The sequence below is a fragment of the Rhinolophus sinicus genome, chromosome 1 (genome assembly GCF_057876585.1).
Source record: "Rhinolophus sinicus isolate RSI-liver-muscle chromosome 1, RSI-T2T, whole genome shotgun sequence".
NCBI lineage: Eukaryota > Metazoa > Chordata > Mammalia > Chiroptera > Rhinolophidae > Rhinolophus > Rhinolophus sinicus.
The window spans coordinates 87,488,593-88,065,308 of record NC_142501.1 but is presented as its reverse complement, the minus strand read 5'-3'; the positions used below and the strand labels follow the sequence as shown (position 1 = coordinate 88,065,308).

General features: G+C 41.6%; 3 protein-coding genes and 1 pseudogene across 10 annotated transcripts in view; 3 read left to right on the top strand and 1 right to left on the bottom strand.

The window, feature by feature from the left end:
- The window catches only part of TMCC3 (transmembrane and coiled-coil domain family 3), a 250,148-nt gene extending 13,963 nt beyond the window's left edge, over nt 1-236,185 (top strand). The window contains exons 1-4 of one of the 5 annotated variants that reach the window (XM_074325263.2): nt 24,647-24,748; nt 224,064-224,968; nt 227,205-227,340; nt 231,760-236,185. In XM_074325263.2, the coding sequence (XP_074181364.2) occupies nt 224,079-224,968; nt 227,205-227,340; nt 231,760-232,062 (1,329 nt within the window). In that variant the 5' untranslated portion in view covers nt 24,647-24,748; nt 224,064-224,078 and the 3' untranslated portion in view covers nt 232,063-236,185. Of the gene's footprint in view, nt 1-24,646; nt 24,749-170,365; nt 170,623-216,101; nt 216,195-220,970; nt 220,994-224,063; nt 224,969-227,204; nt 227,341-231,759 lie in introns of those variants that run through there. The other 4 variants (XM_019710312.3, XM_019710313.3, XM_019710314.3 and 1 more) reach the window with 4 other exon arrangements.
- LOC141570318 (U2 spliceosomal RNA) lies at nt 75,822-75,960 on the top strand (annotated as a pseudogene).
- Nucleotides 236,186-318,231: 82,046 nt separating the features above from the next.
- On the top strand, nt 318,232-431,801 carry CEP83 (centrosomal protein 83). Of its 2 annotated transcripts, XM_019710315.3 has the most exons (16): nt 318,232-318,666; nt 356,865-357,137; nt 357,591-357,741; nt 366,622-366,714; nt 368,515-368,646; nt 383,565-383,801; nt 392,853-392,984; nt 399,576-399,690; nt 400,943-401,087; nt 401,202-401,351; nt 408,757-408,832; nt 410,109-410,266; nt 411,880-412,009; nt 428,481-428,584; nt 430,052-430,244; nt 431,116-431,801. In XM_019710315.3, the coding sequence occupies exons 2-16, from the start codon at nt 356,965-356,967 to the stop codon at nt 431,218-431,220; spliced, it is 2,094 nt and encodes a 697-aa protein (XP_019565874.3). In that variant the 5' UTR covers nt 318,232-318,666; nt 356,865-356,964; the 3' UTR covers nt 431,221-431,801. The 2 variants fall into 2 exon arrangements, with proteins under 2 accessions (XP_019565874.3, XP_074181366.2); XM_074325265.2 differs by lacking the exon at nt 383,565-383,801.
- A 2,020-nt stretch (nt 431,802-433,821) lies between these two features.
- On the bottom strand, nt 433,822-574,786 carry PLXNC1 (plexin C1). Of its 3 annotated transcripts, XM_074325266.2 has the most exons (32): nt 573,344-574,524; nt 553,570-553,707; nt 541,871-542,005; nt 538,391-538,491; nt 517,994-518,108; nt 510,294-510,441; nt 506,952-507,039; nt 505,025-505,130; nt 504,788-504,889; nt 494,755-494,894; nt 491,953-492,132; nt 489,378-489,465; nt 486,108-486,311; nt 485,808-485,993; nt 483,514-483,616; nt 480,586-480,687; nt 480,169-480,272; nt 476,761-476,799; nt 476,388-476,512; nt 474,739-474,937; nt 469,808-469,954; nt 457,245-457,422; nt 454,942-455,045; nt 445,566-445,620; nt 443,207-443,238; nt 443,008-443,115; nt 441,662-441,825; nt 439,539-439,686; nt 436,231-436,371; nt 436,074-436,148; nt 435,441-435,525; nt 434,764-434,895 (listed from the first exon to the last, which is right to left on the bottom strand). In XM_074325266.2, the coding sequence occupies exons 1-31, from the start codon at nt 574,391-574,393 to the stop codon at nt 435,442-435,444; spliced, it is 4,689 nt and encodes a 1,562-aa protein (XP_074181367.2). In that variant the 5' UTR covers nt 574,394-574,524; the 3' UTR covers nt 434,764-434,895; nt 435,441. The 3 variants fall into 3 exon arrangements, with proteins under 3 accessions (XP_019565861.3, XP_074181368.2, XP_074181367.2); XM_019710302.3 differs by lacking the exon at nt 435,441-435,525 and having other exon boundaries at nt 433,822-434,895; nt 573,344-574,786; XM_074325267.2 differs by lacking the exons at nt 435,441-435,525; nt 553,570-553,707 and having other exon boundaries at nt 433,822-434,895.
- Nucleotides 574,787-576,716: the final 1,930 nt, after the last annotated feature.

Genomic DNA, 576,716 nt, shown 5'->3' with positions numbered 1-576,716 from the left:
TTCACGACTCACAAACCTGGAAGGTTATTAGAATCATCTGTGGGTATAGTGAGGGGAGGAGCATCAGGAAAATACAGACTTCCAGTCTCATCCCAGACTTATGGAATCAGAATCTCTGTGAGCAGACCTAGAAGTCTATATTTCTAGCAGGTTCCCTAGGCAATTATGATGTGTTTGGGAAATTCCGTTTTGCTCATAAGTCTCAGTTGATGGACGTAAGAAAACCAAATACTTCTCTCTTAACCCGAGTTTGGACTTTCCCCCTGAAAGACAATAAGAAACTAGGAAGAGAGAGAGAGGGTCAGGAAGAAGAAGAATTATCTTCCCTTTATTTTCTTGGTTGTGTCTGCTGCAGCAAGTAGAAATAGAGAGAGAACTGGTGTTTTGATGTACAACCCAGTGTCTGAGCCCAAATTGTGTTTCTCCTCTGTCAGCTCCCCCTCCGCAGTCCTGAGATTTACAGTGTTGTGTTCACTTCCTTCTGTGCATTGAAACATGTTTGTGAAAGAGCATGAGATTCAGTGCACTACGAATGTACAACAGACTGACAATATCCTTCCCAGTTTTGCTTCTCAAAACTCATCACTGAAAGTGTTTTTTCGCGTTATTTCTGGAAATAGCACGATTGTAATGTTGGCACATAGAGATCACAAACACAAAAAGAATCTCAGTAATACTAAAAAGGTAAACTGATTCTGAATTTCTCACATTTTCTGCATGGCCACTAATTTACATATGAGTAATTGTAGATTTCAAATGAGTGAAAGCACCACCTCCACACTGACAGCCCAGATTGTTTTCAACAGTAGAACTCATTAGTATATACATACACACAAATGCTCTCTTATAGTAGTTTGAAACTTGCTAGTGTTGGGGAGCCATACGAAGCCTTCCCCTATTTGCAACAGTCCTTCCACAGATACTAAGCATTTGCTGTTTTCCAGGTATTAGAAATTTACGTGAGACATAGCCTCACAGCCTTTATCTGAGAAGTTTACCGGCTTGGTAGGAGCTGGTCATGAATATATCAAATCATATTTCCATATTCACTTCAAAAGAGAATTTTTTCCATGGGAAAATATACGATTGATGTATCTACTCTGTGTGTAGCCAGAACCTTTATTCCATAATTTATTTATTATTTATTATAGTTTATTATTATCCATTATATTATTCAGTCCATTTATTATTTTATCAATTTGATGGAGATACTATCGAAAGTAAGTAAATGTTTAACAAATACGTATTTGAAGGACTCAAAGGGGTTTGCATGTCTTCTATATCTAGTAATGTCAGATATGCCCATACCTGTTGTTCAGCATCCATTTCTAACTTCAACATCTTATTAGAAGATGACTTTGGATGCTGAGTCTCTACTCTATGGCTCCAAGTATCCAGAGATGAATTTCCAGCAACCTCCTGAATACCTTTACCTTTCTCCTCCTAAATAGTCCTCAAACTCAATAGGTCAAAAGTAGAAATTATATTTTACTTTCAAACCTGATCCTCTTCTTGGGGCTCTTACTTCAGGGAGCCCCACTGCCATTTTCCCAGATGCTGACGCTTCAGCCTGTGACGTCCTCTCTGACTCTCAGTCCTAATCAGGAGCTAAATACCCTTGGGTGCATCTGTCTTCTTTCGCTTCTACTGCCACCCGCCTACTTTTAGGTATTTGTTTCTCAAACCGGGGTCCAAGAACTCTCCAGGGGTTCCATACAAATATCCTTGGGTATTTGAGTGTTTTTCATCGTAAGTTTTACAATTTGTACTTTTACGTCCAGGATAACAAAATTAACAGGGACATGTTTGGAGCCATCAAGACTTGTCCCTGAGTTCTGCCACTGATTTGGGTGTGTGTGTGTGTGCACGTGTGTGTGCTGGCTCTGTATTGGACAGGTCCTCTTCTGGGCTCTCATGGTGCTTACGTTTGTCTAGGACTCCACACATTGTTAGAATTGTGTGAGTCTAGCTTTCCCAGTGGACTGTGAGCTGCTGGGGCCAAGAACCGTGTCTGGCTTATTTTTGTGTTTCCAGAACCTAGCTTCGGGCCTGACACCATGCACGCACTAATGCTTGTAGTCAGTGTGGATAGGTTGTTTTGGAGTTGGCTGTCCTCCCATACACATTCCTATGTGTGGCTACTGTTACTTTAATGTTTATGTAGTATTTAGTCGTATCGATAGATAACATTTGGCTTAAACCAAAGTCCTTTATTTTTAGACTTTTGGATTATTTTCATTTGTTGGCCAAGTACCATGTTTCCCCAAAAAATAAGACCTACCTGGACAATCAGCTCTAATCCGGCTTTCGGAACAAAAATTAATATGACCCGGTCTTATAAATAAGACCGGGTCTAATCTAATCTACTCTAATCTAATCTAATATGATACATGGGTAGAATATAATATAATATAATTAATATAATATAATATAATATAATATAATATAATATAATATAATATAATATAATATAATATAATACCGGGTCTTATATAAGACCGGGTCTTATATTAATTTTTGCTCCAAAAGACGCATTAGAGCTGATGGTCTGGCTAGGTTTTATTTTTGTGGAAACACAGTAGTATAGTTAAAAACATCTTTGAACAAAGTTATTTTTCGCTCATCTAAATTGTTTTCTTGGAAATTCCTTAATGGAATTACTAGGTCAAAAGGCACAAGCAGTTTTGTTCCTCTTGTGATATGATTCTAGGCTTTTTTTTTTTTTAATGAAGAAGCTGGACTGAGTTGTAATGTATTACCTTTTATGAGGCATGTTTCTTTCACTTTCATTTAAACTCTCTTTGATTTGGAATCAAACTAGAAAGAACAAATGATGGTTATCTGTCTGCCACTGTGCCATCATTGCTTACCTAGACTATTCTCTCTTCCTCCAATCTTTACACCTTCAGCCACACCTTTAGAAATGTGTGCAGTGTATATTACATCAGTCTGAATAATGTTTCAGCAGGCAAATCTAACCATTTAATCCAATCATGCTCAAATGAAGCAGAGCCTGTAAGATAAAGTTCAACTGCATTGTCAGGGCTTACAGAGCCCTTAAGACGTGGCTTCTGTTCCTTATCTAGGCTTATCAGTTGGCTGCTGCCCAGATGCCGGGGCCACTCACCCTGCAGGCACTGTTCTCAGCTGGGAATGTACATGCTGTTCCCTCCCTCTGAAGGGAGCCCCCACCCCATTGCCTGCCTGGCATGGCCTTATTCATTCTTCAAGACTCAACTGCAAATCCTAAGTGCTGCCCTCCTCCCAACCCTTACTATCTGCCCCACGCCCATTCTTCCAGAATATTTTCCATCCTTAAGGTTTTTGAAGTCAGTGCTTCCTGACTAAGAAAACATTTGAAAATCACTCGATTGTATGTCCCTAATGTTCCTTCCAATCTTATAATTAATTCTCTGACAAAGTGACATCCTATGGTACTGGAGACATGAAATAGATCATGAGATGAATTCTGGCCTTGGAAGTATACATTTGAGAGATGTGTCCAAATCAGCACCCCCAGGGTAGTGATGCTGGCTGGGACCATCCCGTATGTCTCAAAGAAAATAAATCCATACTCAGTAAGCATTTATTGTTGCATAAACCATCACAGTGTGCTCACAAAAGTAGGAAAAGACACAGCCTCCCCTTGTAGGACTTACACTATTGAGGAGAAACACATCGAGCAATTTCAGCTCCATGTTCCTCCCCCAAAAAAGTGCATAATTAAGTGAGACACTGTAAGGTACAAACTCTGAACATGTCTGCATGTGGCAGCAGGGAAAAGCGTAGAAGGAGATGGTTCCAAGCAGTGAGAAAAGGTATCATGGAGGAGGAAAGAGTTCAAGCTAAGCCTTGAAGACAACAACTAAAGGCCAAACACAAAACACTAAAATACCTTTATAGTTTTAAACTGCATAAGTTTAAATTTAAAAATAAGATCATGCTAACCTGGAAAACAAACACTTATTTTGTGGCAGGACAGTTTCCTTCTGTTCCTTAACTCCCTACTTCCTTTAATAAAGCTTTTGTCACCTATTTGGAAGCTCTTTTTTTAATTTTTCCATCTTGTCCCTCAGATTGTGAGCTCATTAAGGATAGGAATTTTGTCAGTCATTTTCGTAACCTAGATTTTAATACAGTGACTAGCACATGGCTGGTCCTCAATAAACATTTTCTGAATGAGTAGAACTGCTATTTTGGTTTCCTTATTTATAAGTAGACTAATTATAGGTAAGTCTACTTATTTGTAAATCGAGAATCCATGTATGGTATATATGGTAATTCTCAATTTTCCAGAATATCAGTGTGTCAAAGCCTCCTTTTTCCTCAACCATTTTTTTTTAAAGGGCAGCAGTTGTAATTTTGCTTATTAACTAAACTGTAAACCCTAGACTGTAAGGTACATGAGGAGATACCTAGTTTACCATCATATTCCCAGAGTTTAGTATTCATACCTGACACCCAGTAAGCACTCAGTAATTATTTGTTGAACCAGTCGATGAATGAATGAAATTTTGAGAAAAGGCACCACCCGTGTGGCATGTTACAAGCCTGGACAGGTGGGAATTTACTGCATTTATAGGTACGTATCTACCCTAATTTATTCACCATTCTGCTGGTGTTTCCGTTTAACTCACTGCTTTTCTTGATAATCTCTGTGCTGTCTTCCACCTCTACCATCCAGACTCTGAGGGAGATGACGTGGAGATGTCAGGTCCAAGCCAGGAAGCTAAGACATTGGTGTAGTTGGCAAGAGAATGCCTTTGCCCCACAACCGGGAAGCGGGCAGTCTCTAGGGCTGGCCTCCTCATTTATCTCCAAACGTCAAATCTCAATCAGCGGACATCCTGTTGTTCTGGGGACACATAAATCCTATCTGCGTGACCGAGCTGATATACAGAGACCTGATGTTATGCAGCGCCTGCTGCCAAAACCTGAGGGGTCATTCTGAGGGAAACATTACGTTCTGGAGGAGACCGGTCACGTCTCCTTTTTCTGTGTTGAATCTCCTTAGGATGTGTTTCTCATTTCTTGGTATCCAGGGGAGAATTTGTGTGTTTTTGACCATAGCCTATTCCATCTGCTACCTAGTTTCTCCCTTGAATTACTAGTCCTATTAAAAAGCTTTATAAAGGAATAAATAACCGAGGTAGAAATTAATGGAGGGGAGGGAGTAACATGGTGTTGGGAAGAAAAAGAATTATCTTCAGGTGTGTATGAGAATGATGCCAGACAGAGGAAGACTTAACAACAACAACAAGCTAACAAACCTGGAATGGCAGCAAAACCTGCTACTTGGTTCATTAAAAAAGGTGTTATACATTTGTCAGGGATGGCAACCCGCCGTCCACTTGTCTCTGCCAACCAACCTCACTTGCTAGCTGCAATCCTCCTCTCTGCAGTCCGCAACCCACTCTCCGCCACACCTTGCTAGCTTAGCCACGGCAGTTATATCAGTGGCTAATGGCTAACCGGTAACAGCCGATGGCCAACTAGTCACAGCTGATGACCATCTACTACCTTAGCCGGCACCTTTCTATGTGAGGCTGAGAGCCTGGAAACTGCTTTCTGGGGCTCTGTCCCCACAACATTCTCAATGACCTACTTCCAGACTTACGACGTCTATTAAAGCCTTGCTGTGTGAAAGCTAACATCTTACTTGAGAATAGAATGCATTGAGCCAGTACTGTATTTATTACAGCTGTTGTCAATGCCGACTGCCCTCACATGCGTTCTTATGACTGTTTTTCTGGAGAACCCTGACTAGTACAGCAGCTTTGTCGCCCTGAGCACTGTTTAGCTTTAGCTGCAGGGCTCACTGGAGCCAACAGTGCCCAGCAGGCAGAGGCCAGGGTCTGAGTGTGTAAGTGGCAGAGGCTGACATATCTGTACCAGAAGGCGTGCTGCACCCACGTGGCAGGTGGTTCAAAATGAGGCTGACTTCTGTGTCAGGACATGGGTGAGAAGTTAGTTACAGGGGCAAGTGAACAGTGCTTGCTTGGCACATAGGAGAAAGCTGAATATTGAATGAAAGAGGACCAGGAAGGGCAGAGGAGGTCGAGGGCTTGGGTCTGACATACATGTAGTGTTTCTCTCACTCTGTATCCAAGGCCATTGAAATTTTTTTGGCTCTGAAATTCAGGAAAAGCTGCTGCACTACTCAGGGTTCTCCAGAGAAACAGCCCAATAGGATATGTTTATAGGAGGAGATTTATTATAGGAATTGGCCTGTGCAGTTACAGAGGCCACGTCCCACGATCTTCTGTCTGCCTGCTGGAGAACAGGGAAGCCAGTGGTGTAGTGATTCAGTCCCAGTCTGAGGGCCTGAGAACTGGCTGATAGCATGAGTCCTGATCTGAGTCTGAAATCCAGAGAACCAGCAGCGCTGACATGAGGTCCAAGGACAAGTGGACGTCTCAGCTTAAGCAGAGGGAGCCAATTTGCCCCTCTGGCTTTTTGTTCTTTTCAGGATGAGGCCAACTGATTGGATGAGGCCCACCTACTTTGGGGAGGGCCGTCTGCTTTACTCAGTTCATTGGTTCAAATACTAATCTCTTCCAGAAACAGCCTCGCAGACACACCCAGAAATAACATTTTACCAGTTACCTGGATATCCTTTAGCCCAGTCAAGTTGACGCATAAAAATAACCATCACAGTTAATTCATTCTTAAGTGCCTATACAAACTCATACGTGTATTGCTAGAGCCCCACTCCCTCTCCACCATGGGCACTGCAGAAAAAGCCAGGCTCGGGCAGCACAAAGGACGAGTGTGAGGTGGAGGCTGTTGATAAGGATTGGGGGGAAAGGACACAGGTAGAGTGGATGGGTGATGGTTGTTTGGGCCTGCATGAATTTAGACTTCTCCAGCTACTTAGAAGAAAGGAGATCTTTTTATTCTGTCCTTGTTTGTCATACTCCCAACCAAGGAAGAGGGCAAAACATATTTTGGATGAGCAATGAACAAATAAGACATAACACTTAAGGGCAGTGAGATGGGGAAGGTAGAGCGTGGGCTGGGGTGTTGCTTGGACCAGGTGTGCTGTTTATGTTTTGTGATTCTGGACACGTGAGGATGTGTGGTTTAAGGGAAAGATACGAGATTAGGAGGCAGAAGCCCAGGGTTCTAGTCCTGAATCTGCCATGAACGAATTCATGGTCACCAGAATTGAATCTGGAGCATATCACTGGGATGTGGGGGTTTTAGATTGTTTGGAAAACAATGAGGTTGGTTCCCAAACATTGGTTACACATGGAATTTTCCTCAGTCCGAAGCAAAATTGACAAGAAGAAAATGATGATTGCTGGCTTGTCATGAAACTAAGCATATTCAACTTAATGGATCCTCCTATTATTCTAAGACTGGGTATGTCCTAATTCTTTTGATGTTCAATTCTTTTATGAAGTGATTATGAAAGTAGACGGGGGTTGGATTTTTATTTTTTAATGACTTGGCAAAATAAAAAGTTGGCAACATTATTTTAATCCCTTAAATTCTTTTAAAATTTTAGTAATACACAAACCATTAAAATGCTCAGACCGGATAACCTTTGAAGTTCCTTTTAGTTCTAACAGTTGGGGGTTCTGACCTTTTCTTGCCACTTGGAACTGTGAGGTGGGAAACTCATGTCAGCTTCTGTTTGCATCCTGAAACAAGCTGTGTTTTTGCCTGGAGAAATCATAGTACCTGTAGTAAGTATTACAGATGCTTCAACATCTTCTTCAACTGAAACAAAACCATGAGCATTACTTTAAATTCTATTTGACCAAAGATTAGAACTGAAATAGTGCAGAAACACTCTGTCATACATTGTTAGTTGGAGGATGAATTGGCCTAGTGGAGGGGTCAGCAAACATTGTTTATAAAGGAACAGATCGTAAATACTTTGTTACGGGTCCCCTGAGGTCTCTGTCATACTATTTTATTCCCTCCCCTCTCTCTCTCTCTTTTTTTTTTTAAAACAACTTATTACAAATGCAAAAACACTTAACTCATGGGCGGGATTTGGCCTGTGGATCCTAATTTGCCAACCCTTGTTCTAGTGTTTCTGGAAGGTGCTTTGGCTTTATCTCTCCAAGTTACTGATGTGTAGTTACCCACAGGCTGAGCAGTCCACTCGCAGGAATTTACCCTGCAGACAGGCTTGCATCTGTGCAAAATGGCCTGGGCACAAAGTTACACGTAGTGGCATTGTTTGAAATACCAAAATACTAGAAGCAACCTAAAAATTCATTAACAAGAACTGGTCAAATAATAGAATATCCATACAGCAGAATATGATAGTCTTTTAAAAGAATACAGCAGCTCTTTATAGAATAATACCTGAGATATACCCTTAAAAGGGAAAAAGGCAAGGTGCAAAACGATGTTTTTATAATACCATTTTTTAGTTTACAAAGAACAGTGTATGTGTGTGTGTGCCTGTATGTGCACACACACATACACAGGTGCTTGAACTTCTTAGATGTATAGGATACTGGTAACTATGGCTGTCACTGAGGAGAGTAGTTGAGTACCTCATAGGGAAACTTTTTATTTATATTATTTTGCACCTTATGATTTAGCACCGTGTACATGTGTCACTATTCAAAAAATACATTTCGTTTTTAAAAAAGAAGTGAAATGGGGTACCTGGTTAGCTCAGTTGGTTAGAGCGTGGTGCTGGTAGTACCAAGGTTGCCGGTTCGATCCCCACATGGGCCACTGTGAGCTGTGCCCTCCTTAAAAAAAAAAAAAATGTTAATTAAGAAAGAAATGAAATGGAGAAAAGAATGGTAATTCTCAATGTGAGCAAAATCAAAGATGTAAATGCTTGAAATAGATCTGAGTCTTTCTTCAATCACAAGTGAACCTACACTGCGTCAAAAATTGTCCACGTTTGGTTCTCTTCACATGGAGGTACTTTGATTGAATAACAATAGCCTTTGTCAGCTTTTGATCGTTGAAGGTGGTAGAATACCCATCTTGAGAAGTTGGCTTTAAGGTTATGTTGTCCGAGTGTTCCTCCTGATTTTTGAAGTTGTGAGCAGTCACACTACAGAGGACTTGAAGAATGAATATTTGTGAAGAGCGGTTATCTTGGTAACAGAATGAAATCCGTAGCTGGGTGTGTTGGTGCTGGAAGGCTCACTGAGGCTCGTCTAACCCCCTGGTTTGACCAGTGTCCTGAGGTACAGACCCCCAGATCGGGCAGCTAACAGTGGCGAAGCCTCTAACTCAGACTTGCTGACGTGTAGAAGCTGCACCTCTGGCCAAGTGTTGCTCTGTAAGTCCCAACCTTTCTTTTTCTCTGTTGCTGACTCACTAGAAGGCAGAGGTTTGGAACACGGTTTCCCAGTGGTCACAGCTGTGTCTCTGTGGTCTGCTGTGGTGTCTCTGTTCTCTCGCTTCCCTTCCATCCCTGCTGGGACAGCTTTAAACAGCTCACTTCTCAGTTATGCTTCTTACCCTGGCAACAAGGCCCAGCTGCTTTCTTGGGCCCTTCCCTGAGAGCTACAGTGTTGGAATAAAAAACAGCACTGTCTCTTGTGAAGGGAAAGGGTGGCTTGTGGCCAGACCCTGTGGTAGGGAGAAGATGTGAGAGGCTAAGCGTGCAGGGTCACTGAGGTTTAGACTTAGTGAGCTGGAGACAGAGAACATAGAGTGTGGTAGACTGCAAACGTGGCCAGTTTTCCACCTCTCCCTATAACCATGGCTTTTTCCGCTCTTCCACCTCTCCCTGTAGCCATGCCTTTTCACAAGAGGCAGAGTATTTCCTCACCCTCGAGTCTGACCTGGCCTTGTGACTGGCTTTGGCCAGTAGATTGCTGCCGTAGTGATGAGTGGTGTGCCAGTTCCAAGCCTAGGCCTCAAGAGGAACGGCATGTTTCTGATGGCTCTCTGACACTCCACCATTGCCATGACGACGTTTTTGGAGCAGAGCCAAATGACTCTAGTTTTCCCAGCCAAGGACTTCCTATATCTGCAAACAGCCAGCTGATCCCAGGGTGATAATTATTCCAGGGTAAGTAATCCCAGCCAAGGTCAGCAGAGCCACCAAAGTGACCACCACACCTAACAGTAAGAGCTATAAGCACTTGTATGCCAGTGACATTTTTGGATTGTTGCTTCTGCAGCATTATTGTGAAAATACATACAGATGGCATGGTAGGGAATGGACCGGTGGCTGGCTCTGTGTTCAGACATGGAGAAATCAAAGTTTTCTTTCCCCTCCTTTATAACACTGTCTGAAACATGGGAAAGTGTTTCTGGTACAATAGAAGAAATCAAAAGAACACAACAAAAGGCCAGGGCAAGTCCCAGCAGCAGGAAAGTGTTGCATAGCTGAAGTACTATAAAGGGAAACCGAGCCTTCAGGCAAGGCCTATATCTAGCAGGTGCTGTGGGAAGGTCAGTATACCATGATACTGGCATTTGAAAGACTGCCCTCCCTTCCTTCTCTATAAACTGTTTAACGTAATCTGTTCGGATTTTCCCTCATTTTACCAAGGGGTAATGGGTTGCTATTACAATATTACTAATGAACTTATTTCAATTTCCAAATATCAGGTCGTTACCATGTTACATAAATGTGATCACACAAGTAGAAGTGCTACCCAAGTTATACGATTTTTGAAAACTTGATAAAGCACATGAAAAAGTTAAAGGAACTCTAATAGAAGAATCATTGAAGATGTTGGCATAACATTTTATCCCAGGAATATGAACGTTGTTTTAGGAAGTATGGAAATAGACCGTATAGTCAGTTGTTCCAGTAAAACAAACCATATGCACACCCATTCTTAATTAAAAAAAATAAAACTCTTAGAAAAAATAGGATATTTCTTTAGCATGATTTAAGTATACTGTAAACCAGACAAGGAAAATGTGTGTGTGTACATGCACACATGCACATATATCTTAAACCAACATCTAACGTCATATTTAGTAGGAAACACTAGAGATTTCCTAAAATTAAAAAAAACAACCAAGATGATATTCATTATTGTTCTGTCATTGCTTGCCAGTGCAATAAAGCATGAAACATGTATTCAAAGTGTAGCTGACAATTGGAAGAATAAAGGTTTTAAAAAATAAACAACATAATTACTGACCAATAAAGACAAGCAAATGTGTGGTAACACTCTGGAGTTAATGAGAGCTCAGTAAACTTGTGGGTATACACATGAGGAGCAATAGCTACATTATATACCAGCAACAATCTGTTAGCTGTGATGGGGAAAATGCTCCTTCACAATAGCCACGAAAAGTGTAAAACCCACAGAAAACTCAAAACACATTGCTGGACTTACGTAAACAAAGAAGATACTAGGAGATATTTTTAAAACTTTGAACACATGAGAACTCCATCAGGCTTCTGGGTGTTAAAACACTGAATATTTTACATGTGTCATTTCCCCCCCAGTTGTTTTATGGATTTCACATAAGCCTGTAGAGTGCTGAAGGATAGGTTCATTGCTACAGGCTTTCTGGGAGCTCAGTTTGGTAATGTGCAAGGAAAGCTTTGAAAGAGTCTCTGTCCTTTTGGCCTCAAGAAATAGAAAACCTGGCTAAAACCGGTTTAAACAATGAAAGGTCTCGTTGTCCAGAGGTGGAGTGTTTCCTGGGAACTCAGTGGCTCCACACCACCACCAAGGACACGGTCTTTGCTTTCCCTGCCCTGCCATGCTCAGTTGAATGGCCGGTCCCCTGAGGCCGGACTCCTGAGAATCACAAGGTGGCTGCATCATTTTCAGCAACACATCCTCGCACACTGATACTTGGAGTTGAGAAAAGGGACAATTCCTTCCTGCATGGGTATCTTTTTATAAGGGGAACTTTCTCCAAAGCTCCCAAAGACTTCTCATATCTCGCAGGCCGGAATGGCATTAAGTTGCCCCTACAAAAATAGGTGGTTGGCTGGGTTAGGCTGTAACTGTGGCTACTCAAGAGTCTCTCATCTTTCCTTTGCGGGGAGAGGCCCCTGCTCTGAGGATATGGTAGAGCATGGGGTGAAAAATGAAGAAATGGGTCTCTGCCAGTAAGGGGTGGGGGTGTGTATGTGTGTCTCAGTGTGTGTATGGTGTGTGTGTGTGTACTGGCTTTGAGTGGACAACCGGCAGTCAATACTCTTTGAATCAGGAATTTCAGTTCTAGAAGCTCATTCTAAAGAAACAATGGAAGTGAATAAAGGTTTCTGTGCTGAAATAGATGGTATTATTTACAATAAGAAAAACATTATTAGGTATATAGTTATAGAACTACAAAATATATGGCACAGGTGTAAATTATTGTACATCCATGGCAAACAACATTATGAAACCATTAAAAAACATGTTTTCATGGCATAAAAAACTATAAAGTGTTTGAGGGGGGAGCAAGTTATAGAATTATAATTAAACTGATCCATTTTCATTCACTTATACCCACTGAAGATTGGGAAGACATACAGCACGGCATTGTCTTTCCTCTAGTGATAAATTATGGGTAATTTTCTCCTGTTCTGTATTTCTGACCTTTCTGCAATAATTATGTAATACTTTTAAGATTAGAAAAACTAATACCATGTTTCCACGAAAATAAGTCCTAGCTGGACCATCAGCTCTAATGCATCTTTTGGAGCAAAAATCAATGTAAGACCCAGTCTTATTTTACTATAGTATAAGACTGGGTCTTATCTAACATGATATAATATAAGACCAGGTCTTATATTAATTTTTGCTCCAAAAGACGCATTAGAGCTGATGGTCTGGCTAGGTCTTATTTTCGGGGAAACATGGTAGCATTAAAATCAGGCATTTCCACTGTATCCATTAGATTTTGCTGTATAGTAAACTGTTCCAAAATTTAGTGACTTTACTTAGCTTGTCATTCTACAGGCCAACGGCTTGGGCTGGGCTCAGGTTGGCAATTCTTATGTTCTTGGCTGGGGTCGCTGACGTATCTGAGTCAGCTACTGGGTTGGCTGGGGGCTGGCTAGAGGACCTCATCTTCAGACAGGCTAGCTCTGGCTTGCTGTCATGGCGGTGGAGCAGGGTTCCAGGAGTGAGCAGAAGTACACAGAGGCCTCTTGGGCCTAAGTTCAGAATGGCGCACTGTCAATTCTGCCACATTCTATTGGCCTAAGCATGTTACAGGGCCAGCCGCGCTTCAAGGCGCAGGGAAATAATACCTTCCCCACTGCCCTGCCCTTGGTGGACGAAGCGGCATAATCAGGTTAAATAAGGGATATGAATGCAAGAGGGGTAGAGAATATGGGAGCATTATGCAAGCAGTGTCACTGCATCTTAAAATATAAAACAAAACAAACAAGCCTTACCCAGAGATTAATGAAATAAACTATGAAGTAAAGGGCATATATTAGGTGATGAGAACTTTTAAATGTTTTCATTCAAGGTCATTGGGAAGATTTTATCTTTTCTTCTCACTCATGGCTGGTTGAGAGTTTAGTGACCGCATATCTTTTGAGATTGCACTAAGCAATTAAACTGTTTTTAGAAAGAGAGGGGCCAGCAAAGTCCTCTCTGTAAATGAATTAATATTGATGCACACTCAGAATTTGTCCTGTGGATGTGTCGGTAACTCATCCTGTGTGGGTCTTGGTGAAGTGCTAGGTGATGGGACCACAGCCAGAAGCAACAGTCTGGAGCCTCACATACTCAGAGCCTGGTCACCGTTTTCATCTTGTTCCCCATTGGAATGGAGTTTAGAAAATTTCCTTGGTGGACGGGCTCAACTGAATAATTACAAGGATGCGTTCCATTCCTTCTTGATGTGTAACCATCAGGCTGTGGCATTAGTAAATCGTTGATAACTGAGAGGTCTTGTGATGCTTCTCAAACTGGGGGTGACAGGGCACACTTAGGGGTTTTGTGGGGACCTGAAGCCTTAGCCATAAGCATGATGCATCTTGCTGGAGCATTGCTTTAGTTTCATTTTTCACCTTTTGTATTTTGAAGTCACCTTAGATTTACTGAAGAGTTGCAAATGCAAATGCAACATAGAGAGTTGTATATCCTCACTGGGCATCCCCTAATGTTAACAGTTTACATAACCATGGTTCATTTGTCAACACTAAGAGATTTACATTGGTACAATACTGTTAACTTTAGTTATTAACTACAGATTTTATTCAGATTTCCCATTTTTCTGCTAATGTTCTTTTCTGTTCCAGGATCCAGTTCATGTTGTGTTCAGTCTTCATGTCTTCTTATTCTCCTGCAGTGTATTGATAGCTTCATCTTCCCTTGTCTCATATGACCTTGACACTTTGGAAGAGTGGTGATCAGGTACTTTGTAGAATGTGCTATGATCTGGGTTTGTCTAGTGTTTTGTTATGATTAAGCTGAGGTCCTGGGTTTTGGGGAAAGGGTACAATAGCGGCAATGTGCCCTTGTCATCGCGTCATGCCAGGGAGCACATGAAGTCAGCGTGACAACACTGGTGACGTGGACCGTAATCACTTGGTTATGAGGTATCTGCCAGGTATCACTACTGTAAAGTTACTATTTCTGCCTTTTCTCAATCTGTTCTTTAGAGGAGAATCACTGAGCCTACCCCACAATCAAAGGGAGGGAGGGGATTTAAGCTCCACCTTCCGGAGGGAGGAGCATCAAAGAATTTGTGGGCATGTTGTAAAACTACCTCAGTAATTAATAATGCTTTTATTCATCTGCATTAATATTTTGGGGAAAATGTTTTAAGACTGCAAATATTCATAGTTTCACCCATTAGTCCCAACAGTCCACCATGGCAGGGTCACCGCCCCTTAGAAGAGGTGAGGAATCCCCCTGTCCACCACACCTGTCTTTGATTCAGCCTTCTGGATTACTTTGTATGTTGCCGTCTGCTAAGGAGGAGCCGGGGAATTGGATTGGCGCTTTCACATTGAGCAGTGGAGAGTGCTGCCCAGTTTGCTGGCAGTGATGAGGGCCAGAAGGGGCAGCCATCCGGGTGACCACCCTCTGGTTCTGGCGCTGTCACTACAAAGGTTTACGACCTTGGGCAGGGCCCTGAACAATGGTCTCGGGATAGTGTGTTCTGTTACCTGACTTGGACAGGCACAGAGAGTCCTGCTTTCTGCCTCTGGTTTTTCATCTGTGAAGTCGGGGAACTGTGGGAATCAGAATGAACCTTAACACGCTGTGATCCTAGGTTGCTGCTCAAGAGGGGCAGCAGGTGGGAAAGATGCAGAGGTGCTGGGCTGGGGGAAAGGGTGCTCCTTCAGCTGATCACAGGGTAGCGGGCCCTGAGCAGACGCTGGGAGGGCCAGGATACTGCCTTCTGCTCTCTGTTCTGTGCATTGTCTTCTTCTGTTTTTTCTGTTCTGCTTTTCTGTCTCTTGTCTGTCTGCCCCTGCATGTGAGCTACAAGGAATCTGTGCCAAAGAGGTAATCTGAGATCTCAAGCTGGAAGAATGTGGGGACTGAAGACAAGCCAGAGATTTACAAAGCAAGATACCTGGGTTAAGGCAGTTTTCTTGGACCCCACGGGGAGTCCTTTCTGGGTTCTGGTTTGTGGCTGTCAGTGGCCCCTGAGGCAGCAGATCTAGTTCTCCCACTGGAATGCTGAAAAGCAGGAAATTCTTGGTCTTCACCGGGATCAGACAGCCTGTCCCAGCCTTGTCCCCAGTAGGCGGCCACAGTGTCTTTTTTCCAACCATTTTGATCTTTTGCTTTTCAGTTTTGGTGACTGATCTAGATCACAGCCAGGTTAAGAAAGTGGGCTGCCGTCTCGTTTTCTCCAGGATCCTCTTTTCCCCTTTTTTTCTAGGCCTTCACAGTCTCTCTCATTTAAACCAGGGACTGCTGCAGTCATCACTCCCCTTTTCTTTTTGAAATTCATTTCTGTTTTATAGAGCTCTGCCCCTCACTGAGCCAGTATTTTCAGGCATCATCTTTCACATCGCTTGGTGGTTTGAGATTCCCCTGCTCTGCATCTCTTGGCCTCCCTTCCCACACACAGGCCCAGCTGCTTAGGGCTCTACCTGCCACCCCCACCCCCCAGACACCCCCCCCCCCCATAGCTGCTCTGTAATAGCCCTTTGGCCATTTGAGACCTGGCCTGGTGTCAAGTTTCTTTTTTAAAAGCAGTCTTTAAAACCTACAATTATTTTGATTTCTAAAGTAATACATGTCTGCTGCATAAGACAATAAAAGTCACCCATAATCCACTGCTCAGGGAATGGCTGTTAATGTTTCTTTTATTTTCTTTCACTCTCTTTTTGAAGTGTCTGTATGTGTGTAGGTATGATTAGTCAACATAATTGGAGTCCTGTTATACCTAACGTTGTATAACCTGTTCTTGTTTTCCCACTTGCCACTGTTAACATGATTTTTGGTGTGTTTAACTTTTTTGAAGTTAACTGATGTCCTGCTTATTAAATGACCACACAGTCACTTTCTGCCTTTTTCATATAATCCCCAAGGTTTTCATTTTCGTTTCCCTGTGTTTCAGGATGATGATGACGATGAGTTATGTAGTGCTTACATCAGGCGCTGTTTTAGAAACTGTATTGGTACATTTCACCCTCGGAATCGTCTTCAGGGTTGGTGCTGTTATTAGCCCCTTGTGGTGGATGAGGAAACCGAGGTTGAGAAACTCCTAAAGTCACACAGTTGGTAAGGGACAGAACCGATTGGAACCTTGTCATTGGCTCTGAAGCCATATTCGTAGCTCCCTCGATGTTCCCCTTGTGAGCTCTTTCTTTCTGGGTCACGTGCATGCCCTTTACGTGCATGCCCTTTAGTGGAGAGGGTAATTTGTAACCTAGAGCAATGGTATTTTCCAGTCTTTGTGGATAAATCTGGGTGTTAGTCTTGGCTCAGCCACTTCCGTGCGCTGTGACCTTTGGTAAATTATTTCACCGCTTGGGCCCCTACGGGCCTTCTCAGCTGTAAAGGTCTGTGACTATAGTGGAGAAAGCAGGACAGAGGCAGCACTGGAGGACAGACCCACAATGACAACATTATTTCCCACTCAGTTTTCAGGGGCCGTTACATTGGACCCCAGTCAACATTCCCATGACGAAGATGCTTTTCTCCCCATTTTATGGAGCAGGAGATAGGAGATGCCCAGAACAAGTCCCCACAGAGGCCGTGAGGTTTTCTTGGATGCTAAGCTAAAGCATTCCTCATGACAGGTAAATCCCATGACATACTTCCTTTGCCTGTGTTAAGGTCTTGGGGCTTCTGTGGCCGACCAGCAGGTATGGACACTGAAGGGCATGTGTCCCTCCTTGGTGCAAGCGTGGCTGCCACCTGCCGCCATTGCTGGTGTCTTGTCCCTGCTGTTTTCCGAGGTGTGTGGATAGAAGGATGTGCAGGAAAACTTGGCTTCTTTAGGGGCAGTGTGTGCTGGTGGGCTAGTGGGATGGGATGACCAGGGCAGAGGTGACCACTGTCCTTTTCCTGACTTAGGTGACGAGGTGTGGGCTGCTGGCACCACAGATATTTTCCCAGGGTCCTGCCCCCCTCTTCCTCCACTCACCCCTGCAGAAAGAAAAGGAGAACTGGGAGAAGACGCTTGTCTTACAGAATAGAAAGTTCACCCCTTTCAGTTTCCCTTCCCTTTTCATGTAGAATTAAAAACAGCAAAAAAAAAAAAAAAAAAAAAAAGAGAAAGAAAGAAAAGAAAGCCAGGGGTTTTTGGACTTGGCTGGGTTCCAGCTGTGACACAGGAAGAGCCAGTAGTGGACCGTGGCCCTTGCTTTACTCTTTACTCTGTGGGTGCTGGTAATGGTGCTTTTGTGCTAGCTCCTCGGGCAGATGGCTATATTTTTCTACTGTTATTTCCCCCTGTTTGCCGGGCATCTCTGAGGAGATGCTGACATTTTCTTCTTTGTCTAGATCTCTTAGGAACAAATAAGAGAAATGTGCATACTTCAATTTTGTTTTCCTGTTGTTGACTTGGAAAATGTCTCTCTTTGCTGAGGGATGGGACAACTTTCCAGGCAAACGATTTGGGGAATTTATTTCAAAGTCTCAGTTCCTAAGATAACAAATGAGGGTTTCAAGGAGCCCTGGTTATGTTCGGGCAGTGGGAGTTGGAATTAAATGGAGCGAAGCACAAAGTGTTTGTTGCGAGCACACATGTGTCAGTCACAGCTTCAGGCTTTCCGAGGGGACTTGGAAGGTATTGATGGTAATGATAATATGTTGATAATAAAAATAACACGGCTTTTGTGGAGTGCTTCCCATGCAATTGGTATGTGCTCCTTTAAACAGCTCTGTGATGTGTATGAATTCTTGAGGCTCAGGTCAAGTGACTTGCTCAAGGTCACCTAGTAAGTCATAGAGCTGGGTTTTAGACACAGGTTGAGCCCACAGCCCCCCACCTTTAACATCTAAGCAAACTACCTCCAAAATCATGTTATTAGAGAATCTGGGCATTTATAGCTTCAGATTTTGAGATACCTGAAGGATTTGCTTTTGATAAGTGAAATAGAAGGAAAAGAAAATTTGTTCTTCCTCTCCATTCTGTTTCTTTGAACTGACTATGACTTATATGATGAAATGACTAAAAGATGTGCCCTCTGGTCCAGGCCCACTATTTCATGTGTCTCAGGGCTCTACCATTTAAATTAGAAAAAAAAAAAATAGAAAAAAAAAAAAAAAAAAAAAAAAATATATATATATATATATATATGGAGGTATAATTTACATATCATAAAATTCATCTATGTTAAATTCACTGATTTTAGTGAATTTATAGAGCTGTGCAACCATCACTATAAGCCATGTTTAGAATATTTCCATTACTGCAACTAGTGGCCTTTTAACCATGTAGTCAGTCTCTGCTCCCTCCCCCAACCCCAAGGAACCACTAAGCTGATTTCTAGCTGCAGATTTTCCTTTTCTGGAAATTTCTTATAAATGGAATCATTCAATATACCGAGGGTGCCAAAAACATGTACACACATTTTAAGAAAGGAAAAAACTATTAAAATTGTAATACTTAATATATACCAATAAAAAAAGGTGAATACGAGTCATTTGTATACATTTTTTTGGCACCCTCGGTGTAGTCCTTTGTGTGGGGCTTTTCTTTTTTCATGTAGCATAATGTTTTTGAGATTTCATGAGTGTCGTAGTGTATATTGGTAATTCATTCTTTTTTATTGCCAAATAATGTTTGATTATGTGATATGCCACTTTTTGTTAATCTGTTCACCAGCTGATAGACATTTGTTGTTGTTTCACTTTTTGGCTATTTGAATAATGCTGCTATGATTATTTGTGTGCACATCTTTATGTGGACAGGTATTTTCATTTCTCTTTGGTAAATACCTGGAAGTGAAATTGCTGGGACCTACGGTATTAGGTTGGAGCAAAAGTAATTGCCATTTAAAAGGTTAAAAATAATTGCAAAAACCACCATTACTTTTGCAGCAACCTAGTAGATGTATATCTAACCTTTTAAGAAACTGTTACACTGTTTTCCAGGTGGCTGTACATTTTTATCTTCCCACCACTGGGGTCGGATGAAGGGCGTATCAGTTGCTCCGTAGACTTGCCAACACTTGATGTATTGTTTATCTTTTTGATTCTAGCCATTCTAGGGTGTGTGTAGTGGTATCTCACTGTAGTTTTAATTTGCAGTTTCCTAATGACCAATGATGTTGAGCATCTTTTCATGTGCTTGTTAGCTATTTCTTTATCTCCTGTGAAATGTTAATTCAATTTTTTGCTTATTTTTTACTTGGGTTCTTTGTCTTATTGAGTTGTAAGAGTTTTTTATGCATTGTGGGTACAAGTCCTTTATCAGATATGATTTCTAACTGTTTTCTCCCATCTGTGACTGGTCTTTTCATTTTCTTAATGGTCGCTTTTAAAGAGCAAGGTTTTTAATTTTGAAGTCCAACTCATCATTTTTTTTCTTTTGTGCATTGTGCTTGAGATGTGCCTTTGAGCCTTTCTTTTTGGTTTATTCTTAGTGTAAGTGCCCCAATTTTCACTGTCACATCCTCCCTGGATCCTGGATGCATTCCGCTCTGAGGACAGAAGGCAAAGCCCAGCCTCCAAGTTCTCTTGCTAGTATTGTATGGCAGGCACCCTGCTGACATCGTGTGTACAGGCCTCTGCTTACCAAGTTTTGAGATGAAGGTAAAATTAGACCTGCCTCAGCAGTTACAGCTGAGAGAAAAGAAAAAAACAACTGCTCCATATGGAAGTGCTTTCTTTTTTCTTCTTTTAAAATTAGTTTGGTGTTTCTTTGCTTATTGATAAACAGCAATAATAATAAATATCTCTTTCATTGCTTTGAGGTTTTTAGAGTTCATTCACCATTATCATCTCATTTAAGTCCTTTTGCAGATGAGGAATAGAGGGTTTAAGTACAGTAGAAGGGTATTTAACAAAAATAAGCTGTTCCTATTTGAGACACATGTATTATTTAATCATTTATTTTCTTCCAGGGTCCATCTTTAAACTTTGGGGTGTATCCTTTCACCTACAGCAGGAATCCTTAGATTGCCCTTGCTGGCACATAACCCTCTGTTTGTTACCCAGGCATGTTCAACAAAACAACCTAAGGCCATTCTTTATTGGCAATTCTTCAACTATTTAAGAGTAGCTACTTGAAGCCTTTACTTCTGCAGGCCCAAATTCCCCCTGTCCCATCAACTATTTTGTATCTAACTCGGATTAGACCTTCAGTCATTCTGGGTGTGTGTAGGGTGTGTGTAGGGGGTGTGTAGTCACTGGTCACTTCTTGCTAGATATGCTTTAGATTGTCCATATCGTTTTGTGCCCACAGCAAACCTACACATCAGACATGGCCTGGCTGGTAGAGTTCACTGAGTCTATCTGCTCCTTTGATGTGGATGGGGGCTGCCTGGTGGTGGCAGTTACTTAGCAGCTGCGTTGCACTGTTGGCACATGTGAAACTATGGTCAACCAAAATCCCAATATTTTTTTTTCCTTCTGTGGATTTTGGCCAACCAGTTTTCCATTAGTCTCTTTTTTATATAATTGCTGTTTTAAACATAAATGCCAGACTTTAAAGTTACTATTATTAAATATTAATGCAGCACTATTATCTAGCATCTATTGAGAATTTGCCATGTTTATGTTGTTGGGTTTTCCCCAGGGTTTGCCTTTTGGAATGTTTTGAATTTTGTGTCTTCCCTTTTCCTGTTTCTTTCCCAAGAAGCTTCTCTCTATTTACTGAGAGAAATGGTTGCACATGTAGTTCCTGCCCCTCTGGGTGTCCTCTCTACCCAGATATGTTTGGGTTTTGACCGGTTCCTAATGACTGACGGTGGATGTGTAGAAGGTAGAGCCAATGGGAGAGGTCAAAGCCTGGATTCCCTGGACTCCTTCCTCCGTGACCTCCCGGCCCGGGGCTCACATGGCTCGTTATCACACATTTCTGCTCTTTGGGAATGAAGTCATGTTCTCCAGATCACTGCCCGGATAGCTTATGGGGGATGATTGTGAAGTACTTAAAGCGATTTAGAAAAAAGGTTACAAAGAGGAATTAAAAGAGAGGAAGAAAAAAGATGAGCTTTTTTTTTTTCCATTTTGAAGTCAGTACTTAACCAACTCAGCCTTGACATTTCTTGTCCAATCTGCTCCTTCCTGCTGTCCCCATGATTGCTTTCAAGTCATTAGTGCCCGTTCCATGCTGTGGACTGAGGGTCTCTTAACTGCTCCTCATCAGACAGGGAAATGCTCTTTTTAAAAATATTATAGTTTGTGTTTTCAGATGATATTTTCCTTCCTGAGCAAGGAATAGGCTGCTGGAGAACCTAATTTGACTAAGAGAAGAGCAGATTCAAAATAGACAATATTTGCCAATCATATATCTGACAAGGAACTTGTATCCAAATTGAACACACACACACACACACACACACACACACACACACACACACACACTAACCCATTTAAAAATGGGCAAAGAATTGAAATAGGCATTTCTCCAAAGAAGATATACAGATGGCCAATAAACATGTGAAAATGTGTTCAGTGTCCCTAGTCCTTAGTGAAATGCAAATTAAACCATATTGAAATACCACTTCACATCAACAAGAATGGCTGAAATAAAAAAGAGACAATAACAAGTGTTGGTGAGGTGGGGAAATTTGAGCCCTCATACACTGCTAGTGGGATTGTAAAATGGTGCAGCCACTTTGGACAACAGTTTGGTACTTCCTCAGAATGCTGAACATAGAGTTACTGTGTGACCCAGCATTCCACTACTAGACCAAAAAGAAATGTAAATATGTCTAGACAAAAACGTGCACCAGTTGTCTTTTTATTATTGAGTTGTAAGAGTTTTTAAAAAATTGGATGCAAGTCCCTTGTTAGTTTGTGATTTGCAAATATTTCCTCCCATTTTGTCTTTTTACTTTGTTGATTGTGTTCTTTGATGCACAAAAGTTTTGAATTTTCATGAAGTCTAATTTATCTGTTTTTTTTCTTGTCACCTGTGATTTTGGTTCTGTGTTTTTGAAATGCTAAAAATATTAGCTTAACTTTTATTACGGGCCTGTTGCTATAATATACAAGAGAAGCTAGCTGTGAGTAATTGAATAATTAATGTGCTTTGTTGGGGAAGAATAACAGGCCCACACACCTCTAATGTTCAGTGTATTAATGGTTTTCCTTATTTATCTTTGCATCCCACCACCCCATCCCCAGCATTTAGCATGGGATTGTGCGTACAATAAATGCTCAAAAAATACTTGGTGACTGCATCTAGAAAGGAAAATTGGTCTTTGCTCAAGACCTAAACAGTATTTTGAAGATAAATCTGAGTTCAAATCATAGCTCCACCTACTGTGTGGCCTTTCCTAAGCCCCTTAACCTCCTTTCGCCTGTTTCCACATCAGCAAGAGAAAGACAGAAATGTTTGTCTTGGGGGGGTTGCTGTAAAGATTGCATACAAAGCCCTTTGTATGTGTAGATATTCCACAAATAGCAGTTACTGTTTCTATCAATTAATTTATCTGTAGCTCAGTTTCTGCATTTGGTAAAAGAGTGATGGTGACGCTCATCTGTAGCTGTGGGAGTGGTGTACGTAAACCTCGATGAGATGGTAGACTCAGGTCTCCCTGCTCCCTTGGATAAGTCAAATAGTCCGTTTCTCAGAACCTCAGGAAAACCTTCCTTGGTTCGACCGTCTCTATTTTTGTAGAATTCTCATTGAAGAAACTTTGAGTATATAAGCTGTTGTACTGTCTAATGCCATAGCTATAGGCCACATGTGGTTATTTCAGTTAAAGTGAATAGAAGTGAAAAATCCAGTTGCTCAGTTGGACTGACCACATTTCGAGTGCTGAGTAGCCACTTGGCTAATGGCTGCCATCTTGAGCAGTGCTTCCAGCATCTCATTTTCATCATCGCAGAAAGTTCTGTTGGGCTGCACAGTGGCCAATATTGGACCATTTTTTGTGATTTTTCTGTTTAACTGCATAGCCTGTGACGTAGACTTTTCTATACTCTGCTAAGCAGCCCCCTCTGGGCGCCTCTCCTGTCCCACTGAGGGGACATTGAGGCTCCCGGACCTTGAATGCTTTCGAATCTTGGGAAACAAAGAGTTACATAACTCAGTATAGTGTTATTGTTTGTTATTGTTGTAATTTCAGAAATTTCAGCTTCCTGTCTGCTAATGTTGTGCCGTTTTATTAAGTTTGGTCATTAGGGAGGCCATTAGGGGGCCCTTTAGACAGTTACGGTCTGGTGAATACCATAGTAACCTGACTGGGAGGCAAGATGCTTCCCCAAATCTCTCATTTTCTGTGAGGCGTCTGGTGCTGGGAAAAAAGGAAAACTATATTAAAAATAGATATTGAGGATTCTGGAAATGTTTTCCAGTGATAGAATGAAGATAGTGTTCTAGAGATTAGAGTCTTTGGGGACAGTTTGACGGGGAAGCCCTGAATAATCCCTCTTGCTTGGATCCATTAGACTCACATCCTGGATTTCTTCCTGATGACTGTGCATAGTTTAACTAGATTGTAATGCACCTGGATTCTTCTCCTCAACTTAAAAAAGCAGGAGTATTAAATTCCTTTTGGGGACAGACTTGCTCTTACATCTTCCTTTCTTATGTCCTCCAAAATGGGTGCCTCCTCTGGGAGTGGGACACACCTTAGATGGATCGTGAGGGTAGTTTATTTTTGACTTGATCCAAGTCCTGCAAACGTGCATGGAATGAAGGGCCGTGGGTTACCATTCTTTCCCATCTGCTTGTAATTAAGTGTGGACTTTGCCAGGCCAGGAGAAGAAGCCTGCCGTCCTTCCTGAATGGGAAGAAGGGATTAATTTTAGACTATTCCAGCATTTCCAAAACCTAGATTCTAGTAGATGTTCCTTGGGAAAGGGTTTTGTGATTTAGTTCTCAAATAGTGGGTGAAGCACAAATCACAGATTTCTTTCCTAGAAGGGGTTCAGGTCCTTTAATATGTTGATGGACAGTGCGGCTTTCTGGGAGGGGCATACAGTACGTATTTCCCAAACTTACTTGACCTTAGAACCCTTGTATGACCCGGCATCTTGGGACAAGTGGCCTGTAGGCTACCCATTTGGGAATTGCTGGAGTGAAGGGTGGTGTTCTGAGAAACAAGAAAACACCCACTCTAGGAGAGAGCAAATGCAGCAATTTTGTAAATACTTCTGCTTTTGGTTTCTCAGTTTTTGTTTCTCAGTGATTATTTTTAACCCAAACAGTAGTCATTTGAAGCTCTGATCAGCTTACGGCCCTTATCAAATAAAAGTGCCCCAAGCCTTGCAGAATCACGGATATCGTCTGGCCTGAAGAGAAGGTAAAAATTGCTCTCTGATTTTTCTTTTTTTTTAAAGGAACGTTTCAGTGAAGTTGCTAATTCAGTTCTTTCAGATATATGTTTAGGGTCTGTTAAATATATATTTCTGCTTCCAGGTACAATCACATCCTAAGAAATAAACAATTTAGGGGCAATTCTTGTATGATGAGGTCCGTTAATGGCATTTAGAAGATGTCTGAAGCTCCGAGGGCAGACTTTGTTGTCAAGGCGATAGATTATCTGTGCACCTTGCTTCTGTTAATACTTTTCTGGGTAGATTAACTAAATGAACTTCTATTTAACTTGGTGTAATAGTGTTAGCCAGGACAGTGCCTGCTAATAACAATAATAATAGCTAACATTTCCTAAGTGGTCACTCTGCCAGGCAATATTCTAAGTACTGTCCCTGTGCCAACTCATTTAATCCTCACAAAAATGCAGTGAGGCAGCTGTTATTCATCTCACTTTCTAAATAGGAAAGTACTATAGGCGTGCTATAATAGTGAAGGTTAGAATGCATTATTGGGTCTGTGTTCATATCAATAAATAACAAAGCCTATTTTTCGGTACATTTTCTTTAATTTTGAGATGGTGCTCATTTTTATAAAATCACAGGTAGTATGTAGTACATAATTGATCTTGCAATTAATATGTTGCTCTGAAGGTATCTGTCGTACGTTTCGTAGCTCCTAATTGGAATTTTTAGATGTCAGCACATGCTATAAAAATGGAATCGTGTGCGTATTTTCTGTACTTATTTCAACAGCTTTTTCTTAGGCCGGTTTCTGTGTTTGATGCTACTGGTAGGACTGCAAAGATGACGGACCCACACGTCCTGTCCTCATAGAGATGTCATCAATGAGAAGATGTGTAATCCTCTGAGCAGTTACCATTTAAGCCATGTCAGGGAAAGCATTTTATTTTAAACTGTCAAAGAGGAAAAGTCTGTAGGCTGCAGTGGGACTGGAAGCTGGAGAGAAGTCACAGGTCTTGGAGGACTTTTTTCCCAGCTTTGTGGAGATAATATTAATGTATAACATATGTAAGTTTAAGGTGTACACAGTGGTGATTTGATACACGTATATATTACGAAATGATGACCACAGTAAAGTTAGTTGACATTTCCATCCCCTTACCTAATTATCTTTTGAGTGTATGTGGTGATAATTATGATTTTTTTTAATTAAATTTATTGGGGTGACAATTGTTAGTAAAATTACATAGATTTCAGGTGTACAATTCTGTATTACATCATCTATAAATCCCATTGTGTGTTCATCACCCAGAGTCAGTTCTCCTTCCATCACCATATATTCGATCCCCCTGATAATTATGATTTTCTCCCTTAACAACTCTCAAGGATTTAATACAGTATTATTAATTATAGTCACTACGCTGTACCTTAGATTTCCTTAGATTTACTTATAGCTGGAAGTTTGCACCCTTTGACCCACATCTACCCCTTTCCCACACCCCACAACCTCTGGCAACCACCATTCTATCTCTACTCCTGAGTTTGTTTTTTAGATTCCACATGTAAGTGAGAACATGCAGTATTTGTCTTTCTCTGTCTGCCTCATTTCACTTCGCATACTGGGTCCATGGGATGACTTTGGAGTTTCCACAGCCCTGGCTGGATTTCACCCGGAGTACTCATCTGCGGGTTGTAGCATAATGCTGCCCTGGGAAGCAGGCATCTTCGTGGGTAATCAAGGAGCTAGAATGTCTGCTTTGAATGGAATACCAAAGAGGTAACTGATGATCTGCTTACACGCCCTCTCCAGGGCAGGGTGGGGTGCACTTCTCGTGATGCAAATGAAGGGAGGAAAGTGAGGCCCCATGGAGAGTTCTCTTGTGAGGAAAGATGACAGAGGCTTGCAGTGTGCTTGGTCGTGGTGGGCCTTCTTTGACACAGCCTTTTGGGGTTATTCTTGGTACATGGTGAGCACTGGGCCAGGACCTGGTCCCCCAGGGTAGGCACGGGCCATGAAGCCCAGGCTTCCGTTTGAATCTACTTTAAAGGAAAATGGTGGAGGGGGTGGGGAGCAGGAAGCAGAGTCTCTATGAGGAATTTTGCAAAGAGATCCAGGTTAAGATGGTAGGCAGGACTCTGAGCTCCTGGAAAAGCTGAATGTAGCAGCGAACCCAGGCCCACACTGTCACCTGGAACGCACCTCCCCGCCCCCCAGATCTGCCTTGCCGCTTGGTGTGCCGTGATTTAATAATTGTATGATTTCAAAGATAAGGACACTCTTTAGATCCCATGATTGACTGAAAGGAATGTTGGGAGCTTTTTGGTTCTCGATGATGTGTATTGAGTGCTTCATATGTGCCAGCTATTGTTCAAAGCACTTTTTGCATCTTTAAAAAAATATTTTGTTTTCAGTGACAGTTGACATTCAATATTATATTAGTTTCAAGTGTACAGTTGACATTTACATAGTCATGCAGTGATCCCCCTATTAGTCTAGTACCCACCTGGCACTATACAGTTATTGCAACATTACTCACTATATTCTCCATGCTGTACTTTACATCCTCGTGATTATTTTTAACTCATTTAAGTCTCACCACAGCCCTACGAGGTGTGCGTTACTATCCCCACTTAATAGACAAAACAGAGGCTCAGCGGTTAAATGACTCCAAACCAAGACTCAAATCAGGAGGCCTGGTTTTGGACGACAGTGGTTTGGCTTCTACCTCAGGCAGGAATCTAATTAAATTGTCCTGGGAAGATAAAGATCTTTTTTTAAAAAACAAAATTGTCTGGGTACATAGTTCTATTTAAATGAAAAAATATATATCAGCTTTATTATTGTAGCTATTATGTGATTGTTTGTCTCTGGACAGGAGCAAGGGACTTGGTCATTTTTGGCTCCCAGGCCTGGGTGACCGGCTGGTGGTGGTGAGAGGTGACCAGGGACCTAAGGATTAGCTTGCATTCTGGGTCAGGAGAGTTGACATGAATAAAATGGCGTATAAGAGCCTGGTACCAAATCAGAGGGGTCTGGAATGACCCATTCCTGCCTCTGCCCTCACCTTGCACAGTGGATCACCATCCCTGCCGACCTATCAGAATGTAAACTCGGATTTTTGTCTGTTTTGGTTATTCCTGTATCTCCAGTGCCTGGCACATAGAAGGTGCCCAGTATTTCAAATGAGTAGATGCATGAATAAATCTCGTATGGCTAACATTCTGGTTTTTTAGGGAGCATTATGGGAGATTACATTCTGCGGCAACAGCAATGACAGAAAGACACAGGCTCTCCAACCAAAATGCACAACCCCCAATTTTTACAGGATAGAGTCTCCACTGCCCACCCTGCCACCATTCTGCTGCTCTAGCAGTGTGAGCGGCTCTCCCCACAGCTGTGATGGCTGAGGAGTGGGGCGTGGTAGCTGGTTCACCCACAGGACTCACTGAGGATAGATCAGCAGCCCGTCTGGGTCTGGCACTGCCCTGGTCCTTTTAAGTGTCCTGTTAAGTTGCAGAGTTCCCAGATAGTTGATGCCAGTCACCCCTTCTACCTCAATGGTTGCTTCGGGGAGGGATGAGTCTGAGAGCTTCCCACTGGGCCATTTTACATAGCATCACTCCTGAAAGCCTTGCTTTTAGAATGAGAAAAGTCTGGTCTTTGTGGCAGAAAAGGCATCCATAGGGAGAGGTGCGGCAGGAGCGCTCTTCCTTCCCTGTCTGTTGGGTACTTTTTGTGGTCATTGCCCTCAGGGAGTTCACTGGAGGGGGCAAAGGGGCATTTAGATGGAAAACTTACAGTTCCATAGAAATGCTGGAAATGCAGCCACAGAAGTAAGAACAAAAAGCCCAGGGGACAGAGGAGGGAGGGGTTCGGGGCTGTGGTAAAACCTTCCCGAATAAGGGAAGACTTCATTTGCGAGGCACATCAAAGTACCGTGTTTCCCCGAAAATAAGACCGGGTCTTATATCAAGTTTTGCTCCAAAAGATGCATTAGGGCTTATGTTGAGGGGATATCATCCTGAAAAATCATGCTGGGGCTTATTTTCCAGTTAGGTCTTATTTTTGGGGAAACACGGCATGTTTTTAACTGAAGTTCTAGAGAAAGGGTAGTAAGTGCAGATGGCCCCACTTTCATGTCTCCTCCTTCTGTCTTCACTTCCTCCCATCCTGTTCACACCTGGATCTCCCTCCAGTCACACTGTCAACCTCACTGTCACTGAAACTGCTCGTGTGGGCTTCAGTGTCAGCTCCGTCCAGACCTTCCCCAATCACGCTATTCGATATGGCCCGTCTTTCACTATCGTCTTACCTTGCTTTATTTTCATTCATAGCTGTGGCACTCTCTGGCATCATGTTTATGAAAGGGCAAGTGATACTCATTTAATACATGTATTTATGCAACTGATACTGACTGAACACCACTGTGTGTCGGGCACTGGTTTAGGCTCTGGAGAAAAGTGGACAGGACAAAATGCCTCATTTCATGGGGCTTACCATCTAGAGTGGAGAGGCAGACCAAAACCAAATAAACGATCATTTCTGGTAGTGGTGAGTGTATGAAGAAAATAAAATAGGGCACTGAGATCGAATGGTGGTTGACTGGGTGGTCAAGGAACGCTTCTCTGTGGAGGTCATGCTTCGACTGAGACTTGAATGGAAGAAAAAGCCAGCTGCTATGGGTTGAATTGTGTCCCCTAAAAAAATCGTATGTTGAAGTATTAGCCTCCAGTACCTCAGAATTGACTTTATTAGGGAATAGGGTCAGTGTGGTGTAACTACTCGTAGTTAAGATGAGGTCATACTGGAGTAGGGTGACCAATATGACAATATGGTCAGGCCAATATGACAGGAGAGATACCAAAGATTTCCAGCAAACCAACAGAAGCTAGGCGAGAAAGATGGGACAGATTCTTTCTCACAGCCCTTAGAAGGACCAGCCTGCTGACATCTTGATCTTGGACTTCTAGCCTTCAGAACTACGAGACAATACATTTCTGTCATTTAAGCCATGGAGAGTGAGCCTTGTGGATACCCAGGGGAGGGGGTTGGGAGGGTTAGGGCAGCGGATGGGGGAGGGTGTTCCAAGTAGAGGGAATAGTAAGTATGTAAGCCAAGGCTGGCTGGAGTGGCCGCAGGTGGGAGGGGTGGGGAAGAGTAACTGGACATGAGGTCAGAGAGAGAATTGGGGGTGAGTGCAGATAAGACCCTAGAAGGATTTGTAAGCTGTTGTAAGGACTTTGGCTTTAACCCTTGAAAGGTGGACGTCAAAGCTCTCCTGGCCTGAGCATTAGAAGAACGGAGTGCCCATTTACTGCAGTGGCCCTTCACTGAGGGACAGCGGGGCGGTATAGGAGCTCATTTGGGCCCTGAGATGCCCACTAGACCTCCTGGCAGAGACGTTGAGTAGGCAGCTGAATGTGAATGCAGTTCCAGGGCGGGGCTACACGTGTGGGAGTCGTCGTCATGTCATCCTCATGTAAATCCATGGAGTTGGATGAGAGCAGCAAGAGAATCAGTGGGCAGAAAGAGGTCCGTGGGCATGAGTTGGGGAGAGGAGGATGAAGGCGGAGCCAGTGCAGTAGGGGGAAATCTAGTGGAGACGACGATCTTGGAAGTCAACTGAAGAAAAGGTTTTGGAGAGGAGAGTGTGTTAATTCTATCAAATGCTGCTGACAGGTCAGTTAAGAGGACCAAAAATTGACCACTGGATTTAGCAATGGCCATTGGAGGTCGAGGTCGCAATTACTTTGGAAGCTGACCGCTGATTAATGCCATCTGTTGGGGATTTTCTCTGCAAAGTAGACATGATGCGCTCAAGTGTATACTCTGTGGCTTAGATTCAACTTTTTTCTACTTTACCGTCCCAGCAAAATTGTTTCTATACACCTGTCCTCGTAGATATACCGTTTAAGAGTTGAGGTATATTCTCATCCAGCCGTCTCATTTTATGACCACGGAGAACAAGGCTTGGGCAGGTTAAGTGATACAAACAGGTTTGCTCATGGTAAAACCAAGACAATCCCAAGTGCCAGAACTGCTGTTTGTCTACCACATCTGGCCTGCTCTGCTTAAAGGTGCCAGAGTCAGAGAAGGTCACTTCTTCTCCCTCCAGTTCTTACTATTCCCTCTCTATAAGATTGTTGAGCATACATAGAATTCTATGCTCCAGAAAGCTCTGCAGTTCATCAGAACTGGGTTTGCATCCTGATTATTCCACTCACTAGCAGTATGACTTGGGCAGACACGTCCATCTCAGTGACCCTCAGTTTCTTCATCTGCAAAATGGGGATAATAATGACACCCCAGAGATTTGTGATAATTAAACTATTGCTTGCCTGTAAAGCGCTTTGAATAGTCCCATTACATAAGGGGTGTTCCATACATGTGGTTCTTATGATCATTAAAATGTTAGGACTTTAGTTTCCAGAGTGTTGCTCTTGTTAAACCATCTTGAAAAAGATTTTTAAATGATGCCATTGCCTGGGGTTTATTTACAAAACAGATTGAGTAGAGTTACACCCACAAATCTGTTAAGGCTCTTCCCTGAAGGAGTTACCAGATGTCTTCCCCCCCGCCCCCCCAGTTGCTGCTACTGGGGGAAAATACTCCCAACAAAAAAACTGAAAGCAATGTACTGTACACTCAGGGTAAATACATAATCTGTTCCCCTTTTATCAGCACTGAGAAAACAGAACTGTCAGTGTCCAGTTCCCCTGATCACTGTCAGTCACACAGGGAGATAGCAGGTAGCCATGTCAGGTGTACCTGAGAGCTTCTGAACCTGGAGTTTAGTGTTGACGAGCCTTCGAGATGCTTAAGGGTTACTGTCACAGTTTAGAACAACTTTGCGGTTATTGTTGGGAATAATGCAGATTTTTTCAAATGAATCTGTACCAACTCTTTTCAAAATGTACATTGGAAATTAATTGGTAGGGTAATGTGTGTCGATAGATTTGCCTTTCTCAAATTAGCAATTGGTTTAAAAAAATTATTGAGCAACACAACCCTTTAGTAACTAAAGGAGCAAAGCGTTTCTTATTTCCCTCTTTCTCTCCTTCCCTTTCTTCCTACCTTCCTTTTCTTATCAGTGAACTGTTTTCCTGATTCTGTGTGTGTGTGTGTGTGTGTGTGTGTGTAGTGGAGAGCTTGGGAAAGAAAAGGGCAGGGAACATAAAGAAAAAGTGTGAGTTACAGAACACTTTTCAAAATTGTCACTATTCTATTTCTTTAAACATAATACAGGGACTTGGACTCACTCCAAAGTGTTTTTCTCTGTATTATTAGAGTGGGACCTGATGTAGTGAATAGAAAAACAAATGTGTTTAAATGGTAATTGATAGCATTATTTATTTACATTTCTGCAGTAAATACTGGAATTCCAATCATGTGCCAGAGGCTGTGCTCAGCATGGGCCAATAAATAATAATTAATGCTAAGTTCTTTTAGTAAGCTTTAATATCATGAAAATGACAAAGAATTCCATGTTGTGAAAGTACAATGAGAGATCGATGACTTTCTTTTCCATCTCAGACCTTCAGATTTTTTTTGACTGTCTTTCCCGAGAATTTCACTACATATTCACTTGTGTATGTATCTTCATCATTATCTTCTTGTTATTTTTAATAGAAATGGGATATTTTAAAGACTGTGCCACCTCTTGCTTTTTTGCTTTCAGAAATAGTCTTTGTTAATATGTTAGCACCAACTGTTCCCACCTACTGGTTTTATTACAGTTACATAGCATTCCATGGTATGGGGAGACCATAATTTAATTTTCTAGACTTCTAGCCTATTTGAAAATGGAGACATTACTTCCTGCACTATAAAATTCTGTTTGAATCAGAATTATACAAAATTATGTCTGTGCTACCCTAGTGCCACCATTTAATAGATTCACAGTAAATATTAGAAGAATGGATGAATTAATCTTGTTTATTCATTTATTATGCATATTGTTTTTCTTTATAGATAATGAAAAATAAAATTCAGAACTAAGAATGATCACATATTCCAAATTAAAGTTGTCTGTCCTCAGGAGGTTGGCGTCCTATTATGTGCATCCCTAGCACCTGATTTTCACAGTGACAGACTCAGGAGGTGTCCCTGATGATGACAGCATGAATAGTTACGTTGTCCATTAGTGCCAAGGAGGAAAAGGTAGCTCTCTATAGACCAGCAAACTTCTGACACATTTTGTTCTTTCTGGTAGGTATTTTCATTTGAATTAATGGCAGAGGCCTTGAACTCAGACAGTTCAGACTCCAGAAGCATGTAAACATTTGTCAGAATTGCTCTCAGAGTTTTTCAAGCCTTTAGGGATGTGACTCTGAAAACCACGAGCTGCCGCTGGTGGAGGGACCGTCCATTCCCTGTGGCAGAGTCGCTCGGTGTTTGATTTCAGGTACATCTTGGTTCTGTAGTCAAAGGGCCTGCCCTAAAGTCATCTGACAATATAGGTGTTTTGGAAATTAATTCAGTTGTGAATTGGCTGCCAGTTAATTATCACAGGTGCTGGGAGGGCTTATGGGGGGTAAGATTCTCTGCTAGCTGCCATGGTGGACAACGAAATGCATACAGTGTAGGCCATGCCCTTTGGAAGCTCTCAGGTTGCTTGTGGGGGCAACACTACCCCCAGACAGCGAGCAATGTGGTGCATTCTGGCCATAAAGAGCAAGGGCTCTGGTGCCGGGGCTCGCCTCTCTAGCTGTGTGACCTTGGCAAGGTCGTGGACATCTTTGCTCAGTTTCCTTATTTGTAAATGGAGATAACAGTAGTATCTACCTGGGTGTGAGAATTAAGTGCCTTAATACCTGAAAGGTGCTTGAACTGTGCCTGACACTTGAGTGCCTAGTAGTTATTACCATAGCTTACAGCACTACAAATGGAAAAGGGGGTGATAGTATCTCCTGTGCTGCAGTGAGCTACTAGCCTCACACATGCCCGCCTCCATGCTAAGTGCCTCACATTCGGTGTCTTGTCCCATCCTTAGAACGCCCAGTGAACTAAGATACTTTCAAGCTGAGTCCCCCCCACCCCCTTCCATTCTGGTTGGTGGAGAGGAGGCCCCGGCAGTGCCTGCCGGAGATGCCGCCTTTCCAGCTGGGCAGTGGTCGTGCCCCTGGGGTAGTGACCCACTCAATCAGCCCCAGGACAGGAGGCAAGTCCAGGGCAGGACTTAGAAGGTTTAGGCTCTAATCCAGGTTTCGCCATTTCCTCTGCTATGTGACGTCCAGCCGGTCACTTTGCTCTCTGACCTCCGATTTCCTCCCGTGTGCAATAGGGGTAATAAAAACAGCAACAGCACAAAATTGCCATGAGGTGCAGAGAAAGGAACTGTGGGTTCCAGGGTCTGTGTCTTCATCTCCCTCACAGTTGAGGGACGGCCTAGGAAATGAGAGTGAATTTTCTTGAAATTCAGTTTTGAGACACCTTAGACAACGAGGGGGCATTCCTGGATTGTTACACCAAAGGCTCACCTCCCGCGCCCCAAAGTGGTTGATTGTTGGAACGAGAAGAGGACCATGTTTGGGGTGTATGATAGCATTGAGGTCCTGGGGAATTTTGAAAAGCACCCTAAAGTCTAATCAAGGGCCCCAGATGACTTCAAGGCTGGAAGTTGGAATGAATTGCAGTGTTGTATCCTCAAGAAGGACATGGTTGGAAATTGGATGTCCATTGATGACCTCTATGACCTTCACACATGCATCAGCTCTCTACAAACACGTTAACCGAGGGAAGTACTGGTGGAAGAGAAAGCTGGGGCCTCTGGAAGAGGCACATCTGTCACTGAGGGCCGGGGAACAGTGCTTTTCCGTAAGAGTAACGCGATGTGTATGCTGTCCGTAATAAAGCGGAGCGTCCTTGGAATCAGTTACCACACACTTCGTTTTCCTCCAGATGCTGCTTTTACTCGTCCGTGTAGACTGGGAATGAAGTCTGACTCGTCCCTAAGTCGTAGGGTCTTAGGTTAGGACTTCACCACTTGCCCTTCGCAGTCTAGCCATACCTGTGACCTTGAACAAAGAAAAATTATTATTGATACTTTTTGACATTTGGGTTCATGTACTGAGCATGGTAATTTTTAATTGCCCCATAATGCTAAATGTTACATGTATTCTTAAAAACCCTTCCATGTTGGAATGAAATGTCACAGGAAAATGGAATTATACTTCTCGTCAAAAAATATTTATTGGGTACCTTTTCTGAGAACTGTAAGAAAACCAAAAAAGTGTAATATATCCTCCCCTCATATGCTTATCTAGTTGAGGATATAAAGTGATAGTCCCACATCACTTTAATATGAGGCATTGGGTGCCATCTGAATGGTTTGCATGGGTGGTTCCTAAACCTAACTGAGCATCAGAATTGTGCTAGTTTAACAATTTCAAAAGCCTGGTCCCTCCCCTCAAAGATCTGTGATCTGTAGAGCTGAGTCTTACACATCTGTGTGTGTGTGTGTGTGTGTGTGTGTGTGTGTGTGATGAATTACATAAAATGTATCCATACATACAATGCAAATTTTAACATTATAAAAGGGTAATCAGATTTTTAAAAAAAGATATTTTCAACATGAGAAAAGAGGCTCACAGAGGTGAGAAGTAGCTGCCCAGCGTGATTAAGTGATTCAAAATCTGTACTTTGAAAGCTGATTCAAAATCTATGCTCTTTCCTCCAAACAACAGATAGAAGGATGGAATCTTCACTGTGTATAAAGAACGAGGCTCAGAGCACTTCACCCACTTGCCCAAGATCACCCAGGAAACCCAGGTTTTCTTAGACCAAATCCCACAGTGTTTCTAGTCACTTGTAGGGCTGACATGTAAAAGGGGGACAAACCGGAATGTCTTGGCCCAGAGGAGAGAGTCAGGACCAGTGTGTTGAAATAGGCTGACCTGGAATAAGCCTAAAGGAAAAGCTGTGTCACAAAGCTGTCCGATACGACATGAGATAGAAGTGAGTTTCTTCTGAAGGTGAAGGAGTTTGCAGGTAGGCAGTCCTGAGTGAGCTGCGATGGCTCCATAAAGCCACCAGGCACGGGGATACAGGGCGTGCGCCCGTGGGCTGCACTTCTGCCCTGAATCCACACCAACTCTCTGACGTCGGGATTCTGAAGGTCTTTCACATGAAGCCATTTTATTAAATTTATAGGAGCTGTTTATGCCTTTGGGGAAGCCGACCATGGAAGATTTAGTTTTTGCTTATTAGTCTTATGTCCTCCAGTGTTGTCCTGATTTACTTTTCTTTTATGTCCTGCCATTTTATGAATTCGATGTTATACATCTTTTTAATCTATTTAGTACCTATCAATCCTTCTGTGGGCAAATGAAGATGGCCCCAGGGCTTTCAAAGGCTGGTGGAGAGTAAGTACTATGCTAGCTGGTGAAATAGAAGTGACAACACACAAACCTCCACTTAGGACAGGGGAATTGAGTGAAGTCTAGATTTGCTTCATTATTCTAGAAAGAAAATATCACTTAAAAATATCAGACTGTTTCCTGTTGGGGTTTGTTATTTTCCGATTTTTTTACCTTAATTATTCATGGGAGAGGAAGTCATATTTTTAAAATGAAGTCATTTACTCAACAGTTCTGAGCAATATACATGCATGCAGCCCCTGCCTCCATATCGTTTACCAAATAGCAGGAAACACAATTGTACAGTTTAATATAAGAAATGTAATGGTGGAATAATTACAGTGCTGTAGGCACACATGGGGGAGGGGCCTAACCTGGTATTGGGAGAGGTAAGGGATGCTTCCTGAGGAAGTAACACTCCGGGTGAGCCCTGAAGCTGATAGGAATTAGCCACGAGAAGATGTTTTCCCGGCAGAGGAAGCAACATGCGTGAAAACCCAGGGACGAGCAGGATGCAGGTGCATTTGAGGGACTCGGCATTCTGCTGAGTTGAGAGATGAGGCAGTGGGTGCAGACTGGTCAGTTGTGGCTCACCAAAATATAAGCCACATAAAGGATCTTGGGGGCATTGAGATGCAATTACAGAGTTAAAACTAGAGAGGGACATCTGAGATTTATGTTGCAGAAAGGTCGAGACTGTGTAGGGTGGAGAGGGTTTCAGCACATGCAAATGCCCTAGGGTGGAAAGAACTGAGCACACATGAGGAACCCAAAAGGTCCACAGCTTGCTCACAGTGCACGGAGCAATGGGGAAGGGCCCTGTTAAGGCTGGAATCTCTGCTTTGAATCTTGCCGTCATGTTAACGAATTTTTACTTTAGCTTAAGAAAACCATTACATGAGCTTCTATGAAGCCAGTGGACTGGGTGCAGGGGCGGCAACAGCAGAAGAGAGAAAGCAGTTAGGAAGCCCCTGTCATGGTCCAGGGAAGAAAGAGCTGATGATGGCTCCGCCTAAGATGGTCAGGTGGAAAGAATGGACAGAAGTGGCCCAACTTGTGTGAAATTGGAAGAACTTGCAACTGGACAAGCGAGGGGGATTAAAAGGAGAGCCCGGAACTTATGCCCAGGCTGGTGTTTGGTTATGAATTTCAGAGCTCCTCACTCGTGGGGTTGTCCACAGAGCGGCTGGCCTGGGAGGCGAGGAGAGGACGGCCACAGGGTGGTGTGCAGTTGCCCGTATGCACACAGAGTAGTCTGCAGCACACCCCCAGGGGAGCTCCATACTGTTGGGTAGGAAGAAACCAGAGGTTTATCGTGTGATCACACAGCATGCTTGCCTCCTGGGCTGGAATCTTCATCCTCCCCTTCTGTCCTTGTGACTTGAATTTGTTGGTCTTGGTTCTGACCTCTGGAGCCAGTAGAGCAAGGGTAATCTGCTTTCCACACCACAGATGTTCTAAGACAGCTGTCATGTTAGGTAGTCCTCAAGCTGTACGTCCCCTTTCCTTCATCCATTCCTCATGGCGCTTGTTGTTGGAACCCTTCTCCAACCTGCCTCACCTTCCTTCAGACACCTTTCATCCTACAATACGATGGATTGCAGCTGGCTGTCGCCTTGACGACAGAAACAAAGGCCTCAGGAGAAGATGGTACAATTCTTTATTTAACATTTCATTTCTAATTATAAAAGGTAATGTATACTCGCAGAAGAATATTGGAAAATACGGGAAAGTATAAGGAAGAAAAATGTAAATTCCTATAATACAATCATCTAGAGATAATTAGCTTCAGTCTTGACTTAATTTCTTCCGATCTTTTCTGTGTGTATTTGTTACTAATTTTTAGTAGGTACAAATAGGCCACTTTTATATGTAACATTTTTATGTCGTTAAAAGTTCTCATTGCCATTATTTTATGTAATTATTTCCTGATATAATAGCTTTCGGTTTTTCACTTTTATAAATAACATCCAATTGCACATAACAGCATAGCAACACGTAAGTCTTTTTTGAACGTCACATCTCCTTAGGATAGATTCCTAGAATGGAACACTGTACAGATATTTTCTGGGCTCTTGTTACATATGGCCAGATTGTCCTCCAGAAAGAATTTACCCATTCCTCTTTCGGGACCCCCAACAAGGCAGATGAACTTGTCCATTCCACTATGCCCTCACCCGGTCCAGAGGATATGATAAATTGAGATATAAATCCAAAATATGAGGAGGGAAAACACAAATGGAATACCACTACGTCAAACAGCTAACATTTTTGAGTGCTTATGTATGTATTTGATACTTGCTAAGCATCCTTCATAGATTTATATCAAGTACTTCTCTTGATTTATATCAACTGCATCAACTCTATGTATCAGGTACTATTACAGATACAGAAATAGACACAGAGAGGTTAAGTGATTTGCCCAAGGTCACACAGATAGTTCCTATAGTGAAGATAATTTTGGTACAAGCAACAGAGTACTTGACTAAAAGAAGTTTTAGTTCTAGATTTTAAAAAAGTACACCTGTTTTCTTCAAGTGTCACATACATACAGAGAAGGGCACACACATCTTCAGTGGTATTATTGGATGGATTATCTCAGGTATCACATCTGTAATCACCATCCAGAACAAGACACAGAATATTAGCAACATCCCAGAAGCAAATCGCACAGCCTCACCAATCAGAATCCTTCACCTCTTCTGCAAAACTGGGTAACCACCATCCTCATTTCTTACATTTTAGGTTACTTTTGCCCATTTTTGAACCTTACATAAATGTGATCATAGTGTATATGTTCTTTTTTTCTTTGCCTCAACATTTTTTTTTATTAAAGTTTATTGGGGTGACAGTTGTTAGTAAAGTTTCATAGATTTCATGTGTACAATTCTGTATTACACCATCTATAAATCCCATTGTGTGTTCACCACCCAGAGTCAGTTCTCCTTCCATCACCATATATTAGACCCCGTTTACCCTCTTCTAGAGCCCCTCCCCCTTACCCTCTGGTAACCACTAAACTGTTGTCTGTGTCAATGAGTGTTTGTTTCTTCATTTGTTTGTCTTGTTCTTTTGTTGTTTTTGGTTTATATACCACATATCAGTGAAATCATATGGTTCTCTGCTTTTTCTGTCTGACTTATTTTGCTTAGCATTATAATCTCAAGATCCATCCATGTTGTCACAAATAGTACTATTTCATCCTTTCATATGGCTGAATAGTATTCCATTGTGTATATATACCCCAACTTCTTTATCCATTCATCTATCAAAGGACATTTTGGTTGTTTCCATGTCTTGGACACCGTAAACAAAGCTGCAGCGAACACACATGTCTTTTTGTATAAATGTTTTCAGATTTTTTGGGTAGATACCCAGGAGAGGGATTAATGGGTCATATGGTAATTCTATTCGTAATTTTTTGAGGAACCTCCACACTGCCTTCCATAACGGCTGCACCAGTCTGCATTCCCACCAACAGTGTATGAGGGTTCCTTTTTCTCCACAGCCTCTCCAACACTTGTTACTATTTGTCTTGTTGATGGCAGTCATTCTGACGGGGGTGAGGTGATATCTCATTGTGGTTTTTATTTGCATTTCTCTGATGATTAGTGATGTTGAGCATTTTTTCATATGTCTATTTGCCATTTGTATGTCCTCTTTGGAGAAATGTCTCTTCAGGTCCTCTGCCCATTTTTCAATTGGGTTGTTTGTTGTTTTATTGTTGAGTTGTGTGAGTTCCTTGTATATTTTGGATATTAACCCCTTATCGGAGGTGCTGTTTGCAAAAATCTTCTCCCATTCAGTTGGTGGCCTCCTTATTTAGTCAATGGTTTCTTTTGCTGTGCAGAAGCTTTTAAGTTTCATATAGTCCCATTTGTTTATTTTAGCTTTTACTTCCATTGCTTTTGGAGTCAAATTCATAAAATGCTCTGAGCCCAAGGTCCATAAGTTTAGCACTTATGTTTTCTTCTATGCAGTTTATTGTGTCAGGTCTTATGTTTAAGTCTTTGATCCATTTTGAATTAATTTTGGTACATGGTGACAGATAGCAGTCCAGTTTCATTCGTTTGCACGTGGCTTTCCAGTTCTGCCAGCACCATTTATTGAAGAGGCTGTCTTTTCTCCATTGTATGATTTTTGATTCTTTGTCAAAAATTATCTGTCCATATTTATGTGGTTTTATTTCTGGGTTCTCAATTCTACTCCATCGGACTGTGTGTCTGTTTTTCTGCCAATACCATGCTGTTTTGATTATTGTAGCCCTGTAGTACAAGCTAAAGTCAGGGAGTGTGATACCTCCAGCATTGTTCTTTTTCCTTAAGATTGCTTTGGCTTTCCAGGTCTTTTGTGGTTCTATACAAATCTGATGATTTTTTGTTCTATTTCTTTTAAAAAATGCCATTGGGATTTTGATGGGGATTGCGTTAAATCTGTATATTGCTTTGGGTAATATGGCCATTTTAACTATGTTGATTCTTCCAATCCGTGAACACGGAATGTCTTTCCATTTCTTTGTGTCTTCTTCAATTTCTTTTAAAAACATCTTATAGTTTTCAGCATATAGGTCTTTCACATCCTTGGTTAAGTTTATTCCTAGGTATTTTATTCTTTTTTGTTGCAATTGCAAAAGGAATTGTTTTTTTATTTCTTTTTCTGAGATTTCATTGGCAGTGTATGGGAATGTAGTGGACTTTTGTACGTTGATTTTGTAGCAGGCAACTTTACTGTATTGGCTTATTGTTTCTAATAGCTTTTTGGTGGATTCTTTAGGGTTTCTACATATAGCATCATATCATCTGCAAAGAGTGACAGTTTAACTTCTTCTTTCCCAATTTGGATGCCTTTTATTTCTTTCTCTTGCCTGATTGCTCTGGCGAGGACTTCCAACACTATGTTGAAAGGCAGCAGAAGTGATAGGGGATAGCCCTGTCGTGTTCCTGAATGTAGAGCAACGGGCTTCAGTTTTTTATCATTAATTATGATATTAGTTGAGGGTTTGTCATATATGGCCTTTAGTATGTTAAGGTATTTTCCTTCTATACCTATTTTATTAAGTGTTTTAATCATAAAAGGATGTTGTATCTTGTCAACATCCTTGTATGCTTTTTCTGCATCAATTGATATAATCATATGATGTTTGTCCTTTATTTTGTTTATGTGATGTATCACATTGATGGATTTGCGGATGTTGAACCATCTTTGTGCCCCTGGGATGAACCCCACTTAGTTGTGATGAATAACCTTTTTAATGCATTGTTGCATTCAATTTGCTAGAATTTTGCTTAGGATTTTTGCATCTGTATTCATCAGAAATATTGGTCTGTAGTTTTCTTTTTTTGTGTTATCCTTACCAGGTTTTGGTATCAGGGTAATTTTGGCCTCATAAAATGAGTTAAGGAGTATTGTCTCTTCAATTTTTTGGAAGAGTTTGTGTAGGACAGGTATTAGATCCTCTTTGAAGGTTTGGTAGAATTCACTAGTGAAGCCATCTGGTCCTGGACTTTTGCTTTTGGGAAGGTTCTGGATGACTGATTCAATTTCCTTACTGGTGATTGGTCTATTTAGATTTTCCAGTTCTTCGTGATTCAGCCTAGGAAGGCTATATGTTTCTGAGAACTTGTCCATTTCTTCTAGGTTATTGAATTTGGTGGCATATAGTCCTTCGTAGTATTCTTGGATGATCCTTTGTATTTCTGTGGCATCTGTGATAACTTCCCCTCTTTCATTTCTGATTTTGTTTAATTGTGTCTTTTCTCTTTTTATCTTCGTGAGTCTAGCCAAGGGTTTGTCAATTTTATTAATCTTTTCAAATAACCAGCTCTTTGTCACATTAATTTTTTCTATTGTTTTTTTGTTCTCTATTTCATTTAGTTCTGTTGTGTTTTTTATTATTTACTTTCTTCTGCTGACCTTGGGTTTCACTTGTTCTTCTTTTTCTAGTTCTTTAAGGTGTAAGGTGAGGTTATTTATCTGGGATTTTTCTTGTTTCTTGAGATAGGCCTGTAATGATATAAATTTCACTCTTAAAACTGTTTTCTCTGCATCCGAAAAATTTTGGTAGGATGTATTTCATTCTCATTTGTTTCTATCTATCTTTTGAGCTCTCCTCTTATTTCTTCTTTGACCCAGTTGTTCTTTAAAAATGTGTTGTTAATCTCCATGTATTTGTAGTTTTTCCACTTTCTTTTTGCAGTTGATATCCAATTTCAAAGCCTTGTGATCAGAGAATATGCTTGGTATGATTTCAATCTTCTTAAATTGCTGAGGCTAGTTTTCTGTCCCAATATATGGTCTGTCCTTGAGAATGTTCCATGTACACTAGAAAAATATGTATAGTCTGGTGTTTTAGGATGAAGTGCTCTATAAATGTCAATTATGTCCATTTCATCTAATGTGTCATTTAGGGCTGCTATTTCTTGATTTATTTTCTGTTTGGATGATCTATCCATAGCTGTCAATGATGTATTTAGGTCCCCTACAATAACTGTGTTTTGGTCAATTTCTCCTTTAGTTCTGTTAGTAGTTGCTTCAATATTTCAGTGCTCCCTGATTGGGGGCATAAATATTGATAACTGTTATGTCTTCTTGTTGTATAGTCCCTTTTATCATTATGAAATGTCCATCTTTGTCTCTTGTTACGTTTTTTATCCTGAAGTCTGTTTCACTTGATATCAGTATGGCTACACCTGATTTTTTCCGGATACCGTTTGCTTAGAGTGTCAATTTCCACCCTTTCACTTTGAGTCTATGCTTGTCCTTGTAGCTAAGATGTGTCTCTTGAAGGCAGCATATGGTTGGGTTTAGTTTTTTGATCCAGTCTGCTACTCTGTGCCTTTTTATTGGTGAGTTCAGTCCATTTACATTTAGGGTGATTCTTGATATGTGAGGATTTCCTTTCTGGTAGGACCGTATCTGCATTGTTTCTTTGCTTTTTTGTTGTTTTCTATTATTTCTGTGTGGTGGTATTCTATGATTTTTCCCTCTGTTTCTTCTTTCATTACATTTATATTTCAGTTCTGGATTTGTTTTGAGTGGTTACCATTAAGAGTATGTAAAAGAAAGTTTCATATTTAGAGTATTCCATTTTCTTCAGCATGCTTACTTTCTCCATTCCCATATTCCGGTTCAAGCCTTTACTCTCCCCACTTTTACGTTTTGTTGTCACAAATTATCCCTATTTATGCTGGTTGAATAGCCTCCGTTAGTATTTCTTCAGTAGTGCAGGTCATGTGTTAGAAAATTCCCTCAGCTTCTGTATGCCTGGAAAGGTCTTTATTCCTTTGTAGATTACCGTCTTCCTTCCCCTGGCTGCCTTAAGGATTGTTTCTTTGTCATCAATATTGGACAGCTTCAGTACAATGTGCCTTGGAGAAGGCCTGTTGGGGTTGAGATATTTACATGTTCTATTTGCTTCTTGGATTTGAGGATCCAGTTCTTTCCACGAGTTTGGGAAGTTCTCGTTGAATATTTCTTTGAATATACTGTCTGTTCCCTTCTCTTTTTCTTCTCCTTCTGGTATGCCCATTATTCTTACATTGCTTTTTCTGATGGCGTCAGAAAGTTCTTGTAGAGGTCTTTCATTTCTTTTAAGTCTCAAGTCTCTTTCTTCTTCCATCCGTGTCATTTCCAGATTTCTATCTTCATGTCACTGATTCTTTCCTCCATTTGCTCAACTCTACTACCTAAGCTGGTTATTTCATTCTTAATTTCTTCTACTGAGTTCTTAATCTCCAGAAATTCTATTTGGTTCTTTTTTAAAATTTCAATCTCTTTGGTAAAATGTTTATTTTTTTCTTTGATTGTGTTTCTGAGTTCATTAAACTGCCTGTCTGTATTTTGTTGCATCTCATTGAGTTTTGTAAGAACTGCAATCTTGAATTTTCTGTCATTTAAGTCACATATTTCCATGTCTTTAAGGTCATTTCCTGGAGACTTTTCATTTTCTTCCTGAGCTGTCTTGTTACCTTGGTTATGCATGGCAATTAATGATTGATTATTTCTCTTCCTAGGACCCACAGGAGAGGGTTCTGCAACAGGTTGATAGAAAGAGGTCTTTCTTTTGTTTTCCAGTAGGTGTTGGTAGAATGTTTTATTTTCTCTCTGACTGCAGCCTTTTACTCTGCCACACTGTAGTGTTATATTTTCTCTGCATTATTCTGGCTTCTCACACAATGGGGGAATTCCCTGGAAGGCGAGTTTCTCCTCTGTGAACAGTTTGCCTGGGTGTCGTGTGGGAGACTCTGCTCGCTGCGCCATTTTTCAGGCGGGGCGGCCTGCGGGGTCTCTGCTCCCGCTCCCCACACAAGAACACAGGATATGGTGAGGCCAAAAAGGAACACCCACGGAGCCATAGGTAGGGGAGCCATACCACCACGGTCTCACTGGAGGCTGGGTTCACCGGACGTGCGACCTGCCTTCTGCCTTTCCGCCAACCGACCGACGACTCTCCTCCACTCTCTTGACTCTGTTCCTCTCCTCTCTTCCGCTCTCGTCGGCTCTCCTCTTCCACTTTCCTCGGCTCTGCTCGGCTCTTCTCGGCTCTGCTCGGCTCTTCGGCAGGCAATCCTCGGCAGTCCTCGGCTCTCCTCTGTAGCCGTGGCAGTTATACCATCGGCCAATCGGCTAACCGGCCAGAGCTGACGGCCAATCAGCCACAGCCGAGCCAGCACCTTTCCACGTGAGACCGCGAGCCTGTAAACTACTCTCTGGGGCTCTGTCCCCACACTCCACCCCTACAGGGTCTCGCCTCACAATCTACGCGACAAGCGTATTCCGCGAGGGTCCCTGTGCCGTATTAGCCTACTGACACCTACGGACGAAAAGAAACGGTAGTTTTAGGAACCAACAATGGCAAATCCCTTCCATCTGGGAGGATATATGCTAGCTTTTTGTCCTGGGAAAGGAGGGTCGCTGCCACTGCCACCTTTCCCGGTTTGTGGTACCAGACCTTTATGGCAGTGCTTGGGGTCCCTTGCATAGTTTCAACATGTAACAGAACAGGGGACCCCATAATAGGCCATAGTGAGAGCACATAGTTTCCTCGCAAAATCATCCTGGTACCTGGTATCGGGACCTCTGTATACTACAGTCACTTGCGGTGGCCACTCAGCTACCCCCCCCCTGGCGTCACCTTATTTAACTCCCTATAGTCCACAGTCGTTCGCCAGGTCCCATCTGGCTTCTTGACTGGCCATACTGGGGAGTTAAAGGGACTGTGCGTTGGCCTCACAATATGTGCCTTCTCCAATTCCAATATTGTACGACCAATCTCTTCCTGTCCTCCTGGCAGGCGGTACTGTCGCACTGTGACCACGCACCAGGGCTGTGGCAACACTTGAGGAGGGTGGTGAGCATGCCCGCGTGTCACCGCTTTCATTACCCGGATCCGGAGACGGAACTCTCCTACCAACGTCTGTAAGCTGAGGCCATGTAGCACGTCCACCCCTAGAATATACTCCGGAACAGGGGAGACATAAACCTTGTAGGTACGAGGAGGAAGCCTTCCTATACCCAGTGGTAAGGAAACGGCTTTCACAGTCACAGTTTTCCCCCTGTAGCCATCAATGCAGACTGCTGGTCGGTCCAGGGAACAGTTCTGGATTCCCATAACGAGACTGCAGTCAGCGCCAGTGTCAACTAGAGCCAAAACCCTCTGTACATTCGAAGGGGACCAATGTATGGACAGTTCCACGTGGGGCCTCCGGTCCCTGCTCATCCCCTCTGACCGGGTACCTTGGCCCCACCCCTAATCAAGCTAAGAGGAGTCGGCCTCAAGCGGCTGCATGGAGTCCTGGAGGGACACGGGTCGCGCTTTCCCAGACTCCTCCTTTATGCTTCTCCGGAATTGTTGTTCTGGTCGCAACTGTTTCCAAAGTTCCAGCAGGAGTGCATTGGGTTGTCGATCTATTTTCTTCCTATCGACCCCTGCTGCCACGAGATCACGCCACATCTGTGCCCGTGTTACTCTCTGAGGCCCGCGACCTCGCCCCTTTACCTTTGGTTTGGGCTTCCAGGTCTCAACTGTGCGGACCTCCTGTCTTAACTTCCTTCGCCTCCGGCTTTCAACATCCCCTAGGGTGGCCATGGCAGTTGTAACTTCATGGATCCGTCGCCCTACACACGGTGTAAGAATAGCAACCAAGGATCCAAAAGTACTCGCAGGTGCAGTATCCAAAACCAGATCTCTCATGCTGGCAGTAAAAAGCTCGTCATCTGGGCCCTGCACGTTGAGGTTAAAAATAGCATGTCTCATACCCATTTCACGGATTATTTGCGTAAGTTCTGTATATGACTGCCATTGACTCACAGTGTCTGGCAGCTCGCCAGCCTGTTCCCATACGGTGCGTACCGCAGCCGTGAGCCACGCCATTAGAGAATGGTTGCCTTGGTTGTTGGCCAACCTATGGCAGTTTTGTAACCTTTGTCGCAGGGACGGATGCACTGTCACGAAGGCTAGCTTTTCCAACTCGCCTGTGGAGCAGAGAATGCTGTCTGCTCCCTCATCCCATAAACGTAACAGCCAAGCCGAGACTGGCTCTCCAGGGCGTTGTCTGTACCGCCTCCCCAGCTCCTGCAACTCAGTGGGAGTGTATGGGGTGTAGGTCGTGAACTCAGTCACAGCTGGGTTGCCAGCAGCAACGCCCCCGGGGCCCAAAGGTTGCTCACGTTTTACCCTTTGCTTCAAGATTGGCCGGGCTTGGGGGTTGGGAGCTACATTGTCTCCACTTGCTTCCTCCGCCTCTGCCTCAGAGTCTCCACCTTGGGGCCCCTGTTCTAACAGGCGGACCCGGGCTTCCAGCGCTTCCAACCGGGACACCTGGTCCAGCACCCGGGCCACTTCATTAAGCGCATTTTCCGAGTTGAGACTCAAGGCCTTGAGGAACATCCAGCCCACACGGCCGGCTGTAGCCTTCTCCTCCTCCAGCAACCGCTCAGCCAGAGCCCGCAGGGCCCTCTCCACACTGGCCGGAGAGCCGTCCATGTCCTCTGACCCTTCCTTGGGGGTCCAACTCCCGAGAACAGTGGCCACCGGACACCACATACTGTGTGGGGTCCACACGTCCTCCTGCCCAGAGTCAGACGCCATTCCTATCTGGTCAGAATCTTGCTCACCGTGCCAGGTGTCTGAGTGGGTGGAGGCCTCAGTGTAAGATGTCCACCACCCTCGGATCCTAAGGCCGCAGCAGATCAACAAAAGGAGGACAACGCCTTCTATGCCCAAGAGGGTGATGTGCCAGCTGGAGGCTCGAGTCTCCCAGGCAGACCGCGCCTCCCGTTCCTGGTGTCGTTCCTCATGGGCCTCCCGAAGCTGGGCTCTCACATGCACAAACCGTCCCACCATGCTTCGGTAGGTGTTGGCCAGCACCGTACTCTGTTTACGAAGCCGAGCTTTTATATGTGTAAACTGCTCCAGTATATTCCGGAGAGTTTCAGCCGGCACCAGACCCTGCTCGCTGCGCCATTTGTCGTGCGGGAGACTCTGCTCGCTGCACCATTTTTCAGGCGGGGCGGCCTGCGGGGTCTCTGCTCCCGCTCCCCACACAAGAACGCAGGATATGGTGAGGCCAAAATGGAACACCCATGGAGCCATAGGTAGGGGAGTCATACCACTATGGTCTCACTGGAGGCTGGGCCCACCGGACGCGCGACCTGCCTTCTGCCTTTCCTCCAACCGACCGACAACCCTCCTCCACTCTCTCGACTATGTTCCTCTCTTCTCTTCCGCTCTCGTCGGCTCTCCTCTTCCACTCTCCTCGGCTCTGCTCAGCTCTGCTCAGCTCTGCTCAGCTCTTCGGCAGGCAATCCTCGGCAGTCCTCGGCTCTCCTCCGTAGCCGTGGCAGTTATACCAGCGGCCAATCAGCTAACCGGCCACAGCCTACGGCCAATCAGCCACAGCCAAGCCAGCACCTTTCCACGTGAGGCCGAGAGCCTGTAAACTACTCTCTGGGGCTCTGTCCCCACACTGGGTCATAGGGTGCTGCCTCTGTGGGGGAATTTGGAGAGCTTCCGAAGTTCCAGATCTCTTCCTGCACCAGATTCAGAGCCCGTGTATTTCAGCAGCTCTGTTTACTCCTTCAGGGATCCACCCAGATGGGTGGGGACATGGGCAGGGTGGGTTGTGAGAGGTGGCCCAGAGCAATGGCAGTGACCACCACCACAGCCAGTCCTGCTTCCATGGCTCCCTCTCCTTTGCCAGAACTAGTTGGGCTGCTAATCTGTGTCTGAGGTCCACAGTTCTCAGAACAGCAAATATTCTGTTCTTTTGATCTGACACTGCTACTGTTTCGCTTCTAGCACCGGCAGGTGGGGGCGGGGCGAGCTCTGGGAGGGGAGGGAGGGGGCGGCTAGTCTCAGTGCCTAAGGCTCCGTTCTCTGCTCGGCAGTGCGGGCTTAAACCACCGTTTTCAGCCTCTTCCCTCAGTCTTTTCTCCGAGGTCTCTGCCGTGAGCGTTGGGTTCAGCCGTGTTATATGCTGTCCCCTCAGCCCTGTGGGCCATAAGCGGAGCCCTAGCAGTCCGAGTTCTTCCCTCTCCCGCAGCTGCGGTGGTTCCGGGAAGCAGCGAGCTCGGAGCACTGAGCTGGGTCTGCGTCCTGCGCCCGCGTGTCTCCGTCTCCGCGCTTCTCCCTTCCCTCCTCTCCCGCTCGCGCGACTCGCCCACCTGTAAGTGATTTCAGTCGGTAGTGGGCCTCTTCGTCTTGCCTGTCTGCTGTGCAGGGAGTCCTTTGTGGAGTTATAGTTGTTCAATTTGTTGTAAATTCCAGGGGAGATTTCAAGAGGCTCACCTCACGCCGCCATTTTATGACGTCATTCCCTCAACATTTTGATTTTTAAGATTAATGTATTGAGTGTAGCAGTAATTTGTGCATTTTGATTACTGGAGAGCATTCTTACCGTATGATCACACTATCATTTATCATTTTACTGCTAGTGGACATTTATGTTGTTTCTGATTCGGGGCTACTATAGATGGTGATTGTGAATACTTTTGTACAGAAGACACACAAGTGCTTCAGGTCCAAGGGAGACTTACATAGTTCTCTATTTTTCCATGTCTAAAACATTTCTTTTAAAAACCTATTATGTATATGTGAAGAAAGAAGTGAGACTGAGGGTCTCAAGGAGACCTGCAGGGAAAGGCTGCATGTTGTCTGTCAGAGAATGTGGTCATGGCCTCTTGGAGCAATGATTGCTCCAATGAACGGGACGTTAACTCTGCTGCTGGCAGCTCCAGACAGAAGGTGTTTTGGGAGGAGGAATATCGCTCTAATTTAATTATGAAGTTCAAGAAGCAAATGATGAGCTGCTCCAACCTGCTGTACCAGATGGAAGAGTGCCACTGGATGTCCCTCAGGTCTCTCAGGTGTCCTGAAGAGGAGGGGGAGGGAGCATATATCATGCGAGGGAGGTGCACCTGCACCCAGAAGCGCAGTGAACACCAGAGATTTGGGTCCAAAATCTGGTCGGTCCTGTAAACCACTTATTTCTGAACTTGGAAGATTACAAGAATATACAGAAAATTAGAACTAGGGTGACCACATGTCCTGGTGTGCCCAGGGCAGTCCCAGCTTACATGTACCTTCCTGGTGCAGTTGTTAATAGCACCCCTTTTTATTCCCATAAGTGTCTGATTCGTATAATAAATTATATGGTCACCTACTTAGACAGTTTGAGGTTCTGCCACTTACTTGCATGGTGACCTTGGACAAGTTACTCTACCTGGCTGAGCTGCATATGCCACACCTGCCACAGAGGTTGTCATAAAGATTAAATGAGGCAGTAGATGGTCTTGGCTCAGAAAAAAGACTTGGATTTAAGGCCTCTAAAATTTTATCCTTGCTATCATCGTCTCTGCAGCTGAAACTTTCCTCAGTGATGATTAACTGTGAATGTCTGAGACCACAGAGGCTGGGAAGCTCTGCGTTTTCTCCATCTTACCTCTTGAAGAATTTGCTTTTCTTCTTCCCAGGGTAGGAGTGATTGATTGTTTGGGCTGTTTTTTTTTCCCCCCAGGGTTATCTTCCCCACGCAGAAGCTAACAGCACCTGAAATGTGAACTGACCATCAGTTAAGCAGGATGGGATTTAAATGCCTCAGTCTTCACGTTAGGGTCATGATTAAGAAATCCTGAGACAATAATCAGTATTTATAGGGTGATCTGAGGTCTGGTTTATGCCTGTGGTCCTGGTGTAATTACTAACAGCATTCCCTTTCACTCCCACACGTGTCTTAGTTTGGACAATAAGTTACATGGTTACCCTAACTGTTTAGGATCTGCCTGAGGTTAGGAGCTCTGGACTAGAAATGAGGCCAATATTCAGACCAGGAGAATGGCTCGGTATGTTGTGCTATGGTCCTACAATGCATTACTATTATGTAGCAGTGACAATGGATGAAGGTTAATTAGGTGTGTAAACATAGGCAAAACTCAAATAAATATTGAATGAAAAAGCAAGTTGCAGAATACCTACTATTTAATTTCCTTTCCTTAAAGTTTAACAAAGCAAAATTAAGTGACGTTTAGGGATACATACATATGTGATAAAACTATAAAGTAAAGCAAAGGAATATTGAACTCAAAATTAAGATTGGTGTTTGCCTGCTGTGGGTGGGGCTGCGGGAGGGCCAGGAATTATAGAAGGGAACAGAGGTCTTCAAAGAGATTGATTTTACTCTATTTCTGAAACTCTGGGATGGTACACGAGTGTCTCGTTATTGTTCTTTTATTTAAAATGCGCATATATGTTAGGTACATTCTTTTGGTTCCTTGGAATATGTCACACACAGTATAACAATTACACAAGAAAAAGCATACACAGAATAAAATAAAAGAAGATGTTGCGTGATGTCAAATTTTATACTTTTTGTCTGTGGTTTTCGGATTAGTGTTCATTGTTGAGTGCATTTAGGGAAAAGGTAGCCAGACTTTCAGGCTTTGAGCTGAGAGGATGACTGGGTAGGTTGATAGTATTTTAACACCCTGGTTGTTACAGGACAAGCATTTGGTCTTGTTTCTGTCCTGCCGTGGTTACTGCTACCCTCCTGCTAATGCGCTGACGTTCACTGAACAAACATTTCGTTAATCCCTTAATGTACGTATATTATGTCTTTTACTTCTCCAGAAAGTGCTGTGAGATGGATTCTGGTGTCACCTCCATTGTCGGGTTAAGGACAAAAGAGCTCAGAGGGGTGGGAGATGCACGGGCTCCAGTTGTCTGCGGGGATTTCACCTGTGTTGTCTGCCGCACTGCCCTGCCAGTCTCACCTGGGACTGAGGCAAGTGCCTGACATTCTCAGTTCTACAAAAGGCTTTCGCCCCTTCCTGTTTTTGAGGATGACATCTTTGTCTGGCTCCGCTTGCCCACATCTCAGTTGCCGAGAGTCCCTGTGGCTCCCTTAACAGAATGGCTGCTCCCTGCTCACGCTGGGGACAGCTCGTTTCCATCCCCTGCTACAGGGGAAGGAGGGAGTGCTGTTTTCTGTGGAGCAGAAACATCTGTGCCTCGGGTGCTCCTGACCTGACCGATTTGGACTTAGTTCTTAGAAATGGGTGGGAAGGGGCTGACCTGACCAATCCTGGGTGAAATTTGAGTGTTTCCTCAGTTGAATGCATACACTTAGTATGGTTATCTTAAGAATAAGTATATGGCATGAAATCAATAAGGGTGGCATGGGATTGTAGCTGGAGGTGATTGAATTCCAGCAGGATGGATGGCTGTGGTCAGAGAGAGGCCAGCAGTGGAATAAAAGACGGCCTGGCCCCAGCTTTGAATCCCTGCTTTGCCACTTACTAGCTTTGACCTTTGGCAGGTTAATGGCCTCACTCAGGTCCAGTCTCCTCATCTGTAGGTTAGAGATGATATTACCATGTCGGACTGTTTGTTGTTTGCCCCAAAGCCATTATTCTTTCCTTCCTTGTTAACCGAGCCAGCGGAACTCACCGAAACTCAGCAAAGATAGGCCTTTGCCCTGGCCTTGGGCAGGCATGAGAGTGCCTTCTGGTCCCTGAGATGTAGCGGGAAGTCAGCTGGGAGAAGACTTTTCTCCGGGGTAGGAGGGAGGTAGAGGAGGGAAACCTCTGCCTGTGCTACTTCTTGCTTCTTCCTTTGAATGCAGCTGACTAGGATGTGATGCTTGGAACTGCAGCAGCCATTTCATGACTATGAGAGGAAGACAAGGAGAATCAGAGACCCCAGCCCCATGTCCTACCATCACTAAGACCCCTAGGCGTCTATGGGACGCTCTCTATCCAGATTTCTTGTTATGCAAGGAAAATAGACTGCAATTTATGTAAGCTACTGTTAGCCATTTTTTCCTGTTACTTGCAGTCGAACCATGATTTTAAAAGTATTTATTCCTTAGTGTGTTCTTGTGAGAATTAGGGAGAATATATTTTGAACCTGTCTGGACAGAGTGGATGCATGTCGGTAGTTGCTGTCGTCATTACCACCATCACCATCACCTGCAGGGTATCTCCTTGGGCTGGTCACACTGGAGGGCTGGCAAAAGAGAAATGTTGAAGGATTTTGTCTCTTCCCTTCCTCTTGTAAGTAGTTGTACAAGGCACGGTGGGGTGCGTGATAATCAGGGAAAGGATGGAAAGGTAAAGAGGAGTACAAAAAAAAAAAAAGGAAGAAATAGAAGGATATCAGGTAAACACAACAGGTTCATGGTTTGAATTTATTGCTCTCACGTCTTATTTACCTGAAATTGGATTCGGTCATCCTGAATCCCTGATCGAAATAAGTTTTTGAAAATAAATGTAAATGTGTTTATTTTTATAGGGTTATTATCATTCATGACTTAAAATGTTAATGATTACACCCTTTAAATCAGAAAGGCAATTCTTTTAAACAGGAATAATGCTTTTTTACACAACAAACAGTTCTGGTAGAGGATTATTACAATGCGGCAGCATCTTTCTTTTCAACCCCCAATTACCTTTCAATCCAGTTGCTGTCATTAACCTGCACTTGTATTTAGTGTTCTGGAAATTGGAGAAATGAGTGCATTATCATCAAAGCAGGAAAGGCCAGTGCTTTGCATAATCATTGCTGGCACCATTCCTCAGCTTTTGCATCTGTCGCTCTCACCCTCCAGTGCCCTAGTTTGGGATTCTGCCCAAGCAAAGTTCTACTTGCTGGTCTTAATCATTTTCAAACCCTGGTGTGGATTGTCTAGTCACCCGCAGTGGCTTTTCTTCATGGCACATTTTTGCTTGAAGCAGAGTCCCTGTGATGATTCCAGATTTGTCCAAATAATAAGAGGAAGCCTGCCTGAGGCCACCGACAAACTCTTTACTTGCTTATTGCCACCCACAAAGCAGACATTTTGAATATCACCTTGGGGGAAGGGGTGAAAGCTCAGCTGGTCTTATTAATAGTACAGTGGAGTTGCTGAGACCCTGATCCTCCTGAGCGGTGAAGAAGGAAAGTCTTTGATCTCCTGCAGAGCCGGCTGTGTCCAGGAGAGGGGAAGAGTTGGCATGAGAAGATGGGAAGAAATGGGTGAGGGGGGTGAATGAGGCTTTGGTGTTGGATCCGTGGACCAAACCTGAAATAAGGAGCAAGACCAGGGATGCTGGTGAAAATAAATATGTGTCAACTACAAAACCAATAGTGCCCCGTAGCTGCCGTGGTTCCCCGTACTGGAGTGGTGTCCTGGGAGTCCTGCGGTACCAGTCGTGAGTTCATGGAGGACCCTGGGTGCTGGACCAGAGACTAGTTGGCACTGAAAGGCTTGAGGTACAGGACAACTTAAAAACTTGAAGAACTGGTACAACTATGCTGCGGCACTCAAGCAAAAATCAACTCTGAACAAAACCCTTTGCGTTCCCCAAAATCACATTGTATAGGAAAAAAGCAGGTAGGGTGTATGCCTCACCTAGAGCCTGGCACATAGTAGGTACTTGAATATTTACTGATAGAATTAATAAATGTGCCACCAAATGATGTGTCAGAAATCCTCCCTGTGTGCTAAAATAAGAATTAATTTTCATGAGCATCTTCCTGTGTTTTGCTAGGTTTGGGATTATATCTTATATGATCTTCAAAACATGAAACAATAGCGCATATAGAAGAGGAAAAGCAATATTGTGGAGGGAAGAGAATAATTAATAATTTTTCCTTTAAAGAAAACCAGAGAGAGCTACTGAATCTCCTAATGTTTTTCCCTTTGTACTCTATCATGTAAAATAACTTATGCAGGATGGGAAGCAATAGTCTTTACAAAGGCAGCTAGTTCAGTGTTTTAAAGGGGCATACATTAGATGGTGATAGAGCATTACGATAGAATGTACTTTTTCTGATGAGAAAACAGGAACAGAAAAATGATAGCAATCACTTTCTAATCACAGGCTCTATATCAGGATGAAGCCTGGTGTTTGTGTTTTAAGGCAAAACGGTTCCTTGAGGAGATCATGAAGGTGTCAGCTGACATGGCAGAGTCAAGAAGTGTCTGTTCTATAATGAATGCAGTTGTTACTGTGGACTTTGAATTCCCAACTAAGTCCAGTAAAAGAAGTACAGGCCGTTGAGCTTTGAGCAGTACATAGTTCTGATGAGCTCACTTACGAGGAGCTAGACGATATGCTATTTTGGGCGGGATATAAAAGATTCCGGGGAATTGTTTGACTCACACTGCTCCTTCCTATAAAAAATTTGAAGTGACTTTCAACAGATGTATAATAATGAAGCTGGCAGAGTGGATCTAGAAATTGAAAATCAAAACCAAGGAAAATAATAGAATATTAAAGTACTATCCTTAAGTGTTAAAATAGGCCTTTTGATTGATTTTACTTGGAGCTTCCTGGCAGTGATGGCAAAAAGGGAAGCACGATAAGGTAGATAACTCACACTTTTGGAAAGGAGAGAGCATACAAGATTCTCAAAGGAAGCAAATCTTCTCTAAAATGTTGTTGTTATTATTATTATTATTATTATTATGGAACTGATGATTAAATTTTGATCATTCAGTTTGCTTACTTGTTTCCCATTATTTCTTTATCTGGTATAGTTACTCCTTTGCTTCATGTTCTCTACATTGTCAGTGATCTACTCATTATTAGTGCAATTAAGGAATACAGGGAAGGGAAAGGAGGTAAATTCAAAATAGTCAGTTTTGTAGTTGGTTATAGTTCTGGTTAAAGTCATACATGATATGTCATTTTAACAAAGTTTGTGCTATCTGTGGATTAAAAAAAAAATTGTTTTATTGTCCAAAACCACAGAATATAGAATTATTTATATTTTAAAAATCCCTGTGACTTGATAAAGCCCATCTGTCTTTGCACTGGGCCCAGGATTGGAGCCCTTAGCCAGTCGGTCAATTTTTAAAAGTTAAATTGATGTCCTCATTTATAAACAGTTCATGTGTATCTAATTATAATTAATAAAAAATTTCTGTTCACTTCATAGGATACAATTTTTGTTTTTACATGGTTTTCACTTTTATGGCTATGTAATATGCTGCAGCGTTTTATATAGTAATTCAGTTCTGTACAGCTAGTATCTGTTTTCTCTTCCTAGTGAATATTCTTCAACAAACATATTTGTGCACAGTTTGTTTCACTGTTAAAATGCAAGAAATGAGTTTACTAGATTAAAGAATATGCCCAGCTTTGCCGTTGTTTTACTTTCTAAAAGCCTCAGTTAACTTTCTTGTATATCTTTGTCCACGAAGGAGATATAAAGAGCTGTTGATAAACTCGTTACCTCCGTGCAATTTATCAATAGCTTTTCATCTCCTTTATGGCTCCCCTGTGTGGACCAGTTCTGATCTTGTCAATCATTGCAGCTAGAGATCTGCAAATTTCTCGTGATTAGCTCTTACTGACGTCAATGGTACCTCCTTTTAAAATACCCTTTATTATATTTTGAGTTTCTAGCATATTGAATGTTGTGGCAGAGACTGCCAGTTATGCCCAACATTTATTCTCTTTCTTTTCAGAACCCACAAGTTTTAGTTGTGTACTCAGCCATCCAGTAAAGACTACGTTTCCCAGCCTCCCTTGTACCTGGAGGCCAGGTGACTAGTTCTGGCTGATAGAAGTGAGCAGAAGAGATTGGTAACTTCCAGGATACTTTGGAAAAAACTGGTGTGTGCACTTTACTGTCACGTTCTTGTTTACTTCTTCTACCCTTCTGCCAGGAACACAGTTATGGCAACCAGAGCTCTAGCCACCATATTGAATCATGAGCGCAAGGGCCGTACTCAAAGGCTGTAGGAACAGTGAGCCAGAAAGCTTCTGGTTCTGTGAGGACGTTATGGACTGGAGCTAATACACACGGCACTGTGCTGCCTGCGTCTGCACTTTCACATACAAGAGAAATGCGTTTTTATTTTGTTTCAATCATTATTTGGGGTTTCTGGTTTTCACAGTTGAGCCTAACACTAACTGATGACATATGTGTTTATATAAAAAGCTGTATCAACAATTGAAGCGTCTCAGAAGTTACCATTTATTGGACATGAATATTTCATGAAAGGTGAGACCAACGTAAAAGCAAATTGCAAGGATCAAATGCTTTCTCAACTCTTTTCTTACTATACTCCTTTCTGTTTGAAAAAAAAATTGTCCTGATGATAATAGCTGTGTTTATTGAGCTCCTCTTGTGTGCTTATTTAATACCCTATGAGGAGGTATAATTGCTATCCCCTTTGTATAGATGAGGAAATTAAGGCTGGAAAAGACTAATTTACTAGCAGGGTCACTTATCTAACAAGTGGTGGGATGGGACTGTATCCTGGATCTTCCTGACTCCAGAGCCCAGTGTCTTATCTGTGTATGTAAGCCATCCCCTTCCATATGCTGTTCTCTCTCTCAGGAACACCGGCCCTCTCTGTGCCTTCTTTGCCTAGTTACTTCTATGCACCCTAAGTCTCCACTCCTCCAGGAAGCTTTCCTTGATTTCTCCATGCCGGTCCATAATCCTGCTGCCTTCACAGCACTATGCATCTCTATCACAGCATTTATTGAACACATTGCTCATTATCTCCCATAGTAGACTGAGATCCTGGGGAAGGTGAGGAAAGTTTGAGTCTTATTCTTTATTTTATTCCTAGAACCTACCATGGTGCCTGGCATAGAGATGCTTGATAAATATTTGTTGAGTTATTAAATGAACTCCTGTGGCTGTCCAAAAGATGTTACTATTTAAAAACTCTCTTTGGCATAGACTTTGAATTAATCCCTCTTCTGGAACTTTTTCTTCTGGTATAGTCTTGTGCCGTAGTAACAACACGCCTGTAATTTTTAAAGAGTCGATTTGGCAGATAATTTAGCCTTTGTCATATGTGGCATTTCCTCTTAGTTCTTAGCCGGCCAGCTCTGCTGTGAACGATTGCACAGCGTGAACAGACTGGCATGCTATCCAACTGCAGTGATTTTTTCACACGCAGGCAAGAAGAGATGAGATCGTCGTAAACAGGCATATGCATGAATTCGTTCAGAAAAATGACTCTCTGGATCCCAAATTGCATACTCACACTCTTTTTATATGTCATGGGTGACTAAGAGGCCTTGGCTTTTCATAGAGTTGGAAGATAGGCTCTTGTGTCACAGGAGGACAGAAACTAGAGCTTTCTCAGGTCTAGCCAGACTCTGAGTGCAGTGTTGCTCGGTCCGACCTTTATAAAATTCTCTTTCAAATGTATGCCAGTTGAATGAGGTTGCATCTCATTCGTGGAACTGAACACACATCCCTAACTTCTTTTTATTTATTTAATTTTTTTATTTTATTTTATTTTATTTTATTTATTTTTTAAAACATTTAATTAGTTTCAGGTGTACAAAACAATGTGATAGTTAGACATTTATCATTTATATCCCTCCCACAGTGACAACCCCCCTCCCCCCATCCACTACCCCTCTGGCATCGCGTACAGACATTACATTTCCACTGTCTCTATTCCTAATGCTGTACTCCACTTCTTGTAAATATATACATATATATATATATATATATAATTGTAGTTGACATTCATTATTGTTCAGCTTCAGCTTCAGGTGTACAGTGCAGTGATCAGGCATCTACATCATCCCTGAGGTGGTCTCCCTAATGAGACAAGTGTCCATCAGATACCCTACAAAATCTTTACAACGTTATCGATTACATTCCCCAAATTGACTTTTGTATCCCCATGGCAATCCGAAAACTTCTGTAGGGCTGAGAGTTCTTGTTTCAGGCATCTTTGGATCCCCAGCTCTCAGCGCAGTACCTCACATAACATAGGCCCTCTTCAAACGCGGGAATCCACAGAAGGAATTTATTTTCACATTTGCTGTCTCATTTAACTCAGAAGCTTGCTTGTTCTTGGACTGTTTGAACCTTTTACTTTTTGTGTTGTTGGCCCATCTTACCTTTTGGCACAGAAGTTGGCAGGAAAGAGCAAGGTGATGAAACTGAAACCCAAGGAGGGTAATAACTAACTGCCGTCCTCATCTTTTTATTTATTATTTAACTATTTTAAGGCAGTATTTTATTGACTTTGTTGTGCAGCTATTACCATTGTCCATCTCCAGAACTGAAACTTTGTCCCCATTAAACACTAATTCCCCACTCCACTCCTTTCCCTCCCTTAGCCCCTGGTGTTCACCATTCTTTCTGCTATGAATTTGGCTGCTCTAAGCATCTCATGTAAGTGGCTTCGGGCAGTATTTATCTTTTTGTGACTGCCTTGTTTTACTTACGATAATGTCCAATGTCAAGGTTCATCCATGTTGTAGCTTGTGTCAGTCTCCTTCCTTTTGAAGGCTGAATACTATTCCAGCATTTATACATACATCATTTTGTTTATCCATTCATCAGACAGTTGGACCCTTTGGTTGCTTCTATCTTTTAGCTGTTGTTAATAATGCTGCATGAACATGGGTGTACAAATACACCCGCATCTTAATTTCACCTCCCCTGTAGGATGTATACTAAGAAGAACTTAAAAATCCTTTAGCATCATCAAAATTAAAAACTGCTTCAAAGGACGCTATCAAGACAGTGAAAAGACAACTCATACAATGGGAGGAAATATTTGCAAACCATATAAGTGTCTTGTATTCATAATGTATAAAGAACTCTTATAACTCGACAATAACAACAACAAAAAAACAAATAACCCGATTAAAAATGGGCAAATTACTTGAATGGACATTGCCCCAAAGAAGATATACAAATGGCCAATAAACACATGAAAAAATGCTCGATATTATTAGTCATCATGGAAATGCAAATCTAAATGACATAACACTGCACATCAACTAGGACGACTATAATAAAAAAGACTATAATAGGTGTTGGCAGGATGTGGAAATATTAGAACTCTCATACACTGCTGGTGGGAACGCAAAATGGTGCAGCCACTTTGGGATACAGTCTGGCAGTTCTTCAAAATGCTAAGCATAAAGTCACCATATGATCCAGCAATTCTACTCCTAGGTATATGTAAGAGAAATATGTCCACACAAGACTTGTACACAAATGGTCATAGCAATATTATTCATAGTAGCTCAGAAAGTGGAAACAACCCAAATGTCCTTCACCTGATAAATGGATAAATAAAATGTAGTTTATTCAGATAATGGAATATTATTTGGCAATAAAAAGAATGAAGTACTGATACATTCTGTAACATGGATGAACCTCAAAAAACATGGTAAGTGAAAGGATCCCGTCACAACAGACCATATATTGTGTGACTCCATTTATGTAAAATGTCCAGAATGGGCAAATCTGTAGAGACAGAATGTTGATTAATAGTTACCTAGGGTGGAGGTAGGGGGCAGATGGCAGGGGAGAGTGGGAAGTGACTACTAATATGTGTAAGATTTCATTTCAGAATGATGAGAATGGTCTAAAATTAGATTATGGCGATGCTTGCAACATACTAAATATACTGAATCCCACTGGATTGTATATTTTAAATGGGTAAACTTTACAGTATGAAAAGTTTATCTCAATACAGCTGTTTAAAGGAAAGAAAGAAAACTTTAGCACACTACCTCAGCATTCCACAAGGTGAGGGTGTTGTATCATCAAAGTGGTCCTTTTTTTTAACCCTCCATAAAATAGAATGCTGTCCTCTTTTTGGAGAGGAAATTAGGGAATTGGCCATTAAAAATGTGAGGGGAAAAGAAAATTAATATATTTTGTTTCCCAAGGTTGTAGGACATAAAACAAATTTCGGCAATATTTATTCATTTCCTAAAAAGGTAGCATTTTTTTCTTTAATAAATGAGGACAGAATTAATGAAATTGAGCTTTGCATCAGAGGACTTTACCAAACCTTAAAGATATTTGGGGTCTGTCTTCCCCTTGGCCTGAAGTCTTCCTTTCTCTGACGTGGGGGCAGGGCCATGTACACCCACAGCCTCACTAATGTCCAGACTTCCCAGTGAAAGTCATCATCCCCTTTCTGCACACGAGTCTCTTCTTTCTCCACCGGCATTTGGTTCCTGCCACTCAGCTGACTTTTGATAACACAATAGGCCCTCTTCCCTCTACCTAATAAGTTAATTTTAGGCTTACTATAATAGTGGAAGTGGTTAATGCTAATCGAAAGAGAGATTGACCTGTTAGTCTTTTGAAAAGATTTTACCTATTAAATTAGTATTGGGGTTGTCTGTACATTTTGTTTGTCCCCAGCATTGCTGGCTTTGGTTAGCACATGGCTAACCATTGGTTGGACTCTCCTTTAACTCTTAGCTCCCATTTCCTTGTGCCTTGGGACAACTGGCTTGTTTTCTTCACCAGATTGTCGAATCCTGGCAGGACCAGCGACAGCTTCAAACTTCTCATAATGCCTTGCTCTACAAAGGCGCTTAATAATTACTTGTTGAATGAGTAACTCTGGGCAGAGAGAAGTTAAGGATGTGAAGAAAGCAGTGTCTACACAGTAGCTGTGTTTTATTATTTAATGTCTGCTAAAAGAAGGTTAACAACCAGCTGAGAGAAATGCAAAATGCTCACTGTTTGATTGATCATGCCATGGGCTTCCAAGTATGCTAACATGGCATTAAAGCACATGAATTAAATCACAAGAATAAAAATGTGTGGCTTTTCTTCTCGACAATCTGAGCATAAAATTTGCCCATCTAGAATCTCCCAAAGGTAGCTCTGGAATGTGAGCTCTGGATTTTGTTTTTGTTGGTGGGGTTGATCAAAGCCATCAGTCCTGTCGGGTGGTTTGACCAAGAGGAACATAAATCTAATCCAGAGCCATGTACAGACTTTTAAAACAAAAGTCTTGTTTCCTAATGTTTTGTACTGTTGCTTAATTTGAATTGGTCTTAAAGAATGTAAGTGATTTTTCTCAAGTCCCTGTGGTTTTTGTTGTTGTTGTTGTTGTTGTTGTCATTATTATACAGCTAAGATGTAGAATATTTACCATAAGAGAGTAGAAGACAAAAATTTAATTTCCATTTCAGCAAGTTGAGTTTTAGAGAATTAAAGAATGAGGATATGAGTGGATGTGATGTAAATGTCACCATCTTCTCAATACTGGTAGCCAACGTTAGAGGGGCAGGAAGCTGCAGCCCTGAGCGCACTGATATCCTACGTAATGCTCCCCTTACGTAGGTCTGATGATCTAGTCCTCTGTTCTGGCTTCATTCCATCTTTTCAAGGAGGAGGAGCCTTGCTCCAAAAGTCCAGTGACCTGAATTTGAGACCTGGCCCTGCCTTTGACTTTGGATGGGTCTTAGCCTGAGGCATCCTGTCCCCTAGGTGGCACTTTACATATTTGTGGGGCAGTTTTAGTTGCCACAGTTATGGGTGTTACATTATTTACGACTTTATTTCATTTCAGGATCATAAAAGTGGCATTATAAATATTAATTCTAGAAAGAAGGTAGTGGATCTTCATTGAAAACCGCTAAAGTAGGTAGGTCGTTGGGCTCTCTGAGCATTAATTTACCTTTACCTTCTTCTGAAATGGAGATAATGCTTGCCCTACCTATCAGAATTATTTTGAAGATCAAATGTGGAAATAATGTGAATCAGTCTTTCAGTGTGTTTCCCCAACTGCAAAATGGAGATAATGCTGGCTTCGGCAGCCCTTGTAAGGATTAAGTGGGATTGTGTATACAAAGCCCTTGGTAAATGGTAAAGCAGACTACAACAGTAATGTGTCCGCCGTCACTTAATTATTTCATCTTGAACTCCTGCCATTAACTCTGCTGCCCAGCCAACTCTCTTAATGTTGACTGAATGTATTTGGTGATGTTCCATTTTTACATCCCATACCTCACTATGCTCTCTCTCAGCCCTTCCTGGCATTTTTTTCCATCTTCTCTGCCGCTCCCAAACTGCTCTTTCCTAAATTTTTCTCTCATCTAAGCTTACACAGGACCCAGAGGAAGAGTCTTCTTCCTCTGTTAGTCTCCTATTCATTTACTTCTTGGAACGGTTGGTTATCTTACCATGCACGTGTGTCTTCCTGCTCCCTAGAATGCAAGTCCCTTGGCCATAGCATGGGGCAGTGCAATTGGTAGATACTCAGTGGTGGTTTGTTGATTTTCCACACCCAAGAGACATGCTTTAAAATGAAACAAGCTAGCAAACTGAAACTTTTTCTTCCTTGAGGATATACAGCCACCCAAGCAATAAAGCTAAGTAGTTACAGGCATACCTCAGAGATACTCTGGGTTTGGTTCCAGACCACCTCAGTAAGGCAAATAAAGCAAGTCACATGAATTTTTTGATTTCCCAGGTAATACAGAAGTTATTTTTACACTCTGCTGTAGTCTAGTAAGTGTGCAATAGAATTATGTATAAAGAAGAGAATGTACAATACCTTAATTAAAAAGTACTTGATTGCTAAAAAATACTAATCATCTGAGCCTTCATCAAGTTGTAATCTTTCTGTTGGTAGAGGGTCTCGCTTCCATGTCGATGGCTGCTGACTCATCAGGTTCGTGGCTGCTGAGGTTGGGCAGCTGTGGCAATTTCTTAAAACAACAACGAATTTTGCCGCATCAATTGACTCTCTCACAAAGGATTTCTCTGTAGTATATGATGCTGTTTGACAGCATTTTACCCACAGTAGAACTTCTTTCAAAATTGGATTCAATCCTCTTAAGCCCTGACGCTGCTTTATCAACTAAGTTTATGCAATATTCTCAATCCTCTGTTGTCATTTCAACAGTCTTCACAATATCTCTGCCAGGAATAAATTCCATTTCAAGAAACCACATTCTTTGCTCATCCTTAAGAATCAACTGCTCGTCCATTAAAGTTTTATCGTGAGATTGCAGCAATTCAGTCACAACTTCAGGTTCCACTTCTAGCTCTCTTGCTGTTTCCACCACATCTGCAGTGACTTCCTCCACTGAAGTCTTGAACCTTCCAAGTCATCCATGAGGTTTGGAATCAACTTCTTTAAACTTCTATTAATGTTGGTATTTTTACCTCTTCCCATGAATCACAAATGTTCTTAACAGCATCTAGAATTCTGAATCCTTTCCAGAAGGTTTTCAATTTACTTTGCCCAGATCTATTAGAGGAATTACTATCTGTGGCAGGTATAGTCTTATGAAATGTATTTCTTAAATAATAAGATGTGAAAGTCAAAATTACTCCTTGAGCCATGGGCTGCAGAATGGATGTTGTGTTAGCAGGCATGAAGACAACACTAACCTCGTACATCTCCATCAGAGCTCTTGGGTGACCAGGTGCATTGTCAATGAGCAGTCATATTTTGAAGGAAATCTTTTTTTCCAAGCAGTAGGTCTCAAAAGTGGGCTTAAAATATTCGGTAAACCATGTTGTAAATACCTGTGCTGTCATCCCGGCTTTGGTATTTATAAAGCATAGGCAGAGAAGGTTTGGCATAATTCTTAAGGGCCCTTGGAATGGTGAAAGAGCATTGCCTTCAACTTGAAGTCACCGACTGCATTAGCTCCTAACAAGAGAGTCAGCCTGTCCTTTGAAGCTTTGAAGCCAGGCATTGACTTCTCCTCTCCAGCCATGAAAGTCCTAGATGGCATGTTGTTCCAGTGCAAGGCTGTTTCATCTACACTGAGAATCTGTGGTTTAGTATAGCCACCTTTATTTATTTTCTTGGTTAGATCTCCTGAATAACTAGCTATAGCTTTTCCCTCAGCACTTGCTGCGTCACCTTGCACTTTTATGTTATGGATTGGCTTCTTTCTTAAACCTCATGAACCAACTTCTGTGACTTTCAAATTTTCCTTCTGCAGTTTCCTCACCTCTCTCAGCCTTCATAGAATTGAAGAGAGTTAGGGCCTTGCTCTGGATTAGTCTTTGGCTTAAGGGAATGTTGTGGCTGGTTTGATCTTCTCTACAGACCACTAAACTTTTGTTTAGGCAGTAGGGCTGTTTTGCTTTCTTAACATTCGTGTATTCACTGGGTAGCACTTTTGATTTTCTTCAAGAACTTTCCCTTTGCATTCACAACTTGGCTAACCGTTAGGTACAAGAGGCCTAGCTTTCTGCCTGTCTTGGTTTTCGATATGTCTTCCTCACTAAGCTTAGTCATGTCTACTTTTTGATTTAAAATGAGAGACTTGTGATTCTTCCTTTCACTTGAACACTTAGAGGCATTGTAGGGTTATTAATTAGCCTAATCTCAATATGGTTGTGTCTTGGGGAGTAGGGAGGCCGAGGAGAAGGAGAAAGATGGGGCCCAGCAGGTCACTGGTGCAGTCACAACACACACATTTATTAAGTTCACTGTCTTATATGGGCATGTTTCATGGCACCCAGAACAATTACAATAGTACATCAAAGATCACTGATCACCATAATAAACATCATAATCATGAAAAAGTTTAAAGTATTGCAAGAATTACTAAAACGTGGCACGGAGACATGAAGTGAGCAAATGTTATTGAAAAAATGGAGCCAATAGACTTGTTCAGTCCGAGGCTGCCACAGACCTTCAATGTGTAAAACAAACAAACAACACCACAGTATTTGCATAACGCAGTAAAGCAAAACACCGGCCTAAGACTTAGAGCCAGAATTATCCCCAAGGTCACTCATCTAGAAATAGTAGAAGAGCAATTGAAACCTGTCTCTGTCTTCAAATCCCATGTTCCACTCTTTCATTCTGCTTCCTAAGGAGAATGAAGTTTTGATCACCACTAGAAATAGCACTTGGAAAATAGAGAAATAGCACTTCCAAAAGAGTCAGTGTTAAGTTAAAAAGAAAAAGGCATGACTGCGGCAGGGTCACTGAGCTACAAGGATTACCATGGTGGCCATCTAATATTTGTTGCTAGGATATCAAACCGATGTTTTGCTAGGATACCAAAGAAGGGGGAGGGGCTTCATCCTCAAACCTCATGAGAAAACCCAGAAAAACCTATAGAATACAGCAAGCAAGTTTGAATAGCATGATGGTAAGTGTCCAGCCTTCTGGGGCCAGATTCGGTTTGGGTCCCAGCTCTACAGCTTTTTCAGTGGTCAGATGTGGGGCAACTTCTTTATGTATCGTCTGTGCCTCACTTTCTGCACTTGTAAAATATGGGGATGATAATGGAAGCTACCCTTCAGGGTAGTTGTGGAAAGAGATCATACAAATAAAGATTTAGAGCAGTGCCTGGCACATAATAAGGACTCGGTAAGTGTGGTTGTTGTTATTAATGTTGTTATTAAGGCTGAGGAAAGTATTGCACAGAGAACTTGAAACATTCCTACCGCTTGCGAGGCCCAGGAGCTGATGGCCTAGAGTCAGTGCCAGAAGCCTCCCGGGTGTGCAGTCATGGCTTTTCTAACTCCCTGGAGGGTCCATCGAAGGTTCCCCACGCACGTGTATTTGACAGTGTGTCCCGTGCAAGCTCACTTTAGACCCAGGCCTTACCCTTGAATAACAGTAATAATATTGTTTAAGGGACAGTCTTATGTTGCTAAGTGGTTTTGTTATTAAAAGTCGATAGCAACACGCTCTGTTCTTCCTCCAAGAATTCAGAATAAATTGGCTTCCGAGGCAGGGTTTGTAAGTAAATGCTGAGCCCCTCACACTGTTCCCTCGAAGTCCCAGCTAGGCTCCAGGGAGGCATGGATCGCTTAGGAAGGTTTTGTATGTGCCGGTTGGACCTTTAGTAAAGTAGACTTGCTTGCTTTTCGGAAAGTGCTTCAGTTATTAACGGGGTAAGGTCACGTGGGCCTAACGGTACCTGTTCGGCTGGCACGGTATTTAGGAACATCAAGGCGTGTTTCCCTAGTGGGCTGTGGAAAGTGTTAAAGGACTAGACCTGGAAGGGAGGTTTCGGCCTGTGTCGTGCGGGAGACCCTGCTCGCTGCGCCATTTGTCGTGCAGGGAGGCCTGCGGGGCCTCTGGTCCCGCTCCCCATACAAGAACGCAGGATATGGTGAGGCCAAAAAGGAACACCCACGGAGCCATAGGTAGGGGAGTCATACCACTATATTCTCTCTGGCGGCACTATACGCTCACTGGAGGCTGGATCCACACTGTCCGCAAACCGCCATCCACACTTGCCAGCCCAGCCACCATCTTCTTGCTAGGCCCCATTCTTCCTCCCTTCCTCCTCTCTCTTCTCTAGCGTAGCCACAGCAGTTATATTGTGGCCAATGGCTCACTGGTTACAGCTGACGGCCAACTAGCCACAGCTGATGGCCATGCAATCACAGTTGAGCCAACACCTTTCTATGTGAGGCCGAGAGCCTGGAAACTACTTTCTGGGGCTCTGCCCCCACAGCCTGTCTCTGACCTCAGTGTTCTGGCCGGCCTTGGGCGGTAGCTCCTCTCCTGCCACCGGAAAATGAGAGACCAACATGGTCATCTAACCTGTTGGCCTCTGGGTATGTCCTGTGGGAAATAGCAATTATCCTTCCATCAGCTTCTTTGTTACGTACCTTCCAGTACCTGTGTGGTTGTTTTCCTCTTCACGGAGGCCTAGAACTGTGCTGCTGGCTGGACGGAGGCACACAGTCCTGCTGGCCATAAAATTGTATTGCACCGTGGCTTGTGACGTGAGGCTTAGGAAGTGATAGCGTTGGGGGGGTGATTTTCCGCCCTTCACTCCAGAGAGGGTCCTCACCAACCTTACACCTGCACCAGGGTTCCTTTCCCTAGAATTCCAGGAAGCACCCCTGTTCCTAATTTCTGGGACTTGGAAAAGCTCCCATTGAATAGGGCTATGGTGCGCAAAAAAATAAATAAATAAATAAAATAAAAAAATTGGGGCCTCAGAAAGATGGGACTGAAAGCACCATAGGTAATCACTGCTGTAGCTCCTTCCCAGCACTTACTTCATCTGGAAATGCTGCTGGTACGCAGGTGATAGAAAGTCGGTGGTGTTTCCTGCCAGTTCAGAGTGCTGGAGACCCTCCCCTTGACCTGGAGAGCAAAGGGAGAGGAGGGCAGGGAGGCGGAGGGAGGGAGAGGAGGGGCAGTGGCTGACCATCTGTTCTCTGAGCAGGGTTGAGAGAATCTCTTGTAAACCGTGCATTGAGATACAGAAAATGAACAAACATCCTCTGTTTTTATTCCTAAAGGTCAACTCCATGGCTTAGCCCCAGTCATGCATTAATAATAGCTGGCATTCATCGAACTGTTATATTTCTCATTAAATCCTCACAGCCCTCTGCAGAAATTACTAGTACCCCCCTTCTTTACAAAGAGGAATCACAATCTGAGAAAGACTTTCCCACAGTGCCACAGCTACTAAGAGATGGCAGTAGAATTTGAACACAGGTCCAACTGCAACGTTATCCATTGAGTCTTGATGCTAGGCTGTCTCTCACCTTTGCATAACATATTTCTCTCTTAACTCCATAGTGCAAATGCTGCCTGCAATATATTAAGACTATTTCATGGTTTGTATTTTGCATTGATAAAATCATGTAAATTGATTAACATTCAGCTTTCTGTGCTAGGAGGTTCATTTTCATCCAGTTTCTTTATGCTCCAAAAAGGAGTCTCCCTGTTTTAACCAGCGCACAGTATGTTCAAAAGTTTGGGAGAATCTCTGGTGGGAGCAGCTTATTAAGGGACGCTGCTCTTCCTTCTCTGTTCTCCTTGGCTCCCTCCCTTTGATCCCTGCTGCGACTCCCCTCCCCACTAGAGAGCCTAATTACCCCCTTTCTCTTCAACCCAAACCCCTTTCTTAAGGCACATCTAAGAAGTACGACATAAGAAGTATATTGACATTTTCAAAAGAACTTTTGCTCAGTGGCAGAGAAAATGAAAAGAAATTAATAACATGCATGTTTCTATTTCTAAGACTATGAATTTTACCAAGCCCCTAATCCCTTCCCCTAGAATAATTACACTTCATTTCTTAATAGATGTGAACAACCACCTAATTCTTTGCCTGGCCTGAAGGTGCCATCTGATTTTCCCAACACCTGGGATCCAGTTTATTTCCCACCCACCTCTTTTGGAAATGCAAACCTTTTTCTCTAGAGAGGGTCCTTGCCACTGGTTCTTATTTCCAGTCTGAGGAATAGTGATGGTTTTAAAATATGTCCCCAAATTCTCCTCCATTTAAAAGGTGGAGACTGATTCCCTTCCCCTTGCGTGTGAGCTGTGCTTGATGACTTGCTTCTAACTCATAGAAAGTGGAGGAAGGGATGGTGTTAAGGCTTTGGAGACTGGGTCATAAAAGGCACTATGGCTTCTGTTTTGCTCCCCTTTGGATGACTTCTTCTGGGGGAAGCCAACTGCCATTGTCCTGAGGATGTTGAATCCTATGGAGAGGCCCACATGGCCAGGAAATGGAAGCTCCTGCCCACAGCCATGTGAGTGTGCCATCTTAGAAGGACACCTTCCAGCCCCGGTCAAGTCTTCAGGTGAACACAGCCCCAGGTGGCATCCTGCCTGCAAACTCTTGAGAGATCCTGAGCCAGAACAACCCAGCTAAGCTGCTCCTGAATCCTTGACCCACAGAAACTGTGAGATAATCAATGTTTGTTGTTTTAGACCACGAAATTTTGGGAGTAACTGTTATGTAGCAGCCTAATACAGGTGGGCGCCTAATTTCCCAGTGGTATTTGGGGCAATGATTATTATACACGAGTAGTCACATCTTTATTTCCAGGTCTCATGTTTAGGAATGTACTAGCTGGGTAAGTTGTTTAAACTCTCTAAACTTCAGTCTCTTCCTCTCTAAGTTGGGGGTGATAATAGGTTCTCACTGAGTTGTTGTGGGTCCCTGGTTCATAGTAGGGCACTCAATAAATAGGTAACTGCTGACGTTATTAATATAGTCTCAACTAATATAATCCTCGGTTCCTCTTCCTTTCTAACAATCCATTCTTTTCTCCTATTGACACAACCTGCCACCTTCTTGAGAAACCTGGTCGTGGACTTCCTGTAGCACTGTGGACGTGGGTCTCTGTGCTTACCATGTTGTGCTATGATAGACTGCTATGGAGCTCCCTGGTCAATGCTAAGCTTCATGAGGATAGGGACGAGCCTACTGTCTTTGTTTCCATCGTGCCTAACACCCAATAAATGAATGGAGAAATTACACATCTTCCTGTGCTGTATTTGCACATAAGTTGTTATGGGCATTTAATGTCATTACAAGGATTAACTCTTGCCTCCAGCCAGAGAGGGTACATATTAAACAATAAAAGCAAATGGGAGAGTCTGTTGTTCATTTTGCTCTTTGCCTTTCCAGTCCAAGAAACCTATGATATTACTGCTGATTTATTGTGGATCGGTAATTGTCCTCGCTTCCATATCTTTTTAGCATTTAGAAGTCAGGGAGAATGTTGCTGTGAGAACCTCTTCACAACAGCTGAAATATAGTTGATTATTCGAGGCATTTTAAATGTGTAACTGTGATTCCGATTATTTATTGCAATACAGATTCTCATATGGGGGCATTAAACGTTTTTTTCTCTAATGTTGGAAGGCAGCTTAGAACAGAGCAAATGAATGGGGCTGTTTCTGACCTAGGTCCAAATCCGGATTCCAAAATTTATGAGCTATCTTGCTGCCCAGCTGTGCCCCCAGCTGTTTGATCCCTGAATGTCTATTTGTTCCACTCGGTGTGGATGACAGTGAAGAACATCAGAAAATACTCCTTACTCAACCTCACCCCTAACCAGGCCTCCATGAATCTTCACATCCCACATTCCCTCTGTTTGGTGTCTTCTTATCCATTAGGCATTTAATGGGTGTTTATCATATGCCAAACAATGCTTAACACGGGCTATACCAACAAGGGATTCCTGAGGACTGACAAGTGGAGGTCTGCGCATGTGACTGGGTACCAGGCAGCTCTCCAGCATTAAGAATATGAAGGATTAAATTTCTCTTAGCACAAGTTGTGGGTCAGATTGGCCCCTGGTGACTGTATGTTTTCCGGTGGTAGGTTTGGACGTTGTGGAATGGTCTGGTTTGGTGTTTACTTTCAGTTTGCTTTGCTAAGGGAAATCTGAGACGTGTTATTCTGTTGTGAAAACATTAATTAGTTATACTTGAGACAGTAAACATCATGTAAGCCAAAATTAGTAATTTTAATATGTCTTCTGCTGAAGCCAAGTGGGAGGGAGAGCCAGATCTGGTGGGATGTGAGCCTCATGCTCCAGACCAAAAGCAAAGGGAAGCTCAGCATAATGAAGCAGGATGGAGGGAAGGTCCTCACAGTAAACGTACAAACCTGTTAGGGGAGGCCTAGAAACTGGAAAAAGACAACTTGTTCATGCCGCTCAGTGTCTTTCCTGGTATTTCTTGACAAAATTCATCTATTCATCCCATCCACCCACCCACCCACCCACAAGTCTCTGCTGCATATCAGAAGTAAACAAAAGTAAAAGACATAGTTCTTATTTTCAAGAAATCTGTGATCTAATAAAGACATATAATTAACAAACAGTTACCAACATAGTATTGCGTATATATGTTTAAAAAATATTAACACATGGTGTTGGGAGAGGAAAAAGGAGGTGAATATTCTTAAACACTCTTGCTGAGAGTATTAATTGATGCAGTTGTTCTGGAGAGTAATTTAGTAATACTTACAGATGCTCTAATTTGTGTTTCCGTTTGTCAAGCAATTTCACTTATAGGCATCTATCTGGAGCATATAATAATGGAAATGTAAATAGATGTGTAAGAATGTTTATTATTATTTTTATGACAACCAATTAAAAGGGGAGGAAACATGAAATGCTGAGCAATAGGGGATCAGTTAGTGACAACATTGTTTGGACATACAAGGGAACACAGTGCCGTCTTGAAACAGCGTGTTTTGGAAGAGAGTTCAGTGACCTATGGAATGTTAATTCCCCATTGTTCAATGAAAAGAATAAGTCACGAAGCAATAAGAGTAGTATTCCAATTTTCTGTACTAAATATATGCATAAAAAGCAATGTTGGCAGTGGCTATCGCTGCATTATTTTAATCTTCAAATTTTAATTCTTTGTGGATTCTCAAATTTTCTACAGCAAACATGAGTGGCCTTCGTCATTATGAAAGGCAATTAACCATAGACCCCAAAAAGTGGAGCATGGCTAATGGCCTGGCCACAAGCTTCGGAGTGCGGCTCAGCTGAAAGGAAGCTTCTATTCCTCATGTGCGTGTACGTACACTAATTCATTGAACAGATACCTGTGTTTGCAGGTAGTAAGTCAGGCAAGAAGGTGAGAGAGGTAGACAGGACCGAGAGTATACAGGGCCATGTTGAGACTGGATTTTATTCTACATGAGATGGAAACTCGGGGGAGTTTCAGCTGAGGAGTGGCAGGATCTCATTCCTTTGGCTGTGCTGAGCCACCATAGTCAGGTAGCTGTGGTCAGACGGCTGCCCATGGAAGTGTTTGGAGAGCTGGGATCCTTGGCATGGCCACAGAGCTGCCCCCTGAATCTGTGGCTCGTATGTCAGGAAGGTGGCGGACAGCTTCCATTGACAATTCCAGATGCCCTTTTCCATTCTGCTCGGAACCCTGGGAGGTTGGCTTATGTGGACCAATTTACAGGCTCCTTCAGTCTCTAGTTTCCCAGTGGTTTCAGCCAGCGGGAAGGCCAGTGAGAGTGGTAGGAGGGGAGCGGGGTGCTACTGAGTTTGCCATCTGTTTTCAGCAGGAACTCTGTCTGATAATCCACCTCTTTCCTGGAGGGTTCTGGGATATTCTGACCACACAGGAGACCAGGGGCCATTCTATAGGGGCCCACGGCCTAGAGTGGCCTTGGGGAGGGCTTCCGTTAGTGGGACTTACCAGAATAGGCCTCGGTAGCCATGGTTCCAGGCAAGTTCTGGGGAATCTGATATATTCAGGGCACATCTAGATAATCGAGGAAATTAGAACACAAACAGAATATTTGGTCATGTTAAAGATTTACTGTCAAACTTTTTAGATGTGATAATAGTTGTGTGGTTATGTTTTTTTCAAAAAGAGTCCTTTTAGAAATACATACTAAAGTATTTATGGATGAAATATGATGTTTGGGGTTGATTTTTAAATTATCAATGGGGAGGTGGATAATGTCTGGAAGTTTAACCATAAATTAATAATTATGAAAGCTAGATGATGGTTACACGGGAATTCAGTTCGTTTTAATGTTCTCTCTCTTTTGTATGTTTTATAATAAAAAGTTGGAAGTTCACACACCCATAAAAGTTAGGTAGAAGATGAGTCCCCAGTAAATATCTCTTAAGTCTTTTTACTTTTTGAGAAACAAACTAGTGCATAAACCTTCCTTTCTTCTGGATACTCAACTCTTCAGCTGCTCACAGAAGTTAAGCTTCCTTTCAGAGGCTGTTTTGGGGTCATCTGTCATCAAGGAGTGGTGAGGTGTTATGCTGCAACAACAGCAGACCATATTTTAAACTATACTTCATGTTATACTTTGTAAAGTAATTTCTTCTGTGGTAATAAGCTCACTGGAGGGCAGTGTTTGCTTTTAGATTGGGTTAGAGGCTTTTCAAAAAACGTGTGATTAGAGTCTCACCAAAACAGTGTCTTTCAGGGAAGGCAAAGGGTATTGTGGGAGAAAAGGTACTTGGTGAGGAAACACGAATGACCTTGCTTTTGTCTCAGCTTTCTCACTAATATGCTTTGTGGCTTTGGACGTGTCGTGTTTCCTCTCTGAGCCCAATTTTCCATATGTAAGGAACAAGTAGATTGCACTAATTTCTCTGGTCCCTTCCAAGTCTAAGAATCTTATTTTTAATGATAACTTTCTGACTAAATATGAATAATTCATATTCATTGGAGAAAATCAGGAGCATGTAGAAAAGCAAAAACAAATAAAAATCACCTTATTTCTACCTCCCAAAAAATAAAACTCAGTGTTTTTCAATGCCTATACATGTTGTTATTCATACGAATCAAATTTATGTACCATTTCGTTGAACAACTAATCTGTAGATAGTGTCAGTCATTGAAGCAATATAAAGATGAATAAACGTAGTCTCTGCCATCTAGTTGATAATTTAATGGCAAACACTGTTCCCTACATCTTTACCTGCCAGGTACTTCCCTTCAGAGAGAGAAGCCCTTCTATCCGTCGCTTCAGTCGGCTGAGTTTGAATGCCATTGGTGGTGTAATTTGGATTCTATTTGAAGATATTTTTTCTGACTGATATTTCTCCTGATTATGTGTAGAAGGAGAGCTCTTACAGGCAGGCTAATGAAGAGAGGACAGACTTTGCTCATTCCATTCAGTTTCTTTGACTGCTTACCCCAGGCATATCAGAACTGCTGGGGAGAAGCAATTTGTCTGCTTTGAATCTCACCTGTTCCTCCTCAGGCCACACTGCCACCTCTGATGAAGGTATAACGAGCAATATGACAGCCACAGAGCGGGAAGGCTGGCAGAAGCAGAGAAAACTTCAGGAGGAACAGATCGTCTGGAAGCCGACCTTTCTTCTCTAGGACAGTTCACTTTGCGACAGGAAGCAGCCAGAAATCTAGAAATCTGGCCCAATATAATAAAAGAAGTAAGAGGGCAGGGAGGAAGGGTAGGAGTATTGAGAGACCTCGGCTTAATTAGATAAAATGTGTAATAAAGGCCACTTCCATCCAGCATGCCATGCCAGGGATGCTATATTAAATATGCACAAAATTTTTTGTATATTTTCCACCCTAGTTTTGAAGTTGGGATTTGTGATCCTGGTCTGGCAAAATGACCTGCTTATACAACACCAGCCTTGTAACCTCGCCCTAGTTTCAGGGAAATCTGGGTCTGCAGCTAAAGCAATTAGTGCAGTTTTCTTGCATTACACTCACCTTCCCTAAACGTAACATTCCCACGCTCCTTGATCAGTTCATATAGTAAAGAGTGTATTTTTTTTCTACAACAGATGTTGGGTGTAATCTTTTTAAATTTAGCTTAGGTAAATGTCCATTACCATTCTATTATTTGAAAAAGAACTTGAGCCCACCCCTGCAAATGGAACTTGCCTTCCAAGGTGCGAGAAAGAGACATGAAAGAAGAAATAAATATTACTAACGGCATGTATTTCAATTTCCTAGTTCTCAAGGACTTGAGGCCTGAACATAACTTATTTGAGTCCTATCCAGAAAGGCAGTTAGAAAAGAATAAAACAACATCCAAGGCTGAAAATCAGTTTTGGGTTGTATATGAAGAAGGAACTTCAAATCCCATCACAGAAATAGACCTTGGAAAACATGCCTCCTCGGGAAGTAAAGCAGACAACATACAGCAGAGGTCCTTGGGTGCTGTTCAGCTTGGAAGAGAAGGTTCAGAAATAACAGACTAACTGTCTACAGATATTTGAAGGGCTGCCCGGTGGAGGAGGGATTACATTTTTTCTGTGTGCGAGGCAAAGGAGTTGTACTGATACATTAGTGTGTAAAAACGATAGAGAGATGTATCTTTTCTTATAAGGAGACATTTCTAGGGAGCTGTACAAAGATGGAAAGAGATCTTTGCACAGAAAGGTAGAAAGTTTCTGGTCCCTAGAAAGAGGCTGGGAGACTGTTTATCCTCTCTTTTTATTTCACTCTTCCTCTTGCTTACTATCCTCCAACCACACTGCTTTTTTTTTCAGTTCCCCACAGGAGCTGAAATGCTCCTTTATTCTCTGCCCTGAATGCCATATCCCCGCCTCCCCGCCTTCAGCCTGCTAAACTGGACCTTGCTCTCCGTTAGGTCTCAGCTTAGTTGTTACATCCTCAGTAGGTCTGTCCTGACCTCCTTACCTAAAGAAGGTCTCACTATTAAAACTATACCAGAAGACCTTGTATTTTTCCTTTATAGCACTTACTGAAGTTGTGTGTATATCTATATGTGTACAGACACATACCTGTATATATCACATGTATGTCATGTGTATCTCACACACACATTTATATAAAACAACAGAAAATAATGTGTGTGACCATTTGTTTAATGTGTTTCACCACTAGAAGGTAAACTGTGCAAGAGGTACTACATCTGTTTTGTTCATTCCTCTATTCTGTTGTGTGTGGCACTTAGAACATAGTACCGTGTTCCCTGAAAATAAGACTTAGCCGGACCATCAGCTCTAATGCGTCTTTTGGAGCAAAAATGAATATAAGACCCCGTCTTATGTTATAATATAACATAGCTCTAACCCTTGCTGGTCTCCCTTTTCAACGCAGAGAGAGATCAGGCCTCAGTAAGCAATATTGTCTAGCTGGAATTTAATAGCATGTTTTGTTTTTATTGCATTTGTTGCTTGGTTGCCTTTTATTTGTGGGTATTGATATTGACTTTTCCTTTATGGAAGTGATCCGAGGTTTTCTTTCAAAATAAAACTATATAAGTAAAGCTGTAATTTTATTTAATGAAAAATATTAAGGAAATAACAGTATAGGTGTCATCGCTTCTTGGCCTTTTGGCTAAGATCAAGTGTAGTGTAATAGTATAGGTGATCCTTGAATGACTGACATTTTGGTTCTTGAAGGGTCTAAAATTTTGGAACCACTTAGGCAGTCACTGGTTCCCAAGAGTCCATCCCAAACCAGTGCAAGTTCATGACAAAGCAAATGCAACAAGGTCAGAGTTTCATACAGCTAAATGTCTTATTCGTTGTCATTCTGGTAGCATGTCCTTTTGATATTTAGGAAAGCATTCTTTTCCAAAATAGATAGTGATTTTCAAAAAGTGTCCTCAACTTGGTGGAATCAAGTGTTGGCAGCCCCATGTGTTCCCTTCCTTTTAATGATGTAGTGATGACAGTGTGGGGAGGCAGTTTCACCTGCCCTGGAATCCCAAAGTCCGTGGCCCACTGTGGTCCCTTCCAGTGTAGAGAGTGCATTTAATGGTTGCAAGTAAAGTCTTGTTTGCCCTTTATGTGAATACCTATAAGGCAGAAAATCCCACTGTGTGTGTGTGTGTGTGTGTGTGTGTGTGTGTGTGCGCATTTGTATACACTGGTCCCCAATATAAATGCAGATGTAGTCTACCACCCTTTCTGTTCAAAGGATTTGCGTGTTTTCCATTTATTTCAAATAGGGATTCCAAATACCACATTTATAATGAAAGAGGATGTATAAATAACTTACAGAAATTATCAGTAATGTCTGAGGGGTACAACAGGAGAGAGATGATTGGGGGAAGGGGGAACGGGGAGGAGGGTGCTGCTCCTGTAGCAGCTTCTTGCACTAGAGAGAAAGGGAGGAGAGGACTGTGAGGGCGGTGGCTCCTGGAAGGTGGGATGGATATTCTGAGGGCAGCAGCCACCCTGTTTCCTGAGGCGGGATGCCGGGGGCTGGGCACGCAGGAGAGTGGGAGTTGGCAGAAGAGACAGAGGCTGGTCCTCTGCGGAAGGATCCAAAAGCCAAGAGCTGCGCGCAGCAACCAGGCGGCCTCCGCCAGCCAGGCAGCAACCTGAAAAGAAGCTAGCCTGTTGCAGCGTTGCTTTTCCTGCTGCTTGTGCTGAATTTGCTTTGCTGATAGAACTCAAGCCCTGGGTCTAAGACTCTAATGCCCCTGTTAGAAATTTAGTGGCGATATTAAGACTGCAGAGATTATGGCCTTACTGATATTCGTGTCAGTTTCGGCAACTTCCTGACTGAAAACAGCTGAAGAACTAGACCCGTAAAGTGACTTAAACTGGATGTAATGCATGGTCAGCGTTTTGACTTTGCATTTGAAGCGGCTGCCCTTGGTGACCTGGGTACTGTGGTCAGTATCATGTGTCACCCTCTGAGCCGGTTGTCATGGTGGACATGTCTGTGTGTGTGCACATGTGTGCTCATGCAATTCCCAGTCTGTGCTCCCTGCCGATGTGTAGCTCTGAGCCATGTGATCAAAGGCCGACACCTTCACCTCGACAAATAGTCGCTAGATATTTATGGAGCACCTGTTACTTGTCAGGCATCACGGGGGTTGCTCCATAAATGACATGTGTCCATGTCTACTCAGGCATGTAACGCACAGTGACAACAGGATTGTGTAAGTTAAAGTGAAACAAGAGAGGGACGGGCAAAATACTGAAGGATCACAGAGGAGGAAGCATTTCATTCTAGGGGGAGAAATTAAGTCCCTATTGAAGAGACATTTAATCGGCCCCACGGCGATGGCATGGGGTGGCGGGGAGAGGGTAAGGTATGCCAGCTGAGGTAACAAAAGCATGCGAAAAAGATGGGAAATACCTTTGGCGGAGAGCGGTGCCCTGAAGTAACCCCGAGACTAGCACACAGTACGTGTGTAATAGTGTTGGTGAGGACCGTCTTTACACTGCTCAGGTGAGGCTGCGCAGTCCTGGCAGGAGACGGTACTGAGGGAAGCCTGTGAAAGCCGCAGGGCCACGGGGAAAAGTCAGGAGACACCGCAGATTGACAGCTGAAGGAAGTTAGACCTCATCTGTGGTCGTCAGTTAATAAATGTCTTTAGAAAGAAGGTTCCAGGAGACATGCACTTTGCTGTATGTATTGACATTTAGGGAGACGTATTTAAGAACATATAGAGTATTTGACGGGTGACCAAATGAATGTTACGTCCAGCAGAGTTTGATTTGCTCTAATACTTAGACCATGGTCAACAGAACTACATTTTGCTTTTAAAAGTCAGAATTCTTTTAATGTTTAAATATTAGGTGGGTGCAAAGGTAATTGTGGTTTTTGCAATTATTTTTAACCTTTTAAACTGCAATTACTTTTGCACCAACCTAATATAGTAATGCTTAAGGATAGCTTCCTTCTTTTTTTTATATTTTTTTCCATCTTTTTTTTAAATTTTGACATTCAATATTACTTTACATTAGTTTCAGGTGTACAGCACAGTGGTTAGACATTTATATAATTTATGCAGTGATCATACCAATTAGTCTAGTACCCACCTGGGATCATACATAGTTATTACAATATTATTGACTATATTCTCTATGCTGTAATTTACATCCCCATGACTATTTTGTAACAACCAATTTCTATTTCTTAATCCCTGCACTTTTTCACCCAGCTCCCCAGCTCCCCTCCCCACTGACAACCATCAGGTTGTTCTCTGTATCTGTGAGTCTGTTTCTGTTTTGTTTGTTCATTTATTTTGTTCTTTAGATTCCACATATAAGTGAGATCAGACGGTGTTTATCCTTCGCAGTCTGACTTATTTAACTTAGCATGATACCCTGTTAGGTCCATCCATATTGTTACAAATGGTAAGATTTCATTCTTTTTTATGGCCAAATAATATTTCATTGTATATACCAGGGGTTCCAAAAAAATGTACACTTTTTGAAGTTGAATTGAATTATGGTAGCAAAGTGTAGTATGACATTCCGCTCAAAAGATGGTGTTAATCAAATGGATGCTAGCATCATTCATTGTATTACAATTTTAACAGATTTTTTTCCTTTCTTAAAATGTGTATACATTATTTTGGCACCCTGTGTGGGTACCACTTCTTCTTAATGGACACTTGTGTTGCTTCCATATCTTGGCTATTGTAAATAGTGCTGCAGTAAACTTAGGGGTGCATATATCTTTTTGAATTAGTGTTTTGGATCTCTTCGGGTAAATACCCAGAAGTGGAATTGCTGGGTCACAAGGTAGCTCTAATTTTTTGAGAAACCTCCAAACTGTTTTCCATAGTGGCTGCACCAATCTGCATTCCCACAAACAGTGCAGGAGGGTTCCCTTTTCTCCACATCCTCGTCAATACTTGTTTGTTGATACATTGATGGTAGCCATTCTGACAGGTGTGAGATGGTATCTCATTGTGGTTTTTATTTACATTTCTTTGATGAGACACCAGAAAAAAATATCACTAAGAACAACGTCAGAGAGTTTACTGCCTATGTTTTTTCCTAGGAGTTTTGTGGTTCGGGTCTTACATTTAAGTCTTGAATCCATTCTGAGTTTATTCTTGTATATGGTGTAAGAAGGTGTCCAGTTTCCTTTTTTGCATGTGTCTGTCCACAGTTCCCACCACCATTTATTGAAGAAACTGTTTTTCATCATTGTATTTACTACGCTTCTTTGTCAAAAATTAATTCACCATACATGCATGTGTTTATTTCTGTGCTTGGAGGTTTGGGACCAGTCTGTTTTGCGTCTCCACCCCTACCAGTCTCGACGTGGCTTTTTCTTTATATCCCCAGGTATAGAACTTCTGTTCAGCTACACTTCAGATGGTTCTCCAGGTTGATTATTCTATAATTTAATTGTAATTGTAATGTGGTCATGGGAAGAGGGAAGCACAGCTTTCATCTACTTTGCTGTCTTGGATCCTCCTTCCCCAGCTTCCTTCTTTAAAGTGTTTTCCATCACAAGAGGTGATCTTTTTCCAAAATCGTCTTTTAAATTAAAAACACTTTTAAATTAAAACCAACTTGAAACCAATGAGGAGAACTACAAATCCTTTGTCTCTACTGGTAACTAATCTGCACAAAACTAAGTGGTTCTTCTAAGTGTTTGCCAGCAGGGGGTGACAGTGCTGTCTGTGCAGTTTCAGTTTCCTTATATGTATTCTGTGTAAAACACAGACTACCTGTTCGTATAAACACAATTAGAAAGCACATTGGGAGGAATGGGTGGGAGTCACATAATCAGCGCTCAAGTTCTGGCATGGTACAGCCTTTGTTGCAAACCGACCTTAGCCAGTTCAGTCGTACACGATTAATAAGGTCATTTTTGGTAGATTATAGATCCTGAGAGCTGAGGACCATGGGCCTCTACCTCTACAACCTCCCTAAGAGGAAGAAGGATAAAGCAAAAGCACGTCTTCATCCAGGAATGAAGCTACAGCAAGCAAGCTCACAGGCCGTGCTGGGCCCTGCTGGTGAGGTCCCAGCTCCTGGCCTTAAGGTACTCAGACAACCACCTTGCGTGAAAGACCGAGGTGCTTGTGGTGGAAGCACTGCGGCTGCAGGGTTCACTGACCTTCATAGACCGGCTCAGACCACGGAAGCTACCGTAACACAGGGCTGGAGGACATGGGCTGCTGGGCTCCCCGAACTCTCTTAACCCTGGGCCTGAGAAGGCAGAATTACCTGTTTGGCATTTCATGCTGATTCATGTAGTTGGAACACCTTTTTATCAGTAAAAATCATTTCTAATATCCATTATGCTTATTAACACCCTGCTGATATTGATACAGATAAAAGTAGTTCCAGCCTTGTAATAACCACTTCTGGAATGCCAACTTTTGAGTGGTAAGCAGTTACAAATGCTAAGTACCTGCTTTTAGGTTATAAATGAAAATTCACACTTCTGTATATCACACTGTTTTTGCTGGAGTATTTTGAAGAGAATTAGAGACACCTTTTCAATTTATGTGTAGAGTGTGGATGTGCTTGTGTGTGTGTGTGGATTGCTTGACAGTTTTCAGTTTATATTCTTTGTGTGTCTGTGTTGTTTAACAAAAGTGGGACTACATGCTGTACATGGTTTTGCAACCTGCCTTTGTCATTTAATAACATGTTAGGAATATATTTCCAAATAATACTTCTGCCTTATCAGATTTAGTGACTGCATAGTATTCCATTTTATAATATAATTTACTCATAGCTCACTATTAATGGACATTTGTGACTTTCACAACTTTTTGCTATTATAAGCATCCCTATAAATAAAGATTATATATGTTTTTTGTGTTCTTGTTTATTTCATTATAATACATGTCTAGAAATAGAATTGCTGAATCATAGGGTATGAACATTAAAAACATGTTTAAAATTTTTTTCATATTACCCTTTGAAAGAATGTAGCAATCTATACTCCCACCAGCATCTGCTTTCTTAAATACTCTCCCACACTGGAAGGAATATTAAAGAAAAACATTTGCCCCTCTGGTCGGTAAAAAAAAAAGTCACTCATGTTTTATTAGTGAGGTTGGACTTTTAAAAATATATTTGCTATTTGCATTTCTCCTTTTATTGTTTCAAGTATTGGTAATGTAAGAAAATTATTCTTCCACACATTTACTCTCCCTATCTAGATAGGAGATGCCTTAAAATTATTTATTTGTTAGATTGGGAAACATACAGGCAACTTAAAGCATTTTAAATCGTCACATTTTCCTAATTGAAGACCCTCTCCAAAAGTGGGGCAGTGTTTCAACTGTGCCATTTCTGGTACTCCCCCAAGGATGGGCATTATTTTAGACCCTTTTTTAGAAAGGCATAAAGATATTGTTTAGCTGCCGGACTATTCAGAGAAGATGGTGAGATGCTTAAGTTATCAGCACTTAAACCTGCCGAAGTAATATTCATGCAGCACAATATGAAACGAGAACTTAGAGTTCTTTAATTAATTTGATGGAGATAGATAGCCAAAGAGACCATTTAAACACCAGAGGGATACTTTTTCAGCAGAATTATCTAGTTTTCTTGTCTACAATTGATTAACCAGAAAATTGCTGTAGCTTCAGTCCATTTGCTGACATGTTTTGAGGAGTTGGTCAAGGAACTATTTCCTTCTCCCTTCACCCCATCATTGTTCTAAGTATTAAACATATAGATCCGGCACCAAAATAGCAATTCTGAGAAAGAAGTTTCTAACTTGTTAAGACATTCGAGAAGAGGACCAGCTTCCAAATGTAGGCAGCCCTCTACCCCCTGGCCACCAAGAACCTTCTCCCTCCCTCACCTCCACCTGTTGCCCGATGCTCAAATCTGCTTTACAAAAAGATGGGCCCTCTAAAGAAAGGATTTTCATTTAGACCGAAGGCCTAAAATTAAAATACATTGAAAGGTAAGAATGACTCTGTAAATTCACATTGAAATATAAATGATTTACTCTAGATCATTCTGATGGAAGAAGGAGGCTATAAAAAGGGGCTGAGGTTAAGTGAGATCCACCAAGAGGAAAGAACCAGAAAGGAGCAGCTGGGGTACAGAGCACCACAGTTGGTCTAAACTCACCTTAGATGAGAGCTTTACTTTTCAGGGGCCTCTTCCAGGTGTTACTGCTATTTGTGATGGAACAGTTTGTGAGTAATTGGCATTTTCCTTGCCTCATCCAGCCTATTCTTGGAAGAATTTTCTCTCTCCCTCTGCCTCTCTCTCTGGCCGCACGAACAAAGTTAATAATAGATATTTAGTAAAATTTTGGTTTTTAATTCTTTTAATTCTTTAAAAGGTGTTCACCTTTAAAAGAATGTATGTCTACTCTGTATATGCTTCCTACTGGGGGAAAAGAAAGGCTACTTTCTACTCTTGAAAATCCTTGTTCCACTCTTGTCTGCAGTGTTGTCTTTCTAAACAATATCCTCCGGTTCTCGTACTTGCGTTGCTTCCTTGCTGTTCCACCACTTCCTGCATTCCCTCCACTACCCTGCTCACATCCTCCAGGCTGAAACCCCACCTTTCTGTTTCTCCTTCCTCAAAGTCTTCCTTAAATTCCATCTCTGAACTCCTATGCCTCCGTAGTCAAGTAATGCTAAACTGTTTCCGAATAACACTTTCTCTAAAATCTCTGTTCTTTTGTATCCATAATTGTCCAATTAGTAAAACTTTAAAAAAAAACAAAACACCTTTTTAAAATGTAAAAGAAATGTCATTGTAAAAGATGTAATATAGGGTAAATGAGAAAATGAAATTCCCTCTCCCCCACTCCTGCTACCCCCCTCCGCTCTAATATGCCTCATATGGTTTGTTGTATATCTTTTCAGACTTCGCCTGTTCATATGCAAACATTTTTATGCATAAAAATATGTTAATTTATTTCTACAAAATAAGATTATACTGTTCTATAACTTGCCTTTTAAAACAATATTGTATGTATAAATTTTATTTCATTCTTTTTCATGACTTTATTGTTCTGGTGTATGGCTGTATTATCATTTATATAAACAATCCCCTGTTGATGGACATTTATTCCCAGTATCATCTTATTATATACAGTGGTGTAATAACACCTTTTTGCATAGCCTTTTGTGTGTTCCCTGGCATTCCTCTCACTAGAAGAACATCTGGGTCAAGGGCTATGTGCATTTTAAACCCTGACAAATATTCCCAGATGGCCCTCTAAAGAGGCCGTGGTTATACTAATTTACACTCCCATTGGCAAACCATCATTCAGTCTCCACATCTCACTCTATGTGTCACCTCCTTAGGGAAACCTGACTCATCGCCTTTACCTCCAGGCAGCATGGGGTAGCCTGCCTTTCTTCCCAAGTATCCATCCCACCAAAGTACTGTTACATTCCCGAATTTGTACACTCATCCCATTATTTGAATATTTGAAATATAAGCGTTCACCACACCACCATCTGTATTCTTCCTTGAAAATTTTTTTCTGATTCCAAAAGTAACCCATGTTCACTATATGGAAAAGACCTTACATTACAGAAATAGAACGAATCTTTGTGTATTTTAGACAGTCTTCCTCTGGCTACTGCCGCCCTCGTTGGCACTTACAGTATGTGCCGTACTAACTGAGGCACACATCTGTCTCACCCACAAGCCCCACATTCCTAGAGGAAAGGGACCATGTCTTTTTGTGTTTGTGCCTTTGCACTGATATGGCATCTGATATACAGTGCGTGCACCGTAAGTGCTTGTCACCTGAAAGAGCAGGGAATAAGACAAGCCATGGAAAACAGGCCGTGTTGCATAAGCACTGTAATAGCGATGGTTTTGCGTGGACTCCCACAATACCAGGCTCTCAACAGAAACTCGAATACTGATGAAATCCACCCTCCCCTAGATGATTTGGTTTCATAGCCGTTAGGGTCTATTTAGTTCCTCTCACAAAGCAAATGCAGGATCCTGAGAAGCAGTTATTAGCTGTGGGTGATGGGTTTGCCAGTGTGATTTGTTGCTATGTGTGTTTCTTATCCACTGGCTCTGTGCTCATGAAGTCAATATCTCCTGCGTTCTGTTAAGCCAGGCAATCTGGCAAAATACGGAGTGAAGCCGAGCATGCTCAAGTTCCAGAATCTAACAGCAGCAGTAAGAAGAGCTGCCATATATTGAGCGGCTCCCATGTACGGATGTTTTACAAGTCGTTTAATCCTCCTGCAAACCCTGTGAGGAAAGTGGTGTTTTCCTTCAGGTTCCAGGTGACACTCAGCCTCAGGGAGATACACTTGCCAAGGTCACACAACTGTTAAGTGGCAGTGTCTGACTTTGAATCCCCGTCATTTTATTTATAAACCGTCTTTATTCCCTTTTTTGATCCTCTTTCCATCTCTCCCAACCTCCTGCTATGGAACAGGAAAAGTACATCATCTGGCAGAAAAGTTTGGAGTCCCTTCTCTTGTCCACTGAAACACTACTTGAATCCTCAAGAAAAGAACCTCATCGTTCACTTTATTTTACTCTTTTTCTAAAATCATTTTAGAAATTTAGAAAAATTTCTAAATTGGAAATTTCTAAATTAAAATTTCTACTTTAGAAAAATCATTTTCTAAAATCTAAAATGATTTTAGAAAAAGAGTAAAACAAAGTGAAGATAAGATCCCTCTTATCTTCAGGGGTCTATTTGCCTATGCAATCTTCAAGATCAAGTTCGCTTTAGGAGCAAGACTGTGTTACCCATTCGCACTTACCACTGCTTTGGGAAGGCTTCCAGATTTCACTGAGTGAGTGAAAAGTCTGATGTTGCTTTGGATTTCTGGATGCAGAGCTATTGTTTCACAGAATTAGACATAATAGGGAAACTACAGACTAGATCCAGAAATGTCAGGGTAGGCTCATCCGTGGTCCTCATGGGAACACAGACTGTCCCAAAGCTTGTTCCTACCAAGAGGCTAAATGCAATCTTGCAGGTTTCTTTCTGATTATATTCACCCCATCCCAAATGCTTCAACATTTCTTTCATTTTTACATTTTAGAAAAGGAGACATGTGTCCGTAATCACTTACTGACTTTTTTCAGGAAATTCTTTGCTTATTACACATCGCATTGCATCAACTCCCGGTGGGACGGGGTGGCACTCTGCAGTCAGACACATTAATATCTCTGCAGTACAACTTACTATTGTTCACATTAGACAGAACAAACGAAGACTGGAATTACATGTCATTTCAGGTCAGGTTTTTGTTAAACAAATGATTTGCAAATACTTGGAAAAAGCTTTCAGTTTTCATAACTTTGGGGGTTTCTGAATTACAGCTAAAGGATTGTGCACGTAATTTTCTCCTTTTTTGAACTGGTTGAAAATTAACTCGTAGACCCCCAGTACTATAGACAGCAGACCCTCATGCCCCTTGTTAAAAGCAAAATAAACATTGTTTTACCAAGCGGTCTGCCTCCCTGACGTTTAGGGCCTGGTCGGCCCCCATCTCTTGTGCATCCCCTTGGTAGCTTATGTCAGTTCCAAGCTTGACAGTTCTCGGGGGGGGGGAGGGGGGAATTCTGTCAGGTTGCTCTCCGTGAACCCCACCCCATCTAGTTCCTTCAACAACATCCCCTCGTTCTCTCCTAAGTGAACCTGGAAAAGAGTCCATTTCCATCATCGTCTTTGTGAGCATTGGTCACACCTCTCTCTGCTCAGCGCACTGCTTTTCTGGATGTCACGCACTCCCTAAGCCTTTTTTCCTTGGTTTTGGGAGCCCTCACCATGGAAACCATTCTGGCTCGTCTCATTCCATTCCCAGGTGGTCTCTGACTCTGCCCACGTGATGCACACTGAAAAATGCAGTCTGGCTCCTAGGTTTGCTTTTCAAGTTTTAATTGCTTATTTTGGCATGCGGCACAATCCCAAGGATTTTTCTACAGAGGGATGGGTTTCACCATGCCTAGTGACCGGGCCGCTGTCTGTCACCCCAGTCGGTTAAGACACATGCACTTCTTACATCCATGATGACACCTTATCGTGTCCAAAGCCATTGTGAGTTCAGGACAGGACAGAACCAGATAGTTTGACCAACTTGTCCCTGCCCCTATTTTGGTTCCTTTAGGCCTCTTATTTGTTATTTAGTTATTGCTTTTCCAGTTTGTGGAGTACATCAAACAAGGAGTGTCTCCAGAAACTATACTGTGAAGTGTCTGGTTGTTGGTGCTGGTGGCTAGAGTTTGACAGCTGGTACCATCAGCTTCTCCCAGCACCTGATTTGTCAGAGTGCAGCATTCAGGCCACATGACTCCTACTTGGGCCAAGAGTCTTCAATCAGCCCAGTGACTTAAATTGCCAAAGAAATTATGTCTGCTGAGACTTCAGGATTTATCACCTGTTCCTAGGCTGCAAGGTTTCCCGTAGAATTCTTGCTGACACAGTTTACTCCTGTAACCTCCCAGATTTGTGGAGTGTGCAGCTCTGTGAACTTTTCTGCACAATTCACATTCATGCATGAAGGGCCTTGGTGTCCAAAGAAGATGGGCTTTCAGGGATCCGTAAGTTTCTGGAAATGGCATGCAGTATTTTGTATGGATGTTTACATGGACGTTTTTTGTCGGGAGAGGCTTACATTGGGTTTTCGACATCATAGCCTACAGTGATACAGCCCCAGGAAAACTATTTAGTCTCCCGAGCCTTTGTAAAATGAGACTAATACTAGATCTTGCCCAGTTGGGTTTAATGAGGCTACAATGATAACATGCATATAAGCTGCCTAGTACAGTATCCATAGCATCATGTTAGCTGTCATTATTTGCCTGAATATGTGATCCTCAAAAGGTTAACATTATTTGACTGCCTTTTGTTTCTTAGACTTAGGTAGGTAGCAGATACATTATCAGCGATGATTACCAATGTTTTACAGCCCTTTGTGCTGTACAGAGAGTCTTCGCAGGACCGCCTCCTGTGAGCTTCACAGCATCCTTGTCGGGAGGTGGGGGAGACGGCCTAACTATTCCCTTTTACAGATGAGGAAACTGAGACTCAAGGGAGACCAAGAGCTGCCAGCTAATAAGGATCAGAAAAATGTCTTCTGCTCGCAGTCTGGTGGACAGACCCTAAGACAAACAGTTACAGCACAGGGTGTGCTGAGTGCCTTAACCCTTGACGTACAGGATGTTAAGGCAGTCAGGAGGGTCGGGGAAGACTTCCTGGAATAATGACACTTATTCTGAGCCCTGAAACTTAGGTAGGAAGAGGCCAGGCAAAGAGTGGGCCGCAAGCGTGTTGTATGTAGTGGCAGCAGCATATGCCAATTCCTGCAGGCAAGGGGACCTCCAGTAGGGAGCCTCTTGGCAAGCGGGATGGAGATGAGCAGAGACCAAAGGGGAATGACAGTTTCCTGGACCCCCTAAAAACGAGAGGAATGTCTGAAGAAAAGAGCAGAGAATTAAGTTTGGCTTCACAGACATGCCTACAAACCATGCAGCCCTTTAAAATAATTCCGAGGAAGACCAACAACATGGGAATGTGTTTGGTATGTCACGTGAGGAAGACTGTGTAAAACTGCCCATATGCCACGATTTCAGCTGCGTAGAAATGAATCTTCAAAGGACAAAGACATAGACGTTCAGTGGAAGAGGGCAAATGACTCTTGTGTTAAGGCAGTACATTTTTAAAACTCAATGTGTGATTTTTGAAATTTTGTGTTAGTTGTTTGTTGCTCCCAATACATCGCCTGGGTGGTCATGGTTCCAGCATTCCACTGGGCCTCCCACCTCTGTAGTTCTGAGTCATCCATCCAGTCATCCATCCATCCATCCAGTCATCCATCCATCCATCCATCCAGTCATCCATCCATCCGTCCATCCATCCATCATCCATCCATCATCCATCCATCATCCACCCAGTCATCCATCCACCCAGTCATCCATCCATCCATCCACCCACCCACCCACCCACCTGTTTCACGTTTGCCATATTCCAGGCACTGTGCTTGGGCGAGCATCAGCTGTGTCTGTGTGTGCATCCCCAACAGGTCAGCTCTCAGAGAGCTCAGCCAAGCTGGCACAAAGGACCCCCCACCCCCACCCCTGTGGCTACGGAACTGCAGACAGAAGGCAACTTTGACTTCGTAAAAAACAATGTGAGCACCCCTGAGGGTGAGGTGTGGGCTCTGCCTCTGCTAACTTTCTTCCCTTCCTTCTCTCCTTGTTCCTTTTAAAATTTATTTCTTCCCATAGATCGACTTCTCTTTCTGGGTTCCGATTTCCATCATTTGCCCTCATGGGTCTTCTCAAACCCCCAGATGTTCTACAGTGCTTTTGGTTGGCGAGCCAACTGCTGGAACAAGACCAGACTTATGATAATGGGAAGATGTGTATGGATTTGAGTTGTAACTCACTACCAGCAGTGTTTTCATGACTTTGCAAATATTCCAAGTCTGAATTCAGCCGTCAGTCTTCTAAACAGAGATTCAAATCTCTTCTTTTTCAAAAGTTGAATCAGACATGTTTAGTTTTAAAAGGAACCTGAGACATTTGTAGTAATGAGGTACTTTTTGGACTGGTTTTTTAATTTTTAAAAATGACAGTTCCCCATATTGAGGAGAAAATGGGGAGATGAACATTCTCATCATGCACTGCTGGTTAGAGTAAAAATTGGTGTTGGCGTGAAAAACGTAGATGCCCTTTGGCCAAGAGATTCCATCTCTAGGAATTTATTCTCAGAAAAGAATCAGGGATGTGTGCAAAGTTTTGTCTATAAAAGTCTTCACCACAGTATGTTGCATGGGAAATGATCTAAATGTGGTACAATAGAAAATTGGTTAAATGAACTGTGGTACATCTCTTTGATAGAACACTATGTAGCCATTTGAAATGAAGTAAAGTACAGCATACGGAATATAGTCAGTGATATTGTAATAATTATGTGCAATGTCAGACAGGTAATAATAGACTTACTGGGGTTATCACTTTGTGAGTATATAAATGTCTAATCCCTGTATTGTTTTGTACACCTGAAACTAATATAATAGTGCATGTCAATGATAACTGAAAAATAAGTTTTTAAAAATTAAGAAAAATTAAATATAAATTGTTGAGCCTTAAAAAATTATATTGTACAAGAGTAAATTCAGTGGCATGGAAAGTTCTTTACATTTTATACCAGGAATGCTTTTGGCTGCAACTAATAAAAATACAGTTATTTGCAGTGGCTGAAGGAAGTAGGGATTTATTTTTCTCGCATATGAGTAAGTTGGGATGGGCACAGCTGCTGGCATTGGTTCAGTGGTTCAGCAGCATCAGGACCAAATCTCTGCAGTATCTGTGAACTTTCTAATGCTCGACTCCTCACAAGAGGTGCTGCAGCGTCAGCAGTGGGTCCACCTCCAGAGCAGAGAGCGCGTGCAGGTGGCAACCACTACTTACCTGCCGTTTTGTTTTTGTTTTTAGTTTCAGGTGTACAAAACAATGTATTAGTTAGATGTTTACACCCCTCACAAAGTGATAACTCCCCTCCCCCAATCCACTACCCCTGTGACATCGTATAGAGCTGTTACAATTCCACTGTCTCTATTCCTTATGCTGTACTCCACATCCTGTGACTATATATATATATATATATATATATATACACACATATATATATATGTTTATGTGTATATATATATATATATATGTATATGTATATATAAAATTACGGGTGACATTCAGTATTATTCAGCTTTAGCTTCAGGTATACAGTGCAGTGGTCAGGCATCTACACCATCCATGAAGTGGTCTCCCTAATAAGACATGTTCCCATTTGACACCCTACAAAATCTTTGCAACGTTGATTATATCCCCCAAACTGCCTTTCATATCACCGTGGCACTATTGTAGCTACCAATTTGTGCTTTCTAATCCCTTCTCCTTCTTCCTCACCCCCACCCCCGACCCTTCTAGCAACGATCAGTTTTTCCTCTATATCTCTGAGACTATTTCTATTTACTTTGCTCATTTATTCAGATCTTTAGATTCCACATGTAAGTGTGTTCATATGGTATTTATCTTTCTCTGTCTGACTTATTTCACTTAGCCTAATGTTCTCTAGGTCCATCTTACCTACCATTTATCGAGAGAGCAAAGCTCTCTTGGAAGCCCCCAGCTGATGTCTCTTTACATCTCATTGGCTAAAACCATGTCACATGAACACCTCTGCTTGCAAGAGATGTTAATCAAGTGAGCATTTAGCATTTCAAAACTGCAGAGCACAGGAAAGCAGGGAGATGAGGGTTAGAAATGAGTATTGGGTCACCCAACCCACAGGGTCTGCCACTCAATATTAAGTGAAAAATACAATTGGAAAAATAACATTTACAACATGGTCCCATTAAGAATACGTAAAATAAAATGGATAATTATACACATTTTTTTAAAAATAGAAATATTCCAAAATTTTATTCCTGAATGATTCATTTTCTTGTTTTATTTTTTCAAAGTTTTCTACAATATAGAGTTAAAATAACTCTCTCTTTACCTTGAAAGCCCTGATGCTCTGGGTGGTGGGATTACGTGTAAAATGAAACTCAGAGGTGTGAGTGATGAGGAGCTTGTCCCAAGTGCCACATCCAGTGGGACAGAGCTTGGCCAGGTCCCTGTCCTGTCCCCACTGCCACACACGGAGTAGCATTTCGTCCCTTAGGCCCTCTTCATTGCGTTTCTCATGGAGTTCTTCACAGCTTAAACTGACTCCCTCCCTTTCTTTCCAGAGTAGCTTTCTGTGGGTGGAAAGGGCAGGGTATGTGGCGTTGGGCAGTGTTTGAACCTGACTTATCACTTAGGAAATTTTACTTAATCTTTCTCAGCCTCAGTTTGATCATCTAGACAATGGGGATGATTAATATCTGTCTCCTAAGATTCTCGAGTTTCGAACATTTTAACATGTGCAAACCAGCCTGTATACCTGGTGCACAGTAGGTGTTCAGTAACTGCTTAAGGCTTCCTTAGCTCCCCTCTGCCTTTGAAATAAAGTCCACGCCCTCGAGATCCAAACTCTAGACCCGGGGACCTAGGTCCTCCACGACCCACCCTCTCCCTTTGTCTCCCATCCCACCGCCATCATTCCCACCCAGTGCTCCAGCCCAGCCACGTTCCAGGCTGCGTCTCACCTCACTGCTTCTGTCTTGTGGGGCCCTTTGCTTGGTTAAAGTTGCATTCATCATTTAAAACAGCTCAGGGAAAGAAGCCAACGTACAGATGATTCTGTTTTTAGGAAGTACAAGAACACACAAAACTAATCTATGTCAGAAACCCAGGGAGGGGGAGGAGTTCTCTGGAAAGGGACATGAGGGAACTTTCTGGGGCAATGGAAATGTTCTAGATCTTGTTTTGGACCGTGGCTACACAAATGTATGCAATTGTCAAAACTTGTAAAACTGAATATTTAACATCTGTGCATTTTGTTGTATGTTAATAATATCTTTATTTTTAAAAGAAAGCCTGGGTACCACTCCCTCCAGGAAGGGTTCCCTGGCTGCCCAGGCTAGATTTAAGCCTCTCTTAAGGGCCTCTAACTCCCCACACACATCTCTGCCATTGCACTCAGCACATAAATATCTCCTCTTTCCGTGTTTTGCGCTGCCTCCGTCTGTGAGCTCCAATAAGGGCCCAGACTCTTGCTATCTGTGTAACCTTGGGAAAGCTGCTTAATCGTAACCTTTCTGTGCCTTGGTTTGCTCATTTATAAATGGGGAAGTAACCATGTCTCCTAACGTGGGGTTGTTGTGATGATGAAATGAGAATATAGACGTCAAGGATCCAGTGCATAGTAGGAACTCAGTAACCGTTGGTGTTACAACGGGGCAGAACATTTACTCACACGACACTCGGATTGGCAAAGAAAGTGTAGATTATTTTTCTACTGCTAACAGTCTTCATTGCAGCTCCTCTTCTCCCCCGAGCTGGATAGCAGAGGAAAACCAAGTTTTAGTCCAATCTGATAACTTCGTCCCATTCAACAACTAAAATTCTAAAACTTTGCCCCAGTCAACTCTTTAGATGACAGAGTTTTTCATCCCGACGTCTGTCTTTCAGAGCCCTGTTCCCACGTCAGTTCCTCTATAAGATGGCACCTGCGTAGAGCAGGGAAGTGTGGTTTGCACGACAGAGAATGGGGCCTCACAGCCAAGACGAGCCTTCTGGGTCCTTGTTTGTGCCTGGCCTGGGCTGCTCCCTGGAGTGTAGTGGCTGAAATGCATGCAGGGCTGCCGGCTTTTCCAGCTATTGTGGAGGCAACGTGCAGTGGTGGCCGTGGGGCTGGGCATTCACCACTAGCCTCCAGGTCCCTGCACACGGCCGATGCACCGGGCGTCAAATACAAAAGGGGAAAAGCATAGTGATATATTTGAACATTATTCCTACTTGTTATCTCTGTACACCCAGCATCTGGCATAGCTTCTGGCCACTGATATTTGGTGCCTCAATTAATATGTATTAGCTCCTCATCCTCCTTCCTTCTCTTCCCTTGAAGGGGGGGGTAGAAAACAGGCACATCCTTATGGCTTTCAAAGCGGCACTTGGGAGGTAAGACACTTGGTACTCAGCAATATGGGATTTTAAACTTTTTAAATAAAATAAGAAGGTGGAAGAAACCTGCCCATATTCTCTAAATCTAGGGAAGCCCTGGGAAGCGCCAGTAAACAACAACAATAGCAAGATTGTTATTACGACGATCATTTGTAAAATGCCTTCCAGTGATGGTTCCACAGGACGGTGCCTGGCTCAGTGTAAGCACTCAGCGTGTTGTCACTGCTGTCACAACTGTTATTTTATTTAATCTCTGCACGACTGTGGTCTTTGCAAGATGAAGTTGTGATTTTGTTTATAACTTTCACAGATGAGGAAACTGAGGCTGAGGTAAAGTGATTTGCCCGAGAGCACTGTGTCGTAAGCACTGGAGCACGTTGCGAATGTGTGTCTTCCTGCTCTGGCTCCCAGTCTCCTTTCCCTTCTTTAGTCTCCTTGGCTCCTCCTCTGTACTTGACCCCCAGTCACTCCAGCTCACTCAGAGCATCTGAAGGTAAAACAGTGTTTCCACCTTTAAACCAGCCCAAAGGGAAATTCTTAAATTCTAAGATACAATTTTCTTAGGGCTTAAGCACAACTGAGCCACATGGGGTCAAATGATTAGCTTTTGATTCTATCCTGCAGGTAGATTTAGACATAAAGAAAAAGTACAAGCATGTTTAAACAATTGTTTAACATCTCAAGGTTCTAACGTTAGATCTCTCTCTCTCTCTCTCTCTCTCTCTCTCTCTCTCTCTCTCTCTCTCACACACACACACACACACACACACACACACACCCCTGATAAATTATTTTAGTATGTATTGATGAGAAGAAAATGCATGAGACTCATTCTCTTCAGGTTCACTAAGAATTTTTTACTTTGAGTTAGAAGATAATGCATGGTTTGAACCATTTCTAATTCTAGCAAACAAACCTAAAGAAACCCTACAGTCTCTTGGCAGTTTGCTGCTTGGTCATTTAGTGTTGGCCATTACTCTTCAGAAAACAGAAGTGAGCAAACCCTTTGACCTGACTGTAGAAAGCAAGACCTTTTCCCATATGTTCAGTAGAAAGAGAGCGGGCCCAGGAGCCGGCTCCTCAGGTAGGAGGGGAATTAATCATTTGGTACCTTCCACTGTGTCTCTACTGTGCTGCCAATTCCAGTGTTCTCTGAACAGTGTGCAGATTAATAGTTCGTGCTGGCAGTGGCTTTGACCTCTCTGAACAGAGAGCACCCAACCTTAGAAAGAAATGCCCTGGCCTCTGGCTCAGCTTGTGTAAGGTTAAATCATCCTTGTTCGGCTCCACCCTACTGCGCTGGTGGCTTCCTGTTCTGATTGCTAATCCACAGTGAAGTGCACAGGAAGACCACGGGGTGTGGGCTGTGGGGTGAGGTAATGGCTCCCCAACAATCCCAGCCCTCATGGAGGGTGGGAGAGGGTCAGCGGAGCCTGGCCCAGTCGCATGAGCACTCGTGATGCCTTGTACTTGGACAAATCACTTAACCTTCCTGAACCTCCTTTTTCTTGGCCCCCAAAACCAGACTCATGGTCCTTGCCCTGCCTGCCTCGCAGGAGGAAGTGATAACACTTGGTAAATGTTTACATTTTAAAGCACATAGAAATGTAAATTGTTTTCCAAAGGTCAAATACTATATGATGCTACTTACTGAAGTACCTACAGTAGTCACATTCACAGAGACAGAAAGTAGCAAGGTGGTTGCCAGGGGCAGGGAAGTAGGAATGGGAATTAGTGTTTAAAGGGTACAGAGTTTCAGTTTGCGAAGATGAAAAAGTTCTCAAGCCAGATAATGGTCGTGGTTGCACAGCAAGATGAATGCACTGAACTGTACACTTAAAAATGGTTAAGGTAAATTTTATGGTATGCATATTTTACCACACTTACAAAGAATTTACGTAGATTTAATGTTCCCAGGCCTGGAAGTCGTCATCACAAGCGAACCTTGACTGTCAGCTGCCCTGCAGCTGCAGGGCCTCAGAGCGGGACCCCAGCCTCCCTTCAGTCTTACATAGCCCCCCTCCTCCAATTGCACTGGCTGAGGAGATGACCAGGTCTGCACTGAGCCCCCTCTGGTGCCAGGCTCTGCGCCAGGCCCAGGACATGCGAAGATAAATGGATGGTGCCTGTGAGGGATGCAGACCCACAGATGAGACATTTGGACACAGTACGGGGAGGGCTGTGGTGGGATGGCCGGGCTGCAGGGGAGGGTGGGGGGTGCTTCCTGGGTCGTCAGGATGTGCGAGTCCCAGAGTCAGCCGGACCAGGGGACTGGCAGAGGTGTGGCCAGCCGCTACTTGTGCCTAATGCTCCGTTTACTTTCATGCTTCTCTGCCATTTGCTGGTCCTGTTCCTTCAGCTAGAGTGCACTCTTTCCCTTCTTTCCCCCCAAAATCCTCCTCATCCTTAAAGTGCCAGCTCAGATGCTTCTCCCCTTCCAGAACCATTCCCTCCACCCAGCCAAAATTAATCTCCCCTCCTCCTGAACTCCCACAGCCACCTCTTATATCTCCATTCAGCACATATTTCATTCTGTCAGGTAATACAGCTGTTTATGTTTCTGCCTCTCTTGTTGGCTTTATAGGGATTTTTATAGTTCCAAGTAAGAGAAACCAGCTGGAACCAGCCTTAGCATCAACGCCATTTATCAGAGTACTGGGTGTCTTCCCAAACCAAGACAATTCCTGACTTTCTCTTTGTTCCTGCTTCCTTCTGCTCTGCCTGCTTCCTAATCGACGTGGCAGAGGCAGATGGCACCCCAAGGCTCCCAGGGGTGATATCCATCCTTCTTGGTCAGTGACCACCTCACGACCAATTCACTGTGGCCTGAGGAGCAGGATCATGGGCACATGCGGGGTGAGCCAAAGCCTGTGTACGGCCTGCGGGGTCAGCACTGGCTGAAGCTGGTAGCAGCTGACCACCCCAGACCACTTCCTCCCTGATCTCCCACCCTGCGCCTGACCCCACCTCCTCGTGGTTTTTGTCCTGCCTTTCTTTTTTGTGGATGCTACTTCTCTCATCTCTCCCTGATATTAGAGTTCTCTGTGGTTTCACGTATGCATCTTCCCATTTTGTACATTTTCTTTAGGTGATCTCGGTAATTCCGCTTACATCAGCGGCTGTCTGTGTGTGTTCAGATTTGTGTCCTGCTCAGATTTGAGTGCCTGAGCCATGGAACATCCTGTTTGCTAGTGACCATCCCATGCGATGCCTCACAGTGCACAAAATTGCACGTACTATCTGCCTGTCACCCCTCTGGGACACGTCCATTCACCTGACTCTCCCCCACCCCTGCCCCACACTCCATATCTCTGCGAATGGTGTCACCAGCCGCCCCCCCCCGCCACCCCCCCCCCACCACCCCCCCTCCGTCAAATCTGGGAGTTACCTGAACACCTCCCTGGCTGTACTGCACAAATCCAGTCTGGCACCAAGCCCTTCCCCTTTAACCTCCGAAATACCTCTCAGATCTGTCCATGGTGTGGTCTTCTCAGGCCTGCATCTTGTCTTACTGTCTTGGAACTGGCCTCCTTGTGCCACCTTCCCCAGTTTGTAGCCCACATACTCTTTCTAAATAAAAAAGTCTGGTTATGTCAGCCCCTTGCTTAAAATCTGTCGGTGGCTCCTCATTGCCATTGGAATAAAAGTCGTACTTCAGAGTGTGGTGCACAGAACTCCCCGTCCCCTGCCTGCCTATCTGTGCAACCTCACCTCTTGCGTTCTCTCCAGCCTTAAAGTTTCTGACAGTGTCCTGCTCTCTAAGACTCCCCTCTGTGCCTTCTTTATAAGAAAATATAAGCAAATAAGGTGTTGCTATTTACAAATGAAGAGTTAACATAAGAGGAAATTAAAAAGTGTACACTAGTTCTCAAATGACGAAAGAGGAACGATGAGGTCCCTACTTTCAGAGGCTGTACATCAGCCCTGTGATATCTATTTTAAAAGGTGCCATCGAGTCCAAGAATAGTAATAATCCTGTATCAGGTATACCAGATACCTAGATACCTACTTCTTCCCCAAAACAAAACAGGCCTGAGGGTTTTGACAGTGTAATTCGACATGCCCTAAAGTAAACCAGGTGAAATCTGTATTCCGGATCAAAAATCTCTTGTGTCTAAGGTGGAGGTTGGAAGAAACGTAACTGCCTACGCAGCTATCAGAGCGCAGCCCCTGAACTGACTGACTCCGTATCTGTTCGGCTTTGCTTAGGTGACGGAGAGGGCGCTTGGTCTGGGGCTGGGGAAGGACATGTGCAGTGAGCAAGATGGGGAATGTACGTTAAATAAACAGCCAGCAGCGTCTGCCACATCCCGATTCAGTGTCCCATGGTGATCAGTATTGTACGCTGTTCCACACCAAACTGGTTATTTCCTGGCACCTGCACTGAGTCACTAATGACAGAGATTTCTCAGTTTTTGTAGCTGCCATTGCCTACAGCTCAAACTTTGAAGTACAGCCGTCTGCCTTGTGCTACTGTTAGTAATACTTGGTCACAAATGACAGAAAAACCAGACAGCAGTTGTGTCGTGCAGGAGACCCTGCTCGCTGCGCCATTTGTCACGCGGGGAAGCCTGCAGGGTCTCTGCTCCCGCTCCCCACACAAGAACGCAGGATATGGTGAGGCCAAAAAGGAACACGCACGGAGCCATAGGTAGGGGAGTCATACCACTATATTCTCTCTGGCGGCACTATACTCTCACTGGAGGCTGGATCCACACTGTCCGCAAACCGCCATCCACGCTTGCCAGCCCAGCCGCCATCTTCTTGCTAGCCCCCATTCTTCTCTCTCTTTCCTCTTTCTCTTTCCTCCGTAGCCGCAGCAGTTATATTAGCGGCTAATTGGCTAACTGGCTACAGCTGACGGCCAATCAGCCACAGCTGACGGCCATCTACTACCCGAGCCAGCACTCCTCCACGTGAGGCCGAGAGCCTGTAAACTACTTTCTGGGGCTCTGTCCCCACAAGTTGTTTAAACAAATAAGGGTGTATGTTCCTCGCATAATATGAAGTCTCGAGGCAGAGGGGGTCAGCGCATTATCAGAGCCACTTGGCATGGTGGCTGTCATCCTCGTGGTGACAACATGGTGGCTGCAGCTCCAGGCATCAGGTCTACATTTAAGGGGAGAAGAAAGGTAGGAAAGGGTTTCTTTTGCCAACTGTTTTTGCTGTATTGGGAACCAGAAACGGAGTTTTACTTAGGCTTTATTCACCAGAACCATGATGTATGGCTTTCCTGTGACTGCAAGAGGAGCTGGGAAAGTATATTTAACGGTGCGTATTAAAGTACTGAACAGAATTGGGGCATGTGAACGAGGAAGAAAGGAGTAAGGGTTAGTGCATCCCCAGCTGACGGTCTGTGATACTCGTACGCTGCATCAGATCTGTTTGTATTGCTCTAGCTACTCGTCTTGTGTACCACTGCTGAAATCCCTACAGTGTCGTTCTTTGATTTCTTGAAATTCAAATGTGTTCTAATGCTTTCGCAAGTGCTTTCTGCAGAATTCAATTTTACGTTGGTTAACCCCGACTTTAAATGGGCAAGAGATATGGGTTGGACTAAGCGTTTTCTGGCAGCCACACTCCCAAATTGTATTAGCTTTCCCACTATTGAGCTATTCAATCAGACATTCATAATATTTATGCAAATCTCATCAGTCTTCTGTTAATAATAACAGTGAGTCTAGATGGTCCAAGCTCGACCTCAGAGGGTTAAGATGACTTAATATGTGCGTGGAGACATCATTCGTGTCTTTACTGCTGTTGCAGTAATTCTTCACAATCGTTTAGTTTTATGATATAAATTTGTTGGAATTAAACTTGAACAGCTCATAAATAGTATAATTAACTTTTGTTCCACTTCAGTTCCAATTACTAATTGATTTAAACCCATTGCTGCGTGTTCTCTCTGTTCCCCATATATTCCTGAATCAGAACACTCACACTGTTGTGGCTTTACTTTCCGCTATAACCGTATGATCTGGGAGGGTGTGAACTGCATCTGTCTTGTTTTTCATCTGCTTAGCTGAGCACCTGGCCCGTAGTAGGTACACAGTAAACCTTGGCTGGATCATTTAATTTCCAAACGACTCTTGATGAGAATCAGTTACAGAGCAGCAGAGGCAATCCCGAGTGGCCTGCCTACTACTCCGTGTGCCATCAATGTTTTATTTAAAAAGAAAAGTATGAAAGTATGGGCTACACACTAGAATATGCCAGGTTGTATCTGGGCTGTATTTTTAGGCTCTATATGGTTGTTCCATGTTTCTGTGAAGCATGTTGATGTTTTGTAGTCCAGGCACCCAGACAGAGAGTGACTTTGTGATTCCCTTTCCTGGGTCCAGGGGGTTGTGCCCATAGCCCTGATTTCAGTCAGAGCCTCCCCCTACACCAGGCATCCGTGTCCAGGAGGGTGAGCCACTTGGAATGAATGTTCTTTCTGTAAACGTTTCAGATGAGGTCGAAACAACACCTAGAACAGAGGTTTGAGGCAGACAGTCCCATGGAAGTGACAAGGCCGCCTCAGCAGTTTTGCTGTTTCGTTGCTTCCAGCCCACGTCTGTGTCTCACACATGCATACTCGCGTCTCACTTACTCATGTATTTACTCAGTGATCCCCTGAACACCAGCTGCGGATCGCATGGCCAGTTCTGTGGTCTGCTACTTACCTCTGTGTTCCTTGTGCTCTCTCTGCATCAGTTTCCTTATCCGAAAAATAAATACAAAGCGAAAATACTTCATAGGATTTTTTTGAGGGCTAAATGATACTTTATGTGTGTGTGTGTGTGTGTGTGTGTGTGTGTGTGTGTATATATATATGGTGTGTATATTTATATCTTATATATATTACACAGACTATATATTAACGTAGTACATACAGAATATTATTACATCATATATAGTTATATATAAACTTAGAACACTGCCTGGCACATATGTATTAATGAAACATCAGTTGTTACAAGTCCACAGTCCCTTTTTCACAATTCTAGAAATCTAAAAGCTCTTGAACACCAAAATTTCTTCATGATTTTGGCAGAAAATTCTGACTGGATCTGAACTCAATGACTTGCAAAGCCTGACCTGAAGGGATGTGAGAATATTTTGAGGCTGCATTTAGCCACTTAGTGTGAATATCCTCACATTTTGCTGCACAGATGTCAGTGTGGCAGATTACAGGCTGCTGCCCAGCTCCACTGGCTATATTACGTAATGTTCTCATTTTCAAATGAAAAATGCTGACTTCCAAAACGCATCTGGCCCACGATTTCCGACAAGGGATTGTGGCTCCGTGTGACCCTTCACCTCCGCCCTCATCACCTCTCTGCCAGGGTGAATGGACCACAGTGTGGGGGCCTAGCCCCAGAAAGTAGTTTCCAGGCTCTCGGCCTCACATAGAAAGGTGTTGGCTCAGGTAGTAAATGGCCAACTGTGATTGCATGGCCATCAGCTGTGGCTAGTTGGCCGTCAGCTGTAACCAGTGAGCCATTGGCCACTAATATAACTGCTGTGGCTACGCTAGCAGAGAGGAAGAGGAGAAGGAGAAGAGAAAATGGGGGCTAGCAAGAAGATGGCGGCTGGGCTGGCGAGTGTGGATGGCGGTTTGCGGACAGTGTGGATCCAGCCTCCAGTGAGAGTATAGTGCCGCCAGAGAGAATATAGTGGTATGACTCCCCTACCTATGGCTCCGTGGGTGTTCCTTTTTGGCCTCACCATATCCTGCGTTCTTGTATGGGGAGCGGGAGCAGAGACCCCGCAGGCCGCCCCGCACGACAAATGGCGCAGCGAGCAGGGTCCCCCGCACGACAAATGGCGCAGCGAGCAGGGTCTCCCGCACGACAACAGTCTCCACCTCGCAGGGACTCTCAGAGCACTGAGCGGATTCCCGTGTCGGGGGCCAGGACAGAGAGCACGCCCGTGGTATGGGGACGCTGGTGGGGTTTAAGGAAGGCATCTCCAAAGGGATGCCTGAGGTGAAACTGGAAGCATCCAACTCCTGGCATCAGGCACAGTGTAAGGGCTGAGGACGAGGCTGTCACTGAAGCCAGCGGTGCCAGGCCGGAAGGCAGAATGCTGTGCAGTGTGGAAGGCAGGCGGCAGCAACCACTGAGAGATCCCACATGTGACAGGGCGTGTTCTGGACGCTGTGGGAGCCCAGACGAGGGCGCCGGCCGTGTCTCGGGAGTCAGAGGAGGACGCCCTGCCTATGTACATCTAGGCCGAGACTGGAAGAAGCAGTGAGCAGGAGAGAGCAGGTGAAGAAGCCGCAAAGGCATGGAACGGGGAGAGGAAAGGATACGTTGAGAGTCAGGAGGGTAGGCCAAGCCTACGCCTTTCAGAAAATGGAGCGAAGTCAGTGTGGCTAGAGGAGAGGTGAGAGACGGATGGTGAGAGACAGGCGGGACCAGAGGACCAGTCAGATGACCTGAGCGCAGGGTGCCCGTGGTCTTGCCTTGGTGTAGGCAGCCCAGGTTTACGGCTGTTGTCCCGGCATTACTGTTAATAGCACTGTCTTCCACTCTCAGAAGTGTCCTTATTTGGACCATTAAAGTATATGGTTCCACCCTACTTAAAGACCGACTTAGGGACCTGAGAATTTATTCTTAGGGAAGTGGGAATCCATTGAAAGATTTTGTAAAATGTGCATTTTAAAATTATTTGGGCCACTAGGCTTTGCACAATAAAAAGGTCGGTTGTCTTCCTCTGCCCATCATTCTGTTGGTCTCGAGTTATGTCTGGAATAGATATCAGGCCTGGGAAAGTGAACTAGAACTCTGGTCAGCAGACGGACCTTTGCGGAAGCGTAGCAGAACGATTTGCAAGTGTCTGTGTATACACGTGTCTAATGATCCTGTGAAATGAAAATGTTCGCCCTTAGTTGAACTGTCAGTTTCCTGTGTTGCCTGGACTACCCTCTGAAACAATTCTCGGTCTGTTTCTGAAGACTCAGGAGGGTGGTGGCCTTGTCTTTCCTTTCGCCCCAAGTGTGTTTGCCCGCCTGCCCTGCTCAGGAGCCTGTGTTACCCTGTGGTTTTCTTTGCTGGTCAGAGCTGGCCGTTGGCAGGCCCCTACTGATAAGTCTCCTGCTTTCAGCCAAGAAAAGACAGGAGAATTCAGGAAAACCCAAGATTCATGTTTTACATTTGTGTAGGATGCTTTCAGTTCCTCAGTGAGACTCAGATTCACACCTTTGGGAATTCCTTTACTCTTAGTTCTTATTTCTGTCACATTTTGAGCTCCCCTGGCTGTTGCTGGGTAGGTGGAAAGATAAAAGGTACATGACAGCTGGTAATCTCCTTTAGGCCTCACAGTGGGATATAGTTTAAGGAGGTTTAGCAATAAAAAGCAGATTAGTCCTCCAGATAAGAAGAAATTAGAATTGTTCACAGCTGCGGGAAAGGCTTCCGTGGGCTAGTGCCCTCAGCCTGGATGCTGACGTGGAGATTGGGCAGTTGTAGGTGGGAAGAGGTTAACAGAACTCCCCTGGGGCCAGCTGCCTGGGAACCCACAGGCTGGCCCTTACCTGGGTGAGTTCATCTCAGTCAGGTAAACCAGGAAATGGCACTTAGAGAGAATGGGTGATTCATTGTCAGGGCAGACTCACACGCAATCTCAACTTGCATATACACAATGCACGCACACACACACACAATATTACAATACCAACATTTATTAATTTACTCTCAAATCAAATGCTTGCATTGTTTCCCCAAAGACAAGCTGAGTTACAGTTTGAAAGCCTAAATAAAGGCTCTTTTCATTTTATCCTAAAAAAAAAACCATGGTCTGCAGTCCAGTGCATAGTCCATCTAGGACAAATTGCACAGGTAATTAGACTGTGAGAATGACATCCCGACTTCACCTTTCCTTGACCTATAGCTTAGCAGTAGCTCATCCCCCTGAGGCTTGAGCTTGGAATGTCCCCTGGCCCAGTTCCTGGTTTTAGAAAATTACCCTGAAACTTATGATTAATACCCTTAGGCGTATTGATCTCAATCTCTATGGCCTAGCATTCTTGCCAGGCTACTCCTATCTTGTTCCTGGGTTGCTGACTCCACCAGAGAACCACGTTGCCAAAGGAAAGGCTCCATACGGACCCCTGGAACCATCATGGAGGAACGCACAGATTTTCCCTTAAATACCCTAAGCTGGTCTGAGAATGCTAAGGCAGTTTTTGGAGGTGTTACCTGCTGCCTTCTCAGACCACCGGTGCTCTGATAATAAACGCTTGTTCTATGACCCAACTCCTGTGTCAGTCTATTGGCTGAGCGGCGCAGGCAGCAGAACTCCGGACTCGTTGGTCTCTGGTTTCAAGAACGTTGTCATTTAGAATGTCTCTTCTACAGCCCCTTGCGGTACACTTACTCACTGAAGTAGGGTTTGTAAACTGTGCATCCCCGGCCATGCACCAGGAGTCCAAGAGCTCCATGAATTGGGGTGTGTGTGTGTGTGTGTGTGTGTGTGTGTGTGTGTGTGTACACACGTGTATTTCTCTGGGGAAAGGATCCATAGCTTCCATGAGATCCTCACAAGAAAAGAAAAGAAAAAAAAAAAGCTGAGACATGTGGACATCCACAGCTAGCTAATAATTTGACGCCCTTTGAAGTGATATTTTTTAATACTTGTGCAGCATATACCTAAAGGGAAGACAGGAGAAAGTGGCGCTCAGCTTCTCCACTGCTGCCTCAAGAAATTCAACTCAGATCCTTACTTGTGTTTGCCGGTTAGCATAACAAAAGCCCTGCAGATATCCCGAGGTCATTACCGGCACCCTCCTTCCCTTTTGTAGTTTTGAAGTGGTTCTTAATTAGAGGCGAAATCATTCAGTGAAAAGGAAAGTCCTGCCATTAATAAAGGCTGAGGGAGTTGGGTAGAACTTGAAGAAAGGGACTCCCAGAGTTGGAGTTATTGTCCAAAGCCGTATTTTTTCAAGGATATCTTCAGATCTTACTATTCCTACAAGCATAATGTAGAAGCTGTCAGAGTTCCCAGAAGAGAAATAGCACTGCAATTTATTGGCCAAGGGGAGGCACGCTTTGCATCTAGGATAAGACCCAAGCTGATTAGAAGGCGCCAAGCACACCTTCACCTGGGAAACTGGAGCCTGTATGTGTGTGTGTGCCTCACGTTGCACCCCTGCCCCCTCCCCACTCTCCCCTCCAGGTACCCCCTCCTTCCTTTTTTGGATGCCTAATTTGCCATGGACTTTTGAGTCTAGGTTGGCTTGGGTTGGCCATTTAATCCAATGTTACTCCGGGGATCTGACTCTGTTCCCTCTCTCCTTGCGTTTCACAGGTACGTTGGCACTCTCCCTACATTTTCTATCTGATTTTGGCCTCTTCCTATTTGTAGCTTCGCCACTCCTGTTTCAACAATAAAAGATCTTAGTGATGCTGACTCATAGGGAGGCAATACAGGACAATAACTATGAAACGATTGTTGGAATGTAGCTTTCGTTTTCCTTGCAATCTTAGGGTAGAGTGTTCTCACAAGAAGCTAGGCCTATGAGAGGCGCTCACTTTCCACATTGTATATTTTGATAATACTTAGTCTTTTCATGAACATGTGTGATTTTCACACGTGGTTTGTATGAATGTAATGCAAGCAACACTCAGAACACCCAGTTCTCAGTAGTGGCTTCAGCACTTGGGTCCCCATGTGTGATGGAGATAGAGACAAGTTTCCTAGTCAGGGATGGGCAGACCTTTTCTGTGGTGGGCCAGGTAGCACGTACTTGAGGCTTTGTGGACATACGGTCTCTACTGAGCGACTCGGCTCTGCAGCTATAGTGCAAAGGCAGCCGTAGATACTATGTAAACAGATGGAAGTGGCTGTGTGCCAGTTAAACTTGATCAGAGGCACTGAAATTGGAATTTCATACATTTCTTTTCATGTTTCATAAAGTATTATTCCTCTTTTGATTTGTCTTTCAACTGTTTAAAAATGTAAAAGCTATTGCTAGCTCATGGATCATCCAGAAACAGGTGGTGGGCTGGATTGGGCTCATCCCTGGTCTTCATCAACTTACCACAAAACTCGGCAACAGTGACAGAAGTTATAAAAGTAAGCTATGATGATAGACGTCTTATCAGTGTTTGCTCTGGGGTGAGGTGGGGATTGACTCAGAAGAGCCAGCAGGTAATGTTCTAGGATTAGAGCTGTGTTCTGTGTCTTGCGATAGGTGTGGGTTACACAAGTGAATATGTTTGTCAGAACTGGTTGAAAGTCCGTTTAAGATCTGAACGTTTCATTGCATATAAATTACACTTCAATAGAAAGAAAAGGAATGCATGTTTTATAATAACCACAAAATCTCAGTGGCACATGATAGACAAGCATTTATTTCTCATCTGCATGTCTGTGGGTCATCGGGGGCAGCTTTGCCCCATCCGTGTGCCTATTTGGGGCTCCAGGGTGGACAAGGGTGGTTCTTTTCTTCGCGATGGCAGAAGCACGAGACAGCAGAGCGCACCGTGCATTCGCATTTCAGTCTTCCGCTTGTGATTTTGCTCCAACGCAGCCTGACTGCAAGTGGCCACATATTCTCATTTAAGGAAACGTGACTACGGTGCCAAAGACTGCATCCCTTATGAACGAAGCCTGACAAATCTCCACCTTTGAAAGGATGGCAAATGTTTCAAGATAGCGGGACTACACACATGAAATAATAGAAGAGCAAAACAGGACTGAGTATAACCAAGTGCCACAGTATGTCTCCAGATAAAAATAGGTGTCTGGCAGGTCAGAAAGGGCATGACCTCTGGTGTGCATGAAGTGGTGACAGCACCTGCGACGGTGTTTCCTCTGCCCACCCCTCGAGGCAGTGGTGCTCTGCATTCTGCTCGTGCAGCAGGGTCTCCCTAAGTGAACTCATCCTGCTCAGGGCCTCTACAGCCGCCTTTTGCTGCAGCTTGACTCTCTCTTGAACTCCAGCCCCTCATTTCCAGCTGTCTGCTGTGCCTCCTAGGTGCCATGAGTGCATCCAGAAGTGAACTTAGGAACTGATTCCTCCTGGTCCTGTCAGTGAAACAGCCCCTTTGTGCCCAGCCCTGGTGCCCGAGCCAGGCATGTCAGACACCCCACACTCTTCACTCTTCTTCATCCCCACATCCAGGCGCTGGCTATCCCCGTCTAACTAACCCGTCCCCCTAAATATTTCACAGATCTTCATGTTGCCATGGTTCTCTTAGGTTGGTGCAAAAGTAATTGTGGTTTGAAAGGTTAAAATAATTGCAAAAACCACGATTACTTGTGCACCACCTAATATTTTATGATGTCATCACAGTTCACCAGAGCCATTGCGTTTCTGCGGGTCCCCTGGCATTTGGCCTCTCCTGCACTGAGCCTGCACTGTATCCAGAGTGCCCTACATCTGATTTTATCATTCCCTTTACTATGTGTGTGTGTATATTTTCACAGCGGTTGTCTCCAGGAAAGGGGGCTTGGGGTCTAGAATGGGAGGGAGACATCCTTTTTAATCATATACTATCTTTTTGTAATGTTAGACTGTAAGACCATGCGCATGTGTTTTTATTTTTGAAATGCGATAATTATAAAAAGAAATACTAGACACATCAGTGGTTGGGCTTTATGACTCACTGGAGACAGAGAATGAAGTCAAAGGAAGAGTCAGATGATTTTGAAACGTGGAGCCTGAATTACTGGGAGATGATAGTGTGTTGGGAGCTAACCAACACATTGATATTCTGCAGTTACAGCTTCAGGCCTTCATCTGCCAGCTCATGGGTCCTAAGCTCCACCGGGCAGCATAGGGCTGCTCGGATTCCTAAATCCCACAGCTTCTCAAGGGCAGGTTAATGTCTTATCAACCTTAGTTGCCTCCAGCATAATCAAGCTGATACAGTAGAGCGTTAAGTTTAAAAACCAGGCTTTGGGATCTTGAATCCTGACTCTAATGCATATTAATTCTGTAAACATGGGCCATTACCCGGCTTCTTTGAACTACATATCTCTCATCTGTGAAATGTGAAGTAGTCACAGTTCTCCCCTCCCCCATAACAGTGTTTTGGGAATTAAATGAGATATTTCATGTAAAGCTTTTACTACAGTGTCTAGTTCATATTATAGTCTTTCTAAATGCTAGCTATTCATGTTAATAAACTACGTCCAAGAATTGGTTTTCCTCTTTTGGCTTGAAAATCTCTAGTGCACAGAATTTCATGTTTTTGGACACTGACAAGTCCTATTGAATAAAGAGTTCACTACAGTTAGTCCCTCTGAGGCTTTTTACATATTATGTTATTTGTATTTCTTTTTAGCCCTCTCCCCTGACTCCACCTTCACCCTTCCTGCACCCCAATATTTTGTAGGCTTTACAGTTATTTGTATTACATTTTGTCTTGTTAATTTTACTGAGAACTGATCTAGGATGAAAATGTTGATGAGTTTAAAAAGCATTTGTATAAACCTATGAATTATAAAACCAGAATGGTTTATAAAATCGTGTTATGGGGACATCACTTAACATTTTGAAGTCATATATTTCATTCTTTCAACAAATGTTAAGTCGCTACGTGTGTTAGTCACTGTTCTAGGTGGTACAGTGAGCAAGTCAGACCAGGCTTCTCCCCTTGGCATTTACTTGTCGACAGGGAGGATATCCGGCAATGTGACATCCTCGCATGGTGATGGTGAGGAAATGACATTTGAGCTGTCAGGAACGCTCCGACTGTGTGACTGCTGGGCGAAGCATGCTCCAGGTGGAGGAAGAGCCAGGGTGAACACCCCAAAGTGAGCACGAGCTTGGCGTTTGAAGGAACAGACAAGGCAAGCGTAGAACGAGGGTATAAGTGAGGGCAGAGGGCGGGAGGAGACAGTGTGAGGGAGATGGGCAGGGCTGGGTCACGTGGGGCTGATGAGCCACCTAAAGGGGTGTTCTTTGTGTTGTGTTTTGATTTTAGTTTAGTGGTGGGCTGGATAAGGATGACCCCCAAACGGCCACGTCCTGTTCCTGGAACCTGTAAATAAGTTCTCTTACGTAGTAAAAGGAGCTTTTCAGATGTGATTCAGTTAAGAATTTTGAGGTGGGGCGATTATCCTGGATTTCCCAGTGAGCCCAGTGATATGACAAAAGTCCTTGTAAGAGGGAGACAGGAGAATCAGAGTCAGAGAATGTGAGGAATGCACCACGCACCAAGGAACACAGGCAACCTCTACAAGCTCAGAAAGCAAGGAAACAGATTCTCTTCTGACGCTTCCAGAAGGAACACAGCCCTACTGATACCTTGATTTTATACTTCAGATCTCCAGGACCGTAAGAGAACACATTTGTGTTGCTGTAAGACACTCAATTGTGGTAATTTGTTACAGCCGCAATAAGAAACTAATGTAGGTTTCTAATTCTAAAATGCAGTAGGAAGCTATTGGAGGGTTTTAAGTAGGGAAGTGATGGGATCTTACTTACTTTTTGAGAGACTGGGTTATTGGGAGGCAGGTGGGGCCACAGGGAGGCCAGTGAGGAGGCAGTAATCTCAGGAGAGATATAACAGAGGTCTAGCTTCAGGTGGCGGCCCCAGGAGGGAGAGGACAGAACAGATTTGGGCTACAGAGTCAGTCGTGAGGCTGTGGAAGAAAAGGAATCAGGGGCGATGCTGAATTTGGGCTCATGCAGTTGGACGCCATTTACTGAATTGGGAAGATAGGACAAGAAGTAAATTTAGGGGGGAAGTTATGCATTCTGTTTTGGATTTCGTAAGACTGGAGGTGCCTGTTAGGCATCCAAGTTCTATGTCAAATAGGCGGAGGGCTATATTGGCGGAGGTCTCCGAAGAGAAATCACCTGCATGTCCGCTCACCCCTGGACAGTGTTGCCCTCCCACAAAATCTCTCTAGTGCCACTGTCACCAGAAGACTCCCTGGCTGACTAAACTTGACCCAGTGTGGCATTTCCATTCCATGTTTTTATTCTTTGTCCTGGGCTCATTTTTCATTCCCTACTCAGTGGAAGCCGAATGAGCCATTAGCGGAGTCTAAAATGAGGCCCAGTATACTTGATAACTGAAGAGTGATTAAAAAAAAACAAAACAAAAAACAATTTAGATTAATTTGTGCCTCAAATGTGTACAGTTAGTACTTTCTCATAGCGGTAAATTAATTTTGTAAATTTTAATTGCTATTCAACTTTTAATTGTGTTATATGCGGTGGCCAGTTGGAACTCTGCCTAATAAGATTGATGAGAGCACCCACATTTGCATATACCATGCCTTGCGGGGGCCAGGCAGGAAGAGAAAGGCTTAAAGAGGAGGAAAAGGATAGCAAGTGAATGATTGAAACACGTGTATTTTCAGAAAAAAGAAATTATCAAAAACTTGTTTTCTAGTCATCCTATTTCCTCTCATTGGTGTTATTTTTATTTTTTGGAGAACAGTGACCTTGTATTATTAAGAGGAGCTAGGTTGTTATTTACAATGGAAAAAAACTCTGATTTTCATGTGTTTATAGTTCAGCTGGTGAGCCAGACCAACGCAATGTTGTTTATTGAACAGCTTGCTCTGCGAAGTATTTTGCTGAGTGCTGAAGGGAGCATAGTAATTAGGATGCTGTTGGCCAACGCACTGGCTTAAGCAATAAGGAAATTTGTTGTCTTACAGAAAGTAGGGCGCCCTCCGGGCAGAGTAGTAAGCTACTGCTCTCCCTGTGATTGTTATGGCTCTGTCCTCCTTTGTTGGATGGCTTCATCTTTGGTTAGGAGCAAAATGGATGCAGTGATGCCGGCCATCGCATCTAGATCTGATAACGTTCAAAGGAAAAAGACGGGTTGCCTCTTCCTTGTATATGTTAAATGTGAAATAATCTTTCCTAGAAGCCTCTCAGCAGACTTTTCTCACATCCCATGAGCTAAGATTGGGTCACATGTCCATTTGTAAACCAGTCATTGGCTGACGAAATGGCATTAATCTGATTGGCTTAGACCAGAGGTTGGCAAACTACTGCTCTTGACCTGCTTTTATAAATAAAGTCTTACTGGCACGAGCAACACCCGTTCATTTACATATTGCCTGTGGCTGGTTTCACACTACAGGCAGCAGAGTTGAGTAGTTGCCACAGAGATAGTTTGACCCACAAAGCCTGAAATATTTACTCTCTGCCCCTTTATAGAAAAAGGTCTGATCCTGGGCTTAGACTTATTACCTGGGGTGTATGGGTGTTGGCGAGTCAAGCACCAAAACAACTGTAAATACCAAAGAGGTGTAGGGCTGGTCCTGTTCCTTGGAGGCTACTGGGGGATATGATATTTTAAAACATTTAAAGGTCTTCATATGCTATTTACAGTTTAGTACTGAAATGAAAAGGTGTCCCATAAAAATTTATCATTGGAAACTATCTTTCCTTTCAGCACAAAGTAAGAAAAAAAGACAAACAGTTTCATGGCAGTTCCCATGCAGAAAGAGAGCCAGAGCAATATTTGACACTGTAATTAGCCAGTCCTGACCACATATCATGCAAACTACTGAGAGTAAACCCAGACTGACTATGTGCAGAGTCTGGGAGAAAGTGATAGATTGGGATGGGTGAGGGAGTGGGTGGCGAGCACAGCAGGGCAGTGACCAGAGGGAGTGGTACCCAGGGAGTGACAGGTGACGATTGTGAGGTGTTCAGAGTTCCTTCAAGGTGCAGAAACTGATATCAGAAGCAGTCCATGAGAAGGGCTGCTAGGAAGTAGGTAGAGGTTCAGGATTTGAGTCCAGTCCCCTCTGAGAAGTGAGGGGGCCCAAGTCTCAGGACTCCAGGAAGAAGCAGTAGGCACTCCAGCAAAGCCAGGGAATGGGGCTACACTGGGGACTGTGCACCAGGGCTCAGGGAGCGGTCTTTGGAGTCTCCCCAAACACTCTGTGTACCCCTGTCTTCCTTTGTGTCCTGGGACAGGTTACTCGACATTTCAAGGCTGGGTTTTTGCATCTGTGCAGTGGGGATAATGTTAATATCTGCTTCCCAGAATTGTTGGAGAATGACATGTGATTGATTGAATGCTTAGTGCAGTTCCTGAATTGTACTGCAGAAGTTCTGTCAGGCACCTGGAGCTCTATTTACAGAGAGGGAGCTGCAGGCAAATTCCAGAACATCTTTACATGTTGGGAAGGATTTCCTATTGCAGTGACTCTGAATCCTGGCTATACATTAGAATCACTTCAGGAGCTTTTAGAAATATATATATATATATATATATATATATATATATATATATATATAAAATATATATTTTATAAATATATATATATAAATATATATATAATAAATATATATATACTGATTTTAAAGAGGATAAACAGATAAATTGAAGCAGAATCTCTGGAGTTACAGCCCTCCAGATGATCCCTGTGCACTGAGAGCCATCATCTTGCTTTGTCATCAGTCCTGGTTCTCATTCGCTCAGGGCCTCACTAAATCTGCAGGTGGCTGCCTCACTGGAGACAGCTGGGTGGGGCTGTGGCTGGTGGACACTGACTGTCAGCTCTGAGCTTGAGATAAGCTGACAGAGAAGGGAAGCTGCCAAAACCAAAGCCCGCAAACACATTTCACGAATGCCATCCATTTGCTTGAAAAGAAGCCCTGCGTGGAGCAGGGAAAGAACAGGCCCCTGAACTCTGAGCTGGTCAGGGCACATCTGGAGTGTTGTGTTGTGTTTTAGGAGGGATACAGATAACAGCAGACACTGTCTTTGCCAGGCTTTTGAACTGAGTCGGAAGAGTCGCAGTGTCCAAACAGGCAGCCAATGCCCAGGCATCACTGTGGGCTGGAGCAGATCACAGGTGCAAGACATTTGTCACAAATCAGCCGTCTGGGAAGAGCACAGTGTATGGAGGGAGAAAGCTGCCACTTCAAGGAGTAGAGCAAGGGGTCAGGATCTGAGTTTTGATGAGCATTCATTGTCGCAGGCTGTGGAGAAATACACCGGAAGGTAGAAACAAGGTTGGCCGATGGAGGCAAAACATGCATGTGTTGTTTTTGGTATGACAGATATGCAAGCCAGTTGAGAAATAAATTGCACAGACACTGAGCAGTTGGCACACTTTCCTGAGTCAAAGGCAGATCTTAAAGCCCCAACAAAACACCCAGTGGAAGGTGAGCCAGATGTAAAAGGAACAGGGACAGTGTCCGGTGAAGAACTGAGGAGCCTTAGTCTAGAGATGGCTGAGGAGCTGAGCAGGATGAGAGCATCTCAAGATACTTGAAATAGCTTGTAGAAGAGTGTTTAGGACCACTGAGTAGACACTGCAGGGAATCAGACTTTTGTTCAACAGTAAGAAATTATTTTAGCATCAGGAATCGAAATTGGAATAAGATGGTGTATTGTGAGATGGTCACCTCCCCATCACTGGACATGATCAAGCTGATCCTGTGAAAGGTTACGAGTATTATGTGGGAAGCAGGACTAGCACAGTGTGAGAACTTCCAGTCCTCACTCATGCCAGCAGGCTCCACTCAACTTTTATTTGATTCAAGTGTGGTGCGTTGCAAGATTTTATTTTTTAAAAGGATACACCCCCCGCAAAAAAAGTATGAGAAATTTAGATTGTTATGATTCTTTGGTTTCTATTACAAGGAAAGAAACCATGACAGGTATTTGAACAACTAAGTGTTACTTGTTTGAGTAACCAACCAAGAGCTTCAAATATTTATGTAAATAAGGACTGTTTGTTAATGCAGGTGGAGTGACAGAGAGAGTCCGTAAGTTTATTTTTCTTGGTCTTGTACTTTGGAAGGCATCTTTGGAAAACCTTTTAAAGCTATTTTACAGTCAACTCAACAATTTTTTTTGGTTTTGGGACAAATATAAACAGTGATGGCAGTGGACATCTCTTGGCTGCTTCTCCAACATGATTTCTCCCTTATGTCTTGCTAATAGCCTGTTTCCATTTAGGGATCCATGAGTTTCTGGAGAAGCTGAATGTACCTTGGTTGGGAGATGGAGCCTCTGTGTTAGGCTAAACTAATTTATATGTTATATCCTCCTTCCCACTGTGAGGTCGAAAGTGGTCACATGACCTAATCTGGACCATTCAGAGTGTATTTCAGGTTTGTCACTGAAAAGGCTGGGGCAAAGACATACAGTTACGAGCTGTGTTACGATGGTCAACGATGGACCACATATGTGACAATGGTACCATGAAATGCATATAATGGAGCTGAAAAATTCTTATCCCCAGTGACATCTGAGCCATCAGTCGTAATGTTGTAGCACAACACATTACTCACATGTTTGTGGTGATGCTGCTGTAAACAAACCTACCATGCTGCCAGCCCCATAAAAACACCGCGCATACAATTATGTGCAGTCCACGATACTTGGTAATAGTAATACATGACTGTGTTACTGGTTTATGTATATACTATACTTTTTATTGTTGGTTTAGAGTGTACTGTTTCTACTTATTATCAGTTTGAGCAGTGTGCTGTGTTACGCCAGCAGCAGCCTCATGCATCCCGTGTTTACCGCAGCTCTTGATGGCATCATTTTCTCTTGTGCCGGATTTAATCTTGTGTTTTGTACAGGAGCAGGCTGGACAGGCGTGTGGCCTAGGAGCGATAGGAGGTACCTACAGCCCAGCTGTGCAGTCGGCTACACCGTCTAGGTGGTGTACCTGCGCTCGGTGATGTCCGCACAACGACAGAATCACCTAATGATGCGTTTTCAGAACGTGTCCCTGTCACTGCCCAGTGTGTGACTCTTTTTCTTGCTTGACTTGAGCAAGAAGCCAGTTTATGGCCCTGCAAGCTGTAGGTAGAGCTATCATGCAACCATGATAAGGCTAATCTCAGAAGGAGCTGACGCTCAGAACGGCAGAGTGGAGACATGGAGAACATCAGGTCTCTGTGCCATAAACTAGCTGCCAGATTAAACTTTGGCTGAAGCCCAAACTCCTACTGGACTTTTCAAATAGATAAGTTCCCTTTATAGTTAAGCCAGTTCGACTTAGGTCTTCTTTGACTTAGAGCCGAAAGATTCCTTAGCGATCGATTAGTATAATGATTATTTTTGAGTAGTGACGTTACAAGTTACATTTTATCTATTATTTAACTGTACTTGCTAAATTGTCTATAGTTAGCATAGGTTAATTTTGTAATGAAAAATAACAACAAAAAACTCTATTAACATGTAATCATAGTATCCACTTTTCCTGAACATTATTTATCTGGGAAAGTAGGCATTCTTAACTAGGCTGTACTAAGACACACCTACAGCTAAACTAATCTGTCTGTTCCTTGAGATGGGTCTCTGGTGACATCTGATGACCTCTTATACTGCCATCTATGTTATCGTACTACGGATAATTCGCTAGTTTTGTAAATTTACTTTTTTATTTATTTTTTCTTTTTTTCTTTTTTTAAAGATTTTTATTGGGGAAGGGGAACAGGACTTTATTGGGGAACAGTGTGCACTTCCAGGACGTTTCTCCAAGTCAAGTTGTTGTCCTTTCAATCTTAGTTGTGGAGGGTTCTGTTCAGCTTCAAGTTGTTGTCGTTTCAATCTTAGTTGTGGAGGGTGCAGCTCAGCTCCAGGTCCAGCTCCCGTCGCTAGTTGCAGGGGGCACAGCCCACCATCCCTTGCGGGAGTCGAACCGGCAACCTTGTGGTTCAGAGGACACACTCCAACCAACTGAGCCATCCGGGAGCTCAGTGGCAGCTCAGCTCAAGGTGCCGTGTTCAATTTTAGTTGCAGGGGGCGCTGCCCACCATCCCTTGCGGGAGTCAAGGAATTGAACTGGCAACCTTGTGGTTGAGAGCCCACTGGCCCATGTGGGAATCGAACCTGAAGCCTTCGGAGTTAGGAACACGGAGCTCTAACTGCCTGAGCCACCGGGCCGGCCCTGTAAATTTACTTTTTAAACAATTTTCTTTATTTTGGTGCACTCCTGTAGTTGCTTTCGGGAGGGACAGAGAAATCCGATGTACTGAAACTATACCTTCTACCACTGCTTACTTTTCTGTTTTTTGAACATTGAAGAAACTCAGTATTGTGGTGTCAGTCATTTAATTTTTTTCCTCCTGACTTATAAAAAATACATATTTGTGGTCAATTTTAAAGTAACATATAAAATTTTAAATGCAGCAAATAAATTGCGAGGAAAAAAAACAGACCTTATTTGAAAACTGATTCAAACAAATAAAAAAACAAATTTAGGATTTATAAGAAATTTAAACACTGGATATTTGAAGCACTAAAGTGTTATTGTTGTTTTTTTTAGATATAACAATGGTATTGTTTTATGCTTTTAAAGAAATAGTCTATGTCTATTAGCAATACATACTGAAATATTTACAGATGAAGTAATATAATATCTGGGATTTGCTCCAAAATCATACAGAAGAGAGGAAGTGAGTGGGAATATAGATGAAACAAAATTGGTCATGAATTGATAATTACTGACGCTGAGTAATGGGTACGTAGGCCTTTGTTAATCTGTTTATTTTTTCTGTGATGAAAAGTGAAATAGAAGCAGAAGTCTCCCCTCCACGTATTTTCCAGTGCTAATCAGTATTAACTATTTGATACATTTTTTCCAGAAATTTTTCTATGTATAAATTACAAAGAGAAAGGGCGTTAGTAGCAAAGGTTTGGTTTTGTCTTTATTTAATTAAATGGACCTGCTAGACATGTTGGTCTACAGTGTTTTTTTTGTGGGGGGGAGTGTGGGAGAGCTCAGATATCATGCATATTTTGCCATTTAGTTTTATATTGATTTTTCCCCCAAAGAGAACAAAATCCTTTGCTTCTGTTATTAACCGTGCTGCCTCTGCACCACAGGGAATAATTTTGGCTTTTTGTGGGAAATACCTGTGTTTGAAGCCTGGAGTTTCTGTGGGCTTTGACCAGAGGTTTAATTATAAACTTGGGCAGTTCCCACACGTCTGACTATGAATCTTCCTGGCACAGGATCCCCATATGAAGAAGCATCAACCCCACTTTCCTCTGCGGGATTTTGCTGTCCGACAGCAATTGTGAAACCTGTGGGAAATTCAGCACTTTCTGTTGCCTGCTGTTTGGGGGGGCCAAACATTTGTGAAAGCTAGAATTCCCGTTGCTTTTTTGTGGTTTTCTATAATGTGAATTCTTAGTAACTCATGTACATTGGTGAGAGAGAGAATTTGAGTGAGAGTATGGTTTGTATTTCTAGAAGAATACGGTGGACAAGGGAGGACCAGGCTTGCCTCATGGTGGAGCTTTCTGTGTTATCACGTTGGGAAATTGCCACAGTTTAATTCCTGTGCACCTTTCAGTACCTGCTATTGTTCATTTCCCTTTCATCCCGATGGGAAAAAGAAAGACAATCTAAGACAACCTTCTCTTTCTCCCTTACCCCTGAGGGTGACAGTGAGCATGGTTTTCCTGACATATTTTCCAAGGTGTTTCAAAATACTGCTATCGTCATTTCATTCTTATCAGATATTTTCAGAGTGACTGCTCTGTGCCAATCACAGTGCCATGCCTTTGGAAGCAGGGAACATGCAGGATAAATCAGTTTGCATATAATTGTTGTCTGGGGGGAAATACTGGGGCTGGGCATTGAGGAAGGATGAATCTGTGATTAGAGTGGGGAATATTTGCCAAATGGGTATATTTTATGTATATACACATTAATGATAGATACCAATTACTATTTCATTACCATGTGCTGAGTGCCTTTCTAAAGGTTTGATATCAGTTAGCTCATGTAACACTCATTGCAAACCTCGTGAAGCACGTGACGTGCTCTTATTATACCTCTTACAGATAGGAAACTGAAGCACAGACATGAAATAATTTGCTCAAAATCACACAGCTTAAACATGGATTTAAACTCTGAAAATCCAACTTTAGAATCTGTGCTCATTATGGGATTATTGCTAAGGGACCTATTGGCTCAATGAATATGGCTTCCAGTTTTCTCAAAGAGGAAAAGATGGTTGGTTAGTGTTAGTCGTAAGTATCCCTAGAGTCTGCTGAGTCCTCAAGCTGTGAGACACGCAGAAGGGCTTTCAGCAGATGTACATCGTATTGCACTCCGGGGTCAGAACTAATTTTGAGACTTCAAGAAAACTGGTCAAATTTTAACTGTGTATTGTTGCTACCCAGGGGTGACATTTCACCTTTCGTGAGTGTAGATTCATGTCAGAATGAATCTTACTCTGTCCCTTGAAGTGTTATGACAAAAATCCATTGGGCTATTTTCTTGCTTAGTCAATTTGACAATGTTTAGTTATTCATCATGAAGTCTGCTTTCACATGTGAAAGTGTGTGTTTCCCCCATGTGCGTAAGTGTGCACCCATGTGTATATGCACACGTACATACTCTGCTTACAAACATGAGAATCTCAGCACATTCTTGTTTTGTACGGCCTGTACCCAGTAATTCTAAACTCTTTCAGTTGGGAATCCAATTGAAAGTAAGAACTGCATGTTACCAAAAGCATGTGGAGCCCTCAGTTAAAACTCCCAGGTTCTCTTTTCTCCCCTTCATTTCATCATGATAATGATGAGAGCTGTCATTCACTGGATGGTGACAATATGCCAAGCTTTGTATTAAGCACTTTGCCTGTATTATTTCATTTAATCCTCAAAAATAACCCTTTGATTTAGGTTTTGTTATTCCCATTTTACGGATGCAGAAGTGAGGGCTTAGAGAGATCACTAAGAGATGTGATCTTCTCCAAAGTCACGTAGATAGAAGTGAGGGCATAAACCCAGGTGTGTCTGCTTCCAAAGCCATTTAATTCCTGTGGAGAAACCCTGAGGCAGTCGCTGATGATGGAAGGAAGGCAAATGTTCACCGTGGTGTGTGCTTGTTTGAGAGTCTGTTTTTAATGTAGTTTAACTTGAAAAGATAAACAACAGTAACTAGAACTTCCTGTGCACTGGGGAGGTAGAAAGACATTAGAGTTGGTGTCCTATCTCTGTTTAATAGTAAAATGTTAAACAAATCATGATTTCTCATCTGTAAAATGAGAACAGTACAAGGTTACCTGAATTACAAAGCTTTTGCTACCTGTATTACAAGGATTAAATGAGATAATAGAAATGAAAGTGCTGACGAAGTGCTGTACACATGTGAGGAATTATTAGCCAGTACTCTCATTCCCCCACACCCCACCTATGAGCTTTTAAAATTAATTTCTTAGGATTAAAATTAGATGCTGCTATGGCTTTGGTTTAACGGGTTCCTTAAAAAGGACCTAGTCTTGTTTTTTGCTTCATTCATTTGTTAATGCATTTATTCATTCAACTAACTTTTATTGAGTACCTACTATGTCCTAAGCACTGGCATGTTGCTGGAGCCATAACAGTGACTCAGACTTGGTCACAGATTATTCAGGACGTTTTATGAGGACTGTTGTCTATAATCCAGTCTAACCCAGCCACACGCTAGCTGACCACATGTAAAGTGAACAGGGTCAAATTCTATTTGCGGTTTCCCGGGCCGATCTGCGCAGAGAGAGCTCTGGACAGCTGGGCATCCGGCACCTGTTGGGACTTTCCATCTTGTCCTGCGGGGTCTGTGAGGAGTGGGGAGGGCTTAGACTGAAAGAAGGTAAAGCTGTGTCTGCAGACACCAAGGCACAATGAGTGGCCCTCTTTGGGCTTGTGTCACAGTCTTCCCAGGCTGCCCACGCTCAAGAGATCCCTGGCAAGTTTGTTTAAACTGGAACTGCCTGTGCAGTTTTGTTGTTTTTGTTTTTTTTTATTAGTTTCAGGTGGACAAAACAATGTACTAGTTAGACATTTATCATTTATATCCCTTTTATTGAGTACCTACTATGTTCCTGCCCCATCCACTACCCCTCTGACATCGCACACAGCCAATACATTTCCACTGTCTCTATTCCTAATGCTGTACTCCACTGTCTCTATTCTTGTAACTATATAGGTATATAAAATTGTAGTTGACATTCATTATTGTTCAGCTTCAGCTTCAGGCCTATGTAGTGTTAAAATCCTCCCAAATGAAAAGAACCGTATTTCCTCTCAGCTCACCAGTAAACAATAATGAATAATAGACTCCTATCCATTTTGAATATATTTAAGTTGGTTCTGCAAAATTTCACACTTGCGCTGTTTTTTTAATGTTGAAACTGAGCACACACACACAGTCCTATAGGTAGATGGAATCGCGACAAAACTTGCTCAGTTCAATAGGTATTTACTAAGCATTTCCTAGAGTAGACATTATGAAAGAGCAAAACACACAAATCCAGCAGTAGTAATCAAAACAACAACAAAACTTCTAGATCTTTTGGATGCCACCCATCCTCTTTGGGTGCTTTTGGTACAAGCGCCAATAGTCCAGTGCAAGGAATTCTGAGACAATCTATGTAATTCCTCAGAGAGGGTGGGCAGATGAGAAGAATTCTGAGGCCTGGAAGGGTATAAAGTGCAAAGTTCCTAAGTGTTCATTCGGGAAAGCATCAAAATCAGTTCTGTGTTCTCAGATAGCAAACATGTGCCACCTTCCCCACTCACCCCGTACACATGAGCTTCATACATGTACACACGTGAGCATACATCGATTTCAGAAGGCTGCCAGCAGTTACTCTTATCACCAGGAAAGTATGTAATTTGGGGCAGTAAGGGGGACAGGCTTTGCTGGGGAAAAGGAGGAAGAGAATGAGTGTCTACTGCCAAAAGTTAGGATTCGAACTGTTCTTAAAACATCATTTAACCAAATCAGTGCCGTGCCGCAGAGGTTAGTTCATCAGTAAATTAGAGCTTAATGGAAACAGCAGCAGCATCACGCTCGGGTTGCACATTTTAAAGCAGTAAAATGGTATCAACCTCCAATGCCAGTCTCGGGGCTGCCCCCAGTAGCAGCTGTGACTGTCAGGTCAGCCTGATACGTTCCTGTGTCTGTATGTCACTGTCAGTGAGCTCACGGTGGCCTCTGCAGAGCATCTCACACTCACGCCAGGGACCGTCTTGCCCTCGGCCATCAGGGGAGTCAGAGCTTCAGGAACAGCACAGAGCCTGCCTGCACTCGACACTGACCCTGTGCCTGAAACTGGAAGTGTTTCCGGCTGTGCCCATATGAGAGGAGGCCTTCAGAAATGAGGGCGGTGTTCTTTGTACACTGCTGCTCCTGGGGAAACAACTCCCGTTCCTGATCCTGCAGCCACGTCCTTGCTGACTACATTCAGTTCTTTCAGTGATTTTTCCAGAATTTTTCGGTGGCTCTGACATGCTCGGCTCCTGTCTGATCAGAGACGAGGAGGTTGCTGCTCACTCGGTCTCCTCTTACCAGAGACAGGCGTGCTCGTCTTCTCCAGGCCCGTAGTTGTAAACAAAGGAGGGGAAGTTCCAGATATGCCGAGGCGTAACTGTGTAATGGATGCATGTAGCAGTTAGAAAACGTAAAGGATATAAAGTAGATCTCTCTCTGACCCTGACCCCTCCCCAGAGACAGCGATTATTAAGTTTCTGTTTATTCCTATAAAGATATTCTATTCCTAAATAAATGCACATTCATATTGTGTATATTATACACATAAATGTATATACATATACACATACCAGTATAATACACAGATATATACACATATACTTATTTAATCATCCTCTTTATTTACACAGGTAGTCGCGTACTCTATATAATATTCCATACCTTACTTTTTTCACTTCCCTTGGATATTATTCCAGGATAGCAAATGTAGAGCTGCCAGGTTGTTTCTTAATAGCTACAGAATGTTTGTTCCTTTGTTTAATTAGATGAATCATCGTTTACTTAACCAGTTTTGTATTGTGGACATTTGGCTATACAACCTCTTGCCATCCCAACAGTACTTAATTGAATATCCTTGAGCATATATCTTCAGGCACATGTGCTAATTCACCTATAGTATCAGTTTGCAGAAGTAGAATTACGAGACTAAATGGTATATCCTTTTAGTAGTAACAGGAATTGCCAACTTGGCCTTCTCTACAAGATTTGTTCGTTTCCAGCAATGCGCAGGAATGCGCACCCCTGACTGCCTCTCCCCATGCCCATCCCCACCTAGGCCAGGTCAGGGTCTGTCTGTCATCCAGTGAGCTCTGCAAGTTCCTTCTAGTCTAATAATTTTGAGATTTCATGGCTTGTAGAGAAGAATATAAAACAAAATCTCCACAAGCCAGACAATTCCAATTTGTCTCCATTTCACAAAGCAAAGAGAAGTTACATTTGTGATCCCATTTATCAAAAACAAAAAAATAGTATTATTAATACTTTTCATTTTTAGAAATACAATTCTATTGCCTGCCTTGGTGAAGTGGGAGTTGGGGGAGGAACAATTCTTTGACGAATTGTTCCTAGAGAATTGTACTTGTGACCAATGCTGGCAAGAAAATAACTTTTCTCCTGGGGACTATGAGCTCTCTGTTCTCTTGGTAGAAAAAACTGCCACTGTTTTCACTATCAAGCCAGTGACTTATTAACGCTTTACTTGAGGAATCCATTTGCCCTTGGCAGACACTAGGCCTTATGTATCTAGTTATCCCATTATAGCTGGATGGCCTGGTAGCAAATTCTAGGGACAATATACTGTTTGGGGGGGGGGGGGAGAATAAAATTAGTTTTTCTCTTGTGACCAACTGCTCTTTAGGTGTTCTTTTAAAATAAATTCTTTCCTCATCACGTCTCAGAACCAATATCTCAGTCCAGGACTAACTTGAATAGCACTAAGTATTTCCTTTGTTCTCCCTAATTCCAATCAGGTATTAAATGGGCCCCAGCGCCCAGCATCACTTATTGAATCAGAAAAATAATTTCTTTTGCAAAACAATTTCATGCCTTGTTATCCCCAATTTGTCTCTAAAATGCAAAGTTAGATGGCACACCAGAAAGTCCCCATTCACTCCAGAGGTTGAAAGGAGAAAAACAAGTTTTGTAAGGGGTTCAGCAAGCCTGTGACACTGTTCACTCAGTACCCTGATACCTTGTGCAGTACTGGGATGATATTTGCTTTTCCACCATGCCTCCTGCCTACTGCAAGGAAAATTGTGGCCTTAAGTACTAGCGTCATTATGCAAATAGGGGTTAATGAATCGGTTGCACAGAATGTACTGTGATTGAGAGTTTGGCTGCTTTTATGAGAAAATAACAAAAAGACAGCTGGATTTTTCTTCTGCTTTTTTTGGTGTATCCTTATACTCTTCTATTTTACAGATATTGCCTTTACTGGGAGGCTAGTCTAGAGAATGCTGCAAATTTCTTTTTTCTTTTTTTGATTAAAATGTATTGGGGTGACAATGGTCAACAAAGCTACATATGTTTCAAAGAATTCTGCAAAATTCTCATCTTATACTTCATTTTCTTATTGATAAACTGTTAAATAAAGCCAGTCCCATCTGTAAGCTTGGAAAGCAGCTTTAACCTTTTCACTGCATTAATTGATTTCAAGTTTGTTCTCCAAAATGTGTCAAAAATCCACAGAAAATAGTTATAGTATTTATATTTTTTAGGTAAATACAGTTAAGGTGATACATTTTATTAAAATAAATAATTACTTTATGTAGTATAAAATGTCCTATTGTTATTCATTCTTGAAAAACACAAAAATATAGAAAAATGTACATCTTTCCTAAACTGCCTTTCTGGAACACTGAGCTCATGGGGTTAGGTTGAATGCCGCTGTCAACGGCGTGGAAATATCATTCAACTACAGATGATCGTCGCAGCGAAACGTTAAGATTTAATTTTTAAAAGGTAACATCTCCTCTTTAAATACTGATCCTCTCCAAATACTGTGATGTTCACATTTGTGTATTGAGATTAATACAATCCTTCCTTTAAATTGGAATGAACTTAAAATGCTCCAGAAATGAGGTGTTGAGCCCCTCTCTTGGTTCTCTATTTCCATAGCTGCCTCATTGAGTGGAATAGCCCAAGCTGGCAAGTTATGAATCAACAAATTGCACTCTGAAGGTGGAATAGAAGGGAGAGGGCCATTTATTGCAGGAAGGGGTCATCTTCATCCATTAGCAATGTAGATAGCAGGAGACAGAAGATTTGGGGATTTTTAAACATGCTGAATGAAATTTGTCCCACAACTCTATTAACTCCTGCTGCTACCCAAGGCGTAAGGGTGGGTTCTGGGTACATACTAGTGATGACTCTGAGACTTGATCTCATGAAGGTGACGTAAATGGACCATTTAATTTCTCTGGGCTTTACTTGAAAAATGAGGCTAATTCCTAACCACGCAGCACTGCTGTAATAATCAGACACATTTAGAAAAGTATAAAGTGTGAAATAAGTAGAGTTCTTTAGGTCAACGTGGTTACACAGCCTCAGCACTCTCCTCAACCTTGAACTTTCCAAGATCAGCTATTTTGCTTATTTTCAACTTTCCTGACTTCAAATGGCCCTCCCTTTGCCCTTTGTCTTTTTGTGACAGTTTCATTTTCCTCTCCAAAGATGATCCCATTTTCCTGACTCTTTATCAATTCCAGCTTCTTATCTGCTCTGCAAAATACTCTTCGAAAGGAGGGGCCTCCTAAGAAATTCCATAGGCATTCAATACAAATTGGAAAAAGAAAAAAAATGAGTATCCAGAAGATAACTGAGAAAAAAATCAGAAGTAATTTCCTATATTTTATACGCAATAAAAATCAGATACTTAAAAATAACACCCAGGATACAGTTAATCATGAGACATCTCTGTCCTTTCCTAGAGTTAAAAATAAACAGAAAACAATTTTGGAGTTGGGCGAGTGGCCAGCCTTGTCGTTTGTGGATAGGAATGATGGGGGGCAGCCCTGAGCGGGGCCTCAGGCTGGGTGGGGCTTTCTCCTGAATATGCTGGAGGAGCATAGGCCTGGAAACATGAGGGAAACTCTCTTAAGAGTGCCTTTGCTGTACGTGTGGGAGGAGAATCTCAGTGCTGTCGTTTAAAGACCCCTGGCCCGGCACCCAGCTGCCCAGGGCGTGGTGTTTTTGGCGCCTTGTATACATTTTTGTGTATCATCTGTTAATTGAGGGAGTCCCTCCTCCCCCTCCAGTTCTAACAGCAGGGCAGTGCCTGTCTCTGTCTCTCTCCGCTCTGTGTTCCCACCTTTGGATCTCTGCCTCATTGCCCCCCCCCCACCCCGCCCAGCAACCCCTCAACCCCACAAACGTGATTTCATCACCGCGAGCGGGAAAGCATGGCAAACCTCAAATCTGGGCCCCTAAAGAAACATTTTTTGAGGGTCTTGTTGTACACTTTGTAAATTGCACGATTAACAGGTTTTCTTAGGGATGAGGGCTCCTTTTACCCATCCCCTGACAAAGACGAGGCTGCTTGGGGGGTAGTTGGTACCATGGTGTAGTGCAGGGCTGGCAAACGTTTTCTGTAAATGGCCAGTTAGTTGATATTCTAAGCGTTGTGGACCATTGGGTCTCTGTCACAAGTACTCAGCTTGGCCAATGTATTATAAAAGTGACTGTAGACCAAATGCATGCGCGGATGCAATGAGCACAGCTCTTTCCCAGCAAACTGCGCTCACGGATGCTGACATTTGAATTTCATGTAGGTTTTACATGTCATGAAATACTCTTCGTTTGATTTTTTTTTTTTAACTGTTTGAAAATATAACAACCATGCTTTGTTTGTGGGCCTTATAAAAACAGGCAGTGGGTAGGGTTTGGGCCACAGACCATCGTAGTTTACTGACCTCTGGGTTGTGGAAGAAATGCAGAACTACCGTGTTTCCCTGAAAATAAGACCTAGTCGGACAATCAGCTCTAATGCGTCTTTTGGAGCAAAAATTAATATAAGACCCGGTCTTATTTTACTATAATGTATGCATTAGAACTGATTGTCTGGCTGTTTTCAGGGAAACACGGTAGGAGTGAGGAACCTTGCATTCCAGTTTCAGTTTTCCTACTTTTGAGCCTTGACTTAGTCACATAACTTCTAACTTCAGTTTCCTCATATGTAAAATGAGTCTGGAGACGGGAGCGGGAAAGTAACTTGGGAGTGGAGAACCCGGGCTAACAGCACCTCAGCCAGGTGGTCAGTGTGAAGATCCTGGTGGTCAGTCATGCTCCTAGCAGGGACCCTTGACATATGCTATGAAAACGGCACCTAACTTCTGTGATCATCCTCCAAAAACCCAATAACCCCCATCTGCACCCGAGGAAAACTTCAGACAAACTCAAATTCTACAAAATACCTGACCAGTACTCCTGTTCAGGTCATCAAAAACAGAAAAGTGTGAGAAACTGTCACACCAGAGACGACTAAGGAGACATGATGACTAAATGTAATGTATCCTGGAGACAGATGGGATCCTGGGACAGAGAAAGGGCATTTGGGGAAAATTAGTGACGTAAGAAGAAAGCGTGGAGTTTAGTAATAGTATTAGGTCAGTGCTGGTTCCTTAGTTGTGACCGATGGACTGTGGCCGTGTCAGATGTGAACTGCTGGGGGATCTAGGTCAGGAGAATACAGGAACTCTGTACTATCTTTGCAATTTTGCTGTAAATCTAAAACTATTCTAAAATAAGTTTATTTATATTGAAGAAAAAAAAACAAAAAACGAAGAGACGAATCTCCAGGATTTGGAAAATGGTAAGGTGTGAAGGACAAGGGAGAAGAAATAAAGATGAAACGTCTTCAGCTGAGTACCTGGGAAGAGAGCCGTGGCCATGGACAGAAAAGATGAATATAGAAGGCAAATCAGGCTTGAAATGGGAAATAATGAACTTGGAATCCCAGGTACTGTTGAACACTTAAAGTGACAAAATCCTCGGAAAGGGCTTTTGGATTTCACGTTTTGTTTAAAATGATCTCCAGCCCTGAAGTATTTGATGTTTAAGTACTAATTTAAGAAAGAAAGAATAACCAGATTAAGTAATAACATAGTTATTGGACATTGTATAAATAGCTGGACTCCTGCTCATATATATCATATGTCTTATATATACAGATGGTCCCTGACTTAAGATGGTTAGATTTAGGATTTTTCGACTTTTTCATGTTGCGAGAACCATATGCATTCAGTGGAAACTGTACTTAGAATTCAGAATTTTGATTTTTTCCTGGGCTAGCGAGATGCGGTACCTCCTCTGTCGTGAGGCTAGTCAGGGAGCCGCAGCTCCCAGCCAGCCACGTGATCACGCGCGTAAACAACTGACATTCTACAGTGTAGCGTTAAATGGATTTTCAGCGTAATATGTATTTTCATTTTACAATGGGATTGTTAGCATGTAACCCCATCATAATCGAGGAGCGTTGTATTTGTGGGTGTATTTATTCTGTTGTCATTAAACTATTGCTTGGAACTTGGAGTAGCTATAAGCCCTTCTTTAATTGCAAAAGGAATCCAAGTAGTGTTGCCAAGTGGAACATGATTTAAATGACTGAGCAGCCGGAGCCAGCCCTTTAACTCTAGCAAGAAATGCAACTTGTGTTGACCCACACTAGAGAGAATGTTTTGTTTACTTCAGACAAGAAATCAGAGCTTTGTTTGAGCCGTTCCTTGTTCTGTCTCACCCTGTTTATCTTTTACAGCCAGGATTGCTTCAAATGTGCACACAGGCCTCTGGGGGCCTGTGATATCTGCTATACATTCATAATATAAGTGAATGTAGTGTACATTACGTTCAGAATGTCATGTATGTATAAGAATCCATACACATACATGCACAGGTTGTGCACAGGTCATGAACAAGCGGGTGTCAACAGAAGAAATTCAGATGTCAATAAATGTGTGTGTGGGGGGAAAAACTCACAAGTAATCAAAGATACGTAACTAAACATATGCCAGTGACATGGTAAAGATAGTTAAGAAACAGGACTCTGTGCTGGCAGGGGTGTGGGAAGCGCACTCTGGTGGGAATGTAAAGCGATACGATCTTTTGGGAAGGAAGTTTGAAATCTATATTCAAAGCTTTAAAATGTATATAGTTTCTGTTCCAGTAATTCCGCTTCGAGGAGACTATCCTCAGGAAATAATGGGACAGACATATAGACATATATTAAGTAATGGTCATCTAAGCATTGTTTGAAACAGGGAGACACTGACAGAATTCCAACAATAGCATTAACTTCAACAGTGGAGATCCAGCTATTCTAATACAAAGACCTGCATTATTAAGTTGTTCAAAACATGTGTCAAAATGAATTCATAGTCCAGTTTATATTAAAATGTATGTGTGCATTTGTGCTTCTAGAATAACATACACTAAGTTTTAAATGACTTTAAAGTGGAGAAGTAAATAAAAGTGTTTTAAAATCTAAACCAAAATGTAGACCCTCCATGCTAAATTCTGAATGGTGTGAACTGTCCTTGTTTCAGAAATTACTGTTATTGTAGAGCCTAAAACATGCTCCTATCATCACTCATACTCTCCTCCTAATGCTAACTTCCTTAAATAAAAGTTAGAGTTCATCCTAAATTTTTGAGAAAGCTATTTTATTCAGAGTGTGAAGAATCTAGTGCCGTCTTAACCAAAGAGAAGCCAATACATAGTTACCATTCCTTAGTTTTACTTCATGCTGCCATACTTAAAGTACTCCAGACGGTGCTTGGTACAAAGCACTAAAGGACATAGGGTGATAAAAAACGAGATTTCTGAGGAAAAAATCTCTTTCATCACTTTGATTTCATTAATTTATACCTTACCTCTTTCCAAATGTATCTAAAATACCTAGATCTCTCCGTGGAGTGTGCTGAGCATAAATAAGTGTTCACACATAGGAAAACCAGCTGTACTATTTTACTGACTCCAAAGTAATGATGATTTGTAAAAGACAGAATGTAGTATTTCCAAAAACACTCAAGATTTCTGAACTAGGGACTTCACCTTTAACACATGACTGACATGATTCAAAATCGTCTTTCTTCCCAGGTCAATAGAAAACCACTGTGGCCATGTAGTGCAGCTCAGTAGTTCAGAGGACGCGGACCTTGAGAAAAAGAGCTGACTATAGCCTGCAGGATTCTTAAATAAATAAAGCTTCATGTAACCATACACAGCCTGATGGAGCTAGAAGAGAGGAAAAGGGAGGACGGAGTGGAAGGTTAATAGATCACCTGCTCTTTGGCAGGCATCTAAGCGCAAATGCTTTTTGTGCACTGTCTCATTTAGTAAAGCTGCAGATATATATATATATATACTGTTCAGATGGTTGTTTGATCTAAATATTTCTGAATAAATCAATCCTCTTCCTGATGTTGCTCTCACCCGCTGCATCCCATGGACAGCCATTCCCTAGATTTGCCAGTTATGCAGTTAGTTGTTAATGATCCCAGATTTAGCCTTCTCCCCCAGTGTTCCATTAGCCGCTGCTTAAACCATGCACCGTAGCCAGGGTGAGGAGGGCTTGGGATTATATGACGAGGTCTACCAGATGCCTCAGATTTCATAGAGTTTTGAATAGGATTTTGTTTTTATTTCACTAATTTGTATCTGCCTCTTTCCAAAAAGGATTTAAAGTGCTGAAATCTTCCATCAGTATGTGTGCTGTGAAACATTTCATAAGAGGGAGAAACTCAGGAAATCTACACAGAAAGGCAATATGCAAAAAAGCAAGACAAGCCAGTGAGGAAAGGAAAGAAAGCAAAAGTCTCCCTCTGTTGAAAGGAGCAAAAGGAGTGAGAGTGAATTAGTAGAGTTGGTGATGGGAGTGGAGCTCTTTAAGATGCTTTAGTGATTAAAATAGGTGAGGCATTTGCAAGGGGAGCACTTGGCTTTGTAGCAGGTTTGTCTCTGAATCTTTCCCAGCATCAGGAAGCCTTCTTCCTGTGCTAGGACAACTTTAAGCCCAGGTTCCTTCCAGAGCCTTGAGCCCAGGTAATTCCATGCCCGTTATCCCTGCCATGCTTAGCTACAGCTGAAATGACCTCTCTTATGCTGACATCCTCTTGTTCTTCTGACCCCTTCTGTCATTCCATCCCTTTGGCACTCCTTCCTGCAGAGTCCCAAACATGGGCCCGGGGACTCAGTCTGGCCTTCTGCCATGTTTTCTTCAGCCTGTACACTCCCTTTGTCTCTACATAGCAACCCCTGGCAAGAGGCAGGAGACTGCTGTCTGTGAGAGGGACACATGCCCTCCTGTTTGCAAAGTCCCTGCCACTCCCCATGGTGTCCCCAGTCCTGGCAGTATTCTGTTTCTTGGTCAGATGAGTGTGTTCAGTTTGTGAAAATTCATAGAGCGCTGATTATTTTGTATTTTTCTGTGCATATGTTATGTATCCGTTTTTTTAAAAAAAGCATTTAAATTAATTATAAAGCAGAATCTTTATTTCCCCAGACAAACCATGTTTACGTTTAGGACATAGAAAGGTCAAGCAGTTTTGTCCATGGTCAGAAAGCCTGGTCCGTGACAGAGCTGAGGGTCACACCCGGGCAGTCTGCTCTTGACATCGAGGGTTTACTTCCGCCGAGGAAAGCTGGTTCAGTCATGAGATACTCTCATTCTAGTCTTGGCTTCTCTTTGCTGCCACTTTAATATCCAAAACATGATCAGAGACACATTTACATTATTTCTTTTATGTGCTTTGGTAAGTTAAAGATGGCCATATATTCTTTGCAACCCCATACCGAGATGCGGGATGCAATTCCCTTGCCTTGAATTTGAGCTATGCAGTAGCCCAAGGGCGCTGGCTGACAGCCCCAGCTGAGCTCCCAGCCTACAGCCAGCACCAACTTACCACCCGTGTGAGTGAGCCATCTTGCCAGTGGGTCCTCCAGCCTCAGTTGAGTGACCCCAGACAATGCTACGTGGGGCAGAGATGAGCTGAGACAGATTTCATGAGCAAAACAAATGACTGTGGTTTTAAGCCACTGAAATTTGGCATGGTATATTGTGGAGCAGTAGGTGACAGAACACCTGCGAACTTTGCTTAACAAATATAAATTAGAACCAAATATAAGATCAAAAAAGTTTTAGTTTTAAAAAATATTAGTGCCTTTATGGAAAGCTTCCTCTAGGGGAAAAAAAACAAAAAACTTTTAAATCATCCCTGAAAACCATCCCAGACATTATTTTTGCGTAGCTAAAATAGTGTTTTCTCTGTCTTCACTAAAGCAAATATCAAAGACAGCCTACATTAGTACAGATTTACTGACTAAATTGGAATCTTCTAAAAAAAAACATATTTGCTAGTAGAATCTCAATAAAGGGCCATCAAAATAATTGCAGAAACGAAATCAGTGGGAAATCAGATTCTATATTTATCTGTGAGTCACTGGAAGTTAGGTATAAGAACCGCAGTCTAAATTTTGTTCCTGCCATTAGCTAAAGGGCAGAATAAAATCTAATAACATTTTTGAGACTGCCCACTCATTCAAGATATGTACTTGGCAAATGTTTCCCCAGCCAGACAGCACAATTACATAGGGTGTGTCCCACCAGATCTGACCAGCCAAGTTGGAGAGTGATTGCTTACCAGGGTGGTGTCTTTACTGCAAAGGGAAATCACAGGATTTATTGCTCCCGTTTCTCCTGAGCCCTTTCCAAATTGTACTCCTTGTGCTCTGTATTCCCTAGAAGATTGGCGAGGAGGGGAAGAAACGCCCTTGAGTGCATGGCTGGTGGTGAAATGCCTATGAGAAACTTGATAGGGCTATGGCTGGTGGTGAAATACCTAATAGAAAGTTGGCGGGTCTATGAAAACTTAACATGGCCACAAATATAGGTGAGCGGAAAAAAGGCCGTCAGACAAACAGGAAGTTTGGTGTCAAATAATTTGGTGAACATGTAGATGGATGGATGGATAAGATAGTGAGTTAGAAAGAGAAGTGTTTTTTCAGAAAGGGTGACAAGAGTCTACTCTGTTTGACCAGAGGTGTTTCTCAACTTTGCAGCTAGAGTGTGGAAGCAGCCATGGATGTAAACAAATGAACATGGTTGTGTGCCAATGATACTTTATTTATAGATATTGAAAACTAAATTTCTTCATGTGCCACAAAATATTATTCTTCTTTTGATTTTTTTCAATCATTTAAAAATGTGCAATCCATTCTTAGCTCACAGGCTGTACAAAAACAAGCTGCAGGCTGGATTTGGCCCAGGGGCCATAGTTTGCTGACCCCGTTGTCATTTGGGTGGGGAGGAGTTGGATGACTGGGGAAAGAGGAAGTGGCTTGCCTTCCACATTTTACTTATTAAACTTAGGTATTTTGGGAACTTTTTAGACTAAGTATATAACTTTTATAACAGAAACATTAAAAATATGTCCATGATAGGGTCCAAAGGAAAAAAAATAAAAAGTCTCTGTACAAGGGCTCTGTTGGGTTTTAGTGGGAAACGGACAAGTGATAGCCCTTGGGGCTCATGTTCAAATAATTCAAGATCTCATTCATTCACACTGACCCACTCAGAGTTTGGGCTGACGGCCCCTTTGCTCACTCTAAAGAGATTTATCAACGTAAACTGTAAACAGTTTAAGGCAAATGGTGTTAGTAATTATAACTTATTTTCATCTGCTTATTAAAGCAGGTGCATTAGAATATCTGCTTAAGAAGACTGTGAGCCTAGATAAGATGCTTAAAAGCAATACCATATTTCTTTTTAAATGCAGTGTTACTCAGACTAATTCAGACAACTCTCTTTTCTCATTTTACCCACAATTTGTCTTGCTTTTATGGTACCTATCCTAAGCTAATTTGCATTAGGGTTGTTATGTTCCTTTTGTGCATCTTCATTCTCTCTAAATTCCCTGAAGACATGGTACTGACTCTTATAGATTACAGCATTCATTCATTCATTCATTCATTCATTCAACAAATAGTTACTGAGTGCTTCTTCTGTACCAGGCATTGTTTTAGGTCCTGGAGATACGGGCGTGAACACAGCAAATTTCCTGACCTATGAACACATTCTTTGTTGAACCAGTTCTGTTCATCTGCATTAATGTTTCCCTTCAGGGATAACAAATGAAATTCATCCCACCAGTCAACCCTGATTGAGTGTCAGTGGCTGCGTGGGATAGTATCTTAGGCGTTTGGAGAGTCAACTACCATAGAAAGAGGCCTGTGTTTTGTCACTCATCTGGGGAGAAGAGTGTGAGGGCACATGGACCTCATAGATGTCATCCTTTCTGTAGACTGAATCGTGGCACATGGGAGGCACTGAGGGAGAGTGTGACATGGCGAGGGTGGAATAGGGACAGCTTTGGCGTCCCGATTCAGGTGAATTTTTCTCCTTTTTAAAAACTGTTCATTTTTATTTAAAGAAGAATAACAGAAGATTCTCAGATGTTTTATTTTGGTCTTGAATAGGTTTAGAAAGAAAGTATCTATACAGAAGGTTTTAAGATCGTAAATGAATATTGTGTATAATTTTTGAAACAGGAAAATAGTAAAACTTCTTTAGGATTAATTAAATGTATTGAACAATAAGCTGTCAATCAACTTTAAAGAATGTTGCTACTTTTTAGATAAGTGTTTTGCCATCTTATGTGGTCGTAAAATTATAGCGCTCCCACCACCCCCTGAGGACGCCTTTATCCTCAGATGAAGATCGGAGCCCTCTGATGCTGTGGCTCTTCACAGATTTTTGAGAAAGCAGCAACCACGTCTTTTTGCACAAATAAATTCAGTGCCTGAATTCAGTAGGCACAGAATATTTCATTAATCAAGGACTCGAAAAAGAAAAATATCAAGTTAAAAGTCATCCTGGTTTTTGTTTTAGTTTTCTCTGTGTGTGTGTGTGTATGTGTGTGTGTGTGTGTGTTGTGTATGAATGTACATGTATTTATATTTTAGTTGACTGACAGGTTAGTTGTCTTTTGAAAATTATGGTTCATAAAATAATTTATACTTACACTGAAAGCATAATCAACAGATCGCTATAGTCTTTTCTATCCCCAAAATCAAGAAACAGTCCCCAAATTAATTTCTCTTCTGCCTCTTTTTTGTGACATGGCTCATGAGGCTTTAGTCTCCTCATCTTTAAAATGGGGGAAATGGTATCTGCTTCAGAAGATTGTTATTTCTTCTTCTTATAACTATCGTCATCAACAACGTCATTATTATTAATAGCTAACATTTATTGAACATGTATTATGTCCTGTCTGAAGCACTTTACATGTATTGTCTCATTATTCTCTCAGTAACACTACAAGGCAGGTCCTATTATTGTTCCTGTTTTACAGATGAAAAACAGGGATGCAGGGAGCTTACAAGTCTGTTCAAGGTTACACAGTACGTGATGACGTGATGTAGTTGGAAGTTCTTGCACCAGGCCGGCACATGATAGGTGCTCACTCCATGTCCCTGTGCCCCGCCCCCCATGTCCTGCATAGCAGCAGATTTGAGGGAACTGCCAGCTCTGTGGGTGGTTTGTTTAAGGGTTGGTAGGGGAAACCTATTTATTCTTTCTTCTTCCCTCTGCAGGCCTCCTAAGATTAGACATGTCCCTTAGGATATTTCTAATGGTATCCTTTTCATTCATTATGAAGGCTTCATCTTAGGCCTTTGACAAGACTACAATAACAACTAAAATGCAAACAGGAAATAGGTGAAACACACAAATCATTTAATTTGATGAGAATTAGTAATGAAACTCCTTACAGAGGTGGAGACAACGCAGGATATAGTGCAGGGCTACTTCCGGTTGGTCAGAGAAGGGCTGATACCCAGACCAGAAGAGGAAGGGAGTGGTTACCAGAACCTGGGACGAGAGGCCGTGTGGAGGGGGCTCCCTGGCCCGAGCTGTGACTTTGGTTAAGGGATGCAGCGGACCCCACTGAGCCATAGAGAAGGAAACTGGAGGAATGCATCCCCACCCTAGCCTCCCTCTCTCTCGCTCCCCCTGCCTGTGTTTCCCAGGGCGAGCCCAGCTGGAAGGCCTTAAAGCAGTCCATGTAGACTGGGCTCCCAGAGAACGCAGAGAAGATTCTGTGGGGCAGGGGGAAGGTAGCGCTGCTGCCACCCCTCAGCAGGGCCAGGAAATGGGAGGCAGATTGCACCATTCTTATAAGTCTTGGTATTTGTGCAGGTTCAAACATTCTGGGCTCCAGCTGTTTAAACAGATGGCTGGAGCCACCAGGTAGACAGTTACGAATGACTTTTTGTTAGTGCACGTGTGGAAAAAGTCTCTGCAAAAGCTCGTTGGAGGACAAAGACTGGGACTCAGTATTTCCACACGTCGCCTTGGAGGCTGATTTACTGTCTCATTAGGCACACCTGTTAAAAACCTGAGTTCACTCTTTTTATCAAGTGAACGTAGTAGCACGTCCTTCTCAGGGCCCTGTGGGGCTTCACCTAGTCAAAGTCTGTACCTCTTTTGAGATTTGTCGTGGAAATAAGAAGTCTCATGATAATGAGTTTCAGTGCCCTGGACTTTACATTGTTGATTCTGTGGCATATTCCGGACTCTCAGGTCTGAGAGTTTCATCTTGGAGATAAATAGCTTGAATCGAAAGGTCATAGGTATTTTCCTCTGACCTTTTTGTATGTTAGATGGTCTCAGACATGCAGACCAGGATGACAAGTGGGACAATCCTACCAGGAACAACCACTTGAGTCAACTGTCTAAACCCTCCTTTGTTGTTGTCCTCTGAGTACTACAGGTGAAACTCAGAATAAATTACTGAAATATAAATTGAACATGGAAAGACTCTGTCATGACATATCTACCAAGTATCTTATGGTTTAGACAGTGTATCAGTAACCATGAGGAGTAACTGGAACTCTCACACATTACTCGTGGGAATGTAAATTGGTTCAACCATTTTGAGAAACTGACAATTTCAACTAAAGCCCTGTGGAAACCTACCCCGTGAACAGCGATTTTACTCCTAGCTGTACACGCAGGAGAAATGGGTGCATATGTCCACCAAAAGACACACACAAGGGTATTTCTACCTGCCTATTCCTAATAGCCCCAAACTAATTACCCAAATGGACATCAACAGGGAAATGGATAAATTGTGGTACTGTCATACAGTGAAATATTTCACAGCAATAAAAATGAACACTTTTTAAAAATAATGAACTAATAAAGCGTGCAAAAACATGGATGAATCTCAAAGATACTGTATTAGGTAAAAGAAGCTAGACACAAAAAGAGTACCTGTATGAAGTTTAGGGACAGGTAAAATTAATTGATGGTAACAGAAATTAAAAAAAAAATGATTACCCCTTATGCCAGGTGAGGAGTAGAGAGGTTCTGATTTGGAAGAGTCATAATGAAACCTTCTGAAGTGTTGGAAATTTTCTGTATTTTAATATGGATGGTGTTCCAGAGGTATAAACATTCTTCAGCTTCAATAATAATGTGTGTGTATGTGTGTGTGTTTAAGTGTATTGAGTGATACAGCCAAACCCTGGCAAAGGTAGCAATGATAATACCAGGCAAACACAATGAAACATTTACTTTACTACAGAGTACACATAGATACAGTCTTTCTGGACTTTGCCAATATGCATACAAATCTTTAGGAATAGGCATACCTTAGACCTGTATCCTGTAGAAATCATGGAGAACATATGTACAGGTCTGTCCACAAGAATGTTCTTTGTAATGTTGAGCATTTGGAGACAATCCAGTGTTCAGTTTTGAGAACTGGTATGTTCTGTAATAATATGCAGCTATTTAAAAAACGTGACAGGGAAAGGTGCTGGGATAGCATTCACATGTGTTTCTACTGAGGAAACAAGATAGACACAGCAAAGACTCCAGAAAACTGTGTTAGTTGACTCAAAAAGCGCTTTGGTGACGATGAAGGCATTTGAAATAATGTATGTGACTCAAATTGATAAATATTAGTAGCTATATGATTACACATTATTCATACCCCTGGAAGGAAAATGCTGTAGGTCTTCCATTGCTTCCTTGAATCCATTTTTTCTCATACTCTTTGGGTTAGCCTTAGATTTAGGATCTGTGTATCTCGTTCAGATTGAGCAAATGAAATCTTATCTGGGGCCTGAAACTGCAGTTTTCCTTTTTTAGCGGTTGCTGATTTAAAAACTCCAGGCCTCTGAGTATGTTGATGTAAGCAGAGACTGGCTGCTAAACTGTAAAGCCATTGGTGAGAAAGGTCTTGGATAAAGTTGAAGACTTGAAAACATTCCCATAATAAAATTTCACTGTTTTTAGTAACCTTATTAAATATCTTTTTAGAGTTGTCTCTGAGAAGCCCACTTTCAGACATACAGACTTTCTAAAATCTAATATTACCTCCTATGGAAATAACATTACATGTTAATTACTTGTCAGGGGTAACATTATTCAAATTGGTAACTAACTTCCCAAGATGATAGAGATAGATAGTTTTAATTGTTTTGTCAAGAAAGGGGTCCTCAAAAATTTATTTCTGTCTCCTTTTCTGGGAGGCAAAGGAAAAATTAAGCCACTGACCTTCATAGTTTCCTTATTTTGAACAGTGCATGTAAGAGATGTTTGTACTGTCATTTCTAAACACTTTTTTATTCAGTTTAACAAAAAATCTTTGGAAAGGAGAATTTTTTTTTCCATTGGGAAAAGGAAGAATCACCTTATTTTCAAGGTTGCCTTATATTCAACCATTGTTTTTTTTTGCATCTGTAAATGGAAATAATGCTATGAAATCTTAGTGGTATTAAAAGAATTAAATAGTGTCTGGTAAGAGGCAAGTGCTCAATAAATTGTAACTGTATACGAAAAAATTTGGACAATTAAGTCCGTGTAAGTGTACAGTAGGAAGTTCATGAACTTAATTGTCGGAGCTTTTGTATATATAGCTGTATGTACACATGCATAATAACTCACATAAGTGTAGCTCTCTACACAGGAGTCATTATCTTAGTTTCTTATTTCCTACCTAGCATCATATTTGGCACACAAGGCACCATAGTTTTTACCGCAAGCCCCCTTTTTTGGTTTGTCATATATGGCAATCAGTCAAGCATTCAATAGCTAGCCAGCTTTGGTGACTTGTATTTTATTCTCCAGGCCACACCGACCTGGTGTTTTGGTAGAATTATAGATATTTTCTAGTAAAATTAAACATGACAACAGCAGGTTTAACTCCTTCCAAAACTGTTTTTATTCACGAGGATTCTTGGGGCACCCTGTCCTCCTACCTCATTCATTCATTCATTCATTCCACACATACTTCCTGAACAGCAGTCATGACCTGTGCACACAGCTAGGTACAGAGGACATAGTGAACAAAACAAGAAGAGGCCCCACCTTCATTCATGGAGATGATATTCTGCCGGGGATGCCCTCACGGTGTCACTCCTTTTGCTGCTCCAGTGTATTCCAAGCAGTTCCCTACCCCCCTTCTCCTATTGCTTATGAGCCGGTAATGGAGGCCTGCCACGCGCTTCAGTGGGCACAGCTGTTCTCTGAGCACTGGGGCTTTCTTGCCTTCCAAGCAAGGAGACCCTTCACCTCGTTCATCTGGCTGGACTTCCAAATAGGTCAGTGGTCACATAGCTCATAGTGGTCTGGAACCCTCTCTCCAGGAACTCCGTTGAAACAAACTGATTGTGGCACAAAGTCTTGGCTGAACACTTGAAAAATACCCCGTCAACAAATACCAGGTTATCTGAGGTTTGTCCTGATGATTTACCAGCATCCTTTTACATCTTTGTGGTGTGAAAGGAAAACTAGGGAAATGTGTCGGCCACGATTGGCATGAACCAGAGACGTTTTCAGGGAAGGGTGAGGGATTCCAGTCCAGAGTCTCTTCAGATTCTTGAAACAGAAAGGGTTATGCAAAGATTAAAAAAGCAAAAGTAAACACTAAACCTGTGAACAAAGAATGAGCACAAAGGGGGGAAATCCTTCTATGGAAACAAGCTTTCCTCCAGAGGAGAAAAACAAGAACCTGCTAAAAAACCTGTCAGCCTGGTGTAATAAATGGAGGCTAGAGTCTGCACAGAGCCTCCTTGGTCTGTTTCTCTGCTAAAACACTATGTTTTTAAATGGAAATTAATGTTTGGCAGCTCAGGGATTGACGTAGCAGGCGCCGGCTCCATTGTGGAGTGGGGACACAAACAACAAGTGGGTAGATGATTTCGGCAGTGGGTTAAGCAGAGGGTGAGAGGATGCAGTTAAATGAGGAAAAAACAAGGCAATTCTGTGAAGTCTGGCATGAAGGTAGAGGCAGCTCGGTTTGAGAAGTTACTCCTCCTAAATTACGTGTTTGATCATTAAAGTGATGTTTCTTGAGCGTCCTCTTTGTGTGTTTGTTGTGCTGGGCTCTGGGGACACAGTGGCAGCTGGGTTGGAGGAGCAGCCAACACCCATCAAGTCCCTCCCCTTGGGGGGACAGGGCTTGGGGCTTCGGCCACCCCGAGAACTGTGTCCCAGGCCTGGGACGTGTGGGGCCGGCCTCAGCCAAGGTCTTTCAACTCCAGAGCTGCTGTCTTCCTGCTGTTTTGGAACCTCTGTCCTGTTGTGGTTTTGCTTTTATTTTTACTTTCTTTCATGACTAAAATCTTGATTTCCATTGTGAAGTGCCACTTTTTCTGATTCTTGGAAGCTGCGTTGGGCCAGCGTCCTTCTGAACAGAGAACCACAGTCTCAGGAGACGTGTGCAATCCCACCTGCTCTCTCCAGCCCGTTTCCTCCCCTGAGCCTCTGAATGGGTTTCAGGTCTAAGCCTGAAAGATGCTTTCTCTGGCCAATTCCTCCTTCTGAAGTCTTCCCAAGATCTTCTCCGCTCCCTCCCCGAGATGGCCTCCCCTCTCCAAACCAAACTTGGTATAAACTAAAATGAAAGCAAGAAGAGCCAGTCAGTGAACCGTTGCTGGCACTCCAGGATTTGGCTTCATTCTGAAGTGAAATTCTATTTCAAAGACAAAGACATGTTTACAGTAGAACCTGATGAAACGAAGGTCCACACGTTTAATTCAGATAATTCTTAATGCAGACGTCATGGAAGAATCATAAAGAAACATGGTTGTGGAAATTTCAAAATTGTAAGACACTGTGTCTGTCTTTAATTTTAATCATTCATTCATTCAACTGATATTTATTGAGCATCTACTATGTGCCAAACACGTCAGTGCTGGGATACACTTGGCAGTAAACAAAGGAGACAAAAAAAAAATCTTGCTCTTAAGGCACATATATTCCAGTTCTTTGAATGACTCGGGGAAACAGTCAATAAATCCAAGAAGTCAGTACATTATATGGAATGTTAGAAGGTGATATGTGCTAAAAAGAAAAATAAAGCTGGGGAGAGAGGTACTGAGTACCGGAGTATGCTTGCAATGCAGCCTTCCTTACATAGGAAGGCTGAGGGATGTCTCGCTGACATTTGATTGACATGTGAAGTGAGGGAATTAGCAGATGTCTTGAGGGAGAGCATTCCCGTCAGAGGGAACAGCACGTACGAACGCCCTAAGAGCATGTCTGGTGTGCTAGGACGAGTGAAGCCACCAGCCTGGCTGAGGCACAGAGGGTAAAGTCAGAGGTTCGGTCCAACGATGGGTCTTTGTAAGGAATTCTGCCTCTGTCTGAGTGAGAGGAGAGCCATGAACGGTTTTGAGCATGAGTGACAACATCTGACTTTGTTTTACAGGGGTTAATAGGGTCAAGAGAGGGATTTTTAAGGACTGGGAAAATAACAGCGTGTTTGTGTGCCTTGGAAACGACCCATGGAGAGAGAAAATATGATGCTGCAGGAGAGGGGAGAACTGCTGGCATGATGCCCTCGAAGAGGGAAGGGGATGGGACGTAGAGCACAGGAGACCGATGGACTGGCCTCAGGATCACAGACGGTTCGTCAAGGGCAAGAGGAGGGCAAGCACCGGTGCAGGTAGTGGGGTCGATGTGGGGTGAGAGCCGGTGGGAGTTCTCGTCTGATGCCTTCCATTTTTTTTTCAGAGAAGTAGAAAGCGCAATTGTGAGCCAAGAGCAAGGATGGAGGAGGAGGTGGTATTGGAGGTTTGAGGAGAGAGAATAGCGATTAGAACCACCTAGGAGGGAGGGAAAGTAAATGGGCCAGGAAAGCAGGGTAGGATTACCAGATCACGATCCTGGTTTCTGATCGTGAATCTAAGGTGAGATCAGCTGCACGGGGGCAGGAACCGAGTAAGGGGAGGATCAGATGTAACCCAGGTGGAGGGTTTGCTGGGTGCGGATTGTGAAGGGCAGGAGAGGGAAGGGAGTGGGCGCTATAAGTAAGTGAACGACGATGAGCTGCTTGAGAAGTGAAGCTAAGGGGGATATTGAAACTAGTGAAAAGATGGTAGGATCAATGCATGTCAAGCTACTTGGATTGGGAGGGTATTAACGGGAGTAAGATGGAAATCAAAGCTGTGGTTGGGATGCTTGCAGTGGATGATGGAGGCAGTGACATGGTCTAGAGCAGGGGTGTTCAAACTTTTTTCAACGTTTTTTACCAAGCGCCATATGCGGTAAAATACACAAACAGCCGGGCCACTCACTCGAGGTGAAGTACGTATTGCCTCACCTGGTTTATTTAAGTAAACTAAATATATTTTTGGAATTTGCTGTGGGCCAATTAAAAATGGATTGCGGGCCTCAGTTGGCCCGCGGGCCGCAGTTTGGACACCCCTGGTCTAGAGTGTGACTGGGGAAAGCTGAAGTAGAGTGGAGAACAAGATACTTGATGGAAAAATGGTCGAGGAACATAAGGGTGGGGGTATTGGGAGCTTCCTCTGTGGGTTTTGAAATCACCAGGTATGTATGAGTGAGTAATGTTGGGAAAGGTAACTGCGTCAGGGGCTAAAATCTTCAAGGAATGAGGAGAGTGACCGTTTGGGGGTTTCTGTTGATAACTGCAGCAAGGAGGGGGTCGCCCGTGTAATGTCTAATGCCAACAACTGTTAAAAGGTGGCAAGTGTAGAGAGAAAGGAAGGTCACTGACACGGAGGAGCAAGGAGAGCACCTGTGGAGGTGAATTCAGGGCCCATGGCACAAAGGGAGTGGGAGAGAAAACAGAGGAAGCAGTGTCTGCAGGAAGACCCAGGTTTCAATTAGAACAAGAAAATGAAGAAAATGTTTGAAGTTTGAGGATAGAGAGGACTTCACTGGTGACAGACTGTGGGTTCTGAGGACAGAGTGGGAGGGCTTGGGACATCGGGCTGTCAGCACTGTGTGGGGGTGGCAGCCCAGTGACGATGTTTGCCTGCCTGCATCCCTGGAGATTCCGGCCTTACAGACCTCGGCGGGGTAAAGGGCATGATGGCAGGGTCTTGCTGGTTTTGAAGACTGCAAACATACGCGTGTTGGGAGGGAGGGTTTGGTGGAAGGGAGTCTTTCCAGGACATCCTGCAACTTGGTCTCCTCCCACTGCAACTGTAAACAATGAAAACTTAGAAAAGTAAATGGAAATGCATCAACGTCCCCATAGTAGTTGTATTAGGATAGTGGCATTATGGACGTTTTTGTTCTCTTTTTCACTATTCTCCCCTTGAATTCCATGCAAGGACCTCCCCTTAAGCTCGGTTTAAGCATTCTACCACCTCTTGCTTGTAATTTAAATAAAACAGCCAACACTCTTTGATAGGATGCAACTTACTTTGTCTAGATTCACAAAGGAAAAAACACTCCTTAAAAACAATGATGACTGCAGATAATCTCCCTGCTGCTGCTGTTTCTCTGGGTGTTCTCACTGTGTTTTCACAGGAAATCCCAGGTAAAGCAAATGCCTTTCCGTCCTTAATGATGACTGGGTACAATGCATCCTGCCCCCCGGCTCTATTACATTTTGTTGGCCAGTTCCAAATCTCTCGTGTTCTTTCAGGAAGTGTGTTTCTAAACATTTCCAAAGCCTGTATAGAGAGTCCTTGTGTGCCCAGATACACAGATTTGTAATTAGTAATAGCTGAAGTGTTGTTTTTTTAATATTTTTGCTAAACCCTCTGAAGCCTCAAGGGCTGTTAGATGTGAAATTAGTCTAAATTTCAAGTTTGGTTATCAAATCTATTTATTTTTATTAGATGAAGAGTTTAATTATTCCCTTAATTGTCATCCGTCCTTATCCCCAGCAGCACTTCTTTGTAATTAATCCTCCCGGTCCTGCCCCCCAAGATTATTGCACACATGTATGTAGAAACTCACCAATCTATTATCACTTAATGCACTAAGCACCATAGAATATTTTTGAAACCCCTTACTATATTCTGATTTAAGGAAAATATATTACTTTACCTCTAGGTTGTAGTCAGAACACTATTTTATCTGAAGAGAAACACACTGGAATTAAACATTAAATATAGGGACTAACCACAATCCCAGTGTATTTCTTGAATGAATGAATGAATGAATGAATGACGATTTTTATAAAAATTCTTTTAACCTCCAAGCATATTAACAGATTGACTTGGATCTTGGGAATGAAATCCTACAGGAAGAGTAAGAACAGCCTAGAGCTAACAACACAGAAAACCGCAGTATTCTTGAATGTATCCAACAGGAAGTACCTCCGTCAGCTTGGGCAGTTGGCTTAGCGTCTCTGGCTCTCACTTTTATATGACAAGTGAGAGATTTGACTAAACTGTAGAATTATGGATACCTCAGGCATCATAGGGATTTCCTGATTTCCCACAACAGAGACCTGGGATCCTGATTCCCAGTTCATTTCTTTTTCCATTACACTGTGTGAAGGTTAAGCCACTTCCAAATAAAAAAATAGATGATTCCAACTTTAACTAGTTTCAAAATGGTGGTGACCTGGAAGCAGATCTGCTCCTACCCCATGCCTACGGAGCCATTTCTGTGGCGTCTGGGAGCAAAACTCCTACATCACAGTGATGGTTTCACAACTCTATGAATGTGCTGAAAACCATTAAATTGTACACTTGAAATTGGTGAATTGTAGGTAAAGGAATTATATCTCAATAAAGCTAGGTGAGAATTATTTTGTTGGTAGGTGATAGAAACAATTCAAATGACTCAAGTGAACGAAGGAGAATTAATGGCCCATGCTATTGAAAAGTCCCTCACCAGACGGCCAGGCATAACTAGATTCCAGTCGCACACAATAGCTTTGGACCCCAGGTGCTCTGACCATCTCTCAGTCCTCTTTCCTGAGTGGGCACTTCATTCTCAGGAAGATATACTGGCAGTTCTCAGCTTTCAGTTTTACCAATTTAGAAATTCTGGCAGATGCATCTCCAGCAAAAGTCCTGGGACTGAGAGTTATTGGCTTGGTTTGGGTCGTATGACCATCCAGTAATAATAACATTGATATAACAGCATGAACCCACTTAATTCTTACAATATCGCATTTTACAGATGAAGAGATTGAGGCACATAGAGGTTAAGTAACTGGCCCAGGCTCTCACAGTGGTGAGTATAGGACCCGGATTCAAAACTCAGGCAGTTCGGCCCTAGAGTTTGTGGTCTTACTGGTTTTAAACGCTATGTTGTCTCCAGGCATTGGAGTCAAGGGAAGGAAATGTTCTGACCAGGCCTGGAGCAGATCCAATATTTGCAATTGTCTTCTCTCCTGACACCCTGTGTTCCAGACGTCTGAGGATTGATTAGACAGGTATGTGTGTGGCTAGGGAAAACGGTTAGGTGGATGTACCGTGTTTCCCCTAAAATAAGACCGGGTCTAAGATAAATTTTTGCTCCAAAAGATGCATTAGGGCTTATGTTCAGGGGATGTCATCCTGAAAAATCATGCTAGGGCTTATTTTCCGGTGAGGTCTTATTTTCAGGGAAACATGGTAGGACCTCAGGGGTCTCAGGTTGAACCAAGAGCAACATCCATAGGAGCAGTTTCAGTTGGGGAGGGAAAGAAGGGAGGCTCCTAATTTCAGGGGCTGCCGTATTTTGAGCAGCTTTCATTGTCATACGAGATCTCTACAGTTTATGTGTCTTCATTTCTTCTCGATGTCCAGAGGTGTGGGTGTGTACATTCACTGCCAGCTCTGTCGAGCAGAAAAGGATAGCACTAACTGATGCATGAAAATGTGGCTCCTGCAAGCAATAAGCCCTGACTGCCAACAGGAGCAATTCATATTAATAATAGTGGTCATTACTACTGAGAGCTAACGCTTGTTGAGTGCACTGTACTAGGCACTTTATACACAGTACCCCATTCTGTCCTCCCGGTCACCTTAGGAATGAATAGGTGTTGATGTGGCTCCATTATCAGGTGACGCGACTAAGGCACAAATGTTAAGTAACTTGTCCCCCATCACAAAGATGGCACCGAGTTGGGACTGGTGGGGTTCAGGACATGCTACCCCACGACATGGCATATGGACTATTTTAAGCTGAAGGGGTTTGAGATAACAGCAGAAACAGGAAGGTCACTCTGACCTCCTCCCACCCTTCTCTCCTGAGACAGGCCGTGAAACCCTCCTATACCCAGAGGAAAGGAGAGTCCTTATCTCGAGAAACGCAGGGACGCTGAGAAGAAGCCGAACCAACAGGCTTTGCTAAGTTTCCTCCGGTTTCCTACCCTTTAGCTTTTGTCTTACCACGTTTTTTCTATGACTGCCCACTCGTCATCAAACCTAGCATCAATCTAACTGCTTCTTGGGCTCTTCATTTCCTTATGAAGGCTCTCGTGTCACATGAAACTTAAATAAATGTGTATGCTTTTCTCCTGTGAATGTATTTGTCAGTTTATTTTTCAGACCCCTAGAGCGCTGAAAAAACTTTTTCCTCCCCTACAGGACTCATTCAGACCAAGTCCATTTCATTTTAAAGTCCATCTGCTTTTAACCTTTGAACCAAATTGCCATGTTCTCCAACAAGGATTTGTTACTCTTCAGGAGACTAAAGACAGAGAATCTGAAGAACCTTTGAAAAGAAAGGGGCCCCCCAGACTTGCTATTCTAAGCTCATGCTCACAGAGGTGGTTTAATGTCTCAGGTACCTCATCACCAAACTTAGGACACAATGGTACCACATCCTGTGGGCCCCGTCCATGCTTCCAAAAAGTTTCGAGGGTCGGATTTCTCCTACTTGCCTGGCTCTTGGATTCTTCACTTTGGAAAGCCAGTTATAATTGCAATCCTTGATGAGTCCTAGAGCCATTTTTCTGGATTAAGGGTAAAGTAGGCAGGGACAGCATGCCTGGAAAAATCAGCCACAATGATCTGTCTAGAAATGTGTAAAACCACACCAGATTACTTTTGCTCAAGTTCAGGCACCCACTTTGAGCCCTGAGTTCAAATAAGGCGATATCCAAAGATGTCCAACCTCAGAAATTCATAGAGCAGATGGGACATGCACACAAATCACTGCAATAGAAGACAAGATGTAGAGTGTGAGCTCTGCTACCAAACTGCCTGGCCCATGACGTCTCATGCCCCCACTTCCCTTCTAAAGTACTTCATCTTGCTCAGCCTCTATTTGCTCATCTGTAAAAGGGAATAATAACGTTTGCATGGAAGTCATTGTGATGATTAAGTTAAATGAAATTTAGAAATTGCTTATAGGAATTCCTATTCCATAGAATCTGCTCAATAAGTAATATTACCAGCTCTTGTTTCTGTTGTAAACAAAATATTCTTTGTGGCAAGAGGAGGGAGATATTGCTTCTAGTCAATGAGGAGGACTTTCTTGAGGGGGAGCATTTGATCAGGGCCCATAAGGGAGGCATTTCTGTGAGAGAGGAGGGGTCATTCCATCCAGTGGGAACATAACCTGCAGGGAGGGTGCGTGTTGGAATGGTGAGTAATGCAGAATGGCGGGGAGAGCTGTGGAAATGGAGGAGGGGAAAGACTGGTCAGAGGTTCTCAAAGGGCAACCATCGTATTAATCTCCTGGTCCATATCTCAGTTTTGGGTGCCAAGTGCCCAGTAAAGAACTGCCCTTTCTGTTTTGTCTTGTGATACTCATGGTCCTAGCCAGGGCTGACTTGGAGGCAAGAATCCCTTGCAGACTTAAGAGGCGACGAGGGTTACTCCTGAAGTCACGGACTCTTAACCCTTCTATAAACCCTGAGTGCATCACCAGAAGCTCTTCTCTGCCCTCAGCCCATCCTGCCCACTCCTAGCTATAGCCGCAGGGGCCTGGGCAGCCCAGAAGACTGTAGTCTGGGTGTTACTGTCATTGAGCAGCCCAGGCCCTCAGGACCTAGAAGTCAGGGTGAGGAAGGAGAGCCCATCTTCTTTTGCAGAGATGCAGGAGGATGCCTGGAAGAACTGTGCTGAGAGGGTGACTTTAGCTGTTATCTGCTTGGATATGGGATTGAGTCACTCCCACTCAGAGGTTCTTGGAGCCCAGAATGTTACATAAGCGAACGCCTGATGCGTTTGGTCTCTTTAACACTTAATTCACCACCTCCACCCCTGTTCAATATTTTCAATATTTGTAATGTACCATGATAGCTAAAGGGCAGGGCTTGCATGACTTCAAATTTAAAAATTAAAAGTAAAGCCCAAAGGATTCTTTTCTTGGCTTTGTTCCTCTAAATGGAGGGGGCCATATCTATGCCTCCATAAGAAATGGGCACAGTTGTGGAATTGGCACAGGGCTGGCGTTCTGTGTGATCTTGCCCTGAGTGATGCCTAATTTCAGAAGTGTTTAAGGGAGCATCTTGAAGCTTGGCTGGTTTATAATTACACTGGCTGTACTGGTTTTTCTTTGGTTAGTAAACGTATGGCATTTACTATGTGGCAGGACTTGGGTACAAATTGTTACATTGTCAGATCCAGAGCAAGTTGAAAGTATGTCACACAGCATTTTCAGACGGCAGACATTGCCTCAAGCTTAGGCCTGGCCTAACCTGATTCATAGTAAATTCAGCAGCACAGGTTGTAGGAATCAAAGGTAAATAGGCCGATGTTTCCAAATATATGACATGTGGAATTGTTAAGCAATCACTGGGTTGTTTTTTTCTCTTGATTCAGTTTGTAAATGATTGTAACATATTCAAACAGATTGTTTGCAGGCTGTGTACATTATAATAAGTATCTTTTTAGGTATACCTTCAATCACAAGAAATATGTGTATTACCTTGCATTTGTATAAAGTACTTTTACTGGGCCCACGTCCTCTCATCCCATTCAGAAGCAAGAGAGACGTAGTAAATATTATCCAAACACTGAAGTTGAACTTGTGCAAGGTGACAGAGTTAATACTGGCTGGCCCAGAGGGGCAGCCAGCTAGGTTCTCTGCTTCCACGTATAGTGTGTGGGCCTCTCCTCCACGTTGCCACAGAATAGTACGGCTTGATTGATTTTTCTAAAGCCCTGATTTGCCAGCTTCCAAAGAAGACCAGGAGTAGGTCATCTTTTTGTTTCGTTATGTTGACCCAATTACACATTTTCTTTTCCATAGATTTCTCTGTTCTGTAGGATGTAGGAAGCAAATGTTACGCATAGCCAAGGATTTTTTAAACCAAATTTATCAGCAAAATCTGAATTTCTTTGGAACAGGAAACAGGGAAAACAAATACCTATCACTGCTGATTGCTCCTCCATACATACTAACCAAAACTCTGAAAAAGGGTTGGCATTTGGAAATTCAAATTATTTCCTTGTCCCCTAAATTAAAACCCTCTTTCCCTTTAGCCACAGGTCCAGCACTTTCTGCATCTCCTTCCCAGGCCAGCTTTGGAGAGAGCCAGCTGCCTCCCTGGCCTCAGTTCCCCCGCCCCCTCCCACTCTCTCCGATCTGGACACTGCCCAGGTTTTTGTTAAGGTCGCCAGTGGTCTCTGTGTGAGTCAGTTAGGTAGACAGGTTTTAGGAGTTAATTTCTCTCTTAGCAGTTAGTACACATCATGGTGACCTAGGGAAAGTTAGTTCTCTGAATTGTTTATGAAGTGAGGATGGCACCTTCTTCCTAGGACTGTAGTGAGTCTGGAGGAGATGGTTTGTGGGAGTGGTGAGCATGTCTGCCACAGGAATGAGCAACAGCAAATGTCAGCCGTCGTCGCTGTGGTCGGCACACTCTTCCCTGGTTCCCGTGACACTGTGTTTTCTTGTTTTCCTCCTACACCTCTGTTTCCCTTCTACTTCTCTACGGTATCATGAAATGTTGGGGTTTTTTATTCAACAAATGATTTAGTAAGTGCATGTTTCATGCCAGGAAGTTTTCTTGGCTGTAGGAATAGAGCAGTGAACAAAATTCAGTTGCTGGCTTCATGGAGTTACATTCGAGGTGGGCAATTATAAACATTAATATCTAATATTCCAGATGCTGATTGAGGTGCAGTAAATATAAATGTGGTGTATAGCATAAGTATAATATATAATACTATGTTGTATATAATGAACTGTATGTCAAGTGGGCGTATATCATACAGATCTTAACAAGTTTTGGAAAGCAGAGAAACGGAGATGGATGAATGTTGCAACTTAGAATAGGACGCTCAGAGACGTCTTCACCGATTGGCCGATACCTAACTAGAAACCTCAGGAAGTGAGGTAGTGGTCTGTGTATGTAGAATGTCTAGGAGACCAATTAGGCAAAGGGAACAGCAAGTGCAGAGACCCTGAGGTGAGGGGCACTTGGTACATTTGGGGAACAGCCAGAAAGCCAGAGCGGCTGGAGCACAGTGTGCCCTGTAGGGGAGAGGTGGACATGAGGACAGAGAGGTGGCCTGGGTTAGGAGAGGTCAGAGGGGTCATGTGGTGTCATCCAGCCACAGTAAGGACCTTGCTTTACTGTGAGTGAAATTAGAGGCCAGTGGAGGGTTTTGAGCAAAAGACTGTTGGGGCCCACGGTAGAAGCAGGGACCTTCTATTGAAATAGCCCAAACGGAACTCCCAAACTGAACTCTCTTGCTCCTGTCTTTTCTTCTGACCTCCAGACTTCCTTATCCACGTCTTTACCTCCATCTACACTTGGTGACCACTCAGTACATCCGAATGTATCCACTCTCCTCCACACCCCGTGACTTCTCTGAAGTCCCACAGCTCAGTAAATGGCACCACTGCCTAAGCAGATGCTCCAGCGTCCCCTGAGAGCCCCTCCCTTCCAAACGTCACGCCCTGGGAATCACCAAGTCCTGTGATTTCTGCCCCACCATGTCTCGCAGATGGACTCTTCACCACTCCACTCCCAGCCTCCATGGCTTCTTTCCCAGACCACAGCAGTAGCCTCCTCCCTGGGAGCGTCACTGAGCATCACTGAGTAGCCCCTCACTGGAGGCGCTGCGTCTACTCTGCCCCTCCAGCTGCAGCTGGGCTGGCAAATGAATTCTCCACAAAAATGTAGAATTCTGTGAGAAACAGAAAAAAAATTTTCCATAAACATGGGCCTTTTTCACAGTGGAACTGCCTTTTAAGTTAGCAAGAGGGACACTTAACATCTAAAGTGTTTGCTTTTAGATTACCTCACTGGAGTGGAGAGCTACCCAGGCACAGCAGGCATCCCGCTGACGTTTGCGTGGCTAGAATGCTCCTTCCTGCACTAAAGAATGCTTTTGCCCCAATAGGACTTGTAACACCTTCCCTTCACCACAGAAAGTTTATTAATGTCTGGTTTTTGAATAACAGTTTGGTACCTACATCCTGCTACTCAGAGCACCCCACTACATAATTAGGGATTGTTTTTAATTCAAAAAGGGGGTAGAGGGGGTGTGGTACAGATGCATGGTCACTTCTTTATTTAGATTTATCAGAAAGAAACCAGAGTCTCCAGTTCTATCCCAACTGCAGCCAGACCTAAAACCAGCACAAATGATAACAATCGGATTATCTGGCTCCTCCACTTAGAACCCTCCATGGTTTCTAGTTGCCCCAGCAATAAATTCTAGATTTCCCTACCAGGCCTTGTGTGATCTGCTACTTACCACCGACCCCTCCCCGCCAATCCCTTACTTTTTCCTGCTACATTAGATTTGTCTCCATTTCTCAAGTATATACCACTCTCCCCTCAGCTGTCTTTCTCTACCCCTTCTGCACCCACTTAAAAACTGTTCTTTCTTTAGATCTCCACTTGAATGTCTCTTTATCAGGAAATCCTCCCCAGTACCCAGATCGGGTTAGGTCTCCCTGTCATATGCCCTGTCACACCTCTACTTCTTGCCAGAGACCAAATCACCCTGCACTTTTTTAGTATCTGTCTTTCCTGATCAATGCTTTGCTCCATTTGGCCAGGTTCTCTTTGTGGTCTGTTTCAGCTGCTGTCTCCCTACAACCTGGCCAAAGCCTGACATACAGTACGCCTTCCATAAATGTCAACTGGCTGGTTTGCTTGCATTTTGCTGTAAACGTCAGGGTGTTTCATGAAACAAAATGTTTTCCAAGTGAAGATTGAAGTTGCCACTCTCGTTAATTTAGTGATCTCTTCATTAAACAGGAGGAAAGTACAATAGGTGTATGACTTGTACCTCTTAAAAACTGGAAATAGATTTTCAAAGCGGGGTAGTGAACTAAGAGAGCAGGAAAGGTGAGATAACCCTGTGGCTGTTATGTCAGCCTTTTTATGGGCCTCACTTCACTTGGTCCCGTTTCACAAACTGTAATGACTTGACTTCATATGTCTCATCCAGTAAAATAGGGTTCCCCTCAACCTACGTCTGAATGAATAATCATAACGTGCCCTCCCTGAGTTGAGGTTCAAGGGATAGTGACGAAAGAAAGTATCGATAGAAAGTATCTCCACAAACCCCCAAGTCTAAAATTCCATCGCTTTTGCCCCGCTCCGCCCCCAACAAGGTCACTCTCTGAAGCTACGTCTACCCTCTGTGGAGCTGGTGGCTGTCGGACCAGTATATTTTATAATCTGTATCGTGATAGCCATGAAGTAAAGGACAGGTCTACAGTTTCCATTGGTGTAGGATGCACTTAGCTCACGCCAAAAGTTCTTTTCTCGTTTTGAAAAGACTTATCTCAAGCTTAAAGGCTTCAACTTCCTTTTTTAAGACATGGCTCCTTTTCTTCAGGAAACGTATTTCTTTTTCTTTTTTTTTTTTTTTGCCAGGATACAAATGGGATTTAAAATACTGAAGGAAGTAGATTTGCTTTACTGAATACACCCTTGGCAACCAAGAAAAGGCTATCTGAGATTAAAAAAGAATAATAACCAGGTTTGTCTGTACATGACTTTGGATGACAGAACTGCACAGGGTCACAAGGTTATTGTACACGGAACCTTGTGGCTCTCTTTTTAAAAACACTGCCTAGTTATGCACGTAATGACATAAAAACAAAAGCAGCCCATTCCCTTCCCAGTTTCCATTCTACTGACGGTGACCCAAGGGCACAATTAGATTTTCAAAGTGATCAGAAAGAAAATTCAGTATTATTAAGGAAAAACAGCTTTAACCTTGGACTCTAACCTTGTGCGTTCCATATAAGCAGAAAGACACAAAAAGCCTGCCAATGAATGTTGCTTGCTGCCTTTTGAAAACTATGTTATGCCACTGGGCTGCTACCGGTAGTAACGGTCTGTGCCCTTTGAGCTGTTCGTATGGCAATGGTAGTTGGTCGCACACTTACCTGGTCACTCATGCAATTCTGGTTTACTGTACGGGGATTTAAGGATGACTTTTGCGTTCACAGCACTTTGAGTCACAGGTGTGAAACATCAGGTCTCATCAGCCTAGACCACAGGTCCAGTGGTGTTTAGTAGCGAGTTTACTTGGAGATGAGTAATTAACCAAATGTATCAAATAAATATAGACTATTTTTTCTTTCTGCCAAATAAAACTATTTCTAATTTAATGCGATCATAGGAATTGAGCACCAATGCTTAGTTTGATGCAACATTTCCAACTAGACTGTAAGTGCTGTGAAATAAATGCAAGGTTCTAAGAAGCTTGAAGTTTGAAGAACATTGAAATAAGCTTAATATGTTTTACACATACATTCCATACTTCCTTGGCTTGGTTTCTGATATCAGATAGTCTTGGGTTTGAATCAGTTACTGGATGATTCTGTACCTTTTCAGGTCTCTCTCACCGTGAGCATTAGGTGATGGGTATGTAGCACATAGTCAGTACATTTCCTGTTCAGGTAAGACTTGCTAAAGCCCACTGCATTGCATTTGCATTCAAATAAGTGCATTCAAAATAAAAACACTCAAAGGATTATGGAATTTTTCATCACCAGTTAATTAAGGTCAGACAGCCAGGATTTCACTTGATTCACACTCAAACATGACTTAATTCATACTTTCGTAACTAAATGTCAGTTCTACTGCCAAAGTAGAAAACAGTAACAATCCAGAGATTGAATAGTAGGAAATTAACCCAAAGTTTTGAGACGCTATCGAATCTAATTTTGTATAATGCCATTATAAATATCAGTTGTGAGCTTAATGATGTAACTTGGTTCTGTTTATTTTCTTTGAAAGTGTAGGGAAGTGGGAAAGGGCTGGTGTGTGGTATCATTCAGAGTTGGGTTTAAATCAGTCACTTAGAGTGACAGTGGGCAAGTTTCCTAACCTCTCAGGCTCAGCCTCACTGTCCTAGGACATGACAAGGACACTGTGAGGTGTGTGTGTGTGTGTGTGTGTGTGTGTGTGTGTGTATGTGTGGTGTGTGTGTGTGTGGTGTGTGTGTGAGGTGTATGTGTGTGTGTGGTGTGTGTGTGGCGTGTATGTGTGTGGTGTGTGTGAGGTCTGTGTGTGTGGTGTGTGTGTGTGAGGTGTGTGTGTGGTGTGTGTGTGTGTGAGGTGTGTGTGTGGTGTGTGTGTGAGGTCTGTGTGTGTGTGTGTGTATGTGGTGTGTGTATGTGTGGTGTGTGGTGTGTGTGTGTGGTGTGTGTGTGTGAGGTGTATGTGTGTGTGGAGTGTATGTGTGGTGTGTGTGTGTGTGAGGTATGTGTGTGGTGTGTGTGGTGTGTGTGTGTGGCGTGTGTGTGTGGTGTGTGTGTGTGTGAGGTGTGTGGTGTGTGTGTGTGAGGTGTGTGTGTGGTGTGTGTGTGTGAGGTGTGTGTGTGGTGTGTGTGTGTGAGGTGTATGTGTGTGTGGTGTGTGTGTGTGTGTGGTGTGTGTGTGTGGTGTGTGTGTGTGAGGTGTGTGTGTGGTGTGTATATGGTGTGTGTGTATGTGTGTGTGAGGAAGTGCACAAGCACAGACTGGAACACTCAGCCGATGTCCACAGTAACTGCAATCTCTCCTCTTCCTCTTCTCCTGCCTTTTTCTTCAGCTCTGCCTCTGATTAACAAGTCATTTTACGTATCTGTGCCTCAGTTTCCTAAAAAAGAAGGCTGGACCATACAGTCTAGACGGTTCTGAAAAGTTCTACAATTCTAGGCTTTAAAAGTATAAATCCTTTTTTTTTTAATGGTTCCTACTTGGAAAAAAAATATTGGTACCATGCTAAGAAATATGACTGATATGTAAATGCAACTATCTATAGACCACGAACTATGTCTGTTCTTCATGCTAAAAATAAATTATTCTGAGAACGAGTTAATTGGAAAATCCAGAAATGATCAACTATTTTTTGCATTCATCTTAAAAGAGCAATGGAATTCCATATCCTGCAGTCTTGAAATGAGTAACTGGAAGGATGTAAATATTGCTTGGAATGAGAGTGGCACACAGGCAGATGTGCTTTGTCTCCTGGTGGGTAGTAACACATCTAGGGATCACTGTTTGCACCGAGCATTTAATAATCTCATCTGTTGCAAATGTATATTCAGACGTACTTTGAAATTGTGTTAAGCTACCTGGACATTGGCAGGGAAGTCATCCTGGACAGATTCCAAACTGCAGCCGACCAAGAAATCCAATACAAATCAATATGTAATTACAAAATCCCATCTTTGGCCACAGCTCTTTAAAATATATTTATTTAGGCATGGAATAGACTTTGAACACCAGACTCTAGGACTGTAGCGTCCTTTGCTAATCTCAGGTTCAGTGCTTTGGATATATTGTCCCTTTGGCCTGAAAAGCCCACTCTCCATGTGACCCAGCAAGGGCACAACTTCCGCTGCCCCCAGTTGGGCGTTGTTGCAGTGCTGTCTCCACTGGTCACTCTGTGCTCTCTTCGTCTCCCGAGTCCTTTTAAGAGAATTACGTCTCATTTCAAAAAGGAATCACTGAGTTTTATAAAATCGTTATACTTCTTTTTCCTTCCTGTTAGCTCTTTTTCACAGCGGAAGTTCATTGGGTTGGCCCTACCTGCGGGTTTCATTCAGAGCAGCAGGCACCTTTGCAGTACTCCTCATAGTGTGTTTATTTTTCTGTACTACGCTTCTCCCTTAAAGTCTCAAGTCACTGCTTTCCCGTTTCCCCTATGTCTCTATTCCTCTCCCTGTACTCTTGCTTTCTGCGCATTTATCACTAGGCCCTGCACGTGTTTTGCACACAGGGACGGCATATTGAGAACTGTAGCTGCTCAGAAGGAGAAGAGACTGGATATTGTGCAGGAGCTGTTAAAGACATTTAATGGATCGTCATTACCTCTCTAGTTATCTCTTTTGATGAAATTCTTTACATAAATCCATCTCTATGTGAAATGAAGAGTTTAAGAAAGTACCTAATCAAAATGAATAGTTTTCAACAAAGGAAATCAGGGTTTTATGTTCCGAGGGCCATGGGAGTTCTTCATAGGTTGAGAGATCCCTTCTCTTTCACTTCCCACCTGCTGTCTCTCCTTGCCTCACAGCACAGCTGCTTACACATATTTGCCAAATTAGTCATCACATACTGGTATTATGGGCTGAATTGTGTCCCCCTAAAATTCATATGTTGAAGCCCTAACCCTCTGAACCTCAGAATATGACTGTATTTGGAGAGAGGGTCTTTAACAAGATGATTAAGTTAAAATGAGGCCAGCCTGACTGGTGTCCTTACAAGAAGGGGCAGTTGGAACACACAGAGATACCAAGGTTGTGTGTGCACAGAGAGGTGACCATGTGAAGAGGCAAAGCAGCGAGGGGGCTGCCATCTGCAAGCCAAGGAGAGAGAGGCCTCAGGAAACCAGTTCTGCTGTCACTTTGATCTTGGACTTCCAGCCTCCAGAACTATAAGAAAATAAAGTTCTGTTACTTAAGTCACCCAGTCTGTGGCATTTTGTTATGGCAGCTCTATACACTAATAAAAATGATCATAGCACGACCACATCCGTGTTATGAGATCACTGCAGGATCAAACAGGCGAATCCAAGATAGGAGAGCTAGAAAACACGGTGAAACAAATCTCAAGCAGGAAATTGACTAGCTTGAGAGATAGTCTGGGACATATGTGATCTGGAACATGTGTGAAAGGTCCTTTCCCTTTCAAAGCCCAGTTTGGGGGTTTTGTCCTCTCTGGAAGTCGGGGGGGGGGGGGTGTAGGAAATGCTACCACAGGCTCCAAACTACAGAAGTGTAAGCAAACCCTGCAACATCCAGAGAGAGCTATCTCCTTGCTGAGGCTCTGACTGGTGCATGGGGCGACCCTGAGGGTATCCAGCTTAGTTCTAGGTGAGTGAGGATGAAACAGCTTTGCCTCAGTTAACGACAGCCCCGACGGAGGAGTCAGAAGTGTTGTGTACAAGTGCACTGCAGCACTCAGTGTGCAGCTGGATTTTGGTTTCTGCTCTGCTCTATGGAGTCGGCTTCAAAGAAGTCTTTAGAAGTACTTGCATTGTAACTGAGTCCCTGCATTTACTTATTGCCCTGCACCTCAGTTCTAAAGGTTTGACTTTCATAAAGCCACAGTGAGTTCTGGCTTGATTCAATACTTTAAAGAAGAAAAATATGTGTTTTATGTACCCTGTTGTATGGGCATCTGTAAAATAAGTCCTTAAAAATCATCATTTCTATTCCATTTGATTTCCATTGGGTAGGAACATTATATTAACAATGTATAATTCATGTAAGCATAGTCCACTTGGAAATCTCAATGAATCTTTAATAATAGCAAATAGGATAATTTTCAGAGATGAATTGCACCTAAATATTTTATTTTGGTGTGAGATAGGGACCTATTGCAGTTTTACTTTTTTCCAGGTGAACTACCAATGTTTCCTTTCCCCGTTGATTTATAATGCTGCCTCCATCATAGCTTATGCTTGCAAATATGCATGGATCTATCGCTGAGTTTTCTCTTCATTGGTATATAAGCTTATTCCTAGTCGTGTTAACTGACTTGATATCGGGTAAGGAAAGCTCATCTTGCCTGCCCCCACTCACTGTATATTTTTCTTCAACATTATATATTTTCCTCTACTGAATTTTAAAATATACTTTCAAGTTTAGGTAAAACCGTTTTTGATTGTGTTCTGTTTCATTTATTAACTGATTTAGAGAGAATTGACAACTGGTTGATACTGCATCTTTCACTCCAGAGGCATGGAATACTTCAGTATTAGTTTTGGGCTTTCTTTTATAGAACATTGAATTTGAAAAAACAAACACAAGTATATACTATATTCAAATCCCCAAACACTTATGGAAGGATTTTCATTGCAAGAACCATGCTAGGCACTGATGTATTTTTTTAATCTGTAATTTTATTTCATTTTTAAATAATGTTTTTATTTTTCAATTACAGTTGACATACCATATTATATTAGTATTGGGTGTACAGCCTAGTGATTAGGCATTTATATAACTATATGACTATATAAATGTTACTCATCTGACACCCTACATAGTCATTACAATATTATTGACTATATTCTCTATGATGTACTTTACACCCCCCATGACTGTTTTTATAACTGGCAATTTGTACAACTGAATCCTTTCCCTTTTTTCACCCATTTTTCCCAATCCCCCTCCCATCTGAAAACCATCAAAATGTTCTCTGTCTATGAGTTTGTTTCTGTTTTGTTTCTTCATTTATTTTGTTTTCTATATGCTACATGTAAGTGAAATCATACAGTATTTGTCTTTCTCTGTCTGACTTACTTCACTTAGTATAATATCCTCTAGGTCCATCCATGTTTTCACAAATGGCAAGATTTCACACTTTTTATGGCTATTATTCCATTGTATATATGCACCACATCTTCTTTATTCATTCATCTATTGATGGACACTTAGACTGCTTCCATATCTTGGTTATTGTAAATAATACTGTAATGAACATAGGGGTGCATATGTCGTTTTGAATTAGTGTTTTGGGTTTCTTCAGATAAATGCCCAGAAGTGGGATTGCTGGGTCCTTCCTTGTTTCTTGTTATAGCCTTTGTTTTAAAGTTTGCTTTGTCTGATATAAGTATTGCTACCCCAGATTTTTTGTTTGTTTGTTTCCATGTACATGAAACATATTTTTCCATTCCTTCACTTTCTGTCAGTGTGGGTCTTATTTTGTTTTCTTATCCATACAGCCCCCCTATGTCTTCTGATTGGAACATTTACTTCATTTACATTTAAAGTAATTGTTGATAGATATGTAGTTATTGCCATTTTATTATTTATATAGTTGATTTGACTTTTTTTTTTTTTTTTGTCTTAAATAAGTCCCTGAAACATCCTTGTAATACTGGTTTGGTGGTGATGAACTCCTTTAGCTTTTTCTTGTCTGGGAAACTCTTTCTCTGTCCTTCAATTCTAAATGATAGCTTTGCTGGGTAGAGTAGTCTTGGTTGTAGTTCCTCACTTTTCATCACTTTGAATATTTCCTGACAATTTCTTCTGGCCTGCAAAGTCTCTGTTGAGAAATCAGCTGATAGGCTTATGGGATCGCCCTTGTAAGTAACAAATCGCTCTTCTCTTGCTGCTTTTAAGATTCTTTCTCTGTCTTTAACCTTTGGCATTTTAATTATGATGTGTCTTGGTGTGGGCCTCTTTGGGTTCACCTTGTTTGGGACTTTCTGCACTTCCTGGGCTTGTATGTCTATTTCCTTTGCCAGGTTAGGGAAGTTTTCAGTCATGATTTCTTCAAATAGGTTTTTCAATCCTTTGCATTCTCTCTTCTTCTGGTACGCCTATGATACAGATGTTGGTACACTTGATGTCCCAGAAGCCCCTTAAACTATCTTCAATTTTTATTTTATTTTATTATTTTATTTATTTACTTATTTATTTATTTTGCTGTTCTGAAGGTGTTTTCTGCTACCTTGTCTTCCAAATCGCTGATTCAGTCCTCTGCATCATTTAATCTACTGTTGAGCCCCTCTAATATATTCTTCTTTTCTGACTGATTCTTTGTTTTGTTTTCTATCTCTATTTTTATGTTTCCTATCTCTTTGTTGAAGTTCTCACTAAGTTCATCTATTCTTCCTCTAAGTTCATGGAGCATCCCTATAACCTGTGTTTTGAGCTCTGAATCTGGGAGATTGCTTTTCTCCATTTTGTTTTACTTTTCTTTTCTGGAATTTTGTTCTTTTCTTTCATTTGGGACATGTTTCTTTGTCTCCTCATATTGGCTGCCTTCTTGTGTTTGTTTCTATGTATTAAGTAGATTTGCTATGTCTCCTGGTCTTGGTAGTGTGTCCTTATGTAGTAGGTGTCCTGTGGGGCTCAGTGGCGCAGTCTCCCTGGTTACCTCATCCGGGTGCTCAAGGGGTTGTGTTTGGCCTCCTGTTGTAGTTGAGCCTTGATTGCTGTTGACATATCACTGGGAGGGATTGACACTTGGGCTGATTGGTTGTGAGTAAGTGGAGGGGCTGTTGTGCAGGTGCTGACCCCATGGAGCACGATTCACTTTAGTGGGACTCTGGTGCCTGCCTAGTCTGCCCTTTGGATGTGTCATTTGTGGAAGTGGCTGGTGGTGCTCAGGTGTGTTCTGAAGCTGGCCACCAGGGGTCTTGGTTCTGGGGCCTCTTAGTAGGGGCTCTGGTGAAGATCTAGGTCTGCTGCTGCCTGTGCCCAGCCCAGGGCCACGTGGTATGAGGTACAAAGTGATCTGTAGATGGTTGCCATTAGTGCCAGGCTTAGGGCCGCTTAGTAAGAGGCACGGGTCATGCTGAGGCCAGATGCTGTTTATTTGGGGTTTGTGAACCTTTGAGAGATTTTTAGGAAAGTCTTCAGCATGAGCCAAGACAAACCATTTTTATGGGAAAGCCACTGTAAGTGGCTTGGGTGTACCTGAAAGTTGGGTTGGGTGGGGTTTCCGGGAATCACCAGGGCAGTGTGTTAGCCAGGCTGATGGAGACTCAGACTTGGTGCTGCTTGTGCCTGTAGCTGGGACAGGGGAGGGCTCAACAAAGGACAATGGTGCCTGCCCACACTTCTGTCTGGGAGAAAGCTGCCCCTCCAGCCCTCAGCCTGAAGCTAGACAATTCAGTTCCTCCCCATATGTCCCTGGCACCTTTTGAGCTGCTGCTGCAATGCTGGAGCTCAGAGTAAGTGAGTCCATCAGCAAGTAAGTCCGTGTGTAGGCCCTTTAAGAGGAGGGCCTGAGTCTCTATCCACCCTCCGTCTCACTCAGCCATAATCCCCTCTGGTTTTCACAGCCAGAAGTTGTGAGGTCTTCTCTTCTCACTGAAACCCCAGGCTGGGGAGCCTGGAGTGGCGCTGGGACCACTTACTCCTCAAGGGGTAACTCTACAGGGGAGATCCCCCTACCGATTTTAACCACCACACGTGGATGTGGAACCAACCTGTTCCACGTCTCCACCCCTCCTACCAGTCTCAAGGTGGCTTCTTTTGTATGTCCTTAGTTGTAGGACCTCGGTTCAGCTAGGCTTCACGTGGTTCTCAATGATGGTTGTTCCATAGTTTAGTTGTAAGTTTGATGTGGTCATGGGAGGAGGTGATCACAGCATTTACCTACTACACCATCTTGATTGGACTCTGATGAATTTTTAAAATGAGCAAGTTAGTCCTCTATTTCAAAAACATCACATCTAACAGAGAAGGGCATGGTAGACATATACACAATTGATTTAATATAAATTAGACTGTCATAAATACTATGATAAAATTATACATAACATGCTGCTAGGGAAGGAAGATTAATTTTGACTTGAGAGATCACTTGGGGGAAAGAGCTATGTGCAATATGAGTATTAGTATGTTTACATAATATTTGTCTCAGATTTTCTAGAATGAAATGTAGAGAATACTTGTCAGCCTCTGTGTTTTCATATTTTGGTAACTAAATAAAAGTGGCCTTTGTTGTTTATGTTGACATGTAGTCATTATAAAATATACTGAGATATTTTGCATTTTTTGTGCTAAGTCTTTCAAATGTAATTTAATTAAAATGAAATAAAATTAAGACTTTAGTTCTTCAGTTTTAGTACGCACATTTCAGGTGCTCCTGGGCCACATGGGGCTGGTGTCTTCTCTATCGGACAATGCAGCTTTAGACAGTCATTTATTACACAGTTTGTATATCTAAAGGAAGGAAAACATTTAAAACAGTAATTTAAATAGGTGTCTCTGGGCTGGATTTTATGAATAATATATATTCTAATTGATAATCTAATCAATTGCATCTCAAACATTCTGATATTTTTGGATTGAAGCAAATGCCTTTGTAAAAGGATCAGTTGGAAATAATCAAGAAAGAGGAAGCCTCATCTCAGTAGAGTGTTGCCTAGGGAATAGGTTTGCACTTATGAGTGTCAGAAAGCCACAGTAAAATATAAAGAATTTCTGCTTCTTTGGGTGGAGCAGAAATTCTAACTTCAACTTTATAAGCTGTTTTGTTTCTTCTCAGATCTTTAATTTATTTATTTTTTCCTCTTATTACCTCCAAGAGTCCCTTTACAAAGTTGAAAAGAATATTGTTGTTCTTAACTCCAAGTGACCAAATTCACTAATATTCTGAAAGCCTACATGTTGCATTCCTGGTAACTTCTGATAATTCCTGTAGATATGTGTGTTAAATGCTTGCTCACGCATGTGAGCGGCAGTGCCTGCCTGCTGGGTACCTGTATACCGCCATGATATTATATCAGATACTTTGTATCTTGTGCCTAGGATAGCAGTTTGCTTCCTTTGTGAAAGGCATTCCTTCAATGGATTGTGAGAAATATTAACTAGGAGTGCATCAGCCACAGCTAATCTGGGAAGAAGCGATGAGAAATAATAGAACTATAGAATACCTTTCAAAACTGTCAGCTGGGAAAGTGAGTACTTCTAAATACTTGCAGGAAATTTGACCTTTACTTCCCAAATGACATGAGATGGATTTCTGGGAATCTTGAAGCACAAAATTGAAAATCTAGAAGTGCTCGGAAATGGTTTAAAAAAAAAAAAAAAGATATTAACAAGGAGCCTTCAGAGGATGAAATCATAATGGTGTACTTTTGAATTTCAAAAGCCCTGTTTGTTTTCTTTCTTCAAGGGAAGCACAGGAAGCAAGAGGTTTGTCTTGGGGTCATTAGGAATGCTGGATGTTCTTTAAACTGTGTGGGAGAAGCAGGGAAAGGTCAGGCAGGGGTGGGAGCAAGTCAAGTTCATATGAGTTAAATATTACGCATGGTGAAGTGCAACAGTGGACTTTCCTACATTGAGGTTCTTTCCCATTAATATTCTCAGTAGTGCCACATAGGCCTTTGGTTAAGAGTCAGTTATTTAATGGTTGTAATTATTCCCATTCTACAGGTGAGGAAACTGAAGTCTATAAAGGTTACATAAATTGTCCAAGAATATACACCTAGTAAATGAGCTTTTGAGTCAGCTAAGCCTGGAATTAGACTCCACTGTTGTCATTTGTTAGCTGGGTACCCTTGGTCAAATTACTGAATCTATTCAGAGACCCTATTGCTACTCAGTAAAATGAGAAAATAATAGCACCTACCATCATGGAGGCAGAGGCAGGTAAGAGGGATGGCATAACTGGGAGTTGATATATTGAAAGGTGTGGTGCAGACACAGTAGGCTAAATAAATAACTGTTGTCATTTTCTGACTCTGTACAGAGTACTATAGAGACGTTGTAGGAACATCTACACAAAGAAATGGAGAAAGACTTTTTTCTTACTCTTCAGTAGCAAAATATTTCAGAGCTTCTGTTGACTATTTTGCCCTGGATGTTTGAGGTGTGGGGTGGGGCAGGAAGTATCAACATTTGTGATAACTTCATACCAGACATTTTGTTAGGGTCTGTCAGTCAGTATTAGGTCTGGCTACATATAACAGAAAAGCCTCACTGTATAAAATGAGTTAAAATAATGGGAAATAGGCTTTGGTTAGCATTTTCATGCAGAGCATTTGGTTTTCAGCAACAGATGACTATGTTCATTGGGAAATAACTGTACTACAGTTTATCCACTCTGTTGTTGATGACAATTGGGTTGTTTCCAGATGGGGACTATTACCACTATGAATATTCTTGTATGTGTGTCCTGATTGGCTCGTGTCTGGCATACACTGAGGAGTGGAGAGGCTGGGTCATAGTGTACGCGTAGCTTCAACTTTATGAGATAATTAGTGCCAAATCGTGCTTCAGAGGTGTTGTACCTGTTTATGTGCCCACCTCCTCATGTCCTCAGCTTATGAATGAGAGAACTGAGGCTTTGTAACTAGTAGTAGCAACACCAAGCTTCGGATCCTGGCAGTCTGTCTCCAGTATCCGATCCTGCCACTCGGTCGGTAACAGTACAAGATTGTTTATGTGAGCGATGTAAGCAACAGATACTGTCAGAATTCAGGGAAGGAAGAGATAACTGACTGGAGAGGACAAGGAAGGCTTCAACAGACAGCATCCTGTCTTTTGATTGGACTGTGACTTGAGTTCTTTTCGCACGTCACATCAAATTCCTCTGGCAGTTTCATCTCCCACCAACCATCCTGATCTTGCAAAGTGAATTGATAAAATGCAAAGTGAATTCATGGACAGTGTGTTCCTCAAGTGTAGCTAGCTCATCCTTCAGATTCAGCATGGTCTTAATAGAGAGAATCCTCCTGGGCTGGCCATGCGTAGAATGGAGACAGCTAGACATCTCCAGAGAATGGCTTCCTCTGTGGTCCAGTGAAGTCGGAACCCTCAGCGTCACTACTCCAGTTAGAGACTTAACCGAGTGGAACACTGCACCTAGTGCAAAGTAAGGCATTTCCGTCTGCATTTGTTTACTGTCATCGTTGTGGACTTCTGGGAAACTGCAATAGCAGACAGCCAAGAGTCATACCCAGTAATCAGACAGTGAAACCCTTTCCTAGCAAATGCAGGGTCAAGAGGTTAGAAATAACAAAGCACTCCGTGTTGTAATCTCTGTGTACCTAACATGAAACAAAGACTCGAGGCAACATGGGAACCCCACAACAAAAGGAAACACGAATTTGTGGAATTCTCCATTCAATGCAGAGAGTGTAAATTGTTAGTTTACTTACAATACAAATTTTTAATGAACAACTCAGCATGTACTGGGTCAATTTGAACCTGAACCAAATCTGTGAACTTGAGCGTACTCCTCCGACCAAATCAGGACTTAATTGTCAGTCATTTAAAAACCGTATAGAATCACTGCTTTTTGTCAGGCGCTATGCTCCACACTGGGGGACCAAAGATAAAGGACTCTGCCCTTGACCCTCAAGTTCTATCTGATTGAGTTCAGCCTCAGACCCATTGCCCCCGGCGGACAGAGTCTCACGGAGCTGGTCACATTAATGAACACAACCTTTGTGCCTCTGTTTCTACAGCTGGTCCCCTTCTTGGGTGGAGTAAGGAGCCAGAATGCTGTTCTTGGGACAGCTTCCCCAGAGAAAAGTCCCTACACCACCCACTCCTACTTACTATTGTGTTACCCTCCCCCCCAGAAAAGACCCCAAAGTTAAATACATTTTTAATTGAAAATTTTAATTTTGAGATTATTATAGTCACGTGCAGTTATAAGGAAAGATACAGAGAGATCTGTGTCCCCTTTATCTGGTTTCCCCAGACGTAACATCTTGCAAAACTATAGTCCAAAGATCATATTAACATTGATATAATCCACAATCTTATTCAGGTTTCCCAGTTTTCTTTGTAGTTGTGTATGTGTGTGTGTACGTGTGTGTGTGTTTCGTTCCCTGCAGTTTCATGACATGAGCAGGAACTACCCACCACTGCAGTTAAGACACAAAAGAGTTCCCCCAGCACAGGGCCCCTGGTGCTGCCCTTTATAACCACACCCACCGCCCTCTTGCAACCCCCTTTTCTCCCTACCCAGTCACCCCTGGCAACCGCCAATCTCCTCTCAATTCCTGTAATTTTGTAATTTCAAGAATGCTACAGAAGTGGATTCATACAGTACATAACCTTGGGAGATTGGCTGTTTTCACACAGCGTGATTCCCTGGACATTCACCCGAGTTCTTGTGTATCAGTAGTTGGCTCCTTTTTCCTGTTGAGTAGTACTGTATCATACCGATGTCCCAGTTTGTTTAACTGTTCACCTGCCGAAAGACATCTGGACTGTTTCCAGTTTGGGGCTTTTATGAATAAAGCTGCTATGAACATTTGTGTAAAGGTTTTTATGTGAACATATGTTTTCTTTTCCCTAGGAGAAATGCCTCAGAGTGCAATTTCTGGGTCACAGGGTATTTGCACATTTCATTTTATAGGAAAATGCCAAACTGTTTTCCAGAGACTGTACCATTTTACACTTCTGCCAGCAGTATATCCACCCATGTATGAATCATCTAGTTTCCCCGTATCCTTACCAGCATTTTGTGCCATCACTGTTTTTTATGTTTACCTTTCCGAGAGGTGTGTAGTAATATCTCATTGTGGTTTTAACTTACATTTCCCTAATGACTAATGATGTTGAACATCTTTTCATATGTTTATTTGCCATCAATATATTTTCTTTTTTTTTTATTTTTTTTTGGGGGGGCAATATTGGGGAACAGTGTGTTTTTAAAGGCCCCATCAGCTCCAAGTCAAGTCGTTGTTTTCAACCTAGTTGTGGAGGGCACAGCTCACTGGCCCATGTGGGAATCGAACCGGCGACCTTGGTGTTATGAGCACTGAGCTCTAACCAACTGAGCCAACCGGCCGCCCTATGTTTTCTTCAGTGAAATGTCTCTTCATGTTTTTTTGCCCATTTTTTGGTTGGATTGTCTATTTTTTAAATTTTGAGTTATGAGAATTCTCTATATATTCTAGATACTAATCCAACCAATTTGTTGGATATGTGGTTTTGCAAATATTTTCTCTCCATGTGTATTTTGTCTTTTCATCCTTTTAACAGATCTTCCACAAAGCAAGCAAAGGTTTTTTATTTTGATGAGGTAAAATACATTTTTGTACTTACTAATGTAACCTCAAGTCTGCAGGTAAGACAAATGTTAGAGACAAGTTTCTGGAACACTTGAAGGGTGCCTAGTAGAATCCTCTTTAAAATTCATTGTTTTTGAGAAATCAATAACATGCAATTGTTCAGTTTGCTGCAAAGGACTATTGGAAGGCAAATTCACCAGCCTGCAGAGTTTAAGTCTTTCTACTTTCCTGCTTTTTTATCAAAGTCTTACCAAGTGGAAGTTTTGGGCTAGAAGATTGCTAAAACTAAATCAGTAGCAGTGATTGTTTTCTTACAGTCATGTAGAACATGCTATGTGAGAAATTAAATATGAATGTTAAGAGTGATCATTTCCAGTTGGCTGGAAACCAGGTGGTTAAAATTAGAGATTCCTATTTGCATCGGGCCTGGAAGCTTCTGATCCTCAATATAAACAAATAAACAAAAAGCAAATAAATAAAAATGTGATCAGCATGCATTCACCACAGGTAGTTGAATACATTTTTTAAATCCGATTTATTCTTTCCTTTACTCTCTCTGCCCTTAAATCCTCAGAAAAAAAAAAAAAAAGCTTACTGTACTTTTTGTCTTACAAATCTTTCCCGCAGAGGGAACAGTTTCCTATACTATTAAAATGGAACATGAAAGGAAATACATTTTCCTTTACTTTGTAAGAGGCTTACATTTTCCTCTTTAAAATTGGACTCTATGTCTATTTCTTTCTCCCTGCTATAATGACATGGTAAGCCTGAAACCCCTATGGAGGTCAAGTTCATAGGGAGACTACTTCCTTCCTTTATCCTACCACTGAACCAAAGACAGAACTGTCTTTGCAAATGTAGCAGCTTTATTTGTGACTGTCTGTCTCCATGTCTATTTGGGATGTTCCCTCTGGACTAGACCACGTCTTATTCAGTTTTATATCCCCAGCACCAAGAATGGAACCCATCACACCAATGGCACTCAATAAATGATTGGGGAATTCAGTAACTGGCCAGTATCTGAGAATCAGTAACATTCATCATTCAGCAAATATTTATCCTTATATATTATTCATTCCAACCCCTTGAGGACAAAAGCTACCTTTTGCTTTTGTCTGACTCATGTTTTAAACCCCAGTGCTTGGAAAATAAGTAGACATTTAATGAATGTTGAATTCTTCCATTCATTCAGCAAATAGGTATGTTAGGAACCATCAAGAATATACAAACTTATATTTGTATAAGGAAAGGCATAGTCCTTTCCTTCAGGTAACCCACAACCTAGTGGGGGTAGGGGAACACATACATTATCACATAAAATATTTAAATACATGGTAAGATATTGTGACTTTTGTGTTCAAATAAGAAGTACAGAGTATAATTAGTCTAACAGTCTACAGGAAGTCATCTGACATGGACTGACTAAGGAAGGCCCTCTAGCTAGTGCCCTGAGAAAACTCTGTGACCCCACTAGAGTCCTCTGCTCTTCTTCTCTGTTCATCCTGTCTGCAGTTCTTGCCTTCGCTTGAAATGCCACCTTTCTCTATGTCTTCTTTCTACCCATAGCCAGCACTGAATGTTGTGTAGGTCAGGGCTCTTGAAACTAGCTTAAACAAAAAGAGGAATACATTTCTTCATATAACTGCCAGCAGTTTTTCCCATCCCTGTGTGCACCGACCACTCCTTTCATCAAGCGGTGGGTGCTTTTTCTCCTCCCCTTGACTCTGGGCTAGACTTCTGACTTGTTTTCACCAATAGAAGGTGTCAAAAGAGACTAGTTGCCTCCTTTAGCCTACCAAAGTGGTTCAGCCCCTGAACCAAAGTGGTATTCCAGGCCAGTTCTAGGCTAGGTCTTAGGAGGTTTGGCAGCTTTTGTGTTTGTTCTCTTGGAAACCAGTCACCATATGAAGAAGTCCAGCTGCCCTGATGGACAGAGGGGAGACATGGAAGATAAAATAAAATACAAAAATATTTCATTTTTAAATATATAAACATCTATAAATAGAAACAGAGACTTAGCCAGCCCCAGGCATTCCAGCCACCCCCGTTCCTATAGGTGCTAACATATGAGTGAAGCCATCTTGGATGCTGCAGCCCCAGCCATGTCACATAGAATAGAGAAAAGCCCCTTCAGAGGAATGCTCAAATTGCACAATCATGAGCAAGTGAATTGTTGTGGTTCCAAGCCAATACATTTTAGGGTAATTTGTCATGCAGCAATAGATAATGGAGAAACCTAGATCTAGTGCTCTAGTAACTCAGTAACGTGTCTTTCTCCTTGCGTGGCTCTGCTTTCCTCAAAGGCTGTCTTTGTATAGTGGCAGGGATGTCTGCCACAGCAGCAGGCTTACATTCTACCAGCTTAGCAGTGCCCACTAAAAGGGCACAGCTTTTTCCCAGTAGTTCCAGCAAGTCTCAGGGGTGACGGATTGGCTGTGACTGGGTCATGTGCCTAACGCTGCACAAGTTACAGTGACTCCAATTGGCTAAGGCTGGATCACATGGAGCCAGAGGCAGGGTGAGCATATCTGCCTCACTTAAACCACATGGCTTGAGTGTGGGGGTAGCATAGGTCCCAAAAGAAAATCCGGGCTCTGTGAAATTTGTTACTGTAAAATTGTGAGTTTGTTTTCATTATTTTTTGTAGAGAGAGGATTTTGGAGGTATCGTCGGAGGCACAGACAGTTCTTACAATGACAGGAGAAATTTTTTTTCCCCGCTGCCCCCGCCCCCCCACACACACACACCCAGAGACTGACAAAACCCTAAGCATTGCCTCCAAAGGAAGGGTAATGGTGTATTGTCTCCTTGGGTCCTACTTCCCAGTAGGAGATTCAAATGGTGATCAGCACTGCTTGTTTTCTGTCTTTTCTGGGGAGCTTGCTCTTGTGCTATTTAATTTGAGTTTTTAAGAACATTATTTTGTACGAGTGCCCAGTAGAGCAGTAGCTTATGAAATAAATCTAAATGATCTAAAAAAGAACATCCTCTGTTAATTGAAATTTCAGTGGGACTAATAAAGTTTGTATTCATCCTTTTCTTTGAGAGCAAGCATTTCCAGCATGGACTTCTTCTAAGGAATGCCAAGACAGTAATAGAAATGGAAAGTAGATGCCTGTTGTCATTCTAACCAAAGTCCAACCGTGGTTTGTCAGGGACCTCATTTAGGTCTGACCTCTCTAAGTTCATGCACACCAGAGTTATACATAGACACACCCCACTAATATACTTCAGATAGCCCTAAGTAGCTGGAAAAAAAATAATTAGTTATCAGGCAAATGAGGGGGGAAACCCAGAGATAGATTCGCATAGATTTCTAGAATGGATCTTTGTAAAATTAAATCGAAATAATGACTTAATAACAACAGCCTGCTTTGCCTTTATATTAAGCTTTATACTTGTAAGAGTACTGTTATGTTTATTTATTTGATTAGGGGGGTACCTACCCCCACTGATGATTTAAATTCCAAGATTAATTATGACATCATCACATCTGTCCCTTGACTCTTTGTTGCCTTTAAGTTGTAAAATTATTATGAAATACTATGTGTGAATAAATACACAGGCAGTGTACCAATAGTCATCATTAAATAGAGCATTATTTATAATCTTATACCCCTCTCCTATTGAATCCTTCTTCATCCCCCCACCAGAGATGAATACTGTCCTGAAATTTGTGTTTATCATACTTTTGCTTTCCTTAATAGTTTTACTATACATCTGTGTTCTCCTAAAAAGAAAATCATTTACTCTTCATATTTTTTAACTTTACATGAATAGAATCTTACTATATGTAATTTTATGTGGCTGGCTTATTTTGTTTCTCAGCACTGTTCGTGAAATTCATCCATATTGATTTTTACAGCTCGAGTTCTGTTTGTGGCTTATCTTTTCAACTTATTACTTCTTTTCATCAGTAGAAGTTTTAAATTTTTCATCTGGTTGTATCTTTATGACTTTTTGTGGCTTGAGATCATAATGACACTCCCCCATTTTCTTCTGACAGTTTTAAAAGTTGTGTTCCCCCCCTCCCCCCCATTTAGGTCTTTATCTGGTATTGATTTTTGTGTATGCTGTGAGGTAGGGATATATATTTTTTTCCCAAGTGAAAAGGCTGAGCATGCCATTCCACTCCTTTGCTTAAAAATTTCCAAACCTTCCAACCTTCCTTAGAATTAAAGTCAAAATTCTTAAAATGGCCTGAATGGCCCTCTATGATCCAGCCCTCTGAAATGTCTCTGACTTCATCTCTTACTTTCCAAGGAATGATGGTCTCCTTGCTCTTCCTCAAACACTCTCAAAATGTACCTACTCCAGGGCCTTTGAACTGGATATTCTGTCTGAAATTTTCAGATATCTACATCACTGGCTCCCTTACTTTTCAGGTTTCTGCTCAAATGTGACCTTATCATGGAGGCCTTCTCTGGCCACCCTAGCTAAAAATCTCTCTCACACACACCCACACACTTCAGTCTCTTTTCTCTGCTTTGGAAGAACTTACCTGAAAAACTCTCTCTGCCTGATATAATTGTGTCATATAAGTTTACCCTCTTTATTTAAAATATATTTTTACATTTTGAATAGTTACATTTTGAATATGCACACAATTCAAACATTCAAGTTTAAAAAGTACAGTGAAAAATTAATCTCCCTCCTATCCCTTCCTTTCAGCTGCCTAGTTCCCCTTTTCTGCCGTTAGTTTCTTGTCTGTTTCCCTAGTTTCTTGTTTATTCTCCTAGAAATACGTCATGCATATATAAGCACATACATATATATGGTTTCTACATAAATGGTGGAATACCATATAAATTATTCTACGTGTTGCTTTTTTCAATCAGTGCTTCACACAGCTATCAGATATATGTATCTTAAATTTCCATCCTGATATTGTCATTTCCCTGTCCAGAAACCTCCAGCAGTTGCCTAGCACCCACAGAGTAAGGTTGAACTTCGGAGTCTTGAAAGTACAGCCCTGCACCACGTGGTCTCCACCTACATTTTCCATCAGGTTTTTCGGTTCCTAAAGATACTCCCTAAACTGACAACTGAAGGTTTTTCCAAATGTCCCTTTGTTTTTATGCTCGGTACTTTTCTTCGGCCTGCACAGCCCCTGCCCCCAGCCCTTTGAAGGGGAGGAGCAGCACTTAGAACAGCGCCTCCTTCCTTCTGGGCTGGTCACTGCACTTAACTCCTCTCTGGAGCCTTTGCCTTTCAGAATTTCAGCTCAATCTCCCATGAGTACAGCCTACACAACCAGACCGAGCGTTCTGGCTGTTGGTTTAGGAGCATATTTAATTATTCACCAATCAGTCCTTTCTCTTCTAGACTCCAAATTTCTTGTGAGCAGGGATTATTCACTGGAAATAGGGACTACAAAAATGAAAAGGTATGTGGACTTGTAAGTACCTTCCAACATCAAGGTGAGCCGGCCCTGCAAAATCAAAACACACAGCAGCATAGATCTTTAAGTGCAATTGTGTTCTATGCTCGGTGGAATCATAAGAAAAACATGGGCTTAAAAAGAAACATCTCTGATCCCTGCCCCAGGGTCAGGCATATGGCAGATGCACACACAGTAGGTGCACGTTGACTAAAAGAATAACATGAAAGGAAGCATGTAAGGCAAGCCTCAACATCTTGCCAAAAACCCATCTTTTATCTTAAGTATACAAATAAGTCAACAAATAGTGTAGGTGTCACTTATCTTTTGAAGAGAAAAGAGGGCGATGTGGGAGGGGGTGGAATCAAGTTTCAGCAAGGGAGGGAGGTGGAGACATCGCACCAGGAGAAGGGTCTTGGGGCCTCCGCGGGGCGCGCAGGGGGAGGCGGGGAGAAGTGGATGGGGAGGAGTCTCTCCGGTCCCCGCCCAGCCTCCCCTCCGCCCCGCGGCGGCGGCGGCGCAGGGCGGCCACGCGGCTGTCGGTACCAGCTGCAGTAGTCCGCGCCTCCCGCTCCGCCGCGGCTGCCGGTGCGACCCCGACACGGCCGGCAGCTCGCGGCGCGGCGGCCGCGGGAGACGGGAAAGTTCCCGGCGCGAGCGCCGAGATGCCGGGCAGCGACACGGCGCTCACCGTGGACCGGACCTACTCCGACCCGGGCCGGCACCAGCGCTGCAAGAGCCGGGTGAGCGGCGCGGGCAGGGTGGCGGTGGGGGCGCCGGTGGGGGCGCCGGGCCGAGGGGCGAGGCCGCGTGGGCTTCGCCTCCCGCGTGAACTCCTGTCCCCCGCGTTTCGCTGCCTGCTGCTCTCCCTCCCCTGCTACCCGGGGTCCGGGACTCTCCGCCCCTGTCCGTGCTGGAGAGGCTGGGAAGGGGGCGTCGGGGCCTGGCCTACGGCTGGGAGACCCCAGGTCCACCGCCGGGCTGGGGCGCCGAGCAAAGGCCGGCCCGCCGACTCCCTCCCGCCCCCCGCCGTCCTGGGTCCCCCGCGCCTTGCGGGGACGCCGGAATCTCCCCGACGGCCGCGCTCTGCCACCCTCTCCGCCAGGGAGCGCCCGCCGCGCGGTGCCCAGACGCGAGGGAATCCCGCCACCCGCGGCCGGGTGTCCCCGGTGGGACGGCCTCCCTCTCCTCATCTCCCAGCTGCCGCCGCGTCTCCCAACCCTCGGGGTTTCGGGCGCCGGGCAGGTGGCGGCCGAGCTTCCCGGCCCCCCGCGGCGGCTGCTCGCGGTTCTGCCCAAGTGAAAACTCAGTCCTTGCTCTGCCTCTCTGGAGTTTCTAGCCGTGCGGAGCAGGCGCCCTCTCCATTGTTTGCAGTGTAATTTGCTGTTGCAGATTTTGGCTGTGGGCGAAAATAGCTCTTCAGAGCAGGCCGCAGAGACGAGCTATGTAGCGCTTCAAAATAAAGACGGATGCCGCAGCTTGAGCGCCGTCCCTACCGGGAGAAGCAACCTCCGCCCCCTCGGGGATACCTTTGCCCTCCAGGGCTGTTGAATCGGATTGAAGTGCCAAGTAGAACCGCACTTCTCCACGCTGCCATTTGTTCTGGCAGGACGTACCTGGAATTGTTCTTTGCTCAGCTAACTGCTCACTTGTTGGGAATCTCAGCATTTGAGTATCAGCTTCCCTGTATAAAGTTCACGAGGTAGTCTTGCTTAGATTCTGGCCTTCCACCTCCAAGATCAAGAGGCCAGCCAGATGGGAAAAGTAGCAACAGTGACAAATGTGGCCTTGTCCCTTGTGTAGGATTTGGGTGTTTAATTATAATTCGGAGAAGTAAGTAATTACCCCAGAAGTGAAGTAAAAAGTCCCTGATATATTTACCTGCTTTCCGTTTTTCCTTTAGCGTCTGTTAATCAGTTTAACAGAATGATTTAAATTTTTACAGATTAAATATATGTAGGGGAATAATACTTAACCTCCTGCATCTACTCCACTCTCCACCTCCCAAAAAAAAATGATTCTTATTTTTTTTACATTTTCTTTAAAAGTTTAATAACAATTTCTTATGAAAGTAATCAGAAACTCCATTTGGAAGAAAGCATGGATAAAAGATCTTTGTTTACCTACACTTAGAAGTTTTTGGAAGGATGCCTGCTGGTTAACAGAGTTAACTGCAGAAAGGTAAAGAAGATCTTTAATTCTAATGCATTCGTAGTTGGGGAGTCTCTATTGATGTTGCAGTTGACAGAAGAAATTTCAGACTTGAAAAAAGTGGAAGCTTGGTTTCACTTGTCACAACTGTGATACTCTTTGTGTAAACAACAAGATTAGTAATCTTTGAGGGTTGGATAGCTCACTGTGAGCTCATTGAAGTGATTTGGCAAAACTCATAGAACTTTCCAAAACTCATTCTTCATAATCTGTAAAACAGTGGTGATACACTTTGTGCGTCAGGTATTTCCAGGTGGAAAGTGGCAAAGCAAACGTGTAACTTCAGACTTAGTGTTTCTGCTGCATCTGCAATTGTTTCATTCCCATACCCATCTTTTCTGTTAAAGTGCCACAACGTTATGTGAAGGGGGGTGTATTTTCTTTAAAATTCTACCCATGGTGTTATGCCTACTACACTGTTTTGATAGCATGGAGATAGGCAACTTTGTCATGCGAACATCATAGAGTGAGTGCACTTACACAAACCTAGGTGGGGTAGCCTACTGCACACTTAGGCTGTATGCTATAGCTCCTAAGTTAAAAGCTTTAACAGCATGTTTCTGTACAAAACACGAGATTAAATCAAGAACAAGAGAACACGATGCAATCAAAAGATGTGGTAAACAGGTGTATGAGGCTGCTGCTGTCATAACACAGTATACTGTTTTACAGCAAACTGTTTTTGGTGGGGTTTTTTTTTAGTAAATGGAAAGAGTACATTCTAAAAGAATGATAAAAAGTATAGTATAGTAAAAACGTAAACCAGTAACATAGTTATTATCATTATCAAGTATTATGTGTACCACACATAACTATGTGCTATACTTTTATACGACTGGCAGCACGGTAGGTTTGCTTACATCAGCATCACCACAAACACGTGAGGAATGTGTTGTGTCACAACATCACTACAAGGGGTAAGATGTCACTAGGTGATAGGAGTTTCTCAGCTCCATCGAAACCTTATGGGACCCCAGTCATATATGTTGTCCATCATTAACCAAAACGTTATGTGGCGTATGACTGGCTGTACCTGATTTTTAAATAGTCCAGGTATTAAAACTGAGTTAGACATGATATGCAGTGATTATTCTAAATTAGCTTATTGGGCTAATGAAATCTAGTGAGGACTAGAAGAAATCAGACCGAGGAGAGCTGGAACGTGCGTGGACAGGAACCACAAGCTCTACAGCAGTGATGCTGAGATAGAGCCCTGTTTAAACTTCTTGACTGTCTGCTTTTAGGGTTTTTATTGTTGAGACAGTGAGGAATAGAGAGAACTAATGGGAATTTTGTAAATGCATAAGACTTTTCTGAAGTGGAGTTGATGTAATTTTGAGTTTGTCCTTACGGCTGCAATGAGCCTGCTGTAATGAAGGGAAAGCAGCAACAATTTTCCTGTGCAGAAAGTCTTTATCCCATTAGATGATATTAGCTCCTGTTTTGTGGGACTGACTTAGATGTAGCTATAAAGCATATTTTCTTTGCACTCAGAAAGTATGCAAAAGGAAAATATCGAGCAGTATTAGAGTTTAATTTCTTAATGTCAGTCTCTCCTTTGCAATAAACCATCTAATATAGGATTTTAAAAGAACCCTTTTTGAATTCATTTGGTTAACTCGCTCCCCTAAAAACATAATGAGGATTGGGGATGCCTGTGAAGAGTTGATTAACCTCTCAGAGATACATAGTTTTCTCCCAGGAAAGACCTAAGACTATAAGATCAAGTTCTTGGTTACTGAATTTTTTGAGTTCAAAACTGATACCCTGTTGAGAGAACGGCAAATACACATTTCTCTTGCTGACCTTGGTTAATTAAGCCTTTGAGACTAAAAGAATAATGAGGCAGTTTACTATTTTAACATTGGAGAAGCCTATTTTTACAGCCAGGTGGACTAACCTAGATTTTTTTTGTCCCCCTCAGTTAAAATGTAATATAACTAATGAATGCCATGATCGTCTGTAAGCTGACAAGTTTGGGTCATTCACGTTTTTAAACTTCATCTGGGTAAAACTCAGAAATGGTGCCTGTTAACTTGATGCACATAATATTCCCCTACTTTAAAAGAAAGAACGTACGTAATTAGAATCCTACTCTTTTTTCATGCCCTAGATAAAGCCTATCTTTTTAAGAACACAGGCAGTCTGCTTTCTATACAGCCACTGGTTTTTATTAATCAATAACGTTCACACTTCAAATGTTATGTTAGTTCTAATCTTTAAATGTTCTGAAATGCCACCGTCAGCCAGTTGGGTACTGGGTACAGTGATGAACAGCTGGGGATGTCTGATCAGACCTGAATCGTAGTCTGGCTCTTCCCCTGGGGGACTAGGGCAAGGTCTAACCTTTCTAACCAGTGCCCCGTCTGTAAAATGTGATAAAAGTCCCTACTTCTGGGAGTGATTATTTCTTTAGCAAGAGAGCATTTGTAAAAAGAGAAGCTGATTCTGTGCGCTCGAGTGTTAGCTGTTTTTATCCTTACTGTAAGGGGAATAATTTTTCTTGTTTTGTTGGTATCACCGCTAATCATTCTGAATGCTTCCCCTCCCCACCCCCATCTCTAATCTATCAGCCGTTCCTCTGGGTCTGTCTTCGACATTTCTCTGGAATTGGTTCCTTCCTCCTGTGTCCCCCAGTCGTCTCCCACCTTAGTTTAGCCACTTAGGAGTTCGGGAAGAGGTAACTGGTACACTAGCTTCCTCTTTGCTCTGTGATTTCTTCACCTTCCATTCCGCCTGCAAGGACCAGAGTATTCTGCCTGCAGAACCACTTCTGGCTGTCCCCAGAAGACAGATCTTGTGCTGGTGCTGCTTACTAGTGGTGTGATTTTGGACCCTGTAATCATTCTAAGTCTTGGTTTCTTCCTCCACATTCTAGGGGTGTTGAAAGGAAAAAAATGCAGTAACGTCTATGAAATGTCAGGTGCCCACTAAGAACTAAGTGGAATGTAGCCATTTTTGCTATTACTACCGTGTTTCCCTGAAAATAAGACCTCGCCGGAAAATAAGCTGTAGCATGATTTTTCAGCATGACATCCCCTGAACATAAGCCCTAATGCATCTTCTGGAACAAAAATTACTATAAGACCCGGTCTTATTTTCGGGGAAACATGGTATATAAGAAGTGATCATAAGCTTGAAAATGGAAAGCGTGCTAATATTGGGAATAGGATAGTCTTTTCTGGTATTTTTAGCATTTTGTTCCTCCCTCATCATATTGATTGTTTACGTGTTTGTCACTTACATGTTTATAAACTACAGACACTGGCACTTTGAGTACAAGAAGCTTCATTCGTTCAATAAATATTTGTTGAGCACCTTCTATGTGCTGGTTGCCATCCTGGGCATCAGTAACGTAATGGCGAATGAAACGGAAAGCCTGGCCTCTCTGGAAGCTTAATATCTGGTGATTGTATCTTATTTATACTTGTGGGCCCAGGAGGTACCCTTCTCTTTTACAGGAGGAAGTGATGATAGTAAGTACAAGTCTTAACATCTGAAGGGGAAACCTGTGTCAGGCATGGTGGCGGCCTGTAGTGCACCTTTAAGTGTTCTATGGTTTGCACGTCAATCCAGAATTGGATGATGAGTAATGACCAAAAGCAGCCAAGGAGCAGAGGGTATCATAGCCATTCTCACAGTGGAAATGCTTGTGCAGTGATGCAGTAGGGTGATGATTGTAAGCTTACTTCCTGGGCAGGAACTAGAGAAATGACACTGACCTAGTGAAGTGGGAAACTGAGTATTTCCTGAGTCCGCTTTTAGTCAGTGATTTGTTTTATTCTAAACAGTTAATTAAAGGAACGATGAGTAATGATGAGTCTCCCAAGTTGGAGTTTTCTGAAATTTAGGATGGATAGATTGATGCGTGTGTTTTTTGAGCTATGCGTGGCTGCAAGCTCCCCAGTTCTCTTTAGAGGAGAACAAATTGCCAGCCACCAGCAGCACGCCCGCTTGTCACATCGCTGTTCTGCTACCAAGTTGGATCTCAGTGTGTTTTGCTTCAGACCCACTGCCTGCGTCTGCAGGGCTGCTGTTAAGGTCAGAAACCAGCCTGGTCCTTCTGGATGGAAATCGCCCAGCTCTTGACTTAGGAGGCTGTAGCTTGCAGCCCTCCTGTTTCTTAATTGTGTTTTTATGTTTTCAGTGGAGGGGATAGTGAGAGAAGAGGAAGAGAACCATGAATCACTGTACTATGAATCAAAATGTGGATCTTACATTCCTCAGAAAAGGAACATCGGGATATATGATCAGTGCATAATCCAACTGCTTCCATTCCCTTGGGGGGAAGGGGATGCTACTTGAAGGAAACAGTGTATATGTTCATTGTTCCTCTGTAAGGAGGCAAAAGAATGTACATGAAAAGAAGAATACAGTAGCAATAATAGCCAACATGTGCTAAGTCCTTGCTATACACCAGGCACAATAGTAAGTACTTCAGATGCACTGTCTCCTTGAATCCTAACGCTATCCTATTTATAGGTCCATTGTACAGATGAGGGAGTTGAGGCCCAGGCAGTTGCTTATCCGAGGTCCTGTGGCTGTTAGGAAATAGAGCTAGGATTTGATGAACCCACAAGTAGTTCCAGAGCGTACATTTTAACCACTTTCCTACCTTCTGCCTTTGAAGTGAGTACTGGAGGGCAGCTCTGTCTTAACAAAGCTTAACAAAGCCAATCCCCCATGGAGTCTCTCTGAGGGAAAGTCCATCCCTTAGAAATGGAGGTGTTCAACCTTTGCAGGACAACTGCCCAGAGTCGTGTTCGAGATTCTTTTTTTTTTTTTTAATTAAAGTTTATTGGGGTGACAATTGTTAGTAAAGTTACATAGATTTCAGGTGTACAATTCTATAATACATGATCTATATCTTGCATTGTGTGTTCACCACCCAGAGTCAGTTCTCCTTCCATCACCATATATTAAACCCCGTTTACCCTCTTCTAGAGCCCCCCTCCCCTCTTACCCTCTGGTAACCACTAAACTATTGTCTGTGTCTATGAGTTTTTGTTTCTTCATTTGTTTGTCTTGTTCTTTTGTTGTTTTCAGTTTTATATACCATATATCAGTGAAATCATGGTTCTCTACTTTTTCTGTCTGACTTATTTCGCTCAGCATTACTCTCTCAAGATCCAGCCATGTTGTCACAAATGTTCCTATATCATCTTTTCTTACCTCCGAATAGTATTCCATCGTGTATATATACCACAACTTCTTTATCCATTCATCTATCAAAGGACATTTTGGTTGTTTCCATGTCTTGGCCACCGTAAACAAAGCTGCAATGAACATTGGAGCACACGTGTCTTTATGTATAAATGTTTTCAGATTTTTGGGGTAGATACCCAGGAGAGGGATTGCTGGGTCATATGGCAATTCTATTCGTAATTTTCTGAGGAACCTCCACACTGCCTTCCATAACGGCTGCACCAGTCTGCATTCCCACCAACAGTGTATGAGGGTTCCTTTTTCTCCACAGCCTCCCCAACACTTGTTACTGTTTGTCTTGTTGATGACAGCGTGTTCGAGATTCTTGGGATAGAGCACTTTGCCAGTTCTTGGCACGTAGTCATATGTCCCCAGTAAACATTTGATGAATGAATGATTTAGAGTGATAATCTAGGAACTTTTATAACGCCTAGGATGTAAGAATTTTGCTGATTGTTTGGGGAAGTCTTAGAGGCTGTTAAATAAGCTCATGATTTAAGAAGAGTTGAAAAACCATCTTTTAGTCTGATACTTGGCCTCTGGAGGGTGAGCAGTTGAAGGACATCAGGGTGATTCCCCCTTGGCACCCTTGTGTGGGCTCTCACATCTCCCTGTAGGGCTCAGCGTCACTGGACTGAAGCTGTGAGCTTCTCAGATGTAAGGTAGAGGGTTGGAAAGTTAGACTCAAAGGTTTTGCTATGTTAGAACTGGAAGGGAATTTAGACATTAACTCCAGACCATTCCAGTTGCAGAAGTAGAAAAGTGACATCCAGCCAGACTGTAACCAGTGAACTTATGTAACTAATACAGACTAACCATTGTACCACCTTTAAATACTTTTATATACCAAGTTAATTGCTACTATATGGGATTAACATTTCCAAATTAAACAAGGGAGAGTGAGGATTTAAAATTATTTTCAGTAGAGAATTGCTGAACTGATTTAAATTTTTGTTGCATCTTCTAGGTGAAAAAAAAAGTGAATTTGAATTATTTAGTGTGAGGCCATCCTCCTTCAGAATTTATTTCCAGATTTTTAGAGGGGTGACGATTCATATATCAAACTACTTAACTGTGCTGGATCTGCTGTCACTTTTTAAAAATTATCTTTTCTGAATAAAGTCCCTTTTATTGTGTTTTTCAAAATAAAGTTTTGAGAAATGGGTTCATCTTTATCTTGACCTTCCACCTGTTGGGATAGGATATTGGGAAAAAACAGGCCAGATCCATAAATCACGGAGTTGTATCATGTACGTATTCAACTTAGAATTCAGTCCGAGTCTTCTCTTGCCTCTGGAGCTCTCTGTTCCTGTGGGCCTCTCATTGAGAGTATCTTCTAACACCAGGTGTCTTTAGTACATGTGATTTTCATACAACACAGCCCTTGCACACAAGAACGTCACCTGGTTCTGTTCCAACCCTGGAGGGAAGACAAAGAGAGGGTCTGTTGACCTGCCGAGAGAAGGTGCATCCAGTGCCAGTCCCCCATGGAGTGTCTGTCTGAGAGAAAGGGTGATTTCTGCCTTCCACACTGATTTGAGAGCCCAGTGCCCGTCAGATGTGGCTTTGCCACATAATGCACGATACTTCTGCTTAGATGTTCCACAGGCACCTCAAAGTCTGTATGTCAAACTTAATTCATTCCCTCATGCCCCCCCATTCCTGGTTAATACTTTTCCCAAATAGCCAATCCCCAAGCCAGATGCCTGGGAAGCTCCCTCAGTCACCCCACTTCCGTGCCACATCCAATGGTTTTCTTCTTAAATTTTCTCAACCACCTTTCTCTCATCCTCAGCCTCACTCCCTTAGTTTGCTTCTGGATTTGAGGACTAGCATTACGGGTGAAGAGGATGGACTCAGGAGTCAAACTTGAACGTCAACTCCACTTACAGTGTGTGTGTGAGCAGCCATGAAACCCATTGTAGCGTCAGTTACGCTGACGTTGGATCATTCGTTGTTTACAGTTTCCCAAACTTCAGTCATTCCCACAGCTGCACAGAGCACCTGTACTATTATTAATATTTCCAAATCAATTCACTCCTTAAAACTTAAACTTGCTTTTAAAGTATCAGTGTTACACGTCCAGCTAAACATTGTCTGATCCTTGAGGCCTGCAGTGCCAGATTTAAAAGATTAGTAAACGCTGGAGCTTAGTGAGAGCTGTTAGCACGAAACAGACTTTTCTCCTGGCCTAAACCAACTGGATTGGGTTGCGGGTTGTTGTCAAGGCAGTTACTTGCCCACTGTGATTCTGTGTCATTTAGTGCTTTCATTTTATACCACCTAAAGGAATTCAGAATCAGTTAGGGCAACACTGGTCTTCCTGTATCATCTCTCCTTAGATGCTTAGAAATATTTTTTTCCTGGATTGTGACTATTTGAGTAATTGAGTCTTGAGATGACCAAAAGAGCCGTCTGGGGAGTCAAAGGAAGTCTTGTCTGCGTAGGAATACTTGGATGGATGAGGTTGGAAAAATGAGAGTTGTGTCTGTTCCAGGCTGTCTCTAGTCTTCTGATGACCTGAGATAAACTGAAGTAATGGAAGGCCTTGGGCTAAGAGTGGACTGTCCAGAAGATATGGATTCCTAATTTCAGGGAAGGACAGAAAATGGGGAGCGCAGAAATTTAAGCTCTGTGGTTTTCTGAAGTAGAGTTGAATCTAATTAAGATGTGTATGTAGGCTTGTTATAATGTGAGGGAACTGAATGGTACTGCAGTCTTTCACAGAAATTCTGGTATGAGCACTTGTCCAAAAATGAAACATGCCCTTGATGAAACTATGCTTCAGCACCTCAGTATATTTACTCCAGTGTGTACAACTGTGGTTGGGGCCCCAAGTCCCCTTTTTCTGCCTTTGTAAAGACACTATGGTAACCAGAAGTCCTGGACCTGGACTTCAGATAGTCGGCGGTGTGCTATTTTAAGCTCACTAATTGGAACAGGTGGCCTCTGCTTGAGACTCAATCACTAGCTGGCATAGATTTTAATTTATCTAAAATATGGGGCCCATTCAGTAAGAGCTGTTCAGGCTGTGTATTGGCATCAGGCAAAGCACTTGAAAACTTCGATCATTAAAAGCACAGAAGACGGAGAGGAAGATGGGACAAATGCAGTTGAACAGTTTGCTGCTTTAATTCAATTCTTAAATGTTGAACGGTGCAGAGCTAGTGAAAGAACGTGGTGGAGTGAAGCATGTCCAGATGCTTGAGAGGGCTTCTTGTAAATATGTCTCCAGAGAGGAAGATGTCTGAGTATCTCCATTGAATCCATCCCATAAGGTACGTGGCTAAGAGGACTGCTTGCCACCCTCGTGTTTTTATAGGCGAGAGGTGAGGGGATGTTTCTGGGTTCCTTCTCTGTGCACTCCATGCCTGTGGGCACCTGCTCCATCCCTTCACACGGGAGTGGTTGGTGGTTGTGTAATTTGTGTCTCGGGGTGGAGCCTGGTGGGTGGGGCTTTGTACTGACTCAGTGAATGAACACAGGTATGTTGTAAAATTGCACTATGAGACTTGAGAAGCTGGAAAACATTCTACTCCTGATTTATATCAATGCAGTTTCATCTACCTTGTTTTAATTGTTGAACAGGATTGCAGGGTATGGGTATTTCATACTTTAACCATTTCCTATTAAAGGACAAGCCTATTACTTCCAGCCAGGCAGTTCAGTGACTGCCCTTGGACGTGCTTCTTTTTTGCACATGTGAAAAATGTTAGTGGGCTGTATTCTTAAAAGTGGAATTGCTCGGCGAGGGACGCAGGCAGGCGTTTTACATTATGATACTGCCAAATTGAACACTGTACCTATTCTGTGTCCAACACTAGGAGCTGGGGTGCAGCAGTAAAGGAAAATGGTACAGTTTATATAACCGTCCATGTCCGAACATGCCTCAACTCACGTCTTTCTGACACCATTATATTGTAAAGTTCTGTCAAGTTTTTTGATCCTTGGCAATCCAATAGGTTTAAACTGGTCACTCATTTTAATTTATATTTTTCCTGATAAGAATGAGGTTGATCATATTTTTTTACATTTTTATTTTGAAATAAATACAGACCCACAGGAAGTTGGAAATAATAGTACAGAGCTGTCCACATATACCCTTCACCCAGATTCTCCCATTGAGAACCTGTAGTAAATAGTTTCACATACTTTAAAAAAACATTTGTGTTGTGAACTGTCTGTTTTTTTGTCCTGGCCATTTATCTGTTGGGTTATTAATCTTTTACATTGATTTGTAGAAGTTTTTTTTTTACTTATTAAGTAAGTTGTTTGGCACCTACATTTTTTCCAGTTTGTCATTCCTGACTGTGTTAATTTTCTACTGTTACGTAACAAATCACCATAAATCTAGCCTCTTAAGACAGTACCCATTTATAATCTCATAGTTTCCATTGGCCAGGAGTTCAGGCACAAGTTCCCTGCATCCTCTGCTCAGAGTTTCGTCAGCCTAAAATCAAGGTGTCAGCCAGGACTACAGTATCTTCTGAGGTCTTGGAATCCTTTTCTAAGCACACTGGTTGTTGATCGAATTAAGTTCCTTGAAATTGTGGGAATGAGACCCTTAGCCCCCAGAGGCCGCTCACTGTTCCCTGCCATGTGTCCCTCTCATATGGTAGTTTGTTTCTTTAAGGCCAACAGAAGAGCATCTCTTGTATTTTGGCTCTTACCTCTACACCTTTGAAAGGACTCACTTGATTAGGTCAGGCCCACCCAAGTAATCCGCCTTTTGATGAACTAAAGTCAACTGATTAGGAACCTGGATTACACCTGCAACATTCTTTCACCTTTGCCATATAATTTAACCTAATCATGAGAGTGAAACCCCAACATAGTCACAGATCTTGCTCACATGAAAGGGGAGGGTATCACATAGGATGTGTACAGCAGCAGGTGGGAGTCTCGGGGGCCATCTTAGAATCCTACCTGCCACGCTGACTTAATGGCATGTTGTGTGTCTGCTGAGCACAGAGCTGCATGTAGCAAACACTGCATAAATAGTAACCAGGTTTTACCATGAAAAAATTTAAAAATTTTAGGTTTGTGTCATAGAATGGCCTTTCATACTTTGAGATTCTTGAAAGAAACGGAAACACCGTGTTCTTCTAACACAGTTTATGATTTTTATTTTTATATATTTTAATCTTTGATCCAGTTAGAATTTGATTCCCTTTAAGATAGCTACACATTAATGACATAGTTATCCCTGCATCATTTTTCATGTGATTATTTTTATAAAAATTTATTTCATAAATATTTTTGTATTTTATGTATTTATTTTACATATATTTAAATATATTTACATATATAAATATAAAGATATACATGTTTGTTTATTTTACATACTTATTGTGGGGGCAGAGCCCCAGAAAGTAGTTTCCAGGCTCTCGGCCTCACATAGAAAGGTGTTGGCTCAGGTAGTAAATGGCCAACTGTGATTGGATGGCCATCAGCTGTGGCTAGTTGGCCGTCAGCTGTAACCAGTGAGCCATTGGCCACTAATATAACTGCTGTGGCTATGCTAGCAGAGAAGAGAGAATGGGGCTAGCAAGAAGATGGCGGCTGGGCTGGCAAGCGCGGATTGCAGTTAGGATGGCTGGTTGCGGACAGTGTGGATCCAGCCTCCAGTGAGAGTATAGTGGTATGACTCCCCTATCTGTGGCTCTGTGGGTGTTCCTTTTTGGCCTCACCATATCCTGCGTTCTTGTATGGGGAGCGGGAGCAGAGACCCCACCGGACACCCCGCACGACACTTATTTTATAAATTTCTACTCTTTGGGTTTTAAAACAAATCAAAGGTTATAATTTTGGTGCATTTATTCTGGATTGATACCCCTCCACAAACCAGGATTTGATATGGGCATTTTGAGAACTCTAACTCATGCATTTAGAAACTTCCAAACAGGCATGATTCAAGTATTGTTTGTTCACAGTAAGGAAAGACCAAAGGTAAAGGGGAAGAGATGGTAAAGTTTTTTTTTTTTTTTAAAGTTTACTTTCAGTTCTGCTTTGACCAAAATAATACCTCTCAACAGGTTCTATTTAATGTAGAATCCTGCCCTTCCACATGTTTGCAAAAGCTGTTACAGGATAAAGAATGTGTGTTGTTGCTTCCTAAACAAACTATCACTGCTGCCTTCATCACTTGAGGTCTGCATCCCAGCTAGGGAGATGGAAGAGCAGGAACCCAGCCTAACTTTGTGTTCTGTGGGGAGCAGACTGCTTTCACTCTCATCTTCCTCTCACTTAGTGAACATGTTTAGTTAGCACTTTTGGGCCGTCCTCAGTACTAGGAAACTCAAGTTGATTTGTCACTCATGTTACAATAATGAATACAACAATATTTCATGTTTGTATGTAATAGGCTGTTTCTTTATTTGTCTTAATTGTCTGTGTTTGTAAGTTACCCCTGCGGCTTGCTAAATACCACTGGGTATTTAGGGGTTCTTATATGCACCTGTGTTAATATTGAGAGGTTCACCTGCCATGTAATGTCTGCATCTGACACAGAGGGACGTTAAAACTAACACTTAACGTTTCACAACCTGACGCAAGAGGTTAATTAATGGTGGAATGAATATGCTTTTATTACATGTGCTTTCATTTGGGAAAGCCATCATGCTTGTAAAACCCTTTCGATTTAAGCAAGTTATCAGGTAATATTTGTTGTAGAAAGCCTGCCAAAGTTCACCTCAGTGCTGAGTCATGTAGAGGTATTCACTGAATTGGCATTTGCTGGGTATGTGGGCACCAGTCTTCTTTCCTTCAAGTGGCTCATTTATGTCCTGTTACCACCTGGGGAGCCACGTCATTTATACCAAATCATTATGTTTCGAGCAGCCAAAAATGCTCTGCTATTTGGGTGGGTGGGAGCATACTAAATATTACTATTGAGAAATTTGGCTAGCACTCTGGCCATTTAAAGTGATCTAACAGCAAGTATGTGTTGTAAGTACTTGGGGCTTAAATTTAGCTCTTACTTTGAAAGGAGGACTTCAAATGAGAGGTCTTCAGCCCTATTGCTGTTTTAAGGACAGTTTTACCAACAGCCCACCATTCCAACGGACATTTTTGGAACTTTTATTTCTTTGGGCAGATAGGAAATGAATGAGATAGTCTTGTATTTATGTGGGTTTCTTTTAAATTAAATGTTGATGCCTTCTCAGCCTTCATTTTGGAAGTAATTTGTTGCATATTTGGAGTGATTTTTTTTTTTTAATGGTAAGAGTCACTACATAAGAATAATACATATACTGTTGAAAGATGGAGACGCTAAACTTGTATACAAAGATTATTTTGTTTTCTGATACTTTGGACATTTCAGAAATCACAATGACTTTGTTAGTAAATAATTCTTTACAATAATTGCTCTTTAGTTTATTTACACAATATCCTGAAATGAGCCTGGATGTTTTTCTAGGGCAGCGAGCTTATTAAACTCTCCGTGGATTTTAATTTCCTTAAGTTTGTGCTTGCTTTGGTTGTTGAATTTAAGGTTGAAGTTCATGTCCTCTGGAAGTAAATGCAGTGACATCAGATTCCAAAATTATAAGGTAATGAAATGGCCCATCAGAAACAGCAACTTACACCATATTTAAAAGTAAACCAGATTCACAGAGGGAAGAATGTTCTGAACATGGGGAAAACCCGAATCAGATCCTTGATCAAATAGTTCTGGTTAAATAATTAGTAGACAGATTTGGTTTTAATTAATGCTTCAAACATGGAAAAAACCTTTTAAAAATATGATAGCCGTACATACCTACCTCCTAGACTTACCAGATGTTAACGTTTTGCCGTGTTTGCATCAGATTTCTGTCACTTGTTTTTAAGAAGTAAATGGTCCAAGATACAACTATCTGGATGGAGGCCTTCTTCTCCCTTGCTACGTCCTCGGAAGTCTCTGTAGCCTGACGTTGTTTCATTCCTTTGCGTGTTTTTATACATTGATGGATCCATAAGCCAATGGGAAACAAGGCGAGGCCCCAACTTGAGGTCTCCGCAAAAAATAGAGAGGCTGCCTTATCCCAGAGTTCCCTTCATTGTCCTGAGTGCTTCACTGTGTCCCCAGCGCTGTGCTTGGCCCTGAGGCCACTCAGGGGTGGGTATTGCCCTCACTGAGCTCAGAGCGGGGAGGGCAGACCTGCATGGAATGGCAGTGCTCCAGGGAGCCCTGGCTTCATGTGGACCGTTCTGGAAAGAACTGACCCTGAGGCTCTGGACAGGAAGGAATGGGTGTCGGCTGTTAAACTGTCCTGGCCCACCTCCCTCCACACTCACACTCTCCTGCAGGGGTAGCTCCTGAGAGTTGTTTGTAGGACATTATTGGCAGAGCAGGAGAGATGATACCAATTTTTGAGGTTCCTCTTCACCTCTGATTAGCCAGCCCTTTGATGTGTATTTTGTATATGTGTGTATACAAGTATACTTTTATATTCTCATGCAAAGGAAATACTAAATCATGGGCGTCACAGGAAGGTTCTTTGATTTGACTCAGATGGAGGAAGGATGCTGCAGAAAGGGAGGAACGGAGATGTTAATTGTCATGGCAACCAGCAGGTTTTCTTTTACAGTGGAACACTGCCTTTTAACCCAAACCAGTCACCTTTTTTTCCTAACTACAGAAAACAGACTGACGCAAACTCAAGAAACTGTAGTACCGTCTCTCAGTGGGGTTTTCCTTGCTTTTTGGACAGTGTTTTAATTCCTTCATAGAATCACCCTTTAAGTGCCTTAGAACCTTACAAAGTCGGGCGCTGTGGCGTTCCCATTATTGTTACGCGTCACCCTCATTTCCACACCCCCTACCCAATCAGTCTAATCCACAAGGTCAGGATTTTCACAAGGGATTAGAATGAAGATGAGTTTGGAGTTTGCAGGCATTACAAATGCCTGCTGTGGCACAGGCCCCTCCTTGGGGAAAAGTATTGCATCTCCCATCCCTCCAATGCTTTTGCTGTTTGTCCTTGTGTGATCTTGTGCTTGCTTCTTCCCTGTCCATCGCTCTCCACATGCACCAGATGCTGAGATGCTTACCTAGAATAGCTCACTGCTTCCGGTCACTGGGTAGGCAAGTTCAAAGTCCCCCCTTTGCTGTCTGAGAACTCCTGTGAGAACTCCTGGAAACTTGAACCCTTGAGGTTTTCTTTTTGGTAGCTCTGGTGAGCTTTCATAGACCTGGGGTACAAGAGGCCAGTGTAAGAAACATGCCCTTGTGGGAACAGGTGGAGCATAACCTGGGAAAATAAAGACCTTCTTGAGTGTCCCAGCTGAGTTTTTTTGTTGAGCGCTTTGAGAGGAGGCAGAAACCTAGGCTGTCCTTTCTTTCCCCTAACGTCTTGGTCTGAGAAGTCCCCTTCGCCCAGGACCACACCTTGAGATGGAGAGCTCCTGGACCACTGGCCCTGATGTGTGGCAGTAGCATCGAGAGTGGTACCTGTGTCTGTGCGACGTGGGGCATGGAAAAGGGGGCACTTGGCACCTTTCCATGGCATTGGACTGAAGAATGAACTCCCTTTGACTCCTTGGGCTGGCTTCTTCCCACCCCATGCTGCCCAGTTGTCTCCTCAAGCCCCCTTGCCCCAGCTCAGGAGCATAGTATGTGGGAGATGGCAGGCCAGAGTCCATTCGTAAGAGCATAGGTGTGGATCAGGCTGGTAGCCATTCTGCTCTCAGCCTAATTCACCGCATGTGTATTGAACACCTGCTTTGTGCTAAGCATCCAAGGGACCAAAACAAAAATCTCCACCCTCACCAAACTTAAATTCTGGTAGGGCAAGGTCGACAAACCGGGCCAGTAGGGGAAATATACAGTATGCTAAACGGTGATGAGTGCCAATCGGAGAAAGAAGGCCGGGAGGCCCAAGCTGTGGGGTACAGGGAAGCAGATTTCAAATGGGAGACTATTGAAAATAGGCAGAGCATTCAGGAGCGGGCATGGCAACTTCAGAGTCCCTGTGACAGGAGTGTGCCTGTTTGAGGCACATTGAAGCGCCCATGTGACACCAGCAGGGTGAGCAAAGTCATGAGGTCTAAGTGGAGAGGCCAGTTCATAAGCCAGTACATTTTACAAGGGTCCTCATGGCTGATGGATTCAAGGTGGGCGTGAGCTCGCCGGGAGACCTGTGGGGGTGGAGAGAGTGGTGTGGATTAGGATGCTGGCAGTGGAGGGGTAAGAAGCAGTCCGAGCTTCCAAATGCAGGCCCTTCTAAAGCCCTCCTTCGCTGTGCTAAGACCTCTGAGTGGGCAGCATACGACCAGGGCTCTGGGGCAGTGGGCCTGGTTTGTAAATCCTTACAAGCCGTGTGAGCTTATTTTAGGCCATTTGCCCTACCCACAGGAGCTATAGTTTCTTCGTGTGAGACAGTGTCATTCTTTCCTTAGAAGGGTGTTCAGGGCTTCTGTAAGATAGTGTGCTGAAGGGGTCCTCCCTGACTCCCTTTCTCATCTCACACCCAACCTGTGCCCCAGTCTGTTGTGAAACAAGAGTTGTCACTTGTGGTTCACTTGTCTCTCCCCAGGGGGAAGTGGCAGGGCTTGTATGTGCAGTGCTGGGCACAAAATGCCAAGTAAGTATTCAGAAGGATAAAAAATGAAAGGGAGCAAGGAAGGAAAGAAAGAATGAATTAAGAATTTCATGCATAGGTATTGGTGTAATGTTTGAGCTCACATATTCCAACAGACAGCAGGAGTTTTTCTTTTCAGAGTTCAGTGTTTAAGGACATGAAATGATTAATTAAGGCTTTGGCTACATTTTTTATTTAAATAAGTCTAATGAGGGAAGACATGTACTCTTATTTCCATGTTTAAAAACGTATCTTCTTCCTGCTTTGGGCTTGTAGAGAAATGTTGGTTCAAAGATGCTAGTTGGTGTTTTTACTTAGGTGTTCTGTACAGGTTTTGTTAGCAGATTTGATCAACAGTCCGAGGACATGTTTCTCCAACATTTTATTAATGAAAAATTTCAAACAAATACATATAAAATACAAAGATAATAACAATTTAATTCAACGTTAACTTAATATACAAATCATCTCAGTGTCAGCACAGTGTTAGTGGTGATTACTACCGGGCAGGTCTTCTTTTGAGTCTGGAATGCGACACTTACCTACTATTTAGCATTTGGTTCAGGCATGAATGAGCCTTGCCTCCTTACGGCAGGGAGACCCCAGAGACAAAGTAACGTCTTCAAGGACAGGCGGTCTTGTCAAGTTGGCTGGCTATTATTTTCTTTTTTTTCAATTTAATAGGAAAAACAAAAACAAAATGGTTGTTGGTTTTTCTTTTTTCTATTTTTAAAATAACAGGTTTATTGAGATATAATTCATATCCCATACAATTTTCCCATTTTAAAGCGTACAAGTTAATGGTTTTTAGTGTTTTCACAGTGTTGTGCAGTCACCACCACAATCAATTTTAGAACAATGTCATCACCCGAAAAAGAAACTCCATTCCCATTAGCAGTCACTCTCCATTTCCTCCCTCCCAAAACCCCAAGGCCAAGGCAACCACTAATTTACTTCCTGTCTCTATGGGATTCACCTGTTCTGGACATTTTCTGTAAATGGAATCAGACATAAAGTATGGTCTTTGTGTCTGGCTTCTTTTAGTCAGCGGGATGTTTTTCAAGATCCACCCATGTTGTAACATATATCAGTACTTCATTCTTTTTATTGCCAACTAATATTCCATGGTATGGGTATACCACATTTTATCCGTTCATCAGTTGATGGATATTTGAGTTGTTTTCCACTTTTTGGCTATTACGATTAATGCCGCTAATGTCCAAGTTTTTGTGTGGACATGTGTTTTCATTTCTTTGGGGTATTTACCTTGGAATGGAATTGCTGGGTCTAGGCTAAATCTATGTTTAACCTTTTGAGGAACTGCCAGTATTTTCCACAGTAGCTGCACCATTTTCTGTTCCCACCAGCAATTTGTGAAGGTTCAGATTTCCCCGTATCTCCAGCAACACTTACCTGTCTTTTGATTATAGCCATTGTAGTGGGTATGAACTGATATCTCCAGGTGGTTTTGTGCTGGTTTTTAAAGTTTCTTTTAATCAAAGTAGTTATGTTCATTATGGAAAGAAATAGGTAAAATATTTTTAGCTGGAAGTCTGGTATAATTAATAATGTAACTTCAAAATTAACTTCCATACTTAACCACATTCCTTCCTACTAGTCATTTGTTGATGCTGGTTATCCAAAAGCGAGATTGGGTAGAACAATTGTGAGTTTGCATGGCTTGGCTTTGACTTTGTTGCTGAAATTGCACAAGAACAGGCACCGTGAGTTTCATGGGCCTCCCCACGACAGAGCCCAGGGTTTGGAAGGCCTTGTCAGCGGTCAGCCTTTTGAGGGACGTGGTAGGAATCTGGCTCCATGTCGTCTTAGGTAAGTGGCCAGGCACTTACTCATCATTCTCCCAAGGGTCAGCTGCTGCTCTGCAGATGCGGTGGTTATTATAGGCAGGTACAGCCAGAACTGGCACCTAGTGCCAGTAAAGGTACACCCCATGCCTTCTTTACAGACAAGCTTTACAGGCTACAAATTCTATCCTAAAGAACAAGAAGCCTAACAAAACGCATAGCATTTGTGAGGCCAGAAATAAGTGTTGGTTGAATGAACAGGTTTGGCTCTGAAAGCCGGACACCACTCTAGCCTTGCAGTGGGAGCTCTCAGCCTGGGACCTGATCCGAGCTATGGAAATGCCTCTGTTGCAGGATTCTTACCATGACTACCTAACAGTGCTCCACTCAGGGTAGGCACTCAACAGATGTTCATTCTCTTCCTTAAGTAGCTCTGCTGTTAGTCTCAGATATTTTCCTCTACAGGTTTAGTCCAGCAACAAATATGATGGAACACAGGGTCAATTGTACTGCTTAACTTTTCTTTGCAGAGAAATAATGAGCTCTTGGCGAAACTTCAGTATTGGTGGAAATGAATCTTGCAATTTGGTAGCTGATGACTGACACATGTTTGCTCAACAGGTACTCAAATTTCAGGAAGCTTGCCTAGAAGGAAAAAAAAAGGAAGAACTCCTAAGAACATTTTTACCCTGTTTGCCAGGTGCTTATTTATAAAATCATCATCTTGGGAATGGCCCAGCTGAAAAATTTTTACCAAACATTGGCTGGTTTTGGCTCAAGAGTTCAAGTGACCCTGCATGAAAGTTTAAACGTCAGTGGATATAAAAGGGTTGGATTCTTTTTGGAGCCTCTGTGCCTTAGAAATTATTATTCATTATTATTTTACGAGAGGGCTCTTCTATGGTCACTAGGTCTTTTTTTAAACCCACAGGGAAGTCATAGTAACAGGCTCTGTGTCTGATTGGGTTCCATGGCAACAAAGGGTTGTGACTTGATTAGAGGAAAGCTGAACATGCCAAGAAAGATAAAAATCAGAGTGTGGAAAATGTCCGACCAAATGAATGTATTTTTGGATCATGTGCTCTGGAACGGAAAGGTTTCCTGAATTGGCATTAGTCTCCATTACAAATTTGAATCCCACTGGGTTATCTCATTAGGTTATAGGTGTCAGTGGTCATTTCCAAAAGATCTGTTTGCAGCTTTGCTTTTATTCATTCATTCATCCTTTTTTATATCTCCGTAATTTAAAAAAAAAAAAAAACCTCAAAATAGTAATGGTGAGAACCTAAGACGATTCTGATTTCAAAGGTGGAAAAGAAATGTTAGCATCTTTGTGGGACTGATTACTGCTGTAAATTGTGAGACTGCGTGGGAGGGCCAATTAGAGGCAATTATAACTCGATTGAACTCTCCCCTGAATTAAAGCTTGCTGTGTGCTTTCCAAGCTGGATGCTTCATTTTCCATCCGTGTTTCTCGTTGATGGGTTTAGAGATGCTGCTTCCAGGGCAAGGTTGTGGAATCTCTGTAGAAGCTGTTCTTTCCCAACAACAAGCTGCAGATTGATGCTACTGTGTTTCCTCGAAAATAAGACCTAGCCGGACAATCAGCTCTAATGCATCTTTTGGAGCAAAAATTAATATAAGAACTGGAAGACCAGGTACAATATAATATAATTAATATAATATAATTAATATAATACCGGGTCTTATTTTACTATAGTATAGGACCGGGTATGATGATATAATACAATATAATATAATACCGGGTCTTATATTAATTTTTATTCCAAAAGACGCAATAGCCCTGATTGTCCAGCTAGCTCTTATCTTCGGGGAAACACGGTATAACCAAAAGTGGGTTATTATTAGAGTTCTTTTGAAGATTCTAATATTTGACCAAGAAATCGCCAGATCTGAGGACTTCGAATCACCCTCACCTGATTATAAATGTTCAGGGCTGTATTTACCTTTCTGTCAGATATGCTGTTTCATATTTCTCCTCAACCTGATACTGAAAGCGGAAGAACTCCAGGACCGGTAGATGTTAGACAGCCTGACAACTCCAGTCACCCCTTAAACCAGGGGCATGTTCTGACATGCCCTCCAGGTTTAGACTTCATTAGTCACTTACTGCCTCTTCATAGTGAATCAGAAACTTCACTGATACTCATGATAAACATAATAATTGGTATTGGTTTAAGAGGAAACAATTAGCTCACCAGGTTTCGGGTGTCCCAGCTATCATTAATCAGCTGTTAAGACCTTGGGAAAATTATTTAACTTCTTGGGCCTTGATTCCTTATCTTCAAAATGAAGAGTTTGACCTATATTGGTGCTTCTCAGACTTCCCTGTTTATAAGAATAACCTGGGACACTGGTTTAACAGATTCTGATTCATAGGTCTGGGTGGGGCTCGGATGACAGTAGCCTCAGGTGATCTTACAATTGGATGTTCAGGAAATGCCAGGCTAGCTCAGCAGTTATCAACCTTTGTTAATGATCCTGCTTCCTAAACACTTACTCTGCGGACCAGTTTCAGTGTTTCTATTTACTTCGGATTTGCAGGCCCTGTGACTTGGGAGAGGTTTTGCATCTGTATGGGATCCACTCCTGGCGCCAACTTAAATCTACATGGCATATGCAAAGGTTGCGATAGCCTGTTTAACTGCAACTTCCTCCACCCCAACGGACAAAGCCGAACTCAATAGAAAATTCCACTACTGGCCGAAGGAATTTACATCCTGGTTAGAAAATATAACACTTAAGACCAAACAAATACTTGACACAGTTGTTTGCAGCAGACTCTGACCCGCCTCTTGCTTTAATAAGTCTTGCTTCTGTATTTCTACCTGACTCGTGAATACTTTCACAACCAGGGAGTGAGCAGCCACAACACTGTATTTGGGCCTAAGAATGGGGTGGGGGTGGGGTGGAAGGGAGGAGGGGGTTGTCTAAGCAGATCCCCGGGTTCTGCCCCTGAACTCTGGGTCCTGGCGGCTCAGGAACCAGGTGATTGCAGCCACAATTTGGGAAACACTGGTCTACACTATTGGAGCTCCCTTCCAGCCCCAAAGATGGCTCTTTCACATGTTGCGCCTGACCACCTCAAGTATGCCAGAGGGTTGTGTTAATGGGACAGCCTGGAGGTTCTGCTTATACCCAGTGCTAGCTCCAAACTCTGCATCAGTGTTTTTAAAGTTATTTGTTTTAAAATAACTTTTAAAGTCACCCCAATTTATAGAGTAAAAACTACATTAAGTGTAAACACACTTGTTCAGTACCAGGGAGATTGTTCAATGATTGAGCCGCCTAGATTATAGAAGTGTCTGTAACACATACAGCGGGGGTCTTAGAGGAAAAAACTGACTTTCTGAGACTCTAAGAGAGGAATTCCTATAGTTTAATGATGAAATCATTAACTGCTAGAGCAAACACATTTTAATGTAAATCTGCCCTCTGCCCTTACAGAGTTTCTATTTGTGCCTCTTCTATTCGATTTCCTGTTTGACAAAGATGAAATAACACTGTTAAATGAAGAGTTTAGTAAATCATCCGCGTAAGCCTAAATGATGAGGGTTCACTTTTTTTTTCTATTAACTAGCTTAATGTAAAAAGTGCAAGTTCATAGAAAAAAAAATCCCATAGCACTAAAGGCCATGAGACGAAAAATGAAGTCTCTCCTTTCAACTTGTCCGTATCCTCAGAGATAAACACTGTTATGTTTCTTATGCAATTTACAGAAATGTTTTCTGCACAAGGCGTGTATATCATAGTTTATTTAACGAATCCCTTATTGATAGACGATTTAAGTTCCTTCCTGGGTGGTTTTCTTTCCATGTTTGTTTTGCTTTGTAATACTGGACTGAATATTTTTGTACATCTTTTTCTGTAGCCATATATGGATAAATTTCTAAAAGCAAAATTGTTGGGTCAAGGGGATGTTTCTTTTAAATGAGGATAGATGGGAACAAAATGTCCTACCAAAGGGTTGCACCAATTTACTGGGGAAATCTTTTGTTCTCAAAAGGTTTTCCTGCCCCCGTTGATTCGAATGCAGCAGGTAAGCAGCTAACTACCCTTGTCTACTTTAACAGAACCTGAGACTCCATTCAGGGCCTCTGGTTGAAGGAATTAAATGAGTATTTCATAAGGAAGAGGAGACTTTAAAAGGTATCTAAGGTGTTCATAGGGGAAAGAGAAGGGAGAAAGGCTTAGTAAAGCAAGCAGCTAGCACTGAGTTTTCAAGTCACACAAAATCACAGACCATGAATGGGGTCCTGGAGAAAAACAGACAGCCCTGGAGCAGAATGTGGTCGTGAGGAAATCATGCTCTAGATTATGGTAAGCTGTTTCCTGGACACGACCTGCTCCTGTAGTCGGTGCCACAGGGCAGCTTTGGGTGGAACATTATGGTGATGAGATGCTCTTCCTTTCAAGCAGCACCTCTGATGTGAGTTAATGGGGGATCTGTGTGAGTGATCCAAAGTAACGGTTAAAATGAGAGATTTGTGTCTCACTAGTCACTCACTCAGACAGTGTGCTGTGTTCAGCTCCTTGGTGTCTGAGGGAACACTGCACACCAGGAGCCAGGTGGCGTGGGGATGTGGCTGGTTTGGTGTGGCAGATACCATCTAATCTGGCCGTCAGTATGCCTCCTACTGGCAACAAGATAGAGGATCTTATGGACACACAGAAAACAGTTGAGTCTATTGACATCTGACAAATTCAAGTCTATTCAAGGCAGGGAGGAATTGAGAGGTATGTTAGGTCTGTCTAAATGTCAGTGGGTGTCAAATCTTAAACACTGGCCTACAGGGATGGCCAGGTGTGTAGTGAGTTTAAAAGGAGCTATCCAGAGTCCAGACAGTCCGAGAGCAGCAAGAACCTCAGTTCAGAGCTAGGCACATTGGGAACAGAGAGTACACGTTCTTCGCCAGCACTTAGGGACAAAAGTGCCCTCTCGAACTAGTCATGCTTGAGCCACAGCACATGTGGCCGGGTTGAGGACAGCCAGGAATAAAACAGATTCCAAAGACTATAGCTGAGAATCGAATCATTCTCTGCGTTTAATCAAAGTAACTAAATGACTAAAGACCTTTGAGGCAATTGTCAAGGAATTTTATATTAGAAATGTTGAGAATTTGTGTGTGTGTGTGTTTGTGTGTGTGTGTGTGTGTGTGTGAGAGAGAGATATTTATTTACACAGAACATGAAGTATGGATGCTGAACTGGGCTGTGGATGAAAGAATGAAAATATATGAAGCTACCAGGAAAGGATCGGGTAGTAGGAAGGAAGATGTGATCGCGAATGTGTTTTAGCAAATAAGTTGGGGATGAAATAAAATATCCAGTGACCAAGATATTTTCAGACTAGGAACGGAGCCATAAAAATAGGTGAGATAATCTGAGCCCAAATTTGAAGGCAGAGACAGAAGGAAAATGCACAAGCCTGGCGATGTGGAATTGAATTCTGTATGCTTTAGCCTTGGTAGTGGTTAGTCTGATTTTTAAATCTGTAGTTTCATTACATTCATTTGAAGTAATAAATAGAATAAGCAAAATGAGCCTAGTAAAGAAAGAATATATTTCTTATATAAAAAGTATGCTATTGATTTAATGTTTGGTTTAAGGCAAGATCTATTTGATGGAATTTGTTATTTGACATTTACTTATTAAGGCCTTTACTTGAACTGAGCCAGAGGGTAGAAGCTATGCGATATTAACTCTGGTAGACATTCTTCCTCCCAAATATTACAGTATAGTTTTACGCAAAGAGTCAAGTTCTGTTATTTTGACTAGACTTTAGTAGACTGACAAAATTCTCTTTTTGTTTCCAAACCCCATTGCCCTATACCCCCATCTCATCCCCAAACACAGAATTATATCAATACCACTTAAATCATCTAGCAATTTTGAGAGCTTTGCAATAGGTATTTAATGTCAACGGCAGGAAACCCCCGGTCCCCAGGACCATTCTGGCCCGAGTTTTTTAATATGATTTATGGCAATTCAAATATTGGAGAATCTGTTCATACAAAGGAGGTTAAAGACAAGTGACTGACAACAAGAAAGCGTGTAATCTTTCAAGGGTTATTACTCAAATTATTATAATACAAAACAGTATATGGTCACGAAAGGGCAAGAGAAAACTATTAAATATCTTCTGTGTCCTTTTCTGATCTCATTAATTCCTAGGAAGCATTTCCTCAGGTGAGACTAGTCTCAAAAAGATTAATTTACTTGCCAAGGTCACACAGCTGTTACGTGGCAGAGCTGGGGGTTGATTGGGTCTGCCCGACCTTGAAACCCGGGCCTGTCCTCTCAGTAAGCTGCTCCAAGGCACTGTTGCTGCCAGTGCCAGTTTGTTTCTTCAGCCCCTTTGTCTCTTTGAGCGTTCCTCGGGACATTGGAGCTTAAATGTCCCCTAGGAACCTCAAATTCATCATGTCCCCAACTCTCCACATCCTCCTGCCTCTCCTCAGTTGCCTATCTGGTAACTGATCATGCTGACCACTGGAAGGAGTGAAAAGACAAGTGGGATTTTCCTGGACTCCCCTCCTGATCCCCACAGCCAGCTGCTGTCAGCCCCCCTACATCCAGCCTTTACCACCGCCTGCCTTGGATTATGATAGAAGGCTCTGGTCTGCTCCACCGAAATGCATCTTCTCTCCTGCTTGCTCAGGAGGACTTGTCTGAAACAGGGATCAGATTGCCCTATTCCCTTTTGCGGCTGCCACATGGCCTGTCAGTGGAAATCCAGGTACCTTACCTGGGACCCTCAGGCTCTCATTCCTGCCTGCCAACTCAGTTCTTCCCCTGCCTTCTTTGCCTTGCATGAATCCTTACCTGCTGTCTGGCTGACTGATTCAGAAGTCACTGTGCCTGAATCACCGTCTGTGACGAGTCTCTTTCTGCTCTATACCAACCTTGTCCCTCCCCCTTCCTCTCTTCCCTCCTTGCTGCCCCTCCCAAGTGCCACCCTATAGCGCCATGTGCACCTCTCAGGGCACTCATCAGTGCTGTCATTGTTTCCCGCCCCACTAGACTGGGGGTGGGGGGCTGTGCCCTTTGCAACTCCACACGCCTCGCTGTGCCTGACACACAAAGGCACCAGTGAGCATCTGTCTCATGAATGAAGCAACAGAGGGAAGCCTCTCCTGACTCTACTCACTGCCTTTGAGCCACTGCCCTGCCCTAGGCGCTCGTACCACTTCTTCTACCTCATTCATGTTGGGGTTTCCTGGGCTCATTTCACTGCTTCGCATTGACTCCACCCAATCAGTTTGTTGAATTGAGCCCGGCTCCTTGTCTCCTCGTTGGTAAACCGGGAGTACCCTACTGAATGTCTTCGAAGATTCTCTTGCAATCCCACAGTTGTGTGATAACAGGACTCCTTTCTAGTCTGCCTCCCTGCAAAGGTACAGAATGTGTATTTCTTATTCTGGCAGCACAAAGAGCCCAATTGTCCAGCAGTGGGTTGAATACAGGGTATGACTGCTGGCAGTTTAATTGAGTACAGTTCAGGGTGGGGAGTTTCTCTGAGGTACGACCCGGAGATAGTGAGCTCCAGAGTCCAGCATGAGTCAGGTGGAGGTGCTGAGAGCGTCTACCTGCCTGCCTGCAGACTCAGATGCCTCTGGGGCGGGAGGGAGAGCAGGCTGCCGTCCTGGTCTGCTCCCTGGTGGGTGTGTGACGTTTGGTAAGTCTCTTCACTGCTCTCCCATTGCAACCAGACTGTGTAAATATGTATTATAGAGCTTTGTGGTCATTAATATTCTGTGAGAGGCTTGAAAGAAATACACATTATTTTTGTGCTCAAAATAATGCGTAAGAGCACAAAAATAATGTGTATTTCTTTGTCTTTGTGTGTGCTCAAATCCCTCCCTAATTTCTCAGCAGGTGTCTAGGTACTTAGGTTGTCTGAACTCCTAACCCACCCAACGCCTTATTGTTTGGTCCTTTAAAAGTGTAAATCCCACGTATGTGATTTAACAGATGAGCAAGTTTCTGGGTTGGAGCGAGGTGCCTGCCTGTTGGCTGGAAAAGAGCCAGTTGTGTTCCCACTTCCCTGTCAATTTGAAAGTAATCGTGGGTCTAACAGGACTCAGTTGGAACCTAACTTTGTGCTTTAACATCCGGTCTTTTGGCAGGTGGCTACCTCTGAGTCCTCCCTTCTCGGGAAACTTCACACTCTGTAAAACTGACTTTGTGTGCCAGTGGCAGCCACCGTCAGCCCACAGCGAGGAAGAGAGGTGTGGTGGCTGCCTCCCAGCTGGGGGTTGGGAGAGGTAGCAGCAGTGGGGAAGCGCAGGTGGGTCTGAAGAACCAGGCTCCTTGGCCATCCTCAGACACCCCATGGTGACAGATGCAAGGCTCCCTGTGGGGCGGGGAAAGTTCCATCACCTGAACTCTGCCCCTGTGAGCTGCTCGATGTCGTGGGAAATCCATATTCAATTTGTGGCTTTGTGTGTGTGTGTCTATGTCATGGCAGACTTTGGTGTATTGCTAAATGTAAATACAGTCTTTCATTTCCCAGACATTGAAATATTTGAACACATATATTCAAGTCATTTTGTTTTCAATTAGTTCTGCATCAGAGGTTTGTCTAGAATGTCACAAAGGTGGGCTTTATTGTTGGTAATGATCCTTAGCTCTTAGAAACTAAAACAGTTGGGGGTGGGAGAGGGCTATGGAAAATTGTGAGTTTGCTGCATACCATTTGATCCTTTGCATCTTGGAGATTAAATTTCTTGTTATTAAAACAAAATATTGGAGGGCCAGTTGTTTTAACAGTAAAGCATCCTAATAGCCTCTTAGCATTTTGAGTGCAACAGTTGACAGAGATTGATGTATAAAGGGTGGTTTCTGTTAGAATGAAAGAGGAAAATTGCCCCGCGAACTGCTAGCGCACTGCTTGTAAAAAAACAGCTGTAACTGCCTTCTGTGCAAGGCTGTTCAGAAGGAGGTGGGAAGGGGTCTCTTCTTGCCAGCCGCTGGTTGACAGGCTCCTCTGAGAAGCCCCCTTCTCAGTGCTGGCCAGCCCCTCCCAGCTCTTCCTCCTCCAGGTTCCTTTCCTCCAACTCACTGAGGAATGGGTTGCCCAAAGTGCAAACTGGGGTGCTTTGCGGCTGCCTGGGGGTTCATCTGTAGCCTGGGGACATTTGGAGGCTCTCTCTCTCCTGACTGCATCCTTCAAATTCCTGGGTGTGAACCAGTAATGAGGATAATGACCCAGGAAGATTTATGTAGGTCAGGACCTATTGCAGGTGATGGCCTGAGGGCCTTTGAGTCCAGGTCACAATTTAAGTAGGGCCTCGAATTTAGATTTTAACGTATTACCCAGAGAGTTAAGTATAGAGCCAGAGATGGAGCAATAGGATTAAAAGATGTTATTTATCTTATAACTTAACACATACATGTACAATATAGTTTGTTACCTTGTAATTTATTCCAACATTCTTAATTTTAAATGTTTGTAACTTGTAAAATACTATACATAGAAGATAGCCATTTAAAAAATAATGTGAAATACCCCTGTATCTAAAAACCAGGGTAAGAAATCGAACTTAACCCTATGACCTTTTCCCTGATTGCTTATCCGTCTGTCACAAGACTTTCTACCCTCATGAGGCGACACTGTCCTAAGGATTGTATTAAGCATTCCCTGGCTTTTCTCTATTATTTTACCACCTTTGTGTTTATACCTCAACAAGAGCCTGCCTGCATTTAACCATGACGAAGTGGAATTCATAATGCACGTCTTCTTTGACTTGCTTCTTTTAAGATTTATCCACTTTAATTCTTGTATCTAGGTTCATTTTATTCCACTGTACAAATGTACTCTATATCTGTATCTGTCTGTCTGTCTGTCTGTCTGTCTGTTCTTTCTATTGCCTGTAGACCTTTGGGTTATTTCTGGGTGGCTGTGGTTGTTGTTTTCTGTTGTGAACACGGCTGCTATGCATATTTTCAGCGCACTCTCCAAACATGGGCCTTTGGTCTTAGGAATGGAATTTCTGGGTCTCTAGGACATGTGCATGTTTAAATGCCAAACAAAGAGTTTTTAATGTTTTAAGAATTCATTAAATGTAAGCATTCCAGATATATCTTCTAATCCGATTTCAGCGTTGCTTCATTTAAAAATAAATCCTAGAACCATCAAAAACAAATTTTTTTAAAATGGAAATAGTCCTGTCCTGTTTTGGCTTCTGAGAAACTTCAACCTTTAGGAGATAGCTTTATTGCTTTTTGTATTTGTTGTTACAGAAACCGTTTTTGAAGGGCAAAATCTGATTTTAAAACCTGAGAATCACAAATAAAACAATCTAGCCCTCAGGAGTCACATGAGCGATAGGAAGCAGTCGCTAGATGGACGCTGTGGCTCCTTGGCCACCATAGGTGGGGACATATATACCTGTCACATGCTGCCTGCCCGTCTGCTCCTGCGAAGCTCTCATGAAGAGCTTGTGTGGGAAACATCACCACCCACACAATATGGATTCCAAGCTGGGAGTGTTTGGAAACTGAGTTCTTAGCAGAAATGATTCGGTAGTGTGGTCCCTTGAGGAAATGGTGTTTTGTGAAAAGGTATATACGAATGGTGTTGAAGCAAGGCCTGGTTGGGACCCCCATAGTAGAGGCCTCACCTTTCCTTGACCTATAATTTCACAATACATCATCCCCCTGCGGCTTGAGCTTGCAACGTCCCCCTGTCCCACCCAGTTCCCTGTTTTACAAAATTACCCTGAAACTTATGATTAATGCCCTTAAGCTTACGGATCACAACCTGTATGGTCTAGCATTTCGTTCTTCCCAGGCCATTCCCATCATGGTTCCTGGGTTGCTTATGCCACCATAGACTCTTGCGCCACAGGGAAGGCTCCATGCAGACCCCTGGAACCATTAGGTAGCCTCTGGAGGAACGTCCAGATTTTCCCTTAAATACGCCAAGCCGGTCTGAGAATGTTAAGGCAGTTTTTGGAGGTGTTAACACGGTGCGGTGCTCTGACAATAAGCACATATTCTATGTATGGTCTGCGTGGTGCAGGCAGCTTGAACCCCAGACTTGGTTGGCCTCCGGTTTCAATATAACATTACTATACATGATTTTTATGGGATTTTATTTGAAAACTATTATTTATGACTCGGCAATTCCAGCTCAGTTCCATGAAAATTTTTTTAGAACTACCTTTTAAAACATGGTTTTACTTTTTTGGGAAATTGGGTTTAAGGGCCCTCTTTCAATAGGAAATGTTTCTAAAAGTAATGGCATATACTAACTCATAAGTTAGTTTGCATTACAAAAATGCTTACTATCCTTAATATTCAGGCCAGTTATTTTGCTATTAGTAGTAAAATCATAGGTCCTAAGAGGAAACAAGGAAGTACCTTGAGTGTGCTAATGACATTTTGCCTGTATTTGCATAATGTTGCCTGTTTTGTTTTGAGAATGTGGGCACTGGGGACTTTCTAAAAAGTAGGAAAACAAGGTGAATAAAAACAAACTATACCAAAAAAGAGAATATAAAATAGAAAGTATCTCTGGTCCCAAATTCCCAGTTCTGTTCGCCAGAGATAACTAACATTCACAAATCCTAAGGTATCCTTGTAGAAATTTCCATACAAAGTACATTTGTATATATATAAAGCCCACCACTGCCGCTTTCTTAAAGAACAAATGATGTGTATTATAGCTACAGACATAGCTCTGCATCTTTTCTCTCTCACTGGTTTAGCTTGACAGCTTCCCATGGTAGCCCATTCAGGTCCACCTCCATTTAAATGTCTGCGCTATTTTCCATTGTTCTAGAATTTTTTAAAGTTGTTCCCCACAGATGGATGCCTATGCTGAGTCCAGAATTGGAAACAGGTGGTGGTGGTGGTGGTGGTGGTGAGGTGATGACACAATATGCTCTGTGCTGTTAGCAGTAGCAAAGAATAGGAGAAATGGTAAAGACTTGTAAGTACTTTGTTCTGCATTTTTTGTTTAAAGCTCTGGAATATTTTTGTCTGTTTTAATGTGTTTGGAGACTAGATGGAAGCTCAGAAAGGCTAGTTTATTCCCTCCTTGCCTTTCCTTCCTTGTGGTCATGATGGTGGAAGAGATTGTGATATTTCACCAAGGATCTGAGGAAAGGGAATGTTTTTACAATTTATTGGTTAAAGAGCTGGGAGATTCCAATTATATTCTCTCCTACTTGTAGCACAACACACCCAATTATAATTGATTATTTGTTATAACCTGATTAGCAAACCGTTCTTATGATAATTCATCTATTTGGACATGGAGGACCTTATCATTGCATTAATATTTCTCTAACGGTGTTTGCAACACCATCGGTTGTCTGTCCAATCACCATTTTCCTTTCTATCTGGCTAGCAGAACCAGCTCTTGCAGTACAGGCTGGAAATGTTACTGCTTCCACAGCCTCCCTTGCAACTAGTGCATGGACATATGACTTAGTCCTGGCCAAAGGGACCGAAAGGGACATCTGCTGAGGAGTTTCTGGAAAACGTTTTCCTCTCTAATAAAATACGAAAGAAGAGCACTAGACTCATCGATGGCCAGAAATTGTCTATATGTGATCCTTAGCACTGTAGTAGCTCTCTTGCCCCCGTGAAGGAATGAGCAAATGTCCTCATGACAGTGGAATGGAAAAATGCAAAGAGCTTTATGATATTTGTCAGCCACCAAATTAGCCCTGTCCTCTGATCTTAGTTTGTCAACTGAAAAAGGCCCCTATTATTGAACTTCTTTTATTCAGTTACTGAAATTGTCCTACCTGACATGAATTTTACCCATAGGAAAGAATACCAAAGTAGAAAATCACTGAGTTAAGAGAACTGAGTGCCTGTTATAATCAAGAAATAATGTGAGGCTCTGGGACTGCAAAAAAGGGGGAAAAAGAACAAGGTCACTAATGATAACGATGCAGCAGAGGAGTGAGTGGAACAGGAAGGACTCAGTAAGAGCCGCAGGAGTTCTGAGTAGGCACTGATCACTAGATTGGAGGTGATAAGAAATGATTTTGTGTGGAAAAGGTTAAATTGAGCCAGACTGTGAAGTAGAGGGTTGGGAATGACATTTTAGGAAGCCTGGGGTTTTAGAAAGAACACAGTTGGGACTCTGGCTCATCACTCGCTAGGTTGTGCCCTTGCCAGAGTCTTCAATTTCTTTGCTACTGATCATGATTGACTAAACGTACCTTGTAGAATTGGGGTGAGGATTCAGGACAAAACACGCCAAACGTGTCATGCCGATGGGCATGTAGCAGGCACCAAGTGGATGGTGGCAGTAGAAGGCGTGGTAGGACGGCATGCGTGGGGGAACACAAGCAAGGCGGCGTGAGCTAGTAGAAATGATCTGGGCGTGTTTCTCACCTGGATCAGGCCGTTTGATCTAGAGAAGAGGCTGTGAGTACACAGTCTGGGGAGAGACACGTTTGCGTCAAGACATAGAGGACCTGGACGTCCAACTCCTGGAATTCAGACCTCATGCTGGAGACAGCCTCCATGGTGACCACTGACAGGCGCAGTCGGAGACGGTGAGGTGAGGGAGGAGACGGTTGCAGTGTTCCAGATGTGCAGTGTAAGAGACCTACACCTGGCAGGCATCAAGTGTTGGAGAGAAAGGAAGGCTTAGGTGTTGGAGAGAGTACCAAGAACGAAGGTGAACTTAGTAGTGATGTGAGAGGGGAGGAAAGACTTAGCCACGAGTCCTAAAGCCTGAAGGCCTGTCGGTTTAGTGTGAAATTCAGAACAGACTTGCAACACTTCCTGATAATCACATCATGGGACAGTGGGACAAGAACACTTGGCAAGATTTATTAAAATTTTTGATGAAAGATGCTCTGTAAGTGAAAAATAAGCGATGGTGCCCAAATCTTCTTGTCATGTAATTCTTGCTTAATTATATTTGTCACTTTCCCACTGTTGATGTATAAAGTTTGGTTCCTTTGAATGATGTGCCCCTTAATAAAATAAACATACGCTTGCCTCTGATTAGATATGATTGAACGCTTCACTGATTGTTGAAAAGCAGTTGTGCAAAGTTTATCTCTGCCACAGGGACTGTGGCACTTACAGATATAAATATATAGAATGGCCTTATTAATAAAATATCAGTCATCACAGCATCTGAAGTAATGAATGACATCAGAGGCGTCAACAAGTATTGAAATCAAAGAAATTTTAAGATTGAACATGGCACCTTGAGCTGAGCTGCCACTGAGCTCCCAGATGGCTCAGTTGGTTGGAGCGCGTCCTCTCAACCATAAGGTTGCCGGTTTCGAGTCCCTCAAGGGATGGTGGGCAGCGCCCCCTGCAACTAGAAACGGCAACTGGACCTGGAGCTGAGCTGCGCCCTCCACAACTAAGACTGAAAAGGACAACAACTTGACTTGGAGAAAAGTCCTGGAAGTACACAGTGATCCCAAATAAAGTCCTGTTCCCCTTCCCCAAACTGAAAAAAAAAAAAAAAAAAGCTACTGGAAAATTTGATCTATTAAAAAATGAGAAAGTAAATAAGACAGAAAAAAAAAATCAAAGAAATTTCAGTTCATCAAATTCAGGGTAATATCTTGGGCCGAATGAGCTTTCATAATGTTCTCAATGGTGAATCCTAAACAGATGGTCCTCTAACATTTTGAAATGCTGAATAATGTAGGTGGACTGAGTCGCACTGGTAAAGTACACCACACTGGAATACTCTTACGCAGAGAGCAGCCCTTGGAGCCTTACTGAGTTCATCAGCTTTCCCAATGTAAGGCAACAAGAAACCCCCATTATGTATGTATCTTAGGGAACTAGGCACGAATAAAGCCCCTTAAGAAGAAAGGCGTTCTTCCAGTTGGGCATGAAATTAACGTGTCTTCCAGTGGTAATTCTCAGCACACACAGTTCTGTAATAAGCTCGGAGCAGGTATCCTAGCTGAGTTCTTAAAGTCTCGTTGGGAAGTTAGGGCTCCCAGCCAGGTACAGACCCAGGATTTGGTTCATTACAGTTCCCAGTAAAAAGAAAAAAGAAAAAAACATCTGGCATTAAAATTTTCCCAGACTGCTCTCTGTCCTTCATACACTCCCCTCTTTTTACTAATCTAATTAGGTTGTTTTATTTTTTTTTTCAGCCAGAATTTGAGTCATGCTAGTTAGACAGTGTAGATAGGTATGCTTTGGCGTTTTCCTACAGTCAGAAGAATCTGGGACATTTTGTGGATATATGGCATAGAGAGAGGAGAATACAATTTGCAGCATACACTGAAGGATTTCTCTTTAATCCATAAATGAGAGACAGAAGGAATTGTACTCTTCAGGGAAGTCCTCTTTAACGCCTGCCATTTCTTTCATTTGAGATAAAAATGTTGTCCTTTGTCATCTATGGAGCCCTCCCTCTGATTCAAAAAAATAAAATAACAGCACCAGAGCTATGATAATTGGAGTTTGTTTAGCATTGCAGGTCCCCAAAAAAGAGATGAGTAGAGACGGAATAAATTACTGATCATGTATTTATGAGGCAAAATGCCTGATTTCCCATCGTATGATGGATAATATTAGTTTAGGTGAGAACTCAGCTGTCCTTAGCTTCAAATGATGTTTAAAAAAAAATGCTCTGGTTATAGACCCCCACACCCCAGGCAGAGGCGCACTTAGTGTTGATACGCTGTGCAGTGTGAGTGTACGGGCACATGTTGACCAGCTCCTACAAATCATTAACGAATCCTTCTTATGAGCCTTTGTGTACAGCACATGGACCAAATCTGAAATCCCTATGTAGAGTGTAGGCACATTTCTGTGTTTTTAAAAATGTTAATAAGAATCTAAACAGTTTCTATATGTAAGGGAAGGTTTTATGGGGGTTTTCCCCCCGTACTCTTTTTGATATTCAACTTCTCTATTTCTCAGTTAGAGAAACTTTTATTTTCTTTTATTGAAAAGAACTCCCATCCACTTTTAAATCCCTGTCTTTCCTTTGCCTACGTGATAAAAGTGTCAAGTCTAGCATGGCTGACAGAGCCTAACTCAGGCTGTCAGTCTTCTTCAGAGTCTCAGACCTCGTCATTGTTCTGCCCCAGCCCTCGTTCATTCTCTGCTTGAGAATGACCCACTTAGACCTTCTAAATTCTAGACGCCCAAGAAACTTCGTTTCCTAAACACTCGTTTTGTCTGTGCGCCCTGCTAGGCTCCTGGCTGATCTTTGAGCCGCCTCTTCTCAGTCCGAGCCAAATATCACCTCCTTAGAAGCCATGTCATTGAAACCTCGTGGTTTCTTCTTTCCGCCTCTTGGTGCCCTTGTAGTACCTAGTATAATACATTGTTCTCTGCAGTTGTGTCTTCTGGGTGCTGGCCTGCCCAGACGGTGAACTCCTGGGGCAGAATCATCACACTCACTGTCCTGACTCAGTGCTTTCAGAGTACTGCTTGCCTCACAAAAGAGGCCCAGGAGAACAGTTTTGAAGTGGAACTTCTGTATTTTGGGGGCCGGTTTGGAACCTAAATCGGTTCCATTAACTATGATAACAATTCAGTCTAAGTTAAGTGAGTAAGCCCTAATGGTACTTTGTGTGCTTCAGGTAAATTCAGCCCCTTTGAGAAACACTGGCTTTCTAAATAACTACTGGGGGTGCCACCAAAAAATGTATCCACATTTTAAGAGATGTTATCTAGGGTTTCCAGGTGGGAATTCCCGCCCATTCTCAGGAATTTTTTTCACCTTCCCATTCCCAAATCCTGAAATATAAACTGTTTTCTGTTCTCCACGATGAATCGTTTCCACAAAGTGACGGCTGATACTACCAACCACCTGGGTTCAAGGAGCCGATTTTCCCCATTTCCCGACCAACTTTTCTCGGAATTCGGGAACAAGAAAGTGAAAAAAATTCCTGAGAATGGGTGGGAATTCCCACCTGGAAACCCTAATGTTATCTATGTGTTATTACTTGTCGAAGTTGAATTGAAGCATGAAGCAATGTATAATATGATATTTGCTCAAAAGATGGTATTAATCAAATGAATGCTAGCGTTATTCATTGTATTACAATTTTAATGCAGTATTTTCCTTTCTTAAAATGTGTATACATTTTTTTGGCCCCCTCTGTAGTAAGGGATGAACCAGGACATTTGCAGTCCTTATCAACGTGGTATTTAGGATTTTGCTGCATTTTGCACAATTTAAAATGAAATATTTTTGTGTCTAAATCTGAGGTGTTTAGCTACACCACAGATTTTAATGCCTCACTAGTATGCCATTGCAGATGTCTACTCTTTTTCTGTGTTTTGTGCATTTTCTCTTTTGTAGTCGGGTACTGAAAACAAATACTGATTCGGTAGTGTTGTGAAAGTTTTGGAAACTTTAAAAATGTTAAAGAACTGACAAAATGCAGTATGAATTGACACACTAATGAAATTAAAGTTCTTTTTCTGCTGGACTTGAACAATACTGTACATTAATCAACATTAAGTATCTGCCATGTTATAGGTTCTGTGAAGATAAAGTAGTAATTGACAGCTCCTGTGTTTTCATTGTCTAAGATTATTTTTGTGTGTTTGATTTTTTAACTTTTTTTAGGACTGACTTGCAGTAGAGTGCGTGTATCTTAAATGTGCAGTTGTACAGTCAGGTGATTTTTGCCTGTGCGTGCACCCAACGTTGTCAGTGCCCCAGCACTCCTTTCTGCCTCTTTCTGGAAAATCATTCTCCCTGCCTGTCATGCAGGGTGTCACTTGAGCTCTCAGCTCCTGCTCCCCACATAAGAACGCAGGACATGGTGAGGCCAAAAAGGAATACCCACGGAGCCATAGATAGGGGAGTCATACCCCTATAGTCTTCCTGGCAGCCGGACGAGACACACGAAATAGGATCCACACTATCCGCAATCCACTTCTCTGCCAAACAGCCTCACTTGCTAACTGCAATCAGCCGTGCTAACTGCAATCCGCCTCTCTGTGGTCCGCAATCCTCAATCCACGATCTGCTGCTAGCATAGCCACAGCAGTTATATTAGTGGCCAGTGACTCACTTGTTACAGCTGACGGCCAACTAGCCACAGCTGATGGCCATCCAGTCACAGTTGATGGGCATTTACTACCCGAGTGAGCACCTTTCCACGTGAGGCCGAGAGCCTGGAAACTGCACTCCTGGCTCTGTCCCCACAAGGGTGACCACTGTTCTGACCTCCATACCCCTGGAATCATAACAGCCAGTACGTTTGTGTGTGGTTTCTTCCATTAAGTATGACATACGTGAGATTCATCTATGTTGTTGTCTTAATAGTTGTTCATTCCTTTTCCTTGCTGCATGTGGTTTTTAACTGCCTTTTGCTTAATTTTCATTTTGGTGAGACAGATTCATTATAAGGAAGGGTAAATAGCCAATTTGTGGTAATTGGTATGTGCTGCGAGCTACCAGCTTTACAGACCGAGTATTAACAGAATTGTTGAATATAAGTGGCAAAGGCCTCTGAAGTTGCAAAGTCCTACCACCTTGTTTTCTCAAATGAGGGACCTAAGTAAGGCTCAAGCATCTCTAGACCTCAGGTTCCCTAGTGATCTAGTCCTGGTTTCTACCTGCGGTCACGATGCTGTGTCACAATTCAAACTTGGTCATATGGATGACCCCAGTCAGCAGGAAAACAGTTTTAGGAATTTAGAGATTTAGAAATACATACCGTGTTTCCCTGAAAATAAGACCTAGCCAGATAATCAGCTCTAATGCTGATTATATATAAGACCCGGTCTTATGTCACTATAAGACCGGGTCTTATATTAATTTTTGCTCTAAGAGACGTATTAGAGCTGATTGTCTGGCTAGGTCTTATTTTCAGGGAAATGGGTAATCATCAAGACTTAAAATGTTGGCCCTTAAGTGGTAAGAATTTCAATTATCTGGAAATTTCTTTCACTCATTTATAACACTTCCTACTTAATGTCAATGAAATGAGGTGTTACTGACTGTTCATGGAACTTTCTTTTATTAGGAACAGTTCTTAAAGGAGAAGGAAGGGGGAAGTTTGACCAGTGCACGTGTTTATTATGACATTTTAAGTTTCAGTGCATTGTCTTAAACTTTTGCCAATCCCAGATGTAGTCCTTTTACCATAAAAATTATTCTTAGGATGAGAAGTCCTAGGGTAAATTCTGATTCTGTGATCTCTGCAGGTAAAAGACTAGTCTGTAATCTTATACTTTCCTGTGAAGGTAGCAATATTTAGTATTCATAGAAAGTTTCATAGAAAGGATTATAAATGCAAGATTAGTGGACTTGCAACAATGGAAAAATTAAATCCTTTTATTGACCCATTGGCCAGGAAGTAAACACAGAGCATTCTTTGGTATGTTAGTGCCTCCTTAAACATAATTAGCAAAAATTGAAACAAGTAGCTCCTCTTTTTCCTAATTATAAAGCACTATCTTGCAAACAGGATTGAAATTCCTTAGTTGGTCGTGAAATAAATTTGAGTTACAACTATCATTTTATATTTTTTATATGGAAAAACAGAAGAAAGTACAGCAAATACCCATCTACCGTATGCAGGTTCAACAATTAAAAATTTTCATATTTTTCTTTGTCTGGGTGTATATGTCAAGTGTTTCAAAATTACATACAGACATCATAGTACTTTATTTCTAATATGTATCTAAAAACAAGGAGTTTTCTCCATAATAAAATTCATATACCTAACAAAATTAATTATAATTTCCTAACATGCAGTTGTCCAAAAAAGAGTTGCATTGCATGTAGTAAAGATGAGTATTATTTCATAAAACTTGTGTTTTGATTATGTGTGTGTATACATACACACATGTATATTTATGTACTGGTAAATAGTTATCTATTGCTATGGGTCTCATTCAGAATTTGGAATATACAGCTTTATAGCATAGAGAAGTCGGTTACATAAACAAGTGTTTGCTACTCAGTGATACTGCTAGTTCTGTGCCGAGTGTTGTATGGCATCTAAAAAAGTGAATACTTTCATTAATCGAAAAATCCATCAAGGAAGATAAACAAGTAGGGTCCCACTCAACAGTATAGACGAGCCAAAGTGGATTAGGAAGGAGAGGAAGTACCGTGGGCAGGAATGCTATGGACAGGCCTCAGCAAAGAGAGCTTGAGGGGATGGTAGGATTTGGATAACACAAGAGGCCGCGGAAATGGTTGTCCAGAAGGACCTAATGTAAGTATTGAGGACAGAAGAGGGGCCACAGGTTAAACCTGAGGAGCTCAAGAGACTGAAAATAACCACATAAGATGGCGTGAACATAAAAAAAAAAACCGCATACCTAAGATGGGCCATGGCGGGAAGTCACATCTTTGTACCTAAGATGACATCCTTGGAATGTCAGTAATCCCTTTTTCCAGACCAGAGTAGGAAGCTATAGAATCCCTCATTATTATTCTTGTCCCAATTACCATCTCTATGTGCTGTAAAAAATGAACTATTAACTATCCTGTACCCACCTATGTGAAAGAAGTACCTGTCTCTCCAATGTACTTTTATCCAGTCCCAGATATTCCCCCGCCCTTTGCTTTCCCCTGCCCTTTGCTTTCTCCCGCCCCCTTAATCTACCACCAGTGGGTTTTATGTAACCCTCCTCCTTTGATTCTAATGTATAAAATAAATTGCAAAATGGCCATTTTCTAGAGCATTTTCATAATCTGTTGAGACTTTGCTTCTGGGCAATTGTCAGTTTGGCTCAAATAAACTCTTATAAGCTTTTTCTTAGGCTGGATGTTTTTCCATCGACATTACCGAGGTTAAAAAAAAAAACAAAAAACTACAGCGATGTGTTCAGCGGACGACAGAACTGAGATCTGTCTGGTGGGTGGTGGAAGAAAAACGACATTGGATAGTTGCAATGGGAAAAATTACTTGGATTGAAAACCAGCAGGAGGAGGAACCCAATTTTATTAAAGGATGAACCATTGTACATTTTGAGCAGTGTTGTAACGTGATGGAAGTGGAAGTTTAGCAGATTAGTGTAATGACTCAATGGACTGGATTGAAGAAATGAAAACGTTAAAAGCCATGAAAACCTGGTTAAATTATTGCCCTTTGTGTAAGGGAGACAGAAAGTGAGGGTAAAGAACCTGGGGGTAGCAAGGAAGGGGCAATCTAGAGAGAAATTACTGGACAAAGAACAGAATTTGATGACAGTTTGAATAAGGATGAAAGAGAGAGAACCTGGGTAAAATTAGAGAACGTTTCCATTGATAATAGTTTATGGAATTAACTATACCCGGCCCAAAACAACCCCACACATCTAGAAAAACAAGCTCCATGCATAATACTCGAAAGAATTAGTTCAGGGGCTTTTTAGAGGACACAGCAAGTTATAATTGTTAGATAATTTTTTCTAATACATTTTCCCTTGTTTTGCTTAAAGATTTGGTAGTGGGAGATGTTAGACATTTGTCTTAGGGTCTTAATTTAGAGGCCGAGTTTCACTGAAAATAGCAACATAGTCTTCTACCTACTGACACTTATTAAAGGGTTTTAAATTTTAGTCATTTGAGGTACTGTACCTTTGTAAATATCAGATTAAATCGCTCCAACAATAAGTGTTCTGCTTTGGGGTGGGTGGGCATCTTTTAAAAATTAGTACCTTTACTGTTCAGGTTCATTGAAACTTGATCCTTAAGGGACCTTCTGGCATATGTGTGAGACCCTGCTTGTGTTTTCTGCCCCCTCTCTGCTGTAAGATGCACATGCGTACACAGGCAGATTCTGTGGTGGGGGAGCGTTCCCAGCTCCGACCAGAGAAGCATAATCATGGCCACAGCCCCATCGTTGTTCTTGGCTCTGGACTTTTCTGAAGTTCCCACCTACTTGGGGAATGTTGTGCTCAATACATGATAGCCTGGACTTAAGCACTTACTTGGTATTTAAGGCCCTGTTCCAAGCACTTCCCAATTACCGACTCATTTACCCCTCACAATCACCCTGTGAAACAGACCCTGCTGTCCTCACTCACTTTACAGATGAGGAAACCGAGGCATAGACAGAATAACTTGCCCAAGGTGATACAGTTAACATGGCAGGGCTGGGATTTGAACCGACACAGTCACTCGGAGTCTCGTTAAGCCGTGTGGTAGGACGCATGGCTCTGGAATCGGGGCTTTCCTGTGAATCTCAGCTAGCTGCTTGTTGCAAGTACTGCGAGGGCCCTGGAAGGCTGTTCCCTCTGTGTGGAAATGTAGTCGGCCCAAATACGGACTTGGTTCTAAGAAAGGTCATGGTATAGTGTTTATCTTAAACCTGACAATCCACAGTTCAAGTTCTTTCTTTGTCGTTCCCATGCTCCCAAGTTACAAAACAGTCTGTTCGTAGAGGACTATATCCAAAGTGTAAATCTTTGGTGCTTTTAAACCACTGTGGCCGTGGTAGAAGGAAGAGGAGGAAGCTGCCTCTTACCTGCATGCTTGTCCCAGGGCGTCTGACGATTATAGTGTCACCAGGACTTTCGCTAGAAGGGGGGGGGGGGGGTTATACACAAGCTCGCGTGGTTCACTGACATGAAAAATCATTATTAGTACTGAAAACAGAAGCAATCTACGTTTTTTATTATGCAAGATATCTTTGGATTTAATCTAGTTTCTTAATGTCAAATTGGGAACATCTTCAGTATTGTCTTGTGGCACCACGAACTGTCCAAATCTGTCTGGTGTTTACTCTTCTGGTTTCTGCACCATACATATTTTTCACTTCGTAATGTTTAATGGTAACATAATGATTGAAGTAAAGTACATTTTAGGGGTGGTAGGGGTTATGGGAAACATGTTCATGTCTGGTAGGTAAAAGATACGGATATTATTAGAGCCACAGCTCTGCCACTTGCTTGCTTTGTGACTTCAGACAAGTCATTTACTTTTCCCATCTGTAAAATGGGACTGATTATTCTAATCTCAGATTCTTGAAAAGAAAAATAAATTTAGGAAATTATGTAATGCTTAATAAGTCCTTAAGGACTGGTAGCTTCTATTTTTAAAATAAATTTTAAATATCTTGCCAAGGTCCTGTCCTCTTCTCGACCTTTCTTCTTGAGACCTGCTCTTGCTCTTTAAACAAGTTATTGACTCCTTAGACTTTGGAGGATAAAAGGACTCCTTTGTTTTTGCGTTCACATTCTATTGAATTGTGATTTCCTAAGGGACAAGGAAGTATGCTTGATTATCTTGCTGGTGCAGTAGAGAAATTATTTTTAAACGTTTTTTATTTAATGCAATACAAGAGTGCTTTCTTACGTCATCACAAATGATGGATTGAGTTAAAACATGGTGTTAGAAGGAGCAGGCACCTGGGTTCTCCGCAGCAGTTCCAATAGTAACTGCAGGGGAGGAAGGGAGTACACCTGCGTATTCTGTGCATGGTGGAGCTTAATAGTTACCATTTGGTAACTGGTCACCTATGTTCTGCTTGGAGCAACAGAGACCCGTGAGACACGTCATGTTTCTGAATGTTTGATCTCTTGTCTGAATCAACACCAGTAACAATCCACAGTCCACAGTCCAGTCTGTCTTGAAAGTAACCTTAGCCCATCCTCAGCTGCAGGTTCTTCTTTATCTCATTGCAAGCAGCTGAGAGAATGTAAACATGAGAGACAGCTGGCTGCCCCAGTTGGCTGTCAATCATTGAATCATGCAACAGATGCTAAGGTCCTATGGGGGAAGGAATGTGGGGCAGGACACAAGTGGTTTATGAGACATTCCCTCCTCGAGGCTTCAAGATAGTGGGGAAACAAATGTTACCCAAGTATACTGTTCCTAGCAGAATAAGCACTGTAAAAGGGGGGAAGGCAGATTTGGGGGCAAGCACAAAGGAAGCAGTCAGTTCCTGCTGAGTGTGGAATGGGGGAGGCTTTGTGAAAGAGACAGTGTTTGAATTGGTACTTGAAAGGTAGATTGGATGGAGGCCCTGCTAGGGGCAGGAACTGGCATGCATTTAACATACAGAAATCCGAAAGCACGTGAAGCATACAGGCTTATTGGACTACAGGAATAAGATGAAGGCTGAGAGCTTAGCCCTTGCTACAAATCCTGTTCTGTCTTATTAGCTAAAACCGCAACATATTTGATGCCTCCCACATCCAAGTCTGTGGAGCATAGCTAATGACCCCTGCTTCATTGAACGGTGAGGATTGAATGAGAGTGTGTATAAAGCTCCAGCCTTACTCTAGTGCCCGTGCATAGATGTGCTCAAAATACCGGTATGGATGGGTCTACTGGAATATAGCGAAGATAGGACCCTGCTCAAGAGAGTTTTAAATTCTTTGCTAAGGATTTCACACTTGAGGGAATTTGAAGTTTTTCAAAAGGAACCGGACATGATCTGATTTTTCTTTTCAAAAGATCATTTTGTTTGTCCCATGGAGGTCAGAGTTTTCATATTGATTGCCCTCATTTGAAGGTCCAACATAACTTCCAAATAAGGTTGTTTTTCCTCGCTGGAAATAAATACTAAAATGTTGATTGAATGCACTTTTCATGGACATTAACAATTGTTTCTTTAAGTGTAATGCTATTGTGGGGACTTGTAGATCGCAGATTGTATTGATCCTACTTCCTGTCTCGCCCAGCCGCCAACCGGACTGGGGTGCCCCCCTTGGGGTACTGGCGGATGTTTGCTTTTGTGTCTCGACCAGCCGCCATCGAGAATATAGTGGTATGACTCCCCTATCAATGGCCCCATGGGTGTTCCTTTTTGGCCTCACCATATCCTGCGTTCTTGTGCGGGGAGCGGGACCAGAAACCCTGCATGACAGCTATTTATTATTTTGGTGGAACTAAAAGCAGCTTTTTATTTCTAATTGCTATCGATGACAATACTGCTGGCTCACATTAGAAAAATATAAAATTGCTCAAAGAAAATAATTCCATTATTGCAAAAGGAAAAGAAAATAATAGAGATCAGTTTTCCTTCTACTGCCTCAAAATTATGTTATTTCTAAGCCCTGACTGATGGCTGGGAGTGTTCTGATCTATTTACAACAAAATTCTATACTATAAATCATCTGGTACATATGTTTCCCCTGCCCCAACCCCAGTATTTGTTGTAGTACCAAAAACAAATTAAATCCTGACCTGCAGAGAATAACTTAATTATGAGGCTTAGGTTTGCTTTGGGATTGTACTGAATACCAAGTGCTGGTTCCTGGCCCAGTCATACAGCAACTTTTCAAAGAACACAAGCCCAGTTGTGACCCCTAGTGTGGCTTTCTGTGGGTGCCCTGGGAATGGGGAAGTTTATGAGCTGGGCATGTTTGGGAGCATTACCCCTGTCAACACGTGTGAGTGAGAGTGTTGTGTTCTTCTCCACGCAGGATGGCGTCTCCACTTAGTTAGCATCTAAAGACTGAGGGTCACTCACCTCTGTGCACTAAGAGTAAGATTATGATAAGGCACATGCAAAGCAGAGTAGCGGTAATATCTAAAAGTCAAAAAAGTGGGGGAGAAGGGGAAGCAAAAAGCCCATCAGCAGGTCTAACAGTTACTCAAAGTTTGGTTCTGAGCATCCTAGCACCCACAGAAGCATAGTTATTGTCTGATGGACACCCTTATCCTCGTCACTGTTACATTCGTTTTGTGTTTATCCAGGAAGCTGTACGTTAGTAGGCAAACTGCTTTCCCTGTAACAAACAGAAGAACATGGGTCAAAATGAAAAAGTACTTGGGTTCATATTCTAGCTGCTGCTTTTAAAAACAGACAGTAGGCCAAATGCAGTCTCTAAGGATTCTTCCAGCTCCAAAAGCCTAAGTCCTGTTGCCGGTCAGTGCCCCTCATGTGAAGTTGGTCATCGTGTGTGCCTGTGGGGGAGCACCCTGAGGACTCCTCAGAAAGGTCCTTCCAGCCAGCTGGGGATGTGCTGGATTTGTCGCTGCCATTCTGAAACTTACATAAGCAATGTCACTGCTAAGAATGCCCACCCTCTGTGTTTTGAGGGTGAGGGAAGCAAGGAAAACATCATCCTGTAGGAAAAGGAGAAGGCCGGGGCCCCGTTCCTGGGATGGAGGCAGACCTTCCGCCTCCCGGCTGGCTCTCAGGCCCCTGGCTGCCAGGGCTGGCTGTTCTCTGCTCACTGGCTGAGGGCCTTAGAGACTCTTTTTTCTTCCTCCTCTAGAGCTACTGCCTCTACTCCCTCAGTTCCTGGGGGTGGTTCTCTTGGAGTGAAATGTGGCATTCCCACGTCCCCCTTAGCCTTCAAGCTAAGTGCTCAGGTCCTTTTCCCAGGAAGGTTTTGCTGACAGACGCTGCCAGGAACCAGTGGGAACTAACAAGTATGGATGGGAAGATTCCAGAACCCCCAGAACTTGTTAGTTTCGTGTCGGGGGGTTCTCACTCACCCCGTCCCTCAGTTTCTTCTGAGTGTAGGAACTAGAATCCTCAATGACGTTGATTCTGTGTTTACCCCTAAAATTGGGGCTTCCTGCTTCCCCTTCTGTAGAACTCTCCATCTCCCCACAAGAAGGAACTGGGAGCCCTTTCTTCAAGAAGGCCAAGTTCTTAGGACCCAAGCCCGCAGAGGCGAGGGGAGATGGTAAGTTCTTGCTTCCCTTTCCCAACCTCGCCTGTTTTCGAGGTATGTGGGGTCCCCAGAGACTCCTTCCTCTTCGTAGAAATAGCCCCCTTTGGGTGTTGCCTGGGTTCCCTGTACAGTTTTCTCCCCAGGGAACCCGTGGTTGTTCTTGACCTGCGATTGCTATTCATTCTAAGTTGCTTGATTTTCATTACCATAGCCTTCCCCTTCCACCCTTCAAGGCACAGTCTTTCAATCTGACTGTCTCTCCCCTTTTGTTTAATTCTTACGTAAATTATACAGTATATAGTAAATCTTTACCAGGTCAGACTGATTTTGTAAGGGAATAGTTTGCATTCATTGAAAGTGAGTTATAAGCTATTTTGAAGAAATATGTATTTTCTAGTGCGTGCAATTCAAAGTAGGTTACCACTGCTGTCTGGGAGAGGCTTCATGAGAAGATAATTATTTTTAATTACAGTATCAAGTGTTTGTAAGTGCTTAAAGATGTTTGAAGAATTTGGTTTTGAGAACCTTGAACACTGTGCCTAATCCTTTTCACACTATTAATTAGCAGTGTCTGTGGATAAAGGATTGGGCTACCAAAGGCACTGTATTCCAGCCCCCTCCCAAATCATCCCTGAGTCCAGAGGATGAGATTTACTTCACCTGCAATCAGTAAATGGAACTTTTGACACTACAGATTTTCTTTTGTCAGTGATACTAAGAGAGGAAGAGGTGGGGGGAAACTAAACCTTTATGGTAAACGTAGTGACTCAATTCTCGTCTGCACACTGTGAATTTATTTCTAGTTCAGAATGTACTGTTGTCAAACTTGAATTACAAACGGAAGTGTTCTTTGTCTAAACAAATTAGAACAAACATTTCACTAAGATGCTTTGCTAATATCCTTTTGGGTACTACGTGAAGACCTTCAAGACTTTTTCATTTCTAGCATGTCGTGGGGGAAGTGGCTTTCTTCTAAAATAGAGGTATTGAATATTCTGTGCAGGTATCCACATGAGCATATGAATTATGTCATGATAAGGACACTTACCAAGCATTCGGTTAGTTTTCCAGTACAAGTTGGCTCAGTTAGCAATAAACCCAAGTTTCTGATGCTAGTGTCCGGTCCATCATTGGGCTGGCTTCCCTGGTCCATGGTCACTGACTGCTGAGACCTTTGGCAGGTGTGTGTCAGGTGACCACAGTGTAGCAAGAGGGAAGGTGTCTAAGAGTATCGTACGTATTACAAGTAGGATAGTGATAAAGTTCAAAGTTTTTCTGGGAGAACATACAAAGGTGTCCCTTCAGGGCCCTGCCTAGTAGCGCCTGGTTCTCTCAGCTCTGTCACCCAGTGTAGGGAAGGGTGTCTTCCCTTCTCTCCAGGCAAACCCTTGGCTTCTCTGCTGAGTGCCGTTTTCCATATGTCCAAATAATCAGTCCCGTACTTGTTAGGCTCTTGTTTCTTCCCCGTAGGTCCTTTATCTTACTTTTCTGATTCTTTTTTTTTTTTTTTATTAAATTTATTGAGGTGACAATTGTTAGTAAAATTACATAGATTTCAGGTGTACAATTCTGTATTTATAGATGATGTAATACTTTTCTGATTCTTATCTTCTGTTTCCTCGTTTTCTTTTTTCTCTTTTTGATTGTAAGTGCTTCGCCATGATTTTGATAAAAGCAATAAGCTTTTTTTATATTCATAAAATTATTTTGCCTAAGTCACTGTTTACGTTTTGGAGCATGGATGTTATAGGCTGTGTCAAACCTGACATTGATGTGGCCCCGGCACGAACACCAGGGCCTCGGGTAGGAAGTCACATGGGTGATGACTTCACGTTCAGCCTGAGGGAGAATTTTCTGACACAGTGGTCTAACCCAAGCCCAAGGCTTCCACACAAGTCTGGATAAGCACGTTAGGGACTGCTGCAGAACGGATCCTCACAGGCTTGGTGGCTGAGCTTGTACAGCTCTTTCAGAGTCTTGCATATGTCATATATCTAAGTTGAGCCCCAGCTAAGCTATTTATTTTCCATGGAGCTCAAGAAACATACATATTCTTTACAAGCCTTGCTTTTCTCATGAAATAGGGTTGATGTAAAAGAATATATGAATATATAAGAAAATCTTTCTTATGTATTGCCTAACTCGTAAGAGAAGTACTCAGTCATTGTTGTTAGGGAGGCAGGCTCTGGAGACAGGGGATTTCAGGCCCAGCTCTGCCACTTACTAGCTGTGTGCCCCTGGGCAGGGTCCTGAGCTCTGTGCTTAGTTTTCTCAGTTGTAAAATAGTAATACTAGTAGGACCTGCCTCAGAGTTGTAAACAGATAAGGTCCTGCACTTCATACTAACACGATTTCTTGCCTCCTGGGTGTGTGGTATGATTGTACTTCCCTGCCCTGTGCTTCCCCTGAAGTCAGGTGGGGCGATGAGCGGAGGAAGTCACCGCGTCTCTTCTGGCAGAAGTCTTTAGGAGCCAGTGGACGGTTCCCTAGGCAACCCCCGCTGTCACCACCGGCAACATTCTGGATGGCAGAGGCTCCATGACAGCCTGGATCCCTCAGCTGACTTGCAACAGATTTGTTAGCCTGAGCAAGAAATAAACCTTTTTTTTTTTTCTTTCTTTTAAACCAGTGCTATTTTGACATTGTGTGTTACCACAGCAAAGCCTAGCACATTCTGACTGGTACACCACGGGAACTGCCTTCACTCGAGACCTGAAGTTAGAGTTGAGCTAAAACGAGTAAGAGTACAGAAGGTCAACCGTGTGGACTCGGACACCTGGGCCACAGACACCTGGGACAGTCTCTGGGTACTGAACATGCAGCAACACGTGGGCTGTCTGTAAACACGCCCGCCCGTGTGCTGTGAAGTCCCTGTTGCCTGGGAAATGACAGCCAGTGTGGAGGACCTGACCCTTCCCTGATGACTGAGCTCAAGCAGGTTTCCTTTAAGCAGAGGTTCATGGTGTCGGCCGCGGGACTAAGTCGGCGGCTCTCTCTCCCCTCGTTCTGATCTCTCTTATGCCTCTGCATACCCTGACTACTCAGTGACGCCCAGAACCTCAGGGGACTCCTGTCTCAGTCCACGCCCTCCAAGGGTTCACAGCAGCCCCCCCACATTCCCCCTTTCAATTCTCTTAAGTGGGGGTTTGGGTGGTATCCTCCTTCCCTTTTTGTTCATTTCCCTCTGGAGCTTTAGGGGGTAAATATGAAATGTCCTAGGGACAGTTCTCTGGAAGTCTCAACAATGTGTTCGCGCAGCACCGGTAATGACTGAGTTGGGCCCGGCATCCCAGTGAGTGAGCTGAACTCACTCAGGTCATGCTAGAGGCTTGGATTATTGCAGACATGACTCAGTGTCAGTTTCTGACGTCTGTCCAAGGCTTCAGCTCTTCCTTAGCCTTTGTTCCAGAACATTCAAGTGACAATGGAAATGATTCTGCTGCCCGAAGGAAAACATTATTAGGAATGACTTTTCACTGGGGTGCTGGTGGTCTGCTTTTCATGTAAGGTAATAATAGCCAAATAATTTTGGGAGAACTGAGAGAGGCTGGCAGTCATTTTTTAAAAACAGCGTCTTTTTTGCCAAAACAGTAATTCATGTTCATTATTTTTAAAAATTGGAAACTATGAAAGTATAATATAAAGAATGACTCCTCAGCCTCACAGTGCAATGATAACCATTGTGTACACTTTGGAGCTTGTTTTCCTTTTGGTTTTTACATGTAGGTACATTTTAAAATGAATTGGAATAATAACGATAGCAAACCTTTATTGAAACCACTCTCTGTGTCAAGTCTTTAAGTACTCGGCATGCGTTATCTTTCTTAGTCCCCACAACAACTCTTTGAAGAATCATCATCTCCGCGTTACAGAGGAGGAAACTGAGACACAGAGGGACATCGTCATTTTTCCAGGGTCACACAGCTCCTAAGTGTAGTGCCAGGATGGAAGCCAAAGCAGTCTGTCTCCAGAGCCCAGGGTCTTCCCAGGGGCTTCACTATTCCATGATACTGTCTCACAGTAAGGCGCATTTCATGGAACTGGGTTACATTTCATGGAATTTTGCAATGTTAGCTCTGAGTTCTCTGGTTCTCTCTCCTTAGTCCATAGATTAGGAAACCTACATCCACAGATGTTACTTGGTTTACCTATGAACAGTGTCGCTGGTGAATGTCAGTGCCAAAACGAACACGCGTCTCCTGATCCACACAGGCCATATGCGTGCTGAGTCTCGGGTCCAGGAACCTTTGTCCTTCTCTCGTGGCCCAGCCCTGGAACAGCTGCACTCACTGTACAGTTGACCTCAGTGCCGAGACCAGATTAAAGGGAGGACAGAGGACTCTCAGGGCTTTGTTCCCAGCATGTACGTGAAATTGCCGTTTGTGTTCAGGGAGTGTGTGAGCATCTAGTGATGATGTGTTAAGTTGGCTGTAATTACCCTGCAGAGCTAGGGCTCTAAAAGGCTGAAAGGTGTGGCCCAGCAGAGACCCAACTTCTCACCCTCATCAAACATTTCTAACAGATTTGTTGACAAGCAGTAAGAGTGATTGAGTTGAGCTATAAATGCTGTAGCTTTCCCCGACCTGGGCTCTCGAGGACATGCCAAGCATTGTTACAACTCTAAGTGAGCCAGAAGTCAGCCAGCCCCTGTGTAAACACATTCCGGTGTGTACAAGGCTGTCTGTCGTGGCCCTGCGGCCTGAGAAAATAGGCCACTGCGTGGAGACTCCAGAGCTGGGTGGCCAGCTGCAGTGCAGTTGAGAATCAAAGGTGGAAGAACAGGTGATGACTTACGGCTGCAGGTGGTTCAGGTAAGTGATAGAAACCTCTGTGTCTTCAAACATAGCAGTGGACTTCTCGGTAGGGAATACCAGGCAGGTTGTTTGGGGGGTTTTGTTTTGTTTATCATTCAGTCAGATCTTTTGTAAGCTCCAGGAGGGCACAAGCCCTTCATAAGCACATTCTTATGAATCTCACAAACGACGTGGAGAGAAAAAAGATGAGAAGAGTACATGATCCATCAGTGAAAACTAACGTATGTTGTCAGCAGTCAGGTGTCTGGTTACCCCTGGAGGTGGGGGTCTATGACTGAAGGGGCACGAGGGGAATTTCTGTTGTTTCTTAACTGGGTCCTGGTTACAGAGTGTGTTCAGTTTGTGAAAATTCATTGAGTTTTATACTTACTAAATGTGCTCTCTTCTGAGTATAAATTATACTTTAATTAAAGTTTAAAAGTCCCTATTTGTGTTTGTGTATGTTGTTGTACATTGATACTTAGAAACTCTCCATTTAGTTGAATCAATTTGAAATGATGTAGAATTTATTATGTAGGTATTGGGAAAACATTGCTACCTAGAATCGTCAGCTCTGTGTGGGCAGAACTTCCAAGGTCATGTTTTGATTCTGTTAAACTGTATCTTAAATGACTTCAGTGTGGCCCTATTTTCTCAGGCCGCAGGGCCACGACAGACAGCCTTGTACACACCGGAATGTGTTTACACAGGGGCTGGCTGACTTCTGGCTCACTTAGAGTTGTAACAATGCTTGGCATGTCCTCGAGAGTCCAGGTCGGGGAAAGCTACAGCATTTATAGCTCAAATCAATCACTCCTTCTGCTCGTTAGCAAATCTCAGAAATGTTTGATGAGGGTGCAAAGTTGGATCTCTGCTGTGCCACACCTTTCAAGCATTTAGAGCCCTAATAACTCAAGTGTAGCCTGTCCTGAATGAAAAAGAATGATGTCATTTTAGTTTCACAGACATTTATTCACAGCCTCCTGTGAACAAGGGACAGGGTTGGAACAAGCTGGGTACGGGTATGACACCAGCTCTCCCCTGAAGGAGCCTGCACTCTGGGGTGACAGTCCATGCGTGAGTGATAAAGGAGCAGTAGAGCAGTGCCACAGAAGCACCATGGAGGGTCACAGAAAGGAAGGGAGTTTTCCAGCCGGACAAGGCAAAACTTCATGGAAGAAGTGGCATTTGAAATGTATCTTAAAGCTTATGTAGCATTTTGATTAGCAGAGGTGAATGGGTGCCAGGCATTATGGATATTAGACATATGAGGAAGTCGCATTTAGACATGTGAGGAATTAGACATATGAGGAATGCACATGCATTCCGGGAATGCTGGGTTGTATGGTTCGTTAAGATGACTCGGGTACAAGTAAGGCCTGAAAGGTAAGGTAGGGTCTTACAAGTGGCCAGGTTGTGTTATTTCACTGGGGGCTTTAGGGAGCCAACAAAGCTTCTGAGAAGTAGAAGCGCATGATTAGATTAGAGCGTAATCATGGTGAGGATTGTCGTAGACCTTCTTTAGTCCCTATGCCCATCCTTCCCTCTTGACCAGATGAGGTCACAATTCCTTTATCCTTTTTTCATATATTCTGTTTTCTAGTATTATAGAAACTTGGCGTTTATTTCCTTCCAGCCTTTCCTACTGTGTGATGTTCTTCTGCCAGACAAGACAGCCACTGTCTCTTATTCATGGCAGAATTGTGTGTGAGAAGAGAGGGGCCAAAAAGTAATGTTCACAAACTTTTGCAAGTTGTGCAGGAGACCAGACCCCCAGTGTTCCGCTGTGCCATCGGGCTCCATTCTATGGGAAAAAGGACAGGGCAGCACTTTGCATATGGCAGAGTGTTAATACTCAGTGTTGGAAACAGTCTACATTCAAGTCTGGGTCACTTAGGCAGTGTGAGGTCTATTAAGTTATTATCTTATTAATTTTTTGCTACATCAGCTACTGTCCCCTGAAAAAAGGGGACCTTGTGCTGAATATTGTCTTGTCTCCCATTTGAATTCTGTTAAGACTCTATATCAAGGCATTGTTCTAATCAAAGGGTTGTTAACCTGACAAATAAGATGCTTCTGTTTAGATCTTACGAATCTTGTTTATAGACTGTATTCAGACTCTACAAACACCTGTTTTGAGTCCTCAGAGGACACTCATAGTAGAATGTCTGGCGTGGATAGCGGACCTCAGTGGGATTTGATTCAAATCCCGACTCCTTTCGGTCTCAGTTTCTACCTGTTGTATTGATTTAACATTCTTTGTCTGGCATGGTAACGTGAGGGTCAAACTAGACAGCCACATGAACGTCCAGGTCGCCTGGCATCCAGGCTGCACTTGCCGTCCCTTTTAGGGCACAAATTGGTACCAGTGTGTCATCGTCATCGTCGCCCCACCCCCACCCCCCGCCAAGATGCTTGATACTTTGCAGCTCTTTTCCCCAGGTGGCCCTTGTGAGAAAGCCATTTCACATGGTCTTAGCATTATTACTGGTTTGTTTGTTTTTTTAATCACTTCAGTTGTGGGTTGCGGTTGTTTCCACATCTAAATACTGTTGTGTTTCTCAATTATTAAAATTAACCTTGTACCATATTACTCCGTCACATCTGTTTGGTGATTCCAATAAGAACATCATTTCTGGTGTTGATGATTGTGCCTTCTGGAACTTTCTTCCTTTTCTTTCTTTCATTCTCCTTCTATTAAATGATTGAGTTCTGAATTGGATGCATCTCCCACAATGGTGAAGTTCACTGAGAATGGGGCTGGCAGGCATCCCAGTGACGGGGCACTTTGGGAAATCAGGACTGACTGGTAACCTCATTCCATTACGCATTTCTACCCTGGCAGCCAACAGTTACCACCTAGTCAGACAGAAAATTTGATTCCCTGGGAGATCCGGATCTCACAGTTAGTGTACATGGGTTCCCAAAGGGTTGGGCTGTGCTGTATTCAATTTCAGAGGACTGAGAGTTGTGGTATTTTTTTTTTTTTTTAATGTGGGACTTAAAGTTGTATGTGCACAGATTCTGTCGTCGGTAACTGTCTCTTTGGCTTCAAATCTTAAATTAGTGCCTCCTCTGTGTCTTTCAGGTAGAACGTCATGACATGAATACCCTAAGCTTGCCCCTAAACATACGCCGCGGGGGGTCGGACACCAACCTCAACTTTGACGTACCAGATGGCATCCTGGACTTCCACAAGGTCAAACTCAGCGCGGACAGCCTGAAACAAAAGATTCTAAAGGTGACAGAGCAGATCAAAATCGAGCAAACCTCCCGCGATGGGAACGTTGCAGAATATCTGAAACTAGTCAACAGTGCGGACAAGCAGCAGGCCGGCCGTATCAAACAAGTCTTTGAGAAGAAGAATCAGAAATCAGCTCACTCCATCGCCCAGCTGCAGAAGAAGTTAGAGCAGTATCACCGAAAGCTCCGGGAGATCGAGCAGAACGGAGCCTCCAGGAGCTCCAAGGACATTTCTAAGGACATCCCGCACTCTCTGAAAGAGGCCCAGGCCAAGTCTCGAACTGCTCCCCACGGCCTGGAGAGCAGCAAGTCGGGCATGCCGGGGGTCTCCCTCACTCCACCTGTGTTTGTCTTCAATAAGTCCAGAGAGTTTGCCAACTTGATCCGGAATAAGTTTGGCAGCGCAGACAACATCGCTCACTTAAAGACTTCCTTAGAGGAGTTTAGGCCTGAGGCGAGTGCCAGGGTCTACGGGGGCAGCGCGACCACTGTGAACAAACCCAAGTACGGCAGCGACGACGAGTGTTCCAGCGGCACGTCGGGCTCCGCCGACAGTAATGGGAACCAGTCGTTCGGGGCCGGGGGCCCTGGCACGCTGGACAGCCAGGGGAAGCTCTCCATGATCCTGGAGGAGCTGCGGGAGATCAAGGATACCCAGGCGCAGCTGGCCGAGGACATCGAGGCCCTGAAAGTGCAGTTTAAGAGAGAATACGGTTTTATTTCTCAGACCTTGCAAGAGGAAAGATACAGGTATTTCAGACTCTTCACGTTTTTTCAGAAGCTTCTCACTGTGGAGAGTGCAAAAGTGATGTGCTGATGGTTGTTTTTTTCATAAAGAGGAATATGGGTCAGAAGGCATTTGGGAGTCCATAGTTCTTTCCATAATTTTTACAATTTGTGACTTAACAGCTTGACAGATTAGAGAAAGACATATATGTGGGTCTGTTAAACTATCACTCTGTCGGCTATGACTCATGTGCATATTAAGCTCCTGATTCAGGGGCTTGGCTTGAGAGGTTTCATTAACCAGTTCATAGATCTGTATTTGATTTTCCTCAATATAAAATGACCATCGAGTGAAAAACTAATTCATTGTCCAACAAGGTAGATTTTATTTCGTATATCAGTCTTAAAGTCTTTCTATAGCATATTTTTTTTTATGTACTGTATTTTGCTTGTTAAACTTTTCACCCTAAATGAAGAGTGTTCAAAAGAAAGTTTAAGATTAAAGCATAAATTCAAATCTTGTGGATTGTATTAGCTAATTTTAAAAGTCAGGGTTTTTTTGTTTGTTTCTTTTGTTTTTAAGTTTTTTTAATTGGGAAATATTGGGAAACAGTGTGTTTCTCCGGGGCATATCAGCTCCAAATCAAGTCGTTGTTTTCAATCTAGTTGTGGAGGGTGCAGCTCACTGGCTCATGTCAGAATCAAGCTGGCAACCCTGTTGTTCAGAGCTCATGCTCTAACAAACAGAGCTATCCGGCTGCCCTTGGTCAGGTATTTTATAGGCTGGCTTTTATGTGATTTGTAGCTTATTAATAAAAAGTGTAGATGCCCAAACAGGTGATTTCCCACCATTTTCCCAATAAAAATATTCTCCAAGAGTTTTGTCAAAATGAATGTTACTTATAAAAATGTAGATTAAAAAGGTGAATAACTATCATATTGAAAGGTTTAAATTTTAAATTAGCTTTCATGTCGTTTTATATCTGATTCATGTTTTTACATATGTATTATTTACGAATGGGGTTTTTTTCAGCTCGTATTTTATGAAACGATTAGTTTTAACTTTCTGCATACATCTTTGACTGTGGTTACTTTGTCACACAAGGAGTCACAACCTTTCCAGAGAATATTAATCTTAATTCCATCCAAATAGTTTGGTGTATGGTACTCTTTGGATCCAAATTTTACCCTAAGTCACAAGTATCCATTTACATAAATTTAGGAAAGTTTTTGTTCTCATTTGTCATACAGTTATATTTGTAATCCTCATGATTTAGCCACTGACTATATTGCTTGCTTTAAGAAATCTTAAAAGGCTTATTTATAACACCAACATTGGGTACCTATGAAATCCTACTTGAGAATAAGCATTAAATCTGTATTGATTTTTAAAAAATGATTCTATCAGGTGACCTAAATAAGCATCTAAAACAGTCATTGATTGAAGTCATGCCAGGCTAGTGTATCTTCCCCAAATAGTGCTTCCTGTTTCCAAAATAAACATCACAAGTTTATATAAATATAAGACCAAATCCCTCTTCTCTGAAGATGAGGGCTGGGACTGGGAATTTTGTGCCTCTATTACTTTAGATTTGGACTTTGGGAAATCTGTCCCCTGATAAGCCATCTATAATTTATAATGAACTTAATTTGTTATTGGCACTTAAGTTCCAAGAGCTGAAACATGTATTTAGAATCCATGTGCGCACTGGAAAAATAGTGGATGGAATTGGTTGTAGCGCAGTAATTGGATCTCCCTCTAGGGGCTCTGGTGCATGACAGCCAGCTGTGCCTGTGAATCGGTAGGCACTGTGAGGGCAGAGCAGGGAGAAGCGCTGGGATGCCAGTGGGTCCTCGCCTTGAGCAGGGTCCCAGACAGCCAGCCGTCGCCTCACCAGCCATGGGGAATGCATCAGTGACGAGGTCTGTCCTGTTGTCACTGCAGCCAGCAAAGGCGCTGGAAAACCCCTTTTCTCTGACATGGACAGGCCAGATTTGCTTTGCACGAAACCTCAGTGGTGAGGAGACAGAGTTAGGACTCCAGAGACCGGTCTTCTCTGGAACTGGAATTCAGTGTTGCTCAGAAGTGTATTCCCTACAGCTAGATTTTTCTTTTGGAAATACAGTATCCCAAAGCGATAAAACCAAGCCAAAGGGCACTGGTGGCAGTGAGCTATAAAGGACATCATTCTATTATAGAATGTGCTGTAGGACAGCTCTGAAATCGCATGCTCAGCATCGGCTCCTCTTGCTCACAAAGGTACGAGCGGCTGGAAGACCAGCTCCATGACCTGACGGACCTGCACCAGCACGAGACGTCCAACCTGAAGCAGGAGCTGGCCAGCATCGAGGAGAAGGTGGCCTACCAGGCCTGCGAGCGCTCCCGGGATATCCAGGTACTTTCCGTTCGTCGTTAGACACGCACACAGGCTCTTCCCAGCCGTTAATTCATTTCGCAAACCAACTGCATTATTCCTAAGCCCTGAATTTCGGGCACATGGAGCAAACATTTCCTCTCCACTTACCCCATTAGCTCCTGGTACAGTCATTATTGAGTGAAGAACCTATATTCTGATTACTTTCTGCCTTAGTTAATAAGTATTTATTATCTACCCCCAAGCCCATCACCTGTACCCTACACTCCCCACCTCAACCAAGCTTTTAAGAAAATTTTAAGTGTAAGATGAACCTTGCCTTTTTAATTGGAAGTTGATACCTTTGGACCACCTTCACCCATTTTGCCCACACCCCCTACCCCCCACCTCTGACAACCACCCGTCTCTTCCCTGTTTCTGTGAGTTCAGATTTTTAGATTCCACGTATAAGTGAGATCACAACAGTATCTCTGTCTGACTTATTTCACTTAACATAATTCTCTCAAAATCCATCCATGTTGTCACAAATGACAACGTGAGAAGGAAAGGTCTCCTTCCTTCTCGTGGCTGCATAATATTCCATTGTGGGGTATGTACTACACTTTCCTTATTTATTCATTCATCAGTACACAGTTAGGTTGTTTCTATGTCTTGACTATTGTAAATAGTGCAGAACATGGGGGTGCAGGTGTCTCTTCTAGATACTGATTTCATTTCCTTCGAGTATATACCTAGCAGTGGAATCGCTGGGTCATACAGCAGTTCTATTTTTAACTTTTGAGGAACCACCATACTGTTTTCCATAGTGGCTGCACCAATTTACATTCCCATTGATCGCCTTTTTTAAAAAAACAGACTGATCGTCTTTTTTAGAAAAACAGAAATGTGTACCCTTCAGGGAACGTTCAGCTTCACTTTTACAAGTTCTCTTTGTAGCCAGTGACTATTTTCTCCAGCCCCACTTCACAAGGGAGAACACTGAAACAAAAAGAGAGATTCCTCCCACAGTGTGTGAGCTGGAGTCTCAACTACTTGTGTTTTGTTTCACTCTGTGTCAAGGGCTGAGCCTGTGCTACTGTGTTTCCCCAAAAATAAGACCAGTACTTATACCATATTTCCCCAAAAATAAGACCGGGTCTTACATTAATTTTTGCTCCAAAAGACGCATTAGGGTGTATTTTCAGGGGATGTCTGAGATTTTTATGTACAACAATCTACATTTATTCAACTACAGTCATGTCATCTTCTTCTGGAACATAGTCATTAATACACTAAATGCGTCCGTCTGGCTGATGATCTTAACTGGGGTTTTTCGGGGTAGGTCTTATTTTCGGGGAAACACAGTAATCCCAGCTGTGAACTTGGACAATTTTCGGAGCCAAACCATCAGGCAGAGCTGGTAATCAGCGCTTGTCTACAGAGGACACTTGAGCGTGTCTGCCCCTGCTCTGGGTTAGGAGACAGCTTCACCACAGGCTGGCTTAAAAAAAGTGAACCCATTTAAATGTTAAGTGTTGCCAGGTGAACCACGTAGTCAGTTTTATTAGATCATTGTTTTAGAACGTATCTGGGATGCCACTGGATTATTCTAAATATCTGTTTTCCTTATTTAGGGCATAGTTTGGGTTAATAATTGTTTTTCCTTTTTTAAAGAAATATACTTGAGGGATGAATGGGTAAGATAAAAGGAGGGACTGCCCATAGGGAGCCTAAAAGTTCAGAAGAGTTCATGTCAACATTTTTTGGTTTCATCCCTAGTTCAGAAGTGCAGCGAGGACACCTGTGAGTGAGTGGAGAGTCCTCCTTGTTAGGATGGTTAGAATCCTGGCTGTACTCCTTACTGTCACCCTGGACAAGTCAGCGCTCTGTGCCTCAGTTTCCGCATCTAAAAAATGGAAAGATTAATGAGCTCCACCTCCAAAGGTTGTTGAGAGGATTAAATGGGATAATAATGTAAAGTACTTAAACCTTTGCCTGATACACAATAAGCAGTCAAAAAATAAATGCTGGCCATTCTTTTTATTATATTGGTGAGTAGCCTTATTTCTCAGGGCTTTTAGCAATTGGGCCTGCTCAACTTGGTCCTTACTTCTTGTTTCTTTTGTTCTCATAGGCAGGGTTATGCAAGGGGGTGGGCTAGTGTAGATGAGAGTTGGCTAGCGCCTACAGGGATTTAGGGCTTGTTGTTGTTTTAAGCAAATGAGTTGGGGGGTGTTTTTACCCTGAACTCCCAATTAAAAGAGTTTAAAGATAATCCTGTCCTCTGTCTTTATCCCCAATAAGTTAAATATTCGACTCAAGGAAGTATCATACTAAAGACTGTGGGGCTGAAGTGTCTCCTGGTGGCTGTTGTGACTAAAATTCCATACAATTCATTGCGTAACCTTCTTGGGCTTTTCTTTCAGTAAAAAATTTGACGTCAGTACTAGGGTCAGTTTATTTATATATGTCATTCATCTACCCAAAGATGAATGAATTTACCTAAAATGTTGGTCTTTTGTCTTATTCTGTCACCTCCATGCCATGTCCAAAATGAAGGAAATCTTGGGCCCAAGTGTTTGAAAAGAATGCATGATTTCTGGGGCGCTTATCTGTTCTTGTAGAAAGCCAGCACTTTTTAGAATGTGAAGACATGAAGACGTTTTACCTTTTGTGTTGGTAGCCCGTGTAATGAAACAACATTACTATAGTAACAGTGAACCCTGTTCTTTGGCCCACAGAGTACATTCAGCAGAAGAAAAGCAAATCATGTTGGAGCCATTTAAACCATGAAAAGACGACTGTATTTTAATTGCGCAAACACCTAATTGGTGAATAAGTTAGATAATAAGCTATGAACTAAAAGGGGCTCATTGTACTGCCTCTTCTTAGGTCTTTGTCTTCCAAGAAACTAAAGGTTTTTCTCTGTCGGGCCTCATGCCCCATAACCCAGTCTCGTGAGCACTCAGCCCGTATGTAGCATCTGCTGCCTGCCCGGCACTGGCTCTGTGCTGATGACAGCAGCCGAATGGGCCTAGTCCTGACCCTCTTGCAGCTGTGGTCTCTTGACTGGGGAGGAGGGTTAGAGGGAGACTTGGTGTGGTCTGTTGGGTCCAGGAAGGCTTCCCTCACGATGTGCTAATCGATGTGAGACCTGAAGGATGAATGGGAGATCCGCAGGTGAAGAGGGGAGTAGTGGGGAGGCAGACATTTTAGACTCAGTACACTGCACGTGCAAAGGCCCCAAACATGCTCCTTTTCAGAACCTTAAAAAGCCAATCTGGCCAGAACACAGTGAGTGAGGTAGGCAAAGGCTGGCATTAAGTGAGGCAAGAGAGAGTGGCTAGGCCTGAGCCATGTTTAAGATTTAAAAGGTCTTACAAAAAGGAGTGACATCAGATATGCATCTTTCAAAGATCACTTGGGCTGCTGTAGGAAAGTGGATTCTTGGGGTTGAAGATCAAGAGGGTGTGTGAAGAAATCAGTGTCAAGTTACTGCGGGCGGACAAGAGACCTGGCGACTTGGATTGGGGTGCAGACTGGGAGGGGAGAGAAGTGGACCGGCTGAGATAGACGCTGGATGTTGCATTGCCAGGGCTGCATGAGGGTATTGCTGAGAGGCGTGGCCCGTAATGCCCCGCAGGCTTTTGCTGTGAGGAACCGGTCAGATGGGTGCTGTTTTCTGAGAAAAGGAACAGGAAGGGGGACGGGGTTCATGGCCGGTGAGGGAGAAGGTACAGTACTTGAGGCCACATTTGGACATGTTGCATTTGCGGTGCTTTTAAGAAGCTGAAATGGAGACCTGTAGATACTGAGTCGATCTCAGAAGGCGCAGCTGGGCTAGAGGTACACTCAGAATATCTCTGTCCTAGTCATTGAAGCCTTGGAAAGAACAAGGTCTGGGGAGAATACGTAGCCTTGTCTGGCGTCCTGAGTGACAGCATTCACAGCACAGGTGGAAGCAGCTGTCCCACGGTCAGTCCTTTCCCCACCTTTGTCCCTCCATGCTCTGCCAGTCTGTAAATGGATGCACAGTCTGTGAGCAGCGAAAGAAGGGCTCGCGATTGGAGATGTCACCTACTCCATGGCTGGGAGTAGACCACTGTCCTAAAATGGAACCCCACCCCTCCTCTGGTTTGCCCTTCGTGGTACCAATAGATGCCAATATTTTATGCACTTTATTTTATATGTAGGTGGAGTCAAAATGCTCACCCATAATTCCTCATTGATTGCATTTTATGGTAGTGCACACGTGTTCTGAATAACAGGATAAAATGAGCCTTGGGATTCTCATTTAACTTCTTTGTCCATCATCATCATGGTTATCACAGTCAGACGGGCTGTGTGGAGCTGCATGGGCATCCAGTGTTCGGAGCTGGGGGTGCCGTGGGCAGGCGGCAGGCGCTCACGTGTAGCGGTGGCCTCACAGCATTTGATCCTCACTCTCCCTCTTGCCCACAGGAAGCGTTGGAATCCTGCCAGACGCGCATTTCTAAGCTGGAGCTCCACCAGCAAGAGCAGCAAGCCCTACAGACGGACACGGTGAATGCCAAGGTCCTCCTGGGCAAGTGCATCAACGTGGTCCTGGCCTTCATGACCGTCATCTTGGTGTGCGTGTCCACCATCGCCAAGTTCGTCTCACCCATGATGAAGAGCCGCTTCCACATCCTTGGCACCTTCTTTGCTGTGACTCTCCTGGCGATATTTTGTAAAAACTGGGACCATATTCTGTGTGCCATAGAAAGAATAATAATACCCAGATGAAGCCACTGGTCCCTGCCTTCAGGTTCTTTCAGGTTTTTATTTTACAGAAAACTGTGCATACTACCAAATTTGAAAATGAACAGTTGTGCCAACTGAAGATGACACGAAGGCCTGGGACTGTGCGTTGTAAATAACTACACTTAACTCGGTAATAGTTGCCCGCTCAGTCCCTAGACCCGGTTAACGTGAATCTGTTTCTAAGCTCTCCCCACGTTGCTCACTGCCTTAATCAGACCAGATTTTCTGCCCACCTGACTCGACCAGTGTGGTAGACCTCTGGTTATTGAGCATTTGGCATAATTAATTAGTGATCCAGAACAAAAGGGAATTTACACCTCTTTCTCTCTCAAGTCTATCAAATGGAGCTCACCGTTGTTAGTGGTTGCATTTTCCCTGAGTCTTGTAAACACCCAGGATGTGGCACGAGTCAGGGAGGGGAAGAAGCGCGGGCACTGGCCGTGTTGAGCACTCGTGGCCTGTGGAAATACAGTAAATCCCATGTAATCCAGCCGCTGTCCCACAGGTCCCTTAGTGCCCAGTGTCCACGGTGGCCTGTGGTGTGTGACTCTCTGTCACATGGAAATCTTACTACACACCTGTTTTTCCATCCAAAGTCTTAGTTGTTCTGTTGCACTTTAAACGGTAAGACACGAGGAAGTGTGAATGGGCGCTTGCCAACCCGGGGAGTTGGACACCTGATTTCGTCTTACCTGGCTATTGAAGGCTCAGCCTTCCAAGCATGTAGAAATGCTTCCAAATCCCTCATCAGACTGTGACTTTTGTATTAATTTGGGGTCCTGTAAGCACGACTCCGGAGGTTTGTGTTCCAGCAAATCTTAATTGTGATAAACCCCCTTTGGGGATGTGATTCGCTTTATTCCCAGGTCTGTGAGGGATTGCGAAGCCTACTCAGTAAATGAAAATACATGATGCTCATGATGCAGGGTTGTTGTTTTTTTCCCTTCAAGAAAGACAACAGAAGCACAGTTTATAAAGCTAAAATACACTAAGGTAAGAACACTGGAAGCAGGAGGGAAATATGACATGTGATTTAATTGGATGGCTGCTGGATCAGTGGGAGCAGTTCACTGGGATGAAGACAGAGAGGGTCCTCTTAGGACCCTGAAAGACCGGCCAGAGTAAAATAAGTTAGATCCGGTGTCTAAGCCACAGTTACCATCTCACTCAGGATCTCACTGAAGATAAGTTCCACGATAACAGAGTGGCCACATTTCCACTGAGGTAAAAGCATTCAAAAGCTAACATCTGGCCTATTTTGAGGATGCCATTCACTGTCTTCAGCCCAGATGATACTTTCCTTTAAACCTGTTCCTCTGTGTACATAAAAGGAAGACACAGAAGAATTTAATGGAAACTGATGTCCAGCCCCTCCTCCCACACCCACTCCATTATCTGAAGGCAGAAATAGGCATGTTACTGTATATTTTCTTCCAAAACTCATCAAGTCTCCTGGATGTATATTAAGTGCAATATTTTGCAAACAGCTGCTCTTAGGGAAATCTCCTGAAACAATGTGACAGTGTGACATGGTTTGCGGGATTGGAGTAGTCAAGCTTTTTTGGTACAAGTGCAGTGCGTGTGTGAGACTCATGCCACTCAAACTTTGTTCAAGTTTATAAATCAGTGATTTTAATCAATTCACAAACTTGTACAACTATCACCATTATCTAATTCCAGACTCGAGCTTTTTAAAAACAATAAATAAGAATTTGTGAAATCATGGGCTAAAAAGTGTTTTGGGTTCCAAGAAGAGGGAGTTCCTCGTCCCACCCACATCTCATGGCTGTGTCCCGGTTCACTGTCGGTCTCTCCCTTGGTCTCCCAAGTTGGCCATAAATACACAGTGATCTGTCAAATCCAGGGGACAGAAGCAGGTTCCAGATCCAGGGAAGGACGGAAGGAAGAACGATGTGTGCTTCCCTTGCTTTTGTATTTTAATGGCCAGTATGCCTCTCTCTGTGGGCTGAGGCTGGGTGTAACTTACACCCTTGCGTCAAGCTGGGTCCTGTGTGGGCCCCTCTTGATTTCTGTGAATCTTTCTGAGGCACTTTGGACATGCCAGGGGTTAGGGTGGGTGTAGAGGCTGCTATTAGTTTAGAATGGATGAGTGCTCCAGCCCTTGAGGAAAGGGCTCTGGGAGGATCTCAGAAGACTTGGCCTTCTCCTCCAGCCACCACAGGCCACCTGGGGGTCAGCCTAGCACGTCAGCTTTGGCACTTCCCAGACCTGCGATCAGTGTGTCTCCTCAGTGTGGGACGTGGGAAGCAGCACGCTCAGGAAGGTTAACAAGCTGCTAGAAACTGGCTCTGTTCTGAAACACTGTAGGGTCTAAATCGTCACAGCTGATCGCGAATTCCTTTTACAGAATTCATACTTTCAGTGATTCTCATTAGACATCAGATAATCTTGTTTTCACTTGGATATGCTCAACCTACACAACATATTAGAGTCTTGTTGAAACGTCACGGAGGTTTTTAATAAGATAATATACTCCAAGGAGACTTTTACTCTCAGTAGTTTATTATTGACTCTTCTTAAAGAATAAACCCTCCCACTGCTTGTTTTCTTCACTGCGTAAGGTTATTAAATAAAATTTTATAAGTATACATTAAAAATAGTGATCCAGCTACGACATATCCTGGAATTGGATATTTAATTTATAATTAAGTCAACAAATCCCTTTGCCCACCTTGCATTGGTAGTAAACATCTTGTGCATACATTCTAAAGATGAAAAGCAGTTGTGAGATGGGTAAGCACCTGCTCAGTCAGTGAACTTAGTGATTTTAAATGCTGGACATTGCATTCTGGCACTGGATTTTTTGGTGACCTGTTATTTTCATGATCACCAGGATGATAGTTTGCTGAGGACAAAACAAAAACCAAAAAATAACTCCCTTGTGAGTTTTGAGTTGTTTATTTGCAGCATATATTTTTGAGTATGATTAAGTCAGAACAAAATATCCTTCCCTCCCCTCACAAAAAGGAATTCAAACCCACAATGAAGCAGTAAATACAGGTGCTCCCTTGCGGATTTTGAGCCATGAAAGGTTTAATCCCAGGTTTTTTGCGTGTACCATCAGTGGTTTTACTTACATAATCGCTGTGATCTCTTGATAAACTGAAATCTTCTACACCCGTCCTCTTTTCATTTCAGCCCATAATGCTGTATCCTTTTCTGTCAATTAGCATTCATCTGATTTTAGCCCTTCTGCTTTGTCATTCTTGTTTTCATTGAAATATCGCTCTACTGTGTGGCGCAATTGCCCCGCCATTCCTTTGGCATATCAGGAACTAGCTTCTCTTGGGCAACTAATTTTGTCCTTTTTGTTTGGATTTTAAATACCAAATTATTTTGCATTGAATGGGAACTGTTTTGTATTGAATCCAAGTATAGTTGTATTGGTTTGGAAAAAAATTGAATAATACTTATTAATGTGAACATATGTGATTAAATAGTTTTACATATTTCTATAATTTTGAGAACCCAGTGGTAGGACAAAGTGGCATTATTTAAAATTCAAGGCTTTATCTGGAGAGAGGTATTTCAAGAAGTTGAGCACATATGCTAAGGAAAGACTTGGTCTAAAAAGATAAGTCACCGAAAACGATGAGATTGGCCTGTTTACATCAGAAGTAGTAACGAAGCCAAAAAAAAGGTACAGTTAATAAGAATTTCATAACCGATGAGATACAAAGCAGAACTAATCTATAACTTTCTAAAGTCAGTACAGTTCTCTGCTTATCAGGAGCTAGGAAGTAATATACCTGGATTGTTTTACCGATGATTTATGTGTTTCAATTTTAATTTATGTATTTAAAGCATGTCTTGCTATGATTGTCCTAAGAGAAATCTCTCAAGAAAACGTGCTCTGTGTTTAGACAGTAGTTAGTGGTTCTGCAAGTAAAAACTGGAAATGTTCACTGTGAGATCTATTGCAGGATTTCCCTGTTGTGGGATACCGCATAGTTTCATGTCAGCCTAAAATTGCAAATTATCTGTACACCTTTGCCCCATTCAAAGCAGGTGCCATTATTTTTTTAAATAAACACTTGATGTTAGCTTTGATGTTAAATAAAAAGCTAGATTTGTTAAATTTTCACATTTGTCAGAGCCGATATCAATGGCAGACTTGTTTGTGTATGTGCGTGTCAGTTCTTTAATAGACTTTGTTTTAGAGCAGTTTTAGCTTCACAGAGGACTTGATGGGAAGCTGCAGAGATTTCCCGTCCACCTATGTCCCCACACATGCCACCTCCCCTACTATCCACAACCCCTGCAGAGGGTATACTTATTATAATTAACGTATGTGCATTAACACTTTATCACCCCAAGTCTGTAGTTTACATTAGGGTTCACTCTTGGACACTGGCTTCGGACAAATGTATGATGACATGTACCCACCATAGGGTATCACAGGTTTCACACCTAAAAATCCTCTGCTCCACCTAGTCATCCCTTCTTCCCCATCAGCTTTTAAACTAATTTCATAAAAAGTTGTCGGGGTGTGTGTGTGTGTGTGTGTGTGTGTGTGTGTGTGTGCAGCCCGTCCCTCAAGCCCTAGTGGGGAGGGAGTTACCTTCTAGCAGGTATGACCATGAGGTAGGAATTGGACACAGAAGGACCATGGTGATACCGAACAGCCCCTTTCTGGGCTTTCGTAGATGGGGATGACAGCTGCCGTTCTTTGAGCATTTGCTGTATCTGATGCTCTGTGCCATATGCTTTGCATGCAACATCCAATGTAAGTGTCCTAACGCTCAGTAAGAAGGCACTATTATCTGGCTTCACACACGAAGCTGGGGCTAAATAACGCAGCAACATGCAGCGCTAATACTCAGCCCCCGCTGGTGTGACTGGAACCTACTGGGAGCCACTGCCCTGGCGCTGCAGTAGGAGGGACTCAGTGATTGGCTTTTAGTCACTCAGTTGTTCTCAGCTCCTGCCAGGTAAATGACTCCTGGAAACCTAGAAGAGGTCACTTACTTATTTTTTCAATTACAGTTGACAGTATTACATTAGTTTCAGGTGCACAGCATAGTGCTTAGACATGTATATAACTTACGAAGTGGTCCTCCCAATAAGTCTAGTATCCCCCTAACACCATACACAGTTATTACAATATTATTGACTGTGTTCCCTATGCTGTACTTCACATCCCCGTGACTGTTTTATAACTACTAATTTGTACTTAATCCCTTCACCTTTTTCACCCTGTCCCCTGACCCCCTAGAAGGGGTCACTTTTCACCCTAGAACCAGAGCAGTCAATACTGTCATTGCAAATTGTGCATTCACACCTTTGCACCACTGGCATACTGTGGTAAGGATAGTTACCTGAAGCTGGCCTCCTAGGTCTTTGAAGAGACATAGGCCGACAGATTTGTGGATGAAGAGGATGGAAAGCTGTTAATTAAAGAAACTTTTACACCCTCCCTGGCTTCCTGAGCTTCTTGGGGTGTCTGATCGGCAGTTGGCTTGGCTGAATATTATCTGCTTTTTTGCTTAGCTCTGAAGACGGCGAAGTCCCTGGTGGCTTCTGCTCTGTGCTCACGACATCTGCTACCATCTGTGGTGGCTACCTCGGAAATTTCTCTGCTTGCTAAGCCAGCCAGAATTTCTCCCCTGCCAGGACTTTTACTTGACTGAAGCCGTTAATAGAACCGAGCGTCAGCCATCTTAACATGTTAACAGCTGTTTTGTTGGTGGTTACTCTACTCTGGCTCAGGCATTGGGAATTGGATTTTTTTTTTTTTTTTCTGTTCTTAAAAATAAGCTGCGGAGTACAGGCATACTCAGAGATACCATGGGTTCAGGTCCAGACCACTGCAATAAAGTATCACAGTAAAGCGAGTTGTAATCTTTTTACTGATGGAGAGTCTTGCCTTTGATTTGTAAAAATGCTACAACTGTGAACATGATAAAGCGAAGGACAAAACGAGGTGTGCCTATAGTAGAAAGAAAGCAAAGTCGTGCCTTGGTCAGTACTAACAGCTAAGGGTCTCCAGTTGCCAGAAAAACTCAGACGCCTGGACTCTTATCTGATTCTTGGACTGCCCACATCACAAGCAGTGATGCTGATCAAGCCTTCCCCCCAAAGGGGGAAAGGTGTTTCCTCCCCAAAGTGGTTTTGATGACTACCCCCTCATCCTACTAAGCCCCGTGGTTTGAAGCCCAGGCTCTGTAGCTGCAGGAAACAGAGGACTATAAGACAGACACCCCTCCCCCTCCAAATTTAGGCCACAGGCAGGACACATACATCCCCCCGCACAGTGGCTGAAGCGAACAGGGACACAAACAAAAGCCTGTTTTCACTGTGGTCTTCCCCAGTGTGGGGACAGAGTCCCAGGGAGCAGCTTCCAGACTCGGCCTCACATGGAAAGGCGCTGACTCGGGTAGTAGATGGCCATCAGCTATGACTAGTTGGCCATCAGGTGTTACTGGTTAGCCATTAGCCACTAATATAACTGCCATGGCTACGTTGGTGGGTTGGTTGGCACGCAGAGAAGCAGACAGCAGACTGCAGATCGTGTGCTACTGCTTCCTGTGTCTCCATCCAACCCAGCCGCCAGCAAGACTATAGTGGCATGACTCCTCTATCTATGGCTCCGTGGGTGTTCCTTTTTGGCCTCACCATATCCTGCATTCTGGTGTGGAGAGCGGGACCAGAGTTCCTGCATGACACATGGCGCAGCGAGCAGGATATGGTGCCGGCCAGAATCCCCAAAGGGGTAATGGAGCAGTTTGTATGTATGAAAGCTCAGTTTCACGAGCAGGATATGGTGCCAGCCAGAACTCTTCTCTTCGAAGGGTGGTGAAGCAGTTTGTGCATATGAACACTCAGTCTCAGGAAGCCCGCGAGGAGTGGTGCCAGGAACAGGAAATGCGATCTGCTTGGGAGAAACGTGACCCCTCGGTGAAGTGGTGGGTCTCTCGAGCCTCCGGATGGCACGCCGCTCTATTGGCCAAAGCAAGCATCATCTTCCTTTGGGTGGTCTGCCACTGTCATGGGCTCCTAGAGTTGTGGACAGTTTACACTGAGGCCTCCACCCAATCAGACACCTGGCACGGTGAGCAGGATTCCGGCCAGGTAAGAATGGTGTCTGACTCTGGGCAGGAGGATGTGTGGCCCCCACACAGTGTGTGGTGCCCAGTAGCCACTGTTCTCCGGAGCTGGACCCCCATGGAGGGGTGGGAGGATGTGGACAGTTCTCCAACCAGCATAGGCCAGAGAAAGCAAAGGTCATTGCAGCCGTGTGGGCTGGGAAGTGCTTGCTGAGTGAGGCAGCCCAGATGCGGGACTTGTGGTCCCAGGAGGAGACGCTTGCTGACTCCTCAGTGAAGGATGCGGGTGAGGTCAAGGTCGTCCCTCACTCCCACGTTGGGGAGGATTTGGAGCCCTCACCTTGCAGAGAGGGCACACATTGTGAGGCCAACATGCAACCCTCGCGAATGACTGTGGACTATGGGGAATTGCCTTCCATCCGTGATTTGATGGACCGCTTGACTGTTTGCTTGGGAATGTACTACCATGTAGTGGAACTAGTGGATGTTTGCTTCTTGTGTCTCGCCCAGCCGCCAGCAAGACTGTGGTGCAGGAAGACCCCTTGTTGTGGTACAGGCGGATGTTTACTTCCTGTGTCTCGCCTGGCCACCGGCGAGAATATGTGAGAACCCTGGCTATGCCTTGGGAGCTCTGGCTGTGCCAGAAAGTAAGTGGACATCAAGGGACACCCCCTGGGACATTACTTGAGCTGGACTGAAACTTTTTCTCGTGAGCTGGTTTCCTGACACAGGGCCCCTCACGGAAGATGCTTGTAGTGTAGATTGTAAGGCAAGACCCTGGGGGATAGAGTGTGGGGACAGAGTCCCAGAGAGCAGTTTCCAGGCTCTCGGTGGCACGTGGAAAGGTGCTGGCTCAGGTCGTAGATGGCCATCAGCTGTGACTAGTTGGCCATCAGCTATAACCAGTTAGCCATTGACCACTAATATAAATGCCATGGTTACACTAGGGGGGTGGTTGGTTGGTTGCCAGAGAAGTGGACTGCGGATTGCGGATCATGTGGATCCTACTTCCTGTGTCTCGCCCGGCCACCAGTGAGACTGGGGTGCAGGAAGACCCCTCGTTGGGATACTGGCAGATGTTTGCTTCCTGTGTCTCCAACCCAGCTCCCATCGAGAATATAATGATATGACTCCCCTATCCATGGCTCCCTGGGTGTTCCTTTTTGGCCTCAGCATATCCTGTGTTCTTGTGCCGGGAGCGGGACGAGACACCCTGCATGACACCCAGACTCTGGTCAGAACTGTTGCCAGATGACTTTCCGCTATGCTTAGGTTTTCCCCTAGTCAGCAAGAAACCTAAGACAATCAGTGAAAACCAGACGTGGAGTTGGAATGGAAGAGGCTCATGCAGTCATTCAAGTATTTTTTCCTTAAAGAAAAAGCTGGAAGGACACAAGGAGGCTGACGGCTGGTGGCTTGCTCTCTTGCTGAGCTGGAGAGTGGGCAGCAGTGCGTTGTTGGTCCTCTTGCAGGCAGGGATCCTGACTGACCAGCCGCAGTGGCTATTCTGGGCATCCAGGTCACAGAGCAGTTCATGGGCTCCCTGAGTGTCCTCAACTCTCCTAGCCAAGCTGGGGGTATTGGTCTGGCTTCCTCAGTAGACCTCTCCTATTGGGGATAGACTAGCTGTCCAGCTGGTCAGAGCATTTCAGCTCATTGGCAGTTATTTATATTTGAATATAAATCAGTACATTTGCTTTTTTTGGTCAAGGATGTTCTTATCAGAGTTCAGTTAGCATGAATCAATTTCACAGGAATGATTGCCTAACAAACTACTAAAGTAGATTCTGAATTATTGCATAACATATGGGAAGCCCAGCTTGAAACTAAGGGGGCTTTCTCTTCACCTCCAGTCGGATTAACCTGGAGGAAATATATAACCTCTCAGAATCTTCCTTTCCTAAACTGTTAAATGCCTATAGTTGTAAGGTTTAGATAAAGAGCTTGAAATGGGGCCTTCAGTTATTTAATGTGTTTAATGAGCACTTACTATATGTTAGGCACTGTTCTAGGCACAGGGATAAAAAACATTGCTTCATCCTCACAGGGATTCCATTCCAGTGGGAGGAGAGAGAAGACAAAAATATAATAGAATACTTGAGGTCTGACAATTAAGTTCGCAAACTTGTTGCAACGATGTTGCTAACCTTTTTGATATAGGAGGGATTATTCGTCATGAATTTGTATCAACTGGACAGTTAACCAAGTTTACTATTTGGAAGTGCTGGAAAAGCTGTGTGAAAAAGTTAGGCGACCTGAACTTTTCGCCAACAATTCATGGCTCTTCATCACGACAATGCACCAGCTCACACAGCACTGTCTGTGAGGGAGTTTTCAGCCAGTAAACAAATCACTGTATTGGAACACCCTCCCTACTCACCTGATCTGGCCCCCAATGACTTCTTTGGTTACCTGAAGATAAAGGAAATATTGAAAGGAAGACATTTTGATGACATTCAGGACATCAAGGGTAATACGACGACAGCGCTGATGGCCATTTCAGAAAAAGAGTTCCAAAATTGCTTTGAAGGGTGGACTAGGCACTGGCGTCGGTGCATAACTTCCCAAGGGGAGTACTTTGAAGATGACCGTAGTGATATTCAGCAATGAGGTATGTAGCACTTTTTCTAGGATGGGTTCGCGAACTTGTCTTACCTCGTGTGTGGCAGCAGTAAGGGCTGTGCTCTGAGCTTTTAAGCCAAAATTAAAACTCACTTCAGGATTCTTAGAGAGGAAAGAAACTTCCTGAGTATTGTTTTCCCAGCGCAGTTTCCCGACAGCCATGTGGGCATAACTGAGTAGAGCGCTCTGAAGTGGAAATATTTCTAGGTCAGAGAGACTCAGCCCCACAGCGGGAGCACTCGGAAGATCTGGGTGGTTCTGTTGGGAGAGGGGATGAGGAGTTCCTGCTCCATTTGGCTTGACATGAATAGCATGCAAATGAGCACCTGGGTCTGAGTCAGCAGTGAGTAACCCTCCGCGGGTGCTGAGTTCTGAGCACACACATGGCCTCCCCCTGCCTCCCCCGAATCCCTGAAGAGCTTCACACAGGCAGTCTCTGCCCCCTGACCCCGGCCCTGGCCCATGCTCCCCTGCCGTGACACAACCTTGGGTCAGGCCAGGTGCTCACGGCACCTGTGCCACGCCCACAGGCCCAGCTGAGGAGACAGCATCCCCAGAAGCCGGGCCTTGCTGTCCTCCCTGTAACAAGGCCGAGGAAAGCAGCCCCTTCTCCTGGAGCTCCCTCCCCAGGAGCTCTTCCTCCCCCGGGCACTGAGACTCCCATTCAGGCTTGAGCTCACTTAGCTGCTTCCTCCTCTTCCCCTTCCTCACTTCTCCCCATCCCCCTGTCCAACACAGACCCTCCCCCTATGGCCACTGTCTTGCCGCCTATTCTGAGAGCTTACTTCTCATCAGTCATCGAGTCCTGTGCCTTCCATGCCTGTTTTCCCATTCGTTTCAGCCTACACAGCTGTCTACACTGCTGCTATCCTAAACCCACTTTTTTGGATCCTGCCTTTCCTCAACTCTCTACTCCTCTCTCCCTTCACCACGTTTCTTAAAGAAATAGTCTCAACTCCCCATTCCCAGGGCTTATTAATCTACTAAAAGCTAGTATCAGCCCCCAAAATTCACCTAACACTTCTCATTGGGGTCCCCCACGACTGCTTGCTTCTCTGGTGCATGGTTTGTAGTCTAAGTTCATTTAACGTCTACATCACCTGCCACCGTGATGCACCCCTCAGTCCGAAGCATTTCATTCCCATTGGGTGCTCCTTGCCACCCCCCTTCCGGCTCCTGCCACTTCCCGTCTTCTTTGGCTGCACTCTCTCCATTTCATCCCCTTTCTACAAACTTCCTGTGACTCAGCCATCACCTGTGCAACTATTATGTGGTGAGCACCTGCTTTTTTTCAGCCACAATCCCCTATTTCCAATGATTTACCCTTCATCTCTGCATAGACGTCCTTAGGGCACCTCAACATATATAAAACCAAGCTCGTTGGTTAGCCCTGCACCAAATCCGCCCTTTCTGTGCTACCCAATTCCAGTAAAGGCACCACCACCATCCACTCATCCACACAGACTAGAAAGTTCAGTGCCACCCTCCTCTTCCACACCAGCCCCACCTAGTCATTTCAGGCCTACCTTTTAGATGAACCCCAAACTGTCCACCCCAGTCTATCCCACCCGCCACTACAGTGGCTCGGGACACCACCATTACTTCCAGGAGACTAGTAGCAGCCCTAGGTGGTTCACCCAGTCTCCGGTTTTGCCCCCACCTGATCCGTCCGTCCCCCATGGGACAGGCAGTATGATCTTTTTCAAATGCAAATCAGATCACCCTGTTTTGCTGTTCACCCTTCAGTGGTTCCTCACTGCCCACAGGGTCACATCTGAATTTCTGAGTGAAGCCGACAAGGTCTTTGTTGTACTGGAGCCAACCCAGCTCCCCAGCCTCGTCCCCCACCCTCCTGGCCCAGGCTCCCCACATCTGGCCCTGCAACCACCTAGCTTTCCACACCCTTGGGTGACGTATGCATGCTTCCTTCACCTGTAATCACATTCCTTCTCCTCATCATTCTTCAAGACCCTCTCACATGTCAGCTCTGTGAAGCCTTCGGGGGAGGTACTTTGTGCCTTCTAAGCCTCATCAAACTTCCCGTGTATTATATCAGTATGGGATCATAGTTCCCTGTTTCATTCAGAGGGTTAGGAGGTGCTTCTCCTCACTCTGTACTCTGTAAAGCAGTGCTCTGTCATCGTACCTTTATCCCAGTGATTGGCAAGGGTTGGTTTCAGGTCTGTCTCCTCTAGCACAGGGAGGTCCTTGTAGCCCAAGCCACACCTACTCATCCAGGCCTCCCCTAGGACCTCCCTGAGAGCTCGGCGGTGGCTGGTGCTCAGTAGATTCAGTCAACAAGAAGCCGTGTCCAGCGAGAAGGAAACCTCTAGTGGGGCTACCTTCCTTCCCCCACTAGATTGTGAGAACTGGTGGGCTGGGACTGTGTCTCTTTCTTCTTTATCTGCCATTGCTACACAGGTGGCGTTCAATGTATATTATTGAATATGGATTGGGTTTATTCAACCGTTCTACCAGAAATCCCTCCAAAGCAAAGGAATAAAGGTACCTAACTAGAACAGTGCCACTTCTGAAAAGCTTTCCTTCAACTTCTCTTTCCCTGATACCAACCTTTATTCTACCCCAGCATTCTCCCCTCACCCTGCCTTCACCTCACCCCACTACTCTCCCCTCACCCCACCAGTCTCCCTTCACTCTGTACCAGAAAGCAGTCTGGGGCCATAAAGCAGGGCTCATAAAACCTTGCTAGAGTCCAAATTCCACCCTGGCTAAAAATAGAGCACACCTCAGTGCCCAGCCCCAGACTGGCTTTCTCGGGACTTTTTACTTTTATCAAAATTGTGGCCACATTTCTGGAATCAAAACAAGGACACACAGACTTGTAACTGATAAAGAAAAACAGTTTCTGTTCATTGACCATGTCACTCAGCACGTAAAGTGTGTGTTACGTGACTTGATCGCCACCACAGCCCTGGGAAGAAGCTGTTGTCCTCTTCTGACCTTACATGTGACGGAACTGAGCCTCGAACATGGTGGGGCTGAAACTCAAAACCCGCGTCTGTCTGACAGAACCACCAGGCCAGGTGAGTGTGCCCTCGGGGGCACAAAGCTCTCTGTGACATGCCTGATACGTCTTGAAATAGGAAAATTTCTGGGATTTCCATTATTTCTGAGGACAGTGGGACAAAAATATTGGAAATCTTGAATGTCTGACTTGTGAATTTCCTAGGATGTTTGGAAGCCATTCCCTGCTAACAGGGTGGCTAGGTGTTATGGTGAGGGGCCCAGCCTCCCTAGGCTGGCCTGTGTCCCTGGAACCACCTTCGCACTCCAGGGCCTGTAGCCTCCCATTCAAGAAGCTGGGGGTCTAGGGCTGCTTCTAGGTCCCAGAACTACATATTTACATATAGGGTGTATTTACACACTATAGTGCACAGATAAAATAAATATGTAGTGTATAACCTCGCATACCATAGATTTAGGGACGTTTCATTCATATATGTAAATAGAATTTATTGTGGTTTTTTTAATTTTAAAATCACAAACTTAGAGAAAGAAAAGTTGGATTTCAGTACAAAGAATTCTGTTTTTCCTGAACCACCTGAGAATAAGTTGCCAGCCTGCTAGCCAATCACCTACAAATATTTTACTGTGTAATTCCTAAAAATAAGGACATTCTCCTAGAAAACCACAATATAATCATCAAAATCTGGAAATTAAATGGATCTATTACTGACATCTAATCCTCAGACTCCATACAAGTTTCACCAGTTGTCCCAATAATGTCTTTTGAAGCCAAAGGATCCCATCCAGAATTACAAGTTGCATTTAGTTATCTGTTTTGTTTCCTTCTGAATGAAGCAGTTATTGTTCTGTCTTTCCTTGACTTGCATGATCTTGGCGCTTTTGAAGATTACAGGTCAGTTATTTTGTATAATGTCCCTCAGTCTGGTGTTTCCTCATGATTAGATTCAGGTTAAACATCTTTCCAGGAATACGACAGAAGTAACACTATGTTTTCATTGTATCCTATCAGATGGGCCACAGTTTCGGTGTTTCCCGTTACTGATACTTTCACTTTCATCACTTGATTAAGGTGGTATCTCCAAGGCTCCTTCACTGTAAAGACGTTTTTCCCCTTTGGTCATTAATAAGCATTTTGTGGGGACGTACTTTATGCCTCCAATTCCTCATCAAACTTTCAATTTATTTATTTAGAAGGTCAGACAATTAAGTTGGCGAACTTGTTGCAATGATGTTGCTAACCTTTTTTGATATCAGAGAGATTATTCATTATGAATTTGTATCAACTGGAAAAACAGTGAACCAAGTTTACCATTTGGAAGTGCTGAAAAGGCTGCGTGAAAAAGTTGGACGACCTGAACTTTTCGCCAACACTTCATGGCTCTTGTGTCATGACAATGTACCAGCTCACATGGCACTGTCTGTGAGGGAGTTTTTAGCCAGGAAACCAATAACTGTATTGGAACACCCTCCCTACTCACCTGATCTGGCCCCCAGTGACTTCTTTCTTTACCCAGAAATAAAGGAAATATTGAAAGGAAGACATTTTGATGACATTCAGGACATCAAGGGTAATACGATGACAGCTCTGATAGCCACTTCAGAAAAAGAGTTCCACAATTGCTTTGGAGGGTGGACTAGGCACTGGCGCCAGGGCATAGCTTCCCAAGGAGAGTATTTCGAAGGTGACCGTAGTGATTTTCAGCAATGAGACATGTAGCACTTTTTCTAGGATAAGTTCGCGAACATAATTGTCTGATCTCTTATATCAGTATGGAATCATAGCTTCCTGTTTTATTCAAAGGGTTAGTTGGAATCCATAATATTAATTTGAATGACACGTTGTCCCCTGTTTGGCCAGTGGGAACTCATTCAAGCTGTCTTTTTGTCCTTTGGACATGTCCTCATCATTGTTTGAGTACCCCTTGCTTTTTGGCACAAGATGTTCTAGGTTCCTCTTACACTTTCTCCACTCTACATCTGGAAATGGCCATTTTTGCAAGGATTCTGGTTCCTCTTAGTGGAAAATGATACTTAAAAGCCAAGATCTGTGCTCTAGCTTTGCTCTTTGCTTTTGGGGCATCATTACTCTCAGGTCCTCTCAGTGGACGGGGGTGGGGAATACATGTAGCATTTGTACGTGGATCTATGCATGTGTGTATAATATGTAACAGGATATGTGTACATACATACATACACGTCATGGGCTAAATGTTTGTGTTCCCCAAAATATAAAATATAACGATGCCAGACTATAAAATAAAATTCCAAAGCCAGGTCATTAGATGTAGAACTTCCATAGGGAGTAACTGAGAAGTGTCATAAGCTCTTGAACCCCTTGCCAGTTCGAGAACAGAAAAGGATCGAGACAGGGGAGAGAGAGGATGCTCGAATTGGTTTTTTCTTCAGTTTTCTTCTGAGGTGGCTGGGGTGAGGGTTCTGCTGCCCTCAATTTAAAGCAGGGCTTGAAGAGAGCTTTCACTGACAAGTGGGAAGCGTAAGAGGCCTGAGGCTGCCAGAGAGAGCAGGGCTATGTTGGGGTCAGCACCAGGATGCAGGGTTTCCCACCGGCCCGACACGGGCCACATAGGAGACACATCTGCATGGTATGAATTGGACCGAGCCAGTGGGTGGGGGTGAGAGGGAATCACAGCAGAAGGAAGCTAGAGGTGGGTGCAGCCTCCCTGTGGGGCTAAGGACAGATGCATCCCCTCACATCAAGGGAACTTCAGGGAAGAACCTCCAGAGAGGGGAAGCACCCGCAAGGAAGTCAGCTTTCACATCTGCCAAGACAGCAGAGGCACAGCAGGCTCATAGCAGGACCTGCTCAAGAAAGACCTTCCCCATGGTTTTCGCCTTCACCTCCCCATACCCTGACCCTAAGGGACCAAATGCACTCTTGCGGGTTAATAGAGATAAGAACTGGGTGGGAGAAGGAGAGGCATGATGTGGAAAAGAGAGAGAAGCCAACCATGCATCCTTTTCCACCTCAGGCTTTGGGCCTGGCTCAGCCTGGCAGTGGAGGGGAGTTCTATGATGTGAAATCAGGCTCAGGGTTTTTATTAATCCTGGACCATTTTGTTTAGAGAATTGTGACTGTTTGCCTACAAAGTGACTTTGGACTGTCTGTTACCTAAGGGTGAGGATTAAATTCATGGGCCTGCCAGAGGTTTCACCAGGAGGAGGGAGATATCATCCCCAGGGAAGAGTTTCCGGGGATTGTGAGAAGCAACAATAGTTTATTTTTATCACATCTCATGAGCAATGTGCTCAACATACCACTTACAAGCAGAATAAAAGTGGCTTAAGCAACAGGTATTTATTTTTCTCACCTCGGTGGCTGCAGGGTTAGTTCGTCAGCTCAGTGAAGGCCATTGACCAAGCTCGTCCTATCCTGCTCTTCTGGCCTCAGTGCATCAGTGGTGTCTCCCCTTCTAGCTGCAGAATGACTGCCCCAGATCCAGCCATCACAGCTTCACACAGAGAACACAACAGGAGTTGTATGCTCTCCTCACTCACTTCTTGCCTTTTAAAGAGAGGAAAATCTCTCCTACAAGTTCCCCAACGAGACCAGCCTTACAGCTCCTGGACCAGAATCAATCCTATGCCCACACCTCATAATATGTTCACTGAAGAAATAATCTCCACTCCCTTATTTCCTAAGACTCTTCAAATCACTATAAAATAGAATCAGTGCCTCCCGCCCATAAACTGCTTTCAGTGAGGTCATCAATTACCCAATTCCCAAAAGCAGAGCATGTATTTCACAGACCTGGTCTTACTTGATTTCTAGATCAAGCGACACTGCAGACCTCTCCTTGCTCTTCTGTCCTGCCGTAGGGGTTTCCTTAATACTGCGCTCCTGGGTCTCCTTTTCCTCCTCCGTCCCTCTTCAGCATTCTGTAGCTCCATTTTCTCCACTCTACCTTCTTTGTACACACTCTCCCTGGTTTCAGCTATCACCTGTGTGACAAATACTACCGCAATTGCATAGCTAGTACCTACCTCTTTTCTCAGCTATGTATACAATTGTAAGTTGCCTATAAAATATCTGTACATGAATGTCCCTAGAGATCCTTAAACTAAAAAATCAAGGTCATTGCTTTTCACTTACACCAGAGCTGTTCTCTTTACTTCCATTGAAGTTACCACAATCACCTACCTTGTCACCCAGGCTAGAAGTCTCAGAGCCGTCTTCCTCATCATTGCCTCTGAGTGGCATCAATTCTACCTTCTAAATTTGTCTTAAATTTGTCATCTTTCCATCTCAACTGCCACTACATTGGTCTGATTCAGTTCTGCCCAGGACAATTGTAACAGCCTCTTAACTACTGTCCCTCTCCCTTTTATCCTGCCTTCTATGAGGATATGATGCCTGGAACTGTGGCAACCACCTTGTAACCATGAAGTGACAGGAATGAAAACTAATAACCAACGTGCTAAGGATGGTAGCAGAAAATGAAAAGATGCCAGGTCCTTGTCAGCTCTGTCGAGCAGCAGAATCAATGCTAGAATCAGCTACCTGCAGACTTCTTGTGATGTGAGGTTGTAAACGTCTCTCCTGCTTAAGCTCCTGTTAGTGGCCATTTTTCACATCATGAGGCATTCCTAACTGACATGGGGAGTCAGAAGAGGGAGGAAACAGTAGGAAAAACTTGTGACATGTTGGCATGGCGAACTTGAAGCAGCTATTTCAGTGTGAAGGATATTTTTAGGTAGCTGGGGGAAAAAACAAATGATTAAATATTTAGTTTTTTATTGTTGTTTTTACTGAGTAAGGCATCTAACAGATATCATACCCATCTTTCTTTTTCTTTAAAGTGTTTTAAACATAATTTTATGGGCTATGTACTATTCCATTTATAGATGTATCATTATTTTTTATCTTTTTTGACGTTCAGTATTATTTTATATATATGTATATAAATTATTTTGTATATGTGTATATAATATATATGTATATATATTATATATGTATATATATATATGTATATGTATATGTATATGTATATGTATATGTATATGTATATGTATATGTATATGTATGGGTCTTGTTTTCTTATCCATTCAGACCTCTTATGTCTTTTGATTGGAGCATTTAATCCATTTACATTTAAAATAATTGTTGATAGATATGTAGTTATTGCCATTTTATTATTCATATTTTTTATCTTTTTTTCTGTCTTAAAGAAGTCCCTTTAAGATTCCTTGTAATACTGGTGGTGATGAACTCCTTTAGCCTTTTCTTGCCTGGGAAGCTCTTTATCTGTCCTTAGATTTTAAATGATGTCTTTGCTGAGTATAGTAGTATTGTTTGTAGGTCCTTGCTTTTCATCGCATTGAATAGTTTATGCCAATCCTTTCTGGTCTGCAAAGTTTCTGTTGAGAAGTCTGCTGACAATCTTATGGGAGCTCCCTTGTAAGTTACTAGTTGCCTTTCTCCTGCTGCTTTTAGAATTCTCTCTTTGTCTTTAACCTTTGTCATAATTATAATGTGTCTAGGGGTGGGCCTGTTTGGGTTCATCCTGTTTGGGACTCTCTGCTATTCCTGGACTTGTATGACCATTTCCTTCAGCAGGTTAGGAAAGTTTTCAATCATTATTTCTTCAAATAGGTTCTCTATCTCTTGCTTTCACTCTTCTCTTTCTGGTACCCCTATGATGTGAATTTTGTTATGCTTGATGTTGTCCCAGAGGTCTCTTAAACTATCCTCATTTTTTTTTTATTCTTTCTTCTTTTTGCTGTTCTAATTGGGTGTTTTATGATACCATGTCTTCCAAATTGCTGATTCAATCCTCTGCTTCATGTAGTCTGCTGCTGATGTTCTCTAGTGCATTCTTCATTTCCGTTATTGTATTCTTAATTTCTGACTGGCTTTTAAAAAATGGTTTCTATGTCCTTTTTTATGGTTGCTATCTCTTTGTTGAAGTTCTCATTAAGTTCCTTAAGCATTCTTATAACCATTGTTTTGAACTCTGTGTCTGGTAGGTTGCTTGCCTCCATTTCATTTGGTTCTCTTTCTGGATTTTTCTCTTGTTCTTTCATTTGGGATGCATTTCTTTGTTTCCTCATTTTGGCTGCCTCTCTGTGTTTGTTTCTATGTATTAAGTAAATCTGCTATGGCTCCCAGTCTTGGCCAGGTGACCTTATGTGGTAGGTGTCCTATGGGGCCCAATGGCAGTCTCCTTTGTCACCTATACCAGGAGCACCAAGAGTGTCCCTTGTGTGGGTTGTGTGTGCCCTCCTATTATAGGTGAGCCTTTATTGCTATTGACATGTCAGTAGGTGGGATTGACCCTCTGGCTGACTGGCTGTGGGGTTTGGCCAGGTCCACAGCTTATGGGCTGCTGTGCAGGAGGCTTACACCACTGAGTGGGATGTGCCCCAGCTGGCTCTGTTACCTATTGAGACCACCCTTTGTGGGTTCCACTGTGGGGCTAATTGGGCAGTGCTCTGCTGTGGTCTGAAGCCAACCCCCAAATATGTTGGTTCTGGGGCATCTTGAAAGGGGTTCCAGTGCAGGCCCAGGTCCGCCACTGCCTGTGACTGGCCGGGAACTACCTGGTAGGAGCTACAAAGTGATCTGCAGTTGTTCACTGCCTTTGCTAAACCTGGAGGCACATGGGAGAGGTCACACTGCAAACCGAGGACCAAGGACAGCTGCCACCAGTATTGGGCCTGGAATAACTCCACAAATAGCCAGGACATTTGGCCTGCTGCCACCTGCCAGCTTCCTTAAGGTTCAGCCACTGATAAAGCCTTGTGAGAAATGTGAATTGGGTGAGCAGGGTCTCAAGGAGTCATTAGAGTGGGAAGAATTGTGGTCACTAGGTGAATATAGACTCTGGTTTGGTCCCAGTGCTGAGCCTGGAGCTACTCAGCAAAAGTCTCAGAGCATACTGAGGCCAGTTGCTGCCTGCCTGGGGCCTGTGAACCCCGACAGTTTTCCAAGAAAGAGTGCATTGCAGGTGGGGCTGGCTGCTCTCAGAGACAGTGCCTCCAGTGGTGTGTGAATTGGGTGGGGTGGGGTCCCAGCTGAGTCAGCAGAGTGGAGCAGCAGAACTCACCAAGCCAATCAGATTCAGATTTGGCCTGGGGAGAGGTGGAGGCGGGCTCAACATAGGAAAGATGGTGCCGCCTGCTGGCTGCAAGAGAACAGGACCACTCACCAGGAAAATGCTGACTGTCCTTCAGTCCTCCCCCTAAAGCCACACACCTCAGTCTGCCCCCTGTATATCTCTAAGGTCCCCTGAGTCACCATCCCGTCCCTGGAGCTCAAGGTGAGTGCCTGCAAGTGGGTGAGTCTGTGCATGGACCCTTTAAGAGGACATCTGGGTTTCCCAGAGCTTTCCATCCCACCTGAAGCGTCAGAATCCCCGCTGATTCTCACAGCCAGATGTTGTGTGAGCTCCTCTTCCTGGCACCAGTACTCTGGGCTGGGGAGCTTCTATGGGGGGCCAGGGTCTATTGTTCTTCTGTAGGCAACCTCTGCAGCTGAGATATCCCTCCTGATTCTCAACTGCCACAGGGAAGTTTGGGGCCCATTCTGCATCTCTGCCCCACCTACCAGTCTCAATGTGACTTCTTTATATTTTTAGTTATGGGACTTCTGTTTGGCTAGACTTAAGATGGTTCTCCAGGTTAATTGTTCTATAATTTAGTTGTAATTTTTTTTTTAAATCAAAGTTTATTGGGGTGACAATTGTTAGTAAAGTTACATAGATTTCAGATGTACAATTCTGTAATACATCATATATATCGTATTGTGTGTTCACCACCCAGAGTCAGTTCTCTTTCCATCACCATATATTGGATCCCCTTTACCCTCATTTACCACCCCCTTAATTTAGTTGTAATTTTAATGTGTTCATGGAGGGATGCAGGCATGGTGTTTATCTACTCTGCCATCTTGGATCTCTCCATACCCACCTTTTATATGAACCCTCACCGGTCCCTCATTTCTTTCCTTTCACTTAGGACTCCTTTCCATTTTTAAGATAAAACAGTGTTATGAGCAATTTTGTGCAGTGTTTTAAAATGGTTACATCAAACATCTCCTGATAGGCCTTCATCAAGTGTATTTTTTGGGTAAAGATACGTGGAAGCAGGAATGTGTAAGGTAGGTTAAGGCTGCAGCAAGTGGTCCAGTTTGGCTGAGTGTTCAGTGAACACCTTGAGCCTGGAGAATGGGTGGAGTAAAGAGGGGTCTGGCCGAACTCAGAGACTGGGTGATTTGAGAGTAGGGTAGGAGTAAAATTTGTAGAATGCAGGGCTTGGGAAAGGTGGGAACCCTTCTTTCCCAAATGATGTGTGTGTGTCGGGGGCAGGGGGGGGGACTCATTTAACTGGGGGAATTCTTGGCCTCCTTCTCATCTAGCTTCTTTGCTCTCAGTGCACCTCTAGGTGGCCTCTCTCAGCTCTACCAAGGAGCCTATGAGAAACCCATAACATAGCTGCCGCTACATCATGCAGGGATCATGACATCTCCTGCGCTGAGGTCTAAAGTCCATCTTGGGTGTACGAGTGGTAATCTGGTTGGAAGCAGGGGCTGGGGGACTTGCCTTGATGCTACAGGTATTTCTAGTGGCTGCTATTGGTTGTTAGGGGAAACACCAAGCAGAATGCCTATTGTGCCACAGGCAGAAGGAGTGTAAAGATGAGTTCCAGGCAGGCAGAGAACAGAGGACCCAGAGGCTAATGGGACAACAAAGAACTCTGGGCCCCTTGGGAAGCACCCCACTCATATTCAGAAGTGCAGGTTGATTTGAGTATGTGTTGATGACAATCTATGGTGGGGTGTCCCGGCATCTTTACCAATGGTCGAGACTGGGAATGAATTAAGTCTCCATCACCAAGTACAAAAATCCATGGGACCAGCAGTCCAGCAGTCATCCAGTTCTTAATAAGTAGACCTCCAGAGACAATGGTCCCTCCCCAAATAGCCCCTTCAACACTGCTCTTCTGACCACAGTATTTTCCAGGTTTCATTAGGCATCACTAATTGTGGCTGGTTAGTTACTTCTGAGATATTTAAGTCCTGATGGTGAAGAACTGCCCTTGAGCAAACAGAGAAATAGACTTAATAAACGTTCAAACACTCTTGGCCACTGGAAAAGTATCATCTTTTGTTTATATAATTTCTTCTAATATCTTTTTTTCCTCAGAGGAGGGTGTTAGGGAAGTGGGCATTTCGCCCTCCAGACCTTGTCAGCTTGAGAATTCCAGGCAAGTGTAGACTGTGGTCACATCCTATGATCCCCCAGGCTCAGCCATTTCTGTGTCTGAGGAACCAGCAAGCTCCCTGGGTGCAGCCCTCCTCATTGCTGAGGTTGTAGCAGCCTCTAGGGGTTGCCACGGGTTATTGGGGTTTGGGACCATGTCTAGGATCAGTTTAAAGACAGAGCTCTCAATATTTCCTCCTGGTGTCCCCAGGAGGCCAAAATGGTCTGATGGCTGGGCCTCAGCACCTTCACCCAAAGACCATGGTCTGGATCTGGTTAATGAAGGCAGAAGGGAAGGAACTGGAACCTGTAGACGGTTAGCTTGCCAAGACCCACCTAAGAATTGCTCCAGCTGTAAGCGCGCACACACACACACACAGCAACCTGTTCTGAATGGGGTCGTATTCACATCGTTGCCCTTCCTGTGGAAGCCCCTGAACCCCACCAGTTCTTCCCCAGGGCCCAGCCTCTCATTACACACACACACACACACACACACACACACACACACACACGCGCGCGCGCGCGCGCGCGAGGCCTGGAATGCTGCTGCTGAGGGGCACTTAGCTTTTTCCCAAATCTGTCAACCAGGGTGTTTCAGGCTCTAGTGTTTATGATTTGTCTCAAAATCAAATCCAGCCTCATCACTCCCAGCTTAAGGGTCTTCATGGCTTTCCCATTACCGCTGGGGCTGAAGGAGAACTCCTAAAAGTGGTGTCTGAGGCCCACGGCCCGACTCGCCCTACCCTCTCAGCCACGTCTCTCCCGACACCATCTCTACAGTCTAGTCGGGGGGAAGTCCTTTTGGTGCTTCAAATGCTGTGCTTTCTCTCCCTCCTGAGCTTCTACAACTAGAGGCTCCCCTCTGGACACAGCACCATGTGCTACATGACTTTCTAATAATTAGTTGTGAGTGTGTGTGTGTGTGTGTGTGTTAGTGATCAAATATTTGCCGGGCATCTGTGATTTGCCCACTGTGGAGCTCTGCTGTGAAGGCTACCAAAGGAGTTTACAGCACAGTTCCTATTTTCATAGAATGTTACCTTTTATTAGGTATATAAGACATGAACACATGAAACAACTAGAAAACGATTAAGCATTAACCAGAGGTTGCAAATTGGTGGTCAAACTGTATCTTGTTTGACAATAACAATTTTAGACAGCCCAGTGCTTTTTGCATTCTGGTACAACATGTGTAATATATAATTTACTATTTTAACCATTTTTAAGTATACAGTCAGTGGTATTAAGTACATTCACTTTGTTGTGCAGCCATCACCACCATCCATCTCCAGAACACATTTCTTCTTGCAAAACTGAAACTCTGTCCCCATTAAACACTAATTCCCCATTGCCCCCCACCCCCAGTCCCTGGCAACCACCAATCTACTTTCTGTTTCTATGATTTTGACTTCTCTTGGTACCTTATATAAATTGAATCATTATAAATATTTGTCTTTTTGTGACTGGCTTATTTCACTTAGCATAATGTCCAAGTTTCATCCGTATTGTAGCATATGTTAGAATTTCCTTCTTATTTAAGGCGGAATAATATTCCATTGTCTGTATAGATCACGGTTTGCTTATCCATTCATCTGTCAATGGACACTCGGGTTGCTATCACCTTTTGGCTATGAACATGAATATACAAACATCTCTGTGAGACCCTGAGTATACATTCAAAAGTGGAATTGCTGGATCATATGGTACTTCTATTTTTTTGTTGTTTTTGAGGAAACTTCATACTGTTTTCCACAGTGGTTGTACCATTTTACATCCAACCAACACTGTACAAGACTCCCAATTTCTTAACATCCTTGTCAACACTAATCTTTTGTTTTTTTGATAGTAGCTGTCCTAATGGGTGTATGATAGCCAGCTTTAAATTTTTTATTAATTAGTTGACAATATTTAAAAAATCAGATGTCTCGTTGTTGTTTTTTAAGTCTACATTTCCAAATTCTTTTGAAAAACTGGAAAATTGTGGCAGCCCTCTAGTGGGGTCTGTACTTATGCCTGGTGACAGCTGGCTGGATCTGAACAGTAGCTGCCCCTTTGCACAGAGCACAGCCTGCATGCACCAACTCACCGTGGCCCCTCTCCCCATGGGCTTCTGGACGCAGAAGATGAGGACAGGTGCCTTTTTCCCCGAGCACTGCTGCTTTAACCCATAGTAGTGCTGGGAAGAGAGAAGAATGCTTCTTGCATTCATCTTCCATTAAAGGTGAGAAGAGTAAAGGTAGATGGGAAGACTGGGAGTGAGCCTCTTCTGTGTGACAGTGTGTATGGCTCATGTGTAATTCTGCCAGCACCGTGTTCTTTATACTTTGCCACTTCACTCGTGTAAGTTCTCTCCCTGGCCCCCGTAGGCATTTGGCTTTGTGATCCTTGTGCTAAAACAAACTGTGGTGACTCTCAGCCACTAGGTTTTCTGAGACAGTGGTTGCACCATGAGCTGCACTCATCAAAGGCAGTTTGAGAAAGGAGGTAGAATTCCACCTCTGCCTTGAAGGACAGTGTATCAGTTTGCTAGGGCAGCCATAACAAATCGCACAGGCTGGGTGGCCTAACAATAGAAATTGAGTTTCTCATAGCTCTGGAGGCTGGAAGTTAGAGATCAAGGTGTCTGCAGGGTTGGTTTCTTTTGAGGCCTCTCTCCTTGGCTTGCAGATGGACTTCTTCTGCCTGTGTCTTCACATCATCTTCCCTTTGCACATGTCTGTGTCCTAATCTCCTCTTCTTATAAGGACACCAGTCATTATGCATTGCAGCCCACGCATATGGCCTCATTTTAACTTAATTATCTTTTTAAAGACCTATCTCCAAATACAGTCATTTTCTGAGATACCAGTGGTTAGGACTTCAACATATGAATTTGGAGAGGACACAATTCAGCCTATACCAGATGGGTAGGGCTAGGAAGGAGGAGAGAAAAGGTACAGTGGGCATGCACTTTCTCCTTCTTGGCACCTGTGTTAGTGTCCTATTGCTGCTGTAATAAATTGCCACAAATTTATTATCTTAGACAAGACACATGCATTTTCTTACAGTTCTGCAAGTCCTAAAATCAGGTGTTGGCAGGGCTACAATCATTCTGCAGGCAATAGTGGAGAAGCTGTTCCCTGGCTTTTTCCAGTGTGTGGATCCACTGGCATTCCTTGGCTCATGGCCTCCATTACTCAGACCTCTGCCTCCATCATCACATCTACTTCTGTCTCTGACTCTCCTGCCTCCTTAAGGACTTTGTGATTATATGGGGTCCACCCAGATAATCCAGGATAACCTCCCCTTGTCAATATCCTTAATTTCATCACACTTGTCCTTTTGCCATGTAAGATAACATACTCACAATGCCAGGGATTGGGGCATAAACAGCTCGGAGGAGCCATTGTTCTATCTCTCTCAGCACCCCTCCCGTCTTCCCTACTTCAACCTTCAAGATCTAGTGGGGATTTATACATCATAGCAGCCCACTGGAGTGGTGACGTGACCCAAGCCGGCCCAATCAGAATCCTTTGAGGAGGTTCCCCTTGAGTGGCAAAGCAATGCAGTTTGAGTCTGCAGTTGGCAGAGATAAAAACTTCTGTAAGCTCGAAGTTTTAGTTGGCACTTGTAGAGACAGAAACCAAGGTTTGGAGAGAAAGACAGATGGCGAGTCCTGGCAGTGTTTCCATCGCTGGTTCCAATTGTTCCTGAGGCTAGTCTTTTAGAAATCAGTATATCCTCCATTTAGTTTGTTTCAGTTTGGTTTCTGTCCCTGGAAATCCATATCACCTTGACATACTGGTATACAGAAGCTATTTTGAATGAAGGCTGGGGGGGGGGGGGGGGTTGCAGCAGTGATACAAGAGAGTTAGCATGTCCCTAGTAGACAGGGAGGTCCCTGGTGGAATAAACAAAGACAGTCATATCCTAAAACTTCAGGTTTGCTCCAGGACATAATGTAACAAGGCCTTGAGGTTAATGTAACTCCGTAATGTAATTCCTTTGCTCCAGGACATAATGTAACAAGGCCTTGAGGTTAATCATAAAATTTATTTTGGCCTGACAAATGGAGCAGATCTGATAGATAAAGTGTGGGTTACTTTGCTAATTCCTTTAGGATGGGCAAGCAGAACAAACCTGGTAGATGAATTTCATTAGAAGGCGCCAGTTCCCTTCTTCAAACATCTCCCCTTCCCCAAGCAGGCAGGGAAGGTATAAAAGTAAGAGCTTTTGCCTCAGTAACAGGGGCACCCTCATTCGGGACCCCTTCCTGCTCAGGAGCTGCAACCTCTTCTCCTGCCTCTAATAAACTATCCTCTTTTTGAAACTTTTTGCTTCTCCCTGGTCCATGTTTCCATTCTTCGGCTTCACAAGACACGATCCCGGCCCGCACTCAGAAACTGCCGGCAGATCCAACATCACCTACGTCAGCAGGAGCAGAGATGAATCTCTTTTGAAGCTAATGAAGCTTAAGCTTCAAGGGCACTCACTTCTCACTTACATGGGTCCCTCCATGGTCCTGTTCACATGTTTTTGCAAAATTTTTAGGAGATACATTAGCTGCAAGTATTAAGACCACATCAGTTTCTTTCCATTTCAACTCCCCACTATTAAATCCCCCCTCTCCCCAGCTTTCACATGACCGTGGGCATTTTTGAAAACCAACTAGGGAGAAACTGAATTGAGGATACATTTACAATGTGTTATGTGGGATACATTTATATGGCTACCAGTCAGTTCATTAAGTTGCTGGTTGACTGGGTGGAGGAACGGTTTTTACAAATACTGCCACTGCCCTGACTCACCCAGCCTGGTGACAAGACGTGCAGTGATGGCAATCCTGTCACTACATGACTATGTCCCACCGTGCTCACCACCAGAAATATGTGGGGAGTGGAGGAGAAACAAGTTGGAAAACATACGGAGTCAAAGGTTGGCCTGTTGAAAACTTTTCATCATCTGATTTGTAAAATTGTAAGACGAGGGATTGGATTCTTAACTTCTGGTCAAAATTAAAATTCGCCCTTGTCAGGAACATACCAGATAAAGCTACATCAACATAACACACATTTTTTTTCTTTTTTGATGAAGATTGTACACAATGGAATTTGTCAGGATTCCTGTGGATTTAATCCTAGAAGGTTAAAACAACAGTATGTCAGTGTACGAAGTCGCACGATTCATGCATCCTAACCTATCAGACGATGTATTAGCAAGACATTACCAATAACAGGTTGTGAAGCTAAAATACACTTGTCTACGTTATCAAATATGGTAGAAAAAAACTGAAGTCTGTTTCTATTCCCTCCATGGATAATAGCATTTCAAATGTATTATCATATGAAGAGACAGTAGAAGAGTATGCAGCCAAAAAGGAAGGAAAGTAGTACTTTAGAAGTGTCAGACGACCAATTTATACAAATTCGTGTTATTTTTCTATATTTTGTGTTTTTGTGGTGTTTTCCAGCTTTTAAAACTTATCATTTGTTATTATTTATTTTCTCCTTCTCTTCGTTTCCATATTTAATTTTGTACTTGTTACTTTGCACTCATTTTCTTTCGAAGAGTGAACGTTATTCAGGCCCCAGTAAACCTGGATCAGCCCCCATGCGTAGGAACGGCCAGCCTGCCTAGAATGCAGGCTGAGAACTGAGGAATTTTTCAGGCAGGTAGAGAGGGAGAGAGGTGGGGGAGACTGAGAAGGACATCAAAAGGCAAGTGGGGGAGGGCAGTCCCGGTGAGGTGGACAGGGGGTGCATCGTGGGTACCTGTCAAGGAGAGTGACACGACAGAGGGCTACCTTTTCTCTGGGAACAGATGCTTTCCAGCTGTGTCAGCCTTCTGCACCTGTAATAAGAGGAGAAATGATTAAAGACTAAAACAGGTGGTACATTCTGGAATCCTGAAAAAGAGTCCAAAAAATGCCACTCTCTAAAAACAGAGATTTATAAGAACTGACATCAAACAGATGAGGGTTATCAGTTTGAGGGCTTCCAAAACGCTCAAAAATTCCTCAAGGAATAGGATAGCCTCTCAGTTCATCCAAGAATTGAGAGTGTATCCTAAAACCCCATCAGGGAAGCATAAATTTAAGTGTAACTAATAAAATATGCGATTTCCAAGAATTCTGCTAAATACTTAATGACATATGATAAAGTATTTAAAAAGAAAACTAAAAGGTGGCAGTCATACACATACACAGATGAATAAATTAGACTAAGAATAATCTATAAGGCAGAAAATATATAATGGCTTTCATCCAAAGACAAATGGCATCTAAGGAAAAATGTTTATAACTCATATCACAGCCAAAGATTAATTTTCTTAATACATCAGAGTTCCTATAAATGATTTTGTTTTTAAAAAAGGATCAACAATTTAATAGAAAAGTAAGCAGTTAATGAGAAAGGACATACAAGTGTCTCTTAGATATATGGAAAGATATTAAACCTTATCCACAATAAGAAAATACAAAATAAGATGATACTGTGATATCACTTTTTGACTATCAGATTGGTAAAGATAAAAGAAAGTTTGGTAAAAGTGTGGGGAAATAAGCTGTCTCATAAGTTGTTGATACGAGTGTAGATACAATTTTTGTGGAGAGCAATTTGGCAATATCTGTCCAAATTACAGGTATATATCGGCTTTGACTCAACAACTTGACCTCTAAGAATTTATCCTGTATAAGTGGTCACACATGCATGATATGACATATATCTGATTACTTGCAGCACTTTTTTCTATAACGAAAAACGAGAGGCAGCCTACGTGTCTTTCTAGAGAGGACCAAATAAATAAATTACCATGTATATTCCATCCATTGGAATAGTACTCAGCTGTAGGAAAAAATGAAGATGCTTTATTTGAACTGACATGAAATGATCTTCAAGATACATAAAGTGAAAAAAGCAAGGTGTAGAAGAAATACAAAGTACTCTACTGTTACAGATTCTAAAGGGAAGGTGGGAGGAAGTAGCAATGTGTGTATATTGTTTGGATAACCATAAAATATTTGTAACAAAACACCAGAAACTCGGGCATCACTTGTCTCCAGAGAGAAGCTCTGGGTGCCTGGAGATGAGGACGTGAGTAAAGAAACTCATGCCTTCCTGGAAAAGAGTGGAATAAATAATCATGCAAATGTTGAGGGCTGGCGTTATGGCACGCACTGTGGCAGGTCCCGGGGATGTGGCAGTTAGTAAAACAGATAAGTGTCCTGCTGTCACGGAGCTTACACCCTAGTGAATTAAACAGTAAATAAAATATATGGATGGACAAAGATGGACAGACAGATGGAGAGAGAGAAGAGAGGTCAGGTACTTTGAAGAAAATTAAAAATGGCAAGTGTAAAGAGAGTAAATGGGGATGACAGAGCTATTATTTTAGACAGGGTAGTGGTCTGAGAAGGTCTCATGTCATCCCCTGGTGGGAGTATCCAGGGGACATGTGCAAAGGTCTCAAGTGGACAGTGTTGAGTGGGTAGTAAGCAGTTCACTGTGGCTCAAGCAGAGAGAGAGAGAAGGAGACCAGGACAGGAGGCTGAAATGTGTCCCCACATTTCACAACCATTCTCCAGGAGCAGCACAGCCTGCCTGGGCCTGCTGGGGTGGCGCCAACCCCTCAGGGGTTCCCCAGGAAGGCCAGTCTTCTCTCTGAGCTCTAGCTATTTGACCAGAACAGGACAGCTTCTTCCAGCTTTCGAACTGTGGAAGGCAAATAGGTTGGTACGTTGCACATTCTGGGGTGATGTCCATCCTTTTAGCCAGTGCTTGTAATGACTTTTCTCTGAGGTAACCTTCCAGGACCAAGGAAGCCCTTCAGTAACTGTGGTACGAATTCTCCATTCTCCTAGAGCGCCTCTGTGTCTTACAAGGAAACAGTTGCAGAGACCTATCCTCTTATTAGCTCTCTCTGAGCCTGTGCATTCCAGAAGTAGTCACAGACAGAGCGGCCTTCTGCACTTCTCTAATGAAAGATGTCTGAGCCCCCAAGGGGCCACAGCTTCACCAGTGGGTGCATTTTCTCTGTATGACATGTGCTGTGTAAACTCTCTAGTCATACTGGGTCCTCGCTCTTTAAGACAACAAATCCCCAGGGGAAGAGGGTTGCATCCTGCATAATTGGACAGTTGGCTGTATCCAGAGAGAAATGTTTGCACAGCACATGGAAAGCCAGCCCAGGGACCCACATATTTGCTCAGAATCCACATGTCAAACAGCAGGAGCCTCCCTTGAATGCAGGGGTTGGAAAGGGATTTTCCTCAAATCTGAGTGAGCCTCTGGGATGATGGCTCATTCCAACGGCCATAGGGTAGGGAAGGGTGTTCTGGAATATTGGTGCCAGGTCTTGCCTCATTTGAGATGATCACAGAGCCTTTTCTCTCTCATGCTGCTTTCCAGCAGCAGAACTCACCCTGGAATACTGAGGGGATCCTGGGTCTGATTCGGGGTCCACATGTCTGGAACGGGAGCCCAAAGGCCAGCTGTGGAAGCAGGGGCGGGGCAGGGGGTGGGGAGAAGGAGGGAGGCCTGTTTCAGCTGTGCTGCAAACCCAGACCCAAGGACTTATGCACATGATTAGTGATGAGGAGCTAGTTGCCTGGCAACAGCAGCCCCTTCCCCCTTCTATTCCTACCCCTCAGGCTGCTTGTAATGTTTGGTGACATTTTTCTTTGCAGAGCAGAGACAGGGAGTCTCCCCCTTAATTAGCTGAAGATGGTGCGCCCCCCTGCACCCCATTACTAGCTTATTGATCAGACTCCTGATTAGAAATCATCCCCCCAAAGCATTTAATTATTAATTTCACATTAATAATTGCTGTTCCAAGATAATCCCACAGATAGCTGTTCATATAAGAGCTCAGACCAAGACCTGACACATTGGAAGTGCTGTGTAAAATTAGCAATTCAAATAGTTAACGATGTCTCTTTCTTCTAGGAGATACCACTAGTGAGACCTACACTGAGCAGACATTTTTCAAACAGCGTCACTATTTTCTCTCGGCAGAAGGCTACAGCCAGTAGAGTTCTTAGAGAATACCCCCTAAACCGCTTCCTTTTACCTGTGGGGAAACTGAGGCCCAACAAGGGGAAGTGACTTGGCGAAGTCTCACAGCTAATGATGCCAGAGCTAGACTGACTCCAGACCTCTTAGTCTTCAGTCTCTTTGCACTCCATCTCTGGCCTTCTAAACTTAGCATTGCGTAAGAATCTCACCAGGAGCCCATCAGATTTATGATTACTGACCACCCCCCGCCCCCACCCCCGCCCTGTGTTAGTGTCCTAAAGCTGCTGTAACAAATGACCACCAACTTAGTTGCTTAAAACAACACAGGTTTATTATCTACAGCTCCGCAGGTCAGGAGTCCGAAAGTGGGTCTTACAGGACTAAAAGCAAGGTGTTGGCAGAGCTGTGACCCCTCGGAAGTCTCTAAGGGAGAATCTGTCCCTTTTCCAGCGTCTCGAGGCCGCCTGCATTCCTTGGCTCCTGGCTGTATCTATGCTTCTGTATCACATCTTCTCTGCCTCTCCTACCTCCCTCGTTCCCTTCTAAGAACCCTGTGATTACATGAGCCCCTCCAGAAAATTCAGGACAATCTCTCTGTCTCATGATCTTAAATTTAGTCACACCTGCAAAATCCCTTTGGCTGTGTAAGGTAACGTATGCACAGATCCTGGGATTAGGATATGGGCATCTTGGGGGTTCCTTATTCTGGCCCCTCCACGTCCTGATTCAGTCTTCTGGGGCGTCTGCATCTAGGGCAGCCCCGTCTGACTGTGCGGCAGGGGCTCAGTGAGCTCAGAGAACACTGCTTTGCCCCTCCTACCGCTCTCTTCATCAGTCTGCACAAGAAAATGCTGCGATTGGCAGGGCAAGGGCATAGTTTCCAGGGTATAAAATGAGAAGCTCAAGGCTGAGAAAGGTGTGAATTTCTAGTCCAAGTTCCCACAGCTAGAGCTGAAATTAAAAGCCGTATTGCATATCCCCACAGCCAGTGTTATTTTTACTACCGCGCAATCACCACCTGATTCTCCCGCTATGCAACGGACGGACGCGAGCTTGTGGGGCCTGCTCCCTTCTTCTGACTCTCCGTGAAGCCAAGGTCCAGCATGGGTCAAGTGGCCTGCCAAAGCTCTACTTCCTGTTACACGTTCTACCCTTGGGAGGTCCAGGAGAGCTCAGAGGTCTTCTTCCCTTTCCTTACCAACCTGCTGGGAAACACTTCTTAACACCGAATAAGATTGATGTGCTAAATTAATTTCGGATACATGGGACAGTAACAACATCTGAGCCTTTTGGTCGATTATCTGCACAGAGCAGGCTGATGGGAGTTAGGGTCTAGAAAAGAATGGGTACGGACATACCGGGCCTTTTCTGTTCACGTCCCAAGAGGAAAAAAATAACAAAGGAGACTGCATTGCTAGTGCGCACGTGCATGAATGAACACTAGGGGGCAGAATTTGTCCAGGAACCGGAGCGCCGACGCTACTTTCTTTTGGTTTTAAGGGTGATTTTAAAAGGGCGAGTTTGTACCGTGCAGGGTCATTGCCTTTAAAAGAGTCTTAGTCCATGGGTTTCTAATTGGGCTATTAATCTGGAAATAGTGTAAAATAAGAAACCCAGAAGGTGGGTTGAGAGCTGATGCTACGTGAATAATGAGCATCCCATGAATGATTTTGTAACGGTTCGATTGTCTCATAATCTTTGTTCTTTTTTAATGTGAACTGGACTCCTGACCACAACTTGGCAATTTGTGGTAAGGCATTAGGTCTAAGTATTGAGAAAAACCAAATAATATTTTAAGAGTTTTTCTAGTATATAGTCTTTGCAGCAGGAAAAAATACACACACACAAACACACACACACACACACACACACACACACTTGGACATATTTGACTTTAATAGTGGCTTGATGATAGTCTTTTGTTTAGAACAACAATAACCACCATATGACTATAGTTACTAATGCTGTATTGCATATTTGAAAATTGCTGAGAGAGTGAATCTTAAAAGTTTTTATCACAAGTAAAAAAAAAATTGCCGCTATGTATGATGACAGATGTTAACTCAACTTATTTTGGTGATAATTTCACAATATTAAAAATATTAAATCATCATGTTGTATACCTGAAGCTAATATAATGTCATATGCCATTTATATCTCAATTAAAAAATTAAAAACAAACAAAAATTAATAACTACCAAAAAGAACAACTCATTAGGTACAAGACAATGGGATTTTCTTGCATTATCTCATACTTTTTTTTTTTTTTAACAGGTGAAGAAACTGAAACTACAAGGGGTTAAATAAGTTAGTTGTCCAATATTACCCAGCTAGGAAGTGGTTCGTGCAGGTCTCAGAGTGAGAAGATCTGTCTGACACCACAGCCCAGGTTCTTAGCTCCTGTCTTTCTGAAAGCCTGAACAGTCCTACCCTAAAGGGAAAAACCTGGGTCATACACTCTGACACTGTACATTGTCATCTGAGCATGGTGCTGATTTGGTGACTGGTCACAAGAAAGTATCTCCACCACTCTGTTGAATCTTAAGATCTTATGATGAGGCAAACACTTAACTCAATTAGTCAAAATAAATATAGTATAACCTCTATGTTGGAGACATTTGGGGTATCAAGAACTCAGATTAACGTACAGAGTCCGGGACCATCACCAGCTCTGAGATCTGCAGGAAGCTGGCTTTGGGGTGAGAAGGAAGCTTTTCTAGGATGGAAATGAAACAGGATGGTGTGTGAGGCATTGAGTGGGATTATTTCCTCAGCTCGGGGTTTAAGAATATGGACGGTCCTTTTCCTGCTTGCAGGCCCTGGAGTTTGGGGGAGGGGGTGGTATAGACTTGTTAAAGGATAGTCACACGCAGGGCACTCAAAGGTTTGTGTTGGAGAAATTCTGCACAAGGCCGTTAGCTGGGGGCCAGCTGGAGGAGGAAGCCACATTTCCTCTCGGATCAGCAGAAGTTGCCTAGCACCCAGTGGCAGGGCCAACCCTGAGGGCCGCTTGGTGAGCCACGAGGACCAATAGTCCCGCCACAGGCAACTACAAAACAGCATATTCAACTTTCCCTTTCTCTTCCTCTTCCCCCAAAGCCAGAGCTGTATGCGTAGGGAAGGTGAGAAGAATAGACCATGTGACCTCCTCTAGCCCCAAATCTTCTAAAGCCAGTAGTCTAGTCAGCATGAGAGGCAAGGAGGAAAGCTTTGAATCAAATACAAGATTGAAACTTTAAACTGAACAAAGCTGAATCTTAATAACTGGAGAGAAACAGTTTTGATCACTAAAATGATGACAAGTTATAGAATCAGGCTGGAATCTATGTAGCTGAAGGATCCTGATACCCAGGGGAAAAGAGAGGTCAGGTCCCACAGAGCATAACTGATAGATTTTGGAGGTGGGTGAGGGAAATCCGTTTTGTGTTTATCCCCCCCAGAGAATTGACAATCTTTACTAAACCTCCTGCTCAAAAGGAAAATCAATGAATATTACATATTCTGTCAGAGGTGAAAGATTGCAGCCCGCCGTGTCACACTGTGTCGTTAGAAGCCACACATGCAATGGTCACAGAGCCCTATGGACTTCCGTCTCGCAGGGGCATGTTGGGTACCCCGGATAATGGTGGGGAAAGCCAAGGGTTTTTTTCCTTTTCTTTTCTTATCAAGAGTGTAATACAGCTTTCTTCTGCTCTCACAACAAGTGCTAGGTTAGGAATTCACCTTCTTAAGCGCCTTCCCTCTGCTAAAGACTTCTTCCCTCTGAGAGGTCTGCATTGATACCACCCCCATCTCCCACCCCCTAACCCAGTGTCTTCCTCCTGAACTTTCAGCTCTCATCCTCATTGAGCCCTGGACTTCAGAGGAGCTACACAGTGCGAATTTAATGTGCAGACATAGTGATGATACTCTCCCCAATCCTGTATGCCCTCTCACCCTCAGCTTACAGATTTGGGCAGTGCAGGAACCCATAGACAGACACACCAATGGAAAAAGGGAAGAGCCTAGAAAGAGACCCAAGGACTTTATCGTAGTGAACTTTGTGATAAAAAATAGCATCAAACCGTGGTAAAAGGAAAGAATATTCCATAAACAATGTTTCATAATTGGTTAACTATATGTGGAAAAACAACCATTTAAATTCTCACTTCACATACATCAATTCCAATGGATTAAAGACTTAAGAGGTAATAAATGAAAGAATAAAAAGGTAGAAGAAAACTGAAGCGAATAGTTATCAGATATTGGGATTGGGGAAGAACTTTAAAAGCATAACGACAGAAAAAGAAATCACATGGGAAAAAATGATAACTCTGAATAGGTAAATATGTTTTAAATGTATACCAAAAAATGATATAAATACAATCAAAAGGTGTGGCAGTAACACAGCCCTTAGGTCCCATTGCATCAGCTGACAGCAAGCCAAAAGCCAGCATGTAAGTAAGACCATCCTTGGCCATCCATACCCTAACTAGGTCACCAGCTGACAGCAGATGCATGAATAAGCCCAGCCAATGTCAGCCTCACCTGGTTCAAGCCACCAGATTCACCCTGCTGACCCATAGCTTTGTAAGCAATAGTAAATGTTCTTTGGTTTAGAACACTGAGTTTTGAGGCAGTGTGTTATGCAGAATCAGATAAATGACAAATTCGGAAATGACAAATTGGAACAAATATGTGCAAGAAATATGAAAGATAAAGATTAAAATCTTTAGTATGAAATGAGGTCCTATAAATCAATAAGAAAAACAACATCTGCCATAGAGAAGTGGATATAGGACCTGCTCAGACAAGTCATTAAGGAAGAAGAGAAATGACTAATTAATGAAAAAAATATTAAACCTCACTAAAATGAAAGAAGTACCATCTGAAAACATTAAACCACACATATATTTTTTACTTATGAAATGAACAGCCACGTAAAAATATTCAATAATGATGAGTGGCATAGTGTGACGGGCGTCTCATATCTACGGATAGAAGTAGAATTGACAAACCATCTCTGGAAAGGAACTTAGCAAGATTTTTAAAAAGCCATTGATTGGTGTGTAATCTTGTATTGTTGTGGACAATTCCTCAACATGCTCTTTGCGTGGCTTTGTAGTTCCTTCTCCTAGAAGCAGAGGATATTTTCTTGTGTATTATTGTTGTGCTTGGGCTGGTCGCTGTTTTTGGCCAGTGGAATGCTAACAAATGTGTGCTGCGAGCAGAGGTTTAAGCCTCCTCTGGGTTTGGGTTTGTTATCTTGCATTTCTCTTCCTACCACAAAAATGTCTTTGGCTGTGTACTTAGGCCCTGTCAGCCTAGACCCCAGAGTGAAGAGATGGGTTTGGAAAAATGGAAATGATAGTGGCAGAGTAGTGTTTGGAAGTTGCCTAATTTCCACATGAAAACAGACGAAACAATTAAATAGCAAAATCAAAGATTCACAGGCATTTCTGAGAAATAACCAGGTGAGAAGGTTATCCCATGAACTCTGAAATCCAAGAGGGTGAGTGCACATTACTGATAGTCAAGAGGCCTGCATGATATCAGCATCTGTGCAGGAAAAAGCCTAGAGGAATGCAGTGGGGGAACTTAACAAACCTGAGAAAAAGAAACCTCTAAAGTATCCAACAGGTAGTCACTGGAAAGCTCAGCAAGCTAATTTTAGAACAACAGATGAAACTGTTTTGCCTGCTCCAATTAGCAGGCCAGTGCAAGGGGCCTGCAATAAGATCAGAAAGGTCTGGAGCAGCCTAACCAAACAGTTATGAACTGCCAAAGCTCACCAGCGAGGGCACTGTTCAGGGCAGGGCCATACCCTGAGGGTACTGCTGGGACTGGAATTAAAATTGAGCAGAATAGGCACTACAGAGATAAAGGAAAGAAGGGCCAGATAGAAGTGTGTGAGGGGAACATGGCCAGGAAGTCTTACAAAGCAAGCTGCTGTATTTTTTGCTCTACATGAAACACAAACGAATAGGTAACTTTGTGCAGTTAGAAAACTTATCCTAGACAAAGCCACCTTCTAAAAGTTCAAGAAAACCACCTTCATACAAAAATGATCAACAGAAAAGTATTGAGGTCAATCATACAAAGTTATTATAAGAAAAATGAGAATAAGGAGCAGAATATATTCCTACAGATAATAACAGCAGACCAGAGAGATTTGCTTTAAAGAAAGGAAAAGAAAGGAAAAGCAAAATATAATGTACTAAATGAGCTAAAAGACATTTTAAAAATGATATAAAACATGGAAGAATAAATTAATGAGGGATAGGAAAACTCAGAAGTGATGTGAGAAATCAAGAAAAATATAGACATTTAAAGAAAAAAAAAAAGACTAAACTACAAGGAAGCCAGTGGACAAACACGCAGATAATGCCTAATAAGGGAAATAGAAAGTGAAAATAAGGAAAATTTTAAAAATTAAAAATAAAAGAGAGATAAGGATTTGAGACAGATATTGAATGAACATGGGCAAAGACGATCCAACATATGGTGAACAGAAGTCCCTGAATACGAAAACAAAACAGGAGAATTAAACAAATACTAAAAACTATAATTCAAGAAAAATTTTCTGAAATAAAACAGATTTGAAAGTACATATTAAAAGAGCACACTGCCTATGAGAATACTGAACTGAATGACCGACACCAAGACATACTCTAGTAAAATTTCTGCACTTTAAAGAAATAGGAAAAAAAAATCATTTAGGCTTCTAGGCAAAAAAGAATATGTGGTTTACAAGGGAAGAAAGGTTATCACTAGACTGTGACATGTTATGTTATAAGAAAATGGAGTAGTATATTTAGAATACTCAAGAAAAGAAAATGTGACTGTCAAGTAGAAAAGACATAGGTAAACAGTTATGAACATGCAGGGACTTAGGGATCATTGTTCCTGTGAGTAATTCCTGAGGAGTACATTAAAGAACAAGCATGAGACAACCAGAAAAACTATAGACACTTACACTGTGCACTTACACGGTGGAGAGTTTGCGAACTTAATTGTCTGCGTAAGGAATGATATGAGCATTGAGGTTATAGTTACTTATAGATAGAGACTAAATAAGAATAAAAAAGAGAATGTGGTGTGGGGACAGAGCCAGGACTGCAGTTTCCAGGCTCTCGGCCTCACGTGGAAAGGTGCTGGCTAGGTAGTAAATGGCCATCAACTGTGATTGGTTGGCCATCAGCTGTGGCTAGTTGGCCGTCAGCTGTAACCAGTGAGCCATTGTCCACTAATTTAACTGCTGTGGCTACACTAGCAGCAAAGGGGGGCTAGCAAGACGATGGTGGCTGGCAAGTGCGGATTGCAGTTAGCATGGCAGAGTGTAGTAAGCAAGGAGTCGGTCGGTTGGCAGAAAAGCAGACAGCAGGTCGCACATCGTGTGAATCCAGCCTCCAGTGAGACTATAGTGGTATGACTCCCCTACCTATGGCTCTGTGGGTGTTCCTTTTTGGCCTCACCATATCCTGTGTTCTTGTGTGGGGAGCGGGAGCAGAGACCCTGCAGGCCGCCCCGCATGACAAATGGCACAGCGAGCAGGGTATGGTGCTGGCCAAGGCCTACTGAGGGATGGTGGAGCAGTTTGTGCATGTAAAAGCTCAGCTTCAGGAGGCCCGTGAGGAGTGACACCAGGAATGGGAGGCACGGTCTGCCTGGGAGATTCAAACCTCCGGATGGCACTCCACCCTTTTGGCCAGAGCAAGTGTCGTCCTCCTTTTGGTGGTCTGCTGCTGCCGTGGGCTCCTAGAGTTGTGGACATCTTACCAGAGGCCTCCACCCACTCAGACACATGGCATGGGAAGCAGGGTCTCCCGCATGACACATGGCGCAGCGAGCAGGGTCTCCCACATGACAGTGGTATGTGATGACTATTATATGCCTTGACAATGTAGATGTAGTACAACTAAAAAAAAATGAGGAGGTTAGAATGGAGATAGGGTATGCAAACTTGTTTAAATTGTTTTTAGTAATCATAATGGTGGGTGGTTATTCTGGGTATTGTTATTTTGAAGCTTTTTTGTGTACAATGTAGGATGAAGTAAAGGAGTCATCATGGGAGTCTGTCTTCACTCATGTCTTTGAGAACCAGCAGCAGGACTCTTGGTGTGGAAGGAGGCTCAGAAGTAATATAAAAGAGGTTAAGGAATAACCCTGTAGTCCTGAATTTGAAATGGAAATATCACTGTGAACTCATGAAATGGTTTATCTTCAAAAATATGTTTCCTAGTTCTATCCACTGAAAAAGACCAGAAATAGTGGCCACCCCATCCAATATCATAAAGCCTCCCTGAAGCCCAGATTGTGGTTATGAAATGCCATTTTCCACTAAAAGAAAACCAGGACTTCTTAGAGAAATGACTTGTGGCTCTTCAAAACCATGTTGGGTCTGGTTCTTTCTGTAGAGTTTTCTAGAACTGCGAGGGTTCCTTATTTGCTTCTAATGGACCCAAGTTAGAGTTTCATTTTTGGGGAGGGTGGAGGAGAAGACTGTTTTGCCCGTTACCATCCATGCTTCTAACAGGAGTCTCAAAAAGGGGCCCCTGAAAATTTAGGGGTGAAGTAGAACAAGGAATTTTAATGGGAATTTTTTCCTTTTATATTTGAGGAACACCGTATATACAGAACATAAAGTGGGCTGATTTTAAGCAAAGGGCATTGTTAATTTTCACCTCTGTCTACACCTGTGTAGCCACCACCAACATCAAGACTTAGAACTTTCCCTGTACTCCAGAAGGCTGCCTCCTGCCTCTTCCCAGAAGTAACCACTCTTCTGATTTTTGTGACATCGATTTGTTTTGCCTAATCCTGAATTTCATTTAAATAACAATACTGATTAATAGTTTTTTACTCATTAGTTTTTATACCAAATGCAAAAAAAAAAATTGTGTAAAATGAAAAAGAAAACTCTTCCCCTACCCTCACCTCGCCAGCCTCTGTTCCTGGTGGTAAATGGTAGCACAGGGGGTGTGCATTCTTCCACTGGTTCCTGATGTTGGGGGTGCCCCATCAGAAGGGCAGTCTTGCTTGACACTGAACTTGTGGCTTTCCCTTCTCTTCTAGAAGAAGAGACTTGCCAGCTACAATATGTACAGACAGGAAATCATTAAGGGCCCTCCTTAGAAAAGGCAGATGCTACAGGCGGCACCCTAATTGTTTTGGGAGAAAAGGGAGGTCATTTCTAAGGAGACACGGAGGACAATGGTTCTTAGTCCATGTAGCAGAGACAGAGTTTCCTGATACCTGTACACAGAGGAGAGCTGTTGCTAGAAACAACAGCTCAGTCAGAAAAAATACTCTCCACCTCTACATTGCATCTAGAAGGGGCCATGCTCTTGCCAAGTGGCCAAGGAGCTTCGGATAGGGGAGTGCCTTCTCCACGCTTTCCTCATGTGCTGGTTGGATGGAGGACTTGGAGATTTTAGAGGAGGTGGAGCCACAGAATGGAAGGAGTCTGGGCCCCCAAATCACCATGTAGAAGACTGATTGCCAGGTAGACATACCTATGTGAGATATTACATAAATACAAATCTATTGTCTAGCCACTGAAATTTGAAGGTTTGTTTATTAAAGTAGTAACATCACCCTAAATAATACAATCCACAAGGAAATGAACTCCTGAGGACCAGTTAGGACATAATCAGATGCCCTGGGAGGTGCCTGGATGTGCAAATGTAAAGATTTGAGGGCTATGGTATTAGTCTGCTGGGCTCTGGGACAGTTATAAAGGAGGATCTCATGTCTGAGCAAAGAGCTGTCCCCTACTTCTGGAGGCGGCTAGAGCCCCCTCAAGGGATGGCTTCCTGGCACAGCATCACGTCCTCTTCCTAACCCGCAGCTTCCTCTGCAGACACTCCCCTCTCTCGTACATTCCTGAGTCACCTGGCGCCTGTGAACAGTGCCATGGTGCTCAGTGACACTGCTCCCCTGTCACACAGGTTTCTACCGTCTCACTGTGACAAGTCAGGGAATTTAAAGAACTTTAATCCAAAGGGCTGGACATGTCAGCTGGAGCCTCCCCGTCAGGTGTAACATGAGCCGGAGTGCAGAGGATTCACGTGTTCTGTTTCAGAGAATGACGTTGCCTTGGCTCTGTGGCCTCTATTAAAGCTTGAGGCTTAACGCAACCTTCTCATTTTGAACACAAATTACTCCCAGCTCACCCCTCTTCAGTAGTCAGCACAGTGGCACTGTGGCCCCAAGAGGCTCACAAGCATTAGGGGACCACTGACTATGTAATGGGGAGGACTGACATTCTTGGGAAGGGATAGCCTGGACTTCAGGCTTTGGGACGTTTTTGAGCTTCTACCATCTGAAGACAGGCTTGGGCAGTGGCTTTACACTTTTTTAACCTTGACTCATAGTCAGAAATACAACTTATATAGTGACCCAGTACATGTATATGGCATTACTCTGGTGTTTCCATTACAAGCCATTCCATCCCATCCCATTCTCTTCTGTTTCCTAAAAACTGGTCATGACCCATTAAATTGATTTATTGACCCATTAATGAGCTGCACTCTGTACTTTGAAAGATGCTGGACTATGACACCCCTTACCCCGCTGTGCATGGAGAGGAATTAGAACATGCTGGGGAGTAAGAATTCAGGTTTGAATTCTGGCGCCACCACTTACTAATTTTTTACCCTGAGCAAGTTCCTTAACCACCCTCTTCTTTAGTTTCCCATCTGTAAAATGACGTTAGCACAATGCATATATATATGTAAAATAGGTATATATGTAAAATAAATATATATATTTTATAAAAATATATATTTATATAATATATAATATATATAAATATTTATTTGTTTATGTATTTATATATATAACTGCCCAGATATTGTTCACATTCAAGGCTGAAATATGAATGTTTCCATGAAACCTTCCTGGTTCTCACTTGGAAATAAAGCTTCCGTGCTCTGTGCTTCATCCTTACATGTCTTGTGGCACCTGTAGTTATCATTTTAAAGTAAGCTTTAAACATGTTTGAATATCTTTTAGTCAGGATTATTGAGGTATACTTTGCATGTAGTAAACCCTTGTTAGTGTACAGTTCTGAATCTCGACAAACACATCAGTGTGTAACCACCAGCACCACAGTCAAGTTGCATAACATTTCCAACCCCAAATAATCCCCCCATGTCCCTTTATAATCAAGCCCTTCTGCAATCCCCAGCCCCAGGCAACCCCTGATCTGCTTTCAGTCTCTAAAGTTTTGCCTTTCCTAGAATGTCCTATGAACTGAATCATACGGTGTGTAGCTCTTGAGTCTGAGCTCTTTCACTTAGCACAATGCATGAGATTCATCCAAAGTGGCACATGTACCAATAGTTTGCTCCTTTTAGTGCTGAGTTGTATAATAGTATTCCATTATGTGGGTGTATCACAGTTCGTTTATCAATTTACCTGTTTTTGAAGATAATGAGTAACACTGCTTATTTACATACACAAGTTTTGTGTAAATGTAAGTTTTCCTTTCTCTTGGGTGACTCCTTGGAGTAGGATTTCTGGGTTATATGGTACATGTAACTTTGTAAAAAACTGTCAAACTGTTCTCCAAAGTGGCTGTAGCATTTTACGTGCCTGTCCATCAGAGAATTCCAGTTACTCTACATCCGGGCCAATACTTAGTATAGTCAGTGTCCTTCCTCTTTTCCCCACTCCCTCTCCCTTTCCCTCTCCCTCTCTCTTTCATCCTTTCTTTCATTGGCATTTTAATAGGTGTGTGGGGAGTAAACTTTTTGTTGAGGCATAATATATATGCAGAAAAGTGCACAAGTCATGGGTCAAGCTTGATGAACTTTTACAGGGTGAATGCACCCAAGTAACCGCCACCCAGATCAGAAACCAAGCATTGCCAATGCCCCAGAGGCACCACTGTGCCCTCTCCCAGTGTTATGGAATGAGTATTTGTGTCCCCCCCCCCCCCCCCACAATATGTTGGAATTCTAACCTCCAATGTGGTGGTATTAGGATATGGGACCTTTGGGAGGTGGAGCCCTTGTGAATGGGATTAGTGCCCTTATAAGAAGAGACATTAGAGAGCTTGCTTCCTCTTTCTGTGCTCCATTCCACAGGCAACCTTATTCTGGCTTCTACAATCATAGTATAGTTTGTGAAATTTCTATAAATAAAATCATGGACCAGGTACTCATTTCTGTGATTTCTTTTGCTCAATATTATGTTTGAGAGATTCATCCATATTGTGTCACATAGTTTTAATTTGTTTATTTTCTTTCTGTAGAATATTTCATTGTATGAATATACCACAATTTATCTAGTCTACTGTTGGTCATTTGGGTTGTTTCCAGCTCTTATCTGTTATGAATAATGCTTTTATGAACATTCTTGTTGCCATATGGGAGGTCCCCAAGACCACCCTCAAGTTCAATAATTCACTAAAAGGACTCACAGAACTCGGAAAGAGAGGTATTATACTCACAGTTATGGTTTATTACAGTGAAAGAACACAGACTAACTCAGCAGTGGGATAGGTGCATGGGGCAGAGTCCAGGAGAGTTCCAGTATGAGCTTCCGGTTGTCCTCTCCCAGTGGCAGACAGCACTTATTTCTCCCAGCAGTGATCTGTGGCAATATGCATGGATTACTGCTAACCACAGAAGCTCTCTGCAACCTTGGTGTCCAGGGATTTTACTGGGGATGGGTCATGTAGATATGGTGACCACCTACATGGCTGGCCTTGATTTCTAGCTCCTCCAGAGGTCAAGCTGATATCACATGGTTTCAGGACCTGACTATAAATCATATTGTTATCATAGACTACGTGGTATGGCCTAAGACCCCAGGTAAACACAGACACTCTTATGAGACAAGACATTCTGAGGGCTCAGAGGTTACCTCCTAGGAGCGGGTCAAGGGCCAAAACTTTTTCTTGTGCAAGGTTAATCCTTTATTGCACACATACAAACGTGTCTTTTGATGAATATATGTAGCGTTTCTGTTGCATGAGCTCTGACAATTAGGTACTCAAACTCATCCTAGAAAAAGTGCTACATACCTCTTGCTGAATATCACTACGGTCACCTTTAAAGTACTCCCCTTGGGAAGCTATGCACCCACGCCAGCACCTAGTCCACCCTTCAAAGCAATTTTGGAACTCTTTTTCTGGAATGGCCATCAGAGTTGTTGTCGTATTACCCTTGATGTCCTGAATGTCATCAAAATGTCTTCCTTTCAATATTTCCTTTATCTTTGGGTAAAGAAGGAAGTCATTGGGAACCAGATCAGGTGAGTAGGGAGGGTGTTCCAATACAGTTATTTGTTTACTGGCTAAAAACTCCCTCACAGACAGCGCCGTGTGAGCTGGTGCATTGTTGTGATGCAAGAGCCATGAATTGTTGGCAAAAAGTTCAGGTTGTCTAGCTTTTTCACACAGCCTTTTCAGCACTTCCATATAGTAAACTTGGTTACCTGTTTGTCCAGTTGTTACAAATTCATAATGACTAATCCCTCCAATATCAAAAAAGGTGAGCAACATCATTGCAACAAGCTTGTGAACTTAATTGTCAGACCTCCTATACCTAGGAACAGAGTTGCTGTGTTCTAGCTCATGCATATGCATATTTTCAGCTTTAGTAGTTATTACTCACAGCTTTCCAAAATGGCTGTATCAAAATACATTCTCACCAGTGGTGTATGAGAGTTCCATTTGCACCATGTCTTCTTCAACACGTGCTATTGCCAGATGTTTTGTTCTACTTAGTTTAGCCATTCTGGTGTGTAGGGAGCAAAAGCTCACTGTGCTTATAATTTTCATATCCCTGCTGAATAATCATGAGGAGCACACTTTTATGTGCCTGTTAGTCATTTGTATATACTCAGCACTTATTATCAACTTCCTATATCATAATTTAGTTCAGTTCAATTCAACATTTTTATTAAGCCTCTACCTACCATGTGACAGACCCTCTGTTAAAACAAAGAGGAATGTGATCATGAACAAAATGTACACACACACACAGAGAAAAAGCTTCTTATGTATTGATGTGGAAAGATGCCCAATATATACTATGTGAGAAAAAGGTACAGAAAAATGTATATAGTATGCTACCATTTGTGAAATGTTTGTGAGAGAAATGAGTACTCACACGTACACAGGCACAAACACACACACACATATAGTCTTTATATAAACATTTCTCAAGAGGATAAACAGAAACTATAATAGATACCTGTAGAGGAAAAAAACTAAGCGAATGGGGAATGGTGGGCGGAGGGGAAAGCCACTTTTCACTCTCTACCATTTTATACTCTGATTTGTAAACAATGTAAATCTTTGTACCTAAACCTGCATCTTTTTACCTTTTTAAACCAGCGTGTAGAAATACTAGAGAAACAAATATTCCTTCTGTCTATGACATGGTTGTATTGGCTAGTTGGGAGGGGTTGTGAAGGAGTTACGGACACTAGTGTGGTAAGTCCTGGAAAGGTGAGAGTACAGGATTCTTTGGGAAGACATACAAGAACCATCTAATCCAGGATTTTTTTGAGGAAGTGGATTTCATGCAAAGTGTCCCAGAGGGGCTAATGTCTAAACTGAGACTGAAGGGCCAGTGGGTCTTAGTCTGGGAAAGAAAGTGGGAAGCAGGAAGGGTGTTGTCGATGGAGGTCATTGCCTGGGGCTGAAGGTGGTGTGCAGTGTTGCAGGCTCTGAGTTGCTCTTGGTTCCATGTTAGGAGACGGAGGAGCACAGGGGGAGGAGTGGCATCAGTCAACGGGGCCAGATGTTGAAAGCTCTGTGGGCTCTGATGCCTAAGGCTTGGAGAGCCACTTATGGGTGTTTAAGCAGGAAAGTGACAAGAACAGATTTGCATTTTTAGAAAGATCGTTTTGGCTGCAGAGACAATGGGTTGCAGGACTGCAAGATGGAGGAAGCTGTAGGGAGAATGGCATCATGGCTAAGTACCTGGGCTTTGGAGTCCAACCCAATTAACCTGATTCTGTAAATGGAAGAAAATAGAATTATTGGGGGAGTAGAATGAGACAATGCTTATAGGGCTATTATCACAGTGCTTCATACAAAGTAAACCTTCATTAGACATTAGATATTATTAGGTATTATCCTGAGTCTGACCACTTCTCACCATCCCTACCTATACATTTCTAATCCCAACCACTGTCTTCTTTCACTAGAGCACTAGAGTAACCTCCTAACAGGTCTGCCAGCTGCTGCGCCTGCCCCCATCAGTCCATTCTTTACAGCAGCCAGAGTTAGTCTTTCAAAATGTTATTCAATCACAGACAAAAGCCTGATTTTCCTAGTGTGTGAAGAACTATAAAAAGATTGACAACCCAGTGGAAAAAAATAGGCAAAGATAAACAGACAATTCACAGAGAAGAAATACTTGTGGCTGTGAAATATATGAATAATTGCTCAACCTCATTCATGTCAGAAACATGCAAATTAAAACCATTTTTTCACCCATTAGATTAGCAAAGATCAAAGAGCTTGATAGGACCCTGTTTGATAATTGCAAGTAACATATTGCCAGTGGGATGGTAACTTATTACAACCTTAATAGGAGACAGTCTGGGAAAACCTATCAAAATACCAAAGCACAAAACTTGTGACATAGTCATTTAATCATATGAACTTACCTTGTGCAAAATATCTGTAAAAAATTATTAATTTCAACATTGTTTGCAATAGCAGGAGATGACTGATCCCCAGCCACCTCTTTGACCTAATTTCTTATCACTCTTTCCCTTGGAATACTAAACTCCAGCTAACTCTGACAAATTTACTGTTTTTAACATGCCAAGCATTGCGCTATTCTCTTTGCCTAGAATGCTGTTCCCACCACATGAAATGCTGTTCCCTCAGATAACAAAGTAGTTCAATCCATCTCTTCTTTCAGTTCTCTGTTCAAATGTTATATCCTCACAAAGGCCTTCTCTGATTATCCCCATTTAAGTAGCAGTTACTCATAGCTCTCTCTTATTAGAATGCTCTATCAAGTTAGATTTTGCTGGGTAAGAAACCATAACCAAACCTAGTGGCTTAAACCAACAATCATTTATTATTTTTTACCATTCTGTAGGTTCTGGGAAGCTCTGGCCTGGATGGCCTAGGTGGCCCTAGTCATGTGTATAGGATCTTAGCTGGGATGGCTGAAATGGCTGGGACAGTAGAGCCTTGTTCACAGGGTGGCAAAGTGCCCTCAGAAGCAAGAAAAAGCAAGTCTAGTAAACAAGCATTTTTCAAGCTCCTGCTTGTTCCACATTTGATAATATCACATTGGATAAAACATGTCCTAGTTGAGCCAGAGTCATTGTGGATGGGGAATAGGCAAGGGTGTGGATACTGGGAGTGTGATTGGGGCCCATTCCTGCCACAGTAGAGCATTGATTCTTCATAGCATTTAACATTATGAGACATTGTCTTATGCATTTGTTTGTCTGTTAACTGCATCCTGCCACAACAATAAAGGCCTTATGAAGGCCGAGACTTTGTTTTATCCACTGCTTATCTCTCCAGCACCTAAAAAATGTGCTTAGTAAATACTGGGCACTCAATACATACTTACTGAATAAGTGAATTAATGAGTAGGCGTAGGAGGGTGACGCAATACAAAGAGGGCACGGGGAGTGGGAAGGATGGTGACCTGAGCTAAGGGGATGGCAGCAGAGGTGGAGAGAAGTGGCTGAGGTGGCTGGGTGGAGAAGTATTAAGAGGGAGTATGAACAAAACTTAGTGGTTATTTGTATGTGGGAAATGAGAAAGAGAAGTCAAAGATATAACATGTTTCTGATTCGGCCATGGTATTTATTCATACCCTTAAATGCAAGCAACACAACTCCCTCTCAAAATGCCTAAGCACAAAGGAAACTTATTGGAAAGATACTGGTGTAGATCGTAAAATGGTAGAGTCGTACAACCAAATGGCAAAAGAGAGAGAGTGAAGTCCGTTCTCAGGAAAATTGGATCCTCAATTATGACCATGTCTCAAATATGACCATGACTTTATAATTCTCTTTATTATGTGTCCTTTTGAGTATTGGTTGTATTTTCTCTCACTGCCAATTTGCTCTCACTTCCCAAGCTTTACAGCCACTCACAGCATCTAAGTTTCAAACTGTAAGGACAACTGATTTTTCCTGCCTTTAGTTATTAAAAAAAAAAAATTTATGGTAGAACGCCTACTGACCCATTTCTCAACTTGTCAACTGCGGCTGGTGGGGTGGGGTACCATGACAGACACAGCTTAGATCAGGCGCCCACTCCAGATGAATTGGCGAAGGGCAGGGGACCATGAGGAACTTGGCAGTATTGCTGTAAAAGTGTGAGAAGGTCACTAAAGAAGGGGGTGCCATTCATAGACAGCGAACTCAGAGGAAGATTTTGGATGAGTATGTGTGTACTTAAAAAAAATACCTGTGTTATTGGACTCTATTTAAGGCAGGATCTGCGTCTGATTCGTGTGTGCGCATGTGTGCACGCACACACACACACATTTTACTGAAAAAGAATCTCATTGTCTTAGTACTTGTTTCTTAATATATCATTTAAACACTTTTATAGGATTTTAATAACAAGATTCTAAGATGTGGATATACCAGAATTCATTAAACTGATTTTCTATTGATAGACATTTAGGTGGCTTCCAAAGTTTTGTTCATTTGTTTTGCTATTATAATATATGATATTGCAAAGTTTGGGACTTCACAAGACCACCCTCACTTCTGATACCAACTGCAAGTTCAGGAGTCACCAAGACCATTCTCAGGTTCAATAATTTGCTAGAAGGACAGACAGAATTCAATGAAAGCTATGTGCTCACGGGTACAGTTTGTTACAGTGGAAGGATACAGATTAAAATCAGCCATGGGGAGAAGCGCACAGGGCAGAGTCCAAGGGAGTTCCAAGCAGGAAGCTTCCAGTTGTTCTCTCCGAGTGGAGTCGGGGGCAGCCCTAACTTCTTTCAGAAACAATGCATATAACAATACACGTGGGGCGTTGCCAACCAGGCAAGCTCACCAGCGCCTTGGTGTCCAGAGTTTTCATTGGGGTTTGGTTACAGACATATGGTTGACTGCCTGGGTGGCTCACGTTAGCCTCTAGCACCTGCAGAGGTTGAGCTTGATACCACGTGGCCCAAGGCCCCCACCATAAATTCATTGTTAGCATAGACAATCTGGTGTGGCCAAAGTCCCCAGGTAAACAAAAATACTTTTATCAAGAAGGACATTCCAAGGGTTTAGAGATTACCTCCCAAGAGTTAAGAGCAAAGCCCAGATCTCTCTTTGGGTAAGATTAATTCTTTACTACACAATATGCAATACTATGATGAATATCCTAAGAGTTGTATATTTTTTTAAAAATAGTTAATGTCTTACAAAAAAAGGACACATCCTTTATAAAACAGAATAAGCAACATAGTAAAGTAAAACAATGAAAGCAAAATCAGCCCAAATTCAATCAATAGGTAATAACAATGATTAATACAATGGTGTATGTTCTTGCAGACTCTTTATATGCTGTTTATATACATAATAGGTATAGCGTTTTATACAAACAAAATCATTCTATTCATATTAACTCACAACTGGTTTCTGGATATTTAAGTTCTTTAAATTGTTTTTATTAACCATTGACTAGATACAAAAAATATTTATGAAGTAAAAAGAAGCACATTTATCATCAAACACCCTTAACTAACACCAAGTTTAACGGGAAAAAGCTCAACATTTTTAAAGTCCCTTGTGTGTCTCTCTCCCACCTTATCCTCCTTCTTCTCTCTCAGGGGTAACCACTATCTTGAATTTATGTCCATCATTACCTTATTTTCAGTTTTACTATGTATACTTGTTTCTCTAAATGATATGTGAACTAGTTTTGCATGCTTTTGAACTTTATACAAATGGAATCATACTGTATACATTACTCTGCAATTTGCTATTCCTCAGACACAATGTTCCTGAGATTATCCATGTCACTGCAAGTAGACATAATTCATTCATTTTCACTGCCATGTTTGCCTGTTGCATTGTTGATTGACAATTAGGGTTGTTTTTGTTTTCTTGGTGTAACAACAGTATGGATAGGAACACATGTGCAAGTGTTTGTCTTGTCTACATGCCCAGGAGAGGAACTGCTGGTCATAACAAATGCACATCTTCAGCCTTATCAGATAATGTCAAATTGTTTTCCAAAGTGGTTGTGCCAGCTTACATTCCCACTAACAGTGTAAAAGTGTTCCAATGACTTTACATTCCCACCGACAGTTGATATTTTATGTTTGTATCTTTGGGTACTACCATGCTGTTCAAAGTAATTTTTAAACCTGATATGTATTGCCAATTACACCTCAAAAGGGTCTTACCAATTTATATTCCCACTAGCAGTATGTGAAAATCTGTTTCCCTACACCTTAGCAAATACTGAAAACTATAATTTTTAACATTTGCCAAATTTAATTGTAATATTTGCCAAATGGCTAGGTAAAAAAGTGTATTTAATTTTAGTTTGCAATCTTTGTTTACCTGAGAAATTGTAACGGTAGAACCAGCTCAAAATGGTTCTGTCCTTTAACAAGATACACAGTAGCTTTTCAGAGACAACAGACCAAAACTGCAAGCCATGCAGCCAAAAGTAGAGGAGAGAACTTTGACCACTAACTGCACCTGGAACCAAAGTCTTGCACCCCCTACAAGGAACCAAAGAACCAGGACGTAACCAGAACTTATTCTTTCAGACGCCAAGGGTCTGTTATCCCCAAGGAAGATCTGGTTTTGCTGTGAAGGGCCAAGTTCCAAGGTCCTCCAACTAAAACTTGCTCCACCAGTACTTTTGCATACCTGTTTCCCCAGCCCATTAAAAGCATTGGGCACACAAACTTGGGTTTTGGTAACAAAATGGTACAGTTTTAATGTTTTTCTGATGTCTGCATTTCTTCTGATATAAAATTCCTGTTCATATAAAACTGCAGATTGTAGATCCAAGGTAATGGTCATGAGATGAAGGATCCAGCAATGAAAACTTTTCAGACTGAGTAAAGAGGTGTGGTTCTGTCCAGCAGAAGAAAAGACAAAATTAACTCTGGAGATTTTATTTCAATTTTTTTTAAAAGATTTTATTGGGGAAGGGGAACAGGACTTTATTGGGGGAACATTGTATACTTTTTTAGGACTTTTTTCCAAGTCAAGTTGTTGTCCTTTCAATCTTAGTTGTGGAGGGCGCAGCTCAGCTCCAGGTCCAGTTGCTGTTGCTAGTTGTAGGGGGCGCAGCCCACCATCCCCTGCAGGAGTCGAACTGGCAACCTTGTGGTTGAGAGGATGCGCTCCAACCAACTGAGCCATCCGGGAGCTCAGCTGCAGCTCAGCTCAAGGTGCCATGTTCAATCTTAGTTGCAGGGGGCGCTGCCCATCATCCCTTGTGGGACACGAGGAGTTGAACTGGCAGCCTTGTGGTTGAGAGCCCACTGGCCCATGTGGGAATCGAACCATCAGCCTTCAGAGTTAGGAGCACAGAGCTCCAACCTCCTGAGCCATCGAGCCGGCCCATATTTCAATTTTACTGTGGCTCTTTCACCCTAATTGAAAGGAAACTGGAAATATTAGGTTTTTGACAAACTAGCAAATTAAATTTTGTTTTCAACTGTATGAAGCTTATAAATCATATAGTACAAAATTAGAAGGATATTAAAAATAGCATTTACATAACTGGATTTGATATGAGTACATCTACGAATAAACTATAACTTGTTCATTTTCTCCAATGATCTCAAAATAATATCTCTATTAATTTTTATGTTTTAGGATGAAAAAACTGAAACCAAAGGAAGATAAATGATCTTTGCAAGGTCACAGTAATTCAAAATCAAGGTCAAAAGTAAAATTAATTTTCAATCTATCGTTATGGCTAAAACTCTTCAAATCTCTTGCAAGTTTTTTACTTATTAGGAATTTGAGTGTTTTGAAGAAGAAAGACTTCAGCCAAAAAATTGTTCATTAAAATACAAAACAAAAACATTAGCACTGAAAGTTTCTAAAGTGTTGAAAGCTAAGTGTTTTAGTGCTAAAATCCTTGACATTTAAAAGGCTCAGGAACCAAGCTTACTGAAAGCTAACTAACATGCATGTTATAACAATTTATTTCTCTTGGGCCCTGGCACTCTTCTTTTTGGTAGTGTCACTGTAGGCATAAAGAACAGGGAAGCAGGGAGAGAAGGAGGACGGAAGGAAGAGGAAGTAAGGAGAGACAAAAGGAGGAGGAGATGCTGTCATTCTTAAGAACAGGTGCAGCTACCAGCCTGACCAGAACTGGATTTCAGGAGTCACGAATAGATCCAGGACGACATCTTGTCACTCAAGGCCAACTTTAGCTAATTGTAATGGATTCTAATATTATTAACAATATAGGCAAGGAAAATCTGTGTTGCCATGACAGTTCCTACAAGAGCCAAATAAAGACAAAAATCCCTTCTCCTGTCGGGAAAGAGTGGTCAGTGAGGACCCACCTGGAAACGCCTATAACGCCACTCCTAAATCTTGACTATTTCGTGCTCTCATTCTAATAAATTCCTAAGCCTCTTTGTTCTTTGGAGCAGTTGCTCTTCTCCTGGCCTGCGGGCTCCCACCAATAAAAGAATTTATTTCTTTTAATTAATTCACCACTTGCTTGGCTTATCCTGGGGCATAAGCCAAGAACCTGTTTTCCAGTAACAGTACCAGAAGTAGACTGAGATATGTGAGGGTCAAACTCTTTAGAAACTTGTCTAAATTATAACTTTATTCTGTATGGAAGAATATTCTTGCATCATCTTCCCTATTCCTTCCACTAGGAACTGGCTGGACTTTACAACCAATTTTGGGTCAGTAGGGAGGGATCAGCTGTGGGAAACATCCATGACGGGGTTCAGGACATGCTAACCCAAAAAATGGTGCCTTGGCTTATTAAATATTTTAAACTGAAGGAATTTGAGAAACAGCTTGTGCAGGAAGGACATTCTGACCCTTCCCCTGAAGCAAGCCATAAAACCGTCCTATACTCTGAGGAAGGAGAATCCTTATCTCTGAAAACAAAGGGACATAACGAAGAATCTGAGCAAACAGCTCTTGCTAAGACTCCCTCAGTTTACTACACTTAGTTAGACCTTGTCACACCACGACTTTCTACTCTTTGTCAAACTTAGCATTAAAAACACTCAGGTTTATTTGCTTGTCTTGTTTCTTTGTTGCCTTCAGTTTTATATCCCACATATGAGTGAAGTCATGGTTCTTGACTTTTTCTGTTGACTTATTTCACTTAGCATAATAACTTCAATATCCATCCATGTTGTCACAAATCACAGTATTTCATCTTTTCTTATGGCAGAGTAGTATTCCATTGTGTATATATGAGACCTGACAATTTAGTTCACAAACTCATCCTAGAAAAAGTGCTACATACCTCATTGCTGACTATCACTATGGTCACCTTCGAAGCGCCTAGTCCACCCTTCAAAGCAATTTTGAAACTCTTTTTCTGGAGTGGCCATCACAGCTATCATCGTATTACCCTTAAATGTCATTCAAATGTCTTCCTTTCAATATTTCCTTTATCTTCGGGTAAAGAAAGAAGTCCTTGGAGGCCAGATCAGGTGAGTAGGGAGGGCGTTCCAGTACAGTTATGTGTTTACTGGCTAAAAGCTCCCTCACAGACAGTGCCGTGTGAGCTGGTGCATTGTCGTGATGCAAGAACCATGAATTGTTGGCAAAAAGTTCAGGTCGTCTAGCTTTTTCATGCAGCCTTTTCAGCACTTCTAAATAGTCAACTTGGTTAACTGTTTGTCCAGTTGGTACAAATTCATAATGAATAATCCCTCTGATATCAAAAAAGGTTAGCAACATCATTGCAACAAATTCGCGAACTTAATTATCAGACCACATCTCTTATACCACATCTTCTTTATCCATCATCATAGACACAGACAATAGTTTAGTGGTTACCAGAGGGTAGGGGGGCAGGGGATGGTAGAAGAGGTAAAGGGGGTCAAGTATATGGTGATAGAAGGAGAACTGGTGAACACACAATGCAGTATATAATGATGTGTTATACAATTGTACACTTGAAACCTATGCAGTTTTGTTGACCATTGTCACCCCAATAAATTTTAATTAAAAAAAAAAACCCAACCAAAAAAACCCCACTCAGGTTTAAACCCTTTGCTGAGTCTTCACTTCCTTTTGAAGGCTCGTGTGTCATGTAAAACTTATGTTAGCTAAATTTGTATGCTTTTCTCTTGTTATTCTCATTTTTGTTATAGGGGTCCCAGCTGAGAACTTAGATGGGTAGAGGAAAAAGATACTTTCCCTCCCCACATCCAAACTTCCTCAGGCTGCTCTTTGCCTCCTAATGCTTCAGGTTTTGGTATCCTCTGCCTTCTTTCTGTCTTCCTTCCTCTTAAGTTGTTTAGATACAATTTTAGTGTCAATAATGAAAGAGTGAGAATGAGAGAAATTGGCTGGTATGGTTGTCAATTCTACCTCCAAAGTTAACTCTGTGGAATAATGTTCTTTGCTTGAAAACAACTACCTAAAGATGTTGGGGAATGTCAAATGATAAGACTAAAACAATTTAGTATTGAGAGGAGATGTCCTTTATTCAAGGGGAAACAATCATTGGATTAGGGGAGTCCAGTGCCTCACAACAGCGGAGCACTGATCCTGAGGGGTTTGGGGCAAGTTAGTAGAGGTTAGAAGAAGCGATGAGGAAACAGGGAAGTCGTGTTTTCTAGAGGAAGGTGAGCTACCTACAGCCGAGCTGGAGGACTGTGATTGGTGTGCTAGGATTCTTGACACGTGTTTCCCATGAGTGCAGGCTGGCTCAGGCTTACATTTGTGGTATGGGCTGGGCCACTGGGGCGGCCTCTATTTTGTGGGTCCTGATATAGGAATTAACTTATCAGTGATATGTCTTTGTGGGGGCAAAGCCCCAGAAAGTAGTTTACAGGCTCTCGGCCTCACATGGAGGGGTGCTGGCTCGGGTAGTAGATGCATCAGCTGTGGCTGATTGGCCGTCAGCTGTAGCCATTGAGCCATTGGCTACTAATATAACTGCTGCGGCTACGAGGAGAGTCGTCAGTCGGTTGCAAAGAAAACGGACAGCAGGTCACACGTCCAGTGAACCCAGCCTCCAGTGAGACCGTAGTGGTATGACTCCCTGTCGTGCGGGGAGGCCTGCAGGGTCTCTGGTCCCGCTCCCCACATAACGCAGGACATGGTGAGGCCAAAAAGGAACACCCACGGAGCCATAGGTAGGGGAGTCATACCACTACGGTCTCACTGGAGGCTGGGTTCACTGGACGTGTGACCTGCTGTCCGTTTTGTCTGCAACCCACCGACGACTCTCTTTCACTCTCCTCCACTCTCCTCCGTAGCCGCAGCAGTTATATTAGCGGCCAATTGGCCAACTGGCTACAGCTGATGGCCAATCAGCCACAGCTGACGGCCATCTACTACCCGAGCCAGCACCCCTCCACGTGAGGCCGAGAGCCTGTAAACTACTTTCTGGGGCTCTGTCCCCACACTCCCCTACCTATGGCTCCGTGGGTGTTCCTTTTTGGCCTCACCATGTCCTGTGTTCTTATGTGGGGAGCGGGAGCAGAGACCCCGCAGGCCTCCCTGCACGACAAATGGCGCAGCGAGCAGGGTATGGTGTCGGCTGAAACTCTCCGGAATGTACTGGAGCAGTTTACACGTATAAAAGCTCAGCTTCATAAGCAGAGTGCGGTGCCGGCCAAAACCTACCAAAGCATGGTGGAGCGGTTTGTTCGTGTGAGAGCCCAGCTTCGGGAGGCCCATGAGGAGCGACACCGGGAACGGGAGGCGCGGTCTGCCTGGGAGACTCGAGCCTCCAGCTGGCACACCACCTTCTTGGGCATAGAAGGCGGTGTCCTCCTTTTGTTGATCTGCTGCGGCCTTAGGATCCGAAGCTTGTGGATAGCTTACAAGGAGGCCTCCACCCACTCAGACACCTGCCACGGTGAGCAAGATTCCGACCAGGTAGGAATGGCGTCTGACTCTGGGCAGGAGGACGTGTGGCCCCCACACAGTATATGGTGTTCGGTGGCCACTGTTCTCAAGAGTTGGACCCCCAAGGAAGGGTGGGAGGACATGGATGGCTCTCCAGCCAGTGTGGAGAGGGCCCTGCCGGCTCTGGCTGAGCAGTTGCCGGAGGAGGAGAAGGCTACAGCCGGCCGCGTGGGCTGGATGTTCCTCAAGGCCTTGAGTCTCAACACGGAAAATGTGCTTAATGCAAGGGCCCAGGTGCCTGACCAGGTGTCCCGGTTGGACGCGCTGGAAGCCCGGGTCCGCCTGTTAGAACAGGGGCCCCAAGGTGGAGACTCTGAGGCAGAGGAAGCAAGTGGAGAAAATGTACCTCCCAACCCCCAAGCCCGGCCCATCATGAAGCACAAGGTAAAGCATGAGCAACCTTTGGGCCCGGGGGCGTTGCTGCCGGCAATCCAGCTGTGACTGAGTTCACAACCTACACCCCATACACTCCCACTGAGTTGCAGGAGCTGGGGAGGCGGTACAGACAGCGCCCTGCAGAGCCAGTCTCGGCTTGGCTGTTACGTTTATGGGATGAGGGAGCAGAAGCATTCTCTGCTCCCCAGGCGAGATGGAAAAGCTAGCCTTCGTGACAGTGCATCCATCCCTGCGACAAAGGTTACAAAACTGCCATAGGTTGGCCAACAACCAGGGCAACCGTTCTCTAATGGCGTGGCTCACTGCTGCGGTACGCACCATATGGGAACAGGCTGGCGAGCTGCCAGACACTGTGAGTCAATGGCAGTCATATACAGAACTTACGCAAATAATCCGTGAAATGGGTATGAGACATGCTATTTTTAACCTCAACATGCAGGGCCCAGATGACGAGCTTTTTACTGCCAGCATGAGAGATCTGGTTTTGGACACTGCACCTGCGAGTGCTTTTGGATCCTTGGTTGCTATTCTTACACCGTGTGTAGGGCGACGGATCCATGAAGTTACAACTGCCATGGCCACCCTAGGGGATGTTGAAAGCCGGAGGCGAAGGAAGTTAAGACAGGAGGTCCGCACAGTTGAGACCTGGAAGCCCAAACCAAAGGTAAAGGGGCGAGGTCGCGGGCCTCAGAGAGTAACACGCGCACAGATGTGGCGTGATCTCTTGGCAGAAGGGGTCGATAGGAAGAAAATAGATCGACAACCCAATGCACTCCTGCTGGAACTTTGGAAACAGTTGCGTCCGGAACAACAATTCCGGAGAAGCATAAAGGAGGAGTCTGGGAAAGCGCGACCCGTGTGCCTCCAGGACTTCATGCAGCCGCTTGAGGCCGACTCCTTTCAGCTTGATTAGGGGTGGGGCCAAGGTACCCGGTAAGAGGGGACGAGCAGGGACCGGAGGCCCCACGAGGAACTGTCCATACATTGGTCCCCTTCGAATGTACAGAGGGTTTTGGCTCTAGTTGACACTAGTGCTGACTGCAGTCTCGTTTATGGGAACCCAGAACTGTTCCCTGGACCAGCAATCTGCATTGATGGCTACGGGGGAAAAACTGTGACTGTGGAAGCCGTTTCCTTACCACTGGGTATAGGAAGGCTCCCTCTTCGTACCTACAAGGTTTATGTCTCCCCCGTTCCGGAGTATATTCTAGGGGTGGACGTGCTACATGGCCTCAGCTTACAGACGTCGGTAAGAGAGTTCCGTCTCCGGATCCGGGTGGTAAAAGCGGTGACACGCGGGCATGCTCACCACCCTCCTCAAGTGTTGCCACAGCCCTGGCACGTGGTCACAGTGCGACAGTATCGCCTGCCAGGAGGACAGGAGGAGATCGGTCGTACAATATTGGAATTGGAGAAGGCACATATTGTGAGGCCAACGCACAGTCCCTTTAACTCCCCAGTATGGCCTGTCAAGAAGCCAGATGGGACCTGGCGAATGAATGTGGACTATAGGGAGTTAAATAAGGTGACGCCACCCTTGCACGCTGCAGTGCCTTCAATTCATGATTTAATGGATGTCTGACTGTCCGCCTGGGGACATATCACTATGTAGTGGACTTGGCCAATGCTTTTTCCTCCATTGACATTGCACCCGAGTGTCAAGAGCAGTTTGCTTTTACGTGGGATGGGCATCAGTGGACTTTTCAAGTCCTTCCGCAAGGATACTTGCACAGCCCCACTATCTGCCACGGGCTTGTGGCCCAGGATTTGGCACTATGGGATCGCCCAGCCTCTGTGGCCTTGTTTCATTATGTTGATGACATTCTGTTAACCTCAGATTCTCTTTCTGATTTAGAGCAAGCAGCTCCCTCTCTTCTCCACCACCTGAAGTCACGTGGCTGGGCGGTGAATGAGGAAAAGGTCCAAGGCCCTGGCTTATCCGTCAAGTTTTTGGGTGTTGTGTGGTCGGGTAAGACAAAGGTTATACCTGAGGCAATCATTGACAAAATACAAGCCTTTCCCCGGCCGACCAAGGTCTCCCAACTGCAGACGTATTTAGGTCTGCTAGGGTATTGGCGGGCATTTGTACCCCATTTAGCACAAATGGCAAGGCCCTTGTACAAGATGATAAAAAAGGGGGCCTCATGGGATTGGACAGAAGCTATAGAGCAAGCCTTCATTGCCACAAAACAGGCAGTGCAGCAGGCACAGGCTCTGCAAGTAGTGGACCCCGGCCGCCTATTTGAACTTGATGTTCACGTAACCCAAGAGGGGTACAGATGGGGCCTCTGGCAACAGCAGGAGCGTCTCCGGTTGCCAGTGGGATTTTGTTCCCAATTATGGAAAGGAGAGGAGGTCCGCTACTCTCTAATAGAAAAACAGCTGGCTGCTGTGTATGCAGCCCTAGTGGCCACAGAAGCCATCACAGGAACGGCACGCGTGTTGGTTCGAACAACATATCCTGTCCAGGGGTGGGTCCGTACGTGGACCCAGGGACCCAAAACGGGGGTGGCACAGACCACCACCCTCGCCAAGTGGGGTGCCTACTTGGAGCAACGTAGCACCCTTAGTTCAAGCCCTTTGAGCACAGAGCTACAACAGGTCCTATGGCCTGTGGAGCTTGTAGTCCAGGCTGAGCCAAGTGCTCTGCCTAGAGGGGAGGACTTGGAGCCCTCGCCCTACAAAGGAGGACAGTCCCCAGTACCTGAGGATGCCTGGTTTACTGATGGTTCTAGCCAAGGTGCTGCAGCTGTTTGGACGGCTATTGGTGTGCAGCCCAAAACAGACACCATTTGGTTTGATACTGGGACGGGCCAGAGTAGCCAGTGGGCTGAGTTACGGGCTGTGTGGATGGTAATCAGCCACGAGCCTGGGCCCCTAGTTATTTGCACTGACAGCTGGGCGGTGTTCCGGGGCCTAACGTTGTGGCTGCCTACATGGAAACACCAAAACTGGTTGGTGGGACACTGTCCACTGTGGGGTCAAGCCATGTGGCAGGACCTCTGGGACCTAGGGCAGAGAAAGGAGGTGACCTTAATGCATGTCACAGGTCACTCCCCCTTAGTGTCCCCAGGTAATGATGAAGCAGACGCCCTAGCACGGGTACGATGGTTAGAGCGGGCTCCTGCCACTGATGTGGCCCATTGGCTGCATAGGAAATTACAGCACGCTGGAAGCCGAACCATGTGGCAGGTGAGCAGACGCTGGGGCCTGCCTTTGAAATGGCAGGAGATAGCAGATGCCTGCTATGACTGTGCCGTCTGTGCCCAGGACAGCCCCCAAAGGCGGAGGCTCCCCTGGGAGACACAGCAGATTATGCGAGGGAGGGTGCCCCTCACTCACTGGCAAGTGGATTACATTGGACCCCTGCCTAAGGCCCGCAACGCGATATATGCATTTACAGCAGTAGACACTGCTACGGGGTTGATGTTTGCTTGGCCCTGCCTGGCTGCGGATCAGCGGCATACAGTGATCGCCCTTACACGGCTGTGCGCCCTGTATGGGCGCCCCCAAGTCGTTGAAAGTGACAGGGGTACCCATTTTACGGGGCAAGAAGTGCAGCGCTGGGCTGCCAGGATGGACGTGCAATGGTTGTTTCACACCCCGTACAATCCACAAGCAGCTGGCATGATTGAACGCTATAATGGCCTTTTGAAGCAAGGTCTCCGGGTGTCAAAACACCCTCCTACGATGCGTGACTGGGCCTCGCGTCTATGGGACGTCCTGAGAGTCCTGAATGAGAGACCACGGAAGGGAGGGCCCGCACCAGTAGAAGCTCTGCTACATCGAACGGCCGCTCCCATTCAATTACAAGTTACCACGAGTGAGACTCTGTTAAAGCCAGGCTAAGGCAGAAATGGGAACATTTTGCTGCCAGCACCCACATGCTTGGAAGCAGGGGAACGGCAGCAATGGACTTGGCCCTGGCAGGTCAAAAGCCCCCACTGTCGGTGGTTGGGTCTGATAGCCCCATGGGGGGCCGGTTTGACTCATGATTTGCAAGTGACGCCAGGGGTGGTGGCTGAGTGGCCACCGCAAGTAACTGTAGTATACAGAGGTCCCGATACCGGGATGATTTTGCGAGGAAACTATGTGCTCTCACTATGGCCTATTATGGGATCCCCTGTTCTGTTACATGTTGAAACTATGCAAGGGACCCCAAGCACTGCCATAAAGGTCTGCTACCACAAACCGGGAAAGGTGCCAGTGGCAGCAACCCTCCTTTCCCAGGACAAGAAGCTAGCATGTATCCTCCCAGATGGAAGGGATTTGCAATCGTTGGTTCCTAAGACTACGGTTTCTTTTCGTCCGTAGGTGTCAGTAGGCTAATATGGCACAGGGACCCTCGCGGAAGACGCTTGTCACCTAGATTGTGAGGCGAGAACCTGTAGGGGTGGAGTGTGGGGGCAGAGCCCCAGAAAGTAGTTTACAGGCTCTCGGCCTCACGTGGAGGGGTGCTGGCTCGGGTAGTAGATGGCCATCAGCTGGGGCTGGTTGGCCATCAGCTGTAGCCATTGAGCCATTAGCCACTAATATAACTGCTGCGGCTACGAAGGAGAGCCGAGGAGAGCCGAGGAGAGCCGAGGAGAGCCGAGGAGAGCCGAGGAGAGCGGAGGAGAGCGGAGGAGAGCGGAGGAGAGCGGAGGAGAGTGGAGGAGAGTCGTCGGTGGGTTGCAGAGAAAACGGACAGCAGGTCACACGTCCAGTGAACCCAGCCTCCAGTGAGACCGTAGTGGTATGACTCCCCTACCTATGGCTCCGTGGGTGTTCCTTTTTGGCCTCACCATATCCTGCGTTCTTGTATGGGGAGCGGGAGCAGAGACCCCGCAGGCCGCCCCGCATGACAGTCTTCTTCTCTCAAGGAATTTAACCTTCGTTTTCGCAGGAGTAGAAACTGTGCTGTAGTGTTTTCTATTTTTGCCCTCCCTCCCACAAAGCCAAAGAGTTTGCAAGAGGATAAAGTAGGTTCATGCTTGTTTAGGGACCCTGCTGTTTCCATTCCTTCAGCCCCTCTTCTTTCTCCCTCTGCTCAAACTCAGGGTCTTGGGGGATTCACACATCAGTCTAGATTTAGAGCAAAGTAACATAATTGGAAATCACCTTGAAAAGCTAAAAGGAGGGAGGGAGTCGAAAGCAGTTTTGGGGTAAAATAATCCTGGGATGGCAGTTTGGCACTGAATTTCTCTTTCTTCTTTCCTTCCTTCCCCGTCAGTGAGTGTTTATTGAGCACGTCCTATATGCTCCTAAGCTTTGAGAATGTAGAAATGAAAAGACAGGGTCCCTGACCCGATGGAGCTTACACGATGGGGAGGTGGGAGATAGTAACCATTTCTGATCCTGGTAAGTGTTGTTAATAAAAGTGATGTGATGGCTGAGAACTCCTGTAGGAGGCCACTTTAGAAAGACAATCTCTAAGATCGTATTTGGGTTGAAACCTGAAGGATGAAAAAGAGCCAGCGAAGAAGATGAGCTGAGAGAAGGTTGAGACAGTTCATAGTCTTTATACAGCAAATCCCAGAGGCAATAACAAAACCAAACAAAAACCCTTGAGTGTTTGAGGAAAGGAAAGGAGAATATTGTGACAGAAGCCGAATGATGGAGGAACCCCTGGAGGGGACTGGAGCAGGAAGCAGGCGCCGGCTGTGCAGGGCCTTCTAGGCTATCGTCAGGAGTCCATGTCATATTCTAAGAGCAACGTGAAGGCTCTAAGCTGGCATGATCTGATTTATGGTCTCAAAAGCTCATTCCAGACTGTTCTCTGGAGAGTGGCAGCAGAGGCCTCGGTTAGAAAGTTACTGATGAGAAGTCCAGGGACAAGACAATGGCCTTCATTAAAGTGGTGGCAATGGAGAAAAGAAGCAGGTTTTAGATAGCTTTTGGGTGACTGTCTGACATAACTTGTTTATACATTAGTGGGGGAGGGGGTGAGAAAAAGGGAGAAATCAAGGACGACTCTGAGGAGTTTTGCTGTGACCACCTGGTTTGAGAATGCTGTCTTTTCCTGAGCCAGGGAAGACTCACGGACAGGAGCTGTTTATTACTTTTGAAATACCTAGTAGATGTCTAAGTGCCCAGCAAAACAACTGCATACTGAGTCCGAAATGCATGTGAATGACCTGGGGCGGCAGATACACATTCGGGTCATCAGTGCCGAGAAGGCATTGCAAAGCCACAGGACTGGAAGAGCTCATCTGGGTAGAAAAGAGGGCTCAGTCTGAGTCCCGGACATGCCGGCGTTTACAGATCAGGCAGGAACAAAGGAGGCAGCCACGTGTGTGCTTAGTAAAGCAGGAGGAAATTCAGAAAACCAGAGAACATTCCAAAAAGCGGTCCACTGTATGGAAGACTGAAAGTTCAAGCACTTATGAAATCTGACAATTAAGTTCGCGAACTTGCCACCAGCCACTTACATTGGCAGCGCAGTACAAACCGTTGGTACAGTGCACAGAACAGCCCCTACGACAATTGTCTGGCCCAGAATGTGAGTAGCGCTGAGGCTGAAAACCCTCCTCCAAGCCAAGGCCAAATTGTGGGAGAATCCCGCTACACCCAGTGTCCTCTCCACCAGGGGCTGCAGCAAAGGGAGGGTGGGAGGCCAGAGAAGGGCTGGGGGAAACAGCCATCTGTGCTCTGCAAACCATGATACTGAAATAGGCCGGGGGGTTGGGGGGGTGGGGTGGCACCAGGCATCTGGAGGAGAAGAACCTAGGGGCTCCTGAGCCAAGGGGAGTACTTTGAAGGTAACTGTAGTGATATTCAGCAATGAGGTATGTAGCACTTTTCCTGGGATGAATTCGCGAACTGAATTGTCAGACCTATTGTGTGGCTTCTGGTAAATTGCTTCATCTATCTATCTAAACTCAATTTCCTCATAAGTAAAACATGGACAAAAATAGTACCACAGAGTGTTGAGAGTATTAAAACAAAACAAAACAAAACACAATGTATGTTTTCCTCTATGTGAGGGAATGTTCTATGTGCCTGGCAGGTAATAAGTAATAAATGGCTGTTATTGTCTTTGCTGTTGCGTTTGGAAATCTATAAGGGGAAATATATGTCGGGGGAAAAGTACGTACATTTAGTGGAAAAGTTCTGAATAACAGATACCCACTTTCGTCACATCTTGCAAATCATTCTTTAATGTTCCTTTTCGTCTTTGTGTCTTTTTAGCTTCTTTTCTGGAGTCAGGGCTTGAGATCTGAGAATTCCTTCTTCTCTGGTGAGTCAAAGGTTGCTATGACAACTGCCTGGAAATGAAAGTTCTGTGCTTTATTTATTTATCTGAGGGTGATGGGCTGCAGAAAGAGAAAAATGCGATTGCCACAAACGTTGCCTTACAGCCTTTAGAAAGAAGGCATGCAAGGGCCGTGTTCTCTCTCATACTATCAGTATCCTTATTGTTTGCATAAAATTTACTCTCTTCCTTTTTTTCTACGAAGTATTTGAGGTCATTGACAATATTCAGACACATAAAAGTTGAGGCAGTCTAAAAAAGATAAACAAAGAAGATGAAATACTACTTGGAGGAGAAATAACCTGTAACAAATCTACAACAGAGTTCTTAACACTGTGCAACAAATTTAACTCCAAGTGTTTTGGAAGTCAAGTAAGACTGGGAAACATGATGGTTTAAGGAATTCTCAAACATCTGCTTCAAGGTCATAATAGGCATGTTGGTTAGGAGAAACGTTTAAACTGATATATATGTGTTGCTACTCTCTAACAGTAATAGTGGCCGACAGTTGCATATCACTTTACAGTCTCTAAAGCACTTGCATGTTTACAGAAGGTGCAATTATAGCTATTCTTTTTTATACAACAAATTAACACAGATAGAATCTTGAACCTTTAATTTTTGAAACCCTGCTCTTTCTACTACACCAAGAGGCAACTTAATTACAATTTTTTTTTAAAAAAAATCATGAAATACAACATTCAGAAAACTACATAAAATAGGTATATATATTTTAAGAAATAACTATAAAACATCCATGTGGCTACCATCAAGTCAAGAACTAAAACCGTCCTGGAACTCTAGAACAGCAGCTCTCAACATTTTTGATTTCATGACTCCTCTATGCTTTTCAAAATTATTGAGGATCTCATATGAATTTATATTTATATGGCCTATATCTGGGAATATTTAAATTATTAGAAATTAAAATTGAGAATTAAAAACAGTGTTTATTAATTAGTTTAAAATAACAAGAATAAAATAACTGCATATTAACTTAAATAAAACTTTATGAAAATTAAATATTTGCCAAAGCAAAAACGTATCAGTAAGAAGAGGGACATTATTTCACACTGTTTTCAAGTCTCTTTGCTGTCTGGTTTAATAGATGACAACTGAATTCTTATATCCAATACTACATTCAGTCTGTTGTGGCCTGTTGCTTTGGTTAAAGAATATGAAGAAAATCTGGCCCCACACAGATATGTAGTTGAAAAGGGGGTGGGAGTACTTTAGCGGCATGTTCAGATTACTGTGAATATTCTTTGTACTACACTAGAACTCCACGGGTACTTTTTAAAGGTTAGTTGCAATGTGAAATCTGAAATCATATCATATTCTGTTACATTATAATCGGTTGGTCTAACTTTATGTTTGAATGGCTCTGTCACCCATGCGTGATTTTGTAACACTATGCACTTATGTATGCACTGTTCATCTGGAAAATACTGGTCCATTGAGTTATGCAGATTCTCCAGATGTTAACACATTTCATTTTGCTATATCCAAAAAGTCACAGCCATTAACATGACTACCAATATCATCACAGAAATCTTTCAGTGTTCGTACGTAGTCAAACTCATGATGGTAGATACAAATTTTCCAAGTTTCTAGTTTTCACTTGAAACCTCAGATTTTGTCCTTGGCAACGAAAATTGTCAGGTGTCTTCCTTAGAGTGACCAGCTCGCTTTATTTTTGAGAAAATGCCTCCCAAATACCCAAGTCTGAATAACCACTGTGTGTCAGCATTCTTTCAAGTAAAAATGGTATTCTCTGAAAAAATGAACAACTTTTTTCAGCCACTCAGTTGCACAAGTGTGTTTCCTTTGGGACCACCGTGGTGTTCAGGGCTTGCGTCCGAGCGCTTTCTGCTTTCCAAGTGTGGTCTCTGGACCAGGAGCGTGAGCATCTCCTGGGAACTTTTTCAGAGACACCAATTATTGGACCCCATTCCAGACCTACTGAATCAGAAACTCAGGGTGATGGCCTGTGGTCTGTTTTTTACAACCCTCCCAGAGATTTCGATTTCCTCTGCAGTCTGCAAACCGCTGCTTCAGTCGGAGAGCATTCATGGGTCCTCAGTCTTGGCTGCACATTCCCATTACCTGGATAGCTTAAAATCTCCAACACCTCCTTGCTCCTGATCAATTAAGTCAGAATCTCTAAGGGAGAGACCCAGACATCAGGATTTTTTTTTAAGTTTCCCTTATGATTCCAAAGTGCACCCACTGTCTTAGGTTATCTTTCTCAAACAGTTCTCAGCCGTGTTCTTATCTGGTGCTGAACTCCATCTGTTGAAAATGGAGTTATCTGACACATTCCCGGGGTGCTAATAACTAGCCTGCTGCTGGTTGGAGAAAAAAACATGTGTTTTCAGAATCATTTTCCTGTGGTAAATAGTCAGGAAATCCCAAATGGTGAACAAGAAATGACTAGGAGCACTAGATTAGCAGCTCTCACCCTTATTATAATGGTAATATTTATTATCATTGCCATTTTATAACATTTTCACACCACTTTGCCATCCTCAAATGAAACACATACATAGTGCAATCTACCTGCACATATCATTTAAAAAAAAATCAATATAATGCTCTAATTGTATTATGAAGGATAAACAAAAGGAGGTTAATTTATAATAAAAGTAGATATTGCAGTGTGTAAGTGCTTGGGGAAAAAATTGTCAGACATACGAGTAATGAAGTTGTCAAGTGTTGGCATATGAATTTTTTAAATTGAGGTATAATTGACATAAAACATTATTAGTTTCATGTGTATAACATAATGATTTAATATTTGTATATGTTTTGAAATGATCACAAGTCTAGTTAACATCTGTCACCATACAGTTAAATTTTTGTTCTCATGGTGAAAATTTGTATTATGAGATCTACTCTCTTAGCAACATTCAAACATGCAGTACAGTATTATCAGCCATAGTGTGCATTACATCACCAGGACTTATTTTATAACTAGAAGTTTATGCTTTTTGACTTCCTTCACCCATTGGCCCACCTTCCTCCCAACCTCCTCCATCTGACAACCACCAATCTGTTCCATGTATCTATGAGCTTGTTTGTTTTTTTGTTTGTTTGTTTTGTTTTTAAGAGTCCACATGTAAGTGGAAGATAAAATATAAGATCATATAGTATTTGCCTTTCTCTACTTAACTTATTTCAGTTAGCATAATGCCCTCAAGGTCCATTTATATTGTTGCAAATGGCAAGATTTCATTCTTTTTTTTGTGGTGCAATAATATTACACACATACACACACACACACACACACACGCACACACGCACACACACACACGACCCTCCCATCTATCACCTCAATAGATCTAGTACCCATCTCATACCATACATAGTTATTACAATATTATTGACTATATTCCTTATACTATACCCTACATCCCCATGACTACTTTGTAACAACCAATTCGTCCTTCTTAATCCCTTTCCCTTTTCACCCACCCCCACACCCTCCCAATTGGCAATCGTCAAAATGTTCTCTGTATCTATGAGTTTGTTTCTGTTTCATTTGTTTATTTTGTTGTTTAGCATCCACTTATAAGTAAAATCATACGACATTTGTCTTTTGCTGTCTGACTTACTACACTCAGTACATTACCCTCTAGGTCCATCCATGTTGTCGCAGATGGCAAGATTTCAATGTTCTTTTTATTGCTGAGTAATATTCCATTGTATATATGTGATACCTCTTTATCCATTCATCCATTCAGGGGCACCCAGACTGCCTCCACATCTTGGCTATTGTAAATAATGCTGCAATGATCATATAGATGAGCACATCCTCTTGAAGAAGTGTTTGGGTTTTTCTTTCCAGATACTCAGAAGTGGGATTATTATGTCCTTCTTTGTCTTTTGTCATAGTCTTTCAAAGCCTATTCTGTCTTGTATAAGTATTGCTACTCCAGATTTTTTGTTTGTTTCTATTTTCATGAGATATCTTTTTCCATTACTTTTCTTTCAGTCTGTGTGTATCTTTTGGTCTGAAGTAAGTCTCTTATAGGCAGCATATGGAAGGGTCTTGTTCTCTTATCCATTCAGTCCCACTGTCTTTTGATTGGAGCATTTAATCCATTTACATGGTATGATTAAAAAAATACGGTGCATGTTTAAATTAAAAAAATTTATTACAGTAAAAGACACAATGCCATTAATCCCCCTCAAAAAACTCCCCCTCACTTCCTGTAACACACTTATCCCATTATTCTTATCACTTTCTGAAATAGTTCTGGAAGTCCTCTTTTGTGAGTGTCTTTAGTTGCACTGTCCTGGCTGCCTCAATGTCCTGAATCAATTCAAAACATTTACATTTTGACTTTGGGGAAGAGCCAGAAGTCACATGATCCAAGATTTGGTGAATAAGGTGGATGAGGACACACCATAATGTTTTTATTTGACAGAAATTGCTGTACCAAAAGTGATGTGTGACACACAGTGTTGTCATGATGGACGGTAAAATCATTTGCCCATTTCTCAGGCTGCTCTTTATGCACATCGTTTCTCAAATGCTTGTAAAGACTCACAAAAGAGGACTTCCAGAACTGCTTCAGAAAGTGGCAAGAACGATGGGATAAGTATGTTCGTAGTGAGGGGGAGTATTTTGAGGGGGATTAATGCCAATGTGTCTTTTACTGTAATAACTTTTTTAAATTTAAACATTCACTGTATGTTTTGATCCCACCTTGTACATTAAAAGTAATTGTTCAAAGGTATGTAGTTATTGCCATTTTATTATTCCTATTTTTTCTTTTCTTTTCTTTCTTTTTTTTTTTTTTTTTGGTCCTAAAAAAAACCCCTCTAAGATTGCTTGTAATATTGGTTTCGTGGTGATGAACCCCTTTAGCTTTTTCTTGTCTGGGAAGCTCTTTATCTGTCTTTTGATTCTAAATGATAGCTTTGCTGAGTAGACTAATCTTGGTTGTACATCCTTGCGTTTCATCACTTTGAATATTTCATGCCAGTCCCTTCTGGCCTGCAAAGTTTCTGTTGAGAAATCAGGTGATAGTCTTATGGGAGCTCCTTTGCAAGTTACTAACTACTTTTCTCTTGCTGCTTTTAAGATTCTCTCTTTGTCTTTAATCTTTGGCATTTTAATTATGACGTGGCTTGGTGTGAGCCTGTTTGGGTTCAACTTGTTTGGGACTCTCCATGCTTCCTGGACTTGTATTTCCTTCACCAGGTTAGGGAAGTTTTCCATCGTAATTTCCTCAAATAGTTTTCCAATTCCTTGCTCTCTCTCTTCTCCTTCTGGTACCCCTATAATGTGAATGTTGGTACACTTGATGTTGTCCCAGAGGTATCTTAAACTGTCCTCATTTTTTTGGATTCTTTTTTCTTTTTGCTGTTCTGATTGGGTGTTTTCTCTATCTTTTAAATTCCTGATTCGATCCTCTGCCTCACCTAATCTACTGTTGACTCCCTTTTAGTGTACTCTTCATTTCCATTATTGTATTCTTTATTTCTGACTTTTTTGTTTTGTTTTCCATCTCCATTTTTATGTTTCATATCTCTTTGTTGAAGTTCTCCCTGAGATCATTGGGCATCCTTATAACCAGTGTTTGAAACTCTGCGTCTAGTAGATTGATTGTCTCCAGGTTATTTAGTTCTTTTACAGGAGCTTTGTTGTGCTCTTTTATTTGGGACATATTTCTTTGTCTCCTCATTTTGGCTGCATCCCTGTGTTTGTTTCCATGTATTAGGTAGGGCTGATATGTCTCCTGGTCTTAGTAGAGTGGCCTTAATATAGATGTGCTGTGGAGCTCAGTGGTGCAGTCTTCCTGGTCACCTTAGCTGCACACTGCAGGTGTGTCCGTTGTGTGGGTTTGTGTGCCCTCCTCTTGTAGTTGAGCCTTAGTTGTTATTTGCACATCAATGGGAGGTATTGACCCTCAGGCTCATTGGTTATGAGGACTGGCTGTAACTACAGTGGAAGAGTTGTGCAGGGGCTGACCCTGCGGAGCAGGATCTGGGTTAGGAGGGCTCTGGTGTCAGCCTAATCCACCCCTTAAGTGTGTCATCCTTGAAGTGGCTGGGTGATGCTCCAGCTCATTTCAAAGCTGGCTACTGGGTGCACCAAACCAAAGCCACCTGGGAGGGGACCTGCTGCAAGTGGAGTTCAGCCACAGCCCGTGCCCCACCTGAGGCCACCAGGCAAGAGCCACAAAGCAATCCACAGATGGCCACCACCAGTACTGTGCTTGGAAGTACCTCAAGTGGCCAAGCCTCAAACCAAGGCTGTTTACCGCTAGTGCCGGGCTTAGGGCTGCTCAGCCAGAGATACGGAACGTGCTCAAGCCAGACGGTGCTTGTCTGGGTTCTGCAAGTCTTTGAGAGACTCTAGGAAAGTGTGCAGCATGAGCCAAGGCAGGCAGTTTGTACAAAACAGCTATTTGAAGTGGCTTGGGTGTGTTCGAAAGTTGGGTGGGGCAGGTGTCTCAGAATCAACAGGGCATAGCAAATGAACTGCATTAGCCAGCTTGATGGTGACTCAGATGTGGTGGCCACCTGCATCGGCACGCCAGGAAGGGGGGGGGGGCTCAACAAAGAAATTTCCTCCACCAGCTTCTCCTTCCAGGATAAAGCTGCCTTTCCAGCCCTCGTCCTGAAACCAGACAACTCAGTTCCACCATATGTCTCTGCTGCCTTTCTAACTGCTGCCACAGCCCTGGAACTCAGAGCCAGTGAGTCCATTGGTGAGCAAGTCTGCGTGCAGTCCCTTTAAGAGGAGCACCTGGGGGTACAGCTGCCCTCCATCCCACTCAGTCACAATTCTCTGCTAGTTTTCACAACCAGAAATTATGGGGACTTTTCTCCCCGGCACTGGAACCCTGGGCTGGGGTGGGACTGGGACCCCTTGCTCCTTTGGGAGGGACTTCTGCAACTGAGATATCCCTCTCAATTTTTAATGGTCACATGTGGGTGTGGGACCAGCCTATTCCGAACCTCTGCGCCTCTTACCAGTCTAGAGGTGGCTTCTTCCTCATGTCCTTAGTTGTAGGGCTTCGGTTCAGCAAGATTTCGGTTCAGGTGATTCTCAGTGATGGTTGTTTTGTTTGTAATTTTGATGTGGTTGTGAGAGAAGGTGAGCAAAGCATTTACCTACTGCACCATCTTGACTGGAACTATAATTATTTCAATTTTAAAAATCATAATCACAAACTAATATATCACCTAACCAAAGTTTAACTGTAATTCCTGAATATCATCAAATATTCAATCAGAGTTTAAAATTTTCTCACATTTTCTTAAATATCTTTTTATAGTTCATTTGTTTGATTCAGTTCAAACACTGCATTAGGTTGCTATGTTTCTTAAATCTTTATTAATCTGTAATGAGTCTTCTCTTTTTTATTTCCTGCCATTTATTTATTGAAAAAACTGGGTCATTTGTCAGTTTCCCACATTCAGAATTTTGATGATTGTGTTTTTATGTTGTCATTTTGTAATGTTCCTTTTATCTCTATATTTACTGTAATCTTGCTGTTAGATCTAGAGGCTTGATCATATTCAGGTTGGATTTTTTTTGGGGTGGGCAGGAAAAAATTGTTTTTTGGTAGAATGCCCTTCTCATTGCATCATAACAGAAAGCACATCAATATCTGTTTCTCTTTTTCTGATATAAAAGTTGATTAATGGGTCCAAGTGTCGACAACATGATCTATCTTTTGTAAAAGTTTCCCATCAGCCCTTTACCTAATGGTCTTAGTAGCACTGATGATCATTGACTTGGTCCATTATTTCATTCAGAGTTTCAAATGGTGATATTCTAACTTTTATATATTTTTTCTGTATTCATTATTACCTGAAATATAACTTTTTCTCTTCAAATATGTGTGTAGGAAACACAGTTTGCACAGGAAAGGCAATGTAAGTGCTCAATTTAATTCCTTTTTTTATAGTCTTTAAATGAATTTGTATTCTAAATTTTTAGTTTTGAACATCATTATGTACTGATGGGTTTTAATGTATTTGATATTTTTCATTTTTCATTTGCTTCAGTCATCAGTCATTATACTGTCTCATTTTGGGCCAGATGGAATGTCTTCAAGTTGGTTCCTGAGTACTTCTGACATGACTTTAACAGTCTTAGCTGCCTTCCTTGCTTTTGGGTATGAAAGCTATTTCAGGCTTATCTTATATTTTCTGCCCCAACCCTGGAGTAAGCTATTTCTCAAAGGAGCCTTTTTTCTATAGGGGAGGATTTTCCTGTACTCATCTTAAGTTTATTAACTGGGGCCCTGCAAATTTAGACTGACAAAAGACATTTACAAAAGAAAGACAAACAAGTTTATTAACATGTGCATTGTGAATACACTTGGGAGTACTCAGTGATGAGTTACTCAACGGGATGTTTGGACTTTGAGCTTATATAGCATCTTAGCAAAGAACAATAATTTTGTAGACAAAGGAAAAGGATTTTGAACTTCTAGGGTTGGCAAATTGTGGCAAGGCAAATATATGGGGAAACTAATGGTAGGAAGGGCTAGTTTTAGCAAAGACTTATATACGTAGATTCCTCTGGTGACTTCTCTGGGCTGATAAGGATCTACAGTTGTGTCTAGTGATTAACTTATGTCCTTTCTGGTAGAGAGGGTAGGGAGGACACCTCTCCAAGTTTATGTTCTGCTTTTAGGCAAGTAGGGGGAGGGCAGAGAGCTTTTCTTGTATCTCCTTCATTGTCTTCAGATCAAAATAATCCTTATGCTAAAGTGGCATAATTTGGGCTGGCATATTCTGCTACTCTTCAGCTCCTTTTCTGGGATGTAGTTTTTAGACCATAACCTGGGTGATAAATTACATTTTGAGAACAAATTAATGCTTCTAATTTAAATGTAAAATTATAGGAATTTTACTTCTTTGATTTTATACTTGTATATTTTTTCTCTAACACCAAAATTCTTTGTTCCTTTATGATACTAATATATCGTTTATTTGCCTTATCTCTATATACATAAAACTATTTTCCAAATAATAGCAGCATTGATTAAAAATATAACTGAATAAAGTTTAATTTCCCTGCAGTTTTTTTTCTCCCCTTACTTGAAAGGAATATACTATACACCACTGTTCTGTACAAAATTGCTGGCAATTTTGCTTTTAATTTTTTTTAAGTTAGCAATATGTCCTAGGATCATTTCATAACTATATACAGAGTTATTACCTTTTTACAGCTGCATAGCACTTCACTGTATGGATGCACTGCAATGTATTCCCCCACTGATGAACATCTGGATGAAAAGAAGTCTTATTGTATTACAAATATTGCTGCAAGAACTATCCTTACTAGTCATAATTTGATATTTTTGTCATATTTTCTTTGGGGTAGATTCCTAGAAATAGGATTCTGGGTCAAAGATAAATGAATTTTTAATTTTGCTAGATATTGTCCAATTCCCCCTATAGAAGTCATACCATTTTGTATTCCCACAAAAAATGTGTGAGAATTCCATGTGCTCAAAATTAGGATTTTAGAGACAACAATCGAGAGACTATTTTTGGCAATTTTGTTTATATTTACATTTTGAAATAAGGAATATATATCTATATGTACATATATATACATGTATATATATGTAGCCAAAAAATGTATACACATTTTAAGAAAGGAAAAACTGTATTAAAATTGTAATTCTCAATATATACCGATAACAAAAGATGAATACATGTCATGTGTATACATTTTTTGGCACCCCCTGTATATGTGAAATAGGCACAAATTCAGAAAAAGCATATTGTATCGGTGATTCAAATATCAGGTCAGTGTTGCTGCTGGTGATATAATTTTTCAAAATGGCAGAAACAAACAAAACTACAATTTCCTCCTAGTGTGGGGGCACATCCTTGCCTGTATAATGATCTAGATATTCGAAAGACAAGGAGAACAATGCCTAGAAGGACAGTGAAGTTGGCTGGTTATTACGAAACTGTATTAATGCCCTGCAGAGAGAGAATGAGAAACTGAGGACTATTTACAAACAGTTAAAGCCTCAGTGTGAGAGCAAGAAGGCCTCTTTTGGAATTTAGAAAAAACTAGGACAAGTTTGTCATCTTACCTTAGGGGTACAGTAGACAGCTAATAAGGGTGCTGCTTAACGTCTACAATCAGGAAGAGGCAAAAATGGAGGGGAAGGAGGCTAAGGGCAGTCATCTCAAAAAGTCACTCAGTTCCTGAATTTGAGCCAATTTTCAGATCTGGAGTCCATTGACAAAAGAAGTGGCTGGGTCCCTCAGCAGGAAAGGCTCTGCAGCATTGTGCAAAGTATATATTGCAATGATTCTTCCAGTCATTCCCCAAAGGGACCCCGGACATTCACTTGAGTGGAGCATTCACAGTGGGAAAAGGGGAATGAATGCTCAAGCATTTCAAGGAGCTTTGGAGCTCGGTTCTGAGTCGACTTTGCTATCCTGAGACCCAAATTGTCATCATGCCCCCCGTTAGGTCAGGGGCATACAGAAGCAGCTAATAGAGTCCTAGCTAAAGGCTGGTTTACAGAGAACTCACTGGATCTGCAAACCCACTTGTTTCCCTGGTCCCTGAGTGTGTAATTGCAATAGACATACTTGGCAGTTGAAATACTAGGTCCTCAGGCTGTCAGGTAAGAGCTGTCATAGTGCGGACAACCAACCACAAGCCTTTGAAATTGTTCCCCATCCCAGCTAAGATAATAAAAATGCTACTGTGTCCCATGTGTTGGAATGGTATCATTGCTAGGGCAGGTGAATAATGGCTCAGGAGCGTATTATGTGGTCACTGGTATGGTGAATGCATTCTCTTATATTTCAATCAGAAGGATAAGCAGATTACATTCACGTGGAAAAAGGTAATACTTATTTCCAGTTTTGTCCAAGGATTACGTTAATTCTTCTACTCTATTGCAATTCAGTCTGAAGAGATCTAGACTATCTGGACATCCTGCAGAACATCACATTGATATGTTACACCAATAACATGCTGATGGGTAGAATGAGCAAGAGGCGGCTCGTGTACTAAAGGCCATGGGAAGATATATACATCCAGAGGGTGGGAGATAAACCCTACAAAGTCTCAGGGATCTGCCACTTTGGTAAAGTTTTTAGAGGTCCAGTAGTCAGTGGCATGTGGAGACATCCTCTCCAGAGTAAAAGACAAATTTCTGTATCTTGCATCTCTTACTATAATGAAGCACGGTGCCTGGTGAGTCACTGTGGGTTCTAGAAGCACAAATTCTGGCTCACAATCTTGGTCACATGGAGGTTGCCAGTTCTGAGTGCAGCCTGGAAAAGCAATGGGCTCTGCAACACTCAGTGTGGAATTTACAGTAAGTCCCAGGAGGAGATCAGTAAAGGCCCCTGGGGTTTGGGAGCAAGGCCATGGCATTTGCAGCAGATTTTACTTCTTCCAAGAAACAGCCTTGATGTGGTATCGGGCCCTAGTAGGGGCAGAAAGCTTGACCATGGGGCAGCAAGTTACCACGTGTCCGGAAGTGCCCACGATGAGCTGAGTTCTGTCAGACACGCCCAGTCATAAAGTTGATGGGCCCAGCAGCAGTTCCTCATAATACAGAAATGATGCATTCAAAATCAAACCCCAGTAAGACGAGAGGGCATGAGTAAACTCTATGAGGTATTAGTCCAGACCCCCATATCACCCACTATACTTGTTCCAGTACCTTTCCCTCAGGCTGGATGGCCATAAGGAGGGTCATATATTAGAGTGGGCACAAAAGGTGAAGATTTTTATATCATATGTTCATTCCAAACAGAAAAGCATTAACCATGGAAAAGAAACAGAATCAAGTAGACAAAAAGATTCTCCCACTTGATGTTTGCCAAGCTTCCTCAGGGTCCACTCCAGAACTGGCACAGTGTGCACGTGAATGGAATGGACATGTTTGCAGAGATAGAGGCCACATATGAGTCCCAAAGCATGAATTTCCACTTACCAAAGGCAACATAGCTAGCTACTTCTGTATCTGAAAGTCTAACCTACCACTCTGAGTCCCTGATATGGCACTACTATCTGAGGAGATAAACCAGCTACCTGGTGGGAAGTCAACAACATTGAGCCCTTTTCATTCTCGAGTGACCAGTGGTTCATCTTCACAGGGATAAATACCTATTCTGGGTCTGGGTTTGCCTTTTCTGCCTGCAGAGCTCAGCCTATATGACTATCTAAGAGCTCACAGAAGAGGAGGCCTGGTCTGATCCACTGGCAGGAGATCCAACTCAACATAGCATCCAAATGGGGGAACCACTTCCCCATAAAGGTGTGGATGTGAGCTCATGACCAAGGCATCTGCTGGTTGTAGCACCCACTAAACTCTTCAGAAATTGCCAGCCTGAGAAGAGGTGGACAGTGTACTGAAAATGCCGCTGAAGTGCCTGTGTAGAGGCAATACTCTGTAAGCATGGCGTGCCATCCTTCAAGATGAAGTGTATACACTAAAGCAGAGACCTCCGAATGGCACTGACCCTGATAGGAAGAATATAAGATGAGGAAGAAATGGTCTCAACATCTCAGTGAGTCATTGGGAGACATCATGCTTCCTGTTCCTACAATTCTGGGCTTTGCAGGTTTAGAAGTCCTGGTCCCCAAACGGGGTGCATTTTTTCCAGGAAACACTACAAGGGTCCTATTGAACTACAAGCTATGGCTACTGTGTGTCCAGGCAGCAGGAGGCAAGAAGAGGAGTCTCCATCTTGGCAGGAGTATCTGACCTAGGTTAACAGGAAGAGGAAGGGCTGCTTTCATGCAATGGGCAGGGAAAAATCTATGTGGACACTAGAGGATCCACTCGAAAGTCTCGATACTTAATTGGAACAGTGGCAGGACATGAGCAGCAATCCCAGCCGGAGAAGTGTATAATTATCAATAAATAGATATTCTCATCAAGAATTTGGGTCTCACCCAGGTAAGCCACTGAGACCTACGGAGGTGATAGGTAAAGAAGAGTAGAATTTGAAATGGGGAGTGGAGGAGGAGGAAGATAAGTAGCAGATGCAGCCCTAAGACCAACTGAGTGGCAAGGGTGTGGTTTGTCCCAATAACTTCCTTCTTTAAGCTTTTGCTGAAGAAGATTGGTCCAGAGGAATCGTAGAGGATTTGCTCCCAGAATGGGGTAAAGGAGTGGATTGGTGTTGTGCAGCGGGTTTATGGTGGCCATGGGATGCTCTGTGTAGGTCTTCCTTCAAGAGAGCACCTGCTGGACCTGAAACTAATTAAATAAAAAAAAAAAATTAAAAAAAAAAAAAAAAAAAGAGAGCACCTGCTGGAAAGACTAGAAAGAAAAACAGGATTCAAGGTATCATGAAGAGGATAAATAATAGATGCCAAAATATCAGGACTACGGAAACATGAGGAAATGATACTTATGAAGATGAAGCAGATGCCGAAGATGAAGAAAGCGAAAAGGAATCCTTTAACAAAATGCCTCCTGAAGTAATTAAAAATGACATTAGTTCATCTCCAAATGTCAAGGTACAATTTAAAAATTATGCCAAGAGAATTCTTCCCAAGCTGGCCTATTCAGAAGCAACTACTGGCGCAAAAGATAAACTAGTAAAGCACTTATTAATGGTGATATAAAGATTTTCAAATTAAAAAATGTGCCTCTGTCTATAACTTAGGCAAAGGGTTACAGACTGTCAACTAAAAAATGGGTAGCTGTGATGGTAAACCTGTCAACGTGAATGAAGTTGACAGTGAAGTGGGACCCTCAGAGTGTCTGAACAGGAAACCAACGGGGTGGATCTGTGATAAGATTGACACTGTAGACCAGATGGCGCCACCTCTGTTAAGTTCCGATGCTATCCCTCTGGAGGACCACAAGCAAAACAAAAAATGTCGTAAAGTTTCCCCCAAATTCTGAAACGACTTTTGAGGTCAGAAGAGAAAACAAAACTGCTGCAACTCAGAAATGTGAATACTCATGCAGCTTGGGAAGTTAATTCATCCTATTTTCCATGCTGGATTTAAACTCTCAAGACTTGTTTCCCAAAACTTATTCTGTATCCAATTTTAACCTTGTTAAAAAAAAAAAAAAAAAGCATCAAAATAGTCACCTTGGCATGTCTCAGAAGATTCTCTTGTTTATGTTATCTTGTTCTCTTGCTTTACAGGCAAAAGTTTCTGAATAGTGTCATTTTTGTTTTCTTAGAGACAGAGACAGACCTGCCCTGAGGACCGTAGTTAGCTGTTAGCTGACAGTCTTCTACTGCCGACCTTGAGAATCCACCACAGGATTTATGCTACAGCCTCGCCCTCCCAGAACTGCTCCCTACTAATGGCAAAGAACAGAAGGGCACTGGAGTCAGGCCCTGCCTGCCCAAATTGGGACCCCTCAAATGGTCAGTCTTTCCTCTGAGGCTCCCTGTTGGCCTGGCCAAGACCTTCTTAGAGACGTATAGCAGCCTCAGACTCTTCCTACCTAACCTTCCTTCCTTCTCTCTCTCCTTTCATGAGTATCGAGCTGCTGCAGCCTGAAGCCAGTCCTGGCCTGCTGCCGCCTCTCTCCTTTATTCTTAACACGTGGCGTATGGGCGGGGTTTAAATCCCTCATACCCCTCTGTTCCGGCAGGTTTTTAAAAGAAACTACTTTAAAATACACTCTTCTCTTTAAAGCGTAAATGCTTCTATGTCATTTATTATATTTCTATGGAATTTTTTAGGATTTACTCACCTATGATGTTAGTAATCCCTCCTGGTGTGATACTGCAGGAAGCAGCTTCCTTTGTGCAGTGGGACACAGCAAAAATTGCATATGTACCGAGTTTCACTTCTCACTTTTTTTGATGCGCACACTTTACACACCCGTGTGTGATATTTTTTCTTTCCTCCTCCCACTATGGGCTCCAGATGATGCGTGGCCAAATCTCCCGAGAGCCTGGCCGGGTTGTCTTCCTTGGGGGCCCACTGCGTAGGCACTTTCACAGCTGGTTCCCTATCGCCACTCGTCTCACCTCCCTGTCTTGGCCTCTCACTGCTCTCTGCCCAATCTTTTGAAATTCTCGTTATTTGTCCTTAACGCATGGCTCAGAAAAAACGAAGATTCTCGTGATCCATACGCAACGTGTTAACAGCCATTCCCCCAGCAAACCTTTTGCACTTCTAATTCTGTTTTGGTGTCTGCTTAAAGACAAATCCTAGGTATTTCAGGATGTTGAGTATCCCAGCCTCATCCACAAATGCTGGTGGCACTGTCCCCCCCTATCTTAAATAATGATACCTCCACAGACTGCTAAAACACTTCTACTGAGAAACACTCAGAGCATAATCAAATTAACAAAATTTTAGTGCTAGAAGAGCTCTTGGCAGATAAAAAAAATTAACAGAAAAGTTTAATGACTTCCTCTATTTCTTTTCTCTCTCTTCTAAAGTGCCTTCACCTTCTTTTCATTCTCCAATTCTTGCACCTAACTGAAATTGATAAACTTGAAGAGTGGGTTATAAGTACCAAAGAGGGTGGATGCCTCAGAATTTACAGAAAAATTTAGGAGGTGATCAACTTCTGACACTGAAGTTAGGAAAAAGAAATCGGTTACGACAGATGAAATTAGCTACCTGTATAAGTAACCTACCATTGGCATTGGCTGCAAATGCATTGCTTCTGTTATTAGTGTGCTTTCTAAATGTCCATCAAGTCACAAGGATATAGTGTCAGGAAGATATTCTTGGAATGTGGAAGCATTCAGTAGTAGGTTTCATTGTCTAAAAAAGATCCAAGAATTTTGGTTTAGTTTACCAGTAAGTTTGTAGCAGAGATTATTTTTCACTTTTAATTCAATAAATATTCACCTAATATGTTTATTGGTTGCCTACTATGTTGCAAACATTATATTAAACACAGGTCCTACAATGGTAAACTAAACATGATCCTTCCCCTCCAAGAGCATATTATCTGGAGCATGCATTCTCAAGTGGCAAAAAAGCCTTAGATATTACAATGGTTTGTGGCCCTCCAAAGAGCCACAGTACATAAACAGTACATAGGATATCATAGAGGGTAGGTGGGCAACTAGGAAAAAAAGTGTCTAAAATGGCTCCTTAAGAGGTCAATCAGGAAACTAAGGTTGAGAAAGCTCATCTAGAGACAGAAAAAGGAAAAAATGATGATGTTGAAAGAAAGAGATGAAAGAAAAGAAGAGTAGAATGATGAAAGAGAAACAAGAAAGGAGATGAGAAAACATGAGAAAAGGAGAAGGTATGTGAAATTTTAAGACAAAAATAGTTTTGTCTACCACTGAGTCATGATATATACAACTGTTTTTCCTTGACATTCTGAAACACAACCTTATTCCTCTTACATTATTTCTGGCACTGGTAACAAAGTATTAAATGTGAAAAGCAATATTGGAATGCCTGATTGTTATCAAAAGAACTCCCTTATCCTATAGCATTTTTTTTCTTGCTCAAATACTCCAAATGTCCCTTTTCTCACTTAAAATTTAAACTCGTAAAACAATTTCCTATTAGGTTCCCAAGGACCCCATTATTCCACTTACTTGTAATGTGAACTTGGTTAGCTGCACAATATCAAAGCCTTCAGTTTTACAGCAATTATTTCTTTCATTTATCTGACATAGTAGACAAACCATTTGTTGTTTGATAGCTTATCAAGCTTTTGTACAATTTAAATTCATCTCTCAAGACCATACGCTTTCCTTCGCTCTGAGTATGGGTGTACCTGGCAACTTTCTGATTACGTGTCCGATTTCTCAGGTATCTTGATATCAGGAAGAAAGTGACCTTGCTAGCACACATTGGTATTTCAGTTAATAGAAAGGTCTGATCTTTTCTTTTTAGCTTTTAAAATATATTTTGTGACATAATTAACATAATCTTAATGTTGATTTTAAAAAAAAAACCTTTATTTTTTAGAGCAGTTTTGGGTTTACAAAACTGAGCTGAAGGTACAGGGATTTCCCATATATACCCTGCTTCACACATGCATAGCCTTCCCCATTATCAACATCGTTAACCGTAATGTCACTTTTTTTTTCTTTACTAAGGATGAACTGACATTGACACATCACAATCACCCAAAGGTCATAGTTTACCTTAGGGTTCACTCTTGGTTTTATAAATTCTATGGGTTGGGACAAATGTATCATTATAATATCATACAGAATATTGTCACTGCCCTGAAAATCCTCTGTGCTCTGCCTATTTATCTCTCAGCTTCCCCTCCACCACCACCACCAACCTGGCAACCACTGATCTTTTTATTGTCTTCATAATTTTGCCTTTTCATATTGGCTTCTTTCACTTATTAAATATGCATTTAAGATTCCTCCATGTCTTTTCATGACTTGATAGTTCATTTCTTCTTAGTGTGGAATAATATTCCATCATCTGGATGTACCACAGTTTATCAATTCACCTGCTGAAAGATATCTTGGTTGCTTCAAAGTTTTGGTAATTATGAATAAAGGTGCTGGAAACATCTGTGTGCAGGTTTTTATGTGGACATAAGTTTTTCACTCCTTTGGGTAAATCCAAAGAGTGAAATTGCTGAATCATATGGTAAGAGTATATACAATTTTGTAAGAAATAGCCAAACTGTCTTCAAAAGAGGCTGTGCCACTTTGCATTTCCATCAGCAATGAATGAGAGTTCCTGTTGCTCCACATCTTTGTCAGCATTTGGTGTTGTCAGTATTCTAAATTTTGGCCATTCTAATAGGTATATAGCAGTATCTCACTGTCATTTTGTAGTTTGTGTTTCCCTGATGACTTCTGATACACAGCATCTTTTCATGCTCTTTTGCCTTCTGTATATCTTCTTTGGTGAAGTGTCTGTTAAGGTCTTCAACTTATTTTTTGATTGGGTTATTTTCTTGAGTGTTAAGAGTATTTTTGTATATCTTGAATAATAGTCATTTGTCAGATACGTCTTTTGCAAATATTTTATCCGTCTGTGGCTTGTCTTCTAACTCTCTTGACATTGTCTTTCACGGAGTACAGTTTTTAATTTTAATGAAATCCAGTTTATCAATTATCTTTTTCATGGATGATGTCTTTGGTGTTGTATCTAAAAAGGCATCATCATATCCAGTTATCTAGGTTTTCTCCAATGTTATCTTCTAGGAGTTTTATAGTTTTTCCATTTTACATTTAGGTCTATGATCCATTTTAAGTAAGTTTTTATGAAGAGTGTAAAGTCTGTATCTAGATGCATATTTTTGCATATGGATGTCCAGTTCTTCTAGCAGCATTTGTTGAAGTGACGATCTTTGCTCCATTGTATTGCTTTTGCTCGTTTGTCAAAAAGCAGCTAACTATGTCTATGGGTATCTATTTCTGGGCTCTCTATTCTGCTCCATTGATCTATTTGTTATGTTGCCAATACTACCCTGTCTTGATTACCGTAACATTATAGGAAGTCTTAAAGTCGGGGAGCATCAGTCCAACTTTTTCTTCTCAGACATTCATTTGGATGAATTTGACAACTGTATATACATGTGTAACTACCATTAAAAGCAAAACATAGAAGCTAAATCACTCCCTTGTATTCATCCCTCTTGTCATTATCCTCTGCAACCACTTTTGGATTAAATTAGTATTGTCTTTCTTGGATTTCATATGAATGGAACCATATAGCATGTACTGTTGTGCCTGACTTCTTCTGTTTATCAAAATATTTATGGGATTTACCCATGTTGTTTGGCATATTGACAATTCCTTTTTATTGCTGAGTTGTATTCCATTGAATAAACATATAATTTGTTTATCTTCTCTTGTTGATGTACATTTGGGTTGCTTCCAGCTTTTAATTTTACAAATAAAGGTGTTCTAAACATTCTATGAGTCTTTTGGGGAACTTACATTTTCATTTCTCTTTGGTAACTATTTAAAAGTGAAATTGCTGGGTCATTTCCCAATTGATTGTTGCTAGTATATAGAAGTATAATTGACTTTTGTATATTGACCCTGTATCCTATGGCTTGCTAAATTAATTAGTTCAGTAGCTCTTTTGTGTATTATGTTGGCTTTTCTATGTATGCAATCATGTTGTCTATGAAGTTTTATCTGTTTCCAATGTTGTCTGTAAATAGTTTTACTTCTTTCCAATTTTTAAATTAATATACCATAAAACCCATTCAAGTGTATGATTCAGTGGTTTTTAGTATAGTCAGAATGCTGTGCAACATCACTAATTTCAGAATATTTTCATAACTCAAAATATGAATTCTGTACTCATTAGCAGTCACTCCTCGTTGTCTTCATTCTCAGCCCCTGACAACTACTAATCTACTTTCTTTCCCTGTGTATTTGCCTATCCTGGACATTTCATATAAATTGAATCATGCAATATGTGGCTTTCACTTAGCATATAACGCGTTCAAAGTTCATCCAGATGGTAGCATGAATCAGTACTTCATTCCTTTTTATGGTTGAATAATATTCCACTGCATATATATACTACATTTTGTTTATTCATTTATTGATAGGTATTTGTGTTGTTTCTACCTTTGGTTATTAATAGTTGCTATGAATATTTGTGTACAAATTTTTGTGTGAACATGTTTTCAGTTCACTTGGGTATAAACCTAGGAGTGGAATTGTTTTGTCATATGGTAACTATGTTTAACTTCTTGAGGAATTGCCAATCCATTCCTAAAGTACTATTTTACATTCCCACCACTGTGGTATAAGGTTTCCAATTTCTTACTAACACTTATTATTGTCCAGTTCTTTGATTTTAGCCATCCTAGTGGATATAAAGTGGTATCTCATCATGGCTTTGACCTAGATTTCCCTAATGATGAATGATGTTGATCATCTTCTCATGTGCTATTGGACATTTGTATAGACATATCTTCACTGGAGAAATCTCTATTAAAATCCTTTGTCCATTTTAAAATTTGGTTGTCATTGTATTGTCGAATTTAAGTCCTTTATATATCTTGATTAAAGTCCTTTATCACATATGATTTTTGAATATTTTCTTCCACTCTGTAGGTTCTTTTCCCTTTTAGTCTTCTTTTAAACACAAGTTTTTAATTTTGATAAAGTGCAATTTATCTTCCCCCCCCCCCATTGATTGTTTGTGCTTTTGTTGTCACATCCAAGAAAGCATTTCCTAGTCCAGTATCATGAAGATTTATGGCTGTTTTTTCCTGAGTTTTATAGTTTTAACTCTTACATTTGGATCATTAATTCATGTTAACATTTATATATGGTGTGAGGTAAGGACCCAAGTTTATTCTTTCCCATGTGGATATCCAATTTTCCTAGCACCATTTATTGAAAAGACTATTCTTTCTTTCATTGAATTGTTTTGGCACCTTTGTCAAAAGTCAATTGACCAAAAATATGAGGTTTTTTTCTGGCTTCTGAATTTTATTCCACTGATCTCTATATATCTATGTTTTTGGTAGTATGGCATGGACTTGATTGCTGTAGTTTTGTTAAGTTTTGAAATCAGGAAACCAAGTCTTTCCATTCCTTATACTTTTTATTGCATTGATTAGTACCTTCAAAATAACCCCGAGTAGAAATAGTGAGAGCATTCTTGTCTTATGTTGTTCCTTAACTTAGGGAGAAAATATTTAATATTTCAACAATACTTTTAAAAAAGATGATTGTTATTTTGAAAAACTTCCCCTATACTTCTAGCTTGCTGAGTTTTTAACATGAATTGGTTTTGAATCTTGTCAAATGATTTTTCTGTATCTATTGAAACTATTACTTTGTTCTTCATTCTGTTAATGTGGTGAATTACACTGAGTTTTCAATGTTAAACCTCACTTTCCTTTGCAATAATATCTTACCCTCTATGTTGCAAGGTTCAATTTGTCACTAGTTTGTTAAGAATTTTAAAATTTACATTCATGAGGATTATTTGGGTATAGAATTATATTGGCCTCATGTGTTTGGAAGTGTTCCTTTCTGCTCTATTTTCTGAAATAGTGTAGAGTTGACATTTTTATCTTCTTTAATTATCTGATAAATTTTACTGGTAAAGCCATTTGGACCTGAAGGTTTCTTGGTGGGGAGTTTTTGATTACAAATTCAATTTCTTTAATAGACATAGGTCTTCTTTTCCTTCTTGTGTTTTTCTTTTAGTATTTTTTTCAGGAATTTGTCCATTTCACTTAAGTTGTTGAACTTATTGGCATAAAGCTATTGAAATTATCCTTTTAATATCTGTATAATTCTCTTAGCATTTTGACTACATTAAAACTAAAATTTTTGCACATAAAAATAGATGACAAATAATTAGGGGAAACATGTATGGCAGAAAAAATATATATACACATATATATGTAGGAGCAAACAGTCTAGTGACAGAAAAAAGGAATTACAGTTCAGGGTGACAAATACCATGAGAGGCACAGAGAGAACACACAGGAAGGATACCAATTAGATGTGGGGAATCAGAATCATGATGCTCAAGTGATGAGTTAGACTGCTCAACTCAAGGTAAATTAATCGAATTTATAGACACTTTAAAAACTGAGGTATAGCTCCCCGATATAATTATCTCACACTGGGTTTCTACCTATGAGCGTCTGTAGTCAACTGGACCCCTTTTCATCGGCATATCTTTAATTAAAAATAAAACACAATTTGTTTTGGTAAAAATATATTCATTATGAAAAATTCAAACCAGATAGAAAAGTCCAAAAGATAAGTCACTTGTATTTTGGTTAACGTCCTTCCAGATCTTTTTGTACATTTATTTCACATACATACACATACATACTCATGTTGGTATGACACTGTTCATGCTGATCTGTATTTTGCCTTTTTTTTTTGAGGGGGGGGAAACCCCACCTATATGCTACAGACACAGTTTCATGTAAAAAGATTTACATCATCATTTTAAATGGCTCAAGTATATTCCATTTATGCATGCACCAAAATTTAACTAATGTTTTAGTGATGGCATGCGGTTTTTAGAAGCACCTATTATAAAAAAGGGACTGAGAAACATCCTTGTGAATCTATTTTCTTTTTGCTATTTCCCTTGGGACAAATAACTAGGAAATGAGATTGTTGGGGCAAAGGCTAATGCTTATGTTAAATTTTGTATGTTTTTTCTTCTTTTTCGACAATATACATTTATTTTCCATTGGTTCATTATTTGTGTGTAGAAGATTACAATATTTAATGTTAATTTTTACCAATTTTTTCTTTTATGGTTTCTGGTTTGTTTCATACTTAGAAAAAGCCTTTCTCAGCTCAATATTATGAAGATCCTTACCTTCCTTTTGCTATTTTAATGGTTTCATTTTTTTTTTTTTTAATCTTCATTCCAAACAAAAATACATGAAATGTTTAGGTAATGAGTTGTCTAAATGTAATGTAAATGTCCATATGTTTTATATAAATGCTGAAAGTGATATTCAGGACTTGAGTTATATTATAGGTTTGAACAATCTTAGGTTTTTTTTTTAATTTTTATTTTATTAAATTTATTGGGGTGACAATTGTTAATAAAATTACATAGATTTCAGGTGTACAATTCTGTATTACATCATCTATAAATCCCGCCGTTGGTCCTCCGGCCGTTGCTGCCGCCTGGGTTGTCTCGCTGGCTCCTCCCTCTAACGGCCTCCAACCGCGACGTCGGTGACGTAGTCATGGGGGCGGGACTTCCTGCATTGGGCGCCCTTAGATCTGGGGACCCAAGCCACTCCCCGGGACTTGAGGGTGGCCTATCTCGGCCCGAGGTCGGCGCCGGGGCTGGCCCCGCACCCGTGTGACGGCCGGTCCACGGAGGAGCGGTGGGGATTGTCTCCGCCGCTGCCGCCGCCCTCTGATTTCCGCGGGGTCCAGAGCCCGAGGGCCGCGCTCGACCCTCCTCCACCTGCTCCGCCTCTTCACCCTGCGTTGCGAGCCGCCCCCGTCGGGCCGCTTCGGCGCCGCGCGTGGGACTGGATCCCTTCGCCCCAGTGCCTGGGCGAGGAGAGTTGAGTGAGTGCCGGTGGTTGGAGCTGTGGAGGTGTCCCCCGGTGGCCGGTGCGGCCCGGACAGCGGTCGCTGCTAAGTTTTGTGTCCTCACGTTGCAAGGCCGTCTGTGAGTGGTACGTACCCTCTTTTTATGGGGATGCTCGCTATCTTGTCCGAATTTTGGAATACTCTTTTTGTTGTTGCTCACCACTTGCCGTTGAATCATTTTTTCTGCAAAGTAATTGGAGCGGGTGTTTAAAAAGTAGGCTGTGAGACCTGTTTTGTAGCAAGAGAAGTGCACGTGAAACTCTCTGGAGCGTTTTGATGCGCTCCAGCGTGGTTGCTTGTGTGGCCAGTTTAGTAACTGGCTAAACGTGTGGTACCTCCAGTTTAATTTGTGATGAAAAAGCTGTGCTACCATTTTCCTTGATCCTGAGGACAATGTTAACAGTGAGGTTGGCTGTCATTACTGAGAGAACGTCTAGAATAAGTTAGTGAATGCTGGGCTTAAGTGGACACTGATAAGTCCTTAGTGTTCAGCTTTTAGCCATAATAAATGGGCACTTAGCTCTTATAAATGTCCACTGCCAAGTATTTTAAAAGCCTCTGGTCACACTAATGGTAATGGTGAAGCTATTTCAATAAAATCTCAAAAACCAGCATAACAAGAAACCTGTTCTTAATTTCATACATAGGATATAGTTCGTAATGTCTTCAGACTATGAGCACAAAATGCTTGAGTAGATCTCGAACTGAATAGGTTGTTAAAGCATTGCTTCTGTTACCAAGCAACATGTAAGTAAACAAGTCTGATATTCAACTAGAATATAATTAAATGTATCCATGCTGTAATTATCTGGATTCAGAATTCTCTGAATTCATGGGTTTAGCCATTAGGTGGTTACAGTTAATACTCACCTTTTGTATTGAGGTTTGATTTCAAACTCATTTTGTTTAGAATTATTAGATTACTTTAAATTTCAGTGTCATACAGGACTCTCCAGAGAGTTGCAAATGGATATGAGTTACCTTTTGGTTATTTAGAACAGAGTATTGTTGGTATTCCCCCTTCCTTTCAGTATTTTCTTTTATAACCAGATGAAGTGTGCAGGCTATATTCAGGAATTTTCTCAAATAATGGAGTAATACCAGTTTAGGGTCACACTGATTGGGAGAGTGAAGCACTGTCCACAGGTGGCGTTTAAGCCTTTGTTTAGCCAGTAAACTCACTCTGTCTCCACTCATTGGACCCTTAATGATATAATTTGTATGGCAAGTAGTTTTGAGAGCATATTTTGAATGCAGTAATCTTTCAAGTATGTAAGAAAGTGGGTGAGAACATTTGAGAAACTGTGAGACTGAATGACTTCTTTTAAACCAAGCTATTAGTATTGGGAATTGGAACTTGAAATTTAATATTCTTTACATCTTGCCCGTACGGCATTGCAAAAATCCCTAGACTTCATTTTAGTCCCCTACCGCATTTTCTTTCCATATGCTGATGCTGAAGTAATGAAATATTCAAGTTGGGCAAGACAAGCAGAGAAGAAGAAAAATCAAGAATGACTCATGTGTGATAAAATACCTAGTAATCAGATGTCAGCATTTTGTCACGGGAAGTTCTAATTCAAGAAACTTAGAAGAATGAAATTGTAACAGAAAGATTAGTGTATTGTCAGAATTCTCTTTGTGTGTGTTTTCTAGGTACTGTCTCTGCCTAAAGTAAATGAGTTTTATTTTAACTTTGTCATACATAACGTATTAAGTTCAGTAGGTAATTTTCTCAAATTGTCTAATCTGTGTGTACTTTTAGGGAATGTGTGTATGTATCTGTAAAAAAAAATTTCCGCAAGTACTCTTTCCTACTGACTGAAGTTACATTTCTTAATCTGAACTCCTCAAAATCTCCTTGTACTCTGCCTTTTCAAGTTTAGGTTCTTTATAGAAAAGCTATACTCTGACCATGCTGGTTTCTTCACTATCTTCTAACTCTTCCATGTGCTTTCTCCCTTCCCTACCAGTCCTCATGTCATTCTACCTACCTGGCTTGATTTCTTCTTTCCTAAAATCTAAATTATACCCTTTCTATAAAGTTCAGCTCCACCATGAATTCTGTAGGAGAGGAAAAATTCACTATCTTCTTAGCGTCTCTGGCTGGGCCTAAGAATTAAATTGACGTAAGACTTTAGTAAGAGAAAAGCATTCAAGTTAAAAATTTTTTTTTTACATGTACATGGGGACTTTCACAGGAGAATGAAGACCTGAAGAAGTGACCAGAGCAGAAAGCTTTTATTATACCTTTCAAACGAACAATACGTTTGCGAAAAATTGACAAGACAAAGGGGTTGGGCTAAGAGTAAATTGTAGAGAAGTGACTAGGAAGGTAAGTGTTAGTTTATCAAGGTCTGTACAGATTTCTGGGCTTTGATTCCCCATCTGTGGTGTTACGATGTCTTCCTTCTTACGGGGATGGCACCTTTCACGTGGGAGTTTTATCTCCTGCTTTCAGGAAGGAAAGGAGGGTCAGAGTGTCCCTCTTGAACCTGCTGTTTCTGAAGTGCTTTTGACACGAAATAATATACCGAAGTGGCATATTTTGGGTGACACGTTCTGAACTTCTTACCTCCAAAGTCCTATATGTATTTATCAGTCATACTCACTTGATGCTTATACTTTGTATTGTGTATTGTTTTAGCATTTCTATGTATGTCTTATCTTCCTAACTAGATTGTAAGCTCCTGAAAGGCAGGACACCAGATCTCAATGAGCTGTATACTTAGTTTTTTCCCAAACGAAAGTTGCTGAATAAATGTTTCTTATTGATGAGGAATGTACATTTCTACTTTTTTTTTTTTTTTTGCCCCTCCCATAGTGTAGTGGAAGTAAAAGAAAATATTTGAGAGAGTAACTGAGGGAGGAAGGGCAACTGTAAACCATAAGAAGGGGGATTAAAGAGGAAATTCACTGCAACCAGAAGGAAAAGGTTCGGTTCTTAGAAAGTGTGAGTATTTGAGAATTTCCCATGACAATATTAGTAGTAAGGACTCCCTCAGGAAAACTGGCAGTATTCCCAAATGGGCTTGGGGAATTTGGTCAATTTCCTGGTTCCTCAGTAGAATCTTAGTTTTAAAAATACTTCCACCCTCTTTCCCGTTCCTCTCCTGCTCCTTCTGTCTTTCAATTTCTCTCTCCCTGGCTCCCATTTTACTTTTTACCTGGTAAACACTTAATGTATGAAATTATGTCAATACTTTAATTTGACCCTCATAAATTAGTAATTCTCTTCAGTTTTATATTTTTTTCTGTCAGGACTGCCTCTTTGGATCGTGGAGAGATCACAGTCTGTGTAGGCTAGCACTCCTTTTTTAATTTAATTGCGATATAATGCAGGAAGAAAGAAATTAAGTCAGGAAGTACTCAGTTATTTGCTTTCTGTATATTGTAACTTCGAATTGCTTTTGGATTAAAATTCATAGAGTGGGGAGGAACCTAAATCTAACCATTCCCTTTTGGAAAACACCTATCACCCTTGAAGTTTATCTTTAAATAAATTTTAGGTAATTTTTAAAGTCTTGCAAATATTGTATCTGACGTTTATAACAAAGTTACTTCTGTTAAACCCCCGGTATAAAAAAGTGGAGTCTCAGTACTTTTATAAATCTAGGTTTGATTGACTAGTTTCTTAGTGAGCTTCTGAGTTGTTGCCCAGTAACACAATTGCAGTACAACGATATAGCAACCATTGAAAACATTAGCACTGGACTGGAGGGATTTTCCTGATAAAGTCTCAGTGCCTATCTCTAGTGTTCACATTTAAAATGTCTTTCTCAACTGAATCACATTTTGGTTTAAGGCAGACATTTGAGGTATTGTTAAATGTACTTAATATAATTAAGTACATGTTTTGGAGTGTGACAAATTATAACTTGCACATTGATTTTCACATAGAGATGCATGATAAGTATATGTTGAAATTATAGTGTGTGTGAAGGACATGTGAAAAGACTGGTTCAATTAAAGATCAGTCTATTCTGGGCAGAAAAACTACGTATTGAGTAATAATTAACGTCAGAGTTCTCCACAAGTAGTTTATATAGCCAGCGAGAGCGAGGGTGGATGAAGTTGAAAAGATTCTTTAAAGAACATTTTTATATTACTTTTGGAGGTTCCTGAAAAGCTTAGATCAATGAGCATTGATCTAAGCAGGAGTCATGATTTTTCAGGAAGAGAATCCTGGTTCAGAAGACCAAGATTTGACTGAGTTAGTCATTTAACCCTTCTTGGCCTCTTTTCTTCTTTGAAAAAATAAATTCTGGAAGGTTTCTTTTAGAAATTTATGCTTCTAATTTAAAGCACATTTTGCTTTTCTTGTTCATTGGTTTAGTCAATATTTGAGTGCCTATTTTGTGGCCTGCACTATAACAAGTGCTAGGACTTGTGACACATGTCCAAAGTGGTGGCAGTCTTGAGTGGCTAAGCCCTTAACTTGCAGGGTCTGTACTAATTCTGGGTACTGTCAAAATTAAATTTTAGGACACTCAGTTGATGTACTGAGGTTGGAGAATGGGTTGGTGGTAGGGAAAAAAACGCACACTTTTGGTATTAAAAGTGTTGTGAGTACTAACCTTTTAAGAAACTGTAAAATGTTTTCGAAAGTGATTGTACTTACATTCTTACCTGAAAAGTAGAAGGGTTCCAATTTCTCCATATCCTCGTCAATACTTGGATAGCATCTGTCTTTTTTGATTATAGCCACTCTCCTGGGTGTGCAGTAGTATCTCATTGTGATCTTAATGTGCATTTCCCTAAACACAAATGATGTTGAGCTTTCATGTGCTTATTAGCCACTTACAAGTCTTTAGTGGAATGTCTACTCAAGTCTTTTGCCCATTTTTTAGCTGGGTTTTTAAGTCTTACTGAGTTGTAGAAGTTTTTGATATGTTCTGGATAAAAGTCTTTTATCAGAGAGATTCTTTACAAAGATTTTCTCCTAGTCTGTGGCTTGTTTTCTTATTCTTACTGGTGTCTTTGAAGTGCAGAAGTTTTTAATGAAGTCTTATTTATCATTTTTTTCTTTTTTGTCTTATGTCCTGTTTAAGGACTTTTTGCCTGATCCAAAGTCACAAAGATTTTCTCTTGCATTTTCTTTTAGCTTCTTCATTTAGATCTAGGGTCCATATTGAATTTTGTGTATGGTGTAAGGTAAGGTTGAAGTCTTTTATGTTTTATGTCACGTGGATGCTAAGTTGTCATAGCGCCATTTGTTAAAAAAGGCTTTTTTCCCCTGAATTGTACTGGCACCTTTGTAAAAAAATCTGTTGAGTGTAATGTAAGGATTTATTTCTAGAGTCTCAGTTCTGTTCCATCCATATATATTCCCATCTTTACTCCAATACCATACTGTCTTAATTACTGTGTGGATAGTAAGTTTCAAAAGGGGTAGTGTAAATTCACTGACTTTTTCAAAAATGATTCTAGATCCTTTCTATTTGCGTATGAAAGTTAGGATCAGTTTGTTAGTTTCTACAAAACAAAACGTTGCTGGGATTTGCATTGAATCCATTGATCAATGTGGGAACAACTGCTAACTTAAAATTGAGTCTTCCAACCCATGAACATGCAATGTCTCTCCATTATTTAGATCTTTAATTTCTCGGCAGTGTTTTTTAGTTTTCAATGTATAAATTTTACATTTCTTTTTAATTAACTTTATTCTTAAGAATTTGATAATTTTTGATGCTAGGGAATGGAGTTTTTATAATTTGATTTTTAGATTGTTCGTTGCTAGCATATGGAAATGCAATTAAGTTTGGTATATTATTTCTGCATAAATGATCATGTCTGTGAATAAAATAATTCGACCTCTTTCGAATCTGAATGTTACTATATCCTGTCATTCATTTTGCCTTATCATGTGGACTAGACCCTCCAGTAAGATGTTGAAAAGAAGTGGTGAGAGAGCGTTGCGTTACTACTGGTCTTAGGGGAAAAGATTTTCCCTATTAAGTGTGGTGTTAGCTGTATGCTTTCTGTAGAGGCCCTTTTCTAGGTTTGAGGAAGTTCCCTCTGTCTCTAGTTTGTTGAGAGTTTTTAATCATGAATGAGTGTTGGATTTTGTCAGCTATTTTCACTCTGCAGCCAATGAGATGATCATATGGTTTTTATCTTTTATCCTGTTAATATGGTATATTAATTGATTTTCAGAGGTTAGGCAACCTAGTATTCCTGGGGTAAATTTCATGCTGTACGATCTTTTTTTATATGTTGCTGAATTTGGTTGCCCAAGAGTTTGTTAAGGAATTTTGTGTCTGTTATGAGAAATATTAATGTTACAGTCGTGCTGCTTAACAACTGACATACATTCTGAGAAATGCGTTGTTAAGTGATTTTGTCATTTTGTGAACATCATAGAGTGTGCTTACACAAACCTAGATGGTGTAGCCTACTACATACCTAGGCTAGATGGGATAGCCTGTTTCTCCTGGGCTGCAAACCTGTGTAGCATGTTAATGTAGGCAATTGTCACACAATGTTAAGTATTTGTGTATGTAAACATATCTAATACAAAGGGTACAGTAAAAACATATGGCACAGTAAAAACATTATCCAGCATTAATACAATAAAAAATGGCACACCTGTATAGGGCACTTACCATGAAGGAAGCTTGCAGGATGAGAAGTTGCTCTGGGCGTGTCAGTGAGTGAGTGAGTAAAAGGCCTAGGACATTACACTACTGTAGACTTTATAAACACTGTTCACTTAGGCTGCACTAAATTTATAAAACAGCACGAGATCAAATCAAGCACAAGAGAAAATGATGCAATCTAGGGATGCAGTAAACACAAGATGTATGAGGCTGCTGCCGCTGTTACATGGCATACTGTTTGACAGCAAACTTTTTATTTTAATAAGTAGGAGTACACTTGAAAATAACGATAAAAAGTGAAGCGTAAATATGTAAACTGGTAACAGTGATTTATTATTATCAAGCATTATGTGTTGTACATAATTATATGTGCTGTATTTTTACATGACTGGCAGCACAGTAGGTTTGTTTTACAACAGCATCACCACCAAGACATGAGTAATGCATCGTGCTATGATATTATGACGGCTACAACATCACTAGGTGATAGGAAATTTTCAGCTCCATTATAATATTACGGAACCACAGTCGTATATGCGTACGTCATTGACTGAAATGTTTTGTGATGCGTAACTGTAATCTCTTGGTTTCTTTTCCCATGAAGCCTTTGTCTAGCTTTGGTATAAGAGTAATACTGGCATCATAGAAAGAGTTGCATGGTGTTTCCCCCTCAACTTTTCTGAAATAGTTCCCAGAGAATTGCTGTTACTTCTGTAACTATTTGATAGCATTCATCAATGAAGCTTTGTAGGTCTGGGTATTTCTTTGGGGGAAGATTTGTAATAACTAATTCACTTTTCTCACTTGTTATAGTACTATTCAGGTTTTCTATTTTTCTCTTGAGTTTTGATAACTTGTATGTTTCTAGGAATTAGTCCATTTCATGTAAGTTGTCTAATTTGTTGACATAAAGTTCAAATTTTAAGTAGTTTTAAAAGTTACTGTTAGCTAATAATGATGTTCCTTTTATTATTTTGGTAATTTATTTCTTTTCTCTTATATTGGTAAATCTAGCTAAGAATTTGTCAACTTTGTTGACCTTTTTAAAGAAATATCTTTTTATTTCATTGATTTTTTTCCTATTTTTCTATTTTCTATTTCACTGATTTCCACCCTAATATTATTATTTTTTTTTCTCTTCTGCTTGTTTTGATCTTAGTGTGCTATTTCCCCTCCCCTATTTTCCTATGGTGGAAGCTAAGATTATTGATTTGAGACCTGTTTTCCCAACGAATGTTTAAAGCTATAAATTTCTCTCTAAGCACAGCATTAACTGCATTCCATAAATTTTGATGTGCTGTTTTTGTTTTTATTCAATTCAAAGTATAATTTTAAACAGTTCCTTGTGACTTCTTTGCTCCATGGTTTATTTAGAGATGTGTTGAGTTTACCAATATTTGGAGTGTTTCCAGATTTCTTTTTGATGTAGATTCCTAATTCTATTTTGATCAGATAACATACTTTTAATGATTTCAGTGTTTTTTTTAACTTACTGAGATTTGTTTTGTGGCCTAGCATAGGGTGTATCTTAGAGAATGTTCCATGTGTGTTTGAAAAGAATGTATATTCTGCAGTTTGGGGTGGAGTGTTCTGTCAGTTACATCAAGTTCGTTGATAGTTTTGGTCAAGTCCTCCATTTCCTTGTAGAATTTCTACCTTGTTCTATCAGTCATTGCACTCTACAACTATTTTTTTTTTTTGAATTGTCTATTTCTCTTATCTCCATTTTTTGCTTGATGTATTTTGAAGTTCGGTTGTTAGATTCATATACACTTAAAAGTCTTGTATCTTCCTGATGTAGTGACCCTTTGTCATTATGAAATATCCTTCTATGTAGTTAGTAATATTTCTTGTCTTAAAGTCTATTTTGTCTTCTTGGTACTATAGCTACTCTAGTTTTCTTATGGTTACTGTTTTTGTGGTGTATTGTTTTTGTACTCCTTTAGTTTTTAACATTTTTATGTACTCAAATCTAAGATGCATCTTTTGTAGACAGCATACAGTTGGGTCTTGTTTTTTTTGTGGTTGTTTTTAAATTCAGTCTTAAATTGTGTGCCTTTTGAATGAGGGTATTTAGTCCATTGACATTTAATATAATTGTTGGTGTTGCTGGATTTACATCTCCTATTTTATTTGTTTTCCATTTGTCTTATGATTTGTTTTCTCTGTTCCTCCTTTACTGGCTTTCTGCTTTAAATATTTTTTAGTGTACCATTTTAATTCTTCTGTTGATTTCTTTTACTATACATGTTATTTTCATATGATGTTATGTTGCTCTAGGGATTGTTATGTGCATTTATTTTAACTTATTACAGTCTCCTTCAGAATAATAGTAAATTAATTCTGGTAAAATCTAGAAACTTTAATATATCGTTTTCATCTTTTTTTGTGTTTTGCCATATATATTTTATAGCTATGCATATTATAAACCCAACAACACAGTACTTTAATTATTGCTTTTATACAGTCTTGTTTCTTTAAAGGAAGTGAAGAAAAGAAGTGAGAACAATTATATTTTTAGAGTCTTTTGTATTTACTTATTTAATTACAATTTATGTCATGCTTTATTTTTTCCTGTGAATTTGCTACTTTCTAGTGTGACTTTTCTAACTAGAAGTTCCCTTCCTTTAGTATTTCTAATAAGGCATTTCTTGAAGCAACAAATTACTGTCTTTGTCTGTAAATGTATTTATTTCACTATCATTTTTGAAGGATAATTTTGCTGAATATAGAATTCTTTTTGAGAGCTTTTTTGTTTGTTTGTTTAAATTCCATGGTTTCTTTCCTGACCTCATTGTTTCTATGCAATGCCAGCTATTATATCATTCTCGTGTATGTGATGAGTCAGTTTTCTTTTGTTTTTTTTTTAAAGATTTTTTTTTTTCTTTGTTTATCAGCAGTTTGACTGTGGTATATATTGATGTTGATTTCTTTATGTTGGCTTTGCTTGGCTTCTTGGATAGATAATGTTTTTCATTAAATTTGGGACTTTTCAGCAATTATTTTTTCAATTTTTCTCTGCCCCACCTCTCTTTTCTCTTCTTCTGGAAATCTCATTACGTGTATATAGTTCCACAGATCTCTGAAGTTTTATCATTTCTCTTCAATCTTTTTTCCCCCTTCTGATCTTCAGACTGGACATTTCCCATTGATCTATCTTCAGGTGCATTGCTTCTGTCTGCTGTTATCTCAAGTCTGTTGTTAAGTGCCTCTAGTGAGGTTTTTATTTCAGTAGTTATACTTTCCAACTTCAGATTTTCTATTTTTAAAAACAGTTTTTATTTCCATTGAGGTTTTCAATCCTTTGATCTTTATTATCAGTATACTTTCATTGAATTCTTTAAATATGGTTTCCTTTAGTTTTTTGAATATGTTTATTATACAGTAGCCCTCTGTTATCCACAGGGGATATGTTCCAAGACCTCCAGTGGATGCCTGGAACTTTGGATAATAGTGAACCCTACATGTACTGTGTTTTTTCCTATACATATGTACTTGTGATAAAGTTTAATTTATAAATTAGACACACTAAGAGATTCACAATGACTAGTAATAAAACAGAAAAATTACAACAATATATTATAATAAAAGTTAGTGAACGTGGTCTCAAAATACTTGATTGTATTGTACGTACAGTGTGGATATCCTGGACAAAGGGATGATTAACATCCCAGGTGGGATGGGGCAGGATAGTGTGAAATTTTACACTACTCAGAATGGTGCGCAACTTAAACTTATTGTTTATTTCTGGAATTTCCTATGTAATATTTTTGAACAGTAGTTGACCGTGAGTAACTAAAACTAGAAAGTTAAACCACCAGTAAGATGGGATGACTCATTTCTTTGAAGTTTTTGTCTGTCAAATCCAATATCTGAGGACACTTGGAGACAGTTGGTGTTTGCTGTTTTGAATGGGTCACACTTCTTTTGTTTTTGTTTTTTTGTTGAATACTGGACGTTTTAGGTAGTATTTTGAAACAACTCTATACTTTGATTTTTCTCTTTAAGGTTGATATTGTCGTTTTTGTTGTTGTTTGTGTAGCAGTTGCTTGGTCTATATATTTGAAATCTGTTTCCCCTGCATTGTGTGGTTCCTGTTTTCTCTGCTGTTTTTATTTCTTTGTTTTTAAACCTGGCTTCCTGTGTCTGAATAGCTTTGTGTTCAACCAAGGATTGGTCGGAGATTGTGTTCAAATAGATTGAACTACCATGGCTAGTACTGCTGATGGATCAGTGAAGTCTAGGCAGTGCGTTCAAACACAGTTGATCATATTTTCAAGTCTCCCCTGGCTTTTACTTTCCACCAGCTTCTCTTGTGTCTCTTCTGTGCATGTGCTTGTAGCCCTGTTGTCTAAGGATGTGTTAGTGACCTGGTCCTGCTGCAGTCTCTGGTGCACAGGTTCACAGTCATTGTTTAATCTGGGCTAGTGAATAATTTATCAAGCCCCCTACTGCTGTCTCACCTCCCAGAATTCTTGTGAAATCCCCAGCTAGTCTGCTGATTGTTTGTTGCCACAGAGAGTCCTGCAACCTCAGGCTAAATCAGAGATCTCTACTTTAACTGACAATGCACCAAATCAACACATCACCCTCAAGTAGTGGTGGTGAAACTGTTGTTTCCACACTGTGCCCCTCCCTTGTTAAAATTCTGCACTGACAGAGGTGGGGGGAGATGGGAACAGCCAAAGGTAAGAATGATTGTAGACTTGTGTTCTTCTTACCCAGAGTTCAGTTGTTTTCATGAATAAATATCTTTCACCTTGTTGAATGTCTTCGATTGAATTCCAGAGCGCTGAAATGGTTGTTTTTGGTTGTTTTGTGGAGAGGATTTGTTGGCTTGCTTAGTCCCTCACGTTGGAATTGGGAGGTCTGGTTTTTGGTTTATATGTAGAACTTTTCTCTCAGGAGGATAAAAATTGTCCCCTGCTTATTTTATATTACTCTTAATTCTTTGCACAAAATTAGACATTTACTAGTCCCTCCAAATGTGCTCTTCTGATTTTCCTCAAGGTTCAGATTATAAAATGTTTGGGGTTAGGAAATCCCAAGCTCTGTGATTTCTTGCTTTCCCTGTCATTTTGGTCGGTGGAAGAAAGTATTTACCATTAACTCAACAAGTGTTTGCTGACCACCTGACACATTCCAGCTATTGTGTACAGTTTTGGGGTATAAAGTGACGAAAACATAATCTCTGATCTGAAGGAAGCCTTAGCTTGGTGAAGGAGATTGGCATACAAATAGCTGATTATAACATGGTGAAGTAAATACATTGATATGGATAAACTTATGGCATTGTAGAAGAGCTCACAAAGACACTCAACTCAGAATGGACTGGAGGAAAAGAATAAGGGAAGCATCCAGGGAAGACCTTCAGAATGAAGTAATAACTGAGTTGATCATAAAAACGAGTGACGGTTGAGATTAGAAGATTGCATTAGGTAGAGGGGTCAGCCTGAAGTAAAAAGTATGGTGTGTTCAGTGAACTACAAGTAGCTTAGTGTTATTAGGATATAAGTACATATCAGGGAGTTCTGAGACATGAGAAGGTTGAAGAGGGTCCAGATTGTGAAGCGTTTTGTGTACTATATTAAGCTTGGATTAACCTTTACCGGCCAGTTCTTCAAAACCTTAAGTGGGAAGTACTTCAGGAGTCTGCAAAGGTTTGACTTGAATGTTGCTTTTATCTTCAATTTCTAAAAGCCACTATAAATATACATATATGCAAAAGTGATATAAGCTAGTTTTTAAAACTAGAGACTGCCAACAAACATACTAACTGGCATGGAATGAAAGATCTGATATGTATCTTTAAAATAATATCTTATGAATTTAAATTTTTATTATTAATATACATGAATAAAATGACATAGTCTGTTCTAAATATTGGCGTTCTATAAGATTTGAAAAAGAAGTTCAATTACTAGAATTGTTTGTAAACTATTGTAGATAAAAGGGAGTTATTGATAAGAGAATTTTAAGTGGTATCATAGATTTAGTAATGTTGAGTATGGATTTGAGGCTGACAAGAGCCAAATATTTTTGAAAATATTTTAAAATATTTATTGCATAAACATGAATGGAAAGGAATGGACTTTTAGGACTTCTGGGTTATTTTCTGGAGGCTTGAACTTCAACTCTCATTCTCTTTTATGTTTATATGTTACCTGATGTGAAGAGGGGAGGCTTTTTCCCCCTCCTTTAGTCTTCAGGTGGACTTTGACGTTCCTCTATTTTTTCTTCCGATGACATTTTCCCTTTGATTATAAAAAACAAAATCTTTTGTATAATAATTGCAGGATATACACAAAATCACACCTATCATCTAGAGATAATGTTATTAATACAGGGGGTGCCAAAAAATATATACGCATTTTAAGAAAGGAAAAAAACTATTAAAATTGTAATACTCAATATATACTGATAACAAAAGGTGAATACAAGTCATGTGTGTACATTGTTTTGGCACCCCTGGTAGTTTAGTGTCTATCCTTTCTGTGGTTTTTTTTTTTTTTGAAACATGTAAATATGCTTATTACAAAATAAGGATTATAAAACCTATATTTTATAATCTGCTTTTTCAACTTATTTAACAAACATTTCCCAATGTTATTAAATATTCTTACATAACATTTTTTAAAATAAAAATTTAACTGCAGAATCAGCTGGGTCTAGAGTTTTCTTTTAGGAAAGTTTTTTCCCTAAAGTTTATAATGTTTATTTTTAAAAACAGCTTTATTGAATATAATTGATAAGTAACAAGTTGTACATTTTAAAAAGTAAACAATTTAAGTTTTGATATGCTGGGATGCCAAAAAATGTACACAAGTGGACACTTTGGTCAGCATTTCACAAGCAGTAGTTTGCCATAATCAGAAGTGTCTGGATGCTGATGGGAACCACTTTGAGCACCTCTTGTAATTGCAGAAGTCAAACGTGACTTGTATTCATCTTTTGTTATCGGTATATATTGAGTGTTACAATTTTAATAGTTTTTTTCCTTTCTTAAAGTGTGTGTACATTTTTGTGGCACCCTCTGTATGTATATACCTGTGAAACTGTCACTGCTGCAAAGGTGTTAAACATATCCATCACCCCCAAAAGTTTCCTCATGCCCCTTTGTGATCCTCACCCCTCTCCCGCCAACTGGCTCACTCTTTCCCATTCCAGGCAACCACTGATTTGCTTTCTGTCACAATGATTAGTTTCCATTTCCTAGAATTTTACGAGTAGAGTCGTATAACATGTACTCTTTTTTATGTCTAGATTTTTTTCACTCAGCATAATTATTTTGAGATTCATCCATGTGAAAGCATTTCTTTTTATTGCTGAATAGTATTCCATTGTATGGATATATCACAGGTGTTTATCCATTCACCTCTTGATGTTTGAGTCTCACAAATAAAGCTTCTATGAGCATCTGTATAAAAGTCTTTGTATGGACATACATGCTTTCATTTCTGTTGAGTAAATACCTGTAAATGAAATGGCTGAATTATATGGTAAGTATATGATTAATTTTTAAGAAACTGCCAAAGTGTTTTCCTATATGATTTTCCCATTTTATATTTCCACCAGTAGTTTCTGACAGTTCCAGTTCCCCTTTATTCTAGTCAATACTTGGTATGGTCAACCTTTTAAATTTTAACCTTCCTAATAGGTGTATAGTAGTTTTGCATTGTCTTTTTAATTTACACTTCACAAATGACTGATACTCATAGATGTGAATGATATTTCACATCTTTCAAGTCTTTTTTTAACCACCCATGTATCTTCTTTGGTGATGTGTCTTTTCAAATCTTTTGTCCATTTTTTATTGTTTTGTTAAATTGTTTGTTTCCTTATTTAGTTTTGAGAATTCCTTATGTGTTTTGGATACAGGTCCTTTATCAGTATATGATTTGTAAATTTTTTCTTCACTGTTGCTTATCTTTTCATTTGCATTACATTGTCTTTTAAAGAACCTAAGTTTTCAATTTTGGTGAAGTCTAGTTTGTCATCTTTTTTTCTTTTGTGGAATATACTTTTGGTGTTTAAGAAATCTTTACCTAACCCATGATCAGAATGATTTTCCCCTTTGTTTTCTTCTAAGAGTTTTGTAGTTCTATGTTTTGTGTAATTTTAGTCAGTTTTTGTGTATGGTGTGAGGTACTAGATGTTCCCGGGAGCATTTGTTGAAAAGGCTATCCTTTCTCCATTGAATTGACTTCTCATTTTTGTCAAAAATTAATTAACCGTATGTGTTTGGGTCTGTTTTTGAACTCTCCTTTGTTTTTAGTGGATTTATGTTTCTGTCTTGACAATGCCACACAATTTTATTTCCGTAGCATTTTAATAAATCAAGAAATCAGGTAGTGCAATTTCTTTAACTTTGTTAGTTTTCAAAGCTGTTTTGGCTAGTCCCAGTCCTTTGTGTTTCCACATAAATTTTAGAATCAGCTTATTAATTTCTATTAAACAGTTTGCTGGGATTTTGAATGGCATTGCATTCAATTTTGGAGAAATTAACATTTTAGCAACATTGAGTAATTCAATCCATGAATATGGTATATCTTGCTGTTAAACATGCTTTTTTAAATTGCCCCTTCTCTCATTATAAATAATATTGTGATGTAAGCACTATGAAGGTGGAGATCTAATTCTGTCTTCTACTTTTAACTGGCCCTTGGGATGTGCGTAATATTTATTGAATGATAAAGGAAGAAGGGCTCTGAACACAAATGTTTGTGTACATCTCTGATTACTTTCTTAGGATTTATTCCTATATGTGGAAATGCTAGGTTAATTGATATGTTCATTTTTAAGGCCTTTGATGACTAGACTAGATGGTCTCCCAGAATTTTTTTTTTTTAAATTTTATTGGGGAATATTGGGGAACAGTGTGTTTCTCCAGGGCCCATCAGCTTCAAGTCGTTGTCCTTCAATCTAGTTGTGGAGGGTGCAGCTCAGCTCCAAGTCCAGTCGCTGTTTTCCATCTTAGTTACAGGGGACACAGCCCACCATCCCATGTGGGAATTGAACTGGCAACCTTGTTGTTGAGAGCTCGTGCTCCAACCAACTGAGCCATCCAGCCGCCCCTGGAATTTTTTTTTTGAGGCAGAAATATCTTGATAACTATCACAAGGTGTGCGTAATTAATTAGTAAACAATGTTCCTGGTGGCGTCCTTCCCTAAGCTTTCTCTGAAATTACATTGTAAGCCTATGGGAAAGTAGGAATCCTATCACAAATTTTGTGGACCACTTTTCTGTCATTATGTAGGTTTACTGGAACTGGCGATGACCAGAAATATGGAAGGTTGTAGTTTTTCCCTTGAGGAACTCATAGTGCCTTTGGAAAGATAGTCTACATAGTCGTAAGGCATAAGAGGAGAAAAAATACATGTGTGATAGAATGTAGAATAAATATCCTGAGACAAGCACAAGGAAGGCAGAAACCATTGGAGCAGAAAAAGGGCAGAAGCTATTCTTTACGTTCACTTTTAGAGAAATTATAAACTCTGAAAATAGTTTCATGATTGTTCAGGCTGTAGGGTTTAGGTTTGACTCCGATCTTGATTTGTGGGTTAATTGAAAAGATTTAAGAAGGCATTGCAATTTGGCATAACTACATAAAATTGCGAAGGCAAGAATAAGCAACACATGTCTGAGGAACTGTAAAGCAAACTTAATTGACTCCAGCAAAAAGTCCCTGTGGGGCAGCAAAATGAAATGTCTGCATTTGTATAGGGAGTTGGCTAATTCAGGGATTTGAGTTTGGCTGAGAAGTTTAAATTTGATCCAGTAAACAATAGGAAGGATTACAGTTGGAATCATAGTCTGAAAACTGTACGGACAACATTGTCTTGGCGGGTATTTTGTAGGCTATGTAAGGATGAGGAAAGACTAAAATCTGGGATACTGTTTAGAGAGTTCTGTTAAAATAAACCAAGTACAAAATATTTCAGGTTTTGCACTAGAGGGTGATTGCCTAGAAATGGAGAAGAATGGTTAAAATAAGCAGACAGACAAAGAAGAATCAGCAGGATTAATAATTTATTACTAATAGGAGTTGGAGGATGAGTTGTGTGTAAGAATTAAGGGGATATAGTCATAATTGATTTTTGTTTTTAATAAGAAGGCAGGTAGAAAACTTGAAGCTAATGAGCTTAATTCTTGTTATGTTGAGCTTCCTTTGTAGATGGGACATGTGAGTAGAATGTGAGTTATAAGCTGGGAGAAAGGTTGGGAATGTGGGTGTAAAATGAGTGTCATTCAGATGTAATCATTGAAGCTATGAGAGAAGTGTCAAGCCATGGTTGTTGGCATCAATTCAACACCAACAAGAATCCCCAGTTTGGGGTGCAGTGAGGAAGGAAACTAGTGCAAACAGCTCATTTGTGATACAGCATGGCTGTGAGAACAGCATGGCTGTGGCACAACTCAATAGTGTTATAGCTTAATTATGAAGTAATATGGCTGTAAGGTGGCCCTGGGGCCAGGTCCCTCTTTGGCTAGAGAGCTCTACTCTGTTCCACACTGGTCTGCTCTGCTTTGCTCCTGAGAGACATCTCCAGTGTTTCATCTTAAGTGTATTAACTCCAGCTGGGGAAACAGTCTTTAGTGGAAAGGAAAAGAGTGCTCTCCAAGCCACAGGGGAGCTGACTTATATAGACAGAAGTCCCTGCCCCTGGTCCCTGATCGGTCTGTTCTCATGCAAATGAGGACTCGCAAATCCTGGCAGTTTGAATGGTCCAAAAGGCACTGTCCTGATTGGTCAGAATAGAGCTGCTCTGATTGGTTGGTGAAGATGCTGATGGGGATATAGCTGTGCAGCTCCAATTGGATGGGAAAAGTCTCGGTCCTATTGGTTGAAATACTGTTTCAGGAACTCCTTTATAAGGGCTGGCTCAGACCCCTGGAACACAGTGCAGGCAGGCAGCTCAGTGCAGGAGATGCTCTTAGTGTAGGCTTCTCCCTGACCTGTGTTTTGTGTGCGAGTCCTGTGTACAAATGGCTGCTGGACGCTGTTTTTTAAAAATTGAGCCCAGTTAGTCACCAGGTCCCCTTCTTAGTTGGTGTCTTCTTTCTCAGGGTCCACAGAGGTAACTTGACTTTTCTTATAGAGATGGAGCAATGGACCAGAGATTTCTTAGGGTGAGTAGGAGAAAAGGAAACAAATAAGAAAGAGCGAGACGGGTTAGTGAAATAGGGGGTGATCATAGTGTTGTAAATTCTAAGGGAGAGGAATTTTCAAAGAGATTCATAACGGTGATTGTGTGCGAACTTCATCGTTAACTTTCCTTTACATTTACTGATGTTTCATATAGTTGAGTAAACATAGTAAATGCCCAATGAAAGATAATTGCAAATTATTCTCTTAATTATTGGATTAATCAAGCTTGAAATATTTAAAGTGGTACAGGTTTTCCCTGCTATCCTAAAGTAGAGTGTTCCTATGAAATCTTTCGTAAGCTGAAGTAGCGTAAAGTGAAGAAGCATTCATCTTAGGACACATCTTGCTAACGGATGCGCTTGGCCTAAATCCAGATAAAGCACAGACGCTCACAGACACAGTTCACAGCTATGGCAGCCTGATGCTGGATGCTGAGTGGGAGCGTGGCCACTCTCGCTGCTTGGGGTGCGTGCTGCTTCTAGAATGGCTGCAACACAAACGCTGAACACTATGTCTGCTTTTTGCCTTTTTTCATAAAGTGAAAATCTTCTTCAGATTGTTTCAGTTAGAGAAAACCCTTGCTAATGCAGATGTTTTGTAGCAGCAAAGTGGTGTAAAGCAAGCTTTCAAAAAGCAGAGGATACCTGTATTATCTATTTTTTAATTGGTAAGGAAGGAGTAATGACGTTTAATTATTTTCATAGTTTATAAATGTGTCAATATTCTCAGGTAAAGAGATTGCCAACATTATAAATTTTGCCACAGATGACAAAAGTAGTTGTTTTTTTTTTTTTTGCATCATTTAAAAAGACATAATTTTAGCTTAGGTAAAGGGAGTAGTATAATCCTTTATACTTAAGAGTTTGGAAGGTGCTTTTGCCTATCTAATATTATGACATTTTTTAAAGTTTGATTTTCTTGCCCTTAATTTTCTGAATGGATTATTGTACATGTTCGTACCACCTCAACACTGGTTTTATTCTTTCCTACTTGGTAAACCAGTTTTATTGTGTCTCTGCTGTAAAAATATTTTCCAGGATAACTTATATAATTTAAAAAGTCTTACCACAAGGTGTCATTGTAACCTATAAAAAGAATTTCCATGTAAACATGTGCAACACCAGTTTTTACATTTCCTTGTGTTTTTAAGTTCATTTTTTTCTGTTTCATATCTGTGTCATATTTTAGTTGTCTTAAGATATATTGTGTATCTTTTGTATTAAAGGAAAAAATATAGTAGCTCATATTCTTGAATTCTCATATTTTTGCAAAAACATATGCTTTCCACCTACAAATTTCTCAACATTGTGTTGCTATAGAGATGATTGTTTGAAGGAAAGAATGAGGAGGAGTAACAGCAGGTGGACATTTAAGGAACAAAATACTTATTTTTTGTCTTTGTTCCTGACAGAATCAGCTTTAGTGTTTACTCCTTTGCTGATAAAATCCTTGTGGAGGAAAGGTAGATACAGTGTTTTGCTGTAATGCTATTTACAGTTACTACGATGCTTTTGCAAAGGTCTCTGAACTTGGGTCTTAGCTCATGTGGAAGATTAGTGTTTGAAATAATTGTCATTTTTGAAACAGCCTTTCTTCTACTTTAACTGGATTCCATTTTACCTTTTTTAAACTGTCCTATTTCCTGGTTGGCCTTTTAATGAGTGACATTAAAATGGTTTTTGTTCTTTTTTTGAGGGAGAGGGATGTCAGTGCCTAACAAATAATAAGTCATGTTACTTCTCCCTCCAAATTCATTTCAAGACTGTTCCTTGCTGACTGCCTGCTGCCATTGTTTTAGTCCCAGCCTTCATCATTGCTTTCCTGGACTTGCGATTTCCTCTTCTCTGCTTTTGACCTTTTCTGTTTCCCTCTACCTCCCCTCTGGTCTCTACACCTTGGATGACCTAGTTTTCTGAGATGCAAATCCACCCACAAGCTTAAAACCTTGCATTGGCTCTCAGACCCCAGGGTAACTCCAGGTTGTGCACGCCCCACCCTGCCTCTCCAGGCCGCTCTGCCCACCCCCACCCTGCCCAGTGTTCTTCTTTCTTTTCCATACCTTTGTTCTTGAGGTTTCTTCCCTGCATCCCTTTCTTTGTTTTAGCTCAAGATTACCTTCTTTGTGACATCTTCCCTGACAGCTTCTCTAGCAGAATTCGTACTCTCTCCCCTCTGCACCCATGCTGCTTATAAACATATTACAGTGCTTTATAGTTTTCAAACTTTCTGAATTAATTTATCATTTCGAATAGGTAGTATATGCATATGGTTAAAAAAAAAAAAGAAGTACGAAAAGAATTTAATAAACAGTAAATTTTCGTTTGGTCAGGAGATGTTGGTTAATGTGTGTTTTACTGACCACTGTGAATGAACTCCTTGAGCGCAAGGATTTTTATTTATTTATTTCTGTATTCCTGTACCCAACAAAGTGTCTTGCATATAATAGGCACTTAGAAAATGTCCGTAATACTCTGAAAATGGGCGGGCTCCTTCTTGCTCAGAAGTCTGCTTAACAGGGTGGTCTGTGTATTTCTATGTCTCCTTCAAAGCCCTCTTCGTATACGTAGACCACCCAGTAAATATGGTACAGTAGCCTATCAATAAATACTTACTGTTTAATTGCTTTTTTAAAGAAAAAGATACATGGTTTTAAAATTAGCTTGTATGTCTTGAGGATGGCTTTTATTTATCTCCCTCTTCTGGCTCTGAAACATTTTATACTTTCTTTTTAGCAGATTCTCAAAGATGAAAAAGAGAATGCTTCTGTTAACTCCAGTAAAAATATCAGGTGGAACTCATACCGATTTTTTCCCTTAACTTTTCAGACTAAGGCATAAATCTCATGGAAATTAAATTAAATCAGTATTTATTTAAAACACAAATAGTTTCCAAGTTACATGGTTAGATGAGTAGGCAACCTTCATTTGTGTTAGGAGCCATATGGTAGCCTTTTCTATTTTAGGAGAAATACGGGACTGTGAGCAAAGAAGACTCTACAACTTGCACAGAGGTATTAAGTGCTGACAGACCTTTTGGCAAGCCCTCCTGTTACACGTAATAGAGCCTACACGGAGAAACATTGCAATGAGTTGGAAGTATGGTTTGAGCAACAGTCGTCCTTGTGGTTCGGATCACAACTTTTCAGAGACTTTTATAATTTATTACTAAGCATTTGACTTTGACTGGTTACTATATCCTACTTTCCAGAATTCCTTTGTGTGAATTAAGCTGTGCAGAGGCAGACGGTGCAATTATAAGAATAGAATAACATTTTAATTCAGAGTGCTTAGTGGTTGACTGCTAACCGCTCTAAAACATATCTTCTTCCCTGCCTCTTGCCTTGCCCTCCTGTTTTCCTCTAAGTCATAATTACGGGCCTGGCATCTTACCAGGGCTTTGAAGGGTCTGCTCCCAGCTGCACTTCAGGTTTGGCAGGGTGTCAAGCTGTGGCATTTTTTATATACGAAGACACCTTGGCTAGCCATCCAAAGGCTGTTTCGGTGACTAGTGTAGGATTCTCTCTGGATTTTAAAGAAATTCGTTTCTTATCTTTTGCTGATAAGTGAAAATGCCTGATGTAGGTTATCCCTGAAAAACAACATTCACATTGGGGGCATATAATGAAGGATTGTTTTGAAATGTGCAAAGGCATAGCATGTGCTTCTTAATGGAATGTGTTTTGGAAGCTTTCCATGCTTATCAGCAGCTGTCTTTTAGAATATTTTGAATTGCCATTTTGGGGGGCAGACGTTGTACCAGTGCTAAAGAAATACAGTTCCTGTACAAAAGAAAATGTCCTATGGCGGTTCGCAGAGCTGGGGCTGGTCAAAACAAGTAGTTGGAAGGACATGTGGGTCTGGTTATGTGATAGTAATAGTTGCAGAGAGGAAGATGAAGTATTTGGAGGGTTGTGCTGTCTATTAAAAACTGCCTTTCACAGAGACTAGTCATCAAAATAACCGGTTTCATTTTTTAAAAAAATGCAGTTTAAACTGTGTACTTTTTAAAATTTACGTTATGAATTTCTTTATTGACTCTGTGCAATAGGAATTGTTTCTTTTATTATATAGTTTGTGTGCCTAATACATATTTAGATGTTCTGTGAGTAATTGATACACATATATTGAGTGGTTGAAATCGGAAAAGCCTGATCATGGTAGGAATTTAAAATTGTGATAGAAATTTTGGTTATGGGTAAATTTCATTATGAAAATATATACTGAAGAGAAAGTGAATGTATTAATTACTTATGAGTATAATGACAAAGTACCACATACCGGGTGGTGTAAATTAACAAAAATGTATTTGCTCAGTTTGACAACCAGAGGTCTGAAATCAAGGGCCGTACTCCCCCCAAAAGCTCTAGGAGACAGTCCTGTCCTTGCTTCTCCTGGCTTCTGTGGCTCCAGGCATTCCTTGGTTTGTGGCCACATCCATCTGCCTTCTTGATCATATGCCTGTTCTCAGTGTCAAAACTCCCTCTGCCTCTGTCCTAAAAGGATACTGTACTGGCATAGAATTAACCCCTGGCCTTTTTGCAAAAAGTGAAAGAATTCACAGACTCAAAAGGAACAAAAGTTAGAAAGTTTATTTAAGAAGAAAGGTGGCGGCAGAGAGGCAGTCTCGAGCGGACAGCTGCACCTAACTTCAGGTGAGCTTTTTCTCATACAGGAAAGGGTAGGTAGATTTTCTTACAGCAGGAGATGTGCTGTATAGACCGGTCATTTGCTAGATATATGCAGGTTATACAACTAGTTTCTTTCTGCTCTTGCCCAGAATGCATATAGAAAATCCCACGAGGGTAGGGTGGTGGTGGCAAGCCTGTAATGTTCATTTTATTCTAATTGTATTATAATGAGGCTGGAGTTCAAGCTGAGGGCAGGCTCAGGCAGTCTGCGCAGGCGACAAAAACTAGATTATTCCTGGTTGGGGGTTTACCTCCTTTTTCTAAGGATGTTTCAACTGAAAAATTTATCTCTAGGGGCTGAGTCTGGGTGGTCCCTAGGGAGGGGATGTCCCCCTCGGGCTCACTTTTATTTACTCTTTTTCTACCTCATCTGATACACGTGATTGCATTTAGGCTCCACTCGTATAATCCAGGATCAATTCCCCCCTTTAAGAGCCTTAAATTAATCACTGTTTTTCCCCATATTAGGTAATATTCACAGGCTACAGAGATTAGGAAGTGACATCTTTTTGGGGCCAGCATTCAGCCTAATAGAGTCTGGCAGCCTCAGTTACTGAATATGGATGACAAAAGTGAGTCAAGGCTAAAGTAGCATTAGAATGGTGAACACATTCATTTGATATTTTTGAGCTAGTATGTGCCTGTGTTTATTTTAGGTACTGGAGGTATAAAGATGAGTAAAACATGTTTCTTGCCCTGGAGGAAGTTAGACTGCATGTGTTACATAAACTAAAATACAAATTAGAAGACAGAATAATTACCTGTATGTTTGAGAGAGTCAGGAAGCACTTCATGGAGAAAGTAATGCATTCTTGGTCAGCGTTTTGAAGGCTGACTAGGAATTTACTAGATCAGAGTGCAGAGGGATGGAAAAGACCTTCTGGGCAAGGAAATTAGTATCTGCCAAGACATGGATGTGGAACACAGCAGTGTGTGCCCAGGAAGCTACAGTAGTCAGCGTACAGAGATAAATTTCAAAGTTGTTTCCATTTCTAATATACAAGTAGCTATCTCACATTTTACCCATTGCAAAGTGAACATTCTTTGTTGTGGTCATTCTTAAAGCAAAGATCTTTTAGATTAAGATCTATGAATGGCCATTAAATACATGAAAAAATGCTTCAGGGAAATGCAAATTAAAACCACAATGAGCTATCACTTTACATTCACTAGAATGGCTAAAATTAAATAAAAAAAAAAGACCTTGTTTAAGTAATTAAACAAGGAAGCCATTAGTCTGAGGCTCTAAGGCCTTGGTAGTCTTGTAAGCAAACCAAAGCCTGAGCCAGAATCCATACACTCATCCAAGAAAATGAAAGTTAAGAACAACCAGTCACAGCCAGCGAGGTTTTCCCAAATAAGGCAGCTCCTTAAGCTTGTGGCCAAATGATTTCTTGCTTTGCTTCCACATCTCCATTAGCTCCTGTTGGTGGAGTCCTGTCAGTTGGGTGCTGCCTGATTGGAATAAACTCTTGAAAGTTTTAATGTGCATAAATTTGTCTTTTAGCAACAGACAACAGCAAATATTGGCAAAACTGTGGAGCAAACAAATCTCATGTTGTGGTTTGAAGTGAAAACTAGTACGACTACTTTGGAAAAAGATTTGCCACTTTCTTATAAACATATACTCCAAGATCTAGCAGTTTCACTCAGATATTTGCCCCTCTCTCCAAATGAAACCATGTCCACAAAAAGTCTTATACAAGAATGTTCATAGCAGCTTTATTTATACCGTGTTTCCCCCGAAAATAAGACCTAGCCAGACATTCAGTTCTAATGCGTCTTTTGGAGCAAAAATTAATATAATAGCCTGTCTTATTTTACTACAATGTAAGACTGGGTCTATATAATATAATACAATATAATATAATAATAAACATAATATAATATAATAAATATAATATACCAGGTCTTATATTAATTTTCGCTCCAAGAAACACATTAGAGCTGATTGTCTGGCTAGATCTTATTTTCAAGGAAGCAGGGTAATAACTAACATAACAACCAGGAGCAATCCAAATGCCCGTCAGTAAGAGGATGGACAAACAAAATTGATATATTTAAACAGTGGAAACCTCTTGGGTTCTTCCTTTGTGAACTCATGGAATGGTATACTTAAAATTTATGCATTTCTTTCTGTGTAAATTTTACTGTAAAATCAAAGAGACTGTAAACAAACGAGACATCTGTTGGGAGAAATGGTCCTTTTTCTGACTGTTACTATGTATCCATGTGATGTCTGAAACTGTAGTAGCCTCACAACCAGGAAGAGAATTACGCCCCGACAGCATGTGCTGGCAGGAGGATGGAAAAGACCATCCTTCTTTTAATGATATAGAGCCAAGTTTTTTAATAAAAGTTAGAAATTAAAAATTTTAAATTCTAAATCTTTTTATAAAATTGTGAATTATAGTGCATATGAAGAAAAGTACACAAAGACTGTCTATCTGAGTGATTTACAAAGTAAACCTCCATGTAACGATGACAAAGACTGAGAATTAGAACACTGCCAGGCTTTCACAGGTAACACTGTCCTGGCTTTTCTATTAATTACCTCCTTTCTTTATAGTTTTACAACCTAAACTAACCTAAGCACTTATCCTCTAAATAATGATAGTTTTGCCTGTAGTTAGCTTTTTTTTTACCAACTTTATGTTTGGGATAATTTATTATGTATTCTTTTGTGTCCGACTTCTTTCTTTTTTTTTGCATGATATGTTTTGGCATTCACCTATGTGGAGTACCATGTTTCCCTGAAAATAAGTCCGGGTCCTATGTTAATTTTTGCTCCAGAAGACGCATGAGGGCTTATGTTCAGGGGATGTCATCCTGACAAATCATGCTAGGGCTTATTTTCTGGTTAGGTCTTATTTTCGGGGAAACACGGTATAGCTGTAGCTTATTTTCATCGTCATACTGTATAGTACTACTTCTGTTATACTGCATTTTGTTTCTCCAGTTGTTAATGGACATTTGGTTTGTTTGTAGGTTTCAGTTGGGAATAATTCCTCTATGAACAGTATTATTCCAACAAATCTCTTGGTGCACTTGTACTTATATTTCAGTATTGTATCAAGTAGAGGAATTACTGAAGTCACAGTATATGTATTTCTTTAACTTTAGTAGATAGTACTTGTTTTTTTCCTAAGTGGATATTGTATTGTATATGCCAGTTTACACTATAACCTGTTGCTTCCCCTCATCTCCAAACTTGTTATGCTTTCTTTTTGGTTTTCTAATTCTGATTTTAATTTTATAAAGAATTTCTACATATTAGTATGTAAAAAGACAAACAGTTCAATAGAAAAACAGGGGCAAAAGATTCAAATAGACATTTCACAAAAGAAGATATCCAAATGGCTTGAAACAAAAAGTGCTCAGGGAATTGCCTTCTGGGTATGTTTCTTTTTTACCCGGAGTTATTGAAGATGTTCTCCTATATTCCAGCTCCTTGGTTCCTTCGCTTTTTTTCACATTAGTTTAACTAGAATTAATTTTAGTGTGTAGCACAAAGTTGGACCCGGTTTCTTTTTTCCCACGAGGTGATCTGGTTGTCCCAGCACCTTTTATTGGAGACTTTCTTTTTCTCACTATTCAGCAAAACCACCTTTGTTCTAAATTAAACGTCTTATGTGGGTGAGTGTGTTTCTGGAATGTATTTTGTTCTGTTGATCTCTTTGTCTATAATTAAGTCAGTGCCATACCATTTTATTTGCTACAGAGTTATACACAAAGTCCTCCTAGCTTGTCCTTTAAAATTATTTCTGCCTTTGTTGGCCTTTTGTATTTCCATATAAATTTTTGAATCAACATGTGAAACTTTACACACACACACACACACACCCCTACCTGCTTACATGTTGATTGGTATTGCATCATCTGTAGGTCAGTTGGAAAGAATTTATGTCTTTCAAATGTAGTTTCTCTAATGGGTAGCCATACATTTTTCATATAATGGTTTGCACGTCTTTTGCCTAGATATTTGATTTTTTTGATGCTGTGAAGACTTTAAACATTTTGTTGCTGGGATATAGAATACAATTAATTTTTGTGTATTTATCTAGCAGTGTTATTAACTTGCTTCTTCTAATGAATTCTCTGTAAATTCTTTTGGATTTTCTACATGTAGCATCAGAACACCTATACATAAGGAAAGCTTTGCTTTTCCTTTTCCATTCTTTTTATTCTACAGTTTACTCCGTTGTCTTGCTGCAGACCTTCAGTACAGTGCTGAATACGATTGGTGATCACGAGCATCCTTGTCTTTATCCAGTTCTCGAGCTTGTTGTTTGCTGTGTTCTCGTACGTACCTTTTGTCAACTTGATGTGCCTCTCAGTTTCTACTTTGCTAAGTTTCTCTCTTTTTTTATTGAGGTAGGATTCATATGACATAAAATTGTCTGTTTTAAAGTGTACAATTCAGGGGCAGTTAGTACATTCACAGTGTTGTACCAGGATCACCTCTGTCTAGTTCCAACACATTGTATCGCCCCAAAGAAAACTGTGCCATTTAAGCGGTCACTCCCTTTCTCCCCCCTTCCCTGACCTGGCAATTACCAGTCTGCTTTCTGTCAGTACGGATTTACCTATTTCGGATATTTTATATAAATGGAATCAGACTTTGATGATACAAATGGTAGATGTTTTAGTCCCACAAGTCCCCAAGCATCTGTTAGTTTTTATGTATTTTCTGTCTGTTCTATTGTGGAGTCATTTCTGTTGGTACATTTTCCAGTTCATTCATTCTTTTCTCTTTCCTCTCTATTTCTGCTGTTGAGCTCATCTACTTAGACTTTTATTTTGGTCATTGTATTTTTCAGTTCTGAAATTTCTACTTGGTTCTTCTTTATGTCTTCTGTTCTTTGCTGAGACTTGCATTTCTTTGCTGTAACTTTGTCTTTTTTCCTTTATTTCAAGCTTTTTTTGTAATCGATCTTTGAAGCATTTTTATCACGACTTCTTTAAATCCTCGAGAACTGTAACATCTCTGGCATCTCAGCGTTGGTATTTATCAGTTGTCTTTTTACGTTTCATTTCAGATTTTCCTCTTTCTTGGTATGACTAGTGATTTTCCATTGAAACATGCACATTTGTGGTATTACGTTATGGGACTCTGGATCCTATTTAAACCCTCTGTTTTGGCTGGCTGTTTCTGATACTGCTTTGGCAGGGTTTGAAAGGAGGAAGTGCTGTCTCACCGTGGCCGTGTGCCAGGTAGTTTCCCAGCTGGCCGCTGTTGACACCCATGTCAGGAGGTCATCATTGCTGGGGGGCGTGGAGTTGTCTCCCCAGGTCATCTCCACTGACACCCTGAAAAGGTTGGCTTGTTCCTGCTGTGTGGTGGTTCCAGGCCTGACTTTCCACTAGGCCCTGTCTGACAGCACTTCAGCAGGGATGGGCAGTGCTTTTCCTTCCTGCCTGTGGGTGGGGGTGAAAGTTCAGGTTTCCCACGTGGTTTCCACTGACATGGCTGGAGCCTGAGGCTTTTGTATCAGCAGGGGTGAAGTCCCAACTTTTTACTCAGCCTTCTTGTATACTATCCAGGCAGGGAACTGGGGTACCTTCTTACAAACCTGGCCTCCCCACTTGGCCTTTGGTTGTGTGGATGGGGTGGAGCCACGGTTTTTTGTGTAGTATTTGCCTGGAGTAGCTTGTTATTGTTTAATTTTTAATTTTTTTTTTTAAATCTTGCTGGGTTTCCCTTTTCTTGTTACTTTGGTTAAAGAGCAGGCGTTTTCTTTTTCTTTCTTTCTTTTTTTTTTTGGTTTGAATCCATTGCCTTCTTCTTCAGCTCCAAATTGGGCATATATGAGGGGAAAAGAAAACATGGAACCCACCACTGTGTTAGTTCTTATATCCTGAAGTCCTCAGTCGGTCTGCTTTCTAGTCTCCAGTTTTTAGAGTTGTATTAGGTGTGTCAAATATAATGCTCCGGACTTCTAGTTATGTTACTGGGGTTTACAGGGAAGTGCACAGCTGCTTCATTTTCCTGCAAGCCGCAGTCTTTTCCCACAGGTTTTAAGATGTGACATCAGCTTCATTTAGTTCTAGATATTATCTAATTTCTATTGTGACCTTTGATTTGCAAGTTATTTAGAAATGTATTCTTACTTTCTAAGCTTTTACCTTTTTACCTGTCACCTTACCAGTTTACCTTTCTGTATTGAGTTTTAGTTTGGTTGCACTGTAGTCAGAAAACCTTCTGTATAATTTTGGTCTTTTAAAATTTTTGAGATTTTTTTTTAAGACCCAGCATGTGGTTGATATTTCTAAATGTTAACATGTGACTTTTAAGGAATACGTTTTCTATGTTTTATTGGGTATAGTTTTCTATATAGGTCAGGCTGGTTAATTGTGTTGTTTAAATTGTTGATATTCTTACTGATTTTTTTTTTCTGCTTGTTCTATTAGTTACTAGGAATAGTGGTTAAATTCCCCTATGATTGTGAATTTGTCTTTTTCCTTGTAGTTCTGACCACTTCTGCCATACCTATTTAGTGTATATAAATTAAAATTGTCACATCTTTCTAGTGTATCTAACCTTTTATCATTACAAATGTCGCTTTTCATCTCTAGTTCTTTTGCCTTAAAAATCAACTTGATCTGATATTAATATAGTTACATATTATACATACAGTTAAATTGTGTATGTTGTACAATATAGTTATATTATGTAATATAATTATAGGTACATACTAATAATATCTCTTTTGATTAACGGCTACATTATCTTTTCCCCTTCTTTTCTTGCAACCTTTCTGTGCCCTTATGTTTTAAAAATGTCCTGTAAAAAAGGCATATAATTGGGTTATGTTTTTTAAATTTCTTTTTTATTTAAAGCATTACTCTATATATTTTAATTACTGATATGTTAGTCTAAATCTACTGTATTACTGTTTCCATTTTCTACTTGTATTATGTTCCCTCTTACCTCCCTGCTTGCCTACTTTTGATTTTATTTGGAATTCTCAGGGGAAGGGTGATTCTCAAAGGAGAGGTGGAGGTGATTTTGCCCCCTAGGGTACATGTGGCAAAGTGGAGACCTTTTGTTTTTCACACGTTGGGGGAGTGGTGCAACTGGCATCTAATGGGTAGAGACTAGGAAGGCTGCTTAATGTCCTACAAAGTATAGGATAGCCCCCAACAGCAAAGAACTATCTGGTCCAAAGTATCAGTAATGCAAAGGTTGAGAAACCCTATTTAGAGTGTTTGAGTAATTTTAATTTTTCCATCCTTTTAGCATTCTCTAGTGGTTATCCTAGAGAAGGGTTCGGCAAGCTTTTATTATGAAGAGTCAGTGAATATTTTAGATTCTTCAGGCCATATATTCTTTCTGTCATTTATGAGGTGTGATCAACAAATACAGTGACTGCTGCTGCCGAGTGCCTTCCAACGGAAAGGCAGGGATCTTCCACATGGGAAGCGCGCGTCGAACCTCAGTAACAGTGTGTGACAAGTTTCCGCTTATTCGCTGCAGTCAGTCAGGTGTGAGCTACGGTTGAGAGAAGGTGTGTTTTAAAGTGTGTTGTAAACTATGCTCCATCATGACAACGCTCTGTGTCACACATTGCTTATGGTATATGGCAATTTGTGTCAAATAAAGACATTACGGTGTGTCCTCATCCACCTTATTCACCAGATCTGGCTCTTCCCCAAAGTCAAAATGATTCAGGACATCGAGGCAGCCACAGCAGCACAATAAAGACAGTCACGAAAGAGGACTTCCAGGTGCTTCAGAAAGTGTCAAGAACGATGGGATAAGTGTGTTTGAAGTGAGGAGGAGTATTTTGAGGGGGATTAATGGCAATGTGTCTTTTACTGTAATAATTTTTTTTTATGTAAACGTTCACCGTATTGTTTGATCACACCTCGGATTCTTTCCTTCCTTCTCTCCCTTCTCCCTCCCTCCCTTCTATCCTTTTTTAGAGTGTTTTAGATTTATATCAGAGTCGAGCAAAAGTACAGAGGGTTAGCTCTGCACCATATACCCCTTGCCTGATCCCCCACATACGTAGTCTCCCCCAGTATTACCATCCCACAGCAGAGAGGTACATTTGTTAGAGATGATGCACCTACACCGACATCATTGTCACCCACAATCCATAGTTTACATTAGGGTTCACTCTTGGTGTTTTACATTCTGTGGGTTTTGACAAATGTAGTTTGGCATGTATTTTATAATCACAGTATCTTACAGAATAGTCTCACTGCTCTAAAAAGTCTGTGCTCCGCCTATTCATTCTTTCCTTTCTCTTAACCCTTGGTAACCACTAATCTTTTTAATGTCTCCATAGTGTTGCTGTTTCCAGAATGTGGTGTAGCTGGTATCCTACAGTATGTATCCTTTGTAGATTGGCTTCTTTTACTTAGTGATATGCATTTAAGGCTCCTCTATCTTTTCATGACTTGATAGCTCTTTTCCTTTTAGAGTTGAGTCTTAGGGGTGGTTAGTATTCCATTCTTGGGATGGACCACAGTTCATCTGTTCACCTACTGAAGGCCATCTTGCTTGATTCCAAGTTTGGCAGTTATGAATAAAGACACATCTGCATGCAGATTTTTGTGTGAATGTGTTTTCAGCTCATTTTGGTTAAATACCAAGGAGTGCTGTTGCTGGATCACAGGTCAGAGTAATGAATTAGAGGCCTATTGCTCTACGTCCTCACCAGCAGTAAGTGCTGTCAGCCTTTGGAACTGGGTCAGTTCTAACAGGTGTGGAGTTGTACCTCACTGTTTTAATTTGCAATTCCCTTATGATGATGGACATCTTTTTATATGCTTATTGGCCATCTGTATATCTTCTTTGGTGAGATGTCTGTTAAGGTCTTTGGCCCAGTTTTTAATGGGGTTGTTTGTTTTCTTATTGTTGAGTTTGTGTTCTTTATATATTTTGGATAACAGTCTTTTATCAAATATGTCTTTTCCAAATGTTTCCTCCCATCTGGCGACTTCTCTTCTCAATCTCTTGGCAGTATCTTTCATAGAGCAGAAGTTTTTAATTTTGATGAAGTCTAACTTACCATAGATCTTTCCTTTGCTGTTGTATCTATAAAGTCGTTGCCATATCCAAGGTTGTTTAGATTTTCTCCTATATTATCTTCTAGGAATTTGATAGTTTTGCAGTTTACATTTAGGTGTGTGATCCATTTTGAGCTAACTTTTATGAAGGGTATAATGTTTGTGCTTCGGTCTCCTTTTTTTTGCATTGCGTTATTTTTATATGTGCTCCTTTGTCACACATCAGTTGACTGTATTTGTGTTAATCTATTTCTGGACTCACTATTCTGTTCCATTGATCTACTTTCATCTGTTCTTTTGCCAGTACCACACTGTGTTATTTACCATTGCTTCAAAGTAATCCTCGAAGTCAGGTATTGTCAGTCCTCTGACTTTGTTCTTCAGTATTGTGTTGGTTATGGTGTGTAAACTTTAGAATCTGTTTGTTGATATCCACCAAATAACTTGTTGGGATTGTAGTTGGGAAGAACTGACAAGTTGGGAAGAACTGACATCTTGGCAACATTGAATCTTCCTATCTATGAACATAGAATATCTGTCCCCCTTTGATTTCTTTTATCACAGTTTTATAATTTTCATCGTATAAATCTTGTACATATTTTGTTAGATTTATACCTATTTCATTTTGGAGGCAGTGTTAATGTAAGTGGTATTGTGTTTTAAATTTCAAATTCCATTTGTTCATTGTTGATATATAGGTAAGTGATTTTTTTTTTTTGTATATTAACCTTGTATTCTATAACCTTGCTGTAATTGCTCACTAGTTCCAGGAGATTTTTTTGTTTTGTTTATTGATTCTTTTGGATCTTCTACATAGACAGTGATGTCATCTGCAAACAACGACAGTTTTATTTCTTTCTTCCCTATCCATATGCTTTTTATTTCTTTTTCTTGTCTTGCTGTATTAAGTCCTCTATCCAATATGATGTTGAAAAGGAGTGGGGAGAGGGGACCTCCTTGCTTGTTCTTGATCTTAGTGGGAAAGCTTTTATTATCTCTCCATTATGTATGTTAGCTGTAGTTTTTTTATAGATGTTCTTTATCAAATTGAGAAAGGTCCCCACTATTACCTAAATTATTGAGAGCTTTTATCATGAATGGGTGTTGGATTTCGTCAAATACCTTTTCTACATCCACTGATATGATCATGTGATTTTTCTGTTTTAGCCTGTTGATGTCGTGGATTACATTAATTGATCTTTGAATGTTGAACCGGCCTTGCATGCCTCACATATGAGCAACTCCTACTCGATTTGGATGTATAATTCTTTTTATACATTGTTGGATTTGATTTGCTAATGTTTTGTTGAGGATTTTTGCACCTATGTTCATTCTTTCTTTAAAAGAAAACTTAAAAAAGGAGATAACATTTTTAGCTTGGGGCCATACAAAAAAGACTGCAGGCCAGATTTGGCCAATGGGCTATAATTTTGCCAGTCCCTTTCCTAGAGATTACAATATGCATGTTTGATTTATTAAAGTAATATAATTGATACTTCTATCAATTAATATTTGCCTTTTCCAATAAAGTGCAAGGACTCTAGAGTACTTATAATTCTACCTCTACTAACATATACCATTTATATCATGTATTTTAGTTTATATATGTTAAAATCCACACGATATTATTTTATGCAGTCAATATTCCGTTAGAATTATACACATATTTATAGTTTTCATTTATCTTCGTTTATTTCTGTTTCATCTAAGAATTTTTCTTGTATGTGTGTAATTTTTTTTTCTGTATTTGGAGCATATTAGTTTGGCAGTTACTTATTTAGAACTGTAAAGATAATATTACATTGCGTTTGGCTTTTATGGTTGAAGTCAGTCCTGTCTTTTTGTTGCTTATTTGAAGGCACTTTGTCTCTTTCTGGCTGATTTTAAGATTTTCCCATGGTTTTTGTTTTTTAGCTGTCTTAATGTGTGGATATCTTTTTATTTATGTGCTTGGGGTTTGTAGGACTTTTTTGAATCTAAGAGTTGTCTTTCTCCAGTTTGAGGAAGTTGTCCGGCCCCCTTCTTTTTTTTTGGGGGGGGGGTATTGATTCTGCTCTATTCTTTCTCTCCTTTCCTTCTGTGACTCCAATTGCACGTCTGTTCAAACGAATGGACATTTCAAGCTTTATTCTTTGTATTTCTTTCCTTTTCTGTATTTTCTCTTTCTACTTGAATATATTCTTTTATGCTATCTCCCAATTCCTCCTTAAACTATGTATAATTGGGGCTCTTATACCCGCTCATTGAGCTCTTAGTTAGCATTTTTCATTTTTAGACTTTCCATTGATTTCTTTTTATGGTTTCTAATTCTCTGAAATTCTCAACCTTATTTTCTGTTGCCTTGTACACAATAATAATATATAAAATTTTATTTGAGAACCATTGTCTGATAACTGTAATAGTGAGACCCTTGTTTTTCTATTGTCCATTTGTGTGTGTGTGTCTCTGTGTGTGTGTGTGTGTGTGTGTGTGTCTGTCTGTCTGTGTGTGTGTGTGTGTGTGGCCTTAATTTATATTGCTTTATCATCCCATGGACTTTTTTGGGGGGAGCCAGTTTTTATTTATAAACTTGTTTTTTAGAGCAATTTGAGGCCTAGTCTAGTATCTTTCTTTTAAATTATTCTTATTCCTAAGAGGCAGCCTATAATGTATCCAGCTTTTATTGTTCTTAGCAGGAGGCTTGATCCAAATTACCTAGTCCTTTATTACCTGAAATAGAAGACTATCTTCATATTTCTTGGTATAAGAGATAGATAATACTTCTTTTTTTCCCATAGAGTTAAGGTAATTGAGTTGGGGTTTTCTCTTTTTAGCTAAAAGCCTCCTTATAGAATTAATATAAAAAATAGAAGTTTTTTCTTTGTAACCTTGACTATAGAATGGTGGAACCACTTTTGAAGGTCAGAGAAGGAATTGTGTTTTATGAGGCCTTTCTATCTTTGACATATGACACTAGATATCTGTTTGGAAGACTCTCATACCTAGATTTTCAAAGGTTATTATCGATAACGTGATTACTACTAAACTGGAGAACTGAATATGTTATATGTGCAAAATACTTAAAAACAGATATGAAATTCAGTCTGACCTTGGTAAGACTCACACAAATAGGCAGATAGTTTTTTGTGATTCTTAAATATTTCTAAAGGAGAAAATTCTGAAATAAGCTATTGGCAGATGTAACCCAGTGGCTCATAACTTAAGTCTGAGGCAAGAAGTTCTTTCCAATATCTAATCTAACTATTGTGTTTAAGCCCATTCATATCCAGTCAGCACAGAAGTAGAGAACAGTTAGTGACTATAGTCCGTGTCATAGTATTTTTTATCGGTGTAGGATTCATAAACCCAGACAAAAGCTGTATGAACAAAGGCGTGATGTGCAGATTTGTTCAGGGGATAACTGTAGTAGGATATTTTTGGTAGATGGTAGGAAATGAGACTAAACAAGGTAGAATGGGGCTGATAGTGTAGGGCTTTAAAATACTGGAGCTTTTGACTTTGTCTCGAACTTTAGAGTAAGAGTGAGAAGTCAAAACAAAATTGTTGAATATTAATCTGGCAGTGCTTTGTGGGGTAGACCAGAGCGAAAATATTGGAAGCAGGAATAACAAAAAGCTCTAATGATGAAGTCGTTATAAAGTGATAAGAGCCTGACTTTTTGTGGTTAATTAGGAATGGAGAGAACGGAATGCATTTGAAAGAAGAGTATTTGGTGTTTTTATCTGGGATGTTGAGAGAGAACGATAGGGTTTTGAGTGTTAAGTGTGAATGAATGGTAGCATAACATTAGTATCAATACCAGAAGCTGGAAAATCAGGTTAAAGGCAGATTGCAAGCAAGGATGATGAATTTGGTTTAACACAACTTGAATATCATCTGAAAATTTTTTTGTAATTATTTAAAAGAAAATTTAACAAAATGATTAAAGTAAAAGGAAGAAGTTGTCCTATGGAGGAGTCCCCCCATTATTTCTCCGGAAGTTACTATTATTGTCAACTTGGTGTATATTATTTGACTATGTGTAAGTATGTACGTGTGTTTATCTGTCATTCATAATCTTCATCTTTCTGTGGGGGCAGTTGGGAGAGATGTAACTTATCCTTTTTAATGCATAGTATAAATGTACCTTTATTTATGGAAGTTTAGGTTATTTCTGATTCTTCTTTTTTTAAATTAAAGACGTTGTTGCAGAGGAAATTCTAATATAATTATTTTGGGGTATTCATCCAACTATTTTCATAGAATAAATTGGGCCAGTGGTTAAGCAGATTTATCATTTTGATACAGGTAACTTTCCAGGAAGGTTAGTATTAATTCTTGTGTGTGCGTGTGCAGATTAACAGTGTTATTTTTTTGTGTGTGTATGTTAAAGGAAGTATATCATGTATTTTGTGTGTGATACCTATTGGCGATGTGTGATAGGGAGTCCAGCTTTCTTAGTCCCTAAAATTAACATATAAGAAGGTGATGAAATGGTAAATATCCTCTTGGAACAGGAGAAATCCTTCTGGTTTGGGAAAATACAGGATGGCAATACATACAAGGTGTGATCACAAAATAAGGTGACTGTTGCTGCGGAGTGCCATCCAACAGAAAGGCAGGGATCTTCAATATGGGAAGTGGCGCGTTGACACTTAATAACAGTGTGTGACAAGTTTCAACTTGTTTGGTGCTGTCAATCAAGTATGAGGTACAGTTGAGAGAAGGTGTGTTTTAAAGTGTGCCGTAAATCATCCTCCATCATGACAACGATCCGTGTCACCCATCGCTTCTGGTACAGTAATTTCTGTCAAATAAAAACATGGTGTGTCCTCATCCACTTTATTTGCCGGATCTGGCACCATGTGACTTCTGGCTCTTCCCCAAAGTCAAAATGATTCAGGACAACGAGGCAGCCACAACAGCACAACTAAAGACAGTCACAAAAGAGGACTTCCAGAACTGCTTCAGAAAGTGGCAAGAATGATGGGATAAGTGTGTTACAAGTGAGGGGGAGTGTTTTGAGGGGGATTAATGGCAGTGTGTCTTTTACTGTAATATTTTTTAAAATTCAAACATTTACCATATTTTTTATCACACCTTGTAGAATTGGACATGAAGTAATGGTGGTGGTGATTGAGAAAGGGATATCCTGAAATTAGTGAAGTTCTGAAAACTACTTCCAGTAGATTTCATAATAGGGAAGGAGATAAATCATTTTAGCTTTATTTTACAAAAATGTTTAGGTTTTAGTGAATTTTATTTCCATGGGGACTTGACTCCCGTTTTAAAGTAGGAGTCAGTGAGGATGTTTATTTTACTGTCAATTCAACTGGAATAAAAAAGAAGAAAAAATGTTCATTTTAGCTTGGAAATCTTTCTTTCCCTAGTAGTGGAAATAAAGGGTAGCTTTGGATTTTTCTAAGGTAGTTTAAGCTTTTAGCTAATTAAAATTAAACCCTATAATGCCTTGTAGTTGTATTATTAGAAACTATGAGCTAGGTTTATTGTATGTTTTTATCTCTTAAAAATTAATTTGGATCAAAGAGCAGAATCAAAATTCCACGTCAATTTCATGATCCAGTTCATTAATTCTATGGCAAATGTATACTCTTGACAGAATGATGTTGTGGCAGCTGCTACAAGCAGTGCACTCTGCGTCTGGACAGATGGAGTCCTGTGCACAGTTAGCATAATAGTAAGGTAGAAAGTATCCTTGGAGGCCTTTTTCTCCCTCTATTAAAATACAATTTTATAGGAAACCAAAGTAATCCCAATTTTAGTTTAAAAATCTTCTAATGTAATATGCAGACATCACATTAATTTATCAGAAGTGATATATTTCAAGTAAGACTAATTTAAGTAATTTGAGCTAAAGACCCTTTCTTGTAGTAAGAAAAGGTAATTCATGATAACCCATGACTGAGACAGGCTTTTAAGGAAAAAAATATGTGAGAATAATAGTTTTGAAAAAGATTAATGAAGTTAAAGGGGACAGAATTACTTTGTTAAAATATTTATGTTTAATTATTTACACTAAGAACACAGTGTCATCATTTTTTTGTACTTTCAAATATAGGTAAACATCTTATTTTTTAAATTAAATTTATTGGGGTGACAATTGTTAGTAAAATTACATCAGTTTCAAGTGTACAATTCTGTAATACATCATTTATATATTACATTGTGTGATCATTTTTTACTTTTTGATACAACAGACATTTAGTTACTTCCGTAATCCTGGGTCAGTGCTTTTGGGGATAGGTGATGTGATTTAGTTTCCTGTTCTTAGCACAGTGCATACGTAACATGTAGGATGTGGTCTGTATTTATTTATTGACGAATTTCTCATCTGAGTCTACACCCTGAGTACAGTTCACCTTGTGTCAAATAAAAGAGCTGGTGTAACATTAATCACAGACATAGTTACTTGCTGAAGGTCATCTTTGTGAAGACTATGATTCTCCCCAGCCATTTACCAAGTTCTGAATGGCTTTTCCCTTGATTTTGGGGCATGGATTTTGTACTAGGATCCACCCATGAAGTTTACCCCAGTTGCTTCAGGAAACATCTGGGGTTTGTGAATACAGGAGTACCTAAACTGGAAGTCAGTACTTCTAGTTAGTTTAATACTTGAAGATGTGACTTTGTGGTCACGGAAATTGTGTGGACGTAGAGCAATCTTGTTAAGGTATGATTCAGCTTTATTCTTGCATTTTGTTTTTTGAACAGTTGAAAATCTGAAAATTGAATTTTATTATAGAAATGATGAGAATAATAAGAAGTGATAAAAAATATATAACACTTGAGGAAGTTCACTGATTGTTAATTAAGTGTATTTCTCTGTGCAGGTATAAATTGGTCACCCAGATTCTATCCCAGCAAGAAGGAAGTGGAAAATACCCTTGGAAAGAAAATTGAGACAATAAGAAGACCAGAATTTATTTTTACATGGTTGTCAGCTCACCTACCAATATGGACACTTTTACCACCAGTTTTCCTCCTGGTGGAGACAGTGGGATGACAGGTTCTCACTCTGAGTTCCAAAATATGTTAATTGATGAAAGGTTACGATGTGCCCGTCATAAAATGAATTATCAGACTCTGAAAGTTGAACACACAAGGTAAATTACTTACATTTGGAGGTGAGGGGCTTGATTAAAAACTTTTTTTGAATGTTTGCTCTGGAATGTACAGTACTATTTTGTTATTTCACAGTATATACGTTTAAAACTTTTAATACACTAATTTTTTGCTTTAAAATTCTTTTTTTTAAAAAAACTAAGCATGATATCAAGTAGGTTATGAATTTATAAGAGTCTTGTTTTGAAAGTATCAAGACATATGAAATTAAATGTATCTGGGTGGCTAAATTTGTTTTTTCCCCTCAAAGTAAAATTGCATTCTGAAACTACAGTGTTAATAATTAAATGAAACTCTAAAGAAAAGATATTTGCAGTTTTAATGGAATATATGATTTTGGTCTTATTCTGCAGTGTTGGTTGACTACGTAAAGAAATGCAATTAGAAAGCAAAGGGTACGCTTAAAATTGAATTCTTCTAATTTAAAAAATCAGGTTGCAAGATGAGTACATAAAGTCACAGAACGAACTCAAGCGCCTGTTGAATGAAAAGCAAACTAACCAGGAAAAACTGCAGCTGCTGCTTCAAGAGCTAAGAGAGGAATTAGTAGCGAAAACTAAAGACTTAGAAGAAATGAAGCTGCAGGTAAGAAAATATATTTGAGTTAATATAAAAATAGTCAGATGTTTAGTGGAAGTAAGTAATTTTGGTAAATTTGGTAAATTCTCTCTATATTCTTAATAAGTATTTTGCTATATCTCCAGCTGGTATAAGTTAATTCTCTTTCTTATATTCTAGGACGTTCGCTACCATCTAGGGTTTAGCCACGATACTGTTATTTTATGTAAACTTATATTCTCTTACCTATTCTGATTTAAATAATATTTCACTGTTCAGAACAATTGAGAGAAAGTCCCGTTTGAATTGATAAAAATTCAGAATTAAAGAATATTTTTTAAAGAAAGATTGACTATTTTTCTTTTAAGTATAGTAACGGAAATTAAGCTAAAAAAGACTGATAGTTATTTTTAAGGCGCTTCTTAAAAGACACTGTACAAATAACACATGCACGTAATTTATGTGTACAGTGTAAGATAAACGGAGTCTCTAAAGCAAAAGATCATTGGTACTTAAGTACCGATCACAGTTTCTTTAGTTAATTTTCACAGTTTTTAATTTTCCCAGGAAGTAGAGCAAAGCTAAACTTCTGCACCAAACTAACTATAAATTTCAAATTAGTAGTGATATTTTCCTATATTCGTTTAATCTCCAAATAGTACCAGCTGTGTATTTTTGCTTATCTAGTGTTTGGTACAAATATTAAGGCATTATTACTAGCAGAGTTATAAGTTGATGAAGTAAAAAGCCATCTTTCGAGTGATCTAGTATGGCACATCACCCATCTCCTGGATTTCTTGGAGAGCAGTGTTGGAAGAAGTTTGTCATTCAGTATCTGCTTGAAATCATCCATTGTTGGGAACACAACCCCTAAGCTTGGGTTGGAGCCTCCTCTGTGCTTACTGTTTCCTTCTGAGGAATATTTGAGACATTTAAACAAAAAATAAAAACTGCAGAGGGAAATGCAGTTTAAGCTTTTAGAATTGCATTCATTTGTTTTGCAAAGATTGAGAAGCCTGTATGAATGGAATCTGTGAGCACTAGAACCCAAGGTATTGAAAGTATTCTTCAGGCCTTGCAAATGTAATTACTCTGTTTCTTGAGAGTAGCAACTCTACAGGCTTGTTTGTACCAAGCACACATGAACAGTAAGCTTAAGAAGACTGGAGTGGCTATATTAATATCAGATAAAATAGACTTCAAGACAGAGTATCACTAAAGATAAAAAGGACATTTTGATGACGAGAAAAAGGGTCAGTTTACCAGGAAGATGATGACCTTCAACAAATAGCTATGTTTCTATGCCTTAGTTTTCTCTTATGGTAAAGGGGATAAAAGTTGTTATTCAATAGGGGTTGTTGTGATGACCAATGAGGTAACATATTTTTAGTACATCATGTGGCACATAGTAGGTACTCATAAGTGATGGCTATTTTTTATTCTATTTGAATGCAGGCCCCAGGCGGGCAGGAACTTCTTTTCAGTGTGTCTCTGGTACTCAAGACAGTGCCTAGAAAATATTTGTGGAATGAATGACACAAATAAATAGAATGAATGAGAATTGTTCTGTTCATACTATATAATGTCACACTTCTTGTTTCATACGTACCTAGAGCCTCAGTGTCTTAGAGTTGATAATTATCTAGTTCTCTTTCATGTCTATTACGAGTTGAATTGTGTCCCCCAAAAAGATATGTTGAAGTTCTAACTCCCAGTACTTCAGAATGTGATCTTCGTGTGGAAATAGGGTCTTTGCAGACATAGTTAGTTAAGACGAGGCCACAGTGAAGTATGGTGAGCCCTTAGTCCAATATAACTGGTTCCTTATAAGAAAAGCGGAAGAGACACAGAGACAAACACATGGGTGGGGGACAGGGAGAATGTCCTGTGGTGACAAGCAGAGATTGAAGTGCTGCAGCTGCCGAGGAATGCCGAGGCTCGCCAGACACCACCAGCGGCTTGGACGAAGGCAAGGAAGGACTCACCCTACAGTCTTCACAGGGAGCATGGCCCTATTGACACCTTGATTTTGGACTTTTAGCCTCCAGAACTGTGAGACAATAAATTTCTTTTGTTGTAAACCACCTGGGTTGTGCTTTTTTTGTTATGGCAGCTCTAGGAAACTAATACACTATCCAAAGAACAGTTCTTTTTTGGAGCACCTGTGACACCCGGGTCATCCTTCTCTGCTTCAGTGCTGCCATGGGGGAGAACCCGGTGAACTTTTATGAGACTGAACCCGGTGAACTTTTAAAGTGATCCATCTCCTTTTCTGGACTGGAGCAATGAAATCGTCCTCCCTGTGGTCTCCCTGTTGGTTTCTTGTATTGTTCCTTGGATCTATGCAAAATAACTTTGTTACATTTCTCCACATGATAGTTCCCCAAATGTTTGCTGAAAAATATAACTTATCTGGTCAATTTCTATTTTTCAAGATAAACATGCCTGGTTTCTATGTGATCTTTATCTGGCAAAAATTAGCTAAAGAAACATCTATGCATATCCATACATATATTGAAGTACTTGAGCTATTTGCTTAATGGATGTTTGCAATTTGTACAAATTGTAGTTAAGTTCAGTAAATTCAACAGAGTAAGATCAGCAAGAAATATTTCAGTGAAGGTTTCTGAAAGATGATCATTTTAAAAATATACATGTATTATCTTGTCTACCTGCAAAATACCTTTTCTGAGTTGAGATTTAATAATCCTTTGGCTTTTATAGAAAAACGATGTAAAAGACATTCATTTGAAGCATAATTCTGGGTCACATGTACTTGTAGTGAATGAGAATAATAATAGTGCCTGGCTCAGAGGATGACTGTAAAGATGAAAATGAGACACATAGAAAGTGTTAGTATAGTGCTTTGATGTGGTAAATGGTTAGAACATGTTAGCTATTATTGTTATTATGTTAGCAAAACCTTTTTCAAAAAAAATATGGGAGTCATTTGAAACATTTCTGATAAAAATTTTAAATTAATTTACCAAAAATTTATGTTTTCTTTGTGCCAGGCAATGAAAACTGTATAACCCAGTATGTTTACTATTTCATTTAGCTGCTAGAAAGCTCAGAGCAAAATGTATTACTCAGGTTCAGTCATTAATTTGTTAAGACTATCTGGCACAGCAATATTTGCCCTCTTAAATTAAAACATTAAAACATTCTTTGAAAAATATTGGTCTATTTTATATTAATATGACAAGTGTTGGAGTGTTAAAGATTTTTTTTTGTAGATTTAATATAGGTAGTGACAGACAGACTGTTAGATGATGAAGCGTTCTTGTAAGTTTCTTTTGAGACACGTAGTGGCAGTGTTCCATTAGAAGTCTAAGACACAGCATAATTTCCTCCAAAAATGGCATGGGGAAAATCCTCTAATTCTGTCTATGCCTCTGATGTATGTGTGCTATGAAAGAGAGGGTAAGGAGGGAAAATAGGGTTTTCTTTCTTGTATGTGTGCTTGTTTTTAATAAGATTTTTAGACAATAAAGAAAAAATCTAATGGAGATCCTTTTTTTTAGAGACCTTATAGATCATAGGATTCCCTTGTAGTTACCAATTTCAGCATTCTTTATTCCTTTTGTATAGATCCTAGTTCCATCTGTCATAAGGACATTCATTATTAACATCTTATAGTGCAGATCTACTAATGAGAAATTTTTTTCAGGTCTTATATACCTAAAAAAAGTTTTTAAAAAATATTTTTGCTGAATATTGAATCTACCTGGATAAGCCCCCCCCCGCCCCCCCCCGCCCCCCCCCCCGCCATACTTTAAAGATGTTGTTCTCCTGTCTTCTCATGTGCGGTGTTTCATATAAAAATTTGCTGTCATCCTTAACTTTGTTCTGTGTATGCAGTGTCTTTCTTTTCCCCCCTTGGCTGCTCTTAAGATTTTCCCTTTATTGCTGATTTTGAGCAATTTGATTGTCAGGCCTCTGCACTTTTATTCATTTTTCTGATGCTTGGGATTAATTGGACTTCTTGGGTCTGTGGGTTTATAGTTTTATCAAATTTAGAAAATTTTTTGGCATCTCAAAATTTTTCTTTTTTTTTTCCTCCTCTTTCATCTCCTTTGGGGATTCCAATGTTAGGCCAATTAAAGTTCTCCCATAGCCCACTGATATTCTGTTTATTTTGAATCTTTTTTGTCTCTTTGTTTCATTTTGGATAGTTTCTGTTGCCATGTCTTCAAGTTTGTTGATCTTTTTTCCTGCAGTGTCTAATCTGCCATTAAGTCTATACAGTGTATTTTTCATCCCAGAAGTTGTAGTTTTTATCTTCAAGTCTAGTTTTGTTCTTTTTCATATCTTCCTTATCTTAACATGTTTATTCTTTTATCTAGCTTTTTAAGCATATAGAATTCAGTTATAATAACTAGCTCAATGTCTGCTAATTCCAACATTTTCTGGGTTGGTTTTGGTTGGTTGATTTTCTTTTCCTATTTTTGTGGGTAGTATTTTCCTGCTCGTTTCATGCCTGGTAAGTTTTTATTGGATGCCAGACATTGTAAATTTTACTTTTCTGAGTGCTAGATATTTTGTGTTCTGATAAATATTCTCCTTGGGTCTTGCTAAATGGGAGCAGATTAGTATTTAGTGTAGTGCTAATTATTTCCCACTGCTGGGACCCTTCTGAGTACTCTACCAATTTCTCTGTGAAATGAGGTTTTACAGTCTGGCTTTTGGGACAGTGAAATGTTCTTAATTGTGTATAACTCTGGGTAGTCATGCCTCTAATCCTTTCAGGTAGTTCTTTTCCTGGCCTTAGGTATTTTCCTTACATGCATGAGAAGATGGTCAATACTCTACTAAATGAATCAAGAGGGATCTTTCGCAGATCTTCATAATTTTCTTTCTGTGCCACACTCCTCATATTACCCTGTCTTGTGACTCTAGCCACACTAGTCTTCCTGGATTCTCAGTTCCATGCTGGACTTTCCTCATGTCAGGGAGTCCATGAGACATTGGAAGCTTTCTCAAGCTCACTTTCTTTGTTTTCTGTCTTTCAAACATCTTTTTCATGTCATTATGTCCAGTGTCTTGAAAACTGTTGTTTGATTTTATCCATTCTTTTATTTGTTTCAGGCAAAAGAGTAAATCTAGTCTCTATTATTCCATATCTTGGAAGTGGAAGCACTTTTATTTTAAGTTAACTTTTGATTATGGAAATCTGAAGTACAAAAGATCTTTGAATAATGCCATTTCATAATGTCATTTCATTCTAACGTTGATGAGAAAAATAGTCAATTCTTGGTTGGAGCCATTGTTTGCGTGGAGTTTGAAGCTTCTCCCCATGTCTGTGTGGGTTTTCTCTGAGTACTCTGATTTCCTCCCGCATCCCAAGATGTATATACCTGTGAGGTTAATTGGTGTGTCTAAATGGTCTCAGTCTGAGTGAGCGTGGGTGTGTGTGTGAGTGTGCCCTGCAATGGAAGAGCGTCCTGTCCAGGGTGGGTTTCTACCTTGCTCCCTGAGCTGCTGGGAGAAGCTTCAGTCATCTGCAACCCTGAACTGGAATAAGTGGGTTGGGAAATCATTATCTTACTTGTGTTTATACATCTTTCTGAAATATATGTATAGCTCACATTTATTTCAGTGTTTAATATTAGACGTGTTTTGGGTTTTTGTTTAGAAGTTTGATGATATTTTTGTGACCAGAAATATGCCATAGGAACTTAACTTTTGTTTATATCAATTAGCCTGTGGTGAAATTGGTTTTGTTATAAGTTGTTTAGCTTGAAGTCACAGTTTCCGAGAACCTATTGAAGACATTAAGTGATAATTTACGATAGAGTTTATGTGGTGTGGTGCATCCCCCATACTCATCAGCCAGCATCGATAATTACCATCTGTGAGCCAGTCTTGCTTTATCTTCTAAACTCTTCCCCCACCCCACATCCCACATACACCCAATCCCACCCCTAGCTCTCCCTCAACCCCTCTGGATCATTTTGAAGCAAATCATCTTTCAACCCTAAGTATTTGATTATATATGAAGCCGAGGAATTAAGACACCCCCCCCCCCCACAGAAAATATCATTAATTTCTTTAAAATGGGGTTGTATGCTACTTTGGATTAGCAGCCACAAGAAGGAAGTCATGTAGCACCCTATTAACCATCATAGAAATTGCTTAGCCTGGGGCCTATTAGACTGGGGGGGGGGGGGTGTAAGTAGCCAAGAGAGCATACATGATAATAGCATACAATGAGTAAGAGTCACAGGATGTATAGTTTCTACCCCTGCACATAAGATAACCTAGTAACGTGCATTGTTAAGACATTTTCAGCCCACAAAGTGAATGACCAACTGAAACCAAGGATCCTGATTCAATATATAATTTGATTTAACACATATTTTCTATTCAGTGCCTTAGCCCTTTCCCTTAGCAGTCATTAACCCCCTGAGGCAGCCAGAAACCATGGCCAGGCCTTGACTAAGAGTCACAGGTATGGGTTTCTGTTAAGCTAAAGATAACATCATGGCCTGAGGTGTGTTTCAGTTCCTGAGCCCTAAAGCAGAATGACCCCTGGTCACATCCTCAGGAAACCAGACTGAGGGACACCAAAGCCGACCTCAAGACCTCAAACAATGATTTACTGCCTTTACCTCACTCTTGAGCAATCAGCAATCACCATGACTCGAAACCCCTACTCATGGTGACTTGTGATGTTTGCTCTGTAAAGCCCCTTGTCTGGAAACCATCAAGGCATTCGGGCCTTTGATCATTAGCTTCCTGTTCTGGGCGGTGCCATTCATAATAAAATAGCCAGTCTTTCTCCACTGCAATTCTTGGTGTTTAGTGTTTGGCTCTGCTAGCACTGGGTGGACGAACTCTTTCTGTTTGGTAACATTTGTCTCTATTATGTACAAGGCAATCCCTACTTAAAAGCATTATCACAATAGCATTATCATACCTAAATGTACTTAAGGAATATTATTTCTTAATAGTGTATCTTTGTTCAGATTTACCTCAGTTTTGGTTGCTTATTTTTAAAGTTGGTTTGTTTGAAACAGGACCCAAATAAGTTTTGCCTATTGATCTTTTCCTTTTAATTACCACCTCTCCTCAGTTTGGACTCTTGATGCTATCCATCATCCAGACTCTTAACATCATAAACCAGATTTTACCAAGAGCTTTCTGTCTCGTTTCTCTAGCCCCATTCATTCACTGCCTTTCCTTCCACAGCCACCAGTTCTCTCCCAGCAAAGCTTTTGATCCATCTTGCTTCTTCCTACAATATATATGGTAGTGCCATTTTTAAGCTTAAAAACCCTCAATGAATGAGCAAGGTACAAAGAAATGTGTATAGTATGCTTTTCTTTATGTAAAAATTAAAAGTGATATATATATATGCTTATGTATCTATAGGTTGTGTTAAGAAGAAGCATAGGAAATTAACAGTTGTAGCTCTGAGAGGGAAAGTGGATGACGTAAGTGAGAAGAGGATTTAGTTTTTTAGTATTTTATTTTGTTTGAATTGTTTTCTTTATGCAAATATATTTATTCATTTTAAGTAAAAAACTTTAAAAAAAGTAAATACTATTGAATACTGAGTCAGTTATAAGAGTTTGAACCTGGTATACCAGAACCTTCCACTTTGTGGCACCCACCTCTTTCCCATTTGTTCCCAGCCAGGGTGCAGCTCTCCTAGTTGGCATTTGGTTGTTACAGTATCTACAGATTGCTACCAGCATTAATGCACAGGGACCCCAGATTCTAAATTTCTTCTATTTGCTTAGTGTGGCCCTTTAGCTCACTTTTAAGCATCATTTTTCTCCAGGGAATTTAAAATTTTATCCATTATTTGGTTTTGGGTTCTACCTAAGTTTTAGTTTGCTCATTCCTTTGATGTGCCATTCTTTCTATCCTAAATATCTTTTCTATTTGTCTTTAGCTGTCTGGTAAGCCTATATTTCCCATTTTTTAAGTTATTTGTAAGTATAAGTTCTTTTTCACGTGAGCGTTTGAGCTTCTTATGGGGAAAGATATGCTTCCTGTGAAATTTTGTAATCTTTAGAAAGTCAGACTTTTTATGCTTCAATTTCTTTACGAAGGGGATGATAATGTAGCTACATTGTGGATTGTTGCAGGGATTAAAGAAGTTAATGCATGTAAGGTATTAAGAACAGTGTGTTATGCCAATAACGGTATGTTGCACGATGCTTTATATATAGTAGGCATTGATTCAGCAAAATGTTTGGAATATTTAGAGTATAGATGAATAAATGAATGAATTAAACCTTTTTCTTAGTGTTTAGAAATTAATATTAATACAAACTCGGATTTCTTGCAACCAGCATTTGTTCATTCTAGAAATAATAAATGAGTGGTTCCTATGTGTCAGGCAGTAGTTCGAGGTGTTGGGAACACTTTGGTAAATAAAGACTGTGCCCTTCAGCTTACTAAAATAGTTAATTACTCCTTGAAAGATGTGTTTTATAAGATAGTGTAACAGGAAGGAGCCTAATTTAGTTTTGGAGATCAGAGTAATTATCAGCTTTTTCTGACTGAAAATAAGTCTTTGAATTCTTCGTGGTATACCAAATTATTACCCCTTTATTTTGCTTGCCTTAGGTAATAGGCTAATAGCCATTGTATCCAACATGATACTTAGCTGCCAATGTAGTTATTCCTAACAGTAACAATAATTAGTGACTGTCTTTACCTCATGTTAATGGAATTTTTGTCATTTCTGAAGAGAGCCTAAAATCGATATTCTTAAAGTATTGTTTCAAAAGATGGTTCTATGTATATAATGATTACTGTTAACTTTGGTATATTGTGAAATTTCTATGAATTACATTTCATTTCATAAATAGAAAGGCTTTGAAATTTTGCAAATTCTTGTTTTAATATTTGTGATTAAATATTTAGAATTGTTTGTGTTTCTCTACATATTAGGTATTAACTCCACAAAAGTTGGAATTATTGAAAGCCCAAATACAACAAGAATTAGAAACTCCAATGAGAGAGCGTTTTAGGAATCTGGATGAAGTAAGTAATTTATGCAGAATGAACTATGCATTTATCTTCACGTGGAAAGCTTGATGAAAAGCATCGTTCCCCTCCCCAAAGCCCTGCAATAGCTCCCCGTCTTACTCAGGCGGTAGTGGCCTTTGAGTCTGCCCAGCATCAGACTGCAGGATCCCTCTGACTTCCTTTTCTCCAGCCACACTGGCCTCCTTGATGTTTCTTTGGCACCTCAGAAATGCTGTAGTTCAGGAGTCTGCTCTAGCTGTTGCTTTTGCCTTGATATGTTGCTTCTCCAGATACATCTTGGCCAACTTCTTTATTTCTTTTAAGTGTTTGCTGAAATGTCACCTCAACGAGGCGTACTTAGTCCAACCCCTGCCCCCATTAATATTGCAACCTGCCTTTTCCATCTCTCCTTAGATTAGACCTTTGGATCCCCCTTTAGCCTGCTTTGCTTTTTATTTTTCTCTAGTACTTCCTAACTTCTGATATGCTATTTAATATATATTGTGCTTATTTTTTATAATCTCTTTTACCATCTCTAGGAATATAAGTTGCATGAGAGGAGAAGCCTTATCTGTTTTGTTCACTGTTATATTCCAAGTTCCTAGAACAGTTCCTAGCATACAATAGGTGCTCAGTATTTGTTGAACAAAAGAATGAATTTCATGCAACCTCAGAAAAGTAAAAATCTGTTACAGTTTTTTCCTTCAGATTGTGAGCAGTTTCCTCGTATGAAATCTTGGTATAATATGACTAAATGTTTAAAAAAGGGGACAGGAAAAGATGACAGACATGAAGTATATTAGGTACTATATTAGGCATTTTATGTGTATTATTTAACAAATATTCTGGGCCTTGACCATACGTACAAATAAGTATTGGTTACTTCAAAATGGACCCCTCTGGAAAGCTATAGTCTGGTGATGCTGCCTTGACACAAAATAGTTGTGGATCTTGTTTTATAAATGGCTTACTGGCGTGGTCAGGTCATCTTTTGAATATCCCTCTGATGGATAACCAAAGCATTATGATTTGGGAGTAGATTTAATTTGGGGATGTAAACAAAATCACTTAGACCTAAGTAAGGTAGGCGATCAAGTGAAGTAAAACCATTTTTGAAATATCAAAACAAAGTATGTCTCTAATAAAATAAAAAAACCCATTTTCTTTGTTTGTAAACTGGCTTAGAAGAGAAATATGTCAGCTGAAGGTTTACAGGTTCCTGAGTATTTTAGGAGTCTTCCTTGCTACTTCATTTTCTGATATATGTTGAAATAGAGTGTCCTCCATTTTTCTGCTCTTTTGTCTAAGTTCTTACTGAGATTCAGAATGCCCAGCAACTTTCGTTGTGTGGAGAAGCAGACTTGGAGTATGCCAGGGAATATCCTTTATCTACTTTGAATTCATCCTGTCTGAATTTTAGGGGGGTATTTTTTATTTTATCATAAAATTAATTTTTAATCTGTATTTTGAAAGGTGTGCTACATTCTTAAATATTATTTTTTTAAGTCCAGAGGTCAAAACTTTTGACCTTGTCAACATTTTTATTATGAGAATCAGTGAGGAAATAAGGTTGATTGAATGGTAATTGGCTTTATTGGTAATTTCTCAGGAATGTACTAATTTTGTGTGTAGGATATTTGTTATGAGAACTTTTCCAAGGTTTATTCATACTTCTGTTAAGCTTGTGTTTTACTTTTAGAATTGCTCTGAATATAATGTAACTTAAAATTATTTATATTTGCAAAAGTGATTTTTGGAGTGAATACAAATTTCATTTATAAATTTGTGATAAATTGCTGTCTCCTTATAATTTAGGAAGTTGAAAAGTATAGAGCTGAATATAATAAGCTTCGCTATGAACATATATTTCTCAAATCAGAATTTGAACACCAGAAAGAAGAATTTGCACATATGTTAGAAGAAGAAAAAATAAAATATAAATCAGAGGTGAGTGATTGATTTTGCTAGATTAGTTGTTATCCTTTTCTAGTCAATAAAATTTTATGATTATATTTTTTGTAAATCCCAAGTAAGAGTTGATTGCATAGTTTTTTTTTTAATGTGAATTATTTGTCATGATTTTCATCTGCTGTCTAGCAACATTTTTCTTGTGAATGTTCTTTTTTAACTATTAGATTTTTCTGTTCTTTTCCTCCTTTCTTTTGCCCCAATCAGTGGCAATAGTCAGTCTCTTTTCTCCCATGGCCACACAGAAAGACTTCTCTTTGCAAATACTTGTATAGTTTATCCGTATGATTCCTTATTTAGCACTGTCCCCCTCTCCTCCTTGGGACTCTGTCACCCATGCACCTTGTTTCCCTATATAAACAAGAGGTTTATACCTTAGGGTGTGCCCTTCACCTTCAAGGTGTGTACTTTGTTCTGTGACGTGTGCAACTGCGGCGTCCTCTCTGCTTCCTGTGGTGTGCACCCCTGCTCTGTCTCTCCTGCTGGTGGCAGCCTCTCAACTCCTTTTGTGGTTTGTCTCCTAATATTCCCCAAAATGGGGTTTGTGTTGCTCATTCTTTATGTTGCTCTTAGATGATTTTTCAGGATGGAAAGAGAAATGCCAATTTTATCCTGCTGTATTCAAATAAGAAATCTAATGCTAGTTGAATTTGTAAAAATATGTTTGTCTGTAGTTAAGTGAAACATGTTATGTACAAACACATATGCATTATACATTTATTGCATTGTCTTTATTTGGAATCAAGAGTTAAAATATACTCACTTCCCTTTGCCAGTAACTAATTGGATCAAATTATTTATTCTTAGAAGTGAACAAACTGTTCCATGATTGTTTGATATGTAAGAAGTTGTATGAACTTTGTTTTGGATCATTTGAGTTCATTAATAATACAGTACCAGAAAACTATAAATATTTATAATAGTCTTTTGCATTTAAAAAATTCTTTACAGCTTTAAATGCTTTATTCACATATGATCTCACTTCTCTTATAGTAGTGTCTCCATTTTAAATGAAGACACTGAAGCACTAGATAAGTGCATTGCTCTAAGTCTCAAAGAAATTCAGCAGCCAAGTTAACAGCAGAACTCAGGCACCCCAACTCCCAGTGCAGAGTTGTAAGTTTGAAATTACCCATGATTTGAAATTGCCATGCCAATTAGAAGCCATCCCACAACCATAATTTTGTCAAGAGATTAATTGAGCCATACATACTATGAGTGATGATGAAAGGGTTTGAATCTGTAATTATGACACTTAAAGGAACTGCATATAAAAATTTTCTTGTGGAAAATAGGAATAATAAAGATTTCCAGTCTAAAATGTAGATTTAGTATAACTGAGGTTAAGGTAGTAGTGCTTTATTTTATACTTTGCTTTTAAAATCTAAAGATGATTAGTTTAGATTTAGTTTACCTGGTAATGATTATCTGTATTCTCCAGTTTTTTAATTTTATTGTTGTTTTAAAGAATGAAACCGTATCTGAAATCTGATGACTAATCTACTTTTTACCCAAGAAAGACAAAATGATAGTCACTAAAAATTTTAATGGATCAGTGAATTATGACATTCTTAGAAATCTGATGATAAACAGCTAGTTAAGAAGCCATAATTAGTAGAGGCTAGAAAAGTAAGACTTTATGAAAAGACCAAAGTTCTTTTCTTTCTACTTCCCAATTGATTATGCAGGAGCAATATTAATTAGTGGATAATTGGGTACTTGCTTTCATTCCATCACTTATCGTTATACTCCAGTTTCTATAAACAATAGTAGTAAAACCTAGTGAGATGATTGTGGATCATGAAACAGCAGTAAAACTTCAAAGCAAAACCTACTCTTGCCATACTCAAATCTTACAATTTAAACTGGTAAAAATAATTCAATGTACTAAAATAATTGGATTTTCTTTCATTAATTAACTCATACAATACTTGTGCATTTTCATTTCTACAGATAAAATAAGTAACTGGATATCCTTTAGTGTGTTGGTTCTGAGGGGAATACTTTAGGAAGATTGTGTTACTGTTTTCCTGTAAAGCACTCCAGGAATTTGTATCTCCCTCATGATATTCTGAATTAAAAAGAATGCATTAAAGAAGATAGCTTTACCTTACAAAAAAGATAATGTCATGATTTTTCAATCAGTGCACTTTGTTGTAAGTACATATTAAGTCTGGAACTTCTTACAGATGAAGTTTGGAAGTCGCCTATATAGTCGTTATTAAAAAGTGGTACTATTGTGTTTTCATTATGTTATTAGGACTCTAATTTTATATTATTCTGCAATACAGAGCATTTAGGTGATTATACTGATGGACTGAATGAGTGAAAGAAACGACTAATTCAGTGGGCATTAAAAGAGAGGGGTAGTAAACACTACATCATATGAAAAACTGTAAGAATGATAGCACATAGTGACATCCCTGAGATTATTCCATCATATTCTCCAAACTGACTGAGTCCTGTCTTGGCTTTTATGGATCAGGTGAGAAGCCAGAGTTCCTATGGCAAAAAAGAGAACTTCCCTGTTTCCCTGTTATCACACGGTATTTTTTTCTTAAAGCACTGGTAGCACAAAACTGATATTGTGCTCCTACTTTGGTCCTTATCCTGACGTATATGTCAATAGACATTGTAAAACCTCTCAAAACACTTCATTTTTATCCTGGTAGGTTCTGAAGTTCTATCTGAAGTGCTACTTTAGACCCAGATGGCTCCTTTATCTAAAGTATTCCAAATGTTCTAACTTGCTACCTTCTTAGATTACTTTAAACCACATCACAATAGACAAAAGTCCCAAATTAAAATTAAATTAGCTCACAGTACGGATTCTCTGTGATTGCTTTTGGCAACCTTTTATAAGGGCTTTGTGAAATTGTACTAATTAAAATTTTCTGTGTGAATGCAGTTTAGAATATGAGTATCTCAAAACTAATAAACCTTTTAACATGTAAAATTTTAAATGTTTTGAATGTTCATTTAGTGGGACATTGGGAACTGACTTGACTTTTGTGTGCGTCAGTTCCTCATCTGTACAATGGTGTTAACAATGGTACCTATCCCATGGAGTTGTGAGGATTTAATAAATTAATATGTGTAAAGTGTGTAGACAAGTACCTAGCACAATAGTAAGCATTCCATAAATACTAGCCATTGTTATCATTTAAAATTCTATGCTTTCAGATTTCTTGAGCATATGATCTTGTCTTTTACTTTAGCATACTAGAGTTTCCAGTGTTAGGCCTGTATTTAGATATTCTAAATAGTTCAAGGGCATCTCTGGTTGCAGTGCCTGTGTCCTCCACCTTCATCACACTCCCAGCATTCTGACTGCTCTACTTTCGGGTGCTCTCTGCTTTGGCTTTTTTATTAGTCACAGGTATCTATTACTACCCTCATGACCAAGGTAACTCTCGGGACCTGAAAAAGGCATGTATTATTATCCCTATTCTCTTGTTCAGTCTGAGTAGAATTCTTTTTAAGACACTGAGTAAAGGAAAGGAGACGGTTTCTTCCAAAAGTAGATTAAAATATGAACTTTAAATATGTGAGTAAATTAAGTGCTACCTTCGTAATGTAAATAAGTGAAAATGTTTTTGTATTCCATCATTAAATTAGGAAGAACAATTCTAGTACATATAGGGAAAAGGAAGAAACCTAGAATAGTAGGAATATAAATAGGTAAATAAACTTGATTTTAAAAGCTAAGATCTGGGAACTTTAAACTTCATGTGCAAAATGTTTACTATAGTACCTGACACGTAGTAAATGCTCAAAAAATGGTATTATTACTACTAATACCTGAGAGCATTAATCATACGAATTATCATAATAGATACAGCAGATATTTTTAAAAATAGACAAGATCTATATGAAGAGAACTACAAAACTCTCATGAATGAAATCAAAGAAGAACTAAATAAATGGAGTGATATTCCATGTTCATGGATAGGAAGACTCAGTGTTATCAAGATGTCTGTTTTTCCCAACTTGACTTATAGATTCAGTATAATCTCAGTCAAAACCTCAGTAAGTATTCTGTGGATATCGACAAACTGATTCTAATGTTTATGTAGAGAGGCAAAAGACCCAGAGTAGCCAATACAGTATTCAAGAAAAAGAAAGTCAGAGGATTGATACTGTCTGACTTCAGGACTTACTATAAAGCTGATAATCAAGACAGTGTGGTATTGACAAAATAATATACAAATAGATCAACAGAATAGACCACAGAGTCTTGAAATAGACCTACACAAATATAGTCAATTGATCTTTGACAAAGGAGAAAAGGCAGAATGGAGAAAAATAGTCTTTCCAACAATTAGTGCTAAAACAACTGTACATGCACATGCAAAAAATGGATCTGGACCCTTCACAAAAATTAACTCAAAATAGATCATAAACCTAAATGTAAAATGTAAACCTAACTCCTAGAAGATAACATAGGGGAAAATCTAGACGACCTTGGGTTTGGTGATGATATTTTAGATACAATATCAAAGACATGATACGTGAAAGAAATAATTGATAAGTTAGACTTCATTAAAGTTAAGAACTTTTGCTCTGTGACTGACACTGTCAAGAGTGAGAAGAGAAGCTATAGACTGGGAGAAAATATTTGAAAGAGATATCTGATAAAAGACTTATTATCCAAAGTATGCAAAGAACTATGAAAACTAACAAACTGATTTAAAAATGGGACAAAGACCTTAAAGACCTTAATAGACACTTCACCTAAGAAGATATACAGATGGCAAATAAGCAAAGATGCTCAACATCATATGTAATTAAGGAATTGCAAATTCAAACAACAGTGAGATAACACACATATCCGAATGGCCTAAATTCAAAACACTGACAATACCAAACTCTGGTGAGGATGTGGCGCAACAGGACTTCCCACCATTGCTGGTGGGAATGCAAAATGGTACAGCAACTTTAGAAGACAGTTTTTTATTAAACTACTCATAGTCTTACCATACAAACCAGTAATTTCACTCCTTGGTATTTACCCAACAGCCTGCACACAGACGTTTCTAGCAGCTTTATTCCTGATTGCCAAAACTTGGAAGCAACCAAGATACTTTTCCATAGGTGAATAAATAAACTGTGGTGCATCCAGAGAATGTGGTATCATTCAGTGCTAAAAAGAAGTGAGCTATCAAACCATGAGAATATGTGGAAGAACCTTACGTGCATATTATTAAGTAAAAGAAGCCAATCTGAAAAGGCTACAAATTGCAGGATTCCAACTATATGACGTTGTAGGAAAGGCAAAACTGGATCATTAAAATGATCAGTGGTTGCCCAAAGGTTAGGGGAGAGGAAGGGATTGAGAGATGGAGTACAGAGGGTTTTTATGGTGATAAAGCTATTTGGTGTGATACTGTAATGGTTGATGATACATGCCTTTCTACATTGTCAAAATCCATAGAATGTACAACACCAAGTGTGCACCTTAATGTAAACTGTGGACTATGGGTGATAATGATTTGTCAGTGCAGGTTCATCAGTTGTAACAAATGTACCACTCTGGTGTGAGATGATAGTGGGGGGGAGGCTATGTGTATCGGGGCAGGGACGTATTGAACTCTACTTTCTCCTGAATTTTGCTACGAGCCTAAAACTACTCTGTAATTTAAAGATTATTATTTTTTAAATGGGCATGCAAAGAAAAGGAAAATATATTTCATAATAAAGAAAAAGATCAATAGGAACAGACCTAGAAATTATCAGTAGACAAAGTCATTAATATATGCTTGAAAGTTAAGGGAAACCTTGAACATGATGAGAGACATGGAAAATATTTGTAAGAAAAGACCCTAGTGATGAAAAATACAATCAAAATGGACAATACTCTAGAAGTGGGTTAGACACTGGAAGAAAAGATAAACAAAAGATATAGAAACTATCCAAGATGAAATACAGAGAGTAAAAGAATAAATAAATGATTGTAGCACATAGTGAGGACAACATTAGATAATTGAAATTCTAAAAGGAGAAAGGAGGAACAGAAAAAAATACTGAAGAAATAATGGTCAGATTTTTCATATTTCATGAGAACTATAAACCCACACATCCACGAAGCTCAGTGAACCACATGCACAGAAAACATGAAGAAAACTACACCAAGGCACACAGGTTCAATTACTTTAATACTAGTGATAAAGAATTTTAAAAGCCAATATGAAGACTTTGCTTCCAGGAAAATGGAGTAGATGTGCTTCTCACTGTTCCTCCTGGTAAGTAAAACAAAAATCCGTGGACATTATATATAAAACAAACATAAGAATGCTGGAAAATGGAGAAAAAGGCATACTATCTAAGGACTTTGGGATCCAGGGACTGACTGTGGTATGTTCTGTGGGTTTTCATTTTGTCTCATATATTAAAGACTTGATGCTGAAGAAACCAGCAGTTTGGCACAGATGATAAAAAAACCCAACACAAGCCTGTTCCCTCTAGGCAAAGTACTAGGAAAAGAACAGCCTAGTAGCCTAGTTAATTTAGATAATAACAATTCTGCTTCAGCCAAATACTGTAACAAAACTGGACCCATGATCACCCATACTAACAAACGCCAGTGGAGCACCTGAACTTCCACTTTCCCCAGGCTACAGTGAGGAACACTAACCCCCAACCAAGATGATAGCAGATAAGGCCAGGTAGGGAGCCAGGACTTCGTACCCACTTGGCAATAACATGTCTCCCACCCACCTGCCATGGTGGCATTGGAGATGATATAGGGAGCCTAGGTTTCCACCCTCAACTAGCAGTAATGAGGTGCCCTGCCTCCTCCCTGCCTGGGTCATGTCAGAGAAGGCCTAGTGTGGAATCAGGACTTTTCACCGCTGCTCTGTAGTGTCAGTGGTGACCACACTTGACACGAAGGTGTCAGTGGAGGGCATATGGGGAACAGTAACAAGTCATCTTTACTCCTGCCATCTAGGGAGACATCAGTGGGCTTAGTGGGGAGCTAGAACTACCACTTCCACCTAACATGGGTTTCATGAGGAGTCTCTTCCAGATGTCATAGAGGTGGAGTGGGGAATCTGGACTACTCCATCTGGCAATAATGAGGCAGCAACACCACCTTTCCTCTACCAGAGGAAACAGAAACTTTAGCCAGCTAAAACAGAAACTTGAAATAAGAATCAGTCCTAATATAATACCCAAGAAGTCCAAATTACAATCAGAAATTCCATGTCATACTGAGAACCTAGAAGATCTCAAACTAAATCAATAGATGCTAACACTGAGATGACAGAATTATCTAACAAATATTTTAACTCAGTCATATTAAAAATGCTTTAATGTACAATTAAAAACATGCTTGAAACAAATGAAAAAAATAGAGTATCTCAGCCAAGAAGTAAGAAATATGAAGAAGAACCAAATGGAAATTTTAGAGCTGAAAAATACGATGACTGCCCCCCCCAACACAAACAAACACCTCAGTTGATGGCCTCAACAGCAGAATGGAGGGGATAGAAGAAAGAATCAGTGAACTTGAAGATAGAACATTAGAATTACCCAACCTGAACAAACTACAGAAAATAGATTAAAAAAACAAATAACCAGGGATAGCCTTAGGCACTTGTGGAAATATGGCAAGAGATCTAAGATTTTGTCATGGAAAGGAAAAAAGAAAGAGGGCAGTGCTGAAAATACACTTAAAGATATAAAGGCTGAATACTCCCCCAATTTGGTAGACACAAACATACAGACAGATTCAAGAAGCTTGAATCTTGTCTGAACATCAGACGAGATAAAACCAAAGAAATCCACACTAAGAGACATCAAACTTATAAACACTATAGGAAAAAAATGCTGAAAGTAGCAGGAGAGAAATGGTACCTTACTTATAAGAGGAAAACAATTTCTAGACATTTCTCATCAGAAACCACAGAGGCCAAAAGGATGTGCCACAGCATTATCAACTGCTGAAGGAAAAGAAGTGTCAACTCATAATTCTATATCCAGCAGAAATATCCTTCAGGAATGAAGGATGAATCAAGACATTCTTAGAATAAGGAAAACTAAGAGAATCTGTTGCCAGTAGACCTATCCAAAAGAATGTCTAAGGGAAATTCTCTAAACAGAAATAAAACAATACAAAAGGAACCTCACAGCATCAGGAAGGATAAGCAAAACGGGGTATATACAAAAGACTTCCTGAGTTAGTTTTCTAAATTTTGTGTGATGGTTGGAGCAAAAATTATAACACTGCCTGATTTGGTTTTAAATATGTATAGAGAAAATCATTAAGACAATTATATTATGAACAAGGGCAAAGGGATGTAAAGGGAGGTAAAATTTCTCTATCATTTGAACTGGTAAAATGAACCCAGTAGACCATGATAAATTATGTATATATATAATATAATACCTACAGCAACAAGTAAGAAAGCTATACAATAAGATAGCCAGAGCATTATAAATAAATCAAAATGGAATCCTAAAAAATGTTCAAATAACACCCAGGAAGGCAGAAAAACACAAACAAATAGAAAACAAACTTAAAAAGGGAAAAAAGAAGAAAAACTTAAGCTGTTAACATATTAACAGTCATAATAAATACAAACGGTCTAAATATACCAATTAAAAGACAGATTTGCAGAGTTGATTTTAAAAAAAGATCCAACTATATGCTGTTTCCAGGAAACTTCAAATATAACAATATAGGTAGTTAGTAAAAGGATGGCAAAAGATACATCATGCAAACATTAATTAAAAGAAGCACAAGTGGGTATATTACCATCAGTTGAAGTAGACTTCAGAGCAAAGAAAAATGCCAGAGGTAAACATTATATGACAAAAAATGTCAGTCGACTGGGGAGGCATATGCATACTAGTTATATATGAAACAGAGCTGCAAAATATGTGAAGTAAAAATTGATAGAACTAAAAGGAGAAATAGACAAATTCACAATTGTTGGAGACTTCACACTGCTATCTCAACAATGGATAGAACAGGTAGTAAATCAGGAAGGACATAGAACTCAACACAACCATCAACCAACAGAAATCTAGTCAAAATTTATAGAACATTCCACCCAACAGGAGTACCTAAATACATTCTTCGAGTGTCCACTGAACATATACCCAGATAGACCATAACTTGAGCCATAAAATAAACCTCAATAAAGTTACAAAAATTGAAATTATACACAGTGATTTCTCCAACCACTGTAAGCAAACTAGAAATCAATAATGGAAAGGAAGCAGAGAAATCTTCAAGTGAAATGACAGTTTAAATAATTCATGAGTCAAAGAGGAAATTTCAATGAAAAACATATCAGTGAAAAAACAGTTTCAGAAAATACATTGATCTGATTGAAAATGAAAATGCAACATATTAAAATATTTGGGACACAGCTAAAGCAGTGCTGAGAGAAAAATTCATAGCACTAAATACATTCATTAGAAAAGTTTGTCAAATGAATAATCTAGCTCCCACCTTAGGAATCTAGAAAGAGAGGATCAAAATAAACCCAAAGCAAGCAAAGGGAAGGAAATAAAAAAGATAAGAGTAGAAACCAATTAAATTGAAAACCGAAACAATAGAGAACATCAGTGAAACAAAAAGCTGTTTCTTTTGAAAAGACTAATGAATGACAAACCTTTAGCTTGGATGACAGAGAGAAGACACAAATCACTTATATCAGGAATTAAACAGAACATTACTACAGACCTTGCAGACATCAAAAGGGTAATCTTATTAGGTTATTACCTAGAGATGAACTCGAGCTAAATTTGACAAACATAGATGAAATAGGCACATACAACCATAACTTGGTCCATATAAAGTAGGTAGTTTGAATAGCTGTATAGCTATTGAGGAAACTAAATTCATAATTTAAAAATTCTCAAAAAGAATGATTTCACTGGTGAATTCTACCAACTGATTTTTAAAAAAATGAAAACCAATTGTGTAAAGTGTCTTCTAGAAAATAGAAGAGGTGGATGTCACCAGTGGGGGAAATAGGGTAAAAGGTATACAGGATCTCTATTATTCCTTTCAACTGCTGCATGCGAACCTACCACTATCTAAAAATAAAAAAGTTTAATAATAAAAAAAGAAGTAACAAGAGAAAAAAGATATTTTGTGCAGAAGAACAAAGATGAGAATGACAACAGACTTCCCTTTGGAAGTAATACAAGTCCAAAGATAGTAGAGCAACATCTTTAAAATTCTGAAAGAAAAAATGTAGGCCATTTGATTGCAGAGCCTGTACTCTGAACCATTTCTCTATGCTTCATCATAAAGTTAATAAAAACAAAGACAGATGAAGCAATTAGATATACTACTTTTCCTTTAGTGTGCCCTGGGGAATTAAGAATGGTCCTCCCATCCATTGAAAAGATGATCAACAATTAATTAGTCCTAGTTCCTTATCTGTTTCGGTTCAGTTTCCTTTACTTCAACAACTTTTTAAAAGTAAAATTGGTTAATACATCATCTTTTCTGTTAAGTAAGCTTATATTCTCGAAGAGAATGAAATAAACTTGGAGGTAACTTTAATACAGGAAGATTTGGATAAACGTCATAAAAAAGAAATTCAAACAAAGGACTGAGAGCACAACCAGTTGAGGCTATCAAGGAAGATGGTGTGTGACGCTGAGTGAGAGTGCAGGAAAAGAGAAGAGTGAGGACGTGTCCAAGATCTATACCCAGATGACTGGGACAAGAGCCGTGTCACAGCAGCGATTGAATATAAGCTTGATAGCAGAGGTTTTGCATTTGTTTGCTTGTCTGCTCGGTTCGCTGATGTAGCCTTACTACCCGGAACAGTGCTGGGTACATAGTAAGTACTCCATAAATATTTGTTGCATGACTGAATAAATAGAGAAATTAGAAGGCAGTGATCACCAGTTTGGGTAGGAATGATTTGGTAGTGAGCTCTGCTTCAGGAGTTGTGAGTGTGGGATCTAATCCTGATTCTGCCGTTAGCTGTCTCCGTCCACAGTTTCATCTTACACTTCAGCTGTCAGACGAAAGATGCCCCTCGAAACTGCTAGAGCAAGCAATAATACAGGAAACATACTGGACAGGAACATTAGTTGTCTGACCACATATGTAAAATGAAGACTGTAGGAGAAACTGTTGTTACTAAATGCAGTTTTGTGTATGGCATACTCAGCTCAAGACAGAACTCAGGAAAGGCAACGTCTGAACCCGAGTTACGCACTGACTCCCGACCTAGGTGAGATCCACACCTCTAACACAGCACACTAAAACTGTGTTTGAGTTACGTCCTGCCAAAGCTAAATGGTACCATCAAGATTTCCGGCCCAAGCCCTTCATTTTAACTGAGGCCAAAGTGAAAAAGTGACTTGCACAAAGTCACACAGCGAGCTGAAGGAAAGAGAAAATGGAGGGAAAAAAGGTGGTCAGGGACCAAACCCCAGGGGTAATCTTTATATGTAAAGGGTGAGAGAGAAAATAGGAGAGAGACACTAATTAGTTGGGTTTTTGAGGGCTTGACTCTGAATTCTACAGGTGGTTTCCAAGAAAACGTTCTTTTCTGGGGGGAAAAAATGTCTGCTGGATAGCTCTACCTGTATTCCCCACTGACATCTTTAGTTCAGCTTGTCCAGAACCAAATTGGAATCACTGCATGTTAACATGGAGAAGGATCTTCAGCGGCCTCCAGTCTAACCTCATTGCACAGATGCAGAAAACACATTCTGCCCTGGGGTGGGTCTCACACTTCTTAGGTTCGTGTATAGCCACGTGAGCAATCAGTTGTCTTTTGGGCCACTTTTACCTGGGTTGCAGAGCATTATTTTGTCTTAAGAGTAAGCCTTCCGAGCTCACTCAGTCTGGTTACACGCAACCCGTGGTGGTGTTTACAGCAGTGGTGTCTAACTTTTTTTTAAAAACAGCTGAAGCTTTTCTTTAAAGAAAGTTGAATCATCTGAAGAAACCTCAAATATAAAAAAAGACTGAAAAAGGAAGCTTTAACAACAAAGATTTGGTGGTGATAGTGGGGGATAGATAGTTTGGGAGAACAGGAAAGGGAAAGAATGAGTTTGACCATGATTACCTGGCACCCTCGTGCCAGAGGTGAGAGCCCTCTCGGTGCTTCAGGTTGGGAAGCGTCTTGAAACCCAGCATTGGGGGGCCCGGGGGATCTGGGAGTGATGGTTGGCGTGAACTCCCGGGAAAACCACTGGTGTTTCTGCTCTGCAAGTTCCCTAGTGACATTTCCAATGCCTTGTAGTAATGATTTTCAGTTCTTTTTTGAATCTGACAATTAGGAACTATGGCATCATTATATCTGGGGCTTTCATAAACTCTCAGCTATCATTTGAAAATGCTCATCAGTCACATTTGTACTGTATTTCCCCGAAAGTAAAACCAGGTCTTATGTTAATTTTGCTCCAAAAGACACATTTTCAGGGGATGTCTTATTTTTTTCATGTACAACAATCTGCATTTATTCATGTACAACAATCTACATTCATTTATTCATGTACAAAAATCTGCATTTATTCAAATACAGTCATGTCATCTTTTTCTGGAACATCGTCATAACTCTCCAAACCTTGAATTCCAGCTTAAATTTCTTGTGATTCCATTTCCTACAGAACCATTGGCCCCAATCTCTCATGTCCAGCAATAGAGCTCTCCTTAAATGAGCACTTCTTGTCCATGTAGTCTGCTCATAGTGCTTTGGCAACACAGCTGTCAGTGACTTTATCCCAGGAATTCTTCACCCAAGTCACGACCTCTTGCAGGCTAGGCTTCACAAAGTTTCCATTCTGATCTCTTTCCATTCTGTTTTCAGTGTAGTTGATTTCCATGTGCAAATGGTCCTTGAATGGCTTGTTTATTGCAATATCAAGAGTCTGAAGATAGGCAGTCATTCCTGCGGGAATTATTATTTGATCTATTCTCTGCAAGGAAGTTCTTCATGTCTTTAGCGCGGTGAGTGCTGGCTGAATCCCAGACTAGCAGACCTCTTTGACCACCTTACAGAACAAGTGGCAGCATTAAATTGACCCACTTACTTATAACTGCTTGTGTGCACCAGGCTTTTCAGTTTCAAGAACATAAATGCCTGAAACACATTCAACCTTATCTTTCTTGCCCTTAGTGATTAGAGGTGGGGTTTTCTTTCCATCCAGATGAATTGCCAAAATACAGGTAACTCATGCACTTTCGTAACGAGTGGAGGGAATGTAGATTGATGAGGCACCCCTCTGATCAATTGTCGTTTGAGATCCTTGGCCCATAAAAACTGCAGTTTCATCCATAGCACTCATGTTGGAGAGTTGGTATTTAGAAAAGTCGATGCCATCAACAAAGGACTTGAATGCAAGTGCATGTTAAATAACTTCAATATCTTTCAGCTGGAACAGTGTTGTTGATCTTAGAGACAGTTCATATCGCTGAAGGAAGCCATCCAGCCAGTGTTGCGATGCTTTGAATTCTTCTGGGGATATTTCTAACTGTGGTGCCATTGCAAGGGCAAATGCTTGAATATCAGCCCTGCGCACAACCAAAGCCTTTGCTCTCCTGTCAGCAATCCATTCACAGATGATGTCTTCCAGCTCAGGAAATAATGGTTGCCGACCTGATCCACACTTGCGCTTCTTAGCATTTCCCTCATCCACCTGTTGACTGAGGTTATCGTGCTCTGCTCGCCATTTTTGGACCATCAGGAGATCCAACTTCTCTTTGCAGAAAGCCATAAGATTCTTGCCCCGGGAGTCCTCCATGATTCCTTTCTTGTACTTGATGGAATAGCTCTTTCTTTTAGCACTCATCTGGGGTCAAAATATCATTCCCTTTAAATGTACTATTAAATCAAGTGTTAACTGAAGACTTACGAGACAGAAGTGGCAACAAAAATGATGGCGGTTAAGAATGATGGTGCACACAAAAACGACAAAAAATCGCAGGCATCGAAATTCAGAAAACTTTTCTTATTTCACATGAGTGCATTAAGTATGTCCGTTACAACACACGATGTATTGAATTATGACGATTTATATTAGACACAACACAACCACGTCCATTCGTTATCAAGTGCGCGTTATTCGTACGTTGTATCTGTACTCCAATTGGTCATTCGGCGATAAGTCTGTTCATCTGTTTACAGAGGCGTTTACCTCTCGTCCAAAGGCTTGGGTATTTACAAATACTTAATTATAATTTATATTATTTATTTTAAATATTAATGTCAATATTTATATTTAATTATATGTTAATATTATTATTTTATAATTTAATATATCCATCGTGTGTTGCAGTGGACATACTAAATGCGTCCATCTGGCTGAAAATGTTAACGGATTTATTTTGGGGGTAGGGCTTATATTACGCACATCCTGAAAAATCATGCTAGGGCTTATTTTGCGGTTAGGTCTTATTTTCAGGGAAATATGGTATTTTTTTTTTTTTTATGGATAAGCAGCTTTTTTTTGTGAATCAGGTTGCTTTGGAATAGATCATTTTGTTAGCATAGACATAGCCCAAGCATTACTGTCACATGAGAAAAAGCTTAGCAGCAATCAGCATATTGATCTTTCATAGACAAACACCTAGAATGTTCTGATGATTTTTAAAATACTTGACATTTTTTTAATAATTATTTTTATCATATTATTTATAATTTTGAATTTTATTCGGCACCTGGTGAAACCCTGTGTTAGACACCGTGTGGAGATAGAGGGACAACAGGACCAGGCGCTTGCCCTCACATTTCAGGCCTGCTGAGTACAGAAAGAACGGGACATCTTATTTCCTCCTTGGTACTGGAGTTCACCACCTGAGCTTTCTTCTTTACACTGTGCAATTTTTAATTTTAGTTTACTGACTTGTAAAGCATGTTCATGACTGAAAATTCCATAATTTAAGGTTGTATGCTCTTTCAAATTCTTACTAGATTGCAAGACTGGAGGAAGATAAAGAAGAACTACATAACCAGATGCTTAGCGTTGACCCCACCAGAGAACAGCTTGCTCAAGAAAAAGTTCAGCTGTGTGAGAAAGTAAAAGGTTTAAAGGCTGAAGTAGCAGAATTAAGAGCTGAAAAAGAGTATTTGGGTGCTCAGGTAGAAAATGCCCAAAGAATTCAGGTGCGGCAGCTGGCTGAGATGCAGGCGACAGTCAGATCCCTGGAGGTAAGGTTTTAATTGCTTCCCAGTAGAGGGTGGCATACTTTTTTTTTTTTTAATTAAAGTTTATTGGGGTGACAATTGTTAGTAAAGTTTCATAGATTTCAGGTGTACAATTCTGTAATACATTATTTAAATCTCACAATGTGTGTTCACCACCCAGAGTCAGTTCTCTTTCCATCACCATATATTAGACCCCATTTACCCTCTTCTAGAGCCCCTCTGCCCCCTTACCTTCTGGTAACCACTAGAATATTGTCTATGAGTTTTTGTTCCTTCATTTGTTTGTCTTGTTCTTTTGTTGTTTTCAGTTTTATATACCACGTATCAGTGAAATCATATGGTTCTCTACTTTTTCTGTCTGACTTATTTCGCTTAGCATTATAATCTCAAGATCTGTCCATGTTGTCACAAATGGTACTATTTCTTCTTTTCTTACCGCCGAATAGTATTCCGTTGTGTGTATATACCCCAACTTACCCATTCATCTATCGAAGGACATTTTGGTTATTTCCATTTCTTGGCCACCGTAAATAAAGCTTCAGTGAACATTGTAGCACACATGTCTTTATGGATAAATTTTTTCAAAATTTTTGGGTAGATACCCAGGAGAGGGATTGCTGGGTTGCATGGTAATTATATTCTTAATTTTTTGAGGAATCTCCACACTGCCTTCCATAGCAGCTGCATCAATCTGCATTCCCACCAACAGTGTATGAGGGTTCCTTTTTCTCCACAGCCTCTCCAGCACTTGTTATTATTTGTGTTGTTGATGATAGCCATTCTGACTGGGGTGAAGTGATATCTCATTGTGGTTTTTATTTGCATTTCTCTGATGATTAGTGATGTTGAGCTTTTTTGCATATGTCTATTTGCATTTGTATGTCCTCTTTGGAGAAATATCTCTTCAGGTCCTCTGCCCATTTTTCAGTTGGGTTGTTTGTTTTTTTGTTGTTGAGTTGTATAAGTTCCTTGTATGTTTTGGATATTAGCCCCTTTTCGGAGGCACTGTTTGCAAAAATCTTCTCCCTTTCAGTCGGTTGCCTCTTTATTTTGTCGATGGTTTCTTTTGCTGTGCAGAAGCTTTTAAGTTTGATATAGTCCCATTCATGTATTTTAGCTTTTACTTCCCTTGCCTTTGGAGTCAAATTCATAAAATGCTCTTTGAACCCAAGGTCCATAAGTTTAGTACCTATGTTTTCTTCTATGCAGTTTATTGTGTCAGGTCTTATTCTTAGGTCGTTGATCCATTTTGAATTAATTTTGGTACGTGGTGACAGATAGCAGTCCAGTTTCATTCGTTTGCACGTGGCTTTCCAGTTCTGTCAGCACCATTTATTGAAGAGGCTGTCTTTTCTCCATTGTATGTTTTTTGCTTCTTTGTCAAAAATTATCCATATTTATGTGGGTTTATTTCTTAATTCTCAATTCTGTTCCATTTGTCTGTGTGTCTGTTTTTCTGCCAATACCATGCAGTTTTGATTATTGTAGCCCTGTAGTACAAGCTAAAGTCAGGGAGTGTGATACCTCCAGTATTGTTCTTTTTTCTTAGGATTGCTTTGGCTATTCGGGGTCTTTTGTGGTTCCATACAAATCTGATGATTTTTGTTCTATTGCTTTAAAAAATGCCATTGGGATTTTGATGGGGATTGCATTAAATCTGTATATTGCTTTGGGTAATATGGCCATCTTAACTATGTTGATTCTTCCAATCCATGAGCAGGGAATGTCTTTCCATTTCTTTGTATCTTCTTCAATTTCTTTTAAAAACACCTTATAGTTTTCAGCATATAGGTCTTTCACGTCCTTGGTTAAGTTTATTCCTAGGTATTTTATTCTTTTTGCTGCAATTGCAAAAGGAATTGTTTCTTTATTTCTTTTTCTGAGATTTCATTGTTAGTATATGGGAATGCAGTGGACTTTTGTACGTTGATTTTGTAGCCGGACTTTTGTACATTGATTTTGAATTTTCCTGTATTCGTTTATTGTTTCTAATAGATTTTTGGTGGAGTCCTTAGGGTTTTCTATAGATAGCATCATATCATCTGCAAAAAGTGACAATTTAACTTCTTCATTCCCAATTTGGATGCCTTTTATTTCGTCTCTTGCCTGATTGCTCTGGCGAGGACTTCCAACACTATGTTGAAAAGCGAAGGTGATAGGGGACAGCGCTGCGGTGTTCCTGAACGTAGAGCAAAGGTCTTCAGTTTTTTTTTTTTACCATTAATTATGATATTAGCTGAGGTTTTGTCATATATGGCCTTTATTATGTTCAGGTGTTTTCTTCTATACCCATTTTATTAAGTGTTTTAATCGTAAATGGATGTTGCAAACTGTCATACGCTTTTTCTGCATCTATTGATATATTCATATGGTTTTTGTCCTTTATTTTATGTGGTGTATCACATTGATTGATTTGCGAATGTTGAACCATCCTTGTGCCCCTGGGATGAACCCCACTTGGTCTTGATGAATAATCTTTTTAATGCATTGTTGCATTCGATTTGCTAGAATTTTCTTTAGGATTTTTGTATCCGTTTTCATCAGAGATATTGGTCTGTAATTTTCTTTTTTTGTGTTATCCTTACCACGTTTTGGTATCAAGGTAATGTTGGCCTCATAAAATGACTTAGGGAGTATTGTCTCTTCTTCAGTTTTTTGGAAGAGTTTGAGTAGGACAGGTATTAGATCCTCTTTGAAGGTTTGGTAGAATTCACTAGTGAAGCCATCTGGTCCCAGACTTTTGCTTTTGGGAAGGTTTCGGATGACGGATTCAATTTCTTTACTGGTCATTAGTCTTTTTAGATTTTCAGTTCTTCATGGTTCAGCCTAGGAAGGCTATATGTTTCTCAGAACTTGTCCATTTCTTCTAGGTTATTGAATTTGGTGGCATGTAGTCCTTCATAGTGTTCTTGGATGATCCTTTATATTTCTGTGGCATCCGTGATTACTACCCCGCTTTCATTTCTGATTTTGTTTATTAGTGTCTTTTCTCTTTTTATATTAGTGAGTCTAGCCAAGGGTTTGCCAAATTTATTAATCTTTTCAAAGAACCAGCTCTTTGTCACATTAATTTTTCTGTTGTCTTTTTGTTCTCTATTTCATTTAGTTCTGCTTTGATTTTTATTATTTACTTTCTTCTGCTGACCTTGGTTTTCATTTATTCTTCTTTTTCTTGTATTTTAATGTGTAAGGTGAGGGGATTTTTCTTGTTTCTTGAGATAGGCCTGTAATGATGTAAATTTCCATCTTGAAACTGCTTTCGCTGCATCCCTAAAATTTTGGTAGGATGTATTTTCATTATCATTGTTTCTATGTGTCTTTTGATCTCTCCTCTTATTTCTTCTTTGACCCAGTCGTTGTTTAAAAGTATGTTGTTTAATCTCCACATATTTTTGTTTTTTCCTGCTTTCATTTTGCAGTTGATACCGAATTTCAAAGCCTTGTGATCAGAGGATATACTTGGTATTATTTCAATTCTTCTTAAACTTGCAGAGGTTAGTTTTATGTCCCAATATGTGGTCTATCCTTGAGAATTTTTTTCTATACTTGAAAAAAATGTATAGTCTGATGTGCTAGAATGAAGTGCTCTATGCATGTCAATTATGTCCATTTCATCTAATGTGTCATTTTAGGGCTGCTATTTCTTTAATTTCTGTTTGAATGATTAATCCATAGCTGTCAATGATGTATTTAGGTCCCCTTCTATAATTGTGTTTTGGTCAGTTTCTCCCTTTGGTTCTGTTAGTAGTTGCTTGGTATATTTCGGTGCTCCCTGATTGGGAACGTAAATATTGATGACTGTTATGTCTTCTTGTTGTATAGTCTCTTTTATCATTATGAAATGTCTATCTTTGTCTCTTGTTACCTTTTTTATCCTGAAGTCTGTTTGATCTGATATCAGTATGGCTGCACCTGATTTTCCTTGGATACCATTTGCTTGGAGTGTCAGTTTCCACCCTTTCACTTTGAGTCTATGTTTGTCCTTGTAGCTGAGATGTGTCTCTTCGAGGCAGCATATGGTTGAGTTTAGTTTTTTGATCTAATCTGCTAGTCTGTCCCTTTTTATTGGTGAGTTCAGTCCATTTGCATTTAGGGTAATTATTGATATGTGAGGATTTCCTGTCATTCTATCTTTGGTTTTTTGGTAAGACTGTCTCTCCATTGTTGCTTAGCCTTTTTGTTGTTGTCTGTTATTTCTGTGTAGTGGTATTCTATAATTTTTCCCTTTGTTTCTTCTTTTATTACGTTATGTATTTCATTTCTGGATTTTTTGAGTGGTTACCATTAAGTTTATGTAAAAGAAAGTTTTATATTTAGAGTATTCCATTTTTTTCAGCATGCTTACTTCCCCCATTCCCAAATTCTGGTTCAGACCTTTACTCTCCCCCCTTTTATGTTATGGGTGTCACAATTTATCCCTGTTTATGCTTGTTGAATAGCCACCTTCAGTATTCCTTGTAGTGTAAGTTGTGTGTTAGAAAATTCCCTCCGCTTCTGTATGTCTGGAAAGGTCTTTATTCCTCCTTCATTCTAAAGGGTATCTTTGCTGGCTATATTATTCTTGGTTCATAATTTATTTCTTTCACTAGCCTAAATATTTGATTCTACTCCCTCCTGGCTTGTAGAGTTTCTGTTGAAAAATCTGATGATAATTTAATGGGCTTTCCTTTGTAGGTTACCATCTTCTTTTCCCTGGCTGCCTTGAGGATTCTTTCTTTGTCATTAATTTTTGACAACTTCAATACAGTGTTCCTTGGAGAAGGCCTTTTGGGGTTGAGGTAATTAGGTGTTCTATTTGCTTCTTGGATTCAAGAATCCAGTTCTTTCCACAAGTTTGGGAAGTTCTCGTCGACTATTTATTTGAGAATACTCTCTGTTCCCTTCTCTCTTTCTTCTTCTGGTATGCCCATTATTCTTATATTGCTCTTTCTGATGGAGTCAGAAAGTTCTTGTAGAGTTCTTTCGTTTTTTTTTTTAAGTCTCAAGTCTTTTTCTTCTTCCATTTATGTCACTTCCAGATTTCGTTCTTAGATGTCACTGATTCTTTTCTTCATCTGGTCAACTCTATTACCTAAGCTGGCTATTGCATTTTTCATTTCTTTTATAGAGTTCTTAATCTCCAGAAATTCTATTTGGTTCTTTTTAAAAATTTCAATGTCTTTGGTAAAGTGTTCATTTTGTTCTTTGATTGTGTTTCTGAGTTCATTAAACTGCTTGTCTGTGTTTTCTTGCATCTTGCTGAGTTTTGTAAGAACTGCAATCTTGAATTCTCTGTCATTTAATTCACATATTTCCATTTTTTTAAGTTCATTTTCTGAAGACTTTTATTTCCTTTCTGAGCTGTCTTGTTGCCTTTATTATTCATGGCAATTAATGAATTTATTTCTCTTGCTAGACATCTGCAGGAGTGGGTTCTGCAACAGGTTGATAGAAAGAGGCCTTTCTTTAGTTTTCCAAAGTAGGTGTTGGTAGACTGTTTTATTTTCTCTCCGACTGTAGCCTTTTATTCTCTTTCACACTGTAGTGCTATGTTTTCTCTGCACTATTCTCACACAATTAGGGGGATTCCCTGGAGGGCTGGCTTCTCCACTGTTAACAGTTCACCTGGGTCATAGGGCGCCACCTCCATGGGGGGATGCGGAGAGCTTCTGAAGTTCCAAAGCTCTTCCTGCACTAGATTCAGAGCCTGTATGTTTCAGCAGCTCTGTTTACTCCTGCAGGGATCCACCCAGATAGGTGGGGACAGGGGCGGGGTGGGTTGTGAGAGGTGGCCCAGAGCAATGGAGACGACCACCACCACAGCCGGTCCTGCTTCCACAGCTCCCTTCCGTTTGCCAGAACTAGTTGGGCTACGAGTCCATGTCTGTGGACTACAGTTCTCAGAACTACAAATATTCTGTTCCTTTGATCTGACACTGCTACTGTTCCGCTTCTAGCACTGGGCAGGTGGGGGCTGGGTGAGCTCTGGGAGGGTAAGGAGGGGGTGGCTAGTCTCAGTGCCTAAGTCTTCCATTCTCTGCGGCAATAATGGCTTACACCACCGTTTCCAGCTTTCTTCCCTCAGTCTTTGCTCTGATGTCTCTGCCGTGAGCGTTGGGTTCAGCCGTGTTATACGCTGCCCCCTCAGCCCTGTGGGCCATGAGCGGAGCCCTAGCAGTCCGGGTTCTTCCCTCTCCCGCAGCTGCGGTAGTTCCGGCAAGCAGCTAGCTCGAAGCACTGAGCTAGGTCTGCGTCCTGCGCCTGCGCGACTCCGTCTCTGCGCTTCTCCCTTCCCTCCTCCCCGGCTCGCGCATTTTGCCCACTTTTAGGTGAATTCAGTAGTGGGTCTCTTAGTCTTGCCTGTCTGGTGTGGAGGAATTCCTCTGTGGAGTTATAGTTGTTCAATTTGTTGTAAATTCCAGGGGAGATTTCAAGAGGCTCACCTCATGCTGCCATTTTTATCTACTTTTTTTTTTTAAGAGGAATTGACAGATCTTTGATTTTTAGAGCATAAATGTATGTTTACCAATCTAATGCTGATGCATTTGTGAAATCCCAAGAGTATATTTCTTTTTGTAAAGAGGAAAGGTATTGATTCATAAGCAGTAGCCATGCAACATATTTAGATAGGGATTATTCCTTCTTTGAGAATCAAGTCACTTATCTGAAATGATTTAACTCTTACAGTGCTACAGAGTACAATATGCAGCATCCAAAACAATTTATTTGAGTTTCTGAAAGCTAAAGTCATTCAAACCAGAAAGAACAGTTTCTTCCTAGATAGTTATTTCCTTATACTGGAATTCAAGATCTTAAAATCATAAGTCCTGTTTAAACAGAAATACCATACTTATATATCTTATGACAGCTTTTCCCAGAGTAATAAAATTCGACTTGGCTACTAATACATGCAAGACTTCACTGAATTATTTCCCTGAGTTCATTAGAGAAAGGTAAGAGCTGGCAGAGCTAGGCTGGTATTCCCAGAGGTATTCTCCAGTGAAAATTCTTGGTTTCCATTGTTGGAGAGGAAAAACTTCTCCGTTATCCTTTTAAGTTCAGTGGTTAGGGGTTGTGAATTAAATTGACAGGAGACATTAGTAAGAGAAAACACAGGTTTTTGCTCATATGTGTACATAGGCGTTCACAGAAGAATGTGACACAAATAGGCTATTAGAATTTGCGTCTTGTATACCATCTTAATAGGGAAAGGAGAAAGGATGAAAGGGCACTTATAGGAAAACAAATGACTTTTAGGAAAAATAATAGACCTTAAGGAAAATAGGTGGGAGACAATGACAGTTTTGTGACAATGTCTATTTAGGTGATTTCTTATCCTGATGCTGATTTCTTGTCTCCTGTGATAGGAGTCAGTCTTCCCTAGTTATGAAACCCCTGGGGAGGGAATTTATAGCAGTTAAATTCTTTTCTGAGTCTCTGTTTTTAGGAAGATAAAATGAGTTGAGGAAAAAAACCTTTTTTTATGTCTGTTGATTCTCAAATGTTTTCAACTCAAAATAACTTATGCCGTAATAGCAAGATATTCTATATCCCTTCACCATCTTTTCCGATTTGCTTACTCCTCCTAGTTCTTGGTGCCTAACAGGTAGCAAATATACTATTTCTGAAAAGTAATTGTGGTTTTTGCAATTATTTTTAACCTTTAAACCTCAATTACTTTTGCACCAACCTAATAGTTTGATTGTTTTGGTTTATTTTGAGCAGTCCAAAGAGTTTTGTTTTTTCAGTCAGATAGTTATGAAATGATTTGAGTTGGAAGGTTATTAGTGGGCACCTAATTTGTAATTAAAATCCAATATCCAAATCAAAAATAGTGATTTTGTTTTTTCCAGCCAGCAAACTGGTACAAGGAGTATATTGATATATTTTGAAGAGAAGTCATCTTTTTATTTGTTTGGATGAAGCTTTTGATAGTATTTGCTGGTCCTTTACTAAGGTTGTCAGTGTCACCGGACCTTAGACGAGAGGCAGTTCAGAATGAGACTGTTTATGTTGCCATCCTACCATTCTTAATGTATTTACACAGTGACAGAATAAGTGGATGGTTGCAGTTGAATATAGTATGTGGTCCCAATGTGCAACTTTGCGTTGAGGTCATTTAGAGTGATTATTTTTAGTACAAGTTAAATGATGACAAAACATGGGAAGTTCATTGTAACATTTTCAAAAGACCTTATATTTAATTCTTTATTATTTGTCTGGTGAAATGAAAATAAGCACATGACAGCAAGCATTTCTTTCTTTTTTGACTTTTTTTGGCTATTATTGTACCCTAAAAGTATCATTTTATATTTGAGGAAAATAGGTTTTTTATGATTTATTTGAATACGTTCCTTATCATATTTAAGATATACTGCAGGTGGGATATTACAAAATTGAAGCTTACCCTTTAAATGCCAAACGTTTTTATTTTAACCATTTTGAGTAGAAATATTTTTAAAAAGCATTTAGTTTTTCCTCCCTAACTAGAGTACTGTGAGTGTTACCAACCAGAAATGGTTTTTGATAACTTACAGAGTTTATTAAGAATCTTTATGATGTCATCAGGTTAAGAGATACTGAGTTCTTTACCCACACTTCCGAAGGCTCCAAATTAATTGAGTATTTTGAATTCTTATATCTCTTTTTTAAAATTTCCATTGATTTTAGATGTTCAGTTCTTAACTTTTATAAATGAGTCCTCTTTTGTACTTCTAATATGCTTTTTCATATCTGCTTTGGATTTGAAACCCTCCAAAATGTTTGTTTGAATTATGTCAGTAATAAGAGTAAATAGGTGTCAAGTGAGTACGTTCATAAGAGAAGTGTATGAGTTTTATTTCATTGGTGGCTCTTGATAGGTTGTTTGTTCCAGATAGCTTTGTTGCGTGCTTCCCGGAGCAAACATCTTTCATTTGAAATCTACCAAATACTTGGAGAAAACTCTTTTTTACTTTGGTATGTGTTAGTATTGTTTAGATTTTGAATAATTTAGGGTAGTATGATTGTACATGTATTTTAAATAGTGCTTACTTAATTTTTATATAACTTTAAAATATTTTGTTTTAATAAAAGGCTGAAAAACAATCAGTTAAACTGCAGGTTGAACGCTTGGAAAAAGAACTACAATCAAGCAATGAACAAAATACTGTTTTAATCAGTAAATTGCATAAAGCTGAACGGGAAATCAATACGTTGACCAGTAATGTAAGTCATTTTATATTTCTACTTCGTTTTTCTGAGTGCTTGATACTGTATAAATGACAAAGAAAGTTCGCATTTAAATAGTTCAGTTCTCTATATTGCAATCTTTTCTTATGCTATCATCCTCCTTTCCAGATATGTGCAGAATCTGACCAGTTGTTATTGCTTCCACTGTGATCAGGCTAGTCCTAGTCATGATCGCCTAGGCTCAGTTTTTCCAGTCACCTTCTTGCTGGTCTCTTCACTCTTTACACATTCAGAGGTCTATGTGATCTGGCCCCTGCAATCTTTCCACGGACGTCACAGTCCATTTCTCCCCCCACCCCGTTCACTTTGCTCCATCATTACTGGCCTTCTCACTCTTCCTTGAGCAAACTTAATTCTACCTCAGGGCCTTTGAACTTGCCCACCTGGCATGGCCTGCCCTCATGTAGCTACTTAGCTAGCTTCCTCATCTCTTTCAGATGTCGCCTTATCAGAGAAGTCTTCTCTTCTTCCCTCTTCGTCTGCCCTACTCTCTATCTTCCTTGCTCTATTTTTCTCCATAGCTCTTAACACCATCTAATGTATTTATATTTATTTTTTCTCTCTCCTTCTCTTTCCCACCCCTTTTCCCTCAACCAAATACAAGTTCCAAGAGCATGGGGACATTGCTTTTGTTACTGCTGTATCTCCAGCTCCTGGAGCAGTGCTGTCACACAGTAGGCATTTGACAAATGTTACATGAGTAAATTAATAACAGCATAATCTGCTTTTATGTTATTTTAAAAAGAATGTAACGGTTTGCACATCTTTTATGTACAGAGTTTTCTCAGGAACTTAGAGGTTCCCCCACCTTAAATGCAGTGTATATTAGGAATCTAGTAACCAGAAATAGGTTTGCAATGATGAAAGTATTTTATAGAATAAGAGTATCTGCTGTGGAATCAGACAGACCGGATGCAAATGTCATTTCTTCCCCTTAGTAGCTTTGTGAACCTGGGCGATTTACATCTTCTCTGAAAACTTTAATGTTTTCCTTTATAAAATGAGACTAATACCCAACTTATAGAGTATGACAAAGGTTAAATGAGATATTATGCATAAAGCTGCTGTTATATTAGCTAGTAGTAGTACTATGTTTCCCCGAAAATAAGACCTAGCCAGACAATCAGCTCTAATGTGTCTTTTGGAGCAAAAATTAATATAAGACCTGGTCTTATATAATATAAAATATAATATAATATAATATAATATAATATAATATAATATAATATAATATAATATAATAACAGGTATAATGTAATACCAGGTATAATATAATGTAATATAATATAATACTGGGTCTTATATTAATTTTTGCTCTAAAAGACGCATTAGAGCTGATTGTCCAGCTAGGTCTTATTTTCGGGGAAACACAGTAGTAATAGCAGTAGTAGTAGTGGTGGCATCTCTAAGAACTTCACAATAAGACTGGTTACTAAATCAATGAAATATGTGTTTTCTATCAGAGTAATGTAAAATCGCATTAAAAACCAAAATGGCTCCCAGACCAGAAGGAATTTGCTATATGAACTTATCTAAAGTAATACTGTGTTCTTCATAAATCCCTTGGCCAAGGAATTACTTGAGCAGACTCAGGCAGTGTTTATGACAAAGGGAGAGTTTTAGTCAGAAGAATAAGTATTCTGGCCCCTTGAAAAGATCCTTCTTACTATGGAAAGGAATATACACCAATCTGTTTCCATTTGTGCCATGACACGATTGATCTCATTCCATTTGTCTGATTGAATGATCACCAATCAACTTGCTGTTATTTGACTTCCCTGTAATTTTGTCTATGGGGAGAGAGTGCACTGGTCCTTCAGACTTGGAGCATTCTAGTTTCCATTGTAGATTTTTTCTCATAATGAATAAACTGACATTCTGATTTTATAGATCACTCTTTGTAAACTTTATTCATGTAACTCTAATCTTGAGAGTCTTAAGTGTGGTGACAAAATTGGATTTCTGTGCCTGCAAGGCCAACACCATAATATTAGATGTATTAAATGCCACTCTTGGGAGATAATTTACCCAATTTTTCCATGGCAAACACAAAATATTTGCAGATTATATGTCTAGTGACATTTCAGATTTTTGTTTCAATATCTCTAAGTTTACAGTTTACAAAGTGGTTTTGTAGCCAGTGTCTCATTTAATTCATTAGACATGGCTGACAGTAGAAAGAAAGTGAAAATTATACAATAAGATTTTTAATTGTTAAAATGTTTCAAGTCAAGCATAGTCTCATAATTGAGCTTAGACGTTGAAATTCAGCTATATTTAGAAATTAAAAACTGTCTTTTTGGAGGAGGTAATGAAGTGCAATGGAAAAGTTTTATGGGCTTTGAATCAGATGAATCTACCTTTGAGTCCTGATTCATTCATCTCACTCACCACCTATGTGACATCTGACTTGCTTAACTTTTAAATGGGAATAATATTAGATTGGTGCAATAATATAATTGTGGCTTAAAAAGTTAAAAACAATTGCAAAAACCACAGTTACCTTTGCACCAACCTAACACCTATCTCTTATAGGATTTTTGTAAGATTGAAGATGGTATTGAACATAATAAATAGTAGCTGGTGATGAAAATAACAATAGCAATGATTATACACTTGTGATAGTCTTACATGAGAAAATGATGTAACATAAAGAATGCATAACTTTGAACCGGTTAACTAATTTCTTTCTTCACTGTATCAATAACTATGTGTATGACTTTAGGCAAGTTACTTAGTAAAATTGGGATCCAATTTCCTTGTAGATGAAATGAGGCATTGTTCTAGCTGATCCCTAAGAATCCTTCCTGCATGCTAAGGTTGTGTAAGTCCTTCTAGAAAATAAATAATTTGATTGCTTCCTGATTAACTGTAAGTAATTATTTTATACATTCGATAGATATGTACTGAGTGCCTACAGTGATCAAATATACAAAGAAATAGATGCAAAACACAAAGAAGTAAATTCACAATACACAGAATTCTCTCATACTTTTCTTCCAATTCTGGTATAAATTAATTTTCAATTTTGTAAAAAAGAAAAAAAATAGTGAATACTCAGTATTTTTAAAACGACCCGAGGAGCCAAACTGAACTGCTGGAATAACCTGAACCATAGAGGGAGCTACAGGACATTGTATAAGCTGGAAGCTGGCTTTTGCTATGGCTTCTAACTCTCTTGGGGACTATCAAGTATTTACTTTTCAGGCAGCATATTTTATCTGAGCTCCCTGGCTTACTTGTATCCTGACACTGATTTTTCTTCTTTTTCTGCACATGCTTTTCTCTAGTGTTCTTTCTTTTTAGAATTAGTGCATAGATGATTTCTCCTACTCTGCTGAAGGAAGAAGAGCATTTTAGTGTAGTATTATTTCTCTGCGTGTTTATTAATAGTGCAAAGAGCTGCCTTTCTTTTTAAAGGCATACTTGCATTGTTTTGCATATAAATGGTGTATTAAAAATCACCCTTCTCTTTAGGTGAACCAAGTTTTCATTTGAAACATTGCATCTAAAAAGATTTCGTTGGAAGGATAAATTTTGAAATAATAGTTCAAACATGATTGTCAGTTTCTCTGTAACTTGAAGTTTTCTTCAACATTTTGCAATTATAGCAAATGTTTCTTTGCAATGCAAAGGAACACCTGGGGTGCATTCAAATTTGTAAATGTTTGTTAGCTTTTTGAATGGAGTTATGTCAATGTAACTGTGTCTTAGATTAAAAAGTATTACTAAAGATGGCCTGAGAATGATGACCTTAAGGCATTTCACATTCAATGAGATAAATTCTTCTAGTTACCTCATGACGTGTTTGATCTTAGAACTTCAGTACAATGTGCAGCTTTAAGGAAGCCATGCCACAGAGTTAATCCTTATTAGCTAAGTTAATGAGGTTACACCATCTCAGATCTTTGAAAAAAATCAGGTTTTAAGTAGGTACTGGCTCTTTGGAATTTCCATCAAGAAGTTTTTTCAACTATAGTTCTATTTCTTGCTTACATATGTAGTTTTTTTGCATATCTCTGTAAAATGCCTACTATTGCCATTTTTAAAAAACATTTCTTAAAGTTTTCTTAGTAGTAATAGGTAGTTATCTCAGGATACTTGATTATGCTGTGTCAAAAGCACAAAGCAAACTTACAATGGTAAAGGCCAGAATCTACATAGAAAACATTTTGAACAAACAAACAAACCAATAAACAGTGTAGCATGGAGCTTCAGAAGACTGTGAATCTCTTTAAATTATATGCAGTTGTGCGGCTTTTTTAAGGAAAAGATTCCTAGTTTTCCTAAGATTTTTGAAGCCTGATCACATGGAAGGTTAAGAACCAGGGATGTAGAGGCAGAAAGAAACGTTATTATGACGATTTGGGATTTGGTTCAGATTACTCCTAGAAAGTGCTACTACTGGTCATACGTAAGCGATAAATATTCATATAATGTTTTTCATTTTTAATAAATAAAAATACCTTTAAATATATTTTAGGAAGTTAATTAATATTAGTATAAGTGCAGTCATTATTTTAGGATTATACAAATGTGACACCAAAGAAAAACTTAAACTCACGTAGGTCCATAGATGAGTAAATTGGAATGCAGAGAAGGCAAGTACCTTGCTTGAGCAGGTACCACTAGTTTAGTATAGAAATAGACCAGGAGACAGATGGCTCTTGTTGTTTGACTTCCTGTCCACTGTTCTTTCAGTTTCAATAATTACAATTTAGTTGAAAAATGTCTTCTCATTTCAGTAAATTTCAGGGTGCAGTGAATTAAGAAATAGGTTTTTTTTCCATGGCCCTTGTTGGAATGAATCAAGATCCTACAAAATAAGATGGTTCTAATTTTTCACTTCATATTTAAAGTAGCTACAGTGTGGTGTGCTAATGAGCTACTATGTCATTCTTAACCTTTTACAGTTAGTACATAATAGCAGGTTATAATTACATTTGACATAGAGATTGGCTTTTCATTGTAGTTGTATTTCTTCAAAAATTTTAAGCACTTGTAGTTTAAATTCTGTCTGTCCATGAAATTATAATGCAGTAAAACCCAATCCACAGAAAGTTTAAGTATTAAAATAAATATAAGTTCTTAGCTGCAATCATGTAGTTAAACACTGTTCTGTGAAACTTGCTTTCATAGAAAAGAATTTCAAAAAGATTTAAAAATGCAAAACTGATGTCAGCACAAGGTATTCATTTTATGTGTTGTCATTAAAAACTCTAAGTTAATTTGGAGGGATGCATTTTAATGTGATTAGCAGTAAAGAGGCAGTATAGTACTTGCTTTTCTATTTTCCTTTACTTGGGCATTTTGCACTAAACCATTCCTTACAATATTTTCAGGACCATTCAGACGTGGAGTGTCTTCCAGTAAGACACTTCTGTTTCTCATCTTTACCCTCTTTGGCTCTTGGACCGCTTCCTAATTTGTTTCTAACTGTCCAGTTTTTATAGATTGTTATTACACTCATGTAAATCATCCTTTACCCTCCTGTTTCCAGCATCTTACATTTTATGTATTTGGCTTGTATATATTTGTGGTTTTCATAGTTTTATACATTAGTGTAATACGTCAGAATGCAGTTTTATGCCTTTATGTCTCTAGTGGTTAAATCCTCGTTATAGTACTGTACCTAATTTCAGATGCACCTCACCAGAGGTAAGGGACATGGAAAATGTGGTAGTAGTGCAGATGGTTGGAGAGACAAAGCTTTCTCGTGTGCTGCTATTATTCCCAGCTCTTAAAACAGTGCCTAGCACATAATAGGTGCTCAGTAGATATTTATTGAATGAATGAACAAATACTGTTTACAAGAGATACCTCAGGGAAGACTGAAAATAGATATATGAGGGATTAATTATATATAAAACTGACAAATATTTACATTCACTTGGGGCTTTAAAATAATCAGGTTTTGACAATAAAGGTTTAAATTAGAATTGTATATTTTATACTCCCACTACTACACATGCACACACACACATGCACACACACATGCACACATACACGCATACATTATTTAGTTACCAAATTCAGTTGATCTTTTCTTCTTGGCCCCTTTGTCTGTCCTTTGCCCTTAATTGGTTTCTTTACTTTCAGTTTCTTAATCCAACATATTTACAATTAGAGTTAATTTTCTGAAACAAAGTTGATTATGGCACCTTCAGTAGCCAACAGGACACACAACCCTTTTTTGGGGCATATAAAACTTATTCCCTGCAACTCCACAGATATCACACCTTCGTCTGCTCTACCTGTAACTCATTGCTCATTGTTTCTCAAGCAATGTGACGATATAACTAGGTAACATTTTGTATGCTGTTCCTTATAGCTAGAATGCCTTCTTGTCACCAAGGCTTTTTTTAAAGGAAGGACTCACTTTTGTTAGGAAAAGACTGTTTTCGTGGTGCCAAGTACTGTTCCAGGCACTGAAATGCCTTCCCTCCCCAAAAATACTTACTCTGTACTGTTCTACCACAGTGTTTTCTGATGTTTGCTGATGTGTTTGGGTAAGTAGTTCATGGCAAGAAATAATCAATAGTAATTTCAATTTCTAATTATCAACAGGTAAAAGAACTTAAACATTCAAACAAACTCGAAATAACAAATATCAAACTGGAGGCAGCAAGAGCTAAGAGTGAGCTAGAAAGAGAAAGGAATAAGATTCAAAGCGAACTGGATGGTAATACATACTTTCTCATGCTTTTCACATATAAACTACAATTATTAAAATAGATCAAACTGAATTTTTATTTCCATATTTTTCAGCTTAATTGAATTTTTAATCTTAGAACACATATGGATTGTTTTTATTTATATGTTGAATGTTCATTCTGTGATCTAACTTTTAAAATCAATCTTGTTTATATCATAGTAATTTCATTAATACATACATTAAGTGAAATTTTACAAATGGGGTTCCATATTTCCTGGGTTTATAATTTTAAACTATTTAGATCATGTGATTATTAGTCTCAGGCCATTTGAAGTCTAAAATATGTAAGGAAGATAGGTGATTTCTAGGCCCAATTTTTAAGTTTTTAAAAAATTTTTATGTAGACTCGAGGCCAATTATTGAGCCTAGTTCAGCCACGGCTTGTTTTTAAGCTCCAGTTTAGTTTTAGAATGTCTTTCTCATCAAGATTCCTCAGAAATTTTCTTTCTGACTTTTCTTAAGTACTTAAATAAGCTGCCTTTGGCCTGTAACTGTCCTTGAGTTGGTCGTTAGTTAAACTGGCCTCTGTAGTTTCAGACAGAGCTTATTTTCATATTTAATTTCTACTTTATATTGACTCAGGGATTTACATAGAGTTAGGGGGTAAATTTTCTTAGGAATTTAAGGAGTTTGGGATCCAGTTCTGTTTTCTTTTTTAACTTTGAGTTAGATATGAGTTTTAGTTCTTCCATCTGCAGAATACTTTGCTATCTCATTACAAGGGAGATTTGTGAATTCATTGGACAAACTTGAAAGTTCCCAATTTATATTTCTACTAGAAATCTAACAGTTGCTAGAATGATAGGTTTGGAGGGATTCTATGCTTTTAGTCACTCTGCTTCCAGCCAGCTTTACGATGACTGGGGCTTAAGTTACAGAAGCCTTTTAGAGGGGAAGTAAGTATTTACACCATGTTGGTTATCACCTGACTGGTGTCCTCGAGATTCAAATGAATAACTGTATATAACCTTTTATTAACATTTTTGTGTGTGTACACTAAATAAAATAATAATAGAAAAATTAACTCTTGAATTTTAGTCTGTTTTGCTCTTAAGAGGTTTATCACTATAACAATACTTGAGAGAATATGTATCCAGAGAGGCTTACTTGTAACACCCTTCTAATTGTATTACCAGCTTATGAACACTTGCTGATAATTGTGATTTTTCGTCTTAGTAACACTGAATATGGTACATTTTTCTCTGTAAAAAAACACTAGGATTACAGTCAGACAATGAAATTCTCAAATCAGCTGTTGAACACCACAAAGTGCACTTAGTAGAAAAGGATCGTGAATTAATACGTAAAGTACAAGCGGCCAAGGAAGAAGGTTATCAAAAACTTGTGGTATTACAAGATGAAAAGTAAGTACATAATTACCTTACTTTGTGTTAAGTCTACTTGCAAATGAAAACATTCTGCTGTCATGTCATCCTTATTGTAGTTTTTGTTAACATAATTATCATCTGTTTTTTTAGGCTTGAACTTGAGAGCAGATTAGCGGATTTAGAGAAAATGAAAGTGGAATATGATGTCTGGAGACAAACGGAAAAGGATCAGTGTGAGGAGAAGCTACGGGCTTCACAGATGGCAGAAGAGTCGGCCAGGAGGGAACTTCAGAGTATTAGGTGATATATGTGGATACAGTTTACACTTTTCATTTTGAAATAATTCCAGAGCTAACAAAACATTCTAAAAGTAGTACAAAGAGTTCCCATATAATCTTCACCCAGATCTCCAAATATTAACATCTTACATAACCATATTACAATAATCAAAGCTAACAAGTTACTATAATTAGGAAATCAAATAAATGTTACAGTTATCAAGCCTATAGACTTCATTCAAATTTTACCAATCGTCCCATTGATGTCCTTTTTCTTGTCTAAGATCCAATCCAGAATCACATGCTGCCTTTACTTAGTCTCCTTTAATCTTGATATGCCAATATTTTTGAAGAATTCTGGCCTGTTATTTTGTAGATTATCTCTCAATTAAATTTTAGTCGTACATTTTTAAATTCGCTTACACATTTTTTGCAAAAATAACAGCAAAGTCAAAACCATGTGTACTCGGTGCATCATGTCAGGAGGTATGTGTGTTCTCTTCTTATTGGCGATACTAACTCTGATCACCTGGTTAAGTTGGTGTCTGCCAGGTTTTCTACCATAAGATGACTATTTATTCCCTCTTTGTAATGTATAATTATAGGGAGATACTTTGAGACTGTGTAAATATTCTCATTATATGAGTACTTTCTCATCATTCTTTCACTACGTTTAGCATCCATTGATAATTCTTGCTTGAAACAATTATTAATTTAGAGTTTACCAAATGATGTTTTCATTTATTAGTTGGAATTCTCCTGAAAGGAAGAGCTTTCCCTTCTCTTTAAATATTAAATTTGTATCAGTTTGGTGCATGGATTCTTATTTTATGCTATGGGATATACTCTTTTATTACAATTTATTTTGTTGCTTAGATTGCCTCAGATTTGGCCATTAGAAGCTTTTTGAAGTTGATTTCTATGTCCTCTTTTGACAACTTTATTTTCTGGCATCACAGGATGTTCTGGGCTTATGTTATACTTTCCCTGCCCCAGGCCTGGAATCAGCCATTTCGCTAAGGTGCTCTGGTTCCTTTACAGTATATTGGAACCAGTATTTAGAAACCAAAATTCCAGCTCTCAGTGTATTTATTGATATCACAGTGTCATTGCTTCTAGGCTCACTCAGTGAATTGAGTTAGAAAATATATTTATGTGTATACGCAGATAGACATTTTTATCTATTTGTTTATATATACAATATGTAGTCATGAGTTTATATTGGTATTTCCAGTACACTATGGTATTCATTCTAGCCTTTTCTCTTATTTGTAACTCCCTTCTTTAACAATGAGAAATGTGGTTCTCATTAGCCATAATATATTTACTTATTTTCTTAGTCCAAAAATACACACAGTTTTGAAAGTGCTAATTTATAACTGTGAAAACCAAGACTGTTAACTGGTGTGTAATATTAGTGTACAATTCCTTTTTTTTTTTTTGTCTTTAGCCTATGAGTATATAGTCAAAAATCTGCTTTCCAAAATTTCTTAGTTCTTTCCAAACCTCCCTTCACTGGTTATAGTATTCATTTATAAAACATCTTTTTCTTTCTATTCCATTTTGGTCCATTTCTTTCTATTTTTTCCATTTTGGGTCCCCACCTCATCCTTATTGGTTTTATTTATTAACTTGATGTAGTTCTAAAAGACAACTTATTGACTCTGGATTTTAAATCATAGCTAAGTAGTCTCTATCTGCTCTGAGGTTAAGGAAGAATTCACCTTTTTTTTAACATTTGTATGGTTTCATATTTTGTATATATTGATATCCTTGATCTATTTGGAGTGTATTTTGTGTCTTGTGAGGTATGGATTTCATTTTACTGCTTTCTAAATGACTAAGCAATTTTCCCACTCGTTTATTAAAACACTCTTTGTCCCAATGATTTTGAAGCCATTTTTATTGTATTTTAAATTTCCATTTATATTTGGGTATGTTTCTAGACTTTCTGTTCTGTTTTACTAGTCTGTGTGTCTATCCATGAGCCACTACCACAGTATCTTAATTATAAACATTTTATAGTGTGTTTTAATGTCTGGTTAGATTACTCTGTCTTCCTAGTTTTTATCTTACAGAAGTTTCTTGGCTATTCTTTCATGTTTGTTTTTCCATATGAATTTGAATATCAGTATCTAGCACCATAAAAAAGTTTGTTGGTATTTTTATTGGGATTTCTTTAAATTTTTAAACTAAGTTAAGGAGAACTGACATCTTTTGATGTTGAGTTGAGTTTTCCTATTCAAGAAAGGAGATTTCCCCGTATTGAAATTTTCTTTTGTGTCTTTCAGGAGAGTTCCAAAACATTAGTTTTCACACATTTTTTGCTTATTCCCAAGTACTTAATCTTCTTTGTTTGCATTGTAAATGTGTTTTTCCCCATTTTGTTCTCTTGCTCATTATTGTTTGTTTTTGAAGACTATCAACTTTTATATATTAATATTACATCCCGCTAATTTACTAAATTCTTCTTTTGTTTGAGTTAGTTTTATTATGAATTAGCTAACATTTCTCAGGTATACTATAATGTCATCTACAAATACAGATAATTTTGCTCCTTTACCAATTCTTATGCCTCTAATTGACTTACCTAATTGCACTGGCAAGCACCTCCAATATAGTATTGAGTAGTTTTGGAGGTAGTGGGAATCCTTGCCTTGTTATGGTCATAGTGGATATGTCTCTACAATTTGTTCATTAAGATGCTAGGTTTAGGATTAAGGTATATGTATATTATATCATTTTTATTTTCCTATAAATGATTAAAAATGCCCATTTTTATTATCAGGCATGATATTGAAAATTATCAACGGTTATTTAGGATCTCTGGAGATAATCATGATTTTTTTCTCCCTAGCACTACTAATATAGTGTATGAATGGATTTCCTAATCTTGAACCAACCATAATTTGTGGAATAAAGTCCTTTTGACTTCAGTGTTGTTGTTTAAGGTGGTGCTGTATTCTGTTTGTTAATGCTTTGTGTAGTACTTGGTGTGTAATTTTCTTTTTTTGTAATGTCTTCATCATGTTTAGGCATCAGTGTTATTCTTGCTCATAAAAAAAAAAATGAGGAAGATGCTCTTGGTTTTCAATGTTCTGGGACAAGTATGGTACAGTGGAATTACCTGGTTTTTGGAGGCTTGGTAGAATTCCCCTGTGAAACCATCCAGGCTGTGCCTTTTTCTGGGGTGGTTCTTTGATACCTCTCTATTTCTTCTATAAAAATCAGCCTGTTTAAGTTCTCTTCTCTATTGGGATCAATTTTTATCTGTATTTTCATAAGAAATTATTCATTTCATCTGTATATTCAATTTTATTTGTATAGAGGGCAGCAAAATGGTTTTGTATTAATTTCTCTGCGTCAATGCTTACTTTCCTTGGTCATTTCTTATTTTGTATATATGCTTTCTTCTTGTCTTAATCAAGTTAGCTAGTGCTGTATTAATTTTTTATTGTGGTAAACTATACATAACAAAACTTATTGTTTTAATCATTTTTAAGTGTATAGTTTGGTGATTTTTTTAAACTAGGATTTTGATTTATTGATCAACTTTTTCTATTCCTACCTCATTAATTTCTGCTTTTATCTTCTTTCTTTGTTTTTTGCCATTGAAAAGTTTTTATAATTTATTGGTGTTTAATGTACGTAAAATAAAATTAACCCATTTAAATAATGTACAGCTTGATGAATTTTGGTAATTGCATACAGTTGTGTAATCATAACCACAATAAAAGCACAGAACTATTCTGTCACCCCAAAAGTTTCCCCATGTCTCTTTGCAGTTGACCAATATCACACTGTTTTGACTAGTGTAGCTTTATAGTAGATTTGATACAGGTAGTGCAAGGCCTCTACCTTTGTTTTTTATAAAGATTGTTTTGGCTCTTCTAGGTCCTTTGCCTTTCCACATAAATTTTAAAATCAGCTTGTCACCTTTTCAAAGAAGCTTGTTAAGATTTTGATTGGAATTGCAATAAATCTCTATCTCAGCTTTAGGAGAGTTGTCATCTCAACAATATTGGAGTCTGTCCATCCAGTTCATGATTACGGCATATCTCTCTGTCTATTTAGGTCATCTTTAATTTCTTTCATCAAAGTTTTGTAGTTTTCATTGTATACATATGTCTTGCTCATCTTGTGTTACATTTTATTCCTAAGCATTTTTATGTGATTATAATTGGAGTTATTTTTAAATTTTTACTTTTTCATTGTTCATTGCTAACATATAGAAATAGTTGACTTTTATGTATTGACCTTGAATCCTGTGACCTGAACTAAAATCACGTATTTTCTACTAGCTGCTTTGTGGATTCCTTTGAGTTTTCTAAGATCGTGTCATATAGATCTCTGCTTTATTCATTTTTTTTGTTGTTCTGTGAGTTGGAAATTTAATTCAACTAATCCTTTCATTTTTATTGGTAAAAGTATCTAGTGCTTATTTTCTTATCACTGCTTTAAATGTATCTATAGATGATATGTTTTAATTATTATTTTTTTAGAAGTTCTCTCATTTCAATATGTATGTTCCTTTTCACCAAAGAGTTGTTTAATAGAAGATGTATTAATAGAAGTGCAGTGTTTAATAGACAGTGAAACTAATAGTTTCCTAGGGCTGCCATAACAAAATACCATAGACAGGGTGGTTTAAACAACAGAAATGTATCTCCTTAGAGTTTTGGAGAATGGAAGTCTGAGATTTCAAGGTGTTGTCAGCTCTGGTTTCTCCTGAGGCCTCGCTTCTTGGCTGGCAGCTAGTCGCCTTCTTGCTGTGTCCTCGCATGGCTTTATCTCTGCGCACATGTATCCCTGTACCTCTCCTTCTTATAAGGACACCAGTCATATTGGGTTAGGACCTACCCGTATGAGCTCATTTAATTTAGCCAGTAGTTACCTCTTTAGAGCCCCATCTCCCAATATAATCACATTCTGAATTGCTTGTGGGTTAAGATTTCAGTGTAGAGACACAATTCAGTACAAAAACAACAAGGTTTTTGAATTTCCAGTTGGGAGGGCTTTTTTCTTTCTTATTTTGTTGTTAATTTCTAGTTTTATTTATAGAGTATTGTTTCTATTTCTATTTTATAGAACACAATAATGTTTTCTTTGTGACATAATATATCAGGGTTAGGACTAGAGTAAAGCAAGTGAGGCGCCCAGGGTGAAAAATGTAGGAACACACCCACTCTTACATGTTGACACTGCACTTGGAGGGTGCCCTAGAGTGAGTCTGAAAGTTTGCACCCCGGGTACCTCATTTGCCTCATCCTGTGCTTTGCTCAGTCCTTCATCTCAGTCCTGTAATACGTGATCGATTTTTGTGAGTGTTACATAAAGACTAGAAAAGAAAGTGTTCAATTATAAGAATATAAAGTTTGATATATAAATCTATAAGATCTACCTTATTAGCTATGCTGTTTAGGTCTTCTATGTACTTATTTTTTTGTCCACTTGATTTTTCTTGTACAAAGAGTGATACTAAAGTGTCTTATTATTATTTAGTGTGTTTGTATCTAGACTTGCATTCCTTGTAGTTTTTTGCTTCATAAAAGTGATTGCTGTATTATTTGGTATAGAGATAATCATAACAGTTATATCTTAAGTATGAATTGTGGCTGTTAGCACTTAAAAGTGCTTTTGTCATTTAAATTATTTTTTTGCTTGAATTTTGCTTGTCTGATATCATTACTCTTCTTTTCTTATTGTTTCCATTTGCTTCGTATACCTTTGTTTGTGTCCTTATTTTTAGTGTTTCACAACCACTTAATTTTTCAAATGTGTCTTTTATGTGCGACAGATAGTTGGGTCTTGCTTTGGAGCCAAATTAGCGATCTTTTTATTTGAATGGCTGAGTTCAGTCCATCCACATGCAGTGAGCCCATGCTGATACCAAGTCAGGAGCGTGAGCAACCTCTGACTGGGATGTAGAATTATTTTCCTCTTTTTACTTACAGATGTTTGAAGTTTGGCCATTTTCTGTCTTCCACTGTGAAAGATGTGGTTTTGTGTGGCTTTATTTGTTCTCCTTGCTTTTCTGTATTGTTTTGCAGAACATATGGGTAACACAGAACTAGACATCTGCTGTTATCTTCAGCTACCTGGAAGTCCCCTGTATCTATTTTTATTTTTTAAATCTAAAAAATTAATGACTTCCTCATTATGTAGATTAAAATTGAGAGTTTTAAAATATTGTGTTGTAGGATATGTTCTGAGACAAGGTTTTTTGTTCTCGTTACTCTGGAAAGAATTACCTCAGGCAGAGATACATATATTATTTACAAATGTCAGGTGCTGTGAACTATTAATTTAAATGTTAGGTTCTACAATTCTAGAATCATATATCTGTAATGGATTTTGAGAGCCAACCTTGTTCTACTCTTTGCTTTCAGGGAGGTACATTTTTCCAACTGTTCAGGACAGGAAAGGTTTTTATCTCTCCCTGACAATCTCCAGAAAGGAAAGAAAGACCCTTGCCAGGAACCTCATTCTAATGCGTTTTCCTATTATGGTCCCACAGTTTGGCCAGTTAGAATCTTTTCTGTTAGAATTTAAGCCTGTTTCTTCTGGTTTGGGCTTCTGTTGCCATAGTAATAAAATGTTCAACATTCTGTCATTACTTGAAGATAATAATGAACTTGACCCTTAGGTTTTTTGTGTTTTTGCTGTGTAAAACAGCTTCATTTCGTTAGCTTCTCTTTCATATAAATCATTTTCTATTCCATTAATCACTTTGATAATTTTTCTTTGATTTCTCTTCAGTTTCTCCAGATCATTTACAGTGTGTTATTGACCCCAACTTATTTTAAAATAAGGACATAGTAACCAACATAAAATGTAGCAAGAGTAATTTGCAAAATTTGCATGACTTTTTTTTAATGGTTTCCAATTGTGTTTTTCCCATGGCAGTACTGATTTTTCTGATTTATAAGTCTAACTACATCAACCAGATCTGTTTTGATCATTTGTTAAAATAATCATAATTGCAGTTTGTCTCATTTAGAATTTGTAAGATAGTGTCTTATAAACTGGATTACTTTCTGATGCCTTAGTGATACGTTACGCACCTTTCACCAGAGGCCATTTGCTCAGGCTGTTGTTCCCCTATGTTTATCAGAATTCTGCCCATCAGATTCTAATTTCCAGGTAGTTTCCTCTCATCTTCCTAGACAGACCTGATTTCTCATCTCCTGTATGCCCATAGTTTGTAGATTTTTCCATAACTCAGGCACAAATTTATGTTCAGTTTTAGTTATATGTGAACACAATTTGGCTGCCTGAAGTCAAAATCTTCATCATTGTATCTCTCCCAGTTTTCACAGCACAATGCCTGGTTTAATATGGGCACTCAGTAAGATGATTGTGTAATCCAGTGAAATATATGAACTATGGATTCTTAATACTGTCTTTTGTTGGATTGTGATCTTCAGGTTAAAACTTCAACAACAAATTGTGAATATTGAAAATGCGGAGAAAGAGAAAAATGAAAATTCTGACCTGAAACAGGTATAATTTTAGCAAACTTTTTTTTTTTTTAAATTAAATTTATTTGGGTGACTTGTTAATAAAATTATGTAGGTTTCAAGTGTACAGTTCTATAATACATCATCTGTATATTACATTGTGTATTCACCACCCAAAGTCAAATCCTCTTTCACCATATATTTCACCCCCTTTACTCTTTTCTCTCTCCCCCCACCCTCCCTCCTTTCCCTCTGGTGACCACTAAACTGATGTCTGTGAGTTTTTGTTTGTTTGTTTGACTTGTTCGTTTGTTGCTTTGCTTTTATTTTTAAATGATTCTTTAAATCTGTATTTTGAATCTTTATTGGAATTTTACATATCGGTATTCTGAAAATTTAATCACTACAATTTATAACGAAGTGATGAAGTTGATGTGTAAAGATAAAATGTTTAAACTCGAGCTTAGTAAACTTGTTCCAGATCGCTGACTAAAGCCAGTATGGCAATAAAATGAGTTGTAATCTTTTTGCTGGTGGAGGGTCTTGCCTTCAGTTTGTATAAAATGCAACATCTGTGAAGTGCAGTAAAGTGAAGCGCAGTAACACAAGGTGTGCCTGTAGCTACTTTTCATGAGAGAAGAACTCCCAGATAAAAGTAACTAGGGATGGAGAAAAAGCCTGAGTGACATTTCATGGTCTGATACTCTGTAGAGGCCAGGCAGTCCCGGCTGTTCATTAGGTTTCTCAGAGCATCTTTCTTCTACCCAACGCTGGATGCTTAGAAACTACTGAAACACAATGGAAGGGTGATCCTTCCTGTTTGTATAATTCCTGAGTGTTCAGAAAGCTGAACCCTGGCAGGGTTGCTGGTCACTGGGGATGTGGGACTGGGACAACAGATCTGCTTAGCTTTCCCAGCTGACCTCCTTTTAAAATTTTTCTTTTCTATGAGGCTAGAGGCAGTCCCATAGGAGACTCTCTCTAATTGTTGGATTCTCTTTTCTCACCCCCCTACTCTCCTCTAATAACCCTTCTCTGCACTCCCAGTGCCTCTTCCTGCCTTCGTATTTTTGGAAGAAGAGAGAGGACTCTGGCAGACTGAGGAATATGGTTCTCGATAGTTTCTGGTTATATTAAGAAATGGCCCTGCGCTAATGGAACCTGATGTTGCTGCTGGTTATTGTTTCATTTCAGGGTGTCCTCAAGGGCACAGCAGTTGGGTGGGGCAGTTATGACGGAAGATGGTTACATCCTCTGCCTCTTACACTCCACTGGAATTTATTTAGTGGCCTTACAGTTCTCTTCTTTCTTCTTTTAAGCAAATCAGTGGTTTGCAGATCCAAATGACCTCACTAACTCAGTCGGAGAATGAGTTGCTGAATTCAAACCAAATACTGAAGGAAATGGTGGAGCGATTGAAACAGGAATGCCGAAATTTAAGAAGCCAAGCTGAAAAAGCACAGCTGGAAGTTGAAAAGTAGAGTTTGCTTTCTTTATGTACAAACTGTTCTTTCTGCTATATTATATATAGTTATTTTAATGATGATTCCATGTCAAATTTGTTTTGGGAACTAGTTACAAATATCCTTTGACATTGTACAGTGGTCTGAGGTAATGTACTTATCCATTTCTAGAAAATGAGCTTTATGGACTTGTGAATTGTTTTGTTTTGTTTTTTTAAAGATATGTAGGGAAGAAGACCTTTTAAAATTCTGCCTGACCACAGTATTCTGAAAACCCTCAAAGAAAAACTTCTTTAGTGATTGAGTAAATCAATACATGTTTTACTTCAGATATCTAAATTATTCTTCTGAATGTGGACAACAGAAAAAAAATATATTTGTGTGCAAAACTTACTTTCTAGAATTAAAACTATAATCTTTTGAGTTTTCTATTTGAAAAGTTCATTTACTTGTTTATTTTTTTAGGTCTTGAAACTTGTTAGTAGTAGACAGTATAGTCAACTGGTCAGGAGAGGATTTTGGTGATGTTCCAGATCTTGTATTCTCCGGAAAATTTTGTTTAGATAAGGTAGAAAACTACCATTTTATATTTGCTTTGTCTTTATAACGTGTCAGTTTTTATTTGAATCCACAAAATATTTTCAGATTTGTTCTTCTGAAGGTTACCTTGCCACATAAATCTTTCTTACCTTCATTTTTTCTGTTATTTCATATTTTGAGGCTTGCCTATGCATTACTATATATTTAGTTGAATTTCAAGAAAATGAGTAAGATATTTTGTCTATAATGTGTTGTGACATTCCACAAGGTCCAAATTATTTTGCTTACATTTTGCAAGAAATAGAACTTTGTATCTTGAAATCGTCAAGTATTTGAAATGTGCTTAAGAATTCTAATGACAATATCACTGGCAAATTTACATAATTCCTCATTGGTTTCTGAATGTTATTCATAGGATCATATAGCAGAAAATAGCTGGACTAGGGTTCAGTAGAATGTGATTTTGGTCCCAGCTAAGACCCTTAAAATCTGTATGACTGATGGCTTATAATCTGACTTCTTAGAATTTATAAATCTCATTTGTACTGCCTATAGTCAGGATACTAAAAATCACGTAATGTATGCAGAAGAGCTTTAAAGATGTAAGTTGTTATGATGTTACCTTAAAATACCATTGATAGGCACTTGAGCCAGAAAACATTCCTCATTAAGACTTGTTACCAGGGCTGGTTTTCCAGCTGCCTGACTAGGGCTGAGTGTTTATAGCTTGGTGGTGATCATGGTTCAGAGCTGGTTATCGAGTGCTTGTCCTGCTGTTGACCAGGTGTAAGTCTTCAAGCTAGTTCATTAACTGCTCTAAGCTTCAGTTTCCTCGTTTGTAGAATGGAGATGATAGAAGTACAGACCTCAAGGGCTTATTATGAAAAACAAATGATATAAGCACAGTGCCTGGTCCCTAAGAAGTGCGCAGTGTCACTGAGTGACTAGCGGAGGGGTCAGGCAAGAATGCCTGCAGCTGGGTAATTAAGGAGGCAGTGAATCAGGTAGTAAGTTTGATTATACTGGTGATAGTATCTATTTAACCCTAAGAGTTAACTGCCATGTTTTGCATATATTCTTCTGACAGGACATTGGAAGAGAAACACACACAGTGGTTGGAAGAAAAGCATAAGCTTCATGAACGTATCACAGACAGAGAAGAAAAGTATAATCAAGCTAAAGAGAAACTGCAGCGAGCTGCGATTGCCCAGAAAAAGGCAAGAGGCTCTTATTAAAGTAATTTCTATACAGTAAAGCATAATTTACTATTTTAGGAGAATAAAATGTATAATTAAAACAGATTTTACTGGCGTGTTTAATTTGATGTTTAAACATGACGTTTGGCTGTCAACCTTGCAGAGATAAATTGGGAAAATCCAAACTGCTCAACCAGGTTTATTTCTAAATTTTGTGTACAAGTGAGTTTTTCAGAGCCAACATGCATTTTTCCACAGAGACAGTGTTTTTCAGTGCTAATGTTTCAAGACCAGCCCATACAAGTCTTATTTAATCCATTCTGCACTTAAATTACAGGGCGATTAGGCCTGTTTCAGCTGTTCTTAACTAACACTTATAATATCGTTTTTGTAGTTAACATGCTTTTTTGTTTCCAACTCAGGAATATAGGAGCAAGCATCTCCTTGCCTTAGCAGGAGGAGCTAGGACTGCCCCTGGCTCCTGAAATGGCCACAATATTTCCCATAGCCATGATACTTTTTAAGCTTCACTTTGCAGGCATATTTTCTCCAGAACCTAAAAACTTTGTTTTCTTAGAAATAGTCCAGGGCGTCATGGAAATAATGTAATTACATGATTCGCCTAAGTCAGTGGCTTTCAACTTTTTTCCTACTTCAACAAACCCAAGGAATGTAACATGGTCCCATCAGTAACTGTTACTCACTGTGGCAATGGTTCGCTCCTTATTTTCAACAAGATTGGAGAATGTGTGTTGAGGGGAGGTAATGTTAAAAAAAAAAAAAAAAATCCCACAAATGAGTTGATAAGTCTCCATTTGAAATTCCTTTAGTAGTGGCACTGGTTTGGGGAAGGCGAGAAGATCTGAGATGAGAGGAAAGGACTTCTAGGCATAGCCACACCAGTATTTTAATGTCTGTATGTTTATTGAAAAGGTTAGCTGTTCATATTTGCATAAGAGAAGAGAACTGTAAATTATTTACACATTTTGAATTTAGAAATCAAGGACAGTTCCTAGTACCTGTGTATGTGATGAGATATAACTGCCAGATGCATTCTGATAGTTGGAGTGACAACATGAGAAATATAAGTCATTCCTTCCCCATGTTCTTGTTTTCTGAATATTGTGCTTTTCTTTCCATGATGCTAAAAGTTGTGTAACATCAAGATTAGAAAATAGCACTTACTATGTGGACATTCCAGTGTCTTATACTCATATATAAATACTTGTTGTTTTTCTTTGTGTATACAACTTTCTTTCAGGCCATGTAAGTACTGAGCATTGTATGAGTATTGTTGGGCTTCCAGTGAATTGTTTTATGACTTGGGATGATAGAAATTCTATTTATGCTTCCTTGTACTGTTTGAAACCTAGAAGCCTCTGAAGCCAGATGTTAGCTAGAAATCACTAGAAATTATAAGAGCTGACGTGATCTTTTACAGAGAAATTTTTATGTTGAGATTTTAGAGATACGTATCTTAGAGATCAGATTCTAATTATTGAGGTTAGTTTGGGTTGACTTCTTTTGGAGCAAAAGTGACATCCAGTGGTGAGAGAGATTATCAGCTAATCACAGGTATACCAGAATTAGAGAAGGAGGTGATATTTTAAGAAGCCTGCAAAATAACCTTTCATTGGTATTATGAACTAGGATGAATGCAATGCCTCCCAAATGATGAGTGTGAACATAGTAAATATCCATTTCACTTTTTAAAATGTGATCCATGGATTATGGTTTGAAATCACAGAAATTGTTAAACTCAGTGGAGTGAAATAATTATGACCCAGAGCCGTTCCACCATGTGGGACACTGCCCTACAGCCTTACAACTTTACATCAAGTAAAGTGGAAAAACAGACAATATATGTGACATAGAACTACAATAAAACGTATGTAAGTATATACAATTTTGGGGCTGGGAGGAACTTCGCGTTCAGATAGTTTTTAGAGATTAGGAAACTGAAGTAGTAGGTAGCCAAGATAACTTCACTAGCAAGAATCATCACTATAATTAAAACCTGTATCTTTCTAGTCTCAATCCTGTGCTTTTTCTACACTGTTACTCTTTTAATTTCCCACTTTCTTTGATTCCAAATACTTTACTGCTTTTCTCTCCATTGTAGCCATAATAACAAGTTATAAAATACTAACTACTATGGGGCAGAAATCATAATCCTTTAGGGTTCCTTTCCTGTGAGAGGTTCTTGTAACTGGGGAATAGCAGCTTTAGTTTTTCCTCCCAGGCTAGATAAGACGGCCCACTGTTTCTTTATGGCTCCAACCTTCTAAGCAAAAAGCTTATGTCATTTCTGGTAAGTGTTTTTTGGTAGAGTCTTTGTATAATGATATTTTGCTGTGTTGATTTGTTTGGAAAAGCTTAAGCAGGTGTATTGAGTTGGATGCCCTTCTGTAGGTGATGACTTCTCTGTATTTTCTCCGCACATTGTTGAAGTGTGAGTGTGAAGAGAGATCTCTTGGTATGAGCATAATGCATTGTGCTTTTCCGTTTAAAGCACTTGAAGTGACAACTTATTTTTATTCTAAGGTATATCTCTCTAAAATAATTATTGGTTTGATACTGTTAGGAATGTTTTTTTGTTTTTTTTTAAATGAACCATCGTCTTGAAATTGTAAAGTATCTATTGACTATGTTGTGTGGGATAGCATTATGTTACACACTGAGGGGAAAATAAAAGCCATGATTAATTTCTGCCCTTATTATATGACCAAATAATCTAATTGGAGAAATAAGAAATATCTAACGAATACTGTTAATCACTTTCAAGTGATCTGTACGGACACAAAAGTTTGAGAACTAGTGTGCCAGAGAGAAGAAAGCTTGAAGACAGGGCGCCCAGTTAGGAAGTTATTATAATAAACTTAAAATGAGGTAAAAAGTCTGGAATTGGGATTTGAGGTATAGGAATGAAAATGAAGAGTGACTTCCAGAAGTATTCTGAAGGAAAAAAAAAAAGTATCTGGTGCTAAATAAGAAGCAGGAAAAAAATTGAAGTATTTTAGCTGTGAGAGGGAGGATACAAGTGGAGTTGTCATAATGGGATTAAGAAAATGTGTCAGTTGAGTAGAAAGAGGAGATATATTTGACTAAACATATGTCAGATATGAAATCACAGCAGTATATCCATGTAGACATGTCCTACACCTGTAAGGTCAGATATTGTGTAGATAACTAGAAATAATGGAATGTGAAGCTTGGAGATAGTAATTCACATTAGAGATGTATAATTAAGCACTTGAGTTTGAGATGATAGAACAATAAAAGGACTAAAAACTAAGTTGACTTGGAAAGAGGAGCTTGATTTAATGGAGAATGGTCATAGAGGTGGAAGCTGTAGTGTGGAGTGGGAGAAACTGCAGAATAAGGAAGGTATCAGAGATACCTTCATGGCATTGAGCATGATTACTGTAAAGAGTTCATTGAAGTTGGCCAGGTGGTGAAAGGGGAATCCAGCTTTGATGCTTGCATTAAAAAAAACCAAAAAAAACCACATACACAAAAAACCATGCACACAAATGTTTATAGCAGCTTTATTCACTGTTGCCCAAATTTAGAAGCAACCAAGACATCCTTCAGTAGGTGAATGGATAAAAAAAATCAGTGCTATATCATACAATGAAATATTTATTCAGTAATAAAAAGAAATGATCTATCACACCATGCAGACATGGAGGAACCTTGAATACATGTTGCTAAATGAAAGAAGCAAATCTGAAAGACTACATACTGTATGATTTCAACTATCTGACATTTTAGAAAAGCCAAAACTATAGAGACAGAAAAAAAAAAATTAGTGGTTGTAGGGGTGGAAGGTAGGGATGAATAGGTGGAGCACAGGGAATTTTTAGGGCAGTGAAACTATTCTGTATGATACTGTAATAGTCAGTACATGACATTATACATTTGACAAAACCCATAGAATTATACAACACACAGAGTGAAATAATGTAAACTATGGACTTCAGTTAATAATAATGTATCAATGTTGGTTCATCAATTTTAGCAAATGTGCCACACCAATGTAAGATGTTAATAATGGGAAACTGTGAAGGGAGAGAATATATGGGATCTCTCACTACTTTCTGTTAAATAGTCCTGTAAACTTAAACTGCTCTAAGTCTGTTAATAATAATAACCCCAACCACATAAGGAAATATGATAACATCAAAAATCAAGAGAAATTACAGCCAACATAAGCAGACCCTCCTCCCCAAAGAGGATCCAGGTAATGGAATTATCAGATACAGACTTTAAAATTACCATGTTGTATATACTCAGAAATAAAGGGAAAGCTTGAGAATTGTAATGGAAAACTGGAAACCAATTTTTAAAATGGCAAGTTTAGAACTAAATAACACAACTGAATTATGAACTCAGTGGATAGATTTAACAGCAGGCATCATCATCATCATCATCATAATCAAGATATGAGTGGAAATTAATGAAACAGAAAATATGCAAAAGAGAAAATTTTAAATGCTAAGAGTCGAGTTTTTGAAAAGATTGATAAAACTGATAAAGCCTTAGCCTGATTCTCCCCAAACTCCCCACAGGATAGGTAGTTAGGTATGTAGATAGTAGGTATATAAACACAAATGAACAATATCATAAATAAGAAAAGAGTATCACTACACATAAATATTAAAACAAAAAGGATATTAAAAACAACTATGCTGGGCCCGGCCCAGTAGCTCAGGTGGTTGGAGCTCTGTGCTCCTAACTCCGAAGGCTGCCGGTTCGATTCCCACATGGGCCAGTGGGCTCTCAACCACAAGGTTGCCAGTTCAACTCCTCAAATCCCACAAGGGATGGTGGGCTGCGCCCCCTGAATCTAAGATTGAACACGGCACCTTGAGCTGAGCTGCCGCTGAGCTTCCAGATGGCTCAGTTGGTTGGAGCGCGTCCTCTCAACCACAGGGTTGCCGGTTTGACTCCCGTAAGGGATGGTGGGCTATGCCCCCTGCAACTAACAACAGCAATTGGACCTGCACCCTCTACAACTAAGATTGAAAGGACAACTTGACTTGGAAAAAAGTCCTGGAAGTACACACTGTTCCCCAATAAAAGTCCTGTTAAAAAAAAACACGTTTAATAAAAAAATAAATAAATAAAAACGACTATGCTAATTATGCAATTTAGATGAAATGAACAAATTCCTTGAAGCATCTTAACAAAACTAATACAAGAAGAATTAGAAAATCTGAATAGTCCTATATCTGTTTAGAAATTGAATCCTTAAAACTTTCTACAGAGGAAATGCCTAGTTCATTTGGCTTCACTGATAAATTTCTTACAAATACTTAAGGAAGAAATAATACTATTTGTAACACAAACTCTTCCATGTAATAAGAAAGAAAAATATCCCCACTTATTTTATGAGTTCAGAACCTGATAGCATCGTTATAAGAAAAGAAAATTACATCACAAACATAGATGTAAAAGTCTTAAATATTAGCAAACTGAATCCAGTGATACATGAAAATGATAATATGTCATGAGCATGTAGGGTTTATTATAGGAATATAAGATGGCTTACCATTCAGAATTGATCAATGTAATTCAACACCCTAACAGAACAAAGAAAACCTTGTGATCATCTTAATAGACACAGAAGAACAATTTGACAAAATTTAACACTCTTACATGATAAAAAGTCTTTATTAAAATAGGAATAGAAGGGATATTTGTATCTATAAAATTCCTACAGCTAACATCATACTTACTGATTAAATACTCAGTGTTTACTCCCACCCAAGTTCAGGAACAAGGCAAGTATGTTCACTATCACCATTTTGTTCAACATTTTATTGGAAGCCCTAGCTAGTGTAATAAGACAAGAAAAAGAAATAAAAGACATAACAGTGGAAAAAAGTGAAATTGTCATTCACAGATGACATCATGAATAAAAATATAAATCTAACTATTAAAATTAATATGTGCAATTTAAAAGTTGTTGGGTCAAGTAACAAACATCAGTTACCATTTTTTGGATTATCCTATTTACTTTATTATTTCTAACAATTCTGTAAATAATAGCTAATATTAAGTATTCTTATGAATAATTTGAGTATGCTTGCCCTCTTACGCTATTACAGGGCACAACAATTTTTTTTGAGACATAATTGACATATAACATTAGTTTCAACAAGATGAGGTGATGTTTGTATGGGGTTACATCTCAATAAACCCATTTCGTAAGTTGAAAATACAGTAAGTCGAAAATGCATTTCTTACACCTAATTACTGAATATCATAGCTTACCCTAGTCTACCTTAAACGTGCTCAGAACACTTACATTAGCCTATAGTTGAGCAAAATCATCTAATACAAAGCCTGTTTTATAATAAAGTGTTGAATATCTCATGTAATTATGTGTATTGCTTTTGCACCATCGTAAAGTTGAAAAATCGTAACCATCATAAGTTGGGGGATGTCTGTATTGTGAAATGGTCATCACAATAAGTCTAGCTAGCATTCATCACCATTACAAAAATTTTTCTTCTGTTTTTTTTTTTTTTTAAATTTATTGGGGTGACAATTGTTAGTAAAATTACATAGATTTCAGGTGTACAATTCTGTATTACATCATCTATAAATCCCATTGTGTGTTCACCACCCAAAGTCAGTTCTCCTTCCATCACCATATATTTGATCCCCTTTACCCTCATCTCCCACTCCCCTCCCCCCTTATCCTCTGGTAACCACTAAACTATTGTCTGTGTCTATGAGTTTTTGTTTCTCATTTCTTTGTCTTGTTTTTTTGTTGTTTTTGGTTTATATACCACATATCAGTGAAAGCATATGGTTCTCTGCTTTTTCTGTCTGACTTATTTCGCTTAGCATCATACTCTCAAGATCCATCCATGTTGTCACAAATGTTCCTGTATAATCTTTTCTTACTGCCGAATAGTATTCCATTGTGTATATATACCACAACTTCTTTATCCATTCATCTGTTGAAGGACATTTTGGTTGTTTCCATGTCTTGGCCATGTAAACAAATCTGCAATGAACATTGGAGCACACATGTCTTTATGGATAAATGTTTTCAGATTTTTGGGGTAGATACCCAGGAGAGGGATTGCTGGGTCATATGGTAAATCTATTCATAATTTTTTGAGGAACCTCCACACTGACTTCCATAACGGCTGCACCAGTCTGCATTCCCACCAACAGTGTATGAGGGTTCCTTTTTCTCCACAGCCTCTCCAACACTTGTTACTATTTGTCTTGTTGATGATCGCCATTCTGACTGGGGTGAGGTGATATCTCATTGTGATTTTTATTTGCATTTCTGTGGTGATTAGTGATGTTGAGCATTTCTTCATATGTCCATTTGCCATTTGTATGTCCTCTTTGAAGAAATGTCTCCTCAGGCCCTGTGCCCATTTTTTAATTGGGTTGTTTTTTGTTGTTGTTGTTGAGTTGCATGAATTCCTTGTATATTTTGGATATTAGCCCCTTATCAGAGGCACTGTTTGCAAAAGTCTTCTCCCATTCAGTTGGTTGCCTCTTTATTTTGTCGATGGTTTCTTTTGCTGTGCAGAAGCTTTTAAGTTTCATATAGTCCCATTCATTTATTTTAGCTTTTACTTCCATTGCCTTTGGAGTCAAATTTATAAAATGCTCTTTGAACCCAAGGTCCGTAAGTTTAGTACCTAAGTTTTCTTCTATGAAGCTTATTGTGTTAGGTCTTATGCTTAAGTCTTTGATCCATTTTGAATTAATTTTGGTACATGGTGACAGATAGCAGTCCAGTTTAATTATTTTGCACGTGGCTATCCAATTCTCCCAGCACCGTTTATTGAAGAGGCTGTCTTTTCTCCATTGTATGTTTTTAGCTTCTTTGTCAAAAATTACCTGTCCATATTTATGTGGTTTTATTTCTGGGTTCTCAATTCTATTCCATTGGTCTATGTGTCTGTTTTTCTGTCAGTACCATGCTGTTTTGATTTTTGTAGCCCTGTAATACAAGCTAAAGTCAGGGAGTGTGATACCTCCAGTATAGTTCTTTTCTTAAGATTACTTTGGCTATTCAGGGTCTTTTGTGTTTCCAAACAAATTTAATGATTTTTTGTTCTATTTCTTTAAAACATGCCATTGGGATTTTGATGGGGCTTGCATTAAATCTGTATATTGCTTTGGGTAATATGGCCATTTTAACTATGTTGATTCTTCCAATCCATGAGCATTGAATGTCTTTCCATTTCTTTGTGTCGTCTTCAATTTCTTTGAAAAATGTCTTACAGTTTTCAGCATATAGGTCCTTCTCATCCTTGCTTAAGTTTATTCCTAGGTGTTTTATTCTTTTTGCTGCAATTGCAAAAGGAATTGTTTTTTGTATTTCTTTTTCTGAGATTTCATTGTTAGTATATAGGAATGCAATGGACTTTTGTACGCTGATGTTGTAGCCAGCAACTTTACTGTATTCGTTGATTGTTTCTAATAGCTTTTTGGTAGAGTCTTTAGGGTTTTCTATATATAGCATCATGTCATCTGCAAAGAGTGATAATTTAAGTTCTTCATTCCCAATTTGGATGCCTTTTATTTCTTTCTCTTGCCTGATTGCTCTGGCAAGGACTTCCAACACTATGTTGAAAAGCAGAGGCGATAGGGGACAGCCCTGTTGTGTTCCTGAACGTAGAGCAAAGGACTTCACCATTTATTATGAGATTAGCTGAGGGCTTGTCACATATGGCCTTTATTATGTTCAGGTATTTTCCTTCTATACCTATTTTATTAAGTGTTTTAATCATAAATGGATGTTGTATGTTGTCATACGCTTTTTCTGCATCAATTGATATAATCATATGATTTTTGTCCTTTATTTTGTTTATGTGATGTATCACATTGATGGATTTGCGGATGTTGAACCATCCTTGTGCCCCGGGGATGAACCCCACTTGGTCATGATGAATAATCTTTTTAATGCATTGTTGTATTCGATTTGCTAGAATTTTGTTTAGGATTTTTGCATCTGTATTCATCAGAGATATTGATCTGTAGTTTTCTTTTTTTGTGTTGTCCTTACCAGGTTTTGATATCAGGGTAATGTTGGCCTCATAAAATGAGTTAAGGAGTACTGTCTCTTCTTCAATTTTTTGGAAGAGTTTGAGCAGTATTGGTATTAGATCCTCTTTGAAGGTTTGGTAGAATTCACTAGTGAAGCCATCTGGTCCCGGACTTTTGCTTTTGGGAATGTTTTGGATGACTGATTCAATTTCGTTACTGGTGATCGGTCTGTTTAGATTTTTCAGTTCTTCATGGTTCAACCTTGGAAGGCTATATGTTTCTAAGAACTTGTCCATTTCTTCTAGGTTATTGAATTTGGTGGCATATAGTCCTTCATAGTATTCTTGGATGATCCTTTGTATTTCGGTGGTGTCTGTGATAACTTCCCTTTTTTGTTTCTGATTTTGTTAATTAGTGTCTTCTCTCTTTTTATCTTAGTGAGTCTAGCCAAGGGTTTGCCAATTTTATTAATCTTTTCAAAGAACCAGCTCTTTGTCATATTAACTTTTTCTATTGTCTTTTTGTTCTCCATTTCATTTAGTTCTGCTCTGATTTTTGTTATTTCCTTTCTTCTGCTGACCTTAGGTTTCACTTGTTCTTCTTTTTCTAGTTCTTTAAGGTGTAACATGAGGTTATTTATTTGGGAGTTTTCTTGTTTCTTGAGATAGGCCTGTAATGATATAAATTTCCCTCTTAAAACTGCTTTCACTGTATCCCAAAAATTTTGGAAGGATGTATTTTCATTGTCATTTGTTTCTATGTATCTTTTGATCTCTCCTCTAATTTCTTCTTTGACCCAGTCCTTCTTTAAAAGTATGTTGTTTAGTCTCCACGTATTTGTGTTTTTTCCCGCTTTCTTTTTACAGTTGATATCCAATTTCAAAGCCTTGTGATCAGAGAATATGCATGGTATGATTTCAATCTTCTTAAATTTGTTGAGACTAATTTTATGTCCCAATATATGGTCTATCCTTGAGAATGTTCCATGTACACTAGAAAAGAATGTATAGTCTGATGTTTTAGGATGAAGTGCTCTATAAATGTCAATTATGTCCATTTCATCTAATGTGTCATTTAGGGCTGCTATTTCGTTACTTATTTTCTGTTTGTATGATCTATCCATAGCTGTCAATGATGTATTTAAGTCCCCTAGTATAATTGTGTTTTGGTCGATTTCTCCCTTTAGTTCTGTTAGAAGTTGCTTGGTATATTTCGGTGCTCCCTGATTGGGGGCATACATATTGATGACTGTTAGGTCTTCTTGTTGTATATTCCCCTTTCCCATTATGAAATGTGCATCTTTGTCTCTTGTTACCTTTTTCACCCTGAAGTCTGTTTCATCTGTTATCATTATGGCTACACCTGATTTTCTCTGGGTACCATTTGCTTGGAGTGTCAGTTTCCTCCCTTTCACTTTGAGTCTCTGCTTGTCCTTGTAGCTGAGATGTGTCTCTTGGAGACAGCATATGGTTGGGTTTAGTTTTTTGATCCAGTCTGCTACTCTGTGCCTTTTTATTGGTGAGTTCAGCCCATTTACATTTAGGGTGATTATTGATTTGTGAGGATTTCCTGTCGTTCTGTCTTTAGTTTTCTGGTAAGGCTGTGTCTCCATTGTTTCTTTGCCTTTTTGTTGTTGTCTATTATTTCTGTGTGGTGGTATTCTATGATACTTCCCTCTGTTTCTTCTTTTATTACAGTATATGTTTCAGTTCTGGATTTTTTTTGAGTGGTTACCCTTAAGTTTATGTAAAAGAAAGTTTGATATTTAGAGTATTCCATTTTCTTCAGCACGCTTACTTTCTCCTTTCCCATATTCGCTTCAGGCCTTTACTCTCCCCCTTTTTATGTTTTGGTTGCCACAAATTGTCCCTGTTGATGGTGGTCGAATAGCCTCCTTTCGTATTTCTTGTAGTGCAGGTTGTGTACTAGAAAATTCCTCAGCTTCTGTATGTCTGGAAAGGTCTTTATTCCTCTTTCATATCTAAAGGATATCTTTGCTGGATATATTATTCTTGGCTTATAATTTCTCTCTTTCAATAGTTTGAATATTTCATTCCACTCCCTCCTGGTTTGTAGAGTTTCTGCTGAAAAATCTGATGATAATCTAATGGGCTTTCCTTTGTAAGTTACCGTCTTCTTTTCCCTGGCTGCCTTGAGGATTCTTTCTTTGTCGTTGATTTTAGACAGCTTCAATACAATGTGCCTTGGAGAAGGCCTGTTGGGATTGAGGTAACTAGGTGTTCTATTTGCTTCTTGGATTCGAGGGTCCAGTTCTGTCCACAAGTTTGGGAAGTTCTCATCAACAATTTGTTTGAATATATTCTCTGTTCCCTTCTCTCTTTCTTCTCCTTCTGGTATGCCCATTATTCTTATATTGCTCTTTCTGATGGAGTCAGAAAGTTCTTGTAGAGTTCTTTCTTTTAAGTCTCAAGTCTCTTTCTTCTTCCATCTGTGTAATTTCCAGGTTTCTGTCTTTGATGCCACTGATTCTTTCCTCCACCTGGTCAACTCTACTACCTAAGCTGGTTATTTCATTCTTAATGTCTTCTATTGAGTTCTTAATCTCCAGAAATTCTATTTGGTTCTTTTTTAAAATTTCAATCTCTTTCATACAATGCTTATGTTGTGCTTTGATTGTGTTTCTGAGTTCATTAAACTGCCTTTCTGTGTTTTCTTGTATCTCGTTGAGTTTTTTCAGAACTGCAATCTTGAATTCTCTGTCATTTAAGTCACATATTTCCATATCTTTAAGTTCCTTTTCTGGAGACTTTTCACTTTCTTTCTGAGCTGTCTTGTTGCCTTGGTTGTTCATGGCAATTACTGATTTATTATTTCTCTTCCTAGACATCTACAGGAGTGGCTTCTGCAACAGGTTGATAGAAAGAGGTCTTTCTTTTGTTTTCCAGTACTTGCTGGTAGAATGTTTTATTTTCTCTCCGACTGCAGCCTTTTTTTTTCTCTCTCATATGGTAGTGCTATGTTTTCTCTGCACTATTCCAGCTTCTCACACAATGGGGGGATTCCCTGGGAGACGGGCTTCTCCTCTGTTAATAGTTCGCCTGGGCCACAGGGTGTAGTGTCCGTGTGGGTATGCGGAGAGCTTTTGAAGTTCCAAGGCTCTTCCTGCACCAGATTCAGAGCCTGTATGTTTCAGCAGTTCTGTTTACTCCTGCAGGGATCCGCCCAGATAGGTGGGGTCAGGGGTGGGGTGAGTTGTGAGAGGTGGCCCAGAGCAATGGCGGCGACCGCCACCACAGCCGGTCCTGCTTCCACAGCCTTGCCGTTACTAGTTGGGCTGTGAATCTGTGTCTGCGGTCCACAGTTCTCAGAGCAACAAATATTCTATTCTTTAGATCTGACACTGCTACTGTTTCGCTTCTAGCACCGGGCAGGTGGGGGCAGGGTGAGCTCTGGGAGGGTAGGGAGGGGGCGGCTAGTCTCAGTGCCTAAGGCTCCGTTCTCTGCTCGGCAGTGCGGGCTTAAACCACCGTTTTCAGCCTCTTCCCTCAGTCCTTCCTCCGAGGTCTCTGCCGTGAGCGTTGGGTTCAGCCGTGGTATATGCTGTCCCCTCAGCCCTGTGGAGCCCTGGCGGAGCCCTAGCAGTCCGGGTTCTTCCCTCTCCCACAGCTGCGGTAGCTCCGGGAAGCAGCGAGCTCAGCGCACTGAGCTGGGTCTGCGTCCTGCGCCCGTGCGGCTCTGTCTCCGCGCGCTTCTCCCTTCCCTCCTCCCCCGCTCGTGCGAATCTCCCACCTGTAGGTGACTTCGGTAGTGGGCCTCTTCCTCTTGCCTGTCTGCTGTGCAGGGAGTCCTTTGTGGAGTTTTTGTTGTTCGATGAGTTGTAAATTCCAGGGCAGCTTTACAGAGGCTCACCTCACGCCGCCATTTTGATCAACATTTTTTCTTCTTATGATGAGAAATTTAAGGTTTACTCTCAGCAACTTTCAAATATACAATACAGTGTTATTAACTATAATCACCATGCTGTGCATTACTTCCTCAGGGTTTATTTTATAACTGGAAGTTTGTACCTTTTGACCCCATTTTTGACTAATTTCCCCCACCCTCTGCCCCCTGCCTCTGGCAAACCACCAGTCCATTCTCTGCTTCTGTGAGCTCAGGGTTTGTTTTGTTTTAGATTCCACAACAGGTGACATCATATGGTATTTTATCTTTCTGTTTCTGGCTTATTTCACTTAGCGAAATTTCCTTCGTTATAGTTGAATAATACTCGTGTGTGTGTGTGTGTGTGTGTGTGTGTGTATGTATGTATGTGTGTGTGTGACATTTTCTTTATTCATCTGTTTATAGCAGATTGAGGTTGCTTCTATTCTTGGCTATTGTAAATAATGCTGCAGTGCGCATGAGGGGTACATACATCTTTTCAAGTTAGTGTTTTTTTTTCTTGGGATAAGTACCCAGAAGTGAAATTGCTGTATCATATGGTGGTTCTGTCTTTAATTTCTTGAAGATCCTCCATCCTGTTTTCCATAATGGCTGAACTAATCTGCATTCCCGCCAACAGTTGTTGTTGTTATTTCTCCACAGCCTCTCCCAACACTTGTAATTACTTGTCTTGTTGATCATAGCTATTCTAACAAGAGTGAAGTGATATCTCATTGTGGTTTTGATTTGCATTTCCCTGCTAGGTTATCTTTCTTTACATAGAAAACGAACAAATAGAAAATAAGATATTTAAATACCATTTATACTATCGTAAAAAACATAAAATATTTAGGAACAAATCTAGTGAAAGATCTACATTGAAAACTACAGATGTTGCTAAGAAAAATTGAAGAAGACCTACATAAAATTATACCATGTTTATGATTTGGAAGAGTCAATATTATTAAGATGTCAGTTTTCCCCAAATTAATCTGTAGGTTGAATATAATCCTAATCAAATTGTAAGCAAAAGCTGAGTTCTTTGTGGAAATTAGAAAGTAGATCTAAAATTCATAGGAAAGTACCAAGGACTAGAATGACCAAGGCAATTTGCAGGAACAACAACAAAGCTGGAGGAGTTGCACTGCTAGATAGTAAGATTTATTATAAGCTACAGTATTTAAAACAGTGTCGTATTGGCGTAAGGCTAGACAAACAAATGGAACAGAATAGTCCAGAAATGGACCCAGAAGTATTTGAGCACCTGATTTAGCACAAAGAACCCCTTCATTTCAGTAGGGAGAGGGCCCTTTTAATAAAGGGTGCTGAGTCAGTGGCTGTCCTTAGCCCAGTCTCATTAGATTAAAAATGAACCACAGACCCAAATGTGAAAAGTTAAAAAAAATAAAGCTGCAGAAGAAAATGTGGGGAGAAAAATCTATAAGTAAAGATTTCTTAAACAGGACATTAAAAGCACTAACCAGCCATAAAAGATCTGGTGGATAGTTAGGATTTTATTAAAATTAAGGACTTCTTTTTATAAAATGACACTCTTAAGAGAAAGAATATGTTCCCACAGACTTGGAGAATGTCAGTCTGCGATACATGTATCTGACAAAGGATTCATATTCTGAATATATAAAGAACAACAAATCAATAAACAGATTATTCAGAAAGTTTTTAAACAGGCAGGAGACTAGGACAGGCTCTTCAAAAAAGGGCTGTCCAGACGGCCAGTCTGCATAAGAAAAGGTATTCACCCTCATTGGATGTCAGGCAAATGCAAATGAAAACTGCCTTGACTTACCCTTATACGCCACCAGACTAGCTAAGGTATAAAAGACTGACCATGCCACACATTGGCAAGGATGCAGAGCAGAGGGAACTCGCATGTGTTGCTGGTGGGCATAGAATTAGTAGAATCACTTAAGAAAACTGGCAGTATTTACTCAAGTTAAAACATGTATACTCTATGACTCACTCCTGGGTATCCACTCAAGAGAAGTGAGTACATATATCCACTAAAAACATGTTCAGGAATGTTCACAGAAACTGTAGTCTTAATAGTCTCAAAATGAATACATTCAAATGTTCTTCAAAGAATTGGTAAAATGTGGTGTATTTATAAAATGGATGACAACATAATGGAAAAGAACTGTGACATGCAGTAACACGGCTTAATCATGTAGATAAAATGTTGAACAACAAAAAATCCAGATACAGAAAAGTGTATGCTGTATGATTTCTTTGATACGGGTGGGTGGATGGATAGACAGAGTTCTAAATTACCAGTAACCTATAAATATATATGCATGGTTAAGAAGGACAGAAGAGTGGTTCCTTTGTCAGGGTAGAGGGGAGGAGGCTCAGGTGTCTTCTGGGGTGCTGGAGGGTGGGAAGCAATGGGAAGCATGATAAGGAATGCCGAGTACAGTGTTAGTTCCCAGCTGGAAGTAACCGCGATGACCCTTCACAGTGGACGGGGTAAATATAATAAACTAATGGAATCATTACTAGAATACTAGAATGCAGTGTGCAGTAATGAATTAACTTTACCTGTAAGCAATAGGGTGAATAAATCTCATAATATTGAGTGGGAAAAAAAAAGCCGTTTGTAAGAAAATATATACTATATTTCTACTCACAGGAAGTTCAGAAATACACAAACCTAAACTGGAGCTCTGGAAGTGAATTCGTAGGTTACCTTCTCGGGGGACAGAGATGATGGAGATTAAAAGGAGGAGAGGAGGAACACTTCTGGTTTAGCTGTGCCCTTGACCTGTGAGGTCATAACACCAGCATTTGCTTTGTGGTTTTACATTTTCCTTTACATTTCTGTTGTGTGCATTTTTTGGTAAGCCTGTTAGACTGTAATAAAAAGAGTTAGAAAACAAATACCTACCAGGTATGTAGCTTCTAAAGAATATGCAACATGTATAGATGTTTCCCAGTAAAAAACAACCTGCTTATAAAACTGAAAAAATTTACTTTTTTTCATGTACTATTTTGGCATTATACATAGAAAATTTTCCCTTTGTAAAGTTTAATTTTTTTTCTTTTTTTAGTATTTAGGAAGGCATACTTTTAAATTGAAATACATCTATAATCTTTCTTAGCTTTCTGATCCTTTAATTTACTGCTTTGGTAGCAATTTATCAGTTGCAAATATGCTTTAAATTGTAAATTTTGTTTTAGTTCTTTTACACACATGATATATCTTCTGTGAAAATGAAGAGCTCATGATTCCTTATCATGTGACCGGCAAACTCATTAGTAAAATTTGACTCCTTCCCTTTTTAGACTTTTTATTTGAAGCAATTTAGTTACTGATACCAGCTTTCTGGTTTGGCATTCATAATAGCTCTGTTTGTCACATTGAGGTTATAAGGCAGATAAATCTGTGGTTTATTATCTTCGCAATTTTCAGTAAGTATCATATCTACTAATCTTTGTTCTTAGTAGTCACTGAAAACACTCATCTCTAAATAAAATTGTTTTGATGAGTAAAATAGTCACTATAATTTTGTTCAAATAAGAAATTATGGATTCACATACTTGTTCTTATTGTGTCTCTTTCTAGAGAAAATCTCTTCATGAAAACAAATTGAAGAGACTGCAGGAGAAAGTAGAAATCTTGGAGGCAAAGAGAGAAGAACTGGAAACAGAAAATCAGGTGTTAAATAGGTAATGTGGTAGTGTGTATATGTGTCCCATGTGGTTATTTTAATATTATAGAACTTTGTGTCTGAGTATAATGCATTGTTTTCTTTTAAAATGTATATTTAAAAGAATTCATTATATTCCTAATTCTTTGTTCTTGTTATTTTTCTTTCTGACTGAATGTTTCCTCAAACTGAAAGGTCTCTAACACCTGCCAGCTCGGGACTGACAGGAAAGGCCAGTCACTGGGCTTTGGTAGCCCCGAGTGGTGTGAGTTCTTGCTGCTCCGACAAGACATTTGGAGTGGTTACATAGTTCTAAAATTGTGGCTACAACTTGGAATCAAAGATCAGTTTTTGATTTGGTGTGGAAAAATATTACTGGCCTATAATTTCTGGTTTTTCATTTACATCCAAGCACAGCTAATAACCTTCCTCATTAACATTTTTGAGCAGAAATTTGCCTTATTAAGTTAGTTGTAGTAGCATTGTATTATCCATTTGATTCAATAAAAAAAAAGTCTTTCAAAATGTGGCTAATTAGTGGTAGCCTTCAGCATTTAGACCGTATCAGACTTTTCTGTAATGGAAATTGCCTGTAGTATCTAACAGTGATGTTTTACAATGTGCACTGGTCTTCTTGGGTATAATTATAACCAAAATGTGAACAGTTGTTTTTTTAGAACAAGCAAGAGGTTTCTAGACTGTGGAATTAATGCCAGTTTTATAATACTCTGTTCCAAAGTAAGATGCCATCACATTCATTCTAAAACAAAATTCAACTTACTACCTCTTTCATAACTATTAATTTTGAAATATTATCACTTCAAGATTGGGCAGCTATATCACAGATCACCTAGAAACTTGAGTGGTTTTGAAACTATATTTAATTATTGCTATGATTGATGGTCAGGAAATTTATGTCCAAAAAGAGGATCTGTGAAGGCCTGAAAAGTTAGCATTTTTATCCATGTCATTTTTCCGTCAAGTTGGGACTTCACCTTTTTCATTAGCTACATTTAAAAAAATTAGGTTGAATATGAAATTTGCTATATTTGACTATGTTTCAACTAAAAAGAAAAGGCAATTTCTTAAGATTCAACCTAGTGTTTTTTTCTATTTGTTTGATTCCTGCTGTAAAATAAGGCACCCTTTAGATTTAAGTTGCCTCCTTTAAATTGCAGGATTCATGAGTTGGGGAGTAGAGTAGAAATGAAAATAAAAGTATCAAGAGATTTTTAAATCTTTGATTAATTGGCAAATAAAACTTTAAAATGACTTGATAGCCTACAATGAATGCTAATAATACATATGAGTAAGATGTCATATTTCTGTTTATCTTTCTTGATAAACAAGAGTTTTATATGTTATAAACAGATGAACCTTATCATTTAGAAACCTTCTCTTCCTATTTAAAATTCTGTGAACCATGCTGTTTTTCAGTAGAGTGTAACTGTATTAAAGAACAGAAACACTTTTATTTCTTTTTAAGACAAAATGTTCCATTTGAAGAATATACAAGGCTTCAAAAAAGACTAAAGGATATACAGAGAAGACATAATGCATTTCGAAGTTTAATTTTGGTTCCTAATATACCTCCAGCAGCGTCATCCATCAATCCTGTTAGCTGTCAATCATCAGCTGTGGTTCCCGGCATGGAACTAGCCTTTCCTCCTCATGTACAGGTATGACATTTATTGTAGGGGAAAGAAGTTAGGCAAACATTCCTCTAAGTTTTCACCTGTTACCAGGGAAATTGCTGAGAAGCAAAGTAGATTTGAATCTATTCTCTCCTTTACTGATGGTGCTAGGAGTAAACTCGTAGCAAATTGAAGAGAAGGAACTTGATTGATGAGCGTTGGAGTATCTAGAGTTTATAGCTCACTCATATAATACTAACTATCGAGCAGTTACTAATGCATTGCACTATGCATTTTCCATACAATATTTAATTCTAATGAAAAATGCTTTTAGAGAAGGTATTATTATTCCCAATTTCAACCTATATCCGTCTGATTCCAAAACCTGGGCTAATTCTACTGTATTGGGTCCCCAAGATACTGCAGGAATCCAGTTGATAGGATAATTTTCAGAAGATGAACTATTAATAAGTGGTTACATTTATAATGCTGTAAGAGCACCAAAGACTTTAGTGACTGCCTTGACTCTCAGACCAAGTGCTTTGTTTAGAATCAACTGCTGTTGAACTCCAATCTTATTAGCAAGTCGTCATATAAGTACACCTAGGCCCTGCACAGTATTTTCTAATTCACTCCCTGGTGAATTTAGACCTAGAGAAGGATAAATTTGGGGTTTTGCTTAAGGCTAGAGCTTGGGGCAGGAGAGAAGCAAGGACTAACTAGTTAGTAGTCTGGCCCATGCTGCTGTGTTCTGAGGCTGCTAAAACGGTCATCCTTTCCTGGCCAGATGCGGCAGGCGGGCCTGAATACAAGAGGGCTGGGGCTGCTGTCTAAGGTTTTTTCCACCAGTTTTTCTAACAGTCTTTTTCTGAGCCTTTTCTGCTCCCCACCCCTCCCCTTTTTCTGTGCTTTTAAGGAGGAACAGCATCAAAGGGAACTCTCCCTACTTCGGAAAAGACTAGAAGAACTAGAAACAACACAAAGAAAACAACTAGAGGAACTTGGATCCCCTGGAGAATGATGTTTTGGAGAAAAGGCAGATCAGAAGGGATGAAATCAGTGACTCAATAAAGCTTGAAGTTTTAACATCTGTGGCATTTAGATACTTTATTACTGTTTGCCAAAACACTTAAATTTGCCTCAAGAAAAGGTACGGATACATGCTGGATTGCACCTGTGTTAGGATTTTAGGATTATACTAATGACAAGTGAAGCATTAAAACAGCTTCAGAGATATTTAGAATATTTATTGACAACCCTTTGAGAATGTAAAAAATAATGAAAAAATGAACTAATTAGGGAAACAAGTTTAAAAATTATTTCACTAATTTTACTTTGTTGATTTTTTTTGGCATTTTGCCCGAAACATTCCCATGTTGAATTCCCTCTTCTTTGAGATGCTCAGTAAACAGCACCGGTAAACATTTTCTGGTTTACTATATACAAGGGTTATAAACCTCTAGTTCTTGAAAAAGACAATTTAAAAGTCAGCATAAAAAAATACAACTTAAAACATCTAAATATGTATTCATTACAAAATGCTACCTTTTCTAAAAGCTGTGTGCATATAATTTATTAAAGATCTTAATATTTTTCTACCTACCCGTATTGTCTTGTGTTTGATGTTATTTCAATCATACAGTATGCTTTTAGCAATGTAGAAGATCTCACTGATTTTGATATTTGAGTTAGAATGAATAGAAAATAACAAAGTACAAATAATTAAACCCTGTGGCTTTATAAAACAAGGGCCATTCATTATAAAACTTGAACCCAGTGGGGTCCCTTTAGAAGTATTGTTGGTCTGTGACTTTGCCTCCCACTGCTTTGGATCTAACCCGATTATTATAAATGTTTTATGTCTGTGCATCCCTACCTATGCCGTCACTTGCTTTTTGATGTAACTTCATCTTTTAAAGGAATTCTACTGGAATAACTTTAAGTCAACAAGGCAAAGTTCAAATCTGTCAAACCAAGTGGGATGTTCATTATCCAGAAGTTTTCATGATCAAAAGTCCAAGTTGATACTGGAGGCCGGCAATGTAATTGAGCAGCCCTCAGCATCACTTAGAAGAAACTAGACAGACTTACTACATCATATAGCTGCTTATTCCCATAGTGTGTGCAATGACAGCTTGAACCTGGAAAACAATTTCCATGCAGCCACTTCGAATAAAAAAATCTATTATAACTAGAAAATTTGAAAGAAAAAAAAAGAGATACAATCCATACTTACATCAAAATGTTTATTTTGGATATAGACATTTAAAACATTCATCTCCAAGAACAGCTTCAATCAAGTATACAATAAGAAATAGACTTGAACTTCCTAATACAGAAAAGGTAACAGGATCAGTCTTTAAATGCTGCCGTAGACACTAGTGTTAGGAAAAAAAAGTTTATAAGTGGTTTTTGCATCAAAAAAAAATGCAAAGAAACTTGAAACTAGAAATTGTTTGCCATTTGTTTCTCTGGTTGCTGTTACTATAGACTGATTGTCTCCAGCACACTTGAATTTGGCCATTGACGTCGTTTGGCGAATGTGGTTCACATAGAGCCTTTCACTGGAGGATTGACAAACACGCTACATAGATTAGTGAGTCTTCACACCACCTCAGTGAGGTAGGACAGGAATAGACAGAAATAGGCACAAAGAGGTAAGGGACTCGCCCGGAGACCCTAGCCACACAGCCCCCGGAAGAGGCAGGCCGTCTCCCCACAGGCCTCATGCCGGGGAGCTGGACAGGGACACCCTCGTGTCGCATGGACTGGCACTGACCGAGAGGAAGCGTCCTCAGCATTCTGTACCCTACAGAAGGGGAAGTCTTGTGGGCAACTCTCCTACCGTCGGCTCTCAGCTCTCCTGCTGCCGTGCCCTTACGAATGCCTTCACCCCACGACTAGCAGCCTTAGATGCGGGCCAGACCTCTCACCTTCACACTCACAAGGAACTTATTTGGTAGTAGTTTTGAGGTGTGTCCATTGGACGGACAGCGGTCAAAAGCGAGGGGTTGGGAAGGTGCCTGTCAGGACAGTCACTGCTTGTGTTCTCTGATCGTTTGCTGAGGTGTCACCTCTCACTTTTTACCAGCTATTGAGGAGCAAAACAAATTGCATTTCTCTAAGACAGATTCACATGGAAATCCTGATAATCCATACAGTGTTGGTAAATGATTTTAAGGAATGTGTGACCCATGCTTTATTTGCTACTTGAAAAGACTGCTTTACTAAGTCTGGATTTGGAGCGCCTAGGGTACAAGGTGCCACGTAAGGAAAGTTTGAGAGTTGCCAATTACACTCTTCACTTCTGACTTACTAGAAGGAAAACACAGTGGTATTAAAATTGGTCATGAGCAGCAAAAATTCAGGAATAAAAAATTGGTAATAAAAAGACCAGTGTAACAGGATAGAGAATGCTTTAAAAAGAAAGGCATGAATAAAATGAGTATTTTTAATTCTCTTGTGAGGAATACTTCCAAAAAGTACATAGTAAGACTAAGATACCAAGTTTTATACTAATATATTTCAGGCCTTGGGCCGCAAATATATATATATATATATATATATATTCATATATAATACTCCAGTGTGAACAGCAATTTCATGAAATGTAAAATGTATCTTTTTTTTTTTTAAAATCACACACAAGTATTTATAACCACAGGGTTCACCAGAAATCTAAAGCAAGGAGACACTAGTATAGAAATGTAGGATTAGGGGAGTCATTTACTCTTCCACAGACCTGATCAAAGTTTTTAGACAGAAATAAACTAATGATTTTTTTAAACAGTAGCCAACATACCTGCTATCAAATACATTTAGTATGAAAAAATAAAGTGAAAGCAAGGGAACATACCTTAATACAAAGTGTCTAGATAAAACGCTGTGCATTTAAATAAAGCCTACTCACGCTCCTTGCTTTAGAGCTCCTTAGTGAAATGGAGGTGAGCAGGATGGAATGCAGTTGGTGACCACTGAAAAACACCAGCCCTTTCAACAATGTTGCAACACTGTTAGTTTTTGGTTTAAAAAAACACACACACACACTCACACTCACAAATGCTAAGTATCTACTACCAATTTCTGTGGTCAGCTTTTCCAAGAACTGGGGAAAAGTTTCAATACTGCAAATCCTCGAGGTTGCCCTAACACCTCCACCTTGTTTCCAAATGACTCATTTCACATTTTGTTTTGCTCATTGGCAGTGTTCCTTCTCTGCAGAGGTGCAGTGTAGTCACAAGTGCTACATAGCTGTAGTTTGCAAACAAAACCACTTACATCATTGTGCTTCAGTGGCGACTGTAGTGGTAGGACTGACACTTGCTTACTGGCCCTGTGTTCTCTGTAAACAAGGCGGCTGCTGGCAACGACCACTTCAGCTCTATTCACAGAAGGCTTCCCACAGCACACACACAGGCACTGTAGTTGGTATGCTTTCTGAAAGCTGTGCATGTGCCTGGGTCTCTTAAAAAGACAGTGCTCAAAGTGGAACCTATGTGCAAACTTAAAAAATGAACGACAGTAGCTCAAGCAGCCATTTTGCTCCCAAGTCGTCTGAAGAACTGCCAGAGTAAGCCAGGCCCCAGAGTTATTACATCCACTTGCATTTCTTCTTTTCATCAAATAAGACTTTTACATGCAAGAGTTGTTTCTGAGCTTCTTCCAGCCCTCGATCTCTTTCTAGTTTATTTAGGATCTGTTGACAATTAGAATAGTTATTTTAGATATTGTGGTTTTAACATTACAATTTTTTTATTTTTTTTTTACATTCCTGATGCTGTGGTAAAATCTGTATGAAGCAGATGCCAACATATTCTTCTATCATTTACATACTCACTTTGCAAGTTGTTTTGCTAAGTCATTATCACAGGATCAACAACACTTTGGCTTAAAATAGAAGCTTGCAAGAAATACCAACTAGTTGCTTACAACATGGGGCCAGACTTCCAAGGCCCTGTTTTGTGCACTATGTCACAGCCATTCCAAGCACAGCAAGCATTCCTGGGCAGCCAACATGCAGGCAAGTATTTCTTCTTAAATGCAGCAGGCAGGGGCATCCTGGTCAGATTCCAGTATTCTCCTCCCCTCCCCTCCCCTCCCTTCCCATCCTGGGCAGTGTGTCCTCCCCGCCCCACCTCTCCCCTCCTTGCCACTGCCCTCCCCAGTGCTTCCCTTCTAACCCCTGACCCCTGGAAAGAGGGATGCTTATCATGTTTAAGGAACTCATTGCCTCTACCCTACCTTAGCTCTTCACTTGATCTTCAAGTAGCAAATGGAATTGGTGAGCTATTCTCACCATTGACATGGATAGCCTGTCCCAGCATGACTGAGTGGGGGGAATCAGGGAAGGGGGAATTAACATATATTTGGAAACAATGCATCTGATGACTGTCTGTGTGAATTCCCAAAGAAAACAAAATCCAGATTAAGGAGAATTAATTATTAAGGAGAATGGTTTATTGAAATAGTTGCTTAAGTTAGAAAAATGTCATACTTTCATATAACTATTGAATACAGAATCTAGGTGATTTAACAAGCTTAGCTTTCATTTTAGCAAGTTACAATCAAGCATAAGCTGGCCCCATTTGATAGGACCACTACTTACTCATCACAGTTAACCTGAGTCAAGGTGGTTGTGGGCTCCATTAACTCAAGGTAAATGCAGGCTGATCCAAAGGCAGCAGCCCGCCAGGTGCAGGGTCTGGCTGGCTGCCAGGCTCCCCGGCACAAGGCTCCCGGGCACAAGGCTCCCCGGCCTCCCTTTTCTGGCCCCTCAGGGACGCCAGAGCTGCACTGACACCCACAGAATGCTTTATAACCAAGTCCTGGTGACTGACTCCTATCAGTGTTTTAAAATGTTATTTGAAATCTTACCTCATCAAAATATTTTACGATGTATTTGTAGATTTCTGTCAAGGCCACTTCTTCATTAAATTCATTTTCATGTTTCTTTAAAAAAGAAAATCTTGTTGAGAGATTCTGAAATAACTTTTATGTTTTTTTATATCTGACTTCTACTTTCCAACAATACCTTAGATTCCTGAGTTAAGAATTCTTCCATTTCTGAAGATGACAATGGAGGCAAATCCCTGATTGCTTTGTAATAAGATTTTACTTCCTCTTTGTACGTTGGGATATCCTTGGCATAGAGAAGTTTATTCGTTGGTGCTTCCTGAAAAAAACACACAAAAAAACAACCACCATCAAAAGAGTAAGAAACCACGGCGAATTTATAACAGCACCAGTGTAGGTGGCTCTCCACCACTACTTACTGTCACCCTCTGGAACAAGGCTCCATGCAGTCAGCCTTCAGAAATGTTGTTGACTGAATGACTGACTGCTATCCAGATAGTTCCGGTGAGTCACTGTTATTTTCAGGCAGATGAAATGCTAATATATTCTGCCTTCCTCTCATAAAAGAACTAAAATTATTATTTTTGCAAGATTTTGAGTTACTGTAACAATGGAACTTATCTCAATCATGGTTCATTACTAATGGTTGTAAAAAGCCTGAATTAAAACATTTGCTCTCATCCTCACCCACCCGTGAATTCTGGCATTTATAAAAGATTAATTGTAGATCTGATTGAGCCTTTTATATAACCATGAAAGTGGAAAGTAATTGGCAGTGGCAGGTTTTTCTGCTTGTCCTTTTTATTTTATTATAAAGATCTTCAAGGGTCCCCAGGAAAACCCATGGTCATTACTATTGGTGGATCGAGGTTTGATTTTGCAACAGGTCCTTGACAGTTTGAATGTCTTTATATAATTGTAACAGTGGTAATATTAAAGAATAAATGAAGGTTTTATTTTAAAAGTCATTTTTTTTCACAAAAAATTTTAAATTCTACTCAGGGAAGATAGGTGAGTTAATCGGTAAGAGGGCTAAAATGTCCCAGTACATTTTAAAATGTATCGATGGTTTGAATGGCCTCATCAGAGCTTGAATCACTCTGAAGGACGCCTAGAATGAGATTTTTTTCACTTGTCAAGTTTAAGTAGAGCCCACAAATCATGCAGTCGTTCATTCAATACAGGTGTATTTAGCCAGGCACTGGGCAGGCATCGAGTGTAAAAGACCAGTACCTGCCCTCAAGAAGCTTACAATCTAGTTGGGAAGACAAACTTACACAATAATTAATAACAGGGTGGAGAGTAAAGAAAAGGACTGTAAAACTGGACAAATCAGGGATCATAATAACTGATCTGAGGCAAGACTTGTAACCTCAGAACATCAATTTCCCCCCCTATAAAATGAGAGTAACATTACTACTCCATGTGGTTCTTGTGGGGATTAACTGAAATATACCAAGTACATAGTAATTGATAAACAGCTATTTTTTACTTTGAATAAATAAACATGTAAGTGTCTTTCAGTGTGTTGGGTGCTAAGAGGAACTTTATTGGTCAAATGAGGAAAGTGCTGTGGGAACTACATCAGGTGGCAGTTCACAAACTACCGTGTTTCCCCGAAAATAAGACCTAGCCGGACCATCAGCTCTAATGCGTTTTTTGGAGCAAAAATTAATATAAGACCGAGTCTTATGTTACTATAATATAAGACCGGGTCTATATAATAATAATGTAATTATAATATAATATAATATAATATAATATAATATAATATAATATAATATAATACAATAATATAATATATACCGGGCCTTATATTAATTTTTGCTCCAAAAGACGCATTAGAGCTGATGGTCCGGCTAGGTCTTATTTTCGGGGAAACACGGTAGGTATATATATATTTAAGCTGATCTGAGTCTCCTCCAGTTTCTAGTACGCATTAGAAAATTATGTTGAATGAATGAAATGTTTGTGAGCGAATTAATGAATAGTACGATTTTACTAGATAGGCTTATGAGACAGGCAAAAAGGGATGTGAAAACAAGTTCATAGTAAGTCTGGGCAGAGTAAAAGCTGTAGCATAGGAGGTATATGGAGTGTGCAAGGAAACAATGAGGCCAGAGAAGAGACCTGAAGCCCTTCAGGAAGGACCGTGGTAGGTAAAATGGGAAATAGTTACCATTTTTAAGCAGGAGACTGACAAGATTAATGTTTCAGAAAGATAACCTGAGACACAGTGAAAAGGAAAAGTGGGGGAGATGAGATGGACGTCAGGACCAGGACACCAGGTAGGAGGCAGTTCTCCCAGTGCAGAGGGGATGAAGGGATAGGGCAGAAAGATGGGAAGAAAGGGACAGAGATGCTTTAGAGACAGAAGTGAGTGGCAACCAATTAGGGACAGAGGCTGCGGGAAGGAACGTCTTCCTCGCTGAGGGAGGAAGAAGGAGTTGAAGATAACGCTGAGGAATCTGCCTTGAGAGACTAGTCAATGCTTGAAGACAACAGTAAAAACAGGTTGTTTCGCAGAAATAGTGGTGATGGTGACTAGATGTAGACGAGGAGCCTGAAGTACCAAGGAAACATCGATCACACTTCATCCCAGGCACCCTTAAATCCTTCTACACGAGAGCCACTGCTCAGCTTTAAAAGATTTTCTGGAATCCATTAGTTACAGATAATGCTCAGCTTAATGTAGTTTGGAGTGCTTGACTAGGACCAAAACATCTCTTTCAAAGTTTGCTCTGTATTTTTGTCTTCCTTTCCTTTCTTAAGGCTTTTGCTCAGCAAAGGAAAACATAGTAAAAATAATATTGATGTTTTGATTATAAACTGACTAACAAATTGTTTATGGGGAAGAATTTCCCCATAAACAGTTTGTTCTAATCAAATAGACTTTTTTAGATGTATTCAGATGGAATTAATTTAGGCCAATGTCAGTAATTTCATGCTTTGGATTTAGAGTTTATTAATGTCTACAGAATGTTTTATACCGTGTTTTCCTGAAAATAAGACCTAGCCGGACCATCAGCTCTAATGCGTCTTTTGGAGCAAAAACTAATATAAGGCCTAGTCTTATTTTACTGTAATATAAGACCAGGTCTTTATAATATAATGTAATTTAATGTAATATAATGCAATATAATTAATATAATATAATTAGTATAATATAATATAATACCGGGTCTTATATTAATTTTTGCTCCAAAAGACGCAGTAGAGCTGATTGTCCGGCTAGGTCTTATTTTCGGGGAAACACGGTACGTTGTGGTAAAGAGTTCTGCAGTAGGGTTGGGATAATAACCTGCTATTTTGGTTTTCATTTAAAAAAACATTAAAATACAAATGAGATTTTAAAGAAAAGCAAACTTTCAGTGGTATCACTGACTCTTTTCAGCTGGTGTGATTTAGGCCAATTGTTTATTATTTGAATGTTTACAAGAAAGAGTCCTTCAGACTCATACAACAAGTACTGGAGCTGGGCCTTACCTTCCCGAGTTGCTGCTCCGTGAGAGAAAAAGCGTCCATGAACGCCTGGGCAATCACTGATAAACAGCCATCTATGTGTGGTGTCTTCTTAATGTCAAAGACAAACTGAGGATTCTTCAGGATGTTTACCCAGAAGCGAAGAGGAAGGCTGTGGGGAGAGACAGAGAGAGGGAGGGGGGGAGAGAGAGAGAGAGAGAGAGAGAGAGAGAGAGAGAGAGAGAGAGAGGTCTCTTTTCAAATACAGCCATTCACATGAAGCGGATGCTCTGTTTATCACAGTTTGTACACACACGGCTCTGTTTGTCCTTGCTATGGAGGCACACCAGTCTGCTTTGCCAACCACCCCAAGAGGCAGATGGCAGTATCGCTCAGGGAGAACAAGAAAGGGTTAAACTGACAGCCACTGAAAGGGGAGCACAAGAGGAGGAAAAGTCTGAAAGGGACCACTGACAAGACGAAACTTTTCTCCAGATGGTTCTAGATTATACTAGAGGATGATTACCAGTGAGAACATCCCCTCATATCCCCAGAACCTGACCTCTTCTTACCTGCTTTAGTGCTGCACCCTGACCTCAGCCACCATCCTCTCACCTGGATTACCACCCCCAGCTCTGGACAGTTAATTCCCTCCCAACTCCCAGCAACCCTCTTCACAGGGTCAGGTCCTGTCTCTCCACTGCCCAAACCCGCTCTCCGTCCTCCTCCGGACAAAGCCCCGCGTGATCTGGGCCTGGGCCCTCACCTCCTGCTCTTCACTCCCTAATTCTGTCCCCTGGCCACCCTGCTGCTCCTGCAGGCGGCCTGCCGGCACCTCCGGGCTTTGCTGCTTGTCTGTCCTCCTGAAACCGCCCTGCCCCAGACAGGCTCAGGGTTTATGCTCCCACTTCTTTCAAGACCTGGCTCAGATGTCGTCATCACTGTGAGGCCTCTTGACCACCCTGTCCTGCCACTCTCCATCCCCGTTTCCCACTTGGTCCACTGTACCAAGCAGCTTCTAATATACTGCAATTTGCCTACTTTATTTATTGTCTGTCTCCACCTATCAGAATGCAAGCTCTGTGAGAACACAGGTTTTTGTCTGTTTAGTTCTTTATCTCCAGCAGCTAATAGTAGTCAGCACATAGTAGGTACTCGAATAAATATTTGCATAGGAACCTGGGAATCATTTAAAGCCCTTTCATTAGCTACTTCGCAGCTCTGGCCTAGCCAGTCACCTCCATCATATGGCTGCAAGCCCTCGCAATAGCCCTGCTGTGCTGGCTGCTGCCCCTGCCCAGGTGTCACCGGTGTCACCATGAAATGGCAGCCTGCAGCACCGGAGCTTGGTGTGGGACTGGTAGGGCCCAGAACACGGCTGGCACACAGGAAGTGGAGCTGGGATAGACCTGGATTACATGGAGGAGATCAGACTTACAGCTCTGGAATGTCAGCTTTGAATTCTTATTTGAAATGGTCTGGCTAACCGTACTGCCTGGAGAGCATCAGTTCGCACAGAGGAGTTGTGCTGCGTCAGAACCCTGAGTCTTACTCACTCACACGCAAAGTATTTCAAATAGAGGTAAGGAGGTAGGTTTCTTTACTGAGGAGAATTTAGAATGCATTTGGATGCCTTGCCTCCGCTCAAGATAAAACGTTAAAAAATGGAACAAAACACAATCCTTTGCCTAATTCTCATGGTATCTGAGTACCCCATTCAAGCAAATAAAAGCAGAGATTTCTATACAGAATCGGTATAGACGGCTTGGAAATTGCAAAGTGATTAATTCTCTGAAGAACAAATCAGAGTCTTCTCTAATGGAAAACTATATGATCAAATCACAAAATATTAATTTTTCATCTTTTGCTGGTCAAGCTAAACTTGTTTTCACATTCCAAACGAAGACTTTTTCATGCATTAAAGATAATATCTTTGTTTGTTTTATTCTAAAGACTAGGATTCTCAGCATAGGAATGGTTTCATTTATTGTTTAAAATAGTAACTGCTTTGACATGACCGCTTACCAAGGCAGAAGATGCTGGTGTAGGGATACATGGATCCTTCTGTGACTATCCATGCCTCCTTTTAGTTAAGATTCTGCCCCAGATTCTTGAAACCAGAGTAATCACCTTCTGTTTTTTCTCACCTGTTTGTTTTCCAAATATGTACGACATCAGGATCGGTGATTTTTTTGTTTTCCGCCTGGGCGTCCAAAAAGTCAAAGAAATATTTTATAGCAAAGGGAGCTCTGCTGTTGGGTAAACTCCAAATGCTTCTAAAAAGTTTTTCAAGCACAGAGTGAATTGCCACCTGAAAGACAGAACATCAGACTTGGGACATTAAAACCAATAGGGTAGTGGTTTTGAAAACATGATGGAAAATGAAATCCAAGTTCAGAGAAAATGATTTGCAAAACAGAGAAAAACAAGTTGAAGAGAAAATATGTACAATTGTTCAATGAGGCCATCACTGACAGTATGGGACCATGGTCCTGAAAATCCAGGCCCAGATTTGGATTTGGTTGAGGACCTTCTTGCTAAAACATTGTTTAGTCTATAGGGAGGATTGCTTAGAAATCTCCAGCAGTTGAGATGTCAGTTGGAGGGCTATACACATACACCAAGAAGCCACGGATGTTTGGCTTTTATTAGTTATGTTCAGCCTGAAAAAACTCAAGTGATGTTGCTCGGTTCCCAGAATTTTCCTGTTGCATATATTTCCATCCTAGGGTTTTATTGTGTACTTTCAGAGCATTTGAGTGTTTTATAAGAATGAAACAGGCAGAGCTCTGTGGGAGAGGAGAGAAAATCAAGAGGCTCTGGCTGTCCTCTACCCACTAAACAAATCTACAAAGCTCTCAGCAGACACCCTGCCATAATCTGAAGAAGCATGCCCGAAGAAGCTAGGCCAGGTGTAGTAACAGCATCTATACTGCTAGTCATTTCAGGGAAAAGGATCACCAGACTTGTATTAATCCCACTGAAAGCCAGGTAAAGGAAAATTTGCCCCGATTTGGTTTTCCACTGACTTTCACACCAAACACTTATATGTCAACAGAATTCTGAACTTTAAAATGAAAAAAAAAATCAGTAAGATTTACTGGGTTTATAGTCACTAACCTCGCCCCCCAACGCCCCTTCGTTTTATTTGCAATTCAAAGAGGGAATTGTATTGCTCATCCGTAATGACAAACAAGAAGGAATAATTATGCTGTCAACCCAAAGAACAACAGTGAAATGGCAGGTAAAGGGACTGGGAACAACATTAAATCCCTGATTGAAGAGGTTACAGTGCAAATTTGTACAGTGCTGTTATCTTTGCAGTTTATATAAAAAAAAGGGGGGAGGAAGTGTTTACAATTCAAACTTTCATTTTGCTTTGCTAGAAGGCACAAGGGATTTGTAACATTTTCATACTCCAGTGGAGATTAAGTCAAACACATCCGACACCCCCCAGGTAGCCATAAAAGCGCTCCCAGAACTGTAAGTGTACCTTGGTCGACAGCAGCTTCGTCAGATACATTTCTTTTACTTTGAACTTGTGCTTCCCTCGATGTCTCTTTCCTTGCACATCTTGGAACGCTTCTGAATCTGGTAGAATCTGAAGGAAGACAGAGCAGAAGCATTACCCATGGAGACTGGTCACGCTCCAGGCACCAGATCCAGCACCAGCCCAGGAAAGGCCGACTCACCAAATGGCAGTGGTCATCTGAGTATTCCACATCTGAACGCCAGAGAGAGGGAGAGAACACAGCGCATTAAAAACACAACCACAGGCTAATTGGCCTTCTGATAAAATGCCCCATTTGTGCTATAAGGACGTTATTTGAGCTCATCTACTTCAGCTCTTCCTAGCTACGCTCCCCCGCTGAGTCGTTAGAGCTTAAGAACAGTGTGAAGATAGGATGGGCCAGGGGCTGGAGGGGAAGCAGGTGCCCTGGCCTGGAAGTGTTAAAATAGGTTGACAGACCACTTGCTGCTCACCGACAAATATACCTGGAGCACCTACTGTGTGTGCCAGGGGCAGACGGCCGTGAGTAAGACGTCCGAGAATTTCATACCACTAATTCATACTACTAATTACACAATTATTTGATTACAACTGTGCCGAGGGTTGTGAAGAATTATATGCTATGAAAGTATCTAACAAGGGACTGACCTAGTCTGGGAGGTTTCTCTGAGGAAGGGATGCTGCAGCTGAACGGAGATGAAGGGATAGAGTTAGCCAAGCAAACGGAGGAGGGGCAACAGGCTCAAAGGTCCTAAGGTGGGAAGGAAACTGACCCCTTCTAGGACCTGAAAGAAGGGCAGTGAGGTGGAGCTCAGAGCAAGTAGAGTAGCAGGGAGGCGGGACAGTCTTGGAAGAAAGAAAAGTGGTGAATGGAGGGGAAAGAAGGATTAAGGCACTTGGTGTTTTGTTTTGGAGAGAGACCAGAACATCTTGAAATGTTCATGGAAAAACATACAGTGGAAGCGGGGGAGAAAGTGCAGGTGACAGAAGAGATTATGGGGGTTTAAAAATGCTCAGAAAGTCGGGAAAGATGGTGGGATCCAAAGCCCGGGTGAGAGAAGGGCCTGGAATGGAAGGACAGACAGCCTTTGAATGCTGGGGGAAGCAAGGAAGCGGGTCTGGTGGGAGGCTTGGTGCTGGATGCTGAGGGAGCTCTGATGTGTGTTTCCTCTGAAGAATAGGATAAAGCCATCTGCTGCCTGTCAGGAGAGCTGTGTAGGTCCGAGCTCTGAGGACAGAGCGGAGGCTTAAGGGCACACAGCATGCATTGCCTCCGGAAACGGCGGGAGTAGGCTGCGCTGAGCGCCCTGGCCAACCTGGCCACTGTGAACTTCGAGTGACTCCAGCTGTGCTGTGAGTCACTTTCTCCTCTTGGCTGCCCTGCTGGAGGTCCAGGAAGGGGAGGAGCTGGGTTCATCCAGGGCTGGGATTTTGACAGAGCGGGTGATGAAAGGACAGAGGGGCAGGGGTTTGGAGGACCACTGCAGGACAGTGATCACAATGATGGCTCTCAGCTGGATTGGGCAGAAAGGAGGCAGAGGTGTGGTCCGCCTAGAGGTCCCATGAAGAGATGCAAACACAAGACCCCTAAATAGCAAAAGGCTCAATCTTTGAAACCTAAAACACACAGCTCTTCTGCTTTTTCCAACCCAAGGACAGCAATGCCCCTGTACCAGAAGACAGCCACCCTTTGCAAGATGGTGTCTCTCACTCGAGCCTGACGTAATGATGGACGATGGGGGGTGGAGCATGGCCTAACGGGTGTTCTACTACCTATTAAATTATCTTGTCTATTTAATGGGGAGCCCTGCATTTCCTGCGTACTGACCAGGAGTTGGGACCTACAGGCTCCTCATTCTGAATCCAGGAATCAGGAAGCCCCATCCCCCACTGTCTGTGTGTGAGAGAAGGACCCAGAACCTTTTTAAGGGCTGAGGACTGATTGTCTTGGCTGGGGTGTTATTCCTCTGCAGACAATCCTGGAACTGGACCCAGGGATTTTCTCAAGGCACTGCCACAGTATTTTCTTACCCTTATCAGGGAGGCAGAAGAGAGATTAGAGACTGGCTTATTGACTTTCCCATAAAAGCTCCCTCTTCAGTTTGTCTCCTCCACTCTCTGGGAATTTTGCAAATGCTATCACTAGGAGATTTGGGCTTTCTACGTGGACTCTCCTATTTGTTCCGCATTTGCAGGACTGTGTGGTAATCTGCAAGCTTCCCTCACTTAGCCAGGACTCTCCTCTGTTGGCCCCATCCGACTGAGGAGTTGGAAAAGAGTTTCAAAGGCTGAGATCCGGCCCTGAGTTAAGGCTGGTAAGAAGCTGGGAGATCTGGACTAACCACTGTTCACGGTTTCCCGTCCTTCTTGCAGGGCTCGCGTTGTAGGACTAGAAGCAGATTGAAGTGGTTCTTCTCTGCTTTCAGAGAATTACATAGCAACAGCTCAATCTCACCTTTGTGACAATACATCTGAGAGAGGCAAAAGGCAATACTTTATAAAGCTGGGTGAGAACAAAAGGTCAACATTATATTGGTTACCTGAAGTAAAATTTGCTATCTTCTTAAAGACTTTTATAGTGGATCCATTCGATATCTGAAAGCAAAGATAAAAAAAAATGTGAGTTTTCAAAATTTAATGGATTTCTCAACTTCACCCAGGAATTAGATGGCTGGCTGGGTTTTACAGTCTCTCACTGATTAAATAAAATTGTATCAAGAATGCTGATGTTGGGGGGCACTGTGCTGGAATGTGGAGCTACAATTCTGAGTAAGACACTGTGTCTGCCCTCAAGGAGCTCGTGATCCTATGAAGGAGATGGACAGGCAAAGAGATACAGTGAGGCAGATGCTAGAAGGTGGAGGCAGAGTGCTGGGGGTGAGGGGAGGTGGGCCAGCCCTGGAAGAGGGGAGGCTAAGCTGTGCTGAGACACACCTCAGCCTCCCAGCGGTCAAGACACACTGGGCCACTTTCATCTTCTGAGGTCCCTACTATACTAATAAATGCTGAAACAGGTTTTCAAACATGGGCCGAAAAAGCTGGTGTCTATCTCACATGTAGGTATAGACCCAACAGAAGTCAGCACATATTCTGAGAGTGAACTTGTTTCCAGACTGGAAACAACCGAAATATCCATCAACGCAGAGCGAATAAATACTTTGGAGTATGTTCATTCAACAGAATATTACAAAACAATGGACATGAACAAATGACTGCCACGTGCCACATGGATGAATGTCACAGTGATAATGTTGAGCCAAAGAAGCCCAACACCAAGGAATGTATCCTGTGTGATCCATTCACGTGAAGCTAAGGAAAAACAACAACAGCTAAAACCATGATGTTAGAAGTCTGGAGAAGGGCGCCAGGGTGATGGGGGGCCAGGAGGGCTTCCGAGGGGCCGTAATGTTCTGTCTCTTGACCTGAGTGCTAGTTACAGGACCTTTGTGGTAATTCATCCAGCAGTACACTCATGATTGGTTCTCTGCTCGGCAGGTATGTCATATTTTTAAAAGGAAGCCTGTAAAATCATAAGAATTGCATGTACTTCTTTTTTTTATTAAACCTTTTAAATTTTAAGTAGCAATTTGTCACATTCACTAATACGAAGCTCAACGAACATTCACGTATATACCTTGTAACCACCACGCACACCAAGACACAAAATTATGTCAAGTTCTGAGAAATATCCCCATCGTGCCTTCCCAGTCAATAACTACCCCTTCCTCATCCAGAGGTAATCATTTTTCTGACTTCTATCACCATTGATTAGTTTGATCTGTTTCTGAACTTTATATAATTGGAATCATTCAGCATATAGTCCGTGTCTAGCTTCTTAGGGCCAATATAAGGTCTGTGATGTTTATGCTATTGCTGCTACCAGCAGTCGTCTTTGTAAAATTATTGTGTATTACTCCATTGTATGAATATACTACAAAAAGTGCCACACAATAAAAGGAAAGAAGTATTGACACCTGCTACAACATGAATGAACCTCAGAAACATTACGCTCAGTGAAAGAACCCTGTCACAAGAGACCACAATCCCATTTATATAAAATGTCCAGAACAGGCACATTTATACAGACAGAAAGTAGACTGCTGGTTGCCTGAAGTGGGGGTCGGAGAAATGAGGAGTGACTGCTAATAAGTTCAAGGTTTCTTTTGGGGGTGATGAAAATGTTCTAAAATTAGATTGTGATAACTGTACAACTCTGTAAAGGTACCAAAAACCATTGAGTTGTACATTTTAAAAAGGTGATCTTTATGGTACATAAATCTCATCTCAATAGAGCTGTTAAAAAATTGCCACAGATTTAAAATGTACATATTGGACAAACAAACGCTTTTATCACATCGACACACTGTTGCGAGGCCTAAGCGTAGCCTCTTGGAAATAAAGTCCAGAGTCCTCGCCTGAGGGAGGCCCTTTGGGACTGTGGAAGCCAGAGCCAGGGGCCTTCTGGTGCACCCCTCCCCCAACCTGAGCAGGGGAGGAAGTGCCCTGCAGGCTGAGGGGAGGAGCTAGAGGCTAAATGTAGAGGTCTCCATCCTCCGGAGAATTAAATTGCTCTGAGGGGTTGCTCCACAAAAATACAAGACCAAGGGTCCTTGAAGAAGAGGCAGATTAGGGATACACAAATCCTCACCTGCATTCTGGGATTATGGAGGGGGGATCAACCCTGTCATTTCTGAGCATGTTAGCTAAGTGCTTTTCCCTCCACTCTAAAGCTCTAAGGCTGTTCGGAATGCTGATACTAATTTGGACCTGGCCTTCCCCAGTTTGGAAAAAAAAAAGAAGAAGCAGAATTTCTCTTCTGGCCTGCGGCATGTCAATTATCAGCATGTACAAACCTGCTTGGCAAGCACGAAAGGATTAAAGCGTAGTCTTCCGGCTGCACCCCTAGAGGACGGAACACAGGGCGGAGCAGGCTCTGGAGAGACCCGAGAGAGCGCAGCTGTCCGGCCAGTGGGGTTCAGCCAGCTGCTAAGTTTAGGCCAGAGGCATCCAGATGCCGCAGCTCAGGACATCTTGTGGGAATGGGGTCTGCCTGGAGTTGGCTGGGGACTTTAGGCCTCGGCCAAGTGTCTCCAGTGAGGGTTCTGAACTCTTACTGAGCTCTGTGACTGCTGTCATTAACAAACACACTCTCCTCTCCCCTTGAGCCATTCATTGTTTTCTGGCTGATTTTTCAATTCTCTTCCATATTTGATGCAATTAAAGTAAACACTCTCTGCAAGCACCCCCTTAGCAATACTCAAACACCGAGTTTCTGGGAATGTTTGAATATAGTTACAAAATTCCACCCCAAGAAGAGCTGGATATGCTATGTTTCTAAGCCAATAAATATCTTTTTACAAAAGGAAGTGGGTGCTTTATTCCGGGTAATTGTCAAAGAATGAATCCCACATGGACCCCCTTGAGTGTTGAGCCAATACTCCGTTACTGTCAGATGCTTTGTTTTGCCGAGAGCGAGCACCCTTACTCTATAATCACAAACACCGTGGTGATGGGCCCTCTGCTAAGAAGCGCTGCCAAAAGTTCAAATGTCTTCTCAGGAGCTGGCAGCTGCTGCTGCTGGCACTGTGCTCAGGCGCTAAGATGGCACAGCCGGACTGGAACCAAGGAAGTTTTACTCTGAAATCATCTCCCAAGAGAAAGTGTAAAGCATTTTATTAGTGGATGAGTTGAGTATGTGTGTGTGTGTTTCCAACGGTCATGGCTGCTCTGGGGCTGGTACATTTCCGCTTCCCCCTGTCCCCCCCATGACACTTCAACATCACTGTAAAGACAGAAAACTAGTTTATTTACAGATGTTAGTGGGGGAAAAGGTTTCTTCCATTTTTTAGTTCGCACAAGTCAGCGACTCCCAAGATAAGGACAGAAAAGCCTTTTTTGGAAAGTGCCACAGAATCCAAAGTGTTAAAAAAAAATGGTGCTGTTTGTTCCATCTGAGGAGCTGCAAGTGCTTTCCTAAAAGTGACTCATTAATCCTCCCGAGCTCCTGTGAGGCAGGGAGCATCCTCTGGGCTCCTACTTTAGGAATGAAAACCAAATTAAATCAAAGCAAGATTAATGTCACTGGATGGGTCTGAGAGGACTGAGTAGAACGGGTACACACGGCAGTTTCCAATTAAATTCCTTCTAGTCTCACGCGCTCCTGTGAGGATTTGAGGCGACAACAAGGCCATGCCCCTTCCAGCGGGCTGGCCATGCTGGAATGCTGCACAGAGATCGTGACAATTAGGAGTTGTGACCACACAGGGAGAAACGGACCCCTATCAACAGCAGAAAGTAACTCTGGAAATAAATGGAGGCTACGTATCCTCTAAACCATTTGCAAGTGAAGGTGAGATTTCTTTGTGCCAAAATATGATGTTTATGGCAGAAGTTGAAGATAATTCCATAGAAATGGACTTTCTAGAAATAGAAGGTTGAACTTATATTTAACCTTATGAAACTGCCATTTTTATAGGTACATATGGTCAAATATTGACAATTTCATATGGTTAGCCTAGAAGGAAAACTGGAATTTCTGCCTAAGAATTTTATGCAAAATTTTGAATACTGACCATGTTCATAATTGAATATGGTCTGAAATCTTACATTTTCCTTAAAGAAAAAAAATCTGAAAACATGATAATCAAGACAAATCACCGCGTGGAAGCCCTTACTGGTAGATCTCATTTCTAAAATGGTATTATGTGAAAACAGAATTCTATTCAACTAGCATTGTCCCAGCAGCCACTCATCAATACTGCTCCCCCCACCTTTCCCCTTAGCTTTTTCTCACTGACATCCAAAGTCTGGAGGCAGATGAAAAAGGAATCTTTTTCCGCAGGGCCAGAGGGATGACCTTGCTCAGTCCTTTAGCAATGGCGGCTCGGGGCTCCTCAGAATATTCTCAACAGACACATGAAATCACACCGTGGTTCCTGACAGCCAGGACAGAGCCCTAACGGATTGCTGAAATGAGTGAAAATGCAGTGTGTACTTGGCCTGGGCCGGGGCCAGTGTGCAAACGCTGTCTGAGCACTGTTAGCGCCATGAGCTGGTCCTGCCCGAGGGGGTGAGCTTGGCCTCCAGAGTGTGTGTGAAGCTGGGAACCGAGGCGCCCCTTGTGCTGCGGCTGGGCTGCAGGGGCCCCTGGATGCCTGAAGGGGCTCCCTTCTGATGAAGGGAACTAAGGGAACTATCATCATCTCCAAGGAACAGCGGCCTTAAAGGATGTTAAAGGAGGATTAGAAATAAGGAAGCATTTTGATAAACTCAGACATGAGCTTCATCATAAGATTTGTAGGTAGGTTACCCTTTTGAATTTGACGTCAGAGATGGTAACTAGCAGGATTTCTCCTAAATCTGCCCCAGCTCTCTAGCCGGGCCACTTCCGAGGCTACGAGCGCGGGCTGCAAGCGGGTTCTGGCAAGACGATCCTTCCGGCCCACAGAAGGGCCTCGACTCCAGTGCAATTCCTTTCTCATCTGCTCCCGGCCCTGGGGCATCAGTGAGAAGAGTTTTGCTCAGGTTTCTTAGCCTCCCCGTGCCTCAGAATGGGAATAATGACAGTATCTACCTCACTGGCTACAAAGAGGCCTGAAGGAGTTGCTATTCGTACAAACTCCTAGGCCAGTGCCTGGTGTATAAGAAGCACTCCATGCATTTGTTAAATAAATATCTGAAGTCATTCACGCTGTGAGGAATCTTCAGAGATGGTCCAAACCCTTTATTTTAGTGTCACAGATGACACAGCTGACTGCAAGCACCACTGACTTAACTCAGCAGACCCTTTGGGACATTCCTGTGAGCTTTAAATGTCAGCTGCATGACACCCTTGGCGTCAGCAGTGACCACTTCCACATCAGCAGACACCTGCTACGGAACAAAAACACAGTGGTTCAATGTCTCAGCTCCTCAGGACCTTGCAGCATGACGTGCAACCTGCAGAGGACGCTTCCTGCCGGACCCAACGCTTGCAGCCAGTCCACACCAGGGTGTGGGTGCAATAACACCAAAAGGTCGAGCAGAAGGTCATACGGGGGTGCAGGTGAGGGGAAGACAGCCTGGACCCAGAGAAAGCACCCCCCACCCCTATGCACACACACACACAGCTGCAGACCACAGCACAATCCTGTTCCCAGTCAAGCACACAGGGTGACAGCCAGTTATGGAAGCGCACAGAGAGGACTTAATCACAGGGGAGAAAGATGCCTCTGGCTTAAGGTGTTCGTAAAGATGGCGGCGTTCCCCCTTGTCTGCACAGGACAGAGTGAGACTCAGGCAAAACTTCCCCCTCTCTGTGTTCAGCTCACAGAAACAAGGGGTCATAAAAGCACCTTCACCAGATGGTGGCTGTGAACATGAGTCATGCGAACACATGGGAACAGTGTCGGGGCACCATCCACCGTTGTGATCAGTGTGGAAAGCCATCGCGCCAATGCCCAGGGTTGGCAAGGATGTCATCCTGCAGGTGACAGGGCACTGCCGGCAGGTTGGCGCTCTGGAGGCCACCCTGGACCATGAGATGCTGTATTCGTGCTGTGCCCTCAGGTCCCCTCTAGAAACTTTCCTCAAATATATGGACAGTAACTCATTCCAAGGAGACCAGGTCCAGTCACCCTGAGGACAGAGCAAGTCGAGAAGAAGCAGGCTCACACTGCAGCAGTGGAGACTTTGTTTAGCTAGTAGGAGGAACCGGCCTTCACTAAAGATTAACTTTAAAGCCTAACTAATTTGGGCTAATTGGAGGGAGGTGACTCTGAATCACTTAAAACTGAGTTAGACCCTATTTTTAAATGAAATACAGTTTTTTCTTTCAAGCACTTACAGTGACTCAAACTAGGGCACTTTAGTAAATGAATGAGTGATAATTAGCATCTTGTCTCTTTGGAGGGAAATGCAAGTGCTCAGGATAAAATTTTTCTTCAACGAAAGGGCAAAAGCAAGCTTCAGCCCAACCCTATCAAATTACTCCAGATTTTGAATCTGCGGGGGTGCTGCTAAACCGAGTGCATATTTAGGTGGCTGAGGGTGGTGGTGGGTACGTTTTTCTAAGCAGCCTTTGAAAAACAGGGCATTTAAGATGGTCCAGGTATAGACTTCATGGGGCCCAGTGACCCCCGCCCCCAGTTTCTGTCGAGCTTTCTTTTTTTGTTTTTGCTTCATGGTTTAGCTTTTTAAACATAAGGAGAATCCTTTAAGCCCGTGTATCCTAGTCTTGTCATTTATTACTACCACGTGGCAACGCTAGGGTATGAGGCCAATAAATCATCTGCACGGGAAGTGAGTACAGGCAGGATTAATTTCATTATCATCCCTAAGCAGATAGATGTCTAGCACGGTGGATGTCTCCAGTAAAGACTGATGTCCTCTCTCTCCTGACAACCTTCCCCTTGCCTTGCAGACAGCTGTGGTGGTTTGTCGTTTTCCCTGCTGCAGTAGCTCGTCCCACCTTTCCTTGATAGCACTGAATGGCCACACCCCCTTCCTTTGGGGCCCACCCCATGCCACATGGTCATCGGGACACTGAGGAGCCTGGCCAGTGTGGCCCAGCTGTCCCCACACAGCTGAGCAAGGCAAGCACATTAGTCAAGGGGACCAAAGGAGGGCTGTGCTCCTTCCAAACTGGCGGAGACAAGTTGGCTCCCTGGACACGGGCAGAAGAGGGGATCGCTGCGGGTCTGTCTGCGACCTGAACTTCAAACTGATGCCACGATAAGCTCCTCTCTAAGTGCTTCCACTGGCAGGGCAGCAGCCTCGACTCTCACCAAGTGTGGCCCACTCACAGGAGTGCATCCTTTCAGTGAGTTCCCCGGGGATTTTTATCATCTCCAAAGCTAAGACTGACAGCTCTTGGCAAGATGATTCCGTGGATGGAAGGTTTGAGCTGCAGGAGGGTGAGCACAGAAGGACGTTGTGGATCAATCCTCAGCTTCCTCTGCTGGGTGCTGCCTTCGGGCCAAGGCTGCACAGGCAGCACCCACCCAACTGTCACCCAAAGCCACTATGTCCAAGCTGGGTCTGAAACCCACTCAGCCAAAGAGCCTGAGAGTGAGGTGGTGTCTGTTCCTGGCCATTGTCCAGAAAGCTCCGCTCCAGGAATAGTCTCAGCTTCTTCCAGGGTGAGGGGAGCCTGGCAGGGTGCAAGGGCCTTCCCGGTGCTGACATGTCTCCTTGGGACTTTACAGCCACGAAAGACAGGGGGCGCCTGCTGTCCACATAGCCTGGGAAGCTGCTGCTCCTGTTTCCATCTCTGGAAAAGCACTCCCACCTACACATCTGCCCTGCCATCCCAAAGTGGAAAACCATCTTGACTGTCCCTCGTCCCAGTCTCTGTCTCATGTGCTGGGCTGTGGGGTCCACCTCCTGTCCGTCTCTGAAGCCATCCACTTGTCTCCATCGCCAGAGCCGCTGCGTCACCGCGAGCCAATCTCTTACCTGAGATTCTCTTCATGATAGTTCCGAATGGGTCTCCCTGTTTCCAGGTATGCACCCTTACAGCCATGCTCCACATAACAGCCACTGTCATTTCCGGAGACACAAATCGCCCCTGCTCAAGAGTCTCCCACTCTTCTTGGGATCAAATTCAAATTCCTGAAGGAGCTGCCTGGGCCTGCACGATCTACACCTCCTCTTCTCATCTCTGCCCCCCAGTTCTCTGGCCTCCCTTCTGAGACGCTGCCGTGTATACTGGTTACACCACAGACCACAGGGCCCAGCTACCAGGGTCCAAATATTGCCTCTGCCACTGACTAGCTGTTAGTAAACCTCAAGCCACAGAGTACCCATCTGTAAAGTGGGTTAATAGTAGTACCTACTACTACTATTACTACTTGTAGTAAACTGCTGTAAGATAGCATGAGCTGAAATGAAGGGGAATGCTGAGGACAGCACTCGGCACAGAGTAAGGGCTCTAAAGGTTGGTTATCATCCACTCCACTGCCACCCCTGCCCCTCTCAAGTTTTAGCCTGTCTAAAAGGCCTTTTGTGGAAGAACACCCATGCTCTCCCTTCCCTGCTGAACGTGCTGGCACCCCACCCACCCCAGCCTGGTTAAGTTCGGGTCTCAGCTTACTCATAGCTTCCTCCAGGAAGCCTTCCTTCTCAGATGCTCCCAGCCACAGCACCACTCCGCCCTAGGGCTGCCTGATTACTTGTCTCCTCTCCCCTTCTGCACCCCCTCTCTGGGGCTACAGGATCCGTGAACTCAGGGACCAGAGCTGTGTTCCACTCGCATGCATCCCCAGCTCTTAGCACACAACACATAGCCAACAAATATCTGGACGCTGTTACTGAATGACTCCCACCATCCCAGTGTGTTCCGGAGTCTTCCCTGCCTCCTCTCCTTGTTCTGTGCAGGCTTCTCCAGCACTATCTCTGCGAGGTCACATGTGCCCCTCAGGTGGATCAAGAGCCAAAGGAGGTATCACTGGATATTACAAACAGGAAATGCGGAATTCTTCCGAAAAAAGGACCGCACATAAAAGGTGATGTGGTCTAATGGAAACACTGATGAGCCATGAGGCTTAGGACTTTTATTGGCTTTGTCCAGTGCCAAGCTCAACAATAACTCTTCCAGGGCTTCCCTGAGGAACAAGCTTTGAGAGGCCAGAGGATCTCGTAAAGGGGAGGTTTCTCACCTCAACTGCAGGATGGAGAGCAGTCGGCTCCCATGAAAATCAGAGCTTTCAGAGAGAGAGGTCGAGGGGAACCAGTAGACCATGAAGGACAGTCATTCACGAGCCCTTCCAAATGAGCAACTAAGGAAAATGGTCCCAGAGAAAGTCTGCAAACTATTCTGGAAAATGGCTGGAAGTCCTGTAATTTTCTAAGAGGACTGACATGGTGCTGGAGAATTCGCAGGGTGCAGTGAGGACTGGGGACGAGGACGGGGACATGGGGGCTCGGTCTTGCTCTTACCTCGTAGTGGCCAATGGTATTGAGCTTGGTGATTCCATCTTCAAGAATCACGGAGGAGCTGTCGATGTCCAGGAGCTCCTTCTGCCGGGTGCCCACCTGAAGCTCTGGAGGAAAAAAAACCAAACAAACAAAAGAGCACTTCGTTGTCTTTCGAAATTACAAAGAGACATTTTAAATGCGACCCTGTCACTTCTGCAAATATTCTTCATAAATACTTAAATAAAATGGTAAATATTGGTTTGAAGGCTCAGAGACCTATCAGCCAGGCCGGTCGCCTGAGTTTGGTTTCGGTTTTGTTTTATGTTTAGGGCTTGACTTTTAAGACCACTTTTCCCTGAAGCTTTTACTCTGAGGCTCGGCCTGGAAGTAAAGCCAAACGAAGACAAACTAATGCCTCCCAGAGGCACTCTTCCTAACGCCAGCTCTTCAGAAAATTCCCAGAGCCAGTCAGTGTGCTCACACGCGTGGGTTTGTGTGTTCACAAGCAGATGTGCTGTGAGGTCCCTGGGCGAGGGATATTGGCGGGCTAACATCCCAAAACACAGGGTTCAGACTGCTTCACAGAGGGTGCCAGCTGTGCCCTAGGGTCAGAGTGTGGCCCACAGACGTGTTTTCTCTTTTTGTGAACCTGCACCATGTTTCACTTCTTATTATTTTAATGTCAATTCAGCACCAACATTTAATGATCAGAGTTGTACATAGAAATTTGGACTTTGGTTTTCCCTTTTTTTTAAAAAGGGAAAAACCCTTTAAAAAATGGGACCATCTGGCAACACTGACAACACAGGCCCGGCTTCAGCTGAAGCTAAGTGGCCCTGCCCCCTTAGACAGCATGTCTTTTCCCTAAGAAGTCGGGCCCCATCATTTTGTCTTATCCTAGACGGGCCCACACCCCTTAAGTATGGTACTTCCTGCCTCTTTGAGCATCTGAGCTTGTGAGCCTCTGCATGAGAGGTGTGAGCAGAGCTGCTTCTGGTATTGGATTGCAGTACAATTTATGGCTGGTTTCTAAGGCTTTCCTTGGTTTCCCGAGGCCAGCCTTGCAGGCAGTTTGGAAGATCAGCTGACATGCAGAGGGCTGACATGGCTGGTATGCTGTGTCTCATTTACTATCAGACTCCACAGGAGCTTCTGGTTGGCTTGTCCTGCTCCCCACCTTCCTCCATCAGGAGGCCAGAGGCATGCTGGGAAGACTATACGGACTTGGCCATGGCAGGACTGAGGCCACCAGGCTGGTTTCCTGTGGTCCTTGCCTCTGTGTGCCCATCTCCTCCCCTGCGAGAGGGAGGCTCCCCTGAGAGAGCAAGGAGGGTATGGGTCACACCATGGTTTCCTGGCTGGGGCTGCCCCTTTGACCCTGTATCTAACCAGTGAGCTGAACTGGTCTTCAAGTACCCAACAGTCTATCCAAGGGAAGGAAACAGAAGAGAGGTGCCTTAGCAGCTCTACTATAAAGCCAGGTCACGCAGTTGCTACACATTTACATGGTTTCACTCAAATGTGCCAGACCCTGCCCCCAGGCTTCTCTCAGTGGCCTTGCAGCAGGAGCTTTGACTTGAAGGGCAGGGTGGGATGATTTTAATTGCCCATTTAGTGGAGGCTACGACTGTACTTGGAGGGGAGATGAACCTTGTTACGCTGTCACCGTTGTGATTTTACTCTTCTTTCCTGTCCCATTATCTGCTATAAAATCCCATGACAGTCTCCTGGGAGGGCTGCATGGAGCTCAACTTATAATGTTGATGAACATTTGAGTGAAGTGGAGCCCTGTTAGCTTGCTCACGCATATGCTCTCCTTTGCAGTATACCAATAGAACCCGAAAATGAATTCACAGCAGATGCTGCTTCATGTTGGGGGAGGATGGAGGGTATGTATACTTAATGCAGGATGCGATTACCAGAGAGGAAGATGACCTTTCCAGCGTGCTGGCGTTAACACCCAGAGTCTGGGCCACTCACTAATGACACACTGGGTATCACAACAAACAAATCAAATGCCAACGTGAAATGCAACACATACAGAGGGCACGGGGTTTACTCCTTTTTGTACTTCCTGATGCAAGTGAATCCATTCCGTCTTCAGGGTTATCAATCTCATGAATCTAATTTACAAACGCAATATTTAAAAAACCAGCATCTTTGAAGGATTCTGCTTCCTAAGAAGACTCGTGACGCTCTCTGGAGAGCAAAGCAGTGTCGTGGGCCCAGACATGCCCTCTGGGAACACCCAGGCCGACCCTGTGGGGGCGGGTGGGGGGAGGTATGAGGGATGGTCATCAGGGACAGCCGCATCGCCGCCTTACCAAGACAGATTTCGTTCAGCTGAAGTCCATAAGGAGAGCCATTTTTGCTGAGGAATGCTTGGAAAATCTTTTCTTTGGCTTGGCCTATAGTATCACAATCAAGAACATTGACTGAAATATTCCGACAGACATCTGCACTGTCGTTTTCTGGGATTTTTTCAAAGACGACGTTCAATGCCTGCAAGAATATAAACAGGTTTCCAAGTCTATTAGGTAATTGCCATCTGAAAGGCATTCATAAAAGACACAAACCTCAGCGAGTCCTACTAATACCTCCAACAGCACATTAGCAAACACCCTGTTGCATTACGCTGCTTTCATCTTTTTTCCATAATCCATTCTTTTCAGGGATAATGGAAAGGAAAACAGAAAGTTAAAACTCTCATTACAGAGCAAGCATTGAATAAATACATTTGAGAGTAAAATACACATACTCATAAATATTATCAAAATAGTTATTTCTAATTTCATCCTAAAAAAGAAATATTTTGGAAAGGTTGCACAGTAGATGATGACAGACTGGTGACTATCTTTTTATTAACAGGATCACCGAGACCCAGAAGTGGAATTCCAGGTGACAGGAAAGATTATGAGGTAGCCGTATTGATCACGCAGAAGAGGTCACTTTCTAATATGCAGAATTAATTACGGCCATGTTCATCTCCCCCTCCACTTTCAACATCTTCCATCAGATTCCCGAGCCCTCATTAAAACACTGAGATCCCCACCCTGCACCATTATCCTGGCATTAATTATTTTCCATTTCAGTGCCGTTTTGTCAGTTGACATTCTCCCAGTCTCAGAATCAGGCAAATGGAGGAAGTATGGCCTTTGTGAATGTGTGAAAACACGGAACTAGGGAATATTTCAAAATGAATTTAAAAGCAATTTCAGGTTTATTTTGTCCAGAAACAAATGAACACACCTAAAACAACGAAGTTTACTTAACTATGGGTCGTTGGGGGAACTGAGTCACGCACATGCTAGGAGTATTTTGTAATTAGCATAGCAGACAACCTAGATCCTAAGGCTCCTTGGTAATCATGGAGTCAGAGGGACCTGGGTACGGTGTAAAATGTGCAATTATTTAACATTTTTGAGCCTGACTGTGATGAGGGAACATAAAATGATTACTGAAAACTGTTAAAACAAAAAATGAAAACACGAACATTGTGGAGAATGGGAATCTTAGGGTTAACAATTTTAAAGTGGGTAAATAACAGTACCAGGCTTCTAGTGTTGTTAATGGAGATTGAATGAGATAAGGCCTGCCAAAGGCTCTGGCATAGGGCTAGGCTGCTGGGAAGGGCCCAATGACAATTGTAATAGTGACAAGTTATTATTTCATATAACTTATCATAGCTATTACTGTTTAGTGTTGGCATGCCTCTATTTGGAAACAAAGACTCAGCTGGTGTTGAACAGCTTGGACTCTGACCCCATGTTAGTATCTGTCAGAGGAAAGAGGGTGCTGCCAGCATGCAGACCATTCCCTCCGGAGTCAGGCTCCCGGGTTCATCCCAGCTCACTGCTAACCAGCTGGGTGACCTCTCAGCCTATCGCTAACCAGCTGGGTGACCTCTCAGCCTATCGCTAACCAGCTGGGTGACCTCTCTAGCTCGGTTTTCTCACCTACAAAGTGGGAATAACAATAGTAACTGCCTCCCAGGGTTCCTGTGAGGATGAACTGAATTAACCACGGAGCCCTTAGCACAGCGTCTGGGATGATGTGACTTATGGACTGATGACACGGAAAAGGGGCTTCTGAACTCTGGGGAGGTTCCCAGGGGTGTATCTTCTTGTCCCTGCCTGTGAACCTTCTACAATCCTGTTTCCAACTGTGCAAGAGTACACGTTGGTCCAGCCCGAACCAAGCAATTAAGACTGAATCAGTAGAACCTGAGCTCTGAGGTTAGGGGTGCTCTCAGTCTGGCTCGTGTGCGTTCCCTTCCTCCCGGAACACACTTGCTTCCTTGCCTGTGCTCAGAGCACATTGGTGTTTGGGCCAGTCACCCACTGGGAAGGGATGCAAACCCGAAATACTGAGTGGGAGAGAAGGCAGCAAGTGCTCGGTGAGAAGGGCAACTACCGCAGACTGTCAGGAAAGAAGCAACGAGGGGACGCCTCACGCCAGAGTCCTCTGCCATGCCTCCCGTTTTTAGGGACATTTATTGAGGCCTCTGGGGCCAGACAATCTGCCAGATGCATTTCAAGGCATAGTTCTTTTAATCTTATCAGTATCCCGGGGAGGGAGGTTGTATAATTATTATCCCCGTTTTAGAGCGAGGAAACTGAGGCACAGAGGGGCCAAGTAACTTGCTCCAGGGACACAGCTCTTAAGTGGCAGAGCCATAAGTTGGTGCCACGAACCACTCGGGTGCAGGTCCCTCCCCGGGCCACCCTGGCTCTCCCTCCTTCCTCCTCATCCCACCTACAGCCCAGAACCCTCCAGACCTCCAGGAGTCATGTCTTAGATCAGGCTGTAAGTGAGGTCCTCAGCTAGGTTCCCCAGTACAAACGGCGGCTCTGGTGGGGGCGGGAGCAGTAAAGGCTAGTCCTGCAATCTGAGTAGACTTGCCTGCGTCTCCCCATATTTCCCTACGAGTTGGCCTCCTCACTGGGAGTAAGGGTAGGTCAGTGACATCATCGGCCTTCCAAAAATAAAGATGAATAGAAAGCACCTTTTAATCCGAGCTCCTGCGATCCCAGCTTGTTTTGCAGTTTTATAGGTATTTGTGAAATAACACTGTGTGACTACCTAACGGGCACTATTGTCTTTAACAAAAACACCTCTTTATAGGCAATGAATGTTCTTCTTGAAAACATAACCAAAAGGAAAAAAAAATCTTTACTGGATGTAAAATAATGTAAATCTGCCACTGCCTCCACAGCTAGATGGGTGGATAAAAGGTAAAATGGCATTTTATAGAGTCCACAGGGAATTCTGAGAGTAAATTCAGACACAAATTGATTTGTGTTCATTTTTTATGCTGCTAACGCTTAGTACTCAGACCGTAGTTTCCTAGAGCCTGAGTGCAGTCAGGCTCTCAGCGTGGGCCCTTCCCCTGCACCCCCACCCAGGGCTTGGAAAGCACACACTGGACGTCTGCTCCCCAATGGGAATGTCCATCATGGACACACCAGCTCCCCATCAAGACCCTGTGCCCTGCTCCCTGTTAGGGGCTGGGTGTAGGACAGACCTTAAGACACAGTCCTGGTTCTCAGAGAACTGTGTAATTCACATTGCACTTGAGAAAGAAAGCATCACCTGAGACACGATAGTCAGCCACCAAGGGCAGCTCTGTCACCCTCGGAAAGTGTTCACAGGGGATTCGAGGAGGCTGAGGGCTCTGAACACTGGCATCACCCCCTTCTCCGGCTCCTTACCAGCTGTGGGAGCGTGGGCAAGCCAGCTAACATCTCCAAGCCCTAAAATCCTCATTGCTCCTATCTCAAAGGAGGGACTGAACAACAAGATGTAATAATAGCAAATGAAGGCATGCTTCCTGTGTGCCAAGCCCTGTTGGAAATGATGTGTGTGCATTATATGTAAACGAGTCTCAGGAACAGTCCTATGACATGGATTCTATTATTATTCCTGTTGTACTGATGAGCAGTTCAGGCACAGAGAGGTTAAGCAAACTGTATACACTCACAAGAAGATGGTAGAAGCAGGCACTCCATCCCCACGTTCTTCAACACTTGGTGATCCTGGCTTCCAGGAAATGAAAATGTTTTGTAAACTAAATGTGGTCCAAATCTATGGGTTGGTGATTAATTTTCAATGCCCATGAAAAGCTAAAGTGCTATAAAATGTATATCAGCGTCTTCACCAGAAATCCACCCCTCTGTTAAGAAGAACAGCACTGGTTCTCCTTATTTCCTTGGCATGAAAGCATCAGCAACGCTGGGCAATAGATATGGTTGGTTGTCCAATCAGTAGCCATCTCTCCTCCTTTGTTAACGGAAGCCAGGTATCGACCCCAGTGGGCCAGATTAGGTTAGGAAACATGGCTCGTGGCAACTCCCTTCTCCTTCACAGGAACTGTTCCTGTAACCCCGGTCCATCCAATGAGACATAAACGGAAAGGGTTTCTACTCTCACAAAAGGAGGACAGCAGTGCTTAGAGCTGTGGCAGCTATTTTGTGACTATGAGGCAAAGCCAAAAGAAGATGGAGATGGTGACTCAGAGCCCTGACACTACTGAGTGGAGTGCGAGCCTCGGGGCTACTTACCTCCAGACTTTTTGCTCTAGGATGCAATTCTTACTATTTCAGGCACCAGTACTCAGATTTTTCCCTTACTGACAGCTGAATACACATAGACTGACAGGGCACGCCTTGTTGATGCTATGATATAATCCAATCACAGACACGCATCTACTTTGCATCTATTGCAGGGCAGTGCAGATATACAAAGGAGTACCTGGCTCTGATACTGCCTGGGAAGTATTTGAAGACGGGTAGAACAACTGTTGGATACACACAACTAATTCTGATACCAGGTAGAAAATAGGTACAGATGAAGTGCTTTAGAGGTTCACAAAGATATTACTCTAGATTGGAGGAAGGACTTTAAAGGGAGAGAAATCAGGGAAGCCTGCATGGAGGAAGGGACATTTGAATTGGGTCTGGAAGGGAACTGCATGTGCAGCAGTATGTGAGGAAGGCTCTGAACCATGGAGATACTTGGCTTCAATCCTAATTAGACTGTGAGCAGCAAGCTTCAAACTTGTACTCAGGCAACAAGGTCAGGAAGTCTACAGAAAGAACCTCACTTCCTTTGGGTAGGATGAAGGGTGGAGGACTTGAACACCTATGCTTGCCTTTCCAAAAGCACCACCTGCCATCTCAGAAGCCTTGTACTATTTATAGAAACAAAAGGTGAAGAAGAGAGCACTGTTTTAGGTTTCTAATAATAATAGCAAGCATTGTTGAACACATACCATGTACTGGGAATTGTCTTAAATGCTTTGCTAATTCACTGAATCCTCACCACATCTCTATGAAATGGGCACTATTAGTAGCCTCATTTAATGGATGAAGAAACTGAGACACTAGAATTTCAGAAATGTGTCCAAGATTGCAGAGCTGATGAGGGTAATAATGAGGATATGCCCACACTTTTAACTTGGAAGCCAAAAGGCCAACCAAGGTGATAAACTTCCAAAGGGCGGTCTCAATGTGCCTGAGGTCCCCATAAATGCAATCAGAGCAGACAGGCTGGACTGGACAGCCTGCTAGAGGAGGCTTCACCTCCTTACCATGGCGTGTCATGGAACCCAGTGAATCGGCGGCAACCCCGGGGCTGGGGTCCCACCACAGGCATTTTTATGGAGCTCACATTTGCCCAGAATAAAGACAACCTTCCCTAGCCTCTGCGGCTGCTGGGTATGGTCATGTGATCGAGTGCTGGCCCATGAGATTCAGTGGATGTGTTCTGTGGCAGCCTCTGGGAAACGTCCTTAAAAGACAGCTGGTGATCACCTGTCCCCTTTTCTCCAGCCCTGCTTATATCCTGCTGGCTGGAGTGTGGAAGGAGGCTGGGGGTGAGCAAACACCTTAGACCAGCAGGTGACCTGAGGACAACAAGAGAGAAGGAGCCCGGGTCTGTCTGCAAGGATGGCCCAGAGCGGAGGCACCCACCAGTCCTGGACTGCTCACCCAGAACTTCATGGGGAGAGAAATAAACTCTGCTGCTTAAGCCACAGGTATCTTGCGTCCCCATTTCTTGCAGGGGAATTGCATCCGAATGGATTCAGAAACAAGCCTCTTACCAAGATGGCTTATTACAATGGCAAGGCTATTTGGAAGACACATGGCCCAGAACCCAGAGAAAGACCAGATTAGAAGGGCCTAGTCTTTTTGTAGCATGTCACAAACCAACCCCTTTAGGTAGGTAGTTGTTCAGGTTTATCAATCATTGTGGTCTCCAGTTCACGTCTGTCCAATGGGATACTGTCTGCCATAGGTTGTAAATGCCACATACTGAAGTTATGGGTAACATTTTTAATAGTAACATAAGCTTTTAGTGACAGTGGATTCAGCTAACCAACTCACTGCATTCCCCCATTATCAATAAATAACCTCCCGAAAAGAATGGTGAGGGGATACTCTCTGCTTAGTAGACCTTAGAGTTGACAAGAAAAATAGCTCAGACAAAAAAAACTACTATAAATATTTAATAAGCACCTACTCTGTGCGGGGCATGACAGCTAGACATCTTACATATATTATTTTCTGATCTCATAGCAAATGTACACGGTGAGATTTTAATCACCTGTTTGTAGATGAGGAAATAGGTTTAGAGAGGTTGAGTGACTTGCCCAAGGTCACACAGCCACTTAGTAAAGTGGTTGAGTCCAGATTCACACCCAGGATAGTCAGACTCAAAACCCCATCCCTTCTACACTAAGCCACACAGCACGTGGACATACAGCCACATTCTTGGCCCACTGGCCGCCTGGCCGCTTTACCCAGCATCCCTTCACACAACTTAGTGGTTTTGGATATTGAGGAGGTAGAAAAAATATGGCTGCAGGGGGCTGGGAAAAGTCAAAAGCAAACAAAGAGGCATTTTTTCACACTTTCCCTACACTTTGGTGCGGGGGGGTGGGGGGGGGGAGGAAAGGTGCAGCCACCTCATTTACTCCTCAGCCACATTCTTAGCTAATAAGGGCAGGGACAGGCTGCATCCTTTCTGTAATACCTTATAGTGCCTAGACAGTAATTTTAAAATAATTTGTTACAAACCGGCAACTTTATCATAAAAAGTCTTTGGCCATTATTGCTTTCAGTACAAAAAAACCTATAAAATGTATTTCTAATTTCATTTCAGAGCCAAATAAAGGTCAAGAGGAAAGTCTGGTTTTAATAGCAAACTGAATCAGACAGACAGCGGGAGAGACTGACTTCCAGAAGTTCAGGAGAAGCAGCAAGAGCCTAGAGTTAGAAGGGCAAGTCTCAGAAAAGCTTCTGAGCTGAGGTTTTCCTCAAGCCGGAGTCTGCAGCCTGGGGACACCCTACTAGACGCCCCCTCCAGTGTTGTTCTTGCCTGCTGACCTCCCCTCTCGACCCTCCTTTTCCTGTCCCCACTAAAGATGGAGAGCCCAGAGCTTCCTGGATAAAAGCATTAGGTTGGTGCAAAAGTAACTGCGGTTTTTGCATTTATTTTTAACCTTTTCAACCGCAATTACTTTTGCACCAATCTAATCAACGTAATACTTTGCCCCATAACAAAATAATGAGGGAAAAGAGCCTTTTTCATTTTGAAGAAAAAAAAATTAATGGAGCGGTTTCCTCAAATTTAAGTTTCTCTCACAAATTTTCTATACTTGCTACCATTTGCTCACATTTGTTCCTGCTAGAATCAAGGGAGAACCTTGGCTGATTTAGGCACAAATTATTGAGTTCAGTATTTTAGGTTTAATATAAGTATTTCACAGTTTTTTTTATTTTTTTGGCAAAGCTCCCCATGAGTTTCAGATTTATGGACAGTGGCAAGTCATTTCCACTGCTGTATCCCCAGAAGAAGAGGAAGGAGGTCCAGGCTTTTAGGGTTGGTGGAAGGGCGGGTTCTAGTTCTTTTGCTCTATTGCATCAAGCTCTAGCTTCGGGCTGGCAAACTTTCTGTGAAAGGCCAGATAGTAAATATTTAAGATTTCGCAGCTTGTCTGACCTCTGTTACAACTACTCAAATTTGTAAATGAATGGGCGTGGCTGTGTTCCAATAAAACTTTATTGATAATGACAGGCAGCAGGACCACGTTTGGCTCACAGGCCATTGTTGGCTGATCCCTGCTCTAGGTAACAGTAACTTCAAATGGAATTCTGACTTTGGCAATGCCAGAAAAGACACATCTAAAAAAAAAAAAATTCCTTTTATACCTATTATGATTTGCTATAAAAGTCACCATTCTCTGAGGACAAGTATAAATAATGATCTTTCATGAAATAATAGAGTCACATTTGAGTCATAAAGAAGAAAATTAAATATTTTTGTGTTTAGGTAACTAAATTATTTTCCAATTCTACGTTGATGGGTGTGAGAAGAAAGGGTATGAAGAGAAAAGTCATTTAAAGCACCAATTTAATGTTCGTTTTTCATTTTCCACTGCTTGCTATCAACTAAGGAATGACTTACCTAAAATGATTATAAAAAAATGGTTTCATTTCTTTGATCGGGAAGCTCAGAATAGTAACTATGAAGTTAGTAATGGTTTCAGTATTGTTGCAAGTCATAATGGAAATGATTTGCACTATGGTAGGGAGAAAAAGGGTAAAAAAGCTCAAGAATTGTTAATTACCTTCACTGTTTCTCCACAAACACTCGGAGTATTAAAAACAAAATTGCTGAAGTGAAAACATCAGGATTTAATGAACAATAGGATGTAATTGAAGTAACAGAGAATGACTTAATCAGGACAGTGGGTTGTTTAATTAAGGGGATAATGGATCTTCCAAAAGGACAAACTAAATGGAACAGAAGGAGCTGGGAGTGGTGATGAGCCACGATGCTAAAGGAAGTATGTGGACGAGAAACTTCCTAGGGGTAGCCAGAGCTCTGCTCTATAGGAGATACTTTATTAAACACGACGGTCCCCAAAATGGTAATTACTAGGGGAAAAAAGACAGACTGGGATGGGCTGGCATCAACCTTCAATAGATCATAGTAGAGGCATTAAGGTTTCTGCAGGCATGATGTGTGGTTTTTCAAGAATTTCTAATAATCTTAAAGACTTTCTCATAGATATGAGAATGAGGGCAATAATATGTTTGTAGGAACACCGTTGCCCAGGATGCCAAGATGCTATCTCGCAGATACAGCTGACTGGCAGGCTCATTTCCTGGGTTTAAGAGTTCAAAAAACCATTTCTTGCTTCCCTTTGATTACAAGTCAAACTTCTCTTGCTAATTCAGCACACTTGCTACGAGTTACTGGGTTTTCTCATCTCCTCCTGGAAGTAAAGTAAATGTCCTTTCTCCCCTGTGGTACACTTTCCTGGAACTGAAATCCTCAAGTCTTCACTCGCTCCTTAGAAGTTTCAGGCAATCTGCTCTGAATTCATTCTCTGGACACAGCACACGCTCAGGGCCCAAGATCCTCCAGCAATAAAATCGAACATGCCTAAAATTTTGCAAAGGAGGAAAAGCCTCCCATCCGTAGGGTTTATTCTTATTCTAGCTGTCAAATCCGAATCCCTGGGTAGTAGAGGAAGACTAGCGTCCTGCGTGTGTACAAACCCTCCCCTGATGCCACAGTTCAGGAAGATAGCAGTGTCAGGATGGTTTGCCTCATTGAACACCAGCCTGCAATGCCCTGATAGTGAAGGAGAGTTTCTTACGGTGCTCGAGTAAGTGTGACTCTATGCGGCTTAGCTTAAGTTTGAGAAAACACGGAGGAATTTTCCTCTGAGCAGGCAGCAAACAAAGAATTACTTCCCAGAGCCCATTTGTTAGTATAATGATTTCGTGTATAAGAAACTGGCAGGGTGTCTTTATGTTCTAGAAAACACCCCACACCTCAGGGAGAACACATTCTAATCTTAGAGAAGTGTGAGAACCTTAAAGAAGTGTGAAATTTTTAGGTGCTTACATGGTGCTGTACTTCTGAGCATTTAGTTAAACAGGAGTTTGGGGGCTTCCTTTTAAATGTGTCCCTGTCACGGCACCAGGCTGTCATTTCAAATTGTCAGGCAGCTGCTTCTGATTTTTCTCCGACTTTTCTTTTCTTGAAAGAATTTACACGCATGCGCACACACACACACACACACACCCCATACACACACTTTCTCTCTCTCTCAAGTATGTTCACCACACTTTGGTTTTCAATTACTTAAATAACCTCAGGCAAATTTAGAAAATCAAGACTTCAAACCACTGGGTGGACATGCCTCAGAGGGGAGATAAAAGTGAGAAAGAGGGGGAGGAGGAGAAGACAGATGTGATGGGTAAGGCTGGGGGAACTTGCCTGAAAGGAAATGAAAAACTTTAAATTTTTATATTGACCTTCCGCTAACATTTTGTCACCCAAGCATAGACCAGATCATGTGCCTTCTCTGGAGCTTTGAGTATAATCATCCACCATGAAAGTGAAGTTGGGTCAGGTCCAATAAAAGGCATTAAACATCACTGTCCAAGGCAAGGCCCCTAGAAAGAAGTGGCCCACCCCTTTTTCAGTTTCAACTCTCGATATCTAATCGCAAATCCATATTTGAAAAAGAAGATTAATGTGGATATCTAAAATCATAATTTTCCATTAGTCTTTTCCCCAGTGGCTATAAAGGGGAAAAAAAGAAAGATCCAAGAGTCCACATGAATTGCTTCAACATCAAGAAACATTTTGATGATGAGTTGAGTGTTAACAAATCAGAAACACATGGTCTTAATTGACTGTGAAATAAATAATGTTTCCAAATGAAAGGGAAAAAAAGTATTCAGATGTAAAGTATTAAAAAAGACTTAAACCTCCAAAGTTCCTTCAGGCGTCTGACTTCTTCCCCACTCCCAGTCCCATCTTCTCTGTCTCTCTCCTTCCTGTCAGGCTTCATGTTTTCCTGAGAGTAAATTACTGCTGGATTCCCCGACCTATATTTACATGCAAATATTTCTCTTTGGGAACTTGTGGGGCTTCTAAAATGTTTCCAAGTTAAAGCACTAACATCTTCTGGGTTAGGACCAAGGCCCTGGGTGTGAAGACAAACTCAGGATCAGTGGAAGGAAGACAGTAGTCTCGGATGCAAAGTTCAGCTTTTGTTCTCCAAGTGCGGTGCTACTCCATGCAGGACGCACACTAGAATAACCTGGAGTGTTAAAAAACACCACCACCACCAACAAAAACAAGCCTATCTATGCCTGGTCTCCATCCTCAGAGACTGACTTAACCAATCACGAGGGAAGGCCCAAGCATTGCTCTGTCTGGATCTGCATCGCTAACAACCGCTGGAAGAGATGTGAATTAAATTGAACAAATCTGTGCATTGTACTCATGTGCCAGGCGATGCTCGAAGTGTTCTGCAGAAGATTGACTCTTTTAATCCTCACAACATCCCGTGAGACAGGCAGGCACCATGATCATCATCGCCATATTACGGAGGAGAGTGAGGCACAGAGAGGTTTCAAAACGTGCCCAGTGTCACACAGCTGGCAGGTGACACAGGCAGGACCCAAACCTGCCTGGCCCCAGAGTCAGCACTGTTAGCCATTACACCAATAGTTCTCCAGGTGTCGTCCTGGACCTGCAGTGTCTGCAGGGAGCTCTTTAGAAATGCAAATCCTCAGGCCACACCCCAGGCCTACTGATTTAGAAACTCTGGGGTGCTGCCTTGCAATTGGTGCTTAAGCTCTCTAGGTGATTCTGACGCATACTAAAGTTTGAAAGCCACTGCATCCCACTGCCTCTCCTCAGACAGTGTATAGGCAGAAAACAGAACTGTTGACTTTCTGCTCACTTCCCACTGCGCAGAGGGCAGTTGAGCCTGGTGCAGGGTGAGCGACATCTGCCAGTGACCAAGATCTGTGGACTGTTCTCCCACCAGAGAACATAACAGTAGCACGGTCTACAGCGTATGGTGCCTTCTCTGATTCGGGAATGAATTCTTCCCGGATGACACTGCAGCGCTTGCCATCCAGAGAAAAGCCACAGGAGACTCAGCTCCCTCACTGAGCAATACCAAAACCTCACTGTAATTTTTTCCTCCTTCTCCACTAATGGGATTGTGAAGAAGCCCAGAGTCTCCATAAAGCTAAAGATCAAACCAAAACACAGCAATCTCTTTTCCAGGTCTCTATTAACAGAAAAGGATAGAATATTCCTAAGTAATTTTGAAGATACTTGCCATGCTTGGTTCTCTGAAATTCCGGTATGTACAAGAAATTGGTCCCTCTCCCTTTAGGAAGATGAAGAGGGTGGGTGGGGTGGGGATGGGTGCAAAGGAAGTTCTCAAATGGGCAAAAACCCTCCGCCTTCCTGGCAATCACCTTCCTGTAGTGACTTACAGCATTCCTCTAAAAATATCTATGAGATCACAGACATTAAGTACACGATACCAAACATTTGTAACCAATCCATGAAAACAAAGTGAGGGCATCATGTTGCATGGGGAACACAGTGGGGATTTGTCTTTTGTTATTGTTCTAAAATAAGACGGCCTCAATTTGGTTGAAATATATCTTCACACATTGTCTTCCAGAGCAGAGAGCCATTTGAGAAATTCTGATTGCAATTATAAGTGCTGAATGGGGAGTACTTTGCATTTCCTTTGACGCTGCTGAAAGCTATAAGCAATCTTGATATTAAAATCTTTGGAAATTGATGAGTACCCCAGGCATCATTACAATACTTTCTCCCCCAATCCAAGTAATTACAATCTATTATGTGAACACGTGTTAATATTTTATCAACTACTGTTTTTAATTAACTAAACATCTGAGGCTTCCTGCAAGTAGAAATTATTTCATTTCATTTGAAGTCACCCCCCCACCACCCCCACCCCCAACCACACTCTCTATCTCCCACACAGGCTATTTCCGAGTCTGGATGGAAAGCTTGACCACAAACATACCACAGTGCTGAATTCTGGAACCTGCCACAGCAGCCAGTCTTCATTAAGGGTGTACAGGGCTTTGCAGGTAATTACATCGACAGGACCCTTGTTTATTTTCTGGTTCAGAGTCGTCACCAGCAAATAGAACGGCTCTCCAACAGTTTCCTTGGAACAGACACAAAAGCGACAGTTAGCTTTCTGTGGAATCCACTCTACTTTTCAAAGAATTCAAGTTTCATTTTATGGCAGTACGACAGGAGACAGGAGGCAGTGTTTTCTAACAAACAACAGGAAACGCCCAAGGAAATATATATTGCTGTGTTTAGGATTGGGAGCAAACCTCAGGAAACTGCATCCTCTCCCAACACACACACACACACACACACACACACACACACACACTCGGCAATAACATGAAGTGCACACAGTAGCTGCTTCCTGTATGATGAAGCCTCTGTATGGTACACGAATGGTCATCAGCTAGCTAATGCCTAAGAAGAGTGAGTAGATGCAGAGTTTTAACCTGTGTTTATGTTTCTACTTAATTGACGTTTTTCGTTTGTTTGTTTTTGTGGGTTTTTTTTAGAAAAACAAAATAAATGGCATTTTCAAAAATTTGACTTTGGGTGGTGAACAATGAATGCAATAGACAGACGATGTATTACAGAATTGTGCAATTGAAACCTATATAATTGTATTAAACAACGTCGCCTCAATACAGTTCATAAAAAAAGGAAAAAAAGAAAAAAAATGCTCAATGATTAGCCTTGGTAACCAGAATAAACATCGTAACACTTTACACATTTGCCGAGAAGGATGCTCTTTGGGTTAACAGCTTTTTATGAGGAAGTGGCTGGCTTCCAGTTACACATCTTGCAGCCGTCTCTCCTGCCACTGTGCAGGCCAGTCCTGTGACATTCCCAGATGCAGCCTGTCATTCCCAGACAAAGCGAGCCATCCCAACTGAGCACCTTTGCTGGGCGGAGCCACAAATGGGAGGCATCTCCTTTCCCTGGACTGGAGCCAATCCGATCGGTCTAAGGCTATTACCAAACATTCGGCCCATCCTAATGGATTCTTCTCCACACTTCTACCAAGTGCACTTTTTCCTGGACAAGGGGCTGTCACCTCTGCTGTTACTGAAGTTTGTAGCCACTTTGTGCTTAAATAGACTCTGAGCAACCCAAATGGGAGGCTCGTGTGTTCTGCTTCTGCTGCAGCCTCCCAAGGCACGAGGCCCTGGGTCGATTACAGTGTATTTGCAAAATAATAAATCTCCTGTGATCAAGAGACATTAAACTGAATATGTGAGGAAGAGCCAGCGCCAGAATCAGGAAGTCAGACTGCCTTAGTGATGATGAAAAGCCAGCCACGTGACGAGGGTTTAAAGTACCAGTTTACAAAGTCAAGTTTACAGCCAATGCATCTGGCTTTGAAAGGAGGAGTCCACTGGACCTCTCAGCTGCTTTCCCTTGAACATGTGAAGTCAGACTTCTTTTATATCTCGTGGGTCCCCCAACTATTCTGTCCCATCCTTCGTACTTATTCTGAGAACATGTGCCCTCCCCAGTCCTGGCGCTTCCTCTAGCCCCTTGTACCCCACACTGCACTGGGGCCCTTTAGCGTGTCTCTCTCGCCTGCTGACACATCCTTGAGTCCGTTCCTTAGTGTAGGACAGAGGTGGAATCTTCAGAAATTTCCCAAGTGGAGAGACCGTTGGAACTAATACACAACATTTAAATTCCTTTAAGAAACTTCCCTAATCTAGTGGTTTACAACCGTGCTGCTCTCTTCTCTTTCCCGCTGCCCTCTTGGGTAATGTCCTGACCACAATCCCAGAACCTCTACTTCCCCATCCATCCAGCACACATCAGAGACGGCCTGAGTGCACTTGTGAAGCGCTGGCTGTGCCCATAGAGGTTGGACTCAGGGAGCCAGGTGTGCTCTCCTGGGCTACACGGAGGTTCAGCAATGACGCGACGGTCCTGCAGTCGGGAGTTCTCCAGAATTCTCCCAGAGGGCAGCTAGACGGAGATCAGTGACATCTCGTCTACTACTGCAGCCCACACAAGTGGTTTTAACCCTTGGGGCTCTAGTAAAAATTCTGGAGCCCAGGCACTACTTTAGATCGACAAGTGGAACCTCTGGACATGAGGCTGGGGCATCTTAATACTTTCCCAGGGGATTCTAAGGCGGCTGGCTTAGGGAAACCACGGGGCTGCAAGGTTTCTTGGTCACCACTGAACATAACGTTTGGGTTAGGCGCCTGCGGGCGCGTAGGCATCTTTCCAGAGCAGGGTATACACAGCAGCCCGGAAGCCGGCCCGTGGCACAGCCCACCTCTGAACCGCCCCTGCCCGTCCTTTCCTGTGATGGCAAGTGAGCCTGGCCCCTTCACTGTCCTTTCATTCGTGAGATTTGACTCTGGCCTTGGCTGAGCCAGAGGCTTTCATGCCCGCAATCTTGTTCCATCCTTCAGTCCTCTCCTAAGCCTGTAAGAAGGTGCCCGACTCATTGGAGTGGCAGTAATTGGCATGGCTAAGAGCTCTCAAACCTTGGCGCTGTCACAGGCTACCTGTGGGATCCTGGGAAAGTCACATGTATTCTGTATGCCCCAATTCCCCCATCTGCAAAATGGTCATAAAGGTATTTACCTCACAGGATTAAATGAGAAAAGGTAAGTAAAGCTCTTAGCAGGATGTCTGGCACATTCAATAAGTGGCAGTCAGTAATATTCTTATTACTTTACCCCCCAGAGTCTGGGAGGTTCCAAGGGGAAGTCACCTGGAGGTCACAGAGCGAGTGGCACCCAGTCAAATGTCCATGGGGTAGGACAGGAGGACGAAGGCGGTCAGAGCCCCACACCCCCTCGGGACCTGGTGGGGGAAGGCAGGCCCTGCGTAGCTGAGGGAATTTATTCCACTGAAAACGAAAGCATCGCCCACTGGCTCGATGCCACTTCCTCCCAATGAGCATGCCGCCTCCTCACCACCAAGTGATCAAGACACTTTTAAACCTGCACTGCGAAATTCTGACCCAGAATCCTCTGCTCGAGGGGGCCCTTCAAGCTCAGAGCCCAGATTTTCGAAATGCCTCTCACCTCTTTAATGTCCAAGAGTGGCAAGAGTAAGGCAACAATCAACCTGTGAGGGCTCAGAGTAAGAATCACAAGATCCTAGGAGAAAGAGCTGGAAAGAAATTTAAAACCAATGGCCACACCCCTCATTTGGTGGGTAGAAAACAGATGCCCAAAGGAAAGTGCCATGCCCAGGGACACACAGCGAGCTGGGGCTGGGAGGAATTTAGAGCCTGAACTTGCACCTTCTAACCACGACTCCTAGTCCAGTGCTCTGTCTCCTACCCCAGGGTTCTCAACTGCAGGCCACTTGGAATTCCCTGGAGGAGCTTGGAAAAGATGGCTAATGGGTGGACAAGGTCATGGATAAGCCCAGAGCTCTGGGTCCTGGGCACTGTGATGTGGCAGCCGTCAGCCTTTAAGACTAATTCCCGGGAACTGGGAGGCTCCTGCTGCCCCTGTTCAGTTGGAACTGAAGCTAGGATGGTGGGAAGCAAAAAAATTCACCCCAGAAATAACTGCTGAACACCTCCCCAAAGCGTATGATGATTTATACCACATAAACAGAAAAGAAGGCAGATTTCATTAATCTTAATAAATGGGTATGGCCTTGGGAGAGGAAGGGGTTGGTTAAAAAAAAAAAAAATGTTGTGCATCTACTTGTAAGATTGCATTAAACATTAAACTAAGCACAGTCTATTTAAAGTGTTGCTTTTGGATCTAAACTTAAGTAGCACTGTTAAAACCTGTGGCATAGCAGTATATCTTATTCAAAGTTTAATTAGATTTCGGAACTAGCTACAAATACACAATTATGCAGTTTTGCTGGAATCAGGATGGCTGGTGAAATTAAAGAAGGATAAGAACCTTCTGTACCGGGGGCCACAGAGGGCTGAACTAAAATTGGGTTCAACAGAACACTCTTACTCTTCCTTCCCTATTAATATTTTATAATAATAATGGCCAACATTTATGGACTGCTTACTCAGTGCTAAGCAACTGCATACATTTTCTCATCTGTGCTTCAGAACAGCTCTAAAATATTCTTCCAATTCTACAGGTTATAAAACCAAGGTTGAGACAGGTAAAGAAACCAGCTCAAGGCCTCTAGTCTGTGGTGGAGTCTCGATTCAGAACAAGCAGTAAGCTCCAGGGTCCACTCTCTTACCACTGGAATCTACACAAGTGTGCATTGCAAAAGATATTACGATTCAATTAGATTAGAGACAGCCACGGTCTTGCAGTGACCCCAACAAAGTGAACTCAAGGGGCTGCTGGCTCTTTGGGGACTTGCTCTAATGTGGAAATTGAGTGTCATTAGTTAGCTTCAGCACATTGGTAGGTGAATGGGTGTTTCCCAGATGCTAGAAGCCCTAAGAACAGCATGTTCTTTCAGTATTTGAAATATTCCCTCCACTCAGTACATTTTCTTAAATGGACCGACTGGGCTCTGGTTGTTAGTGAACGGTGTGAAGGTGGGCTCAAAAGTCAATGGGTATAAAATCTCAGTTATGCAAGAGAAATAAGTTCTAGAACTCTGCTGTACGACATTGTGCCTATAGATCACAGCAGGGTTTTGTGCACTTACAAATCTGTTAGGGGGTGGCCCCAGGTTCACTGTTCCTCCCACAATACAGATTTTACAAAGGGAAAAGAAGAGTCGTACCTGAGGAAGTTCTAACTGAATTACATTTGCACAGGCCAATGACACAGAAACAATTATGTTCCCCTCTGCGCGCTCCTCATAAGGACCAGGACTGAAAGCAAGTGAATGCTGACGCCACGGAGAGCTCAGGACTTATCCTGGCAAAGACATCAGCATCTGCGACAAGTCTTACCTCTGGCAGTGCCGGGGGAAGGATGTGAGACTTACCCGCAAAAAACCAGAAAGGCAGACGGACATCCAGTTTGTGAGGAGTTTTTCCACCACGGACTCAGTACGTCTTAGCATGAGTTTAGGCTGCATGTTACTGGACTGTTCCATCAAGTCCCTGGTCAGCACCTCCAGGATGCTGGTCAGATAGACCAGCTTGGTTTGCAGTGCAATGGTTAAGAAGGAGGCAAACAGACACCTGTTTAAAAATAGAGCCTTCGTTACAACAGCCAAGACATGGAAACAACCTAAGTGTCCACCAACAGAAGAATGGATAAAGAAAATGCGGCGTATATACTGGGGGTGCCAAAAAAATGTATACAAGTGGACACTTCGGTCAACGTTGCTCAAGCAGCCATGAGCAGAAGTGTCTGGACGCTGATGGTAACCACTTTGAGCACCTCTTGTAACTGCAGAAGGTCAACATGACTTCTACTCTTATTTTGCTATCGGTATATAGTGAGTATCACAATTTGAATACAGTTTTCCTTTCTTAAAATGTGTATACATTTTTTTGGCCCCCTCTGTATTTATATATGTGTAAGACAGAATACCATTCAGCCATAAATAAGAATGATATCTTGCCATTTGCGACCACATGGATGGACCTTGAGGGCATTATGCTAAGCAAAATAAGTCAGACAGAGAAAGGTAAATACGCATGATCTCACTTATAGAAAAAGAGATCAGGTTATTTGTGGTTACCAGAGGCAGGGGAAGGGACAAAGGTGGGGGGAATTGGATGGAAGGGTCAAAAGGCACATACTTCCAGTTATAAGGTAAATAAGTACTAGGGATATAATGTACAACTTGATGACTATGGCTAACACTGCTGTACGATACATTTGAAAACCGTTAAGAGAGTAAATCCTTAAAGTTCTCATCACAAGGAAAAAAGGCATTTTTAAAAATCTATATGAGATGATGGATGTGCACTAAAGTTACTGCGGTAATCATTTTGCAATATATTTAAGTCAAATCATCATGTTGTACACCTTAACCTTATACAATGCTGTCAGTTAGGTCTCAATAGAACTGAGAGGAAAAAAACGAAAAACATATAGAGATGACAAAGAAATACATTAAAACCAAAATAGAGTCTTGTTGCATGAGGTTGGCCAGCAGCTGTGGCTTGCTGGACCCTGATGGCAGCACCCACGGACTCTCGTGGGGCCCCAGGGTGCAGTCCTATGGGCATTTTTTTTAATGTCTAGGTTTCGACCACCTTTGTTTTCCATCCATAAAACCACACACTAATGTTAACTTCAGGACGTTTTATGTGTCTTCAGCATTTAAACTTTAAAGAGGTAACAAGAAGTGAGTGTTTCTCCTGAATTTTCAGGGTGCTTTTAAAAATAGAAAATAGCACTTCTGCTTTTTTGATTCAGGACTCATGCTTCTTCTTGGTGTTGGGTTTTTCAGGGTTTTTTTTTTGGTGGGTGGGGGAGGGAAGTTGTACATGTGAGTCTCTAAAATAGAATTTTTGTTGGGGTGGTGTGATCTGACATGGAGAGGTCATGGCTGCCATGACCACCCTACCAAACAGCCTGTTCTCAAGATACCGAGCTCGGTTTGGAAAGAAAATAAGGGGCTCAGGTTTTATTTTCTCTACTTAATGACTCTTGAAATATAAACAAATTGACTAATACCTGTCCTTCACTGAAAAGTTCTTCTGCTTTTCAAGGGTGTGGATGACAGTAACAAGGAAACTTTTATTACAAATTAGGGCATCCAAAGCTATGAGACTCTCATTCTTGTCACTGGCATCTCTGTTCTGGAAAAAAAAAAAAGTGTATAGTATAATATGATGTAATACGATATAATATAATTAATAAAATATAATATAAAACTTAAAGTTAGAAAGTAGATCCACAATGGGTTTTCCAAGACAATGAATTATTTAATATTGAATTCATGATCCCAAAAAACCCACAATAAAAATTCAAAGTAATAATGGAGATGATGATGATGATGATGATAACACTATGAAAGTCAGGCTAAAATGAAAACTTATAGACTTACATGCATATCCTCAGTGAAGATGTGTGTGAAGCCACCTGACTGAGAGGAAGGAGACACTTTTGTTATTCATAACATCCAAAGGAAATGAATAGTGTTTTTTGTTAAAATACCCAAGTCCGTTTTAATAAAGTAGAGATACTATTTGCTAACCTGAAGAGCCCCTGGGCTTATGCTCACTGCATAGCCTCTAAATACTTAATAAATAATTACTCAGCTCTCAAGAAACACCAGTGAATTCTGAAAGCCTCCAAGAAGAATAATTATCCTTGCATCAGCCCCCTTTTTGGTAGATGAAGGCATCTCACACTTTAAAAGCACTGACTCACAGTAAAAGAAGTGGTGGTTAAAGAAGGTTATGCAAATGTGCAGACCACTCCTCAGCCCTTCACCTTCTAAGCATAAAAACTGAATAGTGTTGTAAGTTTTTACAAGCCTTAGCTGAGTGGTATCAACTGTCTCAATGCACAGCGCTATTCCATTCCGCGTGGACTGGGGTGACTAAAAGCTAGAATCTGGAACCAAACGACTTGGGTTCCAGGCCTGGTCTCATCACATTCTGGTCACACCACTTGTGACAAGTGTTTTTACCTCTCGGTACCTAACTCTTCACCTGCAAAATGGGGATAATACTGATTCCCACCGCATGGGCTTGGTGTGAAAATAAAATGAATCAATGCACAGTAAGTTCTCCATGTCAGCTGTTGTGATTGTTGTTACCACTACTTTACGGCAGACTGGACCACAACGCTGCTATCCTGCTGGTGTCTACAAATATTCTGTGTGCTGCTATGCTGCGTAGCGCCTGGACGTAAACTTGTAAATCTGAGTTTTCATTTCTAATGTGTCATAAATCTTATTGGAATGGAATGACTAAATTTTAAAAGCATGCTGAGTAACACTTTAAATGAGTCAATAGAATGAAAAATAAACACAAACGTTCATGTTTACTCTTTCTTTTTAGGGGGGAGAGGTAATAACTGAAACTTTAGGTTATTTGTATATCTTATTAAAGTAAATTTCTCATGCAGAGAATTTTTGCTTTATAGTTTTAAATTTGTTAGCCTAAGCAAGAAGACCTCAACTCTTATGATCATACTTTCCCCTAGTAATAAGCAGAAAAATCAGACCCTGACTTTGCATTTTCTGTTTCCTAATATTTTTCTGGTGAACCAACTTTAAGTAGATAGGCAATTTAAACAGACTGACTCTTGATCTCAAATTGGGAAATGTCACCATGGCTCCTCTAACACTTCTTCTTCCTTTCATTCAAATTTCCTTTTTCTGCTCCTAGAAGATGCTGTGCTTCCCCTTAGTTCTTCTACCTTCAGCAAAATGAAGCCGTCAATATAATGAAAAAGCAAGGCTTTCAGAGCCAAAACCAATCGGCAAGGCAAAGAACCAGGAAGTGGTCACGTCTTAGCCTCTGCAAACCTACAATTTCCTCTGGGTTTTGCCTGTTGTTGTTTGGTAGGTATTCACCACCCCAAACTCACTCTACCACCCAACCTCCAGGCCTAGCGGTGAGGACTCCTGATCCCTCAGTAAAGGACCTAACAGAGGACTTACCTGCAGCCTAGCCTGCATTTCAACTGGCATAGTTCTAATAGAATATGTTCCCATGTCCTCTGTATCTTTCCTTAATTATTATAAACTCAATGTTAACTCAGGTCTTCTCGATAGGGTTCTGATAAATTTATGCTTGTTTTTCCTGGTTCTACTCCTTTAATGACTCCTTCTGACTTCAGTTTATATGGCTTTCTCAGTTGCCTTTCAAAATTACACCTAACCCTGAATTAAATCAGTTTGGCTTCTTGCAAGTTTCTCTTTTCTCCTAAGATAATACAGCAGTTGTTCCTGGGATTTTTAAAAAACATTCCGCAACAGTGTTCTTTTGCACTCGTCATTCCATCTCGCTCTGATTACTGAATTTAGAAGATAGGAAAATTTCTTTTTCAGGCCACAGATTACTCTCTGCAGCACTCAAGGGCAACCATTAACTGTAAAAGCCCACGCAGTACTCATGTTGATGCTAGAAATCTGTTATTTTATTGCTATTAAATTCTTAATGGGAGTCTCAGATAGCGGGAACTAGGCCTCGTGACGCCACCTTTGCTGAGGCTCTGCGCCCCGTCATCCTGAGTCAGGGACTTCAGCTCCCTTCCCTACACGGTGTTCTGCTATAGAAACCGAGGAGGTGGCAAATGGCAAGTCTTGGTGCCTGGTACTCTTGGAGGATAAGTTAAAAAAAATACTTTGCAAGTGCAAAAAGCTATTTATAGCCTTCTTGATTTGCAGCACTAAGGCTCGGACAAAAACATATGGTGGGTGTTTTCTGGCGGTATCTCAACCTCCAGACACAACATCACGTATCATGGTGTCCACTTCTAGAATCAGAGAGAAACTAGGAATTGCTTACTGCATGGGTCTGAGTTTCTGAACTCTAGGCTTCTGGCCAAATGCAGCTGAGAAGCTTCTGGAAGGTGATACAAGCTCTCTTTTGTTTGGCCTGGGGAGATTTCAGGCTTTGCTTAGGAGTCTAGATTTAAACATGGTAATTGGTGTCAATGTGTTCTAGAGATTGGGCCTCTCTGTAGTCACCAGTTCTGGACAAAAAAGGTAATATGGCAGGGCTGGGGTGTTGGGACGTGGAGCTGATGATACAAGAATGAGTGTACCTCACCAAAGATTGGCAGGGTAAACGAAGAAGGCTGAGTGAGTGGGTGAGAAAATGGAGGTGTTAGAACATAAGTGAGACCGAAAACCCAAAGGGTTAAGTAGACTATTCCTTGGAGACCTAGAACAAATCCATCATTTCGTGCAGCTATTTCTACTAAATGAGGATGATTTGAACTGATTAGCTAAAGAGTAACTATGGAAGAGCACCACAAAAACTCTACATTGCTAAAAATGGCTGTTACCAACTCAAATTCTACACATGTCTTTTTTGCTCCCTCTCAGCCAGTGGTACTTTCCATTTCCGATTGAGAAGTAATAGTGAATAATCTAGTAGCTGCAATGTAAGTCATGCAGATAAACACAACAAATTGGCCAGCCCACAATTTATTGATTTTTAAATAAACAAGCTTGCTTCCCAGCTACAAATTCAGTTCTAAACTGGTGGTGAAATAAAGCAAATATCATCATTCTGAACGTCTGTCCCTCCTAGGTTTTTGTTACTGGACAAAGAGTAAATTGCCAGTGACCCATCACTGCTTTACACCCTAATCAATCCAATTAATAATTATCCTCCTCCCTGCTCTGCCATTATTTTGTACCAAGCACATTATTTTGTACCAAGCACATTATCTACAGCTGCCTTAGGAGCAAACACAGGTTTTAACAATAGCAACAAGCACCTTCATTATTATTCAAGACTCAACCTTAGGAATATGATCAATGCTCTTTTACCTCGGGGAAGAAAGTTCTCAGAGCAAAATGTTTGTAGTCAAGGAAGGGAACAGTTCCAAAACTATCAACCACATCCAATTTATCCATCTGCAGCTCAGCAAAGCCTGCAAAACAGAATCCCAAGAGCAATATTTTAACTCAACAAACAATGGATAAGATCTTCTGCTGTTTTGTCTAACACTGAGTATGACCTTGGTTTTCATTAAAGAAGAAACAATAGATAATTACTTGGTTGGCTGCAGAGAAGAGCTGAAATAAAACACAAAGTCAGGCCCAGACCCTGCTGTTCAGTTATCTTCTATTATACAAACACTTCTCATTACTGCAGCCGTCTCCATGTAAGGGTAAAAAAAAAGAAAGAAAGAAAAAGACAATAAAAAAAGGTTGTTTTCTGACAAATAAAACTTTGGAGCCTACCATCACGTATCTCTTTCCGGAGCTCGCTCTCCAGGAGCTCCAGCTGTTGGCTCTGTTTGCGACTTAGCTCCTTCGATTTATGCCTGGTCACCCCCACAGCCACTGAGGAGACAAGAGATCTAGCATCAGATTGACATGCTAACTTAAAAAACAAAAAGAAAACTGAAAATCAACCGTTGCAGAGAGAGAGAATAGCATTTAAGAGGTGGAATTTATAAAAAGGAAAATTCCCTCCGAGGGATCACTCTGAAGAGGAAGATGCTGAAAGTAACCCCTACAACACAAAACCCCACGCATCTTAAAAATGAAAACTAAATCAAATAACCTTCACTGGTAACCAAAGATCCCAGTTGGCTGGAAAGTAATGAAAAAAGCCAAGTTTCCCAACAGCCAGAGGTCACTTACATTGTTCCACTTTTATTTATTTATTTATTTATTTTTAATGTTTCTATCCTGGAGAAATAAAGTTGAGCTACAAATGCAGAAAGAAACCCCAGTTCCACGCTTAGCTATATAAGCCAAACTTGTAGAGCTCAAATGGGGTGACATGATGAGTGGTCCACAATGAAACCCTGTATCTGGATATTGCTTCTTTCTCTACTTCATCTTGCTTCTAATTGTGCTGTAGAGGCAGTAAACCAAACAGGTTCAGTGCTGGGGTGCCCACTCTGCCATTTACTGGCTGTGTGACCTCAGGTAAGTCCCTTAGCATCTCTGTGCCTGGCTGCCTGATCTAAGTGCCTACCTCATGGTGATATTAAGAGGATTACAGGAAGTAACTCACAGAAAGTAGTCAGAATATTTTTTTTTAAAAGAATACTCAACAATTGTCAACTATCACTATTTTATTCTATAAAGATTTTGTTCCTTTAATAGACATTTCATGATAAAAGGACCCTGCTACCGGTAGATGTGAATGATGCTGGAGGAAACAAAATTAAATACAGTTCTTCCCTGGACCACTTTGTAAAGTGAAGTCCTAACCATAATATGCATTGTACATCTTCCAGAAGGGGCAGGGTATGCAGTGATTCCCAAATTTACTTGATCACAGAACCCCTTTTCCCAGGAGTATTACTTGGGACTACTGTTCCAGTCTGCGGTTTGGGCAAGACTGGCCCATTGCATGTAAAGGGAGCTACTGGGCCACATCCACAAAGCAGTGAGTGTGTCATGGCTGAAATCTCCAGGGGAAGCCACAGGCAGGATGTTTTGCAGGTGGCAGGCCTCGGCCAGGTGTGTTGAGTGTTTTCACTGGTGATGTGATTGATGGACTGAGGAGTTCACTTACTCCAGCTGCTGATGACACATGCCTCCCTGGAATCATGGGAAGGAGGGGATGAGAATTTCAAAGGACTCTGCAGATTCCAATGAAGCCAAAAGCAATATGTCAAATTGAGCCCACTTCACCTTAAAGAGCACAAGCAGTCTCTATAAAAAAAAGTGAAGGGGCAGGCAGAGAGAGGTCACAGGTTTCTAGTGAGCCACAAAGTGGACGTGAATTTAGGGTGAGGCTGTTATATCTACAGCAGCTTAGTATCAGCGGATTCTCAAAATGTAGCCCAGCATTTAGAATTTACAAGAAATCTTCTTACTTGAAGCCTGTACCAGCCAGGACTTTATTAAAATATCAAGCTCAATTCTGGATTCCAGATACATAACGGGGGTAGACAACTTAGAGAGAGCAGACAAAAATACCTGAAATGATCATCAACAAGGCAAAACAGAGTCTCTGCAAAATTAGTTCATTCCATTAGGCCAGTTAATCATACACATCAATCTTTCCTTCACTGGATTGGGAACCACCCAAGATAAAGGCCTAGGCTCATCTTCTGTAGCTCCAGAGACTGGCATGGTCATAAGCAACATAACAGCTGCTCAATAAACACAAGGTAATTGGATGCAGAGATGGATGAGTGAATGTGTAAGGAAGCGAGTATCTGGAAGGAAACATTGGCCACGATAAACAGAAAACCTTAGGAAGGCAATGCCTGTGTTCAATCAAGGAAGATGAAGTGCTACATTAGTTGTGGAGAAGAATTCTTTTTTCTAAGAAAACAAGAGGAAACAGTTAAAATGAAAAGCAGCTCAGCACTAGAGGTCACAAACTGAATGGCTCTGGTACCAGGTACACAAATGTGTTAAGTGACCTGGGTGAGACAATAGGGAGTGGTGAAGACTGCGGCAAAACCCCACTGAACTTATGCCCTCTTGCAAGTGGTCCTCAGCTCCAGCAAACTGATGCTACTGGAAAATGGGGATCCAATGACCTGGAGCTTTCAAATTTTCAAGAGGTATGTAAAACTGCGAATTGTCTAATTAAAAAATATTGTCAACTACTTCCAAGTTTTAAAAAATGCTGTGTGGGCCAAATGAAACACATTGGTGGGCCCCACTCAGCCAGTGAGCAACAACCATGGGATAGCTGTGTCTGGATGAGCCTTGGAATGTTTTACTAGATGGCACAGATCACACTTCTAAAATATAGTTCTGCCAGGAAAAGCAGGGCTGGGGTGGGAGTGAGGAGCAGGATGGCAGAATGAGGTGGCAGGATGATATGACCACCACCTGGGAGTACAAAATCCCAGGTAAGAAGGCAGTAAGAGGTGACCAGGTCATGGGAGTCCAAAATCTCAGAAGAATTCTGAGGGAATCAATGGGACATCTGTCATCACAATTCAAAGTGTCCGGGAAGCAATGTGGATTCGAGTTCTCAAACACTGAGATACTGTCTTTGTAATCCAGCCTTTTATTCATAAAGCACCCTAAAAATGTTTAGAAAGCCCTCATCGTGTACCTATTATTTCTGTCCCAAAGTTTTACTTCGGGTTTTCATCCATTAATAAATCAGTGAAAGCCGGAAGTCGGCCGGCCTGAGGAGAGTCCCCAGGGAATCATTTCTCTGACAAAATTAAACAGGGCACTTACCAAAAATGACAATCACTAGCAAGATGGGAAGGCCAATCAGATAATACAAAGTGGAAACAACGGATTCCTGCTTGACGTACAGCTCCAAGTTTCCCAGTTTGACCTGATGGGACAGAGTGTCATTAGACCCAGTCAAGTTCAGTACCATATCCATCTATACAATTTTCTCCCCCAAATGGTTTTCCCCAAGATAGAAAAGAGGTGGCAAGCTAGGTAGGATATCTGAGATCAAGTCCCATCTCTGGGACAGTTTAGTTATGTGACTTTGAGCCAACGAAGAACATTCACTGTATCTTGGTTTCCAGATTTGTCAATTGAGATGTGCTGGACTAGACCTAGAGATTTTAAACCTTGGTCCCCTTTGCCCTGGGGGTTTAGAGGTGGTAACCTGAGGGGGAGAAGCCCCTTACCCCTTGACTAAGGAAGCAACTCTTCTACGTCTTACACCTCTTGGCAGGCCTATTTTGAGTGAAGCATTCTGTGGCAAAAAACAGTTTGGCAATGCTACCTGGATGGTCCCTGAGGGCCTTTTCCCATTTTAGTTTTTGGCTATAAAAATTTTGTAAAGCTTGTAAAGGGGAAACTCTATATCAAGCCTTCTTTTTGCATCGACACACACATGACTATTAAGGCACATTTCCATCCCAGGAGCCATGGCCACCCCGATGGAGGCGACTGAGCAAAGTGGCCAGAGCACAGATTCTGGACCCAGGGAGCCCAGGTCTCAAATCCCAGCTTTGCCACCGGCTCTCCTTACCAGCTGTGGCAGCTTGAGATCGTTACTCAACCATCCAGTCCTCCCTTTCCTGGTCTTTAAAGTGTCATAGAGCCTCTGTAGAGCTGTCGTGAAGACTAAATGTGCTGTATCATTTAAGTACACGGCTCACAGCACTGCTGCTCAAAAAACTCTTTAGTGCCTTCCCAGAACTCAAAGCCAAGGCCTCCCGATGGCCATGGCCGACAAGATCCTAGTAATCTGTCAGCTCTCCCCACTCCCATCACTAACTCTCCCTCTCCCTCCGAATACTCTCCCTTGTTCCCTCCACTCCAGCCACACCTGCCTCCTTGTGGCTCCTCAAACGCAGCAGGCAGACTTCCCACTCAGGCCCTTGCAGGTTCCTGCCCCCGAGCACTCTGCTCCACGGTCGCCCACAGCTCATTCCCGCATTCTCCTTGAGGTCCTCAGGCCAACGGCATCTTTACAGGGAGACCATTTCTGCCCACTGGCTCCTACCCCTCCTTGCTTCATTGTTCTCCATCGCAGATCACCATCTAACATACTTTTCATTCATTTTCTTTGCTTTGTATCTTTAAGCAATCACCATAAATGCAGGTATTTTTTGCCTATTTTCTTCTCTGCTCTGTCCCCACCACAGTGGAGGTGCGCAGGAGCTATTTCATGAATAATGAAGAATGCCAGCATTTGCTCTTCTCAGCTAACTGGACATGCGGGGAGCGGCTGTTATTGATTTGATAATGATTATTGCCATCTTTACGATATAACAGATGGCCCAAGGGGGGCTTGGCGAAGCTCAGTGACTTATCTAAGGCCACACAGCTATTAACTGGCGCAGCTGGGACATGAACACATTTTTGTTTCGCCTTCTAGTCTCATGCTCTTTTTTCTTGTCCTTTATCCAGTTATTTATGACTATAGATCATAAAGCATTTTTTTTTCGGGATAGACTTGCACAGCCTCATATGGCATGAACACTATAAAGGGAGGCTTCTAATATGTTTCCCTTCCCCCTGGCCTCACATCTTTATTGGGGGACATAAATATACCAGTGCTGAGACCCTCACACATGCCTGGGAAAAGATTCATCGCAGCGAATACGACTTCATGGTGGACGAAGCAGCCCACCAGCCATAGATTATCCCGTGTCCATGAGACCAAACGTTCCTCTGATGTGAAGAGGCCCCGTTTGGGGTTTCTGCTAAGCCATGTCACCTTGGATTTGGGAAAACAAGGACAGCTCATTCATCAAGGGGTCTAGAGATTCTGCTGGCAGATGCTACAGTCTCAACGTATGGCTAGAACAAAAGCTGTAAGACTCATTAATATTATAGACAATGTTATGTTCAATGTTCTGACGTCGAATAGACTCATGATGGATTCTGGCAGCTACCTAGACGAGTTTTGCTTGGGCTTACAATACGGGCTTTGTGTATCTTCTACTTATAGTGAAGAAGATCTAAAGTTCTAAGACAGATTCCATTCTGGCTTCTGGTTTAGCCACGGAATTCCCCCCGCAAAGGGTAAAACTAACAGGGAGAGTTGTCAGGTGACTTACTCGAACTTTCTGGGAAGAGGAGGCAATGCTATTTGCAGTTCTGATGCCTTTAATTTTGCAGAGGATGGTGGTGAGATCTTGATTTCTAGTAATGTTTTCAAAGTTGCAATTTAATTGCTTATTTTCTCCGTGGAAGAGAGTAATTTCAATGTCTTTCTGGGAAATGTTGAAGTTATCATTTTCTTTCTGGAAAGAACAAAGCGAAGACGAAGAAATCAGGACGCACGTAGAAACTCACAAACATAAGCACACCTTTCCAGGCAAGGGGGGCACAGCCCACATGAAGAAAGGAAAACATACTAGAATTTTTACTTCCAATTCTGTGTCCACCTCAGGGTCAACCCGATACCCTGTAAATTTGGGGTCTTCCAGATACTGCAGGATTCCACAATCCAAGTAGGTCTCTTGAACTCTCAGCTTCACAGTGACATTCGTTCGCACTTTTGAACTCTTTAAACTGGGGGCTAAGAAGCTGCAGTTAGTCGCCATACAATATTCAGAGACCTGAGGGAGAAGAAAAGCACATTTAACAGCTTCGTTAATGAATTCCAGCTCTGGGATTTAAGAACACAGTGACCCAGGCAACTGACCTTCTTTCTGCTTCTGTTTTCTCACCTGTAAAATGGACTAGCAATACTGCCTACCTCAGAGCTGAACTAAACCTACATGAAATGAAATTCGATCGTGGCTCATTAAATTATATGAGGGCTACATTAAATGAGATTATCCATGAAAAAAATGCTTAGCATCGTGACTAGCACACAGTAGAAGCTCAACAAATGCTAGCTATTATTATTACCATTAATGACAATGAAAACGGCCAGAAGGTATGCAATGGTAAAAAATGGTACACAGAAAGAAGTAGGCTAGAGAAAGGGAAAGACTTTGCACCAACGGGCCTGTGTGTCCTCCAAGTCATCAAGACCGAGTCCCGAAAAACTCCAGGAAGGGGGAACAGGAATTCTCACCGGGGCAGCTGCTGGCCTGCAAGAAGCTGGCTAAGTCATTCTTGGTTGGAGAACCCTTCTGCAGCACTTTAGCAGAAATCACTAACCACAAGGAAGAAAAGGCTTTGGAAGCCTAACAGAAAAGAGGGGGAAACCAAGGTAAAAGGGACAGTGTGACCCTCGTGAAATGAAGGGCATGAATACTAGAAACAATGCAGAAAGTATGGCCCACATTACAGAAATATTGTCATTTTCAGGCATGCAAATGCCTGAAAGGAGCTGGGAAAGGGAGGTTGACAAATGTTTTAAAGAACAATAAAACTTACGAAAAGAAATTGGTCAGGTCGGGAGTTTTCCTTTTTTATGTACTTTCTAATAATGGAGTATAAAAAGGAGGGTAGCAAGAGGCAATCGGTGGGAAAATGTGATGCAGAGGGCTGAGATTTGAACTAGCAAAACCTCCTTCCCTCTTAACACCTTTCCAAACGACAGCCCCGAGTCTCTCGTTCACATCTTGATACTATGATGAAAACTACCAACCCCACTTCTCGTGGCTGTGACCCCAGCAGGCCAGCTTCTTATTAGAGAAGTTTTCTGGAAAGATTACCAGTGACAGGGTCACCCTGGCCTCATTATTCTCAACTCGGTTTCCACACTAGTGACTAGCTCCCACTACTGGAAATGTTTGCCCGCTAGTTTCCAGGCAACTGCTTGGCCACCATCACTGGCCATCTTACTTGCTTTCACTCCTTAAAATGAAGCGACTCTGCAAGATTCCATGCTAGGCGATCTTCTCTTCTTCCTCTGTGCTCTCCTTCCCACAAAGTTGTTCCAATTCTCCCTCTTAGGACAACTTTAGAAAGGTGATGCAATCATCTCCAGCTCCACACTCTCCCCAGCACACTAGACCTGCCCTACTGACAACAGCCTCGTGGACGGCTCAGCCAGGGGCCCTACTCACATCCCAAACACGTCTGGACTTTGCGTCAGTATTCTCATTGGTCTCCCGGCACTTTTTTCAGTTATTGCTTCTCCAAACTGTCTCACGCACGCTTGCCAAAATAACCATCATAACGGGTACCTATACTTATGTCATTTCCTGCTTAAAAATCTTCAATTCTCCCCCTTACCTACAGACGTATGGGCAAAGTTTTCATTCTAGCGCTCTCTCACAGCCCAACAGGTTCCCAGACATCGTCTTGCTCATTCCTGACCCTTCCAGGTTCTAGCTGAGCACGACTGACATATTCCCATCACAGGCCAGGGAGTAACCTGCCCGAGTCCTCTGCACTGAAATTGCCTCCCTGCTCCCTCCCACCCATCCTGTTCTGCCCATCCTGCTCCACTCCGCAGACATTCGTAATGCCATCCATATTTAATTTCCCCTTCATGTAGAAATACACTTATGGGGTTTCTGAGCTGGAAGGGAATCAGAGGACCTAGATTTTGAGGACATTCTGTGCTTTCAACTTTCAATCCCAGTGGAGATTTGCTCTCTTTCTCCTTGAAGGCAATGTGACTATCTTATTTGTCTTTTCCCTGAACCAACTAAAGTGTGTTGCCCTAGTAGATGCACAATAAATCCTACTTGACCTAGAAACAGCAGTGGGAAGGGAGAGCAAGTCCACTTACAAATTTAGGCAAAGCCTCTTGTCAGAGGGTCAGTCTATGCAAACAATTCAATGGGACGTGTTCCCATCACGGAGATGTGGCATGACACCAGATACAATGTGAGGCTTGGAACTGGCCCTGAAGTGCGTCAGTAGGTGGACATGTAAATGACAAGGTTGTAAGGATGACTTAGGAAGGCCTCCTGTACCTAGGCCTGAACCCACACTGGTCCCAAGCGGGGCTAGGTCTGTGGTGAACCTGTCAGCTCTGACAGGAAGTGGTGAGGCTGGGCCCAGGAGACGCTGCTACCTTCAAATCTCATTAAAGAAGGAGAGAAAGGGGGAGGGTCAATGGGGGGAGCATTCAGGAAGAGTTCAGAAGTGCACTCAGAGGCCCCAACCTGTATCTGAAATCCAACATTTCCTGGCACGAGACCTGTGACTCACTCCTATTGGTGTAATAACTGGCCAAGGGGTGGGCACTATACCACTGTGTGGGGAGATGAAAGGCAAGAAGAGACTAGGTCAGAAGGAAGGGATCAAATTGGGTCAAACAGACGATGGCAAGAGAAGAAGCCTATGACAAGATCTCGGGGACTTTAGTGGGTCACCGAACCTCTGAACAGCAGTTGTCTCTGCAGTGGGAACGCCACCTCCTTTTCACAGAAGTGCGGTTCTTCTTTACCTCACATCTTCACCACTCACAAGGCATTTTCACACATAGTCATAAACATTGTCTCATTAAAGTGACTTGCCATAAATCACACATGGAAGAAATGGCAGGTCTTCTATACCAAGGGAATTCCTCTTTCCTCAATGCCACAACTTGAAATACTCAACTACAAGTATAAGGTCTTACTATTTCCATTACAGCACAGATGGTATATATCATGCAACAGGTAAAGGCATATAATATCACAAAGACACAGAAATAAACGATATCCCCCAACATATGTGTGATAAAAACAAAATCATCCTTGAAAATAACTATTACAAAGCAGCCGAAGACTTACATTTATGTTTCCTTTTAACTCATGTGAAATGATTAGGTTGTCAATTACATCAAAATTTCTCCCCAGGATGGTTATGTTTTGACCACCACTGCAAGGACAAAAACAACAATAGGAGTTTCATAATAAACACATAGGCATTTTACATTTATGAACAAAGCTATCAATTTATTCACACTTAATATTAAACTCATTTATGCTTGAGAGCAAATTAACAAATTTTAATTTCAAACGCAGAACAATTTTAGAAGTCTTTTATTGATACTGGCTAAAATGTCATAGTTTTTAAAATACGTAAATATAAAAATTCACATTGGCTCCTCTTGTAACTTGTAGGAAAATGCCCAAATTATTTTGCAGAATTTTGAGTTTTGTTGTGTCACGTTGCCACATATAATATCATCAACTGTACCTTGAAAAGGTTTCACTAAACAGAATTTTGTTTGCTGCTTAATCCATATGAAGATCCTTCAATATAACAATTTTCAAAATCAAACTCCCAACCTACCAATTATACTTTATTTAGGGAGGCAGGCAGGCAAGCCTTTGGGCAAGGCAAAATTACAAATGATGTTAAAAGTATATATTCCTATTTGGTGAACATATAAATAACAGCTACGTTCTCTCTATCCAGAACCAAGCCAAATGATCTCACACATCCTCAGCACATAATCTCATATAAGCAAAGTGGTCATAAATGTGAAATAAACAGCTGTCCACAGCTCTGGCTGCTCTTGCACCCTCATTCGTGTAGGTCACTAGACACTCATTCCAGGGGACAGAAGCCTGGATATGTCAGCGGAGACCATGATGACGGGACCAGGATGTGGGCACCAGCAGGCCAACGTGTGTAGCACAGGAGAATGACATTGAGCCTTGAACCCTCCAGCCACCAGGAGGAAGGGCTGAGTTGGCGTCGTGCCAGACTGTCACCATCACTAGAAAGCTAGGCCACGCTCTTGCCCAGGAGTCACTGCAAGACACAGACTCTGAATATCACCATCAGCTGGATATTGACATGCCTCTTATTTCATGGCAAAGCAGAACACTGGTGTCTTAGAGAGCAGCACCCTGGGCCAGACTGCCTGGGAGTCTGGGCAAGTAATTTGAACACTCCATGCCTCAGTTTCCTCATCTGCAAAAGGGGTCACTCCCAAGAGCCCTTACGCTTGTGAGAGTTAACTGAGTCAACACATATAGCACACTAGGCATGTGGGGAGTGCCACATCCATGTTTGCCTTCATTTAGAGGAAGGTCACTAGTCCTATTTAAATAGGACTAGTCCCTCAAATTATTCAAAACAGCTTATTCTAAAGGTTATAAAATTATTAGACCCAGAGCCATGTTAGAGCCTTAGGTCAGAAATTTCCATTTTCCTCATGCGACTGTTATGGGTGGAATTGCTGAAGTCCTAAACTCCAGTACCTCAGAATGTGACTGTATTGGGAGATAGGGACTTTAAAGAGGTAATTAAGGTTAATAAGGTTTATTGGGGTAGGCCCAAATCCAATACGACTGGTATCCTTATAAAAAGAGGAGGTTAGGACAGAGATAGGTACGGGGCGGGGGGGGTGGGGGAGGCGGGTGAAGACACAGGAGGAGAAGGCCACCTACAAGCCAATGAGAGAGGCCTCAGAAGAAAACAACCCTGACAGCACCTTGATCTTGGACTTCTAGCTTCCAGAACTTTGATGACATAAATATCTGTTACTTAAGCCACCTAGTCTGTGGTACCTTGCTATGCCAGCCCGAGCAGCCTAAGGCATCCACCTCTCACTTAATCCTAAATAAGAATATCAGAAGTGATTTTTTTCCCCTTTTTTTGTTTTCTTTATCTTTCTTTTTTAAAACAAAGCTTCATCTGTACTTTCATCTAGATAGTACTTTGAAACTTAGTTTCTTGCCGTGTTAGGTGAAGAAAGTATCTTTAGGATTATATTCCAAAATCTGAATGTGTGTCTAAATTCAACTAGGGAGAGAATGTCTTTTTTCCTGATATATTGGAGTCATCCGGAAGAGTTTATTTTAGAATTTCCATCTCTCTCTTAGGGAGTATCTTTGAAGTGTAGATACTACTTTCCATTTAGATAGCTCCCCATAGTCCCTCAGATTATTCAAAACAGCTTACTCTAAAGGTTATAAAATTATAAAATGAAAGATGTAAGAAAGGAGAGGCTTGGCGTCGTGGGCAGGAGGGAGACATAGTGAAGAGGGCTGTGTGTTTGTACCAGAAACCTAGGCCAAGAATAGTTACTACAATTGAACAAATATTTTAAAAGGTGAAAGATTTATATGATCTGAAGAGAAAGCAGGGTATGAACAAACATCTTAGCTGTAAGTTTTCAGGTAGCCACGGCTAAGAGTAAAACAGGATATGCTCATTGCGTTCACCTTGACAATAGGAAGCAACCTGTTACCAGGTATGCAGTTGTTTTGCAGGAATAAATCCTAAGAGGAATTCTGTGAGAGGTATTTAAATAGGACTACTATTTCTATATTTATTTGAATGAAATCCATGATCATTATACATCTGGCCTTTTGAACCACAATGAGATGAAAATATGAATGTAGACAGTACCTGATCCAGGTGGTAGCAGGATATATGAGGGAACAGTGTGGCAGAGCAATATAAGACAAGGGTCCCACAGAAGTACAGCTTCCGCCATCGAACTGGATACACACATCCTTCATTTCTTTTCGACTTGATGGAAGAGAGAATTTCATATGGGTGTCATTTAGCACATGGCTAACCTGTATCCTAAAAAGGAGTAGAAAAAGAACTCTTAAATGACACAGACACTTAGCACAGTTGATTGTGCAGGTGACAGCATATGAATTTCATGAACGACAGCAGTTCATGAACTATCAGAACAGCTATGGATTAATTAGGGGCCACTTATCCACTTTGGGTATTATCTGGGGCAGGGTTTCTCTTTATTTTGTGCATTTCTATGTTTTATTTGTATTTCCCTTAGCAGTGGGGGGAAAAATAACCATTGCCATTAAAAAGCCCTAACAGAAAGCAGGACATGGACAGGATATTAAGTTATATTAAGGAATGACTGTTCATTGTGTTGAGTACGAGAATGGCACTATCCTTATCCATTAGAGATATATACTGCAACGTTCATAAGTGAAAGGATATGGTATCTGGGATATGCTTTTCAAAACTCCAGCTGACATTCTTCCCTCCCCTCCAAAAATGCAGAAGACACAAGACTGGCAAACATTGGTAAGTGCTGAAGCAGGAGGATGGGTACAAAAAAGGTCATTACACTCTTTTCTCTTGCGTATGTTTGGAAATGTCCATAACAAAAAGCTTAAAAAAGAGAAATGCCAGGCAAGCACTGGGAGGGTAGAACCCAACCCAGGACAGAGATGGGAATTCTGCTATACCTTTGTACAGCAGAGAGCCTATAACTAAAGACCATGCCACGGGCCAGGAATCCATCAGCCATCAGAGCCACGCTGCACCCCAAAGGAGCTCCAGCCTGAAATTAGCTGGGCCTGTCCTGGGTGCTCCTGACATCCGCAGGGTGTGCCCTGTCACTCTTCAGAAGTCAAAGCAAAGCCTTGACAACATTCCCTCTGTAACCTGCAGCTCCCTCTGTGCCTCACGTTTACTGTGACCCTCCAAAGAGCAAATCATTAAGACGGGGTTATATCTGAATAATGCCAGTATAATTATGCTGCATGAGAACTTATTGTTACTACTTAAAGGATATGTGCTTGGTTATTAACTGTAATGCACATACACTTTAGGTTATAATAGTGGAGTCTAACAATAAGGCAAATTCAAAAAATATTTGAGTCCATGTGTACTTACACTACCTCAGATTTACATTCTGGCTCTAGGAAATTCATCGTCAAATGGCTGATCATTAAACTTCAAACTTGTTTGTAAATTTTGGAAGAGAGAGGCGGAAATGTGGGTCATTCCACTACTATCCTCGTTATTTTTCTCTTTTAGAATAATTAGGCATTTAAAAAACACTATATGAAAAGAGTTTGGGATTACAGCTTGGGAACTCACATAAAGGATTAACTGGGTATTATGTTTACTGCTCGTGAACTTGGGTTCACCACCCAAATGTGGTTAGTGAAATGCTACATGCAGAAAGGTCTCTTAGTGATTTAATTTAATAACTGCAGTATCTCAAGTCACATTCAGAATTGAAATGAGAGCATAAAGAGTCAGAAATAGGGTAAAGCTCTGAAAAACGACTTATTTTCCAGTGAAGTTGATTGCCTGTCAGTGAACATACAGGAGTCTCACTTCAGATTTCGTTACACAAAATGAAAGATTTTTGCAGTAAGATATTTAGCCACGATAAATGTCACAAAAACACCTATGTCTCATAGATACAGCCATTAATATGTGCTTGAAAATTCTGGTAAATAGCAGAACAGAGGAAAGCCACCAATGAGCAGCTTTTTCCAATCAAGATGACAGACAACCCGAATTTACTGCTGGGAGGGGAAGGGGACGGCAGTTATACGTGGCGAATGAATTAAAACAGAAAATTCAGTAAATAAGTGTGGCAGATTAAAATACTGTACAAATCTGTTTTCGTAGTTAAAAACCAAAACACCGCGCTTTAGCAGATTGTCTTCCATGCATTTCCATGATGAGAACAAACTCAGTATGATCCTTCCCGTCAACTGCAACACCTTTTACTTCAAATTAGCCGAAAGTTATACAGGCTAACAAGCAGAAAACTCGGATTCTCTGCTGTGTGATTATTATCACATCTCCTTTTTGGGGGGAAGGTAACATTTGTACAAGAATGTCAGTGAGACACTGAAATTTTTTCTCTCTCAGAAATCTCATTGAAAGGATGAGTTAGGGGGAAAGAAGTCATAGAAATAATTATGTTTAAGTAGTACGCTGACCAGATATTATGTTCCATTTAGTTATTATTTGAGCCTGAAACCAATACAGTAAAGAGAAGGCTATAGAGAATAAAATGGATCAGAAAGTTTCATTTTTCAACTTTGAGCAATCCATTGCAAGAACTGTCATATTTCCCCATCAAATTCTGAGGTACTCAACTGTTTTTCTAAGTGTATCATCTTCAAAACAATATTTGCTACTCAAAATACTTGATTTTGTTAATGAAAACAAATCAAGACATCCTGGAATTATGGTGTTCTGAGATTTTTTTTGGGGGGAGGGTAACATGAGACAGATTCTCTCACTATTAACTTCAAATATGGTGTATAAATGATTTTCCTTTTTGAAATTAGATCACATATGCAGAACAATTGGCCCACGCTGGCACATGGGAATAATTTCACTATATAAAGGTTGTATTTCTTTGGCATAAGTTTTAGCTTTTCTCTATATTACCAAGGAGAAAATATTAATATTTTAACTCACACATCCTTATCACAAGTACTGGTTCCTTTCAGGATCATTACGATGTTAGATGCCTGGGTAAAGTTTGCCCCCGTGACTATCACATTCCTTTTCCCTAAGGTCGATATTTTCTGGGGCTCAATGGACTCAATGTAGAAGACCTATTGGAAATAAAAGATAATAACACAAGATCAAAGCTAAGAAATGGCACTGCTCCAAAAACCCTGTTTATGTGCTGCAGTTCGAAGAAATCACTGGGAAATTACAACATTTTGCAAACAAGCAGACAGTGTTTAATGAAATCAATGAATTCAAGAAAGAATGTTGAGGATTCATGTCTCTCAACATGCGACAGCATGAGGTCAAACCAATTAATTTTTGTCTCACAAGACAGTTGAAAATACAGTTGAAGAGTCTGACATTCTGTCTGAAGAGTGAGATATCACTCGAGCCTCAAAAGTGCTCACTGCCTTACAGCCCCTGGAGACTCACAATGTAACAAAACGAAGAAAAAGACAAGGAGTCCACTGATCATCGGCCAATGACACTCATCATTCAGTGGGAATAAATGTCATTCTGGGTAAATTTAATTCCCAAGAAAGGAGTTCCTATTTTTCATTTGTTTCAGTCAGGCTATTTGAATCAAGGGTACACTGCAGGGGAGAAACCTCGAGAAATCAACCTGTTCAGTCACCTAATATCAAGTAGTTGGATGTCATGTGACCAACCATTTCTTCTCCATGGTTTGCATATACCACCATCGCCACCTTGGTACCCATTCCAAGCTTTATCAGGCCTTTCTTTATCAAGTAAGTTTCCCTGGGAATCATCCGATACTTGGCCCCGTATTAGGCAGGCTTATACACCTTACTTCTCCATTTGCAATGTCTAATCAAATTCCCCTAAGGGAAAAAAAAAAGACCTATTTTGAGGGCAAGAATCATTTTCCCTTTCAAAGACAAAACAATCCTGATTCCTTTCACTTTTCTCCTATCACTGCCACCATCGATCATGTTGCTATTTTGTTGTTCTTCTGTAGACCGTTTCCGGTACATCTGTATTCTATAATATGGTGACCAAAACAGGACGTAAGACTCTAAGATTCTGGCCAATATAAAGCAAAGCAGGTCTTCAGCATGAGTGAATATCATACTCACACTCTTGATATTTGAAAACAACCCCCAGGTCCAGAGACACATAATCATGTGAAATCGGGCTAAGACATAAACACCGACTGTATCCACTTACAGGATAAAATTTAGGAGGAAGCCACTTAAAGTGCTGGGCAAGTTTTAGTCACGTCCAACACCCGCCTACCACCCGTTTCTTGAAGCAGCCTAGTATCTCTGCTCCTTTGTACGTGTGACACTCAGCATGATGGCGTTGCTGGGCTGTGGGGCCCGACCATCCTGCTGAAAGGGATGTGTTATCATTCTGCTCCTTGGCAAGCACAGGTGCTATGTGGTAGAGAGGTCACCATCACTCATTATTACTATGGATTAGTTTTTCAGATTGAGGTAAATTCATCGTCAGTGTCATCACAGCAATGATGTAATGTGACAGAGAATTGATTTTGGTGACACAATTCATTTTAATCACTTAGTAAAGGACTTTAGTCTCATATTTATAGAATCACGAAGGACCTGAAAGGGTCACTTTAATTATTCTGTTATACTTGAGTGCATTTTATGGGAAAAATTATCTGCAGGAGTGGTACTTGGAATGGAGGGATTAGCAAAGACTTAAAGATAAATCCCTTGCAAATGTCAAGTGTGTGTTGTATAGCAAAAGGCTTACTCTTTGCTCTGACATCGTGACAGCTAAGTGAACAACAATTTCCTGAACACCTACAGGGTCCCTAGGATGGTGCTCGGTGTTGTGTGTGTGTGTGTGTGGGGGGGGGGGGGAGGAGACGGAGAAGAATGTGTGCACTAGATCAAGAGTTGGCAAGCTACTGGATTTGCCTAAAGCAGCTAAATCCAGGCTATAGCTTATTTTGATATGGCCCATGAAAAAATGTCAAAGGAAGAATAAAATTCCATGACATGTGAAAATACATGAAATTCAAACTTCATTGTCCATGAAGAAAGTGTTTTTAGAACACAGCCACACCCATTCGTTTGTGTATTGTCTGTGGCTGCAGCGGCTGAGGTAAGTAGTTACTACAGAGACCTCATGGCTGACCTTTAACACCACGTGGTTAAAAGAACCGAGCAGGAGGAGGCTGAAAATAAGCAAAATCTCAGACCTGTCTTCGGGGCTTCTCTGTGGATGACCCTTTGTAATTTGGCGAAAGACATTTTGTTGATACTAAAACGTTGTCTTTAAATATATGACCCCATGGCTTACAAGCCTAAAATATGTATTGTCTGGCTCTCTGAAGAAAAAAATTGTCGACTCCTACACTAGAGGAGTCCACTGTATTCCTAGGGGGACAAGAGAAATTGTGTGTTTTATTTTATATAACATGGATGTGGACTCATATTTACATCTAAGTCATCTATGATTCCCAGGTTTCTATCTAGATATTCCTTTCCGCTTCTTATAATGATACTGCGGATGTCCATTCAAGCACAATTTTCAAATGTGCCACGTAGATGCTACTTTGGCACTTTCAGCAGAGGATAAAGAGAGCCCTTGTATAACTAATGTACACAAGATTTTTAAGGGGGTGATATTTTGCTCTTTAAATGGCTCTACAAATACCATCAGAGGACCTGCCACATTGCCTTCTTAACATTTTATTTCCCCCTGAGTAGAGATGGCTCGCCTACTTGAAAAGGATTTCATTTTAAAACCTTATTGTTTAAAGAAGTGTCCATTGGCTGTCTCGGATGGAATCCAGCCCTGGCCTATCTCATGAAAGCAGATGCTTCTACTCTGCTTTCAAAGAGGGTCAGATTAGTTGTCCTTTGTTTGCTTGGAGAAACTCTCTTAATCTTAATAAGTGAGTCAAGAGGACCTCATTAAATACACGGTGCAGGTATACAAGAGAAAAAAAAGAAAAGCCTGGGTAGCTACGTGGCTGTACCATGTGCCTGCAACAATTCTTAGAAATGTAACGTGTTCTATTTTTACTGATAAGGATTTCAAAAATCCAATACAGACAAAAGGCAAAGAATGATCTCCCCACAACTGTTCCACACACTTAAAATTTTAGGTTGACTTTTGTATTTTAATCAAGAGTTAACTCACAGGCTGATATGAAGTAGTGACCCCCACAGGCTCCCACATAGAAGGGTTTGGTTATTTTAAAAACATAATCTAGCTTGATACAAAGAAACAATTTGTTAGAGCCCTACAGTGAGATTCCTCTCCCATCCTATGTCCAAGGATTTCCATATATCAAATCAAAATACCAAAGACTGTAACCTTCACAGCCCTATGTGGTCCAGCAATTAACCTCAGAGTAGTCCATTTCCTGTCAATTACATTTTAAAGACTTAAGAGTCATTCTTAAATGGCTGCATGATTTTACGTTATTTAATAAAATAGTATGAACTCTGGTCACTCACGAGTTTAAATCACTCCCTGTTTTGTACAAGAAAGCACATTAGAAACTGGTTAATTAGGTGATTACAGAATACCCAACTATTTTTATTTTATTTTTTAAAAACAAAGTCATTATAGGATATTGGAAATAGCACAACCACTGAGAAATCGTTATCTTTGAAAAGGTCTAAGAGGATTACTCCTGATAGTAAGAGTACCTTTTGTGAGGTCTGTCATCAACACAATTCAAATTACCATGACATTAATGGAGAAAATACTGCTATGATTGAAAAGAATATTGGAAAAAGGTATGTGAGGAAGGCTCCGTTTATTAAGACCCAATTTTACTCTATTAATCTGTTTTAAAAACTCTGAATACAGCAAAGCTCTCTGTAGGCCTGGACCTGAATCAACACTCAGTAAAACATCTCTCAGATTTTCACGCATGAAATTAGTTCAAACAGGACTGGATAAAAAGTCACATGGATTCAAAACCAGCTGGAAATATGAAACCAGGGGACATTAGAAAGATGAAAGGTAGCATAACTAATTAAAGCAAAATGTCCTGTAGGGCTCTACAGGGGTGGGTATCTGGTTCAGAATTATTTAACATCTTTATTAATGACTGAGAAGGGCAGAAGTAATATATTAATGAAATGTATAAATTGAGAAGAGTAGCAACCAGCAGTGGAGATGGTAAGATGCAAAGGGAGGTGAGATATGGAAAGAAAATAGCAAAATACAATCCTACCAAAGAAAAATTAGGGAGATAAATGAAAAAAAAAAAGGTTATCCATTTGCTGCTCAGCCCCCAGGCAAATGTTCCTTCATGGGGGCCCCTGGTCCAGGCCCCAGGGAACGTGGGATGCAACTTCCAGTTGGTTCCAGGACCGGGCAAGAGCTAGAATACTGACTGAGATAGACCTGGAGCCCTCCAGGGAGAAGGTGACAGACCAAGGTCCTGTTCGGAGAGGTCGAGGCTCACTTCTCTGACCTGGGGACTCTAAGGTAAGGCTGACATGGCCCAAGGTGTGGCTGCCAAGGCCACTCCATCAAGTTGTACCCTTTGTCACTGAACCTTCCGAGCGTGCTCCTCAGAACTGGAGTGGCCGGCCAGGACTCCGTGACTCCATAGGAGCGGCAGCTCTTCCTCTCCAGGAGAGACTCCCGACTGCAGGTTAAACCCGGCCAGTCAAAATCCACCCCTCTGCCGAGTTTCAACTTCAGCATGAGATTCTTGCTGCTCCACTCTCCTGAGGGCCTCAGTTTCCCCATCTCAGTCTTGGAGAAGATGCCGGCCTTGCCTGGGTCTGAAGCCTTCACTCTGACACCCCGCAAGCTACTCCTCTCGTCCAGAGCCTTGGATATTAATGCACTGCCCCCACAGTCTGCCCAGGCCAGAGGTCTTGGTCCTACCCCACGTGTGTGCACAGATGGGGCAGGCGTTGACAGCCAGATTGACACGGAAGTCAATATTAGTTTCCTTCCTTCCAGATTGACTTTTATCACCAATACTATACGGTTGAGGTCATAGAATGTAAAGTAGTAGTGAAAACTGTAGGCTCTGGCATCAGACTGCCTGGATTCAAATCTCTTGCCTATCATTTACTTTTTACTTACCCCCTGTAAAATTTCTTTGTCTATAAGATGGGCAAAATAGTCCATTGTGAGGCTTAAATAAAGAGATACGCTGAACTTAGGACACAGCACAGGCTCAGCAAATATTAGCTATCACTATTTAGTATATTCTGGCATTCCTTCTTGTATCTTTTTCTGTTACACACACTCAATTGCTGCATGAAAAGGAATCTTCCTCCAAAATATTGTGAGTTCTACAATGTAAGTTCTAAGAGGGCACACATTTTGCCTGCCTCTCTAGCACACAGTAGGTGTTCAATAAACATGAATGAATGAATGAATGAACAATTAGAACTGAACCCCATAGCACCTAGTACAGTGGCAAGCCCCTAGAAGCTACTCAACAAGGTATATATATATATATTAAAGTTCACTTCACTTTGAAAGGCAAAGTCCCTGAAGGATTGTCTGTGAGAAATCAAAATGCATATTCAAAGTGATGGAGGAAGAAAAAGAAAAGAACAATCTGAATGTAGATTCCTCGAGAGAGGACATGGCTTTGTAGGGTTTATTTCTGCCGTATGGCGATAAGCGTATCGCGAAGAACAACAAATATTAGAACAGTATCATACCATAGATCTTCACAACCTTTTCTTGAGAACAGGAAAGAGAGCGCAGTCACCTCTTCTCTCAGCAAGCGGAGGTGCCAGATATAAGATTGTTAAGGAAAAGAGTTTAGAGCAGGGCAACCGGGTCAACCCTCAGAGAGAGACTGGCCTTTATAGCTGAAAATACTTCTCATCCAAAAGTCAAACATCAGTTTTTGAATTCGTTTCCCTATTTTGGGGATGCTTTTCTTTAATATGCCTCCCCCTACCCCCGGAAATGACAGCACTAGATTTTAGATCAGGGTATACACGTGGGTCATAGGTCATCCAACTGTGCCAGGGCAACAGGCCCAAACTGGGATTGAACCTGGAACTGTATCTCATTAAGTGCCACTTCCTCGGATGAGAAAGTTCATACATTAAAAAAAAACAAAAAAAAAACGAACGTCATAAATCAGAACTATGGACAGATAAGACTTAAAAAAAAAAAAAAAAAAATGTCTTCAATAGCATTCTCTTGCCACCGAAGAACATAGTCAAACTTCCAGGTCTGGCATGTAAGGCCGTGTAGATGCTGGCTCCTGGGTCATTTCAAACGTATGTTCTATAATTTCCTGGCACCTTTTGCTCCAACTAAATTAAATTACTTGGGGTTTCCTGTAATGGGCGCCCTGGAGTTTTCTGGCGCCTTCACTATTCTTTCTTTAGCTTATACAAATCCTTCTGTTTAGAATACCCACTCTTCAGACTCCATGCATCTGGATGTTTCTCATCCCTCAAAGGTCAGCTGAAACGCCATCTCTGTCAATCAATCCACCCATCAATCAAAGACCTAACCAACCACACTGATGAAGTGTTTTTAACTGCCAGGCACTGGGTTTAAATCAACAGGAATGACTCAGATAAGGCCCCAGGCACAGGGAGGCTCTCTGACTTTGTGGCCAGTCTGGTACTTTCCCTATGTTGACATATGTTTTAGCTTGTATTCTTCCTGAAGTACTCGTGTAAGATTCTCAAGATTGATGCAAGAGAGGCCCCTGATTCACTTGTGTGCTCCTCATTGGAGCTCAGTAAAATGGCATCTAATAGGTGCTCCATAAATACCTGTAGAAACAATAAACCCCACGCTCAGTCAGCATCACGAAGCTCAAGACTATGTCTGCACCATTCATCTCTCGTGTCCCCGGTGCCTGACACATAGAAAGCACGCGATGCATGTGTGATGTGGGAAGATGCCTTGAAGGAAAGCTCTCGGTGGCTTTTCTGCTCAGGAGAAAGTGTTCAATGTTTTATTCAAGACCGACATGGGGAACCAAACTGGAAACGACTTCCACATTCCATGTGATAATGAAAGACAGCAGTGTTTCACAGTGTATGAGAAATTCCTCCTGTGAAAAATAATATTTCATTCCCTATCAAACAAAACGAAGATTTTGTTCTGGGTCATATATTTAAAGCCACCATTTCAGTATCAACAAAATGTCTTTCGCCAAATTACGAAGGGGCCTCCACAGAGAAGCACTAAAGAGAGGTCTGAGCTTTGTTTATTTTCAACCTCCTCCTGCTCTCTTAGTGACCCGGTGTCAAAGGTGAAAAGATGCAGGAAGACAATACAGGAAATGAAAGAAATTTAAAAAGCCATCATCTGGACCTCTACTCAGAAATCAAAAGGACCAAACTATCGACACATAAAAGAACATGGATGGATTTCCAGGGAATTATGTTTAGATAAAAAGGCCGATCCCCAAAGGGTATATCTGGGTAATTCCATCTATATAAAAGTCTAAACATGATAAAATCATAGAAGCAGAGAACAGATCTGTGGTTGCCAGGGGTCAGAGATGGGGAGTGGGAGGGTGCAGGAAGTGGGTGTGGCCATGGACAGACAACAAGGGGTGACAGCTGCTCTGCAGCTTCACCATTGTGATGGTAAGTATTCCAGTTATGATGCCGGGCTCTAGTTCTGCAAAATGTTCGCATTGGAAGGAACTGGAAAAGATACATGAAATGTCTCTGCATTATTTTCTTATATCTACATGGGAATCTACAATTATCTCAAAGAAAAAGTTTATTTTTTTCTAAAACAATCTTGAAAAAGAAGAACAAAGTTGAAGGACTCACTTTCTGGTTTCAAACTTATCACAAACCTACAGTAATCAAAACACTGTATTATGGGAATAAAAACAGACATACAGACCAAATAGAGTAGAGTCCAGAAATAAATCCTCACATATAGTCAAATGATTTTCGACAGGGAGGCAAGACCATTCAATGGGAAAAGAATAGTATTTTCAACAAATGGTCTTGGGAAAACTAGATATCCACATGGAAAAGAATGAAGCTGGATCCTTACCTTACACCATATACAAAAATTAACTCAAAATGGATCAAAGTCCTGAATCTAAGAGTTAAAACTATAACACTCTTAGAAGAAAATGTGGGGAAAGGCTTAATGAAATTGGATTTGGGAATGATTTCTTAGATATGATATTCAAAGCACAGGCAACAAACGAAAAAAAATAAATAAATTGGACTTTATCAAAATTAAAAACTTCTGTGCAAAGGAAACAGAATGAAAAGGCATCCTACAGAGTCAGAGAAAATATTTGCAAATCGTATCTTGGATAAGGGATTGATACCTAGACTATATAACGAACTCCTACAACTTGACAACACAAAACACAACAATATGCCAAAAGATAGAAGTAACCCAATGCCCACTGACAGATGAATGGATAAACAATATGTGGTCTATCCATACAATGGAATATTATTCAGCCTTAAAAAGGAAGGGAATTCTGACCCATGCTACAAAATGCATGAACCTTGAGGACATTATGTTAAGTGAAATAAGCCAGTCACAAAAAGAAAAATCTTGTATGATTCCACTTATTTGAGGTACCTAGGGTAATCAAATTCATAGAGATAGAAAGTAGAATGGTGGTTGCCAGGGTCTGGGTTGGAGGCAAAATGGGGAGTTAGTGTTTAATGGAAACAGAGTTTCAGTTTTGCAAGATGAAATGTGTTCTGGGATGGATGGTGGTGATGGCTGCATAACTGTGAATGAACTTAACACTACTAAACTGGACACTTACAAAAGATGGTAAATTTCATGTTATGTGTATGTTGTCAAAATTAAAAACACACAAACAAAACAAAACTGAAACAACAAAAGAGAAGTTGTTTTTTTTTAAAAAAAAGCCACTGCCTCCTTTACCCAAGTTCCTGTGCCTTAGTTTTATAAACCAATGGGAAGAGAAAGGTCCACCACTTAATAAGCCCATCACTTAATAAAACCTCACAGACTTTTAAAGTCTGGAATATTGGCACACCAAGCTTTTCAAATGTCTTTAGTTCATAATCCATTTTGATTCACATTCCCTTTGCCTGTTACTTAATTCACCTAAAGTTATTATCAACTTTTCGGTAGTGATTAAAAATGTGCTACTTATTTATATTGGCACTTGATTTTAAATAGCAGCAAATGGATAAACCAAAGCCAGAAATTAGTCATGAAGTATAAAATTGAGCCTTTAATAAAAACCCTGCTGTTGTTTTGTTGACTCTTACTAGACCAAAGGCTAATGAGAATGGGACTCTTCCGTTTTGTTTTTCACCATATAGTAGATGCTCAATTAACTTCTGTCAGCTGCATAAAGCCAGCACTTCTGTGCTTTCTAAGCATGGCCACCATGTCTGCCTGGAAATGTTTTTATATTGTCACCTCCTCTTTTTTAAACATGTCTCTTAGTTGAGCTTAGAGACTTACTATGAAGAAAATAAGAGGAATTTCCAAGGAAATTTCATGGAAATAAGCCTTTTCTTTCTTTCTTTCTTTCTTTTTTTTCTTTTTCTTTTTTTTTTTTTTTTTTTGAGAAGTGGAACGAAAGGTACATATATTATATAGAAACAATGCTTTTGTTTTGGAGTTATTAACTACTGGTTAGATCGTCTCTAAAAAGGAGAGAAAACAATCTGAATGCGGTTAGTGTGTATACTTGGCATGTACTCTCCATTGCAAATCATCCCCAGAAATGCAGTCATACTCCTGTGGTTTGAACTGAAACCCCCTCAGTGCTGTGTGCGATGCTTCCTTCTAACTTTCCCCAAGGGAGCCACAATGTCACCTTCAAAACTTTACTCCTCCCAGACCAACATCATTTTTCATAATTATGGAATTTTAATTTCTTTTATTTGAGTGTGCAGCCTTTGATGCATTGAGCCAATTAAACGAAACTTGCTTTAAAACCAAAGGTAAAAAGGGGAATTTTGGTAGAAAGTAAAAAAGGGAATTTTAAAAAGGAACCCAAAGTGGTAGCTGTTATTGTCATGTACAGGGGGATTTTTCTATTATCAACACAAAAACGGGGTCTGACCTGCAAGCCCCGATTGGTTCTGTTACTCTTCTCCTCCTTGAATCCTCCTTCACCTGCTGTCTTAGATGAAGCTGGCTTCTCAAAAGCAACTGGACAAGGTTCCTGAAAGGAAGAACATCCCTTCAACATCCAAATAGGTGGGAAATTCAGAGTTTGAAATAAACACAAAAGATAGGTTGGGTGGTGACCAACATTTATTTTTGGTTAAACCTTGTAATACCAGAAATGTCACTTTACCTGGTTTCTGTTGTAATCAGAAGAGCTGCAAGCTGCTGTGAAGGGGTGGATACACTTTCTCTCACTTTTACACCAAGCACAGCCAGTTCCAATACATACTGGGCATCTGGCAACATGGAAAACCAACTTAAGTCCCACATTTTCAGGAAAATCGGCATATGCTAGCACTTCCCTCTGTGATGTGACATGTGAGCGTTTGAAAGAAGAAAAGAAGTCCCTAAACAGACTGTGATGAACCCAGGGGAGAGAGGACAGTCCTTTGAGGCAGGGTATCAAGCACTAAATTTGTGCCCTGCTCTGGGCATCATACCTGCAGGGGTGTTGCCATGGAAACCTGAAGCTGGGGTCACCAGCAGCACAGGTAGACAGCAGGAGCCACTGGATCTGTTTCTGAATCCAGTTCTGCTACTCATCTACCTTCAGGTAGTTTCCCTCCGGAGACTGGCCTCCCTCACCTCGCCCCCCCACATCAGCATGTTCTCACTCACTGGCGCGTAACCCTGACAACGCCTGGAAGATGCGAGGCCAAAGGTGTGAACCTGGCAAGCAGAGGGAACGGGGTGCCAGTGTTTGCTTTGTAATCAAATGGAGGAAGAATTGTGGCTACTAATCTAATAACCAACATGCATTGATAACAGTGGTGAGCTTGAAAAGCACTTACTAGGATAATCGGAGTTAAAGATGGAACGATATATATAGAAATCAAGGTTGGCCTGGAAAAGCCATGGGAGGCCAGAGGAAGGTTCAGCCTGAGGACAGTGAGAGGACTAGTGCAGGGAGAGGGAACACCGCTCATATTTTATGTATTCTGCAAGAAATGCCCAAGCATTCTGAGATTCTGACCTATAGAAACTGCAGTCTCCGTGGGAGAAGGAAACCCAGACTCTTGGTTCATTAGAAATAACTGAACTGAAATCCCGCAGGGGTAAAGAAGAGTTGTGGGGACTCCTGTTCCAGTAGCTGTAGAGTGGCCTCCCAACTCAGTTTCAAGATCGAATTCATTTTCCTCAAAGAAACAATGATCACCAGGCCAGGCCAAAGAAGCTCACATTCGGTACTCACATAGTTGGTCAATCAAATCACTGAATGAACTACAGAATCACTAATAACACCGCTTCACATTGTTTCCATGGGAACCTCCATCCCATCTTCCAACTGAAAACTCAAGAATCTGAGAAACACATTTCCTCTGTCTTGCCTCTGCTTCAGAAGCAAGGAGTGAAGTGTGGCCCTAACTCAGGGGGCTACTCAGGGGGTTATATAGCTCAACAGGGTCAAAGGTGGTTAAAAACAAAGGTGGGGGAGCAGAATTAACATTTTTTTCATTAAATTTATTGAGGTGACATTTAAATAAAATGTTACTGGTTAATAACATTATCTGAGTTTCAAGTGTACGTTTCTTTACTAATCATCTGTATATCACATTGTGTGTTCACCACCCAGAGTCAGTTCTCCTTCCGTCACCATATATTTGACCTCCTTTACCCTCTTCATCTTCTCCCCCTCTCCTTCTTCCCTCTGGTAACCACCATACTGTTGTCTGTGTTTATGGATTTTACAAGTTCTTTAGAGAAAGGAGACTTCATCTTGTCCTCCTCCTTGAGTACGACTTCCCATCATCCAAATTCCCAAAGCCATTCTGTTCAGGGGAGAAGCTGGCAGCACTCCTTCTGCTGTTCTCACTTCAAGGCCACCTCTTGTATGTCCCTCTTGGTAGAAACACCTCAGCTGCTCCACCTTACTTATTAACGCTTGAACGAGTGAGCTTATTAGCTCAGGGGCCCTCCCACCTCCCATTCGGCTACGCTCCAAAAGGCACTTTGGAAAGTTCCACTCCACAAAAGAGTTCTTTAGGAAGTGCAGGAGTAAAGCAAATAAATAAATTAAAACCAATGAGAGGATATTTAAATTTCAAATAAAATCTTACCCTCTTAATGACGAGCAGTTGGTAAAGTTGAATCTTTTTGATAAATGCCAAGAACCAAAGGAGAATGTCACGTTCACAACTAAAACATCTGGAGCAAAGGGGGGGAAAAAAGTCATTTACGGTGGAGTCTCGCTATCATCAAGCAAAGCTGTAAATGCAAAAAATAAATATTTTTGCCTCTTCTGCATAGAGGGTGGGGTGTGCCAGCTGTTCTCTCCCATTTCAATCAGAATGTAGTTCTTCCCGTGGGCCGTTCGCGTCAGGCATCCACAGTGCACAACACAGGCTCTAAACAGACTGGGGCCCACCTTGAAACCCAGGCCCCCCACGGATAATCACTAGGAAAAAGCCATTTTCCAGCCCATTTACATCTCATACTCTCCCCGGGATCACTATCTCAACTTGTAATTGGCCACAGCATAAAAATAAAACAACTCACTGAGCAAGAAGTGCCTAGAACATGAGAAAAAGAACGTGAGAGAGGAAATCCTGCATCTTCAGAAAAATTCGCACTACAAATATTTCCCTAACAAACTCTAAAGTGTGGTTCCCATGGGCTGGGATCCATGATCTTCTTAAAGTCAACTGTCGCCAGATCTATGATGCAAGTTTTCTTATTTGCATTTGAAAACCTGGCCATTCTTTATTCAAAAGAATAAAGTTAGAAAGATAAACACTGTGTTACACCAGCATTAGAAAAATGTCACATTTCTTGTATCTCTTTAACTTACATATGTACTCTATCCAGGATGATTCCCCAAACCCAGTTGTCTATCAGAATCACTTGAGAAACTGATAAAAATATAGATTCTACAGCCATGCTGCTCCATATCAGACTCAGTGGGCCTGGGAATCTGTGGTTTGCAACCTTCCCCACATAATGACAGTATAGAGCCAGGTTTGGGTGCCTTTGAAACCCTGCTGTGTCCCGGGACCAGTGCTACTCGGTAATGTTTTCATGGTCACCCCTTTTGGTATTAATATCTTCTTCCTTTTATGAAGTAGTGAGGATAGTAGATGATATTACTTTTAAAATCAAAGTCTTTACTTGATAGAATAAGAAGTTGGCTGAATTTTGTTGGCACCCCTAATTTTCTTACTAAAATTTTATTAGTGTGTGATTTCCAAAAGTCGGAGAACCCTTATAGGAAGTTGCTTCGCTACAGCAACAAAATTCATTCTGAAAGCCTGATGCCCCATAAAATTCTGCTCACATAAAGTAGGTATGTGTAAAATGATACTCCTGCTCTAAAGACAGGGATGTTTGGAAGGCGGGGATGACCTCTCGGCAAGCACACTGGAACCGACGCTTGCTAAGCGTTAGTAGAACTCACACAGGGGCATTTAGCACTGAGGGACACCCAGTCAAAATGCACGTCCAGTGAAGAAGACCAGCAAGTCATACTTTTCTGAGTCTCAACTGTACACAAAACACTATTAGGAAATATCACAAGGAAATGAACATATGTGATCTCCGCTATCACAGTTATTCTGGAAGACATAAAATAACGTAGGTAGAAAACACAATGACAGCAGTCGAGGAAACACCCTATGAGTGGTGTGAGGTCCATGCAGCACCTGGGGAGCAGCACAGGGGTGCCCGTGGGGGACCAAGAGGGTGCTAAAATGGCCAGGACAGTTAGAGCAGAATCTAGCAAGGTTGTACGGAAGAGGTGACTTCCCCCAGTGTTTCAAAGCAGAAGGGCGACAGGGCCTGGTGCAAGGGGTGAGGGTACTCTAGGCCCTGGACAATGGTTTGGCAGTGGGGGCAGGCTGGCTGGCTGAGCGCAAGAGGTGGGAAGTGAGACTGCTTGCTCAGATTATGCAAGGTATTCGAAAAAGGGCAGGCGAAGGGTTGGGAGCAATTGATGGAGACTCTAAAAGCAACCAGCTAGCTTTACAAGGTACTCTCAAGTACTTCAGAAACATATTTCACAGGTGAGCAAGATCTGCATTTTAATGACCAAATTTAACTAGAAGCATATCACAAAGGCTGTATAGTGTGGACAAAGAAAAGTGGAAAATTGAAATAATTTTTCAAGCAATTCAGACTCAAACAGCTACCGTGAGCCCAGTGGCTGAGAGGTATTTTTAATCTTGGTTCACTGGCCTGCTGTATTCAATTCCCTTTTGAGGGATTTAGGATTAATTAGGTAATACCAGCTCCTGCCACACAACTCAGCTCCAGTATGGTCTGCAGTCATTCCAGGAAGACTGTACCATGAACTTGATTCTACTTCCAGTCTTTCTCAACCGAAGGGACTCATGAATTCTATCTACTTATTGTAACTCCTAACTATCTCTGAAATCCATTCACTTCTCTCCATCCCCGTCTGCCTCTACTGCAGCCCTCACTGTCCCCCTCACCCCCTCATTGCAACAGCCTTCTTTCTCTCTGATCTTTCAGAACTCAGATTTTCCCTCCTCCAGCCCATTCTCCACTTACCACCCTTCCTTCATTCATGCAACAAAAATCTACCGACTGTAAATGGCTACCTTGTGCTAGACATGTTGTGCCTTCTTTGGGATCCATTTTCAACCACTCTGCTTTTCACTTGTCCCTACCGCATTTGCCTCAGCCATACAGAACCTCTTTAGGCTCTTCAAACAAAGCTTTTCCTCTCCTGGCCATCACACTAGTGGGTCTCTGCTTGGAAACTCTCCCCGTTCTTCTTTCTCTGATTCAACCCTACTCATCCTCCAGGAAGCTTTCCTTGGCCCTGCCCTATGCCCTAAGTCCAGTTAGGCACGCTTTTCATGTGCTTCCTGCAGCACACTCTGCTCCCTGTACTTACACACTGCCTTGTAGTGAGTTGTTTACTTGTCTCTACCCAATAGGCTATAAATACCATGACCCAGGACTAGGTCAGTCTTTTTTGGTTTCTGTATCCCTCGCACCTAGCACAGTACCTGGCACATAGTAGATGTTCAATAAACACTTCTTATATGAATGAACTAATGCAATGAACTTAAGATGACAGAACATTGGCCTCTCTATTTTCTCTTCTCATCAAGGACATTTCAGCTTTTTGGATGTCTGAATTCTCTGAACCATTTGGACAGGGTCAGCCCAATGGTCTCTGGCTTTACTCTATTCACCTATCCATCCTCTAGCATTCACAGTCACATCTGAGAGTGGGGTCCTGTAGTCATGGATGAGGTAGAGCAGAGGTGAGCAGGACGGAGCGGAAAAGCAGGAAGCAGGGGGTAGGGAGAGAGTGAGTGGATAGCGTGGGACTATTCTGATTCCCTACCATTTAACTTGCTTCCTAGGCAATCTGAACTCAGGAGGGCCTCTTGCCTTCTTCTCTTGCTAACAGAAAAGCAGCAGAGTCCCCTTACCTTTGTAGGGTGCTCTGGTTGGGATGCTGCAGGTGCAGGTCTTGTTCGGCGGACTTTTCCCCTTGCAGAGCTCCCTGCCGGAGTCCACGTTCCTCACCAGGCACTCAGACTGTCTTGGAAAGACGCTGCCCACCAAGGTCACTGTAGTCTGTGTGGGGAAGATGATTCAGGAACCAAATCACTGCTTTTTCCTCATCTCCATCCATCTTAGACCCTTAAGTGAACTCCCCCTCTGACCTGCCACAGAGGAATTTCTCAGATTGCTGATGTAAAGGAAGAGATGTTTTATCGGCTGTTGGGTTTGCTCTTTTGGTATGAATCGCATATTCATATTCTTGGACTGTTATTTTGCTTTGTGTGTGTTTTTCTTATCCATTTTAAGAGCTCTCTGTATAGGACAGATATTAATCCTTATCTGTCATATTACTGACACATATTTTCTCCTAATCTGTTTGCCCTGCAACTTCTGTGTGTGCTATCTTTTATCCTACACATGTTTTTATGCAATCAAATACAAGGTTTCTTGTCTTAGTTATAAAGTTCTTCCCCACATCTTGCTTATAGGCAAATATAAATTGTTCCACCATATTTATGCTTTACTTTTTAAACTTGTATCTTTAATCCATCTGGAATTTATTTTCATATATAGTGTGAGATAAGGGTTCAACTTTATTTTTATCCAGATGGTAAATCAGCTATGTCATAACTGTTTAGAAAACAAAACAGAAAGCCTCTTTTTCCACTGAACTGAATACCATTTTTGTCATATATTAAATTACCATATATGTGGAATCTATTTCTGATCTCTGCTCTGTTCCAATTATCTATTGATCTACTTCTATTCCAATGTCATCCAGTGTTTACTACTCTGCCTTTAAATATATTTAACATCTGATAAGGCAAATCTCTCCTCATTTGTCCTTATTTTCATGATTCTTTTAGCATTTCCTAGACATTCTTCCATACGAAGTTTAAGATCATTTTGTCCAAAGGGGGTAAGGATGCAATGACTCTAACTGGAATTGTACTAAATACATGTATTAATTTTAAGATAATTTACATCTTTATGATATAAGTATTCCCACCCAAACACATGATTTTTTTTTCCATTTGTTTCTGCTTGGTATGGGGTTCATTTCAAAGAGTGTAACTTGATTTCCCAAGTGTTAGCTCTATATTTCTTATTGCTAATTACCAATATTAGATTATACTTAAGGAAGGTGGCATGTGAAATCTACTTTTAAAATTATTTAAGATTTTGTCTGTGGTCAAACATATGTTCAAACTTGGAGGCGGAGGCTGTTTTGTGTCTGTGAGTGTACACAAGGGAACACAAAAAGAAAATTTTGAAATTTCCCATAAAGCAACTTTTTCTGCAATGAATTATCTAAAGGAACAAGGCAGTCAGTTCTCCTGTTGAAAAGGAAAATTAAAGGAATTATTATGTCAATGGTGAGCCCCTTTTGCATCAGGTGTATGAAGGGGACCTGGTGGGACCAGGCTAAGTATTAGGAAACGGGGAGCAGAAAAAGTGGTAACCCCATCACCTAGGATAAAGAGCTATGGTCCCAGACAACTTCGGAGGTGTCTTCTATTACACTTCTGACCTCTGCCCCAGACTTTCTATATGGCCACCTAAGAGTCTGCTGTCTTTTGACCTCTATTCTAGCGTTGGGGTCACCCCCATCTTTACATTTTCAAAGAATTCTGTTTCTGAGCCATAGAATCATGCTGAAAGAAGGCAAATTCTTACAAGAACTGAAGTCCAACCATCTCTACGGACCCCAAGCCATTCTCACTAGCTCATCTTTATTTTCACTAGTGGAACTCTCATCCATCTGCCTTCTGCACCCTAGCATTTGTATCTGCAGCACACATCTTAGCACACGATCACATCACATATTATCCTATGTACATATGTGTCTTAAATGTATTTAATTGTTCAAACTTTGTAACCAAAGTATCAGAAAGTGTTTTAAATCCTATTTTCACCAGCTGTTTTAAATTTTCCACATTTCCTCCTACTTCTCACACACATAGTTTTTGCATACCTGTAATTATTGCATTAATTCCTTAAATATTTATCAAGCACTCACCATATGCCAGGTTCTGCACAAGGTATTGAATTCTTTAGTGTACCAAACAGCTACTATCTTGCCCTCACAGAGCTTATTGTGTAGTAGAAGCATGGAAAAGTCCACTAGACTGAAACTGGAGGGCCACACAGTATGAACAGATCACTCAGAAATGCAGGAGCCAATGGCTAGAGTGCTACAGTGGGAATGGAAAAAAATAGACGGATTCAGGATGCCCTTTGGAAGTAGCATGGCTCAGGACTGACAGCGGGACGTGGGGATGGGAAGGACCTAGGTGAGCAGATGGAGGGATGGAGGTACCATGTACTGAGATGCGACACACTGAAGGAGAAGCCGACTTTGGGTAGAAAATTCAAGATTTCCGTTGTAGACATGTTTAGTTCAAGATATTTGCGTGATAATCAAGAGGATAAGGGCCTGGAGGTCAGAGGAGCAATCTGGGCTGGAGATAAAAGAGACATGAAGATACAGATGATATATGAAGTTATGGAAGTGGAAAAGATTTTCTATGGACAAAGTAGAGAGGCAGAAGCGAAGAAGGGCAATAACTGGGCCTGAAACAACTTTAATCTTTAGAGTCAGGGAGAGACGGAGCCTGCCTGCAAGGGAGGCCGAGGCACGGCCAAAGAGAAGGGAAGGAGCGTAGAGAGTGTGCAATGGAAGACAGCGTTTCCAGAATGCAGCCCCTTGTAGCATCTGCTAGATGGCTATGTGGTGTTCACTAGTGACCTCAGCAAGAACAGTTTCAGGGGAACAGTGGGGCAAAAGCCAGTTTGGAGTTGATCTGAAAATAGGAGACAGCAACTTTTTTTCAAGCGTAGCGGAAAGAGAGGGTAGCCAGGGTGTTGAAGGTATTTTTGCATGATTTGGGTTTCCAGGTGAGTATGGTTAAAAAGCTGAAGCTTTGGCTTAATAAACCCAAGATGGGAATCCTTACCTTGTTGACAGTTCTTCTTTGAACTACTCTGGATAAAGAGGGAATGCAGACACAATGGACCAGATAAAGATAGAAAGTCTGAGGTCTGAGTGTCAATTAGCTGGTCGTGCCCCTGGGGTAAAAGAACTGCCTGCTGCATTACACTCTATCAGGTCACCCAGCATGCCTCCTTCTACCTAACCATTCCCCTTGTTACCAAACAGTGCCATTATTTCCAGGCTTCTAATTCTGTAAATGGTTCTGCTATAGCCTCTGTGGGCTTATAGTTTTTCTTCTTTGAAGGTACTGCAGAATTCTAAGCCTAGAATTACTGCTTCAAACAGAACAAATATATTTATGACTTTTGAAACATATTGCCAAATGGCTTTCCAATAAGATTGTGTTAATTGGCATTGCCAACACTAGGTGTTAGCATATCTTATTATCACTTTAATTTGTATTTATTCGATAACTGATGAAGTTGAACATATTGCCACATCTATGTCTAACTCTCTAAACTTCTTGTGAGAATATATGCTTTTGCCCAATTACTTTTTGGTGCCTTGATGTTTTTCTTTTTAATTTCTCCCAGCTTTAATATTTTGCAATTAAGATTTTGTGTGTTGCAAATGTTTTCCTAAAGTATGTGCTTTAGTTATCTCTTATTTTTTTGTTGTATAGGTTTTTTAAAGTAAGTCAACTATATGAATATTTTTCTTTTGTTATTACATACAATATTGCTTCACAGCTAAGAAAATTATACTTCCAAATTTTCTGATGTTCAATTCTATTTTCTATTAGTTTCCCTGTGTCAGCTTTTCATATGAATTTCTTAATTAGCCTGAATTTTATTTTTATATTTAATGTAAAATGTAAATTAAATTACAGTTTCATATTGTAAGCCAGTTACCTACCTCAGCACCTTTTATGAAATAATTATTTTGTTTTCTCTTATTTTAAGGTATTTGAGACTTAAGTTTTTTTACATCTACTTCTGAGCTTCCCACTCTAGTTCATGGATCTATATTCCTATTTTTAAACCAGAATCATGGGCTGTATTGTTGCTATATATATGTTTACAATCATATGCAAATGGTCTTGCTTAAATAATTTTTTTTTCAAAATATATTTTGGATATTCTTGACCAGTTCATATTATTCCAGATGAATTTTATATTAATTTTAAGACAAGGTCTATTCAGATTTTCACTGGGATTGTTTGAAATCTAGAAACTAGATTGAGGAAGAAGTGACATTTTTATGATATCTTCCCATCAAGAAACATAGTATATATCTTTCACATGTCTTTCACATCCTCCAACAAAATACTTTATGTGGTTCTGCTTTTATTTTTGTGTATGTGTATGCTTTTAATTGACAAGGTTCCCTACTGTTAATTATAAATAGCCTCAACAGACCACTGCCCCACATCCTAATTGCTATTAGAAAAAAATGACTAAGACAAGCTGTTGCAAAGCCAAAATTACTATTTTTGGGAGCTGTCTTCAATATGTATCTCCTGGCAAAATTATTTTAAAACATAGGGCACATACACTGCTTTTTAAGACTATTCCTGAGTATTTCTGTTGTTTTTAATGAATGTGATCTTTTACTAACGGACATTAATGGTTTGTTTCACCTCACATGTACTAAGGTTACTGATATTTGAATGTTTATTGAACACTTACCACTTCATTTTACTTTTATTAATTTGAAGTTATAAAAGCTAACATGTTTAGATTTTGCAGATATACACTTAAGAGTGGCAAGTAATGATAGTTTTGTCTATTCTGTTCCAATAATTATTCCCACTACTTGTTTCTTGTATTCCTGGATTGGACAGAATGTGAAAAATAATGTTTTTTATATCAGTGATGGTGGAGCTTCTTGTTTTCATTCTGATTTGTAAAAGAATGTTTCTAGTGACTCTCCTCTAGGGACCATGTCATTTGTGGGAAATAATTCATTCCTACATCTTTTCTGTTTTTATCACTATAAGCCATTTTTACTGAATGTTAAAATCTCCTTATAGGTATACACAAATATATAATTTTACATAGTGCAAAAATGGGATCATGACATACATTCTTTTTTGTGTTTGTGTATGTGAAGATTTCAGTTTTCTTCTTTTTATACTTATATATGTCTTTCTTCTCCACCACGTCAGTCATTCCACAAGGGGAGCCCATGTTTACAACCTAGTATGAATTCTTTTATATTTTTCTCCAATCTCAAATAATCATAGAGAGACATATACATATAAACATATATGGGGACTTTTTTACTCAATACAAGATCACACTATACACACTTTTCTGCATCTTACTGTTTTTACTCAAAACCCCATCAAAATTCCTCCAAGACAATTGGAATTGCTCTAATTATTTCTTTTTAATGCTGATTCCTTAACGAGGATGAGAATATACTACCATGTTTCCCCAAAAATAAGACTTAGCTGGACCATCAGCTCTAATGCATCTTTTGAAGCAAAAATTAATACAGTATAAAACCCGGTCTTATATTAAAATAAGACCCGGTATTATGTTGTTATGTTATGTTATGTTATGTTATGTTATGTTATGTTATGTTATGTTATGTTATGTTATGTTATATAAGACCCAGTCTTATATTATATTAAAATAAGACTGGGTCTTATATTAATTTTTGCTCCAAAAGACGCATTAGAGCTGATGGTCTGGTTAGGTCTTATTTTCGGGGAAACACGGTATCTTCTAGTTGTTTTATGTGAAGAGACACAGCTTCTCAGGAACAGAGTCTCTGTATTATATGAAAGGGGATGGTTTCTGTACCTAGAAAGTTACTAGAATGTTACTAGGTAGATAATGGGCAGTTCCCAAACACTCTATGAACTGAGCTAATAGGTAGAATTGAGGAAATCCATAGATTGCCAGCTCTGTAGGTCAAGATGAGGTATTATTTAGATAAAAAAAAAGGTCTGAGACTTTCAGGTAAGTCATAAATGACCATAAGGACAGAAATAATTTGAAATAATGTGACCAAGAGATGGAGTCAGATGTCTTATCAACCGTGTGAAAATAATGAGTCTTAAGTTGGTTTCAAAGAATAGCTTTACTCAAATTACTAAATTCTTATCTCCTTTACCTTGATGGTGAGCTGGAGAGTGCGATAATGGTTGTGTATGTGGGAAGACTCTTGAGGGATCAGGGTAAACCACAGTGGGACTCAGGGTGGGGAAGAAAGCACTAGTGGTTATTTGAGTGGTGAACATTTTTTGCAATGTTCCGGACTAGACATAAATGGTGGTTACTTTATTCTAGTGATCCCAAAGATACGTAAGTAAATAGTGTAAGCAGTACATTTTATTTAAACAAGCCACTTTCCCTCTCTGTATTTAGCTGAATTACTACCCTTAAATTTTTCAAAACGATACAAGGAAAAAATCTTGTTAATCTTAACCACTTATCAGAGTCCTGGGTATATTCAAGGATCATGGTATTTTCTTTCTACCCTCCTCTATCAGCACCAAAGGCAGCCATTTTTTCAGACTGAGATGAGAAATAAAAATTTGGCCATACCTACGCTTAGATGCCTAAACATCTTTTTTCACAGAACTTATTCACTCTTGAATAAGGCCTGATGGAGTTTGGATGAAGGTCTTGATAGTTCTTTTTTTATACTACCCTCCCGCCCTCCTCCCTAACTCCCCGGAAGACAACAGAAAGTAATATGGCCAGATTACTTTAAATCCGTGAGTTCTGATCAGTTATGGCTTGAAAGCTTGATTCTTTTATTATTTATCACTCATTAAATGCTCTGGCTCGCCTTTATTAAATGTTAAATCATCTTAAGTGGTATGGTTCTTGCTATTTGAAATGGCAAAGTGTAAGAGTAAAGAGCAAGTGGCCCATTTCCTCGTTAATGTGGCATTCACATAAAACAGAGCAAGCTCAACAGGCAGGTCAACTGGCTGCTGATGGGGATTCGGTACAATTATTCCTAATACAAGAGCCATAATTAGGGAGAAAATGTCTCCTACAGCACCTCCGAAACAGCAAGGCAGGAATTCCATTTTCCCATAGGGCGTGGTTGGTATGTAAATCAGAAAATTCTTAAATATGCTAATTTCTTCCTTTCTCTCATCCAATGACACGGCTCATGTGATGCCAACAGCGGTACTGCCATAGCAGGAGCCCATTGGCTTTCTTTCCAAGGCACTTGCAATATTCACTGCCCACACTGGTTTCTCTCCCTTCCACCAACATTGCTTGAAGCCATGTTCATAAGACAGTTGTCAGGAGAAGCCTGAACACATTAGGGAAAGGAACAGAAAACAAAATTCTGCCCTTAAGCCACCCTTAAGGCATCTTGTGGGCCATGAGTCTGAACTTCCTTTTTTCTCTATTTTTTAAATCGATATGTTTTTCTACTACATGAAAAGTCCATCTTTTCTTTAAATTCAACTATGATTGTCATCTGCAGTTCCCCAAAATTACCAACTCCACGTGGGCAGGCCCAGGGTGTCTTCTGTTCTCTGCTTGTGGCATGTGTGGCATCTGGTAGGCACTCAGTGTTTGTTAACTAAATGAATGACTCTCCTAACCAAGCTTATTTGGTCGCTAGTAGGTATTTTACACACAAAAGGAAGTTAGCATCAATCGTGCAAAGTAAGACAACACAATAGAGACAAACAAAAATCTTTTCTCTTACCTGATCTTTACTTCTTTGAGATATGTGAATCTGAGGGCACTCTTTAGCTCCTGATAAAATATCCAGCCAGTTTTCTGAGTTCTCTGAATGTCCACAATCATCTTTAAAAGTACACCTATTAAAAAAAAAAAAAGGCAACAAAACAGCAACCCCACACATGCATTAGTTAAAACGTTCTCATACTGGCTTCAGCATAAAATGTTTGTATAGTGGATTATTGATTTTGAGTGAGAATAGGAACATGATGCTAAAACCATGAAAAGCTACAGGAAAACAGCAGAGTGTTATTTCCATCATGTCTTGGAGCAGAGAACAAATGCGGACACATGCTGAACGTAAGACTCCTGAGCCATCTCTCAAGATGACATCCCCAAATACATCGAAAGAGCCTCCTCTCATGGATTCTGAAATTACAGAGCTCCCTTCTAGAGAAACTGAGCAAAGAACAGCTCAAGAAAAGGTTTATACATTGTATGCAGTTTAGGTTTGACATTCACTCCCAGACTATCAACCTATTGTGTAAATCTTTTTGTGTTTAAAAAAAGCTACTATTTGGTGCTTTGCAGTATGATAATTGTATAAAACTATGTCAAGGACAAAGTCTTCCCAAGAATTTGATAAGACATTCCAAAGCCATCTGCTCCATAACATTTATTTATACAGACACACCAAATTATATCAAAAGATGTAGGTGAAACACTTTTCAGGCCCACTTCCCCAAGTCAGCCAGCTCAGAGGATGCCCCCCAAAATCAAGCTGTGGCCAGGGCCAACTATTATACTTTGAGAAACATGATTAGATCACGGGTGTGCTTGATGTCTCAGGGGCGCTAGGTCATGTTCACTTGGGAACACTTGCCTCACCAGAAGGGCTGCCAACCCGACAAAAAGAATGAACACCAAGTGCCATGTTATTTTCAAATGGTATTGGACTCCGCAGACATTTCATTGAATAATGTCAAGGAAACCACAAAGCATCTCTGTTATCTATGCCTCCTCCAGGCCTAAGGTTAAAATGCAGGGGTGTCGGGCAGAACCAGTGACAGTGAGTTTTAAAAGAAACTGAAAATTCATAAGTCGTGAGATTGAAAAGCAACCAAATGATAACTACATTCAGCTGTGGGGAGTCCCTGAACGGATCTGAGTGGAATGAGATGTGGGCCCAAATAGTGTATAGTGTATTTGACATGCGCTGACATTTCAAAAGCGTTTTATTACTTCTTCCTCTCTCTCCTCTCTCTCTCCTCTCTCTCTCTCTCTCTCTCTCTCTCTCTCTCTCTCTCTCTCTCTCTCTCTCTCTCTCTCTCTCTATCTCCCTCCTTCCCTCCCTCCCTCCCTTTTTAAAATTCTTAAGAATTTAAGCCCTATGGCTTCATCTTTGAGCTCTGTGCTAATCTGAGTTTGACAAAAATAGAACAGGAAGTCAGTGAGTTTCATTAAACATCATCACCAAGCATATCATCATATTCTGACATTTTGGGGGAACCCTGCTTACAGTGAGCACATCTGTGTCTGAACTCCCCTACATCTGTGTTAGTTCCTTCTCCGACATCATGACCATGGGGATTTTCATCAGCAATTCTCCAAAGCCATAAATTTATCTGTCCCTTGATGGCTAGATCGTCCGTCACAGATATTAAGTTCAAATTAAACCACCTCTCAATGTCAGGAGGAGTTTGCAGTGGAGGGGCAAGAACTGCTGGATTGAAAAACAGAAAATGACAAGGCTGGCTCCTTATTTTATAACTGAAAGAGATTATGACTGTCAAAACCTACCTGCCTCTCATGGGCACTCTGGTTTGTATAAGGTACTTTCTCTGCCTATCAAGAGAAAAAAAAGCCAGTTCTACAGAGATTGGAGTACCAAGAGTTTTGTAGGCTCATCATACTGCCTGGGAGTCAAGGCCTACGGCTGCCAAAAAGACAAGTGTAAAATATTTCATACAAATAGTGCTACAATTTGCCAATTTGTAGGCAGAAAACAGTAGTACCACTGAATTATCACTCCCATTTCTGAACTCCTATAGCATTTCTTGTCGGAAACACACATTTTGGTATTTAATCATATGCTGCCTTGAATTACAACTTAACTGTTTCATATGTCTATGTCATGTCTCCCCAAGTAAGCTCTAAGCTCCTCAAAGGAAGAGAGAATGTCTTTAATATTTCTTCAGCAAATCCCTCAGTGTCTGGCAGCATGATATGCAAATACCAGGGTTTCAATAAATATTTTTGAATGAATGGATGAAACATTAAATTTCTATAGATCTGTTCTGTTGGTGATTTTTCTTTCTAGAGTTTCCCTGTGATTTATGTCTGACTCCTACTTACAGTAAAGAGACTCTTTCTAACGTAAGCTAAAAGTTCACATCTGGGGTTGAGGGAACAAATTAGGAATTCAAGTTTTTGTTTTGTTAAAAAAAAAAAAAAGGAAGAGGAAAATATATAATAAACCTTTTATTTCCTATTTTGTATAAGATAAAAACAAAATCTAACCATGTTAAGCAACTAAACATGAATTTCTTATTTAGAAAACACCTCTGAAATTTCTAAACTCCCATTCCTTGCTTCTTACCAGTTAAAAAATAAAAATGAAAAAAATGAAAAAGCAAACTGTGACACCAAGAATATATAACCAGATGGTCAACCAACAACAGTGTCTTATTACTTTTCCAATATTGCAGATTATAAAATCTTCATGACAGCACATTACCCACACGTTCAAACTTCTTAAGGAGGAGAGAGCGGATCTGAGAGCTCCCACATTTTGGTAAACAAACCCAGTTACTTTGAAATGATCCCTTTGGAAAGCTAGCCCTCTCGTTCCTATGTATGAATGAAAGCAATGGTCAAGTGCGTGAACACGTAAGCCATTGCCCAAATAACAGGGAAATCTCTTTGTTGGACGTTTGGTGTGGCTGATCGTCAATGAGGCACTCGCCGATAGGCTGATTTCTTAACTGGCTTTTTTTCATTTTCTTCACGCCACAGATAGGAGGGAAATTGGATTTGGATTAGGATGAGCGCATTCTGGAGAAAATGGCAGAAACAGATTTGCTTTCCCTACCTTAAGCTATTGTCTTTACCCCATCCGCTAATGAGAGTCTATCCAAAAGTCCTAAGATTCCTGATCACTATTTTATTTTTCTAGTCCTGTATTCAGCTTGATCGCATGCCTACACGATGAGGCCAGTGTGCCGCATCAACCTATGTACAAATTAGGAAATAAAGCCAGCTAAGATGCAAAGAAAAGACTGCCTGAAGGAAAACCAAAAAGTTAAAAAAGAAAAAAACCTTTCCTCGGTGTAAAACATTGTATGTGGAAACAACTTAGTGGGTGAAAACTATTTAAGACGGCCTGTTCTTATCAGTTTGTTCTAAAATCTGCTGTAGAGCCTGATTTATTAAAAGTAATACACGAGTTTGATGCTGCCAATCAACATATAAGTGCATGGATCACCCCTAACTCATAATAAAGTTATGTTCAAACCTACCCAGGCCCCAGCTCATGAACAGGGGGATTCCAGATAACTGTTTCTAACTTTGCTGTTTAGAATTCAGAAAGTATTTTCATACTGTGGGTTTGCTTCCTGAGTGTATGGAAATCTGTCTAAACCCTAATATCCTCGAGTAACTACCCCACCACGCACCTGCAGAGGGGGAACACTGCCCCACACCAGGCACTGGTCTGAGTGTTTGCTGTTGGTACTTTCCCATTGGTCCTCACACAACCTCAATCTACAGGGCTGAAACAGAGACTCAGTGAAGTGCAATAACATGCCAAGGTCACACAGCTACAAGTGACAGAAGTCTGGCTTCAGAGCCACACACGTGGCCACTCAGCTGCATGGCCTCCTATGAGCCCTAACTGCCATTTAATAAGGTGCCTAAGGACAGACGTTCAGAGTTCCTCCTAGCTTCCTGGGGCCTCAACAGTGGTTGGAGGGTGGGGCTGGGGCTGGGGCTAGGCCAGGATGAGGTGACAGAGATGAGGACCCAAGAACAGAGAATAAAAAGGCGAGGCAGTCTCTAGGATGAAAAGGGTAGCAGAGATTTGGGAGGGGTGGGGATTCTGGGAGGCCTCGAATTTTTATCCATCACTAGCCCTGAATACAGAACATCCAACTATAGGTTAAAAGTCCGGGAGGCCCCCAACTTACAAATCTATTGAGTTCCAAAAAATTTGCTTGCGAACCATCTGTTTGTAATATGGAACATACTTTTCTACCCACAGAAATAATGTCATAAACAGCGATTAGGCTTCCAGGTTAGTCCACAAAACCTATTTATCCATAATGATACTTCAATACTATATATTTGCAATAAAAGAGTCGCAGAAAACAATGAGATTGCAGCCATTTGCATTATATAGCAGTTTCTCTCCTTTACTTATTTGTGTTTCGGCTCAGGTGGTAGTCTGGGAACAGTGCCCAGCTGGATCGACTTTTAAATTTATTATTATAGTATTGTATTTATGTAGAATTTCTATTTTTTAATGGGTATAGCTTGAATTATTAATTGTTTTCATGCCAACATAAAGAACAGGGAGACCCACCTCTGAAAAGGAGAGGAAGTTTCCAGGCAGGTGAAATGCCCATGGCCAGGGGACCTTGAGATTCTGACTCTATTATGTTAGAATTGCTCAGTGAAAACTTACTGAGAATTGTTCAGTAAAAATTTACCACTTACTCAACCTTGAAATAGAAACTCTGAACTCAGAAATGTAACTTCTACTTCCTGCCCCTCGAATTTCATCAGCATCCTGTAATCTAATTGTTCACCAAGAACAGACCGTCTCTGAAGGAAACTGATAACTAAATATCAGGTAATTGGCTTGAATGTGGGGGTTGCTGTGACCTGTTCCAAAGATTCTATACTGATATAATATCAGAAAACTTTTAACAAGGAAACAATCCAGCCTTTCTCTCAGGGAACAGGAGACTGTGTCCAAGTGGGGGAAGGTTTTGCTACAAGAGCATCCCAAGGTCTTCCGCTAAGTGATTTGATGTCTGTATTTTTAGGAAAGGCACAGAGCTCATAGGAGGGGCCAGGTGGTTCCCCAGAATCAGGGACATTCATTAACGTTGTCAATCCATGAGATGAAGAAACCAAACTCAGTTGACAGAAGAGAATAGGAAGTCACGGTGACAAACTAACTTTGAAGTCAAGGCCTTCAGAGTCAGAAAAGGGGAATGCCAAATACAAGCCCAAAATAGCTGCTGAGAAAGCTGAAACATTGGGTCTTCATCACTGAAGCTGAAAGTCAGTCTACATGATAAAATTTCGCTAGTAACAGAGGGAATTTAGTTGGTTTGTTTTTCTTTGTTGTTTTTTTTTTTTAAGCAAAAACGTCTAACATGCCAGACCACATTCTTTCACATGATGCAGTTTATTTATTCTTCGCCACTAACCTATGAGAAGGTACAATAATTGTCCCTGCTTTGCAGATGGGGGAAACTGAGGCATAGAAGTCTCCAAATTGCTTTCCTATGGTCACAGAATTAGCAGAGGTGCTCAGTTACAAAACCAGGTAGTGTGGCTGCCAAGCCCATGGCCTCAAACACTACCCTAATTGCCACTCAGAGCTAACAATTACTGAGCACCTTCCACGGGCCAGACACTGTTCCTAGGGCTCCCTGGGAATTAACTCACGGATCCTCACAAACGGGCATTTCAGAGCTGAGGGACCTGGGATGCAGAGAGCTTAGACAGCCCGGTGTGAATCTTAGCAGCCTGGCATTGGTGTCCATACTCTCAGGACTGTGTCAAATTCCTCAAAAGTTTTAAGGGCTTCCAGGATAGCAACATCATAAATGCCAAGATAAAAGTTAATGGGTCCTCCCAGAGCATGAGCCATAGAGGAAAATATAAGTTGTACTTCATTTCTCAGCATTTCTCAAAGTGTGCTCTTCAGGTTGTTTTAGGTGTTAGTGTTTTAAGGGTTCTACTGTTAAGAAGTTTGGGAAAAACTAGTTAAACACGTTTCACTGCTGCAGGACTTCTCGGAGCCTTGAATATGCTAGTGTGCTTTGTAAATTTCCAAAACAGGAATGAATGATGCACCATCTTCCAACTTTTTGGTGCAAGGTCAAAAGCTCTAGCACCACACATTAGGAAACACTGCCCAGTCTTGGTTAGTGGGCAGTCATCCAAACAGCAGATCAAATATGAAAACTTTGGGCCTTTTTTGGCTTTTTCTCAACTATCATACTCAATTGATTGTGACCTATTAATTCTAAGCCTTGCTCTATGCTATCTCCTGCATCCCACCTTCCCCCTCACCTCTCACCCGGGGTCCTGCAACAGTCTTCTGGTTGGCCTCCCTCTTTCCCACCTCCAGTGACTCCAGTCAGCCTCCACACCGAAACCTGGGTCATTCTCAAGCACACAGCTGATTATACCACTTCCTACTTAAACATCCTCAATTGGCACCCTTTCGCTTACAGCAAATTCCTCTACCTGTGTGGTTGCTTTTCAGGACCTGGAGCCTAGAACACGTTTCCAGACTCCTCTTTACCCCGGCACTATGTAGCCCCTGCTTTCCTCTTCGAATGCATCCCCAGATCATTCTGGGTTGATGAGTCTTGAGCCTGAAAGCTCCTAAACACAGATCCTTACTATCTAGTACATCACACTTCACAGCTTTTATTTCATAAACACAGGGAGTACAAACGTCCCCCGCTCTTCCTAGCTGGTGCTGTTCCTTCTGTCCAGAACGCCCCGGGACCTGAAACATTCAGTGAGATCATGTTCCTTCATCAAGCTAGTTCAACATCACCTCCTCCATGAGGTCTGCCCAGCCTCCAGGCAAAGCAGATGTTCCCTGCTCTGTGTCCCCATGGTACCATGCACATGCTCCTTGTATGTGCTCCTCGTATAGCACATTGCATTAGCTGCCGATTGCCTGTCTCTCTGACTAGACTGTAAGTCCCCCAAGGGAGAGGCCCAGCTTATTCATTTGGCAACCCCAGGGCCTGCTACCATATCTGGCATTCATTCTGTAAATATTTACTGAGTGTCCACTGGACACCAAACACTGAGTAGACACTGGGGACACATCAATGCATAAGCCAGTTACAGTCCCTCTCTTAATGAGCTTATATCCCAGTAAGGCACACAGACAAAAACCAAACAAGCAGACAATAATTTTAAATAATTTCAAGTTGAGGCAAGTCTCCTTTAGAAACCAAAACTGTAGCTTGGAGGAACTACTTTAGATAGGCTGGTCAAGAAAGATGACATTTCAGCTCAGAGCTCAAGGATGAAAATGATCTAACTACATCAAGAGTAGTGGGAACAGCATACTAGGCAGAAGGAACAGCATGTGCCAAGAACCTGAGTTCACTTAAAGCTTGGTCTGTGCAAGGAATTGATTAAAGAGCAGGCTGCCTAGAAGTTAGTGAAGAACGGGGACAGTGGTTCTGCCAATTACAAGCCAGTGACTTTGGGCAAGTCATGTGCCCTCTCTGTGTGTCAGGCTTTCCATCTGCAGAAATGCAGATAATATCAGTTACTACCTCACAGAGTTTGACAAAATGTATACCTATTTAACTGAGGCTTATCATAAATAGTAGTAGTAGTTGTTATATTTATTACACAGGCAAGTGAAATCGAATTTCAGCAAAAATGTGAGTGACACAAGCCAAACAAGCCAAAATGGGAAAGACGAGACAGGGATTTGGGCACTCAGGTTAACCCAACGGCCCATTTGCCTTGCTCACACATACCAACTCAACGTCCAGCATGCCTTTTCTGAGGCAGACACAGTTCAAGACTTCTTGGAAGATTCTTAATCACAACCCTCCTTCCTCCCAAGACTAAAGGGTTCTTCCAGGTCTCCCCACACCTTGAGCACCAGCTCAACAGCATGTTCCACAGGGTAATGGAATGACTTGTTTGGTGTCTGCTTCCCACACTAATCTGTGAGCTTCTCTCGGGCAGAACCTCATTCTTCTTTGTTTCCTCCAGGGTCTAGTACGGGGCCTGGCTCACGGCTGGTATTCAACAAGCATTAGCTGAATTGGATTAGGAATTAAATTTTAAAGTGACTAAATTCTTGTCTATGTCTCCATGATACCAGCATAAGTTGTCCCATTGATTTTTGTTCACTGGGTTGGCCGATCAACTGGCGCGGTGGAAAACCATCCTTTGTCTTGAAACTATGAGCTACTTAGCACACAGAAAACACATTTGCAGACTGCACCACTCACACAAAAGGGATTTGTGGCCTTCACCCCATGTGGTTCTTTTGTGGGTGAGGAGTGTACTAAAAGTTGCATTTTTATTCCCAAATGCAAACCATGAACTAGAGAATTTAAATGAGACAGTTAAAAAAAAATAGGTAGCATGGAAATAAAAATGGGAAAATGATGCCTTTGACTTAGGAAGATCTGGGTTGAAAGCTGCTCCCTCACACATTCTCTGTGTAACTGGGGCCACATTCCCTAGCCTCTCTGGGCCTCAGTTTCTCCACCAGGAAACAGGTGGCAATAACAACCCCATCTTCCTGAAAGCAATATTGAATACCACTCTAGGCATATCAGAAATGGCTCACTCTTGATACAGCAGAATACAGCTTCCAAACATTATAAAACATTATGAAAAATAGAAAGAAAGAAAGAAAGAAAGAAAGAAAGAAAGAAAGAAAGAAAGAAGAGAAGAGAAGAGAAGAGAAGAGAAGAGAAAAGAAAAGAAAAGAAAAGAAAAGAAAAGAAAAGAAAAGAAAAGAAAAGAAAAGAAAAGAAAAGAAAAAAAAAGAAAAGAAAAGAAGAAAGAAAGGGAGAAGACTGGCAGAAAGGCTTGTAATGAGGATCTCAGCACTGAGTCTGAGTGTTGGAGGAGTTGCTGGGAACAGGACAAACACTAGGTCACAAAGAGAAGTGAAAACATTTGAGGAATTTAAAGCCAATCAATATATACTTATGAAAGTGCCTGCTGCCTGAGATAAGGTCATTTCAAAAAAAATCTATTCCATTAAAACATATATTTACTAAGAGAAGTGTTCCTAAGTGGTACTTGTTCCAAGTCAGAGAGCATCAGTTAAAGAGACGGAGCAGCTAAGCAGCTGGGATGCTGAGTTTGGAGGACCTCAGTTGCCTGCCCTCCCAAACAGAACTGGCTTCTGTGTTAAGGCGCGCATTCTCCCTGTGCCGGTCACTGGCAACAGTCGGGCCGCCAAGGGTCCACCTGTGGCCCTTAAGGGTTTTTTCCTCTCTTCACCTTTTGCTTTGAAGTAAGTAGGATTTATTCACAGCTCCTCTAACAGCTGAGATAGATGGTGAAGAACTTAGGGGATTCAGGTTCAACCAAGACCCCTCTCCAGTGTTAGACGGCCGCTAAATCCTTTCCAGCGTTCTCAGTAACCCAGATGCATGGGTTCTGCCTCTGCCAGGGTAATTCAGTAATGCCCCGAGGCCCGAATAACATAGTCCTCTTTGCTCCCCACTGCTTCCACCCCACAGACAGTTGTCCTACTTGCTTCTACACAATTAGTCGGCACAATGGGGTCCACACACACAAGAAGGAGGGGCCGCCCTCAAATCCCATTATTACCATTATTGCTGTCATTAGAGCCGCACTGGACCGCAAAGGAGTCTCACTGCACAGACTTCAAACACAAGGACACCTCCCCAATTGGAAGGAAAGGAGAAACGAATGCAGAATGGGAAGGATCGTCTGTCTCTAATTGTCTTCCTGGCCACTCAGCTAGATGTGGTCACGGCCCCAATGAAAGGAGACATCCCCAAAGCTGAATGTGCTTCTTTAGATCTTGACGCAGAGGGCCCCTTCTCAGGAAAGCCATCCAGGACCTCTCTGGTTAAAACTGCGACCGCTCCTGCCTCCAAGACAGCACTCCCTACCCCTCCTCTGCTTCTTCACGATATTGACCACCATGTCACATGCTCTTTACTTCCTTCTTTGCTTTTACATTGTCCATCAACCCATGTCATGGGTTGAATAAGGTTCCCCCCAAATTCATGTCCACTTAGAACTTCAGAATGTGACTTTATTTGGAAATAGGGTCTTCGCAGGTGTAATTAGTTAAGAATCTCAAGATGAAATCATCCTGGATTTAAGATGTCCCATGACTGGTACCTTGATAAGAGAAAGGAGAAGGAGATTTAGACACACAAGGAGAAAAGGCCATGTAAAGACAGAGGCAGAGATTGGAGTGATGCTGCCACAAGCCAAGGAACACCAGGCACCACCAGAGGTTGGGAGAAGAGAGGAAGGATTCTCCCCTAGAATCTTCAGAGGGAACACCGCCCTGCGGACACCTTAATTTTGGATTTCTAGCCTCCAGAACTGTGAGAGACTAAATCTGTGTTCTTTCAAGCCACTGAGTTGGTGGTCCTCTGTTCTGGCAGCCCTGGGACCCTGATGCACGTCTCCAGAAGGGCTCCATCGGGGCCGAGATTCGGGCCTGAGATTTGGGCCTGTGTTGTTCACTGCTAGAGAATCCAGTGCTTGGGACAGTCTCTGACACATACTACGTGCTCGATAAATATCTGTTAAATGAAGGCATGGATGCTTAAACTTTCCAGATGGAAGCTTTCCTATAACTCAGGTTGACCTGAGTCCCCTCATCTTTCTTATGTATAGTCAGTCATCTATGAAGGGTCTCTTCTGCTCCCACCACCATGAGAGGTAATGTCTCTTTGTTGCTCTTCCCTTTACTACAGAGATAGGTAAAGGGACTGGCTTGGGAGTTAGAGCTAAGCCTAGATTTGATTCCTGGTTACACTAGTCGTGCAACCTGTGGTAGGCAGAATAATGGCGCCCAAACATACCCCTGTCTTAAACTCTGGGACCTGTGACCATATGGCCTTACATGGCAAAAGGGACTTTGCAGATGTGATTAACGTTCTCAAATAGGGAGATCATTTTGGATTATCTGTATGAGCCCCACGTATTCACAAGGGTCCCTATAAGAGGAGGCAGGAGGAGCAGAGTCAGAGAGGAGATGTGATGACAGAAGCAGAGTTCAGAGCCAGAGAGATCTGAAGATGCTACACTGCTGGCTTTGAAGATGCAGGAAGGAGCCATGAGCCAAGAAATGCAGGCTGCCTCCGGAAGCTGGAAAAGACAAGGAAACGGATTCTTCCTCCAGCCTGTAGGAAGAACACAGCCCTTTCTACATCTCGACTTTAGCCCAATGAAACCCTTTGCAGACTGCTGACCTCTAGCACTGGAAGATAATAAACATGTGTTTCTTTAAGCCACCAAGGGTGTGGTAATTTATTACAGAAGCAGTAGGAAACCAATACACAACCTAAGGCTGTTTCCTCATCTCTAAGGTGGGTATTGTAATAATGCTTCCTTCATAGGGAACCAGGAGATCCAAATGGAACATGGCATGGAATGTGCAGGGCATAGTACCTGGTGCATGATGCACATATCCCTCTCGGGCATGCAGACCAAGTCTCCTGGCTGGGCCGGGGCTCCAGGCAGGCTTCCTGAGGGAGGGGCACTGTACGTCCTTCTGAAGAGTGAGCGGCACGCCCTGAGGGACTCCTCTACTGAAAAGCACTCAGCGGCCTTCGCGGCTTAGTACTGCCCACCCCTCACGATGGCAGACTCGACTGGAGAAACTCAGGCTTCAGAAGAATGTGGCAACAGGTGACCGTGCTCCATAGGCTGTCTTGGTCAAGTTTTCGGGCAACAATAGCCCTTGATGGACCCTGGGGAGGCCTGAGGAAGGAATGTCTCTCGGTGGAGAGAAGGAAGGCAGACCTCAAGGCAGGAGAACCATGCAAGGAACTGGAGGTGTCCAGAAGCAAATCGTTGAACTCTTTTTGTTTGTTATTCTGAGGCACAGATATGTTTAGCATTTAAATTTCAGTTTTCTCTTTTATGTTCAAAATCCCCTTCTATTACTACCAACCCTTTCAGAAAGTCTGCTGGGGGGACTGGCCACAGAGCCCAGTTAGGCCAAGTGGAGAACAGATCTGGTTCACAGTCTCACGTGTAGAACAGCCTATCGGCAGCAGAAGACCTGAAAACTACCAACGGCTGCTTGAAGGTCTTCCAACTGTCAACATGAAAGAAACATGAAGAGCATGGGCAAATATTAAGTCATATAAATACGAGCAAGGGGGGCCAATAGACACCTTATGATTGGCGTACCTGGAGGGCTGGTCCCCACCCTGTACACATCCTGTACAATGCATTACAGGATGAGACAACAAAAGGCGAGTGTGGCCCTTCCTGCGTGGCCCATTTTCTAAAGAGGACCCAATGGAGGGTTGCTAGAGGGGCGGGGGGGTGGGGATAAGGGGAAGGTGAGAGGTTTTGAAAAATAGTCGGTAACCACAAGATGGTCATGGGGGTTTGAAAATTAATTTGGGGAACGCACAGAGGGATAGTGGATGGGGGGAGGGGGGTTCACACAGTGTGAGGGATATAAATGATAAACATCTAAGTTTTGCTTTGTCTTGTGCACCTGAAACTAATTAAAAATAAATTAATTTAAAAAATAAAAAAATAAAAATAAAAATAAAGAGGACCCAATGGAATCTTGCTTCCATTGCATGAGTGGGACCAAAGCAAGTAGAGCCCCATGGTGGTGTTTGAAGGGGGGCAGGTTACATGAACTCTGGAGAAATAGCTGCCGAGTAGATGGCTCAGGAAGATATGTGAGATAAACTCACTCTTTACAAAATGTACCAAAGGACAGTGATCATAGAAGGGGTCGGGGTGGGAAGTGCAGTACAACTAATGCTGGGGTTAACACAGTTCATCTCTACTGCCATCAGAATAACCTTTTAAAAACACAAATATGATCAGGGCAGTCCTCTGCTAAAGTCCTTTAATAAGTTCCGAGCACAACAAGTCAAGTCCAGACGCAGAGCCCTTCTCATCCTGGTCCCACCCAGGACCCTTTCTGCCTCCTTCCTTCTGGACCCAGTGCTGGAGGGACATATAATTCAGTCTATCGCTGCCTCAGAAGACCTCTTCCTGTGCTGGCTCTTCTGCCTGAAATGCCCTCCACCCCCTCCTTCCCTTGGTGAAAGTCTACTCAGGTGTTAAGGCCTAATTTTAATGCCACCTTCTCTCGGAAGCCTTTCTCAACCTCGGTTACAGCTAATGGCTCTGGGGTCCCACCATCATAAAAGCTAACATTACTTGAGTGCTTACTGCTATGAACAGGCACTGTGTCTAGGACGTTATGCATATTATCGGATCTAATTCTCTCGGCAACCCTGTAAGGTAGGTACTATTACAACCCTGCTTTATGGAAGAGAAGAAATTGCAGGTCACACAGAAGTCGGGCTTCTCGATCCCAAGCAAGCAGACTCCAGAATGTGCATTCGTCTTCCTCTGCTGTCGTCAATGGGGAAGTCATCCTCCTGCACTGCTGTGCATCCCAAATGGGCTACTCCTCCTCCATTCCTGCTCAGTAATGACACCTCTGTCCTCCTGGTCACCCAAGCCAGACGCCAGCACTCCTTCCACTATTATCCCAACACCAATGTCCCTGCATTGCTGGGAGAAGAGCGATAACTCACCTCACTGCACCCTCTGACACTCAGCTCCAGCATCTCTCAGAAGTCCTTCCCCATCAAACGTAGGTGCCCATCCTTTCAGCTCCAACCTAGTTCCTAGTCCAGAGCCTAGGACACAGCAGGAATCCAGTGTATGTCTGAGTATCATTTCTTTATTTTCTTTGTGAGGACTTGGATCAAGGGAGAAAGAACAGATCTCCCAGGAAAACAGGGGCCATCTTGATATTGTATTTTTCTATTTTATGGCCTTATTTTTAGTGTTGGACTCAAAGAGGAATCCAATTAATCACTAAGTCTTGTCAATTCTATCTTCCAAATAACTCTTACGTCCACCCACTTCTTCCCATGGGCACTACCATCTAATTCAGTCCCCAGTCTCTTGCTGGTTTCCCACCACCTGCTAAGTGATTGGCCAGCTTCCAGCGCTGTCCCCTCCAGTCTATGTTACACCAGAATGCTTATTCGAAAACACACATCTGATCTCATCTCTCTTCTAATTGAAGCCCTGCAATGACTCCTCACAGTCCTTCCAACAAAATCCAAATGCTGTCACATGGCCTGTAAAACCCGCCTCATCTGCCCCGCCCATCATGCGGCTCTCATTTCCCACCACCTGTCTATTACACTGTATGCTCCAGCCATACTGAGCCTCAGGCCAGGCTGTCCTACAGCTCCTAGCCTTGGCCCAGGCTGTTCCTTGAGCTAGCTTCCCCTCCCTCCTCTAACTGGCTGATATCTGCTCACACTTCAGGTCCAGCTTAGACAGCCCTTCATCCAGGAAGCCTCCCCGATCTTTCAAGTTTGTGTTAGATGGTTTCTATGCACCTCCATGAAATCCACCATTCCCTTTGTGCTAACACTTATTACACTCTATTTACTTACTGGGAGATTGGTAGCTCCTTAATTTACTAAAGTAGACTAGATTACTGTTCCCAATTCTTCAGTCTCTCCTATACTAGTATTACACATCCATAGCCTTTGCCATGTGCCTTTGCATTGTCTCCCAATAGAGTAGGCGGAGTGTATTTCCCTACTCTGCTGATGCTGGGCTTGGCTATATGACTTACTTGCCAAGAGAATATCAGCAAACATGCTGTGAGCAGAGGCTTGGACGATGCTGCAGAGCTCAGCTTGGGCTCCTGTGCTCCTGCTCTCTGCCTTGAGAAGAGGATGTGGGGATGAGAGGCATGTGAAGCAGATCTGAATCAGACTGTCAACCTACAGCTTGATGAAATGTCCCCCCCACCCCCACCCCAACACCTCCCTCCACCCTGTGCTGGAGCTGACCCATGAGCAAAAAGCCAAATGTTTGTTCCTGTCAGCCACTAGGAGTTTGTTTGTTACTGAGTATCATTGGAGTCGAAACCTGACTAATGCACTTGTCTCCATCCCTCATTAGGTTGCAAGCTCCATGTAGATAAGACAGAACTGTATCCTGAGCACCTAGCATAGGGCTTAGCACACTGTAGGAGCTCAATAAATATTTGTTGATTGGATGTATGACTGACTGAATGAATGAATGTTGGCCATTGACACGTCTGCGTCCTAGCTAGCGTGTGAATTCCTTAAGGCCAGGGATGGCAACTGATTTCTCTCAATATCACCTAGTTATCTTCCTTCCCACATGGGGCTTTTGGTAGATATTCAATAAATATTTGTCGAAATTGAATAAATTGAATTTGGTGGGTTGACTTGGGAATCAGTCCTTAATGTATGACATTGTTTCTGTGGAAAATGCATTCTGAGTGCCAAACAAACTTGCAAATGAACTTTTGGAACCTTATCCATTCATTGGTTCAGGATTGCCAGTTTTGTGGAAATCCATAACTGAACACATGTGCTATGCTTTGCAATATGGGAGCAACTGAGAAACTGCTTCCAAGCCCAAGATATTCAGCCTGCAAAAATTCACTTTCCACCCACACAGACAAATTCAGAACAGGTTGAATTGGAGGTTCCAACAATAAAATACTAGACTTTTTAGAGCTCATTGTTTATCTAATTGCTTTTTATCTGCTTATACTGGATGCTTATTCTTAACAGCCGATCAAAAGGAAGTTAAGATCATTATCTTGCCCCACCCCCAACAATTCCACTTTCTAGACACGTATGAAAGAAAACTCAACCTTCTCAACAGAGAAAATAAGTTATTTTTCTAAATAAATCTGTGACATTTAAAATAAACACAGTGGGATGCTCTACAGTTATAAGAAAACATCCCCCTTTAGAATTCCTAATTTTGAATGCTACTGGGAGCTTAACGGTGAGTCACAGATCTGAGGCTTAGTTTTATTTAATCTTAGGCCAGAACCCTAGCCAGTTTGAAAGCGAGTGATCTGACATAGATGGGAAGGGCCATCAGTCCACAAATCCAGAATGTTTTATAATACTCAACACACAAGTCTCAACCTGCCATTGGTAGAGTTTCCCAATCACTCAATCTACTCCATTCATTTAACATATACCAGGTATTGTTCTAGGTTCTGGGGATACAGTAATAAACAAGACAAGGTCCCTATGCAACTTACATTTTAGTGAAAGAAGAGGCAGAGAAAGAAGATAATTTCAGTTCAAAATATCTGAATTTTCAGTTCTTCTTCTTTTTTTTTTTCTTTTTTTTTAGATTTTATTGGGGAAGGGGAACAGGATTTTATTGGGGAACAGTGTGTACTTCCAGGCCTTTTTTTCCAAGTCAAGTTGTTGTCCTTTAAATCTTAGTTGTGGAGGGTGCCGTTCAGCTTCAAGTTGTTGTCCTTTCAGTCTTAGTTGTGGAGGGTGCAGCTCAGCTCCAGGTCCAGTTGCCATTGCTAGTTGCAGGGGGCACAGCCCACCATCCCTTGTGGGAGTCGAACCGGCAACCTTGTGGTTGAGAGGACACGCTCCAACCAACTGAGCCATCCGGGAGCTCAGCGGCAGCTCAGCTCAAGGTGCTGTGTTCAATCTTAGTTGAAGGGGATGGAGCCCACCATCCCTTGCGGGACTCGAGGAATTGAACTGGCTACCTTGTGGTTGAGAGCCCACTGGCCCATGTGGGAATTGAACCGGCAGCCTTCGGAGTTAGGAGCATGGAGCTCTAACTGCCTGAGCCACTGGGCGGGCCCCAGATATTTTCTTTTATAAAGAAAATAAAAGTGGTGTCATTGTGAGTGAGATGAGGCTACTGCAGCCTGCACAGTCAGATGGAGATGTGTGTGCTAGGACCTGATGATCAAGACAGAGCCAGCCATGGAAAGATCGGGGGAAAAATATTCTAGACTGAGGACACAGCAAGTGCAAAGTCCCTGAGGCAGGAACAAGCCTGGTATATTCTTAAGTCAGAAAGGAAGCCAGTGTGGCTGGGGTAGAATGAATGGAGAGAGTGGCATGAAAAGTCCGAGAAGTATTAGGTTGGTGCAAAAGTAATTGCGGTTTGTGCCGTTGTTCATAACCTTTTAAACCGCCATTACTTTTGCACCAACCTAATAGCAAAGGGCCAGATTATGGAAAGCCTTGTATGCAGGCCCCGGATATAAAGGACTCAGATTGAATTCTAAGATGGAAGCCAGTAAAGGTTATCAAGCTGGGGAATGACATGATCCATATTTTAAAAGGGGTGAGGGAATAAGAGCTGCAGCAGGGGAAGCAGTGAGCAGGCTTTTATAAAAGACTGGGACTCAGCCCACCATCAATAAAAACCCCAGGTCTCCAGCCTCCTCTGATTCCTCCTCTCACCTTCTTGCTCTTACTGAACCACGCTCTCCCCTGAGGACACAGCTTCCCCACAGCCTGCTCACGGGCTGGCGGTTTCCTCTCCCTCACTGTTAAGTGTCCTGCTTATGTCTTACTTCCTCCTCTGGACGATTCTTCTTCTCTACTTCCTAAGCCCGCCCCAGCTCGCACCCCAGCTTTGAAGCTCATCCCTTCAGCCTCCACCACCCCACACTCCTCCTTGTTGTAACTATCTGCTAACTAACCCTACTCATGGGCCAATTCCTTTATTTTCTTGACTATCTAGTTCCTCATTTTCTCCAACATTGTTCCCATATCATTCTTGGTGATTGCAATTTCCGCACAGGTGGGTGATCCATCTAACACTCTGACACCTCAGTTCCTTGACCTGTCTCTGCCCATAATCTCGTTCTCCATCTTCCTTCAGCTACATAACCATACCTTAGACCTCGTCATTACCAATAATAACTCTAACCTCTCCATAACCTTATTTCAAGTTCCCCACAGTCCAACCACTACCCCTTTTCCATTCCCTACCTCCAACAAGTCTTAAACCCAACAGTAACCTCCAGTGCACGGATCTTGCCACATTTTCACAGACCTCATTCCCCTCATGTCCTCACTTCCCTCCTTAGAGCTCACTTACAGCTTAGAGCCCAGAGTCTACTATTCTAAGTATCAATATCCATATCAGTATTATTGTCCATCCCTTGCATGTACCCTTGGCATCCAGGCCCCACTGTTCCCTTGTGATGTATTTCCGGGCAAAGACCCAACTCTGGCTAAATCTCTTGCCTACTCCATGATGATGCCAATGGAGCTGAACAGGGCTTATGAAAGCAAAACTATGCTTACTGTTTTCACATAAGTCAGACCACGGACCTCAAGTGGGCATTAATGCTTCCCGGCCATCATTCTTTATTTCCTATCTCCGTTCTCTCTCTTTCTTTCACACCTTCTTTCTCTTCTCCCTTCAAACCACCAGGGCTCCCTCCCCCGCCTCCCCTCACTCTCACTCATCTTAAGTCACTGCAAATGATGTAAACAATATGAAAAGACACTGTACTTCCGCCATCCACCTGCTCCTGGGCCGGTATTCCTCAACATCCCTCCCAGGACCAAAAGGAGCGGTCCACACGCCTGTCTGAGGCTGGCTCCCCACTGGGGCCCTAGGTCATATTTTCCTTCATCTGCTGAAAGACAATACTCCACAACTCTCTCCTCTCTCCTGCATCATCAGTTTCTCCCTCTCTACTGGAACTTTCCCAGCAGCCCCAAAATGCACTGTTATTTCATGTATCTTAAAAACAACAAACCTGGACCCCACTTTCTCTTCCGGCATCTGCTCCATTTCTCTGCTCTGTTTCTCAGCAAAGCTACTCTAAAGAGTTGTCTCTGCTCTATCCCCTTGCCATTTTCTCTTGCAGCTTTAGCACCTCTTCCCCGTTGCCCTTGTCAAACTCCCAGATCATCACCTGCTAAGTCCAGTGGATCAATTATCTTCTTCTCTTATCTGACCTCTCAGCACGGTCCGGCACTGTGGACCACTCCCCGCTCCGTTCTTCCCTTGGCTTCCCGGAGACCACTTTCTTCAGTTATGTTTCTCCCCTTTCCAGCTGTTCCCTCTCCATTTCTGTTTCCTTTTCATTTCCCTCGATCCCTAAACGTTGCCCCACCTCAATGCTCAGTTCTCCAACTGCGTCTCCCCTCAATCTACACTCCCTTCCTCATCTAGTCTTAGGCTTTCTCGCATTCCATCAAAACACTACTGACTCCAAATTCCGATCACCAGCCTGGACCTCTCCTGCGAACTCCAGACCTGTGTTTGTCACTACTGTGGCTACCAGCTATGTATGGCCATTTGATCACCATCGTCACTGAGTTAACTCCCGCATGTAGCTCTAGAAACACAGCCAAGGAACCAACACAAATGGAACGGATTGGAAAGACTTGGGCAAAACTGCTTAGTGGCTGTGCGGCGATGAAGTGCTGTTCCTGATCAGCTCATTTCTTAAACTCTAGTCTTGGGTAAGCGGCAAGAAGAAAGCGTTCCTACCCAGTTACAATGATTCATGAGACTGTTCCTGGCCCCGCATCTTTTGTCTGCCAGTGATGCTGACGGAAACAGCCCGGTAAGGAAGCGCAGTGAAAGGCAAGGGCAATTATGCGTCTTGGTGCATCTCAGCTTTTGACATCCTCCATGAACTCTTCATTAATTCCATCCCCATATTCTCAGTTTGTTTCCTGACCCTCTTGCTTACATTGTAATTCCCCCCCGCCCCCTTCATTGCTCTTGGCTTCCTCCCCCAGAGGCTCCCAAATTCTCTCCCCAGTCCCCCTTTCTTTCCCCAGGCTGCCCCTTGTTCAGCCTTCAGCTTCTCTGTACCTGTTCTACTCTTTCTTATCCTTTTTTTACCTTTAAAAACTGAAAGCGCCAAACTGACAGACACTGTTATGGTTTTGTTTTGGTTTTTTTTTTTTTTTTCCCCCTGCCTGAGCTGCAGCTCAGGCTCTCTCCTCCTTGCTTCTATAGCGAGAGCCCCAGTACTGGGTTGCCATGGCAACAGCGAATCCAACCAGGCCGTCCCAGCGATGCTAGGAGCTGCCATGGCAAGGAAACCGCGCTAGGTCGCCACTGAGCCTAGCTGGGTCCTGAGCATCGTAATTCAAGACCAGGCTGGGCAGAGGCTGCCCGGAGCCTGAGGTTGTACATCAGGCCCACAGCTGTACGGCGCATTCAGAAACAACATCCTCAGTAATGAGGCTCCCACTGAGCCAATCGAATACATGACATTGTGAGAATTCATTTGAAAATTTTTAAACATCCTTATTATTTTATCTCCCCTGAGGGAGAACCTTTCGCCTCTCTCTCTCGAGTCTGGAGAACTCTGTACAAAGTAAAAGCAGACTGACAGCGCCAGCCTATCCTCCTGTGTGTCACATACCTGCCCCCGCCTTCCCCAGAGTGGGTAACCCTGCGTGGTCCAACCCAAATGGTTTGGAAGCACTGATACGGGTGGGAGCACCTCTGAGAATTCATTAGGATTGCACAGTGATATTTTAGTCAGCCACAAGAGCAGTTCTCCCAGGTCATCGGAATGAAGGGGTAAAGTGGGGCAACAAGTGTTCTGCAGCATGACACTTTTTCGAAAGTGTGAGTTGGTGAGAAAAAATTCAGGAAATACCTTTGTAGCGAATGGCACCAGCCGCAGTGAGGGTCTGCTGCTGCTAAGCACGCCAAACAGGATTTATGTTTACTGCAGTTTGCAACACGAATTCTCCTCACCTAAAAATAAAGATGGCAGCAGTTCAGATGGAATTATTAGCAATGCCAGAAAAACGACCACACCTTATCTGACGAAGGGCTACAGAGAGACATTTATCGACTCAAACTCTGAATGTCTCCACAATGACTCCGGGGGCAGGGGTTCTCAGAATCACCCAAGGAGCGTGTGAAAATGCCGCTTCCCAGACCCCTACCACTGAGACGCTAGCTGAGTAGGTCTAAGGTAGGGCCTAGGAATCTCTATTTTCAAGCACTCACTCAGGTGAGTCTGATATACAGTCAGGTTTCTGATTTGCTAAGAATGGTGTCGAAAGGGATGATGGAATCAGGTCACCTGGTTTTCATACAGAGATAGTCAACGGCACTTTGGAAATGAACATCTGGACATAGGAAAGCCTGTGACCCAGGAGTGTCAGCATGAGGCTGTCACTGGATTAGAAGTGAAGAGAACCCTCCCACACCCCTTGCAGGGGTAGCTCCATCACCTCAGCTCCTGGCTCAATTGCTCATATCCCCTCACTGGAGTTGAAAATGAAAGAAACGGGGGAAGGGGGGGTGTGTGTCAAATCATTTCCTGCCCCGAGAGCTGCCTCTTCCAGTTGTCAGCAATGGCAGCCCACAGTGCAGGCACCGTGCTGGGCAGACCCAGGCGGCGGAGGCAACAGTCGGAGCCTCGGAGCAGGGAGCTGGGGACCAGGGAGAAACTGAGTGTCACATGGCACATTTTCTGCAGGCAAAGCCCCACAGCAGGTAGGAAAGAAACTTGTGGAGCTCATTGAGCCAAGAAGTTGTACATGCCAGAAAGCATAAGTAACTTCATACAAGGGTTAGAGAAATGGCGTGTTCTAGAAGCGGGCTGCCAGGAAAACAGGCTATCCTGAGGAGTAGCCTTTGACGCTAAGTTGACTTCATGGCACATAACCAGACCCGTCCACTTCAAGGTCCTCCGTGCCGCTGATAGATGTGGTGAGCAGACCACCAGGCTGAGCTAGAATTAACCAGAATGTGGCTATTTCCTTGGAGTTCACAAAACATCTTTTTAATTCTGAGGAATTTTTCATAAATGTCACACAGTATCTCTAACCTTGTTTTCTCGTCTGTGAAATGGAGAGGGTGCTGCTGACTTCATGGCGTTATGACAAACATCATGTGGCACATACTAAATGCTGCATAAATGTTGGCTATTGCTATTGTGTGAGAAAAAGTTTCCACCATCCAACAAACATGTGAAACCTTACACTGAAAAAGCGAAATAGGTTTCTGAGAGCCTTTGAATATGCCAAGCGTCGTGACACTCCAGGAGGGGTATAGCAAGTAACATCTGCTCCTAGGAGCACTTGTGCTCAGAACACTTAGTGAAGTATGAATCGCTAGAACATTCTATGAGAATTACCATACAATATACTTAAACACACAAACATATAACTCTGTATAAGAGAGGACACTATAAATACTACATTGGACCTGCTTCTCCAACTTAACAACACATTATAGTGATTATTCTACAGCAATACATATATCTCCATATGATTATTTTTAATGGCTACATATTATACCATCCTATGGGTGTACCAGAGTATGCTAGTTTGGCCATTACTATCTGCCCAAGAGTCTAGGAAAGGACCTTCCTTAGGTTTTTGCCTCTTGTGGGTTATATTGGCTCAATCAGAGTCTTACAGATAGGATCTCTCACAGTAATTAACCCTAACTAAAGAATTCAAGAGTAACCAGCTTTGATACCCAGTTGAAAACTCTCCTCAGGACTTCAGGCTTTGAATGACCAGAGACTCTTTTACTGTCAGAAAGTGAGGACCCGTCAACTATTGGGGGCTCTCACAGTGGTTCCCATCCCACAGTCTTGGGTTCCAGGGAAGGTAATAATGAGGATTTAGGAGTTATTTGCAATGTTTCAAAAAGCTGAATGGAAAAATATGCACAGATTAAGCCAGACTTCAAGTGTCTTTGCTTTGCGCTGGAATTTTATCAGTTCTGTGTGGTAGCACAGTCAGTTCTCTGACTGGCAGTTCTGAGATGCCCTTGATAAATAAAGCCTGAGAATGGGAAGTGTTACTTGATATATACAGTTTGTTGAGTAGAGAAAAAGATTTCAATTGCGGGAACCCTGAGGAAGAAATACAATAAAAAGTGTTTGAATGGTGAAGAAGGCTGGTCAAGAAGATTCTCTAGAGTGAAGAGCTGGTTTATAAAGGTAGATGAGATCCAGTGGCCATCTCAACGTGGTGATTTGGACATGACGGACTTTCCAATACGCAAAGAGCAATATGGCCTTTTTAGGAATTCCAGAAATTACAATGTGCTTGCACATACTCTGTGACTCAAACAGCACATGGAGACTGAAGTCATTGCTATCCTCCTAAGGACGATTGAGGAAAAGAATGAAAAATTGGGGTGGGCCAATGGCATTGGTTACCTCCCTTATATAATTATGTAGGTTTCAATCATCTTCTTTGCACTTTGTATGTTCCCATAGTCATGGGTCAAAACCACCGTGCCAGAATGACCTATTTAATTTTGACAAATGTGGGATTTGATCTCATTTATCATGGACTTTAGAGATCAGGGCATAATTTAAGTCCTAGTTCTGACAAGGCCTAACCTACATATATCCTTGAGCAAGTTATTTAACCTTTCCAAGTCTCAGACTCTTCATCTATAAAACAAGGGTAAATTTACAGCATTACATTCACATATTTCTTTAACATTGTTTATTTACACATGTATGTATATGCACACAACTCTATGCCTCTCGTCTAGAGAGACCATGTGAAGAAGAGTAACTTGTACATAGGGACTCAATAAAAATTAGTTTCCTTCCCCTTTCCCTGATGAAAGCGCTTTGTAAAAATGAAGAAAATGTATCCTTTATATATCAGTGAGCAGAAGCAAGACGGAAAACTAAAACAGCCAGATAAATTAAGAGAGGGAGGGCAAATGCCGTATATTTCCTGGTTCATGAATGTGTATGAGACTGTGACCTGATATTAACCCCAAATCCCAAAGCCAATCCCATTGGGCATATTCATAAATGCATCTAACCATTTAGTGCCCACACAATAAATGTGTAAATTCAGTTACCTTGCTGATTATGTGCCCATTTGCAAGCACACCATCCTCTGAAAAACTTGGCATTGGAAATATATAGCCAATAATAAAATTGTCTAAATAGGTAATATTTCTTGCTCACTTAATGACAGTAAGGTTTTAAATTCCATGCCTGTGAACCAGTGCAGGTCTTCTCAAAGCCTGCAGCAGTTTTGAAACTTGGTAGTTCAATGTAAAAGCTTTACTACTAGATAATGACGTCAATTAAACCATTCTTTTTCATAAGTCAGAAGCAATAACTAGTATTTCTACCTACCTCTTTTCCAGCTGTTAGATAGATATAGATATTCTTCTCAGGATGAGGAACGAGTTTATGGAAAACAGGTGTTTCTTCTTTAATTTCATAGATAACCTCCGGACAATTTGAAGTCAAATTTTCACCAAGAATAACCTATTTTTTTTTCCAAAAAGAGAAATATAATTTCTGTTAACTATTTTGAATAGCAGAGTGACAAAAACTTGCAGCTTAATTCTAAAACCACATCCTTTCTTACTACATATATTGGCTAAGTCACCATGTTCCTCAATCACCCTCTCATGTTTCTCTTCAGCAAAGTTGGTAATAACAAGCATAGTATTTCTGCTTTTGTAGGAGACAAAGTCTCTCTCTCTCTCTCTCTCTCTCTCTCTCTCTCTCTCTCTCTCTCTCTCACACACACACACACACACACACACACACACACACAGCACCCTCAGTGATGGGGCAGTATCCTCAAACATGGAAGCTCAGAAGCTCGTCCACAGTTCCTGACCACGTCTGATCCGGCCTCGTGAGAAGCTACATGAGGCCAGTACTATGCAGCCTCATGTAGCTACACAGCTTTGCCAGTACTGTGCCAGGAGTGGTCTTCAAACTAACGGAAGTCGGCTCAACATACATTTGTCTGGGTTACTCTGATTCTCCCATATGATTCTACGTGTATTCATGCATTTTAAAGTAACCAGGACAACTTCACAGGCCTAAACAAGTAGTATGTACTTGTACAGAGGGTGCCAAAGAAATGTATACACATTTTAAGAAGGAAAAAAAAACTATTAAAATGGTAATACTCAATATATACCAATAACAAAAGGTGAATGCAAGTCACATTGGACTTCTGCAATTGCAAGAGGTGCTCAAAGTGGGTACCATCAGCAACCAGACACTTCTGATGATGGCAAACTACTGCTTGAGAAACGCTCACCAAAGTGTCTATGTGTATACAGTTTTTTACACCCCCCCCCATATATAAAATATAAGTGTGGCTTTGAAATTGGACAAAACTAAGTTTCACTCATCTTTAGTCAGTGAACATCTACTGAATGTGCAGTGTGCATCAGGCATGTCCTAGGCATTTAGGAAATGGCAGTGAACACAACGGGGCTGGGGGAAGGAGTCCTGCCTCAGAGAAGTTACATTCGCACCCTACGTGCACACAGGGGAGTGACGGCAGACAGTTCACAAAAAGTATGTAAATTATAAAATATATTAGAAGGCAATATAAGTCAAAATAAAGTAGGGTAAGGAGATGGAGAATGCATGGTCAGAGTAGGTCTCATCGAGAAGGTGACATTTATTTACAGACTTGCAGTGGATGATGGAGTCGTTTAGATATCTGGACAAAGCATGCTCTTAGAAGAGGAACTCACTGGTACAAAAGCCCTACAATGAGAGGAAGCCAGTATGGTTTGAACAGAGCAAACAAAGTAGAGAAGACTGGGCAGCGAGGTAATGGGGCGAGAAATACAGGTTCTGGGAGGCCGGTGTAAAGCTTTGGCCTCTTACTCTACGTGAGAGAGAGGGAGCCATTGGGTTTTGAGCAGAGGAGTAATATGGTAAGAGGGCAGGGTTTGAAGTATTGATAGAAGACTCATTAGGAGCCTATCACCATAATCCTAGAGAAATATAATGGTAGCTTGGGCTCACATTTGCATCCTGGCTCGACCCTGTAAGTGGCTGGGCTGCTTTGAACTTGTAACGTAACCTCCTGGGGCCTTAATTTACTCATCTCTAAAACAGGGCTAATAATGCCATCCTTAAATACAGCTGTTGTAAGGACCAAATGAACATTACAAAAGATGCTTAGCACATAACCAATACTCAATAGATAACAATCTATTACTAGCTTAAAAGCTCCCTTTCGGTGGGGACCACATCTTACTCATCTTTGTACCTATCTCATTGTCCAATACAATGCCTTCAAAAGTGAAGGTGTTCAACATTTTGTCAGTTTGCACATGTCCAAATATAATACCTACATCTGTATCTCTACCACTGGGTACAGCAGTGACACTGGGAACGTGATTTTAAAAGAAAAAATTGGCACCTGAGATTATTTTCGGACAAAGTCAACATTCATGCATCTCCTGACCAATAATATGCCTGCATCCATATATCCTGATTTTGATTACATAGTAATTACATATTGCTACTTAATCAAAAGCTCCTTGTCAATTTGGCACACGGAGCATCTTCCTGTACCTGAACCCTCTCCCAGGACCTGAGCCCGAGTCTGACTTTGTCCTGAGGTGGTGACTTCCTTCCATCATCTGTTCTGGGTCAAGCCCCGTGGATTCAGTGCACCTAGCTCAGAGCCTGTGAACTGCCCACTCAATTCAGTAGCAGCTCTGTAAATGTCGATCCTAACCAACTAACTACATTAAACGTGACTTTTTAAAAAGGAACAGCAGTTACATCCCAATGGAGGTGGGACAGATCTGTGCCTCAAGTCATTTTAAAATGTCTTTATAGCTGCACCATCCAATACAGTAGCCCCTGGCCACATATGGCTATTTAAGTTTTAATGAATTAAAAAGTCAGTCACTCAGTCACACCGGCCACATTTCATGTGTGCACCAGCCACATGTGGCCAGTGGCTGCCATACTGAGAGTGCAGATATAGAGCATTTCCATCATCATGGAAAGTTGTATCGTACAATGCTGGCATCCAGAAAACCGAGTGAAGGGAGACTCCAGCAAGCACTGACCAAGTGTGGACTTGCCAGGCTCTTGTCTTTCCATCTCTAATTCCTGTTCTTTATCGGCGCTCAGATTCAAAGAGTTGATCCAGTTCTAAAACGTGGTTGTATGGAGAAGAAACAGAAAGCTGATTAAAAACAAAAAAACAGATTTATAGAAATATTCTCACGTGAGACAAGAAAAGAAAGGCTGCTGCCCAGCTTTCTCTTGAGAAATTCCTCACGCTGGAAGCATCCCTGGGCAGAACTATCTATGACGTGTTCTCACCCATAAAGCTGAACCTGAATCGAATTAAGCCCGTAGCGCTAACTTCCATCTAGCATTAGGAGACACAGAGGAACAAGCCAAGCAACACTATAAGAGAGCAAACTGCCAGTGCCACAGTGTGAAACAGTCATGGGCAGCAGACTCCGTTTCCTCATTCGGTCAATGGTGTTGAACAAAAGGCGTGCCTTCCTCAAGAGGTCAGTGGCTGCATAGAAGGCGGCCACTCCACATTAGGAGAAACACAACAACCAAAATGATTGGAGAGCCTTGGTCAGACACCAATTTGAACAAGAACAATTTTAAAAAGACAGTTTTGAGCCGATCAGGAAAATGCTGTTATATGGACTCAGTATTAGATAACCCTGAAGAATTACTTGAGATAATAGTGTTATGGTTATAGTCATTTAAGAAAAGGATCATAGCTTTTTTTTAGAGATGCATAATGACATACTGTCTAGGATTTGCTTTAAAATAAAAAAGTAAATAACATTATTTACAGTAATTACAACATGGTGGCTATAGTTAATAATACTGTATTGTATAAAGAAGGTGCCAAAAAAATATGTACACATTTTCAGAAAGGAAAAAACTGTATTAAAATTATGTGGATGGTAACCACTTTGAGCACCTCTTGTATTAATAATTGCAGAAGTCAAACGTAACTTGTATTCATCTTTTGTTATTGGTATATATTGAGTATTACAATTTCAATAGCTTTTTCCTTTCGTAAAATGTGTATACATTTTTTGGCACCCTCTATATTTGCAAGTTGCTAAGAGTAAATCTTAAATGTTCTTGTCACAAGAAAGAAATGTGTAACTACGTATAGTGATGGATGTTAACTAGACTTGTAGTAATCATTTCACAATATATACAAATATCGAATCATTATATTGTACATCTGAAACTAATATAATGTTACATGTCAATTATACCTCAATAAAAAAATTTACAAAACACCACCACTCCTTGTCCATTTTAACTGAGTTAGGAGCTGCACTGCAGTTATCATTGGGACTTATTTTACTTACTCTTAGAGCAGGGATGCAGATGGGTAGGGACTAGAAAGGTCTAGTTCGGGGTAACTTTGATTTGTTTCCTAGATACATTGGAGATGTGGCCAGAAGTCTGTCTAGAGCTCTGAATTATGGCATGGAAATCTTTCTTTCTTGCATTAAAAAAAATAATTACCAAATTGCACTATGTGCCAAGGTTTATCACCCAGTTTCCTGAGCAAGCTACCTAGAGTGCCTACACTGAAGCTTGTCCTGATAACCACAGCTTCTGGGGTTAAACTGTTATGCTTCATTGATGGTGGGAGTGAGACTTCTCTGGAAGGTAACTTGGCATTATCCATCAAAATTATAACGCACACATCCTTAGGCCTTGCAGCCCCTCGTATATATGTGAAATAATACGAGTATATGTCCGTGGCTATTCATTGCAGCATCATGTGTTGTACACAGAAGATTGAAACAACCTAAATGTCCAACCACAGGGACTAGGTTAAGTAAACTATAGTACAAATGATGAAATACTGTTTAGCCATAAATGTAATTAGAAAGCTCTTTATGTTATGTTTAACATATAATATTAAATATGTAAAATTTGTATACATATATATTGTATGTACATATGCATGTATATATAAGTTTAATATGTTATATGTTTAATAAAAGAGGGGAAGGACTATCTTCCCTTTTGCTTGCAGATGTACATAAGATATCTCTGGAAGGAGATCCGAGAAACCAATATTATTGGTTGCCCCAGAGGTTAGAAACGTGTGACTCTCACTGTATATTCTCTTGGTTCTTTTGCATTTTGAACAATGTCAGTGTATTATCTCAAAAAATAAACGCATACAATTTAAATTTAGAAAGTGTTTGAAGAAGAGCGGGTTCAATTGTTTTTCTCTTTGCTACATTATACAGAGAAGGTCTCCAGAACCCTGAGGACAGAACGACACATTTTCATTTTCGTCACAAGGGACTCCAACATGCTACACAGAGGCACTGGGGTCTCTGTTTCTGCGGTCGTCCTCTCTCTCAGATGACTACAGGACAGGAGAGAGATGGCCCTCTTTCTCCTTCAGATTCCTATTAATGTCACCTGCTACCTCACCCACCCCTCTCCCCACAGCCCAGCCCAGGGGCCCCAGTGGACACTTGGATCTTCCAACTGCAAAATTCACATCAACATCGACACAGAAGAAAGCCAGCAAGACTGGAACAAGGGAAATGTTCCTTCCTCAGCTCAGTCAGGTGGGCAGCCTCGGAAAAAGAACATGATCACTGAAGTGCTGCTGGAAGTAATAATGAGTCACAGAAACCCAAAATGGGTTGAATTTTGCATAAGAGAAACTTCATCCAATTCCCACACATTCCTTCCGAGTGATTTTTATCTGTTGTGGATTTTTATGTGTTGCTTCCAGGATATGCCCTGAATACAGATCTAATCTGAAATCAACCTGTGCCTCTGCCATGCAGATGCTGATATACCCCTTCCTCCTTCAAGGCTCAAATGCCACCTCCTCTGAGAAGCTTTCCCTGGTCGTCTTTCTACTGTACCCACTGTCATTCTCTAGCCACCACTGTGTTCTTCACAGCACTTGCCACTACCTGAAACTACTTTACCATTGATTAATCCATTTACGTGTTTTCTGTCTTTTTCTTCCTATCGTAAGAGCAGTAGCACTGTCTGTTTTGTTCACTTTTGTATCCTCAGCACCCAGAACAGTGTCTGGGACATAAAAGGTGCCCAATAAACATTTATTAAATGAAAAAAAACTCTCTATTAGCATTCAAGATTTTATAAGGCTCTTTGCATTTTTCCAGCTGAAGCCTGTGTAGAAAACAAATTTTCCCCGATGGAGAATTTCAGCTCATGTCAACATACTATTTCTGATGACATCTTCCTAAAGCCTTGTGGTAGGCTATTAACTAGCCTTGGGATTTTTGTTGCATACAAAAATGAAAACAAAACAAACAAATGAAAAAAACAACTACAGTCCTGAAATGTATGGTGAGACACTTCCACACCATACATTTAGCTGCATCACAAGTTCGACACCACCCACAGGAAGGATAGCATGGTGAGGAAAATGAAGGGGGAGAATTAAACAAAAGACTATTTCTTTTTTTCTTTAATATTACCATGAGATGGAAAAGCCATGGGTGTTCAAAAGGCTCAAATATTTTATGCCAAATTTCTTTCCTTATGTCTCACTCCGCAGGGCTAGCAAGTTGAAGGGCAAACAGGCAAATCTTTTAATTTATTTTTTTTCCCATAAACACACACACACACACACACACACACAGAGAGAGAGAGAGAGAGAGAGAGAGCAAAGTAATTATCCAACAGCATTTAACGTGTTTCCATAGTTAGGAGCAATAAAGATGAAATATAAAGATTAAGGCAAAGTCCTCTCTTGTTTCCAATCTACCTATTTTATTGTAAGTAGTAAGAGAAGCATACAGTCTGAACGACAAGTTCTAGATTTGTGGATTACAAGGGAGTAATAGTTCTAAATTGGGGATTCCCTGTGAACTCACAAACTGAAATGAGTACGAAGGGGATGCACTTGAAATAGCTTCATACTGACGTTCTAAACAGTCAACCATGGAGCCCATTTCCAAGTTTTGACACTGTCTGCTGCTTTTACTTTTTGGTCCATTACCTCAGCTCAGCCGTCCTCACCCCACCCCCACTTCCGGCCCCAGGTCCTGTCCTGGTTTCCCAATGGTCTCCTTTTTCTTATTGGGAAATTCTGTGGGCATACACATGTAGAGCTTGGCCTTATAAAATTTTATCATTTTTGTTTTCTCTTTCTTTCACTAGAAGACTTTAAAAGCCAGAGTCAAGAAAGGCTCTACAGGTGCTACACAGTTCGTCTACTGTTGGAATGCAGGAAGAACTTTCTGGAACTGAGATGAATTTCACTCTGTGGTTTGGATAACTGAAATCCACTAGTGGGAGTAAAGTGTTGAGGGCAGCAGTACTTTTCTGCTGGACAGGGGGAAAGGGCATGATGTGGCTTCCTCCACCCTGAACCTTACTTCATCCCTAGGGATGTTGAAAAAACCCAACACTAGCTTCCGATCACAGGACCCACTCCCAAAATCAACTTGAATACACATTTTTCTCTAAATGAACCCACTGAGGAAAAGCAGAGGCCCCAACGGGGCTCAGAGGCTCCCATGAGCTACCCGCAACCCCAAGAAGAAAGGGCTCTTCCTTCTTCTAATACAGAAGTCTATCCCCAAACAGGAACAAACTTAAACTACAGAAGACATAGTTCCTTCTCATGAAACCTCAAATACTGGTATCTTAATATTAACCCTGATACTCCAGTGTTAGAAAAAAAAATAATAAAAACTAGTTCCACCAACTCTGTCAAGCTCTACAGACTACATTTTAATTACCAATGTAGTTCGGTTGTGGGACAAGTTGTTTCAGTTCAAATCGTCTTGAGCAAGTCACCTAACTTCTCTGAGCCTTAGGTTTTTTCATTTATAAAGATGGGATGGTAACAGTATAGTCTCATGAGGGTTAAATGATTTAACCCACACAGACACTGGTTCTAATGCCTGGCACCTTGTAAAAACTCAGAAATGTTAGCTATTATTACTATTCCTTACCCGCTGCCTTCTTATCTTTTACGCTTTCAAGAAAGGTTAATGGGCATATGTAAAGTTACAAATTTCAAATTTCATGCATATTCTGTTATTACTTACTTTACCACATGGAAAAGCTCAAAATATTCAGTTCTGCCCTTGAAATAAGGACAATTTTCTGTACCCGACAGTCAACTCAAAGGAATCCAAACCATGTGATAGGCTGTACCACAATTTGGAGGAAGATTCAGCATGTGTTTATAAAAACGCATACACTTTTCAGTGTCCTGGCTATGCAACATGTGTGACATGAATTCCCAAAAGCTGAGTTCAGTAAGATCATATTTTTTGGTCTCAGTGGAGATGCTAACAACTGAAAAATTACAGAATGCAATCATGTTCACAAAGGAAGTAAAATTAGGAAATACGCAAGGGGTGGGGGGAGTGATTGCACATAACCTGTCTTATAACCCTTAGGACAGCATGTTAGTAAAATAAGGGGGCAGATCAGATACCCTCAAAGGACGCTTTCAGTTCTAAATTCCTTCCATTTTTCTACAATCTTATAAAGGGACTTAGGAATAAAGCAGGAGAAAGAGGGCAGAACAGGTATTAGCATACTGTCAACTCTTTAGTTTTTCCACTTAGCGGTAAAATCTTACCTTTGGAGGTAGTGCTGGGTTACTGGGAAGAGTGCATGTCTTTAAAGACACTTTAAAAAATGACTCACTATCTAGGCTTACGCTCAAAATAATGTTTCCACATAATAAAATATGATACATCTATTTAAAGATACTGTTTACAAAAGGTTTGCCATAATACTTTCAACAAGCATTTTCCCTCATTAACTGAAGAAAGAAAGGATACAAAATTGGATAGAATCTGACCTCAACTACATAAAAAAAAAGAAATCTAAACCACTGAGCAGTTGCCTCTACATAATAGAACTAGAGGTAATTTTTCTTTGCTCTCCCCTCATCCCCTGCTACTTTGCAACTTTTTCTATGAGCATATATTACTTTTACAATGAAAAACTATTTAAATAACATGATATTTGCACAAAATTATATGAAAACGCCGTGAGATTTTCAGAGATATAGTAAGTCAGGTTTTTTTATGCGTGGCGGTAAAAACGGCAATTGGGCTCCACTTGCTACTTCCTGCCTCTCATCCAACCAGGCATATACTACAGGGCCTGGCGTCTATCAAAATGCCTCAACTCTTGATCACTGGGAAACTGATGAGTCAGGCTGCAGCTGATCCAAGGCCTCTTTCTTCTCCTCCTCCCCAGCTGGCTGGCCGCCTTGGGTTGGGTTTTGTTTTTTGATGCTCATTAGTACCTCTACTCCGCAGCGTATGAAGCCAAGCTTGTGTCTATCAATGTTCAGCTTTTCTAACAGTTCTGGTGACAAGTCTGGCAAGAGAGAAGCTTGAAGTTTTTAAATAAAGGGATTTGGGGATTATCTGTGTCTTCCAAATCATCTACAAAGTCCTGAGTTTCAGCACTCTGGGTAGTGTCTCAGGCTACAACCAAGAATCTGCACACAAGCTACGTGGGAGAGTCTTGAGAATTGCTGGGCTGTCCTAGGGAGCCCCGAGGGACCACGTCACCTCCCTCACATTCGTCCCTCACAACCTCCTCTGAGACAAGCAACCTTCCTGAGGGCAACTGGGGGTGGGGCTTAATTCCCAAGAAGTTATGGAGCCAGTGAGGTATTCCCTTTCAAGCTGGGATTCTTCTCTGAGTCTCTAAGAGCTCTGGCCCACCCCAGGAGCACTGGTCCCCCACCATCGACCCCTATATCAACATGCTCCCCTCCAACACACACATCCAGAGAACCCTCAGGGAGTGGTTCCTATGCTTGGGGCAGAGGTTAAAGTCATAAGGGATATTAGTGCAGTCTCTGAAGTAACTCCAGGTTCAAATCCTTGCTCTGCCACTGTGTGACCTTGGGCAAATCATCCAGCTTCCCTGGACCTCAGTGCCCTCATCTGTAAAATGGGAACAGTACATCTACTTCACTGAGTCATGGAGAGAACTGAATTAGCTAGAACATGCAGAGCGATTGGCACATAGGAAGTACTGTACAAATGTTAGCAGTCACCAAACAAATAGAAAAACTAACCTACCCTTGTTATTCAAACCCTGAAAACAAGGCCACAGATGTGGCTTTTGAAGAGGTATCCCTTACTGATGCTAAGGAAAGTGAGACATCAGTCAGCCACTTCTCCTGAGCAGCTTGAAGCTGAGGCTCGGTCCCACCCCTCTGGTACTACACCTCTAAAAGCTGGCCAGCTGCACACAGACTGCTGGGATGAACAAACAGGAGGGGTGAAACCAGGCCTTCCCTTGGGGAACTACTTACAGCCCAGTGTTCCTTCAACTCCAGTTTACCATGTAACAGTTTGGTTGGCTCAGCTTTGAGGAAACAGTGTTCTTGTCAAAACACTCATCAAAAATATCCCAAATCTGAAGAAGGAATTGATGAGGAGGCCCAGTAAGGATTGAAGGGGACTTCTGCCAGAGTAGGGGTCCAATCAGCCTGACCAAGTTGGTGTAGCTACAAATTTCACCTCACAGCACCAAGCAACTTGTGTAGAATGACTGATGGGTGTTCACCTTTCTCCGGGAAGGAAAGCTCACACAACAGGAAAGATGATCAATGTATATTTTAAAAGAATGTGTATACAAACAAACTCTCTCCCATATGTTACTGGGTTTCCTCCAAAGAAAAACAGATTAAATCAAATGCCTACCAGGCACTCAGCACTGTATCAGGCTGTTGGGAATTCATGGCCTCCTTCTCAAGAAGGTTAAAATCAAGTTGGGAAGGCCAGACAAACACAAGAGAAAAGGTTAAGCATCAAAGCAAGACATTTACAGATAATGAGTATTTCAGGAGATGAGGGGGAAACGCGGTCACTACAGGCTTAGGACTCCTCAAAGATAAGGTGGAGTTTGAGCTGAGCCAAAGCACAGAGACACAGGATTCAGTAAAGCAGAGAAAAGGAAAAAGAAAGAAAGCAATCCAGGAAGCGGGTGCAGTGTGAGCAAAGGTGTGGGGACAGGACTACACAATGCACAATTGGAGAACAGTAAGCAAATAGGTTTGGTTAGAGTGGGGGATAAGTGCACAGGAGACGGACTGGAGACCATCAGCAGAGGAAGGGGTTTTCCAGGTTGTCTCATACAATCGCATTTTACAGATGAGAAAATGGAGTCTCAGAGAGGTGAGGCGATTTACCCAAAGTCACACAGCTAGTTATCAGTGGGAGATCAGTTGAGAAAACAAATCTACTAATGTTCAACTTAGAAACTGAGCTGACAGTAAATCGACTAGCTACAGAGAGGCAAAGCGATAGCAGCCTAGGGAACAGAAATAGCGCAGTTCCTGACCACAAATGTTGGTGGAGGCCACCGGTGTTCAATAAATGCTTGCTGATGAAATTCAGAAGATCACCACTGTCTAATTTCAGACAAGTTCTCCTCCTTCCTACTGCCCCTCCCCCATGTGAATAAAAAATCTCAACTTGACCAGTGGTACATCCATACAGTGGAAAATATAGGCCTCGGAGATAAACGTCAAGAGCAGTGTCAAAGGATTTCAGATTTCTAACTTCTCTGTGGTGTGTGTAGGTACAAAGGCCAGAAAACAAACCCCCTCTGTGGGTGGCAAGTGGGCTGGAGAGGAGGAACACCTGTTTTTTTCCCTTTTCAAGTCCTATAATCTCTCATCTCTTTGAAGTTCTGAGAAATCAGGTGCTTTGCACATTTCCATTACAAAGGAGAGAGAACCAAAAGGTTAAATGTCTTAGGGAGGTGAGTCAGGGATGGGGTAGAGGCCAGACCCTTATGAATCAGGAAGGGGAAATATCTTTGCTCATGCTGGGAAACAAGGTGGCGGGTGCGTTGTTACATGGCTAGGAAGGTTAATACAGATTTCTAGAAATTTCTTTCAGGCCATTTCTGGGGGTCACTGAGGAGTTCACAAAGCAGTTGGTGTGGTATTGTATATAACCCAGAAGCAACAACAAAAAAAATAACAAATAAAAAATTAAAAAGCATAGAATGGATCACTATTAAAATCGACATTGAAGAAGGCACAGAAAACCAACCTTAAGTAACTGGCCATCTCCAGTCCCCAGGAATAAAACTGTCCTGTTCATTACGACGGTGCCATAAACAGATGTCAGGTCGGAATGGATCAAGGTAGATGATGCGATTGGTTGGACCTTTTCAGGTTTATCTTCATTCTGAACATGCACACAAACGCACAAATAAAAAAAAGATAATTTTTAACAGTGATCATTCTCATGATGATTAACTGTCACTTCTGCCCACCTGGGAAGGATCCTACTTGAGCCCCAAATGTATTTTCTTAGACAAGATTCCCAGGAACAACCTTTTATCCTTTTTGTCTGCAAAATCACCATGCTTGCCTCGCCCATAGAAAGCCATTTGTTTACTACGTATTAACATGTATTGATTGCCAGCAGTGAGCTAGCCATCCATTTAACACTCCCCCAGCTGATATATGAAACCCAGCTCCACTTTATTGCCAAGAGAAAGCCCAGTGCTGAATTGGGAGGGAGACAATCTTACAGTTGGCTGTTTGCAGGCTCCTGCTGCAAATTGTTTCAGCTAGGGATTGGCTTCGGCAATGTTAAACAAGCCATTTCCCAAAATGTGAGGCAGACCATCCTATTGGGTGTGATGGAAGTGAGGAGGGATTCTGGATTTAGAAGAAGGATGCAATGTGAAGCACAAAGACAGGGTAACTAATTCAGAGGGTAAAGAGGAAAAGATATGGTCGTGGACGGTGGGAAAGACAGAGCCTCAGAGCTAAAGAGAAACAGCATGAGGGCTGGACCTGGTGCTGATGCTCTCCAAGAAGAAAGAAAAAGCCTAACTCCCATCCGAAGGCATTTACCGTATTTTGCCGTGTATAATGCGCTCCCGTGTATAATGTGCACCCCCATTTTTAGCCCAAACTTTTAGGGGAAAAAAAATCTTTCGTTTTAACTTTTTAATTCAAGTTTTTATTTGTTTACATTTAGGTACTTGTTTTTTGTATTATAAAGGAATTTTAGCATTTTTTAACATATTATGGTATAAGAAATTGTATGTAACAAATAATTACAAAACACGAGAACAGATACAAAGTACAAGAAGTTTTATGTACCGCTAACAAATTCACGATATTCACACATCACAGAAGGCCCAGAACTCTTCGTCCTTGCAAGTTCGTCCTAAGTTCAACAAAACCGAGTATCGTATTCCAGGGTATTATTTTGCATACGGATATCGTTATTGATTTCTAGAGTTACACTTTTAACTCATAAGCACAAATAAAATAATTAAAAACATTTATGTAGATACAGAATTAGTACTACCCATGTATAATGCACATCCTTATTTTTCCCTCACAAATTGGGCAAAAAGGTGCACATTACACAAGGCAAAATACGGTAAATGGGCTGAGACTTTGAGCACTTATAATCACATGCTTGTTCCTGATCCTCAACGAAAGCCCCTTTAAATAAAGCAGAGTGTTGACCAAAATGTCTCTCCCTTTCTTGTTTAAAGGCATGAAGTGTTTCATGCTGCATCTTGCCTTCAACGGCAGGAAACTGAGTTTGTTACACAAATCTCTGGAAGATAATGTAGCTAGAAAGAGTCGTTGCCGTCTGTAGCTACTGAACACAGTGTGATAGCACACTTTATCTGCCAGAGCCCAGATCCCAACTGTATTAAGGTTTTCAAAGTCACATTTAAGTTTTAGCCAATGAGAGAGCTGGCAAACTTCAGTACCCATAACCACAACGCCTGAAGTCACCCCGTTTTGGAAGGAGGGGAGCTGGGCAGGGGGAGGCTAAGACTTATTAACTTCATTATAATATTGCCAACAGTGTTTATGTCTTTCAATTTATGTCTTATTAAATATTCATTATTTTTAACCCACCAAGTTTCATTAACATCTACACTGAATGGATCCGTGGACTAAATTGATTTCTGAAGCCTTTAAAAGTGCTGTCTATATTTCTTTGTTGAAGTTGCGCTGCGAGGGAGAGATAAGCTAGCAAGGATTTATCCAATGCCATGATCACTTTTCAAGGAAAAGATGTCATAACCCAGGAAGAAAGTGACTTATTTACATAAAATATGCCATAGTGAACTCAGTTTAAGAAGATTTTTAGAAAGCCCATTAGAGATTTTTTCCCCCCGTTAAAAGATACTTTTCATGCAGTTGGGGAAGATGAGGAACTGTCCTGTTAAAATTAAAATTAAGAAAAAAAATCTCTGGGTCTATGAATCAGAACAATAGATCACTGTTTAGATAAGGATGCCTCATGACTAGGAGCAGAAAAAGGAAAATTGGATGACCTTTAAATTACAAAAATAAAACCACATCTGGCTTTAAAATAAAACCAGAATTGTTCAAACTTAACATCGGCCAACAATGCCTATAACTTTTATTAAATATTTGAGCAGCACGGAGAGGTTAACTCAGAGAACTGGGCAGCACCTCTGCCTGGGCATGTGGAATTCTCTAACCCCACTCTCTTTGGCTAGAGGACGACATGCTCCTTCATCCATGACACAGAAAGACAAATGGCTGTGGAGTGCTGCGTATGCTTCCACAAGGACCAAGAGGGACAGTGGACTCCCATGACTGGTATACAGTAGGTGCTTAATAACCATAGCTATTCCGATAAGCCAAGAACCATGATGTCACAGGTGGCCTTTGCTGAGGTGGGTTGAGACATTCTGTTTGTGAAAGAAACAAACAAAAAGGCAGCCCAGAAGCTGAAAGGGAACAAGGAGAAAATTGCTTCAAAATGACGGCCGCAGCCTTTCTAGGGCCCTCCCCTGACTATTGACTGCTCCTCAGTACTTGCAGTTTTCAAATGAAGTCCTGGATCAACGGCATACGTAAGTGGTACAGCCATGACATCAATGTTCCCAAACTGCAGAGCTGGAGGCATAGAACAAACCACCTGGGATCAAGGGTCAGAGGGGTTAGGTTCCTATTGGAACTAGGTTCTCACCTGCTGGGTGAGCGGGGCAATGTATTTAACCCTTTGGAAGCTTGCTTTCCCAGTTGTGAATAAGGCTAATGAAACCTGATTAATAGGGTGGTTATGAAGATATGAAGATGAGAATAATGAGGGTAGTAATAATAACATGTCGATGAGTGTTAGCTGGTATTATTGCTAGTAACATGTACTCACTGTGTGCCACTCGGAGTACTTTTTATCACCCTGTCTAATAGGAGCAGTGTAGGGTACTGAGCCAGACCTGGATTTGAATCCTGGCACTACCACTTTCTAGCTAAGTAATTTGGAGCACATTATTTAGCCTCGCTGTGACTTAGTTTCCTCCTCTAAACAATGGAAGTGACGTAACAGTATTTATGCCATAGAGTCATTCCGAGGACTGAATGCGTTAGTATGTGAGCCCCAGTAGAGCTTAGAACAGTGTCGAACCCATAATAACATGCAATCTATGTTTGCTGTCATTACCTTATTTAAAAACACAAATTGTTGCTGCCACACCCATGGCAGTATGCCCACCTTCTTTGCCACAAAAACCATAATTGTGTTCAGGTAACAATAAACCCCAGCCTGGGCAAACCAGGATTGGTCCAAACGTAACGGTAATCTTATTCCCCATTGCTGGATACTTGCTTTCCTACCCCTCAAATCTAGCAGTGGCCATGTGGCCCATTTCTGGCCAGTGAGATACAAGAAGTCCACTTGAGGGGCTTCTGGGAATAAGCTTCCTCCTTGATAAGAGGAGGCTCTGAAGGTAAGCCCATTTACCCTCGTCCCTCATGTCCTCCTTTGAAATAAGCTGTGTGAGGCCATCATGCACAGAATGGTGGCAGCCATTTTGTTTCCATGGCATTCAAGATAGAGGATGAAAATCAACGTGCTGAGATTGGTGCTGGGCACTGATAAAAGGCCCTCCGTTCTTGAGACTGTAACTGAGCACAGTTGGAAGACTGAGCACGGACTTCCAACTCTTAAACTTTTTACTAAGTTAACAATAGATGTCATAGTTTAAGCTGCTCTTATTTAGGTTTTCTGTCACCTGCAAACAAAAGCAAGTCACTGTGCAAGAAATGAGAGTCGTGGCTCATTGGACCTGGCACTCGACCCTAGCTCTTCCTCAGTTATGAGGGACCAGCAGCTGGAAAAGTGCTTGTTCGTCTCACCCTTGAGGCTGCTGGCCAGAGTCAGGATTGTGTAGCCAATTACAGCAGTGAGCCTGGAAGAAAACAGAAAAGAGCGGGCTTGGACCTCACGTAAACCCTAAGGGCTGCTCTGGCTGAATGGAAATGGATTCTTTTGTGCTGGAAACACATACAAATGGACAGGTCCCCATGAATGGGGGGGAAAAAAGCCCTTTGAATGGCTTTCTTATGTTCATTTCAGCAAATGAAAACAAAAGAAAGACAGGCCCCAGAGAAACCTCCTCACAAAAGTGAAGTTAATACCTAGGGAGCCAAGCAAAAAAAGGGAGGGGGGAATAGTGCAGTCGGCCCCCTGTGTCCAGAGATTATTCTTACTCTTTTTTGGTTTATTTTCTATCTTGCCCTTCTCTCCCCTTAGGGCATAATCGTTAATGTTGCTCTCAGCCTATTCTGTCTAGTTTATTATGTGTAATTTATTTCTGAATCCCAGCCTCTGCTTGTTCGTCTGTGTGTAACAAGGTTAATGCCTTGTAATGATGCTTTTGCCAGTTCTGCCTTTCATGACAAAATCCAATCTTGATTTTACTCTAAACCTTGTCTTCCCTTTGGGCTTTCTTGGTTCCCTCAGAGTTGTCATTCTGCTTCTGCTGCCTGCCATGTCTCACCGTAACGTCACGCCTACACTTCAGCCTGCTCTGAGAGAGAAACTTTTTTCAGTTTGAGGAAATAGGTACCTTGTTTCAAATGATGTTTGGACTGAAAAAGTGAGAGCCTTGGGCCTGATATACCAAAGTAGACCTGAGACTACTGAGAAGGGGTGAGCGCTGGTGGTGGTGGTGGTGGTGGTGGTGTGTGTGTGTGTGTGTGTGTACATGCGTACGTGCATGTGTGTGTATGAGTGTACAGAGAGTAGTGGCCATATCATGAGGGAAACAGCTTGACCTCGTTCATGCTATCTTCCGTCGACAGTGAACACCTTCAGGGTGTACTGCACAACTCCAGGGGGCTCCAGGCATCTATTCTAGGGTGTGAATGGCACCCTCTAGAGTGGAGTAACACTGTGACCCTGCCACTACCATGCAAAAGACGGCCTGATTCATCAAGGCTCATGCAGGGTGTTCACAGCCATGCTGCAACTATTATGGAAGCAGCTGGAGGAAACGTGCACAAAAGTAGGGCCTTAAGTATTGGGGACCCAGCAAGAGTCAAGTCTTCTACCTCCAAGGTATTAAAAACACTCTGATTTTGGTTTTTCCTTATGAGGACAGGACAAATACCAGCTGGGTGCCCATGAACTTCTTACACACCGATAAAAATGCCTCTTGGGCAGCTAATTTTGTATTCTGCTATCCTTAGGTATACACTTACTTTGAAGCAGTTTCTTCATCACTTTCTACTGCAGTTAAGAAACCTCAATAGGAGCCCTATGTCCAAGTTCTGGCCCCTGCCTGTCCCTTACAGGCTGCTTGATTTGGGCAAATTAAATCCCTGGTCCTCAATGAAGAAATCTGTAAAATGGACACACTAATATACATGCCCTGTCTGTTAGCATTGTTGGGAGGCACAGATGAAATCATGTGTGAAAATATTTAGAAAATGATCTTTATCAAGGTAGAGAGATAGAAAGAACAATTATTCACCCAAGTTAGATAGTGGTTTCATTAGTCATTAAGGCTCCTGCCTCTTTTCCTTCTAGAGCCCACAGCATTGATCGGGTTCTGACTGCGTTCATGCCATCTCTCTGATCATCTGAAGGACAAATTTAATTTGGGGCTCAGATGATGGAAAGAAAAAGTTCAAAGTGTGCAGGAGGAACGGAGAAGGGACGTTTGGGGACACTACTGGGCAGGCATGTCTACACCAGGCAAGCATCTGGCAGCATGCAGTAGTGCCACAGGAAACACACAAAGTGGCAAAATGTATACGTCACATCCTCTCACTGGCTCTTCGACCTGCTTTCCTCCTTCCAAGGGCTCCAGTGTCCTCCAGCCTCTAAGCCCTCCCTATCTACCACCAAAGCCCACTCTCCAAGATTTATCTTTCCCTTTTCCTGCTTTATGCCCCATCTCCCATCTAAATCTCCATCCCCCACACTATGGCTAATTTCAGTCAATGACTTATGAAAAGACAACCTGACTCAGATAATTCACAAAAATGTATGAATGGCTGATAGTGTGGAAAATGCAGTTTCCTAGATTCTTAGAGTTGAAAGAGACTCAGTCCACTAGTTTTTCCACAAAGAAGTCACTGGCATTCTAGATGGGACATTTCTTCACTGCCTGATGCAGGACTTTTAACATCCCTAACTCCTGTGCCCAAAATGCCACAGTACTCCCCCATCAAGTTGACTACTGCAAAAGCTCCATCCCCCACATTTCTAAATACCCCCTAAATGAATGGCATCATCCCCTTTGAGAACCAGTGGAATCTAGCACAAGTTTTCAGAGTTGCTGTAAAATGGTTATCCAGACATTTCTTCCCTCAATTTTGTTCTCTCGGCTTCCTCATCATGGTAAACAGCACCTTCAATCACCAACTCCTCTTTCCATCACTCCTCATATCTAATACATGAAAAGTCGCAGTTGAATTACCCAACAAAAGTCTTAAGTCTATCTTTTCCATCTCCATGGTCTCTGTCCAGTACAAGCCCCCATCATCTCACTCCCGATCTATTCCAAGAGCCTCCTGGTCTCTGTTTCAACCTACAATCTAGTCTCCATCTAGTGTAATCCTTTAAAATACAAAACAGGTCATGTTACTCCATTGCCTAAAATTCTTCAATGGCTTCTTTAGAATGAAATGCAAATGGCTCCCAGGTCTTACAGGAGCCAGTCCCTGCCTACTTCTTCAAACTTATTCCTCATCACTCTTTTCCTTTGCTCTGCTTCCATTTCCACAGTGGCTTTCTTTCAGACTCTTTAACATGTTGCCATCTTTCTGCCTCAGGGCCTTTGCACCTGCTACTTTTTCTAGATTCCCCCTCCCCAGCCTCTTCATTCCCTTGTAGGCCTGTGTTTTTTTTGTGTGTTTTTAATCTTTCAGGTTTCAAGTTCAGTGTCACCTCCTCATGGACACTTGACTATAGATTTTCACATTCCTACCCCAGTTGTTATTCTGAATCATAGCACTCCATTTGTTTCTGACAAATTTATAATTATTGTTCATAAAATTTTATTTATTGTCTCTCACTAGACTACAATAGTTTATCTTACTCTGTACTTTGCAGCATACAACTCAGCATTTGGCATGTAGTAGGTTGTCAATAAACATTTATTGAATGAATGAACAAGTGCATGGATCAATGTTGAAATGGTTTCAGTCAATATCTCATCAGGCAACCATGGCACATTGCTGAGTAGGCCTAAACATTACAGAGTTCTTCAATTGAGCCCAAATCTGTCCTTTATAATCCCTGGGCCTTCATTCTACCTTGGGGAGCAATACTAAATCACCCCATAACTCCTACTACCATGTATCTTGGCCTTCTCTAAATAGCACACCCATGGTTCATTGACAGCTTGTAAGAGACAGTTTCTGGTGCTTTTGCCATCTCAGCCCTAGAAGGTCTACACATTCAGTGTACTTAAAGTGTGACTTTCAGAAGTAAACAAAGGACTTTAGGTGTTCTCCAACCACAGAATAATAGGACTGTTTTTCCCCAGGATTAGAACGGCATAGTGCCTCGCACTGAGTTAACGCTTTAAAATAAAAATAGCACAACGGTAGTATGGGAGAATAGAAAGAACAAGAGCAAAAAATGATGTGGGTGGTTGCAGCTCAAGCTCTACTACTTGTGAGCTACAAGTCTGGGCAGTCATTTAACCTTTCTGAGGTTTCTCCACCCACCTAGCCACCCGTCATTTAGGGAGCACTTGTTCTTGGCCCAGTCTTAATCTGTAAATACAGATGGGAATACCCCCTAATGTCAAAATAAGCCAATCAAATAAGTTGTGATACAAAATGCAACACTTAACACTTCATGTGATTGGTTTTGGAAACACTTCGTAACTTAAATGAACAGTTGGAGGTGGGGGCTGCACTGACAACCACTGTTCATGGATACAATTCAGGGAATCCATGAAATTGGATGAAAAAAATTTTAGTTTAGAAACTAACTGAAATTTAGCAGTTCCTTTCATTATGAATGCAGGCCACAATAGTATTCACTGAACCTGTGACTTTGTCAGCAGAAGACATCAGATATTTTCATATTTCATAGTTATTACAGACATCTCAAAATACTATTTATGCTCATCTTTACTTTGAAATTATGGTAGTTACTGCTCCTAGATTTTGCTATTTAATGTGTTAAGATATATTACGAGAAGTGAATTGTTGGGTCATAAGGTAGTTCTATTTCTAACGTTTTGAGGAACCTCCATGCTGTTTTCTATTATATGACCCAGCAATTCTACTCCTGGGTATGTATGCAAAGAAATCCAAAACACTAATTTGAAAAAAATATATGCACTTCTATATTTACTGCAGTGCTATTCACAATAGCCAAGATATGGAAACAACCGAAATGCCATAAATAGATAATTAGATAAAGAAATAGTGGTACATTTATACAATGGAGCACTACTCTAAAAAAGAATGAAGGCTTACCATTTGCAACAATTTGGATGGACCTACAGGATATCATGCTAAGTGAAGTAAGTCAGACATAGAAAGACAAATACCATAGGATCTCACCTATATGTGAAAATTAAAGAACAAAATAAATGAACAAACAAAACAGAAAAAGACTCATAGATACAGAGAAAAAACTGATGGTTGCTAGATGGGAGGGGGTTGGGGGTTGGGTGAAAAAGGTGAAGGAATTAGGAAGTACAAATTGCTAGTAGTTACATAATAGTCATGTGGATGTGAAATACAGTGTGGGGAATATAACCAATAATGTTGTAAAGACTACGTAGGGTGTCCGATGGGTACTGGACTTACCAAGAGGATCACTTCATAGATTATATAAATGCCTAAGCACTGCGCTGTACATCTGAAACTAATATAATATTGAATGTCAACTATAATTAAATATAATATATATGTACTTATATATGTATATAGATAGTCACAGAATGTAAAGAAGTACAGCATAGGGCATATAGTCAATGGTACTGCAATAGCTATGCACGGTGTCAGAGGGGTAGTAGTCTTGGGGGGGTTGTCACTTTGTGAGCGGTATAAATGTCTAACCATTATGTTGTTTCGTACACCTGAAACTAACAAAAAAAGGTATATAACTAGATCTCAAATGGAAAAAAATATTTTGGCATATCTCTATGTCAATGTTATTGGTTCATTTTGCAATTCTGTTTTTATTTTATGCACTTAAGACCACTTTCTGAGAGGGGATCTACAGGCTTTACCAGAGGTCCGCAGCACAAGGGCTCCATGGGGTGAGGAACGCCTGGTTGGGCGGGCATGGAGATACGGCTCAGCACAGGAGGCTGACACATACTCGGTCACTCCTACCACCACTGGCTGCCCCGGGCTATGTACTGCATCCTGTGGCCTCAGAGAAGCTATAGTCAGCACTTGGAATCTAATTTTTAAAACTGGTCACTGATGGAGAAAGGGGTCCTGAAGGGTGTCAATGAGCAAAAAACAGGGACAGCTGGTGTGTTAGGGCATATGCTTCTCAAGAGACTCTTTCAAGACCAGGATGGGGGGTAGGGGTGAGTGAGCAGGAATCCAGCCTCAAAGGCGAGGGAGTCACAGGAGATTCCCTTCCCTTTAGGCTATCTGGCTCTTACTCCAGCTATAAACAGCTCCAGGGTCTTGGAAGCTCTTATCTTACTGTCTATAATCACTGTCTTCTCTACTAAATAGACAGCAGCTTCTTTCCAAGTTGACAAACATTTCTTGAGGGCCCACTATGTGTTACACAGCCTTATGGATGCCCAGGAAACAAAGATGAGACAGACCTGGCTGCTCTCCTCAAGGCACATCCGCTCCAACCAGTGCTGTGCTGAGCCCAACACAAAGCCTGGCACTCTGTCATGCATGCTCGGCACTCTACAGGGGCACAGAGCAGGTCCCCCATTCCTAACTTCATTGCCAACTGCCTGCTTAGTGGCTCTTCCTGGTGTCCCAAAGGCATCTAAAAATCAACAAAAATTAAAAGTCTTCTAATTGGTCACTAGCACCTTTCAATTCTACATCTTATAAAGCTACCTCATCAATCCCTCCTCCCACCCTCACCGCTGCCACCTCAGGTTGGATGTTCAGCATCCCTCCGTTGGATGACTGCAAACCACAGAATCCATCTGTCTCTCTGCATATGTGTCACCACCACTCTAGACCAAGGCGACATGATTTCTTGCCTATACTACCTCCAGAGCCTCCTGCAGGTCTTCCTGCTTCCACGGGGGTCCGTCTTTCACCCACTCCCCACAGGGCAGCCATTATTTGGAAATTCAAATCCAATTATTTCACTTCCCTTCAAAGGCTCTTCTACACTCTGAGAAAGAAATACAACCTCCTTCCTGCAGCCTGCACGGCCTGTGGGCTGGGGCGGCTGCTTCCTTCGCCAACTTCTACCCCGAACCCTCTCCTCTCCCCACCTCCATATACTCAAGCACACCAACCTTTTGTTCTTCAAACTGACCAACTCATCCTTCCTTTCAGCCCTTGCCCTGGTTCACCTGTCTGCTAGGAGTGCTCACTTCCCAGCTCTCCATGGTGACATCCATAACTATCCATTCTCATCTTCCTGGTGTTAACTCAACCTCCATAATGGGAACTTTCCCCAACACCTATTTCGTTTCTTCATAGCCTCAGTCTCAGTCTGTGCCTCAGTTTCCTCATCTGTAAAATGGAGGTAATATTACCTGACTCATAAGGTTGTGGTAAGGATTAAATGAGCTAATAGTGATAAAGACTTACTGTGTTTCCCAGAAAGTAAGACCTAGCTGGACAATCAGCTCTAATGCGTCTTTTGGAGCAAAAATTAATATAAGACCTGGTCTTATATTATATATTATTTATATTATATTATATTATATATATTATTTATATTATATTACATCATATTATACCTGGTCTTATATAAGACCCAGCATTATATTATATTATATTATATTATATTATATTATATTATATTGATTATATTATATTGTATTATATTATTGTATTGTATACTGTATTGTATTATAGTAAAACAAGACTGGGTCTTACATGAATTTTTGCTCCAAAAGACGCATTAGAGCTGATTGGCCAGCTAGGTCTTATTTTCGGGGAAACACGGGATCACTCGCTTAGAACACTTGGGACACAGTAAGTGCTTGCTGTCACTTTATCATAAATATAATTTCTTTATTTGCTACATGTGTCTTGTCTCCTCTATTTATCACTGATAGAGATTTTCCCACAGTGCTTGGCACATGATAGAAATTCAAGAAATTATTGGTTGAACCAACACTTGTCCTTCTGATCTGCTGTGTTGCCTGCAGTCTTACCTCATCCATTCTATCTTCTGAGTAATCTCTCTAGAACACAATCAGATCATGTCTGCTTAGAGCCCTGCTGTTCTCCTCCATCAGCCATAGCCATGGTTTTAACACCCTGCTCAGCAGCGGCCTGGAAGTTCCTTCAAGAAGCCTCAAGGACAGGCATGGGTGGGGTGGGTCAGGTGGTAGGGTTCTGGGAACCTCTGATCCCTTGCTTTACTCTGCGTCCCAGCGGGGTGGCAATGGTCTCACCCAAGAGCAGCAGGTCAATGATGATTTGCTCATCTTTTTCTCATATCGGGCTTCCGGTTAAGGTTTATTTTAAAGGCCAGGTTTGGAAAATCTGAAAACAACTGACCATCAGGATAAAATGCAGCCACCTTTGCCTGTCTCATTACACCCTTCGCCATCTGGAGCCGCACACTCATTTCTGGACACTCCCCAGCCAGGGTGAGCTGCCTGCAGTTCACAAGCTTATTCAACGTCCCGCGTTGTGCACAAGCTGTTCCTCCTCCCTAGAACTCCCTTTCTTGCTGTCTCCACTTGGCTTGAAGACACAGCTCCAGCGTCACCTCTGGAGCCTCCCAGACCCCCCCACGCTGAGTCTGATGTCCCTTCTTGGGCTTCCACAGCATGTTTTGTTGTTTGTTGGTTGGTTGGTTGGTAATTTTTTTTCTTCTTGCAATGCCTTATTGCATTGTAAAGGTTTGTTTTGCTCTCACACTTTCCATAACAGCAAGGGTTGGTAAAGTACCACCTGTGGACCAAATCCAGCCGCCTGTTTTTTCTGAATGGCCCAACATGAGGTAAGAATTTTACAGTTTAAAATGGCTAAAAAAGTCAAAAGAAGCAAATTCCATGACAAGTGAAAATTACATGAAATTCAGATTTCAGTGTCTATAAAGGCTTATTGGACCATCACCCTGCGTGTGCATTTACGTGTTATCCATGGTTGCTTCCATAGCACCGTGGCAGACTCACTGCACCAGAGACAGTGTGGGGCCGGCAACGCGTAAAATATTGATGATCTGACCTTTACAGAAAAAGTTGCTGACCTCTACATAACAGCATCGGCCCAGGCAGCGGGGCAAGGATTGTTGAATCAAATCCATCCCATAACTTCCCCAAAGAGAACGTGCTGTGTAATTATTGAATAGTCAACTTGATATGGAAATCAACTAGAAACTGTGGAACATAGGTCACAATTTTGGGACAGTATAAAAAAATTGAATAATAATTTTTAGAAATTATGAAACTATTAGTATAAAAACTATTTGGTTTTGAAACAGTATAAAAAGTAGCATTTTCATCAAGACAGAAAATTAAACTAAGAAAATCTATGAGTATATTTGATAAAAAAAAAAAAAATCTTACCATTACCTTGCCCCTGTCCCCACAAACAGGTTCGACTCATGATGCCTACAAATTGACCCCCAGCAGGCTTCGGAATTTCTCAGAGCAGCCCTCAGTCTTCATAAGCTACCGTGTTTCCCCGAAAATAAGACCAGGCCTTATATTAATTTTTGCTCCAAAAGATGCATTGGGGCGTATTTTCAGGGGATGTCTTATTTTTTCATGTACAACAATCTACATTTATTCAAACACAGTCATGTCATCTTCTTCTGGAACATCATCATAACGTACTAAATGCGTCCGTCTGGCTGACGATCTTAACTGGGGCTTATTTTCAGGGTAGGTCTTATTTTCGGGAAAACATGGTATGTGCCACCACATGTCCAAGGACGGTAGAGGTCACCAGGAAGCTCAAAGGGAGGTAGCGATGGTACCATGTTATTGTGGCAAACATGGTGGTCACAGTTATCTCTTCCATCATTCCATCCTAAGGAAATCTGCCCACTGTACCTACTGGGGGCCATCACAAGTTTGACTCCATTCTGAATGGACCAGGGGTCAGCATCTGGTCCCAGGACAACAAATTCCTACTCTGAACAAGAATTCTAATCTGGTGTGAAAAGATGACTTGGACCCTATTCTCTTTCTTGGTAATTTGAACTAAATAAATACAGAAAAGTTTTACCAATGGGTAGCCAAGGCAGAAGGTTAAATGCTCTTGAGAGGAATAGTGGGGATCAAGCTGGGAAGGGCACATCCAGGTGGAAGGGGTGAGGGACAGACATTTGAGGACACAGAGACCATTTCCTAGCAGGACTGAGGGAAGCAGCCATGCTAAGTGATGTTGACAGTGAAACCTTAGAATGAGCATCCATCACTTGCTGCTGCTGGGCTCCTTCAAGCTACCTTGAGTCCAGAAACTTCTTCTAATTCCATCTCAAGGAGCCCCATCCTATTCTTATTAATAATCAGGATGGTGAGGGATAGTAAATACATACATAGCATTTACTATGGTCAAGTAGTGTTCGTCCTAGACATAATAACTCATTAATCTAGACAATAATCCTATGAAGCAAATAGGAAGCCTATTTAGACATGAAGAAACCGAGGCACAGAAAGGTTAAGGTTCAACAATCAGACAACTGGTAAGTGGCAGCTTTGGGCCCAGCTGCCCGGGCTCCACAATCTGTACGTGCAACCACTACACAGTAGGACTCCTCCTAGTCCTAGATGTCCATGTAATTCCATGCGTTTCTGTCCACTAAGTCCCCTTCCCCTAACTGGAGCCTGCCTAAGGAGATCTTTGTTTCATGCAACCACCTGTGCCTGACTAAGATAGACATTTATTAGGATTGCCACTATAAAGAGTAGACCCTTGGAGAGAATTTCAGTGTGTGGAACTGGTTCTGGTGTAGAGCAGAGGAAGACTCTAGAAGGGTCCCCCACATCCTGGAATGAAATGCAAATAGACTGCTGTGTGCAAGAATGAAGGAGCTAATGAAACTATGACCTACAGGTTCTTGAGACTCAGACTACAAGCTCAAAATGGAAAGGCTTTAGAGGTATAAGGTAGTGGAATGAGTTGGTCACTTTATGTGGCCCTAAGTTAAACTGCAAGAGAAAAAATGGACAAGGTCTTATCCCAAGTGCTTCAGCTGGAATAAAACCCTGAATATACATTAGAATCACCTGGAGGGCTTGTTAAAACACAGATTGCCAGTCCCACCCCACTACTTAGAGTTTCTGACTTAGTAAGTCTGATGTGAGGCCCAGGAATTGGCATTTCTAGCAAGTTCAACCTAGCACTGAGCTGCTGGTCCAGGCACTGCACTCTGAGAAGCCTTGCCCTGCAGCATAAAGCCCTTCCCTCTTGTTACTGAAATGCACGACCATGCACATTATAAAATTAGACCGCAGAAGTTCCAGCCATGCTGGGTTTGTATGGTCAAAGTTAATTCCCAGATTGGCAAGACCAGAAGCCTGGCTATTCCAATGAGCGGGATTTCTGGGAATAGCCAGAGGATGCCAGATAGCCTAGGACTCAGGAAAAAGAGGCCCTGACACATCAGACATGAAGTAAACACAATAGTTAAGGGGGAATGAGGTGGCCAGACTTAGGAAAGTGTTGCGCTAAGTACAGAAAACATTTCCAACATGATCCCACAAGATCCTTCATTTATTAATTCAACAAATATTTCTCAGGCCCCAACTGTGTACCAGGCACTATACCAGAAACCCTGGGTTCAACAGAGAATAAAACGTTACAAGATTCCTGACTAATTGTGGCTGCTAATAAAGACCAAAGTGCCTTTAAGACTTACGCTGAGATCTCTGGATTTACTTTTTGAGCTAGGTTTTGTCCAAGAATGAAAACTGGGAGCCGTCCCTTGAGGCCCTGTAGGTCTCTCCGAGGTCATGTATAAGCCTAAATAAACAGAATGCCAACAACATCTAGAAGATGACAGCTTAGGAACTACAACCCTCCCAGTGTTTGAATTTCAGGTGGTCAAATATGCAGACCCAGAAACTCAGTTCACAGTCAAGGACCCTCTGTTCTATCATCGTCTCATGTCTGTACACAGCTGATCTTATCAGAGCAGCTGCAGGGCCTAGCTTCCTCCACCATCCCAATGGCCACGATCCTGGACTGTCTATGGCGGTGGTTAAAAGCCTAGGTCCTTCAGGCAGACTACCCAGGTTCTAAATCCTCTGCCATTTATCGACTGTGGAAACTATTAAAGCTCTCTGGGTCTCAATTTTCTCATCTACAAAATCACAACTACTGTCCTTGCTTCGTTGGATGACTGTGACAATCAACCAAAAATAAGGCATGTAAAGTGCTTAACACAAAGCCTGGCCGTAATAGCTATCCAATAGATAATAGCTATGATTGCTTTTGCCCTCTAAGTGGGTGTTGGGCTTTTAAAATCCACCCTTGTGTATCAGATGTATATATGGGGGTAAAAGTCACCATCTAGTCTATAGATTTCAAAACGGCTAGACAGGATCATAACAGAAATTAAAGAAGGAATAAACATAACAGGAAGACTGTGGGTTTTGAGGTCAAGAAGCCTGCACTGGTCCTGGGACATCACTTCTGCATGCAATAGCGAGAAGTGTCTTGGCTGACTGTCTGCTGGAGAGCATGTGAGCGTTTTGCGGTTGTCTGCATGACAGTGAAATTATGTCTGGCTATGGAATTCTTTGAGTGTGGAAGAAGTGGTTGTATCTCCCCACAAGGGGTAGAATGAACTAGAAGAGTGAATCCAGTTGGCCAATAGGATAAGCAAATGTCACTCTCAGTGTCTACAGAAGGGGTGTGGCCACCATGTTTAAACCATAAGCAACCCCAGGCCCCAACTATGGGAGCCAAACAAATCTGGAACAATCAGACTTGAAAACTCAGGTACAAACACTTTGTATGAGTACATTGGTATGTCCGGGGTAGCAGGAGCTCAGACAGGGAGGAAGTTAAATTCATTAACTTGTACATAATTTAAAACATTCATTTTTAAAAAAAAATATTAACCCAAGCACACAGATATGCTATGGAATAGAACGAAAAAACAAATCACATGAAGTTTTAAAACACACTTTAAGGGGCACCCTCCAATCTCAACCCCACATCCTAGGGGAGGTTGGTTGCTACCTTGTTAATTAGGGGACTTTCAAGGGAAAGTTTGAGAAGCACCAGAGTGGTGGGAAGGACACACAAGTAGACATTGCCAGATCTGGGTTTAAGCTGCAGGGCCCTGCTACCTGTTTTGTTATTTTGAGCTTGATCAGGTAAATGGGAATGCTCCTTATAGACTCAACCTCAGATTTGATGAGGGGCTCAAAACAAATAATATATGGTAAAGTGCTGTGCAGCTACTTCTTAGGATTTTTAGACGATTGCAATAGAACTATTCTCTGTTAAGGTCTACAGAAACCGGCTGCCTTGACACATTCGCCGGCTGCAGACAACCTGCTAGAGTTGTGAAAGGGGATTCAAGGCAGAAAAAGTAATGGCCCAGTGTGTAAAAGGCTGAGTGGCACACCCTCACTGCACAAGCAGCCCGCAAATTAATCCTCAGCAAGAGAAGCTGAAGGGGAGGGCCTGAGCCACATGAGGTAAGGACACCAAGGAACGAGAACACAGCCCAGTTGCTCCTGTCACTTTGCTGCCCATGGTTGACTGATGATGGAAAGTCAGAGAGAGCCATCCAGTAGGAGAGGGCGAAGGCAAGCAAATCTGGCCGCCTGTGCCTCGCTGCCTGTGGCTTACTGTTCACATTACTGTGTCTGCTAGGAGGGAATCACTGTTGGAATCTATTGAGGGCCCTCTGGAGTGTTTCAAGTCTGTCTCCTGTTTTAGGTACCTATAATTCAGCATGCCTTTTTCAAAACACATTCGAAACCTGAAAACACAACACAGAACCAATGCCATCCAAATGACATCATTGTTCTGAGTGACAAGCAGGGGCACGCGAATCCCATGACCCCAGTAAATGGGGTTGCAACCTGCTATCGTCCTTTCAGTGGCAACATCAGTGGCACCCAGCAAAGAGAGTTGCTTACACTAGCAGACATCAAACAGATATTTGTTGAATTAAGTATCTTACCTGCCTGTTTAATAGGTTAGAAAATTGTCAGCTTTTTCATCAAAACTACTTTTTTTTTTTCATTCAAACCCCTCTTGAAATTCAATTCCATTAAGGCTTTTTAATACATACTAGCAGCAAGGAATTTTCTTAAATGAGGGGGGAAAAAAGAAAAAGCAAAACTCTCAGCTCCCACCTGTGCAGCCATGACATGCTATTGTTTGAACCGGAGTATATTCTTTAACTTGCATGACAAGCTCAGGGGGTAGAGACCCTGTCTTTGAGAACACACAGCTCTGAGCACACTGGGCGTTCTCGATAAATAACAGCAGCAAGAAATGCGGTGGAGGGACTTCTTTTAATTATTTCTTTTTCCAATCCCAGATTTTTGGCAGCATGTGTTTATCCCTTGCTTGATTTCCAAGGGGCAGCTCTTTCCCAGAAGCTCCCGTGAACATGATAAACAGCTTTCCAACTGCCCCTTCCCTTCCTCATCCTCACACAAGTAGGAATACCTGATTGAGCCAAAACGTGGATTCTGAGTGTATTCAGGACGCCTGCTGGGTTTGGAAGGGAACTCAGTCCTCCAGAACCCAATGGGTAGAGAGAGACAGTCAAGAGAAATGTTTTGGCTCCGCACATCTACACAGCTGTCAGATGGCAAAGCTTGGACTTCCAGTGTTATTACCTGCTGTGGGCCTCTGAGCTGGCTTGTCAGTAACCCCAGAGACCAAGTATGCCTAAAGCTTGACGCCAAGTAATATTTGGGGAGTATTTTTAAGTCTTTCAACAGAGAAGTAGAAGGTGATGATTTTTTGCCAAACTTGAACTATTAGATTATAAAGACCTAATTAGACAGATATTACATATTAAATTACATGAAGTCATTTAGGACATATTATGTGTTATTTATGCTTAAAAAAAATTATACCAGTAACTAAATGAAGGCATTCTATGTGTTTCGCAGCACAACTGATAGGCAAAGAGGAAGAAGCAAATGAGCATTCTAAGTAAGGAGCCTTGCAAAAGACCTGTTTTTTTTTTCTTCCCAAATAATACAGCTAATATTTGGTAAGATGGACTTTGCAGAGAAAGGGGTGGGTGGGATGGGAGTGTCTTTCTACACACATTTAATATACCAACAGCCAGCACTCCCCTATATGCTTACACAACAATTGTACCAACACAACACCTTCTGCAAGTGGAGACTTCTCCCCTTCCTCTCTGACCGCATTGTATATCAAAACAATGGCAACACCTGTAGCTGTTAATTCCTGCTCTTTGATTTCTGTCCAGTTATAAAGGGGGCTCTCGGCAGGGTCCCCTCTCAGGAGCCATATGTGGAGTTGATGTGCCAGCAGCCTTGGAAGGAAAACGGGCTCAGAGAAGTGCACAATGGCTCCCTAATCCCCATCAACTGGACCCTCTTGAACCGCCGCTTTATTTTCCAGTCAAAGAAATGCCAATCTCAAGAGTCAAGCTGTGGCTGCCCTAGGAACCCAAGGGAAACCTGTGCTGTTTGCCTGGTATGTACAACACAAGGTTGGTGCATCTGAGCCCCACGATTTAAACAGGCAACCTGGATCCCAGAAACTGCCTGTAGCACCCCAACACTTTCTCTCGCTCTCCCCTCCAGGGTGAGGCTTTTACCCACAAAGCCACCTCTATCTTCACAACCTCTCCTCCCCGCTAGAGACCACAGCCCCGCCCCCTTGCACTGGGTCGCGCGCTGAGGGTTCTGTGCCACCACACAGGAGCTTCTTTTTCCAGGCTGGCTTTGCCCCATGTTCAGCAGGCTACTAACTCTTCAGACCACATCACATGTGTTGCGTGGCGGGGGTTCACAAAGCCTGGGGTGTGGCAGCAAATCCTTTAGGTTCAATGGCTTCTCTGCCAAGGGCACTGTGTTTGGTAACCATGTTGAGGAAAGGGGTCAAAGCCTCACGCCTGTTAAGACCACACACTTGAAGAAGCGATTAGGGAAGGGAAGGGGTGGGGCTGGGTGGGGAGGCTCGGTCCCAAACAAGCGTCCACGTTGGGACAGAAAAGGATGGCACTGGGATGCAGTAACTAGAGTTTTGAGCCTAACTCCTACCCTTGCCACCTCCCTTCTCACATTCCCTTTGGGGATCTGCTTTAGAGTCTCCGAGGCCTCGGAGACTGTGAGAGAATAGTCGTCGGTTGGTCACCTGTCTGTGTGAATCCCGGACCTGGTAAACGTCAACCCGGTCCTCCCTCCCGTTCCGCCTCGGCGGCGGATCCCCAGCGGGAGCGTTCCCGGCAGCGTCCCCGGGGCAAGACTTACACAGTTGGCCTGGGTCGGCTCAAAGTCCCAATTGCACCTCTTGGCGCGCGCCTGGATCTCACTCATCCTGAAAAGGCAGAGTGCCGTGGTGGCGGGGGAGCGCTTCTCTTGGCCCTCCTCGGTGGCCGCGCTGAACACGCCTGCCCAGACGTCCAGGGCCTCCACCAGGCTGGAGGAGAGGAGCAGGTGGCGGCCATGGCCGCAGACGAGGGCCGCTTGGCCCTGAAACTGCACCTCGTTGCTCTGCGCGATGCGCGCCATGCTGGGCAGGTCAGTGGCGACGCCGCTCGTGTAGTTGTAGCGATAGTAGGGGAAGTAGACACTGCCGTTCCAGAGAAAGGCGTCCACGAAGTGCAGGCTGCCCGCGCCCCCTCTCAGATTGAGGCGGCCCAGTTCCTCTGTGGCCAGGCTGCGCTCCTCTATGTTCTTGATCGTGATGGCCGTGTCGCGGTCGGACGCCGCGGGGTTGCAGCGGCTCGCTGTCTCGGGCTCTGGGAGTACGTAGGTGGCAGCCACAGCCAGGTACCAGCGATTCTTCTCAAGCGAGCGGTACACCACGCCTGCCGTCGAGCCCTGCGGGTGACATGACACCACCTCGGTGCCGTTGCGCAGGGAGCTGAGGCTCAGGTTGCCCAGGGGCCGCACCTCACAGGCGCCCCGGTCGAAGGTCCAGCCGGTGAGCAGCAGCCCCCCGAGGCCGTCCGCCCCCTCGCGGTAGGGCAGCAGCAGCTTGCTGAAGCTGCTCCCGGGCCGGGGCCGCGCGGGGGGCGCCAGCGAGACTGGCTCTGTGCAGTTGCCTGCTTGGTCCCGGTACAGGCGCGAGAGCCTGTGCTCCAGGCTGTAGTCCAGCTGGTCCAGGCAGCTGCCGCTTGCCACGAACACGCCGTCCGCCCGGCTCGCTGCGATGGCTCCGATGGCTTGCTCCGACCGCCACACGGGCTCGTCCGCGCCCCGGCCGGGCGCTGCCAGCGCCAGCAGATAGGCGAGCAAGGGCAGCGGTGCGGCGGGGCGCTGGGGGCGCGGCGGTACCTTACTCCGGGAGACCTCCATGGGGCTGGGGGGGTCGCCCCCGGGCAGGGCGCGCGGCGGCGACGGCGACTCAGGCGCGCGGCGACGGAGAGGCGGGCGGCGGCGGCTCCTGCGCGCGCTCCGGCTTCCGCGGCCGCCCCATCCCCGCGGCTCGCCTGGGAAGGAGAGCGGGGAGGGCGGCGCGCGGCGGGCTCGCTCCGGCAGGCTGCGCAGCGGCGGCGGCGGCGGCGGCGGCGGCAAGCCCTGCGCGCTCCGGTGCCGCTTCCTCCTCGCCCTCCTTCTCCGGAGAGTTCCTCTGTGCAGCGCTGGCCCTCGCGGGGAGGCGCGGAGGGGAGGGGAGTGAGGCAGGCGGGGAGAGCTGGAGAGGTTGGGTGCGCTTGTGCGTTTCACTTTCCCATTGTGAAAGTGGGATGCAACTGGCCCCCTTCCTCAACCTCTTCCTCCTCCGCCCTCCGCCTCCTGGCCGCCCGCCCTCCCTCCACGCCCATCTCCCCTCCTTTCTTGATTCGGTGAGATAGGGAGGAGGGAGGTCTCGTAATTTGGGTTACTGTGTAGGTGGCCTCTTTCATCTATTCAAAACAAAGCTGAGCCGCCAGCCGCCAGCCGCTGCCGCCACGGCCGCCACCATCACCCCTTGGCTCTCCCGGGGCTCCCGGGGCGCGCTAACACTGCACCCAGCGAGCTCCCGCACGCTTCGGCCGGCTGGGCTGCTCCAACGCTCGGGTTTTGTTTACCAGACCAGCCAGGGCGGGAGGGGAAGGCGGGCGGATACGCAAGGCACCCGGAGCCTGGACCCCGAGCGCCAAGGGGTTGGAGCTGAGGCCGGGGGCTCCGGCTACAGTGAGGCTGACAGGTGTGGAGCGGCGCGAGGGAGGCCCTGGGGAGGCGCGCGGGAGACGTGGACGAGCCAGAGACTCAGGGGACCAAGGCGCCCCTGTTAATTGGGGGGTGCGTTTCCCTGGCAGAGGAGTCAGCTGGGGAAAAGGCAGACGCCAAGACTGTTTCTGGACAGTTCCCGGGGCTAGAGCTCCCATATTTGAAAAGGTTCTCTAATCTCCCTTGGCAACGGAGTCCCAGGCTCTCAAACGTAGCCCTTTGAAAGTTCTACTCACCGTCTGACCTTAATGATCATGCCTAACATTTATTGAGCACTTACTGTGTTCTGGGTGGGTGCTGTTCTAAATTCCCTGCATAGATCAAGAGTCATTTAATACCCATAGCAATACTCGTCACTCCCACTTAGTAGTGAGGAGAATGATCATGAAGAGATTATGGACCTTGCTGGCGTCCTACTGCTGATGGTAAACAGCAGAGTGTAGATTCGAATCCATATCTAGCTCCAGGGCGAATACACATCCCGTTCTAGCCAAGTGCCACCTGTGGCGGTTACAAGAATACCCAGAGATCATCCTCAGCAGTTGTGACGAAAAAGTTCCCCAAGTTAAATGCTCCAAACTCCCCTTTCTAGCCCAGCCTTCTAATCTTAGAGCCAGCTGCCCTCATCTCCCTAGAGGCTGCCCTGTATCCCATCCTTACCCACTTCTTTTCTTTGGACTCTCTAAGATCTCACCAACTCACAAATGGGCCAAATACGGGCTACTTGCCCCGAAAGCCACCAAGAATTTCTGTAGCACAATGACTTTCTGAATCAGGACTCACTGCAGCCTGGGTGACTGCCTCCTCTGGGTGAGGGCTCAGGATGTCTCAGAAGGGAGATTCCTAGAGGATGCACAAATGCCTCCCATCTTCCTGAGGTAGCTGATAGCACTGCCTCTCCCCCCCTCCCCGCCCCCCCTTACAGTCTGGCAGGTGTTCCAGGGGGGGCAACAGGGGATCCTGAGGACCCCAATGCATCCCTGGAAAATGATCTCTGTCCCTTCCCAGGCTATTTCCAGGTCAGGGGCCTAGGTGCAACTGGTTGCACCCCCTTTCTTCCTTCCCCTCCCAGTTCCCCAACTCTAGATGGAATCTGTTTTGGGGGTGGGGTGAGGTGAGTGGGCTCCCTCCAGATGCTGAGCCCTCCTGAAGAAGCAGCTATTGCAGGTGTTAAACTTCTGCAACAGCACTTCAAGTTCTGCCCTAGGCCTGCAGTTAAAGGATCATCTTTCCATCAGCGGCTCTCATATTCTGAATTCAGAGGTCATCTTTCCATTCATAATTTCCTTCTTTGAAATTGGATAACATTATCTTTGCCTGCCAGTAGGCAGCAAATGCTTTTCCACGAGAGACAAGGTCGCTTTTTCTGTTGTGGTGACAGTGGTTGGGGTGCCGGTGAGGAGTGCAAGAGGAAGGGAAAAGCCGGAGATACTGGATTGGTGTTAACCAAGAGATCTCAGGCAAGGCA

Excerpts from the sequence above, each read along its gene's own strand:
- PLXNC1 (XM_019710302.3), bottom strand. The coding sequence starts at position 574,393 with ATGGAGGTCTCCCGGAGTAAGGTACCGCCGCGCCCCCAGCGCCCCGCC. Across the intron at positions 483,617-485,807 it reads CCTCTTCCCAGAAAGTTCGA|GTCAAACTGGGAAACTTGGA; the intron begins GTAAGTCACCTG and ends CTGTCCCATCAG. Across the intron at positions 443,239-445,565 it reads GATAGCAAATTTTACTTCAG|ATGTGGAATACTCAGATGAC; the intron begins GTAACCAATATA and ends TCTGGCGTTCAG.
- CEP83 (XM_019710315.3), top strand. The coding sequence starts at position 356,965 with ATGGTTGTCAGCTCACCTACCAATATGGACACTTTTACCACCAGTTTT. Across the intron at positions 408,833-410,108 it reads AAAATTCTGACCTGAAACAG|CAAATCAGTGGTTTGCAGAT; the intron begins GTATAATTTTAG and ends TCTTCTTTTAAG. Across the intron at positions 428,585-430,051 it reads GAAAATCAGGTGTTAAATAG|ACAAAATGTTCCATTTGAAG; the intron begins GTAATGTGGTAG and ends TTTCTTTTTAAG.